General features: G+C 39.6%; 4 protein-coding genes across 6 annotated transcripts; 3 read left to right on the forward strand and 1 right to left on the reverse strand.

Annotated features, from left to right (window-relative positions):
• Positions 1 to 488: 488 nt before the first annotated feature.
• On the forward strand, positions 489 to 986 carry LOC145984244 (protein GVQW3-like). The gene has a single exon (XM_083117839.1). It carries the CDS (start codon positions 489 to 491, stop codon positions 984 to 986), a length of 498 nt encoding a protein of 165 aa, XP_082973965.1.
• An 11,443-nt stretch (positions 987 to 12,429) lies between these two features.
• LOC145997517 (uncharacterized) lies at positions 12,430 to 160,108 on the reverse strand. 3 transcript variants are annotated; one of them, XM_083134620.1, is made up of 17 exons: positions 159,999 to 160,108; positions 156,111 to 156,258; positions 154,881 to 155,139; positions 105,570 to 105,783; positions 98,653 to 98,892; positions 85,199 to 85,336; positions 74,953 to 75,155; positions 73,704 to 73,827; positions 72,309 to 72,415; positions 39,817 to 39,962; positions 38,623 to 38,781; positions 31,518 to 31,761; positions 28,737 to 29,247; positions 25,766 to 25,900; positions 24,132 to 24,328; positions 21,407 to 21,548; positions 12,430 to 12,621 (listed from the first exon to the last, which is right to left on the reverse strand). In XM_083134620.1, the coding sequence occupies exons 2-17, from the start codon at positions 156,253 to 156,255 to the stop codon at positions 12,487 to 12,489; spliced, it is 3,099 nt and encodes a 1,032-aa protein (XP_082990746.1). In that variant the 5' UTR covers positions 156,256 to 156,258; positions 159,999 to 160,108; the 3' UTR covers positions 12,430 to 12,486. The 3 variants fall into 3 exon arrangements, with proteins under 3 accessions (XP_082990746.1, XP_082990747.1, XP_082990748.1); XM_083134621.1 differs by having other exon boundaries at positions 160,049 to 160,080; XM_083134622.1 differs by lacking the exon at positions 159,999 to 160,108 and adding an exon at positions 159,883 to 159,935.
• On the forward strand, positions 109,504 to 135,685 carry LOC145997553 (uncharacterized). The gene is made up of 6 exons (XM_083134623.1): positions 109,504 to 109,719; positions 121,196 to 121,436; positions 124,249 to 124,411; positions 126,442 to 126,501; positions 127,760 to 128,130; positions 134,574 to 135,685. Exons 1-6 carry the CDS (start codon positions 109,703 to 109,705, stop codon positions 134,889 to 134,891), a joined length of 1,170 nt encoding a protein of 389 aa, XP_082990749.1. The 5' UTR covers positions 109,504 to 109,702; the 3' UTR covers positions 134,892 to 135,685.
• Positions 160,109 to 160,435: 327 nt separating the features above from the next.
• Positions 160,436 to 441,227, forward strand: LOC145984287 (RNA/RNP complex-1-interacting phosphatase homolog). Its single transcript, XM_083117930.1, has 10 exons — positions 160,436 to 160,555; positions 188,213 to 188,288; positions 289,098 to 289,129; positions 306,160 to 306,247; positions 315,773 to 315,852; positions 394,250 to 394,296; positions 422,996 to 423,056; positions 427,162 to 427,208; positions 435,945 to 436,029; positions 440,243 to 441,227. The coding sequence occupies exons 1-10, from the start codon at positions 160,530 to 160,532 to the stop codon at positions 440,688 to 440,690; spliced, it is 990 nt and encodes a 329-aa protein (XP_082974056.1). The 5' UTR covers positions 160,436 to 160,529; the 3' UTR covers positions 440,691 to 441,227.
• The last annotated feature ends 75,281 nt before the right edge of the window (positions 441,228 to 516,508 follow it).

The following is a 516,508-nucleotide window of genomic DNA, read 5'->3' on the forward strand; positions in this document are numbered from 1 at the left end:
TTTCAAAGTATGATTCGAAGCACTATACAATGGGGAACCCATGACTTTGCTTGTAACCAAACAAGCCAACTGCGATAGCCACCACTATATCATTGGGATGCTGGTAAACCAGAACAATACCTAAGGCCAGGATATTGAGGGAGAAAGAGCTTAATTCACACACATACAGATGTATCTTCGGAGGTAAGGGGGCCACTCGCTGCCCAAAGATTATCATTTTTTTAAAGTTGTACAAGTTAAGGGTAACCTCCTGGAGCCTGAGGTTCACCTTCCGCCTTCCCCCAAAGTTGGGTCCCAAGTTATGCTACTGTGTATAGAAATACTGTATGCATGTACGTGGGTGAATCAAATATAAACGGGAATTTATTTCTTACTTGCAGGGAAAGTGTGGTGGAGTCCTGCGGCCTTGAGGTGATGACAGCGGGTGTATCTGGAGTCTGTTCCTTCCCTGGAGTCCTTGTCAACTTTTAACATGAGTCAGTAGCACGATGAGTGAGCAGGAGGTACACCCGTCCATTGCGCAACGCATCATCAAATTTCTTACAAACGAAGGGGTAAAACCAAGTAAAATTTTGACCAGACTTCGAGCACAGTTTGGTGAGTCCATCCTTTCAAAGACCCGTGTGTATGAATGGCACAACATGTTTTTGGGAGGACGGGAAACTGTGGAAAATGAAAGACATCAACGGCGGCCAAGGAAAAACATCACTCAAGAAAACATCCAGGCTGTTCAGGACTTGATTGAAGGTGACCGTCGCTTGGCGGTCAGTGAAATTTCATCTGCAGTGGGCATAAGTTATGGTAGTGCTCACACGATCATTCATGAGAACTTGGGCTACAGAAAAATCGCTTCGAGGTGGGTCCCACGCCTCCTTACTGAGGAGCAGAAAAAGGTTCGACTGGAAATCTCTCAAAGGCTCCTGGTTCGCTATGGGAGAGAAGGGAATGCATTTTTGCACCGTCTTGTCACCTGTGATGAACCTTGAGTCCACCACTACACACCAGAGTCAAAACAGGCCAGCAAGGAGTGGCGGAAAAAAGAAGAGGCTGGGCCAGTCAAGGCCAAAAGCCACGCATCAGCTGGGAAGATTCTTGCCACAGTATTTTGGGATTTCAGAGGTGTCATTTTTATTGATTATCTCTATGAAAGAAGAACAGTAAATGCTGCTTACTATTGTCAACTCCTGGAAAAAGTTAAGGCTGCTTATCGGACCAAACGACATGGTACACCCATCAGAAGTGCTTCATGACAACGCCAGACCTCACACAGCTGGTGCAACACGTGACAAACTGGACGAAATTCATTGGACACCACTTGAACATCCTCCATACAGTCCAGACTTATGCCCTTGTGATTATCACTTGCTTGGACCCCTGAAAGAAGCACTCGGAGGTAAGCATTTTCAGGATGACGCAGAAGTGGAAGAGTTCGTGTGCAACTGACTGCACACACGACCGAGAACTTTCTGGGACAAAGGGATTGGCAAACTCCCTATCTGCTGGAAAAAGTGCGTTTCAGTTCAAGGGAGCTATGTAGAAAAGTAATTACTTTGTTTTGTATTTGTCTTTTGTTTCAATAAATTATGAAAAATAAATTCCCGTTTATATTTGATTCACCCTAGTATAATGTAATTTCCTCTAGAAAATTAATCAGAATTCTCGCCAGGCACAGGGTAAATACCATCCATAGACCACCACTCAAAACCAAGGCCGTACTTTGGTCAGTTAAAGATGACCTGCAAATAAGCATTCCAGGACCCTGAGTATACCGCATACCCTGTGAATGTGGGACACCATTAAACAGCCGACACAATGAACATATCACAATATCAGATTATTCCAAGCAGAAAAATCATGTCCAGCAGCATTACTGAGAATCATAGAACTTTATGTGCAGACATTAAAATCAGAGCCAAATGTGCCAGTTATTGGGACAGAAGAGTAATGAAAGCCATAGCCATTACCCGAGAAGGGACGTGGGACTCCAGTTCAGTCACAGCTGGAATTCACTTCTCCGTTAAAGCACGACATCTGCCAATAGAACACTGCGATCCATAGCGAACCAATCACAGGATACAGTCTAAGTTCTCCCACTTCATACTCACATATCAACCTTATGCTTGGTCTCCAATTCAGCATTTCCTGATGAGAGCAATGTACGGACTTGAAACGTTGGATGCTAACATCAAATTAACACTTGTTTGAACAACACCCAATGTTCTTTGTAGAGATTACCACTGATAGAAAAGCAAATGTGGCTTCTCTTCAGATTAGGAACAATGGCTTACATTGTTGTATGCAATAATAGCAGCCTCACTTCATTACCTAACATTTTATGCTAAATAAGAGAAGTTTTTCTGTCGGCGAATGATGATGAGGTTTTTCTCGGGATATCAAGCAGGTGATTTCCAGACAGACTTCTGAGCTTTCCAGAGCTAACATCAATCTCATCTTAAGAAGCCTATCTGGAAATCACCTGGCTGATATCCCGAGAAAACCTCTTCATCATACTTTTAACAAGTCGTAACATAATATAACACTGTAGGAGTTAATAGAGTTTTTATTGAAAATAGGTTTTGAAAGGGGATTCAGAAGAAAATTAAGAGACATGGAAGCTCCCCTTTGCACCTCCCTGAAATAGTGTAAAGATGAAAATTGACAGAGATCTAATTTATTCATTCTTGAATGATATGGTAAAAGTTCTTCAAAATTCCGTTTCCATTGAACAAGTGTGGAAGATTCAAAATAGCAGCCAGCAAATTACACCTGCTACCTTGTATACCTTCATATAATAATCTCTAAATTATTATGAACATACTAGTTAAATAATAATGATTGAAGTCCTTTTTTAAAATAAAAAATAATAGAAAATCCACAAAGCATTCTGGGTCTCTTCATGGCAAGAAACTCAAGACAAATTGCCCCTCTTGGCCCCTCCCTCTTGATGACCCTGGGTAGACAGTAGACACCATTACTAAAACACTTCTATTACAGCTTCTTGGGTGTAAAAAATTCATAAAACTCATAACCTTGTTCCAAATTGAATAGTTTATTATTCAGATAATATACAATTATTTTGAGCACTCATCCATTGAAAAACACAGAATTTTTTTGCTCTTTATTGATATACATATTTTGGTTTGAATGACTTTAGATTTTCTTTTGTGATTAGGTTCTTGTCTGGTTTAGCTAGAATAAACATTTTTCACAATAAAATAAAATAAAATTATATATGTATTCATTTGTTGATTTTGGCACTAGAAGACAGCAAACAATAGTTTATTAACAATTATTTGTCAATCATAAAATATGAATGAACAAACAATTGAGATAACAAATACTAACAATTACATACATAGATTGATAATTTGAATTTTCACATCTTTGAAAGTTCTAAATACTATAAATACCATATTTCAAATAACATTCTAATAACAAATCTTAAAACTTTCTTTGAAACAGACATTTACAATTGACTATAAGTCTTCTCTTCTCTCGTATATCCAATTATATTTTTGCTTCTAAGTACCAGAAATGTATAAACATTCAACCAAAACAAAATCAATAAAATATCACAAAGTTGTTCACAGATTGAAGATTTAAAAATTGTAATTTCTATTTCATTCATACAGCTCCGCTATTCATGCAATAATATCAATAGGGTTTTTATTTGGTATGCCTGGAATATTTAACATTTCATTTTAAATGTTTTCTTTCATAAGATGGCAGTTTTAACACAAGTAAATCTACAATATGAATTACACAAATTTCATTTTAATGCATTCAGTGCTTGAAATAGAATTTCATAGCTAGGTAGATGTTTGCTTGAGCCATGGAGATGCTTATATACTTGAACATGGTGACACTGAAGCAAGTGGTGCTTCATTCCTCTCTACTTCAAGCACTTAATGCACTATAAATGATGTGTACATTATGTACTAAAAAGATAACAGACCATATACATCTCAATTCACATTAGCAGAAGAGCATTATTTTACATCTAATTTATTCACACTTTGTCCAGGGAATCTCTGGAGCAGGCAAACGAAAAATATATCTGCACAAGTAGTAACTCGAGAGGGCTCGACCAATGAACGTGCAAGTCCATGGATGGGAAAACATGGCTGCAGCTACCAGGCATTTGCATCAGCATGCACTGCTTTGCTCTGCCCACCCACTTTCTCCCCTTCTCAACTGTTATGCATGACCTTGCTCCACAGATTTCCGAGATAGAGTGTACAATTATAATCATTCTGAAAAAATCCATCTTCACTTCATACATTTCACACTTGTACAAGATATACTAAATATGCAAACTTAACTGATATTATACACTTCTAAATACAGTGGAACCTTGATAACTCGAACTTGAGGGGGAAAAAAATTCAAGACATCAAGGATTTCGACTTACCAAGGTTTGAGTTATGGAGGGACAAAATCGCTGGCTTCGAGTTATAGAGGTCTAAAGTTTACTACACTTCGACTTATTGAGATCTGTGGGACTAAAACTTCGAGTTATAGAGGTGATTAGAATTTAACTTCGACTCATAGAGGTTTTCCATAGCCTACCTTCGAGTTATTGAGGTGGAACGGCATCCCATACTGTACAAAAATTCGTGTTATCAAGGTTTTATTTGAGTTGTTGAGGATCGAGTTATCAAGGTTCCACTGTATTAGAATCATTCATATCATACAATTTAACAGAGCAAGATCTTTTATAACAAATGACAAATCTATTTAAGGTATATTTAGATACTTAACCCAAATAACCACTACAAAATACATTTTACTTCAGATTCACTCCATTTTTTTGGATCTCCATAGATCCATCTTTCCTCATTGATAAAAGGTTTTCTATAGAGACACAATTCCATGTAAAAACATGGTTATAGGCTCTAGATTAATCCGACATTTAGAGGAAATGTGAAATCTGCATGGGCATAACGAGGGGGTTTGTACTGTTCCGTTAACCCTCCCTGGAAATTAGCATGTTAATCAAAGGAGCATAACCTTAGCCCCATACATTTACAAATTCACATAATGCTCTGATGTAACAAATTGCAAATATGTTGTTTTTTCATATTAATTTATTTGTGTGATGCAATCTGCAGTTAATAGAATAATACATGTAACAAATTTGATAAGTGTACTTACTATCGAAAATTCAATATATCTGAAGCATGAAAAAGCATTTGGTAGGGGCTCCCGATGGTGTAGAGGTAATGTAACTGCAGATTGCATCACATAACTAAGTGAATTTGGACCTACAGTTTAAAGTGCTTGAAATACATTGAACAGTAAGTACACATATATTATTCTATCTATTCTCTAACTTTATATCATGATTTGTGCATTAATTTACAATTTGTTACATCAGAGCATTTGTAAATGTATGGGGCTAAGGTTATGTTCTTTTCATTAACATGCTTTCTGTAAAGACATTAAATCATATTCACGTGCAACAATCACAGACTCGGCTTACACAGAATCGGCACAGTGTTGCCAATCCACGAACTTTCGGAACAACCCTCTTATAAGATAATTCACACAAATGTACCTATTAAAATTTTGTATTATTCCTAAGATTGCTACAATAGTTCAGGACTAGAATTAATGCACCAAAAATAATTCTTATTGCTTTTCAATATGCACTTCTCATTATACAAGAAATAACATGTGTAAAACTGTGTAAAAATAATCCTTAAAAATGATGTGAATATCTGATCTAAATAAATTGAAGCCATGTAAAAAAAATGGCAGATTTGTTTGCATTTCATTGTTCTTCTTGAAGGTGTCTACATTGACTTTTCCCATACATTGTATGACAGTACATTTCCACTGGGGAAGACCGCAAATAGCCACAGTCCAGCTTCCCAAATAGCTTTCACAGGAAATTATCAATAATGTAAATAAGTGTTTAAGAAGTTGGCTAAAGAATAGAGTCTGAACCATATCGCCACCTACTTCTCATAAACCCTTTAGCCATAAAAACCACACTTGTGCAACTGTGATAACCAAAACATATCCTATTGGATAATATTTAATTAAACTTTGTGCCTCATGAAAAAATGCTTCCGGCAGTTCTGCCACATTCAACATTAGCACCTATACTAGAATAAAAATTCATGATTTACTAACAATATACACATTAACAAATCACAAATCCTTGAGCATTTGGTGTTTATCAATGCTAAACAACTGAAAGGGTTTATGAATAGAATTCACCACCCACAACCTAAAATATTAACTTATAATAATCTAAACTTTATTTGACAACATTTACGTAAATTTCTCACTGAAAACAAAAGTTTAAAAATGGCACATCATAAACAATTTATTATTTCCCTCAATAATTATATTTCATTGACTTTTGTTTCGAGAGAGCAATACATGTTTTTGCACTTTATTTATGGCACTACTTCCATCGCATATATTTTTTACAAAATAGAAAAATTATAACATTACACACAATTGTACTAAAACAAAAATTAGCAAGTTTTTAACAATTTATTGTTCCTTCTAATGCTTATAGCAATACTAGAATAATAGATTTCATTGTACAATATAACATTGTATAACACAATAATCTAAACTTGAAACTGCTCAATTTTTTAAAAAGTACATAATACAAAAAAAGAGAATAATGTATTAAACATTTGTGATTTCATCTTTTGTTTAGTACTAAGAAAATTCCTTACAACAATGATCCTTAAGGAACTGTTTGCTGAACTCTCTAAATTATGTAAAAACATGGTACATGGTAAACAATTCATTTATAAAATATTCATATTCATAACAAAAATATTTTATTAAATTCCACACTAGATTTTTCTCTTCAAGGCATGTAAATAAACTTATTAACCTTTTTAACAATTAAAAGGAATTCTAGCATAAAAAAAAAGGTAAAGGTAAAGTGCTCCCCTGTGCATAGCACCACGCCATGAAGGCGTATAGGGGGTGTGGGGGTAACGCCCCACACTTTCTTGATCCGGTCGTGAGTGGGGGTGATGTGATCAGCATCACGCCCCTGACCACCTTTACCCCCCAGGGTTTCCCCCAGGTACCCATGTTATTCGACGCTGGGTGGGCGCCGGGACCGCTTTCATCATACAATTTATAAACAAAATAAACAAATAATTACAATTGGAACTTAGTGACATCCACCATGTAGTGCTCATTGTTACACATTTAGCATCAGATCACATAAAGCACCAAAAATACAGATAAAACATCCTTTAATTTTACTTTAATGATTAATAATATATGTCTCCAACTTTGACCTTATTATATGTGGGAAAAACTTAAAAGTTGCCATAAAAATATAAAAAATTCTCAACTTTTCAATCATTCAGGAAGGGAGAATTCAGACTGGAGCAACAAGTGACACGTGTTGCTTGGAAGCGAACAGAGAGCTGCAGATTGGGCAGATTCGCTTTCTAGGCCCGCCTGCCTGGTGGGCAGGCGAGTAAGAGTAAAACTGTAGACCTGGGTTTTCACCCATCAAGCATCGGTACTTAAGGTTAGCATGGTGCAAAAGTGGCAAAAAGTAGGGGCAACTAGCCCCTCTTGGCCCCGCCCCTAATAACCGCCACTGCTGACACCTGTATAGGAGTACGAACCCACCTTCGTAAATATTTTGGAACTTTGTGTGACTGGTGGCTGTTCTACATTAAACATTTCTTGGGGGCGCTCCCTTATGGCACAGTGTTGGTGTTGTTGCCTTGTAATCCAGGGGTCCCGGGTTCAATACCCGGTTGAGGCATATGGTGGTTCGGATCCCACTTTAAACTGTAGGTCCAGTCCCGATTACTCTTATTGTGCATAAATTGACCAAAGAATGAATCAATAAATTAAACAGATTTTCTCTCTGGTGTAATTTTCTCAATTCAATATCGGAACACTAAGGCAAGATGGTCCATAAAATGGAACATGAAATCAGAATTTGCAGTATAAAAGGTTTTTGAATATTGTCATCTCTTTCAACAAATCGTCGTTTGTTCATGTTGTTGCTAGTTATCTAGTTCTACAGACCGCATTGATACTAATATGATGCAAAATATAATTGTTAGTTTATATCTTCATACGGGTGCAAATAGCAGGCAATGCTATTTACACATTTCAACAAACAAACTACGTAAAAATGAAACCAAGAGAAGATTTACGAATTCAAGACCAGAAAAGTGATATAAAATGAACAAGACACACAAACCTATTTCAAGACCTTCGAAACAAATTTGGAAAATATATGGTAGTTGGTTTGACATAACAATGAAATTAATTCGAGAAGTTACAAAATCTTAGGTACAGTGGCGTAGCAACATATCGCGAGGCCCTGGGTGATATTAGAATGCAAGGCCCCCATCCATTCTTGAAATATCAATTTGAATCGATACACAGTCATCAAGAAAACGTCAGCAAATTATCATATATACATAATAGCCTAATAATAATAATAATAATAAAAATAAATTTCTTACAAATTATATTTAATAGTATGCGACAAAGAAATTTACACTTGGCTCAGCTACAGTAACACGCAGCTGGAATTTTCATTAACCAAAGCAGTAGTAATAGTACGTTCTTTAAGATGTTCTTTAGGCAGTAAGACAACTGAAATATCCTTAAATATGCTAAACCTTTTTTTAAAAAACTCAGAAATAAAAACTAAGAGTCTTTAAATATAACCTATATATTATTTAATGAGTCGTTCTTTGTTTCCTCATTTCAAAGTTTGTAGGATGAAAATGTCACAAACCATGGCTTATGTAGAAAATATTGAAGGATGCACATAAAATGTCGGTGCTTGATAGAGCAGGGGAGAAGGGGGTGCGCTAAACTACAATCCTGTCTAGGGGTCCAAAATATCTACCTACAAGCTCTTCTACACAATCGGTTTCAACATCAACAAATCTTAAAACAATAGTCATTTGCCCCATAAGTGTGAAATCATTGGTGTAATCAAATGTTGATATTTCCTTGTCAGAACACAGTCTCCTACAATCACTACGAATGTACATGTAACAATTTATTTTTACTTGTTGCTACAGTTTCAGTATAAAATGGTCTTTCAGTACCGTAACTGAAACTTTAAGTAAATAAATAAATAAATAAATTTGACTTTTTTAAATTAGCAATTTTGACTTTGTTGCACATTAATTGTACCAGTTATAGATCGACCACAAGGAAGAAAACCTTGGGACGAGAAGTCCCCGCGCAGCTTTCCCTTCTTCCCTCCACCTCGGGCCACAAGGAACCATGGTCAACTCTCGCCCTACCTTACTTGTGGGGGTATGGTGCACAAGACTCGCGGGTCTGCGCAGGTTGTTTTGCTCGTGGTTCCACTATAATTTTGAATTTTAGGACTTAGATGATAATAATAATAATAATTGGAATCTCATTTTGTTGTTACGTCTTAATTTTCTTGTAATATTAAATATTTTGGGTCCCTCAAGTAGTCATACTGGTAATGTGCTAATTGCTCACAATCGAATATCAAGTAAAGGTTAAAAGATTAAAAATCAGTAACTTACGTGTTTGAGCATGAGATTTATCGAACTACGTTTCGAAGGTTATACTACCTCCTTCTTCAGGTTGAAACGATGTTTTCAGACACCTGACATGGTGCCTCATCGAGAAACAGTTGGTTGAGGATTTAGGTCCTATACCATTTGACCTAAATCCTCAACCAACTCTTTCTCGATGAGGCACCATGTCAGGTACCTGAAAACATCGTTTCAACCTTCGAAACGTAGTTCGACAAATCTCATGCTCACACACGTAAGTTACTGATTTTTAATCTTTTAACCTTTAGTTGATCAAGTACAGTCAGATTCTTCCAGGAAATGTATGTAATTACTTAGAATGGCTGATTGCGACCACACTTACATTAATAATTATACAAATCGATGCTCTACCTGTGAATTTTCACATATTACAACATATCTTTCTTTGGCATTTATGTATTCAAAAGAAGAAAACACAAATACTTACTTTTCCCCTACCCCACCCCTCTTAACAGCTGGGTGGATAAAAATAAAGATTTTTATTTATAATTTTTGATATTTTTTATTTAAATCGATCTTTTCTTATTTTTAAAAAAAAACACACTTAAAATTGCTTGCTTGTTTTTTCGCATTGCACAATAGACATATTTTTTTTTTATATAGAAAGGCTTTTTCTGATAAACGGCCCTGTAAAATATTTGAACGGTTTGATTAAAGCACATAACAAATTACATGTAAATATGCATTTATCTGTTTCTGGAACTGAACATGATGAACCTAATATGAAAATGTTTGTTGAGTGTGTTAATGAAACTATTATAATTTCAGTAACTTTTCTTAAAGTGAAAATATAATATTCTGGATGTACATTATAATTTTAACTTAAAATATTTTTTACAGTCTTTGTAGCCGAATTTTAGTGTTTTAATGATAGTTAGCCAAATATCAGCTGCCATATTTATTTATGATAATGATAATCATTTAATGATAATGACACTATTTATGGTTTAACATGATTAGTATTATTATATTATTCTATTTAAAATATGTGCTATTTTTGCTTATAGAAATTATTGGATTTCAAATCAAGGGAAATTTAAGTGTTTTTTCAGATGACTATTACATTTACTTTCGTATGAGCTTCACCACATCAGTACATATATTTTGTTTCCTCTATTTCCTTTCTTATAACATAATAAACACCATTAAATGATTACGAGATTAATGTACTTTCACAGAAAGTGATTCTGACATCTACAAATTTCTTGTGTACATTATTCTGTAATATTTTTTTTAAAGTGATTTCAATAAGTGATTTTCTAAAATAGAATTCCCCAATTTAAATCTTGATTTAAATCAACCTGATTTAAATCAAACTACCTTCCTTGACAGAAAGCTGGCTTCTGGGCAGCAAATGACACTTTTACATTAGATCTTGCCCTTTCTCGTTCAAGAGTGAGATTACTGAGTCCGCTAAATTTGGGCTGAATCATATCATTTTACACTACCTTCCAGAAGTTTTCCCTAAGTTTCAATTTTGAGAAAGATAGTTATTTTTTCATGGTTGTTACTTGAAGAGTAGGAAACAAATTGAAGGCGGGACAGGATACAGAGAACACTGGAAGCTAGTGTAGAACTATCAAGGAGAAGAAACTTTGCCAAAGCACTTGATTTCAGATTTAAGCACATTCCTGAAACGTAAAACTTGATCAGGAAATTCGTAAGATAAATCAATTCGTGCCCGTTACAGAGGCAATAGCTGCATCTGAAGTTGTAGGAGGGAAAGGAGAACTGCTAATATTATCCACGCCCTTCTTCAGTTCAAAACAACAAAAGCATTTAAATGCCCCATACTTTGTTCTGTGGCAGTTTGAGGTGCTTTATCATTAACATATTCAAATCGGGTAGGCTATGCAAGGTTACGAGATGGAAGAAAAGCCAAGACAAAGTGCTTTTTATTCAAGAATAGAATAAATGGATAAAAATGTCCAATCAATTTTTGCATTAATGTTTCACATGAGAAATGATAATTATTTTGACTTTTCGGGGCCCCTTAGGCTTAGAGCTCCTGCCCGCCTCTAATTTGATGTATTCATTCAAATTATAACGTTAAACTAGAATATAAAGCCAGATAAAAACAAAAGGTTTTAATTTCATTGCCCAGAAAAATTAGCCTTTTCTATTTTTCTCACTTCCATTTATTAAGTTTTTCGTATCAACCTCATGGGACGCGAGGCCCCTACATGTGCGAGGCCCAGGGTGGTCACCCACTTTGCCCAGTCTTTGCTATGCCAATGGTTATACAACCTCAAGGCACCTGCGCCTAGCAGAAATTCAAATATTTCCATGCGTAGTGAAATATAATAGACGTTGGCAACACTGACAGTAGTCCTCGTGTCTACCTGCAAGAACTACATCGAGTCTCATGGGTCTTCTTAGGACCCAGGTAAAGAAAAAGCCTGGCAGGCATCGAGACCTGTGCACAGCTGTGATGTGAAGCTCGCTTGTGCTATGTCGAACACCTGGGCTCGACGTGCGTGTTGTATATTATTGTATGCACGACTCCTCGCAGACGGGCTTTTTCCGGGTCTTGTGCAATCTCTAGAAGCGAACCATCAGTAATCAATGAAACGTTTCGAACCAAAGGGACATGACAAGCTGCATTGTGTCCCGATATTTTGCTTTAGGCTCAATGGACTGGTGTTACTTATCGCCTGCTGCTTTGGTGTGAATTCTCTGTGTCACTTGTTGCCTGTCACTTCAGTCTGAAAGCTCACTTGTATATATATATATATATATATATATATATATATATATATATATATATATATATATATATATATATACTTGAGGAAGAACAGCTATCGACAGAAATCACAAAAAAAATGAAAAATATTTTTAAAAATTTAAACTTTAACAAATTGATTGTTTCTTGCATTACATCAGTTGGTGTTTTTCGCTGTTGTCACAGATTCTAGAAGTACTAGCATCTAGCTGGGTTAGTTTGTTTGTACTCTAGAATCACCTTTGCTTGTTGCTGACCAGATTCATAAGCACCATGTGTGGTAGAAAAATAATAACTATGGACAGCTTCACCAGCAAGCAGAATAACAGGATGCTAAAATATAGAAAACATATTTTTTAAATATTTGTATATAAATGCATATTTAAGCATTACATTCAATGTAGATGAATATTGTCATGCAATGAAAATTATTTCATAAAACTACAATATTAATTGATAATTCAGCACTATAAAAGTTAATACAAGGTCCGCCCATAAAGAAACCGAAATGTCAAAAAAAAGAACCAAACCAAATAAAAAGGTACCATATTCTGGCAACACTGCAAAGAGCTATATCTAAACTTCCCATCAGTGCATGTTTCAACCTGTTACAGGCAGTCGGTATCGGGGCAAGCGTGCGACAGATGCAAGTCGTGTGCAGGTGGCGTAAAAAATACGCGCACCAAGATGGAACAACGTTACAGCTAAAAGTTTTGTTACAAATTGGGTAATTTGTTTACCGAAATGTTACAAATGATACGGGCAGTGTATGGTGATGCAGCATTATCAAAAAGACAAGAGTGCGCAGTGGAAGGGACAGTTCTCGCCCAAAAAGAAATGTCGAAATCGAAGACAAAGGTGCTGCTGATCGCATTTTTTGATTCCCAAGGACTGATCAACCATGAATTTGTCTCTGAAAACCAAACAATCAATCAGTGGTATTACAAGGAAGTGCTTGGTCGACTCAGAACAGGAAGAAGAGGTTAGGAAGGACCTCTGTGATTCTGGCCAATGGTTTCTGTTACACGATAATGCTTGGCTTTATACCGCATTGTCTGTACAACAATACCTTGCTAAGCATTCACTGACAGTGATCAATCACCCTCCATATTCCCCGGACTTATCGCCTGCTGATTTTTTTACTTTTTCCCAAGCTTAAGATGGCTATAAAAGGGCGAAGATTTGACGACGTCGTGGACATTAAATTAAATGTTACCTGTATGTTGTGAACACTTACTGTCAATCAGGGACGGCGACTACTTCCATGTTTAAAAGCAGCTAGTAAGCTTAGGAGGCTCAAAATTATTCAGGGTATGATCAAGATTAAATCAGAATTGAGGGTGAACTTGAGGGCTGCAGCTCCGGGCCTCCACTATATATATACAGGGTGTTTCTAAAGGTCGTTTACAACGCTTGGGAGGTGATTCCTCACACGAAAACAAGCAAAAAGTCTAAGTTCCATTTTTACGACTGAGGCTTCGTTTCCGAGATAGGAGCCCCGCAAAAGGTGACAAAGTGAACGTCACACCTAACTGGGACGAATAATATAACAGATAGAGAGGCGGTTCCAAGGGAATCATAAAGGAATTGTATGTGCTCAGTGCGGAAGTCACTATAAAAAGTTCACTGCACGCATGCGCAATGGAGTCCTTAAAGGAATTGAGGATTTCCAGCAAGAACAATACATGGAAAGGGTATGTAACGCAGCAAGAAGGACCGTGACAATGAGAAATGCATTCAAGACAACACATCCCGACCTCAAACATCAAAACATGAGCACCGAACACAAAATCCGAAAAGTTGAGCACGGTTGCATACCCCAGTTACACGCGAGGAATGAACGAATCATGTCATGTGGCATACGAGAGACACATTACTCCACCAGGAGGAGGGAAAGAAAAACACAATATCAGATGATTGCGACAACGTGTATTTTTACACGCGACAACTACGTAATATCCCCCCCCCCACACACACACACACACAACAAACAACAAATGCTACAATATCTTACGCACAGACAGTCCGTGTCACTGTACACCAACTGAAGATGTCACTTTCACCACACAAAGGGGGTGGGGAGCAATACCAAGAGTGTTCTCACTGAGATTTGCCGAGGGCAATAATCACAGACGGTTTTCAAAATGTCTGCCGTTTACTTCTACGCAGAGATGACAGCGACGAATCAAGGAATATCGAGTACGAGCAAACAAGCCAGGTGTATCTGCTACCGTTGCGGCGGCGACGTTGATACGAGCAACGAGGTCCTCAGCTGATGTGACAGGTGTGTCGTATACGAGGGTTTTCATTTCTCCCCAGAAGAAAAAATCGAGTTGAGATCTGGCGACCTCGGTGGCCAAGGCACAGGCTCATCCCTACCAATGAACCTATTGCGAAACACGTCATGCAGGAAATGTCGTACATTACAATCGAAATGAGCTGGTGCACCATCGTGTTGGTACCACATTTCTTGCCGCAGTGCCAAAGGTACGGTCTCCAACAGTTCAGGCAGAACCTCACTAAGAAATGCATGATACGTGCGACCATTCAGGCGAACAGGGAGAATGTATGGTCCAATTAAATGATCATGTACTATCCCGCACCACACATTCACTGAAAACCTGTGCTGGTGATGGGCCACAAAAAGTGCATGTGGGTTGTCAAAGTCCCATACATGACTGTTTCTATTATTGAAGACATCCATCCTGGTGAAAATGGCTTCATCTGTCCACAATACGTTTGCCCCGAAGTGAGGGTTTGTGTCCAGCTGATGCAACAACCATTGGCAAAACTCCATACGAGGGCGAAAGTCACGAGGTAACAGTTCTTGTACTTTCTGCAGTTTAAAAGGGTGCATTCCTTCCTCTGACAACACTCGCCAAACATTCACATGAGACGTGTTTCGTGCCCGAGCGAGCACTCGCGTACTGGTGCCAGGATGTTCTGCGACCGCTATTAACACATCTTCTGCAAACTCATGTGTACGTACACTTCGGGGTCTTCTAACTTCTTGCCGCGGTGGTAACACTGACCCTGTTTCACGCAGTCGACTGTCCACTACCTGAAAGAAGGTGTGAGACGGTAAACGTCTATGTGGAAAGCGTTCTCCATAAAGACGCCTTGCCTCACGGCTATTACCACGTGCCTCCCCATACATGAGATGCATGTCTGCTAGCTGCTGGGTCGTAAACGCAGCCATCTGTGTAATAGGGAGCTGGAACTGCAAAGTATTGTTTTTGTTTAACACTGACACACTGCACAAATTGGCCGTATCACCGTACGAACACCACAGACCAATTGTTGCGATACTTGACTTGCCCACTCCACCACGTCAACTTCTTTCAATACAACATACTAGTACTCTTCAATGCGGATGACAACCTAGAGCGAACTGCTGATCATATCCCAGCACCTGCAACACGACTGGAACGACTGCCGGAGAGAACCAACCCTTCGAGCTCCTCTCGCGGGTACAGCAGTCATGAAGGTCAAACGTAGACTAGGAGAGCCAGACTTGCCTGCGCAGCGCTTCCAAAACTGGTCTCTTTTACGTCACAATGATCGCGTGCGAACACTTTTGGTATTGCTCCCCACCCCCTTTGTGTGGTGAAAGTGACATCTTCAGTTGGTGTACAGTGACACGGACTGTCTGTGCATAAGACATTGTAGTATTTGTTGTTTGTTGTGTGTGTGTGTGGGAAGGGGGATATTACGTAGTTGTCGCGTGTAAAAATACACGTTGTCGCAATCATCTGATATTGTGTTTTTCTTTCCCTCCTCCTGGTGGAGTAATGTGTCTCTCGTATGCCACATGACATGATTCGTTCATTCCTCGCGTGTAACTGGGGTATGCAACCGTGCTCAACTTTTCGGATTTTGTGTTCGGTGCTCATGTTTTGATGTTTGAGGTCGGGATGTGTTGTCTTGAACGCATTTCTCATTGTCACGGTCCTTCTTGCTGCGTTACATACCTTTTCCATGCATTGTTCTTGCTGGAAATCCTCAATTCCTTTGAGGACTCCATTGCGCATGCATGCAGTGAACTTTTCATAGTGACTTCCGCACTGAGCACATACGATTCCTTTATGATTCCCTTGGAACCGCCTCTCTATATGTGATAGTATTCGTCCCAGTCAGGTGTGACGTTCACTTTGTCACCTTTTGCGAGGCTCCTATCTCGGAAACGAAGCCTCAGTCGTAAAAATGGAACTTAGACTTTTTGCTTGTTTTCGTGTGAGGAATCACCTCCCAAGCGTTGTAAACGACCTTTAGAAACACCCTGTATATTCCGGCCTGGCTGGAATGGGATGGGAAAGATTGGATTGATCTTGCCCAGGATAGGGACAGATTGAAGGCTTGTGTTGCTGCAGCCATAAACCTTCGGGTTTAAGTATGCTATAGAGCAGGCATGTCCAACGCGTCGATCGCGGGGCGTTTGTTGGTCATTCGCAGTTATCTATTGTAATTATACGAATATACGTTATTTGAATTCAACTTCTATAATGTATAATGGCTGAGTAGGTACAAATGTTTGCAAAGATTAGCGATTAATAGTAGCTCACTGCCTGTTGTGACAATAAAAAGTAGATCACTGCTTGATTGAAGTTGGACATGACTGCTATAGAGTATAATATAATTTTAATCAGCTCTGCATTGAAATTCCAGAAGTGTCCCTTTTTTTTCCATTACAATTTTTATATACCTGTCATCTTCAAATATCAATATGGTATACGAAATATCAACTGTATATTCGTTCTACTAATAAGAAGGAATCACAACGATCACTACAATACCAAAGTGAATAAATGTTAATAAATCAGTTATAAATGGAAAAAGCTACAGCATTATTCAATTGCTAATGAGTGGCTTAACCTATTTAGTAATCCTCGATGCACACATAAATTTTGTCACATGAATCAGCCGAAAATGTCAACAGAATCTGTAGATGCAACTGAAGTAAAGAAAAAAAGTTATGTCATGAAGTATATAGAAGACGATTTTGTTAATTTGTTTCTAAGCCCACTTTTATGCTCAGATAGGCTAATCGGGACTAAACCTACAGTTTAACATTTAGTCCGAACCCGTGTGCATTGTGCTTCCACCAGAGGAGTCAAACACAGGACCTCTTCATTATAATGTGACAGCGTTATGCCATTGGGGGAAAAATATACATACAGAAAGAATTCGCACCAAACGTGGCATTTTATCACCACAGAAGATGCGTCTATTTTAAGAGGGTGATTGCCGGAGACAAATATTTGAGACTTTCGGAAAACAACGTCATTGTTCACGAAATTAGCTGCCTTGATCCACTAATGAAACGCCTTGCGATTGAATTTACCACCTCAACTTTCTAAGAGGTATAAACTAATGAAACTTCATTTTTGGAAGAGTAAGTTCTGGTTGATTTGTTTTATTGTAAGTCATTTTTCTGCTAATTTTAATAATGACGACGTTATAAGGTTCAATGGTGATTAGATGAAAGTAACGAAGGGGCGAAAACAAACACACGCTGGCACTCAAAATACAAACCGTCATAAATTATTACTTTGACAGTTGTTCCAGGTGCCAGAAACTCGTTGCCCTGAAAGAATAAAGTTTCCAGGGTATGCTGCACAGGATTGAGGTTGACATTCTAGTGTGTTCGAAATGGTCACGCCATACAACCCTATGAAAAATAGATGAAGTATTACTGGTACGATGATCAATTTCGATGAATTCCTTGTGTTCTAAATCATTTTGTTACCTCAAAAAATATTTTCATGTAACCATATGTGTATTGCTTCTCCCGCATTAGTAATATGACAGTTCTTTAGAAAACAAAGAGCAACTTAGCTAATAATCTCTTAAATTCTGAACAGATTTCTCAATCTTACTTGTTTATTACTTATGACGAGTGATATTTTGTCAAAATAGCATTTCATTAGCCTGGGGATATTTAATGGACAATGAACAAATAATTTGTTTTCCGTGTGTGTTTTAAATCATTCCTAATAAGACATTCATTTTAATCCAAACATTCAGTGGCAGCGATTAGGAGGAGCAGAAAGTGGGGGATGCAGTTCCCCAGCCACATTTTGCCACTTTTTGCTCCCGCACTATGGCCTCTTTATGCTAAGCCTTTTCTACCAAGAAAACGTATATTCAGGGGTGACCACAGGGGGGGGGGGTATTATGGCGCAGGCTGCGCCATCGAGATTCTTTGGGCAATTTTTTTCCTTCAAATAATGTAATATTGAACATTTATATATTTTTCCAAAATACAGGTAAAAATTTTACACCTTAAATTCACCATATTTAATCCATTAGATGAAGAAAAGAAAGAGTTTAAGGTCATTATTGAAGGTGCAAGGGGGGCATAATAAATGTCCAACTCATATATTGGGCCTTAATTGACACGTGGGTTCTGGGGGAAATTCTGAATTAAATGTTGGCGGAGACAGTATTCAACTCTAAGACTTAGAGTTGAATTATGAGTATGACATATATGAGTATATGAGTTGGACATTTATTATGCCCCCCTTGCACCTTCAATAATGACCTTAAACGCTTTTCTTAGATTATGGCGGGTATTTTAGTTAGAGGGGCATTGAGCATTAAGGTATCCAATTCTTGTATATTACTATTGTCTTAAAATGTTGCAGAAATCCTGGTGTGGAGACTGAGAATTATTTTTTTGGAGGAGGAAATATCCAGTCTTCAATATCAACAGTAAGTCTAAAATTGGCATGGACATTTTTGTGGTAGGATTAAGTATGAAATTTAAAGGGGGAGATAGGAAGCTCTTGATAAAGTGTTAAATCTTAGATTGTCAAGGGATTTCTGTAGTGAAGAGAGAGTTTGAACATTAAATTTTGGAGACTGTATTTAGCGATATGGTATCCATACATTTTTGACCCCGAACGTGCCAAAACAGAAGTTGGAAAAGACTAAATATCCCGGGATCCTAAGAAAGTATTGACACCCAGTTAAATTAATATTCTTGAAAGCCTGCAAAGAAAAGGATGTAAAAATGTTCTTGCTCGCTTCGCTCGCAATAATGTGTGTGTTACAACAATGCGTGTTTGGTGCTTTACTGAGGTGGATCTGAATTTTTATGCTATAGCTGCATTACAAGACATGAGCGATATTCTCCATATTCATGAGTAACATCACTTCTTAAAATATAGTGCTTAGTGTTGGTATACTACATATTTTAAAGCAGGTGCATCATTTGTAACAAAAAGCTAAGAAAAAGTTACTTTCAGTGTAGGGATTACGATATAGTTTCAGGGTGCAAATGATATGATTTGGGGGGAGGGCAGATGACATGGACATGATTTTTGTGGGGATGTGCCATTGGCCTTGGGGGGGATGGGCACCCCTGCATATATTGTCCTTGCCCCTCAAATGTTGGCACCCAATCGCTGCTACTACAAACATTCAGATAGATTTGTCAGTTGTACAAACATTGTAAGCTAAGAAAAGTAACCTGCACGCAGGGAGTAAGAAAACTCTTTCAGTCAAAAACTTACACGATGAAAATACTATGCTCAGGAACATGCATTTAAATTACGAGAAACTTCATGATTGTCTACCATTGCACTTTCCATCATTGTTGCCGAATACATAAAACAAGTATGTGCCTTAACACAAGCTTAAACCTAATTCACATTTATTTCACTGTATTAACATGCATGAAAGAATGTGATTAGAATGTATGGCTGGGGTATGGATGCGCATGTGTAAACACTTCCTTGAAATAATTGTGTCCATCCGAGACAAAACGAAAGGAAATGGAACAAGATGCGAGAATAGATTAGAAAAGAATAAAGAGTAAAACAAGGAAAGGGAAAAGAAGGAAGAGGAAAATCGGGAGTGTAAGAGAGAGGGGGATACATATGTCTTACATACACATACATGGTCTTACATTTATACTGCCAACCCTAATCTATCACTATGGAGCTTCTGCCCACCCGGTCGAAAATTTCTGGCGCCGCCCCTGCTGTCAATGACTATCAACAGTGTTTCCAAGACCTGTACAAACACTGACCGTAGACCAGTCCTGGGGCACTGTGATGCTTTCCATGAAAAATCCATCGTCACACCTGCATACTTGCAAATCACAGCGAACTCAGAGGAAAAGAAAGTGTGACCTATCGTATCACTGCCGAAAGTGTGAGATGTCCATGGCATTTTTTAAGTGCAATGATACTGCTTCTGAAATAATGAACAGCTGCAAAGCTGTTCTTTGATGATCTATTGCTGGAATTTAAAGCACATGATTGTACCATAACATTTACTCCAGCATCTTGTCTCATCTGTTCGTTTGACTTCAGTTGAATCAGGGAAAGTGTTGAATCATAAGTTTATACGTTTGTGCTTTGTTGAACAGCTGCCATGGATCATTACTCAAGACTGGAACATTGGAACCCACACCAAAGGAAGCTCCTTTCACAGCGTATGTTTTGTAGTCAGTATCAGGCCTTTCAAAACCAGAAGATGAGAAAAGTCAAAGACTCCACAAAAGAAGAATGTAGCAGTGATACATGCACTGGGGAGGAGGAAGCTGGAAGCAAATTTCCTGACTGTGCCATTAAGAAACGTAAATAGGATGAGAGAGGAAACAAGCACACTTGTCACATCGAGGGCAGTAAGTTGGTTCTTTGATACCATATTATACCATATTATGAAATAAGTGATTTTTTTTTTTTTACTAGATGCCTAGAACATCAGAAACACTAAAAATGTATGTATGGTGTCAGTTAAAACCAAAACATCTCAGAAACATAATTCCCGAATTCTCATTGGCTGTAAAGCAAATTTGTTTTGACGGGTAAAGAAAATATGTTGTGGCCCCAAGTTAGGTCCGCAACCTCATCTTTGGGTGAAGAGGGTTCCATGGTTTGAAAACTTTGTGAACCGCTGTCATAGACTTTACAGCTATGTCTGCTTCATGCATTCATTCATAGCAGTTTCTAAATAAAAACTTCAATCATTGCCTTCAAGCCACAAGAAAGAGAAGTCGATTGCTGATTGCTTAAAACATATTAAACTAGTGGCAATGCTAAGCATTTAAGTTAATTTTATCAATAAACTTTGAATATTATATCTAGTCAACAAGATGTACTTTACACACCTTTCTTCTGCTGCTATCCTTACAAATTACGTCTGAACACACAGGAGTAGCTAGAGTGGTACCACTGCTACCTGACTTATCACAAATTGAAGTTGTATTGCTGTAACTACCCCTTATGTAAGTATTATTGTGCCAGGAAGATCTGAAATAAATAGTATAAACCACAATAATTGTTACACTAGAATACATATCACATGTCGCAGAAACAATAATACAGTGCAAGCTCAATTTTACATTTTTCAGGGGTCCAAGCTGAAGAAAACTTAAAATGCAGGAAAATGTAAAAACGAGGAAAAGTTTATAACATTTTGTCACATTGGGACTGTCAAGACTATACATGTAAGAAAATGTATATCTGAAACGTAAAATTGGAGTTCCACTGTGCATCTGATAACTGATAACTAAGCAAAATAATCCCACTTGATATAAAACAATAATACAGGCTGCGTTATCATTAGACCTCGGATTTTTAGGATCTCCTAAAATAGGCTCTAAAAATCCTTAAATAGGTTCAAAAACCCTAAAGTAGGTTCTAAAAATCCTAAAATAGGTCCTAAAAATCTTAAGTTAGGCTCGAAAAATCTTGAAGTAGGTTCAAAAGAACTTAAAATTGTTCAAACTTCCTGAAAAAATACTGATTAGGTATAGTCACAGGCAATGATAATGGGACACCTATATCCTGAAATACACACTATCTTGCATAATGTTATGTGTGTTGCCTAACCCTACGGTGATCGCAGAACTTACCATTGGAAATTTGCTATTAAAATCCACTCTTTGCTGTATAGTTAGGCAAAAATCTATTTTCGTGTTATCCACAGTCAAACTTCGCAATTTTGTCTGTGAGGATCATCTTATATGCTGAAAATAATCTATCAACAAAAACATAGTCAGTGGGGCAACCGTCAATGCTGAAATGTTAGTTTGCAAGGCATGCATGCCACAAAGCACCGAAGTGACGCAAAAGGGAGAAAGACCACATAGATCAGACTACTTTGGACTGTACAGGTAAGAGTGGCACCAGACATTTTGCTTTGTTTTTAGCTTTGAAAAATCACCATGGACTTGGAGGAAGGGAAATTGACAGAGAGTGCATTTCAAACACGTTTGTCATTGAATTCTTTCGTGACCAAACAAAGCAAATGTCTCTGTGTGACATAAAAATCCTGTAAAACCTTTAAAAAAAACTAAAAAAAGGCTTGATTTAGGTGCATAAACCTAAAATAGGTCCTAACAAGCAAAATAGTTTTTTTAGGCATTATAAAAGTTCATCAGTCGTTTATAACGAAACGCTGACACAACTTATTATTTCTTACATACATGCAAAGGAAAAAATAAGTAAAAACCTAAAATCCGACGTCTAGTTATCATATTTCTGCATCGGAAAAGGACATGATTATTGATCACTTTTAGCAAGTACAAATACAATGTCAGAGAGATAGACTCCATTTCTATGGCAGTTTGAACTAACTATTCTGTCTATAATTATGTTTGATACCAATGCTATCCATTGTAGCTCTTGATATTATATGTCTAAAATATTAGAAAAATGCAACAATAGAAATAAACTTCTTGAACCTAAAATGACTGTACAAACCCAGATAGCACACGAGCTTGTGGCAAGATTGCAGTAGCTTGATTGTAGCTTGTCAAAGTCACTTGGATATGGCAAGCTTGATTTAAGCTGACAGTTGACTTTGGCAAGCTTGTATCATGCATGCAGCTTTCTGTGACACATGCTCACTGGCCTATGCAGGTGCAGGGGGGAGGCTGATGGGGCTACAGACCCCTCAGAAATTTTGAGAAAATTTACATTTAAAAAAAAATCAAGTGAAGAACTCGGAGGGGGGGATCAGAGTGGTAAATGACCCGCAATTGCAATTTTTGAGAGTGGAAAGTTCTAAAAATAAGAGATATCTTATTTTGTATGCAGCCCTCCTATAAAGTAGTACTATACACCTTTACAATTTCATCTCCTACCAAAAAAAAAAAAAAAATCCTGCATATGCCAGTGCACATGTTTGCTGTATTTTTGACATGTGGTGACTAGATGGCTAGATGTGGTGATGCAAGCTTATATCTTGCCATTATATACTTGCGGCAAGGTTGTTCACTTTACACAAAAAGAAAGCTTACTTTGTTATCCAGTTGGTAGAGCATTCGTGTGTGGTTCGAGTTGCAGCATAGGTGATATCAGGTACGACATTCTCTGTCAGTATTCTTACATGAGCAGTTCTGAGACCCAACCAGCCTCTCTTTAATGGGTACCTGCAGACGACACTTGGTGGGATGCAGTGTTGATGACATCACCTCCATTACCACCTTGGTGGCAGTGTGCATTAAGTTGTCAATTTTCGATCTTGCTACCAAAATTCCTGGGTTCAAATCCTGGCCTCACTATGGGTGTTCTTCGTGAGTGTCATTTCACCATGTAATTATCACTTATTGTCAGGATTAGCCAAAAGTAACAGTAAAGTGAGATAATGTAAACAAAATACATCATGCCAGCTCTGGCTGAGATCGAGACTTTGTGAAGCCCTATCTACACAACTTTGCTGTGCCTTCATGACATGGCACAATGCAAAAAAGGATAGTTCCATACTGTCTTTTACCTTTACAGCTGTAAAGTTTAAAATTTCATGTGGGTGTTTCAGTAAATATTTCTCGTCATATAATTTAAATATATGTGCAATTCTTTTACTCATAATAACAAACACACACTTACCTGATGACTTTCCTTGGATAAGGAATATCTTTTTTTCCAGTGAACCTTCGAAGTAAGTCAGTGCAGTGATGCCCTACTTCCTGCTCACTCAATTCCTCCATTAACTCAGCACCCAAAGCACCAACCCAGCACAAGAGAACAGCTTTTTGATTTTGTAGAACATCAAAGCCAGTTATGTCATACAGCCACGATACAGGCTATAGGTATGGGGAAATTATGAAAATTTGTTAGAATACAAACTGCTTTAACACACATTAAATTGCACTTTCATCTTGCAAACAAGAAATGACTTGATCTTAAATATTGTTAACATTATCACTAAGTTCAAATGAACAAAATAAATTTAACAAAAAATTAGCAAAAAATGCATAAAGTTCTAACATTTGGGAATAGTAGTGAGCCAGCGGTTGACTTAGTCACTATATCATGATACAGAATGTTAGGAAACCAGGTTGGCAAACAATGGATGATATTCAGTGAACAACTTCCCCCCACAATTCATTTGGCCATGTTTTGGGCAAAAATATCATATCCTGCATTAACAACATGGTGGGTAAGTCTTTGCCCAAGTGATTCAAGTTATGATTACCATGATTTTCATTAATGAATGTGTACTTTTACTCTTACCGAAGTCCTACAGAAACTGACAAAAGTGGTAAAAATTTTCTCACTGTAAGGTTTCTCACATGCTTTCCTTAACACACACAAATCTGTTTGCTGGATTTTTTCTAAGAGTATACTGCATGATGATGTCAAGTAGAATATCATCCATTATCCACTAACTTTAAAATTAGATATGTACACATGTCAATTTAATTTAACATAAGATCTATTAATACTAGAATTAAGTACTCACTTTTCAACAAAACTATTTATATACAATTTAATAATCACTGCCATCCTGAGGGGATTAAAAGAACCATAGTTTTGTAGAAAAGTACAATGAGGATAAAGTAATAAAGTAGGAACTTACTAAACCTTGCATACAATAGAGTTAATAATTTTGCTTTTAATTATCATAAATCAATTTTATTTTTATGAAAAAAAACTCCTATTTTAATATGCTTCTTTCAAGTTCACTTTATGCACAAATATGCCAACTGAGCTTGGCCCTTATTTTAAGGCATATAAAACTAAACCTTTTATTTAACACAACAGGTAAGGGCGATTTCACAGCAAAGCGACACATGTTGCTTGAGAATTTCACCAATCGAAGGCAGGCCTGTGCAGCGTGAAATGTTGCTTTTGATTAGCTCATTCCCAAGCAACATGTGTCGCATGTCGCTTGACATTTCGAATTCAAAATGTCAGTAAAGGAAAGTTAGCCCCCATCCCAAAGAGAACACATTAATTCGACACTGATTGAAATACTGATTGATTGAATCAAAATTGTTAGGTGTGTTGGCACATATGGCCATTTTTTCAAACCTTCAATGTATGCATGGAAATAGTCCCTTATCTAAAATTCTTACTTGAAAGTTTAAAACAAGGGGTGTAAGAAGCCCCTTGAGAAAGGTTAAAAGTGCAACGTTGTAAAGGGACCTGCAGAAGACAAACACAACAGATTAAAAAGTAAGAATAAACTAAAATCTTTCTTCCTCGCAGACAGTGGAATAGATTGTGTTAACTTCTACCTTTTCTCTTGATGGCACATCTTTATTTGATTCAGACCACACTATCTGAAATCCTCTTATATCTGGTTCCCACCATGGCTCCTCAAAATCCAAGAACACCTTGTTGATTGTGGCAAAACCCATCTCTTCAATTGCCTGAAATATATCATTGTGATTGTGATCTAGCATTTTTAATACTTCTCATTAGGGCTGAGCCGATACCACTTTGAACCAATGCCGATACTCTCACCGATACCGATATGCTTGTTTAAATTCCAAATTTAAAATAACAAAGGTTACATTATATGTATACATATAATATATATATAAATTATATGTGTGTGTGCGTAATTATTATTATTACATTTTATACATATGCATCTCTGACGAGGGGCGATGAATAAATTTAACCCACCAAACGATGCTCTGTTGCAACTGTGCATCTCAACTTTACATTTTTTTTAAGTGACAATCGATCAGATGTTTCAAATATTAGAGAAATATTAAGTGAAGCTAAGAGGAAGGCAATTGTGTGGTCGTCGTCCTCCTCTCCCCCAATGTTGAAAAATGAGATCATGCCTCTTCAACCTCCTCTAAAACTAAAAGATTACTCTTCCCAAACTAACATTAAATCATCCGTGAACACAGGAAAAATTGGTGATTTGCCATCCCCGGACACGACGTCTAAAACTAACAGTAAAGCTGTAATGTGAAACCAATGTCGTCTTTTTTTTGTCCTTTCACAAAGAGAATAATAATTAGTAAACAAAATGTAAGGGAAGAATGAAAACTTACCAGTATCTTGCTTCTATATCAGGCGATTGACTTCAGTACAGTGATATTCTGACGTGACTTTGCTTTCGATATACTTTCGGCATATGATTTCTAAGAAAAATTAAATGCATAGTTCTATCTCTTGGCATGGGAGGAAATCCAAACCCATCACTACACTTTCCAGAAACTAACTGCCGTCATCTGTCGTTCAAAGAAAATTATTCCCCTGCCGCGTTCCTTGTGCCGAAAAAAGCCTGCTGAAACCCAGTCGGGACAAACAAGGTATGTCAATTTCCAGGAAAATTCCATGTACTATGTCTGAGATACAACCACCACTTTCATGGACGATGACCTTTTTGACTGTGGGAGGTCACTTAAGAGAGGGATATCTGCAAACGCCAAAGAAAGTGGAAGGATTACGCATCGTTGGCTTTCGGGTTCTCATTGGGGTTATTGTTACACGAGACCGCATCTGTATGAACAAGCCTGGTAGACTTCAAAGAGAACTAAACAGAAGCAGCGAACTCCCATGGGGATAATTTCACGTTACGCTTGATTTACAAGATACCTGACCGCGAGTCTTATTTGCGTACAGATCTTTGTGTCACGCACTGGCTGTTCCCGGAAACTTGAGTACAGGTTCATTTAACAAATGCATAAATATTTCTAATTTTTTTTTTCAAAACCAAAGGGAAGTTGGAAAAGGTGAATTAAACTTTGAAATGGAAAAAGACAATTGGTTTTGGCCATGCCTCTAGTGACTCAAAAACAATGGCATTGGCTAGTATCGGTGCAAAAATATCAACCAACACTTACCGGCTCAGCCCTACTTCTCATCTTTTATTGTGGAAATATTAAAAGTCTTGCAGCAGTATTGACAATACATACATTAAGAAGTTAAGAAAGTATTTTTTCTGGTTTCTAATTTAACACCAGGCAAACATCTTAGTGGAATGATCACATATATTTTTCATCTTTGTTTATAACTAAAATTAACATTACAGTGTGACTCACAGTTCGTGTTCATTGTCCCTACATACAATATATTTTTGAATTCATGACAGAAAGTGGCAAAAGGTATATGCGAAAAAGATGGCTTGACTAATAATTGGCATTGATATGAGGGAAAAACAACAAAAGGATTTTGACATTGAAGATGTATGTTTTCCTGTGTATCATGTAAGTCTGAAAAGTAATTCCCGATCTTGAAATCCAGAAAACAGAGAAGATGGGACTTGATGTACTGTCACCAAATCAGTGATGAATTCAGGGGGTGATCTGGGGGGAAAATCACCTCTGGAAATTACACCCCTCCCTCCAAATTTAACCTTTAGTCGGCCAATGGTCCACTAGTGGACCATTGAAAATATAGGCGTAGTCCGCTGATTAAAAAGTTCATGTGCTTTTAGGACCTTCATACTTGTATGTGAGGTTGTAAACGCTGACAGATGCTGAGATAAAACTTTGAAATGTCATGTGGAAGAAAACCCACCCACCCAGGACCCCCCTCCTCCCGACTTCAAAGTTACGTATGGAAGCTGGCGTGAATTTTAAATTTGTACACTTATTTGACAAAAAATGTTATAAGTCGTAGACTATTTGACCAATCTACTTCGGGTAACTTTTGTTTTTCCGCTAAAACATCAGGGCATGCAACCGTGCAGGAATCAAAATGCCAAAGCCAATAAGAGGGATTGGGTGTGTCGCGGCCACAACTTTCAATGAAAAAATCATAAAAATGGGGAATTTGCCCCCTCTTCCCCTGCTATTCTTGGAAGGGGGTGCAAACTTTAGCCTTATTTTCAAAGAATGATCCTTTCTCAACTGAATTAAAGTCATTTCATGTTCTTGGATGCATTACATTATAGAATATGTGAAAAAACTCCCCACGAGATATAACATTTTCTGAAATAAGTGTAAAATTTAAAAATTGCGTGCAAAGGCGGTAGCCAGAGAGAGGTTACTTTCAAAAACCCGCTCGGCGGTCTAAAGGTTAAATAACTTAGCAGAGCATTCAGACAATAGCTAAGAAATTTGGTAACCATGTTCAGTTTGGCTTTCTTTCATTCACTTTATTTTAACGTAGAATGTATTTTTTCTGACTTTTCGTAATAATAAGCACTGATTTCAGGTCTTGTACGACCTTTATAATACCAAGATAACTCAATAGTTTTTCAACTATGAATGAATAAATATGAACAACAAAAAATGTACTCACCTTAACCATTGGTAATGGAAGGTTCTGCTTGAACAATGCCCTGTGATTTTCTTTTAGGTATCCAAGAGAGCAAGTAACTATCACATGCTTTGCTTTATACTGAATACCATTACTGCATGAAACTGTGATAGGATACTGTAGACTACTTTTGCAACCAATGCATGTGTATTCTAAGGAGTGACAGCTTCCAGAATCTTTATCAGTACCTGATAAGTTATTGTTGGTTTCATGGTGATTTCCAAAGATTTTTGTGGCGCTGTTGTTACTGTTCCTACATTTTGCTTCCCCATTACAGCATTCCAAACTTATAATAGGTTGCCAATCAATTTCATTAACTGGACAATTTAAATGTAGAACTCCCTCTGGTAGCTCACCCACTAGTTTCTGCACCAGACTGCCATATCCAGTTTTAAAGTTCATGTAATTAAGACCCTCACAAGTTTTGTAAAAACCCCAAAATTTTGCTGAGAGATTATCTAAATCCATGCATGAATTATCGATGACTTGAAACCTGAAAAAGATAAGTTATTATTGGTTTCATGGTGATTTTCAAAGATTTTTGATTAATGGATTAACTGAATTAATGTGATGAATGCTTTTATACTTATATTTGAACTTTAAATATAAACTCTTACCAGTCTTGTTGCCTTAATGTGTTGAACATTCAGTTTGCAATATCAATAGCTTCTGGAGTCAAATCTTGAACAGTATTTGGGGGATACAGGACAAGTAAGATAAGCAGATTGAAATTGAGGAGAAATAAATTTATTTATTTTGTTTTCCACTTCTATTTTATCAAATTGTTGTGAAGTTTTAAATTCGTATTACAGCTATTTGAAAATCATGGCACTTTTCAAAAAGTGATTCCTTCAAACTTTGTTTAAAAGTAAGATTCTATAAAGCGAGGTGTCACACAACCCTCTTTCTTTTCCCATTTAAAATGTTCACAGTACCACCCTTTACATCTCATGATGAAAATGTAAAATTACACCTTAAACAAACCTCATGGTCTTACATAAAGTTACATTGAAGACTTCTTCATTGTATTTTTAATTTCCATAATATTCACTTTTGACAATTGGAGCACACAATTCCTGATTAGCCCATCAGAGTACACCCATGGGCATGTCTGAGTTGTAACAATCTCATTGAAAGTCAATGGAGTTGTTACAACCTAGAAGTGTCCATGACTGTACAAAGTAAATTTATCAAGTTATGTACAATCCATCAGTGGCATCTCGTGGCCTCAAATTTGGCCGGGGCTTATTTTTTAAAGAATTTAAAATATAATTACAATTCACATGAATTACAAAAAATAGGTATTTTTTCTTCTAGACTACAAAACTGGACTTACTTTTTTGAAAGAATTTAAAATGTAATGACAAATTACATGAATTACAAAAAAAAAGGGTAGGCTATTTATCTTCTAAACTACAAAACTAAACTTATTTTTTTAAAGAATTTAAAATATAATGACAATTCACATGATTACAAAAGAAACAGGTATTGTTGTGAAACACCTTTCTACGAACGTTGACTCCTGTTCTTCTGCTCAGCAAATTTTGTTATTACTTTTTCGTTGAAGCCCTCTATGTTTGAAATGTATTCTATCTGTATTGTAAGCAAGTGCCAAGGCATTTGGTCTGTCTTGTCCCATTGCATTTCTTAAGCAGGTTTTAATACGCTTCAATGTGCTGAAACATCGTTCAGATTCAGCTGTTGCCACTGGAGTTATTAAAACTATGTTTGTCATTTTTACTGTTTCTGAAAAGATACCCTCTAAATAATTTTAAATAAAAAATGAATGCAATCTACTGATGGAGTTTATGTTTTTCAACTCTTCACTACATTAAAGAACACGAAGTTAACTCTTCTATGAAGGGATAATAAATCTGGGAAGATGCCTCTGTTTAAAGATTGTTCTCTTTCATTATGTCCTCATAGAGCAAGTTCATGTCGACCACAGAATTTTAAGCAATCGATAATTCTATTTAATATATGCCTATTTTTCCGGACAAATTCATTGTGTCTTGTAATTGACAGCCTATGTCCTTCATCAATTTGTGTTCGAACATCAACCCTGCCAAACTCACTCAAACATAGCGAATGAAAGCCACCAAAACACTACAGAACAACACGCGAGATCGAACGCGACGCAACGGAGCTAGCCCCGAATCAGCACTCAAATGCATTGCACTCTCCCCTCCTCTCTCTGCTAGCATGTGACCTTTACTGTAGCGTGAATGTAGGCCACGCCTTCCTTTGCGACGTGCCCCGGAAAGCGATAATTGACATCAATGCCGCTAGGAGCGCTGTTGTATCCATTGCAACAGACGATGAATTTACGTGGGTAAAAATCGCCTTTTAAAAGATTGTGTGATAGTTATGCGTTATGGTGATTGATAATTACGTGAATACGTCCGTTTTTCTTTAGGGGGCTAAGCCCCGGAAGCCCCAAGGGACGAGACGCCACTGCAATCCATGTATGTAATAAGATACTTATATATCATTTCACTTACTGTGCTTATAAATGTGAATAAGTGTACACAAATGCAAGTTCCCTAACCTTTCATAGTGACCAGTGGCAGCGATTAGTTTCCAAAACTGAAGGGGGGGCAAGGTGCCAAAACAGAAGGGCAAAGACAGTTTACTTTCCCTCATAGATTAGGTTTAGCATAGTGCGGGGCAAAAGTGGCAATAAGTGGGGGATGGGGGAGGGGCAACTGCCCCCCTCGCCGCCACTGATAGTGACCAATATTTCAACAAATACATTACGAATACCTGGTATGCCAATCAAGTAATTCTTCTTTCCACTTCTTCACTTCCGCTGTATCATCTGTACACGTTTCTAGATACTTTTCATAATTACACTTCAAATAATGTCCCACAGATGGAGGAATGTTCATTATGTTGGTTTCCGGATCCATAAATTTTGAACAACTGTCCAGAATTTCTTCAACAACTTCATGTATCTCTTTGATTATATTTGGATCTATAGCCATTCCACATTCATTTAGATAAGGGCCTATAAAAATGCAGGAAACCAATTAAAATTATTTCATAATTTTAAAAAAAAATTAAATGGGGAAAACATAAAAGGGCTCGTCATAAATCAGCACTCTGATACAGTATTTTACAGTAATTTTTTTTTTACAAAATATTAATTTATTTATTGAGAAAATTCCAGATACAGCACCAATGACCATTTTATGCTGAAATTGTCAACAATGAAAAGAAAAAAAAGAAAAATAACAAAAATATTAACAGAAGTAACAAAAGTATGTCAAGATGGCACTATTATACATTGTATTATTTAGAAATATTTTTTCGGATGGAAGACCGAAAGGCGTACTCTGTATTGAATATGTCAACACTTGATGGGAGGGCATTATATTGCGTGGGAAGTCTGTAGAAGAGAGATCTCTTTTGAATTTCCAGTCTAGGTTTTTCTGTGTAAAATAGGTTTTTGTTGTGTGTTGTGTGCATAGGTACGCAAAAGTGGAATTCTTGAAGGAGTGTATTGCAGCGGATTTTGCCATTGACAATTTTGTACAGATAATTGAAGTCATTCTGCAAACGGAGCTGATGGAGAGTCTCTAAGTGTAGATATGACAGGAGATGCAGAATTGAAAAATTCCATAATGAACTATAGCTAGGAAAAAGTGAAAGACTGAATCGATTCTAGAGAACTGAGTGGGACATGCCATGGACCAGACAGGAGAGCAGTATTGTATTATTGGGAAAATATTTATCTGGTTTTGTTTTTTGTATTTGTTGTCGCTTTTCTTCCTCTTAAAGATGTTCCCCTGTGCTTAGCAGCACGCCATGAAAGTGTATAGGGGGTGTGGAGTTAGGGCCCCACACTTTCTTGACCATTGCTGAAGGGAAGGGGGTGATTTGATCAGCACCATGTCCCTGGCTACCTTTACCCCCCAGAATTTTCTCCAGGTACGCACTTTATAGGATGCTGGGTGGGTGCCGAATCTCCTTTATAAGGTTGAAAAAATCTCGCTTCTCCACCGCCGAGGATCGAAACCAGGTCTCTCGCATGGTAGTCAGACACCCTAATGACTGAGCTACCATGGCTACTTTCTCCCTCTTTACATAATTGAAATGTTAAGATTGAATGATGATTAAATGGCATTGATGAAGGATGAAGGAAATGGCTAAGTTGACTCCTTAAAATATTTGGCCACTCCACATGTTTTTTTCAAAAACTACTATCCATTGTTAACCAAAAACAAATTACCTGAATCCAATCTTTTTTCTTTTTAATTCAAAAGTATCTTACTATTTCAGAGTACTTTGAACTTGAAGCTACATCCTACAACTGAAGTAGCTTTTAATACCACATGTTGAGTAGACCATATCGGAATACAGGAACATAACATTAAAAAAAAAGTGCGTACCTGTCCTAACTTTCATGTCCCTATTTTTTCTTCTCTACATGTTTATGTATACAGGGTGTTGCAAAATACCTGTTACAACGCTTGGGAGGTGATTCGACAAGTAAAAACAAGGAAAAAATGCCATGTGAAAAAATGTCGAAATCGGCACCGTTTGCGAGTGACAGGCGTGCGAAAATTGCCTCACACCATGTTTATGGCACAATAACTCAAGAAGGAAGAAATATATCAATGTCGGAATAAAATAATACAAACAAAATCATACCTGGCGAATGCAATGGTGCATCAATTGAGGCCCAGTCTAAATTGCGCAAGGGGACTTTCAAAGAAAGTGGGGAATACCCTGATGGAAAATATAGGAAATTTACTGCTATTTTCTACATAATGTTGAGATCGGAATGTAGGCAGTAAAAAATGACGACGTATGTCCACATGTCCCACTACTGCTGGGACACCGTCCCACACTCGGGAAATAGGAAATTCACCCGAAAATGACGCTATGCCATCAAATTACGCTCAGATTGATTTCAGCTAATTGATACAGAAAGCCACACTAGAGGCGCTGTGAGTGTAGGTCACCTGTTACGTATTAGTGTTGGTGGATACTACGTAGAGAGTAGTCGACCGTTGTTTTTCCTGTCTTGTTCTGCGTCTCGCAGCGTGGAGTTTAGTCTGGCGTGTGTGTATGGTTGAATTGCGCCAAGGAATATTGTACGTAGAGTACGTATTCCCGTGTTCTTTCTCGGATTGCAACAACTGCGTGGACACCTGTGTGACATTACGTGGGTGCTAATCACGGCAGTTGTGATCCGTCACTCGGAGGGAAAGTGCCCCTGTTGCTGGGCAGTTCTCGAACAGGACAATCGTGGAGTACTCTACCCACGAGCTTGCTGATATGCATCTCGTTTATGGAGAGGCAAACCGAAACAGCCGTGAAGCACGGCGTTCGTATCACGAACGTTTTCCCAATAGGCGGTTACAAGCACATGCACTCTTTCAAAGACTTGATGCTCGACTGCGTGAAACTGGATCTCTACTACCCCGTAGGTGGGATTGTGGAAGACCCCGCACTGTGCGCACTGTGCAATTTGAAGAGGACGTGTTGGACGCGATACGAGACCGTCCTGACACCAGCACACGTGTCAGTGCTCGTACTCAACAAACCCACCATAGCAATGTGTTCCGCGTTCTTCAGGAGGAGGGATTGCACCCATACAAATTGCATAAGGTGCACCACATACTGCCCATGGACTTTCCCCTACGCATGGATTTCTGCCAATGGTACGTGCAACAAACTCTTGCCATTCCAGATTTCCCAACAAGAGTTTTGTGGACCGATGAGGCAATATTCACCAGGGACGGCATGTTCAATAGCCACAACAGCCACGTCTGGGATATGGACAATCCGCATGCAATCATTGTGCGCCATCATCAACATAGGTTCGCAGTGAATGTGTGGTGTGGCGTAGTAGGTGACCACTTGATAGGCCCGTACATTTTGCCCTCTACTTTGTGTGGTGGGAATTATCGGATGTTTCTACATGACGTATTACCTGAACTTTTGGAAAACGTGCCACTGGCAGTTAGACAACGTATCTGGTTTCCACACGACGGCGCCCCCGCACATTTCGACCGGGGAGCCAGGGCCTTACTCAACGATATTTTCGGCGATCGTTGGATTTGCAGGGGTGGACCTTTACCGTGGCCACCTTGTTCCTCCGACCTCACACCACTGGATTTCTTTGTGTGGGGAGAAATGAAAAGGCTCGTGTATGAAACCCCTGTGGAAAGTGCTGAGGATCTCGTTGCTCGTGTTAGTGCCGCTGCTGGAACAATTGGTGACATGCCAGAGGTATTTGCGCGTACAAGACAATCAGTGCTTCGCCGATGCCATCTTTGTCTTGAAGTCAATGGCGGACATTTTCAACAACGTCTCTGAGTATACCGGTGTTTGTGAGCCCCTATCAGCACCGCATAGTGTCCTTTAGTGAAAGGTGCGAGTGAAGATGCTGGATATCGCTGTACTTCATACCGTCGATCTGCATGTGCGGAGGTTGTGCGCTTCTCAGTGGAATCCCTTCAAGATGTGCTGTGCCTGGAAATGTTACATGCCATTGTGTGCGTTTTCTCGCCATTCCCCGTCTTCATTCCTTTTAGGATTACCCACTTTCTTTGGGGAGCTTTCTTGTAGTATACGTATGTATAGCCTGACGACATGTGGCCATTGTTTAACTTTTATTTTTCGTACTGCAAAGTAGTGTGTCAACATTAAGGGATTGAAAACGTTTTTTTATGATTTTCCAGTATTTTTTTCCATTTGGGATGGTGTCCCAGCAGTAGTGAGACATGCGACAAATTGGTTTCTTTTCTTCTTCGTACCGCAATGTGAACCGTGTACAACAGGAGATTTGCAGTTATTTTCCTATTTTCCGGGTGTGGGACGGTGTCCCAGCAGTAGTGGGACATGTGGACATACGTCGCCATTTTTTACTGCCTACATTCCGATCTCAACATTATGTAGAAGATAGTAGTAAATGTCTTGTATTTTCCATCAGGGGATTCCCCACTTTATTTGAGAGTCCCCTTGCGCAATTTACACTGGGCCTCAATTGATGCACCATTGTATTCGCCAGGTACGATTTTGTTTGTATTATTTTATTCCGACATTGATATATTTCTTCCTTCTTGAGTTATTGTGCCATAAACATGGTGTGAGGCGATTTTCGCACGCCTGTCACTCGAAAACGGTGCCGATTTCAACATTTTTCCACATGGCATTTTTTCCTTGTTTTTACTTGTCGAACCACCTCCCAAGCGTTGTAACAGGTATTTTGCAACACCCTGTATATTTCCTGCAAGAATATAATAACCCATGGGACAACAGCCCTTGAGGGCTAGAGCCTTCCTACCAACTGCCGGCCTCACTTACACCTGCTGAGGTGGGAGATCATCTGGCCAGTTACAGGGTGACATGTGGTCAGCACAAAGAATCCCCAGTTGTTGCAAATTTTCCACAACTAGGTTAAGCTACTCATTCGCAGCTTCCCAATTTCCTCATGATGGTGGGTGGTCACCAGTCCCATACACTGGCCAAAATCTCAGGAGAAAAGTTGTTACGCTTCTTCCCAGGAACCAGAGTGTGTCCCATAGCCTGAGCCCAAAGCCCGACACCTTAGGTCAGCTACACACTGTAACCGACATGACATGATGCAACACGATGCGACGATACACAAAGTGACATTGGAAACACATTTTTTGTGTGAGGAACTGATTAATCAATTGCATAGCTTAGTTTTGCATTGTATTTCTAGTTATTTTTCATTAAAATGTTAATTTGTCTCCTATCAAAAGAGAGTAGATTTTCTTGTTAATATATTTCCTGTTTACACATGAATCCAGCAATATGTAGATGAAACCCCTGCAAAAAAAGAAGAAGTTTAATTCGCGAACTGCAAACACACAGTTATTCGGGCAATAAATATCAAACTGGCCTGAAGATTGTTTTCCTTTCACAGTTTACGATAAAGTTTGTACACTACATTCTCTGTCCAAATACAGGATAATTTCCAATAGACCTATTTTTTTCAGGTAATGTAATTGTGCCAGTTAATTCCATAGCACATCAATTTTGTCCTTATCAATAGCTTCTCTGGAAGATGCTTCATTTTTAACCTTGACTGCAACGTTCAAACCTACATATAATACAGGGTAAGTCAAAATGATGGACCCGATTTCAGACATTTATTCTGTGAAATATAATAAACAAATGTTATCGTGAGACATGTGCTAAGAAAGGTAAACTGTCAATTTTTTTTTTCAAACAAATCACAAGTGTTATATGTAAGCACCTCGCGTAACACGGCACACATCAAGCCAATAGCCTATCTCCTGCCAAACCTTGGGTAGCATGTTGCGGTCAATATCAGCAATGGCTGCTGTGGTGCGGGCATGCAGGCCATCCAATGTTGTTGGAAGTGGTGGTACGTAAACATGGTCTTTGACAAAACCCCACATGAAGAAATCACTTGGGTTAAGTTGGGGGAACGAGGTGGCCAATAAAGGAGAGGTCGATCCTCCGGAGATGCACGGCCTATCCAACATTGTTCCAATGCCCCATTGAGATGGTCCCGAACGCTGCCATGGTAATGCGCAGGGGCACCATCCAATTGGAGAATGGAATCTACGCTATCCTCTGCAAGCTGTGGAAGGAGCCATAGTTGCAGCATATCAAGAAAAACAAGTCCTGTCACAGTACGTTCATGGAAGAAAAAGGGCACATAAATCTTTTCGTGGGAAATAGCACAAAAGGCATTCACTTTGGGACAATCGCGTTCGTGTTCCACAAATTCATGGGGGTTAGCAGTTCCCCAAATCCTTACGTTGTGTCTATTCACTTTCCCTGAAAGGTGAAAAGTTGCTTCATCACTGTAAATTAACCTCTCAGAGAAACCATCAGTTTCCATTAATGCGAGGAAATCAGCACAGAAGGACGCGCGCAAAGCATAATCAGTGTATTTTAAGGCTTGAGCTAGTTGCAAGCGGTAGGGTTTCATTTGTAAACGTTTCCGCAGAACCCGCCAGACAGTTTTCTGTGGAAGTTGAAGTTCTCTCGCTGCTCGGTAGGTGGACTTCTGTGGACTCCTCACGAAACATGTGCGCACTCGTTCCACTGTCTCTTCCCCAGTCGACAGACGGCCAGTCAATTTTCATTTACAGATGCAGCCCGAATCTCTGAAATGTTCATACCATTTACGAATGGCCTTCCCCATAGATGGTTCTCTCCGATATTTGGTACGGAAATGCTGTTTCACACTAATCAGTAATCACAGACTTGTTCACATGATAATCAAGTATACAGAAAGATCTCTGTTCTCCAGTCAACGCCATTTTCCTAGCGGTAGAAAGTGGAAACACTGCGTGGAAACTAAACTTTGAAAGTTAACCTTTCAAAGCGCATGTCTCACAATGACATACGTTTATTAGATTTCCCAGAATAAATTTCTGTAATCAGGTCCATCATTTTGACTTACCCTGTACGTATGTACTGTCAAAGGATACAGTGATGAGTGACATGGACGTGATGCACTGAGAAAAAATGGATTCGCACATGCACAGAACCTTTTGTCACATCGTGTTCCTGCGAGACCAAATTCCTGGGACCCTCACTGGTTTGTCGCAAGCCGTCACAACGTGACTTGAGTCAACTGTTTCGTCCGGTGTGCAGCAGCCCATAAGAGCACCATGTTAAACATTCCCTGAGTCAGTTTGCAACAAAAATGACTCATCGCATTGTGTCATGTCAGATCCGGTGTGTGGCTGGCCTTAGACTGAACGGACACATTGCAGGATCTTAGATTTCCATCAAGAATGCTGATGAGATAACTACAAAACATCAGAACTTTCTTACTATTCTGTTCCTGGACTTAGATCTTACCACTTTAATAACAAGATTTTAGATGTGTTTTACAGTAGGCTCTTACCTTCACCTTCTGCAGAAGTATAATCTGCTAGCAGGTTATACCTTTTTGCTAATTCATATACAACATTTCCATTCTGTCCATGGATCCACTGAGCACCAGTTTCAACAAATGATTCATTCAAAGGATGTGAAAACACTCTTCCACCAGCATAATTTTGAGCTTTGGAAAGAAAAAAAATATATATATATTTCAAATCTCAAAGACTAGAGGTGCAATAACAAAATGTACAAATATTAAAACTTTTCAGCACAAGTAATGCAGTACATATTAAAGTTGAGAAATGTCCAAAAGAACATTGATTAACAATGAAAAACGAAGACCAAAGAAATACTCCCTCTGTCTCATAATTATAGTCCGGTATGCCAAAATTGTGACTTTTTATTTATGTTCTTTTGGACACTTGATCAGCAAATTTGTACTGATCCTTGAGTAATAACATTGTATGACTCATTCCCGTGTTTAATTTTCTTCTTCTGTATACACCAATGTCTCAGTTTGCCTATCCGACAAATATTATGGGACAACAAACAAAAGTGTACCAGACAATAATTATGGGACAGAGGGAGTAATTATAATCTTACAGCAACTGTCAGATACGTATTAAAGGATGTAGAAAACTCCTGGAAAATTTGAAATAGAAATGGAAAGTGAAAATTTGATTGGTGTGAATATCTGCTAGTTCTGAAGTTTCATAATTTATAACTCTAAACAACTAAATCTGCTTTTCTTCTGTTCTATTTTTGTTATTTTACATCAATTTTCTATTTTTTTGGCCTGAGTTTCAATCCCAGTCTGGGCATGGATGTTCTTTGGAGTGTCCTTTCAACAATTTCATCTAGTCATCACTCACCCACATTGTTACAATTAGCCAATAGTGGCACAAATGCGAAATAAAATAACAAACTAAATATATTTCCACTAAGGATTTTAAAGCATATTTTGCACAGGTAAAATTGGAAAATTTAATGGATTTTCAAAACTTCTACTTTAAAAACAAATATGTCTGGCAGAAGTGTGAAATTCAGGTCATAAGTAAGCAATGACTTATTCCATTTTTCCAATTTTCAAAACCAAATACTTTCCTTCCTAGTACCACCCAATGGAGCATGGAATACCATATCTACAGATTTAAGATAAATCTTCTTGTTACATTTACAAAAGGCATTTGGTAAATATGGTAAATTTAATACTTACCTTCTAATATGACCAAATTTCTTATTCCAGATTCCAACAATGTTCTTGCTGCCCCCAGTCCAGCCATTCCTGCTCCAACTATTATAACATCATGAATTTGCATGTTGCTCATCCTTATCTCATGGTGCATTGTAGGAGCCTGAAAACTGAAAACATCTTACTTAATTTCAAAATCATTATATATGCATTTCTAGAATTGGCCTCAAAATCGTATGGTAGAAACTCTAACCATGAATAAAAACAATAATACAATTTGAAGATACACCATGCATGAAAAAAGGCTTTTTCATTGACAGATTCATTAAATCACATCATCCTATTAGTTGTAGTTTTATCAGCATTTAATTTTTCAAATACTAATTTAACTTTCTGTATTTTGCAAAATTTATTCTCTGGCATTCATTCCATACCCATAGAATGAGTGCTGAATGAAGCATAGTACATTGTGCCTCTCTCTCTCTCTCTCTCTCTCTCTCTCTCTCTCTCTCTCTCTCTCTCTCTCTCTCTCTCTCTCTCTCTCTCTCTCTCTCTCTCTCTCTCTCTCTCTCTCTCTCTCTCTCTCTCTCTCTCTCTCTCTCTCTCTCTCTCTCTCTCTCTCTCTCTCTCTCTCTCACACACACACACACACACACACACACACACACACACACACACACACACACACACACACACACACACACACACACACACACACTCACTCACTCACTCACTCACTCACTCACTCACTCACTCTTTGGTACTACATAAAACTATCGGTCTGTAATCAATCATTTCGCTACTGGTCTTGTTTCCAAATCTTGGAACGGTACCATGTAACTGGTTATAAGAGACTATTTACTGATTCCAAGTCCTGGCGTAGTGGTACATTACTGGGTTTGAAGAGCAGATTGGAAAAAATCTTTGCTATTGCTTAATATACAAAAGTGCATGCTATGTAATGCATGAAAAAACTACAGCAGTAGGGAACCAGCATCTGCGTAACTGTTTCTGATTCAGGACCAATGAGAGCCAAGATACACCCAACAGGATTCAGCATCAAGGTTTGACCCCAAACTCAAGTGTGTGTGTCAAAAATAGCCTAGAAGGGTTTGTCTGGGATATCTTCCTTTCCCACAGTTGTATAACGAAATCATAAGAGAGGAACTTGTAGTAATCTCCAAAATATGTATCCATTTAATAAATACACATAAGCGAATTACTAACTTTTTTCACAAGACTTACTTGTACTGGTTCTATTATTTCGGTGGTCACCTGCTGAAAATTTTGTCTACTGTTTTCAGTAGATCTATATGTGTTTTGATATATCTGTTGTGTTTAGATTTTCAAACGGATATAAATAAAAATTGTTAATAAGGATGAATGAAATGTAATACTTATAGCCACCATTTGAAGATAAAAACATTACATACATATTAAATATAATACTGAAGAAGTTATTTTCATGGGTTCAATACCCAGTGGAGGCACAAGTGGTTCGGATTCCACTTTAAACTGTAGGTCCAGTTATGCCTTACTGTGCATAAAGTGGACTTAAAACAATAATTCAAGCAAGAAGTTATTTTCACTTGTAATTTTTTCTCTACTGTACTGTTTTCAGTAGATCTATAGATGTTTTGAAACATCTACTGTGTTTAGATTTTCAAATAGATATAAAAAACAAATTTTAAATCAGGAGGAATGAAAAGTTATATTTACAACCAACATGATGAGTTACATACACTGTATACAATATTACATGTAATACTGAAGAGAATATTTCACTTGTATTTCTTCTACTGTACATGTACAGTAGCCCTACTGAACTTGTTCAGTAGGAAACCATTGAGTTTCAGTAGATTTCCGAGAACCACAGTAGAGTACAGTTGATAACAGTAGATTCTGTCTACTGAAAACAGTAGAAATTTCCAGCAGGGGCCCTGCCACCATTCACATCGAAACTTGTTTCACTGCTTCCATTTCATGTCATTTCCCCTGGTGTAGTCAGTTCATCTGCTGGGTTTTATGCTGCAGTAGCGGGAGCCAAATGTGATGTATCTGACCACTGTCAATGTTTAGCTCAAGCAGAAAGTGCAGAATTGCATTTACTCTTTGATCTTGTGATCTTGGTGTGTGATGTATGCCTGGCTGAAACTTTTTTGACAGTGTGTGTGTGTGTTGAATTTGAGGTGCTTGACTAGTCCAGTAGTTGGCTAGGTTTTTTGTGGCATCTGTCAAGTGCTGTTGTATATGTTCGCTGATGGCTCTAATACAGTGTGCTTCAAAATGATTTGAACGATAAGAAACCGTTCCAGAAGCGATAAAGCTTTATCAACAATTAAAGTTCTATGAAAATACTTTCAACTATATCCTCGAGTTTTGTTTGCAACAGTCGTAGTAGTAGTTCCAAATTTCTTCACTAGGTGGCAGGGTGATAAGTTCCAAAATGGCTGCCTGTGGTGCAGAGAAAGCTTTTTGCATCCTACAGTTTCACGTTTGTCGGTCTGTTGTTAGTGTTCAGCTTGAGTTTCATACAAAATTTCGTAAAGAACCACCATCCAAGAACTCTATACGTAAGTGGTATGATAAATTCAAGACAACGGGATGCATTTGCAAAGGAAAATCGTCCGGTAGACCGTCCACGTCTGAGGCAGATGTCGAGAGAGTTCGAGCTAGTCCCCAAAAGTCTACAAGGAAAGTGAGTCAAGAGCTAACAATGCCTCGAGCAACTGTTTGGTGCGTAGTGCGTAGGCGTTTAAAGATGTATCCCTATTGAGTGCAGTTGTTACAACATTTAACACCAGTGGCGAAGCGTCCTATGAGGCCAGGAGGCCGAGCCTACCCACGCCATTACTTTTTTAAAGGTGTATTTACTTATTTCGTCAAAACATATGTAATGCAATGGAAAAGTTTGGAATTTTCATTTATGATAATTACAAAAAAATTCTAACCCTGTCCAGTATACGAACTTTCCACGGAGTGAGGCACATTTGCTGGGGCCTCTTCTCTTCACATTCCGTCCTACGGTACCTACGGTCTTATTTGCGGGAAGTATAATCTTACGAGTAATGTACGTATGCTTGTAACGTGCTCCTGAGGCCGGCCTCGCGGTGTTCCCCACTAGGACGAACAGAATATCCGCAACACTGCATTTCCGCCAGGGTTGGAAATTTGTGGTGTACCAGCATTTTTTATAAACATTAGCCTGTGTTCGTGCAGAGAGACTTCTATTTCATTGTACATTCTCCATATTTTGTACGAAACTTAGGTTTTCCTTCCTTTCATCGACAAGTGTAAGTGAAATTGAAAATTACGGAGTACTGTCGTTCTGACTTCGTTTTCTGGTCAGAGTGCTGATGGTCTTGTCGATTCACCGAACACCGTAGTGTAAACAGAAAGTCTAAAGAACTTATATTTGTAAAGTAAGTCTTCAAACCAAATTACGTAAATTAAAATGATAGTTACGCCTTATATTTACAAAGTAGTTTTACTTTCACTGGAAATAGAATAATTTACTTTTATCGTGAACGGGGATTTCCCAGATCGTTCCCTCTCTGTGAAAACTTGCCTCCTGCTCAGGACGCTACAAGGGAGCGTGGCTCGGAGCGCGAGGTTCGTGATGGTAGAGCTTTGTTTGTGATTCGTGTCTTGTGCAGCGATCAAATTTATGCAAGAAGTGCCGGACTGAAATGCAAGAACAATCGAGTTCTTAATTGAGTGAAGATGTAATCATCGGTAAGGTAGGACCCACTTTTGGTCTTTCACGTTTCCTTCTTATAACAATCATTTCTAAAATGTAAAGTAAAAGTAAAAGTGTTCCCCTGTGCATAGCACCACGCCATGAAGGCGTATAGGGGGTGTGGGGGTAACGCCCCACACTTTCTTGATCCGGTCGTGAGTGGGGGTGATGTGATCAGCATCACGCCCCTGACCGCCTTTACCCCCCAGGGTTTCCCCCAGGTACCCATGTTATTCGACGCTGGGTGGGCGCCGGGGCCGCTTCCACCGTTAGAAAAGTTCCCGGATTTGAACCGGCCGGGGATCGAACCCGGGACCTTGAGCATGGTAGTCAGACGCGTTACCGACTGAGCCACCGCTCAGTTTTCAACTATATTTTCCCTTGCAAGTAGCAGTGGCAAGTGACAGCAAAATATTAAAAAAAAAAATATTAAAAGTTGTTGAAATGTTATTTAATGCGTTAACACTGTCGTCGAATAGATATTACAAGCAGACATTTTTTTATGCAGCCGACACAAGCGAAGAGGTAGGCAGTTTCGTTTACCCTGAAGGGATAACAAGAGAAGAGGGTGGGGAATTAGAGTACAATGCAAGGGAAGACTTTTTTTTTGGGTTCAGGACAAAGAGTGTTGTGTTATGGGGTTATTGCGCGGGCCATGTCTGTTTCAGGTCTGACGGAACAGGCCAGTGTTGTCACATTGGATTGGCAGAAAAGAGCTACATTGCGCCTAAAAATTGGGATGGGATTCTATTCTCTCAAGCAACTACATTTATTATAACCTGTTTATATGTTACATAGTAACCTGTCGTGTTGCCGGGTCCCAAACAAGGATCCTATGTTCTATTATAACGTAAAGGTGTCTACTAACACAAGGGTTAGAACAAACTAGGATGCGAAGTATACACACTGAATAAGAGAGGTCACCTTTACTTATGTTTTTTCTTGAAAGCCCCGTAGTCGTCATCCTAACATGTTACGAAGTCAGGTGACCTAATTGTGGTCATGTCAATGTTTCCTGATCATCTTTAATTCATTCTCTATACATTCACATCGTCACGATTAGCATAGAGCAGAACAAATGAGACGAAAATATTCAAAATTTAAATTATGTTTACTTGCACATACAGGTGTCAGAAATTCATTTTTCTAGAACGCCAAGACTGGAATTAACTACAACCATTCCTTTAGTTAGACAACAGATAACAATGGTGTTTTCCTCGGTGCGAGGAAGTCTTGCTAAAAAAAAGTAAGTTGGCAGCAACAGAACATACTAAACTGACAGTCGCTGAAAGTGCGGAATTCTGTCGTCTGCTCACGGCACAAACGTCAGACTGACCCGAAAATTATGGGGTTCTTCTAGCCCTTTTCACCTCAATTGCAAAATAAATAAATAAATTTAGAAAAAAGTGATGGAAGAATTGACAACAGGGCTCGAGCACTATTCGTTGGATTTTCGCGATGTCTCATGATTGGTAGTTCTTTCTGGAGGTGTGTGCATAAATCAGTGGTTGAAAAAATACAAACAAATAAAAAAAAACAGAAGTGAACAAAAATCTAGATCGATGACATCTGGTGCGTGGGAGGAGAACGTCTAAGACATAATTATCTTACTGATGGCCGGTAACAACACTGTTGAAAACGTCACGCCACTGGCAGGTAAAGAAGCGGTCTGGAGAGGCATTGAACCACTCTCCATGACATAGCCCCCCCCCCCCCTTTCCTTTCTTTTTACAGATTTAAGCAAAATGGAAATTATCGCACTTCTGTGCCTACCCTGCTAGGAACTCTACGCTTCGCCACTGTTTAACACCTAATGATCACATTTCCCGCTAAACTTGTGAGTCATTTCTAGTTATGCAGCGGTGACGATGATTTTATTGACAAACTTTGTTTCAGTGATGAGGCTACGTTCCATGTGACAGGAAGAGTGAACAAGAAAAATGTTCGCATCTGGGGGACTGAGAATCAGCATCAAATCGTTGAAGTTGTGAGTGTTTCACCGAAGACTAATGTGTTTTGCGCCATTTCATCAACCAAAGTGTACAGTCCGTACTTCTTTCACGAGGAAACTGTGACTGGACAAACATTCCTACACATGCTTACTACATGGCTTATGCCGCAGCTTGAAAGTGACAGTGCAAACTTCATCTATCAACTGGATGGGGTCCCATGCCACTTTCATCACCATGTTCAAAATTACCTTAATAACAGACTGTCAGACTGGGCGATCTACTCAAAATGATCAACAGTTACTACGTTGGCCACCAAGATCCCCGGATTTAACCCCCTGTGATTTTTTCTGTGGGGACATCTAAAAGACATTGTGTACAAACCACCTCTACCCGCAGATGTCAATGAACTGAAAGAGCGCATTACTGCTGCAGTGCAAACTGTTGATGCGGACATGTTGAAATGGGTCTGGGCGGAATTGGATTACCGAATTGATGTATGCAGGGTAACAAAGGCGGCTCACATAGAACATTTGTGAGATACTGTGTTCAAAATTTTATCAAAAAAACTTGGACAGTTTTAGGAATTACATGTAAAATTTAAAGCAATTTGGACGAAAAATAAAAAATATATAAGAAGTTGAAATCGTTCACATCATTTTGAAGCAGCCTGTAGATCTATCTGCCAATGTAATGCAAAATGCACTCATTGTTCAGGAGAGAGAGGAAATATAGCGTTTGTGTTGGTCCAGTGCACTGGCAATTTTGGTCACTGTCTTGTGTGCTAGTTTGATGTCTCACTGCTTCAAGGTCTTGGCAAAGCAGTTGGATGTGGAATGGTGGTAAGGGAAGGCAATCCATTTCTTTTTATTGCAGCTTGTTTGCTAGTGATGGTTTGGGTGTCGGATCTACATCTCTGCTTTACTGCACCATGTTGAATGTTGATGAACTGTATAACCATTCTTTAGTCCTGTGTGGTAACTACTTTCTTTAGATCTCCTTCACTTGTGCAGTAGGAGAAAGCATTTCGGAAGAAGTTTTGATATGGCAATTTTAGGGGATATTCATGTATTTGAAAGCAAGTTCATCACATTCCCTTATCTGTATCCACTGATATTGACTAGGGGATGCAGGGGTGCCCACAGGGGGGGTTTCATGACATGCATGCATCATGGAAATTTTTGGGGGGACAAATTTTATACCAATTTTATATATTTTCACACAAAAATTGGGGGAATCGTTTCGTTTGATTGCCTTCCTATTGATTTTTAGTTATGGTTATTATGTACAGTTTTTACCTGCCTGTGGATGATCATTTGTGGCGATAGGGTTGAAATGAAACACCTCATATGCCATTAGAATCGGTTTGGATGGGGGGGGGGGGCATGCTAACTAATTAACTAACTCTATAGCCTTCTTAAACCCGAAGGTTCATGGCTGCAGCAACACACGTCTTCCATCTGGCCCTATCATCAGCAAGATCTATATACTCTTTTCCATCCCTACCGATTTCCTTTAGGTCCATCTCAACGTTGTCAGTCCATCTTCGTCTTGGCCTTCCTACAGGTCTCGTACCATCAGGTTTCCCAACAAGAATCCTGTAAACTCCTCTTTCCTCTCCAATTCGTGCCACATGGCCTGCCCACCTAAGTCTTCTTGATTTAATTGTTCTAATAATATCTGGACATGAATACAAACTATGTAGTTCTAAATTACGTAACCTTCTCCACTCACCTGTCTCCTCATCCCTTTTAGGTCCAAAGATTTTCCTAAGGATCTTATTTTCAAATACTCTCAATTTATGTTCCTCTTTCAATGTAAGGGACCAAGTTTCACACCCATATAATACTACAGGCAAAATTACTGTTTTGTATATTTTAACTTTTAGTTTCTTAGATATTAAACGAGAAGACAAAAGTTTATGAAGAGAGAAGTAACATGCATTTCCTGAATTAAGTCTACTTTTTATTTCCTCTTCAATATAATTTTCATTTGTTAATATTACTCCTAAGTATTTGAATTTGGAAACTGGTTCAAACGAGTTATCAATAATTAGATTTTGATTATTACCTAACACTTAGTTTCGGCCTGTAAGCATATATTTAGTTTTCTCTTTGTTAACTTAAACCTATCTCTTTAGCAGTTTTGAAAAATATTTTAGCATTATTCTTAATTTTATTTATATCATCCCCTAATAAGTCTACATCATCTGCATATGCTAACAACTGAGTCATACCATTTAATTTTAGTCCTTCGTTAGTTTCTTTTACCTTCCTAACAGCATATTCTAAGGCAAAATTAAAGAGCAATGGAGATAATGCATCTCCTTGTTTTAACCCATCATGAATTGTAAATTTGTCAGACAGATTAATACCCACACGAATTTTACTTTCTGTTTCACTGGTGCATACTTTTATCATACTAACAAGCTTCTTAGGTATTCCAAACTCGACTAATATATTATATGATTTATCTCTTTTGAGATTAATGTGCTGTTCACATTAATACAAAAGGTTAGTTGAGCAGACAAACTGTGCAGAATAAGGTTCAGTACACTAACAATGGCAGTGAGCCTGAGCAGTTTTGTACGTTTTATGTTAGCAAACATGAAAGTGAGCCTCAAGTACCTAAATTAAACATACAAGGGTCGTTCAAGGTTGACCGGGATTTTCATACATAAAAAATCGATGAATAGCCCGATCATGATGAAAGGTGCAGGTGACGTAATGTATTCCTTCGCGAGTAACTAGCGCCCGGCATGACGTATTTCGTGCATGCGCAGCAGTTGCAGCGAACATGGCGGCAAGCAGTGTGTATGTGACTGTGGAGCAGCGGTGTGTAATCAAATTTCTCGTGAAGGAGAAAGTGAAACCAGCTGAGATTTTCAGATGATTGCAAGCACAGTATGGTGAACAAACGATGTCGCGGACAAGAGTGCACGAATGGTGTGAGCAGTTTCGCGAAGGACGGGAGCTGGTGACAAATGAAGCGCATGGACACATTCGCCCGACTGCAGTCACACCAGTGAATATCGCACGTGTTGAGCAAATGATTCTTGAGAACCGGCGAGTAACAGTGCGGGATATTGCTGACGAGGTGACTATCAGTGTCGGGAGTGTTGAGACAATCATTCACGACCACTTCCGCTTCCGCAAAATCTGTGCAAGGTGGGTTCCCCGCCAGCTGACATTCGATCAGAAGTGGACATGCAGGACGGTCTGTGAACAGCTTCTGAATCGGTTTCGAGCAGAAGGTGATGAATTGTTGCAATCCATCATCACGTGTGATGAAACATGGTTGCACAATTCAACCCCAGAGACCAAAAGATGCAGCATGGAGTGGCGGCATAAAGGTTCCCCGCCCCCCAAGAAAAGCAAAACACAGCCGTCCGCTGGAAAGATCATGGCAAGTGTCTTCTGGAACATGAAGGGCATTATCCATGTGGATTTTCTGGACAAAGGGAGCACGATTAATGCCAAGTATTACTCCACATTGTTGAGTGGTGCTGTACGAAAGTCCATTCACAAGAAAAGACCTGGGATGTTGTCTGGAAATGTCATTTTTCTCCATGACAATGCCCGCCCTCACATGGCCAATGTGACAACAACAACTCTGGCCGACATGCGCTGGGAAGTTCTGCCCCATCCCCCATACAGTCTGGATTTAGCCCCCAGTGATTATCATTTGTTTGCACCCCTTAAAGACCATCTGGGAGGGAAGAAATTCACCACAGATGAAGCACTGCGGAGCGATGTCCTCCAGTGGCTACGACAACAACCAAGTTCTTTCTACGCCAAAGGAATTCGGGAGCTGCCAGAACAATGGCAATGGTGCCTTGGTGCGCACGGAGAATACTTTGAAAAACTGACATAGTTTGGTGTTTCTTCTGCTACCTATTTCCTCTGCAGAAATAAAAGTCCCGGTCAACCTTGAACGACCTTTGTATATTGCTTAAATATGTCTGTATTACATTGTTCCACAAATTTTGTCTGAACAAAATAATTGGAGGAAATAATTCTGCATAAAGAGGGAGGGGGGGGGGGACGACGACGAATGTTCTACCGTTTGGCGGAGTGCATTATAGGCCTGGGGGGGGGATGGGCACCCCGGAGGGGATGACGTCCAGATATCAACCTTCCTTCTGCATAGTTCACTTGGACTGCACTTTGCAGACTAGCAATGCTCTGGCATCTGAACTCACAGTCAGTAGAATCCTTATCCTTATGAGGTCCGTGTTGTGTCATCTATATGTGTTTGATTGTTCCTTTATCCATTTCATCTATCACCATTCATCCTCATCTTTGCAATTAGCCAAAAGTGGCAGAAAAGTGATGCAAAATAAAGTAAATCAATCAATCAATGCATCCACTGATATTCTTTCAACATACATCACATGCTCAGCAAAACATTCTTAACATCAAGAATAAAAGACATGTGGCAATATAACACTTTATTTTCTTTACTTCACTTTATCTCATAAATATAGTGATATAAAGTCTATTATATAAGTTTACTATGTAATGTTGGCTCCACTTTTTTTAAATGCTTGCCACAGGAAAGAAAATATCGGGAGAACACTCAGTATTATCATCAAAATTTCTATCCTTGCATCACATAGCTTCTTTTGTACCTTCTCTAAAATTGACTCAATTTTGAAATTAACTGATCCAAAAGCCATAAAAAATATCCTCATGCAAGGCTTTGCTGTTACCATTTAGCAAGAGCTACTTCTTACATATTTGCAAAAATATGTGAAATAGAGCTAAAGATATAGATTTGTAAAATTGAGAACATTTTTTTATTGGTTTATGCATGCAAAATTCAAAATGATAACTTGAACAAAATGAGAGAATTGTGAATTATTGCAGATTACTTAGAAAAAGCCATTAGACTTATTCACTTGAAAGCAAATTTCTTGAAAAATATCGTAAGTGCTCCCAATTTTGGAGACGCCCTATCTGGAATTGTATTTGTGTTATTTAGTGTCGCTTTTCTGCCACTTTGGCTAATTGTGATGATGAGGATGAGTGATACACTGTAAAAGGGCAGATGCCTGTTGTGCGCAGGATAATAATAAATAAATAAATGATTGGATGAGATTGATTAAGGAACACTCAAAAAGAACATCCACGACCAGACCATGGCTAAACCTGGAAACTTCTGTGATAGGATCAAAATCACTTGCTTGGCCACCAAGCCAGCGTGATGATGCCATAATGAATGATGATAGAGCAGCACTAAAATTGATCGATGATTGAAATCCTTTTCCATTGTAGTGACTTTCAAGTGAGGTCCAATGAGGATGTATCAGTTTTGAAGTTGAGCTGCAAACTTTGGTTTTTACATAATGTAAAGTGGTTGTACAGTCTAACTGATCATGCTTTGGGCTTCAGCTATGGGACATGTGCAGGTTCAAGTCTCCTGGGAGTAAGTGTAACAACTTTTCTCCTGAGATTTTGGCCTGTGTGTGGGACTGTTAGCCACCTACCAGTGTAAGGAAATTGGGGAGATACGAATGAGTACCATAATCTGGTAACTGAAACCTACAACAACAACTGGGGGTTCTGTCGTGCTGACCGCAAGTCAGCAGTAACTGGTTAGATGATCTCCCACCTTAGCAAGTGAGAGTGAGGCCGGCAGTTGGTAGGTAGGCTCTGGCGGCAGATGGCGCTCTCCCTTATAACCAACCAAAGGTTGGGTATACATCCCCAATACATACAGGCAGCACTCCACTCCAACCAAAGTACAAGGCCAATTCAATTCAGGTAGAATTAATAGGAATAGACATTCCCAGATAGGTTAAGATTAACAGAAATTAGGCCTAATTAGTAAAAGTATGATAAAACATCAAAATATTAAGTAAATAATAAGCCCCAGACCAAAATTCATTGGTTATCAAAAAAAACAACCTTTTGTTGATAGATAGAATTCAGAGAGCACATGTTACTTTTCATGCAATTTTTTTATTAATACAGATATTTTCAGGATAATATTTGTGCAAGCACAAATTAACTTGCTTTCCCTGAAAATAACTGCAAGTCACAATTATTAATACAAATAAACCACAAAAACATAAAAAAATCGATGTTTTTGGACAAAAGACAATCGGTCTCACAGCACCAGAGCCATCTGGTGAGAGTCAGTGGAACTAGCCCTGACTAGACTGCCATCTATTGGGCTTCTCAAGGTACTTGATAAAGGCAAGTAACCCAAGGTGCTGTGAACCAATCAGATGGCCTCATGGGCGTGGCTACCAGACAATGAGTCTGAGATAGCTTTTAACATGAGAGGAAGCCATCTTGATTTCACTTCTTGCTAACAGTTGGTACAGTTAACATCGCTCCAAGTTTTGGGCCAGAGTAGGCCAGTGGAGAGAGGACAATGGAGTCACCATTGTGTGAAATATCTAATAAGTGCTTGGGAATAGTCCTGTAGTGTATAATATGGACGAATTACAGCACTTGAAGTGCCTTAAAGTGCATGGAACCAATATCCATGAAAATTCTGAAATTCTCAAAACCACATGGTGAGGACAATGAGCCTTCAGGAAACCATGATGCTTTGTATCCAAAGACATCCATAATTAATCGGCACATCCTTTGTCTTACAGCTCCCTGAAACAGTTCATGTGCAAGCCAATACCCATATGCATTAAGATAACGCTATATTTTTAGTGCAAATTCATTGAAACCCCCATTTATAGTTGGAGTGACAAGTGTGTGCAACAAGGCCCAGGTGTGATGAGGTGAATGCAGAATATGTAAGTACCATGTTTTTGTTACCCATTTGTTGGTTCCATATGTAAAATCAAACCTATAAGTTTGTGCAGTGCTTGTATATAGTTAAATGTAACAATACCCCGAATATTAAATGTGTCTTTCCAACATCTTGATTTATCAATTCATATTTGGGCGGGTAAGTCCGGGAAGCGTACTTCTCGCTCCGGAATAACTAGGCTGAAAGTCCCTATGATAAACCAGCAATCATTCCTCGGAATGGATGTTGGTCTACTGGGGACATCCTCCATGTTAATGGTCACTGGAGGACAGCGTAGAGCTGCACGGGGATGGGTGCGTCCAGGTTGCACAGCAGAGTAGTTTCATAGGTTCAATCAAGCCCAGAGTGGGTGAGTAGGTTAGGTTAACCTATCCTATCGTTCGGCAACGTAACCTGGAGGCACGTATCCCTGGACCAGCCACGTAGACGAAGCCATTCGACTCCCGAATATATCGTCTGTCTTTTGTCTCTCTCGCAAACGCGGATCGCAAGATTATGAGACTCAATACCGGCACTCCCCAAATATGAATACCAGATCAAGGTCGCTGGAACGGCCAGCGGGTCGTGGGTTCCCACCCAACAGTAGTGCAAGTACCAGTAGTAACCCCCAACTTGACCTCATTGTGGCAATGCTCCAGGAGCAAGCGAAAGTCTCTGAAAAGGTTAGTCAGAAACTTGATGCGCAGGGTCAGAAACTTGATGCGCAGGGTCAGAAACTTGAAGCGCAGGGTCAGAAAATTGATGCTCAGGGTAGGGAATTTGCCAAGGCATCGGCGGAAGTAAATAGGAAACTTGAAGCCGTAAGGACGGAATTCCAGGCCAGACTGGACTCCATCCACAATGCCACCACGAAGACCTCAGAATTGTTAACAAAGCAAGTAGCGACCAACACCAATAGAATTAACCAAATAGAGATCCAGTGTAATGACTTAGAGTCAAGGTTAGAAAGGGATTTTACACAAGTGTCAGGCCAGATTTCGCAACTGAGGGAACTCGTTGGCGAAGTGCAAGGCGGTGACAATCAGACCACCACAGCTCAGATTCTAGGGAGGTTAGATGCCCTAGAAAATATATGCAGAGAGCTCACTTGCAGTGACCACATGGTCACGATCGAGAACAGGGTTCTCGAGCAAGTGAGGAAGGAAATGCCGAACTGCCAGGCGGAAGGCCGCAGCTCGCATGTATGCATTTCCGAGGGCCAAGTCACTGAGCAGCGCACCTCCTCACAACAAAGGGTTGGTGAGGAGCAGCTGCCAGCAGAACAAGGGTCTGACAATGCAAGCCTGATGAGGATTCTTGCTTGCCTGGAAGGGATGGAGAGACGAATTACTCAGTCCGCCCTTCCGCTCATGTCAGCTACCAAGCCCGTCTCACCTGCACGGAATGTGTCTGTCTACCATGCCTTGCACAAAGCCAAACGAAGACCTAAGGGTTACGAAAGCTCTGACCAGAGTAGTGGCTATGTGTCTCCCCCTAACAAGTACCACCCACTTGGTAACTCCCCGGAATCCAATTCCGAAAGCTCGGACGCCGAAGTCCGCAGCCAGAGGAAGAGGAAGAACCGGAGGAGGAACAAGAGCAAACCTAGGGTTAGGTTTGCTGATCTCAAACAGCTCCCAACCTTTAACGGGCAGGGGAACAGGCTGGCCTCCGATTTTGTGCAGGAGCTTGAGAGAGATCTCACTCTCCTGGAGGTAGATTTGGCGGATGCCCTCCAAATAATCTCGTTCTGTCTACGGGACGAGGCAGGGCAGTGGTACGAGAGGAACGAACGAAAGTTCAAGTCCTACTCGGATTTCAAAAGGCAGTTCCTCTCATATTTCCAAGGGGATGGGTGGAGAGCTTCTTCCCTTGCGAAGGCTCTCAATGAAAGGTACAACCCATCCCAGCATAGATCAGTGCACAAATATTTCTGGCGCCAAGTCAAAATGATTAGGCTTGCGTTGCCAGAAATCGCCGACAACCAGGTTTTCACCCACGTTGTGCAACAGCTGCCGCGCAGCTTGAAGGACCAGTTAATCCTGGCTCCCTTCATCTCTCTTCAGGAGGTGGCCAACTCCATACTTCGGTATGAGAGTGTGCAAGTGCCACAATATCCTGAGAGGGAAGTTGCAAGGCCAGCACGACCCAATTATGGGAAAACCACGACTCGCATTAACCGGACCTATGTGAGTCGTGGTCAGGGTGAAGCGAGCGGTTCGTCCAAAAAGGAGGACGCTCACATGTGCAAATCTGCGAGGGGCTCCCGGCCTAAGGAGTACCCGAACAGAAAGGTAGACCGGAGAAAGGGTGGAACGTCCCAGCGTAAGAGTTCCGCCAGCTCACACGGGTCTTCTGAGCATCTCGCTGAGGTGCATTTAAATGTGCACAACCAGGGAAACTAGGTAGGCAACGTCCTGACGTGGGGAAGGGCGATGCCAAACCTAAACCTATCCCACAATGTTCAGATTCATGCAAGCACACTCCACTGATAAATCAATATCAGGCAGTAGGTGACTCAATGTTGTCACGTCTTGCGCAAAGAAAATTCGGGTATCCTGTCCAAAGAGACAGTGATGGTAATTACCACATCGGACTTTGCATATCTGGACAAACCTCAGCGCAGTTGCTCAGTGCTTTGAGAAGGGAAAAGTGTGTTCATGAAAATGTGTTATTAATGGTATCCACAAATGATATGCTCCGAGGGAAGGACACCAACCAGGTGTTCCGGAACCTCCAGGATATCATTTACACCCTAAAGAGGAAAGGTGCTCAGAAGGTCATTGTTCTGACTCCTCCACCAGTTCCCAGGTTAGCCAATGAGAACTGACACAGGTTCTGGGCCATGTATGACTCACTAATTGCAAAAATATTATCCCTTGATGATAATAGCAATGTAAGGGTTCTGGATTCCTCATCGGAATTTGTGCACAAGGGCCAAGAAATGAACATGTCGCTGTTCGAAGAAACCATGGGTTACGGTCAAAACATGAGACCCGACCTGGTTCACTTCAGCCCACGAGGTATGGATGCCATACTCAATGCACTCGATGAGGTAAAATGGTTCACCAAACCAGGTCACACACCCAAGGGTAGACAAATGGAATCTCAACAGAGCGAGATGAATGCCATTCTGCCCTATGAGCAACCCTCGGGAAACTAGCCTGTGCTATTCTCGCTGGGGGTGATGGTGGCCAGGGTGTAACAATTCCTACTTGGTTAGTAAGCATGGAATTTAATAGTGAGGAAACTCATTGATATATGTTTTGTACATTTTTCACTTCCTCAAAGAATTGTAGTAGACAATGGTCCCCAGTTTAGGGCCAAGCAATTCACTCAAACCCTTGAAAATATGGGCATTCAGGTTCTGTTTATACCATCGTATCTCCCATCCGCCAATCTAGTTGAGAGGACCCACCTCGAGATGGGAAAGCTCTTAAAGCTCATGTGCAATGAGAACCATAAGACATGGTCAGATAAATTACCAGCAGTGGTTAGCATTATCAATCACTCGATCAATGACACCACTGGGTACGCACCAGCAGAACTTAGGCTACATGTTTCACTCAGGAACTCCGTTATGGAACACTTTCATATTCCAACAGGTGAACAAATCGAATGGGATCAGCAATTGTTCATGGCTGTATCCCGGACGGCCGAAAGGCGAAACAAAGCCAACAATAAGGTAAATGAATCACAGCAAAACAGGACTGTGATCAAAGTGTATGATTTAGTTTTTCTTAAATCCCATCTCCAAAGCAAAGCTCTAGAGGGACAGACCCACAAATTGTTCCACACCTTCTTCGGCCCATTAGTTTGTAGTGATCAGGTGACGGATAACATATTTAATCTTGTTCATTGTGTTAGCGGTAAGAGCCTACCCAACCAACATGTGAATAACATGAAGTTGTGGAGGTGTAGCTATAAGGTGTATAGTCATTACATTGAGAAGCTCAGACTACTACATCCGGTGTTAGCATCGAGAGTACCTCAAAGAAGTTAATTCAAGCCAAGGGGCCTCTGAATTCAACGAGGACTCAACCTCAATCCCGACGGGGTGCAGCCGTTTCCCTACGACTTGCTTTGTCTGTTGGTAAGACGAGTAACTGCGCACAAATGGCTCCACCCTCGTACCCTTGTGATACTTCCCCATGGAAACTGTAGATGTCTGCTCGTCAGCTCTACGTTTCTTCCTAAACCCGATATCAGTAGGACCTAGGAGAGAAGTACGCGACGGTACGGCTCCTGCGCTATAGTATTAGTCGCATAAGAGGTATTGGTATCCCTCTAGCGCATCCAGGGTAAGACGCACGGATAGGAGTGTACAACAGGTACAAGATGAGGAGAAAAAGCTACACATTTTTTGAACACTAGTATTAATATATGTTAAAGGTCAGAGGTTTTGTGGATGAGGTTCTGTCTGGTCTGTGACATTCACCCATTTGTACATAGGGTAGAAAAATTTTGGTCAAGATCATGTAAGGGATTATTTTATCATTGTATGCAAAAGTCAATTTCATTGTTGTATGCAAAAGTCAATTTCATTGTTGTATACAAAAGCCTATTTCATTGTTGTATACAAAAATATTATTTCAGTATTATATGCCAAGGCAATTTCATTGTGGTATAAAGGGTAATTTCATTATTGTCGACCAGGGCCATTTCTTTGTTGGACACAAAAGTGAGTCCAACCGTCATATAGAGATTTATTTCCCTATGAGTACAAATCTATGCTAGATCACTCACTACCAATCAAGCAAAATATTGCTTAGCAATCATTGGGTATTTGCACTACCGATGGGTTAGGTTCGACCAAACCAGGGTTAGCGGTAATAGAAATATGCAAGCACCCCCAAACATATAGGGTTGTTTATGAGGAACAACCCAAAACCAACAAGGGTAAGGTCAAAGCCTGTGTGTGAAGTGGGGCCAGTGAGTACATCACTCCAACTCCCCCTCAGTGTCACCACAAAACCCCGGAGCAAACATACAAAAGTGCATGGTGTCATAGGCAGCAGCAGACCCCCAAGCATATTATACCAGGAACTAGAGACAATCTTTTCAGCGTTCCAGCAATATGGGGAAGCACGGAGTGTGTCAGGGGTTTGTAATCGAACATTGACATCCAGAAACGAACCACCATGACAATCCTACAGACTTCACAAAATGAGTGCATTCCACAGATTGTACACAATCCCAATGGGCAGCCAGGTCGAAGCATTGCTCGGCCAAGCGAGCAACAAAGACTTTTGATGGCAACGCAAAGTGCACAAAGCCAGGCGACAGGGATCTCCACCTAAGGAGATATTGAAGAACAATTGTGAGGTGATCAAATGTGGACAACATACCAAGGTGTATGGTGAACATTTTTTGAAGGTACTGCACCCTCAAGTGAATGAGGGGCAGATACATTAGATACGTACCTAAAAACTACTAAGCAATTCAGTTCGAATACAAAAACTGTATTCAGTGCGACAAAAAGCAGACATAACATGGATAACTAAAATCATTTATTGAAAACTTTTAAGTGTGTGTTATATTAACCATGTATATACCGTCTAGAAAATCGTTCGATATATATCGAACAGAACAATATCTCAAACATATATCCAAGTGACGGGCAAGAATAATTGCAAATTTATTTTTCTTTCATGTATATGTTCTTTTCGGACCAGCGTGGTCATAATGATTCAGTGTGTATATAAATATTTTTGTGTATGTATTTGGGTATAGTGTAGTAAAGGGTAAAGAAAAATGATCCGCTTCACGTATCCTTTTTCTTTTCCCGAGGGCCCGGGATATGTATAACCAACCAAAGGTTGGGTATACATCCCCAATACATACAGGCAGCACTCCACTCCAACCAAAGTACAAGGCCAATTCAATTCAGGTAGAATTAATAGGAATAGACATTCCCAGATAGGTTAAGATTAACAGAAATTAGGCCTAATTAGTAAAAGTATGATAAAACATCAAAATATTAAGTAAATAATAAGCCCCAGACCAAAATTCATTGGTTATCAAAAAAAACAACCTTTTGTTGATAGATAGAATTCAGAGAGCACATGTTACTTTTCATGCAATTTTTTTATTAATACAGATATTTTCAGGATAATATTTGTGCAAGCACAAATTAACTTGCTTTCCCTGAAAATAACTGCAAGTCACAATTATTAATACAAATAAACCACAAAAACATAAAAAAATCGATGTTTTTGGACAAAAGACAATCGGTCTCACAGCACCAGAGCCATCTGGTGAGAGTCAGTGGAACTAGCCCTGACTAGACTGCCATCTATTGGGCTTCTCAAGGTACTTGATAAAGGCAAGTAACCCAAGGTGCTGTGAACCAATCAGATGGCCTCATGGGCGTGGCTACCAGACAATGAGTCTGAGATAGCTTTTAACATGAGAGGAAGCCATCTTGATTTCACTTCTTGCTAACAGTTGGTACAGTTAACATCGCTCCAAGTTTTGGGCCAGAGTAGGCCAGTGGAGAGAGGACAATGGAGTCACCATTGTGTGAAATATCTAATAAGTGCTTGGGAATAGTCCTGTAGTGTATAATATGGACGAATTACAGCACTTGAAGTGCCTTAAAGTGCATGGAACCAATATCCATGAAAATTCTGAAATTCTCAAAACCACATGGTGAGGACAATGAGCCTTCAGGAAACCATGATGCTTTGTATCCAAAGACATCCATAATTAATCGGCACATCCTTTGTCTTACAGCTCCCTGAAACAGTTCATGTGCAAGCCAATACCCATATGCATTAAGATAACGCTATATTTTTAGTGCAAATTCATTGAAACCCCCATTTATAGTTGGAGTGACAAGTGTGTGCAACAAGGCCCAGGTGTGATGAGGTGAATGCAGAATATGTAAGTACCATGTTTTTGTTACCCATTTGTTGGTTCCATATGTAAAATCAAACCTATAAGTTTGTGCAGTGCTTGTATATAGTTAAATGTAACAATACCCCGAATATTAAATGTGTCTTTCCAACATCTTGATTTATCAATTCATATTTGGGCGGGTAAGTCCGGGAAGCGTACTTCTCGCTCCGGAATAACTAGGCTGAAAGTCCCTATGATAAACCAGCAATCATTCCTCGGAATGGATGTTGGTCTACTGGGGACATCCTCCATGTTAATGGTCACTGGAGGACAGCGTAGAGCTGCACGGGGATGGGTGCGTCCAGGTTGCACAGCAGAGTAGTTTCATAGGTTCAATCAAGCCCAGAGTGGGTGAGTAGGTTAGGTTAACCTATCCTATCGTTCGGCAACGTAACCTGGAGGCACGTATCCCTGGACCAGCCGCGTAGACAAAGCCATTCGACTCCCGAATATATCGTCTGTCTTTTGTCTCTCTCGCAAACGCGGATCGCACCCTTTCGACCCCCCCGTCATAATGCAGCAACGGGAAATTGAAAATCAATATACTCCTAAGTAAAACATCGAACTATAAAATAAATATTAAGATTTGTTACGCTATTTCGATACTATTAAGCACAAAAGGATATCTCGCTCGACCACAGTTAAACTTTTAAAAATGCGACACTAATTTGATATAATTATTATATTTTATGAAAATTCTCTCTCTCTCTCTCTCTCATATAAACGTATCTTCAATGTAACAAGTATTAGGAAAGAAATGAAGGCTTGAGTTCATATGTTTACAGTTGTAAGTCTGTGACATATGAATGGATTTTTAAAAGAATTACATGTAATATTCCCGGATCTTCTGCGTGGCTGATCTAAAGTATGAATTCTTTCCTGTGTTGTCCCTGCATAAACTGGCTCTGGGGTTCACCCAACCTCAAATTAATGGGTACCTGGGGGCAACCCTGGAAAGTAAAGGGGGCCGGAGAGTGGTTATGATTACATCACCTCCAAAATGGCCGAGATCGAGAATGTGTGTGGCCCTAACCCTACATACCCTAAATGTGCCTTCAAGACATGGTGATATATGCACAGGGAACTTTACCTTTGCATGTAATATTCTATTATTTTATTTTTTTTCGTATAATGCTATCTTGCATAAAATGGAAACAAGCATGTTCCAGACATGATTGGCCGAAGATAGTATTTTTATTAGCCTTAATTAAAAAAAAAAAAACTTTGTTCACCACTTGCCACGGTTACCGACAAAGTTAATAAATTTGAAGTTCTACACTCACATTAGGTGCAAAATCATGACCCTTTATCAGTTTAAGGTCTCCTTTGGTGTAATTGTTTTATTATAGTCGAAAGCACTTTTAGTTCATCTTTTAATTCAGTAGCCTTTCATTCCGACAAGTTTTCTACACTTTTCAGACAAAAGATCAGATGGCATTTCTTTATTAATATCATAAAAGAAACTGAAAATTCACTATGATGTGTGAACTTCTCAAATCTTTCCCCTTAGAGTTAAAATAATCGTCTACGACTTGGTAATAAAAATCAACTTTGTACCGTTTCATCATACTGAAACTGCTCCTTCTTTCGATTTCAGCTCTGTATAGTGTTGCCTATCTTTGGATCACCTATATCTAAATTCGATGTCAATTCTTTCTCATCAACCGGGACTCACAGGTCGCCGCCCCCGATGCCTCCACAAGTGGGAGGGAGGGAGGCCATGCCAAGGCTGCCAAGTGGTGTCTAAGAAACTTTGACATTTCTCATCACTCCTGCTTTTTTCAAAGCACTGATATGTTTACAAGAATTCATTTAACAGCATCTAACACATCGTAGATAAATGTTATGAGGACATTTGCTCATTACATTACATGGAGTAAAAAGTCATACCAGGTAACTAGTGAGCAAAGGAATGTAAAGCCACACAACTGGTTTGCAATACACAGCCTCATGTGTGACCATTCGGATGGTTTTATTGTTGGCAATTACTTGAAGGAGCGCATCATAGACCTCTCCCATTTGATATCTCAATGGAGTTAAGGCATCGAATCTGCTTTCCCACCTTGTGGCATTCGGTGCTTTTAAAGTGACACTACTTATATGTTCCTTCAAAATGGTGCTTTTGATTGTGGTTTTATTCTTGTTCCAACGCAATAGACTTCTTTCAAAATTCATATAAGGAGCTCAAAATTGTGAATAGCAGCAATCAAATTAAATCTTAAACCAAAACGTTTTCAATTTGGCATATATTAACTTCCAAGTTATATAATATAATATAACTTTCAAGTTTTAAATAGGCTTATTTTTTTCTTCTCTTCAAATTTTGCCACCGTGAAAATTTGCCGCTCTGGGAAGTGGCATGGTTTGCCCCCCCCCCCTCCCTTTCTGCCTGCCTGTCCCTCACAGGCTGTTGCAACACAGGTTATGTGACGGTCCTGTGAATCCGCACAATATAATTGTATGTTTATTGAAATTATTAATTTCATATTATACAAATCACTTTATATTAACTGTTCAAAAAAAATGTATAATAATTACTTTGTACTACGTTAATTATGTTTTATGTTATTTATTGCGCTATACGCTGTATAAACGAGATATTTGGAATTCTAACGTTGCTATAGCAACGAGAATCAATAGTCATTGTGTGGTAGTGTGTCTAAAAAAAATGGAAATATAGGTAATAGTGAACTGCATATTTCTCAGTTATTTCACTAATATATAGACCCATAGAAGTTGTACCTTCACCTTCGCGTTTTAGTTTCAAATATTTATGAACAAAATGTAATCGTGCAAATGATTGACTAGTGAACGTCACAGTATAATTGGTGGTCCAGTATTGGGGAACATTATCAGCACGATCTTGAGTGATGTGTTTTGCGTGTTAACTTACACCATTGTTCTCGTGAATCTAGTTTGTACATAAATTTATATTATGTACGCGTCAAGTAATCCTTATAATCTGAGATCCAAAACAAGTCTTACAGCTAGATCTATCAATTGTGGTGATGAACCTGATGAATCACAAAATAAGAATGGTGCCATGAATATGGTGAAGTGCTGCAAAGATCCCGACAAGGAAAGGTTGGTAGCTTGTGAAAATTGTGGCCATTGGTATCATTTAGAATGTTTGGGTTTGTCCGATAAGCATTGGGAGTTATACCAGTTAAATGAAAATTATTTCTGTAAAGATTGTGATCCATCTTATGATCCGTTCAGTATTGAAGCTTTCGTGCAATGGAAAAGAAGTCAAGAGAATGTTCAAGAAATTGACATTCGTCCTTCTGTGTTGGCAGAGACGTCAATGGGGCAAAGTAATGTTCCTTTTCAAATGTTTGATCTACTTGCAGAGTTAAGGAAAATCAGCGAGTCACAACAGGTGGAATTTACAAAAATGAGGGAAACACAAAAGCTTGAGTTTACAAAAATGAGGGAAACTCAAGATTCTATGAGGAAAGCTCAAGAGTCTCAACAGCTTGAGTTTACAAAAATGAGGGAAACTCAAGAGTCTCAACAGCTTGAGTTTACAAAAATCAGGGAATCTCAACAGGAAATTCAAAATTCACAGCAACTACTCAACCTTGACTTCCACGAATTGAGTACATCGTTACGGAAGGAATTAGCTGAAGTTGCCGAGTCCTGCAAATTAGCAACACGTTCATTACATCAGGAAATGGAAAGAGAAGTGCAAGGACTAACAGAGAAAATCGAGGAAGTCAACACTACTTGTGCAGAGAATTCTGATAAACTTGCTGGATTGAATAATCAGATTACAGAATGCCAGAACAATGTTTCAGGGTTGTCTCGGCAAGTTCATAGACTTGAAGTCGTTGTGAGCAAGGACGAAATAACGAAGCGCGTAGAAGCATGTGAGGAAAAGATTACTAAGTTAACATCCAATATTTCGACTAATGTTGACTCAAGTAATCCTGTACAAGTTTACAGTTCTCATGTGAATGGTAACTGTCAACCTGGTATTCCTGCACGGAACCTAACCTCTCCTAAATCATCTAATTCTTCAGCGTGTGATGTTTCTGATGACGAACACAATCGCATTGCTTCACAAAGACACAAACGTTCTAGAAATAATCGCATGAGAGCTAGTAATACTAACAAGTTATGTCAATCAACCCGTTCTTTATATTCTGATGGTTCTGGGCAGGAAAGAAAAAGGCAAGTTAACCAAAAGTCATCAAACCCGCAGAATCATCGATGTGATTATCCTGACAATTGTGTGCGTTCGTTTACTCAAGAACCTCGACGGTTGGTAAGATTGAATGAACTTACTGTTCTTCCTAAATATTCTGGAGATCCTGAAAAATCAAGCCCACGTAAGTTTATTAAAACTTTATCGTCCTACTTAGACTTACTGCAAGTTCCTGACATGCAAAGGCTTGAATGTATTACTAATTGTTTCCAAGGACCTGCAGAAGGTTGGTATAATACTCATGTCGATTCGTTTACATCATACAAACAGTTTGTTGACGAATTTCTGAATCACTACACGTCTTATTCGTTAACTCAGGCTCAATTATCTGAACTTAGAAGTCGTAAATATGATCCTAAATCGACGAGTAGTATGGAAGTTTTTGCTATTCGTACGCATTCAGCATATTATAATTTAGTTGATCGTCTGAATGATGCAGAAGTTATTGACATTTTAATCAATCAGTTGCCCACATCTATTGCACAAACAATATTAGCTGCTAGATTAGTTAAAATGGATGATGTAATTGCGTTACTAAAGAGGTTGGATTTAGTGAATTCAAGATCGAACAAGAGTTTTAATGTTCATGATAATGTACGTGAAAAAAATTTCCGACATGATGGGAATAATTCTAAAAGTTTTACCGACAATAATAGTGCAAGGGCAAAACTTAGAGTTCAAAGTGTTGCTAAAAGTTCATCGTTTGTGAACGATGATGAACCTAATGGAAATCAAGATTCAAGACGTAACGTAAGACCTAATGATAGTGTTCATTTTGTTTCTTCTAGCGATGAAAATAAAAGAATTAAGATTCCACGTACAGATGTTCCGTTTGTTGCTGAAAACCAACAATCAAACTCCAGCCAGAAGACGATGATATTTAATAGAAATAATAATTTTGGGAAGCCTAACCTAACTAACAGACCATATAATCGTTACAGACGTAATGGTGCAGGAACTCAAAATTTCCGGCAAAATAGAAGTCCACAAAGCTCTCGATACTTCAACAATAATGGTAGATTTATGAGCAACAGTTTCAATGCCAGAAACGAGCAAGAACAACAGCAATTTACACTGCATCCTAACTCTCAGTTCTCTAACAATAATTTCCACTCATTCCAACCGTGCAGTGTATGTGCCAATTGCAGATATTCGTCTTCTCAGTTGTCAACGGGAAACAGTTGCAATGCAACTGCAGTGGCGAATACTCCATTGAATGAAAATGCTCCATCTTTCGATCCAAGAGAAACTTCTTGTAAACAGTTCATTTCTTCTGCCCCTGAAGCAACATTAAACGAACGTCGCGGGTGAACGTGGACCAGTTTGCTCGCACTAACATAATGGAGGGTCCGTCTAAATCATATCGTAGTGATAATATAAGCACAACTTGTCAGTATGCTGTATTAAGTAATTCCGTTTTATCTGAAGTTGATCATTGTTATCCACTTTCAATATTTTTCCAGTTAGATTGGTACGAAGATGAACCTACTTGGACTTTAAATGATACTGGCATACCTACTCCTATTACTGATCAACCTCTGATCACAGGAACAGTTTGTGGTATTACAATACAGTGTGTCATCGACAGTGGAAGCCAGTGTAATTTAGTCAGTTATGAATTATGGTGTAGTATAAAATCAATTATTCCGAGTGCCAAACTGGATACAGTGGATCAACTTAAGTTATTGCCGTTTGCAGGACATCAGAAGTTTCGTGTTGCTGGTCGGAAGATTATAAGTATTTCAATTAACTCGGAAGTTTTTTCTTTGGAGATGTTTGTATTGAAGCAACTGCATGCTGAATTAATTCTCGGAATACCATTTTTAAGGCAATACAAAGCTGTACTCGATTTTAGAAGAAACGAAATTAGTTTGATGGCGTCTACTGGTTCCGAACTAGTTCAGCCATTTAACTCTAGCAAAAGCACAACTGATAGGGATCGCTGCCAGATGCAGGAAGTTACTATAGTCGAAGAAGCAGAAAATTTACTTATCGTTTCTCTAGATCAGATCACAACGAAGGTACGGTCGTGTGAATCACTCAGCACGGAGCAGCAGTCTCAGCTTGAGAATCTAATAATAGAATATCATAGGTTGTTTTCTGATCGACCCCGATCTGCATTCGTAGAACCTTATCAAATTGAACTAGACACAAAGGAACCAATTAAGGCACCTATATATCCGGTACCGTTCGCCAAAAGAGCATCGTTAGAAAGGGAACTAGAAAAATGGAAAGCCTGGGGAATAATTAAAGAGATGTCTTTGCCTTATTTAAATCCTGTACATATCGTACCAAAATCTAACGGTGAGTGGCGTCCAGTGGTGGATTTTCGTCGCCTAAACCATCATGTAATTTCACCACTTACCCATGTTGAACCGATAAACGAGCTACTTCAACATTTTAAGGGTGCAAGATATTTTTCTTCGATTGATCTCTCCTGTGGATATTTTCAAATACCACTTACGCCCGACTCGTATAAGTACACAGCTTTTTCGTATCGAGGACGACAGCACGTGTTTTGTTACTTGCCATTTGGTATAAAATCAGCTGTTTCTGTTTTTGTTGAGAGAATGAATAAGGTGTTTGGACCAGAGACTCATTCATTTCTGATGATATATGTGGATGACATTTTAATATTTAGCCCAACAATAGAGAAACATTTTGAACATCTTGATTATGTTCTACAGACATTGCAGAAGATGAACATGTCCATAAAATTTTCCAAATGCAAATTTTTCCAAACTGAAATTATGTTTTTGGGTCATGTGGTGTCTGGTTCCGAGATTAAGGTCGATCATGATAAGGACTCAGCTATTCTACAGTTTCCTGTTCCTCAAAACAAGAAGTCACTTCGCAAATTTTTAGGACTGGCAAATTGGAGGAATCGTTTTATACAGGGATTTTCAGATATCGCTAGTCCATTATATCATCTTTTACGCAAGAATGTGCCTTTTTATTGGACACCTCAGTGTCAAGAAGCTTTCTTGTTACTAAAGAATGCTCTAATTTCAGCACCAGCATTGAGTCAACCCGACTTTGAGTTGAGGTTTTGTGTTTCTGTTGATGCAAGCCAGAAAGGATTGGGTTGTGTACTTTGGCAAGTTGATAATGGTGAAATTCGTGTAATACAATACGGCAGTCGTGCTCTTAGAGGAGCAGAGATTACATATAGTACACACGAATTGGAATGTTTAGCTATATTATTTGCTCTGGAGAAATTTGCTATATATCTTAAAGGAACTGATTTCAATTTATATTCGGATCATAAGTCCTTGTCTTGGCTTAAAACTGCACAATCACTTAATTCTCGTCTTACGAGATGGGCTCTCAAACTGCAGTGTTTTGATTTCACGTTATATCATGTCCCAGGAGTTTCGAATAATATTGCTGATACGTTGAGCAGATTTCCGCCTTGTACTACTTATTGTGCACTTGAAGATAAATTATATATCAATCAAGTAATTGTGGAAGATTCACAAGATGGTACTTCTTCTATTTGGCAAAAAGCTCAACGAGCAGATGAAAAATGTAATAATATAATTTCTCACCTGGAAAATAGTACAACTGATAAAGACTTTTCAAAGTATCTTCTTCACGACAAAATTCTTTTTTATAAACCCAATTCAGAAGAAATTTGTAAACTTGTAGTGCCACGTGAGCTTATACCTTTGGTATTGCACAAAATGCATGATTTAAATGGACATTTTGGTTATCAGAAAGTTGCATATTTTTGGCCGTACATCAGGAAATCTATTAGAAATTACCTGAAAGATTGCTTAGAATGTGCACGAACCAAGATTGTAGGTCGGCCATTGCGGAGAGATGAATATCACGTCGTTTCTCAACAACCGCACGATTTCCTCTCTATTGACTTAATCGGAAAATTACCAAGATCACATACATATGAATATCTTCTCACAATTGTAGACGTTATGTCAAAGTTTGTTATGATTTATCCGTTAAGAAAAGCGACTGCCAGAGAAATTACCAATCGTTTTGAAGAACAATATTTTAAACATTACCCTGTATGTAATATATTATTATCAGATTGTGGGAGCCAATTTACATCAAATGAGTGGAAAACCTACATGGATTCAAGGAAAATTAAGCATATTACTACCACTACATACAATCCGAAATCTAATCCTATTGAGAGGTACAATAAGGAGATTGTTAGATTACTGCGATTATTCTGCAATGATAATCACACCAGTTGGTATACAAAAATAAATTCTATTATTCAGTTACTAAATCATTCTTGCTCTTCAGTTACCGGATTATCTCCTAGTGAACTTTTCTTACATGAAGATATGAAGGACTCAATATTTGAAGAAATCGGCTGGCCGGAGCAAATTAAATCTTTGCCATGGAAACGCAAATTGTTTTTAGCGGAAATCAGGACTAGACAATCTAGAAGAAGTAGAAAGATTAAGAATGCATTGAACTCGATTAAACTTCAAACAGGAGATTTGGTTATGATAAGAAATAGGCAAGTTAGTTCTAAAATTAACAGCCAGATTCATAAATTGTTCAACTTGTATATTGGGCCATTCCTTGTCAAGGAAATTAAGGACAATAATGCAATTCTTTACACAATGAACCAGCAATATTATGACAAGGTGAACTTTTCAAATCTTCGAGTGTTTAACTGTTCGGAAGAAAAGAGGAATCAACTCTTGTCTGAGAATTAAATTTATGAGAGTAGATACTGGAAAAGGGAAACCATTCTGTTTATCATATTGTACAATTGAATGTTGTATTATGTTCTGATTTGTTATTACCTGTTAGGCACAAATCTGTTTATGTGCATGTTGTTGTCGAATGTCAGATAATATTGTCCATTTGTAACTTTGTTTTAGTTATGTTGATAAACAACGGACTGATTTGTAAATGAAAACTCCTCCTCGCTGTTTGGTAGTTTTCATTTTCCCGGAGGAGGGGAATGTTGTGACGGTCCTGTGAATCTGCACAATATAATTGTATGTTTATTGAAATTATTAATTTCATATTATACAAATCACTTTATATTAACTGTTCAAAAAAAATGTATAATAATTACTTTGTACTACGTTAATTATGTTTTATGTTATTTATTGCGCTATACGCTGTATAAACGAGATATTTGGAATTCTAACGTTGCTATAGCAACGAGAATCAATAGTCATTGTGTGGTAGTGTGTCTAAAAAAAATGGAAATATAGGTAATAGTGAACTGCATATTTCTCAGTTATTTCACTAATATATAGACCCATAGAAGTTGTACCTTCACCTTCGCGTTTTAGTTTCAAATATTTATGAACAAAATGTAATCGTGCAAATGATTGACTAGTGAACGTCACAGTTATTTAGAGATGGTTTGTAGTACAGCATTTTTCTTGAAAATAAACATCAATAATTTGCTGTATCATGATGTGCTTGACTATTATTTCAACTATTATTTCAAGCAATTATTTACTTTCTGGTAGTTGTTTAAAATAATAACAGCGTTACTGATGAATATTTTTATTATTTCAGCAAAAACCTTCTGTTTATCTATTTACACAACAGTTCCATTTTAGATTTAAGATCAAAAATTTTCCATTACGCAATAACTTCACTATCCTTTTCATTATTACAGTATAGAGTATAAAAACTGATTTCATATTATATTTCTAATATTGCAAAACTGCTATGAATTGAACATAATAGAACTCTTAGTTAATAATTAACAGTTTATTACAATCATGTATAAATGTAGACTGTGTGTAATTTTATTACACACACACACACACACAGAAAAATACAAATTGAGTGAATTATATGTACGAAATTTAAAAACTTATATTCAAGTTCCTGATCTTATATTTTGTCTCCATTGGAATTAATGCAAAATTAGATCATCTTTACAAGTCACCATAATTGGAGTTTAAATCAGTGCAGTAAGTCCTGATTTTTCAAAAAAATTCCAAAATTGAATTGTTCAAAGCTTTATCTTCAGTGTTGAAGATACAAATACTGGTAGTCACTTTAGAGTTTACTTCGTGAATCAATTTCACAACTGAAATAAAAGAATAGTAATAAATTCCAATATGATGCTTGAAAATCAGTCAACGCAAGAAGGGTGCACAAATCTACTTTTGTTAAATACAAATATCAATATTTTGCTCCTCATGCAATCAACATTTACAATAAAATTAAGGCTGCCGGGGTGGAACAGATGAATAGAATTGGTATTCTTATATTACTATCAATTGAAAATGACGCATATATACAGGGCTATTCTAAATGATCTTCCCAATTTCAAAGTTTAATATCTCACGTTTATTTAGTCACAATGACATGCAAATTATTTGAAGAACTCAAAAAGTTTTAGTGTCTGGCAAAGCTAATGTTTAGTTACGCATTCTACCGCTAGGGCGAGAGTAAATCAAGATGGCTGGAAACGAAGACAGGAGAGCATTTTGTGTCCTGGAATATCATGTACAACAGTCAGTTATTTGTGTCCAACGAAGTTTTAGGACGAAGTTCGGGTTAGATCCACCGAGCGGTCACTCAATACGAAAGTGGTATAGACAATTTAAAGAAAGTGGTGGATCTGCAAGAGGAAATCAACAGGCCAACCAGAAGTTAGTGATGAAACAGTTGATCGGGTGCATGCGACTTTCGTCAGAAACCCCAACAAAACAATGGTTCGTGCAAGTAGGGAATTGAACTTGAAGCAGACAACAGTGTGGCACCAGGATGTCAGGAGGGAACTCAACAGAAGGTTACCAATACCAAATCATGAGGATCAGGTTCTTCTTCCTTGTGGGGTTATGTTAAAAACCAAGTGTATGAGCCCCCCCTACCTAACAACTTACCTGAACTTCGAGTACGCATCCAAGAAGCAGTTGCGTCCATTGACACTAAGATGTTGGGAAGAGTGTGGCAAGAATTTGACTATGGGCTTGATGTGTGCCGAATTACAAAAAACATTCATATTGAGCACCTTTGACGTGGAACATAACACGTATGTATGTAAAAAAAAATCTTTTTTGAGTTTTTCTTTCATTTAAAATAGTTTGCATGTCATTGTGACTAAATAAACGTGAGATATTAAACTTTGAAATCGGGAAGATCATTTAGAATAGCCCTGTATTTGCCTTCAATTTATTTGTAAAATTACCAGTGATTTTAACAATCTACTATTTTTATAGTGTGTAACTGGGTGAACACTTCTTGAATATAAAAGCATAGTTTCTAATAGAAATTTAAGCAAAAATGCAGGCTCGACCAGGACTTGAACCAGTGCCTTTGGCATACCATGTCATTGCTTCACCAACAGTTACCAATCTTTTTTTTTTTATTCATTTGATACCTGTGTGGAATTGCCTCTTGTCAGTGTTGCCACAACAGGATCTATTGCCTTTGAAAACTAGTCTCTCGCAGTATAGAGCTGCACGTACAATGGGGTAGCGGTAACTCTGCGTCATAGTATACACCCTAGAACGTTCATCATCAATGAAGCCAACACCTCTGATGAAAAACAGTGGTTTGTTAGTGTGAATTGTTGTTTTAAGTCCACTTTATGCACAAATAGGCTAATTGGGACTGGACCTACAGTTTAAAGTGGGAACTGAACAACTTTGCCTCCACTGGGTATCACACGTGAGACCCCCTGATCACAGGGCAACAACATTACTACTATGCGATCAGGGTGGCCCTGAACCACTCTGAGTCTGATAAATTTAATTTGTTGACCTTTACAACTTTGGATGGCCTGTGATGTCTCTCACTGTGTAGAATAAATAGAGGAGATACCTCATTCACCTTGTCCACACTCCTGCTGCTCATTTGCTTTTAATCCTATAATTTCTGATTTCCTGATTATGCTCAACTTTTGGACAATTTTTTTTGTGTGTGTGAATTCAAAAATGTATGGCACACATGAGTCACGTCTTGGTCTCTAATGTGTTTAATAAAAATCTTGAATCTTTTTCTGAACTTTTCACAGAGCGTCATCATAAGAAAATTTTAAAAAACTGTTCATCTTTGTATTACAATAAAACCCAAATAAGATCTGTGAGATTGCTTTTAAGCCTACTTTATGCACAAGAAGGCTAATCAGAGCTTGACCTACAGTTTAAAGCAGGATTCAAACCACTATGTGCCTCCATTGGTCATCGAACCCAGGATCCTTTGATTGTAAGGTGATGACATTACCACTACACCATTGGGGAGGAAATCAAATTTGTAATAATTAGATTGATAGAATTCTCGGTTGCAAGTCTGTGACTGCATAGGTCAGATTTGGGTCATTTCTATCATGACATTGGAGAATTTCCAACAAAGATTGCAAGAATGAAGCAATATAACAACAAAGAATGCAAGAATGAAGCAGTATAACAAACAAGAATGAAGCAATCTAACAACAAAGAATGCAAGAATAAAGCAATCTAACAACAAAGAATGCAAGAATGAAGCAATCTAACAACAAAGATTGCAAGAATGAAGCAATCTAACAACAAAGAATGCAAGAAAGAAGCAATGTAACAACAAAGAATGCAAGAATAAAGCAATCTAACAACAAAGAATGCAAGAATGAAGCAATCTAACAACAAAGATTGCAAGAATGAAGCAATCTAACAACAAAGAATGCAAGAATGAAGCAATGTAACAACAAAGATTGCAAGAATGAAGCAATGTAACAACAAAGAATGCAAGAATGAAGCAATCTAATATATATATATATCTTGTGAATTGTAATTCAAAATATTGTCAGGATTCAAATTGAGTAGGCAGTGGCATATCCAGGGGAGTTTATGGGGGTTCTAGTTCTCAGTTTTGAAAAGCAAAAAGATTTAAACAGAAAAGGAGATATATATCAAATCAATATACTGTTAATATCATTAAAAAATTTAAATGAATGATCATTTTAATTATTCTTTTTTTTTTGGAAAATGACATTAATTTAAAATATTTCCATTAAGACATGCTACTAACTCACCCATGAAGCTTAGTTATCCTATCTGCTTCTCTGTAACCCGATTCTACTGCTCCATGTACAGTTGAGTAATAGTGATCATGTGTGGCTTCACCAGCAAAGAATAATACCTGAAAAAAAAATATACTATATTATATGCATTTGAAAAAAAAATTGTTTATAACCTGATTGAAGACATCAATACAGTGGAATAATTTAGGAAGTCATTAATAGAATGTGTTGTGATCAGGCACAGATCCACCGGGAGGACAGTCCCAGACCTCTATATTTGCAAAGCAATTCTCTACCTTCTAGACATAAAAATAAGCTTCGTTCGTGTTTACAGTATAATTTGTTGCTTATATGTAACAGGGCAAGTGTATGTTAGAATTGAGGTTCGGTGAGGTGAGGCATTCAAATGAAATTCCCCCTCCCAACTGTAACTTCTGGATCCGCCATTGGTTGTGATGAGTTTTGTGACTCAGAAACTAGCCTTTGTTATTTTAAACTGGAATTATCGGCATCAGTATCAGGTGGAATTGCTCAGGGTATTGGTATCAGGAAATGATGGTATCGGCTCAGCCCTAGTCACCTTCACTTCTAAGTGACTAGTCATGTAAAGTTGTGTCTTGTGTGTGTGTGGTTATCTTGGCATGGGAAAATTCTGCAAAGCCAGAACTAACTAACTCTCCAGCCTTCTTTAACTCCAAGGTTTATGGCTGCAGCAACACAGGACTTCCATCTGTCCCTATCCTGAGCAAGATCTATCCACTCTTTTCCATCCCTACCGATTTCCTTTAGGTTCATCTCAATGTTATCCCATCATCTTCGTCTTGGCATTCCTACAGGCATTCTTATCATCAGATTTCCCGACAAGAATCCTGTAAATGCCTCTCCTATTTGTGCCACATGGCCTGCCCACCTAAGTCTTCTTGATTTAATTATTCTAATAATATCTGGACATGAATACAAATTATGTAGTTCTAAATTATGTAACATTTTCCACTCACCTGTCTCTTCATTCACTTTTAGGTCCAAATATTATCCTAAGGATCTTATTTTCAAATACTATCAATTTATGTTCCTCTTTAAATGTAAGGGACCCAAGTTTCACATCCATATAATACTACAGGCAAAATTACTGTTTTGTATATTTTAACTTTTAGTTAAAATATACAAAAACATCGCATGAAAAAAACCCACTTAAAATTACCTTATATTATTTTGCATCTATAAAAAGTGGTTATGCGAACCTTTAAGAAGAACCTCTCACCCCTGAAGTCTTTCTGTCTACAGTGTTAATTATGGATGTGAATGCAACATTTAGGGCCTTCATGAAGGATTTGTAATAGAATATCTAATGGCAACTGTAATTTTTTTCAAAAACTTCACACTGGTCTTTACGTTTCAGAAGCATACCTGTTTTCCCTTTGAATTAGACACTGGCCTTGCTAGGTCCGAGGCACTTGTTTTATTCCTTTTTGTATCCATGCTGATGAAACTGTATGACCCACAAAAATGTGGATTCGTATGCCATGTTGACCTGTGTGGGGGAAAAACACAATGTAATTCATTCAGTATTCTTTTCAAAATAAAATATTAATGCAATGAATTATGTTCACATGAAAAAGAACAACACGTGGAACTCTTAACGGAAACATAATTACGTTCACTGTATTCTAAATAATGGTAATAGCACACAAAAGAGTTGTAGTGCTCCAGTTTGTAAGGTGTCTGACTGCCACACAGGAGACCAGTTTTAGATACCCAGGGTGCAACATTTTTACACAATATACCTTGATAAAACTGCTCTAGGGCTTACCCAGCTTCTAATGAATGGATAACTTTAACTTGGAGGGGAAAAGGGAACCGGAGCATAGTGTTGATCATATCACCTTCAGCTATGGCCAAGATTGAGCATGTGTGGAGCACGATCTCCCCCCTCCCCCCACCAATTCACAGAAGGGTTCAAGGGATGCGTTTATAACTAACATTTATGTAAAATGAACAACAGTACAGTATGAGAAAACTGGTAATACAAAAGCAAAAATATATTTTAAAAATCAGTCGCATGTTAAAAGGTTTTTAAGGTACCCGCTAAAGGATTTAAGTAAATATTAGTATGTAAATGAATATAGAAATATACAGTATTTTTTTTTAGAAACAATACTTAGTGCTTTCCTAAAAAGAGGAAAGTCTAGTCGGTAGGGCATCTGACTGCCATGTAGGAGACCCAGGTTTGATTCCCCGGATGAGTGATCTAAGGTCTGAATTTTTCCAGCCTTGTCCCTGCAAAAAGTGCTCTGGGGCTCACCCAGTTTCAAATCAATGGGTACCTGGGGGCAACCCTGGAGAGGGGTGTGGGGTAAAGGCAGCCAGAACATGACGCTGATCACATCATCTCCAAAAAATGTCCCGAGAATGAGAATGTGTGGGGACCTACCCCCACATCCCCTAAATGTCCCTTCATGGCACAATGCTATATGCATGGGGAACTTTGCTTTTTTTACCTTTTTTCTGAAACAAAATTATTATTTACACATTAGCAAAGCAGATCTACTTTTCTATTAAATGAAAATATAGGCAGAGTTGAGTATTTTTACTGCAAATGACTTACAATGACAAACACACAAAGTGTTCAATAAAAGAAACTGTTACACCAACGTACCTTACAATTTCTTCTGGTTGTGGTATACCACATCTGCTACCAACAAAATACTTAAGAATGGTCATGCAGCCTTCCAGTACTTCTGATTCTGTAAGCTGTTCCATGATTCGAGCTGATGGACCAGAAACCCAACCACACAGCACCTTGGGATGGTTGAAAAGTGTGTAGAAGCCAAATATGTCTTTTGTCCAATCATCAAAGACCTGTGTTGTCAGATAAATTGAGGGTTATATTAAAAACTTAATGGATAGCGTGTGTTTTGTGTTTCAGTAATGATTAAAATTGCATGTGTGTTTGAGTGAAGATATAAGAAGTAAAAAGCAATAATGACTAATGACTAGTACTTTCATCAGTGATCGGAAGTAGCGCGCTACTTGTAGCGTCGCTACTGTAGCTAGCTACAAAATTTGTAGCTGTAGCTGTAGCGACGCTACATTTTGAAAATTGTAGTTGTAGCGGTAGCGAAGCTACAAAATTTCTGTAGTTGTAGCGAAAATTTCGCTACAGCTACATTATTTCTCTGCATTTTGAGGTAAATTTTGAATGTGGCAATAGCGTAAAAAAATCGACAATAACGCTTACTTTTGCAGGAGGTTAATAAAGACAGTCTTTTACATGGAAATATGTATAATCTAGATTATAAATATCTCAATATCGCGCATTATAGATATTTACGTAATTCATTAATATCTGAATATTTCTTATATCCAGATAACTAATAGACATATACAAATTTATTCAGGCTAACAGCTACGTTTTTTTTAGTTGCGTCGCTATTTTGTGTAGAGACATGTCTCGCTTGCTTCACTGCTGGAAAAAATGCCTCGTTTGTGTCACACCCGGAACAAATCCTGTGGATATCCATGGTGTAAGAGACAGCAAAATATCAATAATTACTATGCAAAACACAACTTGCAGTGCAAAAACGAGCGATCCATTTTCCAGTACACTGACAAAGCATTAGTGCCAACAATCAATGGCTCAGTACGTTAATAGCATTGATCATTGTCAGTATATATGATGTCAGCAGCAAGAAATTATTGTTACAAGAACGATAGACATACACTTTCTGGAATTACATTTATTTTCGTGATAATATTTGTTCACAAATTTTAAAATTACAATATGTTTAGAACACTCGGGTTTACACGCCAGTGTCAGTTTCCTCAATACATTTTATCATATTGTAAAGACTACGTACGAGTTATTGAATTTTTTGCAGAAACGACAATTTGCTTTAGTTAATATACATAGTTTTCAAATTTATGTATTTTTCCTACTTTTACGTCGCTTTTATCTTAACTTTTGCTAATCATGGCAATGAGGATGAATGGTTTATTTAGTTATTATCTTATCTATAGTCACTTTCTGTCACTTTCGGCTAATTGTGAGAATGAGGAAGAATGAAGAATGACGATGAGCAGTGTGGGGAGTGGAGGAGCAGGAGGATCCCATCCTCCCAACTAGGAGTCTTTCCTAGTATTTATTTTGAGTCCACTTTATTGATAGATAAGCTGATCGAGACTGGATCAAACCTGGTGCCATTGGATTACAAGGCGACACAATTTCCACTGTTCAGGGAAGCAATTCAAACATGAAAACTTACGTAAATCATCGCTCCACCTGTTTCTCATCTATAGCCTACCATAAGAACCATACAACAGCTATCCCCAAGGTTTGGGTAAATCCCCCCAACTAGCATTCCATTTAAGTGCTAAGTAGATATAATTGACAAATATCACATTTTTATCTTATTCCCATTTTGCACAACACGTTATAGTTATTTCGATACATATCATTCCAATAAGTAGTCAGCCACATAAATATTTTTGATATGACAATGAGAACAACACGCACACGTGTAAGACCCCATTTTCATTAATATTCCATGAGAGCAGCAGGAATATTTAATAAGAAAAATTATCATTATAAAGCATTGATTACCTTTCAATATGTTATAAAGCATAGTTTACACCCCAGTTTACACCCCAGTTTACACCCCAATGTATGTTCAGAATGCTGCCTTCATATCAGTCTATTAAATAATGAAATATTTGTTCTCAAGAAAAATATGTTGATATGTGAATATAGATACGTAATCCTACCAAATTTTATTTGTGTATAGTTGTATTCATTAATTTGAGTAACACCCTAATTGCAATATTCATATATCAAATGTGAATTGATATGCATCTTGAATAGGTACGTTATTCTCTAACATTATAGTAAAATAAGTAACTGAAGTAACACTGCTATCAAAATTATCGAATGACGGGAATCATGATAATAAATAACAGAATCTATTTTCCTGTAAGTACAACTATCATACTAGGGGCTTCTTTTGAATATCCATGTGGTTGTTTTTATTTTTTTATGCAGAAGTAGCGAAAAAAGTAGCAAAGTAGCGAGTAGCGAACAGGAGTAGCGTAGCGAGCTACTTTTTAGTAAATGTAGTTGTAGCTGTAGCGAAGCTACATTTTGGAAGAGTAGCTGTAGCTGTAGCGAAGCTACTTTTAAAATGTAGCGTTCTGATCACTGACTTTCATGATACCTTCAGACTAAAAGCAAACATTTACATCATAATGGAGTGGCTATTCTTACAATAACACTCGATAGTTTGCTTCCCTTGATGAAGATGAAGCAAAAAAAATAAAATTAAACTGGACGGATTTCAAATTGGTTAAATTATAATAACTTTACCATCATATGAAATTTTAGTTACATGAACAATAATTTTAGCCGAGGAGATATTTGCATTCCCTTCAATAAGTAGACATTTACACGTCAAAATACACCACGTGACGTTGACCTAATTTACTCTATTCCACCTTCTACAAACAATCCTAGTGAAATTTAATACAACATGTATTGATAATCGATGTTATATACAATAACTGTTCTTTATACATTCATTTATGACTAGTCAATTATATTTTTTCAAGATGGCTACCTGACGTGCTTTGTTCCAGACCACGTTTTGCGATAAAACGAATATGCAAATTATGGCCTTAACCGGTAACACTCGAATGCTAGCATAACGTAGAACGATGATATTTAGTTTCATGTAAGTTCCTCACACAATCATCTGATTGCCACTTTGTTAGAATAAGATTTTGGTATTACGTTGTCACAGCATATACCAACCATAAGTCCACATCAGCTGTGATGAAATTCAATCATCTTTCGTTCACACTGTCTTTCATCTCAAAATTGGTACCGTATAACAAATCACTGTCTTTCGTGCATATTTTGTGTTATTCTGATCAACTCGCTCTCCTTTGATTGCTAGGATTTCCTCTGATTCCTTCCAGCTCGTAAAATTCAAACGTCCATTGTTTTTCCTTCTTCTCCAACGAGTAGTGTGATCTGTTCCTTTCACACGGTTCTCCGAAACGATTCCGTTCTTCCGTTCTCCCTTCCTAAGATGTTATGCTCACTCACTCGTACGAAGTTGAATACACAAATCCCAGTTTAGTTCATATTTTAAACATAAATTGTCTTATTTGGACATTGTTATTTCTTATATTGTAATAATATTCATAAGCAGCTTAAAAAACAATAATTATAATATTTCGATATAAAGAGTAAACTAAAGACATCTAAATACGTATTTATATAATACCGCGTCTCTCTTTTCCCAATCATGAATAAAGACATCTATTGTGTACAATTGGTACACTTCGCAACATCTTATTTGACCGCCCCGAAAGAATTCTAAGTCCCGAAATCGTAAACTTAGCAACATTGCACTTCAGCTCCAGCTGAGAGTAGCCAACTTTGAGCAGGTCCTTCCACTAGACGAAAAACGCTGCGCTGAGAGGTTTTCAATTTAACACTTTCCATGAACTTAGAAACTATAAACCGCTATTATAATACACAATCAAACAGATATAATAAATTGGAAAAAGAACCTTGAAGGATATTTACGATTCTGCTTGCTCGACTTGAAATTTGGGGGGTTTGAAACACTGAATAGAGTTTTTCTCCACCTGGAGGAAATTGCCATCAAGTTTGTGCAGAAAGAAGCAAATTTGTGAGGAGTTTATGCGACATTTTATTGACAATACCTTGCATAATATCGAACAGTTCTCAAAAACATATATTTTACACGACTTGTCGAGAAAATGTGCTTGAAACACAGGAAGGTGGGAGTCTTCATAAACGTCAACATGTTTTTAAGGGTATAACGTCAGTAATTTAACGTAGAGCAGTTGGGTAGGCGCTGATATCCTTATTTTTCATCAAGCGTGAAAGGTCGCGGGTTCAAATCCCACCCTCTCCTCTTTCTTTTTTCTTTGCTGAACAGATACCGTTGATATTAGAATATTTAAAAAATGAATCCAATGCACACTTGAGGGACGTCCCTTCTGCGCATATTTCCCCTTAGAAGTTGGAGATTTCCAGGATTTAAAGTTAAAACTTTTCTTTTTAGTTATTGTTCATATGTTGTGTTAACACACACATCATGATTAATTCACAAATCACATATATGTATTCAGGATGCAAAAATGTGTTTCTTCTTCACTGACACCTAAAATATTGATTACTTGATTTCGATATACTAAAAAAAGATATACTCGTACAGTTATGTTAAGTAGTGATGTAGTGCAGTACTGTAACGAAGGACAGCGTTTAATGAGTTCAAATTGCTAGGATTGGTAATTTTATGTCCGTTCCTTCGTAATGACTGTTTTCAATCCCCTCATCACCATCTTACCATGCATCTAAAACTAATAGTAAATTGCTAATTAATGTAAGTAAATTGTTATTGCGACGAAGGCCGATTCGATAAGAAACTGCTGATAAGTATTTATATAGTGAGTGACAAACAAAAAATTCAAAACCTCATAATGATCGTTAATTCATCACTGCCTTGTATCTAAAATGTTTGTCTTCTTTGAACAGAAAGTACGAGTATCAGATATAACAAACTTTCCCCACTAACTTTGCAATATTCGAAACCACCATTACAGACTTAGCTCTACGTAACTTGATTCTGCGCATTCCACGTGGCATGTGACTTCCTCCTATCATCGAAATAACTTTCTCTTACTATTTCCTTTCCTCTCGTGAAATACAGAGACCAATGTTAACTTCTTAGCACGGTGGATAAACTTTACACCCAACGATATACTCCTGAAAAAAATCCTGCCTAGGTGGAGAATCGAACCTACGACTTCCCTCGTAAGAATCAAGCACGCTACCTCTTCTCCAGGTAGCTCATGTTAAAATTTGCTACCAGTTTGAAGAAACCAATTCACACATAATGTCATATCAATAATTTCCTCATGGCAATTTTCATGAGGAAACAAATTCAGATAAAATCGAGAAACGCTGAAAGGGAAAAATGATGAACATGTCTATTGGTGTTTTGTCATATTTTGTAAATTGTGTAAAAATTCCATGTTTTGAACAAGCAATCGTTTAGTTACGAAGTATTTTGTTGTTTGTTTAAAGTAGGAACAGGAGAGCGAAAAGGAGTCATTTGAACCAGACCCCGTTTGACAAGAAACTTCAGCTCTTTTCCAAAGACTGTATGAAAAGAGAGAGGAACGTATGAAATATAAAATATTTGTGAAATTAAAACAATGGAAACCTTGAAAGATAATACTAACGAACTTCAAACTATGGAAAACATATTTTCGTGGTGGAAAACTCCAAGTCATTTTCGAAATATGAACTTGATGTTTTTCTTTATTATGAAGTGGAGATATGGGACTATACGATCCCTCAGCAAGAAAAATTTTAAGTAAGCTACCTCCAACTTTTTCAATGGTCATAATTACTAATTAGGGTCCGGAAGTTGATGAAAAATCAACTTTTTTTCTGACCATTAAAAACAATGCTAAACCTGATATCATGTCCATTTCCCTTCAGTTAGAGCCAGAAAACACTTTCTATTTTACATTTCTTTCATTTTTCGGCCTTTTTTGGCTTTTAGTTTATTTGTCAGTATTTTTAACAGTTTTTGGTGCATTTTTACTTATTTTTGAGGTTTATTTTTCTCCTCCCCTGTTGTTTCGTGCATTTTAAATGCATTTACTAGTAAAACTTACATATTTAGATTTCTTGACATGGTCCTTTTAGCAAATTCACCATGAATCGAAAATACGGTCAATGGAAAAGCATAATATTATTCTTAACTGAAATGTTTGGCAATGGATTAAAATACTTTGTGTGAAGATCTACTTTGAGGTTCATTTTCTGGACACTATTATCGCTTTAATCTGTAGTTTTAAAGTAAAATTAGTCACAATATTAAATGCAATTACACTGTGGTATACGCGAAGCAGAACTGTATTTTCGGATGCTGGTCGACTACAGTATCATAGAGGGCCAACTCTGAAAGGAGATGAATTGGTTGATTTGGTGTTTTAAGTCAACTTTATGCATAGTAAGGCTAATCGGGACTGGACCTACAGTTTAAACCAAACCGAGTGCATAAAATAACGTGAACCGTGTGGTGTAGGGGGATCGTTTGCTTATGGAATGGAAGGTCATGGGTTCAAACCTACTTCTTTGCAAAATCTTTTTCGGGAAGTAAACGGCTTTGGACGAGAATGCTTATCTACGTTTCTTGGATATTTCCGTTGATATTTATGCGATTTATGTCCAGCATTTCCGGATGCAGAAAGCTGACATGTAAGTTCTTAATATGTGTTAACTTATAACAGCTGAATGAAAGGAAAAGTATTTCCTAAAATCCTGCCAATCACTGAAAGATTAAAAACATTAGTAGAAGCATTACTTGAGGCATGCACAGTGGCGACGATTATGGAGTGTGGAGGGGCAGATGACCAAGCACTATGCTAAACATTATCTACCAAGGGAAAGAAACTGTCCTTGCCCTCCCCCCTCCCTCCCACCTTGCCCCATCAGTTTTGAAACCCAATCGCCGCCACTGAGCATGCATCGCATAAATATTGACAGTAATATCATATAATATTATATTACGTTATTAGAACACTTTGTACTCGTTAAATAAAAAGGAAAAAATAATAAGGAAAGGGTGGGATTTGAACTTACGATGTTTCGATCTTGACGAAATCAGTAAAAAAAAATGGAAATGCAGTCATCTAACCAACTACTCCAGGAGATTGCTAACAAAGAGCTCATTAAATCACGTTAATCTCAGTTGAAGCAACATTGTGCCGGAGTTTCGAACCATTTTTCGCCAAGAACCAAGGAAAAGACACACTTTGCAGAATCGTTTGGTGTTGTGCAAGGTATCTTTACTAAACATTTCGCATAAAATCACCACAAATTTGCCATCTTGCATTCAAATGTGACCGCAATTCTTTCCAGGTGGATGAGAACCTGTTCAGTGTTTCACAATGCACATACATTTTCCTATTTTCAAATTCAGAACGAAGAATCTTGAAATATTCTCAACATTCGTATTTCTACTTAACATTTTTTTGTCTACTCATATATTTTATTACTGCTTTAGGGTATCTTTACTTTATGGAATGTGAAAGAATGAAAAAAAAATCACGAGCGTTTTCATTCAGGAAGAATAAATGTTGCAAAGTTGGCTACTCTTAGTTGGCTCTGAAGCGCTATGCTGCCAAATTTACGAATTCCGGACTTTGAAATTTTTCAGGGCGGTCAAATAAGATGTTGCGAAGTGTACTATGCAACCGCTCCGTCTGCTGTGCCATATACTGCTGCCACCATCTGAGCAATCAAAGAACTCGATACCCTACTACATCAAATAATCAAATCGAGGTTGGCAGTTTTATATTTTACCCCTTACAAATGGAAATAAGCAAATTAAACAAAATAAATTCTCACATGAATGATGCTTATGACATAGATTGTCATACTGCTAACAGATGGGATGCTCCCTTTGGATCCTTGAATAAGATGATAAAAGAGAAATATCAAGAAATATTGCGAACAAAAATGACAAGAGATGAACCCAAAGGAGTAGAAACAGAATGCATAAGATTTTAAACAGAATTAGTAGAGGCAGCTGAAAAGGTATGTGGAAGGACAAGCAAGTAAAGTAAGAAGAAAGAAACACCATGGTGGAATGAAAGAGCTAGAGAGGCAGTGAAAAACAAAAATGATGCATTTAGAAAATGGTTTAAATTTAAATCACAAAATGCACGAAGAGAGTACGTGGAAAAGAAGAAAGAGGCAAGAACAGTAGTAAAGGAGGAAAGAAGAAAGTGGATGGAAGAATGGGCCAAAGTGCTAGAAGAAGATGTAGATGGGAACATGAAAGTATTGTATGGATTAGTGGGAGAAAGGAGAACAGAAAGAGGAGACAGCTGTAAGCTAAGGGATGAAAGGGGAAATGTTGTAGAAGAGGATGAAGAATTAAAGAGAACATGGAGAAATCATTTCGAGAAATTGCTGAACGTGGAAAAAGGAAATGAACACGAAGAAGTGAAGGAAAAAGAAAACAGGAAGGAAAAAACGAATCTCACATGGAAAGAAGTGGAGGAAGCACTGAAGAGAATGAAGAGAGGTAGAGCACCTGGAGTAGATGAAGTGCCAGTGGGAATGATACTAGGAGCAGGAGTGATTGGTGTGCAGTGGCTGTACAGAGTGTTGAAAACAGTGTGGCAGAACTGCCAAAAGATTGGACAAAGGGATTAATAGTTCCCATATTCAAGAAGGGGGACAGAAAGGGATGTAAAAACTATAGAGGAATAACACTAATGTGCCACTCAGCAAAGGTGTATGAGAAAATATTACAGAAAAGAATAAGGGAAGTAACAGAGCTGAACATGAGAGAGGAATAGTGTGGATTTAGCAGAGGCAGATCAACAGTAGACTACGAGTATGGAAATAATTTGATTATGGAATTCCTAGATATAGAAAAGACATGTGATAGCATGGACAGAACAAAGATTTGGAAGGCTCTAAGAAAGAAAGGAGTCGAAGAAGAGATAGTGTGTAGAGTGCAGAGCACCTAAAACAGGGAAGTGCTCTTTCTCCACTGCTTTTCATAATTACAATGGATGCAATTAATGAAGAGGTGGGGAAGAAGATAGGAGAGTCAGAGATGAAGGCCATGTTGTTCGCTGATGACTTAGTAATATGGGGAAACAGGGAAGAAGATGTACAGACACAGCTTGATAGTTGGAATGAGGAAATCAAGAGGAGCAGGACTGAAATACAGTGCGGAAAAGAGCAAGGTGCTAATAACAACAAGAAACAGAGCCAGAAATGAACCAAGAATAAAGACGGACATGGAAGGGTTGAGGGTAGTGGAGAGCTTCAAATATCTAGGAAGCATAATTGAGAGAAGTGAAAGAATAGATGAGGAAACAGAAGAGGACAAATGGGTGGTGGACTAGATCAAAGAGTTCAAAGATTAATATGGAACAGGGATGTACCTATGAAATGCAAGAAGGTAATATATAAACATACTATGTGCCAATAATTACATACGGAGCAGAGACTTGGACAATGACAGGGAGGGACAAAAGAAAGATGCAAGCAATGGAGATGAAATTTTTAAGGAGTATATTGGGGAAGACTTGAAGGGACAGAATAAGGAATGAGGAGACCTGACACACTGGGAGGTTTGGGGGGGGGGGGGGTGAAACTATAGGACAGGATAGATCAGGCACAGATGAGATGGTTTGGACCCATGAAGAGGATGGATGCAGAAAGACTACCAGTAATAGCTTACAATGCACAAGGAGTGGGAATAAGGCCAAGGGGGAGACCAAGATGTCGGTGGAAAGAGCAGATAGCGGAGAGTGTTAGGAGAAGATGACAAGACTGGAACACCATGGAAAGAGACTAGGAGTGGTGGAAGAGGCTTGACTTCTTTTGTGATCCAGCCAGAGGCAGGAAAGGGCGAAGGATGATGATGATTATTATCAGTAGTAGTATAAGTAGTCGTAATCTACTACTACTACTATTCATTTGTATGGGCGTTCCGGCTGAAACCATTTTAATTACTGAGTAAAGTACTTAGTGGAAGAAACTGTTTCAAGACAAACCTTCTGACGTATATGTTATTACTCACACCACACACACCACCAACCATATGTGTGTGTGTGTGTGTGTGTGTGTGTGTGTGTGAGTGAGAGTGAGAGTGAGAGTGTGTGAGAGAGAGAGAGAGAGAGAGAGAGAGAGAGAGAGAGAGAGAGAGAGAGAGAGGAGAAATGCCTAATTCATTTGTTGATTCTTCTCTATCTTTTGCACACAGCAGCTAGCTTCATACAACGAACAATACAAACAACAATATGTATTATGAGAAACGTTATCATTTAAGACTTACTTGTTCCAACACATTTTCATGTTTTTCACTATCACCCACAGCATCATTCCATAGTAAACTAAAACCTGAGCAATCTTCTGGCCACCACCTATATGGGAACCTGATGTAAATCTTATCAACAGTTCCAAATGCCAATCCCTGAAAAAAAATATATATATATACAGGGTGTATACAAACATGTGTCAGAAACTTTAGGGACTTATTCGTGACATCAAAACATAGCAAAAAGTTCATATGAACATGGGTCCGCAAATCCTTCGTTAGGGAGGTATGAAAGGAATTCCCTGTAGTGACACCTGGTTGTGTAATGTACCTCAAATGTGCATTTGTACTCACTTTCTTGTGTACAGTTGGGCATGGCATTTGTTTTTTTGTGTCTGATTGTCGTTTGTTCTGTTTTACTGTTACTTCCATCACAACACATCACAACGATGTATTCAGTGTCTGAAATGAGTGATTTGCACTACATGTACGGCCTAGCAGATGGGAATGCGAACGCAGCACGTCAACGTTATGCGGAACGTTAACCTGGGAGGCAGTTACCTTGTGCAAGAACGTTTGTACGACTAACCAACGCTTGCGAGAGACAAGCACATTTGAGAAGAGAGTTGCAGATGGTGGGAGACCATGTGATGTACGAACGCCTGAGCTTGAAGAACGGGTTCTTCGGACTGTGGATGAAACTCCATCAACCAGTACAAGGAGAATTGCGAGAAGGGAAGGCGTTAATCACATGACGATCTGGAACATTCTGCATGAAAATCGTCTGTACCCGTATCACCTTCAATGGGTGCAAGGATTAAATGAGGCACACTTTCAGCCACGAATAAATTTCTGTCAATGCATGTTAGGGCAGTGTACCGTGTTTCTGCAGTTCTTAGCATGTAGTACCTTATTCACTGATGAGGCTGGCTTTTCACGTGATGGGATCTTAAATTATCATAACAATGACATCTGGGCTTATGAAAACCCTCATGCAGTGCGACAAGACAAACATCAACAGAGGTTCAGCCTCAACGTGTGGGGTGCAATCATTCATGATCATCTCATTGGCCCCTACTTCTTTCTCAGACATGAGTTGCTGCATTTACTTGATGATGTACCTCTAGACGTCATCCAACGAATGTGGATTATGCACGATGGTGCTCCACCGCATTTTACACGGATAGTTCGCCAGTATCTCGATAACAAGTTTCCGAACAGATGGATTGGTCGCGAGGGATCCATTGCATGGCCTTCCCGATCACCAGATTTAAACCCAATGGATTTTTTCCTTTGGGGACATTTAAAATCCTTGGTGTATTCAACTCCCGTACCCAATGTCAATGTTCTGAGGGAGCGTATCCAACATGGATTTGACCAAATACGGAACACACCAGGAGTTTTCCACAACGTCCGGCGAAATATGGAACGCAGGCTCAGGGGATGCATGGAAGCAGGAGGTGGTCACTTCGAGCAATTTTTGTAAATGACAATGTGTTTGGTAAATGTATCATTTTTGTGCCATGAATATTAAATCCTTTCATACATGTAAATGTGTTTGGTCAATGTCTCATTATTATTTCCTTTCATACCTCCCTAACGAAGGATTTTCGGACCCATGTTCATATGAACTTTTTGTTATGTTTTGATGTCAAGAATAAATCCCTAAAGTTTCTGACACATGTTTGTATACACCCTGTATATATATATTTGAACATGTGTGGGTGTTTCAAAATTATACAAAGTAAGAAATATTATATTTATCAAACAATTCCTATTGAATAAAGTATCATCTAGTTGGCTGAACACAAGGAGTGCTGAATCCATGGCCTTTTATGTCACTTTTCTACCTGATTAGTTTTACCACAATGATGAGGATGAGTGATGATGTGATGTAATAGAGGATGAAACAGCACAATGGCACGGCCTCCACAATGGTAACACTGTTACCTTATAATCAAGGGTTACCAAGTTCAACCCCAGTAGAGATACATTGCACTTTGAAACGTAGATCCAGTTCCAATTAGCATAGATGAGCAAAATCTGATAAACTCTTTAAAACATCCATGTCTTACCTGTTATTCAAACCTAGGATGCTATACTTCGGCACATATTGTGCTAATCACTCTGCCATGCAGTGTCTGGATTTGAATTCATGTCAGGATATTGAGTTTGTTGTTTTATCTATTTTATCTAATCATCATTCATTTAATCATCAATATTAACACGAAAAGGTACAAAGGTGATGTTAAACAGTTACAATTATTGGAAGTAAGTGTTATATCATACACATTATTAAGTGGTCGACATTCAATCTCAGCAATGAAGTTCTTGGGTTTGAGTCCCTGCCTGAACATGGGTGCCCTTTGCGAGTGTCCCTTCATCAATTGCATCTGATCATCACTCTTCCTCATTATAATGATTAGCCAATAGTGGCAGAAAAGTGATGTAAAATAATGAAATCCAAATTTACTTACATTTCATATTCATTTTCTTCCTCAAATCGCCTGTAACAGTAACTTGATGAAAATTATGTTTATTTGAGATCTGCAGTTAAATAGTTATTATTCATAATATCTATGAATATAAGAACTCAACTATTATAGATAGAATCTTTCAAATGAAATATTTTGGGCAAAATAAAATTCAAATAAGATGAAAAATTTCTTAATTGATAAAGAATAATGATAATAAAGATACATAATACCCACACAATGGAACATTGAGTGGACTGAGACCAAAACCTTCAATTGAAAGAGAATGTAAAATTGTATAATGCATGTAAAATCGAGGTACATAAATCAGGGTTCCACTCTAGTATTAGAATAATTGAACAAAAAACATCCTTCACCCTTAACCAGGTGCACCTCTTTCACCACCTTACGTAGGCACATGGGGGTAAATTTGACCTCCAAATATAAAATATTATTTATAATCAAGTAAGATACATATGCAGTAAAAAAATACTTTTATACGATTAAATTGATTATTTTCAAGAACTTGAAGTAGCTTTTGAATATAGAAAAGAGGTGCAAATAATTCTTAAAAAATAATATGGGCAGACATTGCATTTTCAACATTTCAAAACCCTTTCTTGCATAGTTAAATCAAATGATAATAATGAGAAAAGTGTGGAATAAGCAATACAAAAAATATTTTTTGTACGGTATACACTTCAAATATTTGTGTAAATTTAGCAATATCCATTTTTAAAGAATATACATATACGAGGGAGAATCAAATGAAAACCGCAAAAGTGCCATTAAAAATATTTTTGTCTTTCTAGGCGTTTGGTAATTTGCAGACACAGTCCTTGACATCTTTCCGAGCTGGTAGTACGAAGCAGGGTCGGTAGGTGGGGTTGGATGTGAGTAACAGCTGATTCAAGATGACAGCACCACTACGCAGTTGCACCAAGCAGGAACAGCGTGGAGTTATTAGATTTTTATGGAGTGAAGGTGTGAAACCGGTTGATATTCATCGGAAAATGCAGACGAAGTATGGGGACGCCTGTCTGTCACAGCGGCAAGTCTACGATTGGTGCAAGAAATTCGCAGAAGGTACGACTTTATTGACTGATGCTCTCCTTTCGGGTCAGGCTCAGCGAGTTGTGACAGAGGAGTCCATAGCCGCAGGAGATCGGCTTATTCACGAAAACCGGCGTGTCACCCTGCCTGAAATGGCTTCCTTGCTGAATATGAGCTTCGGTTCAGTACAACACATAGTGCATGACGAACTCCACTACAGAAAGGTGTCCGCCAAGTGGGTTCCTCGACAGCTGACGCAGGAACTGAAAGTCCGTCGGGTTGACGCATGTCAAGAGCTGCTGAGGCGTTATGAAGAGGAGGGTGAGGATTTTCTAGCTCATATTGTCACCAGGGGTGAAAGTTTGGTGCACCATTTTCAACCGGAGACGAAACGTGCAAGCAAAGAATGGCGACATTCGTCTTCGCCGAAACCAAAGAAATTTCGCAGCCAGCCCTCTGCAGGGAAAGTCATGCTGACTTTATTCTGGGATAAGAAAGGTCCTATTCTGGAACACTACGTGCCCCCACGTACAACAGTGACTAGTGCCGCCTACACCGACCTTCTCAAGAACCATTTGAGGCCAGCGATACGCACAAAGCGAAGGGGATTGCTGAGTGCAGGTGTTTTGCTTCAACATGATAACGCCCGTCCTCATTCTGCCCGTGCAACCATGAAAACCATCGATGACCTTCGCTTCAACTGCCTACCATATCCGCCATACTCACCAGATTTGGCACCATCTGATTTCCACATCTTTGGTCCATTAAAGGAGCACCTTGGAGGGCAGAGGTTCAAGTTTGATGAAGACGTCCAATCGGCGGTGCATGAGTGGCTACACAGTCAACCGAAAAAAATATTCTCACGCGGTATCGAAACACTACCTATCCGATGGCGTAAGTGCATTGAACTGGGAGGGAACTATATAGAAAAATAATGTACAATTAAACATTATCCCTGCATTAAAATAGTGGAAAAAATTTAATTGCGGTTTTCATTTGATTCTCCCTCGTATATATATATATATATTTATATATATATATATATATATTTCTAGTACGTTTTCCCTTGAAAAAAATTGAAGTTCCAATATATATCAATTTTCAAAATCTCAATTGTTTTACACAACTTCATCTTCATCGGCAAATTTGACATTTCCTTCCCTTACGGAATATCCCTGTATAATTTCTAGGTATGTATTGGTATTTTCCACAATGATTCTCACAGTGGTGTCATCTATGAAAAGTGAAACTCTTCGATAGCAGATTTGGCATTTTTTGCAGTTGCAAGTGATCCAGGAAGATGTAAAACAATGTTCATACTTCTTTTGTGAACATTCAAACATGAGCAGAGCTTCTTTCCATCGAGTTATTTTGTATTTTCCCAGGAAATAAGTTTCATCTTCATCCGGAATATCATTCTCATCATCATGATTTGTCTTAGAATTAGTATAATGTTCTCACTCAGTAACATGATCTGATTTGTAGTCAATTATTCATCTTGAAGCACTTCAGATGAACTAGGTTCGAAATGTCCTCCAACAGCCACCGTATACGCCTGTCTTTCATACTAGGAGCTTTTGAACGATTTCTTAGAAAAATTAAACATTCACTTTAAAAAACGGTCACACAACACAGATCAGTAAAAACTGTTAAAATATTTCACTCACGAAGCACAGTAAGAGAAAGTTCTAGAAAAATGAACAAAAAAAAAATCACATACATAACTAGGCACGTGGGGGTAAATTTGACCCCCATCAACTTTGAAACAGCTTCACTTTGCTGCAATTTCACACACAATGAAGGAAATGACCTTGACAGTTGAATCAGACTGTTTTAGGAAGGTACTAGATAAGCTAGCACCTGGGGTAACCAACAAGTGTCTGGGCGTTAAGAAATACCTACCTGGGGGTCAAATATACCCCCGTGTGCCCAGTTAAGGGTTAATGGGAAAGCTAGTGGTAAGAGACTGGTAGGAAGGTCAAGACAATGATAGTGTAACAATATTAAGATCGGTTATAAATACAGTATTCTTTTTAGGACTGAGCTTGGCCAGGAAATGTGTAGTAGTAATAGTATAATCATTAGTAACATGCACTGGTGTACACAGGGGAGAGCTGATAGGGTTTGTCACACTATCATTGTCTTGACCTTCCTACCAGTCTCTTACCACTAGCTTTCCCATCAAGGATTTTTTTTTTGTTCAATTATTCAAATACTACAGTGGAACCCTGATTTACGTACCTCGAATTTACATGCATTATACATACAATTATACATTCTCTTTCAATTTGCCCCTTCTGAAATTTTGAGAAAATCAAAATTTTCAAATAAAAGCAGTAAAGAACTTGAGTAAAGCAACATGGTATATGCAAATTCTGTTTAAAATGACCTTGGATATCATTTTTTGTCTTTCAACACTTTTAAAACAAAGGTTAAAAATGGCAATTGTGAAATATTTTATAGTGTAAAGCAGGTATGTGAAATCCACTTTTACAATTCCACCCCACCCCCCATACTGCATATATTAGTGCTACCAGGTATAATAAACTAAAAATAGTAAACTTAAATTATTTTTTTATCCAGATTTGAAACCATTAATACACTAACATATATCACCATCTTCATAGTTTCTTAAGAGTTTTACCACCTCAATGAAGGAAAATCTTTGAAGATGCAGGGGAATAAGTTAGGCATGAAGTTCATGCTGTGTGACTTCTTCTGTTTGACTCTGTAACGACCCTGCGTGGTCGCCATATTATTTAAAATATTCTGTTAACAATGTTTTGTTAAGGAAAGCATACTAAATGCCCTGAGAGGCTTACGCATTCAGTTTATCTTTTCTCTAATCTTGGGTGCATTGTTGTTAAACATGAAACCTGTATTGTTGTATCTATTTGTCTTGTACATAGTTTATTGTAACGTTAATTCGTTTAGCACACAAGGGTTAAGATTTTGTAACCACGTGCTTTTAGTAACTTTTTATGTTAGTGGTTTTTTACAATGCAAAACATGATAATTCATAACGCATGAGTTGCAACTTGTAATTTGAAGGGAGTTTGCAATGCTGAAGCCAGCTTAGTTCCAATCTTCTCCACCCACCTCAGTGCTGTCATTAGACAGTATATAAACGATGCAGCGAGGCCCAGAGCTCAGTCCACTGCCAGATGCCAACTGCGAAAGACCTGGTTCCCAGATCTAATCTGGATGCCTCCCCAACCAGGTTCCAATAGCCAAGGAGACAGAAGGAAGGAAGGAGGAAAAGAAGAGAAACAGATAACCTAACCACCAAGTCTGCCCAATACGAGCTTCGAGTGTTTCCCTTAGGCTGTGGCAGCCTAAGCCCAAGTCTCCAGGTGCTCCCAGACCAATCCTTTGCATACCAATGGACCTCTCCATTCCCTTGTAGTAGTCAGAGTGCCTCCACGGCATCCTTTGATCCCCACACCTTTGCGATTCTGCCCATCCCTTGCAATTGCTTGGACGACTCCCACGGGGCCATACCTGTCCCATGCAATTGACTTGGATGCTTTCGCACGTTGTCGCCAGACTGCACAGCAGAAGCATGCGGTAAGGAAAGGCGGGGCAAGCGCCGCTTGCGTTCTTTTTTAAAACACTTTTGATATTTAAAGTTCGTGTTTTTCAATGCCTCTATACACATTAGAATGGAATTTATTTACTATAAGATATTTACATCGCAGAATTTTCATTTCCTCTATTTTCTGTTCTTTTGGCTTGAAACATAAACCGGCTACACCCTTGAGGACGTTGGGCGATGCGCCCCGATTGACCACGATTAGAAGAAGAGGACTGCTCGCCTTTCTCCCCGCTTTTCGAGTGACTTATGCAGTTCTTGCATGGATACTGTCCATCCCCATTTACGAAGAAAAAAGGCCGAGGGCAAGCAACACCAAGACCGCATCTGTCTTTGGCAAGGGTGTTGGAAAGAATTCGTCCACACGGCCACAAGTGTTGCTAACTTCCGGAATTTTCTGTACATCCGTAGCACCACCTAACGCAGTACGATTTTCATGTTTGATACTCTATAGTAATCAACAAATTACATTATGAAGTTAGCCAGTGATCACAAGTCGTATGCTATTTATAAGAAATTAAATCACAGCTGGTACTTGAACATATTCGTCATGTGGTCGGTTACTCGGAAATATGGAGGGTATGTAACACTGCAGGTTATGGTGAAAACAGTGACGTGCGGTGACATCGACACTTGAGGTAGCAGTCAGTGGCGTGCTCAAGGGGGGGGACTTGGTGTGGGTCACACCCCTCCCTCCTTTTGGGCCCAGTATTCCTAAAAAATAAGAATGCCAATAACAAGAAAAGATTACAAAATGATGAATGAGTACTAAAAAAAAGTACACGTAAACCCCACCCACATTCGAAAATAAAAAACGATTTGATTTGACTACTAAGCCAGAGATCCTGGGTTAGAATCTCAGCTTTGCCATGGGTATTCTTTGTGTGTGTCCCTTCATCAATTTTATCGTATCATCTTCGCGATTAGCCAAAAGTGGCAGAAAAACAAAGTAAAATAAACCAAATCGAGCAATCAATCAATGATTTGATTTCATTTTTGTTACTTAGCGTCGCTTTTTTGTCACATTTGGTTAATTGCGAAGATGATACGATAAAATTAATGAAGGTACAAACACAAAGAACACCCATGCCCAGGATGGGGTTCGAACCCTGAACTCCTGGTGTCGTAGCATGCTGTGATAACCACTCCCCCACAGTTGGTTGATTTGGTGTTTTAAGTCCACTTTATGCACAGAAACAAAACACACTTTTTTGTAGTTTCTTCAATAATATTCATTTGGCTTTTTGAGTTCTGAGATACATTTCTCATTCCAAATTATTTCATTATTCACTGCAGAGTACAACACAGAGGACAAGAATGCGCACTCATCACAGGTTCGAATCTTGGCCTGGATTGTTCATATGAGGTCCCTTCATCAATTTCAACATATCATCACTCATCCTCATTTTCGCGATAACCAAATGTGGCAGAAAAGCAAAGTAAAATAAACCAATCCAACAACAATATGAACGCACGTTCTCTTGCCCAAATAAATACATCCGTATTTATGACTGTTAGAGGCCAAGACTAGTATATTTAAATAAAATACTACTAAAACAAGAGTGAGAGAGAGCCCGAGCACATATTTGTAATTTAATCATTATACGTATATTCCATACTTGAAAAAAAAAAAAAGCATAACATTATTGTCTGCACATAACACGTTCCCATTTCATAAATAATAAAACTACATCCCATATTATACATACATATTGTACAACGTGTAAAATGTGTAAATACAGAGAACTGCAGAAAATTTTACCCTGAGTTCTTTAGTGGATTTACAAAAAAATCTATGAGAAACCAATCCCCTATCTGTCCCATAGGAGATAGACTGGGGGACCTGAAAGCACGGGCTTTCAACCATTGCAGCGGGGAGAGGGGGCATGGGAGGTAGAGGTAGAAATCTTCCTTTTCTTTCGGCCGGTCGTTTCTACCTGGAAACTGGTCAGGCGGAAGAAGAGCGAGCTAGGGTATCCAGCCAGCTTTGCCCGCGGAGAACACCGATGGACGAGAAGAGCATGGAAAAAAGGTGTTGCATATGAGCTGTGGTGGCTTTAACAAGACAATAAATATTGTGATTTGAATATAATTCGAGATGTGAGATTGATTGATCTATCTCTGCTAGACTAGCTACTCCTCAGTGCACGTCACTGGGTGAAAAGGAAGGTTAATTTAGAAGCGTGGGTACTGCTGTTGCGTGTTGTTTTTTACTGTGATATTGTGCTGTTTTTTTTCTGTTCTTTGTGTCGTGTTTTTGTACCTGGTGTAAAAGTATGATTCTACATTGAAAATTTCCGCCAGGGTTGACATACCAGAAGAGCCATCAATTTGCAGTGCTGCAGGTAAGGCCTTGATTAGGGACCTTCTTTCAAAACCATTCAGTTCGAGAACATATGGTGTGAAGTTGGAGCTTGTGATTGTGAGTCGAGCGACCGTGTCCTGAGCTGTGCACAACCAAACCAACTAAGAAAGATGGGAAAGTTTTCATTAGGCAGTTTAAAACATCTCAGTACAACAATATTATGTGGTAGCAACGATCTTAATAAATTATTTTGTTGGCCATGTGTTTTGTTCAATACAAATTTAGGAACAAGCTACAGTGACTTGAGCAATTTTTATAATGCAGTGCAAAGACATGAACGTCCCCAGAATCACATCTGCGCTTGCATCCAACTGAAGACAAGTCATGATTCATAATTCTAGCCAAGTAAGAAACCGAAACCCGTCCGTTTATTTAAGTTCGAAACTTTATGCTAATAGGATGTTTATTATTTTTAGGGTTAAAAAAGAACGTAATTTAATTTACAGTTGCCCTCAATATCAAGTAAATCATTATTTTCTTCATGGTTGAAATTTACAAGTTTATATTCAGAGGCTTTTTTCTTCTTTATAAACCTGCAGCGAAGATTTGATTTTACAGTATGTATGCACTTCACACACTCAAGCCCGATACTTCACCATTATGCACATTATTGTAGATAGGGATGTGTGTAGGCTTATATTATATTTGAAATTGTTATATTTAACCAAAACGAAAAATTAACCCATCGCTTGCCTATCACGAAAAGTCACGGCATGCCCCTGCTGCACGGCATGTGACAACTACAAAGGCGGCTATTGGTACACGCCCTAATTGATGCCCAACAATTAAATAAGGTCCCTAACTTCCCCCAGGCACCTCACTGCGAGGAATAAATGAATGGTCCCTGTCCTCCCTTATCTTCTAGACCTTCAGAGCAGTGACGACATCTGGCGTAAGTGTGCTAAACAGGTAATTTACAGGTGTCAGTAAAGATTAATAAAGTTTTACTGGTTGACCTTTTACCTTTCCTTACAAAACCCCGCAAGCCCTGAGATACTTTGAGTGCATTCTACGGCTGGTCACAAGCTAGCGTATATGGGTACACTTTTGCATCGCCTACTGGTGTAGTGTGTAGCATGCTGGTGGAACATTGCAACTCCCTCATCAGTTTGATAAAAGGACATTACATTAACTATGGAGGTTCTCAGTTTTGGACAATTAAACCGAAAGAACAGATTCAATGTTACCGTGCTCATAAATGTAAAATTTTAGATCGAGAGAGCGGTAATCATAGGCGTAGTTTTGTCTGGCCTCTTGGGAAGGGGTGGGGGGGTAGCCGGAGCTAACTTTATTCATGCTTTATCCATTGCAAAAATCATCATGAGCATTCTCCTTGGGAGACAGGTGATCCCCACATCATCTTATCCAAAAGAAATGAAATTGTTAAAAGGAATAAATACGCTGTTAAAGATCGTTGCAAAATTTCTATTTTACCAATATCTTGAATGATTTTTCTCAGGGGGGGGAGCAGTACTCAAAGTGGAGAAAAGGTAGGGTTATGCTTTCCTCCAGTTAAGAGAATTCTCATATAGCATCCCCACCACTAGGATATTTTACATAGGCATTACACACCTCATCCATATTTTCATGCTACAGTTTCAAAATTTGAATTGTATGAAGTCTTTCCAGATATCTCCACTCCCTCTGTGGCCGCCCTTGTGCTTAATATCTAATCGAACAGAAACCAATGCCATTCTAAGTTTCGTTGATTCAGATTATAGTTCATTACCACCAATTGGCAAATCAGAAACCAAATACGAATGAAGAGCAACGTATAAGTTTTGGCAACATTTAATGCCCAGCGCCATATAATAATAAAAATAATAATAATAATAATAATAATAATAATAATAATAATAATAAAAATGTGTATTTTTATATGTAGATACGTATGGGACTGAAATAAGTATTATGATGCTTTCGAACCTTAAGAAATGTCTGTTGAAGAAGTGAATTAAGGAAACTAAGAATTACGGAATATTACAACATTGAGAACCTCGCTAGTTACTGAATTAAGTTCTTGAATAAATTACGAAAGATGATATTCTTGGTCCCTATGTAGGCTTAAGGATAAATTCATTTTTTTATTAGAAAAATTACCATTTGTGCCTGGAAACAAGGTCTGAATGAAACAAAATATACAGAACATGCATGGTGGCATGAAGGATGTACAAAGTTGTTATCTATAGGTGATATATTATTAAATTATCCTGAAAACTAGGCTTTTAAATGAGGATCCTCGACCAAATAACTTTTATATAACCCTGGCCACGGTGGCTCAGTCGGTAACGCGTCTGACTACCATGCTCAAGGTCCCGGGTTCGATCCCCGGCCGGTTCAAATCCGGGAACTTTTCTAACGGTGGAAGCGGCCCCGGCGCCTACCCAGCGTCGAATAGCATGGGTACCTGGGGGAAACCCTGGGGGGTAAAGGCGGTCAGGGGCGTGATGCTGATCACATCACCCCTACTCACGACCGGATCAAGAAAGTGTGGGGCGTTACCCCCACACCCCTATATGCCTTCATGGCATGGTGCTATGCACAGGGGAACACTTTACTTTACTTTTATAACCCTGGCCAAGTGACTTCAAAAGAAACCGATCATGACATTCAATGCAGGTTTTACTCGTATATGATTACTTTGCCTATGCATTCTTTAAATTTCTTTCTGAAATTCAATAGTCTAAGCTTGTTTGCTTGATGCCTGACTTTTAGTATTAACAAACTCTCTATTAAAAGGAATGATCATTCTGTCATCTGTGCTTTAATTTCACAAACAGTATGAGCACAACATCAAAGAATGATTTTCAGATGATTTGTAATCTCCAAAAGATTATTAAGATTTCTTGCTGTTATACAACCCGCCTAAGCACGTATCCTTCCATGATAAGCTTCCTGTGGGTTACTTCAAACAACAATTAATCTTCTTCTTACCTCCAGAAGAATGAATCTATCCTGAGACTCCAAGATATACCATTCCTAGCATCCCTACAAGTAATACACAAGATTCACCCGTCATTACACAACTTTTAACTGCACTGCCTTCGTGCAATGAAAAATCCAAATAAACCTGGCACATCTGCACACATATTGGTGACGCGGTGCAACACACACAAAAAAAAAATTGGAAAAGAGTGATTTCACCAATGAACTGTGTGATCACCATTTAATAAAACAATTATGTATGATTGAATCGCTTCTACAGGATCGTGACACATTCACACGATATTTAGGCATACATCTTTAAATGTCCCCCATGCAATACAAATCGATGGAAACTAAATTCACTTTAGTGACGCCTTTTCCCTATCAAAACTGCTATTCTGTTTAAGTCTCTACAATGATGGCTTCTCTTTTCATGTTCGAAAAAACAATAATTGTAGGAACTCATTGTTGAAAGGCTACATTTATGTAAACATTGGATGCAACACTGCTATTGTTTCAATGTAACACTGTTTACCTACTAGCGCTCCAAGGTGGAAGATCAAAAGAAATAATGGTTATATTTTCTTTGAAATCTTGTTTGGAACATATAGACCCTGCAAAGGCACATGCACTTCAACTTTCATTGTATTCTACATCAGGACATAATTTGAAATTCTGTACTTATCTGCGACTGCCACACCACAAGAGTAACACATGAAAGTTTCATGAGAATTATCTAATTTCTGTGTGTAGTTTCTCTTTCTGTAATTATTTTATGCATATGTTACATGCTTGGGGGGGGGGCTTAGCCTCCCTAGCCCCTACCTAACTATGCCTATGACGGTAAAGCCCCTCCTTGAGCACATCCTTCATTACATTTTGTCTTAAATTTCTACTAAATTTCTAACTGTACTTCAATTCATTTCAATAATTCATGTGTGGTCTTCAGAAGAAACATGCATACTCACATGAAACACAATGTAAATTTAGCTTTCCAAAAAATACAAATGCAAAAAGTATGTTTCACCAATTCTCAAATTCTAAAAAAAATAGGTTGCCTTACCCTAATGGCTGTCAAGTTTGGATTTGGAAGTTCAGGTACGAAAAGAGTTTCTGCATTCTTCTTCAAAACTCCTAAAGAAACTGCAGACAAAACATAATCAGCAACATATGATGTATCGTCTTTACATGCTACAGTACAAACATTGTCATTCTTCTTATCCCACAAGATTCTGCACACTTCTTTGTTAAATATAATCTTGCTTTCAATTGGAAGTTGCTTTTCAGGATCAGGGTACTTATCCTTGGAGAGAAAAATAAAACTTTGAAAAAATCTAACAAGTAAAGTCAAACATAACTGGTACACAATGAAATATAAGCCACTTAATATTCCTTTTTGGTTCTTCCTTCATTTGATCTACATTTCACAGTCCCTCCTCAACAGTTATATATGCAATGGCGTTACATCCATACTAATATGTTTATTTATCTCTAAGCAAATAATTTAGGAATTTATTGCATACATTTTTATTTAATAAATAAACATACCCATAGAACATAATTTAATCCATAATTGGATAATTTTTACAACTGTCTTTGATTTTCTATAGTATGTTTGTGCATGGTTATACATATTCAAAACACTTCGCACATGCACACACATACACTCACATACATTAATTCCCTGATGTGATACAGTCTTCATAGCAGAGTACCTCATGGATAACTAAAATTATATGAAATTGGTAATAAAATTTATAGATGTGCATTTACATAGAAACTGATAATATATTTTAAATGTTGATTTTCAACACTTGCACAGAAGGCAGGCTACTAATTATTGTAATTAATTAATTTTTTTTCATTATATGAAGTAATTAGTGTCTTACTTTTGTGTTACCTCAATGAATACTTTATCTCCATTGCCTTTTAATTATTTTTCAGTGTCAACTTTACAATTCTACTTCAGGGATTGCTGTAGATTTCAGGAAGTGTGGCCAAAGATCAATAACTCTCATATTGTTATTATTGTTATTATGGTGGTGATAATTGAGTTGCTTTTACAGGTTTACACGTTCAATCAGCATGTTTTTGAGATTATGTGCTTGAAATCAGTGCACTACCAGCTATGATAGTCAGGGCCGGATTAAGACGAAATTGGGCCTGATGCACTTACATACTATGATTAACATTATATATATAAACATAGGAATAGGATCAGAAAAGGTGCCAGAAGGGCGGATAAATACAAATGATGAAGGAGACAGTAAACACTTACCACACGAAGAGAAATAATTCTATATTTCACGATCTGAGTCGCATTTTCAAGGTAGAAGAAAGAAAGATCAGTGTCACATTGAGTAGAGATCTTTCTTTCTTCTACCTTGAAAATGCGACTCAGATCGCGAAATATGTTTACCGTCTCCTTCATCATTTGTATATATATTGCTCTTCTATGTTAATGTTTTTCTTGTTTTTTATGTATTTTTTATTATTATTTTTGTAATTATGATAATGTACCATGAAATGATTATGTGAGGTGCGCTAGTGCTCCTTACTTATATTGCTGTTTTTCAAGCCTTAGCAAGCGCGAATTCTTCAATCGTGTCAGTGAAGTCAGGGCTGTGCAGCAACTCATGCCCAATGCTCATAAGCGCCAGCATGCTTAGCCTTTCCTGCCCCATTGAAGACCACAGCTCTCCTTTGACTATTCCCAACTTTGAGAAGCTCCGTTCGCCGAAGGCATTGGACACCATCATGCACATATAGATGCGCAACACAATCTCGACGTTTGGAAATGTCTGAGAAAGATTCAACAATGACAGAAGCCTGTACACGGTAAGCTCTGCTGATTCGTTCATAGTCACCAGTTTCTGAGTGTGCATAAATGCAGCAAACTGTACCAGCTCAGCCGCCAGTGTGTTTTCCAAGTCATCTTTATACGAGGAAACGAGATTCTTTGCTTTGTCCTCGATCTGCTCAATGACGTTAGTTCAGAGATAAATCGGAATGTTTTACAAATATTGTCATATGCCTTCATCCGCTTTTCCAGTTCAGCTAACCGACTGTTGATCATATATCTGAGGTCTGCTACATTTGCAGCTCCTTCATCAGGCATTCGCTTTCGCTTATGGCCTCAATGCCGCTCATCTTTGTATTCGCTGTGTTGAACCTTTTCGGTCGCCAACTGCTCATACACATCAAATCTATCCCGTGCAAACTGAACCGTGTCGACCAGTGATGCCATCAAGCCAGTTGCCGTATTCAGGCTGACTGCAGGATCTTGGAGGCTAATGCTCGTACTGTTGAGTCAGCCAAGGATATCGTTCCCGGCTGTCACCATAACTGCTGTCTCAAGTTCGTTCATCCTGCGTGAAAATCCAATGCTCTGGTTTCTCTTAACTGCCTTCTGCTCCTTATCTTCCGAAAGCTCATCCAGGAATTCCTGAATCCTCTTCCACCCTTCTATCAGCACTTTGACAGCATCAGCATGTTCACACCATCGTGTTCCAGGTAAACCCTTGAGCGTCAACCTGCAGTGATTCTTTACTTGCTGCCAGCGATATGTTGAGTCAGACAGAAAAACATATAGTCCATTGACAAAATAAAAAAAAATGGGTACAGCCACTGCAGCTTTCAACAGCCTGATGTCCTACCAGGTTTAGGCTGTGGTTGAAGCATGGAATAAAAGCGACGTATTTACACTCTCGCTTCACAATTGACTGTACAGAAGGTCGTTCGGGATCTCTGAGGACAATGTTGGAAGGGTGATAAGTTCATGAAAACCCATGTCGTCACCAACGATCATGCTCAATTGGAAAACCAGCATTCCGCGCTATAGCCCGACAACGTAATTTCCATTGCAACAGACTTTTCCGAAGAGTTATCATGTCCAACTTTTCCCACTCCTCCTGACAGGCTTTCCAGAGGCCATTGAGAGTGCATGGACGTCTCTTTCCTAAGGCCCGTTTTAGGAGTCCAAATGCACAGAAGTCCATGGGTGACCCATCTGGCACCTTGACCGGAATGTCGCTGTAAGGAATTGCATGGATGCCAATTTCCACCTCCATTCGCTGTAAGAACAGACGAGTCGAACGGGAGGTATGGCTGCATGCTTTATCTTGGTGCACCCAGACCTGGATTTTGCCCCCCCCCCCCCCCTATACAGTGCCGGGATATCTATGTTATAAATGGGTGTTAAAACCTCATCCTGATAGTACGTGGAGTTCACCTTCACATTATTAGCTACACGGCGAATTGCTAGCTTGTCATTAGAGCAGTATCCAGAGATCATCATGAAACACCGTGGAAAACTTTCCTGGCATTCTCGATACAATGTTTGATAATTGTTTTTGTCGCGAGGGCAGTAGTAAATCGCGCGGGGTTTGTGACAGTCACTAAGGTAGACATATGCTTCGTCTAATGTCACCACATTTTTACATCTCTCCCCTGCAAGATAGGTCTCATAGAGCTTTCTAGCATTCGTGCGACGTTCCGCAATGAGACGAGGCAACAGCTTGTGAACTCGCCGCTTATGCTGCATTTCTAGTTGCAGGTCCTTCTTGATTATGGTGTTCACTGTTGACACAGACATTCCCAACTTACGTGCGATACTCCTTTGGGGGGCAGGGTTACCACCTGACACAAGGGCCTTCACTTTTCTCACTATGTCCGGTGTACGACTCGTAGCTGCTCGTGGATTTGCCTGTTTCTTCCCCTGTGGAATTAGGTCCAGTCGGCCTTTGCCTTTTTTGTTCAATACTGCACCGATCCCGTTCTTTGATATCACAAAACCATGCTTCTTGCACATTCCTTTGATTGCCAAATAGCTATATTTAGCATCAGAAAGGGCTGTTATGTAGCCCTCCCAGTATGGTTCAATTTTCTTCGGCATCGTTGTAGGTAAATGGCACAGCACACTGCACACGCGTTCTCGGTACTGGCGTGACTCAGCATGCACCATTTGGACAGACTGACATTGATAACAGTGCCGCCAGCGGCTTTCAAAATCGTCACCAGAGATCCCGAACAACCTTCTGTACACCATTGTACTGTCCTGACATGTTTGATGCATTGTCATACCACTGGCCTCTGCAGTTAGTAATATCCAAGCCTTTTTCCTTCAGAAAGTTCAGAAGTATGCTAGCCATCTGCTCCACCGTGTGTCTCATCATAGGCATGAATGTCAGGAACCGTTCAACTGAACCATGGGGCAGAACGTACCGGATAACAATCGTTAGCTGATCGAGGTGTGATATGTCAGGTGTCAAGTCAATGGAGACAGAGAAATACTTTGCCTCCTTGGCTTCTTTCAGGATGGTGTCCTGCAGCTTTTGTCCCATGAGCTTCACCAGTTCATCACATATTGTGGATGACAAATAGGAAACGTGACCTTTCCCATGGTTGGCATAGTTTCTAATATGGATAGCCAGCAAAGTATCATACTTTGCCATCAGCTCAATGATGCCAAGGTAGTTACCATTATGAGCGGAACCTATAATCTCATCCGTGCCCCTTATAGCAAGACCACGGTCAGCTAGTAATATCAGTGTGTCGATAAGCCACTTCACAATCTGGCAAAAGTAACACCGCTGTTCCTTGACCTGTTTAGTGGCTAGGTAGTCAACACGACCAGCTTCCCTCCGTCGGGTCACAAAGGACAACATAGTCTTGCGATGACAATCGCTGCTTTCATGCATTTATATTCTGAATTCGCCTGCCCTCCAGTTGCCAAACTACCAGAAACGAATTTGGTCGCTTGAACAGTACTGCCGCCAAACAATTTGCATGCAAAGCAGAATTTCTTCCCTGTCGAAGGTGAGTAGCATAACCATTATCTACAGGATTTTTTGCCATTGAGCGGATGCGTACGTACGAAGAAAGTCTCTGTGCATCGACGTTAGAATGACTCACTTGGGTATCATCTGGCACTTTCTTCAAACTTCGATTCAGTGTGTTGGCAGTCTTTTGGACCTTTCTTGGCCCAATATTCTCGAGTGTCATCGTTGATTTCACCCCACTGTCCCAAATCACTGGTGAAATCCTCCAGCGTCAGTGCTAGTGCTTCAGCGATAGCGTCTCCTTTCACCTCTTCTCTCCCCCCTGAACTTTCCCACTCTTTATTCTCTCTTGCCTTGACAGGTCCATCTTGCTTGGCATGGCCTTCAGGAGCACTCGAACTCGCAATCGCATCCGACGCAGACAATTGAGACGAAGTATCAACTCAATTTTGGAATTTTCGCCAAAAGCTTTTCTTGTTCTGCTGCTTGTTTCCTTTTCTTCTTTTGCTTTATCCCACCCACTAAGTTGAGACGCTATAGTGAGCATGCACGAAACAGTACAAACAATATCACAATGTGAAGTCACGTCAAAACCTAACAATGTAATACTGTCGATTTTTTCTGTACAACTAACTTTCAAAGTGAAAAATTTACTACGTCGCACTTACCGAACAATAATAAAGTGGCAACAATCACCAAGATATTGCAAAAAATGCAGCTAAATTACTAAGTAAACTGTTTAACGTAAAATTGATAGCATTAACTTGGAATCTTCGGTGAACAATAAACATAAAGACATTATAGTTACGTCACAGCGCAAAGAATAATAGTAACTGTATAATAAGTAATGCTGTGCCTAGGTATCCGAAATTGGGGCTCCAAATTTCATTCTAAGATTTATTTTCAGGTTAATGTAGCTAAAGGAAACTGTTCAGCTTTCGGAAAATTCTCGTCTGTTTTCATCTGGCCTATTTCAGGAATGGGTCTAATGCTGCAGCATCAATAGCACCCACCTTAATCCGGCCCTGATGATAGTACACCTACATGATCTTAGAAGGCATCTGCACATAGTGTTGAAACATCTTTGAAATGAAGAAGAGATTGCAGTAAGTACACTATAATACAGTGGTGTATTCTGAATATTTGACCTGGTTTACTGCAACAATTCTTATTTATAGTATATAGTTATTATATAGTAATTAGATATGATAGAAATAAAACACCAATGCAAGCATGCAAGTAAAACAAAAAGAGAAGAACAACAACTTCAATTTACATACATATGAAAAAAGTTGGTACCAACGATAAACCATGGGAACCTGCTATAATAGTAGGATTATTAAAATGGAATGAAGTGATGGTGACACTTGTCTCTGAAAACTAAAATTTCCTTGCCTAGATTAACTCGCCATTACTCAAGGGTGAGCACAGCGCTCGCTTTCGTTTTCAAATGCTTGTAATTCGAGCTTCGAGAAGAGTGAGAGCCAAGCTCTCGTCTACCTTCCTTTCTGAGTATCCCCTGCAATAAGATACCACAGTCTTCGCTAACACTCTCTGAGCCATCTTTGTTTCAGTTATGTCAGAGGTGGGAGAAGAGGAGCACGGTGCTTATCTGCGAGCAACTGTATTTACGCCTGGTAATGAGTTACAATAGATTTTATTTGCTTCTTAAATAAAGTAACCGAAACACTAAAATGTGTATTATACATAAACAAAATATACATATTGCATAAACTTCCTGATCTGAGTCAAATTTAGCAAACCAAATCATTACAAATACAAAAATACATGGGGTGAGTAACGGCGGGACAGATCCGACCGAGCAGCAGGTTAAAAGCTGAGGATGTAAATGGAACACTTAACATATATAAGGACAATTAAAGCACAACCCTACAGAGGATTATACTGACTGTAAGTCCAGATGGCAGAGCCTCTTTAGCCTGCAACAATGCAGTTACCGGGGAGCACTACATGGGAATGGTGTTGACACCCCTTACACTCTAGCACCCAAAATAACTTTTAATGGTTAACTGTTTTACTTGTAGCACTATCAAAGCCACTGCTACACACTTGTCATTAATTCAACAAAAGCATGATTCCTTTTCATTTTTAATATAATTATTTCCATTCATTACATCATACTGTAAAAATGTACTATGATGTTCCATGTCTAGAGAATGGCTAAATGAAATTCTCATACCATAAGCAAGTCAAATAATGTGCAATATCCTTGATTCCAACTAAGAAGTGGGTTACCAGCACATTCCCAATATTCCATGGTACCTTGAGCAGAAGTATCAAACCATGTGTCAGATCCATCAATGGAATTTTGGAACTTGTGGTACCAATCAAGGAAGGCTTTTGCTAATTCACTGCTGATACTATGATTTTCTTCTATCACAGCTTGAAAAAATCTGCAAATAAAAAAGACTCTATGTAAGAATCATCTCAAAGGAAATGACAAACTACATTTGAAATTGGAAAGTTATCATCACTATGGGACAGGCAATTTCTTCATGATTTTCTATAATTAAATATACCTTCCTGAGATTTTCACCCAGTTGGAAAACTTGGAGCTCAGGTAAATTGACCTATCACAGAAAAGTCATGAAAAAATTACAGAACTTTAAAAAATCCGTAAAAAGAAACTAGAAACATAGGGGTAAATTGGGGCAAGGGGGATACACAGAATGCCAAATGTTGAGGTTTATTAAAATGGAATTTTTGTAAACCTCCTGGGACCTGAGGTTCATATATTCTGTCCCTCCCACGCCATATGCCTATTGTTTGTTTCAGATACAGTATGTAACATTCTCATTCATACACACGGATTTTCAAAGAAAATGCTTTAATATCTGAAAGGAAATATACTCTCTTGAAATTGTTTCTTTACAATTCAATAACTAATATCATTAGGAACATGAAATCTTACCCAAATTCTGTATAACTAATGACACTAGTAAATTAAATGAAACTCAAAGAGAAACATGCCATTTTTTGTACAACTTTTCTACATACACTTAATAATATAAAAGAAAAAAGTATATTCAGAGCAAATTGACTGACAGTTCTAATACTTTGATGCGTATCCTTTGGCTTTAATTACTGCTTGACACCTGTTCTTCATAGAATTAACCAGTTTCCGACATGTTTCAGAGCTTATTTTATTCCACTCGACTTGCACAACAGTTTTCAACTCTTATTTGGACTTGACACCTGCTTTATGGACTCGCCTCTTCAAAATTGCCCATAAATTCTCAATGGGATTTAAGTCTGGACTTTGAGCTGGTCTTTGTAGTATTTTGGGCACATTCCATATTAGCCAATTCATGTTAACTCGCACCTTATGCTTACTGTCATTGTCTTGTTGGAATCTGTAGATAGGCGGCATGTCCATTTTTTGAGCACTGCTTTACATTGTTCTTCAATATGTCCAAATAGACATATGCATCCATGATACCATCAATAAACTGGATAGTACCAACATCTTTGGACGACATACATCCCCAAATCATTAATGACCCACCACCGTGTTTAACTGTTGGAACTGTGTTAATGTGATCATTGTCTATATTTGATTTTATCCAGACCCTATTTATCCCATCTGACCCTATATATTAATCTTGGACTCCTCTGACCATATGACACTATCCCAAAATTCCTGGTCCTTGTGGATGTGCGCTTTTGTGAACGATGATATCCATGCTTGCACAAGGCACGTCGGACAGTTTGATCAGACATCATCTTGCCAGCAACATTTTCTATTAACGGTCGTAGCTGAGGAACACTTAGTTTTCTCACACTCTTTTTAAAATAAAGCGTTCATCACATTTATTCAACCATCTCTCTTTTGGTTTTCTTGGCACATTCTGTGTTGAGCCTTCCTCTCTAAATTTGTTTACTATGTATTGGACTGTGGAGTGTGATTTATTGACTATTTGTCCAATTTTTCTTAACGAATAACCTCTAAGGGCCAAATTTATAACCACATCCTTCAGATCGGAACTAAGTTCCTTCAACTTGCCCATATCAAACACACTGATAGATAAACGATAGGCCTACAACAATACCTACGCCAGCATTCTGCTTGACGGGGAGCGTGCCTGCATGTTCAAACTTGTTTCGAAGTTGCAAACTGCACAAAATCGCCCGAATAGCGGTGGTGCTGTATGCAAGGAAGATTGAAACTCTTGCCTGTACGAATAACAATGTTACATGAAACAGTGTGTTTTTCTCTTACCACACAAATTATATGCTCTGTTTATACACTTTGAACATACATTTTATTGACATTTGTTGGTTAAACCTTCATTAACATTAATTTCCAGGTACATATGAAAATGATTATATTTATTAGTAGATATGACATTTTTTCCTCGGAAATTCTATGTGTACGAATAACAATGTTACATACTGTATCTAGACAACAGCAGTGGCAGCAAAGCAAGCATAGAAGTCATAACATTTCATAAAACACAGCTTTATTCCACAATGAAAAGTTTACAACAAATAAAATGTTTAAAACATGGAAAGAACAATTATTTTCTCAGAAAAATGATTAAAAATGGCCTAATCACTTACACTTACAATAAATGGTACAGTTTCGTGTATCGGAAACACATTTCTTCATTTTTACAGAAGAAACTACTTACGGAAATGAGTTTGTCTAAGGTTTACAACGTTCGTCGAGGTATTTTCTTTCATCGTTTAATATATTTGTCCGGGAAATCATGTATTTTTCAAGAGAATATCTCACAGACACACAATTGCCATTGTTTTCATTTGCCTCCCCTACCTAAACCGAATGGGCGGATACATCGTACGTTTCATGACGTAACCCCCTGTCAGTGTTTCAAACCCTCTTTTTTCACTATGCTTACTAACCTAACCAAACCTAACCTGACCGTATCGGAAATGGTTCGTGGGGCTATTCGTGAATGGTTTGTGGGGCTATCTGTGAATGGTTCATGGGGCTATCTGTCAGCTACCGTGCATAATGGTTCGTGGGTCTGTCTGTGAATGGTTCGTGGGGCTATCCGTGACTGGTTTGTAGGGGTATCCGTCAGCTGCCCATGCATAATGTACAATTTCCACAGGTGACGAACACGATAGTAGGTATTTTACGGTGAAGAAGGTTGGAAACAATGCATACCCACAACTTGAGTCAAGATGTGACTGTCATATTGTGTGTTACGGAAGCGAGGAAAGGAATCAAAGAAATCACTCTGTATGTGAAAAATTGAGTAAAATTTTCATATCTGCAAAACGTATTTCTTCAATTTTACAGGAGAAAGTACTTACCGAAATGAGTTTCTGTATACTTTACAAAGGTCTCGGAAGTGTTTTCCCCCCTCGCTTAATATATTTAGCCGGTAAATCATGTATTTTTCAACATTAATGTCTCTCCGATGCACGAAAGCTGTTGCCTCATGTCCTTCCACTACATGAATCAAATGATGCATGCGTTCGATGATGTAACCCCCGTCAGTGTTTCCAACCAGACCGTTCTTTTCCAAGAACATGACAATTTTAACTATATTTGCCTAACCTAACCGAACCTAACCTTGATGTGCATGTTCGTGGGGCTATTTATGAATTGTTCGTGGGGCCATCCGTGAATAGTTTGTGGGGCTATCCGTGAATGGTTCATGTGGCTATCCATGCATGGTTCGTGGGGTTTTCGAACCTGGAAAAAAAAATACAAAATCAGTAACACGAAAGTAGGCATTTTTCGATGAAGAAGGTTGCAACACTGTATAACCACTGATCATGGACAACGCTAGTCAAGATTTCTCCGCCATATTGCGTGTAACGCAAGCGAAAAAGAACAAACAAGAATTACTCGATATGTCGAAAATTGAGCTTATTTGCGTGAAAAAAACTAAATGGCACCTTCAAGAATCCTTAGGAATGCAGAATACGTAAGTACCAATGTGAAAAGAAGAAAATAAAGGAATTTCAGACGTTTGGCGGTTACTGAAATTTTACAAGAAGAGTGTTATTACCGTCAACTCTGCCGTGGAGTGCAGAGTCTGTGGTGCAGTCCAGCGAGAATAGAATCATGTAGAATCGCTCGTTAATGACAGCTTGGAACCTTTTGTGTACCACTTTTCCTCAAAGAAGTAATCTGTGGTTGTGTTTTCTATCTTAGGATTGTTTTGTTTTCCTGTCACATATTTCCTAAAATTACGAAAGTTTCTTTGGTACATTGTCAAAGAATGAGAAGTTTATTTTGGAATCAGAAATAATATAGTTGCTATAGAATGTAAATTTATCTGCCACATCTTTCTGAATATTTATTTAATTTGATGAACTAATACGGAGCAGGACAAAATGGCTGTCCGCACACAGTAAGTAGACTATTCATTAAAAAATTACGTAAAAGTCAAGACATTATTATTTGCAATCAAATTCCACATGTAGGATGTTGTGTACCTACATTAGAAATAAAAGTTACAAGTAAATGAGGTCTAAAAATATGTTCCATTATAAATAGTTCAAGGTGTGAATGGTACATGGCATTTGGTAACTAGATTTTACGTCAGTCAAGTTTTGAGACTACTAATAATTTGCTAACATTTTTCATTATGTACAGGGGTGCTCACAGGGGATATTTTTCCCTTAAATAATATAAAAATCAATATTGGTATAGGCTATTTGTCTAAAATAAATGCAAAAATGTTTACACCATTGGTGCACCATATTTGGTAACAGTTCGTTATATCGGAGACACTTTTCTTCAAATTTACAGCAGAAACTACTTACTGAAATCAGGGTAAATGTCTGTTATATCGGAGACAGATTTCTTCATTTTTACAGAAGAAACTACTTACGGAAATGAGTTTCTGTAGCATTTTGAAAGTTCGTGGAGGTATTTTCTCACTGTAGATTGCTGCACAACAAGAAATAAGCACTTTTGATATAATAAACTTGCATTTTGTGCAAAACTACTACATTATGCCGTTTCCATTATGTACCTGCAGATGGCACGAGCGTCGAGAGTCACGCGGTCTCGCCAGTGTTTCCAAACGTGCCTTTTTTTACGAGAAAATGGTTTTTTTTTAACTATGCTTACCAAATCTAACCCAACCTAACCTTGCCGGAAATGGTTTGTGCAGCTATCGTGAATGGTTTTTGGGGCTATCCGTCAATGGTTCGTGGGGCTATCCATCAATGGTTTGTGGGGCTATCGTGCATGGTTTTTGGAGCTATTCGTCAATGATTTGTGATGACATAATGAACACGAAAGTAGGTATTTTTCGGTTAAGAAGGTGGAAACACTGCATACCCACTCCAAATCGACAAAACACAAACACGGCGCGCTATGATCCACAGTTGTGCGCGCTATATTGTATGTTCCGCAACGGAAGAAAGGAACCAAAAGAATTACTCGTAATGTGAAAAATCGAAGTTATTTTTGTGTAAAAAGCATAATGGCACCTTCGACTATGTTCCGCAATACACAATTGGTAAGTACGTACCATCCGAAACACAAAATATCCGATTTTAATGTGTCTCCGATATAACAGACATTTACCAGAAATCAGTTTCTGTAGCATTGTCAAAGTTCTAATGAAGTTGTGCCTTATTTCATAAAATTGTGTCAACATTTCATATTATGAGTCATTATTTGTCTTCCTTGTTCCGCTTGGATAACAGACAATATGGCGTGCACTCGTCATGGATCGTCGTACTTGTGTTTTGTCGATTCGGAGTGGGTATGCAGTGTTTCAACCTTCTTAACCAAAAAATACCTACTTTCGTGTTCATTATGTCATCACAAACCATTGACGGATAGCCCCAAAAAACCATTCACGATAGCCCCAAAAAACCATTCACAATAGCCCCACAAACCATGAGAAACAGAAAATATCCGATATAATGAACTGTTACCCCATATTTAATCCATTAGCAAAAATACGTTAGAGTATTGAATTTCGTCTACTTACTTAAGTGAGTATGTATTCGTTGTAAACTACGTTTCAGAAGCTTTACTGCTTCCTTCTTCAGGTGGTCGTATTTTAGGCTGGAACATCAAGCCACGTCAGGGAAGTGTCATGCAAGGATACTAGGTGAAAGGTTTGGGTTAAAAACACTTCATAGTGTTCGACATATACAAACAAACTACCTTTGTCAAAAACCCTTAAAACTCTCGAAAAAACACGTTAAAACCACCACGATGGTGTACTTGAGTGGCCGTTGAAAGCCCTAGTTCCCTGCCAAGGTGAAGCATGCGAGCAGCTGGCAACGCGCATCGGCCACGTGAGATCCCTCTTCTCCTTCATTCTTTTCCCCCCGTCGTCACCAATCCAAGGAGAATCGCTTTCCACTTCGGCTGCTTTCTTTACCTCTGAGGTAACATGGAAGTCTGTCGGGGCACTTTTGTCATTCATATTGTCCCATTTTTTAAAAAAAGCTAATCCATACATCATTCAAATTGCTGTTGTCCCGGTTCAGTTTATTTCTGTTTCCCGCACAAATAAGTGCCGTTTCGTATATGTTCCTATCCAATTTACTGTTACTTCTTTTGATAACATCCCTTTTTTATTATTCTATGCCCACTGTTTATTACATGCTCCACAAGCCCCATTTTCGGATCCCTTTCTTTGATATTCTTATCGTGTTCCCCCCATCTAATATGAATGTTCCTGCCAGTTTGTCCAATATATTCCATACCGCAGTTGCACTCGATCCTATAAACCCATTTTTGTTACTTTGTAATTTTACCCCCCCCCCCCCCCTTATAATCTGTGAAATTGTTTTTAATATTTCTAGGGGCTTTCGTCCTGCATTTCACACCATACTTTTTCACTGTCTTTTCAATTTTCTCTGCGAGTCCTTTACAGTACGGGATCCCAACATAATGAACTTTACTATCCAACTCTCCCTCTTCAAATTTCTCCTTTCCTAACCTGCTATCAAAATCGGAGTTCTCCTTCGCAATATTCTTCCTCGCTCTTCTGGCTAACACATTCATTTCATATTCGTAGTATCCATTCTTCAATCCTACCTCCATTATCCATGATATTTCCTTTTCTTTTTCCACGGCATTACTACCTAACCTCTCAGCCCTTACGAAAAAGTTAAAATGAACATTTGATTTGACTCTACTAGAATGTTCGGATGCTTTATTAATATAAAGATTGCCCGCTAGGGGTTTATGAAACCCCCCTCCCCCCGTTCTTATTCCCTTTTCAGTTTTAGTAATCCTTAGGTCCAGGTAGTTAATTTTACTGTCTACCAAGTTCTCCCTGGTGAGTTCAGGAAAAACAGTGTTAAAATCATTTTCTTTTCCAATTATAAGGATATCGTCTACATATCTACCGTAATATTTTATGCTTACTCCTACTTGTTCCATAACAGCTTTTTCTAGGTAATGCAGGAAAATGTTTGCCGCGGAACTCGGTATTGGGTTGCCCATCGCTAACCCTTCTTTTTGTCGAAAAATCTTATCGTTTACGCAGAAATAATTGTACTCGGTTACAAGAAAAAACCACCTGACGTATTCCCATGCTACTAATATATCCACACCATGGTCTAATAGCCACCTTTGAAGGCAGTCAGTCACCGGCTTTCTCTCTCTCGGTACACTAGGGTACAAATTTATTACATCAAAGCTACTAATTTGGTCATTGCTCCCGATTTCTAACCCTTCAATTGACTTTTTTTATCTCAAAGGAGTTTTCAACGCTATACTGAGTGTTAACATTAATCTTCTTCATTCTTTTAATTAATACTTTTGCCAACCCATACCCTGGGTGTTCATAAGTGGGGATTATTGGTCTAAGTGGGCTCAGCGCCTTGTGCATTTTTGAGATGCCGAATGCTGTGGGGATATACCCCTCTTTCGCTTCTTTGGTGAGCTTCTTTTTTACCCCACTGCCCAAGGTTATACTGGTTTCTATTCCACATCTATTCTATTCCAAACCTTTCACCTAGTATCCTTGCATGACACTTCTCTGACGTGGCTTGATGTTCCGAGCCTAAAATACAACCACCTGAAGAAGGAAGCAGTAAAGCTTCTGAAACGTAGTTTACAAGAAATACATACTCACTTACGTAAGTAGACGAAATTCAATCCTCTAACGTATTTTTGTTTATAGATAGTGAGTAACACGCACGTAACCAATATGCTATTAATCCATTAGATGAAGGAAAGGAAGTAATTAGAGGTAGGGGAGTCCACAGGTGGATTTGCGGAAATTTTTTTTTCGCGGGGTGGGGAAATTTTTTGTGATGGAAATTTGATGTGAACAGTATAGCATTGGACACAAGTTGAATTATGTTATCATCTAACCACTGCTGCTATATGAATAGCAATTTCCAGACTGCCAAGGGAATTTTAACGGATAATATGTATTATCGCGGTGATATCCAAATCTTAAACAGTACATAAAAATAAATTATTCCATATTCACCAAACGGTTTTTTACACGTAACTTGAAACTCATTGAACCGCATGCAGGCTACGCCAAGATGTGAATCTCCAAAAGGTACCTGCGTAATGCCTGGTATGTGTGCCATTGGTGTTGAAAAATTTATACACTTATTGCTAATACTTTCAGAGAAAAACATTTATTTCAATGCACGAACGCCAAGCATGTTTTCGGCAAGGAATTTGAAATTATGCATGATTCTAAATTAAATTTTATATTTCCGGAACTAAGAACGTTAGAAGTAATAATGATACCTCGTTTTGTTCAGTATTTCCTGATGAGGGGGGGGGGGGGGATGAGGCTAGAATTTACAATACCGGACACTTCTGTAATTTCCATAATACTAATTATACTCACGAAATACTTAGTATCAGTGGTTCTTCTAAGGTTAAGATGTTGCTGTCAAGTGCAGAAATTGATCATTAACGTGTACAAGTTGCTAAATAACATTCTTGATTTTCGCAATTATTCTTGGTATACAAGAACAGATACCATCTTTGTTGACACGAACAATTGACGTCCGTGATGCGTTACGCTGTCTACAGCATTGCAACACTGTTCATTTCATACTTGGAGAGCATGGATTGTGAAACAATGGGAGACGGTGATTGTAAAAAAGTTGTTGATGTGGTACAGGTTGTGAAATGGAGTATGGTGTTGGGCTACTTAAGAAACTGATGGATTTCTGTGTCTTGCCCAAACAAGGTGTTTACAAGTGTCCACGCGAGCATGTTTTAAACTTAAGCAAGGACAGTGCTGCAATTGATAAGTATTCATGGAAATGCAAGAAAAGTGTAGTTCTCTCAAAGCAAAAATCAAAGAGATGTAATTATTCAGTGTCTATCACGAAAGGTACTTTCTTTGCAAAATCGAAATTAACCCTGTTACAACTGTGTATTTTTGTTAGACTATGGGTTTCCAACTGTGCATTAAATATGATTTGCTATGAAGTTGACATTTCCTAGAAGACTGGTGTGGATTGGGCTTCATTCTGTAGCGAGGTTCTCGAGCATCTCTTTCACAAACACAGTGAAAAGATTGGAGGTGTTGGGAAGATAGTAGAAATTGATGAATCAAAGTTCAGTATAAGGAAATATCATCGGGGTCACCATATTGAAGGACAATGGGTGTTTGGTGGCATTGAGAGAGGAACCAGACTGTGCTTTCTTGTACCTGTCGACAAAAGAGGCGCCAAAACTTTAACTACTTAATAAAAGAATGGATTCTGCCAGGAACAACTATAATTTCGGACTTCTGGAAAGCTTATGATCACCTTCAGGAGGAAGGTTACCAGCACCTGAAGGTAAACCACAGTGTTAGCTTTGAGGATGAGGAAACTGGTGGTTTGGATCCCACTTTAAACTGTAGGTCCAATCCCAATTAGCCTTACTGTGCATAAAGTGGACTTAAAACACCAAATCAAAACAAGGAGTTTCTATACAACTAAGGGCCTTACAGGCTAAAAATAAATCATGTAAATAAATAAAACCAAGCAATTTTTACAAAAGAAAATGTACTCTGAAAAGCATACATTACAACAGTTCAACAATTGAAGAAAAATATAGGGGGCATCAACTCCATCTCACCCTACATGAAAGTTCTCTACAAATTTCAATTATTTCTTTTCTTTCTTCTTTTTCCGGAACTTATGCCTGCTTTATCAAATAAATGATATATATTGACGTGATGCTATTCTAGAATGCAAATATATATGATGTCCAATCAGACACAAGGTTCTGGAAAGACCCTAAACACAAGACAAACGAAACAGACGTAAATAAGAACACAAGACAAACGAAACAAACGTAAATAAGAATTGGGAGCACATATGTAATGCAATAGAATCAGCAGTTAAAGAAAGGGTACTATTATCGTATGAGGGAAACACCTACGAATCATATATTTCGGACTTCTTTACATTGCTAACGTGTTATTTTCGAATGCGGAATATTTCTTAAGGTTAAGTAATGCATTTCTAACTAAGATAATGTCTATTTCTTCTATTTACAAGTACTTACTGTTACTTGTTGTTTCGAATCTGTAACACATTATGGCCGTGATAGTGTACTGGTTTAGGGGCTTTCTGAGCATGTTTTGTCGATTTATGCAGTGTTGCAACCTCATTCACCAGAAAATATCTACTTTCGTGCCCGGATTTGAAATTATGCTAATACGTCGCAAACCATTGACGTTAGCCTCACAAACCATTGACTTTAGCCCCAAAAACCATTTTCCGTAAGGTTCAGTTAGGTTAGGCAAGCATAGTTAAAAAAAATAATTAAAAATACTCGACACGTCATGTTCTATTGAAAACACGTCGAGGCTGAAACACTGGCTACGGGGTTGCATCATCTTAACACACGGAACATTGCACTCTCGTGCAGAAAGCATATGGCGGGAGCAGAAACAGCGTGTCGGACAGAGATTTTCGCAGAAAACAAGACGCATTCACATTAAAATGGATCAAATCTACATTCAGGAACTTCCACAACGCTACAGAAAATGATTTCCGTAAGTACTTTCTCCTGTAAATTTGAAGGAATCCGTTTCCCTCATACGATAATGTTACCAAAGAAAGTAAAGGATACCATAAACCAAGAAAACTTAAGCCATGATTTGATAACGCATGTTATAATCTAATAGAAATAAGATATCAGGCTAGACTTACGTGGTTAAATAACTGATGATACAAATCTAAGCAATTATAATAGAATAAAGCGAGAAGTTAACAGCATGTTTCGAAGTTAAAAAAAAAGAGATTACTTGAAAAGCAAAATTTGTGAAATTTAAACAAACAGCAAAAACAAAAATATCAGAGATTTATATAAAGGTGTAAATGAATTTAGAAAGGGGTGGCAACCTAAAGTAAATTTGATAAAATATATAAACGGTGATTTTTTTGGCTGATCCAAGTGATATTAAATAGATATGATCTCTTAAATGTTCATGTAGCAGATAAATCAGAAGTAAATGAAGTTCACACAGCAGAACCTTTAGTTCCAGAACCTAACTTGACTGAAGTTAAAGATGCTATTAAAAGGCTAAAGAATAACAAAGCACCTGGCATTGATTTAATACCAGCTGAGTTAATTAAATATGGTGGAAATTCGTTAATATGTCCAATTCATAAATTAATTAGTTTAATATGGAATAAACAAGAAATCCGTCAACAGTGGAAAGAATCCATAATTGTTCCTGTATTTAAAAAATGTGATAAAATGAACTGCAATAATTACTGCGTAATTTCTCTACTCTTAACAACATATCAAATATTATCTAACATTATTTTAACAAGACTAACCCCATATGCTAATGAAATTATAGGTGATTATCAATGTGGATTTAAACGTAACAGATCAACTACATATCACATTTTTCACATCAGACAAACACTTGAGAAAAAGTGGGAATATAATCAAAGTGCCCATCAGCTATTCATTGATTTCAAAAAAGCATATGATTCGGTCAAAAGAGATTAAATTATATAATATATTAGTCAAGTTTGGAATACCTAAGAAGCTTGTTAATGTGATAAAAATATGCACCAGTGAAACAAAGTAAAATTCGTGTGGGTATTAATGTGTCCGACAAATTTACAATTCATGATGAGTTAAAACAAGGAGATGCATTATCTCCATTGCTCTTTAATTTTGCCTTAGAATATGCTGTTAGGAAGGTAAAAGAAACTAAAGAAGGATTAAAATTAAAGGGTGTGACTCAGTTGTTAGAATATGCAGATGATGTAGACTTATTAGGGGATGATATAAATACAATTAAGAATAATGCTAAAATATTTTTCAAAGCAGCTAAAGAGATAGGTTTGGAAGTTAGCAAAGAGAAAACTAAATATATGCTTACAGGCCGAAACCAGGTATTAGGTAAATCAAAATGTAATTATTGATAACTCGTTTGAACCAGTACCCAAATTCAAGTACTTAAGGAGTAATACTAACAAATGAAAATGATAAAAGGCAGGCTTAATTCAGGAAATGCATGTTACTTTTCTCTTCATAAACTTTTGTCTTCTCATTTAATATCTAAGAAACTAAAAGTTAAAATATACAAAACAGTAATTTTGTCTGTAATATTATATGTATGCGAAACTCTTCTCCTCAAATATATGTTTCGTATATGTGTATACATTTCAGTGGCGTAGCATGGGAATTTTCGGGTGGGAACACCAAGTCCGAAGGAAGGGTCGGCCCTTTGTTGCTTAATAATTTACTCGTGAAATTAGTCGCCACAGGTATTGTTCATTTGCCTGAAGTCAGCTGGGTTGTTCAATAAAACATGATCCATGCATGTTTTAGCTAGAAAATGAGATGCCTCAATATGCAACAAATGTTTTCAACTCCGGTGTTTTATAACTTTTTTATAATCATGGGAACCTTTCGGCATGACATTAAAAACCTACCTGAATCAGAAGTGCCTCTGAACAACAGTAGACATCATTGTTGTGGGTGATCCAACTACTGATTGATTTGATTTATTTTACTTCACTTTTCTACCACTTTTGGTTAATTGCGAACAGTAGCGTAGCATCCTAATACGCCCATACGCCCGGCGTTCCCTGATTTAAAATTTTAAAAATGCGTAAATGCTGTAAATATAAAGTAAAACATGACTAATTATATACATGTATGAGCATAATGGTATTATAAAAGCTATTTTTCGCGATCCGTCTACAACGCTCCACTAACAGCTCTCCTTCTAGCATTTCTCTAATGTCTTTGCTTGCCGGACGCCGGCTAGGTTTGGCGTACAGGACCATGCCTGCCTGTAGGCAGACAGGAGGGAAAGCTTGTGGCTTGGATCTCTACAGCACGGGCGAAATGCTCTCTCCATACGCGGGCGTACGGAGACCTGATTGGTTCTTGGGGCCATGTGACCTTTCCTGCCTTCCGATTCAAAGCGCTGTACTTCCAATGCAGACGACAGAAGTAGAATTCCTACCTGGTTTTTAGCGCTCGTGCCTCTGCTCATGCTGTGTGATGCTACAATAAGCAATATTGACTGACGTATCTTTCTTTAATGACCACTGCATCGTGTAATTTATCGCAAGAACAGTGAAGTGCATTAAAAACTAAAAGAACAAAAAAGTTTTTGTGAAACAAGTTGATAAAGTCCTCGTGGTAGAAGTTCAGCCTGTGGCTGCTCTACCACCTAACCCACAAAACTATTTATTTAAAAAAATATTTTTTCGTTAGTATCTACCTGCCTAATATTGTGCCAGTGGAAATGTTTAGTATTCGTTTCAAAACTCTTAACATTGTATGATCTCTTGACAAAATTATTTTAAAATGTTTATCAGCATTCTCAAGATACAATAAACAGTGGTCTGAAACTCTGAATTACTACTAATAGGCACTGTTTCGTCAGTAGAGTGTACAATTGTTGGATCATCCACCCTCCTTCGTGTCAGTGTGTTTTGCACAGCCCGAGAGGTTTCCGGTTCAAATCCCGAGCCTACGCATGTTTGTTCTTTGTGAGTGTCTCTTCATCAACTTCATCAATATCATCACTCATATTCATATTTGCGATTAGCCAATAGTGATAAAAAGCAAAGTAAAATAAACCAAATCATTCAATAGTTGTATCATCCACAACAATGAAGTCTACTGTTGTTCTAAAGGCACTTGTGATTGAGGTAGGTTTTTTAATTACTTGCGTCATGCCGAAAGGTTTCCTTGATTAAAAAAATACTGTCTTGCTACACATGTGTTACGTGTGGAGCAAAATACTCCGAATGGTGTACGGTGTTTCTGACGTGAGCAATCTAATTAAAAATGGTATAAAACACCAGTGCTCCAAGCATTTGTTGCACATTGAGGCATCTTATTTTCTAGATAAAACAAGCATGGATCATGTTTTATCGGAACCCGGCTGACTTCATGTAATAAACACAATGAGATTGTGATTTTAAATAGACAATACATATGTCGGCTAATGGCGTTTCCATCCGAAATGCTCATGCTACGCCACTGATTGTGAATATGAATATGAGTGATGATATTGATTGATGAAATTTATGAAGGAACACTCACAAACAACACGCGTGCTCACGCCGGGATTCAAACCAAGGACCTGTGTCATCTTGGCACACTGTGCAAAACACTCTGACATGGATGAGCCAACTATCGAACACTCTACTGATATAACAGTGCCGATTAGTAATTCAGCCCACTGTTTATTGCATCTTGAGAATGCTGATAAACATTTTAAAATAATTTTGTCCAGAGACCATTCGATCTTAGGAGTTTTCAAATGAATGCTAAACATTTCCATTGACACAATATTAAGCAGTTAGAAACCAACGAAAAATAATAATAATAAAAAAATAATAGTTTTGCAGGTTAAGTGGTAGAGCAGCCACAGGCTGGACTTCTACCACGAGAACTTCACCAACTTATTTGACAAAAATTGTGTTGATCTTTCAGTTTTTAATGCACATCGCTGTTCATGCGATAAATTATACAATGCAGTGGCCATTAAGAAATGGTATATTTGAGTTTGGTAAAGTTATGTCAGTCAGTATTGGGTATTGTAGCATCACACAGCATGAGTGCAATGAAATGGGTAGAAATTCTACTTCTGTCATCTGCGATGGAAGGCATGAGTCCTAGAACCAATCACCTGGCTCTCTGCTCCGTACACCAGCGTTCAAAAGAGCATTGTGTGCATGCTGTAGAGATCCAAGCTTTCCCTCCAGATAGGCAGCAAGTAATATAGATTCCTTTACGCCAAACCTACCTGGCATCTGGCCAGGAAAGGCATTGAAAACAAATGTTAGAACGAGTGTTGTTAGTGGAGCATTGCAAGCGGATCGCGAAAAATAGCTTTTATAAGGTCATTAAGGTCAAACATACATGAAATTAGTCAAGTTTTACTTTACAGTTACAGCATTTACGCATTTTTTAATTTTTAAATCAAGAAACGCTGGGTGTATGGGCATACTATAACACTATGCCACTGGTACATTTATATATTTCTTCTCAGTCTCCATCAAATTCAGCCCGACCCTGTGGCCGAGTGGTTAGCACATCGCGCTGCAACGCCAAAGGTCCCGGGTTCGAGTCCCGGTCGGGCTTGGTTGTTTGTTAATGTCCATTCATCAATTTCATCATTTCATCACTCATCCCCATCTTCGCAAATTAGCCAAGAGGCACAAAACGCGAAGTAAAATAAACTAAATCAAATCAAATCCATCAAATTCCATGTGGCTGCTAATTTTTCAACATAATCCTTCAATTAGGATATACAGTTGGGACATTCAAAATGCATGCATTAGTATTGCATGCATTTTTAAGTGTAATTTAGAATTTAAAGCTTGTAGGTATACAGTAAGTAAAATTTAGTTTCTATTATTGCTTAAACATGATTTTATTTTCAGAAGGCGGGTGAATCCCAAGTTGGCAGACTTGAGGAATTCAGTTGATAGCCCACCTGTTCTGGATGTGTCTGATTTAAAGGAAAAAATGTCTAGAATACCTGCTGCATATTTGTTCAATCCCCAAGGCAAGGAATTGCTTCGTATGTTGTGCTTGTGTTTATGCAGTACAAAGAACACACTCTACTATTCAGGATGGAAAGACTTTGCAGTTTGCCTAAAAATACGGCAACTTGTTGTAGAGGTAGGTAGTGTCTTACGATACAAGGATGGGTATTAATATTTTATTTAAAATATTATCTGATGTTCCAATTATCTGGTGAGGAGAGTCTACATTTAAAAAAAATATTATTTATAATGTTCTGAACAATTTGTTGTATTGTAAACTGTAATGTATTTTTGTTTGGAGAAAGAATATTACCATTTGTTCACAAACTGCAATGTTGCATTAATTTAAGTTGCAGTGAATCAATTAAAGAAATAATATACCGTATTTACTCATGTATAATGCACACTTTTCTCCAAATGTTTTACCTTCAAGAACTGTGGTGCGTATTATGCACAGAATAATTCAGATAGACAACATGAAACTGTACGGGGTCATTCCATGATTTTGTGACAATTGCATTGCTTTTTCTTGATTATGGAACCCTATCATGTTACTTATCGTTGTAAAGCTTAAATTCTGCAGTTTCTGAATATGGCAACAGTATTTCATTCAAAGATGGTGACACTAATGTTTAATGCTATTGAAATAAGTTCATCACGAAATGAAGAAACATTCTGATTTTTATGGTACTTTGAATAAAAGAAAAGATAAGGAAAAAGAAAGTAATAAGTAAAATGTATTACTGGCCAAACAATATGACGTGTATTGGAGTGTGTAAATGCCTTAATGGAGCTAATAATGTGCTGCTAACTGTTAGTTTGAAGGTCCTGAATGTGCCTCGTATAGCTGTTACGTTAGTTGCGGAAATAGCATATTTTCAAGTTTTTATTAGAAAAAGTAAAGAAGGAATGAGCAAAAGTCTTACACCAAAGTTAGAGCCTAAATATAACCAATAAATGACCTTAAAGTATATTTGAAAATATTGCTCCAAAGCACAAATAAAAGCTGTGACTAATATAACCACATCAATGTGGCTAACATGTAGGTCCTACAACATTGTTATGTTCGTGGCCTCTTGATCGGCATAGCAGCAGCTTTAAGACCTACAACTGAGAAAGACATTTCTTGAACCTGAATTGTACTGCACATTATATATGAGATATAATTGTTAGTCACTTTTCTCCATGAAAAAACAGGGTGCGCATTATACACGCACGTGCATTACACACACGTAAATACGGTAAAAAAAAATCTGTATTGGGCATGTGTAGATTCCAGAATTGTGATGATCCAACATCAATATCATGTTTGTAATGTTTACTGTTAAATTGCTTTTTTTTTTTTTTTTTTGAGTGCTTTTTCCAGAACAGCCTAGATGCATGAAATACAAACTGAATCTGTAGATCCTTATATACGTCAGTTGGTGACAAGTTGTGCAGAAGTAGCACTCAAAGTAAATGTATAGAATTGAAATGTGAATGATACTTAGAATAAGTTTTGTGTCCAAGTTTTCTGTGGTTTTCATCCATTAATAATGACTTTCAGGTAACATGTGTGGGATATCTGTAATATTACAAGTAATAAATGGAATCTGTATACTTATTTTCCTGTAGTTTACGGTTATTACAAGCATAAGAAAACATTTTTTTTCTTTGTAACGTTTCAGGAGAACACACGCTCCTTTCATCAGACATTTATTTTCATTTTGACTAAAGATACAGTTGATCTGCAAATTAAGACAACTGACTCAACAATTCAAACATCAGTCCATAGGAAAAAATTAGCAGGGGAAAAATACATCCATGCCAATTCAGAACATTCGCATATAACAATGGATAACATATTTTTAATTTTTTTTCCTGAGAGCACAAAGACTATGTTCTAATAATAAGGATATCAAAAATGAAGAAGAAAGGCTTTTTAATATAGCAAAAGAAAATGGCTTTCACACTAACAGAATAAACCAAATCAAAAAACAAGTTGCAAGAAAACTAAAGGAAAAGAGAAATACAGACAAAGATGAAAAATCTGTTGAAAAGAAATTTCTGTGCATTCCATTCCACAAGGGATTCTCACATAAAATTTCAAAAATTTTTAGAAGTTTTAATTTCAAAATTGTTTTTAAATCACCAAGAAGTTTGGAATGTACATTTAATGAATTCAAAATGAGAAACTCTCTACCAGATGTGCTTGCACAGGAATATATAATATAAGTTGTTCATGTTCAAAGGATTATGTGGGACAAACAGCAAGGAAAATGGCAATAAGATGGCACGAACACGATTTGGACATTATAAATCTAAACCCAAGAACAGGTTTGTCAACTCATATCATCAAAGAGAAGCATTTGATTAAAAAGAGAAGGGTTTCAAAAAGATTAATGGGAAACACAGAGTTGAATGTCTGGGCAGCTTCGTTCATTGCAGAACAACACTGGAATAAATTAAATAATGAAAATGGTAACATAGATCCAGTATGGAGTTTTCTTTTTCACAAATGGAGTAAGCCACCATCTTTAAAATTTAATGTAACAGAAAACATCAAGAGAATTTGTGAAAACAATGATGAATTTGAGTTACCTGATGATATTTGGGATTCATAATTAAATAATAATAATCTGAAATAAAAATAAAAAAGACTGCTTCTTTTCAGTTAAGTTGCTATATTACAACAATGTAACATTGACAACATCCATTAGATAATGGATTCTTTTTGTTTAAAAAAATTAGTAACCATTGTTATAACTGTATCTTTAGTCAAAATGAAAATAAATGTCTGATGAAAGGAGCGTGTGTTCTGAAATGTCACAAAGAAAAAAACTGTTTTCTTATGCTTGTAATAACCGTAAACTACAGGAAAATAATTCTACAATGCAAGCAATGGTTACATACAAGAAAAAGAATCTGTATACGATGCAGGAATATAATTATTGTAATTCTTATTTCAGTACATCGAAAATTGCAAATTTAACAATGAAGACCAAGCCTACAACACACTTCTTGCGTTTGTAACACAAGACCCTACAAACTCTACAATGGATAAAGTGGTCGATGCTCTTCAACAAACTGGAAGAGTGGATATCCTCAACAGGACACTAGACTTAATGGAAGGTAAGAAAATTAGTATTAAATATATATTTCATGCATGTATTTCATGTTGGGGGTAAGGGTGACCTTCATTCAGAGTACTCAAAAAGTCTGCCTCACTTCTCCCGGTAACTGCAATGTTGCACAGCAAAGAGGCTCTGGCACCTGGGCTCACAGTTATTATAGTCTCCATATATATTTGTGATTGTCCCTTCATCTTATCACCATTTATCCCCATCATCGCGATTAGTAAAAAGTGACAGAAATGCAATGTTAAATAAACTAAATCAATCCATCTTTTTTCTGGTATGTGTGTGTATGTATTGCTTGCTTTGTAGGATTATTTATCTTGTAGCTTACAGTTCTTACAAGCACATAACAATTTTTGATGTAATATTTTGGGAGAACACATGCTCCCTGCATTTAATATTCATTCTTAGACATGTGTGCAAGGCTCCAGCCTCTAAAGGTTAAATTTCATGACGATCAGACCACACATTTCTTATTTATAGAATTTCAAAGAGAGTTGTCATTTGGAGAACACACACACGCACACAGAAAAATACTTTTTTGTTTTAACGAAGATAAAAAATTGAAGGCATTCTTGAAAAAAAAAGTGGTTGCCATAGGTTAATGCAGGATTGAATAAGCTGAATGTTGATCTAGTTTGTTTTTTTATGTCCCGGGTTCGATCCCCAGCCGGTTCAAATCTGGGAACTTTTCTAACGTTGGAAGCTGGCCCGGCGCCCACCCAGCGTCGAATAACATGGGTACCTGGGGGAAACCCTGGGGGGTAAAGGCAGTCAGGGGCATGATGCTGATCACATCACCCCCATTCACGACCGGATCAAGAAAGTCTAAACACTAGTATCCATAATTTTTAATCTAGCAGTAGTGTTGAAATAATTTTTTCTCCAATAGTCAATTAAATCATAGCCATATACTATCTTCTCTTTGCAGTAGACCAGTCAATATTTTGGGAAGCTAGAATATTAATGCAATGCATTATTATCTTTCCTGGTCTCATGCTCAGCTAATGCTTGACATTGGTGATCACATAACTATAAAAATAAAGATGATTTTTTAAAAAATTATTTACGAGTGGCTTCAAAGGCAGGACCATATGCACTGCCTTGCAGCCCAGGAAGTTTTTCACTTTCCATTGTCACTAAGTTTGAGAATCTAATACGTATTTGCCAGTTTTACTTTTCTGATATTTTGAATCTGCTACATGTCTTCCCAACTTGCACTTCTTAAAAAAAATCCTGCTGCTTGAAACTGATATGTTGAATTCATACAGAAGGATAGGGCTTGTATTACATTTCATAGAAAGTTTAGCAATAGATGCAATTTCCCAAAGTAAAATATGATTGATACAATGACACAGGATGCGAAACCTTTTTGTATTTTTATTTGAGAAAGGATAAGGCAAGTGAATTTTGTATTGGGAGAGTTTAAGGCAATTGCAATTGCACCGATCATATTTCTCCCAAGGGATTATGTACAGAAATATTCACCATCAGTTTTTAGTTAAAGCTTATGACTTTAATTTGCGTAAAAGACTTTATATCTGCATCACATAACATGGGTAACTGGATGAATGTTGGCAGTTCCATAATGCATTATTTGTACTTTCTGCTAGGAGTGTATGCCAATATACATTGACTGTGGAAAGTGGCATAACCACTACTGATATATGCAGATCACTCGCAAACGAATGGGTGGCATTAGAGAAGAAATTTCTCTGCTTTGTTATTAAGGGTCTCCTGGGCCTTTGATTGATGCCAGCAAAGCCATTTTTGAAATTTATTTTTCCTTTCAAAAACTACTGAATAATTATATGTGCTTAGAATTCCTTCTAGAGCATACACATGAATCATGTGGTTTGCTTTCGCTGTTGTCTATTCACAATAGTTTCATGGCTACATGTAAAACTATTGAACTATTATGAATATCTAAAAGACCAGCACAGTTGTAATTGTTTTGTTTTATGTAATAAACATGTATTCAAATAAATTATTGTGTAATTATTTTCTTTCATTCTGCCTTTACAGCTTTTGCAGAAAGAGTATTTGAAAGTGCAGCAGACCAGGACAGTGGATATTTTTCAGCAGGTAAATTTACCATTTTCTAAAGGCTTCAAATTTGATTAAAAAATAAATTAAAATTATTGTGCAGAAACGTCTAGGAAACTGAGAAGATAATGAATATATATACCCTTTTTGCAAAAATCTGGAAATACTCTTGGAAGTTTCCTGGCGATTGTATCATTTTCAAAAGTAATAACTAAGCAATGGAATCTCATAACGACAATGTGTTCATGATATTAGTAACAGCTGCCAAAAGAGCACTACTGTTCTTTTGCACTGTACAAAATTCTCAGTTGAAGTAAAAACATAAACTCTGCATTCTACCATCCTATTATAAGCATCGTCAGAAAGAGAAATTTAAGTCGAAAACTGAAAGGAGAGGATGGGGAAATGTCAGAAAAGTTTTAGTACTTGTAATTGCAGTGTGTTTATTTACCACAAATATTTTCAGCAAATGATGATAATACCAATGATCTTTCATTGTTCACATGATGTTCTTACATACTGATCAGGAGCAAATTGAAACTGGACTTACTATCTGAGATGTGAAGGAAATGAAAACATTAAAATGGTGAAATTAGTGCCTCCTTTTATCTCATATACACTGAGCATGGGATTGGCCAGCTTTGATTTGCTCCAAATGAACATTGATGTTCATTGGTGGAAACATTGAGAATGAACTATATCACAGAAAGGTATGTAAGAAATTTTAATGTGGCAATGTAAGAGCCACATATTTATGGCAAATAAAAGGTCAAGATTTCGGAACAAAAACTGCGAATCTTTCTGGATCAAAAGTGGACCAAATGGCAATTTAGTATTAAAATTGTGAATATAACCCTAAATTTGATAGAAAAACTACACTTATTACACAAAATAAACATTTCCCTTCACATAGTACATGCATGTAGTTATCAGAGTATCAAGTTTATTCCTGTGTAAAGGAGACCATTTTTGCTTCTCAAATATTTACAGGAGAATTAATAATTTTTCCATGATTTGCATAAATCCCAGGAGAATTCAGATTTCAGAAAGTGTAGGGTCCCCAAATAAGCTCTAAATTTTGTGTTTATTTCTCATTTGGCAGTTCATTTCATGGCACACCTTTTAGAAACATGAGAAATGAACATTACAGTGTGTTATTTCATATTTCGTGTTTCCGTCAAAATGAAATATGTCTCTCTCCAGCTGTATAATTTATTCTTTCCAAATAATTAATATGTAGATGCATTGTAAAACTGTGTGTGATCCTGTTCATATCTACATATTGTTATTTTTGCAGATAGTGGAACGTCCATAGAGAGCAGTCCAATAACAAGAGTCATTGCACCACCATACATACCACAAGCACCCTCTACGTTAACCGAGAGAATTCGATGCACTACAATTTCACCTTCACAAACTGTAATACATGAGCACTATTTGCGAAGTTCACCTATTGAATGCCCATCACCCAAAGTACAAAATGTGACATATGGTAAAACGGTGCTGTTGACATTTGCCACTGATGGTTCAAAATCAGCCCACCAAGTTGCAAGTTTTTTAAGGAAAGAACGAGATGGATTTCCAAGAATTGGAGTTGTCACATTGCAAGAACAGAAAGACGTGGCACTCCAAGATCCGCAACTGTTCATTGACTGTTGCTTGAATCAGGTGAGTTATTAGAAATTATATGTTTTGGAGGAAGCTATACAAGATGCACTGTCTGGGAGATATTATTAATGAAAATGGACACAAGAAAATTGTCTTTGATGAGCCAATGTGTGCTCCAGAATAAACCAAAGTGAATAAGTCAATTATTGAAAAGTTTTCTATTGTACATCAGAAAAATATAATTGAAATATATTATGTGATTAAAAAAATCAGTGTTGCCACATATTAACAACATTGATTCTTGCAATGGAGGCTATAGAATAGAATAGAATGGTCTTTATTTAAGCAGGCGTGTTTCGGCCTCGTGGGCCGTTCTTACAAAAAACCCTTGTGAAAGATACAATAAATGAATAAAAACAGAAAAAAACCACATTGATCATGATAATACAATGAAGATAATATAAAGATTATACAATAATAAAATGATACATTGAATTGATAAGTATAAAAGATAAGTAATAAGTCTTAAGTAGTTCATTGTGTATGTGCAGGTGGGGGGGGGGGGGGTGTTTGGTATGCATTGTGTGATGTATAAGTGCAGGTGCAATTGTTTACATATGAAGGTTAATGTAGTTGTTGGTAAGTTCTTGTTGTAGTTGTTTTTTAAAACTTTGTTGGCAAATAATGTTAGTCAATGGTGCAGGCAGTTTGTTCCATTTCCTTATCCCTGTAACAATGAAGGACTTGTTATATGTGGCGGTTTTACGTTTGGGGATTTTTAGATTGTGTTTCTTGCGGATATATGTTCGACCGAAGTTCTACGAGAGCAGATCTTATCAAATAAATATTTTGGGGGGCCACTCTTCAATATTTTGTGCATCAAGGTGAGTGTTTTCTTCTATTGTTAATGTTTAGCCAAGAAAGTTTCTTTAAGTAGGGGGATACATGTTCTTTTCTTTTTAGATTAAATATGAAACGTATACAACAGTTCTGTATTTTTTTGAAGTTTATAGTTTAGGCCCTGGGAGATATTACTGTACACTGGAGCGCAATAGTCTAGTGTACATAGAACGAGTGCATGCATAAGGTGATCTTTAACATTAGCGTCCAGAGTATGTTTTAAATGATACAAAGATTTAAGTTTCCCCATACAGCTTTTCACAATACATTCTACTTGTGTCTCCCAATTTAAGTGTCTATCGAACACAATCCGCAAGTTTTTGCATGTATCCACTTCGCTTAGCTGTATACTGCCAAGAGTTGGAGAAGAAGGTGCATTTTTGTGAAGTTTTTAAAGTGTACCATGAGTTCCTAGTATGATCATGAAGCAAGGTTTTGTTGGATTTAATTGAAGGGAGTTCCTCCGTGACCAATTTGTTATAGCATCAAGGTCAAATTGGAGTTTGGTCATCGCATTATCGTAGTTTTCTGTATTACATTGAATATAGATTTGAGAATGGTCAGCATACTGATGGTAGTGGCAATTTTGGACAGCACGGTCAAAATCAGCTACGTAAATCATATATAGTAGTGGACCTAATATACTTCCTTGAGGGACACCTTGTTGAACAGCTAACCATTTAGAGTACGTAACTTCCGGTTCCCGATATTTCACACGTTGTTTTCTGTTGCCTAAATATGAACGAAACCAATTTAATGTGTTCTTGGTAACGCCATAGTGATACAGTTTGGCCAATAACAATTCATGATTGATCAAGTCGAACGCTCTTGAATAGTCCAACAAGACTAACAGTGTAACTTTATTTCATCTATTCCTTTACTTATATTGTCTATGATATCTACCAGCGCAGTGCAAGTGCTATGCATTTTTATAAAACCAGATTGAAAGTATGGTAGGAAACCTTGAATATGTGGAAGTATTTGTTCATAAATTACCTTTTCAAGTATTTTGGACATTGTGGATAGAATACTAATGGGTCTTAGATCTTTAATTTCTGTGGGGTTGGATTTCTTAGGTATAGGTGTTAATTTTTTTTCCATTCTTGAGGGAACCAACCTTTGACAAGGGAAAGATTAATAATGTGCGTAAGAGCTTCTAAGCAAAAGGGGATGCAATGTTGCAAAACAGTTGGGTTTATGCCATCATAACCGCATGCATTTGATTTCATTTTGTTTATTATTTTATTTTTTATATTAGCTACGTGGGCTAACATTGATTCTTGCAATGGAGGCTATGTGGGCTGGGTACTTGATGTAAGTACCACAAAGACCTCTCTTTGAAAAAGTATTACCTCAGTCAGAATTTTTTTGTAAAAAGAAACTGTGGAACACGACAAGTAAAACGGCATGCTCCTGGGTATATAAAAGAGTGTATACACACACACCTACAGTTGCACAAGATTTACCTGTGAAATGCAAGAATCTAGTGTAGCAGTTTTTTAGTGTTGCATAATGCATTTTTCATTAAAGAAAGCATATACTTGAAAACTTCCAGGCAGTAGACAAAACAGTTATTAATGAAGAAGAGGTTTTCTCAGGATATCAGCCAGATGATTTTAGAACAGGTTTCCGAGCTTTCGTTGGCTAACATCTCTCTCATCTTCAGGGCCTTCAATCTATGAAGATGAGAATGACGTTAGCTCTCGAAAGCTGGGAAACTTATCCGGAAATCACCTGACTGATATCCCGAGAAAACCTCTCTTCATCATTCATTACCAGGAGAGCTTCAAGAATTATTTAAGTTATTAATGAAATTTAAAAGTCCAAGTTTGTCCCAGATTTAAATAAGGTTTCACCATTTCATACCTTGTATGATAGCTATACTCTCATGATAATATTATGGTATCATCAATATTCTCATCTCATAAATATGTATGTAAAAAGGGATTTGTATGTTAATACTAGTATTTGATATTTTCTTGATAGATGTAATTCAAGAATTTAGATTATCAGTAGCAATCAAAGCAAGAAATAAATGAACTGTGGAATGATAGAATCAGTACATGATCCTTTTTTCTATTAGTTTTTATGCATGTTAAATATGATGGTTTTTTAATACCAATGTAAACCCTTTCTTTATGCAGTTTTAAAGTTAACGTACTAGTGGCTTGGCCTACGTGACTGGAAACAGGGTTGCGGAAGGGGGTTAATTTTAAAATCCTTTTTCCTTCAAGTCATTAATGGTGGAAATGTGCAGTTTTCTGGTCATTCTTCAGAGGGCCTATATAAAGGATCCGGTGGAATAGCAGGGATCGGCATTCTAACGTTTCTTGGACAAGAGGGGGAGAACTTGAAGGTTCTTTCAACATCGGTATAGAGTGGCTGTGGCTAGCTTCATGGCAAGAGGCTGATCATGCATAAGCAGTCCACATAATTATTTTTGAATCGTTTGGCGACAAGCCAACATTCAGTTCCTGGAGAATAAAGTTATTTTCATTTACTGGCTGTGGCCAGCAGCCGATAATGTATTTAGAGTCCACATATTTATTCTGAATCGTTTGGTGACAAGACAATGTTCAGTTACTGGAAAATGTTATTATTGTCTTTAAAGAAACTTGTTTTCAAGCCACTGAAAGAAACCACTCCTTTTTTACCTCAGATAAGAGTATTTAATTAATTGGATCATTTCATTTTTTTAATGTGGGGGTTATTTTCTATGTAATTCATTGTATATATTTAATCCACGAAATAAATAAGTTTTTTTATTTTTAAACTGAACGTCTGGGTATCATTGAGATAAAAGAACCGAGTTTTTCCCTAATACCCATGGTAAAGAATATGGTAGTTATTCTATGTGTTTAATTCAATCGAACCGTTTCGTTAGTTTTGATTGTGTATGCAGCTTATTTGCCTGGGAAGAAACGAAAATACGTATCAGGTCGAGCCAAGTCAGGTTACTCTCTCCGCAGAAAATAAAGCAGAACAACTGTGAGGGGTTATGTGGAAGAAGTGGTTTGCTTGTTTATTAAGAGTTCAAAGTCTAGAACAGTTTGGAAATTGTGCGATTACTCACTAAATATATTATTTTACAGTAAAAAAGGTATAAAAAACTTACGTGAGTGAGTATAATAGTTGCAGACGACGTTTCACGAAGCTACACTCCGCTTCTTCAGGTCTCTTTTCAGTACATAAAATACTTCGTCATATATGTAAAAAAATCCAGGATTAGGTAAAAGAGGGTGTTTGGATATGGAATTTAAAATTACATGAAGATAAAAATGCCATGAGGCTAAGAGATATATCTAAAAGAACGGTGTGCCCATATTACCATACAGAATGAATGACTACTGTAGCGTACCAATGCTACATTCCCTCCAATGAGAACTCCACAGATTCCGACGCAGCGCGAGTCATTTCCGGCATGACATGGAATTTAACAGACTCTTCACTATTTTTCCCCACCGTTTAAACAAGTGAATCCAGGCCTCATTCAAGTTACCATCATCCCTATTTAGTTTTTCCCCCCTATCAACACAAATATTTGCAGCCTTGTGAACGTTCATATCAGGTTGTTTATGAACTCTTTTTACAACTTCTCTTTTTCTAACCTTATGATTTAATTCTAAAACATGTTCAGAAAGCCTGGTCTTCGGATATTCTTCCCCTAATATCCTTGTCATGTTCGTCCCAAGGAGTTCCCATGCTTCTTCCAGTTTGGTTTATTACAAGAGAAGGGCGTGTATAAGATAACTTGCTCATCTCTGACTTCTTTTCACCCCTTTCCATCCTTTTTGTATTCAGTAAAATATTCCTCTATATTTCGGGGAGCTCTCATTCCCCCTTTTGAGAAGGATTCACTGAGTGAGGTTAACAATGATATTAAATATTTTTGTAGATATGTTGATGACATCTAGGTTATCGGGAAAAAAGAAATATTAGATCGTATTTTCGCAATCATGGGAGAAGAAGACAATAGAATAAAATTCACTTGTGAAATTGAAAACGAAGGAGTAATTAACTATTTGGAAATGAGAATTGAACGGGTTAATGGCAGGTTTTGGACTGGGATTTACCACAAGAAGTTAGCAGGGGACATATATATCCACCAAGATTCTGAACACGCAAACAGAATTAAGAATAATCTATACATGAACTTCTACATTCGGGCTGGGAGGCTTTGTAATTGTAGGGAGGAAGGAGAGAAAGAAGAAAATTGGATAATGAAGGTGGGGTTAAGAAACGGTTATAAAGTAGAGGAAATGAGGAGAATAAAGAGGGGGGGGGCACTTAAAGTCTTGAATAAAGAAGGTTGAAAGAATTGGATAAGTAAGAATAACGAGGTAGGGAAAATAGAATACAAATACGTCGGCATCCCATATGCAAAAGGGGTGTCCGAAAATTTGATAAGAATCTAAAAGACTTCAGGTTAAAAGGAGGAATGAGAGCTCCCTGAAATATAGAGGAATATTTTACTGAATACAAAAAGGATGGAAAGGGGCGAAAAGAAGTCAGAGATGAGAAGGGAATGTATAAGATAAGTTGCTCTTAATAAACCATATATTGGACAAACTGGAAGAAGCATGGGAACTCGTTGGGACGAACATGACAAGGATATTAGGGAACAATCTCCGAAGACCGGGCTTTCTGAACATATTTTAGAATTAAATCATAAGGTTAGGAAAAGAGAAGTTGTAAAAAGAGTTCATAAACAACCCGATATGAACGTTCACGAGGCTGCAAATATTTGTGTTGATAGGGGGGAAAAACTAATAGGGTTGATGGTAACTTGAATGAGGCCTGGATTCACTTGTTTAAACGGTGGGGAAAAAATAGTGAAGAGAGTGTTAAATTCCATGTCACACCGGAAGTGACTCACGCTGCGTTGGAATCTGTGGAGTTCTCATTGGAGGGGATGTAGCATTCGTACGCTACAGTAGTCATTCATTCTGTATGGTAATATGGGTACACTGTTCTTTTAGAATTATCTCTTAGCCTCATGGCATTTTTATCTTCATGTAATTTTAAATTCCATATCCAAACACCCTCTTTTACCTAATCCTGGATTTTTTACATATATGACGAAGTATTTTATGTACTGAAAAGAGACCTGAAGAAGCGGAGTGTAGCTTAGTGAAACGTCGTCTGCAACTATAATACTCACTCACGTAAGTTTTTTATACCTTTTTTACTGTAAAAGAATCCAAGTCTAGAATGAGCATGCTGGAGTAATAGTTAATAATAACATTTGAGTTGCCTTCAAAAAGTATTGAATACTACAATTTACTTCATCAAGCAAGAAGCAAAAGCAATCAGCTTCGACCTGAATAAATTGGTATATATTACCCTTGCTTGCTTAACTGAAGCCAAAGGAAGGCGGCATATTAATGTTAATAATAAAACTAGGATTAATTCCTCAGTTAAGGGGGTATAATATTGAGATAAGAGAAAATCATACAGAGAAGGCAGTAGCAGTTTCTAAACTGCAGAATTGTCAGAGAAATTGTAGGGATAAGCACATACTTTACACCTGCTTGTCTCCTGAAGGCTAATTTACCCCTGATGATTTAAAAATGATGTTTTTGAATGCATATTTTCTTTTGCAGGTTGATTATGTAATGCCAATCATCACTCCGAAATATCTGGACACTGTAATGTCTACAGGACCATCAATGACAAATATGTTTACTCAATTTGATGCTCATTATGCTAGATATATTTATACACAAATTAATACTCATTATATGCAGCAAGGTTGTTTGAATTTGAAGGTGAGGTGTGTAGTTCCAGATGAATACATTAACCTTGCAAACACACATGCAGTGATGAAAAATTCCTTGTTTCAAGCTTGGGTTAAGGAAAGTGAGGTTGACATGCTGACCATGTCAATTTTGGGCAAAAAGAATATTAACTACATGAATTGATGACTTTCATTGTGATTCTTAATGCACAAAAAAAGCTTCTACATCAACATTCTGAAGTTACAAGTGCTTCCATTTTTGTCTGGTTCTTCAAGTTATATTTGTAAATAATAAACTTGTACATATAATAATGTTACGTAGATTGAGGGCCTTCAATTTGTAAATACATCGTCATGGGAATCAGAAGAACGTAACTCCAAAAATGCAGCTTTTTTTTTTTAAGTATCTATTCTTAAGGGCTCTAATTGGAACATGTATCTCCAACATACTGATTTTTTTTTTTTTGTCAGACATTCTTAAGACATTCTCTTTGTCCTGTAAATTTGATAAATTGGAGTTAACATCCATCTGGTTCTCACACGATGATATGATCAAGGTAATTAGGAAGGAAAATACTTTTAACATGCTTCTTTCTATAAGCTGTGTAGTGAAAATAAGAACATCAAATTAACATTTCCTTTGTAATGCAAGTAACTAAAAAGAATATAGTGGACTCCTTTTTAATTCGAACTTGGATAATTCAAATTACTCAACAATTCGAACAGAAGTTTATTCCCCTTGGAATCATCTTTAATGATCATGTTTTTTTTTTGTTAATTTGAATTTTGGATCATTCTTCGTGTCCCCTTGGAGTTCGATTAAAAAAGAGTTCTGTATAAAACCTGGGCATAAGGAAATTGATTACATAAAATGTAAATTTGATCAAGTTGTTGCAAGTTCCAAGTATTAAAATGTAAGAATGTTGCTTCTGAACTTGTCAAAATGTACTAAATGAATATCCATAAAAAACCTTTAATGTATTCAAATTGTTGGATTTTATTTGAATTAAATCAGTGTGGCTGGTTGATTTCAATAATCTTCACACTTTTTTAACACAGATTCAACTTCTGAAAGTTTTTCAATATAATTTTCAAGCAAAATACAGTGGAACCTCTATTTTGAAGTTTTTCAGGGGGCCAGAGCTGAAAAAATGTAAAATGTGGGAAAATGTAAAAATCTAGGAAACTTTTGTAACATTTTGCTATGTTGCGCCCGTGAAGATTGAATGCATAATGTGGAAAAATATAAAATCAAGGTTGCATTATATCCCCCAAGACTTTAAAAAAACTTTAACAACAAAGATAAGAGAAACATATTCAGGGACTAGTTTACAGTATTGCTACATTTTGTGTGTGTGTGTGTTGTAGCCACCCTCCTCTTGAACTTTCCCAATGAAAGTGAATTTCCACCAACAACAACTGCCCCTTGCATCTGTGTGTCCTTACAAGAATTAGCAACATTAAAGAGAGAGGCCTTGTCAAAATTGTTAGGAAAGACAGCTAAGACTTCCTTTAACTTTGTCCACTGGTTTGAACACTATTCTTTCTTTCTACTTCTGTTATTCTGCATAGCTTTCCTATCTCTAGGATTAGTTGCATCTGTGAGGATGAATGGTGATCTGATGAAATGCATGATGTGACAAACACAATGGTACATGCGTTAACAAGGATTCACACCTGGAACATCTGGCTTTGCAGCACAATGTTTCAGGGTAGCCACTCTGTCTCAGCCGTTGTTTTGTGGTACAAACAAAAATCATACACATGAATTCTGCTTGCTAGTTACACAGTTCAGTTTTGCAACAGACAGTGCAATGTCAAGAAGAAAGTCTTTGAAAAGTTATTTGATCCATCAACAATCCATTTGAGAGAATAACATTTAATTTAACCTTTCAAGTCCCGTGGCGCTTATGCAGTTTCTACCTCTGTTCCAGGCCATTTAAACGAGTTTTGTAAGGTTTAGCAAAAATCATTATAGCTTCCTTCCTATGGCAGATAATTTAGTGAAACAAACATTTTACCAAGAATAATAGAAAAGACTAATTGTTGCTATCTGTATGTATGTTATTATTCATGGAAGACAAAATTTTGCCCCTCCCTGTTGAGACATGGGATAGGAACAAATTCTATGTCCTATTTTCAACCACATGTCTACATTATAATTCAATATTTGTTCCTAATGCCTTTTGCCATCCAAAGGGGAAAAAAAATGAAGTGCAAGAGTTCTTTTCGACAAGGGTTGGCAACACGCACAATGAAGTGCAAGAGGAAGGAGTGGTTGTCTTCTGAAGCAAGCATTGTGCAAAGGCCATTTCACCCGCTGAAAAGTTATCACCGCAAACACTTTTGACAATGCCCCCTCCCCCTCTGACCATGATCTGCTTCGGCATGTTGAGAAGGAAAACAATAGACAAACGATTTCCTCATAGGTTGACTTCTGTGAGCTTTGTCATTCGATGTATCTTTTACTGAGGCAACAAAGAGGTGGTGTAAATTTAGCAGCTGCTGCTGACGTCATTAGGGAGTAGTGTCCAGTGTAGCTGTCGATGCATATCGACACTTGGTTTCAAGTTCCATGCACTTCGAGTCATGAGCATAGAAAATGAACAGGGTTGCAAGCTGATGAAAAACTGTTCTGTTCCATCGGTCAGCATATGACCGATTGGGACTGAAAAGGTTAGTACAAGTAGTCAACACAGCTTGCTAACATTTTTTCTAGTATTAAAATAAGAATATTTCACTGGGAACAAATAATTCAGAATTTTTCTAATTGTATTTTAGGTCAAAAGTTCCCAAAATACAATTTTTCAAATGTCACAGCACATGAATTATCTTATTTTTAAGCTAATATGCGTAATTATACTACACCATGGCAAATATGATTGCCATGACATTTTCTTTTCTGCCTAATATGAGGGGCAATCAAATGAAAACCGAACACCCACCATAAAGCATATTCCTTGCAAAAGTTGGCAACACTGTTGTTACATATCGATACTGCCATCTGTAGAGTAGGAGAAATGCATAGTGAAAACGCACAGGTCCACACAGTGGCTTCGTCATTGCTCAGGAGGTGAGCGTAGTGAAAAGTGTGTTCGTCCAGCATTGGAAATTGATGGAAGCAAAGAAGAGCAGAGAGGTGTGGTTCGTTTCTTGGTGACTGAGGGTGCTGGAACACGCGAAATTCATCTTCGCATGTCTGCATGATGGCGAACACTGCATGTCCCTGACAAGTGTGCACAAGAGGCAGAAGAGATTTAGCAAAGGATGCAAATCATTGCAAGATGATCAGTGTCCGGAACAGGCGCATCGAGCCATTACGCCTGATGTGATTGCGAGGATCGATGGTCTCATCCGGGAAGACAGACTAATGACAGAGGAAGAAATTTGTGTTCAGGTTGGCATTAGTCATGGCTCTGTGCATGCCATTATCAAAGATCACCTTCAGTTCCGAAAAATTTGCGTGCAGTGGGTTCCGCATCAACTGATGGAGGGACAAAAGATTGACAGAATTACTACATGTCTGAGTCATTCGCAGCGGTACTGTCACATATCGTCACAGGGGATGAAACGTGGTGCCACCATTTTGAGCCCAAGAGGAAACGGCAAAGCCAACAATGGAAACACATCGATTCTCCCCCGCCAAAGAAATCGAAAGCTGTCTTTACGAGTTCCGGTAAGGTCATGCTGAGCTGCTTATTCGACTGCAAGGGCCCTCTGCTTGTCGACTTCCTAGAGCATGGAGCCACAATCAATGTGCAGCACTATGCAGACACGTTGCAGAAACTATGCGCCATAAAGTCAAAACACCCTGGAATGCTGTCGGAAGGAATCATCCTTTTGCATGATAACGCCCGACCCCATATTGCCAATCTGGTGAGGGATAAGCTTCAGACATTTGGCTGGGAAACGCTTGAACATCCTCCATACAGCCCCGATATTTCCCCCTTGTGACTTCCACATTTTTGGTGACCTGAAGAAAGACATTCGTGGACGTCGGTTTCATTCGGATGAGGAAGTGCAACAGTGGGTGAGGTTGTGGATCCGTCAGCGACTTACCTCTTTCTACAAGACTGGAATTGATTGTCTCGTCTCCCAGTGGGATAAATGTCTTAACAGTTGTGGCAATTACTTTTGAATAAAACAAACTCCCTTGTCACTTTGTACCGGGTGTTCGGTTTTCATTTGACTGCCCCTCATATATAAAATTTAATCTGTTTTAAGACCATTGTCATTGTTTTCTGCCCAGTTGTAGGGCTTTTCTTGCAACCTCCATGGTTTTGGGATATAATATAAAGATATTGGATACATATATTCAGGTGCACCCATAACCATTTCACAGAATATAAGAGAGTCAACTGTTTGGAATGATAAATGACAATGTGATATTCATATATCGTATTTACTCATGTATAATGCAAACTTTTTCCAAAATTTTTGCTCCGAAAAACTGGTGCGTATTATGCACGGAATAATTCAGACAGCTGACATGAAACCATACAGGGTCATTTCATGATTTTGGGACAATTGCATTGATTTTTCATGTTTACGGAACCCTATCATGTTATATATCAGAAAGCTTAAATCATGCAGTTTCTGAATATGGCAACAATTCAAGATAACGACGCTAATGTGAAATGCAGTTGAAATAAGTTCATCACAAAATGAAGAAATGTTCTGATTTCTATGGTGCTTTGGATAAAAGAAAACAATAATTAAAATGTATTACTGGCCAAATAATAATATATATATGGAGTGTGTAAATTCCTTAATGGAAGAAATCTTGTGCTGCTAACTACTAGTTTGAAGTTCCTGAATGTGCCTTGTATAAATGTTACATTAGTCACGGAAAAATAATATATTTTGAAGTTCTTTTAGAAAAAGTAAAGGAGGAATGAGCAAAACCACGTATAAAAGTTTGAAGGCCATTTCACACGATTTTTCACTTTGTAATGTAATGTAATGTTCTGCGACACCAAGAAAAGCAGTGCAACTCTGGCAGAATTCGAGCATGCACCTTCCGTCACATGGGAATGGGATGCATATCAGCAGTGTTTGTTGGCGAGAAATAATAGAAAATAACTTCCTGAGCACTGCAAATCCATAATGTAATTTTGATCTTGCTTTCTACTATTACAGAATAAATAAGGTGGTTAACTCTTCAAGCCGGTTCGACGTACACGTATACGTCCCGTGTAGTAGTGACGAAATGATGCATATTCTGCCATCTGTTGTTTTCCCACATGAACGAAAACTCATGTAACTCAAGAGTAGACTGCAATGTGCTGCCTTCTGTTAGTTTTCCTTCCAATTACATGAAATTATGTGTGATTGCATCACTTTATTACGTAAAAAAAAAAAACAGCTGAGAAATGGCGTCGCACGAGCGGGTAAAGGGCATCAAAGCGGACGAAATTTGTGCATTTTTAGAGGAAAGTGACAGTGAAGGTTCAATTTATTCATTTCTGTCTACAAGTGAAAGTGAAGTAAACTATGCAGAACAGGAAGTAGATAGTGTCAGTGATAGTGAAAGCTAATTAGATGGCATTACATCCTCACCTGTTGCATCATCGAATGTAACCTGGAACTGGAGAGAAGTTGATGACTCTTTCAAAGCAAATAAACTTGCGTTTTGTGGATTGTGCGGTCCCCAAAAAGCAGTCAATGTTCTTGATGCTTTTTTGTTGTTTTTTGACAAAGAAGTTATAGAACTCATTGTCAGAGAAACTAACTTATATGCCGACACTTATATTGAACAATGCACATTGAAACCACATTCACGAATGCGCAAATGGCAACCAGTTACCGTGGAAGAAATATATCTTGTTCTGGGAATAATTATGCTTATGGGTATAGTTCAAAAACCAACTATAAAAAGTAAAGATGCATCTGTTGAGACCCCAATATTTCCTAAAACGATATTAAGGGACAAGTTTGAACTCATATGTAAATTTGAAGACAGAAGGAGTACTTTGTAAGCGCAACATGTAAGTTTTTATTTTTATTATTACTTTTGTTATTATAGTATAAATGTCATTATTTATACATTTTTGTGTAGTGTGAAGTTTCGTTTACAAGTCCTGAAAATTTCATTGGAATTGAGCAAATCGTTTTTAAGACATGTTCAATTTTGCGACATTATGCGAAAATTGCTGTTTTGGTGATTTAAAATTACCGCCTCTTGAAGCGGCTGATGGGTATTTAACTCTCAGCTTGAAGGGTTAAAGAGTGAAAGCTTTGGAATGGTAAACACAGTGGAGGGGGAAGGGGGAGGTGGCATGCGTTGGAGACTTATTGTTTACACAAGAGGATATTCTCCTTTTGGTCCACATAGCAACAGGTGACTCATTGAATAGGTATGATGTTATTCACTCTTGATCAGCATAGCAACAGCTTTATGACCTACAACTAAGGAAGTCATTTAGCCATTTCTTGAAACTGGATTGCACTGTGCATTAGATATAAGATATAATTTTTTGTAACTTTTACCCATCAAAACCAGGGTGTGCATTTTACATGCACGCACACTATACACGCGTAAATACGGTATCTATTGAAATAGTTGTTCATGTTACAAAAAATGAGTTTTGACTTTAAAGCTTATATTTCAACCAATTTTATTTGTACTGTTTTTTTTTTCCATCAATATTATTATTATTGCATGGTTGTAAGTGATGAAATGAGAGGATCTGGTAACATTGGAGCAGGGTAAAAAAAAAAAAAAGAAAAAAAGAAAGAACACGACATTGATATTTTGAAGGCTCCTTACTTAGCCAGAAACTAAGAAATTTTTGTAGAATCTGCTGATTCAGTATACTAAAAGACATTCATAAGTCAAGAAAAACTGTCGTGACACCAGTTAAAGTGTGATGTCCTGCTAAAGGTATGTATTCCTTCGCTTACATGAAGTGTTTTAGTTTGGATGCAAATAAAGCTAGAAATCGCCATCTTGGAGAATGAATACAGCTAAGTATAAGCCTTAAGCATCCATGTTCACAGAAGATAAATTTAAGACTCAACATTGCTTAAATACGTAAGTTCACACATTTTTGTTGTTTTAGGAATGGGCATTCTTCTGCAAAAGCTATTGCTGCTTATTGTGCAGTGATACTCATATTAAGCTTTTGATTGTTTACAAATTCAGAAAGGTACCTATTCACCTACTGGACCAATCAGATGTCTCCTCTCCATACCTATGAGGCAAGCAGGGTGAAAAGCAATTATCAAAGATTCTCTCATAATTTAGCATCTCGGAATATTTGAGAACTCCCGGCTGCCATAGTAACAACACATTTTATAAGATGGATGAGATTCAGAAATTTGAGTTGAATACACTTTGGTCACTTTTATAATTTAGCCTAATTTTATTTTTTACACCCTAATTTGATATTTTAGGGGCCACAATGGTGTATAGTCAGTAGGGTACCTGACTGCCACACAGGAGACCCAGGTTCCATTCTTGGGATGGGTGATCTAAAGTTGCAATTTATCCAGCATTTTCCTTGCATAAAAAGTGGCTATGCAGTTAATCTGCCCTCAAAGCAATTGGTATTTGGTGGTACAGGTACTCAGATCATGGTTCTGATCACATCATTTCCTAAATTGGCAAAGATCGAGAATCTGTGGCCCTCTCTCCACATGTCCCTTCATGACATGATGCAATTTGTCCAGGGAGTGTGATATTTTTGAAGCCTCTTTTAGCTTCTAAAACTTGGTCTTTTTAGCCTAAAATTCCTGGGTCTCATGATATGGTAGTCAATATGAATACTTAGTTTCACAAATCACCACTCATGGCATAGCATGTATGCACAGTGGATTCATACTGAATGTTTTTCCTATGCCAGTGGACATGAAACAGATAGCTGGCAGGATTTCTCCTGTTGCCACTTTGGTGTTAGTCACAACTCCCTGTACAGAGGTTTAGGACCATACAGTACATGTTTTTGTTTTATGGTCTTTATAACGATAGGGTGGCATCTTCCATGGCCATGCATGAGAGGCACATGCCCTGGCTAGTGAATGTCCTAGAAGACACCTCCCGAAAGTCCTCAGTAGCATCGCGGCAGCGATGAAACTTGGCGGCTCTTATTCCATCTCCCGCCGCATGCGTGGTTCGTTCAGTGATCAAGTTCTTGAACGCACAAAACATACAGCCGATCGAAATTCATCATCAGCCCAGATGTATGGACCAGCTTGTCATGAGCAAGCAGACAGTGCATCATTGGTGCAGGACATTTACTGAAGACCGGCAAAATATGCATGACGAAGAGCGCAGTGAGCAGCCATCGGCCGTTATGGATGAGCTTGTGGAGCAGGTGCAGCAGCGCATATTGGAGGATCGTCGCGTCACGATCACGGAACTCAGCAGCCATTTCCCGCAGATTTCTCGATCGTTGTTGCACTACATTGTTGCCAAATGCCTCTTGTTCCGGAAATTGTGTGTCCAGTGGGTGCCGAAACAACTGATGTCCGAACACTAAGGAAAATGCATGGGCACGGTGCTGACATTTCTGTAACATTACCATGATGAGACGATTTTCTCAACCGGGTCATCACAGGAGATGAAACGTAGGTTGCATACAGCACCCCAGAAAGCAAGCAGCAGTCCATGCATTGCCGTCACAGCGGATCTCCATGCAGGACAAAGTTCAAACAGATTGTGTCGGTGTGAAAAATGATGTGCACGGTGTTCTGGGACAGACAAGGCATTCTGCTCATCGAGTTTCTGTCCAGAGGTGAGACTGTGAACGCTAACCGTTACTGTGAAACACTGGGGACATTACGACGAGCCATTCAGAATAAGTGACGTGGTAAGCTCAGTGCCAGGGTGATCTTACTACACAACAATGCGAAGTGGTATATGGCTAGGTGCACTGCAGCACTTCTAGACAGGTTCGGTTGGGAGGTGTTCGATAATCTATCGTACAGCCTGGATCTCGCTCCCAGTTATTACCACCTGTTCTTGCACCTGAAAAAGTTCCTGTCCGGTCAACATTTTCACAGTGACAAAGAGGTTCAGACAGCTGTCACACAGTGGTTTGGCGCCCAGGCGGCGGACTTCTACGACACAGGTATACAGAAGTTGGTCCCACGCTATGACAAGTGCCGGAATTCCGATAGGAATTATGTTGACAAGTAACTGGATAAGTGCTGTATGTGCGGCAATAAATCATTGAATGAAATAATGTTTCCTTTTTGTGCATGACCCCAGGGAAACTTACTTTCTGGATGCGGCTAATATTTTTAAACAGTTGCAATGCATTAAGAAGCATTTCTTTGAAGGGGTCTGTTGAGAAAGCCATGAGAAGAGATAATCTGTTCTGCTCATTCCTCTAATAGCTAGCAGAGAAAAAGCCTGTCACCAATACTCTGCATGTTTTGTGACACTTTGGGATGCTTCGTATTTATAGCTTTTTGGCAAAAGGAATGCATCCCTGGTGCTCATTCTGGCAGGTCTTGCTTATTGCACATTTCTCAAACAGATTTTTTTGGTCAAGTTCCTCCCTTCGACTTGTGATGTCACAAGAATTGCAGTGTATTCATGCTAGAGCCTTAAACCTAATGAGGCTAACCGAACAATGACAAGCATTTAACCTGTCATCAGAAGACAACGGGCGGAGCTTGACCAAGAAACGTGTTTGAGAAGTGTGTTATAAGTGAGACCACATTCTTGCCTCTTAGTTTCTGTAGTGCTGGATCAGATGAAATTTTTGAAATGTAATGTCCCCCCCCCTCATTTAGAGTGAATTCCACATTGCGCGTAACAAATTTATATCAAATATATGTGGATAAAAATAATCGAACTGAAGGCAGTACATTCACATAACTCATTCTTGGTCTTGCTTGAATGAAGCATTGCAATTAGTGGTGCTTTGGGGAGCCCAACTTAAGAGTTCAGTATGGGCCGTTATGGGCTTTTACTTTTGAGATCACCACCCCCAAACAAGAGTGTTTCTGTCAGAAACAAAAGTCATTAACATTCGAAGAGAAAATAATAAATATGCAAAAGCAGAGGAAATTTAAACTTTTGATGATTTACACCTTTTACAATTCAGACCAGAGGTGTTCATTTTGAGTCAACCTCCCCTCACCCTCTGAGATCGCAGTCACCCTCCACCACCCTAACCCTCCGAGATCGCAGTCACCCTCAACCTTCGAGATCGCAATCGCCACCGCCCTCACCCTCCAAGATCGCAGTCGCCCTTGCCCTCCACAGCCCTCGCCCTCACCCTCCACCACCCTCACCCTCTGAGGTTGCAGTTGCCCTCACCCTCCACCACCCTCACCCTCCGAGATCGCAGTTGCCCTCACCCTCACAAGTCTTGGGTGAGGTCTGCCCTCACGAGGGTGAACACCTCTGATTCAGACTACTCAAAAAAGGCATTTTCCTTTCTTGTGTTAACCGCACTTTGGGGAGTAAAAAATAACAGCCTTCCACCTGTTGCCACTTGCTTCAAACATGTGTTGGGAATGACCAGACAAAAGTTCGTGAATAGGCTTCCATGGGGTCAAGTAGTTTATTATTTGTGTGCACGCTTTTTCATTTTGGATAATTCTTCTCTGATAACAGGCATATTGTAAGCATTGGCGAATCTGGCAGGAGGACCCTTAACAGAGGACACTTGCTCTTCCCAAAGGATGACTAAGTATTATAAAAAGTATTGATAGCATTATATTAAAAAAACAAAATGATAGTTCTTTTCCAGATAGTTAAAATAATAAATCAAAGTTTGACACAAATGCATAAATAGGGAATAGATATATGAGATACTGAAGTAAATTTAATCCGGGACTTGTTGCTTGCAAGGCGATGGACACAAAGTGAGAGTATTTTAGATTAGATATTTCCGATGTATGTCTCTTTCTTTCTGTAATCATTGTTCACACAAATACAAAATATGTTAATTGGGACTGGACCTACGGTTCTATGTGAGATACGAACCACTATGTGCCTCCACTGGATAACGAATGCGAGGACGGGGGGATTTACTTTGGTGTTTTACATGAGACAGTGCAACAAAAAATGTGAAAGAGACCTTCATGATGGCGCAGTGGTAACGTTGTCACCTCATAATTAAGGGGTTCCAGGTTTGATACCCGTTGGAGGCACACCGTGGTTCGGATTAAACTGTAGGTGCAGTCCCGATTAGCCTTTCTGTGCATGAAAGAAAGAAAAACACTGCCAACATATGTGATTATATATATAGCAAGACATATGAAAAGTATATTCGGAAACAGTTATTTTCAATTCTTCTTCCACGGACCGTCATTATTCTGGATCAACAGCTTCCCACCAAGTCATGCATTCTTGTATTGAACAGTACTCGTTGACCACTAACTTTTGTTGCAGCGTGTACTACAGCAGACGCTCGATGCGTGGTGAAGCTTTCTTTTACTGTGCACCATGCGGCAACCCTGTCGACATAAGCCCCATACTGAACTCTCAAGTTGGGCTCAGGGTGGGTGCATGTTAAAACTGTCTTCATTCAGGGTCCGAAGTCAAGAAGTTTTGAAGAAAAAAAGTTGATTTCTGATGGTAGACCAACATGTGAAAATTAAACTGATGTGTTCATAATTTAAATCCAGAACAGTATGGGAAAAAATGTTGGTTATGTGGTCACAGAAGAGTATTACAACTTTCGAATTTTCCAGGGAGGAGGGGTGTAGCGGTTTTGGAGCTTATACAGTTTTTTGTATCTAAATTTTTCTAATTTCCTGGGGCCCACCTTGGTGGTATAGTGGTAATGTTGTCACCTTGTAATCAGCGGTCTCTGGTTCACTACCTGGGAGGCACATAGTGGCTTGGATCCCATTTTACACTGTAGGTGCAGTCCCAATTAGTCTATCTGAACCCAAGTAAACTTAATACAAACTTTAATGTGCTTGGTGTTAATGGGGGGGGCGCCCACCCAGCGTCGAATAACATGGGTACCTGGGGGAAACCCTGGGGGGTAAAGGCAGTCAGGGGCGTGATGCTGATCACATCACCCCCACTCACGACCGGATCAAGAAAGTGTGGGGCTTTACCCCCACACCCCCTATACGCCTTCATGGCGTGGTGCTATGCACAGGGGAGCACTTTACCTTTTACCAGTGTTGACCTTCAAGTGAGTATAATTTTATCTACGAGAACCAATGATTAAAGTTCCAGTTTTTGAGTTACATATCTACGTGTTGTAAATGTCCAGGTGGTATAATGAACATTTATCTAAAACTTTACAACCTTGGTTGGATTCTTCCTAAACCTACCTTGAGATGGGTTTCATTCCATTAAGAGTCTTGATATCCATGGCTACTGGAGTAAAGGGTAAGAAGAGTTACCAGGAATGTAACAAGTTGAGGCTGGGTGAGCCCCAGAGCAACTTTATGCAGGGACTAGGCTGGTAAAATTCTGAACTCTGAACACCCACCGTAGGAATCGAACCTGGGCCACCTGCATGGCAGTCAGGCACCCTACAAACTAGACCACAGCGGCTCTAATTCCATATTGCAAAAAAATATTTTTCAGGATCTGAGAAATCAACAATGTATTTTTTGATTGCTAATAGCCCACATAGACTAATAATAGCACAAAAAAGTGGGGCCTATAAAAATTACTTGCTGCAACACAAGAAACGTTAATTTCTAAATACAGTCTGCAATATATAGCTCAGCTACAAGGAATGGGTTAAAGTAGCAGACAGGCATTTGTTTAAACATTCGTTTCAGGCACGTATATTCTAGGCTATCGCCGAAGCCCATATTAAAATACAGAAAATAATCGACTAGCAAATTTAACTGATGCTTCACTCTCAAGTAACGACCAAGGGGGAAAGCGCTAGTGTAAGGTTGTCTTTATTTATCGCCAGGCTTCTTCGTCTGAGGATAAAGTCTTTGAACCAGCAGGCGGTCCTTTCAACCCATGACGTATTTGTGCTGGCAGGGACGACCTTGGTGGTCCCTGGTGCTGGCTTCCAACCCCAAGCGCTGGAGAGTGAAGACTTCTCTGCATCCTGGCGATGTTGTAGTGTTGCCAACAATGGAAATACGAAATTCGCTAGATCGCTGGAAAAAAATTATAGGTGGGGGTGCCAATGCAAATTATTCAAGCTAGAGGATGCCTCAGGAAAATTACATCATCTCCCCCCCCCCCTCCATCCCTTCTAGCATTGCCCGTCTCTCTTCCAGTTCCATCCATGAATAGGCCGCGGTGGCTCAGTCGGTAACGCGTCTGACTACCATGCTAAAGGTCCCGGGTTCGATCCCCGGCCGGTTCAAATCCGGGAACTTTTCTAACTGTGGAAGCGGCCCCGGCGCCCACCCAGCGTCGAATAACATGGGTACCTGGGGGAAACCCTGGGGGGTAAAGGCGGTCAGGGGCGTGATGCTGATCACATCACCCCCACTCACGACCGGATCAAGAAAGTGTGGGGCGTTACCCCCACACCCCCTATACGCTTTCATGGCGTGGTGCTAAGCACAGGGGAACACTTTTTCTTCTTCCAGTTCCATGAATTTCGTCACATACAAGCATTATAAATCCGCCAAATTTAGTTATTTTCCCTGAAGTTGGCACTCTGCTTTTTCTTGAAATTCGACTGTGGTCGCAGCTATATGGGACCTTCTGATGACGTCAGCCATGTTGCCATCCTGTTTACTTCGGTTTCAAGCAACCCCCCTCCCCCGCTGTCAAAATGTCAAAACCTTCGCCCTGGCAGTGGGGGTTTCGGCCCGAGTCATCCCACTGAAATAGGTTTGGCAACATAAACAAACCATGTTATGTTGTCATAGCAACCATTCACCGCACATGTTTTCAACCACGCGGGTCGGTGGTAGTTTCCGCAAAAGAAAGGGATATATGGTCAAACTTGTTGTGTCCGAGATCCGAGTTCTTTCTGTCGCCCGCGTAGCATGTTCATGGATGGGAATCCATTTTTTAAAGAAATTTCAGTGACCGAGGCCCTTTTGTTGTGCTGTGTTTGTGACATGTGTTGTGTTGTTCTGTGTTCTTGTTCCGTGTGCGTGTGAAAATGGATTTAATCACCGAACTTGTCTCCAAGACGCCATTCTCACGGCTTCCTTACGAGAATAGGATACAAATAATAGAGACAGGTAGGCCTCTCCCACCTCTTCCGGACCTTACAGTCGTGCAGAAAAACAAAAATAAGATATATATATATAAGGCGTTTTCATGAGACCAGCTACCAAAAATATCTTTGGTTGACTGGGTCGACTGCACTTAATAAGTTGTATTGCTGGGCATGTTTGTTTTTTTCTACCGACAAAAGTCCTTGGAATACAACAGGATTTAGTAATTTAAACTATTTGGTAACTGCTTGTGATAAACACCAAAAATCACTTAGTCATATACGTGCGTTCAGTAACTTACAGACATTCGGTTCTCAAAGAATTGATCATTCCTTGAATTTGCAAAAGAAGATTGCCGACTGTTTGCATAATGAAAAAGTGAAGGAAAACAGAATTATTATAAGAAGATTAATTGATGCAATAGCATTTCTGGGGAAGCAAGGATGTGCATTTAGGGGCCACAATGAGTCTGGGGATTCAACAAATAAAGGCATGTACATAGAACTTTTGGAATTTTTAGCAACATATGATCCGACAATAGCTAATCATTTAAAGACCGCAACCGTGTTTAGAGGAACGTCACCAATAATACAAAATGATTTAATTGATGCAGTAGCTAGTGTAATTACAGATCATATCAAATCAGAAATATCAAATGCAACATTCGTTGCAATATTACTTGACGAGACAACTGACGTAACTTATAAAAGTCAGTTATCAAGAGTCATACGATTTGTGGATAATGAGGGAAACTGTCAGGAACGATTTTTGCATTTCACTGACGTCAGTTCAGACCGAACAGCACAAGGATTGTTCCAACATGTCACCAAGGTTATAGATGATTTGAATTGTTCGAAGAAACTTGTGGTGCAAACATTCAATGGAGCAGCTGTTATGGACTTCAGGCCTTGGTAAAGAATAAGTATCCCTCAGCAATCAGGCACGTATCCAGGAATTCCTTTCGGGGGGGGGCTCAACACCATTTTTTTAAGGGGTATAGTAAGAACCTCACAATTGTGTGTTTAAGACCAGAGGTGGCAATTGGATTCCAAAACGGGGGGGGGGGGGGGATGCGGAGGGTGTTGCAAGGAAAGTTTACTTTCTCTTGGTAGCCAAGGCTTAACATTAAGAGGTCATAATGTTGAGGCAAAAAAATAAAAAAATGGGGAACAACTATATCTTAAATCGTTGCCACTGTAAGGCTGTCATTTTAATCAGAACGTGAAATGGGAACATTTTTTACCACTCGACTCCTCTGTTTCCATGCATTAATATTGTGTGCCGGAACCATCTCAGTATGTGTGTTTGTCCATTTCTTCTCATCAGGCATAAAAACATCTATGGTATCTTTGAGTGTTTTTACGAAGCTGTTACACATGCACGGGATGGACAATCCACTCGACAACGCGAGATTCAAATTGTGGGTTGCGAACTGGACGCAGACAGCTCTCGAATATTACTCTCTGATTCGAGCCTGAACACCACTAACGTGTCTTGTCCTCCCATTTTTTCAGCTCTTATAAAATGGGACAATCCACTCGACAACGTGAGATTCAAATTGTGGGTTGCGAACTGGACGCAGACAGCTCTCGAATATTACTCTCTGATTCGAGCCTGAACACCACTAATGTGTCTTGTTCTCCCATTTTTTCAGCTCTTATAAAAGCCGAAACCCACCAAATTGTTCAGATTCAGGCCTTAGCACTCACAAGGGTTCAAAAATGCCTGTGACAGCTTCCGCTGTCTTGTTATATATCGGCACGAAACAAAGGAAGTCTTCTCGAATACAGGTGGATCACGAAACAATTAATGCACAGTGAAAAACCCTTCCGTTCCCAACACATCTAATGTTTCGTCTCCCAGTATGATCAAATGCTTACTCATTTATTTCCAGTGACGTGCCCAGGGGAGGGTTGGTGAGCTAATAACCCCATTTGACCCAGTATTCCTTTTTTTTTTTTTAAAAAAAAAAAAGGAACGTCAAAGACAGGGAAAAATGGCAAAATCAGGACTGACCACCAAAAATAGTATGCGTAACCCCTCTCCCTTCCGAAAATCCTGGGCACGCCTCTCTTTATCTCGGACACATTTTTTAAAATGAACTCACCAGAAGTTTATATCATCGTATTGGAGATGCGTTCTTCCTGCAGGTTTGAATATGATCCTTTAGGGTGCTGTCGTCTGCCTGCTTTCACACCTAACCTTAACAAGGCCCTAATTTTCCATTCTTGTGACTTGGATTTTCAAGACTTAGGAAGGTTTCAGTCCGAAGGGACACGCGATAGTACATGTCGATTGGAATGGGCCAATCAACAGCAATGTTTCACACCGTAGCAACACAAAAGGCCGCACAAACCTAATCTTCAGGCGACACGGTGTGAAATCTCCCTTATTAGGCCACTATCATTGTCACCTCGAAGCGAAGTAGTAGCTCTTGTTGACCACAGAAAAAATTATCCTCAACCGGTGATAATGCTCCTCAGTTTTCTTCTCTCTCCTATATATTCTGTGCTTGTTCACTATACAGGCAACACCTTATGATTTGATATACACAGGACATGTACTATGTAGACATTTTAACAAAAAATCCGTTGAAGTCAAGGATGACTAGGTGGCTCAGTTGGTAGAGCCCTGATTTGAATCCTGGTAGAGCCTGCAATTTCCGCCTAAAATGTCTACATATGCAACATCTTCCTGCTTTCTCTTCTCGACATACATAAAATTTTCGGCTGTCTCTTTATGATAGTTAAGTGTTTGAATGTGTTTCGAACCCAGTAGGCTTAAACAAAAGTATTTTTTTTATATCATGAACTTCTCAGACTGTATATACGAAATTTAGTTCTGGCAAAACTAAATCATCACTCAAAACTTTGATTTTCAGTTGATCTATGCAGTTTATTTCTGTTTTAATATCCGGTACTGATGAAATATTCACTTGAGAGAAGAGAGAGAGAGAGAGAGGGGGGAGGCATTGATCTCTTCGGCCCTCGAACCGAACTAGCACCACACTGAGACCCGGAAGTTCTGCTGTCGTCAATGTCTTCATTTTCGAATCACTATATCTTATAAAGCAATCAGAGGATGCTGACTGATCTGATCACCAATCGACTGTATGAATTGTCACACTTACCTCTGAAATCTCATTAACCGATTCTTTGTACAGATCAATCGAAAAATTGAATCCGCGTATTTATATCCTCATTATATTGTAGAACGTTCCGCAGATAAAACAATTCGTTAATATTGCCAGTAGTTGACTCCTTCTCTCATTCAAGAACGTACCCTCCCCCGCCTTCCAGAAATTAGAAATTACAACGAATTGTCCTACGTGTGGCGCTACCTTCGTTGTGCAGCTTCCAAATGCTGACAAGTCTCTTCATAGTCCTCAAGTGCGCTGAGACAACACCGAAAGCGCAAGAAAAGTGTACGTGCAATATTATCAACAACAGGGTTATAGAACATTCTCCGTCTTGCCTCGATACTTGTCTATCTCCAAATCATCATCACATTATTCAAAAAGCCAAAAACCTAATTTTATCTAGTGTAAAATAAAAAAGAATCCTGGGAGGGGGGCTCGAGCCACCACAACCCCAGCTTGGATACGTGCTATTAACAATAACAGGGTTATAGAACATTCTCCATCTTGTCTCGATAATTATTTCTCCCAAATTATCATGACATTATTCAAGAAGTCAAAATCCTAATTTTATCTAGTGTAAACAGAAAAAAATCCTGAAAGGGGGCTCAAGCCTCCTGATTCCCACCTTGGATACGTGCTATTGACAATAATAGGGTTATAGAACACTCTCCGTCTTGTCTCGATAATTATTTCTCTCAGATTTATAAATTTATTATCTTCACATTATTCAAGACGCCAAAAATCTAATTTTATTTAGTGTAAATTTAAAAATTTCCTGAAGGGGGGGGGGCCTCGAGCCACCTCATCCCCACCTTGGCTACGTGCTATTAATAATAACAGGGGTATAAAACATGCTCCGTCTTGCCTCGATAATTATCTCTCTCCTTACATTATTTTCACATTATTTAAGAAGCCAAAAACCTAATTTTATCTAACGTAAACTGAAATATTTCCTGGGGAGAGGGTCGAGCCCCCTGTGCCCCATCTTGGATACGTGCTTTTATCAATAACAGGGTTACGAACATTCTCCGTCTTGCCTCGATAATTATTTCTTTCCTTAAATTATTGTCACATTATTTTATTTCACACCACAAGAAACCAAAAAACCTCATTTTATCTAGTGTAAACCTAAAACTTTCGGGGGGGCTCGAGCCCCCTAAGCCCCCCCTCTGGATACGTGCCTGTCAGCAATGTTCATTCATTGCTACAGTCACAGGCTAAATTTGGTCTTGTCAAAGTCTACAAACAATATATCAGAATGTAGACGATTCTTTACCTCTTTGTCAGGAATTCCTACCTTTTTTTCACATTCTACGGTCCACACAACTGCTCTAAAAAACTTCATGGAAAAGAAACTGCCGGGAGTGGCACCAACAAGGTGGAATTTCTCATCAAGGCTTGTAAATACTGTAAAGAAATATAGAGGGCACCTTATCAAGTTCTTTTCAGCAGTGGTGACTGGACAAGTGACGAGGTGAATATTGCACTAGGCTTTGTTTGTTTTCTGTGCAAGTTTGACATTAGATTTCTTCTCATTGTATTCAGCAAAAATATTTGCATTTTCCAATGTTCTGTTTGACATATTGCAAAGTAAATGCATGGACATTTCTTACTGCATGAACAAAGTCAATGAATTCTATGACACGTTGCAGAAAATTAGGGACGAAGGGTTTGATCATGCATGGACGGAGGCCGCAAGTAATGCTGAAGATGAAGATAGTTAATATGAACGAAGGCCAATAAGACAGGGCAATGATGACCGTTCCAAATACCAGCGAATTTTCAACGAAATTCTGGATACAATGATGTATCAGATAAAATTCAGATTTGAATCTCAAAACGATCTAAAATTTGTGTCTCTGTTGGATTCAGACAAATTTCATACATTTCGTGAAATGTTTCCTCAAACTCTTTTGGCAGAACTGAGTAAACAGTATGCCTCAGATTTTGATAGAGTCCACCTCAAAAATGAACTAAGTGTGCTTTATTCTCTGGATGAGTACAAGAATAAATCAGTGAATGAAATTACAAATTATATGAAGCTCAATAATTTGGACATAGTGTTTAGTGGAGTGTATAAACTAGCAGAACTAATATTGACATTTCCATCGACAACAGCAACCGTCGAAAGGAGTTTTTCTTCTCTAAGGAGAATAAAAACTTATCTCAGAGCAATACAGGGACAAGCGTGGCTTAGTAATTTAGCTATAATGTCTATTGAGAAAGGGGTTCTAATAAACATCAGAAATTCATGTGACACATTCTTCAATAAAGTGACAAAAAAATTCACGGAAAAGGAGAGAAGAATGGAGTTTACCTTCAAGTAAGGTAAGAAGTTAATTATTTTTCCATACTCGCATGTAGGTCCTACATATTGCATGTTATAGACCGCTCCTCTTTATAAATAAGCATGAAATAGTTTATGTCCATTGCCTACTATTGTTGTTTTTAATGGCAAGATTTCGATGTAAACAAAAAAAATCCAAAATGAATGAGGAAGAGCCCCTCCCCCTTTTTTGCCAGACACATTTTCATTTAAAATTCAAACACTACTATATTTGGAGATAGCCCTGATCTTGGTCTCAGCATACGCCACTGATTTGTTTGATTAGTTAGCATGCACCACGTGGTCATACACCAGACACTACACAGCTCCAGAACGTAGTGCAAATGGTGCAGACACCAAATACACTACTTTACTACAAGTCGATGTTGCACCGTGTAACCAACTAGACACATGAGTGCGCAGAGTCAAAAAGTGCAGCGTACTAAACGGGACTAATAGAAATAATTCAATATCTTACTAGTTTCTATTGAACATTTAGTTTTGACACTTTCTGTATTTTCTTAACACAGTATTTCCTTGAAACAAATACTAAATATATAGTAAATGCTTCAATTGATATGATTCCCATTTGACCCTATATACATGCAAATTAAAAAGAAAGAAAAATGGGAGTTACTTACCTTTCCGTAAAGTACTGTCCGACATTTCCTTCAGATGTTGGGAAATCCTTATCTGAATCTTCATTAATTCTTGCTAAAACAACCTGTAGATGCTCCACTATATTTGAATCTATTATTTTCCCACCAGGCATAGTGAACTGTGTATCAGTGTACATTCTAGATGATTCATTCAACAGCTGATATTTTGATGCTAATTCATAAACTATATTTTTATCTTCACCATGCACCCACTGAGCACCCATTTCAACCAAGCCTTCACCTGGAAGAAAACAAATTGTGCTTTCACCAACTCCTGGATTGTGATGACAATTTACTTATAAGTGCAGTTTATAACATTAGCAATATAAGGATATATATATATATATATATATATATATATATATATATATATATATATATATATATATAACTAAGACAACAGAAGCACATAGTTTCTGCACAATGGAACTGTAAACAGTGATTTTTTTTAAAAAAAATGTGCAATTATGCTTGTCAAGCAGACACAATTTGAAGTTTTAAGTCCACTTTATGCGCAGATGAGCTGATCAGAACTGGAACTTACAGTTTAAAGTGCCTCCATCAGGTACTGAACCAAAAACTTCTTAATTACAAGGTGGCATTGCCACTATGATAGGCCTTATTTTTTATTATTTTTTTACTTTAAATGTTCTTCATCAGGTGAGTGACAATGTGGATGCTAAATCAAATGTTGATGAATAGTGAACCAAGTAAGATATTGGCCTCGTCTAGTTCGCTGCACTTTTTTACTCTCTCTGCACTTGCACATCTAGTTGGTTACGCAGTGGAACACCAACTTGTCTACTTTGTTAATTTGGTGTCTGCACCATTCGCACTATGTTCTGGAGTGGTTTATGGTCTTGTGGTGTGTGCTAACTAATCAAATGAGTGTTTAGAGCAGCAGATCGGCATTTGTCGAATCTTCAGAACTTGACCACCGCTATTTGTCTACTTGGTTGAACATCATTTCCTTTCACTAGTCTGACACCGGGATACACCTGCACTACACCTAGTGACAAAAAGTGCAGCGAACTAGACAGGGTTATTGTGTCAAAAACAAATATGTGCCAGGAACATGAATAAAATAAAACACAGTAGTTGTTATTAAAAATAAATAACAACTACACTGCTTGTAAAACAAACATCTTTCTGTGTTTGAAGTAAATTACTTTCATTCCTTGCAGAAGTAAAGGTTTTTTTTTTATATCTTACCAAATTTGTGTGTGTGAATTCTGCCCCCAATTCTGTCTTCTGCTTCTAAAATAATTAGATTATGGAATCCATTCTTCATTAGCCTGGAAGCAGCTGCTATACCTGCTGCACCAGCTCCAATAATTACTATTCTTGGACCATTCATGCTCTGAAACAGATAGACACAATTATATATGTGACCTTAGAACAGAAATTCAGTGAGTAACATCAATACTGTAATGGAAGGTGTAAGAATATGAGCAAATAGAAAAAATCCCACCATGATCTTTCATATCTGAAATTTAACAGCATTGAGGAAAGAGCCACAAAGAAGGATGTATTATTGAGAGCAATATTGGTACAGTTACAGACACTGCCAGCTTGCAACGATTCCATTGAAAGTCAATGTATTCATTACAAGCCGGCAGTGTCCGTGCCTGTACAACACACAAAAAAAATGTTGTAATAATATTTTTTCTTTCTCCCATAAACTGTAATTACCACAAAATCACATAATCAATGTGCAACTGGGCTTGCCAACTTTAAATAATAAAATTCCGGGAGATTTTTTACAGGCTTCAAATTCTTTGGATTGAAATGTTCTTTTATGTTTGTGGTCTTGCTACTGTGAATATATATTACAAATAAAACCTATGTAATGAAGCATAATTTGGTGGCGGGAAATACAGAAGTCCTTGACATAACAATGCCTTTCTTTCATTTTCTCCAACTCTTGTGTGGACACTTGTGGTGCAACAATGGGTTTAAACTTTCTATTTCTTCCTCCTCCCACTTAAACAACGACTCATTTTTCATGAGTCTTAACAAATCTCAGTTGGGAGGGAGGCGAGATATGTGAATTGCCAGAACGTAGTGCAAACACCAAATATACTCCATGACACCAAAACAACGAAGTAAATGAGTCGGTGTTGTGCAGCGAGCAAATGTACACCAAATGAGAATTAAAAGGTAATCAAGATAAAGTTTGTCCAGGAGACTGGGAGTGAGTGAGCTCGATTCCTGATGTAGGACAATAGTTTAATCCGGGCAACCTGTAAGTAAATGCATATTAATCAGATTCATTTTCCCCCCTGCCACTGGCCTCAGAGGAGCTCCACCCTGCAACACACAAAATAAACCTAAAGAAGCAGCTACTGTCCAAACAATAGTGCCTGGCTTTGTATTTTCAGAGCGAATTTACAATACCGAAAGTATCTTCAAATTCGGCATACTCAGTAATTTTGGCCTTGTAATCACGAATCTGCAGTTGAAATTTGGCGGTCACGTCTAGAAATTGCAAAATAAGTCGATAAAAGTGGGTCCGTGAACGAAGTAAACACCCTTGATTTATGAAGAAAACAACTATTTTTTGCAATGATTAGTATTTCAAAACTATGTTTATGATGACCCTTAATGTTAACTATGCTTGCCTAACCTAACCTTACCGTGAATGGTTCGTGGGGCAAACATGTTTTCCACCTTTCAGCAAGATTCCATTTTCTCACATGCAAATCAACGCTTTCACTTAATGCACAACACTTGAGCAACATCGGTAGCAAGATCGTTGTGCGGAAAGGAAGATGTCTTCATATCATCTCCATGTTAGTGTATGGAGAATCATAGCAGTAATTGACAAGGATATTTTGCAATTTCTAGACGTGATGCGCTAATTTTTAACTGCAGATTCGTGATTACGAGGTTAAAATTAGTGAGTATGCCAAATTTGAAAGCAAATACTTCCGGTATTGTAAATTCATACAGTATTTTCTGTAATGAATGGGAATGAGGTAGTGGTTTCAGTTTGAGTTTTATCTCTGTTATAACTATATTCTAATTGTGGTTTTAGATTTGGTAACAGTTAGTTATATCGGAGACACATTAAAATCGGATATTTTGTGTTTTGCATGGTTCATACTTACCAATTGTGTACTGCGGAACATAGTTCAAGGTGCCATTATGCTTTTTACACGAAAACAAACACAATTTTTCACATAGAGAGTAGTTTTTGTTGATCCTTTTTTCGCTTCCGTAACACACAATATGGCGGGCAGAGGTTGACCAGCGTTGTAGGTATGCAGTCTTTCCATCCTTCTTCACTCAAAAATACCTACTATCGTGTTCGTCACGTGTGCAAATTGTACATTATGCATGGGTAGCTGACGGATAGCCCCATGAACCATTTCCGATAAGGTTAGGTTATTCAATCATAGTTAAAAGGGTGGGGGGTTGGAAACACTGACAGGGTGTTACGTCATCAAACTTATGAAGTATCCAGTTCACGTAGCGAAAGCAATGGCACTTGTGCGTAGGCGAGTTATTTCTGTTGAAAAAACATGATTGCCCGGTCAAATAGATTCCACGATGAAAGAAAATACCTGGAGGAACGATGGAAACCTTAGAGAAACTCATTTCCGTAAGTAGTTTCTTCTGTAAAAATGAAGAAATGTGTCTCCGATATAATGAACTGTTACCTTAGATTTAACTCTGTACCTTCAGTACATTAATTGTTTATATTATAAGTATGAATGTTTTATTTTTATTTTTCTACTGCAACAGTGATTTTCAGGAAGTGTAAATCGTCAACTGTAATAATGTATTCCACAAGGGTTTGTTGTGAACGGCCCGCGAGGCCGACACACACCTTTCAATAAAGGCGATTTTATTATTGATTAAAATTGCGAATTTAACAGTAAACATTCAGGTTTTGGTAACAGTTTCATACATCGGAGACATATTTTCTTCAATTTTACACAAGAAACTACTTACGGAAATGAGTTTCCCCAAGGTTTACAACATTTGTCGAGGTATTTTCTTTCATTGTGGAATATATTTGACTGGGAAATCATGTATTTTTCAAGAGAAATATCTCACCGATGCACAATTGCCATTGCTTTCATTTGCTTGCCCCACGACAACCGGATGCTGCGTACGTTTGATGATGTTAGCCCCTGTCAGTGTTTCAAACCCCTTTTTTTTTAATATGCTTGCCTAACGTAACCAGACCTAACCTTATCGGAAATGGTTCATGGGGCTATCCATGAATGGCGTGGGGCTATTCGTGTATGGTTCTTGGGGCTATCCATCAGCTACCCGTGCATAATGTACAATTTGCACAAGTGACGAACATGATAGTAGGTATTTTTCGGTGAAGGATGTTCGAAACACTGCATGCCCACTACGGTAGTCAAGATTTGCCCGCCATATTGTGTGTTACGGAAGCAAAAAAAAGGAGTCAAAGAAATGGTCCTATTATAGTATGGGGGTGACACCTATAAATCATATATTTCACACTTTTTTACATTGCTAATGTACTATTTTGGAATGCGGAACATTTCCTAAGGTGAAATAATGCATTTCTAACTAAGATAATGTCTATTTCTTACAATTACGAGTACTTACTGTTACTTGTTATTTCAATTCTGTAACACATTATGGCAGGCGATAGCGTACTGGTTCAAGGCGCGTTGTGCGAGGGATTTGTCGATTTATGCAGTGTTGCAACCTCGTTCACCGGAAAATACATACTTTCGTGCCCAGATTTGAAATTATGCTACCCACAATTGGTAAGTACGAACCATGCGAAACACAAAATATCCGATTTTAATGTGTCTCAGAACTATGAAATTGGTACCCAGGATTCCGTAGGGTGCCTTGGAGCGCATGTGTTCCTCTATTCGGCATTTTTTTTGTGGAGAGAAGGGGGAGGCGAGATGACCATTATCAAGTTCCCATTTAACCTGTATGAAAGTACTGTACAATAATCTAATATTTCGTCTTATCATGCTTAATTTACTCTTGCACTATTCCAAGGGACTGCAATAAATTATTATAAAGCTATATGGTAATATGGATAACCACAGATTCAATAAATATGTGGATAACTTTTCTTACAGAATAGTTCGCACTTACTTGATGCTAACTCATTTAGTGCTTATCAGGAAAGGAAAGTTATTATATACTTGTGATCCGAATTTGGTCCAGGTTTGCTTCGTAAGCATTCACCCGTCGCGGAGTATCCCTACTTACACCAAATTGCGACACAAAACATCCCCTTAGATATGTGACGTCACGTAGATTAGAGACAATATCATAACAAGTGTAGTCTACCGATCACATTCATATAAGCAGATACGTGCAAGATTACGGGTAGATGTAATATTTTCACCTTTACTATAATATGTGAGCAAATATAGTAGGTCAGGCTCAGAAGTGTTTCTTTTTAAATATGAATGCATCGGAGGGTGGAGCTTGAGTTTCAAATACGTGTGAGCAGTTAAATCAAATTACCAGCTGGGTAGTAGCTTATTACTCATTTGTTTTATCGCTGAATATTGTCCACAGAGAGCTCTACAATCGCCACCAGATAAACGTGTGTTACATGACTATATTAAGTAGTGATTTGTTAGTGTAAAATAGAAAATAATTGTGAAATTCGGTACCATGTCGAAATCGAAAATTCCAGACAGGTAAATTAAAATAGCATAGGATATTATATAATATGTGTATCTTTCAATATGCTAGATTGTCTCAATAAATGCAAATAATAATTGTTAGTGTCATTTGATAAGTTGACAAATTGAGTACAATTAAATCGCAAAGTGTTCCGAAAGTTGTTTTTAAAAAATAAACTGTGTTAAAGTCATTCATTAGAGAAAATAACCTAGTTACAGTTACTGGTTCCTTAAAAAGCAACTTAAAGTTACTTTTAAGTTAGAGTTACTTTCAGCTGGAAATTTTCTTGTAAACAAATTGCTCACATCAATGTCGTAGCGTAGTTTTCTATAGCTTCCGCAAGTAAAATATATGGGGACTCTTAGTAAAATAAAATTGTCGGCCCAAGTTCCGTTTGTTTAATTCCGATTTCATCATGGAACAGGCATTCTTCCATGGTCCGATTTATATCTATGTCTGTTAACACATATTACTTCGGAGTTTTAGCGATTACTTAATGCATCTTTACTTGAGAATGTTTTTCCTTGTATGGTAGGATGTCAAACAGATGGGAGCATAGGTTCATGCACCACTGTTCATGTTACCCAACATTGTTGGAGTCAATTTCTGAAAGACTGCATTCTGAGTTCATAATTTGTTAAATAATAGCACTTCTACACCTGGGTCATTCCATGTCAAGTGAATCAATGAAAAACACCTGACCGATCTCTAATTTTATTCGTACTTAATTGTCATGAAGTGCTACCTAAGGTAGGAAAAACTGCAAAATTTCAGTTTTTTATCGGTACTAGATAGATATACGGGAAACACATTAAAATCGTTTATTTTTAAATAAAATTCATTTCTACTTACCTCATATGCACAGCTGAACATTTTTGAACTAGGGATTACTTTTTTTTCAATGAAAAAAGCGTTATTTTTAACATTATAAATATTTATTGGTCGTTGCTAATTGGCGGCCAAATTTTGACTCACGTTGTCTATCGTCAGCTGCTATGCAGTGTTTCTAAACTTATGAACCGAAAAATGCCGCACAAACTATTCACAAAACTTTTTTATGCAAAAATTGATCCACAAACCATTCACGGAAGGTTAAGTTAGGTTAGGCAAACATAGGAAATTGAAATGGAAAAAAAAAACCGCTCACACGTCATCTTGTAAAACTACCGCGTGGTTGTTACACTAACACTTATTAACCGAAAAATTATTATTAATCCACAAACCATTCACGGAAGGTTAGGTTCAGTTAGGTAAAGGTAAAAAAGGTAAAGTGCTCCCCTGTGCATAGCACCATGCCATGAAGGCATATAGGGGGTGTGGGGGTAATGCCCCACACTTTCTTGATTCGGTCGTGAGTGGGGGTGATGTGATCAGCATCACGCCCTTGGCCACCTTTACCCCCCCCCCCCCCCAGGTTTCTCCCAGGTACCCCTGTTATTTGACGGTGGGTGGGCACCGGGGCCACTTCCATCGTTAGAAAAGTTCCCGGATTTGAACCGGCCGGGGATCGAACCCGGGACCTTTAGCATGGTAGTCAGATGCGTTACCGACTGAGCCACCGTGGACACAGTTAGGTTAGGAGATAATTAAATTGGAAAAAAAAAATCCTGCTCACACGTCGTCTTGTAAAACTACCGCGTGATTGCTACACTGACAGGGGGTTATGTAATCGAACGCACGGAACATTTGATTCACGTAGTCGACGGTAATGGTGGCATGAGCTATCGTGCAACGGAGATACATGAATGTCGAAAAATACCTTATTTACAGGCCGAATAACTTGCACAATTCGGAAAAATATTTTTCCCAGCTTCAGAGAGTCCGCAAGAACTAAATTGCGTAAGTACTTTCTCGTCTTTTCTCCTGGAAATTTCAAGAAATCTGTTTCCACTATATCTAATCGTTACCTTTTTATCTTGTACTTTTCTAGTTAGAGCCCTCTAAAGTATGAAAAATAGCACAATTTGCCGCACACATACAATCACAAAAAAAGTCATAAATCAAGCTAGAATTGACGTAGAAAGTTTGAATAAGAACCAAATTGTTGCTTTTGGTATGAGCTTTAATTAGATATTTCACGTGACTACTTTTCAATTTTTTTTTCATTTCAAGCTCTTTCCCATTTTTTTTTAAATCTAATTTTTCAAAAACCTATATTTTGAATTTTTTTTTTAAAAAAAACCTTACCTTTGTAAGCAGCTGAGTGAGCTCCCTACCAAGACTAAGACCCATAAAACTTTCTTAGAATCTCCGTACCATTGCTTAAAGCTGAAGCTAAGGAGACACTCAGCACATGTGAGAACAACACATAATCCCACAGAGGATTATACTGGCTGCGGGTCCAGGTGCCAGAGCCTTGATTGGATAAGTACAGTAGAACCAAAGGCAACGCAGTTCTGCGAGTACTGTGCATCGTACTCCCTTGAACTTTTCTCAGATAAAGAGTACAATTAAGAAAGTCCTCTTTTCAACTGCGGCTAGAAGATCACTTGCTTGGGATGGTTCACTTGGACAGCTCTGCTGACTGACAAGGTTGAAGAAATTTAACAAAATCATGAAGTGAATCATGTTTTTCTAGAAATCGAGTTTCACACATTGACAGTAGTTTTTCTTTTTCATGTCTGGTACATAATGCAATGTATTTCTCTTTCGTATTTCACCTCTGCTATTAAAAAATACATCAACTTCACTGTACCAAAAGAGTTTTTTTTTAAAAAATAAATTGGTGGATGTTTTTTTCCGAATCCACAAAAAATCAAGGAATTTTGCAGCTTCCGGACCCCCTGGATACGCTCTTGCGAGGGAAGAGGGTTGAGTGTCCCCTCACCCCTGATGTTTCGGGGGATCACACATGCATACTATGTATAAATATCCAGAAATAGGGGTATCCACTGACTAACAAAACTTTTTTTGCGATTGATTGCAGCATATTGCACCATACTTACGCTAAATATATTTCGTAATGTACTAATTAATTTTTATTATGAACAAAGACAAACCAGATGTGGAACGCGGGCAGTAGTTTGGGTGGCCGTGAACTAATTAATTAAAACAATGTAAGGGATAGTGTATCTCGTAAACATTTCATGTTGTAACACTAGTATATGTGCAACGGGGAACAAAAAATCTCGGGGTCTCAGATTCTAACCTAGTAACCAACCATCCTATCATATTTTCTACATTTCTCATTACTGTGAGCTTAGTGCTGATGTTGCACCTTTAATAGTTAATAGACAGTGAAAACTCCAGTAGCAAATGACCTGGTAGTGAACTTTTTTCTGTAAAAGAGAAATTTGCATATTATATGTACGAATATGGGCTACGTAAAATTGGAATCTCCACCCTCAAAATAGTCTCGTTCGTCTCCTATCACCCCTCACTCGTATTGGGAAGTTACTGATTTCCAATCATCCTTGTGTTTAATCTAACTTTATAAATATGTGACGTTAGGGATAACTGTTCAAAACTGTCATGAATTTTCAAGAATGTCACTTACTGTTGTCAATTATAATCAACTTTATATGCTATTTCGAGCGGGATGCATAGTTCCGAATCACTGAAATTTTGCCCTCTCCCTAGGAATCAAACCCTGTCCCTTTAATGATAAGACAACTGCATTAGCCACTACGCTATCATCGGTGAACAGCCAGTTTTTGTAATTTTGTAATGTTAAGTTATTCTCGGAATCGTAACTAAATTATAGCAAAAAAAAAAAAAAAGAAAACTTAAAATATCATACAAGCCATTAAAAATATTTATGCTCCTTAGAACAATTTTTGTTTTCAGAATTTAAAATAGCGAAGTGATTCTTGGAATGGCAGGCAAAGAAAGTATTAACCCCACCCCCCTGACTGGCCCTAGGTGGGGGCCATACAATATACTCAGGGCCTGTAACCAAAATATTTTCAGAAGTCTGAATAAAATAGAAGATTTTTTGTTCCTTAGTCTGAAGTATAGTGTTCTATACAATCGCAATTTCCTACTATTACATAAGAACAATAAGCAGGCAGAACAAACCAAGAAATCTGTGAGGTACTAAATTGTTGTTTCTTTTCATGGTTAGACGTTCATTATATTTAATTTTGATGCGCTGTGGTGAATTTACATTGTTTCATGTAAATTAATATTACCACGTCCTGATTTTATAATTAAATTAATAGTGAATATGGGCTATTTTTGATTGAAATGTTTTAACACGAATTTTATTTAGTACTTGCTTAAAATGTGATTTCTATAATTTGGGATATTTTGAACCCGTAGCTGGTGAGGTGGGGTTTGAGCTACCCCACGAATATTTTGAAGTGACTTTACTTACATATTAATCACATCTGGAATGCTGAGTACATTTCAGTCAGTTTTCTAGCAGCTGTGTGAGGATGAGGTTGTGTTGACCTGTGTAAACAGTCCGGTGAAATATTGTTGGCACATACAGAGTGGGGTGGACTAAACCCCACCTTACCACTTACGTAACATTATTTGTGCAATATAAACCATGAAAAATCCATCAGTGTAATCTGATTGTAGAATATTTTTATTATTCTTTTTATCTATGTCTTAATAATCAATATCTTGTAAGAATTTGGATTTTTCCTTCTTTATGAGCTGAAAAAATTAAAAAATGAGAAGGTGTGCATTTTTTGCTTTTCATTTTGCATTTTGAAAGAAAATAACATTTATGTGTATTTTCTGTAATGTTTTGTGTAAATAAGTGATGCAGTTTTGTTAATTAAAACCAACTTCATTCACTATTTTATTTTTTGAAATTGTTCACAACCATTCCTTTGTGAGGACTTTTTTTGTTCGGGGTTTGTCTCACTCCACCTCACCAGCTAAGGGTTAAGTGTGTCAAAAGAATCAATGTAGTTATGAAAAGTCCGATTAGTTGCTTCATTGGAACCACCAGATAAACCCATAATGAACTGTGCACAATCAATTATTTTTATCTGGCATGGGGCACCCTGAAGCGCTGGGCCTCGGAAGTGTCCCCGAGTTGCCCCTCCCCAGGTCGGCTCTGCCCCCGCACCCCATCCCCTCAAGAAAAGCCACCTTGAGACGAAATGTGGTGTGATGTGTTACCGTGCGATCAATATTTACGTTCATTTTTAAATGTATACGTTCAAACAGAGGCAATTACTGTTGAACATCTAACAGATTTTTGCGTAGAGTGACCAGATATTTGTTGATCAAAAAGAGTGTAGTCTATAGGTTGAAGGTGCGCATGCACAAAACATAAAAAGAAAACAAAAATAAGGGTGGCTGGCTATTTGTTATTGCTTCTAATATAGCCCCTATAAAATAGGCCTACACCCTACAGATTCAAATTATTTATGGGTCTAATGTAATTAGCTAATTACAAATACTAACTCACGAATGACACCATCGTTCATACTTCTGGGATGATTTTGCTTTCTTGAGTATGTTTAAATCCTCCTTTATTGCCAGTCCAAACTCTTCACAGGTCATGTCCACATTGAATTTCACTTTCATTACTTGTTCGAGTGTTGACACCAGGAGTGTACTTTTTTCCTCTCGCCAGTAAGTTTTAATAACACTAAGAGTCTTTCACAACCAACATTTGTACTAGGCAGAGTAAACAAGAATTTTATAAGAGGCACAATCACTTTTAAATTTGACCCAGCCTGCACTAAATCTTTGCACACTGACCTCCACTCACCTATCATTGATTCTTTTCTTTCCCCCCAATCTTCAAGATGTTTTTCAACGGCTTTTGAAATTGCACAGTAAGTTTCAAAAATATTATTAGGGCTGAGCCGATGCCGATGTATCGGTATCGGCTGATACAAGTGGTATCGGTATCGGAAAGTATCGGTTGGAATTCAGCTACCGATACCAGCCGATAATTTCCGGCATTTTGGTCTTTCTCGGGGTCCGCAAAAATCCCGCGCAAGTTCTTGACAGTCTAATTATCCTGGAAATTATGCAAAATTAAAACTTCCTTTTTATTTTACACTAATTTTGCACGAAAAACTATATTTTGTGACTACACTATCTAGTTTAATATTCTGATGCAATTCTTGAATATTGTAAAGCAAATTTCTTTGTATATTGATGCATATAATTGGAGGAGAATATTTACACACCAATATTGATCAATATTTTCAACAAATTTTAATTATTGCAATTTTCAAGTATCTGTATCGGTGGGAATCGGTAAGAGTATCGGTATCGGTTCAAAGTGGTATCGGCTCAGCCCTAATCATTATCATTAAATTCCAATGAATTTGAAATACAGGGTGGGGCAGATCAACTTGCTTATTAGTAGACCCCGGAAGTTTGGCAAAATGCCTCTTTTTATCTACTGGATATATTGAAATTTTTTTTTCCGGATATACGTTTTTTATGTTGTTTCGAATGTTTTAGAAGCTTTTTCATTTTGCCTATTTGGGACCCCACTGCCTATTTTTAATTATAATGCCTTTTTTTTGCCTTTTTCAATGAAATTGGACCATTTTATTTAAAAAAAAAAGTGTGTATATAAATTATTTTTCACCCAAAAAACGTTGTTGGCATTTATTTATTATGTGAATAATTTTTGCCTTATTTAAGTAATATTGAACTCACGCATGCTTCAACATTGCTGAAGGAGAAAAGTGTGAGAAAAAAGTATTTCATGCTGAGTTAGGATATTGCCTTTCGGTTAACATTTCCTTGTGCATGATTGACTGCTGAAAACCTATTGCAGAACATCTGCACAATTACATCAACTCGTCCAGCATCCGTGTCAGGACGTTATTGACAAGAAACAGCACTAATGCCCAAGGACCTTTGCATGGATTCCAAAATCAAGTTCTCTATCTTTAGTTTAGTTCTGCACTTTGGAGGGAAAGGATCGTGTAGTTGTCATCATGCCGAAATTTAGTGTGCCATTAAGTGGTAAGTTACATGGTTACGTGCATGAATTTGGTGAAAATTGAAATGCTCTTCCCAATGTAGATTTTAACATTTTGCCAGAAATTATAGATAAAAGTAAGCGACTTCCAAATGTGCCTTTTTCCGGTTTATTTTGCCTTTTTTTCATTTTTAGTGCCTATTTTCCACATTATAAATGCCTTTTTGCCTGCCTATTTTAACGAAAACAAATGCCTGAACTTCCGGGCTCTACTTATTAGAAATTCAATTACAAAAAAGTAATGCAGATATATATTTAATTCCTTGAACAGCATCAAGTACAACAATTAAATTTTATGTTTACACAGTTTTAAAGATGATATCAGGCAGATGGCGTCTATTATTCTCTCAATACACTGCGTTAATCGAACTCGGAAGTTTCGTTCAACTCTCCAGCATATCGACGGGTATGTTGGCGACAGCTTGACGAATGTTCTTCAGGTGAGCCAGGGTCCTAGGACGATCGGTGTAAACATGTGATTTTAGATAGCCCCATAAAAAATAGCCTCAGGGGTTCAAATCAGGCGACCGTGCTGGCCAGCGCAGATCGCTCCTCAAGGAGATGAGGCATCGTGTGAAGTGTTGACGCAAAACAGTCATTGACACACGTGCTGTGTGTGCCGTGGCACCGTCCTGCTGGAACCGTACATCTCCCACATATATCTCGTTGAGTGTTGGCAGGAAAAACTCCGGGCAGAGCGCTGAGGGGTTCGCAGAACAGAATGCCTTACCATGTCAATGTTTTGGGGTTACCTTGCTGTTCGTGGAAGCCCAGGTTTGTTTTTCTTCACATCATCAGTTTCCCTGAAGTTGTTTACCCATGAAACAATCGACTGCCGGTCAGGAACACGACCACGGGGCGCAATATTGAAATGGGTACGGAATGCACGTTGCATGGCGATGATTGAGCGACCGTTAGAAAAGTATGCCTCGACAGCGAACTCGCGCTCCACCTTCGTCCACTTTATGCTGCTAACTAAACCAAGCGGAGCTACAACTTTACGCCCCGCCCTTTCGAATGTGCCTAACCCCACCCTCATCGGGGCAACCGTCGCTTCAGGGCGCCAAATTCAAATAAGCAAGTTGCTCTGCCCCACCCTGTATGTTTTGCTTGTTGATGGAATATGAAATTGTTCATAGAAAATTCTTGAGTCAAGGAGTAAATACCTCAGTTTGTTGTCATCTTGACGTTTTCCGTTCTGTGGATTTTAAGGCATTTTTACGCGTAAAATAATGAATGAAATTAAATAGCAAGGAAAAGAGTATATTTGGGGATTTTTGCAAATTGAAAAGAGTATAATACTCTTAGAAAGAGTATTTTGCGCAATGGCTAAAGGATATGATGATGGTCATGAATGAAGGAATCATGTATGTGCTTCATTGGAAATAGAACACCTTGTTGTTAAGCTTTTAGTTTTGGCGGCTTGACCATTCCATAATTGCTTCATGTTATGTAAATGATCAAGAATAATTTTATTCTACTGCTTACCTCCAAAAATACGTCTTTTGTGTTGGTTGTTCCTTCACTCTTCTCCTGCAACCACATTTTCAGCACATTTGATATGTTAATAATGATACGACGCGGTGGTCGACGGACTCATTGTTATTCACAATTTTTCGATGAACCCGATAACTGACTACTCACCATCAGCAAACTTCAACTGAAAAGTTCAAGACAAAGTGAGGGAAATCTTAATCATCTTCCGAAACGCCCATCTGGACAAAGCTTTCCGGACAAGAAGGTTGTGGACATGAACAGCAGGAGGGATACAGAGAGAGTGAGGACAGGAATTCTTCATAGGATATTTGGTTCCTCCACAACACCTGTTTCGTGGAAATATGTCTGCTTGGATCTATTTCGGAACTGCAGACCGTTCCTATCTGAGTGCACCGACCTCTTCCCCCCACCCCACCCCTGGAGCATTGTTACGAGCAAGGGCATCTGTAGAAAACCTGCTGGAACTGGGAACAGGAACAGGGAATTCCTAGGAGGGACAATTCACGTTTGCACTTGCTTTGAAAAGACGAAACTGCCATTCCAAATCTGCTTGGGGATCTGTCAGTCAAGTACTTTTCTTGTTTTAGCAGAAACTTCAGCCCATGTTCATTTGACGAATGCAAAAATATTTTCTCAAATTTTATTCAGTACCAAAAATGAGCAGAAAAAAATAGTACAATTTTTTATGGCACAACTAGGGGGGGGGGGGCAAAAATACCATATTGCCATTCTCGATGATGTGTGGGGGCATGACGCTCCCCTGCCCCCCCGTTCCGACGTCCCTGGTACCAGTGAATGACCAAAACCATTTTTAATAATAATAATATTTCTTGAAAATAACAAATTTGAAAAAGTTACCTGTTTTTTGTACATTTTAGTATTTCAGGTACTGTATAGTAAATACCATAAAAACGATTCAGACAGAATATTTGTGGAACTTGCATGTGCTCCTTGATGTCACAATGACGGATCAGCTTTGTTAAGCCAGTTCCATTTGTCAGGTTCACAGTTATGCATAACTTTTATTTCAGATTCATGCCCAAATTTATGAATGATTATTCCTGGAAAATATTCACCATCATAACACACTATAACATAATCACCAACATTCACATAATGCAATTTTCACTGCATTCACTCTTGTTTTGCACAACAGATAATGACAACTCGTGTAAATCTCCTTCAGATTCCAATGCCAATAACATCTGATCTGAATCTGTATTGGTCTCACTATCTTCTATTTTCTTCTTCGCATGGATGTATTTTGATTTCTTCTTACCATCCACTTACACTTGCCGTTTTCTCCCTCGTCGTTTTAATTCATAATTATCTTTCCATTTCTTTGATGTTATTGTAAATGCTAGTCTTAGTTGGTCCATATATCAGCGTTGCAAATGATTGGAAGGCCTTAACAATTTTAGCTGGAACTTCGTTTCTTTTCTGACTGCAGTGGTCATTTGCTAGAGATGATGTCAAATTGGTATCTAGTGTGTGACCTCCCCCCCTGCTCTCTTGCAATGTCATGCACAACAGAGAATATGTGAGTTTTGAATAGCCTATTATTCTGATTTGATGATGTAGCCATTCCTTAAGCATAAATTTTACACAACTTGAATGTTTCTTGTATACATGATTATGATGTATTAATCCTTGTATTATGCATTAGCAATGACAGGTTCTTGTCTCGTCTGCTGAACTCACACAAGTGTGCTCATATCCAACATCTCGTTCTCCCTACCTTGTGACCTGGACAATCCAATCACAACCTATGTAAGAGAATATGGATTGTAGATGAATGCAAGGCCATTTCGTAATGTCTCAGATTGTTAAAAGCCTTATTTTGCTTTGTAGTATTTGGGAATGGTCATTCACTGGAGATGGTTTATGTACTGGTGCACTCACCCTACTCGTTTTAATGACTTTTTGCTGTCGTTTACACCATTGACGTCCTCAAGATTTTTTTTCAAGGGAAGGTCAAGCAAGGGATTTGGGGTGCGCCAATGCACTCCCCATAATGACGTTGCTTGCTCAAAAAACACCCATTCAGTCTGAAGTTACCATGTTCCTGCAACTACTTTATAATTCAAATAAATTGGCTGTGACTGAAATCTGATTATATGTATGAAAGAAATATCCATCTAAAGGCAAAAAAGTGGGAGGTAGAAGCCCTGAAAATGAATTTCTCAGTATATAACAAATTATTATAAAAGATGGTTAATTCTTCAAAGGAAGTAAAATTAATTACCACTATACGCTATTTAAATTAAATATTTATAAGATTTCGGAGGGCGATTCAGTCCCCTTAACCCTCCCCCTGGTTATTTGCCTGCCTTCATGACAATGTTTGTTTAGCGTCTTAATGAAACTATATTAATTTCAGTAACTTTTCTTCCTGTGAAAATAAAACATTCTGGATGTACTCTATAATTGTAACTTAAAATATTTTTTATAGTATTTGTAGCTGAATTTTGGTAATTTTTTTAATTATAGTTTGCAAAATATCAGCTGTTATACGGTTTAATCTGATTAGTGTTTTGTATATTATTCTACACAAAATGTTTGCTATTGTTGCCTATAAAAAATATTGAATTTTAAATGAAGATAAATTTAAGTGTGTTTACAATTTAAATATTAGATTTTCTTTCTTAGAGGCTGATAAACACCATTAAATGATTACGAGCTTAATGTACTCCCCAATGGCATAGTGGTAACATCACTACCTTGTAATTAAGGGATCCAAGAGTTTGATATCTGGTGGAGAGACATGGTGATTCAGATTGCACTTTAAACTGTAGGTCCAGTCCAGATTAGCCTATTTGTGCATGAATTGGCGTTCGAACAAAAAACACTATGCACTACATATTTGACTCCATGAAGCCGCCTCCTTCCTCCAAGAAAGAATCGTGGCTGCAACACTCAGTTGTTTAAAATAAATATTTCTACTTTCCTCTTCCAGTTGTTTATCAGATTCATATCATCCGGATTTAGTTTCCAGAAGCTACTACCATTATATACAGGGGTAGACAACTACAGGCCACCTGGTTACCATGGTGCCTGAAAATTTTTACCTGACACCTGAATTTTCATTTTATTATTTTTTTTCCGTTATGGAAATCTTTATTGCCTTTTAAAAAATAACGAGTACAGTATATGTTTTTGATGGCTGTATTTTATGTATCACGTGTATTATTAAATCAGAATAATAAACATAATAACCTATGACAGTGGCGTACGCAAGGGGGGTTGCGGGGTTTAACTCCCCCCTTGAGCTTTTGAAATGTTATGAAATAGGCTGTGGAAAAAAATTAAAATGGCCAATTTATCACAAAGATCTGCGACAATACTACTACTACTAGTACTACTACTACTAATAATTATTATTATAATTTGATTTATTATTCCCATACAGCACGGAGAAGAGCACAGCATTCCAAGCGCACGCGTCTTTCAGAGCGAATGCCTTGAAAGGAAAATATGAGGATAACTATGATTTAAAAGAGAAAAAAAAGTTGTTTTGTATCTCAGCTGCAAGAATGTTCAATGAACATGTAGGGTATATTTTTGCTTGAACAATGAGCATTAACTAACAGGGTGGCGACAGACCTGGAAAACCTGGAAAACCGGGAAAAGTCAGGGAATTTGAGGTGTCAAAAAAAGTCAGGGAAATGTCAGGGAATTTCGTCTTCATTGACTTTTTTAAAATTATTATTTATTTATTTAAAGATATCGTTATGGAACTCTGCAGGGGAACAGGAAATCTCGTTCGTAAGTTTCGGCCTCAACTTTTAGGCCCCTTTTATGCGCAACACAACCACGGCGCCAGTAACCAGTGATGGCAGGAGGAGAGAGAGAGAAATTTCTCTCGCCCTGGCTTCTCGGCGGGTATTTTAAATTCGAACACACTTTGGAGGAAAATTGTTATAATTCGGGCACTATGGGAGCAATCTACTTCGGATAACTTTTGTTTTTCAGATAAAACATCATAGCATGCAACCGTGTACAATTCAGATTGCCGAACCGAGGAAGGGGGTTTGGGGGCGCGACCCCCGAATTTCATCGGAAAGAAACATAATAATCTTGAGTTTGCCCTCTCTTCTCCCACTATTTTGGAGGGCAGCCGCGAGCTTTAGTATTCTCTTCAAAGAGTGGATATTTCTCAAGAGAATGAAAAATGTTTCATGTTCTTGGGTGCCATACAAGTTGAATAATAAGCCAAAATATGTTGGGTTTTTTTACGAAAAATAGGTAATTTGCAGTTTTTGAGGAAAATTGTTATAACTCAGGAACTATTGGAGCAATCTACTTCGGATAAGTTTTTTTGCAGCTAAAACATCATAGCATGCAACCGTGTACAATTCAGAACGCCTGACCGATGAAGGGGGATTCGGGGGCACAACCCCCGAATTTCAATGGAAAAAACATAAAAATCTGGAGTTTGCCCCTTCTTCCCCCGCTATTTTGGGGAGAGGGCGCCAACTTTAGTATTCTTTTCAAAGAATGAACATTTCTCAAGAGAACTTTCATGTTTTTGGGTACCATACAAGTTGAATAATAAGCCAAAATGTGATATTTTTTTACGAAAAATAGTAATTTGCATTTTTGGAGGAAAATTGTTATAACTCTGGCACTATGGGAGCAATCTACTTCAGATAAGTTTCGTTTTGCAGCTAGAACATCAGAGCATGCAACCGTGTACAATTCAGAACGCCGGACAGACGAAGAGGGGCTTGGTGGGGGGGCAACCCCCGAATTTAAATGAAAAAAAATCTGGAATTTGCCCCCCTCTTCTCTCGCTATTTTGGGGGAGAAGGCGCAAACCTTAGTATTGTCTTCAAAGAATGGACGTTTCCAAAGAGAATGAAACATGTTTCATGTTTTTGGGTGCCATACAAGTTGAATAATGAGCCAAAATGTGAAACTGTTTTTTACGAAAAGTAGATAATATGCATATTGCTCAGAAAATTGTTATAACTCTGGGAGCAATCTACTTCGGATAAGTTTTGTTTTTCAGTTTTTTCAGAATGCCGAACTGAGAAAGGGGGGTTTGGGGGCGCGACCACCGAATTTCAAGGAAAAAAACAAAAATCTGGAGTTTACCCCCTCTTCTCCCGTTATTTTGGGGAGAAGGCGCAAACCTTAGTATTCTCTTCAAAGAATGTACGTTTCCAAAGAGATTGAAACATGTTTCATGTTCCTGGGTGCCATACAAGTTGAATAATGAGCCAAAATATGAAATTCTGTTCGGAAATGTGGCATGGATATGTTGCGTAGAGGAGGGAAAAAGGGGGGGAGGTTGGTCATCAATATGAATTTTCCAGGCTTGCTCCAGACCTGCTCCACCCAAACATAAGAGTATGAAGGTCCAAGTATCATCGGGCGAGTAGGACCTTACTCTGATGATACCATATGGTACCATCGGGTGAGTAAAGGTTAAGCCTCTAAATATTACGTGGAAAATGCATTGAATTATCATTTTTTCTTGTCCGTATGGGAGTAGTAAGGGGACTTGTCAACTGATGGAGGGGATGGGAGCGGGTGGCGCCGTCCGATGGTTGTCGGACGTCGTAGTAAGGCATTTTGTTGGGCAAACTGAAGGAACATGAAAACAAATAGGTTCCATTGATACCCGACCTCACTACAACATGCGATAGAAATTGCAGGACTGCAACATCCAACAAAAATCGCATGCATAAAGAAAATAGGTAACTTGCTGCTCGAATTTTGTTACTCTTCTGGCTCACTTCACCTTATTTAATGTAGCAGTGCTTACGAAGGTTTTCTTTCATCATCCTGACGTATTACTGGTTCTGCACAAGTTAACATACGTTTACAATGACATTGCACTATTCTTAGATATCAAGAAGAATCCAACCAAATGAATATATTGAATGCTATCACGAAAAAGTGAAACATAAATCTGCATTGGTGAACGTTATAAAAATTGGTAAGTGCATGCTCCCAACCTCAAATTTACTGCAACACTAGTATTGCAATGAAATTAACGCCACTCTCTGTCCTGTCTGTTTAAACTCGTGAGAGATGGTCGTTAATCTCTCACTGAGTAAGGTTAATGTCCAATATTATGAAATAAAATACTAATAATAAATACGTAAATATTTTGATATCATATTTACTCAAATCATTCAATCATAAAAGCAAAGACCAGCCCTGCTAAATTTTCACTTTCCATCTACTGATTTATACGAGGGGTGTCCAGAAAGTAATTTCCAATTAGTAGGGACATTGAATTTTTCGCAAACGCCAAAACCGTGAAAAATGGTAATTGCTGCAAAGTTATATTGAAATAATGCGAATTTGGCATAAAATGCAAATTGTTGGCGTTTTTAGGGATTTTTTTTAAAGAAATGTCCTAAAACAACGAAAAATTCCATGAAATCCAACATTCTTGTCTTTTCTAGGCCATGTTTGTGTACATAGAACATGCAAGTTTTCCAACATTTTACTCGAGTAAACTATAGAGTTATACGTACATGGAATAATTCCGACAGCCACATTAAATCATGTATTTCCCACGATTTTTTCAACTTCTATCAAAACCATTTGCATCACAGAGCAAACTGGCAGGGTTTTAACACGAGATCGGGTGCGTATCTACCGTCACACGGGAGCCACATATTCGTATTTGTCGCACGAGATATGTTTTGAATTACCAAGCTAAGTGCGCACCATCGGCATTTGTCGAGCGAGTAATAATGGAGCTGTCATTAGGGCATCTGACTACTATGCGAGAGACCCGGGGTCGATCTCCTGCGGGGGAGAACCGGGATGTTTAACACGTATTCAAACTGCTCCGGCGCCCACCCAGCATCATATGAAGCTGGTACCTTGAGGAAACTTTGAGGGATAAAGGTAGCCAGGAGCATGGTGCTGATCACATCACCACTACCTTCAGCCGTGATCAAGAAAGTGTGGGGCCCTAACTACACACCCCTATAGACCTTCATGGAAAAGTGCAGGGGAGCACTTTACTTTTACTTCCTCAAAAATCTGTTCCAACATATCAAACTGTCATTAAAATACGTAGACCATGTGACCTACAATTTAAAATAATAGTTTAAAAGCACATTGGAGTATTACGTTTCGGTATATTTGGTAGATAAATGTTCTAAAACAAAAACGCGAATTTTGGGAAACGTAACACTAACAAGTCAAAAAAGATAATGCCAATTTTTGGTGCCATAATATATCGGTATCTGTCACGTGAGATTGATTGATTTTAATTTTTTGGGTGCGTCGCCACTAATGGTCATTATGCACCCTTCAGTATATATGGGGAAAATTCCATTATCTAAAATTCTTACCTTAAAATTAAAAAAGGGGTATGGAAAATAACTTTCCCAAAATAACTTTCAAGATATCAAACTCTCACGAAGAGGCATAAGCCATGTGACTTACAATTTGAAACAGTAGTTTAAAAACACCATGAAGGTATAATTTCAGATATTTGCCACAAAATGCGCTAAAATGAAAATGTGAATTTTGGGAAAAATAACACCGTATAGTAAAAAATAAAAAAAATAAACCAATTTAAAAAAAATAACAAAATATCAAGCTCCCTACCGATTAGGCATAAATGAAACAAGAATATCAGTTGTAATTTGTTGCATTAGTAACAGTGAGTCCTAACCTAATTTTTGGCATAATCACCACCATTGTTCTGGCATTTGTCATAGCATGGCACTAAATTTTGTATGCCCATAGTATATGTGTCTAACAGCAAAGACTGGAACTATCTCTACCGCAGTGTAGCTGTCAAATCCTTGCCCTGCCAGAAACCTCTTCAGTTAAACAAAGAGATGAAAGTCGGTACATTCAAGGCCAGGGCTGTACAGGAAGTGGTTCAAGATCTCTCACCTGAAGTGATGCAAAAGGCCCGTGTGTACTCCGCTGTATAGGGTTGTGCACATTCGATTGGCCTTCCGTGAATTGTCTGCACCATCGTCTGACCATACTATCACTCACGACGTCCGGTCTGCACACCTCACACGATTGCTGGTGGCTCTGTGCCAAATTCTGAGCTTGCAATGTAGGCTACATCGCAGTGGGTGGGAGACTGTATGGGAGCTGCAATCTTTAACCTAGAACTGTCCTAAAACGGCTGCATTGCAACTGTACCAGATTACAGTTACATGACACTTCTTCCTGCCTGCATGTGTGTGTGTCGCTCTCCAACCACTAGTGTTGCGTATAGGCACCATTGGAGCTTTTTTCAGGATTCACCTCGTATATGAACTTTCAGAAGCTATTATTATTATAATTAGAGTATTCCTGTTTTAATGTGTTGGTTAGCTAAATCAGGTACCTATACAATGCAATTTCATCAGCCTTAATGGTATAACTGCATGTTGTCTGTTTCACAGTACTTCACTTGGATATACTGTACTGAAGCAGAAATCCCATTGATAATGTAAGGAAATATGACACTTTATTTTGTTCGATTCAATTGTTTCACTTATATGCAAGAGTTAAGTTGTGTGCTTCACAGAGAAGAGAGAAGTAGCTTTATGCATTGAAAAATGAATCCGCACTCATGGTTCTTGCAAGCAAAGGATTCCAAACCTCAGTGGAAATATCAACATATAATACCGAGAATGCATAAGGAGACTGATAAATTACAAATTGCATTTCTTAATCATTCAATCTTCACTCTTATCTCACTTAGTCGTAACTTTAAAAATAATCAAGTATTTTATTTTAAACTTACAGCGTATGACAAAATTCCGTAATCCTTTCCTAGCTTGTACATTGTAATAATTTTCCAAATTCACTATTTTGCAGTTTGAATTCAAATCATAGAGAATAGAGAAATTAAGTCAATTTCATAGAAGATAATATTGGTACTTAACAAAACCATAACGTGGATCTGTGCGAGTTTATTATTTCTATTTGCAAAAACATCGATTTAGTTTAGTTTGTAATTGTCAGGGAAAAATGTAAATTTTGTCCTGGAAAACCTGGAAAAGTCAGGGAATTTTATTTCTGCTTGTTTGTAGCCACCCTGACTAAAGAAAGTTCTTGGTTCGTTGTAAGCGGCTAATGTATAGACAAAGGCTAGGCGGACAAGAATACACAGTCACCAGCGCGCCTTCCCTTTGTTTAACGCGGCACGGTACGTTTGAATTTCTGAATTCAAATGACAATAACCTTAACTATTTAAAAATTCTTCGTTGGTAAGAACAGCGAGACAATCCAGATGTGAATGATTGGGGACAGAACCGGAAAAAATCCAACTAATCCCGGGAATCGAACCTGGATCTTCCGCGTGGTTGTCAAGACGCCCTACCGACCAGACCACTGCAGCTTCTTGGATGAGTTCCATACTTTGATTATTTCAATTTATTTTAATATATTTCTTGTTTTTATGGATTTTCTTCACACTTAAAATGTCTCCCCTCCAATTATTTCGTAACAAAAAACAAAAAAAATGCTCCCTAGAATTTGTTAAAAGTGGAATGACTAGAAAGTAATTTCGTTCTATTGCTTTCATAAATACTATATTTATGTAGATCTCTACTACATCATATTAGTAGTGGTGTTAGTAGTAATTCAACTAATTAATTATAAGTATTATTAATTAATTATGAGTTATAATTAAAGTATAATAAAACAATGGTATTTGGAGAAATTTTTAGAAATAACCCCTTGATGAAATCCTGCGTACACTACTGATCTATGATGAAAAGATTCTCGAAAGCTTGGAATGTTTTCCACGACTCAACTGGTCGATAGCCCGAGAGAATCTATTCATCATTTGTCTCTAGGAAAGCTTCAAGACTTACTTCATAATAACCTATGGTGCAACAACAGCCCGTGAGGGCCAGGGCCTACCGATCGTGGGAGATCATCCAACGAGTTACTGGGTGACATGGGACAGCACGACGAACCCCCAGTTATTGCTGTAGGTTTCTATCACTAAGTTACACCACTCATTCGCAGCTCCCCAATTTCCTCACGATGGTGGGTGGCCGGTCCCATACACAGAAGTTGTTAGTGAAGAAAACTGTTAGAGGGTGGAAACGTTATGATTTTAGTATATATATATATATATATATATATATATATATATATATATATATATATATTATACAATAAATTTTCCCTAGGTCAGCATCTAATGTTTCCTTATATACATAGTATTGTGAATATTTTTTTTTCACTAAAGGGTCCCCAATATTTTACTTTCCATGGGCCACAGAAAACTATACTATGCCAATGCTAAGGTCCTAATAAACATTATTGAATGATATCGAAATTAATATACCTTTAGCAAATGCCATTCTGAGTCTATAGTGGGACCACAAGGAAAGAAACCTGCGCAGACCCCATCGCGCTGGCGGGTGGGGGAAAAAGACAGGAGGAAGGAGCCTTCAGAGCGGCCAACGTCAGTGTTGCCAGACCTATTGATTTCTCGGTAGGATTCCATAATAAACTATTGCTATGGCACCTCCGACGGCCTGCTCAAAAACAAGTTTCCTGGTCACCTTACTTGAACATGGAGGGGAGAGTGGAACACCACTCAGCCATGAAAAGTGCTGTTTGAACTGTGAAATTATGCCAAACGATGTGCTAGGACATTATTATTATTTTATTACTATTACTACATTACCATGAGCGTCGGGAAGGGGGGCGTGACCCCCCCCTGGAAAATGAAAGTCAACAAAAAATTATATATTTTTCACATATAATTTCATTTCAGCTGCAATAATGTGTGTTAATTATTGCATGAATATGATACATTGAAATTTAAGCAATGTTTTTTGAGGGAACAACACTATTATTGGAGAAAATGTGCCTTCTTTGCCCCCCGCTGGAAAAAAATACCTTCCTTGCCCCTGCCTGGAAAAAATCCTGCGGACGTCCATGTACATTACTATTTTTAGATGGTTGTATTTTATCCCACCCGAAAATTGAGTTGATTACAGTAATTTACATCCATTATTATAATAGGGATGTAGGAACGTGATAATTTCAAACTCAAGTGGTGTTTTCTGAGAGGGCAACATTATACGGGGTAATATGCCTCGTTTACCCGCCTGATAAAAATACATTGTTTCCCCCTCGCTGGAAAAAATCTGCAGACATCCTCTTGCCCCCCCAGTGCGCACGCCTATGCCGCCCCCGAGAAGGTCGTTCATCCGCTACTATTAGATCATCGGATTTTGTAGCAGATCTTCTGGTTTCCCAAGGAACAATCTCACGATTTTTTCAAGTCTGACCTGGCAACACTAACCCGAGCACCGATAACGGCAGGGAAGATGCGCGAACGCTTTTGAGGGAAGGTTTTTTTCCTTGTGGTCGAGCTATACAAATTATTTTTGTACATGAATGTATAAATAATTTCTTTAATCTGAAAATGATTAAATCATGATTTAAACAACCTCGAATAAATACATATTGAAGGTTGAAGTGATATTTGAAATTATACACTTCTTTTGTAGGTTTGAAGTCACATAAAGACTTGCTAATAATGTTTAGCCATTCTTCTTCAGAAAATGTTCCCATTTTTTTCTGCAATGGTTCGGAGTGATATATTTTTTTTTTCTTCTTCATAATTTCTTGTGATTGGTTTTTCGCGTGAACTGTCGTTATGGGTCTTATTTTTTCACTTTCTGTAGTCTTTTGAAGCAACCGAGGAGATGTGTGTGTGTGAATGACCGTTCATATAGACCAGGAATTCCCAACCCTTTTACATTCGCAGCACCCTTGGGAATGAGGTTAATAACTTAGAATTTTTTCTTGAATTTTTAATCTTGAATCGAAGTGCAATATATACTGCTGGACAATGAAAACCGGACACTTTAATATTTGACATCTGAATTGCAATAACAGCTCGCAGGTATATTACAGAATGTTCGGCAGATCATGTAGTACCATATGCACCATTCATAGGCTCGGACTTTGTTTATGCATTCGTACTTAATTCAGTTTCTGCAACATTTAGTTAGCCCTTGTACCAGAGCTTTTATCGACCCATTGTGTTATCACAAAAAATGCCAGTGTCCGGTTTTTTTTGTCCAGCAGTATATTATCTGGAGTAAGTTAAATTTATTGTCAAATGAATACCTACTCCAGTACTAATGTTATTAATTTATTGAAAGATAATATAAGGAACAAACGTCAGAATAGAATACCGTTTACTGTAATCGAAATCACTTAAAAGAGTTTTATTAATGTGAGACTTGCAATAGATGCTTAGAGCAGAAATGTTTCATATCAGGCCTTATAGTTAACACGCACATTATTCTCAAGGTTATGCATTTTACAACCTTGGTGACAATGAAGTTCGACCAGAAAGGAATACGTGATTAAATGCACAGAGGCATAGGCGGTGGAATGGGTGACCCGCAGAAGTGACGCATGTGTGTAAGAGGAGGCATGTGAGCAGGCAAGAATCGTGATCCCAGCATGTTGCACCCTTGGTCACGTAAAGAACGAAAACGGGGAACTATACGCGTGACATTGAACTTCGACCAGGCACCAGACTCATACGAAAAATTCCAGATAGTGGCGCATTCGACGGAAGCATGACGTCACGGACACGATAAGGGAGTCCGCCGTATATAAGCGCGTGCTGTGCACCGAGGAACCGCAGTGTATCATCACCATGGCCAGGGGCATACCTATTGACAACACCGTGAAGAGAAGAGTGGTGGAGTTGCAATGGGATGGACTCAGTGAACGGGAAATAGGGCGCCAACTGAACTTACCCAAGTCAACCGTCCACTGCATCATCAAACACCACCAAAATACGGGTAGTAGAGAGCCAGGTAAGGCCCCCGGTCGAAAACGCCTGCTGAGCGTGCGTGACCTACGGATATTTAGGCGCTATATCCAGACCAAGGATCATGTTTCTGTGGCCGAATTACGACTGTGGACTCGAGAACGCTTTCACATTGAAGTGTCAACCAGAACCATTCGCCGTTACCTACAGCGATGCGGTTACCGAGTGTACAAGGCGAAACGTAAACCCTTCCTTTCCATGTTGAACAAAGGCAATCGACTACGGTGGGCACGAATGTACCGGGGATGGACATTTCGGCAGTGGAACAGGGTTTTGTGGACGGACGAATCCATTTTCAATGTTGTGTACGGGAAAATACGGAAAACAGTCATTTGTCGGAAGGAGGAACAGAATGAAGCAAAATGTTATGCACGTCGGGTACAGAAACCTGCGTCAGTGATGGTATGGGGATGCATGACGGCATCTGGGGTTGGCCCACTACACGTCCGTGAGGGCATTGTGAATGCACACGCCTATACACGCATACTGGAGCGGCATCTTCCCACAGTGCGAAGGCACCTGTTCCACAGGCGGCGTCTCATCTTTCAACACGACAATGCCAGGCCTCATACAGCGCGGCTGACAAGAGAATGGTTGACTCGCCATCACGTACGAACTCTGCCATGGCCACCATCGAGTCCCGACTTCTCGCCCATTGAGAATGTGTGGCGTGTTCTTAAGCGACGTGTGCAACAGAAGGGACCACGACAATTGCTGCTCTTATCGCCTGCCTGCAGGAGGAATGACACCGCATCGATGTGGATTACCTTGAAAGACTCGTCCGCAGCATGCCCCGATGCATTGCCACAGTTATTCGGCGACGGGGCAGCGTCACACCATGGTAAACAGGATCCCCTCTAACAGTGGTCGAACTTCAATGTCACGTGTAGATGGACGAAAATGTTTTATTTTGTGTGGACACCATACATTGCTGCGTTGGAGCGGAAATTTATGTTTTCCTTTGTTCCATGTAGCCTGCTGAATAAAATATGTTCAGCATATGCATGTGTTCTCCTTCTTTCACAACGCACTCCTATATTTGTGACTGGTCGAACTTCATTGTCACTAAGGTTGTATTTCTTGCTTTGCATTTTATTGTCGCTATAGCAGACAAGACTCGCACAAAAATTAAGTTGAAGAGGACCAAAGTATGCCCATTGTTTTCTTCACTAGGTTAGGCCTCTACCAGTCCAAGCCAAAAAGAAACAAATAAGAAACAGGTACTTTGGTGAACTTAACTGTGAGTGTGCATTCAGCGCAGCAGAGATCAATGCATTCATATCTTTCCGCATGAGATTAATTAATTCGACTTAATATTTATTTTGCCTACTTCCTAATAATATGTTTTTTTCTTTTTTCGTTTCGTTTATCCATAAAATATCTCGCGGCACCCATAAGAAGATATCTCGGTACCCCGGTTGGGAATTACTAATATGGACTATATCAAGTATGTTATTTTTTCTTCCAATAGTATCGTTTTAGGGATGGAGTAAATTGTACTCGGATCCTACGAGATAATGGGTGCTCCTCTAAATTTATCAGACCTTCACTCCTCCCCCCCCTTATTTTTTTAGAGTCCTCCGGAGGAAGTGACAAAATATTCGAGAATTTTTCAACCAAGCAGTCGTCCGCTCTAGTAGTTCGCTCGATATTCAACAGATGGCAGCCGAACCTTGGTTTTAGTGCTGACATCTTAGTGGCACACGCGGAACTACAACTGTACGCTGTCATGAACTGATATCTTCGATATATACATAGTACGTCTACGTAGAGAGGATGCAAATGTAATTTGAAATGCGACTATAATGCTGCAAGTACTATGAAGATTTTTCAATAATAAAAGCTGAAAAGAAATGAACGTCAATACTCTGAAAGTATCGTAATGTGAATAGAATGGACGCAATTTTGTACGAACGCTAGCAAAATCAGCAAGAACTGCGTTCTCGTTTATAGCAATTTTAGAAATTTGGCCAAGCGGATATGTAAAACTTGGGCCTTTATCTTGTGACAGACTGTACCCTCCCCCCCTCCTCAGTGTAATGCATCGTCTCATGGAGGAGGGATTCACAGATTCTCAATCTCTGCCATAGAGGAGACGATGTGGTAAGCACCACTCTCCGGTCACCTTTACCCCTAGGTAATTAGAGGCCGGGTTAAGTCCAGAGCCTCTTACGCACGGAATTCCGAAGATTCCCACCTAAGACTACTCACTCCGGGAATCGAATCCGGGTCTCTCGTGTGTCGCTGACAGACTGTACAATACTTATTTTTTCGTTGCCTTCACTGGGTATAAGAGGTGACCTTTTCGGAAGGCGCCGAAGTGTCAACCTCTGCCTTGCGTAGTAAATCCTGGAAACTGCATTCATGCAAGCTAACGAGGCTTTGCCGTATGGATCAACATCCTGTTTGTATTGAGTTCTCCCTTGCGGCCTTTTATCATGGTTAGGGAGATTTTAGTAATGAGATGTATGTTTGAGTTTTGGTTCTTTGTATGAAGTTGATTCTGAATAAATGAGTAAAGTATGGGCCCCGGTTTCGAATCCCGGCTTGGTCATAGGTGTTCTTCGTGAGTATCCCGTCATCATTTTCATAACCTGTCATTCTCATCGTAAAAGTAGAAGAAAATCGACGCTAAATAACAAGTCAAATCATAAACGAGTAAAATTGAAAAATACGCGTACATACATTGCTTTGTTGCACAAGATGTACCTGTAGAGCCTTTCGCGTGGAAAGTCGTACTGTGAGGGGTGCAAATAGCCACTTTGCTAACACGCCCATAATGATAAAAACAATGGTTTGGTTTCACAAGCTTTTTAGAAATAATATTACGAATACAAAATAATCGTAATTTTACGCTCGTGGAGACGAATAAATGTGTAGATAGTTTTTATGCTAGGTGTCCATAGCCATTAACCTTTTGCATGAAGATGCCACGTGGAAGAAAAACCATTAATGTCACCGGTGTCAAAACATTGCAGTGAATTACGATTCAGCATTAACAGGAGTTTCTCTTTCCTATTTGTTCTGCTGCGGTCGTATATCATATGTAGTTTGGGAAAGGATTATGCAGGCAATGAGAGAAGGGATCTTGATAACTCGTGTGCGTATGGCGGTTCATATTAAATGCAATTTTAATGTGTTTTCAGTTGCAACATGCCACACAGTGTGCTGGCATTTTCTACATGGTTACATGCTTTTGCTTTTGCAGGGTGTGCTTTTTTGGTATACCAGTCAAAAATGTCAAGAAATCAACAGCTAGGTCTAGAAAGTCACTAGAAAGTCAAGAAATTATGTTTGTGGTCAAGAATTTTTACTATGTTTTACAGTATAGTGAACTTACATTGTTGGATTTGATAAGATTGAATATTTGGAAATCTAGAATTGTATTGATTTATTGTTAAGATTTGTTCACTTTGTTTCTAAAGAATTACATTCTTGTATGCGTGAAATTTTGTAAAAATATTAAATGAATTAATGTTGCTTTTCCCCACCCAGGATGAAGCCTAAAGCATTAATACTAGGTCATTCAAATATGACCGGGACTCATTTTTTTTTTTTTTTCAAACAACCGGCCATGCGCAGCAGTTGTGCGTCCTTGGGTGAATAAAGCCACAACCCCCATCCTCCCTCCCGCGCAGGTTAGAACCTGCTCAGTCGTGTCTGAATGTTGCTAGAGTGATGAGCGAACAGAAAGTGCCGCGGAGAGAAAACGTCCAGCCATCTGAAATTTTGCAGAGACTGAAACAACAGTATGGGGAAGATTGTCTTTCACGAACCCGTCTCTTTGAGTGGTGTAAGTACTTCAGAGGGGGAAAAGCGCGCGTGGAGAATGAACCGCATAATCGTCGGCCACGAACATCCGTCCATCCGTCACCCAGACCCAAGAAAACGCGGAGGACCCGTTCGGTAGGAAAAGTGATGGCAACGTACTTTTGGGACTGTCAGGGGGTCATCCTTGTAGACTTTCTTACAGATGCCAGAACAGTCACTGCAGCTTATTACTCAGAACTCTTGACAACAGAAATGAAGCAAAAGATTCGATCCAAGCGGAAGAGATGTGGAAAGCGATTAGCCTTCCTTCAAGACATTGCACGGCCTCATACAGCCAAAACAACCCTCAGCAAATTGAAATGGGACCTTCTACTACACTCGCCATACAGTCCCGATTTGGCCCCCAAGTGATTTCTATCTGTTTGGAAGGCTTAAATCAGACTTAGAAGGCATACGGTTGCGGATAACGACGCCGTCATCGGCAGTGTTCGGGAGTGGATACGCAGTCAACCGAAACACTTTTATGAAAAGGGCACTACGATGTTTCCAGAACGTTGGAAATAATGTATAGATTCTCGAGGGGAGTACTTTGAAGGGTGACATGTGCAAATAAGTATTTGACAATAAAGGATTTGGTAAAAAAAAAAATCAGTCCCGGTCATATTTGAATGACCTAGTATTTACATACATTAATAACTAAATTAAGTCTAAATCTCTTGTTAAAGTTTTCATCTTAACGGGCCTTGTGGTGGGGGGTTTTCATTGAATAAAGATATGTATTTTCTTAATTTTGCAACTACACCACAGTAGTATAAATCCACAGATTAAATAAATGTTAAGAAAAAGAAAAGAAAGGTGAAGAAGAAGGAAAGAAATGTCAAGAAAAAGGCAAGAATTTTGGATTTATTATTTTGGGAGATTTACTGAAATAAAACTTTTTCAACTTCATGTTAAGTGCCAGAAACTTGTTCGGGGGATGAATTAAAAATTACGCACCGAACCTTAGATACATGTGTGCTAACTTGAGAAACATTGGGTGGGCTGAACGCTGAGATTCGTTTTTTAATTTTATCCAATAATATATATGTCATAAGTAGGGAGAATTTGCCCTAAAATGCCTGTTTTGTTCCTTGACTAGAAAAAGTACGCTTTAAACCATTTCAGGCCATTTCTATTTTGCCTATTTCGAAGATAACTGCTTTTTGAGTACCTAATCTGGGAAGATTATTAAAGGTCTGTCGATTTCGTGAATTGTAGAGCCTATTTTGTATTTTTCGGTGCTTTTTTGCCTATTTTGAGAGCTTTAGTGCCTGTCGATCTTCATTCTGGTTATAAGCCCTTTCATTCTTACTTTCCAAACAACGATGTGACCAAGGGTAGTAAAAATAACATAGGACACTGAAAAGTATTACATTGGGGATGTAACAAATTATGAATTTTAGAAAGCACTCAGTCAGCAATTAAGTTGTGGGAATTCGTTAGGTGTATAATGATGAAACAGTTTGTTTTCTTAAGCGCGGTGACTTCAAGTCTAAAATGAAATGTAGCAGGCAAATTATTGGCTGGGCTGCAGCCCCACAGGCCAATGTAAGTTGGCGCCACTGCTTAGGTAGTCAAAATTCACGAGAATGATGTGCTTGATTGGAGTCTCACGAGGTTCCCCCTCATTTGCGGGGGAGGGTGTAAGGGATGACCCTTTATGAAGATATCCAAATGTCAACCTCCCTTCCACGTAGTACACCCTGGACTGAATCTTGTAGACTAGTGAGGCTCTGTCGTCTTGACCCATGGTACACCCAACGGCGAAAGAAACAGTAGGCAAATTGTCCACCATCATTTTAATTCGGTCTGTATTACGCATTGTGATGACAATGAATTGAAATAATGACGTCAATAAGCAGAGAACAATGCCTGCTTCGAACTAACATAGTTGCATTCCTTAAAATAATACAGGATGTAGAGTAAAAAAGTAATTAAAATAGCGGTGGACAGCCCATACATCACACCAAATTTCAGAAATATTGCAATCTTTCATTTACGTTTCTAACATTCTGGTTTCGCGTTGACGTTACAGAAAGCATCACACGAAGTCCCAGTTTTGTTTCTGAAACATAGCAATGTTCTCGTTTCATTGTCTAGTTTCTGGAACGTATCATTTTTCTTACATCTCGGAGGAATATATCAGAAACATTTTTGAAACGTTAGATTCAGTCATCAGGGATGCGTGGCGGCCATCCGGGATATTTTCTGTGGCGGCCATGTTGTGTTTACCTTCGACGCGGTTTGCCTACCATTATTTTTGCCGTTGACTGTACGTATAATCCTCTATGGGACTGGCCATATGTGTTTGCGATTGTCCTTTCATCTATTCATCTCATCACCGTTCATCCTCATCTACGCGATGAGAAAGAGAAGTGAAATCAATCAATCGATCTACATCACATTCATTCATCTTCTATTCCCAATGCGAGAACCATACATCATCATCTTCGCCAATTACTCAAATGTGGAAGAAACGCGAAGTTACCAATTCTTATTTTGGAAGTAGTGGCACTTTTGTTGTTCGGATTTTAATGCTTGATACGATGATTTTGATAATGCAAAAGTTGAGAATTGTTTCTCTTTTAAATTTCGTCATTATTAATTTTTGATGTAAATTTTTCAATAAATCTTTCATTCTCTCACTTTCAGATGGGAACCATACGTCCCGATGGGAAGCCAGATACCTGGAACAAGTTTCATGGCTCTCAAAGTGCCGCTGAAACGTGTAAGTAAAGTTTATTTTATCCTAACTTGGTTGCAAGCATAGGAGATTGATACTTTTCTCAATAGGTATCACATGGACAGCAACAATGAAAAGATCTAAAGGGGATGATAACGACTTCTCCAACTCAATGTTCAGTGGATTTTGATATTTTAATGGAACAGATCTCAGAGCTGTGACATTTTTCTGGACTACTTATGGGCAAACTGGGAACCCTCGGCCCTTTTAGGAGTTTCCGTAAAATTTACAATATTTTACCGTTAAAATTTAACGGTCTGCCTGTTAATTTACAAAAAAGGGAATCAAACGTTTCTTTATTTAAATTGGACTGTTTTTATCGTGAATAAAGAAAGAGAATGATTATAAATTGCTTTTGAGTGCAGAATATTTTTTATAAACTGAATCATTAAAATAACATTAATTAGTGTTAACTTTATGATGGCCGTTAATACTTTCAAAACAGTCATTTCTCCAGTCTTCTCAACCAGGAGACAGTGATAAAGAAGTTGATTCGTGTAATACCTCATCTCTCTTTTTCTCTCTCCCCCTCTCCTTTCTTACTTTATACCTCATCCCCCCCTCTCTCTCTCCCCCTCCTCCTCTTTCTACTCTCGAGGGGGAGAGAGGGAGAAATCTCTCTTTTCTCTCTACCCCTCCCTCTTTTTCTTTATCTCTCTATCCCCGTACACTGTAAAAAAAAATACACTTTCTGCACATTTTTGGAACACTTCCTAGAAACTACTTTTGATCACTTCTTGTACACATTAAATGTGCACAAGAAGTGTACAGGAAGTGCTTCAATAGTGTACAGGAAGTGCTTCAAAAGTGTACAGGAAGTGTACAAAAAGTGCAGCAAAAGAAGTGTACAGGAAGTGTGCAAGAAGTGCTTCCAATGTAAATGTGTCCCAAAAGTGTGTAAGAAGTGTGCTGCAGAAACTACTTTTGATCACTTCTGGTACACTTTACACATTTGGAACACTTGTGAAAATACTTGAGCGACACTTTCAGAACACATTGAAAGCACTTCTTGCTCACATGAGATATATCGCAATTCAGTACTCATACTTAGTTTCTAGAATAAAAATACAGTTGAGTCACATTTAACTTGACAATTGAAGGAGGAAAAAGCAACAACTTTCACACAGAACTCAAAGTGTGTCAATTGACACACAAAAGTGCGTAATTTTTTTGACTCCAATGACACATTAAAAATGCATCAAACTGAAAGATGCACCTAAATGCATCGAAATAAATGTGTCAAATGACACATTTAAGTGGATATTTTGACTCCAACGTGTCGTTGGAGTCAAAAAATTTGATGCATCTTTAGTGTGTAGAGTGACACATTGAAATGCATCAATTTTTTTCTTTTCTTGCATACCTGCAAGGGAAAAGTTCCAATACATTTCTCCACTGTAAAAAATATTTCACTTTTCAAACACTCTCTTGAAGCACTTCACATTTAATGTGCTTTAGAAGTGTTGTATATGCTGAAAAAGTGATGGAAAGGAATATTGTCAATATTATATATTCTGCAAGTGTGTTAAGTGCATTCTAGAAATTATTTTATCATTTATAGTCCACTTCCCACATTTAGAACATGCTGAAAACACTTCTTAGTACACAACGAAATAATTTATCAGTACTGTAATATTTTAGGCGGAGGGAGCTTAGTGTAAATTTCTCTAGTGCAGGGTAATGGGGGTGCTAAGCTATATTTAATTAAAAAATTGAGCTTGTTCACATTTGTGCATATATAAACACACCTTTCTGCTTCAAAGTGGCATGACCTTGTGAGTTCATGGTTGGTTATATGTGCAAATTTTGAATTGAATATTGAAACTGAAATGACACTTTCAGGAGATATTGAAAATAACTTTTGCACAAAATGAGAGATCATAGCTGAAGAAAGAAAGTAAATAAATTTTCCTTCTCATTTAATCTACATGTTTATGCCTTATCGTGTATACATGCAGATTAACAATCTCAAGAATAAACCAAATAGGAAAAAAATTCAATTATGAACAAAAAATAAATGATGCAGGAGTAAAGAAGCATTGTCATTAAACAGAAAAAATCAACAACCTGTAACCTAAAATGAATATAAAACACAGAAACACTATGAATACCATTTTCAATCACCACACCATTGTTGCTAATGAACAATAAGAGAAACTTAGGTGCAATTCATAGTAACAAATGATACAGAAGATCCTGAGACAGAACATTTATTGTTTGTCACAGATACACTGGTACTTAATGCATAGTCTGCTTTCAATCCTTGAACTTCTCACATAAGATAGATGACTTGAGGTGACAGTCTGTCTTTATGGCCTAATAGTATACATATACTGGATTAATACCATACATGTAGCACAACTTTTGGGGTAGTCTAATTCAAAACTATAGTATATGTCAATAAGTGCATAGATAAATGTTCGTAAAGTGGCAGACTGCACTTTCTAGCATCTGCAGCTACCGGGACAACATTCCTTCCACTAATAGTGCTAGATAGGGTCCTTCTTTCTCAAAATCTTTTGTTACCAAATGGTGATAATTCCTGAAAATAAATGAAGCATGCATAAATATCATATTTTTTTCTTGAATTTAATTACAAAACATCACATTTATTCCTGATCAAGTATTATCCAATTAAAACAATCTCTCTCTCGCAATGAGAATTAACTATGCATCAACCCACAAAAAAAGAAAAAAATACATGGTAGAACAATGCCCTCAAATGGCTGTTGTACACTGACATTAAATTTGACTTATTTAATATCTGCCATGACCCAAGAACACAATGCTTTGACATTCAAGCAGATCCCTGTACCAATTTGCTTCCCTTTTACCTACACTAAATTCCATGACTCCACATCCCTTTGAGGGGTCAAGGCCTGCCAGACAGACAGCTTTTCATTGGATAATATGTGCTTAACGCATTGTGTACCATCAGCAGTGTTACTGGTGTTCAAGCTCACAGTATTTTATTTATTGCATGTAGCTCCCCAACTGTTATGATGTTGGGTTAATACAGAACTTTGGAACTCCAAAGAGTTCAAACCAAGAACCACTCACATTAAAGACAACAACAGTAACCAAGAATTCAGCTCTTCTATTTTACTAATGACTACAAAATATTTAGAATCCAACTTGTCAACTTCTAAACCTTTAGTATATTACTTTCACTGTTCCTCCCCTCAACTACAGCAATTAAAGTTTGTATGCGCTTACCTTTGATGCATGAAGACGGGTACACAAAAATACTCCTATACAGGCCAGACTTGAACCCGAAACTCATCACAAGAGCACTTTCTCCTTTATGTTGCATGTCTTTGCACAGGGCCAAGAAAATATTGATGTGAAGTTACTGTAAAACAAAACAAATACCATATTTACTGGTATGAAACAGAGAACATTCAAGGTTTATTTAAATTAGCAGTGGGAAAATATTACCATACCCAGGTGGTGTAAATATAATAGCAATTATATTCTTTGTAAAACTATAGAGGAGACAGATTCTGAAATATACTTATAAGCCAAAACAAAGTGATTAAAGATATAGCATACTCAATTTAGTTCATTTATATTACTTTTCTGTTCATAAACGTTTATCCTATACATAAAAAATTGATTTAAAAAATACAAGACTAATTTTTCCTGTTTATATCATATAATATGAATGTGAAACAGTCAACACTTTATCACAGAGGAACATTACTTGGAGCTTTGAAAATATAATAATTAGGAACTTATGTGAGACTAAAACAGATGAAGAGAATGCATGGTTTTAAATTATGTAATTTGTACATGAATTACAATTGGAAACTCTTCATAACTTATGCCCGACCCTGTGGCCGAGTGGTTAGCACATCACGCCAAGGGTCCCGGGTTCGAATCCTGGTCGGGCTTGGTTGTTTGTGAATGTCCATTCATCAATTTCATCATTTCATCACTCATCCCCATCTTCGCAAATTAGCCAAGAGGCACAAAACGCGAAGTAAAATAAACTAAATCAATCAATCTTCATAACTTATCTCTCTTTTCTTCTCTTCCCTCCCCCTCTCACTCTTTTCTCCTTCCCATCCCACCACCTCTCTTTCCCTCACAAAAGGATAGAAAATTTGAGAGGAAGAGAGAAAGGCAGACGGAGGGCTCACTCTCCCCTCCTTACTCTTTTCTTCCTTCTCTCTTTCCTTTTTCTGTTCCTTCAGAGAAAGGATGACTGTCTCACACACATATTTCTCTGTCTCCCTCTAGGAGAGAAGAAAAATGGAAGAAATGCAGTGAGAGAAAAAGGGAGAGGAGAAAGAGAGAAAGGGAAGATGACACACACACACACATATTTCTCTCTAAATGAGACACACACTCTCATACATATGTGTGTGTGTTGGAGAGAAGAAAAATGACAAATCCAGTGAGAGACACAGAGAGGGAGAGAGAGATAAAGGAGAAGAGGGAATAAAAGACATGAGTGAGGGAAGGAGTCTATTTCTCTCTCTGACAAAGAGAGATGCTGAATAGAGAAAGCAAGTGGAAAGAAAAGAGAAAAAAAGGATGAAACAAAAAGAAAAACAAATAAGAGGAGAAAGAGTTCTCTCTGCTCCTCTACCACTTTCCATGACTAAATGTCATTGTATTAATTAAATTTCCAAGTCTTTGATGTGTATAAAAGTTTGTATGTTAACAGAAAAAAATACCATTCCATATCTCAAGCAATTAAGAAAGTGAAAGAGAATATACATGACTGTTTCTCGTGTTGGCCATTATTTTTGTATAGTTAAGTTACTTAAAATAATTTATCACTTGCACAAAAAAATATTTAGAGTGGTGTATTCTGGATTTTCCATCTGTGGATGACAGTTTGTATTTAAAGGTGGTAGGAAAAATTTAGAGCCAAAATTACTTTATGACTTAAAAATGCATATTCCACATGTCATTAGGATAATAGGCATTGCTACAGACACTTTTGAAAGGAAGCATAAAAAGAGGTAATATGCACAAATAGATAAAATAAAATAAAAGAGACAAGATATAGTTATTGCACATTAAGAAGTATGAAAGCAAAATTAAACAGCAAAATTGACATGATATCCTTATCTATAACATCTATGAGTATAAAAATAATTTTCCACAAGAGAATTCCACTACTGAAAGAGAGAGAGACAGACAGACAGCCTACAAACCTTAAGAGTTAAGCATATTGAATTAACCTAAGTCTCATTTATAAAGATGGTATCAAAGGTATGAGGGGGTTAAGATCTGATCATTATGTCATCCAATAAGAAGCTATTCAGATTGTGAGTGATGTTATGAGTTATCAGGATTTTCGAAAGGAGGAGGGGTACATATGCTTATTTTTATTAATGAGCCCTCAATTTGCCATTTTTTCTGCCTTTGATGTTTTTTTCCAACATTTTTTAAGGAATACTGAGCAAAAGAGGTGGTTATAAGTTGTGACCCCCACCAACCCCCTTTTGATATGCCACATTGATGTTGCGTCAAGCAGTTTAATAAATCTGAGCCTTAAATGTACCTAATGTTGAAGCGAAGGAAATATATTCTGAAGACAGTTTAAATTAATTCAACTTTAACTTCTTCTATTTATATTTGTTAACTCGCAAGTCCAAATTTCAAACACGAGGAATACTTTTATCATGGTAAATTGTCTACGGAAAGTGAGATTTCTTATCACTGATTGATTTGGAAATGCAAATATTCATGTTTCAGATAACAATATGTAACACACACTTACCTTTTGCATCCTTGGTGGGTAGATATCCACAATAAGCACAGAATAATCCTTCTTCAGTTGAATCATATGCCTCACAATTCTCTGCACGACAATAGCTTCTGAATATTTCTCTCTTGTCTTCATGACAGGAACAATAGGTGCCTTAAGAATAATAATAAAAGAAACTTTTGCATGAGAACTAGTGATATCAAAACAAAATACTAGTTGAGTATATCAATTTAATGGCACAGTTAAGAATAATGAACAACAGACAAGTAGCATTTAAAAATATTTTTTTTTATAAAGTCCTAGGATGATCATTTCATTCTTATTACTAAGATGAGTGATATATATTTTTTTTTATTGTTTAAAGTGATGTTAGTATGGAATGTTAATTCGATATTATCCATTGTCTAGTTCTTGAAACTACACTGGATATGGAAAATATCCAATTAATATTGCGTGCTAATGTGGCGCGCCCAAGGAGAGTTATTGGTGGGGGTTATAACACCCTTTCGCCTGTACTTAAAAAAAAAAGAAGAACGCCAGACGTACGAAAAGATGGCAAAATGAGGACGGACCACAAAAGAATGTGCGCACGCCACTGATAGAACCATTGTCTCTAGCATTCATGGATTTTTTAATATAATATTTCTTATCTTTCACATATATAAGGTTAAGATATTCTAGATTTTTATTACGCCTACTCCTCTTTTCTAAAAGAAAAAAAAAACATTCAGAATGTGTAAATGCCTCTCGTTCGTTTCCATATTTCTTTCCCCCCTCTCTCGCTTCCCTATTTATCTCTCTCCCATGTACTCTTATTTTTTCCCTTTACCCTCTCCCTCGGTTCTTGCATTCCGCTCCCCCCCTCCTCTTCGGTGTATGTCTATGTATCTCTTCTCTTTCCTTCACTCTCTGTCCGGTTCTTCAATTCTCTTCCTTTCTCATATTCTCTGCCGCTTCTTTCATCTATTTTTTCTCTCCTTTAAAGCACTTCTTTCTTATGATGACATGCGAACATGATGTAAATATTTCCAACATCTCCACATAAGAAAAAGTGTTTTAAAAGAATTAAAAGAAAGGGATATGGAAGAAGCGGCAGAGAATGTGAGAAAGGAATAGAATTAAAGTCAGACAGAGAATGAAGGAAAGAGAAAAGAGACAGATAAAGATAAAGGAGCGAGTCGGGCACACACACACGGTGAAGAGAGAGAGGAGGAGAAGAGAATTGTTTGAATTGTTGGTTTTAACTACACTTTATGTACAAATAGGTTGGTCGGAACGGGCCTATAGTTTAAAGCGTGATCCCAACCACTGCGCAATGTGTCTGCAGCAGGTATCGAACCCGAGATCCTTTGATTACAAGCCAATGACGTAATCAGCCATCGGGAGGGAGACCGAGGACAAGAGAGGAAAGAGGCCGAGTCAGAGACAGGCGGGCGAGAGAGAAATAGAGAAACTCAAGAGAGATAAAGCAATAGAAAAACGAGCGAAATATAGAAGCAAGAATTGGAGAGAATGATATATATCTCTGTGGAGATAGTAAAGAGAGAGAGAAAGAGGAACAAGTAGAAAAGAACAAACAGAAATAGAAAAAGACAGAAAGAAATATAAAAATGGAGAAAGAAATAGATGAGAGAGAGAGAGAAATATAGAAGCAAAGCAAGCGAAAAGAGGCAGGCAAGGAAGAGGAATAATAACAAAGAGAGAGAGAGAATAAAGAAGAAACAGGCCGAAAATGTGAGGGTAAACATAGGGAAATGAATGCTCGAAAACAGAGGAAATAAACAGGAAGGAAGAGATACTAAAATGAGAAATGAAGATGGGAATCTTTAACGGAAAAGAAATTGACAAAAACGTTACAAACAAAAGGGAGAGAGGAATGAGAAGGCAGTTTTTTTTATTCCAAAAAGAGAATGAGGGGTCAAGTCACCGCGAGAGAGAAAAAGTGTGCTTTCTGCCATTTTCAAATTTTATATGCCTGTATATTTGCTTCACGGCACTGGAATTGTCCGCAATGACAAAAATAAATGAAATAGGCAGAGAACAAAAGCAAGGAAGCATTGAACTCTCACCTAACACATAACTTAGTTCTTGCAACTATTTAGATAACAACGCAGCTTAATGTGAAACTATTATGACAGTAGCGTACGTAGGATTTCATCAAGGGGGGTGTTCTTTCGAAAACTTTCTACAAATTCACATTACCATTGTTTTATTATACTTTAATAATAATAATTAATTAATTAATAATTCTTATAATTAATTAATTAATAATTCTTATAATTAATTAATTAATAATTCTTATAATTAATTAATTAATAATTCTTATAATTAATTAATTAGTTAAATTACTAATAATAATTACTACTAATGCAGCTGCTATTTATGAAAGAAATAGAACAAAATTTCACATCACCTGCAAAAATAGTTCGAGATCGAGAATCTTAGGGGCCCGCCACACCACTACGTGTGCCTTCATGGCACGGTGCTATATGTACGGGGGAATCTACATTACCTTTACCTATGGAACTCGCCCAGGATGATGATGAAGCGCGAGAATACATGTTGCTAAATTCCATTGAGTCTATGTTTTCGTTGAAAAGTAAGTTTATAGACATTCCAACACATTTATCACTTCTAGGTGATTCACAAAGCACTTCTTCAACATTATTTAATGATGTGGATGTAGACTCAGCATCACTTGAGGAGTTCACAAGGGGATGTGAAATCAGTACCGGGAAGAATGTTTGCAATAAGGTCGGCAGACTCGGCACACTGCAACGAAGCAAGGAATTTTCACAATTCTCGCACGTCACTGCGCGACTTTTTGCAAAAAAAAATAATTGCAAAATTGAACTTTGCGTCCGCTTAGATTGTGTTTGGAATGTTGTGTTTTTCTTCATGCTGCATGGGAATAATAATTCAAATTATTATTATTATTATTATCATTATTATTATTATTACTGTCGCAGATCTTTGACTGGGATAAATTAGCCATTTTTAATTTTTCTACAACAATTTCCATAATATTTCAAAAGCTCAAGGGGGGCGGTTAAACCCGGTAACCCCCCTTGCGTACGCCACTGTATTATGGTATGGTAAATAATGGGCCCTGAAGCTAATCTCCCATTTTGGTGTAATCGTTGGGTCTGACCAGGTTCTTTCCTTTATTCGCGCGTTTATAATTAGGCAGTTAAATCAGAATTTCAGCGAACAAAGAAACATATAAAATGAAATTGTAGAAAACATGCATAAATACTTACTTTTCTTACTCCGAAAATCTGTGGTGGTAGTTCGTTCTCTCCTGAATCTGCACAGAACTACAATACACCAGTACACAATGCGAAATGAAGCACTACTGAAACACGTGTCGCGAGAAGACGCCAACCAAGCGAAATGCTTCCGGCGATTGCGAAAGTTGTCTTCAACCCCTCACGCCTCTCAAGATGTACCGTTACGGTGGTGAGTCATGAGGGGTTGTTTGTCCAGAATTTTTCAGTAGCGAGCAGGTGGAAGAGTAAGAATAAACTTAGAACCAAAATAACCATAAGTTGGGACTCTGGGGAAAATTTCCTGTTTTGATTTTATTTTTGTTATTTAGCTTCGTATCACTTCCACTTTTGGCTAATCGCGACGATGAGGATGAGTGATGAAATTGATGAAGAGACACGCACCCATCTCCAGTCCGGGATTCGATCTCGGGACCACTTTCGTCGTAGCTCGTTGTGGTCTTTCATATCTGTGCATCGTTAAAAAGAATAAAAAGACAAATAACTATGACAATTGAACAAATGACAATTGAAATTTGGTTAAAATGTGCGGCTTATATTCGGGCCAATACGGTATACCTATAAAAAGAAGCGAGGCGAATCCAGTTTCTATCTAATGAACGTACGGTAGTCTATACTTGTTAACAACTCCAAAGTATATTCAATTCAATGTCAATTTTATTGTTTGTAAGGTAATGATAATAACCAGCGCTCTTTTCCTGGTATATTTTAAAATGTATAAACATGCCGCAATATTTTCAATAGTTCTTACGATGAACACAAGAACAAACAGATGTGAAGTGTACCGAAACCTTTCTTCCCAATAATAGAACATTGATAACAACACTAATAAAACGGAAATTTTAACTTTCTATGGCTGAAGGGCAATAGGTCAAATCTTACTCTTAAAATCCTGTGCTTAATATAATAATTTAATAATCGGGTCGTACAGTGGGATCCATGAGTATTACCTTGCAAATTGTCCATCACCATGTTCGTGCACTTTATTTGACCCAATAAGAGCTTCAAGAATTAAAAGAAAACTCAAAACAAGCTGTTGACAACTTCTTCACCAGCATACATAAAAATCCATCGCTTAAAAACACATAGGATGTAAGAGAAATATTAATGAAAATAGTCATGGACAATTTGCACGATAATACTCATGGATCCCACTGTACATCTCTGCTACACTTAACGTTCCCTAACATTTTTATCGAAGAGAGTTCACCAAAAATGACAAAACGGGTATTATTTTTACAGTGTACAAACAATGTACCAATAATAAAATATTAGTGGCTTGTACGTACATGCATGGGTGGCACCAATTGTGATGTGACATTTTATATGTGTTACTGCTTTATATAATGAAATTGATTTATGTTCATAAGATATTAATTTGTCAAAAAAGTATAAAATGACAATCGATATGACCAACAACACAAAATGAAATCATGTGCTACAAAGTGTACAAGAAGTGTACAGACTTACTTTAAACAAAAGTGTACAGAAAGCGTTGAAGAAGTGCACACAACTTTGAATGTGTCCCCAAAGTGTGCAACAAGTGTACAAAATTTCGTCATTTCGGGTCGCACACATCTAGAACACTTTAAGTACACTTTTGCAACACCTTCAGTACACATCTTGTGCATATTATATGCAAGAAAGTGTACCAAAAGTGGACAAGAAGTGTATTTTTTTTTACAGTGTAATACATATTATTCCCTTTTCTATAAGGAAATCTGATGTCAAGTTCTCGATAAAATTGGACAAAACAACAATTTTAAACTGAATTTATTTATATTTATTTTGTAAGTGTACAGATTAAAGTGATGTCAGCTGAACTGACATTTCAAGACAGCTGCTCACCACGAGTATTTATACTGATAATTCAACACCAAATCCATCCCATCACTCGTGCGAAATATTGAAACCTACTTCTTAGGGGAAATATTTGAAAGCCCGACCACATAGAAGGATGATAAACTCACTGATGTGGCTGTCAGTTTGTCTCCTCTACCAATTTCCACTGGTTTCTGTTCTCCCCTTTCAGTTATATCCATATTTCAAGGCCCTTGTGCTACAAGGTGCCTTCGGACGTCTTTATCAACGCATGGGAAGTCACGGACGGACCCCAACGCCTAATCGGATTTTCTTGGGAATTTACCAAGTTGTCGCCACACTAATCATGGCCGCTTTATACTCTCCGCCACAGGTGTCTGTACTCTGAGAACGCGATCTTTCCCCCTCGTTTGACCTCGTGAAGTGAGGTGATGCGTAAATCGTACTACAGACGCGCCATAGCAGAGAAGACTGTTTTGAATTTCCATCAGGAGGCTTGAAAGACAACCCCGAAAAATGTTCTAACCCCTTTCCATCACACACATGCATTATAGTTGAGCCGATATCACTTTCAACTGATACTCTTACCGATTTCTACCGATACCGATGCTTGTATATTGTAACAAATAAAAGTTGTTCAAAATATTGGTTAATAATTACTAGTGGGTGAGTATTTCACTCCAATTATAAGCATTAATTTACCAAAGTTGTGTTTTAAAATATTGAGAAATTACACATAATATAAAAATACCGGTTATGTAATCACAAAATATAATTTCTTTCAAATAATATTGGTAAAAAATGAAATGAAATTTTGCATAACTTAACAGGATAATTGGACTCCGCGAAAGTGTTGCGCTACATTTTTGTGGACCTTGCGAATGATCAAAACGCCGGAGAAACACCAGTCGGTATCGGTTAATAAAATCCAACCGATACTTTCCGAACATAGGTATCGGCTCAGTCCTAATATATGTATATGTACGATAAAGCAGTACAAAAATGCCACGGTAAGATAATCAGGATTGGACCTACATTTTTTTAAAGTGAGATCCACACCACAGCAATGCAACTCATCTTGGCTCTAACCTGGAACTATTTGACTACAGATCTGCAGTGTTAACCACTACACTTTCGGGGAGACCCTTGGTTTCAGTTTGGAATTGCGAAAAAAACTCGATTTGATAAATACGAATATCTAAGAATGTAAATGATATGTCTGATAACTGTGTGGAGTTGAAGTACAGATGGTACCAATGTTAAACTGAAGTTGGTACAGTGTAGTCCTCATCTCGTGAAACACCACCCATTCTTCGTCTTGTCTCAAGATGCTAAGGATTCTCTCGTTCTCGTTCCGATATCCAGTGATTTAACCACACACACCCTAATGTTTTCCCCTCCAAACGTCCAGTTTGCCATTTTGGCCCTAGATTTACCCTTGTACCCCCTGTAAAACGACATAACCATGTAGATTGAGAATTCTGCTTAAATATCTGCCGATATGTAAACTCGTCATTCTCAATTTGACACTCGAAATAATAGGCACAAAAATATATATGAAAATAACCAAAAACACTAGTCTCTGCACGTTAAGCAACACAGAGATTTATTCCCCAAGGTAAACCCCAGTAAGTCACATAGTTAAGCATTTTTGAATTACGCCAACTGCTCCAAGTTCACTGAAGTCTCGACACTGTATTGTCTCCTCTCGATAGTGATGTTCTTGTCTTGATTGATTTGGTTTATTTTACTTAGTTTTTCTGCCACTTTTGGCTATTGATGATTGATTTGGTTTATTTTACTTAGTTTTCTTGCCACTTTTGGCTATTGATGATTGATTTGGTTTATTTTACTTAGTTTTTCTGCCACTTTTGGCTATTGATGATTTATTTGGTTTATTTTACCTTTTTTTGCCACTTTTGGCTAATCACGAAGATCTTGTCTCGAATCTGGAAATATAGAGTACGTACGTCATGAACCTCCCTCTGGGCACCCATGTTATACCCAACCAGTAAAATCCGAGAGAGCTAGCAAAGATGAAATGCCAAGGAGAAATAATATCTGCCCGTGACTCGTTGGTAGTGGAATTTAAATGCACCCAGTCCCAAGGAGAAAGAAACGCTGAGGAAACGGCAAGATATTAAAGGAGTTGATGAAGATACCAGTGGTCGGCTCGTCTGAAGGCCCCACCACCCTAGGCCTTCTTGACAGAATGCGGCGATTCCCTTGCCTGCAGGAGGCGCTGGGATTAACGATCGCAGAAGAGGCCAGGTTAATTGGGAGATGAACTTTCGCCTCTTTGCCTAGCCTAAGAGACGGCGATGTCGTAAAATATCGGAATCTTATGATGAAGCGTTTTGCTCCAGGATGATGTCCTCTGCCACTGAAAGCTCCATGCTGTAGCATGCAACGTTTCGTAACTTGGGAGAAACTTATCCGATTGCGAGTTTTGTATGGTTACATTTGATATGAATATAAACATCTCTCTGATAATTTGCTTGTAATTTTCTCCGAACGACAAGAGTTTCGAGTTGTCAGTGAATATTTGTCACTTTCGTAAGAATGCAGAATCAATCAAAGAAGGTGCGTTACCATGGTAACAATCGTTTCTACTGCATTGCCAAACTTAACATCTGCAATGTCTATAAGGGGTTGATGAGTTGAAGGGTTGCTGGACCTTTGGCCGATGCCAGCGAGGTCGTTTTCGAAACTTCATCATTCGAAAAACAGCTGTGTAATTCCAAATTCTGAAAATGATATCTGCCTAGAATTCCTTCTAGGGCATTCACGTGAATCTTTGTGTGATTTGCTTTATAGATATTCACAATAGTTTAATAGGCTTATACAGTGGCTGCGATTAGGGGGGCCGGGGGGGCAGTTGCCCTCCACGTTTCGCCGCTTTTGCCCACGCACTATGCTAAACCTTATATACAAAGGGAAATGTACTGTTTTTGCCCCCACCTCCCAGGTTTTGGAACCCAATCGCCGCCACTGGGCTTACGTAGTCACGAAACTATTGCGAATATCTAGACAACAGCGAAAGTAAACCACACGAAGATTCACGTGAATGTTGTAGAACAGTGGTTCTCAAACTGTGGTACGCGTACCCCAGGGGTACATGAACTACTTGAAAGGGGTACGCAATCAGCTCGAAGAGTAGTTTTTAATCCGTGGTCTACCTAATAAACAAGTACCGAAATGACTGAATTTGGAGCCAAATCTCCGTTTGAAAGTTTAAAGTGCACAACCAGGCTTCAAGAAACTGTGTCAGGCTATGCAGGCACATCCTTCTCACTACTAACTCTGAGGATTTACAATGAAATACTCAAAAATTGTCCTTGACTTAATTTTGTTTACTTTTTAACTTTTTGTTTAACTCGGGAAAAATAGATATGAAAATTAATGTTTTTAATATACTTCTTAGCATACAAGTTTTTTCGCATTTTAATTTTTTTTAACTAATCATAAGATTGTAAACGTAGGAACACTCAATAAAATAATAAACGTAGGATTGTAATGTTTATTTGTTTACCACCTTTCACATCCAGCCCGAATGTCATTTTACTCTATTGTAGATACACGGCACCAACATATCAAAAACGTCCCACCACATTTCCCCAAACCCTACTATTCGGAGGAAATATATGGTGGGGATTAGACGTTTAGTTACAACTAAAGGGTAGAATGAGAAAGAAGTTTGAGGTCCGCTGTTCTTGAAGGAATTCTGATGTAGTAATTAAATATTAATTTTTCATGTGATATTTTGAGGTACGGATAACAGTCATTTCCAGTGGCGTAGCGTTATAGTACGCCCGGCGTTCCCAGATTTAAAATTTCAAAAATGCTTAAATGCTGTGATTATAAAGTAAAACGTGACTAATTTCATATATGTTTGACCTTCATGGCATTATAATAGCTATTTTTCGCGATCCTCTTGCAACGCTCCACTCTCAACACTCGTTCTAGCATCTCTTTTCAATGCCTTTCCCGGCCGGACGCCGAGCAGGTTCGGCGTACAGAACTCTATATTCCTTGCTGCCTTTCTGGAGGGAAAGCTTCGATTTCTACAGCACGTGCGTAAATGGCCTCTCTTACGCCCGCGTACGAGAGGTCTACCGTGATTGGTTCATGTGACCCTTCCTGCCTTCTGAAGCAGACGACAGAGGCAGAATTCCTACCCGTTCTTCGCTCTTCGCGCTCATGCAACGCGTGCTATGTGATGCTACAATACGCAATATTGACTGACGTAACTTTACCAATCTCAAATATACTGCTTCTTAATGGCCACTGCATTGTATAATTTATCGCACGAACAGCGATGTGTATTAGAAACTAAAATATCAACACAGTTTTTGTCAAATAAGTTGGTGAAGTCCTCGTGGTAGAAATTCAGCCTGTGGCTGCTCTACCACTTAACCCGCAAAACTATTATTTTTTTATTGTATTTTTTCGTTATTAGTAGTCCAGTTTAGAGAGTTCTGCAACATCAAGTGGTGAGCTGAAGTGGTGAGCTCGCCTTAATGGATTTCTATCGTAAGGCATGAGCTCTATTTGATAGCGCAGTGTTGCTAGCTTCTTACTCGAAAAAATCACCAAGGTTTTTGGGGTAACCTAACCTAAAACAAGGAGCTGGCAACCTTTTTCTCGCAGTGTTGCCAACTCCTACCTATATTTTTTTTAGTTGGCAAGGGCTAGAGAGAGAGAAAAACTTATAGCTGGGAACAGTAATGAGCGAATGCGCCATATCGTAATTTTCCAACTCCCGGGGGCCAATGTTTGTATATCGCGACTTTTGTAAACCTCTCTCTCTCTCGGGGGAACGATGTGCCGCGCACGCACACGCACGCACACACGCGCACGCACGCGCGCACGCGCGTATTGTAACACAAACAAACAAACAAAATAATAATTGTTGTTTTTAGGATGCCTGGCCCCTATAACCTCGCCAGGGTGCGTGGTGCCCAACCAAAAATGTAAAAGTTTTCTAATGGCTGCGGTTATAGATTACCGCACCTCTGTAGGGTTTCACGTGTTTTTTTTTTTTTCCCCCAAACTTCCATGAAACCCTACAGAGGACCTCCGTAATGCATGCAACGTGTACTAACGACTCTAGTGTTATTTGATGTTGTGATATTTTTGGATATAGAGTTTTATTGTGAGATATAGATAAAAATAATTATGTTTATTATAATATTTTCTTGATGAAGATGGAGAATATGTGCGTGTTACAAATAAAGTTGCATGCTTTTTTTCTAGTGTGTGTGTATGTGTTTTTGATGTTTCGACAGCATCTGAAACGATAAAAAAGAAATTTTATTGTTAATTTTCACGTGTAAAAACAACAACAAATTTTTTTTGTGCAAATTTTCTGATTGTCTCTCGTGCTATAGTGCAAAAAAGATATTGTAGCTGATAGCTAATGAAATTGATATTTGTAACTGATCTGAACTAGTGAAATTCGTATTGTGCTATTGTAACTGATTGTGCTAGTGCAGAAAATTTCTTATTATGCAAGAAAAGATGTTAAAAAACTTGTTAAAACTGCTCTGTGACCCTCTCGTTCTTCACGTCGTAGGCGAAGGACTTCTCTGCAATCAGGATGACACTGCATAGGGTATCCTCGGGCAAGGCATCGTGGAACTCGCAGACGACCTTGATGTTGGTTCGATCGTTGACCACAACCTTCTTTCTCTTAGATGTGTTGATGACGGTCATGGGTCTCCGTGCTTTGAACTCGCTGGGCGTGTAGTACATGTCCACGCTTCCCTCGGTCACGCGTTTGTAAGCCGAAAACGCTTCGTAAAGTTTGAGGTAATCGTTTTTGGTCACGTCGAGGTTGTAATTCTCGCGCGGGAACACTTCGTTGCGTCCATTTTTGAGATAAACGTTCTTGATCTTGCAGTCGTCGAACTTGCTGGAATCTTTCTCCTGATTCTTGTCCCGCCCGGTCTGAAAAAGCACTACGACGAAATCTGGCATGTCGAACTGTATGTTGTTGAACTGCGTCGTCACGTCGAATTCCATGTGACTTCCCGACGCCATCTTCTGCACGCACTGGTAACCGTGAAAGTAAATCGACACCTGCGGACTTTTCAAAATCTCCGCTTTGTACTTGAGGGCGTAGTTTGTTTCGTATTCCACCACCGGCATTCTCAATTCCATGCTTTGGATGACGCACTTGGCCGCTTCGGGTAGAGTGTTGGCTATCGGCGTGGTGCCGTCCGGACCCAAAGTAGCGTATCGCATCAGTGCGTCGTTGTCGTTGGCCGCTCTTCGAAACGTGATCCTCAGTCCTCCCTTCCACATGATCTCCTTGTAGTCCGAGAAGAAACCCGGCAGCAAACGCATGGGAAAGAGCACCGTGTGACTTCTCGTCGATATTTTGGTCCCGGCTTCGAATCCCCCGGCCTGGTAGTACGCTGCGTCCGTTTTGGATAATTTCAACGTTCCCACTGCCGTCGACGTGATGCCTGGATAATCTATTCTGTCGATGACGGTGTTGTGTTTCCTCACCTCCACCTGCGAGAACAGGTGAGGCACGAAGTTGTCCACGAGTATCAAGTTTGCTGCTGCAGGAAACGCGTCTCCGCTTTCCTTCTTCACCACGTCGAATTGAAGGTAGAGGTCCGCTCTGTGAGGATGAACGAACCCATCCCCTACGTCCACGTCGTATTCGATCTCCCTGTTCGCTTCGTTCAGATTGGCGAACGTGCGACGGTTGGGAGGGAAAGATTGCAATTCGTAACTTTCGATTTGCTCCATTCTCACTATGTATGGTTATTTATTATACGTTGATCTCCACGATGGCCGTCGTAGTGGCACCTGCGAAATCCACCACGTCTCCTTTCTCGTTCGTCACCACCAACTCTATGTCGTCTATGCGGTTGCGACATACTGGAAAATAGATCGGCGAAGAGGGCGTGTAGATGATCGGTTCCATGAACTCGGAACTTGGTTTGAACGTGGCTATGATTCCCGTCTGCTTGTGACTTCCTAACAATCCGTCCGAAGATTTCGTGATCATGCCTTCCGCCACGTTACAGTGTACGTTCAGAGTTTCTATGGCCAAGAATTTAGGAATGTTGGTTGCTACGTGCTTGATGCCAGCTTCGAGTTTTGTGTCGTTCTCGAAACCTAAAAGTTCTCCCATGGTGCCCAAGTCCACGGTCTCCGTCGCGGACAGGATTTCCACTCTGTGCGTGACCGAATTTTGAGAAAGGTATGTGCCTTTGGGTAATTGAGCTTGCAAAGTGGAAAGATTGTATTGTCCTGGCGTGACGACGATGTGTTCGCTTCCGACGCTAATTTTGTTGTTGTGCTGCGTAACATTGGGTATGAGGTACATGCTGTAGAATGCACGCAGAGCCACGGATTTAGGATAGACGATGTCGTCGTGCAGCGTGAGTTTCAAGATTGAAGATTCGCTCGTGAGATGGAACACGCCCATCCTAGTGATGCTGTTTGAGGTTCCACAATGCTTTCTTGAAATCCTCGATCGTAGGGTTATTTATTTTAGAGAGAAACGCGAGCACGGAGAGGCAGAGATGGCCGCAGTTCACGTCTCCGAAATTTTGAATGCTTTCGTCGTTGTAGTATATAGAGGTTTTGTTCGTTTTCAGATAATGAATTAAATTTGCAGGTGGAACACCTCCGAAAGAATCGAAAACGAATGCTTTATCATTGTCGTTTTTGTGGTAACATATCCAATGCGTGCCTGGATTTTCTTGACCGTCCAAGTTGACTACTCCGCATTCTCTTCTTTTAACGCTTGAAGGTAACGAGTCGGACATGAAAACTCCTCTGAAGTGTTTGATTTGTAACGGTTCGATCAGAGATTCAATGTCTCGGTTGGTGAGTGCTTCTGTTTCTTTTTTTTAAACTTCTTCATCACGCCCTTCCCCTTCTTCTCCATGGCCAGGTTGTGACGTTTCTGTTCTTCCAACTCGGCCTTGTTCTTCTTCGAGTCGATGACGGTTTTTGCGATGGCGGCACTTCCGCCGGCCAAACTTCCAACGGCCCCCAATGCTGCCAGGATGGCCGGGATGCTGAATATGAAACCTCCGATCTTTTGCTGTTTCCGCGAACGCTGCAATCTTTTCAATTGAGGTGTGCTGAGAAGTAATTTCATTCCGTGTCCTTTCGACAAGCAAGAACGTTTCTTCTCGCGTTGTTTTTTGGTGAGTAACCCATCGAGGGCACCTAGATTTTTCAGATTGGAGTATGGTATCTGGTACACGACACCCTTGGGCTTCATGCTGATGCTCTATGTGTTATTTTCACGGTATGTTATTTATATATATATTCTGAGATTTTTTCTTGTGTAGTTTTTTACGGTATGTTATTTATATATAAATATTCTGAGATTTTTTTTTTCACGGCCCCACAGTCGCTACACAAATTCTATTACGTGCTTCGTTTTCTTGCCAAGAAGTTCCTTTGTCCCCTTGTACACGATTCGAGTTTTGTTCTCGATTAAAATAGATAGCTTCTCATCGGATAACATGTTAGCGTATCGATCCGGTAAAAATAGACTGTATTGTGCGTTGAGCAACAGGCGTACCTTGGGACCATACTGGGTAGAAACGATTGAACCGGAAGTTATCGTGTAAGGTTTGTCGACTTCCAATTCCTGAATTTTTACATACCCGACTGACAAATTTAGCATTTGTTTTAATGCTTGGAGATCACTTATTTTTTCGGTCGTCATATCAAAAAAAATTTCAAAGTGTTAGAGAGAAATTTAATTGTTTTTTTTTTCACGATGTGTGTTATTTATATATATATATACCGAAGATTATTTTTTTTCACGATGTGTGTTATTTATATATCAAGTTTTTTTTGGCACGTATATATATTATTATTTTTTTAACAGAGGAAGAAAGTCCGTGCTTCGGAAAACGCGAGGATGTGCGTAGTGATATCTTCCTTCTCCTGCATAGACTTGTACCAATCATCAGTATACCGTCTTCTTCCCTGCATCGCCTCGTGCAGTTCCTCCGACCTCTCGTTCAATTTTTCCCCTGCAGCCGAAAGCAGAATTTTGAGATCACCGCACCTCAGGCCGCTGATCCCCCGAAGATGGTCCTTGAGAACCATTTCACAAGGGATGCGAAATTCCGGCGTCGTTCTTGCTAAGATTACAAGTTTATTAACATCTCCGTTAACTACCTTTTTGAATATTTTAGATAGTAGCTCGGGTGGCAAATCAGTTATGCAAGCCATGTTGTTTTTTTTTACTGTATGTTATTTATATACCCCACCCCAATTTTTGTTTCGTGTTCATGGCGATGGTGGTGCCTAGTGCGGCGACCCGTTCACCCAGCGATGCGTCTCTGCTCACGAACCTTTCGAAAGCTGCGCGCTCTAACTTTCTGTCTGCTTCGTGACGTGCATTCAGATCCGTCTGCGTGGTGTTGTAGGCGATGTCGTGATCTTTGCATGCGGCGTCCAACGGATTCACACCCTTGTCTCCTCTCTCCAATCTTTTCTCGAGTTTGGTACCCGGTCCGCAGTACTGGTAGCCAGGTAGATGCATCTCGAAAGGTAACTTGTTGATGATGTCGTTCACGAGTCCCTTTCCTTCGGCCACGTTCCAAAATTTCGGAGGCAGTGTGTTGATGATTTTGATCAGGTAACCTATGCCCTTGTCGTCGTTCACGATGAAGTTGGAAAGTTTCGTGCTGATCATGTCCACGATGCCAACCTTCTCGTTGTAGAAATTACGGTTGCCTGCATTCTCCTCGCCGGCTATCACCAACAATCGGTCCACGAGTTTCCTAACGTCGTCCACCCAAACGAATTCTTTGGATAGCGTGTTGTAGCGTTTGACGCCGCTGCCCGTTTTGACCTGGTTCCAAATCGGTTTGATGAGATTCCTGTACTTCTCGCCGCTGCTCGATTTCACCCTATTCTGCGAGGCGTCGTTGTTCTGGTACAAGGCATCCGTCATGATCAGAATTTCCTTGTAACTTTGGTAATCTTCGTCGGTGTAATCTTTCGGCTGCTTTTTGGCGACGAGTTCCCACAGTTCCACCGTACCCGGATACCTGGTCCAACTATCCTTGTCGCCTAAATTGACTTTAATGTCGTTGCCTTCGAAGGTCACCTTCGATTTCCCAATCTTCCACACCACACCGCCGCCTTCGCTGGTTTCCATGCTGGGATACAATCCGAACACTTCATCCTTGTCGAATTTCCCCGTGCTCAGGTAGTCTCGTGCCAAAGGTCCCAACTCGATTTTATCCGAAGACGACGACGTGCTGCCTATGGCTCGACGTCGTGCCGGTGCATCCTTCAGTTCGAACGGCGTCGAAGGAATGCTCGAAATAGGCGTGGGTACGGCGTAACTTTTAGCTGCGAGCGGTACGAGTTCGTTAATCAAATTTTTATTTTGTTCCGTGACACTTTTAATTTCTTTACCTAGACTGCTGATGGCATCGATCACAGGTTGATCCTGACGTTTCTTCTCTTCGTAGAATCCGCGATTCTCGGATTTCCAACCTTTGAAGCGTTTCGCGAGGTAATCGCGAAGCTTGAGATTTTCGTCTTCGATTTTTCGTTTCGTCATGACGTTATTTATATACGTCGTTTCTCACAACGTTGCAACGTTTAGAAAGTCGTTGATTTTGTTTCTGTATTTTCCATCGTTGGGTTTTCTCGTCATGTCGATCGTCACAAATCCGAAATCGTCACCGTTCCAGCAAGTAGAGCAGCAGCGTTCCGAAAATTGATTGTAGTTCATGTCTCCGCCTACGTAGTCATCGTATGCGTGCTTGAGGTTGGTGTGATCTTGACGAAACAAACATATGAAATTGGCGTTGTCGCGCACTAACTGTTTTGGAATTTTGGAAAACGTTTGAGCTAGGTAGAAACAATCCATTCCTTTGTGACGACCTTGCGTGAAAAAGTTGCGAATTTCATTTTGATTTTCCAGGATGGCGTCGTCGAACACAACGACTGAATTTTCACGGCAATCGTCAAGTGGTTTTATTTCCGAGGCGAATGTTGCAATGTCCAGACCATCGTACAGTTTCATCAGTTGCTGGTATTTGGATTGCTCCAAACTTTTCGAGAACACGTACAGGTGCCTGTTCTTCCAATCTAACCAATTCGGTGCGAGGAGAAAATTGTCCACGAGCAGTGTCGTTTTCCCACACCCCGATGGACCTACGATCAGACAGCGAATGCTGTCGGGAAGCAACTCGCCGTTCTTTTTCTTCGTTTGACTTTCCGGATCCGGTAGACGCTTCACCACGTTCCACGTACTCACAAGATCACTTCGTTCGCGTCGATCCAACTCTTTTCCGGAAGTCCCAGCCATTTGACAAACAGTTTGTCACCTTTCCTACGCAATACTTTCTCGATGAGGTACGTGTTGGGGTGTTTCGTTTTAGAGAGTTCCTCTTCGTAAAATCTTCCTTTCAAAATCTCGCCGCTACTATCTTTTATTATATACGTGTGTCGGTTTCCGGGTAGAACTCGAACCACGGTAAAAAGTTCCGTGCTCCAATTTTTTGTGAATCCCTTCTCGAAGGTGCGTTTGAATTTGCTGATCCTCACCTGGTCTCCAATTTTGTATTTAGCTTTTTTTGTCGTGGGTGTGTACTTTGGACAGTAAACTGTAGAAATTAAACGCTGCTCGTCGGACTTGGTAACGTCGGCTGGCTTCATGCCTATCGTTCTGTGTACCGTATCATTATAGGTGTCGACGAGTTCCGGCAGGATGTCGACCCATTTGTAATTTCCCCGAAGCGTGAATCGTTTCCACATGTGTGTTTTCAAGGTTCGATTGAATCTTTCCACGATGCTGGCTTTGATGTGACTGAAGCTCGAATAATGTCGAATGCCATGTTTTTGAATAAATTTTTGGAATACGGCGTTGTAAAATTCTTTACCGTTGTCCGTTTGCAGAAACCGTGGTCGTCTGCCACCGCTTTCGCGAAAAATTGTCTTGAATGCTTCCGTGACGCATGCTCCCGTTTTGGCTTTCAAAGGTAGAGCCCATGCGAATTTCGAAAACGTGTCTATGACGGTGAGAAGGTACTTGTTGCCCTTGTTCCATTTATGTATGTTTTTCAAATTGCCGCTACTCATCTCCACGAGGTCGCTTTGCCAGAGGTCGTCGATGCCCTTGGTTACCACAGCCAAACGTTCGTAGTTACGGCGTGCAGGTTTATGCAATTCTTCGACGATGGCCTGCCTAGACATTTTTTTGTTTAGAGATTACGTTTCAAGAGAAGCACCAGCGTGATGGGATTCAAAGAGGGTGGCACTTCGCTCGTGTTTTGAATGATCAGCTTATCGCCGGCACTCACGTCGAAAACGGTGAGATCTTCGTCTTCGTGTATTTCATATATGTTGCGCGTTTCGTTCCAACGTGCCAGAGGAATGTTTCCTGCTTTCTGGACACCACGATTCGATATCAAGGTCATGGTGGGAACGCTAGCTTTTCTACCGTGAGACCAGTACGAAAATTCGTTTATCTGAATCGTGCCATCGAGGAGAAACTTGTAGTACGGATGATAAGGATGCAACATGTACAGTTTGTTACCTTCGACGAACGTGGAGATTCTCTGTTGATTGGGTACGCTGTTGATTTCGATGGCTTGCAGAGAATGCAGTTTAGCGAATTTAGTGTCGACGCCGAGCAGATTACTGTGAACTTGTCCGAGTTTATTTTCGATGGGCAGCAAATGCTCGACTATGGTATCCGTTACGGTAGAAAACGACGGTTTGATTTTCACTTCCACGTTCAACTGCTTGTAGCTTTCGTTAAGTTCTTGCAACTTGGCACCGAAAGAGGCCAGCGTCGATTCCTGCGTGGATTCCAGCACTCCAACTTGATCTCTGATGTTGACGACGATGTTCTGAAGGTTCTCGACTTGATTCAATTTCGAGCTCTTCTCGGTAAGATCGTTCACGATGCTTCGCATCTCTGTAAACTGCGTGTGAAGGTCGGCGACGCTCTGGGAAGTGGGCAGCGTCGACACCAGCGAACTAATTTCGTCTCGAATCTGTTCCACGTTCGCCGTTTCCGTTTCTAGTCGTTTCAGCATTCGAGATATGTTTCTTTTCAAAGCGTGCAATTCTTTGGAGGTGGGGAGATTGGCCACTTTACTCTCGAGATCGCTCAATGAACTTTTGATGTCGCTCGAATCGGATAGTGCCGTCACCGCCGTTTTCAATTTTTCCAAATCTTCGCTCGAAGGCACGCTCGTCCGTAACGATTCCAAGTCACCCTGTATGTTGTCCAGTACGTGATGAAAATGAGCGAGATTCGTTTCGACGTTCAAATTTTCTAAATATTCGATCTTCTGCTGAACCGTGCTCAACGTGTCTTGAATGCTCGTCAACGCTCTCGCTTCGGCGTGAATATTTTTAATTTCTTCGTTGATCAATTCCAAGGACGCCTGAAGTGTAGCGATGGTGGTTTGAATGTGTTCGAAATCTCGATAGGCCTCCAATTGAATTTTTATGTTGGCGACGCTTTTACCGATGACCTGCAGTTCGTCCGACGATGGTAGGTTCGTCATTGTATCTTCCAAAGTCTGCAACTTGGATTTAATTTCTTCCAACGTGCTGGTGAATTCTTCTTGTAATTTGGAAACGACGACATGCAAGCGTTCTGCGTCTATATCGTTCACCACGGTTTGAAGTTCGGAGAAATTCTTTTCGATTGCGGAAGTTCGTTCTTCGATTTCGAGTTTCAATTTTTCCAAATCTTCATTTTTCGATTGAAATTGCTGTAATTTGGCCAAATCATTTTGAAGCGAATCCACGCTCAACTGTATATTTTGAACGTTGTCGTAAGAAGGTACGTCGACATAATTTTTTATGAGCGTTTTCAGTTCGGAATCGATTTTCAGAATAGGGTCGAGACATTGCGTTTGGAGCGTGGCGATTTCCGACTCTAAACTTTTGTTTAAGGTTTCCTGCAAAGCAATCAAATCGGTCCTCAACTTCTTAACTCGAATGTCCAACATGAGAATCTCTTCTGCATGGTCCACGCGCTTGGTGTTGCCGAAAATGTCGTTAGGCATTTTTGGTTAACGGTTATTTATAATAGGATAGACGATTCGTAATTCTACGAAGAGAGGAATAAGTTTGTCGTAATCTCCGAGGAGTTCTATGTAAAAATAATCTCCTGCAGACACATCGTACGTAATGTTAGAAAGCATCTTGTCGTGCTTGATTCGAAAAATGTTCTTGCCGGTAGAAATTTTGATTTCGCCTGCGTTCTCCGGATTCACGGTAATTTGAAGTTTCCCGTCAATCGGAATTTCGTAGAAATCTAAATTGTTATTAAAAACATAAAACATCTTGCCCACATCGTCATTTAGTTTCGTCCAAATGCTGTTGAGGTGAATGATCAACAGACCGTTGAGTTTAGGTAACACGGAAGGTAAGACTTCATGATCTGGTATGGTTTCCATAATAATCTGTTTTTTGAAACCGAACAAATTCATAGGCATGCTGGTTATTTAAGAATACAGTCAAAGTTTTTTGTAATGACAGTCAAAGTGTTTTTTTTTTGTTTTGTTTTGTTTTTATGAATCTTCTGTTGAAGATGGACATATGTTGCAGGTTTTGCTTTCTGCTAAGCGATAGTGCCCCCACGGCAATGTGTGAATACCACACTCGAGGACGCACCTCTTATCGTCGTTGGGATCCAGGGCAATTTTTCTAACTTTGTTTGTGGTGATGATATGGTCGACGCTCTGGATGCGCTGTTCTTCTCTTAGAACCGACGACCTGGTCTTGAGGCAATCGACAAAGTCCTCGAATGCGAGATGCTCCCGAACCACCTGTCTGCCGACACCCTTGGCCTTCTTGGTAACGCTGCCCTCGGCTTTGATGGCATAGGCCTTGGCGCGAAGACCTGCAAACTCGAGAATTACATCACCGTCCTTCTCGTCTTTGAGTTTGCCAGGCATTTTTTTGTTTCGGGGCAGGATGCCGTACTGGTTCGGCTGGGGATAGCCCGAGGTGTCGAAGAGGTTGACCAAAGCTGGTACCGTGACTATATCCCTGTATGCATCGGCTGAGTGGACGTGGTACACCAAGCTGTCCGTGTCCGTGTAGAGAAGCGAGATGTTGTGGCTATAATGTGGGCGTAATATGTCGTAGTACGTCTCGAACATGTGCAGCTTGCTCAGGTCTAATACTGAGGCACCAACATAAATTGGCTTGTCGAGCCTCACCTCACTCTTCCTCATATGCACCAGAGCAAGCTGCTCGTTATAAATGGTCCTCGATTTGAATAACGGGTTCGCTACGAGCCTGCGACATTGTGTTTTCCTCGTTACCAATTTTATGTCCATGCGATTCCGTACATTCTCCATAGTTTTGCCAAACACCGCATTGTTCATAAGCTTGAAGAAATCCTTATCGAGCTCGGACGTGGCTGCGGTGCGGTGTTTGGTGTTGACTTCAATATATGGCTTCAACCATGGAGAATGCTCGAACTTGAGGATGCGGTGAACTGCGCGGACCGTGACCCCTCGCTGCATCAACCACCGGAGATTCTGGTAGTGCAGGACATAACGCTTTTTGGGCTCGAAATCCATGACGAGCTTCTTCTGGTTGGAATCGGGTGGACACTTGAACTCGGGTGCAGGGGGAAGATCGCAGAACAAATCCTGCAGCTTTTCGGAGAACTCAAGGTCCACCTCGGCAAAAAACCCATGTTCCGAATCGTCGAAGCTTTCGACGTCGAAGTTGGAAGGGTCAGCCCACTCGAAGCCTCTAAAGGGGAGTGGCTGCATCATGGAGTGTCCGTAGAGGTTATTGACGTCCGTGTACATAATATAGCTGGACGGTTGTGAGGGGTCGTAGCCGGTGGCCATGTGGTGATTGTTGGCGCGCGAGTGTCGCTGCGACACCTGGACCATTCCACCCCGCACGGCGCGTTCCACAAACAGCATCATGTCCACGTCCGAAAGAAGCTCCAGCTCGATCTTCGTCACCAGAAACATGGCTGACCACGCCAGTCCGGGGAGACTGTAGAAGTAGGCGGGGTCCAGCTGGTAGATGGTCTTCGCAGTCGCACGGAACATCTGGAACACGTCGGCAAGGAGCGTCACGTCAAGTCTGAGGTAGGCATCGTGGTAGTCCCCGAGAGTTCGACAGTCCAGCTCGCGCCACATGGACTGGGCGTGGTGATATTCCTCGTCGGTGATGTTCGAGCCTCGCAGCTTGCTATAGAAGTTTGCTCGAGGAGGTAGCGACGTCTCTGCAAACTTGGAAGGGTCTGTGACGTATTCGTAGGGGTAGACTCCCTTACGCCTGAAGAGGCCGGCGTCCAAGTGCGGAAAGTTCGCGGAGGTGATGAGCATTTGCTCGTCGCTAAGCTTCCCTGCGAGAGCATCGAGGCTGGCCGGGAGGAACCTCAGAGAGTCGAGGAAGCGAAGCTCGACGGTAGAGTGTGTTCCTGAGATTCGCACCCACTTGCTCACACTAATGTAACGCTCCTCGTTCTGCGCCAGGACGTTGATTCGCATGTCGTCGTACCCAAAGTGAGGCACCAGATGGTGGAAGTCGTATCCCGAGCCATTATGAAAAAACACAGGGATAAATCGCGGGTCCCGGGCCATGAGGTTGCATTCGTTGCACCAAGGTCCAACATACCTACCGTTAAAGTGATCGTGGTGTTGGACTTTACGGTTGATGGCGGTGTACTCCTTGACGCAGACAGGGCAAGCGATGGCCTCGTCGTGTCTACGCTGATCGTCAGGGGACAGTGGGAGCATAGACTTGGGGGCCAACAGTACCTTCCCTATCTCGCTGGCTTCCACAACCATCCTCTCGAGGAAGTGTTTGGCTGCGTCGGGACCACGGTACACGTAGGGCTCGGGGGCAATGTGCTGGTCACGTCGCACCACAACGTATGCATAACTCGAAGCCTCGTGGAGTTGGTAAGGGGTGGTGGAAGAAACTTCGGGATCTGGATCGCAAGTGGACAGGGGTTTGAGGAAGGCTTCGAAATCCGCGATGATGATAGCGGGATGCTCCACCATGGCACCGTGCATGTGGAAATGCTCCACGGTGCCAGGTTTGGGCAAGACTGCCACACCAGGCTCGTTGTTACTACAGTAGATCTTGTGGCTGGCAAGCTTCTCTGCAGCGATGTTGGGACCTTTGATGTGCTGATAATCCTGCTGTTTTTGATTGTCAAAAGTTGACAAGCACCTGCAACAAACTTCTATGCTACCATGATGCTTGCTTGTTTGGCTGGACACCAACCGGGAGAGGGAACGGATGAGGGTGTAGTGGTGATTGGTATCGTCTTTGATGAGCAGAAGGTGAATTTCCTGCGCACCATCAACGTTTACGTCGCTCACCCTGATGGGGTACACCGCATTTTCGTCAGTGAGACCGTAAACGTTGATGGCCAACCGCGCACGAGCCTCGAACTTTCGAATGTCCGTGACCTCTACGGGATAGTCGATCCCAACCATCGCATCTTCCAGCTCTGACTCGTAGGGTAGGTAGTGGTTAACTCGGTGTGGTTGGTTTTTCCTGTCGACAGGGTGCAACGCTGCCAGCACCGACCAGACGAAGCACTTGTTATCTTTATTTTGGATGTTCAGGACGGCCTTCTTTGCCGCAATGGTAGGTGGTAAGGCGGCGTAGCTGGAGGCGGAGAGAGGCACGAACTTACAAAGTTTGACGCACAGTTCGTGAGGCTCGCCACACAGCGAACCCCCCGAGCCTTTAGCTTGATGTTCCTCCTGTTTTGCCACCAGCTCATCGGTAAACTGGTTGTAGATGACCTCGAGGTTGTCGACATCCGCCAGATGCAGCGTCTTCGCCTTGGTGTTGTGGCAGAAGCTGTAAATTTCGTCGGACGGTTTCTTGTACTGGCAACGTAGCGATGCGTAGAATTTCGTAGAGTGCGTTGCAAGCGCATCGCCGAGGATGGAAATGATTTCGGCTTGCACGTTCTCCAAAAAGCTACGTACGTCGCATGAGCCCTCCGAAGTAATGACAAAATCCTCTAACAACCGCTCGAAAGCAGACTGGTTTGTTTTTGTCACAGGCTTGACGCGTTTGGCGGGTGGTGGCGAGTCGGCTTCCGCTTTCCTCTTGGTCGAGCTGGTCGACGGTTGGGGAACAAGTGCTTCGACAACAACTTTGCATGATGTTATATGCCTCTTCAAATTATTAATGGTAATAAGTATACCGCACCTGGGACATGGTTTTTTAGCGGTTACACGCTTACCAGGTGTGCAGGTACGACAATGTCTTGCAAAATGTGCGCTTGATATGGTTATCTTGCACACAGGGCAACTTTTCTCAGATTGCATTTTGTTGAAAATATTTGTGGGGTACGTTATTATATATATATATATAGTGGAGTGCTACAAAATAAATACTGTGCAATAATTCACAATAGTGTTGGGTTTGGTGGGAGTGTGCTATTTATGCTACTTCTTGCTTCTTAATAAATCCTGTAAATAATTGAAAAAAAAATAATTAAGCTTGTGTATAGAAAACACAAAAATATTATGTGTGCATAATTCTACCAAACAATCTTTTTTTTTTTCTAACCCTCAGCCCTTTTGGCGTATGAAGTATAAATTATAATTTCAGAAAACATAGTTATTTTCCGCTCGCCATTTTAAAAATCAAACCATAAGCATTATTTATGTTTATAGTATTCGTCGAGCGATAGCAGATAGAGCAAGAATCGTTTTCCTACAACCCATTGTTGATGAATTACAAAACATCTTAGAAATTACATCTTGAAATTTTAATCCAAAATAACTCGAAAACAGCAGGCAGTAGTCATCACCCCTCCAATAAGTTGTAGAGTACTTCTAATTTTGTATCGACTGTTATTAAAATTTTCGAATTAGGGCAAAAACTAAGCCAGCAAATCAAGTTTCTCAAAAAAATAAAAAATTGTCTGTATTTTCGAAACTTGAGGGGGTGGAATCAATTTTATTTGCTAGTCGAATAGTTCTCGTCGAATCCTATCCAACAAACCTAAAATCATCATCCTAGCTCAATTAGGAGCCGAGAAAATCAATGTCTTGGAAAACGTCTTAAGATTTTTGTCTTAAGAAAATTTTCTTGACAGACCGGAAGTAACATCTTGAGATACCGGAAGTCGACTTTCTTAAAGATTGAGATATTTGTCTTAAGACGTTTTCCAAGACATTGATTTTCTCGGCTCCTATGGGGCCTAGAACCATGTAACTTTGGTCTATGTATATACCAGCACTTGTCCGACCCTGTGGCCGAGTGGTTAGCACATCGCGCTGCGACGTCAAGGGTCCCGGGTTCGAATCCTGGTCGGGCTTGGTTGTTTGTGAATGTCCATTTTATCACTCATCCCCAATCTTCGCAAATTAGCCAAGAGGTACAAAACGTAAAATAAAATAAACTAAATCAATCATTAAGTTCCGTGTTGCAATCATGAAATTAAATTTTAATTAACTTTTTTTTATCCATCTTTCTCTCAAATCTATATAGCCTGTTCATATTTGGCATGTCAGCCATTTTGTTTACGTAGCAAAAAAAAATCTCAATGCTTGTTGTAGCCATAAGTATAATTGGATATAATTGCCGGATTTTATTTAATTTTAGGTTTAAAATCAATAAGCGTGCATAAAAAAACAACTAAATTATTTTAAATAAATAAGATTCGAATAACTATGTACTTCCACTAGCCTTTGCGATGGCGCAGCGGTAGGCTTGTATTCAAGGGTTCGGTACCCGTACAAGTGGTTCTTGAAACTGTAGGTCCAGTCCCGATTAGCCTTACTGTACATAAAATAGACTTAAAACATCAAATCAATCAGTACTTCCACTAGCCTCTGCGTTAGCACAGCGATAGCCTTGTAATCAAGAGTTCGATACCCGTACAAGTGGTTCTTGAAACTGTAGGTCCAGTTCCGATTAGTTTTACTGTACATAAAATAGACTTAAAACATCAAATCAATCAGTACTTCCACTAGCCTCTGCGTTAGCACAGCAGTAGGCTTGTAATCAAGGGTTCGATACCCGGTAGGGGCACAAGTGGTTCTTGAAACTGTAGGTCCAGTTCCGATTAGTTTTACTGTGCATAAAATAAACTTAAAACATCAAATCAATCAGTACTTCCACTAGCCTCTGCGTTAGCACAGTGATGGCCTTGTAATCAGGGGTTCGATACCCGGTGGGGACATAAGTGGTTCTTGAAACTGTAGGTCCAGTCCAGATTAGTTTTACTGTGCATAAAGTGGACTTAAAACATCAAATCAATCAGTACTTCCAATAGCCTTTGCGTTAGCACAGCGAAAGCCTTGTAATCAAGAATTCGATACCCGGTGGGGGTATAAGTGGTTTTTAAAACTGTAGGTCCAGTCCAGATTAGCCTTACTGTGCATAAAATAGACTAAGCAAGCTAAGAAACAAAGTTACTTACTTTTAGAAATTCTGCAGAAATGCTCTTCACTAACACTGAAAATAAAACACAACTTTCTACACCAGCGCTTTAAGTTTTATACGGTTTTCTAATAACGTCAAAAATGATATGTTAGCCAACGCAACGTGGACCAATAGAAATCCAAGAACCAAATTCTCTAGAACATTCTCCCCCCTACATTTCTGCCACATCATTTTACGTGTTGTGTTCGAAAATTCACAAGTTAATGCATCGCATCATTGTTACCTATGCTGTTAACTGGCTATGAAATAAATAACCGGAAAATTCATTGTATTTTTTCTCTGCCACCAAGCATACGGCAGATGGCAATCTGTGACGCACGCAATAACTATCAAGGCTATGAAATAAATAACCGGAAAATTCATTGTATTTTTTCTCTGCCACCAAACATACGTATTTGTTGAATTTGCGTTATTGCGTCAACATTATTATTGTTAGCTTTTAAAAAAACAGGAAGTACATCCGTCACTGTGAATAGCCAGAAATGCTGCCCCTCCCAGTCATCCATCTCTCTTACAATAGCGTGTGTGTTGGCAACTCTTTCTAGTTGACGGGAGATACTTTCCGTATAAAATACAGAGAGGGAAAAAGAACGAAATTGTCGTTTTTCTAGATATCCACAGGTAAAAGCATAATATTTTTTCAAATACAATATGACAGTCGCTTTTCGATACCGAAAAACTAAATACAATATATATATTTACAATATTAATATTTATTTAACAATATCTACCTACGAATTTGCCTCGAACAAAAACATGTCATAGAAAAACATTTTTCCAGCCGTAAATTCAAAAATTTTGGTCGCGCGTGCGCGCGTGCGTGCGCGTGTGTGCGTGCGTGTGCGTGCGCGGCACATCGTTCCCCCGAGAGAGAGAGAGGTTTACAAAAGTCGCGATATACAAACATTGGCCCCCGGGAGTTGGAAAATTACGATATGGCGCATTCGCTCATTACTGTTCCCAGCTATAAGTTTTTCTCTCTCTCTAGCCCTTGCCAACTAAAAAAAATATAGGTAGGAGTTGGCAACACTGCGAGAAAAAGGTTGCCAGCTCCTTGTTTTAGGTTAGGTTACCCCAAAAACCTTGGTGATTTTTTCGAGTAAGAAGCTAGCAACACTGCGCTATCAAATAGAGCTCATGCCTTACGATAGAAATCCATTAAGGCGAGCTCACCACTTCAGCTCACCACTTGATGTTGCAGAACTCTCTAAACTGGACTACTGTTATTATCTAACTACTTAATATTGTGTGAATGGAAATGTTTAGCATTCATTTGAAAACTCTTAACATCGAATGGTCTCTGGACAAAATTATTTTAAAATGTTTATCAGCATTCTCAAGATGTAATAAACAGTGGTCTGAATTACTAATCGCCACTGTTACGTCAGTAGAGTGTACGATATTTGGATCATCCACTCTGCTTTCCACAGTGCGCCAAGACGACAGAGGTCCCTGGTTCGAATCCCGGCGTGAGCACGGGTGTTCTTTGTCAGTGTCCCTTCATCAATATCATCACTCATATTCATATTCGCAATTAACCAAAAGTGGTAGAAAAGCGAAATAAAATAAACCAAATCAATCAGTAGTTGGATCGCCCACAACGACGTCTACTGTTGTGCAGAGGCGCTTGTGATTCAGGTAGGTTTTTAATGACTATGCAGAAAGATATAAAAAAAGGTATAGAACACCAGAGTTCAAAACATCTGTGGCATAGTGAGGCATCTAATTTTCTAGCTAAAACATGCAATGATGATGTTTTATTGAAAACCCAGCTTACTTCAGGCAAATAATACCTGTGGCGACTAATACCATAAGTAAATTATTAAGCAAAAAGGGCCGACTCTTCCTTCGGACTCGGCGTTCCCACCCGAAATGTCCATGCTACGCCACTGGTCATTTCCCCCATAAAGAATCTCCACGTCCCATCTCCTTTTTTTGCAGGCGACATTAATGCTTAAACTCCCGATAAAGATGTATTTCAATGATCAGCACCTAGATGTCACTGGCAGCACACGCGAAGCTGCTGACACCTACAGGACGTATCACAATTTACGTAGTCCCGGCGGCCCGTTCAGTTAACATTTCTCTTCAACTTGTATAATCGCAGAAGTCGAACAAAAGAAGCGGAAAGCTGTGATTAATACCTCACATAAAATTAAATGTGGAAACCTAGCCCCAAGTGTCCTTTTATTGATAACTTTTTCCTTGCTTTCTTCCTGCAAGCATTATTTCACGAGGCTTTGTTCTTCGCGTCCCCCTCACCCCGTTCCAAAGGGCCACCGCGGTGGTATCGCCAGAAACGAATATCTCGCCCGCAGCCTGATCGCAGATTATGGATGTGGAAGATTGCACAGCAGCCGTGGAAAGATGTATTAATGGTTTCAGGCTCCCTCGCTGCTCCTATTAACGAATTTTAATTGTTGGTTTTGTTGCGTTCTCAAATTCCTATTCGCCACGAGACTATTTATCTGGGTCAAGAAGTAACCTCAGGGCTTAGATAAATAAACATTGCAGAGTGGCAACGTCCAAAAGTTGGCTCCCTAGTTTTAGTCTTGCCTTAGGTATTTGCATAATGTTTAATGTGGGTAATCTCATTTGAGTCATTTTGATCGTGCCGACCTCCGTGGCGGAGTGGTTAGCGCAGCACGAACGACACCAGGGTTCCCGGGATGACATCAATTTCATCATGTCATCCTCAGCTTCGCGATTAGGCAGAAGTGGCTGAAAAGTGATCATGCTGTTTTTTTTTTTTTTGTTCAATTTCTTTGTGCGTGTTGCCTTATTTTCATTCTCTTCCAATAATTAAAACAGAGGCTGCGAACTTCTGTCCCAACAAAAAGCATGCACTTCTATAAAATTGGTGACTGAAGTTTCAATTTGTTTTTTTTCCGGCTCGGTGAGCAAGCGAGGTCGACTTTCGATCTTGCCATGGAAGTTTCTCGTTGGGACTGGACTTACAGTTTAAAGTGGGACCCAAACCACTATGTGCCTCCATTGGGTACCAAACCTGGGACCCCTTGATGGAAATGCGACGACGTGAATTCAGCTATACGGCATACGAAACATGCTGTATGCCTTAAAAGATCCATCAGTTCGTAACCAGCCACCTCGATTGCCGATCGTGTTGATTTGTCATCTCACAGAGTAGCCACTTCAGGTTGGAGTCTCGGCCAGGACATTGGTATTTCTTGGTGAGTGTCGCGATTAGCCAAAAGTGGCAGAAAGACGACGTAAAATTAATAGTATACAATTGACATCATACTCATCGTTGTGAATAACTTGAAAAGCTTGAAGAAACAATGGAGGACCTGAAATTATAGATGAACTTGTGTAAGTTTCGTTTTGATAGTTTTAAATGTAAATTCTTATCAACCAGTTAAGTGGTCGACCTCGGTTCTCGCTACCGAAGTTACCGGGTTCAAGTCCTGCCCTGGGGATGGATGTTTTTGTGTGTCTTCATCAATTTCATGTAATTGTCACTCATGCTCGTCGTCGCGATTAGTCAAAACTGGTAGAAAAGGTACGCTAAATAACAAAACATTCAAAACATACTATGTGTTGCATACTCAGGTACTTGATTCTGGGTCGAATGATTGATTGATTGAGTTGATGTTTTAAGTCCACTTTATGCACAGCAAGGCTAATCGGGACTGGACCTACAGTTTAGAATGGGATCCGAACCACTATGTGCCTCCACCAGGTATCGAACCCGGGACCCCTTGATTACAAGGCGACGACGCTACCAATGCGCCATCGGGGAGGCCCTCTGGGTCGAATGAGAATGGAAGATTTGAAACATTAGTTAATTTTAACTACAATTATGGAAATAAAGCCATCAGAATAAATTTGTTTGCGTGTAAACATAAACAGTGTGTGGTTGTTTCTTCCTGTACTTTTTTTGATGTGAAAGAATGTGAAATAAATTTATCAATCTTAAGTCCCAGAATCGAAGTCAAAATTTTCACATGTATATTTTTGAAGAGTAGGCGTACAAAAATATCTTTATTTCCCAAAGACCTTGAGCGCTATACGTAATTTATGTCGTCCAGTCCGGGAACCAATTATATTGTCTAAGGTTCTATTAGGAACGAGTGGTCCCAACTTAACCGATCCATGGCCACTGTTGGCGGGTGTCTTCCTCGTGCCATGCTTCCTCCCTGGGCGATGAGAGAAAGAGAGAGAGAGAGAGAGAGAGAGAGAGAGAGAAAACTGGAATGAATTTCAAAGGCCTCCGGAATGTTTCCAGAGAAACATATCGTAGAACCATTGGGGGTGAATTACTAAAACGCGCCATTTATCAAGAGTCATATACTACAATTCTTCCAATAGTGTTGCCATCTTTACGCGGAGAAACACCCTAAACAATTTCATGCGATGCTTTTGTTTTGCAAGAATATGAAATTGAATGTGATTTATTTTTATTTTTTGGAAAATATCCTGGATACGGAATCTATCTATTTTTTGTTAGGATGTCAAGAGTGAAAAATAACACGTATAAGAAGCATGAAATCTTCAGCTGCTTGATGCACGGCGATCTGAATGTCCCGTTTATAGAGATGGAAAGTAAGATCATTTTATGAACTGTAAATTGTAGGCCCAAGTTGATGCCGATGGTTAGTCAAAGGCCGATATAAGTAGTATCTGAAAGTATCTGTACCTTCCTGGCAAGGACGTATATAGGGGGGTCCGGACCCCCCCCTCCTCCCCAACCGAAAGACTTACCAAGTACAAAAATTAAATAATGAAAATATGCTTTGTTTAACACATTTGTTGACACGTTCTTTAGTCAAAAGAGCAAATAATAAGTTCACATGAAAGACTCGAAAGCATTCGCGTGATGTCTCTCAGGGTATGGGGTAATATCTCTCTGTTAGTTCGTCAAATAAAAATCAAAGTTAAGTTTGCACTAAGAAAAAGGAAGTCTATTTTACTTCTTCGCAAACTAAATACTTATATGCCTAACATATAATCCATGTCACTCAAAGAAATTAAACTTCTTATAATTCAACTTGATCACTCTATTCAAAAACCGAGCCCGAACTTCAAAGTCAAGACAAAACACACTCGCAACAGCTCTTAACAAGATAAATATATACAGGTTAGTCACTATCCTGACATTATCAGTGATAGGTAAATTACAGAAATTAAGATTAAAGAACAATAAACATTTGTACAAGAGAAAAGATAATAACAATAAATGTTAGTGCAATGGGAAAGGACGTGTCATTGTATAACACTGAGGAACAAATTTAAACTTTTTGTTTTGCCGCTGGATGAAAGTAGGCGATCTTTACTAAATCGGGTGCGCTGATTTCAAAAATCATAACTAAAATGCTCTATCACGTACCATTTCTGGCGGAAACAATTTTGAAAAATGTTCACAGCACATTAAAAGAAGGGTAAAATATACTCCCTCTGTCCCATAATTATTGTCCGGTACACCTTTGTTTGTTGTCTCATAACAATTGCCCTATATTCAAACTGTGACATTGGTGTATACAGAAGAAGGACATGAAACAAGGAAATGAGTCATACAACTTACTCAAGGATCAGTACAAATTGTGCTTTCCATCTGCCTCTTCGTCTGTCATTTCTGTACTACCATTTTGGCATACCGGACTATAATTATGGGACAGAGGGAGTAGCATTTTGCTCCAAACCTTAATGTAATAATGTGAATTTTAGTAATACATTGGGTTCATAGAATACCAAATATCATTGTAAATGATGTAGTTATGACTTGCAGTAAAATACTAAATATTAAAGTAAACAGTAAAAGTAACGCATGTTCAAAACATATCTCTGTATGATTTCCGCTTGTAGCAGGCGTGTTGAACATCTGAGACTGTGTTCCAGCAGTAATCCGCTAGTAAACTGGGAGGCCATCTGCCTTTATAAAGTTTTTCCATTTCTGCGATTTGTTGGTGAAAGAGCTAGCCCTGTTCGTCTCTCACTGCACCCAGATTAGAGGGGAAAATGTCTAAATGGGAACAGAGAAAGTGTATCTTGAGAGACATATTGCATCCCATTTCTTTGTATTTTGCCAGCATACGTTCTACAAGTTCAGAGTATGGTTGCCAAGGAAATTGCGACGCACACCCTTGAACGCACCCCATGCTGCTTCCTCACATTCACTTAACAGTTCTTTAAAATTTGGATCGTTCATTACCTTCCAGATTTGAGGGCCAACAAAAATCCCTTCTTTTATTTTAGCATCGCTTACACCAGGAAATTTGCTTCGTAAGTACTCAAACCCTTTTCCTTCTTTGTTCATGGCTTTTGCAAAGTTCTTCATTAACCACAACTTGATGTGCGGGGGGGGGGGGTAACACATTGTTGACGTCAACAAGATGTTTGTGAGTGACACTTTTTTCTCCATGTGTGTAACACTCTCTGTGAGGCCAGTGTTTAGTTTTGTAATGCATGTCCTTTGCTCTGCTGTCCCATAGACAGAGGAAACAACAGAATTTCGTGAAACCTGATTGCATCCCTAAAAGAATTCCCAGTACCTTCAGATCAGCACAGATTTTCCACTGGTGTTTGTCGTATCTAACACAATCAAAGCAATGTTTTCATATGTTTCCTTCATTTCACGCGCATGAGCAACTGGCACTGAAGGTTTCTAATTTCCATTATGCAGGAGACCTCCTTGAAGCTAGTTTTTGACGCATCGATGAAGAACTTCCATTCGTCTCATTTATAGTTTTCTCCCAACTCCTGCATTAATCCAGTGACAGTTTTGCATTATACCAGGGACCCATTCATAGAAAAAAGGAAGAACATTTTAGTTGACGTTTTCTGAATGTAATACTTGTCCCTGGTTCCAGCAGGTTCCACCCTTGCAGTCTTGAACCCGGCAGTTCCGCTTCTTTCTTTGTAAGGTTCAAATCACGTACTAAATAATTTAGTTTTGGCTGGGTGATAAGATGCGGTGTCTTCCGTGACTCTTGAAAGTCAGGATCATGTTCGAGAGAAGATATCAGTTCATCTGAGGAAGTTTCGGTTTCCTCTTCCAAAGACCATTTGAATGGTGGATTTGGAACAGGTAATGTCTCATCTTGTTGCACTGGTCTTATCGCAGAAGGTAAATTTGGATACTATATGAATTTTTGGATTTTCATGAGAATCCCGTAACATTAGTTAAACAAAAGTAACAATCAGTAACGTGATCTCGAGGTTCGCCCCATACCATGAGAACAGCGAAGGGCATGGATAGATGGGTACCATGTAACCACCCTGGTAAATATCGCGAGCATCTGCTGCAACAGACATGAGGAGCCCTCCCTTTATCTTGGTCTCCGATTTTGCATCCGAAATATAGCTCGTAAGCTTTCTTCACTATTGGTGTAATTGAGTTTCGTTGGGATTTTGTCGTGAACTCACCGCACATATAGCAAAACAGATTGGGTAAATTTACACAGTTACGAGTCATCATTGCACTATTTTCAAATACCACAGAAAACAATCGAAATGAAGCACACGACCTAACACACAATCTACACTTCCAGCGAACAGAACGCAACTGATAAAGACACAGTACAATAAGTCACCTTACCTCTATAACAGACTTTTCTCTACTCTTATCTTATCTGGCAAAAAATAAACAACAATGTTTGCTCTTTTTGTTTTCGGTACAATGCTTTCTTCATATTACGTTGAAAAAACAGCCACACGTGTTCTCTTGAAGAATCCCTGTATATCATGTGGCGAAAAAAAAGCTTTGTCACGTTTAATTCAATTTTGTGTTATTTCAAAAACTAGACGTGGTGGAGAAAAAAGAACATCATTTTCGTGTTTAGCAAGTCAAAAAACATAGAAATAGGTTGTTTTCCGGTCGCGGCAAATTTCATTGTTCCTCAGTGTAATCGAGGGTTTTTTATTTCAACTTATTTCAAGGCAGTAAATATTTAGTTTTTATAATTGCTTTTTTTAACATTAATTTGATGTGTGAGTGTGTTGTGTAAATAAAAGCTAACGTAGTACGACGACTCCTCTGTTGCATAACAACATAATTATTTTATTGGGAGACGCTTGAGACTAAGATATCCTACCGCACTGTTAGGGACGTATTTAGGCCAATGGGTCCCCTGAAAGACTTGCCAAGTACTAAGTTTAGCATTTGCTGTATACTCGAGGGTTATTTATTTCGGCCGAACTTTGAATGACAGTACCAAATATATTAATCTGAAACTAATTTTCATCAACTGGATCTACCATTGTTTCTTGTTATTGAATAAATATTCAATTTATTTCAACTGATTTCCTTGCCAGGGCAGTTGCTTTCATACTTTAGCGATCTTAACTGTACTCTAGGTAATTAACACATGATTTTACATCTCTATTCTTATACCGTTTTTACCTATTAATGTAATAATAGCAATACTATATTAATTTAATATTTATTAATTTTTATTATTATAATATTTGAGACACTTTGTTCGGACCCCCTCCCCCCCGAAATAAATTTCTAAATACCTGCCTGCTTCCTGGCGTTTTGATCGTTCGCTGGGTCCTAAAGAGTCTAATTATCCTGATAGTTATGCAAAATTCGAATTTTCCGTTGATTTTGCACCAATATTATGTGAAAATAAACTACATTTTTTGATTACAAAGCAGGAAATTTATTGATATTTTAAAGCAAAGCTCTGGTAAATTGATGCTTATAATTGAAATGGAATACTCACCCAATAATGTTAATGAATATATTGAACAACTTTTAATTGTTACACTTTTCAAGCATCGGTACTGACGTCGGTAAGAGTATCGGTATCGTTACGAGTATCGGTTCAAAGTGCTAACGTCGTTGCCTTGTAGGGTCCCGGGTTCGATAACAGGTGGAGGCACATGGCACAGTGGTTCAGATCCCACTTTAAACTGTAGGTTCAGTCCGGATTAGCCTGGATCAATCAGTACCCTTAGTAGTACATACTCTCGGTTGACGTATACAAATAGACCATTATTTCAGAATGGAAGCATTATATAAGGTTCGAACCATCGTCAGTAACATTATTTATTTGCAACGAAGCAAGGATGATGTGGACCCAGCTGCTCTCTCCTTTTTTATTTAAATAGCGAAAGAATCATTCTCTTTCAAAGAAATTCACGCACGAAACATGATAAATGCACTCTTGAATTTTACCAGGAAAAGTTGTAGAGCATGACAATTTATCCCAGATGGTGCTACTGCCTCCCGAGCATCGGGATCGAACAAAAGGATTCACCTCTCATCCCATTTAGAGGTCGAATTCTTGAGAAATATATGAAGCCAGTCGAGAACGCTATGAAGAAGAGCCGTGCGTGTGATTTATTCTCAAAGGACGCAGTCAACATTTGTCGGAGGGTGATGCTGAGAGGACCGCCAACTCGCATGGTGGCGAACGCATGTGTCACTGCCAGCACAATACATGCAAGAAGTGTAGCGAGGAATGGTGCGAATTTCATCGCACAGGCATAACAAATGTTGGCCTTTCGATTAATTTATCACTTACGAGCGGAAGAGAACCGAACTTATCATTGTTCACGTTAGAGTACTGCATGGGACCACTTTCTCTCCAATATCATTCCAACGAGTACGTGCGTACTATGCTCGAGCATATACAATGGAATATAATTTTAATATGACAATAATCGTAGACACACACTTGGCAAAATATCCGCCTTGGTAGTTTCATCCCATAATCATTTATTTCTTTGCATATATCACTGTGTAGGGTAAATATACTATGTTCACTTAAGTTTCAGTTTGACCTCGTCTTTCACTTCATGATCCATATTTGAGGGTTCACTACCACAGAAAATTTCTGTTATACGTGTACTACTGGGCTTCGAGTGTGTACCGCTCGTTTTGCCTGTTCGAGCATTATTCGCTCGAGCGAAGCAGCTCTAAATTCCGTACGCTATTTAGCGTCGTCTGTGCCAAAAAAAATTGGCGCTCGAGTTAAGTCACTCTCCCTGCAGCACACTAGTTGACATACTGGAATAGTTTTAATAAGAAATGTCCCCCTTACTGGGGTGGACTTGATGCTGGCAATGCTTGTATGTACGGAGCGCAGATATTTGGAAACAAAACCTGTCGTTTTAAGATTTGTGTTGTGAATGCACAATATATTATGTCAAAGCCTCCCCCTATTCTTTCTGTATTCTATGGTTTGCATCTTTTTGATTTGTTGGGATGTTGCAAATTCGAAAGGAGGCTCAAACTCTGTGCAGTTCGTGAACCCAGAAAGTTGTCCGTTAGCCAAATAATTTGGAGCAAATATGATTAAATTTGCTCAAAGACGCACCAAAACGTTCAGAACCACCTGCCTGTTCGGTCTTTTCCTGGATTGATTTGCTTTATTTTACTTCGCCTTTTGTGCCACTTTTGGCTAATTTGCGAAGATAGGGATGAGTGATGTATGATGAAATTTATGAATAGACACACAAACAACCATGCCCAGGCCAGGATTCAAACCCGGGACCCCTGGTGTCGTAGCGCAATTTGCTAACCACTCCGCCACGGGGAAACTGGAGAAAATGGCCAATTATTATCTTGCTTCATTTTCCTATTTGTAATATCATTCATGTAAGGGATGACCATTTTTGAAGACACCCAAATTTCAACCTCACTTTCGCGTAGTACACCCTGTATAACATTCAGCAGACCAAAGAGGCTCTGGCACATGGTCCTGCAAACAGGATAATCCTCTGTGAAGCTTGTGCTTTGTGCTGTCCCTTCATCTATTCCATCTTATCATCATTCATTCTCATTTTCCCAATTTGCCGAAAGTGGCAGAAACGCGAAGTAAAATATATAATTCACAGTATCATTCCAAATGGTTTCTTTTTCACCAAGAAAACTGCCTCTTCAAAAGTTCCTTGGCGCACTCATGGATGCAATAGTATTTTACTTACTGTATCGTTGCATGCTTACACCTTCAAAACTGAAAGATGAAGTGATAAGAAAGTGAGGCAGTAAACAGAAAGCTAGCTTACATGCAGATAAATTGACCGGGATCATAACCCAATACGTATATCTTGTCACCAAGTTATTCTGATCGTGACACCCTTGTCATTATATCCAAAATCGTTCACAAAGGCGTAACTTCATACTAAATGTACGTATATTTACAGGCCCCGCATATCGAAAATTCGTGGTAAAGCCACAGGTTTACAGAATAGTCGCACTCAATTTGGAATTCGGTCCTTGGAGTGATGAAGGACGAACAGGTAATTTTTCATCGGTTGACAAATGTTTCGATCATTCACTACCATCTTGCTTTCTGCACTCACTGTTTTTTTCATATTTAAGTATCTCCCAAATTCTTCATTGTCATTGTGTGCGTGTATGTGTGGGTATGAGTGTGTATGTACGCATGAGTTGTCTTTTTTGCTTTCAATCCACCTGATGCACGGATAGGCTAATCGGTTGAACCTAAATTCAAAGCAGGGTTGTTAAAGGTCCAGGAATTTTAAATAAATTCAATTCCGGTCCAGGAGAGAGAAACAGCAAGCGTAAATGGGTTCTGGACCGTAAATAACCTTTTTATCTGTAAAGTATTTCAATTCGGTCCAGAAACTTTTTTCCGGCTGAATTTAAATACGGTCCAGGAACGTTTTTCCGAATCAATTTAAATTCGGTCCAGAAACTTTTTTCCAGGATCAATTTAAATACGGTCCAGGAACCTTTTTTTCGAATCAGTATAAATAGGGTCCAAATTCCGTATTGAAATGAAACAAACAATGAAACGCAACTTGAATAGAATTTTAAATTGTGCGAGAAAAAAGGTTCCTGTCCTATTGAAGAACCCAATAAAATATACGTATGTGTTCTTGGACCTTCAACAAGCCTGCTTCTCATTACGGACCCGACAAAAACAATTATCCAATTGTGAGACTGGATTGATTGATTGATTGACTTTATTTTATTTCGCTTTTGTGCCACTTTTGGCTAATTTGCGAAGATGGCGATGAGTGTGATGTGATGAAATTGATAAATGGTCGGGATTCGAACCCAGGACCCCCGGCGTCGTAACGCGGTGTGCTAACTATTCCGCAAGGGGGCCGGCCCACTTGTGAGAATGAAAGACTAATCCAGGTGCTGGCTGTCTCGAGAATCTAAGGAACAAGGCCGTGCATGACGGTAGAAATGGGCGAAACGCAAACTCTGCAGTCACGTTACCCCTCTCCATGTAGCCCCATTCTCTCGCGCGTGTTTCTTCCCTTTATTGAGACCTCTCGAGTCACTACTTGCGCAGATACTTGTTTTCGTTCGCTTGCTTGTTGTCTTCGTTGAAAAGAGCATTTGAATAGCCAGCCCATGGCGCTGCAATGTAATTCTTAGGGCAACCAAGTGACGAACGAAACTTTACGGACACGACGGGGGTGACACCGGCACCGAAAGAGTTTGTCAATGAACAGCCCCATTTGCTTCGAAATTCCTTGATGTAGCAACACTGCCCGTCCATGTTGTGATAGATGTTGGGAGTACAGAAGCCTCACGTTACCTCATCGACGGCTCCTATTGACTGCGGTTCCTCGATCGGATGCCGGAGCAACACGTGACGGGTTTGTTTGAACTCAATGTGACTAGTATAGTCCATTGCGTTATGTAACTCTTCGACAAGGGAGGTTTTTGAACGTGGTCCATGAGAGAACAACAGCGTTGTGATTCTTCCATGCGCTACGTTTTCTACAACCACAGTTTGACATTCCAATGTAAAACGTACTCGCGGACCTTTTTAGAAGGCAACTTGCAATCGGTCAAACCTGGTCCAGGAGTTGTAAATAATTTCAAACCCTGACTGGGAGAGAAAATCAGCAAACGTAAATGAGTTCTAGACAGTGTTGGACCTTTTCATATTTAAAGCATTTCAATTTGGTCCAGAAACATTTTTTCCGGATCAATTTTAATACGGTCCAGGAAACTTTTTTCCAGGATCAATTTAATTTCGGTCCAGGAACGTTTTTTCCGCATCAATTTTAATACGGTCTAGGAACTTTTTTCCGGATGAATTTAAATTCGGTCCGGTAACCTTTTTTCAATGAAACAATGCGCAACTTGGACCGAAATTAAGTTGTGCATGAAAAAGGGTTCCGGTCCTACAGCGGAACCCAATAGAACCCATTTCTATTCCTGGTTCCTGGACCTTTAGCAACCCTGGTTTAAAGTGGGATCCTATCAGCTAGGTGCATTCACTGGTATCGAACCCGGTACACCTTGATTACAAGCCGATTACGTTACTACTACGTGTGTATTATACGAACACACACAGGTTGTCGTCGGAATACTTGCACAGCGTATAGAGGACACAAAGGTGAACGACATTTCTTAATTAATGTAAATGTTTATGCATGTGCAAGGTGGCACGATATGGAGAAAACTGGAAAGCAGTTTTCGTAAAATCGTCAGTTTGAATCGAAGACGCCACATTCTAAAAGTGGCTGAATAGAGTTAGAATTGTATTTCATTCTGAGGTATGAAAAAAATGTGCATTTTTCTTTCATGTCACCGCGCGATTCCAAAACCAACACTGCATTTCTCTATGTTAGGGACTAGTGAAATGAATAAATTATTTAATGTTAACGATGGTTTTCCTCTTGCTGGATCACGTCGGAGGCAATGGGTGTGACGTGATTCATTCAACGTTTCGGAGCATAACATCGTAGAATGCGGGTGTTCCACGTGTATAATCGGCGTGAAACACACGTGGAAGCGTGTTCGGTCAGGGTACAGATTGAATCTTATCAATGCAACTCTCATTTGCCACAATGAATAATGTCCGCTGGAAGCTTCCATAACTGTGCTGGAGAGCAAATTAGGGTAGTCTTTTCTCCTACTTTTCTCCCATAAATAACATACATTAAGGACCTGATGAAAAGCAGCGTGAGCTAATAGAGGAGTCCACTCGCTTATCTTTCGTACGAGGACTGCCATTATTGGCCATATTAGCTCCCAGATGTAGCTCGGGGCTCGAATCCCAGGCGGGGCGTTAAGCTTTCGCTCGCTATCTGATGGTTGTCTTTTCAGATTGGTAGGTGTGCCTTATGGTACATATTCAGTGGGAGCTTCTGGCGGATGAAAGGAGTGGAACTAGTTTTTGAATTAGCATCCGAAACGAAGTAGCAGATACGGCGATAAGCGCTTCTCAACATCCACGGTGGTCTTCCGCTGTTTCTTCTCGGTACAGTATCTGCAGCTCTACAGGGTGATCCAAAACTCTTCTCCAACCCTACACATTCGTGTAGGTTTCAACAACTCCCGGATTGCAGTCATCATCCGAAAGGCGACCCTCATGAGAGCAGACTTCACCATCACCCTCACCCTCCGAAGACTTGTGGGGGGCAAGAACGAAGGCGAGCCGTGAGGGTAAAGGTGAAAGGCGAGTCGTGAGGGTGGTTGAGATTGAACGAAAATTACCACCTCTCGGCCCGAGCGCAGGAATTATTTAATTGATTTTATTTCGCTTTTCTGCCACTTTTGGCTAGTCGCGAAGATGAGGATGAATGATGATCAGATCAAATTGGTGAAAGGACAATCACAAACACACAAGCCCCACGGATGATTATACTGGCCGCGAGTCCACACGCCAGAGCCTCGTTAGTGTGCAAAATGCAGCCCAGGTTGTACTACGTGGAAAGGAGGTTGACATTTGGATGTATTCGGAAAGGGTCGACCCCTACACCCCAGGAATTATTTGCAAAACGTGGCAGTAGTGAAGAGCAAAGTACACGTGGAGTTTTGATTTTCATGGCTTATAACAATCAGGACTGGACCTACAGTTTAAAGTGCGATCCGAACCAGTATGTGCCTTTACCGGGTATTGAACCCGGGTTACTATTTAGCACACACAACACATAGTACACATATTACTCGTAATTTCAGCGTTAAAATGGTATGCCAAAGACCCGGGTTCGAGCCCTAGTCGATTCTGCATTTTCCTCTTAAATTTCTACGCAAACATCTTTCATTATCCTAAACAAATATTTTTTAGTGTGTTTCAGCATGGACGTGGAATGAATTAACGAAACATTGTTGTGAGTGTACTTAATCTGGCTTTTCGCTTACGAATTCCTTGTCTTGTACGTATAGTACTTTCAGTTACCGGTATGGACACTTTTTTATTTATTTATTGACAACTGCCTGTTGTTACAGAAATTCAACTCAGGACACCAACAGAGAGAACATTTGAATCGTAACTCCCTCAGATGTGTTCGGATGGTGACGTAAATGTTCTTTTAGGTAGTTCCTTAGCGAACTCATTTGACACTCATTTGTTGTTGTACGACTCTTCGTCGGCCATGAAAAAATCGTATGATGATGATGATAAGGTCGTTAATTTAAGTTGAAAAACAGTATATCGTCCTTCCGGATGACTTTGGAAATTCTGTTTTCCCTCAATTAGACGAACCAATTGCCTCCATGTTCAGTGGCATTATTCATAAACCCAGAACTCGTTGTGGAGGCACCCTTGCATGTCCCGCCACTATAATCGAGGGATGCCGGTGTCCCTCGGGCGCGCGTTGAGTCTCGCTTAAAATACTGTCTCCTGCCTGGCTTTGGCGGCGGGCGAGGCCCCGTATGTGGTTGTAGCCGCGCCACCACGTGCTGCATATTAACTACCGCATTTCCCAGCACGTGTTGATCCATTTCATCATCCCGGAGTCGGACTTCTGCCTCTTCCGTGGATGAATGTGCCATTTTGGCCTACCGAAAGTAACAATGTCACGAATATGATGGGTAGGTGTCGCACAAAATGCTCAGGGTTTTCTCTGCTCATCTGTATTAGCGTTATCTCATTGCCAAAGTGGTAAGCTGATGCAGAGGTATATAGTTGTACTTCAGTTGCATTTCTCTTCGCTGTACTTTCTGATATCATTTCCAAAGATGCAATTGAGTTGCTATCAAGCGTGGTGGTATCACGACACTTATTTTGATGTTAATGCGGGATTTCGTTATTTACCACCTTGTTTGGTGTCTTGTTACATAATTTCTGTCAAACCACAATAAGAACGTATGCTTTAGCACTCAATTAGATGTTGCGTTCCGCCAGCTAGGGTGTATATATGTCCTCTCCTCCCCATTGCAGTTAAACTGACGGCTCCACTAATTAATTGAATGAAATAAAGCTCGCAAGATTCCTACTGATTTGGAAAGCTTGAACAAAAAGTCCTCTGATTTTACCTGTAGCTTTAGATAGTCGTGGAAAAGTCGAGAGAAAGAATAACTAGTGAGATATTTAATGTGAATGTAAGCACTTATTTGAAAACACCAGTCTGATTCAATAGGTGTTCTCATGTAAATCTGATTTCTTGCAAGTGAATTCATTGTTTTTTACTTCTCTAATACTGCAGAGGTAAACTCAGTTAAAACATGACAAATTAACCTGAATGTTTTTCTAGGAAAGCTGGAAAAGTCGGGGAATTGGCTTGCAACTCTCTCGAGTTATCAGACCCGTATGCTTTTCAAGCAACCCTCGTATATGTCACAACCAAATGTAAAGCAAAGAAAGTTGGTCCTATATTTTGCTGGCGATGCAATATTATTTCTTATTTCATTGTATGTTTGCCTCCTAATCGTAAGAGTAGTTACTGACTACCTACTGTTCTTTTAGCGAACATGATATCACCATGGGCCGTGTACTATTTGCACGACACCTTGGGCCCATTCCGACATCACTGCGGCCCAAGAATCTGTTGTTGTGTTTTCCCATCTTCACGTTTGACAAGATCATATTTGCATATTTTTGTCTTTAATGCGCCGCTAGTGTGGTTTTCGTGTGGGAGCGAGGCATATTCGTCACCCGGATCTAAAAACTCCTTATCGCAAACCACTATGTCATCATCGCCCGCCGGAGTTCGGCACCGTGGTTGATGTGATGTATGGCATCTTTGCATGTTTATTGGTGTAAATGTCTGAGCGGCGTGCTTCAGAAGGTCGGAAAGGACTTATTCCACGCAGAGCAGCATTTTTTCCAAGAAGCACATCCGCTTGTCTTCACCCGATTCATCATCGACTCATCCATCCACAGAGCGTGACATAGTTTGGGGATATCCCCGTGCATGGGTGTCGAAGGTGGGTGGACGGATAAATAGACTTATTTTTTACGAGTAAATGGGATGCCTATCAATGCACATAATCAGAATGCTTGACATCATCGGATTTTATTAAGCTTATTGAGGAGGGGCAGCACGAGACCGATTGATGTCTTCAACAAAGAAGACGTTTTTCTTCAAACCTGCATAGAGGCGTGTCATCAAGTCATCAGGTGCATTGTATTCTTCCTGGGTAAAAAAAGGATTACGTCATCGTCATACGTTTGGAAACTGATCTCTTAGTTTTTGACTCTAGATGTTGTAAAGCCAGTGGCGGCGATTATGGGGGCGAGGGGGTGAGCAGTTACCCTCCCTCTTTTTGCCACTTTTGCTCCCGAACCCCCGAACCTTATACACCAAGGGAAAGTTCTTGCCCCCCCCCTCCCCCAAGTTTTGGAACCCAATCGCCGCCACTGTGTAAAGCTGATAGCATAGTGGTTAGCCTAACTGGTGTAGATTTCGGCTCAGTATTTTTCTCGAAATGTCAGGGAAATTTATTCTTTTTCTTGAAAAATTAATGTTTTTGTGGGAGTGTAAGTGCAGTAAAAATAGGTTTTTGAACAAAGAAATGGACAAAAACTAAGTTTTAATTTTTTTCAGTTTGATATACTGAATGCTATCAGTGGTTAGACATCTTATACTAAATAACTGTGATCATCACCAACCAATTTTATTGGACTAACAGCTTTACATCTGGCTGTTTAAACCCAGCATACATTTTAAGAACTTTATAGACATTTTACACATAAACTTCAAATACGCTCTTAAATATATATTTTTTATATAATTACATTCACTCTCGTTCATTAAAAAAATATATTACAATTTTATATCAGCTTGTCTCAAAAAGCAATATTATATATCCAATTCGAATATCTGGTGCGTACAACAAGGAAATCAAATATATGGGAAAGGCACATTGATTTTTGATAATATTTTGTATAAACTTTGTCGTTTTTCTGAGTGAATTGGATATTCGAAAATAATGTGATGAGCATCACCTCTTAAATTTCCACAGACACAATTTTGAACACTTATCGTGTAGAAATTACTACAATAAGTTATTACTGATGTTTACCACCTTTTTGTTGCAATTGTTGCGGGTGCTTGCACTATAATTGATACCCCTGATACATACATACTTGCTTCTCTCCCCTACTCAAACATCCCAGTACTGTTGTTTCCTTTCTTGATATTATACCTTTAGATTTGAAGTTAATATTCTAATACCTGGTTAAGTAGGATTTTAAGCGTGTTTGGAAGTTAGGAAGGACAAAACTAAATATATGCTTGCAGGCCGAAACCAAGTGTTAGGTAATAATTAAAATTTAATTGTTGGTAACAACTAGTTGATTCAAACTCAAGCCTGAAACAAAAGCTTCCAAATTCAACTACTTAGGAGTAATAGTACTAACAAATGAAAATAATATTAAAGAGGAAATAAAAAGCAGATTTAATTTAGGACATGCCTCTTACTTTTCTCTTCATATTTTTTTCTTCTCGTAAAACTTGGTCCCTTACATTAAAAGAGGAACACAAATTAAGAATATTTGAAAATTAAATCCTTAGAAAAATATTTGAACCTAAAAGGGATGAGGAGACAAGTGATTGGAGAAGGTTACATAATGTAGAACTTCACAATTTGTATTCCTGTCCAGATATTATTAGAATAATTAAATCAAGAAGACTTAGGTGGTCAGGCCATGTGGCACGAATGGGAGAGGAAAGAAGAGTTTACAGGATTCTTGTTGGAAAACCTGATGGTGAGAGACCTGTAGGAAAGACAAGACGAAGATGGAGAGATAATGTTGAGATGGACGTAAAGGAAATCGGTAGGGATTGAAAAGATTGGATTGATCTTGCCCAGGATAGGGACAGTTAGAAGGCTTATGTTGCTACAGCCATAAACCTTCGGGCTTAAGAAAGGTAGATAGTCAGTCAGTGGTATGTTTAGCTAAAATATAGTGACCTCTGTCCAGCCATGTTTCTGTATGCTGATTGTTGTAATGGATTTGTCTGGAAAACCAGGAAAAGTCAGGGAATTTTGTTTTTATGAAATTTTGGACACCCTCAGTATGTGTACACAGTGTATTCTCATAATCGTCGTAATGAGGAAGTGCGCCAGTACTGCTTCCCCTTACCGGAGGTGTGTATTCATGTGCACCTGCTGCCCTCTGATTGTGCTCATGCTCCATGGGGCAGAACAATACACCGTGCAACACCCGCAGCTTTACGATGTTGTCTGCTCGGTCCTGTCTGGGTGTCTACAAATATATGAATGAACTCGGGTCACCGTCGGCCACTTTTGTCGTTGGCTCATCCCTCCTTTTTTTAAAAACCATTTTGTTTCCTCCCCTGTTCTTTCCTGAGGATTTAAGTTTTTTTGCTCGGGATTTGTGTGCGGTTTTGCTGGCTGACGGACCAGGTATTTCTGTTGCTCCCTTTTTAAAATTCCTCCAGCCGTTCTTTACTGCTTGTCGCCTGTAGTGAGTTTTCAGGGAACCCCGTGGAGCATTTAGGAACGGCCACCCCGGGGTGCTTTTTACGTTGCTTTTATGAAAATGCTCTCCCACTACACCCCCAAAAGCCTTCTTTTTCTCAGACGGAACTTTTCTTCATAAGACAAACCATAAAATCCTAGTTTGTGAATAAAATATTTCCTTGTGTAGAATTAGGAATTTTTCAACATATATCTATGGTTAATCGGTAACGGACAATAAGTTGCCCAAACTATCAACTTCACCAAAACGCAGGGTGCCACTCTAAAACAGGGGTGGGGTGTTCTCACATGCAATGTTATTTGGAAAATAACCATGGTCTGGTGTTTTCACTTTTCCTATTCTAACACTGTTTCGAGAGAAAACTGGAAACGTAGTGTAAGATTATATCGGCTTTATAAGTAGAGAAGAAGGGGGAGGGGGAGGATCATCAACTCCCTCGTGGAAATGTACGTACCTTGTTTCAAATTAGTAAAAAGTACCTTATCTTTTGTTGATCAAAGCGACAGACCACTCCGTTGTTCCACACCGAAGTGAGAAGTAGGAATGGCCACAAAATCATGATGACGGATATCCGGATTTCAAATTATCCTATATCCATTTCGGATAGTACAGATTTGATGAAGGATTTGTAGAATATCCGTACAGTAAAATATGAACATGACGAATAAAGTAATATGTGGATAGCCCGTGAGACGGATAAACGATAAAACTGGCCGGGTTGTTGTATCTCTATTCTTCTACCATCTTGTTACCTTATGTAATAACAACAATGCAATATTAATTAATTTATAGGCTATATTATTATGAATAGACCTACAAATTATATTAACATTGCTACGCCTTGTTAATTTTCACCACGTACATGTTTTATTTGTTTGTTATTTTCACAGTAATATGTTTGATTTAATATTGTTGTTACTGTTGTTATTAAATTTGTAATTTTGCCTGTATGCTGATTTTAAAACGCAATTCTGGAAGCGGAAGACATTTCCGGTATCTAGAGAAAAATAGAACTGTCCAATCTTATTTTGAATCCGTTTTCAGGACAACAGAATGTGAAAAGACTGAACGTTGTTGGAGTTGCGTGAAATACACTCTTGGGTGATTTCATCTCGGTTCTTACAGGTGCCGTCAACTCACCATCACAGATTTTGCTGAAAAAAGTATATCTTAAAGGACCAACTACATGATACATGTCCAAAAATAAAATATTTTCCTTTTCTGTTGAAGATTGCGTGGGTGGGAACACCCAGTAAAGTAATAAATAGGACTCTAATGTTTATTACTTTACCATCTTTCCACATTCAGCCCTAATGCCATTTTGCTGTATTGCAGACACATGCCACCAACATATAAAAAACGCCCCACCAATCAGGCAGCCAGAAATATTTCACCAGAATCCACTATTCGGAGAAAACCTATGGTGGGGTTACATTAGACGTTTAGTTACGACAAATGGGCACAATGAGAAAAAAAAGTTTGAGAACTGCTGCTGTAAAGCATCAAACATATTATTGATAACATTTTTACATGCATGCATGCTCGCTCGCGCGCACGCGTGTGTGTAGTGGTGAGGAACTACTTAAAATAGGGCCAATCCATACCATTTCGAACAACTCTTGTCGTATTATCATTAAAAAAAATAATGAATTATTTCTACAAGGGTAGTTCAAGGTTGACCGGGATTTTCGTACGTAAAAAATCGATGAATAGCCTAATCATGATGAAACGTGCGGGTGACGTAATGTATTCCTTCGCGAGTAACTAGCGCCCGGCATGACGTATTTTGCGCATGCGCATCAGTTGGAGCGAACATGGCGGCAAGCAGTGTGTCTGTAGCTGTGGAGCAGCGGTGTGTTATCAAATTTCTCGTGAAGGAGAAAGTGAAACCAGCTGAGATTTTCAGACGATTGCAAGCACAGTATGGTGAACAAACGATGTCGCGGACAAGAGTGTACGAATGGTGTGAGCAGTTTCGCGAAGGACGGGAGCTGGTGACAAATGAAGCGCATGGACACATTCGCCTGACTGCAGTCACACCAGTGAATATCGCACGTGTTGAGCAAATGATTCTTGAGAACCGGCGAGTAAGTGCGGGATATTGCTGCCGAGGTGAATATCAGTGTCGGGAGTGTTGAGACAATCATTCACGACCACTTCCGCTTCCGCAAAATCTGTGCAAGGTGGGTTCCCCGCGAGCTGACATTCGATCAGAAATGGACACGCAGAACGGTCTGTGAACAGCTTCTGAATCGGTTTCGAGCAGAAGTTGATGAATTGTTTCAATCCATCATCACGTGTGATGAAACATGGTTGCACAATTCAACCCCAGAGACCAAAAGACGCAGCATGGAGTGGCGGCATAAAGGTTCCCCGCCCCCCAAGAAAAGCAAAACGCAGCCGCCCGCTGGAAAGATCATGGCAAGTGTCTTCTGGGACATGAAGGGCGTTATCCATGTGGATTTTCTGGACAAAGGGAGCACGATTAATGCCCAGTATTACTCCACATTGTTGAGTGGTGCTGTACGAAAGTCCATTCGCAAGAAAAGACCTGGGATGTTGTCTGGAAATGTCATTCTTCTCCATGACAATGCCCGCCCTCACACGGCCAATGTGACAACAACAACTCTGGCCGACATGTGCTGGGAAGTTCTGCCCCATCCCCCCTACAGTCCGGATTTAGCCCCCAGTGATTACATTTGTTTGCACCCCTTAAAGACCATCTGGGAGGGAAGAAATTCACGACAGACGAAGCACGCCAAAGGAATTCGGGAGCTGCCAGAACGATGGCAACGGTGCCTCGGCGCGCACGAAGAATACTTTGAAAATCTGACATAGTTTATTGTTTCTTCTGCTACCTATTTCCTCTGCAGAAATAAAAGTCCCGGTCAACCTTGAACGACCCTTGTATATCCTTCAAGTGTTCAAAATCGACATTTGAGGCTTGCATGTAGATCTGTAGGCCATTTTTGATATGTCGCCTGCGGTGATTTTCCAGTTTTCAGGTGTTTATGAAAATCGCTATAACTTCTGTTGTATAATTCCATATGTAATGATCCAAAATTAATTTTCATCACAAACAAATGTTCTTTCATTTTATTGATTACTATAAATAAAAGAACAAATTAGTAGTTAGTGAAAATTATAATTAAAGGATTGCTTTATTACCATATTCCCGATAATTTTAAATTTGAATGAAATTATAGGAAATATTTACATTGTTTGATTTTTAACCCGATTCACCCTAAGTTACCTACATGTTTCATATCGGGAACATCATTTGTGCTAACCCTGTATCCGCTAATTGTAAAGAAACAGTGGGACATTCGAAATCTCTCGATGTAAACTCACCTTAACGTCTCCAATAATTAAAACGTCTTTCATCGTCCAACCTGGCGATTGCATTCTTGTCCTGCGGTCCAGACGATTCTATTGGTTTCGGAGACAAATGAGGTCGGTGGGACATGCAACGTGTAAAGCGGGGGTGGCGGCGTGTCTGTCCGGACAGAGATGGATTGAGGTGGGGGTAGCTCTCTGTCGGAGGCCCCCTTTCCTCATCCTCCCAAATTTCGAAACTGCTGTGAAGGAACAATAGTGACTCGGTCTGTAAGAGTTGGCGCTAAGATAGTTTGTCAAGAAAGGGTCAGGCCGAGATGGGTGTGACAGGATGGGAAGTCACACACCCAAAATTTTGACCACAGGAGACAGGCCTGCTTCAGTGGTACCGTTCCGTGAGAAACTTGACGGGATAGGAATGACGTTGACTAATATTGCTTGTCCGTATAGTTTAAAGGACAATTTCAAGAACTTAGTATTCTACAATCAATCAATCATAAATATTAAATTTATTGTAACTACACTAAAAAATACACACCTGAGTTGCTACTAAAGTGGTGGCATCAGGACACTCCTTTTGGTGCCAATTCGGAAACTTTGGTGTCTTGTTACACCACTTGCTGTCAAACCACACCAAGTGTGGAGATCTATAACACTCGATTAAGTGTTGTATTACACCAATTAGGGTGTTAGTGGCAAGTATGTATAAATTGTTGGATTAGTTCTGCATGTGGACTCTGCCCAATACGAACAATAATCTTCAGAAATTAATTAGTTCAGGAATAATGTAGAACGTATGTTGCAACGGTTGGAAAGCTTGCTGTAGTTCCATACAAGCTCCTTCATAAGATTTAATGCTAACGCACCTTTCTCTAAAAGCATAGGCGTAACTTGGCGGGGGCAGGCGGCACTTGTCCCCCTCCAGATTTTTCTGGTTTATTACTTTTGTTAACCTCCTGAGACCTTAAAAGCGTAATACTGATTTCGCAAATGTAACAGTTATTTAGCAAACAGTCCTGGACCCTATTTGTTTGGGATGGAAACTTTTCAAGTCTTGCCCCTCTCCCCCAAATTAGACTCCAAGTTACGCCCATGACTACAAGCCTACTCTATGCTAGGATAGACTAATCTAGCCGGGATCTCGAGTTTAAAGTTGAACCCGAACCGATGAATCAACGGGAATCGAACCCAGAACATCTTGATTACAAGGAGCCAGCGAAATTGTGGATGCTCGCGTTGCTTTTTCTTTTCTGGAGGGCCGGCCCCCGTGGCGGAGTGGTTAGCACATGGCTCTACGACGCCAGCGGTCCCGGGTTCGAATATCGGTCTGGGCATGGATGTTTGCGAGTGTCCATTCATCAGTCTCATCATATAATCACTCATCCCCATCTTCCAAAAGTGGCACAAAAAGTAAAACAAATCAATCAATCAATCTTTTCTGGAGGCTAATCACGACAACCAAATGCGAATAAGGAATTTGCATAGGCAAAAATATAGCAAAGATTGTCTTAAGTCAACTTCATGCTCAGATAGGTTAATCAAGACTGGACGTGTAGTATAAAGTGAGTCTTAAATAATCTGTGTAATCCATTTATCGATTACAAATCAGAACTATAGTACGGTAGGTACATAATAAATACGAGTGGATCCTATCTGGACACGATACGGTACAGCACGTCCTTGCATCTTAAAGAGTCGTTTCGTGCAGACAAGAATAAACCGAAGAAAAATTGAGTCATTCGACCTTACAAGATCCTTTCTGAAAATTCGAATCATAAATTCGATGAAAACGCAAATGCGTCCATTACGCAATACCAAAACGGTCCATCCCCAAGAAACAAGTGCCACAAAGACGACGGAGGCACGGGCGTAAATCCCAATAACAGTCAGGCCGTAATGAACTCTTCGTCCTTCCACGTGCATTACACAACATTGTTACCGGAACAAGACAGTAATTGTGGTCGTGAAAGCGCAGTCCGCTTCCTGATGAGGCGATCGGAACGCGTGGAATCCTCCCAGGATGCAAATCACGTGGAGGTCCCGAAGGATGGGGTAGACGAGGAATCCCGGCGATTCGACGAGATGTGCGCTCCGCCCAGATTTTTCCGACAGAGATTCGACGCGGTCGTTTCTCTTCTTCAAACCTCCCCGGAGTCCTTGGTCAGCATCCTGCGGGGCATCTCCGGAGGCGGGCAGTGTCAGAGGGTCTGGACAAGCAAGAAAGTATCCAGCACCATGCTCAAGGAAAGGATACCATGTTAAATTCCTTCTTGATTTCTTCTTCCAAAAAGTACATGGCGGAGTGATTAGCAGTTATCAATCTCGCCACAGAATTTCCTGGATTCGAATTCTAGCCTCGGCATGAGTGTTCTTTCTGAGTGTTCCTTCATCAGTTTCATCATACTAACTCGAGCCTTCTTAAACCCGAAGGTTTATGGCTCCAGCAACACGAGCCTTCCATCTGTCCCTATCCTGGGCAAGATCAATCCAATCTTTTCTATCCTTAACGATTTCCTTTAGGTCAATCTTAAAGTTATCCCTCCATCTTCGTCTTGGTCTTCCTACAGGTCTCTTACCATCAGGTTCCCAACATCATGTCATCACTTATTCTCATCTTCGCGGTTACCTAAAAATGGTAGGAAAGCCATGTAAAATGAACCAAATCAAATCAATCAATCCAACTTAGAGAGTTCCTTGAAGAACGATGCATGTTGTTTATTTTTAAAATACACGGAAACATATTAAAGCATTCACACTGAAGAGCAGCATAGCGCCATTGTATTTGATATTTTTGTTGTTTTACGTCGCGTTTTTCACTTTTGGCTAATCACGACGATGATGAGTGATGATTAGATGGAATTGATGAAAGGGCACTAACAATGGACACCTGTGCGCAGGCCGGGGACTCGCATCGGGAAGCTTCGGTGGCTAGGTCCATACCATATCACTATCCGAAGTAGCCTTGTAATAAAGTCCCGGGCTCGATATTCGGTGGAGGCACATACTGATTCGGATCCCACTGTAGACCCAGTCCCGACTAGCCTATCTGTACATAAAGTGGACTTAAGCCAAAAACCCAAACATATCATATCGCTATCCAAAGCCTGCTACGCTCATGTGTATACAAATTTACTTTATGAAGTATATAGCTTATGAAGTACACTATGCGACTTCTTCAGGCATACGAAGCCAATATCTACCTGTGTATTTATAGATAAGTCATTATAGTGTGTGTATAGTAATTGCAAAATCAGTGGCAGTAATGAACCTGTGCTATGTTTTTCGAGTGTTCTTAGCGTCAAAACGAAATGCCAAACCCACAGAATTTATTAACAAAAATTGCTTTCCTTAATGACCTCTGTATTCTGTGTGTGTGTTGTAACGCGGTACACAGACAAAAGTGTTTGTTTGGATTAACCAAAAAAAATGGTAGTGGTGAACAATTCGTTTGTTTAAATAGGCATCAATTAAACAATTGTTCACCAGTACCAAAAGATTTTGTCAAGTTCTATTTGTTTGCCGTAAACATTTTTTTGGTTAGCAATACCAAATATTATTTTGGTAAATCTAACAAAATGTAGCCCGTTTGTTTAGGAAAACCAAATAATTTAGTCAAAATTACCGAACTTGCCTTCTTAATAGTGTTGCCCACGAGACGAGACTTTGGCCTGTCTCGTCTCGTGGAAATGCTGTGAAATGCTGTCTCGTCTCGAAAATATTCGTTTGTCTCGGGACACATGATCAATCTCGTCTCGTCTCGAATTTTTAAAAGCCTGTCCCGTCTCGTCCCGTGGGCAACACTACTTCTTAATAAATGTTCTTTTTTAAAGTTACCAAACAATTTGTTAGATAATTAATGCGAACTTACTTAATCTGGTTAATTTTAGCTAGGCTGGATAGTTTGTACAAACTAACCGATCTCAAAATACACATTGAGAATGCTCAGAATAGAAAGGTTACATGAATTAAATTTTTGGAGAGTGCTTGTTTTTTTTCACTACACTTAGCTCCTAATTATATAGTCTCGAATCAAAGAGGTTGGTCATGGGAAATGCACTTTTATTCACTGCACTACATTTTCTTCTGTATCACGTAGCTTTATTGTTCACACATCTTTTGCATAGTGTTAAAGCACAATTTTTCACTATGATTACAATCAAGAGTGTCGTTACAAAAACTTATGTTTCTTCTACATATTTTTGGCATTACCATCTATCGGCCATTCCATGAACCATCAGCATAAAGTATGGATATCCTGAGCTTTTTCTTCAGCATATTAGGCTACATGGGCTACACAACATCATGAAGGCTCGCTTCCTGTAATTATCTATCTACGTGAGTTTCAATTTTCGACAAGGGACTTTCATACTACACTCGCCGAAACTGGACAATCGTTATTTCAAATGCGAGAGCACGCTCACGCATATTTAGTAAATTTAGCCAAAGTTTTGTTTCTCTTTACTTACATATGTATGATTTTGTTTACGAGTACCATATTTCGTCTGTCCAAATTTTTTGGCATTCTTAAACAAAATGCTTTAGTAATTACAAGGAACATTGGTTATCGGAAACAAAAACCATAACCAAACAGCTCAACCAAACTTTTTTTGGTAATTCCAAACAAACCAGTTTTTTCTGTGTAGGCATCTTCTTTACCCTATATACTAATAGACTGAGATGAGACAGGAAATTACAAGTTGAGACCAAGAAAGAAACAGGCATGTACAGTCACGGACACTTCTGGGTTGTAAAAATCCTATCAACTTTCAACTTACAGTGTCCATCACTGTACAACGAAACCTAACTGAGGCTATGCCAAGTGTCATCTCGTAGTCAAGCAATACCATCTTGTAGTAAAGCAAACTAATGTGAGCCGAGCACCCAATGTCTACTGTGGGAGCATTTTTTTTCAAAGTTTAATTAATGCAACTTCGAAGAAAGAGAGATTTCTATATTTCATTTTTCTGTACTTTTCGACACTTTATGGAATTAGAAACGGCGGTGGCTTGCATTCGGCAATTTCTTTTTTATATAAATAATTCGTCGAAGGTGAGAGCTTGGGTGTGTTGTTCTTCCAGGAACGAATTATAAATAATAACAGGCCGCACACACGGCTGAAAAGAAGACACGGGTCGTAGAACCGATCGCGTAGCTCACTTTAGAGGAAGCGGCGAACGCTTTTGATGAGTTTTCGGGCTGATTGTTATCACCTTTCTTTATCGAAGCATCGGATTGATAGGATAGGTGCTCGAGCATATCGAGCAGCGTTACCCATGCGTTGTTTAGGAGCGGGAAAATTAAATGAAAAAAGAGTCTAGCAAGAGTGTACGAGGAATGCTGTAACGAGCTTGTAATTACTGATGATTTAGCTTCGTATGGAGGTGCGCTTGCTCATTCATTGATGGGATTAGTTTCGGGGGAGGCGCAAAGAGGATTTGGTCTTTTGTTTTCGTGGGTACAGCCTTGACAAATTGAAGAGCTGATTGCATGTGTCTCAGTTGCCCTCAACACACAGAACCAATCGACAGTCATATGGACGCCTGAATACTACAGGGTGGCCCAAAGGTTCCGCACCATAGACTCTATTACAATATTTGTTCAATGTGTTGGCCACAATTTTCAAAACACAACTGTAGACCCAACCCATAACTCGCAGGATGTAGGTTACCAAGTCCCGCTCTTCAGTACTCAACATGGTTCACCTAGAAAAAGAAATCGCAAACATTTCACATTTACCGTCATATGCCTGTGGTGCGGGACTTTTGGGCCACCCTGTATATTGTCGTAAGTCCATCTTCACTGCTTCACTGGAGAGCTCATTATAGTTTGATTTATGTGGATTTTTAATACACTATAAGATTTGCATAAACATGTTGTTATTGTTGATAATTCACGCCACCTAACAACTAGATACTTTGCTTCGGAACCTGGCATATTGATATGATCAGTCAGGAGACATGGACATACGGGGGCAATTTAATCGAGCGGGTTAAAATCTTCACATACCTGGGGGCAACACACTCCCCTGACAGGGAGCTGGACACACCACATAAGAGCAAGAAAAACTAAAACAAAATTTGCAATAGAACAAGTCATAAGGACAATAAATAAGGCACCTCAAATGCCTTTCCCGGTCATTCAAAACCTCTATTCATCAATAGTATTAGATACATTAAACTATGGAGTAGAACTACAGGGGTTAAAGGGGGACAACACAATAATTGGCATACGAACAGAATTTTATAAGAGAGTAATGGGCGTAAGCAGAGGTACGGCCAACTGTGAGATTCTCAAGGAATTGGACCTGAACAGAGACACGGTACAAGCACGGATGAGGGTTGTTAAATATTGGATGCGATTATCACAAGAGGGCCAAACTACGCTGAGGGAACAATGTTTGGAAATACAGACAAGGGAGGAAAACGTTTACAGCTGGGGTCTGGAAGTGAAAAATAGCCTATATAATAGCGGAATGTGTTGGGTATGGGAAGAGGGAGGAAGGGGGCATCTCAACAGAGAATCAAGTCAGAGACAGGTTATGGACATAGACAGACAAGAAATAATAGCAGACTGCCAAACAAAGACCTCAATCAGGGAACAGCTAAGAGTAAGAGAATAGGGGAAAGCGAAATATATCCAGGTTGTGGGGAAAAAAATGAAAGAGGCGCGCTGGCATGGTTCAGCTTAGGGGGATGGAAACAACTACGAAAGATAAACGAAGCAGGGGAAACGATATGTCCTTTGTGCGATGGGGACGGACAAGCATATCCTACTGAACTGTCCTTCTACACGTGACCCAAGGGACAAATGGATGAAAAACTTAACAGGGAGGGAGGTGATAGAAGTGGTAGACGACAGAATAAAGATAAAAGAAACGGGACAGCAAGTGGGGAATTACCTGGGAGAAGTAAGAGAACGGCGGGGGAAAGCTATTAGAGAAGGCAGCGAAATGAGTGATCATGCTCCAGACGATCTATCTTTATAGTGTAAGTGTGTGTAAAGTAAATGCATGCGTTTTTTTGGTGAGAATGCAGGAAAAGAGAAGCGAGGCGAGGAAGAAGGAAGAAAGACTGGAAGAAGAACTGTCGAGGGAGGGGAAGAATGTGTATATAGGGGACAAAGTAAGAGACAGCTTAAAAGAGAACTAAATGTAACAAAATATTGTAGAAAAATCAAAATTATGTAGTGCGTACAGCCTATGGCTCGCACAAAAAGGAAATAAATCTAATCATCTCCGAGGAAATGTGGCGATACGGCAAAACAGGATTCAGCCAGCGATATACGCACATTTTCGACCACAGTAAAGTGCAAAAATGGCTTATTATGCACTTCTGACGGATCAACATACACAGAGAAAAACATCAAAAGACCCACCTCCGTGGCGGAGTGGTTAGCACAGCGCGCTACGACGCCAAGGGTCCCGGTATTTGAATCTCGGTCTGGGAAAGAGTGTTCTTCATAAATTTCACCACTCATCCTCGTCGTCGCTATTAGCCAATAGTGGCAGACAAGTGACTCTAAATAACAAAACTAAAATCAAATAAAACACTTTAAAGGGTACTTTTATTATCTGCTGTTCCGTGTATTGCAGTTTCTGTTTCTCTATCTGGTGTTTCTTTCTCTGTCCGTTCTCTTTGTCTTGTCGTGTATCCAAATACATGCAGATAGTACTGGAGGTGTCTTGAGTTTCGTAGAATGAAAATGTCACACATCTTGCACTTCTAATATGGATGTTGTTGATCAATAAAAAGCAAAACATCATCCATCTCTACAAACAGTTTTCCATTATCTAAGATGATATACACCGTACATCCTATTTACATTTTGGAACGGCGGCAGTGCCACATACAATAACCTCCCTCTGTATCTGTCTATATCTCTCCCTCCCTCCCTCTTTATCTCTGCCCTTTTGTGTCTTTCTCTTCCTATCTCTCTCTTTCTCTCTCTGTCTCTCTCTCTGTATGTTTCTAGATCTTCTGCTCTACGAAGAAGATAATACCCTCTAGCGGTGTCATCGAATTTTCAACACTAAGCGAGCGATGAGACCGTGGTGATGCAATCAGGTGCTTGCAATGTAATGATGCCCCTCCGTTACCAAAATCTGCGGCGTTTTTCAGCCTATCGTCGTCATCTCCTGGGTTTTCGACAACGAATCGAGGGAAGTTTTACATATGATAGCATGGGGTTACTCGGGCATAACCTAAAGGGTACCTTTTCTTCTGCAATGACTGCTAGAAAATTAAGCAAATGGCTGTCCACTTTAGTGTAGTGATATATTGGTACTACAACTGTACTATAACCAACAAACCGTGGCTTCGAAAATTCCTCATGCGCGTTTTTCGGGTGGGCTACAGCCCAGCCTCGCCCTTCGCAGGCGACGGCCCTGCCCATGGAGTTATTTGACAAAGCAACTTCTGATATTTCTTGATGTGGAATACTTCCGCGGACACAAGTCAACCGACACGGCAAGTTTTAAGGACGGCGTCACAAGCTAGCAGGATCTTCGTTGATGATGATGTTCTCCGATTTAACGATTCCCGGGACGAAATTCGACGCCGAAGTGATGACCGATTTAGCACGTGCCATCCCGATCACGTCACTCTTTTTATGTCCCGGACTCTTTAACGCCTTTTTAGCCACGACCCCAAGCGTTGATGTCCGCGTTCAGTATCCTGTTGCATCCACCTCGAAGGCCGCTGGACACTCCTGAAGGCTTCCCCCTTTTTCCCACGTTAAGCGTTGCTTAATCAATATTCATGGACCGCGAGGCAGGACTGTCACACAGTTCCTAAGTTAGAATCTTTCTACGTGCCGCGTTTGGGAGGGAAGGGGGAACGGAGTAATTACTATCATATCCAGAAAATACTTAAGTGTTTGACCCGGACGTCGTTGCTTCGAAGCAGGCTGTGGTACTTGAAAAATAGCTGGGTGTGATGCTCAAAATAGCTCGGTTTGAGCGCGGAATAATTAGTTCCGCTTTTTTCTCCTGCACCCCGATGTCGTCTTGCATTTTCTTGCGGGAATATTTAGTGGAATCGTTCAGTTGCGGATGGGAATGCGGGTGAGGGTTCTTTCGACCTTTGGCAAAAGCAGGATATGCGATTTTCTCTACGACCTTCACGCTGTTCCTGAATCCCCCCCCCCCCCCCATGTTTTATAATTGATTGAAAGCGTAAGATATCGATGTCTATTTTCGTACAGCCACGATCAAAAGTGCATAGTAAATGTGAGAAATTGTTTTGTTTCTGATTTTTCACACTCTTAATAGGAAGCTCATCAACCTAACTGTAAGCATTGGTGAAACGCAAAGGAACTGTGGAAAATAACTCTCATGCTCACTTTTTTCCTTGGCCAACATTACCCACTGCTACCGGAGTTTCTTTTCGAAAGGACAGACCATCAACGCAGAAGTGTACGGAGATCAAGCTGCGTGATGTGCTCAGTAGTGGCATTATTCTTCTGCATGACGATGCCGTCCCCATATGGTGAAAGATAATGCTGGTCGCTTTTCGTGACTTTCAAATTTTCTATTCTTTGAAAAACCACCTCAAGGGACACCGGATGAAGAGGTGCAGGCAGTTGTTGCCGATTGGTTCTGTTCTCGCAGCAAGGACATCTCACAAGACGCAATTCAACGTTTTATTTCTCAGTGATGGTTATGTGCACATATCTCCAGGAATGCCTTTGTTTCACCACCATTAATTACATGCTCAAAAGCTGAAAAATAATCACGTGTGAAGAACTAATTTCATTTTATATGTAACGGTACAACCACTTTTGCTTCTGATCGTACATGTAGTTCTATGTACGCGTAACGTAGAAAATTAGCAGTACAAGAACATAGTAAAAACTCTGCGTTGTACTAAGCATATATACGTATTTACTGCATTTTATCTTTTATTCCACAGTAAATATAATTCTCTACTTTTATTAGTATCTTTTTGCTAGCTATTGCCTTCTGCTTTTTGTAGTTACGAAGTGTCTTTTTTTCTCATAAATTAAATTCTACTTTTAAGTTTTTATTTGTATTTTTTAAATGTTCATGATACTCTCAAGGCATCATTCTAATTTCTGATATAGAAAAATTTCAAATGGAATTATTTTGTTTATAGTTATTTATAGTCAAGATCTGTTCTTCTATTGTACAGACCGTGGTCTCGACAAATATTATTTCGGTGGTTTCTTTGTCGTCATGAGGTTTCCACATCATTTCAAGTTCGTAAAACAGTTACAGACAGTGACTAAGTTATGCATAGAATAGCATATGACAAATGCATGTTTATCTTTTCTTTGGGGGTTGCGCAGTCGTTAGGGCGTCTGACTACCATGAGAGAGACCCGGGTTCGATCCCCGGCGAGGGAGAACCGGGACTTTTTCAACCTGTTCAAGCGGCTACGGCGCCCACCCAGCGTCGTATAAAGTGGGGGCCTGGAGGAAAGGCGGCCAGGGGCGTGGTGCTGATCACATCGCCCCCAGCTTGGCCGAGATCAAGAAAGTGTGGGGCCCTAACCCCACACCACCTATACCCCTTCATGGCGTGGTGCAAAGCACAGGGAGCACTTTACTTTACTTACTTTTTACTGTACTTTGCAATATTTTCATGTATATCCTGCATTTTTAGGGAAAGTTGTAGCAAATTAGGAAACACCAATTCTTGCCACACACGCCTCGGAGTGTTCTTCATTTCCTCGGCTTGTACGCTTCTTGGTGGAATTTAGATCTTTGATCTTGAGACTTTTGTTTCATTCCGGTAAATGGACAAAATGACCAACACAACTTGATCGGGAAAGAAAATTAAAAGGTAAGAACCGTCCAATTAATGAAGAAAATTAGGTTTCGTATTCTCCATGTTTATAACTACGTATTATACAAATATGTTGTTTGCCTACTTTACCGCTGAGAATACTTACAAGATACTCTGGGGTTAGTCATCAAGACCCAACCGTTAGTAACTGGAACTACTTTAGTAATTTTCTTGATACTTTCCTTGCATTTTCTTTTAAGCTTTAATGTTTGTTTTTGTTTAACCCGTACCACGAAAAGGTCAGCTACAGTGTAACATTATCATGTGAATAAATTAATGTTTCTGGAGAACTTTATATAATATGTTAAACATCGTCGATAAAGAATTTCCCATGCAGTTTGGTTGAACGTAGGGTACACCTCAAATCGCCCTACGAGAATATATCTACCCCTTCCATTTTTTTGAAAAGTGCTCAAAAACTACCCTTCTGTCTATCATTACATATCCCCCTTGCCCATCAGTAACCACCATCTTAATTACGGCGATAATGATAACTTACACTTGCTGCTATCTTCCTATGATGATGATGGTGGTCTCACGTTCCAGTAACCTCGCACTCATCGTTCCTGTAATGATAAGGTGGTCAGTCCGTACGTGTGCATGTATGTGTGTGTGTGTGTTGAACGCGGTACCCTCGGGCTAGAACGGTTCGCTCCATCTCGGTAGGTGGGTTATTCCGAACGTAATCATTCGTCGTGAGGTGTTATGTATGGCCCTTGATATTCAATAGCTTGTTTCTTTCGTGTTTTTTTTTCTTGTTGCTTCCCCTGTTTTGCAGGTGGCCGGGGCGAAAAAATACGTTCCTGGGTGCAGAACGGAAGGTGATAGGTCCCAGTGTAGCCACGTGAAGGGAAATTTCACTCTTTGCAGGGATTTTCGGACCGAATTTTAAGCAAAAAGGGGAAATTCGATGAAAGAACACCACAATTTCAGAGAAATTTGAAGACATGTTAATGTACATTATTACAGTTTATGTTAAGTTTGTTTCATTTTCATATTTTTAAATTTTATGTATTTATTTATTTGCTGTTCCTTATTATTTCTGCTCCTTTGAATATAAGCTTATATCTGTTTATATTTCTGCTAAGTTTATTGTACATCGCTTAACAGTTTTTAATTCGAACATGGACCAATGGAAATATCACTACTAACTACTATTGCTGCTCCTGCTACTACTACTACTACTAATAATAATAATAATAATAATAATAATTATTATTATTATTATTATTCGGGCCCTAATTTTTATGTAATTACATATTTTATCCTTTGTATGTAGCTAAGCAAAAACTAAAAATATCGGCGAATTACGATAATAGGAACCATTATATGTAAATTTCATGTTACATATTTTGAAGTTTATTACAAATTTCCCGTTTGCATATTTTACATAAAATGCTGAATCTTTCTTACTTTTCATTGAGTAGGAGCTGTACCTAATTGTGGGACAAAGATTTGAACTCCAAAAATGAAAAACAAAAAATAAAATATAAAAATCTTTCAAAATGTATTTAGTGGATCACTGTGCATCACATTTACATGGTATGTACTGAAACAAAATCACTTTTTATTTCTTTAAGAAATAATGTATTGTTGCAGTAAATGCACATTCTATTTTTTACCACTTTGTTCATTCAGTGAGAATATTCTTCGACTTCGACATTGTAGAAATTTGAATGCATCTTTCGCGGTGAAAAATATCTGACCACACTGTACTCAACACTATTGTCATTCATGTTTTCAGATTATCAGATTACGAAATTTCCAATGTAATTTAGCACATTGCAATTTTATTATTTCACTTAAAATACTGTACAATAATATTGAGAAATTAATTTAGTAAGTATAATTACATTTTTTACTGGCAGGACCCTAAAAAATGCACAGCAATGAAAAAAATACGCATATTATATATTTAAATATTTCTTAAGCACTTACATATTTCAGTATATTTACATATTTTTTACATATTTCAGCGATTTTTGTACATATTTATGTACATATTTCACCTGTTTTGCCTACATAATTATAATTATTATATTAATTATATTTGTTTAGATGAAGGGGAAAATTGGTGCAAAAAGGAAAATTTTGCCCTTTGGATAGGGAAATTCTGCCCCCAGATTGTGGCAACACTGGATGGTCCTTCACTTAGCTTCCCCGGCAGCTCCTCCTATCGTCTCTTGGTGAAACCTCCTCTGTTTCAACATCTTTCAGCGACTTCGATTGTTGGTGCTCGCAATTACATGTTCAGAGCGCCTTTTAAACCGATGGCCCACCTATGGGAGGTTTGTCTGTTCCGTTGAAAGGTTTAATGTCGCACGGGCAAGACAATGCCGACTCCCGCTTGCCTCCGTTTCAGGTTCTACAACGTATTTTGTCTGCTCTACGTCTCCCCTCCCCACTTGCTGCATACCAATTACCCCGTGTTGATTACCGGCGTGAAGGAAGCAATTTGGGACTGTTGTCATTAGTAATTTTCCGGTTGCGTCTCTGTTTTAATGATTAAATTGGACCCTCAGCACGCACTTTTTGTCAAGGAGTCTTCCATCTTTTGCATAAATGGTGGACTCCTTCCAATGCTTTGGGCTAAACAGACAAGAACAAGAGCAAACACATGAGATAAGTATAAAAGATGTTCCTTTCAATACTGTTTGGTTTCCTTTCCCTTTGGTGCCAGGAACTTCAAACGTATCGGGGGCAATGACAATTTGCATCTTTTCATAGAAGCATTCATTCATACGAGCCGCAGATTCACACAGGCATTTACATTATATTCACATACGAAGGTTTCGGTGCACCTTAGGATTAACTTAGTGAGACATTTTTGTTTCAACAAGTTTCCTGTTTCGAAAGATATTATTGGGCCTTCCCGATGGCGCAGTGGTAGCGTCGTCGCCTTGTAATCAAGGGGTCCCGGGTTCGATACCTGGTGGAGGCACATAGTGGTTCGGATTCCACTTTAAACTGTAGGTCCAGTACCAATTAGCCTTACTGTCTATAAAGTGGACTTAAAACACCAAATCAATCAATCAATCGATCGAAAGATATTCTAAATTTTAATACATAAATAGTTATTCAAGATCATGTTCTATTCAATAAGGGCTTGTATGGATATTCTTATTTGAAATTGGACTCAGCACCACGAAACTATTCCTGTGGAATTTCTAGGGGAAAGTGTAAACCATGTAATTATCCAGAATTCGTGATCTTGGAGTGTTGTTCTTGAAAACAAATAATTTGTGATTGTCGAAACTCCCCTTGTGGGACTTAAGTTTGCTGACTAAGGTAGGGCAATGACTATATTTATTTCGCTCCATATTCGTACTCATGTGTGTTTAATTAGTTAACATCCCACCCCCTTTTAAAAAATTCTGGGTACGCCAATTCATGAGCAAATCCATGCCTTCGAGCTTCGCAGTGCCAGTTAATTTGATTTTGCATTGACGTAGCGTCGGGTCTTCTAAGCATCATTCTGACCAAAATGTTTCACCTTGCAAGATATGTCAATGCAAAAATTTATGAATATTTTAAATTTATTCAGATTACATTGTTTTATATACGTTGTCGTGTTGTCCACAAAGATAGCAAACTGAACGTTTCCCATGTGCATTTGTTTTTCATCCGTCTCTTTTGGTTTATAAAAGTGTTTGGAGGTGTTGCAGTGAATAATTTGCCCATTGGGCAGGGAACAATAAATGAATGCCTATTTCCGAATCCTGGAATTTCCTGAAAATAACGCAAGATATATATATATATATATATATATATATATATATATATATATATATATATATATATATATATATATATATATATCTGTGTGTGTGTGTGTGTGTGTGTGTGTCGGGGGGTGGATTTTCGTGACTCCATCACAATTAAGCCAAATAGCCGGACAAGTGACGTAACTCGGACTGCGAGAATGTATTGTATACTTTATGTATTGAGGATAATAGAGATTTTGATTTTCGACGGGATTTAAACCACTCCCATGTATGCCCCTTGGATCGATTCATACATGCCTTGATTAGATCACGTGTGTGGGGGTGAGGGGGAATTTGGAAATGCTATATACTTATTTATCGCGGTGTAATCCTTTTGTAGGCCAAAAAATTTCAAGCTTAAACCCTTTTTGAAGCAAAAGAAGGAGGAGGGCTGAACACGATTCCACGGTCTGCCCCCTCCAAAGAATGGCTAGGGATTGTACGTTACACAGTATAGGTTGATTATTGAGGAAACCTCTATTTGGAAATAATTGGTGGGTTACATTTTCGTCAATAAATCTTTGGTCTGCTTCGAACGCGGCATGGGAGTGAAAATGAAACGTTTAGTCGTTCTCGGAAACTTGATTGAAACCTGAATTCTGTGAAGGTTTCATATTGGCGAAGGTGTGTTTCATTTAACGCATACTTAAGCGCCTTAAAGCAGCAAAAACTTGTAGGCCAAAAAAAAATCTGATCGAAATCTTCAAACAAGATCCGACTGTTTTTTACAAGGTTTCTGGGTGTAGTTGTATTTATTTGCTACATTATACCTAACATGATATTTTGTTTTTTTTCCCCTTCGGAATTCCATCTTACCGGCGTGGGTCTATACCTTTAAAGAGTGTAATTTGCAGGTGTATGGCCTACAATGAGGTTCTTGTATTTTTTAGTGAATAATATTTGGGTCAATCTTTATTCACAAGTTAAAAGATTGATATTGAAAAAAAATCTTACCTGATGCACTACTGAACGTTCGGTATGGGTTTACTTATTGTTGCAAGAATGAGTTGCACCGAACCAGAGGGAATTTAGATCTAGTCTCGATATTACAGATGTCTTTGTAGTTCTTGATCTCGTCTCGAGATCGATTAGACCGAAACTGGTGCAATATCTATTCAAGAGAGTAGATTTTAAGATATAACTCGTGGACTTGGGGGTATAAGGGATGATTTTTCCACCTTCCTTCCACGTCGTATACCCTGTACTGCATTTTGCAGACTAACGATACCCTGGCGTCTGGGCCCATGCCCATTACAATCCTACAATACGACTTTTGTTGTGTCTTGTCCTTATGTGTTTGTGATTGTCCGTTAATCTATTTAATCTTATCACCATGTATCGTCATCTTCGCAGTTGGCCAAACACGAAGTAAAATAAATCCATTAATTCATTCGTGGACTCAGGATGTCTGTCCTCACTCCAAAAATGTAATTTCATCCCTAAAGACGAGGATCAGTCAGTAAGTAACAAACGTTTATTAAAGGAATATTAAGTGAGATACTCTTTTGAAAACCATTTTCATTTTTCAACACGATCTCCCCCGAAAATGGTTCACTTATACCATTGCCTTATCAGTGCCCCAAAACCTGTTTCATGAAAGTCTTTTTGTGCCCCATTCAACATGTTCAACATCCGCGAAACGTTTGCCGCCAAAGTGACTTTTTAGCGGCTCAGTTGCGCACCGCTTTACGCGACAAACACTTCTCAGCGTAAACATTTCCTTATGTATATCGTTTGCGAAGTCCTTTTTGCGCGCAAAAAATCTAACTTACGCTCCTCGAGTATGGTCTCCATTTTTAAACTGAGCTGCCCATGCGTGCATCTGCTAACCGAATATCACAAAGCTGGATTGTGCTGCCACCTATTGACACGTGTAGAAACTGCTCACTGATATTTTCAGCTATCCCACATCAGTTTGTGACCTATTTACTGACTCCCCCTTGTGTGTTGACACACACACACAAAGAACACCCATGCTCAAGCCGGCATTCGAACCCGGGACCCAAGAGTCATGTGAGCAGATCTAAGTCACAGTGTTTTTTTTTAGATTTAACTTGACTTTGCATACACAAGAAAGGGAGAGATTGATTAATTGTAGTGGCAACACTGCTCACATTGACATTCACCTGTAGAGGAAGGGAGCAAAAACGTCGGGCAGATCAGAAAACAACCACTCCCAATGTATTATTGCCTGTCGGCCATCTTAATGAAACGCTAAATGAGATGATTGCTCTTGTAATGGACACTGATACAAAACATATAAACGGGAGCAGAGTAGCCCTTTTTCTTCATTATTTTTTCCCATCAAAGGGTTTGTCAGTTTCTGTGAATTAATTATTTCCGTAAGAACGTTCTTGTTACTGTTCTTATTAGCTTTGTCTTTCATATTTTGATTCTACTTTCGAATCGAAATAATTTACCGCCGACCTCTGCGGTGGAGTGATTAGCACATCTGCCTATGACGACAGCGGTTCCTGATTCGAATCGTTCCTGATTCGAATCTCAGCCTGAGCGCGGGGATTTTTTGTGTGTCCATTCATTAATTTCATCATAGCATCACCTATCCTAATCGTCGCGATTAGCCAAAAGTGGCAGAAAAGCGATGTAAAATAACATTATTCAATCAATCAGGAGTGGGATGCTCCATCTTAACTTTCCATTAATTGTCTTTGTCTTATATAAGCATGCGTTCAGCAAGAAATTAGTTTTTGTTTTAATCCACTTTATGCACAAATGGGATAATCGGGACTGGCCATACAGTTTAGATTGGGATCCGAACCACTATGGGCCTCTACCGGATACGGGACCTCTTGATTACAAGGCGGCGACGTTACGAGCAAGAAATGAAGGAATAGAATTGACTCAAGTATAAAATTCGCAATTCACCGGGAAAGGTAGTGAAGAGACTTATACCTCATGAATTGAATGGCGTGTCTACCTTTGAGCCACACAGCAGGCTCATGGGAGATGTACAGTTTCAACGGAAACATGACACATCATTGGGTTGTGCACCGAACGATAAGGTAAAACTGGATTTGCGAACATGCTACGACCTCCTGTCAGGCTGACGTGTGTGTCTTGTGCAACGACTTTTCTTTCTGAACAAAGTGAGTATGACGTCCGCCGTAGGTGGAGGAAATAGCTGCAGACGGTACAGCCCTGTCTGATGCATGTTTGCTCATACGCTTGGCGTCGTGTTTTAGGGAGGAGTTTCCACTACTAGGAACTCTTTATTTCGTGGTTTTCTAATTGCTACATGAACCGTGAGTAATTTATTACTACATCGAATTGGCGCCATGCTTTTTTTTTAGTTCTTACATAATCACCTGCGCACCTTAATGTCATTGTTTGGCTACAGGAATTGCTCTGACGCTGGAGCAAGTAAAATTTGCTTTCAATTTCCTCAGTTAAGGCTCAACTGGACCTATGACCGACGCTAGGGCAGCTGTTTACACGAATTTTCCTCTCCTTTCTACCTGAAATCGCCATCACAAGAATCGAATCGGGGTCCCACTCACTGAATCACTGCGGACACACACACACGCATACATACGAGGCGCATTTAAAAATAAAGAGGTAGAGTTGAGAGTAGCTCAATGTGAAATGTGGATTTTGTGGCCAGGCCACACTTGATTTGAGTGTTAACCATTTAGGTATGCGATGCACTCCAAATAATATTAACTTTGAAGATGTCACATTTTTCGAGTATATGTTGAATAAACATCATGATGTACGAGGGTCACTATTTATATTTTGAGCCTAACAATGAAAAAACAGGAATTTGGCATTGAAAACTGCTTTATTGTTTTTCGAAGTATTGTCCTTTATGGTCAATACACTTTTGCATTCGTTCGAACCATTTGTCAAAGCAGTTTTTCCAATCTTCTTGAGACACCTCCATAATATGGTTTTTGAACGCATCAACGGCGTCTTCCGCCGACGAAAATCGTTGTCCACGCAATTTATTCTTGACATTCGGGAACAAGAAGTCATTGGGTGCCAAATCAGGACTGTACGGCGGATGACACATCAATTCGATTTTTTGACTGTTCATAAAGTCGGTTGTTAGACGAGATGTGTGACAGCTGGTATTGTCTTGATGAAGAATGATCCGACGGCGTTTGTTTGTTTTCCGTATTTGACCGAAGACCTCTGGCAAACAAATTGTTGTGTGCCATTCAGAGTTGACCGTTCTACGTTCCTCTAAAGGCACAGTTGCCACATGACCAGTTTTCCCGAAAAACAGGCGACCATTTGTTTCGATGTGCTTCGAGCACGAACAACTTTTGTTGGATTGGGTTCATCTTGAAACACCCATACAGTCGACTGCTCTTTACGTTCCGGCTCATATGCATATATCCATGATTTGTCACTTGTTACAATCTTATATACGTCTTTTGAAGCACCACGATTGTATTTATTGAGCATTTGCATGCACCAATTGACGCGAGCGTCTTTTTGAGTTTTTGTCAAATTGTGTGGGATCCAACGAGAACATACCTTTCTCACAGCTAAATGATCATGTAATATTTTATATATGCTGGTGGAACTAATGCCTATGGTTGCCTCAATCTCATAGTATGTCACATGACGATCTTGCAGTATTAGGTTTTGCACAGCATCAATGTTTTCTTGAACAACAACTGATTTTGGACGACCTTCGCGAATCTCGTCGGTGAGCGAATGGCGGCCACGATTAAATTCGTTATACCAGCGTTTCACAGTGGCTTCATCGCCAAATGTGGAAGTAAGTTGATCGATGCACTCTTGTCTTGATAATCCACGTCGAAAATCGTAAAAAAATCATCGCACGAAAATGTTCACGAGTTAATTCCATTTTATTGTTGTCGCGCAATCTCCAAGGCAACATAAACAACACAAATGAAGCTATTGACAAAACATTTGAAGTACGTTATGGTCAATAATGCCAGACGATTCCGTGCAAACGTCAAATCGCGCCTAACTTCAATCAGTGTTGCCAAGGCTCGAAATATAAATAGTGACCCTCGTATACACAATAAAACAAAAATGTTTTTCTGACCTTATTTGTAAGTTAACCTAATCGGCCGTAATACTGATGGAATTCATTTCTTTGACGCCAGTTTCAACTAATTTTTGGTCTGGTGTTCTTATTTTGTGGATATTCAATTTTTCTCATGTACGTGTGACTGTTTCGGTTTCCCTTCAGCGTCATTCAGGCACACGCAGAGCACTTTTGCCTCCAGTTAGAGAAAAAGCGACCACTATTAATAGAAGATGCATGCTAGGTATGTTGAGTGTATAATGAAGCCATTTCGGATGTTCGAAGCAGTGATCTGTCTTTGTTTTTGTTGCTGGAGGGAACAAAAAGGAGATATTCCCTGGCTTGCATGTAATTCAGTACCTGATTTATTTTGTGGGTGCCGTGACTCCAATTCTGTGTGTTTAAAATAAATGTGTTTTCTCTTTCATGGGCCATTTACTAATTTTTTTTTCTGTCCGCCTTTTTCTCTCTTTCTGTGTCTCTCTCTCTCTCTCTCTCTTTCTCTGTCTCTCTCTCTCTCTTTCTTCAACTCTTACGTTTGATGCAAGTTGCTTCCTTAAAAGATCTACCGTCTTTTCCCCCCTATTTTGAAGATTGTTTGGAATTGCTAACGTTTTTCTTACTTTTAGTACCTGTTGTACACCCAACAACGAAAGTAATTACTAAACGAATTGTTCATCACTATTTTCATTTAGTCTGTTTTCCACAATGTAATGATCATGCTTTGAAATACGAACGTCAACAAGTAGAGGACAACATCTGCTTCTCATCAATAGAATTCCATTACTTAAAAAGAAACAGGATGTAGAATACAAGAGAATGAAAATAATGATGGCCAATTTGCCTACTATTATGTATGCTGTTGGCTGTACAAGTCAATATTTTGCATTATAATACACTTCCGGATAGGAAGTAGCCACATCACACGCAGGTAGATTTACATTAAAGAAGTGATTTCAGAACGGGAGTCCATCCATAAACTGGGTCCCGGGTTCGATATCCGGCCTGGGCTTGGGTAATCTTCGTGAGTGTCTCTTCATCAATTCACCATAGTCGAGATTAGCTAGGTGTGGCAGAAAAGCTACGTAAAATAATAATAATCAATCAATCAATTCGAAATCTGAAATAAGTTCCTTTATGGAAATCTACATCTGTAGCTACTTCCTATTGGTAAGTGTAATTTTTTTTTCAGGTACCGGTCGTACTATTTGTGTTTACATTCGAAGTAATATTTTTACGCTGAAATATACTACCGTGTATATTTCATTCGCCCATCTACCGAATATAAAGTTCCTCAAAGGAATTTATTCAATAAAGGCCCGTCGGTTCACCGAACTTTTGCCTAAAATAGCACTCAATTTCCTGCCTAATCTGCAGTACTATTCATAGAACAGGTGCATGTATTTTTTAGAAGGTTCAATTAGTCTTATTTCCTTTCAGGCATCAAAGCAATTTCGAAAATATGCATAAGGATATGTTCTGTACTTGTGATAATGTTAAAGTTGTTCGCTATTTATTCTGGTTGTTGAAAAATGGTCACACTTCTCTTTTGTAAACAGATCTTAATTTACAGTGTGTTCCAATAAAAGTATACACACTTTCAATAATTGTGAAGTTATAGTTTATTAACATTTTCAAAATTTCAAAGAACCTACAGAAACGAAGGGTTTTTTTTTTGTTTTTTTTTTTGTCAAAGTCTGTTTTCAATATGATGAAATCACAAACACCAAGCATCATTCCGTTCGGTATTTTTGCACATTTTTGTTTAATGGCTACCTTCAATTCGTAAACTTTATATTTTATGTATCCCTATATAAAGAAGTCGTGTGGTGTTTAAACAATATTTCTTGTAAAGTGTGCATCCTCTGCATATCCTGCCAAGTACCACTCACAAAACTGCCCAGTCCGATCCGAATCACCTTTATTGAGAGCATAGACTCCTCTTGACTCGCTTGCAGAACACATTTTCTTGAACCCTGACAATACATTTCCATGAATCAACCTTTCATACTTTGTGAGTTCATCTATGTTGGCAGTCTTCCGAAACATTTCTGGCTGACATCATGAACAGTTTTATCTGCTTCAATTGGAGTGATGTTAAGTCGTGTATGTGGATGAATCTGTTAGAAACTCTCTCTCCTAAACTGTCTTTGCACTTCACATTCCTTTACTAAATAACAACAACACTTTAGGATAAATGTCCTTTGTTCATAGCTCAGTCTGGTTTCACTATTATTTCAAATTGGTTAAACTTGAAAAGAAAATTGTGAGTCATCAACTGCTAAAATGTGTGTGCAAATTTTTGAACACCCTGAATATTTATTTTTATTTCTTATTAACTGAACTTTAAAAATGTGAGAATTCCACATGCACAACTTTTTTTCACAGATTAAAATCACTCTAGCCCGGAGACTAACAAGGATGGAGGCAGTGGTTGGGTACTTCTGTGTAGTGATAAATTAGGATAGGGCTTAAATGTATACATTCTTACAGACATGCATCAATTCATTTGCCCACACTCCTTCCTTTTTCCTTCCGAAGAGTGGTTCTGATATCATCACCTCCACCGTGCCTTGTGATGACAATGTTTGGGACCTTACCTTCACTGCCGACTCGGTGGCCGGAAAGTTCCCTGGTTCGTGTCCTGGCCTGGGCATGATTGTGCTTTGTGGTGTCACTTCATCAATTTTATCTGATATCGTCATCGTCGCAGTTAGCCAAAAGTGGAAGGAAAACGACGTAAAATAACGAAATTACAAATCCATACCCCCCATGTGTACCTTTATGAAACCGTGCAATGCGCAGGGACAGCTTTTGTCTTAAATTGATTTTGATACAGTCATCTCTACGTTTGACTTCATCATAATGGAATCTTCTTGTCCGAGCTAATTTGCAAAGTAAAATATACAACCCCTTCAGGCTGCTTCGTTAACATTGTGCTTGTCAGCTTGAGGTTGTCTTTATTTTCGCTAACCATGTAGCAGGTATGTAGGTTTCAAAAAGCACGCTGTTTCATTCAATAAACGCAATCGCTTTTTAATATGACACGTCACGCCTATAAATTTATGGAAGCTCTTCCTTGTTAGCAAGCCGGAATGGACGAGTTGCTATATTTCACTCCAACCGCGACAGGCTGCATGCTGTAATCTCTGGAAGTTGCTTCCAAAACCGCTACCAGACTCCAGATAACGACTGGCATTAACGTCTTTTGAATTTGGTATCCGATTGATATTAATGGCGGACCCGGGAGCCGTGATAAACAACCCTTCTGATTGTCTGCGGAGAAAGACATTCTATTGGCTCTTGCCATGTATTTACCTGACGTTTATTGGTTGCGTCCCATTGCCACCCAGAGCCGTAAAAGCACTGTAGAGCCCGCCTATGGACTCAGTAAGTGAAATCGCGCCACTGGGTGCATCCATAAAATCGTTCTGGAAATTACTTTGTATACTTTTAAGCTTCTGATTGTTCGTGATTTGATCGGGGTTGTTGTTTATTTACGATGAAGGGTTCACCTGTTGGAAATCGCGTAAGCTGTGTCTTTGTATTTTCTTCTGCGTTATCCCACTTTTAATTGATTCTTTGTTGTTTGTTGTACTTGGGATCTGAAACTACATCTCACACTCGTAGTCTCATATTGTATATGAGAGAGAGAGAGAGAGAGAGAGAGAGTGGCATATACAGGATTTTTATCAGGGGTGATATGGGAGTATCGTAAATCGCCTAGCTAACCATGATAGAGCGCACTTTTGGTAATATAGAAAGGTAGATGATTTTAAATGTTTACTTGGATTCAGCAGAGAATAATAGGAGGGGAAAGGTAGGGGGCTGAGGGATGCTCCAGCACTTACCTCTTTGCTGGCAGCGGCACTGACTGCTACTGTCAAAGATGCACTAGTGAATTGTAACTAATCAGGAGGCCTGCCTCAGGGCACACTTCGCTTATAGCAGCCAGTTCCGCTGTACTTTGCAACCTCCGTGTCCTGTGGAATTCTCCTATGCAAGTCGGAGCATTCCAGGAGACTGAGGAAACCGGATGTGAAGTACACCAGGAAGCAAACGTTCTGCACCCGTATTCCTAGCAATTTACAGTTTTATTGGGAGTACTTCTTTTTCTTTCTTTTTTAAACTCTGTCCTATTTTTTTCTTGCATTTGACGTTATTTTGGGGGGGGGCAAAGCCGGCGGTTAGTTTTGGGTCTTACAAAATACTCGTTTCGTATTTCATTCATGGCTCCGGTAGCCTTTTATGTTATGAATTTCCGCTTTATTTTGACACAGCAACTCAATAGCATTTAACAACACTAATGCCACCAATTCTAAATATTTCCCAAGCACTCCTTGCACACCTAACTTCATTTCCAATTAGCTGCTTCCAACCTTCATGGCGAAGTGGTTAGCGTAACGCACTACTAAGTCAGAGTCCCTTAGGTTCGATTCCTAGGTAAGGCATGGATCCAGTTTATTCCTTCATCATCATTCATCGTTCCGATTATCCTAGACGTAAAGCGAGGTAAAATAACCAATGGAATACAAAAAGTTTTTTCGCTGGTCAACGATCTTACGTTACAAAGTGGAATTCAACAGGAAGGTGGGGAAAGTGGCACTATAGGCATTTATGGGAATGTCAGTACACAGGTTTCTACAAACACTTTCCCCTGGAAGTTACTTTTGGAGAATCCTGTAAAGGAAACTACAATTTTCGACTCGCGCTAAGCCCACAATGGTAGCACGCTTGTTATTATAACAGAAGAAAACGTTGCAATGTTTCAAAAACTGGGGGACGAGAGAGAAGTAAAAGAATTCCGCCATCCCCCTCCTCCCCCGTGGAGAATGTGACATTCCTGCCGCAGTAGGGTCTCCGAAAAGGCGACCAAATTCTTCTTCGGGGCACAAAATTTGTTGTGCCTTGCTCCTCAGCGGGGGATAACGCCATTCGTTTCCTTTGAAGAGGGGAGAAAATAAGAAAAAAGGGGAGAGAAGAAAAAATACCAGTAAGCCGACAGTGTGGCTTTTACCAGAAAGCCAATAATTTGAACGTTGCTGACACTCAAATTCGTGGACGAGCAGTAAATCCAGGGGAGAATGGAAAGATTCACTAGTTTACTTTTCCGTAGCGGTGAGAAAGAGGCGATGGTCGAGGGGGGAGGGGGGAAACGGCCCCGGGAGGACCACACCGAATGCCCGTATTTCCTGAAAGCCGAGCATCTATCAGCTCAATCTATACCGCAACGTGGCAGCCCCCGCCAACCTTTCGATTCTGCAGAAAATACCGTTTCCAAGGAAACTCTGGCCATTTGAAATGTACACAATAAGCCCTTTGGATTTATCTGATGAGAGAGTCGGTGCGACCTCCAGGTGATACGTCTTCCAAAGTGGCCCGCCTGCGCGTGCGGTGTCTGGCTGGAAGCACACATCGGAGAATAACTGCCCGCATCTCTGGACGACATTTATTATTGTCTTACTTGTACCTCAGACGGACTGAACTTCCAGCAGTCACTCAAGCCATGGATATTTTAAGGCGGTGTTTCTCAACCACCTGGCCTGGCATCAGTTATGCCGAACCGCTAGAGGTTCTCCTGAATTTTGTCTCTTCAGTTTTGCGCAACATTTTTCATTAATTAACAAATATTTTCTAGTGGGAATAAACTTACTACAGGCAACATGCACAGTGGCGTGCCCACTTTTTCTTGGTAGTCAGCCCTCATTTTGTCATATTTTCCTACCTTTGACGTATTTTTTTATTTTAGGAACACTGGGCCAAAGGTGTGGGGGGAGGGTTATAACCCCCACCAACCCCCCCCCCTTGGGCACGCTACTGATCATGCAAATGAAAATCATCACTTACCAAATCAATTTAATGATGTTGGCCTGAGGAATTACAAGATTTCATCAGATCCAGGGGTTGACAACTAATTTAAACCTAATTTCATATTTGTCAACAATTCTAGACATAATAAATAGATCTACTGCTCCTTACGATTATGCCATAATTTATTTATTCATATTCAGTTTCAAGGGTGCATATATCAAAGTTTGTGATTGGTTAATTCGCTTTTCTGCATCTTTTAAGTTAATCGCGAGGATGAGGATGAGAGGTCATCAGATGAACTTTATGAAACGACAATTACAAACACACATGGACAGGGCGCAAAAGATTACAGTAGCTGTGTATCCAGACGCCAGAGCCTCGATAGTGTGCAAAATGAAGTACAGGGTGCACTACGTGGGAGAAAGGTTGATATTTGGGGATCTTCAGAAAGTCGCCCTCTTACACTCCTAATGTATAAATTTTAGAAGTTAGAAAGGTATTTACGAGTAACATTGTTGGAATCTACCCCCTTCCCCCTTCGTCTCACGAAGGTTGAGAACCACTGTTCTAAGGCACCACCAGTATTGGTATAACTGAACAAGAGGAAGTCATTTCTTCTCATGCCAATGTTATCCTGCAATTATATGTGGGGTAAAATAGTAGGAAGACTGGGTTTTTGGTGCAATGAACCATGGTATTAAAGCCGAATTTAGGATCCATTTCTTTCCATCCACACCACAGGCGTCCAACATTTTCCCCTTTAGTACTTCCTTTCGAATTCAAAAACTGTCCATTACGTTTCCCGAATGTTAATGTCCGTTTGTGTTCCTATACTTTTCAGGGTTCTCTTGTCGCAATTCAGTCTCCACTTTAGTTCCCTTTTCTTGCACTTCCAATTATATTCATTATCAAAATAGGTATAAGTGAAATGCGCTTTAAAAAATACACCTAAACCACATTTCAAATTGTCCAAGATTGCTCAGAATGTTTGAAAAATGTCGCCCAAAATATGCAAGTGTACTAATGTGCTCGAAAAGTGGGTTTGTGAGTACTCTCTTGGTCCACAATAGCTTTTGGAATCCTCTTTCAGAAAGGGTCACCCCCTTTCACTACTAATGTATAAATTTTAGTAGTTAGAAAGGTATTTACGAGTAACATTGTTACTTTGGCGCGCTTTTTAAATCACTTCTGGACATTTAGTTAAAACAGGCACACAAAGGGATGAAAGTTTTTTCTACAAAGGGTTCCAAAAGAGTGCAACAGAGAAAGACAGCAGCTACTTTATATTATGTATATCTACCAAAACAACCTGTATTTTTTTTTACTTTTTTGCATAGAGATAGGAGCTAAGGACATGTTATGGGGCGGAGGGGTCCAGGGGATCCGGACCGCCCCCCCCCCCCCCCGAAAGACTTACCAAATCCGAAATTAAGTAAGCAAAATATTTATTTTCTTTGGTAGGACAGCTATTATTATTATACATTATGTTAGTTATGTTAACTACACATAAGCTAGATAAAGAATACATGCCTTTCTTTATCTCTTCATGCAATAATAATAATAATAATAAATTTACCTATTTAAATATCATTATTATTGTTGTTATTTAATTATTTATTATTATTCTTAAAGGTGACACTTGTTTGTGACCCTCCCCCCGAAATTTAATACTAGATACGTGCCTGATGAGAGCATACGTTCACGGACATGCGCATACATATATAATTCCTGTATGGAATTACTTGTAATGTACGGACGGCGTTATTTCCATCCTCCAATAGCCAAAGAGTGCGGACATACTTCAAGAACGCGCTCTTCTAATTAGCTGTTTCGAACGTCTCCTGTGACGTGTAGGAAAGGCAACCACTCAAGACGTCGACTACGATAGTTTACGCCAGAAATATAACGGCTGTGGTATAGCTACTGCCCTTTTTACATGCAGTCCATTGGAATTTTTCTTTCAAGGGTTTCTTTCATTTCGAGATTTCCACGGCAACCTTTTTCGTCTACCTAAATCTGCGGCTGAATGACAACTTCTTCGCCTTGGCCGAGACGGTAGTCCTTCCCGTGACAAGTTATTTGTCGTTCGTATCTACAGGGGCACCCATAGCGGGGGGTCTCTAACTTTTGTCCCCGGGGACGTATACTGCCTTTGTTAGAGCCGTAGGACAATGGTTAAACGACACCAAACCCTGGCAGCGTCTCATGTTGCCAGAGCCTCAGATGACCTATCGATTATGTCAGTTTTCCGTGAAAGCAGCTATATTTTACGTGTTTTTTGCCGCTTCATTTGAGACGTCAAATCAGGCAAAGGCAGGTGCAACAGGCTATCTTGCTCCTCTCCCCTCCCTCCAAAATTTAAGTCTTTAAATGAGAATAGTGACCTCTCACGTGTGATGTATTAGGCGTACACATTTAATTTAATTTGTTCTTGTCTTGAATTTCGAAATAATATGGTCGACCTCCGTGGCAGGGTGGTTATCACACCGCGTTGCGACCCCAGGGAACCCGGGTTCCAATCACGGCCTGGGCATGGATTACGAGTTTCAGACTGCAATATCGGGAATTTGCCATTAAAACGAACGAAATCTCATAATGCTGGTGTTGTTATTTGTGAGTGTCCATTCATCAATTTCATCATATCATGACTCATCATCATCTTCGCGATTAGCTAAAAGTATCAGAAAAGCGAAGTTAAATGTACCAGACCAATCAATCGAAATAATATGCAAAAATGTAGAAAATAATTTACGTTTTTACGTACGAAACAGCTTTACAAGGGCTCGCAGAGATATGAAAAAGCGTTGCTGGCAGTGAAAAGTACTCCTAAAGATTTCTCGCTCGAAGGGAGAACAATGCTGAATGACATGGAGTTTGATAGGTTCCTACACAATCCACCAATCAGAAAGTACATTCATTAAAGTTTATAAAGAACTTAAAGTTAGCATGTATAGTCACTAATCTCTCTGGAAAGCCAGGACATTAAAATATTGAAGAAAAATCTCTTTGCAAATGCGCATTAAATTGTTCATTTCAATAAGATGATGATGCTTCAGGAGTTGGCAACCTGTCCGGACTTCATCAAGAAGTTGCGAAGAATGATAGGCTAAGTCCTTTCTTCATGGTCCCTTAAAATTTAATGAAATTTCCAAAATCCCCAAATTATTATTTGGGAAAACTTTTAATGTCGTAATTAGTTTCATTTTTTCAGTTCTTATTCTATATATGTATATTCTATATACATACAGGGTGTTTCCGGGCTGATGATACAAACTTTCAGGCATGATGGAGAAGGACATATGTATCAACTTGAGCTAAGGAACCATGTGGTCCGGAAACGACTTAGTCGAAAGTTATAAGCGAAAATCGGTGTATGAAGATGTAATACTTTTTTTATTACCTGCAAAAGTTTTCACAAGCTGCTACATTCACAACAGTTGTTCAAAGTGGCGCCCCCAGCTTTGCTGCAGGCATGACAAGACAGTCTTGTGTACGAAACACCTGTAGTAGACTGAAGAGGATCTGCTGGCAAGATTCTCGCTACCTGTGACATTGTTCGAACAACCCCGGAGTTGTTCCAGCGGGTACACCAGAACTTTGTGCGACGATGCCATGCCTGCAGCGAAGCTGGAGGACGCCACTTTGAACAATTTTGAATGTAGCAGCTTGTGAAACTTGTGCAGGTAATAAAAGTATTACATCTTCCTCCACCGATTTTCGCTTATAACTTTCGACTAAGTCGTTTCCGGACCAGTGTTCCTTATCTCAAATTGATACATATGTCCTTCTCCATCATGCCTGAAAGTTTTTATCATCAGCCTGGAAACACCCTGTATATAATTGAAATATGTACGTTTGTTTTGTTTTTAAAGGACTTCACCAATATTTCAAGAGTATATGCACTTCGTCAGCCTTTGCTAACGCAGTGGAAAATAACACGAACAAACGAACTGAAACATTAGGGTGTTCCGTGAATGGGTGCGGAGAAATTTTTCGAATTCTGAAAGCAGATTCGAAATGTAAATTTGTCGTAAAATTTTCATTGTTATGATGGAGAAGATTATTTTCACAAGCCTGTCTTATTATTTTTGCCTTAACAATCATACTTTCCTTCTTTTTCTCGCATAAATGTAATATTCGACCTGCATCACTATAACTCGTAAAGTGTAATACTATTTTATAATTCGTGAACTGAAAAACCTACAAAATGGAACTACAGATATATATTCCATGGGAGTCCAATACAAGTGTCGCGGAAATAATTATAATAATATAAATGTTGAAATTAATACGTTAATATAATTTATACCTTTATTCATAACATGTAAAATAATTAATATATATTGTATTATTATTATTATTATTATTATTATTATTACATGAATGGTGAAAATGACGCATCCTTGTCCAGCTTACGTGCAGTGAAGATTCTCAAAATTTGTGTAAAACCAACTGTTCTGGAGAGGAAATTAATGTAAAAAAGGTAAAGATTTTAAGAATTATTGAATAAATTGAGTTGACGACAAGTAAAGTTCCTCATTAATGCATATTATTACGTATAAGTAGTGTGCATAAATCTTATTTGACACTGCCATTCTTAGCCATATATAACCTTCGATTGTACAACAAATGCTAAACAAATATATTTTCATTATTTAATTTTAGTGTGGTGCTGGAATTCTTGAACCCTCCTTCCTGCACAAAAACATTCTTGACTACAGCATAAATTATCTCAATCAGTGTCTGTGGAAGCCAGAACACTCTTCGACGTAATTCGTCGATATTTCAGACGCTTCTTGAATATGTGTTCACCTTAACGTAACAAAAATTCATGGGAGGGGAGTCACATTCGGAAGAGTTTTGTTTGCCTGTTGCTTAAACCCCTAATGGAATATCGGATTCAATAGAAAGCAAATAGAATTCCGTTGTACCTTTCCCCTTGTGTGTTCTTTTTTTTTTTTTTCGGCATGCAGGAATCTCGCCATATTAAATGAGGTGTTGGCTTTTGATGGTCGAGGGCTTTGGGGTAATATTTACCTTCCTCCGGAGGCTGCCGGGTAACGAAGGACACCGCCGGCCGAGAGAAAAGGAAATGCCATTAATCTTGTGATGGTTTGTATATACACACACAAGTAAGAACCGCTTGATTTGAGCAAACGTCCCCACGAGTGTTTTCCTTTTTAAATTGTAAATGAAATGCCTCGTCTGGCTACACCCTCGATCACGTGCATGGGTTAGAGGTTGGCGAAAAGAATCTGCCCTTTTGTCTTTTTCTTTCTTTTTACCCCCCCCCCCCCCCCGCTCCTCCTCCTGTCGGTTCTGAATTTTCCCTTTACGTTTTGGGCCCGAAGTGTTCCACCTTCAAGAATAGAGTCTGGCTACCATGGTTTTTCAATGTACTCTGTTTCCCAGGTTTCACTCAGGTTGTTGAGTAGTAAGACAACGAATTTTTCGGCAGCTTTTGGCTATGTTTTACCTTTGAAAGTGTTCAAATTAGAACTACTCTTGACGTGGAAACTCATCTAGAATCTGTAGGTACTGGCCGACCTCCATGACGGAGTGGGTAGCTTAGCGCAATACGATCGAAGAGGTCCTGGATTCGAATCCCCGCCTGGATGTTCTTTGTGAGTATCCTTCCATAAATCTTATCCTGCCATCACCGATCTTCGCGATTAGACAAAAGGAGCAGAAAATCGAAGTAAAATAAACCAATCAATTCTAATTTTTATTCTCAAACTTGTTCATCGTCTGTGGTGTAATGTTTAGAGCAAGGATCTGTGGAATCTGGTGGTCCTGAATTCGGTTCCTGATTGACATCGTTCTCGTTGTCACTTCCATTTCTCCTTAAGGGGAAGAAAGGTAACGGAAACTGGCAGATACCGCATTCAGTACTACAGAGTGTCCGAAAAGTCACGCAACCCGGTGTTTACGACCGTATAACGGAATAGCGAAACGGAATGAGAAGAAACGCTTTCTGCCAAGAGAATGCCCTGTATATTGGGAAAATTTAGAGAGACAAACATATGTAAGAACATGCATGTTTTAATAACAAATAAGCAAAGTGTTGCCAAAGGCGGAAAAAAAATATTTGCATATCGTGTGTATTGATGCACAGAACTCACTGAGGTAAATTATTGCAACATTTCACAATACCAACGAACAATTTGGATGGCCATCTAATGAATTTGACAGAAAAAGAACTTTGACGAAGTTTCAAAAACATTGCAGAAGGGAATAAATGGGCTGTTCCAAAAATCGATGTTTTCACAATATTACGAAGGACACTGGCAACACTGTTGGTGTCACGTGTCACTAACAGACGTGTTTCACCTCAGGCTATCACACTAAGGCACTTTTAACGACAAAGGAGAAAGTTGGTTATTCTCGAACATATGCAATAAATTACATACACCTTGCAATCCTGATATGTGGGTATCGCTACAAATTAAAGCAAATGTTTGAAGTGTCTACCATTTTCTTGGATACATAAGTTGGTTCGCTTGATCATGTTCTCAGATACCTTCCTGAGGGTTGCAGCACCGATATTATCAATTTCCTGTGTAATGTTTCGTTTCAGATCCTCCAATGTTCTGGGTTCCGTTTGGTATACTTTCCCCTTTAAGTAACCCCACAGAAAAAAATCTCCAGATGTTAAATCGGGCGAGCGACTGAGCCATAAATCCTTGGATATTAGACAATCACCGAAAAATTCTCTCAGCATACGAAGAGATTCATTAGATGTATGTTGTTGTAGCCAAACATCACGTTCGTCTTCTTCCAGGAGAGCAACGAATTGCATTATGAGATCCCCGTACACAGCAGTATCCACTGTTGTCTCAAAGAATAACGGTCCCACAATACGACGTCGCGATATTCCACACCATACACCGATTTTCGGAGAGTGCAAGGGTAGTTCATGCAACTGATGTGGGTTTTCTGTCGACCAATGCCTGGAATTTTGGCTGTTGACATATCTATCCAATTGAAACCACATTTCAGGGTTGCAAGGTGTATGTAATTTATTGCATATGTTCGAGAATAACCAACTTTCTCCTTTGTCGTTAAAAGTGCCTTAGTGTGATAGCCTGAGGTGAAACACGTCTGTTAGTGACACGTGACACCAACAGTGTTGCCAGTGTCCTTCGTAATATTGTGAAAACATCGATTTTTGGAACAGCCCATTTATTCCCTTCTGCAATGTTTTTGAAACTTCGTCAAAGTTCTTTTTCTGTCAAATTCATTAGATGGCCATCCAAATTGTTCGTTGGTATTGTGAAATGTTGCAATAATTTACCTCAGTGAGTTCTGTGCATCAATACACACGATATGCAAATATTTTTTTTTCCGCCTTTGGCAACACTTTGCTTATTTGTTATTAAAACATGCATGTTCTTACATATGTTTGTCTCTCTAAATTTTCCCAATATACAGGGCATTCTCTTGGCAGAAAGCGTTTCTTCTCATTCCGTTTCGCTATTCCGTTATACGGTCGTAAACACCGGGTTGCGTGACTTTTCGGACACTCTGTAATTAAATACCTTTTCCCATATACAATATGGGAAAATTGTATTTATTAAAATTGCAATTTATTTTTACTAATTTTGAAGCATCTAATGGCTTTGATTTTGAGAAACTAGACCCAATTTCAACAAGTGTCAAGGTTTTACGATCGAATATCTATACTTTGGTGTCTCCCCACACTGTAAAAGGTTGACTAAAGAAATGGCGGTCTAAGGCCCTGTTTTTCCGCTCCTACCTAACTACGGTTAAAAAATTACCATGACCGTTTTTAAAGTGTTAACTGCCATCAAATAGTTAATTAATGTAATTTAATACAGTGTGCATTCCATCGTCCGAGGATGGTTTAATATTGAGCACCTCGTATTATTACTTTTCCATAGTAAAGACAGAGGTGTTTTACAAGGGTGACACACTCTTACAATATTGGTGCAGTCTTTTACAAACCTAACAAAATTACCTACTGTCTGTGGTGCAATATGTAGGAACGAAACAGACTTAACTGCTGTCTGTGGAGGATTTTATAGGAACCTATCAAACTTACCTACTGTCTGTGCAGACTTACCTGTTGTCTGTTGTGGATTTTTAGAAACGTATCAAACTTTCCTACTGTCTGTACTGCAATATGTAGGAACGAAACAGACTTACCTGCTTACTGTCTGTGGTGGATTTTGTAGGAACCTATCAAACTTACCTACTGTCTGTGGTGCAATATGTATAAACGAAACAGACTTACTTGCCGTATGTGGTGGATTTTGTAGGAACACATCAAACTTACCTACTGTCTGTGGTTCAATATGTAGAAATCTAACAGACTTACCTGGTGTTTGTGGTGGATTTTGTAGAAATCTATCAAACTTACATACTGTCTGTGGTGCAATATGTACGAATCTAACAGACTTACCTGTTGTCTGTTGTGGATTTTTAGAACCGTATCAAACTTTCCTACTGTATGTGCTGCAATATGTAAGAACGAAACAGACTTACCTGCTTACTGTCTGTAGTGGATTTTGTAGGAACCTATCAAACTTACCTACTGTCTGTGGTGCAATATGTAGGAACGAAACAGACTTACTTGCCGTATGTGGTGGATTTTGTAGGAACACATCAAACTTACCTACTGTCTATGCTGCAATATGTAGGAACCAAACAGAATTACAACCTTAGTGACAATGAAGCTCGACCAGTCACAAATATAGGAGTGTGTTGTGAAAGAAGGAGAACACATGCATATGCTGAACATATTTTATTCAGCAGGCTACATGGAACAAAGAAAAACATAAATTTCCGCCGCAACGCAGCAATGTATGGTGTCCACACAAAATAAAACATTTTCGTCCATCTCCACGTGACATTGAAGTTCGACCACTGTTAGAGGGAATCCTGTTTACCATGGTGTGACGCCGCCCCGTGGGCGAATAACTGTGGCAATGCGTCGGGGCATGCTGCGGACGAGTCGTTCAAGGTATTCCACATCGATGCGGTGCCATTCCTCCTGTAGGCAGGCGATAAGAGCAGCCACTGTCGTGGGTCCCCTCTGTTGCACACATCGCTTAAGAACACGCCACACATTCTCAATGGGCGAGAGGTCGGGACTCGATGGTGGCCATGGCAGAGTTCACACGTGATGGCGAGTCAACCATTCTCTTGTCAGCCGCGCTGTATGAGGCCTGGCATTGTCGTGTTGAAAGATGAGACACCGCCTGTGGAACAGGTGCATTCGCACTGTGGGAAGATGCCGCTCCAGTATGCGTGTATAGGCGTGTGCATTCACAATGCCCTCACAGACATGTAGTGGGCCAACCCCAGATGGCGTCATGCATCCCCATGCCATCACTGATGCAGGTTTCTGTACCGACGTGCATAACATTTTGCTTCATTCTGTTCCTCCTTCCGACAAATGACTGTTTTCCGTATTTTCCCGTACACAACATTGAAAATGGATTCGTCGGTCCACAAAACCCTGTTCCACTGCCGAAATGTCCATCCCCGGTACATTCGTGCCCACCGTAGTCGATTGCCTTTGTTCAACATGGAAAGGAAGGGTTTACGTTTTGCCTTGTACACTCGGTAACCGCTTCGCTATAGGTAACGGCAAATGGTTCTCGTTGACACTTCAATGTGAAAGCGTTCTCGAGTCCACAGTCGTAATTCGGCCACAGAAACATGATTGTTGGTCTGGATATAGCGCCTAAATATCCGTAGGTCACGCACGCTCAGCAGGAGTTTTCGACCGGGGGCCTTACCTGGCTCTATAGTACCCGTATTTTGGTGGTGTTTGATGATGCAGTGGACGGTTGACTTGGGTAAGTTCAGTTGGCGCCCTACTTCCCGTTGCAACTCCACCACTCTTCTCCTCACGGTGTTGTCAATAGGTTTGCCCCTGGCCATAGTGATGATGCACTGCGGTTCCTCGGTGCACAGCACGCGCTTATATACGGCGGACTCCCTTATCGTGTCCGTGACGTCATGCTTCCGTCGAATGCGCCACTATCTGGAATTTTTCCGTATGGGTCTGGTGCCTGGTCGAAGTTCAATGTCACGCGTATTGTTCCCCGTTTTCGTTCTTTACGTGACCTTGGGTGCAACATGCTGGGATCACGATTCTTGCCTGCTCACACGCCTCCTCTTACACACATGCGTCACTTCTGTGGGTCACCCATTCCACCACCTATGCCTCTGTGCATTTCATCACGTATTCCTTTCTGGTCGAACTTCATTGTCACCAGGGTTGTACCTGTTGTCTGTGGTGGATTTTGTGGGAACCTATAAAACTTACTTACTGTCTGTTGTGGATTTTGTATTACTCTGACAGACTTACCTGGTGTTTGTGGTGGATTTTGTACGAACCTATCAAAGTTATCTACTGTCTGTGGTGCAATATGTAGGGACGAAAGAGACTTACCTGCTGTATGTGGTGAATTTTGTAGGAACCTATCTAACTTACCTACTGTCTGTGCTGCAATATGTAGGAACGAAACAGACTTATCTGCTTACTGTCTGTGGTGGATTTTGTAGAAACCTATCAAACTTACCTACTGTCTGTGGTGCAATATGTAGGAACGAAACAGACTTACTTGCCGTATGTGGTGGATTTTGTAGGAACACATCAAACTTACCTACTGTCTGTGCTGCTATATTTAGGAACCAAACAGAATTACCTGCTTACTGTATGTGGTGGATTTTGTAGGAACACATCAAACTTACCTACTGTCTGTGTGCTGCAATATGTAGGAACAAAACAGAATTACCTGCTTACTGTCTGTGGTGGATTTTGTAGGAACCTATGAAACTTACCTACTGTCTGTGGTGCAATATGTAGGAATCTAACAGACTTACCTGGTGTTGGTGGTGGATTTTGTAGGAACCTATCAAACTTACCTACTGTCTGTCGTGCAATATGTCGGAATCTAAAAGACTTACCTGGTGTTTGTTGTGGATTTGTAGGAACCTATCAAACTTACCAACTGTCTGTGGTGCAATATGTAGGAACGTAACGTACTTACTTGCTGCCTGTGGTGAATTTTATAGGAAACTAAAAAACTCACCTACTGTCTGTGGTGCAATAGGACCGAAACAGACTTACCTGCTGTTTGTGGTGAATTTGATAGGAAACTAAAAAACTCACCTACTGTCTGTGGTGCAATAGGAACGAAACAGACTTACCTGCTGTTTGTGGTGTATTTTGTAGGAAACTAAAACACTTACCTACTGTCTGTGGTGCAATATGTAGAAATCTAACAGACTTACCTGCTGTCTGTGGTGCATTTTGTAGGAACCTATCAAACTTACCTGCTGTCTGTGGTGCATTTTGTAGGAACATATCAAACTTACCTGCTGTCTGTGGTGCAATATGTAGGAACCAAACAGAGTTACCTTCTGTCTGCGGTGGATTTTGTAGGAACCTATCAAACTTACCTCCTGTCTGTGGTGCAATATGTAGGACCGAAACAGACTTACCTGCTGTATGTGGTGAATTTTGTAGGAACCTATAAAACGTACCTACTGTCTGTTGTTGATTTTGTATTAATCTGGCAGACTTACCTGGTGTTTGTGGTGGATTTTGTAGGAACCTATCAAAGTTATCTACTGTCTGTGGTGCAATATGTAGGAACCTATCAAACTTACCTGCTGTCTGTGCTGCAATATGTAGGAACCAAACAGACATACCTGCTTTTTTGGTGCAATATGTAGTAACGAAACAAACCTTACCTGCTGTATGTGGTGAATTTTGTAGGAACCTATCAAACTTACCTGCTGTATGTGGTGAATTTTGTAGGAACCTATCAAACTTACCTACTGTATGTTCTGCAATATGTAGTAACCAAACAACTTACCTGCTGTCTGTGGTGGATTTTGTATGAACCTATCAAACTTACCTACTGTCTGTGGTGCAATATGTAGAAATCTGACATACTTACCTGGTGTTTGTGGTGGATTTTGTAGTACAACCTTGGTGACAATGAAGTTCGACCAGAAAGGAATACGTGATTAAATGCACAGAGGCATAGGCGGTGGAATGGGTGACCCGCAGAAGTGACGCATGTGTGTAAGAGGAGGCGTGTGAGCAGGCAAGAATCGTGATCCCAGCATGTTGCACCCAAGTTCACGTAAAGAACGAAAACGGGGAACAATACGCGTGACATTGAACTTCGACCAGGCACCAGACCCATACGGAAAAATTCCAGATAGTGGCGCATTCGACGGAAGCATGACGTCACGGACACGATAAGGGAGTCCGCCGTATATAAGCGCGTGCTGTGCACCGAGGAACCGCAGTGCATCATCACCATGGCCAGGGGCAAACCTATTGACAACACCGTGAGGAGAAGAGTGGTGGAGTTGCAACGGGAAGTAGGGCGCCAACTGAACTTACCCAAGTCAACCGTCCACTGCATCATCAAACACCACCAAAATACGGGTACTATAGAGCCAGGTAAGGCCCCCGGTCGAAAACTCCTGCTGAGCGTGCGTGACCTACGGATATTTAGGCGCTATATCCAGACCAACAATCATGTTTCTGTGGCCGAATTACGACTGTGGACTCGAGGACGCTTTCACATTGAAGTGTCAACCAGAACCATTCGCCGTTACCTACAGCGATGCGAAACGTAAACCCTTCCTTTCCATGTTGAAGAAAGGCAATCGACTACGGTGGGCACGAATGTACCGGGGATGGACATTTCGGCAGTGGAACAGGGTTTTGTGGACGGATGAATCCATTTTCAATGTTGTGTACGGGAAAATACGAAAAACAGTCATTTGTCGGAAGGAGGAACAGAATGAAGCAAAATGTTATGCACGTCGGGTACAGAAACCTGCGTCAGTGATGATATGGGGATGCATGACGGCATCTGGGGTTGGCCCACTACACGTCTGTGAGGGCATTGTGAATGCACACGCCTATACACGCATACTGGAGCGGCATCTTCCCACAGTGCGAAGGCACCTGTTCCACAGGCGGTGTCTCATCTTTCAACACGACAATGTCAGGCCTCATACAGCGCGGCTGACAAGAGAATGGTTGACTCGCCATCACGTGTGAACTCTGCCATGGCCACCATCGAGTCCCGACCTCTCGCCCATTGAGAATGTGTGGCGTGTTCTTAAGCGACCTGTGCAACAGAGGGGACCCACGACAGTGGCTGCTCTTATCGCCTGCCTGCAGGAGGAATGGCACCGCATCGATGTGGAATACCTTGAACGACTCGTCCGCAGCATGCCCCGACGCATTGCCACAGTTATTCGCCCACGGGGCGGCGTCAGACCATGGTAAACAGGATCCCCTCTAACAGTGGTCGAACTTCAATGTCACGTGTAGATGGACGAAAATGTTTTATTTTGTGTGGACACCATACATTGCTGCGTTGCAGCGGAAATTTATGTTTTCCTTTGTTCCATGTAGCCTGCTGAATAAAATATGTTCAGCTTATACATGTATCCTCCTTCTTTCACAACGCACTCCTATATTTGTGACTGGTCGAACTTCATTGTCACTAAGGTTGTATGTAGGAACGAAAGAGACATACTTGCTGTCTATGGTGTATTTTTTAGGAAACTAAAAAACTTACCTACTGTCTGTGATGCAATATGTAGGAACGAAACAGACTTACCTGCTGTTTGTGATGTATTTTGTAGGAAACTAAAACACTCACCTACTGTCTGTGTTGCAATATGTAGGAATCTAACAGACTTACCTGGTGTTTGTGGTGTATTTTGTAGGAACCTATCAAACTCACCTACTGTCTGTGGTGAAGTATGTAGGAACGAAACAGACTTAACCTGCTGTCTGTGATGGATTTTGTAGGATTCTAAAAAAAACTTACCTACTGTTTGTGGTGGTTTTTTTAGGAACGAAACAGACTTACTTGCTGTCTGTGGTGGATTTTGTAGGATACTAAAAAACTTACCTACTGTTTGTGATGTATTTTGTAGGAAACTAAAAACTTAACCTACTGTCTGTGGTGGAATATGTAGTAATCAAACAGACTTACCTGCTGTCTGTGGTGGATTTTGTAGGATACTAAAAAACTTACCTGCTGTTTGTGATGTATTTTGTAGGAAACTAAAAACTTAACGTAATGTTTGTGGTGGAATATGTAGTAATCAAACAGACTTACCTGCTGTCTGTGGTGGATTTTGTAGGAACCTATCAAAATTACCTACTATCTGTGGTGGATTTTTTAGGAACGAAACAGACTTGCTTGCTGTCTGTGGTGGATTTTGTAGGAAACTAAAAAACTTAGCTACTGTTTGATGTAGTTTGTAGGAAACTAAAAAAGCTACTGTCTGTGGTGGAATATGTAGTAACCAAACAGACTTACCTGCTGTCTGTGGTAGATTTTGTAGGAACCTATCAAAATTACCTACTATCTGTGGTGGATTTTTTAGGAACGAAACAGACTTACTTGCTGTCTGTGGTGGATTTTGTAGGAAACTAAAAAACTTACCTACTGTTTGATGTATTTTGTAGGAAACTAAAAACTAACCTACTGTCTTTGGTGCAGTATGTAGGAGCGAAACGGATTTACCAGCTGTCTGTGGTGGATTTTTCAGGAACCTATCAAACGTATTTACGTATCAAGCACCACGTGATTCAGCATTGTTTTCCTTAGGTTGGAAATCATTAGGTGTACTTTTCGCTGTTTTGAAATACAATTTTTCATCTCGCTGTGAGCCATTGTCAAACCGAGTAGTGTTTTGTACCTCCCATTAGAACCCTTTGCAAGAAGAGGTTATGAAGGTGGGGAAAAAGGTCTGCATCACTTTGATGTCTTGCGATGATGTGGAACCACCCACACTTCAACACTACATCCGTTGATGCAATATTAACTTTTCGATCCTATTTTAACTTGCCTAAGGAATGAGAAGAAAACACGAACAAAGGAACTAACTCAAAGTTGAATTCAACAGTACGAATGAAGTGGTGCTATGAAGCTTCTTGAAATATCCAGCAGAAGAAAAGAAACTTCTAACTCAACATGAAAATTAGCAGTCGACCTTCTGGAATTAGCGTGGATAGGCAGGAAACCTTGAAGTGCAGGGAATGTGCTTTTTTATTTTCCTTTACGGTTTCAATCTCCCCCTCTCACATCCATTTCTTTTTAATTAGAAAATACGTTTCCCTATTTTTCGATACCAATGTTTTTCATTAGGTTAATCGCAACGATGATAAGATAAATTAATGAAACGCAAGGAAAGCTCGATACTACCCGACAGTGTAAGATTTTGGGATATTGCCAGTATAACCAAAAGGTTTCGAGTTCGATTCTCGGTGGAGCACATATCGTACGGCGGTGTAAACACCCTTGAGGATATTCAATTGTCAACCTCACTTCCACATAGTTCACCATTGATTGCATTTTGCAGACTGGCGCCTGGATGTGCAGCCAAGATGATAGATCGTCTGTAGGAGTCGTGTCGTGTCCATATGTCTTTGTGCCTTCATCCATCCATTTTTATATATTTTTAAGGTTTTAAAGAATTTTTATGTCACACAGGCATTTGCGTTGTTTGATCACGAAAAATTCAATGACGAATGTGTTTGATACGTACTCTCTGTCGATTTCCCTTCCTCCAAGTCCATGGTGATTTTTCAAAGCTATAAACAAAGCAATATGTCTGGTGCCACTGTTACCTGTACAATCCAAAGTGGTCTGATCTGTGTGTGGTCTTGGTCACTTTCACGTCACTTCAGTGCTTTGTGGCATTCACGACTTGCAAACTAACATTTCAGCATTGAAGTTTGTATTTTCAGCATACAAGATGATCCTGACAGACAAAATTGCGGAGTTTGACTGTTGATAACATGAAAAAGAAATTGTTGCCTAACTATACGGCGAAGAGGATTTTAATAGCAAATTTCCAATGCTAAGTTCTGCCATCGCCGTAGGGTTAGGCAACACACACAACGTTATGCAAGATAGTGCGTATTTCAGGATATAGGTGTCCCATTTTCATTACAGGTGAGTATACCTAATCAACATTTTTCAGGAATTGTGAACTATTTTAGGATATTTTAGAACCTATTTTAGGGTTTTTCGAACCTATTTTAGGATTTTTTAGAGCCTATTTTAGGAACTTAACACTATCGACCGATAATTTTCTAGGAACATTGTGACAATTTTGGTTCGCTGAGCAATCGTGTCTTTCTCCATAGTTAAATTTCCATGATTTTACCTGTAATAAATAATTTTAAAGAATACTCGTATTTATCATGAGAAATCTGGAATTTTTAAAATCCATCAGCTGATTTTGCGCCACCTTTTATTTTTACCACCCTGAAGGCCGTATGAATGTAAAGCAAAAGTCAACATTTCTGATTCATAAATTGACCATCTCTAGAGATGAAGAGACGCCCAGCTTTGGGATTAGTTTCACGAGTGAGGCAACGCTGGGAAGATTGCATCCGTGCGAAACAAGTCCTACTCCTCGTGTTTCCCAAATAAGGGCATCCTCGTCGGGGGACTCCTTGTACCTCCGGCTGGGGGGACTCCCGTGTTCCGCGCGTCCAAGGCAACGTCCCGTGTCACAGCCACCAGCCGGCGCCGGAAAGGCTCAACTGGGTCAGCTGCTCCCTCTGACCTCGAGGAAGCGCGGGCAAGGATATTAATGAATTTGCGAATGGGTGGCGACAGACTGAATTCTTCTAGCCTTGCGGTGTGCCCTTCCGAGAGAGGTGGATTGGAAAATCATCACTTGTACGTTTCAATAATGCGAAGTATGCTTTCGCTTCCTTAAATATAAACACATATTACACGATCCTTAATGAACCTTACTTCCACGTAGTACACCCTGGACTCCATTGTTGCAGACTAACGAGGCTCTGACGACTGGACTCACAGCTAGTATAAACCTCCGTGGGTGCTGTCCTTTTGTCTTTGTCCCTTCATCCGTCTCTTCTTATCACCAGTCATATCATTATCATCTTCTCGATTAGCTAAAATGGTCCAGTAAAGTTACGGAATGTTTTTGGCCACCTGGAGAATTGATTGCAACAGAAATGAAACCATCTACCTCTGTAGTACAAAAAATGTGACGAATCCGATTTTGAAGTCTACCACTTTTTGACCTGTTGGTTCGACGTTATCTTTTAAAAAAAAATCACCTTTAAGATTTAAAAATATATCGAGAACGGTACATTGTACACAAAAAACAAAGATAACCAAAATGAAAGTGCAGAAATTTTGCAAAATTATCGTTTTGTTTGATAGAACTACCAGATATCTTAATTGAATTACAAAGCTTCAATTATTTAACTTAGAATTAACGAAAAAGTTGGTTTGTGACACAAATAGCAAATATGTAACAAACTATGTAATTTACGTCCTACAGCGACTGGATCAAATTCGTAGCTCATGATTTCCTCTAGATAATGTTTTCTGTTTTCTGCTTGCAGAGTCATTTGTTGCGAAGATATGTATAGTTTAAAACAGTCGCCTGCGTTTCCCTATATTTGACGTGTTCCTTTTCTTGCGATATTGGTGAGAATGTAATATGTCTTTTCTGCAATGTTTCGTTAACTTGAGTTTGTTAGATGTTGTTTTTTGTTGTTTTAAAATGTTTACACAATATATTTAACTAATATGATTCAGTAAAATACGGTGCTAACATGATCAGGTGACAAACCAACCCAAAACCTGTCACTTCGCTTAACATGTAGTCCATTGCAGAATTTTTCCTAGATACCTGGTCATAACATGTTTAATTTCCTGTACGTGAACCTGCCGCATAGGCGTTGCGTTCCTGATGTAACTAAAAGGGCAGCATATCCGTAAATGATTGCAGATGTAACTTCACTTCCCAATACTCTCGGCTGTATCGAGCATCCTAATGTATTGCAACCACAGAGCAGCAGTATCCTGTTATCTTTCAGAGTTGGAGCAAATGTAATTAAAGATTTTTCCAGATTTTTCAGCGCCTCGGAGCGTGATCATATACGAATTGATCAGTACAACAATTATTGAACATGTCTCAGAAATGTATTAATTTGAAAAGCTCGTTGCTTCTTCAAGTAGCGTGAAGAGCGCTGAATGTACTGTGAAATGCCCCGAAATAGCCCTGGCTATGGCTTTTCCGGTTTGATTTGAAGGCTCTAATAATAAGACAAATAAAGTTTAGATGCGGGCATCAAAAATCGCCTCTGCTTATAAAGTTACTTATCCACCTCCGTGTGTAAGGCACATTTCTCGGTGCCTTGTCTGACACGATCGGTGTCCGCTTACAAATGCCGCCGTGTTTGCTTACTCATCATCCTGCGCCTCCCACCCCACCAATCCCTGCGCTCTTATTGACCACTCTGAACGAATCCTCTTTGTAACGGAGACTGACGCAATAACCAGTGGGCAACAGTGGAGGGCCGCGACCACGTGGAGACCGGCAAACCCTCAGTCGAAAATAGAACCTCACTCAGCACTTGAGGAACAAGCTTTGCATTTCCATTCTCAAAACAAATGCATTCATCCTTTGGCGCTCCTGCAAATTGATTCATCGGGGAATAACACAGGCAGATATTTGGCGTTCCGTCTCGAGAGCCATTAAGCCTATGTACAAACGTGACGCTCCTATGTTTCATTGGTGTTATTACAGTCTTGCGGCTGTTCGACGTGGCCTAAGTATACCATAGTGACAGGATGAGGAATGGACGGAGAACAGAAAGCGTCAAAAAGCATCGGAAGACCACCCGGGAGATGTGGTGATCACGCAGGGACCTTTTTCCCAACACGATCTCACCCCCACCCTCTCCTTAACCTCAAATTAATAAAGGGCATGGCGTAATCCGTGATAGGAGAAGCTCGTGAATTGTCCCTTTTAACAAGCAAGTCAATTTGTCAAGCAGTTTTCTAAGATTGGATGTTTCTTCCTCATCCACAGCCGACCTCCGTGGCGGAGTGGCTAGAACAGCGCGCACCGACGCAAACGGTCAAAACTTTCAAGTCTAAAAGCAAGTCGATCATTATCTTCCATATTAGTGCCACTGTAATTTCAGGCTTCCCCCCCAGTTACTTTTAACTCTTGTTATGCTATGTAGGAGGTAGGAGCGTGATTGGCTCTTACAGGGATGTGCTTTCCACATGTCACAGCATGTAATATTCTTATCACATGACATTATCACACCTCCTTCTCTCTTTTTATTAACATTACAAAACAAATGGTAGTAAACAATAAGTGACCAATGAAAATATTGGAATTAAATATCCTGTCCAGCCCACTCATTTCTCTGAAATCGGTCTACACTATTTCAAGCGTGCATTGTTGTAAGGTTAACGCCATTGCGTGTGTGTAACCGTATGTATAACATGTGTCGAGTCGAGTTTTGATGGAGAAGAGAGCTATATAAAATGGATATTATTGATTGATTGATTGAATTGGTGTTTTAAGACCACTTTATGCACAGGAAGGCTAATCGGGACTGGACCTACGGTTTAAAGTGGGAGGCCCTGGATATTATTGGAAGAAAGTAAAACCAAGGTAAAGGAATTAAGACTTGCCACACACAGGAGACATACTAATAGACAATTTTACACAGGTGAAACAAATGGCACTGTATGCCAGAGACCCGGTTTAGAAGAGTCCTGAGATTTCTAAGTAGGAAAAGGAATGTAGCTTACACTAAGCATGGGTGGCTATAGACGGAAAGTATGCTTGCAATGCATAATGCAAGCAATCTCTAATAAGCAGGACTATGAATCTTGTAATCCCGTGATTTCAGGACGGCAGAATGGAAGCGAAATCCCGGATTATTTTCTCTGTCCTATCTACCAGCAGATAGCAAACTACTTTCGTACCGTCGGCACTGATGATCTATTTAAATAATTGAATTTGTACCACCCTGAATTAAAATGTAAATGATGACAGATTGTAAATAGAACACATTACAAATTGAGAGTGGCGATATGCATGATAAATGTTCCGAAGTTATTCTCCATACTGAGAAACAGTTGATCCACCTTTCCCGTATGCATAGCACTCGATTAATTGCGCTCGTACCATAAACGAAAGATAAAAGAGAAGCAATGCATTTCTCGTGTGGACAGGCCCTGGGAACGTTTTGTTAATAGACTCTGAGTGTATTAGAGGCTTCGTGTGTGGGGGCATGCTCTGACGGACTGCGTTGCCCCCGGGGGATGCGCCGCATCGTGATTAATGACGCTTAACTGCGGAGAGAGTGACGGCCGAGGCGGAGGCCTGATTGAGTGAGATGTAAGCCGGCCCCTCCCCGTATCCCGGTCGACATCACGACTTTGTGCACTGCCCTCTCTATAGCGCCTCGTGTCATCATGTGAAATTAACGTCTCGCTGTCGATCAGTCGATTGAAATATAATTCAGGTAAGCCTTGTTTGGTGGGGCAAAACACTTCTTAACCCTAGCTTACCCGTGCCGTACAAGAAACTTACTTATCTTAGAAAATTGGGCGCTCATATGCCCACATATTTTTTTTAACACTAAAATTCAAGAAACCGTTTGATTTTAGAATCAGTGTTTCCTTTGTTGTTTATATACGTGCAGTTGTATAATAATTATAATTACGAAAATTGCCATCTCCAATAAGAATGAGAAACAATTACTGCACGAGTGTAACAGAGATATTTTATCATTCACTAAAATTTAAGCGTCTGTTTATTGAGTAAAACGTCAAAGTTCCCCGTGTTTATAGCACAGTGCCATGAAGGCACATTTAGGGGATTCTCGATCTCGGCTATTTTGAAGGTGATGTGATCAGCACCACGCTCCGTCCGCCTTTACCCACCCCCCTTCCCCAGGTACCCATTGATTTAAGGCTTGGTGAGCCCCAGAACCGCTTTATGCGGGTACAAAGTCGGAATAATTCCGACCTTAGATCATCCACTCCGGGAATCGAACCCGGGTCTCCCGTGTGGCAGTCAGACGTCCTACCGCCTATACCACCGCGCCTCTCTGGTTAATTAGTATAATTGCTATTCTTTTTGTTTTTATGACCTACAATTACAAAAAATACCATCAATTAGACATTGTTATAGGCATAACTGTCATGTCGGAACACACATCCTATGCGTCATGATATTATGAACAAAAGGAATACAGAAATATTGGGAAATCCTAGGGGAAAATGTTATGTATTTTCATTTTTTTCATTTTACTGGGATACACTGTGTATATGCTCCTGTGTGAAAGTATTCCGTTTGAAATTAACTTACTTTTTTTCTCTTTTTTTTCAGTCATTGTGTCGAGGCATGCCAGAAAAGCGTTGGTGAGTATTACATGAACGTTACACCAATTTAGTGAGTAAGTTCTTCTCTGTTCCAAGATTACTAACCAAATTTCTGATGACCTAATGTTCGCTTCTTCCACTGAGTTACCAGAGTATTCAAATGCCGCAACAAATGTGGTAATGGGAACAACCGTTCTTAACCATAAACATTGTTGTTATTAATCATATAAGTTATCCAAAACTCCATTACGTAAGTTTTTGTAGTTGTGAAACAGCTGACTCTGTAACGTAAGTTTTTTGTTACCAAGAAACCCTCGCACCGTATCAAGAATCTTTGTAACAACTTGTTCTCTAAAACAATTATTTGTACTTGGCCGCTGGAGGCACGCTGCACAGTGGTTCGGATCTCACTTTAAACGGAAGGTCCCGTCCCGATTAGCCTTTCTGTGCATAAAGTGGACTTGAAACAACAACAATTCAATCAATCAATCAATTCTTTATGCTCCAGAGACAATTCGCTCTTTAACATGAACTTTTAAGCAAGATACAACTCCTTCAGTAGCATGACCCTTTGCAACGAAATTCCGTTGCAGAGATAGCACGCTTCGTAACATGAATCAAGAAACAACCCAGTCTCTTTAAGAGTCCCGGGTTCGATACCCGGTGGAGGCACATTGCACAGTGGTTCGGATCTCATTTTAAACCGTAGATCCAATCCCGATTAGCCTACGTGCGCATAAAGTGGACATAAAACGAAACTTCAAATTGCAATGTTACCAAAAGTCTTTATAATACAAAAACAACAAGCGTCGTGTCATGTATTACAACAAGCGCCGTGTCATGAAAATACATAGGGCCTATTTTGGAGGTGATGTGATCAGTACAACGCTCCCGTCTGCCTTTATCCCGGGTACCCATTTTACTGAGTGATCCCAGGAACCGTTTTAGACGGAAAAATTCCCAACCTCACATCACCCATGCCGGGAATCGAACCCAGGTCTCCCGCGTGGTAGACTTCCTTCCGACTGGACCACCGCGGCTCCATTTAAGAGGTAAAGGCTCAAATTTTCTGATAATTTCTTTTTGTTAAATTTTAGTTCAAAATGTGAATTTGGGAAAACATGTTTGTTCCTTGAAGGACCTTTGTGGTTGCGGCATCCAATCTGACACGAAATTCTTGAACCTTACGTTTTTTGACTCAAGAGGAAACGATGAGAACCCACGTTCCACCCGGTCCTTTGCCAGTGTACTGACCGCTGCAACCTTCAAGGACGTCGCAGCACATGGCTCCAAAGGTATTTTGCACAAGCCTGCCAGCGGAGGTCAAGGTCAGGGCGTCACCTTACAAGCTGACCTCGGCCATATCCGTCAACTATGACATACCTGCTGGACAACGTAGTAACCACCAACGTAGATTCCGTTGTTTTATTGGTCGGATGATGGCAAACTTCGCCAAAAAAAACGGCGTATCTAGTTACTAGGTAGTTTCTCGAATCTCCAGTGTGACATCGCACTTCTCCAAGGAGAATATTTGTTCGCACCTTTTTCTGCGCATTTTCTTGTAGGCTCAAATTCGGAGCGAGACTTTTGCCGAATGCAAACGGACGGAAGTGATTCCTAATCTCTGTGGCGGAGTGGTTAGCACTGCGAGCTAGAATGACAGGATCGCGGGGTACCTCTGGTAAGCCTGGGGGGGGGGGTAAAGGTCGCCGGAGCGTGGTGCTGATCACATCACCTCGAAAATGTTCCATGCACGGGAAACTTTAATTAACTTTATGTAAAACTCATTTGCTAAAGAAACTTGCACAGATGTAAAAATACCTATTGCATTCTTGATTGAATTACAATGTTTTCTGTAGATTTTAAGTAATAGCGACGATTAAGCTAGGGGACGCTCGCAAAGAACACCCATGTTCAGGCCGGTATTCGAACCTAAGAACCCTGGAGTCGTACCGCGCTGTGCTAACCACTTTTCCATGGCGGTCGACCTATTGTATTCTTGTAATTGCAACTGCGTTCATTTTATTTTATATTAGTGTGCATTGTAGGTGCTGGTAGATGTCCGTTGTATCCATAAGACTTTGTACTGTAGTACGTAATTGAGCTCCTTCGTAACCGAATGTTACCATTCCCGGGTGCGATCCACGCAAGGAGTTCCAAGGACGCAATGGTGGCAGAGTCAGGTGTAAAATGAAAACAGCGGCGATGGGACACGATGCGCTGACCAGTGAAACCTGGGCCCAAGGAGGTTTTCTACAAAACTTATTTTTTATTTCATTAGTATTGCATTTAAACCTTATTTCTTTTTTTCAGTGCTGGAAATAATTTCAAGTTTTACGTTCTCGACGCTAATTGGAAAGCAATTCCTAGAGCGCCTTGAGTGCAGGCAGCCCATCCTTCTCTTTAGTATTGCGGGTTGCATAACTTTGCGTTGAATTATGTGCATGAGCAAAATCCCATGGTTTTGTCGCGAATGCTCTTGCAAACTAATATGTCGTTATGACTGCTTACCAGCAAATACACTGTATTTAGAAGCAAAATCTAGTGATCTTTTTTTTTCATAAGAAAAAAATCTGGACGAAAGTGTTGTTTCTTCAACGCCAGGGTTCCTGAGATCGAATCCTCACCCGGGCATGGGTGTTCTTTGCGAGTGTCCCTTCATCAATTTCATCATTTCATCCTCACCGTCACAATTAACCAAAAGTGGCAAAAAAAGCGACACCAAATCTGGATCACCGAGATGGATTTTAGAGAGCGACCTTGTCTGGTTTACAAAGATTCGTGTTATAGAGCAGGCTGTTTCTGAATTACAAAGATTCGTGTACAGATCGAGCTGTTTTTTTCTGAATTACAAAGATTTCGTGTTACAGATCAAGCCGTTTCTGAATTACAAAAATTTGTTACAGATCAAGAATTTACTGAATTACAAAGATTCGTGTTACAGATCAAGCTGTTCCTGAATTACAAAGAATCGTGTTACAGATCGAGCTGTTCCTGAATTACAGAAAGATTCGTGTTTGTTTCTGGGTTGTACAGGGAGGTCACAAAGTGCCCTAATTCCAGAAGAATATCCTCTCAAGTTACCTATAGTTTGTCTTATAAAAAGTAAACAACATGAGCTTACAATGAAGACAAGACGACTTTATTCCATCGTGTATTATAAATACACCTTTGTTTTATGCAAGAATGTAAGAGAAAGAGAAGGATAGAGCCTTGGCGTGTAGAGAATGGAGAATCCGGTTGTTTTCGTGATTACCGAGAAAAAGTACCCGTAACAAATCTACTTGGAATGCGGCAATATCCCCACGCCTTGAGTGGGCAGGAGAACTGGCCAGACGTCGTTATCCACTGAGGTAAAGGACACTCGATTGACAGTGGAATGCAGAAATGGTTTCAGAGCCAGCGGCCTAGGTTCGAATCCTTAATCTAAGGCAGTGGTTCTCAACCTTCGTGAGCCCGCCGCCCGGCAATTTTTTTCTAATCTTTATATGTTAATTAATATCCTTGAAATTTCATATTAATAAATAAATTATGGCATAATCATAGAGAGTATTACTTTGATTATGTCTAGGCTTATTGACAAAATACGTATAAAATTTTGTTTAAATTAGTTGACAACGACTGGGTCTAATTGAATCTCTTAGTTCCCTCTGGCGAATAGCATTAAATTAATGTGATAAGTGCTGATTTTCATTGGGATGTTCCAGTTCTGACACGGAAAAATTCAAATTAATCAAAATATTTTCACCTCATTAAATTTGTTAATGAAAATAGCTTCGCAAACTAAATTGACCGTTGTGCCCGCCCGTCAACCTTCATTTTTTTTAGGCGGGAAGCTACGCGCCCCCTCCTTAGATAGCTTCATCGCTTTTCGCCACTGTCTGGATAGGATTTTCTGTTATCGCTGGTGAAATTCGAACGATCTTTATTGTGGTAATGTGGTTGTCAGCTCATGCTGCAAGTTGCTTCACTCTTCCCGCCCTTACTCGAGAACTGCCTTATGATTGTAATTAAAATTGGGGGCTGCACGAGTGACATTTGCCTCTCAGCGGCTTTGATTTCCCACCAGCACTGCCTAGAAAGGATTTCCGCTTATCTCTAGTGAACGCCAAACGAAAGGCCATGTTCCAGGTGGTTGCCAGCTTGGGCTGCAAGTCGCAAACTTTCGCATTAGGCTTTTCCCTCTCATAATTCGTTCATACAACCCTTTGCCATTAACGCAAACCAGTAAAAAAGAGGCATCGTAAAATTACCAATAAAAGGAAAGAAAAGAAGAAAAATAACCAATCATTGCCCACCATGTGATGCAAGTTCGTAAGTAACTTTCGAACACCGTGGCTCAACACATTCTTGGTTAGTTACCTGTGTAGCCCAAAATTGGAAAGTCGTTTCACAAGCGACATCATAGTGAGCATGTAGCCGGCTCGGTGGGTGAGGGTGTCCAGTTGTCGACTTGCGATCTCGTCTCCGGAGTTCCCTAGTTCGAGCCACGACCTGCTCATTCTTTGTGAGGGTCCCTTCGTCACTTTCATCTAATCATCCCCCATCCTGATCGTCGCGATTAGCCAAAAGTTGTAGAAATGCGGCATAAAGTATCAAAAATACAAATAAACTTATTGTTGAAGTACGTATAGGCATGGTTGATCTAGTTTTAAAAATAGCCTCTTCAAATGTTTCGTCTTGCCTTCCGCAATCGTTTGTAATAACTAGACCTCGGATTTTTAGTTTCTAAAAAGTGTGCTTTTAGGTTCATAAAATAGGCTCTAAAAACCGTAAAATAGGTTCTAAAAATTCTAAAGTAGGCCCGAAAAATCTTAAGATACGTCCTAAAAATCTTGTAAGGCTAGAAAAATCTTAAAGTAAGTTCAAAAAAATTTAAAGTAGTTCGAAACCTGAAAAATGTTGATTAGGTAAAGTCACCGGCAATGAAAATGCGACACCTATATCCTGAGATACGCACTATCTTGCATGACGTTATATGTGTTGCCTAATCCTTCGGCGATGGCAGAACTTAGCATTGGAAATTTCCTATTGAAATTCACTCTTCGCCGTATACAAAAAAAATATTATTTTTTTTGTTCTCCATAGTCAAACTCCGCAATTTTGTCTATGAGGATCATCTTATCTTATATGCTAAAAATAATATTTCAACAAAACGTAGTCAGTGGTGCAAACATCAGTGCTGAAATGTTAGTTTTCAAGGCGGAAGGTCTCAAAGCACCGAAGTGACGCGAAAGTGAGCAAGACTACACAGATCAGACCAATTTGGATTGTACAGGTAGCAGTGGCACCATACATTTTGCTTCGTTTAGAGCTTTGAAAATCACCATGGACTTAGAGAAGGAAAGTCGACAGAGAGTACGTTTCAAAGACTTCGTCATTGATTTTTTTCCAAACAAAGCAAATGCCTCTGTGTGACATAAAAATCCTGTAAAACCTAAAAAAGTGCTTGATTTAGGCGCATAAACCTAAAATAGGTTCTGACAAGCAAAATGTTTTTTTTAGACACTATAAATCTTCATCAGTTGTTGCGTTTTTTTGAACGAGACGCTGACATAGCTTATTATTTCTTATATACCTGTAAAGGAAAAAATAGGTTAAAAACCTAAAATCCGAGGTCTAGTAATAACTACTACAACGGTCGTGGGTTCTTGCCCTGACTAAAACCATGTTTTTGTCTTTCTAATTTTGTTTCCATCAATTCATCGCCATGGTTTCGACTAAGCTAAGAAGGTGTAAAAGCAGTGCAAGATAACTGAACTAGAGTATACAATACAAACTGCTGTCTGTCCGAAGAGTCTGTGGCGCAACGCCTCCCATGACGGTAGAGAAGGGGAGAAAGCAAGTGTGCGGAGCAAAGCAGTACGAAGTGCTGCAATTCTTTGTCGCCTTTATCTCCTCCTCCCAACCCAGCGTCAACCCCAGGTACCATCTTTGATGAGAGGCTGCATCATCTCTAGGGTTTCTTACACAAAGATTTTATCCTCTTAATTTTTCATCTACTCCCTCATGTTGTTAAACTTTAAGGAACATGGCTTCACCAAGCCTACCCTTAATGAGATGTTGATAAACGCTGACGTTCAGCCTAATAGACTGTTGAGCCGCTGTTACACAATAAAACTGTAGATACCTGTAGTCAACTTTCATCCAAACACGTCGCGACAAACATAGATGAATACACCTCTTGAATTATTTCCCAAATAAATATGTCGGTGGTTGAAAAAGCATAAATTTATAGGTTGTTCTTTGAATTATGAGGTAACGCACACTATTGCGTCTTGCTTTAGCAGTTGACTGTCGTGCATTCCAATGAGGGTCTTGAGAAAGTGCGATTGTCACGGCCTTGCAACTTTCACCAAATCGCCGAGTGATGGTCAGTTTCGTATGTTTGTTGACAATCGTTGCAGCTATAGTGTTCAGTGCTAAGCATTATTGTGATAATCGGATGAATTATGAAGCGGTATGTTTCTTTGTTGTAAATATAGAAAAAAAGATGCGTGTTCGGTTTGCGAATTAAGAAATCCCAGTCCTGTCCTGTCCGCGTATGTTCCCCGAGAGGTAACCAGTAGCGGACATTTACATATGTCCGAAAGCGAACCTGTTTGCTGCCTCCTCGTTGCGAAAAAAAAAAGCTGGGGGGGAGTAAGTGAGAAGGGGGTGATTATCTCCTGATTTATTTCAGCTCCTCCCCCGCAGCCTCAAGGTCGTGCAGTACCGGGTCGGGGTCACTTTGTCTTAGTTCCGGGTCATCAACTAGGTGGGGTCCCTCTACGAGCATGACCCCGGCGCCACCATTGCGTCACGTAGCGACAAGCGAGTGTGTGAAAAATAACATGAGCAATGTTCATTGCATGCCAACTGCGTCTCTCTCTCTCTTTCACGGGGCACTTTGCAAGAGCCATCCTTCCGTTTGTGTCCAAACTTCTGAGTCCCATCTGTACTCCTTTTGTATATTTTTTTATTGCTTTACGTCGCTGATTTTCCTCTTTAGATTAAGTCGCCGATGAGTAGATAGAGGGGATAAAGGAACGCCCATGCCTAGGACAGGACTCAAACCCGGAGTTCGAGACTCGACCACTCAATGCGCTTGTCAATCGAGTCGATTCTTTTCACGTCTCTACCACGTGTTCGGATCTTGGTCAATCCATAGTCGTGTCGACCTCCGTGGCGGAGTGGTTAACACAGGTTTCCGAGGTGGAATCCAGGTCTGGGCGTGGGTATTCTCTGTAAGTGTCCTACCAACAATTTCTTGGTAGCATCACTCGTCCTCTTCCCTTCAGGATTAACCAAAAGTGGCAGGAAAGCGGGGTAAAACAAGCCAAATCAATAAATCAATCTCAAGTCCATAGTCGTAAGGATGTCAAGTTATAACCAACCTTAAAGACAAGCGGGATACAAGGGTTCGAATCCCGGAGTGTGTGATTTCAGCTGGAGTTCAACCAGCCTCCAATAAATGTATACCTGGGGCAACCTTGGGGGTAAAGGCGGCCGGAGCGTTATGCTGATAGCATCACCTCCACGTCCATAACCCCACATTCCTTCACAGTATGTTGCAATGTGCAAGAGGTAGCTTTACCTTTCAACCGTAATAATGCACTTTGCCCATTATCCGAACCTCTGACTTTGTAGCTCGATACTCAAACAGAAGGTTCGCAATCCATTATTTTTAGATTTTTGTGGTCCTGATGATTATATGAAATATGCGAAAGCACAAACAAAATGAGACGCCTGTGACATATAGCTACGTGACTCAGAGAACCTTCAGGGTGGGTTTATACTGGCACGAAACGGCCCACTCGCCTTGTAATCAACGGATCTCGACATTGAATCTCTGTAAGGGAACATTGATTTCCTCATATTGTCGAAATGATAAGCGAGTGAGTAATTTTGAATAAAGACGCTATTTAGAGCGCCCCCATACAACCGAGTATTTAGAGCTCTTGTCTTTGGTGCAGGCGAAACCGGATTCGATTGTAGATGGGAATCCCAAAAGTATCAGTTTTGACTCAGCATCGTGAGGACTATTGGTGAGCTTCTTGAAAAGTAGGAGGAGTTGGCTCGATTCGCTGAACACGTGTCGCTCAATGAGAAGTTACTTGGCAGGCTGTAGCCCCTCAAAGGGCTGGTGGATAGAGAATGGGGTGCCGAATACTGTTCGATCTTTCGTTAATGGAGTTCAATTTAATAGTATGATTTGAAGGAGTATAGTCAAAAATATCATATGGACGATCTGCTCGGTTTGAGTATTTATTTACGAGCTGTTTCTAGATTACAAAGAATAATGTTAGAGAGCGAGTTGTTTCTGAATTACAAAGAATCGTATGTTACAGAACAACTTGTTTGTGTATTACAAAACGTTATATATTCTGGGACAGTATTACGTTCAAGAATGCAAAAAGGTGCAATTGTTAGACATTGTGGTTAAAATTCTTTGCAAAATCTTAAGTAAACCCCATCGTTTTTTTTTCTTACGATAGAATCATATGAAATTTTTTACTAGTCCCATCAATAAGATATGATGGCTTATATTTGTTTTCGTGTTACATATTCATCGAAAGTACCGAGCGTCTCCTCACTATAAAGTAGCGAAATTTAAGGAGGCTTTAGATTCATGAAACAGCTGTTCCCATCCACCTTTCCAAGAACCTAGATGAAAGGGTCGCCGACGTATGTGCTCGCCTCCTACATTCCACTATCGCAAGGATGGAGTGGTGAAAAGTGTTCGTTGCATATAAAATGGATCCCCATCCGTTTTTCCATGCGCGCCGTCCTTGGCCGAGGACAGATGAACGTCTGGTCCGTGCTCCCGGCGCCCTCCACGAATCAAGAAAAATGAGATGGCCGCGGATCCAACTGCACTCGGTAATTATGTGGAAAGGTATCAAATTTATGAGCAACCTCGACTTTCTGTTTTAATTGCCGGTTTTCTTCCCTCACTTCGTAAACATGGTGCTAACCCTTCTGCCAGAGGGAGGGGAAGAAGTTCTCCCGTTCCGATGAATTAAGAGTTCAAGTGTTCTTCGGCGCTTAATGAGAGTTTCTGTTAACAATGGGCAGGTGATCAGATAAGGGCTCATGAACATGGCGTATGTAGTTTAAAAGTGAGGGTAGTATCTGACACCCAACACCTTGTATAGTTCATTTTAACGCATTCTTTGCCATGTCTAATTATTACAGCCCAGGGTTTAGCAAAACTACCCTTTTTTGTATGAATAAATTGATAGCTTTTTAACGGGAAAACATTTTTTGTATTCCTACTGGTCTTAAGAAGTATTCCCATTTTACTTATTTGAATTTCAGTGTCTGTTTTAAATTTTAATGTCTCAGACCAATGGCGACATGGCACGCTGTACAGTCACGGACACTCCTGAGTTGTAATAATACGATTGACTTCCAACGGAATCATTACAACCCAGAAGTGTCCGTGTCTGTACGAGCGTGCGTTTTATTGATCGATTTTCCAATGCAAGGGATGTCGCTTGCCGTTTCGGTGAGGGACCATCCCAAAATTTATTAATTTGGTTCATATTAATTACGTCACATTTTTGACACTTTTGGCTAATCTCGAAGATGAGGATAAGTGATAATATGATGAATTAATGAATCATAAAGAGCACCAATGTCCAAGCTGTGATTCAAATCCAGGACCTTGGCGTCGTCGACCTTGGCATATTTACAATGGCCGATATAAGGCATAGACCTTTATTTACATTTAACCATTTTTACATTGTGGGAAAAGTAGATATCTTATAAGGTATGCCCAAATGAAAACGAGACTACCGTTATATCTAAAGAATATTATATTACAGAATATTAGTATTACATAATATGTAATGTAACATGATACCTACACATAATTGCCATTGATATTGATGCACTGATCCCAGTGCGTAGGAAGGGAGTGGGTGACTTCAGTGTAGAAATTCCTGGGTTGGTAACAGATCCAGTTTTCCACGATGGTCTGCACTTCCTCCTCACAGGTGAACCGTTGACCTTTCAGGGATTGTTTTAAGGGACTGAAGATATGGGAGTCATATGGGGAAATATCGGAGCTGTACGGAGGATGTGTGAAGACTTCCCATTGAAATGTTCTTAGCAGGTCGAGGTTCTTCCTCGCCACACGTGGCTTAGCGTTGTCCTGGAGCAGCACTATCCCCTTCGAGAGCTTATCTCTGTGCCTGTTTTTGATGCCATGGCTCTCCGTAAACGTCCTTCATCTTGCGATAAATTTCTGAAGCATACTCGCCTTCTCTGTGAAGAAATTGGATTACAGCTCTCTTCACTGATCTGGAGGAATCCATAATGCACCCGTCCGCGCAAAACAACTCTTGCCAACTGAGGAAACAGCAGGCGAAGCCGTTCGCTACACCTGCAAACTGGGACAAACACCGCGCCATCTATTGGCAAGCATATTTACCTTCTTCGATTAGATATAACGCCGCTACAGCAAAGGTCTCCTTTTCATTTGGGCATACCTTATACAAGTACTAATTCTAAAATGTAGAAATGAAACCTAAATATTTGTAAATGTAATAGCCACATACACACAAACACACATAATATAAACACCCACATTTACACCACATAAAGTTTTAAAATAAAATAAATTTCGAGATAAAATAAACACAAGATTACACACACACACATATATGTAATAGGGATGGTCGACAATTTTACTACCCGATTCCGTTATTAGACGAGACCTGGATATTTCAAGATCGGGATATGACAATCTCAAATATGTTTATTCAAACAACATAAGAAGAAACCTGTGATATTTCACATCGTAGCCTGGGATGAAAAGCTTCATTTTTTATTTTTGAATGCTCGTAATTTACACCCCCTCCTTCTTTTTTACGAAAAGTAGCCGAGAAAAATTTCCGAGTTCATTGGCTAGGCCGTTCCCCTCTCTAGTAGCAGATGCAGTGAACGAATTTCCGCAGAATTTAGATTTGTGGCTATGAATGACCAAGAGACATTTGTCTCGCGAGCGAGTGGTAGTGTTGTCCAAAGCATTCTCTAATAAAAATATTAAATTTTCATGCTTTAATTGTCAATGCTGATGAAAGATGCATGTACGCATCTTAAAATCATACTTCTCCATGCGTTCTCGTACACTCCTCCGAGTAAGAGTCGCACTTCTTCATACAGCATGCAGTCCGGGTAACGTAATAGAGCAATTGCAGAAAAAAATACTTTGGTGATGATCAATATTATACAGCGTGTCTGAATGAAACGCCTTAATGGCAATTTCACATGCATTTGATGTACCCAAATGAATTATACATCACTGAATATACATAGTCATAAAGTTTCTGTGAGCAAAGTAGTAATTAGTACATTTAGTACATTTCTAAGGGTGCCCCACGAGTCTCACGGAGGATGTCAAGCCGATGCTCGATTTCCCGCCAGGTTGCCTGTAGCATGTGTGGTGTGACTCCCAATGGCAACTTTAATCCTTTCACGAAGCTGTTCCATAATTGTCATTTTGGTTGAATACACCATGTCCTTGACATACCCCCACAGGATTGGTTGCTAACTTGAGATTTAAAAGCAAATTATTACTTCACATTATTTCACCACCTGGAAAAAATAAAAAAAAAGCACGGCACCTTCCTTTCTTGTAACTATTTTAAATTTTCACAGTTAAGCTACCATCTACCACCTGGCATACCAAACAAAATGGTATCATATGTTTATGATAAAAGTTTCAAATTAGTGCATTCCAAACCAGACAGCCTGTATATCAGTGAAGAGCAATGTGCTATAGATTGTTTTAAAAAGGAAAAAAATCTTTAAATTGTGAATATACAATGCATGTGTTTTTAGTCTGTAAAATTTGTCTCTAAAAATACCGTATCAAGCACTTTTCTTCTATTTTTTTTTCCAAAACCCCGATTCATAAGGTTGCGAATTGTGTCACTCCTTCAAAGGACCTTCAACTTTATTTTTAAACAGTTCTGGCAGAATACGAGGGTTGCTGGAAAAGTTTCAATATGAAATAAGACATGTGAAATTCTGGTAATGGCTTTATTATTTTTATGATCGATACACTTTTGCATACGCTCAAACCAATTTTGAAAGCCTTTTTTCCACTCTGAATCTGATAACTCAGAAACCACAGTTCGGAAAGCGTCAACAGCTGCTTCAGGCGACACAAATAGCTCACGACGAATATTATTTTTCATATGTGTTAACAAAAAGAAGTCATTAGGTGATAAATCAGGTGAGTACAGACAATGAGTTATTAATTCGACATTTTTACTGGACAAGAAAGAAATCAACAGTTTGGTGTGCTGAGTGGCAACTGTCGGTTGTCGTGGTGTGAATAATTCGACGATTTGGGTGTGTTTTACGCAATTCATTGATGACCTCTGTTTCGGTGAAACTACATTTGAAATCATAAAAAATCATTGCCCGAAAGTGTTCACGAGAAATTTCCATTTCTCACACGAGACTACTACTTCAAACTGCTGTGAAAAATAAACGAATAGGCTTAAACAAACAATAAAAGATAATTTAAACATAAAAAGGTATATTCTTAAGATTTTTATAATATTGTTACACTAGCGCCACTGTTGGTGGTAGTTTGCAGAAACGTTTCCATCAACCCTCGTATATTTGAAGAAATTTTGCTATGAAAGAAGAAGGCTACTACTTGTAAATTTCGTTAGTTATACGTATTTTTCTCATTATATGCTTCACAAATCATACACAAGGAAATCGATCTATCTTCGTTATATATGAAGGGCTCGGTTGTAAAACATGGTAAGTAACATTTTGGTCATTTTGGAGTTACAATGTGCTTCGTGTATCCATCTTAAATGGAGTCGAATCGTACTCGAAGTGTTTCGTTTCGTCAACAGATGACAGAGCTAGCTAGACGTGTTGAAAATTATGGTATCTACCAGTTTTCATGTAAAGTATGGTAAGTAGCAAAGATGGCGGCGAAACGGCTGTTTCTGAATTGCAACGTGTGTCAGAAAGGTCGCGAGTATTGAGGCAACAGCAAAGATGAGAACGAGTTAGAAAGTGTATATGATTCCCATGATGACCCGAAATATTTGATTGATTTAGTTTATTTTACTTCGCGTTTTGTGCCTCTTGGCTAATTTGCGAAGATGGGGATGAGTGATGAAATGATGAAATTGATGAATGAACAACCAAGCCCGGGCGGGATTCGAACCTAGGACCCTTGGCGTCGCAGCATGGCCACGTACATTCTATTTCATGTAAATCTACTGTAGATACCATTGTTTACATGCAGCAGTGCATATAATGGCAGTTTCGAATTAAATTTTACTCTCGTGCCTGGATGTGAACTGCGATCTAGTAGAGAAGCACATACTTTTCTTCTACTAGATATAAATAACTATAGTCACATAGAAATTTGTTTGATTTTTAATTGGGTATGCGCATTTAAGGCTGCTTTAAGATAGTATGCCTTACAAGCAACGTCAAAAAAAGTATCACACTTAAGGAATATGTAATTTGATCTGAATCATATCAATTATTTGGAACAGTTTAGTTTTTTATAAAATATTTCTTTCATAAATCTGTATAAGTTAAAACTATTAAAAACTTTAGCCCTGTGTACATTTGAATTCATTCTTTACAAACATGTCAAATTAAAGGAAAATACAACAAAGTTACAAGGTCATAATTGTGTCTTCATTGAATTGCTTTATTTTACGTCGCGTCATGTGTCTCTTTTGGCTTATTTGCGAAGTTGGAGATCAGTAATGATATGATGAAATTGATGAATAAGCACTCAAAAACATCCATGCCCAGGCCAGGATACGAACCAGGGTCCCCTGGCGTCGTAGCGCGATTTCCTAACCACTCCGCCACGGGAGGCGGTAATTGTTATTTTGAAGATAGAAATTTAAACTAGGGATGGCCATTTCCAAATCAATGTTTTTCGATATTCGAAAATCGTTTTTCTCTTTTTTGAAGGAAAAAAATAGTTTTTCGTTTTTCAAAATAAAAATTCGATTTTCGAGAAAAAAATCGTTTTTCGAAAGAAAAAAATTGTTTTCCCAAAAAAATCGTTTTTCGTTTTTCGAAAAAGAAAATGTTTTTTTCGAAAAAAGACAGTTTTTTTAAAAAAAAATCGTTGTCGCTTGTTTTTTGAAAAACAAATTCGAACTTCCACTTTTCATTTTCGAAAAAAATATTTTTAGATTTTCAATTTGTCGAAAAGAAGAGGCCATCCCTATTTTATGTATAAATTGCTTATTTAATCACAAACATCTAATATTGCCATTGTACGCAATTTGGATAGTATACGTAACACAGCTTTGTATCAAGAGAGGCTTGTGAATCGCATTCTGCTTGGCATGCTGAGGTGATAAATAGAGCCTCTGTGTGTGTGAAGTAGATATGTAAGTAGATATGTGAAGCTGAAAAACCGCTCATATATAAACATTTTTTTACGAACGATGAAATCTACTTTTCTAATGGTGTTCATTTCAGTCATAGACATAGGAAAGCAAAAACTTGTTACAAAATTATTATTATTAAAGACTTTCATTTTTGTGTTACAAATTGTTAAGGTTTCTATAAAAAGTCTAATGTCAAAATATTATTATTGAACTGACATCAAATTAGCTTGAATAAAGCGGTATCGAATCAATCATTTTGATAATATCGTTGCATGTAAAGCATGGTAACTACAACAATTCCTTGAACAACCCTCAAACAAATCTCATATAGCACCACCGAAAAAAATAATTCGGATGAAGCATCATGTTTGTATGATAGTAAACATGGCAAGTGAATCATATTTGCTGATATCAAATTTATTTTAATTTGTAAATCAGATGTTTTTGTGACATCAACTTTTAATATCTCGAAACCTGCATTTTGTCACTTACCATGTTTTACACCCGAGCCCTTCATATTATATATATATATATATATATATATATATATATATATATAAAATTGATGTATATATGTTTGTTCCGGCATAACTCTCGAACATCTGGAGCGAGTTCAACCAAGCTTGGTACACATGTCACTTACAATCTGGAAAGAAATACTGTGGGGGTAAGACACCCCTGTCACCTCTGGGGGTGGGGATGGGAAGGAGTGACATGTAAAAATAATCGAAAACGGTCGATGTTAGTGTGGAATCAATAGTTTTCGGGGTCGCTAAGATGAATAGTGACATTCCCAATGCCGTTCAACTATAAGACACCCCTGGCACCCCTAGGGATGGGGTGTGAAGGGGGTGACATAAAAATAATTTAAAACTACAGATATTAGTGTGGAATCCATAGCTTTCGGGGTCGATAAGATGAATAGTGACACTCCCAATGCCGTTCAACACTAAGACACCCCTGGCACCCCTAGGGATGGGGGTGGGAAGAGGCTGACGTACAAATAATTGAACACTACCGATATTAGGATGAAATCCATAGTTCTCGGGGTCACTCCCAATGTCGTTCAACTCCAAGTTCATTTTACACTAGTTAGAATTCATTATTTTACTGTCAAATAGAAGATTGGGATAAATGAATATCCGGACAACGCCTGGTAATATCCAGCTAGTAAAATATAAATAAAACTGCTTCTAAAGTGTCAGTCTGTTACGTCTGGAATTGTTCAATATGTGCTGAACCGAATAGAAATCTGACATCTGATGTATTCCCAGTCAGGACACCTTAACCCACGTGCATTGTCCTTAGTATTCAGAATTCATTGTTTACCAAGGCCTGTTGGGAATCACGGCAAAAAATAACCACAAGTGGTCCTGTCATATTGTGTAGGTGAAGAAAAGAGTCGCAGAAATAGCGCCGAAGGGTGTTTTCGTGATTTTCCGTCACGACAGGACGTGAACAAGTAGCCATCTGTATCAACAGTTTCTACGATCCCGGAGCAAGACAAACACAACCATTCATTAAGGAATTATATCATGCCGAGTTTATGAACGGAGGTGTAGCATGACCATCCCACTTGCATCCTAAAGTGTTGAATGGTCCATGGATGTGCGACAAGTGTCGTGAGTAGCATCCGTTGTTAAGGAAATATGAATGAATTTGTCAGCTTGATTTTAATGCGCAGTGTGAGTTTCCATGGGATTTCTGACCGCTTTCAGGACATACGTATCATCAGCATTGTACAGTCACAGGCAATAAAAATGGAACACGCAGATCCTGAAATATTCGCTTCCCACCGAGGCGTTAAGCGTGTTGCCTAACACTACGATAAGTGGATTTGAATAGCAAATTTTCAGTAGCAACTTCTACCACCGCCGGAGAGTTAGGCAACACCAAGCAGGGAAGCGAACATTTCATGATCTAGGTGTGTCATTTTTATTGCCGGCCACTGTACATTGTGCTCTGATGTTGATGTACGTATCAGTTCGTGATGTTTCCATTGCCATCACGTTATTGTTATCCATTGCTGTCGTCTGACTCGATCGAAATGGACTACTTTTTCAACTGTGAATTTTTTTTTTAAATATTGAAAATAAATTACATTATTCCCTAGTGTGTTTCCAATGTTTCTAAATTAGTTTTGTTCAAATAATCATAAAAATAACTACATGGGAGGCAAAATTCGCATGGTGGGCCTATCAGTCCCCCTTTGAATATGTATGCCGACATGACACTCATGCCTGTAATAGTATGCAATTATTTGGTAATTATGGTAATTTTTGTAACTATTATAATTAGTAAATAACTGCACGTGTTTTAAACAAGCATTTATGCAACATTAAGTTTTTGTTGTTCATTTTTTTAGGTTTAGTGAATGAAAAAATATATGTGTAACTCTTGCAGTAACTGGTTCATAATTTTTCTTATTGATGGTAATTTTTATAATTTGAATTCTACCCATCAGGTATAACTACGGTAAGTTTCTTGCACAGTACGTGTAAGCTGGAGTTAACATCGTACACATACAAAAAAAATGTATAAGCCACCATGTAAAAATTTTGAAATGTTTAAATCTTGAAATAGTGTTGCAATAAGGATTTTCACTCTGAATACATATTGAAGTGATGAAATATTGTGGAATTAGTTTAGTTATTATCTTACAATTCTCTCTCTATATATTTTCAGGTTTACTCCGGACATGTTTATTACCCGTACGCCGCAGCTTGGTCTAGTTATAGACCTCACAAATACTACACGGTATTACGATAGACAGGTAAGACTTTTACTTTCTAGTAACATTGTTAAACAGTGTCACCAAGTGACTAACTAACTAACTTTAACTCTCTAGCATTCTTAAACCTGAAGTTTTATGGCTGCAGCAACACAAGCCTTTCCATCTGTCCCTCTCCTGGGCAAGATCAATCCAATCTTTCCATCCTTACCGATTTCCTTTAGGTTAATCTCAAAGTTATCCCTCCATCTTCGTCTTGACCTGCCTACTTGTCTCTTACCATCAGGTTTCGCTACAAGACTCCTGTAAACTCTTCTTTCCTCTTTTCTTCTACTAACGAAATTGAATCAAGCAGCATGAATATAAATATCAGAGATTTATATAAAGGGGTAAATGAATTTAGAAAGGGGTGCCAACCTAAGGTAAACTTGATAAATATAAAGACGGTGAATTTTTGCCCGATCCAAGCGATATTTCAAATTGAAATAAATGAGAAGGAAATGGAGTACACTGTCACGTGCCCGCACGGGTAAAGCATATGGTGGATGTTTGAAACGGCGACTCATAGATGGCAGCACTCTGTACGGCGTTGATCTCGCTTCGCTTAAATATTGTATATAGGATAAAAGGAAGATACAATTATATATATGTATTGTTAGTATATAATCGAAGATTGATCTATGGTATTATAACAGTAATGAACTATGAAAAAGGATATGAGAAGAGAGGATAACAGTATTCACCATATACATTACGACCCGAAGAGTCAAGAAGTCGGGAAACGTTTCTAATTTTATATCTCTCTTTTACAATCCGATTGGGAACGAGATTTCTTAATCGAGCTTTGGTTGTTTTTCCCCCTGGCTGCGCCAAGTCCTAGGCTGCATCAAAGCACACACGAGTTGCGCATCATATGCGGCACCGGATCAAGGAGCGCGGATAAGATCGCGAACTTCTGACTGTCCCTTTGGGTTGTTTTACCCTGGCTGCGCCAAGTTCTAGGCCTCACCGAAGCACGACTTAGTTGCGCATTTCATATGCGGCACCGGGTTAAGGAGCGCGGATAAGATCGTGAACCTTAACTGTCATTTCTGGTTCGTCAAGTAGAGTCTGTCGGCGCATTGATATATACATAGATGCCAAAGAAGCCTTCCAATATAGATTATTTAAACATAAGAAGTAGTAGTCCTTCTCATATTGAAGATTTAATTGGAAGAAGAAGAAGCCTTCCCATATTGGTTATTAGATGATAAGAAGAAGTCCTTCCTATACCTTGTAAGAAGAAGAAGTCCTTCTTAGATTGAAGATTGAATTTGGGAGAAGAAGAAGCCTTCCAGTATAGATTATTGAATCATAAGAAGAAGAAGTCCTTCTCATATTGAAGATTCCGTTAGAAGAAGAAGTAGTAGTCTGCCCATACTGATTATTAGATGAGAAGAAGAAGTCTTACTATATTGAAGATTGAACTGGAAGAAGAAGAAGAAGCCTTCCCATATAGGTTATTAGATGATAAGAAGAAGTCCTTCCTATACCTTGTAAGAAGAAGTAGTTCTTCTTAGACTGAAGATTGAATTGGGAGAAGAAGAAGCCTTCCAGTATAGAGTATTGAATTGGGAGAAGAAGAAGACCTTCCCGTAGATATATTTCAATATATCTAGAAGGATATATATGTAGATAAACTAATAGACAGCTCGGAATATGATTATGTATATCAAATGATTGTAACCTGAAGAGAGAAGAATATACGGTGGGTTAAAAAAGTTGTTTCCTTTCGTTTCCTTAAGGTTATCACTCAGTTTTAGTTGCCCTGAGTGTCTCATGCTTTACCCTGGCCTAAGCCGGACTGTTGCAACCCTCTTCGAGACGTAGCAACACGCAGCAGAACCTTAAGTTCCAGAACCTAACTTGACTGAAATTTAAGATGTTATTAAAAGGCTAAAGAATAACCAAGCATCTGGCTTCCATTTAATACCAACTGAGTTAATTAAATATGGTGAGAATTCGTTAATGTCAAATTCATCAATTAATTTGTTTAATATGGAATAAAGAAGACATTCCTCAACAGTGGGAAGAATCCATCATTGTTGTGTTTAATAAAGGTCACCAAGTGATGACATGAAAATCTCTGATGTAAGCAATTTCTTAACTGTACAGGAGGAATGTACAGTCGCTTCACTTAGTACCCTAGCAGCGTATTTACTGCATAACTTTATACATTAATATGTGCTCCTGAAATGAAATATTAATAAATAAAATATCGTAAGGTCATAAAGAGTAAGGGTCCGATTATATATAGGCTTGTTGACAAATATAAATATTTGTGAATGAAAATTACTGCGCAAACTAAACTGACAAATTCAGAACCTCTCGCGACGTTGTATAATTGACGCCATGACAACACTGAGAAACACTGATCTAATGGGCTCAGTTCTGCTTTGACTATGTATGCATATTTCTCTGTCCTTTTCCTCCATCCCCCCTCTCCTCTCATTTTCTTTATCCCTTTTTTCACTCTCTTTCCTTACCATTTTTTCCTCACTCTCCTTTATCCCCTCATCTTCGCTTCTCTTTCCCTTGTACTTCCTTATGTCCCCCTCTTTCCTATTTCTCCTCACTCCCCCTTCTCTTGTGACCAGATTTATAAAACAACTAACTGGATATTTTTTATATTTTTCCAAAGCGGCAAAGGGGCAACGCATTTTAATACAAGAACTATTTCGTCATAAATACTTACGTTTGAGAACTAATTAAATAAATAAAAATCTGCATAAATGACTTACATAATATGGTGCAATGTACTGCACTCCAACCAAGCAGTCTTGTCATTTACTGATATTTTGCCGATGCATGGATCTTCTTCAGTACATCCTTCTTTTCAAATAACATTTTATAAAATTTTACACACGTGTGATTAAAGTTCACCTTATTAATCATCATAGTTTTCAAAGTTTCTACTGAAAGAGCGATTTTGTCACTTGTCCACAAAACATTAATGAAAGAAAACACTCGTTCTGATAAATGTTACTATGGCATAGTAATAGTAGATGTGTATTGTTGGAAATTCTATTCCTATAAGTCATTGTCACGAAAAAGGGACATTGTTGCGTCCCGTTTTGCGTTCCAAAGAAATCTGGACAGAGGCTCCAGAAAGGGAACTGTCTCGACTATGATCACCTTAGTCCCGGTGTCTGTGTGGTTTCAGATGGGAAGGTTAAATGAGACACGCTTGTCCGTTTGCCAATATCCAGTTTTGTCACGAACACCGTTACCATTACGATCACTTTCTATTTCATTTGACTCCAAAAACAATGGACGAGGCTCGTGGAGCAAGTGTGAAATAGCGAGGCTGGGAAATTAATGAAGCCTCGGACTCTCGTTCACCTTTACCTGAGGTCAGCTTTTGACCCCGCTAGGATGTTTCCCGCGCAGACAAATTCCCCATCGGAAAAGTTTGGCAATCTTCTCTTGTTAGAGAAACTGGATCTCTCCGTGTACAGTGGGGCGTGCCTTTCTGTAAACTAGACGTTTTTTGTGTGACCGTGTTGATGAATGATCATCAAACGACTAAGGGTAGACGAGGAAGTCTTCTGTCCATGGTTGCCAGTAGATCTTAAAATAAGCGCCAGAGAATTTCGTATTGCCTCAATTTAAGGTAGTTGCAAGTTTAATGCACAACCTCCAAAAGGACGTTCTTATTATTAAAGTAAAATATATTTAAAACAAATCCTGTCGTATTACTTTCTTCGCGGCCCTTATTTAATTCAAGTACTGTTTAAATTACTTATCGTGGCGCGATCCACGTAACATGTGTGTATGTAGCACACGTTCTCCGTAGAGAGGTTGAAAAGTGACGTAAAATGACCAAAAATGCATATGCAGATTCTTGCTTCCAGCGCAGAGCAAAATATAGGCTTCAGTTAAGAAATTTCAGTAGTCTCGCCGAACGCATTTTGTGAGGAGCACAAATGGATGAGTTTTTAAGTACACTTTATACACAGATAGCCTAATAGAAAACAGATAAAATATATGCAGTGCGAGTGTGCATATCATAAATAATAACAATAAATGTATTATTATATTGCTTAGTTTCAGTTCAGTTGAAGGTAAGATAGTTTTTAATAATTCACAGGAATTGTCAGTTTTAATCGACTGTGGTCTTACTTTGCATCTCAATCATTGAATCATATACAGGGTGATCTATAATTTCCTCCGGGGTTTCGAACGGCAAAAGGGTGCATACCAGTACATAAAGAATCTCTCAATTGTAGATTTAGTTTCCAGGTGGCAGTGTAACGCAGTTAACTCAAACATGTCGTGCAATGGTGAACACTAAGCGTTCTGCTTCTTAGAATTCACAAAATGTGAGTAGGTTGTGATTCCGTACGAAATATCGAAGAGAAGCACCTACAGACAAGACAATTCGTGCGTGGTACAAGTCCAAGGAGACAGGCTGCTTGTGATGTGATTTGTTTGGATGTCTGTGGCAGGAACTGGATTTCAGGATTGATGTCTGCCGCGTCACCAGGGGTACACACATCGAGCACGTGTAAGAGAGATTCTTTATGTACTGATATGCACCTTTTTGCTGCATGTATTATAGTTCTTGTACCATAAACGTTCGATACCCCGGAGGCTATTATGAATCACCCTGTAGTGTCTCGAAAACGTTTGAATTTCTGTAATTTTACTTCGTTTGGGAGTGCATTCCAAGTTCTAGGTTGCTTTTATGTCATTAGTACAGTTACATTTGTTCACTTAATAGTATAAAATTACTTTTTCGACACCTTGTATATAACATGAATGAGTGTTTAATACTCCAAGTGGTTACCAGCGCATTGTGTACTTTTCGTAATTCTAGCCACAGCACAGAGAGGGGAATTATTGAATGTTCTTGCGTTAAAGGAAAGGTTGTTTTCAGATTTTGTAAGTTAAGGGGCAGACGGTTAAATTTTACGCTACCTTGTAGCAGTGTAGGAAATGGTACCCAAATATGTTGAGATAATGCCCAGTAATCATTTTTCGTATTCTTTCGAAACTTTTCAGGTTCAGCCTCTGTTGTCTAGTTCCAATTGGTTCCACCGTAGGTGGACATTATACGTGAATACGAGTCGGTGGCCTTGTTAGCTCCTAAGTGATGGATGGGGCTCTCAGAAAGCATTAGTGACTTCGTAGCAAGTGGGTTTCCCGTCGTTTGAGGACCAAAGGTGTCCTCGTGGACCATTGACCGAAGTGATACTTATTTAGTCATAATTATTTGCACAGGGAATGTGTATCCGTTTGTCCAACGAGGCGTACAAGACTGCCACCGCTGCATCATAACTATTTTTGGTACATTGGGGGTTCCCCCCTTTACATGAATGGCTTCCGAACACCGATCAATAAGCCGCCGCTTTCCTCAACTCATTGTCATATGCTAATCGGCCTAGCTTCCACTTTTCCCGCCTATATTCAGTTTGAAATCTTGTAAGAGGACTGACTTTTTCCTCGTCTTCTCTCTCTCTCTCTCTCTCTCTCTCTCTTTCTCTCTCTCTCTCTCTCTCTCCTTTGGCTTCTCCCTTTTTTGAAAGCTGGTCTTGATAGAGTGGTTACCGCCGTTGACAAGCGGCGTGTCGCTTAAGCCTCTTCAGTCCCCAGGAAGAAAGATGAGATGCTGGGTACAGCGTAGGCAGGGAGGGCAAACATAAGTGGGCATCTCCTCTTTCCTTGATGCTCGCAATGGATAGAAGGACATGTCACCGTTCCGCTTCCTACAAGCCCTTTTTTTCCTTGTCGCTCTTCGGTTCGATTTGTCCCAGAAAACATTTGAGATCTTCCAGTTCACATGCTCATCGGTCAACGCCTACCATTTATATGGAAATGAAAATAAGCTGCCGTTCAATAAGATGATCTTATTTCAACCTCTTCTCGTAATACAATCTTCGAAGTTGTTTTCTTTAGGTCTCAGCTTCATACCCTGCCCGTTCGCGCATTTTCTTTTTCCAGTCAACTTGTTATTGCGGTATCATTTCTTGCTCTCTGATTGGCTGTTGGAAAGTTACGGCGCTGTGGAAAGTTACGGCGCTGTGATTGTGAGAATATCCTGTTTGCGCTGTACGTTACGTTAGGTAAGGTAAGGTTAGATTAGATTAGAAAGCAGCAAATTTGCGCTAAAAATATGACATCAGACATTCTCACAATCACAGTACCGTAACTTTCCAACAGCCAATCAGAGAGCAAGAAATGAAACCGCATTCACAAGTTGACTGGAAAAAGAACATTCGCTGCCCGTTCTGATAGTTATTTCCCGTGTTTGTCGACTCCTACAAAACTGATAGTACCAGCTAACATTTCCCAGTTCGAAGCAACGGATTGTGGTAAAACTTGTTATAGCGGCTATACAGACCATATGGAAGCGAATGCTGACGGAGAAAAAAATAGTTCAAATGTTCAACACCAGATGGAAATGTGGCGTTGAAATCTGGTGCACAATGAGCATCATCTCTTTGACCGTTGATTGTGCTGTCTTACGCTTCCCAAAGGATCATTGATGACACGCATATTGAACACTGCTGCACTATCATAAACTAAAAATAAAGTTTTCAACGTTCAACTTCTGGTTGTTATTTCACCGCCACATTTCCACCTGGTTGAGAAAATGTGAACTTTTATTTTCGTAAGCATTCGGTTCCCCCAAGGTCTCCATAACCTCCTATACCAAGTTCCTCCGCAATGTGATGCTTCGAGCGGGCTCCAGAAGGCTCTGAGTAGGGCAACTTTAGTTATGACCTCCCGGTAATTGTAATAATAACTCTAATGCAATAATTTATTTTGGCACTGATTGCCATTTGCAAGGTTTCATATTTCTACATGATCATCAAATCCTTCACCTTCTTGAAGAAGACGGAGTTGATGAATGAACTGTTCTCGGCAATTCATTTGGAAAGATCCAAACAAAACATCCTGGAAATTGGCTGTAATATCCGCCCGGCCAAGGAATGGACTTGAGGAAACCCAGACTTTTCGCCTCAAATTCAAGGGGGGAAAGCGGTGTTGGTACCGGTTGCTAGAAAAAACAAGCCTGATTTTTTTGTCCGGTCGTACACAATACCTCTTCCTGTCAACAAGCCTCCTCCGCTCGCATTTCAGGGAGAGGCAGGGAATCGGAGACCCATTCGCTTGTTGCGCTGCGGCAACCATTAGGTTTCGCCGTGCTTGGCTTTGTTGAAAATACCTCCTGTTCCGAAAACTACTCGAAACGAAAAATTTGGCAACGCAGAATACCACGAGAAATCCCCTCACCACGGCAACTGGACAGAGCCGATTGGTTCAGCGGTTCATGTGACCCTCCCTGTCTTTCGACAGAAAAGACAAAAATAGAATTTCCAAGTCCATTCTTTGGCTGGAACCACTATGACATCACACTTCACGAGCCCACAATTGGGCCTTCCCGTTGAGGCCATTTTAACTCGCACTTCGTATCGGACACAGCCGTCTCACACAACGTAATTTGCTGCAAGGGCTGGACCCTCCGTTGTGTCGTGTCTGAAACGTTGTTTTAAGTGTTCTGCACATTCTTCTCAAATGTGCCGATTTTAATTTCCTCGGACAAGGTTTGAAGCTTCCCAATGATTTATGATGCATGTTCAGAAATGATGACAGTGTTTTTAACTCATGGTTTTAGCGTTTTGAGAAGAGCGGGCATCCTCCACTGTCTCTGACGACGTTTTTAGTGTATCCTTACATTTTAACGTATTTTGTATTTGGTCTATGCAGGTCCCTTTAAGTCTCAAGTAAGTATTTTAGAGAAGGCGATATTTCCCCGTATACATTAAAGGGACAAATTACCTATGTGCCGACGTACCCAAAAATGTTAATTCATCATTCATTAACCAGTCTATTGTGGTGCAAGGGCGTTCAGACTTCTAATTATTGTCAGGGCTGGAAATGGGGGAGGGGGTGATCTGATATAGCCATTTGTGACAAGACACGTGAACAAGCTGTATCCAAAAAGGGTAGTTAACTTAACTGTGGGGGAACATACTTAACAAGTTGTTAAGCTGTTAAATTAAACCTTATAACTAGGGCCCGGGACTTCATGTTATAACATTTTTTTTTTTATTTGGCATCGGACCGATTATTGGGATCAGATCTTCACATATCTGATGAATATGAGCAGAAATAGACGAACTTGATAAGGCATATTTTGACATATTTTAGCAATATCGCGTTTTTACAACATATTTCTTCAATGTTCTCCAAATAAGACATATTTCTGTATAATTTCGTAATTATCTTGCATGTAATCGGTTATTTTATAATTTATTCTTCGTACCTTCAGCACAACGCATAGTTCATATTATCTGTGGCAGAAGAAAGGAAATTACGAACGAAGAAATTAAGATGAGATGCATTTTTTTACCAATTAATACATAATAATAATACCTTATTTTTTTATTCCGCTGACAATTGATAGCCGTGCGAACGTTATTGAGGGAAAATGTTCTCTGTCATTGTTGTGCGGGCCCGAGAAGATAGAAGATAGAAGGCCCAGGAGATAAACAAGTTTCAATTGTTCTCATTTCTTTACCTTTTTTTCGCTTCTCACAACAGTCAGTCAGATTTACCAGATCTGTAGTGAGCTGCCAATTGTGCTTTAGTTTCCAGAAATGAAATATTTTGAGTGTTTTCCCACTGCATTCTTCTGTTAAAGAAAGTTTTACTTCATTTAATAACTCACCATAGTCGATCTTTCCTGGAAGATTCTGACATCCCATATAATGAGAAATTCAAAAGTACTGTTGTCCATATTGTTGTAATCCCGTCTTATCTGGGATCTGAGGTCACAGGGATGCTTCAATAATACATTTTAGGTAGAGCTTAATTATACTTGTCAGTTGAACCTGCTCCGACTAAGAGGAATGAGATATGGAAGGTTGAATTTAAAGGTTATTTACGCTTGTTCATACCTGGTAGGCGAGTGATGTTCTTGTCCAGATGCTTCTTGCAGACCGAATTGTGACTGATGTCAAGGTTCGATCCTGTGACCCTTGACTCACTGATCCGAGAAACCCGCGCGACTGGCTGCATGCTTATGCAGCCGTGGCTTCGTGTACCGTCGTCGTAGTTCAGTAAGTTGTAACGTGTGGTAGAGTAATCCAAGTGTTCGATGAGACAAATGAGCGACTAATGAGACAAATGAGAGCGAGCTCGGGGAGCGAGCTTCCTTTTATAATCTTTGGCTTCGAAAGGTTATTATTGTTAGATCCACGCATTTGCCTTTCAGTCATTTCTTCACGGAAGTTACAAAGTTTGCGCATTCTTGGGATCGTTCGTTGGTCGGACAATTCCAGGAAATAAACAAGCGTAAATATTCTCTTGACAAGGTTTTCTCGTATTCGTAATCGCCATATCTCTACAATATGTTTGCTTTTCTGGAATATTTCTGTGTTTTTCGGACATATTTTGAATTTTTCATGACATATTTTTCAATTTTTATGACATAATTACATACATATTTTGCAGTTTTATAGGACATAAAGTTCCGGGCCCTACTTATAACTGAATTGATTGTATTATTTTTATTTATAGGAATTTACCGAGAGAGGAATTTATTACGAGAAGATCTTCTGCGAAGGTCATGTCATTCCGTCCAGTCAAGTTGTAAATCGGTAAGTTGGATTTATCTCTAATTTCTTTTCGTTGTCGCCTTGTAATCAAGGTGTCCAAGGTTCGATACCCGACGGAGTCACAGTGGTTCAGATTCCTCTTTAAACTGTATGTCCAGTTCCGATTAGCCCATATGTGCATAAATTAGACTTAAAACAATTCGATTAGATTCTTATTTCTTGTGATGATGGATCAGCGCTCGGAAACCAGTGAAAAGTCGTCTTTGGAGACTAAAGACTATACGGAATAGTAGTAGAAATGGAAAACATCGTTTTTATTTTTCAGTATGTTTGCAGTTCTTTTTTCAGCATTCTTAAAGCCGTTTTTCAGTTGTTGTTTTTTTTTACTACTTTGCTTTCCCATGGTCATTTCGTATATTTTAGTCCTATCTGATCCTCACAAAATTCCATATCTAGCACAAAGAGAGAGAGAGAGTAGACAAGAAATAGAATAACTACACAAAGCTTTGAAGTGTAGTGTGTATGACTTCAAAGTGCTGTAATACGAGGGAGTGCCGATAACTTTTTTCCTTTGCAATAACTAATATCTTTCCAAGCGTAAACTATGATAACGCCACAGGCAAATTTCACTGAATGAAACCAAGGCTGTGACCTAATACCTCCTCGTACAACTAAGGTAGGTGAAAGATGTGCATACGGAAACAAAGTCCGTCTGCGATAGAGCGACGCAACTAAGCACGCGCGAACTAGACGCGTCCAGTGGCAAGAAAGGGGCGACAGTTGTGTGAACTGAGGAAGCAGGTTCCATGAAAATCGTCAGTGTTCCACTTCCAAAGTGTTTCTTACTACGTAATTGCAACAACCATCACAAATACAAGATGTCTGTCATAATAAAGAACCGAACGGACTCAAATGAAATACTGGTCCGTACGTTCTGCCCCGGGAATCTCTGGAGCAAGCGAACGAAAACAAGTCCTCTCCGCAAGTAGTGACTCGAGAGGGCCCAACCATTGAACGGGTCATTCCGTTGGGGACGCTCAGGCGAAAGCAAGCGAATGGATGGGGTCCGTTGTGGACATTATCAACCTCTCTACATTTTGCAGACTATCGAGGCTCTGGTGTCTGGACTCTCAGCTAGTGCAATCCTTGTGGAGCTCGTGCTGTGACGTCCTTATATGTGAGTGATTTCCCTTCATCTAATTATCGTTCATCATCTCCAACGTTGATATTAGCCAAATGGGGCAGAAAGGCGACGTAAAATAAAAAATCATCATCATTTGAAATGGGAGAGCTCTTTAGCAACATATCCCCCGTTGGAGGCACATAGTGGTTCGGATCCCACTTTAAACTGTAGGCCCAGTCCCGATTAGCCTTACTGTGCATAAAGTGGACTGAAAACACTAACTCAAAACTCAATCTTTAGCAACATATCCGATGCTAAAGCAACCGTAGATGCATGATGTCATGCCCCAAAATATATATTTACAAGAATTACAAAAATTGCAGCACAGGCCTCAAAGGTGTGTTGATCTTTAGAAATGTTGTATACATGTTGTATAAACATATTAAAATGTTGACGTTTTGTAGACAGTTTTCATAGGAAAGGCCAAAGATTTATCAGCCTCCCCTCCTACTTATTATTTAAACACACAGTTGTATCAAATTTTAAAGAATACTTTGAACATACGCTGACTCTTTTTGTCATTTTATAAATACTCCAGCTTTCATTTTAATGTTTAAAGTAACTTTATAAATCTTTTTTTTAATTTGTAATTTTAAAAATATTTTTTTGTAATCATCGTCCGAATTCTGATGATATTATTTTCAAGTTTTCTTAATTTGTGTTGGTCATGGCTACGTTCTCGTCCAACTCTCGAGACATTCAGCAAAAATGGTAAAAACTTTACCCGCCAAACTTTGAGCATATGAGTGTATAGTAGCGTCGTGGTGACCCAGTTGTCTCTAGCAAGAAAAGATCGTTGTTTTCCACCAGGGGGTTGTTTGGGACATGACTCGGCATAGTGCTTGACCTAAAACATTTACGGTATCAATCCCCCTGTCATAGTGTGTACATTCCTCCGTGATTGAAAGGGAAACCACATAGTGTTTAGTAGCGAAGATGGAATCATTGTAGTTATTAAAAGGTAACCTACGTGTCCTCATTTCGCTTCTCTATCATTGTTCCATCTTCACAAGGCGTTAGAATCGCATTTAATCATCGATAGGACTAATGTCAAATTGAAATAATTCTTGATACTTGGTTGCGAATAGTTAAGATATTATCTCCGATATCAGCAAGGTAAGTTCCGGATAGTTTTTCGAGAGCTAACGCCACCCTCATCTTCATGTATTGGAGTCTTCTAAGCTTTCTAGAGCTAACGTCACTCTCGTCTTCTTGGATTGAAGTCTTCCGGGCTTCCGAGAGCTAACGCCACCCTCATCTTCCATGAATTGACGTCTTCTGAGCTTTCTAGAGCTAACACCACACTTATCTTCAGGGAGTGAAGTTTTCCTAGCTTTCGAAAGCTAATACCACACTTATCTTAAGGGATGACTTCAATCCCTTACGATGAGAGTGAGGCTATCCAGAACTCCCGACGCCATGCTGTAAACCGAGGTGAAGTTACAACACGGCAGAATGTTATGAAATTAATGTACCTGTTAGAAACTCAATATCTTTTGGCAAAATCAGTGGGAACCATGTGCCCGTCAATTAGTATGAGTCACCAGATATATGAGGTAATATAATGTGGTATTTCCACCGTGCAACAAACAAAGATAGCGGTGTCTATGTTAAAATGACATCATTCCCGATCTTTGTTTATAGAGCATCGGGACATGCCTGAGTGAAAGTTGATGCTCCAAAGGGCATTTGAAGATACACCTTTGCGATCACGAAAAGGCTTGAAGGAACGAACCGGAAGTATTGAGAAGTATTGTTTCCCAGTGACAAATGTTTGTGCTCCATACACGTGGGTTAGAGGAATTTATAGTCATGGCGGCAATGAATGGCGCTGGAGTAAGCGCGCCGGGATTTTCTTCCTTGCGATGTTTGCTTTGGAGGCTAAACGAGAGAAAGCTAACAGCTCTTGATAAAACTCTTCTGTTGAGAGTTTGTGCAAGGATTAAGCTTTTATGGTTTGCATCTGTTCGCGTGCATCATCTTTCCATTCAGCGACGTGCGAAGGAAGTAAACAGTGGTTCTTTTCTGTTCAATTGAATCGAGAAATACTGAATATATCTCTGTTCACTTTTTATGAACATTAAACTGCAGTGTGCAGACTAACGAGGCTCTGGCGCCTGAAACAACGGCCTCTGTAGAAATTGTGTTGTGTCTTCCACGTGTGTTTGTGGTTGTCCATTAATCTCATAATATCACCATTCATCCCCTTCCTCCCGATTAACCAAACGTGGAAAAGAAGCGACGTAAAATAACTTAATTCAGTCAATTTGAGGAAGAATAAGAAATATTTAAAGGAATAATGTGCCGGAATGCTTACTTTTGTTTGTAAAAAAAGCTTCATTCATAATGATCAAGTAATATATTTTTGTTAAACGTATGGTCGCGTGAAAAATTAACACTGGTTGAGACATGTGATGGAGACCTTCCCTACTCCCTGACTTTAACGTCTAAAAGCGTAAAGAAAAAATTGTGAGGGTAAAAACTAGGATCATGGCACTGTGCTGTACAGATATTTGTAAGAGTATAAAAATGCCTAACGTTAGAAACAAAACGAATATTGAAACGGTTGGCCATCTTAGCTGTTTCCATTCGCCAACCTCCGTAGCCGTATGATACTGAGATAATTAAGTACTCCTAGAAAAGAATATATAGCCTCTCTTGAGAGACAAGAGTGTCAAACGTTCTTCCATTTAGTATACTCTAGTCTGCATTTTGCACACTAACGAGACTGACGTCTGAATTCACAGCCAGTATAGTCCTCTGTTGTGTTCTGTCGGTGTGTCACCATTGATCCACGTCTTCGTGATTAGCCAAAAGTGGAAGAAAAGCGAAGTAAAATAAAGGAAACCAACCAAGCGTCAAATGATCGACTTTCAGACTCTTTACCGAGTTCGAATCCCGGCCTGGGCTTTACTGGTCTTCGTGAGTTGATTGATTGATTCGATCAATTTTTATTTTGCATTTCTGCCACTTGTGACTAATCGCGAAGATGAGGATGAGTGATGATATGGTGAAATTGATGAAGGGACACTCACAAATAACACCCATGGCCAGGCGTCTGGATCAGATTCCTGGATGCTCCTTGTTGGGATCACTCCCGGACTCTCCCACGCCTCTCGACGCGGTCTAGCCCCTGATACTCATCACGAATCCCACCCATCATCGCCACGATCCCCGTGTGGGATGCTGCGACAGGACTGGACCCATTGGCACGCTGGACGGAGACGAAGGGTGTTCGGAAACGGAGGCGGTGGACCGTGGCCGATCGGTTGATAAAATGTAAAGTCACTCGGGGAGGAACGAGCCGAGCATTCTCCTCTCCCGAGATTTCCACACGGAGAGAGGCGATGGGGAGATGCGATACCGCGGAAAACACGAGTGTCTATTAACGTCCCGAGCTGCTCTTGTCCGGTTAAATGCCTCCAGCTTTTAGATTAGTTTGAGTTGTGTGGATTCCGATGCGGAAATTCGTTCTCCTCTAGTCGAACGATGCACGTCAGTCGATACATTGGACTATTCACAGATTGGCCGGTCTGTGGCTGGAATGTAGATATCGCCGGATGAATGACAGTGTTGCCATCCTTATATTTAGAGAACATGAGTACAGTGTTGCCATCCTTATATTTAATTTAGATAACATGAATACAATCGACCTGAAGTTAAGCTCGTCGCATACGATCTCGTCACCGTTGATTCAAGGTTGGGGTCCGTGGCGGAGTGGTTAGCATATGGCTCTACGACGCCAGGCTTGAGGCTTCCAGGGTTCGAATCCCGGCCTGGGCATGGATGTTTGTGAGTCTCCATTCATCATGTCATCACTCATCCCCATCTTGGCAAATTATCCAAAAGTGGCACAAAAGCGTAGTAAAATAAAGCAAATCAATCAATCAATTTCATTTAATAGGAACATAAATTAAGAGTATTTGAAAATAAAATCCTTAGGAAAATATTTGGACCTAAAAGTGATGATGAGACAGGTGAGCGGAGAAGGTTATATAATTTAGAACTGCACAATTTGTATAGCTGTCCAGACATTATTAGAATAATTAAATCAAGAAGATTTAGGTTGTCAGACCATGTGGCACGATTGGGAGAGGAAAGAGGAGTTTACAGGATTCTTGTTGGGAAACCTGATGGTGAGAGACCTGTAGGAAGGCGAAGACGAAGACAGAGGGATAACGTTAAGATGGACCTAAAGGAAATCGGTAAGGATGGAAAAGATTGGATTGATCTTGCCTAGGATAGGAAAAAATAGAAGGCGTGTGTTGCTGCAGCCATAAACCTTCGGGTTTAAGAAGGCTAGAGAGTTAGAGTTAGTTAGTCATCCTCATCGTCAACAATAGCGAAAAGTGTCATTAGAGCGTCAAGGTGAAACCAAACATGTTTTTGAACATATTTCTACATTTTGCCGCAAGATACTTGTTAGATCATGGCGTTAGGACTAATTCCTAGAACATCAGGAATATTGTCATCAGAATTAATTTATTATAAAATATTATTATTGATATATATTTTTAAATCAACTAAATACTGTGGTGCAAAATTCCTAAGAGGGACAGTACCTGCCAAGCGGCTTTTCTGTTGCGACGCGTGTTCTACACCAAAGTAGGGATGGCCGATATTTTTCAGGACCCGGATCTGGCCATTCCTACACCAGAATCGACTACTTGCAGGCTCGGCGGTGGTCGTCTTTGATTTCACCACCGAAGTTCCCGGGTTCGAGTCCAGTTCTGGGCATTGAGTATTCATTAATCAATTAAATCAAATCCGCACTTATCCTCATCGTCGCGATTAGCCAAAATCAGAGGGAGAAGCGACGCTAAATAACCGAAACTTTTTTTAATCCCTTCCAATAATACCTCGGAAAATATTTGGTATGTCATGAGTGATGACATACTATTAAATTATTGGTACTGATTAGAGTTCTGCAGGGAGAGCATTTCGATCGAGCGCCATATAGTTCGGACAGACGACGCTAGATAGCGTACGGAATCGAGAGCTTCTTCGCTCGAGCGAATAACGCTCGAATAGGCGAAACGAGCGGTTTGCACTCGGAAGCCCAGTAATACATTTATAACCGTCATTTGTCTTTGGTACTGGGCCCTCGAATATGGTTCTTGAGGTGAAAGACGCAGTGAAATGGAAACTTAAGTAAGCCTAGTCATTATCTCCATGTTGAAGTGTAGTTTAGTCTATCTTACCAATACAGTGATACATGAAAATGAAACCTGATTGTGGGCTGAAACTGCCAGGACGGATATTTTAAACGTATGTGTCTACTAGGGTACTGCATCGGACCACTTTCGCTCGCTCAAACTCGTTCGAATCTCCCACGCTCGAGCGTAGCAAGCTCGATCGTACCGCACTCGTAGTGGAATGATTGGCAACATTTCGTATTTCAGAGTCTAATAAGCAGCACTGTCAACCTAAAACCTATACATTGGGAGGAAACCACTCTACGCAATTACAATTCTAAATAATAATTCAGTATATGATTATGTAAGACCCAAATACAGCACATATGAAAGTATGCAATATCTACAGACCGAAACGTAAAATTGATACACATGCTAAGAGACCTGCCTAACCTAAGCAATTACAAATATCGTATCACAGTGCAACAAGTACGTGTACATCATTTTTCACTTACCGAAAAGGATAATCATATTCTGCTAAATAATAAAATGCAGTTATAACATTCAATCGAACATCATTTCAATGTGAAGATAATCGTAGAAACATAAAACGTCAGGCTTGGTAGTTTCAGCCCATAATCATCTATTTCATTTTCATATATCTCTGTAAGATACACAAAACTGCATTTTAACATGGAGATGATGAATATGTTCCCTTATTTTTCAATTTCAGTTCGTCCTTTACTTCACGGTCCATATTTGAGGCCCACTACTATAGACAAATTACGGAAATAATAGGGTTCGAGAGTTCGAATGTATTTCGCTCGTTTGGACGTTTTTCGTTCGAGCGGAAGAACTATTAATTCTGTCTGCCATCTATCGTTGCCTGTGAGAACTATTTGCTGCTTGAGCGAAAACCGCTCATTGCAGCACTCTTAGTATCTACAATTACTGTCACATGAAAATAATAGTCCAGTGTAAACACTCGAGCGTGGGAGACTCAATCGGGTCAGAGCGAACGAAAGTGGTTCCATGCAGGACTCCAGTACCTGATACTCTAAGTAAAGTTATAAATGTAGTAATTGATTACATATCATCCTTGTAATAATGAGTAAATGTTGAAAATTTCAGGATTATGAATGTGAGACATTGGAGAATGAAAATTTTAAATTAGGAAGATTATAGGCTCGCTACAAGTAGTACTGCTTTAAACAAGGGAGGGAATAATGTGTATAAATTCTCTCTCTGTAAAGTGCATTGTAGCATGACTGAGCATTTCACGTTGTGAGATTTCGAGCTATTTGTACCCAAGCACTTCCATTCACTGCAGTAAGTTGGGTCCATTCCAGGTTAATATGCATTCTGGGGACAACGTCTCGCTAATTGAGAGCTCGCCCGTCCCTTGTATTCGTGTCACCTGATGAGCTACCGGTACGCATCGTGAGATTAGAAGAGATAAGAGTTTAGGAGACTCATCTCCAGACAATGGAACACCCGGAGAGGCTGAGCTTAAGATCTTGCTTCTTTCTCCGTGAACCATGCCACGTCCTCAGCATCCCTGCTCGCAGATGGAGGGAATAGTTTGAAGAAACATATGAACAGTAAAGGTGGGATGTTTACTTTCATTTAACTTGTATTGTCCTTTTTTATGATCATGAAAATGTATTGGATTATTTGTAGGTTTGTTTAAACTTTGCACTCAAATAGCCTTTATGGAAAATGTTCAGTGATTTAAAACAGATACAGCGATGGAACAGTTTGCTGTTCATTGGTTCCATTCAATTCTCAGAAGTATTCCGCAAATTACCAATGTCTTCATATTTCCTGTAATTTTCTTATACAGCACAATTTAACATTCATGATAATTCTATGTTTACAAACTAATATATTTATAAATTAAGTTATACGTATTAGCAATGGTTATTATAATGAAGAACATGTCTGAATGTGAATTAAGCAAAATAAGGGGAGAGGGACATTTTCGCATCACGACTTCAGTTCTAAAGAAGTCAGAACAGGGATTAAAAAGAATGGACTGTCCCAACTACATTGGGTGGGACATCTGGTAGCTTTGCATCAATGGTTACAAAACTAAGATACCAAATATTTCAGACTGCATGCTTCTGTAGCCTGCCTCTTTTCACAAACAACCCATTCAATTATGGAAAGACAAAATCGAAATTCATGCAAAATCTAATAAACCGTCAATGGTATTTTCGTAGTTTTTATAGTATTCCATTAGTTCGATGGGGGTCATGGCCTCTCTGCACCCCTGTTCGGTTAAGGTCCCGAAGTGAGATATAGAAACGAAGAAGAGTGAAAATCTTAAAATACATGAAAACTAAAGGAAAACAGACCTGAAAACATTTTGCTCGCCTTTGAGCATACCGGAACGACATCCCCAACCCATTTGTAACTACAGGGTGTCCGAAAAGTCACGCAACCGAGTCTGTGAACGTACGTAACTTCTGTACAAAAAGCGATAGAGACATGAACCTTGCGCTGGATATTTATTTTTAACATTAAACAAGAATATGGTTCTATTCATGGAAAGTTGAGTATTGGAGGGCGGGATTACTAAAGTGTGAAACAGTTTTTGTACTTAGTAAAAAGAAACATGGATAAAATACAGCAATGCAGTAGCTTGCAATAATATTCGATGTATATCTCTGCGGGTATTTTTCGAATTGATAAAATAATAAAAGAGCTAAAAAAAATTTACGCATTTTGTGCTTTAGAGACGATTTAACATATACATAAAATGTCTGTTTTTTTTACCATGTATACTGGCAACATTGATTGTGTCAGAAGGCAGTTCCAGGTCTACCTGACATATGGCTATGTTAATCAATGCCCCGGACAAAAAACTAACCTTTTTTCCCGATAAATTTCAAATATTTTTTTTCATTGGTTGCGTGACTTTTCGGACACCCTGTACCATAGATCTGCTTCCCAAAATTCTCCCTTTTAATGCATAACCCAAAACACGTTGATGAGTCCGCGCGCAAAGATGAACGTGGAGAGCGGATCGAGCTGGCAGCGCCGTGTGCGAGATCCGACGGCCGCACGCCTCTCGGAGCGGCGTGTCTCTGCCGAGGCTGCTCCCTGGCGCCTGGCGGTGACGTCACGATGGCCACGCCGAGATGTAAGATGCCGGGTCGCCAGACGGACAATACATCAGCGGGTGGGTGCGCCTCCGAACGCACAGAAACGGGCCGTTCGTCCTGGGAAATTTGCATATTCGTGATTTTACTGGGCCATGTATGGAAGATGGAGCGACCCCGCTGACCCCTAAGTGTCTGTGCTTGGTAAACTGGCATCGTGTTACCGAGGTAATCCGTGTTCGATTCCTGCTCTGAACCAATTTGGAATTTTATATCTCAACAAGACTTATTGCATTAGCATGCAATATTAATTGGACATTATCCATTGTCTATACTCTATCCAGGAAATCTCTGGAGCAAGGCCGCGCATGGCGGTAGAGAAGGGGAGGAAGAGTGGGCGGAGCTGCAAAGGCTGCTAACTGCAGTCCCTTTCCCCCTCCACGCAATCCCGTTCCTTCGCACGTGATCATTGGTGCCCTCAAGTTACTACTTGCGTAGAAACTTTCTTTCGTTCGCTCGCTGGGACAGAGTATAGTGCTTGTAACTATACTTACCCTCACTACTTTCCGAGAGAGCACCTCCTCTCTCGTCTTCAATTGAACACATTTATATTTGCAGCTGGTGGGGATCGAACCTATGACAGACTTGTGATTTTACTACAAATCCGGTGCTCTAACCGACTGCTCTACGGCGCCTCTATAGTAATTTTTGCTCCGCTTATGCTACTTTTTATATTTTCTCAGGAGAGACGACCATATTTGATTGAATTCTACATTTTAATCGCTTACATGGTTTTGGGCCAATTCTATGAGAGCTGCTTTGATTTTTCTTCAATTTCGAAAACGAAATTGCGGTGAAACTTGGTATGACGAAAAAATAGTTCATATGTTCACCACCAGGTGCAAATGTGCCGCTTAAAATTAAATTTCCCCTGCTGGAGGTCCTTTGGAGCCCGTTCCAAGCATCGGATCGTGGAAATGTGGCGCGGAAATAAGAACAACCAGAAGTCGGACATGCAAGACTTTTTAACTTAATGTCAGCACAGTAGCGTTCAGTATGCGCTCCGTCAACGTGAATGGCCTTTTGGAAGACTAGGACAGCGTGATCAGTTTACGCACGGAGCGTTTCCCCCGAATGTTGTTCACTGTGCACCAAATTTCAGCGCCACATTTCCACCTGGTGTATATTTTCTCGTCAGCATTCGCTTCCCCATTGTCTCAATAGCCTCCATACAAAGTTTCCACCACAATCCGTTGCTTCGAACGGGTTCCATAGGGCCCCCAAGTAGTGTAAATTTAATTTTAAACGCCACTTTTCCACCTGGTGATGAAAACTTCTATACCAAGTTTCACCTCAATGCAATGCTTTGAACAGGCTTCAGAGGGCTCTTAGTAGGATTAATTATGATCACCTGCTATTATCAAGAGTGCCAACTCCAGCCTATGAAATCCTAATGTAGTTGAAGAATGGGTTAGTGTCGCTATGTGTCCCTTTGCAAATAATGTCTTATAAATATCAGAGGAGAAAAGAAGACTGGCGCCGTTATGAACCACCGCTGAAATTTCTAGAAATTCTATTCTCGTTTGTCGTCTGCCTAGAAGAGAGAGTAGTCCATTAAACCTTCTGAAGAAAAATTAATTTCGTACATCAGTGTAAACGGCTTCGCTTTCTGCCCACACCTCGACAATAAGATGTAGCCACACTGTTTATGACGGATCGTTTTACACTCGACCAGTCGGAATGGATCTTTTCTTTCCCGTCTTTTCTATATAAAGAGCATCACTGGTACAAAAATCCTTGTTATGATGCATGGATGAAAGTCTCCCGAGGTTAGCGAGGCGCCACATCCACGTGGTATCGCGGCACCTGCCACCCACACGTGTCACTTGTGATAAATACCTGCCCGACCCTACCACGCTGCAGTAAACATATCGGTCAGCGTAGACCAAGTCCCTTTAAAAATAAAATTGAAAAGGGAAGAAAAAGTGCTCGTGACTGAGCAATAAAGAGAAGAAAAATCTTCCGTAAAGTAACCAGAAGGTTTTGATGTGACGAACAGTGTTTCCATCCCACGGCGGTTTTTCTTGGGTCGGTTTTTGTTCTCTACTGCGCTGTGAGATAGCTACATTTTCGTTAAGACCTTACCTTTTGTGCTGCATAAGGAATCTCTGTTTGAGGAAACTTATCTTCTGAGCATCAACCGAGACAAAGTGTATCCACTTGACGGGTCTGGTGCGAGGCATATCCAACTTCCACCAAAGGCCAAAACAAATCTGAGAGCTCTAATCGTGGCTCCCCTAACTTACAATTATTGGGTCTAATAATGCATATGTCATTAGGTTAGGAGGGCCAGATTTACATTAGAGCTCAGCATTTAGTTTTGGCGTGTGGTGGAAGCTGGGTGCCCCGCACCAGACCCTCCATCTGACAGGTTCCTTTCGTTCTCGTACCTAGTTGTAAATACCTGTTTCGTTCTGTCTCGTCTCGAATTATAGACACCCTTGTCGGACTCGAAGGACAGTCATCATCTTGTCCCAAGTCTCGAAATACGTTTGAAAAGTTGGGGGGGGGGGATCTTTTTTGGTGTGTATTTCTCATCATTGTGTCCATGGACTATACAACTGGTCCAGTAAGTTTACAACGTTTCCATCCCTTTGGAAAAATATGTTTTGTCACACACTGCAAAGTAATCATTGGCAACGTCGATGCCATACTCATTCGACGATTATTTGTTACCATGGTGCCATTTTTTTTAAAGTTCGTCAAATCCGGCGAATGAAGTGGATGAGAAATCGATTCGAAACCCAATTTGTACATTTTTGCCATTTCGACGGTCACTTTGTGGGACGGTGCGTTGTACAGGTCAAAGTGCACCTTTTTGTGCTCTAACCTTAGCCATTTTTTCTTCAATTCATATTTTAAACCGTCCAACAATGCTACATAAAAGGATCCTGTTATGGCTTTATTCTTTCTCGTGTAGTCGATCACGATATTTCCTTGGGAATCCCAAAACAACAAGTGACCATCAACTTCCCAGCCTACAAAACGGTCTTTGTCTTCTTCTACACACTTCCACCACACGCTCTCCACTGCTGTGATAGCTGCTTCTACTCGGGTGTGTATGTGTAGGTCCAAGTTTCATTCACGGTCACGAATCAACGCAAGAAGTCCGGCGCATTGTGATAGCATTGCCAAACATTGCTGATCTTGAATCGTTTCTGATAAGAAAGAACTTCATTAAGTTGAATTATGAGGGAAGCACTAGATCTCTCAAGAGATGGCATTGAAGTGTTCTCTCGCGTTCCATTTTTCATACGGGATAGCCCCTAGTTCGCTGCACTTTTTTTACTCTCTCTGCACTCACGCGTTGGTTACACGATGCAACACCGACTCGTCTATTTCGTTCATTTGGGGTCTGCACCGTTTGCACCACGTCCTGCGCAGACCCGCGACTCCTGTGCACCGTACTCCCGGGAGGAAGGGAGGGGGAGAGTGGACCATGCTTCCTTATGGCCCGAGGTGAACGGAAGAAGGGAAAGCTGCGCGGGGACTTTTCGTCCAAGGTTTTTTCCTTGTGGTCGCTCTATAGTATGTGTTGTATGGTCACGTGGTGCGTGCTAAGCAATCAAATGAACATTTAGAGTAACTTACAGGCATTTGTTGAATCTTCTTAACTAGAACACCGCTATTCGTCTACTTGGCTGAACGTCATTTCCTTGCACCAGCCTGACGCCGGGATACACCTGCACTACACCTGGTGTTCAAAAGTCCAGCACACTCGATTGAGCTCATATTGTGCGCTCATTCAGTTGAGATGCCCACAGCTTCAGCAATATCGTGCACTTTCACTCGAGGGTCTTCCATTGAGCCCTCCCCATCTTCGGTGCACGTGTGTCCAGAAATAAAGTCTTAAACGCCGGTTCAGAGATGGGGACTTCATCCAGTGCGGCCGTCCTCTTCTCCAAGTAGACATGTATTTTAACTGTACTGTATGCCCCTTCCCCCTAGGTGCGAAGAAAGTTGTCAATTCAGTCACGCATATGTGTGGAGGTGATAAGCACCACGCTACTACCACATTTACGTCCCCGATACTCATTTATTGGAGGGTTTGTCTCCTCGTACAACGTGCGAGCTTCCCCGATGGCGCAGTGGTAGCGTCGTCGCCTTGCAATTAAGGGGTCCCGGGTTCGATACGCGGGGGAGGCACAAGTGGTTCGGATCCAACTTTAAACTGTAGGTCCAGTACCGATTAGCCATACTGTGCATAAAGTGGACTTAAAACACCAAATCGTACAACGTGTATTCGACTGCACCGCAATCAAGGCATCTCGTGATCGTGTGCTGATAGCACCAAACGTATCCCTACTAACCGCCGGCCCCCGTGGCGGAGTGGTTAACGCATCGCGCTGTGACGCCAGGGGTCCCGGGTTCGAATCCCAGCCTGAAAATGGATGCTTGTGTGTGTCCATTCATCATATCATCACTCATCCCCATCTTGGCAAATTAGCCAAAAGTGGCACTAAAAGCGAAGTAAAATAAAACAAATAAATAAATTTTCCCTACTAACCAACTAGCATGCATTAATTTCAATTATAATAGGGCTTTTAGCAACCAATTTTCGCGACGTGTTCCACGCTGCAAATGCACGTAGTAAAAGTGCTCCCCTGTGCTTTGCACCACGCCATGATGGCCTATAGGGGGTGTGGAGTTAAGGCCTCACATTTCATGTTCTCGAAGGTGTGGGTGATGTGATCAGCACCACGCCCCTGGCCGCCTATATCCCCCAGAGCTTCCTCCAGGTACCAACTTTATTCGACGCTGGGTGAGCGCCGGAGTCGCTTGAACAGGTGGGGCAAAATCCCGGTTCTCCACAGCCGGGGATTGAACCCGGGTCTCTCGCATGGTAGTCAGACGTGCACATAGACGGACCCTTTATTGGAGCCTGGATTAACTCCAGAGCCGCTGGAAATATTCCCACCTGAGATCACCCATCCCGGGAATCGAACTCAGGACTCCCGCGTACAGTCAGACGCCTTACCTACTCTTACCACCGCGGCTCTTTTAAGAAAATAGTAAAATGTATAAAGTGTATCGATTTTTAGCGTGTTGCGGTAATCCGATAGCACTAAAATCCCGCCGACAGTACCACCGCATCACATCTAAGAACTTCCATTCGCAGTTGGCAAGGCTGCTGGATGTCAGTGTTCCTGGCCACTGGGGGGTCGGCAAACAATGCCCCCCACCTCTCCCCGCCCCCTCTTTAGAGCTGAGAAGTGTGATGTACGAGTAAAGAGTTAGCGGAGGTCGAGTGGGTTTGCGAGCTTGAAATTATATCGGCTAGACGGTTTCATCTCCCCCCTCCTCCTTTCGCAGGGGCCATTGGTATAATAATAATGATACAGGGAGCGTCTTCCTTCCATATCAGCTACGAAATTACATGTTTCGCTGGCGTCACTCCAGACTTTTCTGTCGCACCTTTTTGGCGCCTCGGTAAACTTTCCTCGATTTATATAATCGTACGTATATTTCGCGCGAGATCGTGTGCGTGTGTGATAGGATGTGGATTGTTCCTGGATCCTATGTGAACTTTGTGGCTTTTTTATTACTTTATGTCGCGTATTAAAATACGCGATGAGGTAATGCAGACTAATGTCTGCGGTTTTCCAGGATTCAAACCTAGGACCCCCGAATTCGTTTACCGCTTGAACGTCTCTCTAGCGAATATTGCATGCTCATGAGAGCAAATCCTGGCTGTACTTATAGTGTTTAAAGTAGAATCTTAATATCTCAATTTACAGGTAAGAGTTCCAACCCTGGTGTTTTCAATTTGATAGTATTTGATACTTATAATGAGGAGAACTAGACATTTTTACCGCATTGATAATATCCCGAACTAGGGCCTTCCCGGTTGGCGCATTGGTAGCGTCGTCGCCTTGTAATCAAGGAGTCCCGAGTTCTATACCCAGTGGAGGCACATAGTAGTTCGGATCCCACTTTAAACTGTAGGTCCAGTCCCAATTAGCCTTACTGTGCATAAAGTAAACTTTAAACACCAACTCAATAAACACTATGTCCCGTACGATCTCCGACACCCGTACAGGTACTTCGTAGAAAGGCCACAACCCAGCGTTTGAAAATGTTAACACTTTCCCCGTCGCACTGTTATTGTATACTCTGTCCCGTCTATCTCTGGAGCAAGGCCGCGCATAGTGGAAGAGAAGGGGGGATCGAATGAGCAGTTCGAAGCAGTACACACTGCTGCGATGGCTGGCAATTGGAGTCGTTTTCCCCCTCCACGCAATCCCGTTCCCTCTGACTTGTTTTCATTCGCTCGCCCCAGAGATAGCCGAGACAGAGTATAGTGTATCTTACCAAAAGATCTTACGTCTAAAGAAAATTAGAAAATTTTGAATACAGATCATCCTTTCATGTTTGACACGTGTTGTTTTCCTTCGACTTATCGACTTAATGTTTCTAGCACCCTTTAATGGTGCGCCGGACCCTGTGGCCGAGTGGTTAGCACATCACGCTGCGACGCCAAGGGTCCCGGTTTCGAATCCCGCTCGGGCTTGGTTGTTTGTGAATGTCCATTAATCAATTTCATCATTCATCCCCATCTTCGCAAATTAGCCATGAGGCACAAAACGCGAAGTAAAATAAACTAAATCAATCAATCAACCTTTAATGCACTTTTTTTTTTAGTTTTACACTATTTTCCACTTTTTCTGAGGGGGACTAATCCCGTACTCACACATATGTAACTGAAATGTCTATGCTTATCTTCCCTGTTTCCTTTTCTTTCGTCTACTTCTTTCTACTGCAAAGAAGTGATGCCCGCCGTGTAATCAAATTCTTACAACTCAATCTGATATTTGGTTAGATATCTTCAAGGATGAAAGGATTCAAGAAACGGCACTTGACTCCATCCATAAATCATTGTCTTGCTGCGTATTGAAAGGTGTCTTCTCTGAGATGAGCACACCTTAACTCCATGTTTGGATACACAGTTAGTCAGGTGGAAGAGCGCAGTGTTTCCATATGTGACTAAATGGAGCCAGAGTAGAGATCATGAAATATCATAGTATTTCAGAGACGGGTATGTTCGTATTTTTGTTGTTTAGCGTCGCTTTTCTGTCAATTTCGCTAATCGCGACGATGGCGGATGAGTGATGATCAGATGAAATTGATGGAGGGACTCTCGCAAAGAACACCCATGCAGGCCGGGACTCGAACTCGGTTACTTCGGTGGCGAGTCTGAAAGTGGACCATTTAACATGCTCGACTTAACGGGCTAATTGTGTTACCTTATCATGATATAGTACACCCAACGGCGGAAGAATCAGTAGGCGAATTGTCCACCACCATTTTCATTCGGTCTGAATTACAGAATGTGATGACAATGAATTGAAATAAAGAATTCAAGAAGCAGAGAACAATGTCTGCTTCGAACCAACATAGTTCCATTCCTTAACACAACACAGGATGTAGAATAAAAAAGTAATGAAAATAGCTGTTGACAATTTGCTTACCATTATCTTTGCCGTTGACTATACGTTGCATGTTAGCCCCACCCCCTTCCCCCGTAAAAGTTATTGATGTATCAAGTGCAACATATTACTTTCTGCCGTGCAATACACTAAAACTAAATCGGTGGCAGGACAACTTAAGAATAAATCGTTACGCCAAGTCAAAACAAATTTTCAATTTTTCACTTAGTGCAGTTTCCGTCTACTTCTTATTGATAGATTTCAATGCTAATTTATATGACCTAATAGACACTCATAATTAGGTACAGCTTTTTTTTTTTCCAAATGTAAAACCTGCTTTTTTTCTCAAATGCATTGAGTATCAAAATGTTTTTGTCTGAATGTAAGATTAGCACATTCGTGACTTTGGTGGGACCATACGTTCAAGCATCAATTTCATCGTCGTCGTAATTAACCTAAAAGTGACAGAAAAGGGACGTAAAGTAAGACAAAAATGAAATATTAAAATTAAAACTTCGAGCCACGAAAGCCTTTTGAGGGACAATGCCTGCGAAGTTACTTTTTAATGGATGATATGTAATCAGCGCATCGATGTTGGTATCTGGATTTCCAGACCACAGTCCTCATCTTTTCTAGTGTTGCCCACGAGACGAGACTTTGGCCTGTCTCGTCTCATGGAAATGCTGTGAAATGCTGTCTCGTCTCGAAAATATTCGTTTGTCAAAGGGACACATGATCAATCTCGTCGCGAATTTTTAAAAGCCTGTACCCTCTCGTCCCGTGGGCAACACTAATCTTTTCGTTCTATCTTCCTCGGGATGGTGCTTCAACACCTAACTTTTTGGGACTCCCTCCAGAAATCTAACCACGGGATTACTATCCAATAGCTCCTCATAATATACGCACATCAATAAGGGGTATAACGTAATGTGTTACCAGGAGCTGTATTCCTTCAACGCACATTTAATCCAAGAGAATGCAACCCCACTTGGGCAAAGGCGTCCAATCAATTCTATTGTAACCGCTGGTGGAAGTAGTATCTAGTATTGGAACGGGTACTGTAAACGTTAAACCATTCAATTTTGCCAGTGCAGTATAAATAAGGAGTTTTAACCCTTGATCATAAGAAACTACAGAATATCGTATTTTACAAAAGTTTCAGAATTTTACCACCAACTTAATTTGTAGATAATAAAATTAAGAAAATTGGGGAGAAGCAGCCCACCTCCACTCGCATACATTCGGCGGTATGCTCTTACATCCTGGTGCCTTAGGATAAACCAGACATCTTATGCTGAGAATCCTTCCCCCGTTTTTCTTTGCATTTTTTTATTATTATTTCCAAATAAAGGATTTATATGTACACATACGAGGGGCGATCAGGTTGATCCGACCCTAACATAGAAGGAATGACGTTATGATTGATTTTTTATTTTGTTATTGTTTAGTGATCCTTTATATGCTTTCATTCTGAATTGCAAGTCTGAGTAGCGCACAGTTTTCTTTTTACAGGGGTTTAACTGAGTGAAGTTGTGTCAATGTGCCAGAATGGAGAAAACTGAGGTGAGAGCGGTGATAAAATATTTTGTGAAGAAGAAGTGGACGGTATCCAAAATTCATGAGGACTTGGTGGATACACTAGGGGACATTGCTCCTTCATACAGTATGGTGAAGAGATGGTGTCGTGAGTTTAATTGTGGGAGAGAGTCTTGTGAACATGAACATGCAGGTGGAGCACCAAAAACTGTCATGACGACCGAAAACATTAACAAAGTCCACGATATCGTGCTGAAGGATCGTCGAGTCACTATCCGTCATGTTGCTGAGATGTGTGGCCTGTCATATGGCACTGTGCAAAACATAATTACCCAGGAATTGCAAATGAAAAAAATTGCTGCAAGATGGGTCCCTCGAAACCTCACCCCAGATCAGAAGCGCACCCGAGTGATCAGTCAAGAACTTCTTGACAAGTTTCGTGCTGATATAGACGTTTTCCTTGCCCGATTTGTAACTATGGATGAAACATGGGTCCATCACTTCGACCCAGAAACAAAATCACAAAGCATGGAGTGGAAACACCCACATTCTCCACCAACGAAGAAGGTCAAGGTGCAAACGTCAGTCAAGAAGGTGATGGCCTCAATTTTCTGGTACTGCAAGGGTGTCCTTCTTGTGGACTATCTCCAAAGAGGCCAAACCATCATTGGCACATACTACAGTGACCTAATCAAAAAAATACGTGATTCCATCAAGAAAAAGAGGCGTGGGATGTTGACCCGTGGTGTGCTTTTACCAGGAAAATGCACCTGTCCACACCTCACGCATTGCGAGGGCCGCTATCGCAGATGCATCGTTCGAATTGTTGCCCCACTCACCCTATTCCCTAGATTTGGCCCCCAGTGATTTCTATTTGTTTGAAGAATGACATTCGTGGGCAAAAAATTTCTGATGATTCTGGGGTGATAAGGGCTGTTGACTCATGGTTGGAGGACCAGTCGGAAGATTTTTTTGCAAGGTATCCAGGCGTTGGAGCACCGACGGGAAAAGTGCATTGGAGTCGCAGGAAAGTGTGTTGAAAATTAATAAAAAAATTGAAACCCTATTGCCGCTCTTTCTATGTTAGGGTCAGAGCAACCTGATCGCCCCTCGTACATTTATGTTCTATGCCGTGATAGTTCCGGTACTCCAGTAAAAGTTCGGTTTTCATTTGTGCATGGGTTATGCGTTTAGCAAGTGTGTTGTTATAATTACAAAATGTGATTAGTAAACAACATAATTTGTAGAGTATCCCCTGATATTCGCTGCGAGACTCGGCGGCAAGCGGCAAGAAACGGGTGTTTAAAAAAAACAGCATTTAGAGCCGCTAAAATTATTAAATTTAAGCCCTACAGAGTGACAATAGTGCATGAATTACATCCTAGAGATAATGCGAGTCGTGTGAATTTTTGTAACTGGGTCTTACAAAGTGTTGCCGATGTCGTTGTGGATCCGAAAAATAAAAAAATAAAGTATACAAAGACAATCCGCACACCATCCGTGAGTTAAAAGGGTATTGTACGAGAAATCGGGAGAATTACAGTAGACGAACTTGCACGTGTAAATGCCAATTTCCTTCGGAGATGCCAGGAATGTGTTGCAGCAGAGAGACATCATTTTCAGCACCTTGTGTAGTCAAGGTTAGTACACAATATGAAAACTGTAATTTTAATAGTCGACTCTAGCGACTGTCGGGGACCCCGTTCACCGAGAAAGACAAGCTCTGACGCCGGGCAGCCTGCCGCCGAGTCTCGTAGCGAATGTCAGGGAATGCTCTGTATATGTACTGTATGTATCATGCCGGGTTGGTGACCGAGCACATTAAGTCGTCGACTTCGATCTCGCCATCTTAAGTTTACAGGTTCAAGACCCGGCGTCGGTGTGTATCCTTTGTGAGTGCCCTTTCTTCATGTCGTCGCGATTAACCAAAAAGTGGAAGGGCAAAGCGACGCTAAATAGCATAAATACAAAAACACGAAGTATATTGATTGTGGTCACTTCATGTGTGTTGCAGGCTGGATTAAAGCTATTGGATAACAAACTAATAGTCCCAAGTCCCAAGTCCTATGGTGAATTTGCAAGCCTGGAAAAGATTGATTGACATTTTATCCCGTGAGGTGAGAATTCCTTTTCGTTCAAGTGGGGCTGTTTGAATGAATTTATTAGCCGACCTCCGTGGCTGAGTGGTTAGCACAGCGCGCCAAGATGTCAGGTTCATGGTTCCTGGTTTCGTATACAATGAGCGTGGATGTTCTTTGTGACTGTATTGATCGCGGGCCCAAATGGCGGATGATCTACATCATTCTGTCCACCAATCGTCTTCGGGGTTGTGTGGCTCGATGACTGTTAACAGTCCAAGTTGCGAAGTAAAGGTTGTAGGGGTAACATCGCTCTCCGGTTGCAACGTTGCCAAGCGTACGTTGGTTTTTGTCAGTTTTTTTTAATTAGCTTGTTTCTACATTATTTGGGTGTTTACTGTACTATTTTTCCGTCCGTGTACTACTGTACATCTTTTATCCAGTAACGGCGCTGATCAACTCTCTCTCTCTCTCTCTCTCTCTCTATCTCTCTCTCTCTCTCTCTCTCTCTCTCTCTCTCTCTCTCTCTCTCTCTCTCTCCTTTTTACCGTACGTTTGCCAACAAGCGGTGTATCCGACGTTCATTTGTTTCGTCCCGCCAGCAACGTTCGGGTGCCTTGTGACACTGAAAATGCCGAATGTCAGTCGAAGAGAATTCAACTAATCGCTGATTCGTCGTTTCCCAGCCGTTAGCTGGAAATGCGAGTAGTATATCCCTTCATCATATCATCATTCATCATCGTCGCGATTATCCAAAGGATGCAGAAAAGCGACGCTAAATAACAAAAATCAAATGAAGCATGTTGCATAAGGAAGTAGTATGAACCGATGCTTCCTGTGTGAAATCAGTAGGGCTCGGATTTTTAGGTAAATAAATATTTTTTCTGCGAGTAGATATGACCTCGTAAGTGAGTTACAAATTCCGATCATAGTAACTGGAGCCTATATATCAAATTTTATTTCACATAAAAAAACATATTTTCCAATTTTTTTTATGTAAATACATATTTCTTAATATTCGCTCATAAATGCATAAAATGAATGTTTTGTCCCAAAAATTTCACATAAAATTTCGTATCTACTTAAATTTTCTTATCTTTTTAAGATTTCCCAGAAAAAATCAAAAGGTTTTTTTTTTATATATATATATATATATATAGTCGCTGTATTTATTTTCTCATCTTAGAGAGGGAAAAATTTCTGCAAAACCTGGCAACAGTATCCAGTCTGGATGTAACGAATTGTCCATACTGAGAGATAAAACGTAAGCTCAACGTTCAGTAGTGGACAGATTATTCCACAGTATTTGCTTGGCGTGGTATTGCGTGGGAGAAGCACTAGTGTGTTTCGTTCGAAAGGTGCGAGTTTTCTGTAAGTGTGTGCGTGTTTGAAAATGCCGAAAGTGAATTCTGCACCAAGCTATCGTTTGCAGCAATATGTTACAGAATTCAAGAACACATTTACCACTGATGGAAAGCTACTCTTTTGTCAGCCCTGTGGAAAAGCCATAACAGCAGAACAGCGATCTCAGGTAACCCAACATGTGAATGGCAGTAAACATATTGCTGCAGCTGTGCGTGTGAAAAGCAAACAATCCGTTATTGGTGACCCCATCCAAAGTTCGTCCCAAGAACCATCCAAGTTTTCTCGTTATTGTGCGGATTTGTGTATGGCTTTTGTTTCTGCTGACATACCGCTTTATAAGGCGAATCATCCTCAGCTGCGAAATTTTTTAGGCAAATACACAAACATCGACACCCCAGATGAGTCTACTTTAAGGAAATGTTACCTCCCAAAGTGTTACGAAGAAACGATGCAGAAAATTCGTGATATCTGTGAGAATGAAAAAATCTGGGTCAGCATAGATGAAAGTACGGACTCAAGTGGTAGGAAAGTGGGAAATGTAGTTGTTGGGTTATTGAAAAATGATGAAACAATTTCAAGTAAATCTTTTCTTTTAACGTGCCAAGAACTGTGTGCCCCAAATCATGTTACAATTGCTAGATTGTTCAATGAAGCCATGCAGATATTGTGGCCAAGTGGGGTGAAGTTCGACAATGTTTTACTTTTGCTCACAGATGCTGCAGCATATATGAAGAAAGCAGCAGAAGGTCTTGCAGTCAGTTATCCTAAAATGACTCATGTTACGTGGATTGTTCATGGATTGCATAGGGTATGTGAAGAAATCAGAAATGTATATCCTAATGTAGATAAATTGGTTTCGAATGGAAAAAAGGTGTTTGTGAAATCGCCAACAAGAATTGAAATCTTCAAAAAGGAAAATCCCCAAACACCGTTGCCACCTACACCTGTAGTTACGCGGTGGGGAACATGGCTTAATGCTGTTGCATACTATGCAGAAAATTTTGAAGAATTTTCATCTATTGTTAATGGACTGAATAAAGATGATGCTTCTTCAATTGAAATTCTTCAAGCTATGTTGAGTGACTCTACATTAAGAAATGGCCTGGCTTATATTTCTGCAAATTTGAGTTTCCTATGTAATACGATCAAGAAACTAGAAGCAACGGACATTCCTTTGTCAGAAGCAGTTAAAGAAGTTCGTGAAGTGGAGAGCAAGCTCAACAAACTTAATGGACCAAAGGCACAATTGCTTCGCAGAAAACTCCAAGATGTCATGGCAAAAAATTCCGGCTTTAAAATGATGTGTAACATTTCGAATGTATTGGACGATGAACAGGAAGACAATATTGGATATTTAAGTGTGAGTGAAATATCATGCCTTAAGTATGCGAGGTTGACTTCATGTGATGTAGAACGAACATTTTCGCAGTATAAGGCACTGTTTCGAGACAATCGTCAGTCCTTTGTAATGGACAATTTGAAGATGACAGTTGTGGTGTACTGTAATTCACCATTTTTCAGCAAAACATGCTAATTTCATCTGGTGAGTAGAGCTGTTTTAAGCAGAAATTTTCAACATTTTTAGCACATAAAAATGCATATTTTCCATGTTTAAGTACATAAAGTGTAAATATTTTCCATATTTTGAGCACATAAAAAATAAATATTTTTCTGATTTTTAGCACCTAAAAATCCGAGCCCTAGAAATCAGATATCGTTGATTTATTCCGATGGGTTTTTATTTGAGAGATACCAGCTGTTGTAAGTGACAACACTGTCTGTGTCTACTATTTCTTCTCCGCTAAAAAGAAAGGTGCGCTGAAAAAATTAACATTCATTTGCATGAAAATGTGCGGAGCCAGACGGCGTCATACGAGGGGAAAAAAGACAACTTTGCCTAAGCACATTGTCAGCTTCATGTAGTTTCGAAAGGTGCCGAGAGATGGCAAACGTCGTTGGGTGAACACACCTACAAGCAGTTTCGAGGAACAGCAGTCGTATTAATTACCTAAGCCATTAATTTCTTGCGACAGGCAGGAAGATTTAACCTTTAATACGTTGCAAGAATTCGATCCATTGTTTTGTCATTATGTATACTCCTGTCAGATTCGTATAAACCAGGCAGTGTTTATCGAGGTTGCAGAGTGGTAAAACTTATTAAAGCACATGGAAGAGGTTTTCAAAGATTTGTAGAAATTGAAATCCAGTTTTTTGATAGGTAGCCCAGATTGTACTAGACCCACATTTTCAAATGCGATTGGTGTGTCTTAAATATACCGTCACCTGGATTCCAACCCGGGGTCCCTTGACAGATGTGATTGCGCATGTTCTTCTATTCGTATTCGTATTTTGGGTTGCCTTGTAATCAAGGGGTCCAGGGTTCGGCTCCCACTTTAAACTGTATATCCTGTCCCGATTAGCCTTTCTGTGCATAAAGTGGACTTAAAAACAAAACTCAGCAGGTCAATCGTAGTTGATTTTGCAATTTTCCTGTCTCTCAAGGTCAGTCGTAGTTATGGTGATGATGAAATTTATAAGAGTTTCTCAAAGCAGCATTCATACATCTTAGCTTCGCAACTTTTTCACTGCCCACTTTTGTAGGAATGTCGGCACGTTTTTTATACTCTTAATGGCGGTCCCAGATGTATAGCACCTTAGTACCTGTCTCTGACATTTGATAAGAGTTTGGGTGAGCCTCAAATCTACTTGGACAAGGGAAGTGCGAGCGAAATGCTGACTTTTTTTCTACGTCTAAAGATGGTAAACGTGGTATCGTTTGAAAATCGAGACAGGAATAACCTCTCTTTCGAGACTGGGCCGCCTGGGTGTAGTGATAACATCACTTGTGATCGAGGGATCTCGGATTCAATACCCGCTGGAAGCACATAGTGATTCGGATCTGTAGGTGCAGTCCCGATTGACCTAACCTGTGCTTACAGTGGATTTAAAACAAAAACCAAAGTCAAAACTCGTTCTAGACTTTAGTGTAATAATATCGCTCAAATCCTTACTGATTTATTTCTTGTTGTTGATTTAGTTTATTTTACTTCTCTTTCCTGCCACTTTTGGTTAATCGCGATGATAGGGATGAGTGATGATATGATGACATTGATGAAGGGACACTCACAAACACCCATGCCCAGGCCGAGATTCTAATCAGCTACCCCTGGCGTAGTAGCATGCTGTGCTAACCACTCCGCCAAGGAGGCAGGCTTTGTTGCTTTACTATGCGACATTATTCAGATGCACCAAGGCATGGCTGCCTCATTACCTACATCCCTAGGTATAAGTTTTGTCTGTTAAATATACATCAAGTTGTGTCAGGTAGTTTTACTCGGTTTTACTTTATCAGTTATTTCGAGATTAGTCAAAGTCGAAACTTTTCCATCGAAATGAGAACGAGACAGGCAATTTCTATTCGCAGGAACGAGATATGCATTTTTAACGAGAAACTTGGTGAAGACAAGCTTTTGAAATTAGAGATAGAATCGGGTTCCTCCATTCGTGAGACGAGACTTGGGAGTCACGTCTCATCTCAGTATCATCTTATCGTGCCGGACCCTGTGGCGGAGTGGTTAGCACATCACGCTGCGACGCCAAGGGTCCCGGGTTCGAATCCCGCTCGCGCTAGGTTGTTTGTGAATGTTCATTCATCAATTTCATCACTCATCCCCATTTTCGCAAATTAGCCAAGAGGCACAAAACATAAACTAAAATAAACTAAATAAATCAATCATGTTATCGTGCATGTGGCGGGGAAGAGGGTTCGTGTCTCTGTGGACGTACACGTGTATCAAGCCAACAGTCATTGCATAAAAGTTACACTCGTCTCTTCCACCTCGACCCGCAGCTTTATTTATTCCGAGCAAATTTGTCCGTGACACGTGACATCTCCACTTATAAACCTTGCTCTGCGAATGCTGTCCCACTTGGGAATACGTCAGAAGAGTACTACATGATGCAAATGAAGATGCAAATGTTCAGTGGGAAATACTGTTCTTCATTTCCATTTTGTACGATTGGTTTTTCGCAGATGCATCAAGAAGGAATGTGCGTGTTCTTCTTGGTGGGGAATGCCACCTGGCCTCTTGGTTGAGGGTTTCTGAGAAACTAGGCCCTGTGAACTTCCATATTCGTATATGATATTAAAATTATGTTGGACGCGTTACAGTGGCACCAACTTATATGTGCTCGAACCCACCCATTATAATTATGATTATTATTATATTTATCGGGCATCGTGGATTGCCTTTTGAAATCAGTAAATAACATATTAGTAGAATGATTAAATCAAGAAGATTTAGGTGGCAGGGCATGTGGCACGAATGGGAGAGGAAAAAAGAGTTTACAGGATTCTTGCTGAAAACCTGATGGTAATGAAGGCCAAGACGAAGCTGGAGGGATAATGTCTAGATGGACCCAAAGGAAATCGGTAGGGATATCTTGTCTTGCTGCAGACATAAACCTTCGGGTTTGAGAAGGCTAGAGAGAGAGCAGATGTTGTTAAAGAATAATTGAGGATCAGTCGATCTGGTGCGGCGGCGACAATGAAAAAGTGTCGGATTTTTTGGGATGAGATAGGAGTGAGGTTAATCAAACACAACTCGCTGGAACGAACCGGTTCAAGAAAGTTAGTGTTTCCGCGAACATTGATGTAATGTGGTTTTGGTTTTCCTAGTGAACAATACTCTCGCCCAGTATTCCGATACTGTAGATTTAAATTCGGTTCGGAAACCGGCAAGTACTAATTTACCAAGTTCGACTTCAAGTAGTTAGGAGGATCGTGATTTTATATCAAGTGAACGGGAAACAAAGAGTGCTGGTGGTAGAACTTTTCAAAGTTCATGACAGAGCATTTTTTTTGCGTTGTTATGCAAATTATGCAAGGAAACTAATGAAAAGAATATTAACTTTTCCGTCAAAGGTTAACCTTGTTTAAGGTGTTCTGGCTTTTCCAACTGGTTACATGCTTTAATGAAATTCATTTCCCATGAAACTACCAGTCTCAAAGTATACTCTCGCCTATTGTTAGGGAGGGAAGATTTATGAGGATCTTTAGCGAACTTACAACTGAAGTATTTGAGCCCGCCCTGTGTTTTTCTAAAGTTGGACCCCCTGCGTGTCAACATTTTTGCCAAGGGAACGCGTCACTTGTCATTGCGGGAACAAGTCTCTCAAAGGGTGAAGCTCATGCGAAAGGAAATGTTATATGTGAACTGTAAACACACTTAAATTTATCTTGATTTAAAATTCAATAATTTTTATACGCACAAGTAGCAAACATTTTGTGTAGAATAATATACAAAATACTAATAATTTTAAACTGAAAATAGTGTAATTATCATTAAACTGTAAGTAAACATAGCTGCTGATATTTTGCAAACTATCATTAAAAAAAAAAAAAATCAGCTACAGAGACTGGAGAAAATATTGTAAGTTTCAATTATAGAGTACATCCAGAATGTTTCATTTTCACTGGAAGAAAAGTTACTGAAATTATGATAGTTTCATTAACACACCCAACAAACATTTCTATAGTAGGTTCATATATACAGTATCAGAATCAGAAAAGCGTATATGTACATATATTTTTTTTATTTGCTGTAATCAAACTCTTAAAATAATTTACAGAGCCGTTTACCAGAAAAAGCCTTTCTATAAAAAGACATATGTCTGTATGTATGATGCCAAAAACCATACATGCAAATTTATGCGTGTTTTTTTAAATCGATTTAAATTTAAAAAATCATCAAAAAATATTTTTTAATAAAAATCATGATTTTTTTTCACCCTGGTTAATACAGAAACTCATGTGTGGTAAACTTAACGTTTTTAGTTTATTTATTTTTGTAATATTGTATTTTGTTAAGCTCGAGACTATATCCGGCCTTTCCCACCAGGACAAAGAACAGGACAGACATTTACAACGCGAGACAAGGTTGCAAACGAGATAGGCATTTCATTCGTCATTCACGAAACACAATGACTACTCAAGAAATTGCAACAGTTAAAAAACGCTGGAAAAGGAACATGTCGCAGTTTTTATCTACATACCTGTATATGGCTTTCGACGAAATATTGACATTTTCTTAGCCACATGCTGTGAAACTATTGTTTTCCTGGTTGAAAACCAACCCATATCCGTAAAATCCAACGGATGACATCACTTCCTCACAATCCATGTAGGACGGAAGGCCGCTCAAGGCTCAGTTCCGTCACCTCAACTCCTCCGCCTCTGAGTTGATCTTATAAATAGCATCTCCTTCTCAGTAAGCACTAGTCTCCGATGACACCAATGGGACAGAGTTACAGTGTACAGAGAGGCAGAGAGGAGGGGCCTCTTTTAGCTCATTGGACAAGCTGGCAACGGAAATAGCATTTTATTCGCGGTGGGCGTCTTAGAGAATGGAAGAGCTCTCCTTGGGTATCTTTGATTGTACTTGATACGCCAGCCTTAAGGCTTATGTTGTGAACACAGTGAAACATCATCCCCGTAGGCAACGGATGGTAAATACAGAACTGAAATAATCTCAACTTCCTCCCCTCTCCCGCCTTTTTAAGTCCCAGCCATAATTTTCCTCATACGTTAAAATGATGGAGGTTTCTTGATGGGGGTTAGTGAAAATGTTGTTACTTTTGTAATTTTCTAGTTTTGTTTGTTTAAGTCCACTTTGTTCTTAAATTGGGTAGTTTAAACCTAGAGTTTAAAGTGGGATCTGAACCACTGTGGAATGCGCCTTCACCAGGAGATCGAACCCGTGACCCATTGATTAGAAGGCGACAGTGTTATTGCAGCTCGGACGCAAAAACTGTGGCATATTTTCTTAATCAATGAACTTAATACCTCAAGCCAGTGGTGGCTCGTAGTCTGGCTCTATGGGTGTGCACTTTAGCCTCGCGTCCAGAAGTGTTATACCACCCCTGTGAAATACTCGCACCCGTTTTTGCGTACATAATGATGCTTATTATATTGGCAACCCAAGTTTTGATCACCTTTCACTGAAAATAAGGCTATGACAGAGTTATATAACCTAATATTTCATGATTTTTTTAACACTTACTTTTTTACAAATTTTAAATATTTCAGAAATTATCCAGTCAATCACGAGAAGAGCGATGTTATTGTACAATATGTAATTCAACATTCGATAACCTGATAAAATCACTCAAAACATAGAAATAGCGATCTACAATATGAATACTATTGTCGATTTGCCAAATATTTCGTAAAAACTTTCTCCCCCGCTCCGCTGATATTAATGAACGAAGAGAATTGGCGTACACCAAAGAAGCCAATCCAACTACCACATGGAGGAAATCAGTTGTGACCTGTATCTAGCCGTTGTTTATTTCTAACGATAGACTGATCGAACCAAGCGAATCAAGCGAAATGAAGAGAATAATAAATCTTAAAAGAAAATTACAGTACTCACTCAGTGCACACTGCTCTGCTTCGTACTTCAGAATTTTTCCTTCCCTTCCGCCGTATCCATATACGGTTCGAGTTCAGTTGCTATAGGCTTTGAAGCTAACTTCCCTCCAAAAATTCAACGTTAAATATCAAGTCTCTGCTTTCGCTATGTACAGTTTCCCTATTCATAATGAAATCAAACACTTTGCACTGAAGCAGGTACGACCTTTTGACAGCGCTAAACAATTTTGCAACGCAGTATAAAACGATGTACAATGCAAAACAGCTCACTTATTGATGCACGCTCCCTCCGCGCGGGTTGATAATTCGACTACTGCGCCACAGAGACTGTTTATTTTGGCCAAGATACACTAAGCAAAGGCAATATCAGGCATGTTTAATACACTCGTTTCCATTTCAGTTGCCCTCCTCCCCTTCTTTCTTTTCTTCCCCTGTCATGCTCGGGACAGAATCGGAGGGACAATATACCATCGAAATTTCCTTTTCTAAAAAGAAATCCCTCAATTTCCAATGATGTATGGGTTGCCTCGACTCCGTCACACGATCTCCAATGAAATTGGTTTGCAACACTACATTTGCTCGCACAGCAATCGCTACGTTCACGGCTTTCCTAAATGATGCAATCTTTCCTCACACGGCGCTCAAGCCAAAAGACTCAGCGTCCTCTAGCGAGCGAAACTATTATTGTGTTCAAAGCCCCGAGCCGTCTACGCGGATTGATATCACTGATCGCAGGCTTCTCCACCATCTCTCTCGGTGGAGCGGCGTGGGAACACTTGATGTTTCGAAGGATATAGAGTTCAATAAATAAGTATAATAATAATGATTTACAATACAGATTTATTTGGGTGTGCACGTGCGAATGTGCGAATAGGCAGAAGCCGGTACTGCCTCAAGCCACTCGGAGGATTATCGACGTGGTTGCTGTGTGCTTTCAGCCCTAGCCCGTTACAGCTACACTGTATGTTTATTTTATATTCTTATGACGTTATTTTTTACTCCTTAGGCTAATCGCGACGATGCATTGAATGATGATTAGATGAAATTGGTGATGGAACACTTACCGCCCCAGGACTCGAACCTGGAAACGATTATGACGAGATCGTGAGATTAGTACTCAGCATACTCGGCCACCGAGCCGACACCATTGTATAGTAGCTGATGGCAATATTGTAAAAATTATATTGGCTAGTTCCCGTTAGCAGGAATGTTTGACGCAAAATAGCCTGTATAGTTTCATCTATATAACCATATCCTAAGAATAATTTGCTATATACTGAAGTTAAACCCTGTCTCTGAGGAAGATTTTAGTTTATCCTTATTGCAATTGACCCTCCTGGAATTGGTAAAGCAGGTAGTGTTGTTGATAATGTTTTGCAAAAGAAAATAATCAATTACTTTTAGTTCTAATTCTGAAGAAAAAGCAATAAATGATATACAAGGCTCATTCAATATATAACCGGAAATATGTTGTAAAAGAAAAAAAAGTAAAGTGCTCCCCTGTGCATAGCACCACGCCATGAAGGCGTATAGGGGGTGTGGGGGTAACGCTCCACACTTTCTTGATCCGGTCGTGAGTGGGGGTGATGTGATCAGCATCACACCCCTGACCGCCTTTACCCCCCAGGGTTTCCCCCAGGTACCCATGTTATTCGACGCTGGGTGGGCACCGGGACAGCTTCCATCGTTAGAAAAGTTCCCGGATTTGAACCGGCCGGGGATCGAACCCGGGTAAGCACCAAAAGAACTAAAGCACTAGGTTTCTACACAGCCTCCCCACCCCCCACTTCAATGCACCTTCGCCAGCGCTTGATAAGGGCACTGATTCACAGGAAAGACATTATTTTGGACGCGTACGTAACCACTCATGCACCGCTGACTGGACTTCATCGTCATTCTTGAACTTCGATCCACTTAGTGCATCTTTCAGTGGGCCAAAGGTGTGGAAATCGGAAGGTGCGAGATCGGGCGAATATGGAGGGTGGGGTTAGCACTCAAATTTTAGGTCCTCGATGGTAGACAATGTGACACTGGCAGTGTGTGGTCTCGCATTGTCATGGAGTAAAGCACACCTGACAACGTCGTCTCTGCAGAATGGCTGATTTAAGTTTTTCGTGCAAAAGATACTATATTATGACCTCTGGGCATGTTATGTTCAAGAATTGGCCCCTTGTTCTCCCAAAACAAAGTTAACATGCCCTTTCCGGCACTCCGTTGAGCACGCACTTTCTTCGATCTGGGAGACGAAGGATGTCGCCATTCCATTGTTGTCCTCTTACGTTCTGGTTCATAGAAATGAACCCAACTTACATCTCCAGTGACAATACGATGAAGAAATCCCTCAATGTCAGCTTTATAACGGCGAAGCTCCCTGCACTCATCAACACGTCTCTCCTTCATTTCCAGTGTCAAACATTTCGGAACCCACCTCGCACACCCTTTCCTCAACCTCAATATGTCATGATTGGTATGGTGGGCTGATCCTACAGTTATTTCCATCTTGGAAGCAATTTCACTGACAGTAATACGCCGGTTCTCCCGTATCAAGTCCTCCACTTGAGCAATGTTGCTTTCCGTGACTGCAGTGACAAAGCGACCTGGACGCGGAGAATTTTCAACACTGGTTATGCCCTGTTTGAACTTTTCAGCCAACTCGTACACTTGTGATCGACTCATGCAGTTGTCACCGTACTGAACTGTCATGCGGCGATGAATATCTATTGGTTTCACGCCTTCACTCAACAAATATCCCACGACACTTCGCTGCTCCTGTGTGGAGCACTCCTGTAAGGGTGCCGCCATCTTGTGTAACTGTTTCCCAGCGTCCCGTGCGCGAGGCAGCCATGCCAGCCCCAGATATGGCTTACAGATGCCTTCATAAAATAACATACGTATCACAATCACGGTCGTATTTTAGATTTTTATAATACTTTCCCGGTTATTTATTGAATGCACCTTGTATATTTGTGTTTTGAAACAATTGCAAAACAAGTCTTCGTAGTGGTTTAAAAATAAAATAAAAAACCTAATCTACACCTAAATTTATTGCTGGTTTAAACGTTTTATGAAAGTAGGTATATATTTAACTTAAAATAGGTTTTACAATCACCAGTTATTAAGAATAACTATATTTATAAAGGAAATAGTAAAATGATTGAGCATGAACATGATGCTTGAAAACATTTACAATATTTTTTTGGCAAATGGAAGCGATAAAATGGCAAAATCTAAAAGTAATTTACCTACTAAAAGTATTCTTAATTCTACTCAAAATAAAAAGACAATAAACAAACCATGGAATAAACATGTTAATAGAGTTAGCTGTTCGTTTGCATGAAGACCCAGTTCAAACAAAAATTAAGGCGCTTGATGCTGATGGTGTTGAAATGTATGCTTCTTCGGCTGAATGTCAGTGAGAAGGATTAAATTATTCAACACTATCAGTGTATAATCCTTGTTAATGTGTTGTGTTTGTCCTGTGCAGATCGCTTTACAACCTTGCACTTCTATCCTTTCTCTAGTTGCTGTTTACACTTCTTTTCTTAACTTTCAGCCAAGGATTTTCAGAGAAGGGGTTTTTCTTCGCATACATCGAAAGATGCAGTATGTGCCGACGCACCCAAAAATGTTAATTCATTCATAAGCTGCTACATAGTGAGTTTGTAGGACTTTCATTTCTACGGGTCAATACTTCTCACACGGTACATGCTCTTTTTACTTCGTTTATTTGCAGTGGACGAAGTGTGCAGTAATGCATAATTATAGGAGGGCTAATGGTACTTAAACGAAAGTTTAGAAATTGCTTTTTCCCAAGTAGAAGCCTGTGCCCCTCCTCTTCCTTTTTTTTGCCGATGTCCATCCTGATAATGGAAGAAAAACATCCCCCCAGCTATGATGAATCCTCTTACCTTACCTTTTCAGTGAAGCGCACTCACTTTCCACAGTCGAGTGAAAGCGCGCCAAATATTTGCAGTGATTGAGAAGGTGGATTAGAGATGGTTCGCAGATAATCCTAGGGATGTTACTTTCATAGCCGGAATCTGTTTCATTAGAAAGTCTCTTGAAAGAGGATGATATCAAACCAAATTCCTTTCTAAAAAGATCGTATTGTGCGTGAGCGTGGAAAAGTTGTTTTAGAAAGGTCGCGTTAATGTAGCAATTAAGACTTTAGCAAAGAAGGAAGTAAGTCCATTCGAAGGCACCTCTGAAATCAGCACCTAATTCTTCCGTTAACCACCGTATTTGAACCCACACATGTTTGCCATCCAAAGAAAAACACACTTTTGCAGAGATTGTAATGGGTAAAATCGGAACCCGGGAACATGTTCTTTCCTGTTCAGATAAAGTAGCAGTTCAACTGTCTAAATTTTAAAATTGTCCCATAGTTGCTGAGAAACGAGGATCTGGAGACTGGACTCCAGGGAGTGTAATCCTCGATGGGGCTTGTGTTGGGTTCTGTCCGTATATGTTTGTGATTGTCCCTCGTTTTCATGTTACTACTAGTTTGTTTTTTAGGTAAAAACATATTTTTTCCTTGCTTCAGAAGTAGCCCATACTAGGTAGGAGTGTTGACTATATGGCTACAATGGAATTTGCGAAGTCTTATTTCACATAATGCATAATTTTACCTTTAGCACATAAAACACACATTTCTCTGGAAAGAACATAAAATCTACATATTTTAGACATTCCAAACAAAATAAAGTTTTCGAATTCTTTGTGTAAATGCATAAAATAGTGCTATACTTCAATATGCATCCCACACTTCAAATATGCCCGTCTGACTACATATGATGTGGGAAGGTAGTTTTTCACAACACAAATCATTTGTCAAAAATAATCGGCGTTCATAATCAATGGGCAATTTGGAAATGTGCTTTGTCGTTCATTGTAATAAACATAATGCAACATACAATTAACGTCCCGCTGTCACTCATTCGTTGATAGAATTTTTTATGAAAATATTCTTTACTTTTAGTCACGTATTTCCAAGGTTTTTAGAACATAAAAAATAAATATTTTTCAGTTTTAGCACCTAAAAATCAGCTCCTTAGTTATCACCATTCATCCTCATCTTCGCAATTAGTCAAAAGTGCCAGAAAGGGAAGTAAAATAAAGCAAATCCAACAGTCAATTATAAAATGTACCATTTTTTTTAAAACAGAATTGTACATACACTGATCTCCCTAGTTGTTGAACACCAATAAATTCGTAGCATGTTTGTATTCTGCGATGTACTGTCCAGAGTCTCTGGTTCCCCAATGTTTAGCCAGTGAAGCAATGTATCACTTTTGGGGTCTAAGGAGTGACCTTCTGAGAAGGCGCCCAAAACTCAACCTCGCTCACCGTAGTACGCCCCGGTAACTGCTTCTTACAGACCAACGAGGCTCTGGCGCCTGAATCCATAGCCAGAATAATCCTCTGTGGCGTCGTGTTGTCCTGTGTTTGTCCTTGTGTGTGCTGAGTGCCCCTTTACAGCCTCAGCTTTTAACTCCGGAGTGTTTTATCCTCGGAGAAAGTATAGTTTTTTTGTTGTTTTTTTTGTTATTGCTAGTAGACTATTACTATTAGCTTAGCAATAGATTTAGGAATTTTTAAGACATATTTTCTTTTCTTGTTAAGGCATTCTTCTCAGTTTGTTCTAGTTACGGATCTCATCACTGTATTGTGTGACGGGCGAAAATAGCCTGTGAACTATTCAGTCGGAATCCTATTCTCTTGTACTCGATAGAATTCTGTAGCCAGAAATTCATTTTATGATTTTGCTTATTGTAGCTTAAGTAATCCCAGTTTTCTAAGTATAGGACCATTGTAGGCAAAAATCATGACTAGCTCTATTTTGTACATATTTTCCACATTCCGTAACTTTTTTTTCCAGGAAGTGACAGGCAACGCACTTGTTGATGAGCGTACTTAATGTAAACTAAGGTAGAGCTGCAATTCCTACGCACTCCATTTACAACTATACTTAGAGAATGTTATTATTATCTCACGTTACTGTAAACCAACATCACCACACCCACGATGAAGGAAGACAATGTTGTTTTATGCTCAGCATGCAGCTGTAGATCTATGATACAGGCTCATTTCGACTTGTCTACCATCTTACGTAACAACATGTTTGCTTTGTTCCGAGTAATCGGTTGCGTGCTTTATGGCAATAAGCGTTTGTGTCTGGGATTTGCAATTTATCGAAGACCAGTGGCAACGTATCGGAACAAAAGAGCGGGTAAAAATGTCGACCTTCTGGAAAGGAATCCAAAATAGGTTTCCCAGACGTCCCGTAAAATACGGGAACGTCCCGTTTTTTGTAAAGGCGTCCTGTTGTCCCGACGAGTATTTCAACGATAGGAAAAACAGTAATAGAGTTTATTATGTGTATTCCTGGTACTAATTCAAGTGTCGAAGAATTGTTCTCTCAAATGAACTCACTTTGGGCTGATTAGAAACCTGTAAAAACTGTGAAGTCCATGCTTATTGCGAAATCATTTTTTAGCAAGGATTGTGTGTCATTTCACAATAGGCTGCTTCAAAACAAACAACTCTTGAGTGAAATTCATTCTGCAGAGATTCACACTTATACCTTTTCACCATGTACTATTTTCTTTTGAGTGCCTCTACTAAATTTATTCCAATGTGTTTTGTCTAGAAATGTTTCAATTATGTACTATGTTAGGCCTATGTAATTTTTCCATTGACCAATTCTCTGTGAGTGATTAACTTATGAATCAATGACAATTGGTGATAATACTAGAAATTTGCATTAAAAAATTGAAAAATAACGTTATTTAGTGTGAAAAGTTTCATAAATATAAGTTTCCTTACCTTGATTTTTTCATAGAAGATATATAATGAATAAGTAGTCAAGCTTTAATACAAGGTACAGCACGTTCCGTTAGAACTAGCCTTGGAATACCTATAAGTGTCTCGTATTTTTTTTTCTTTCGAAATATCTGGGAACCCTTATCCAAAAGCCAATCTCATTTCCACGTAGAACATCCCCGTAACTGCTCCCTGCAGGCAAACGAGGCTCTGGCGCCACGGCTATGATAATCCTATGTGTTGTCCTGTGTTCGTTCCTCTGTGTGTTGAGTGCCCCTTTACAGCCTCAGCTTTTAACTTCTTTAGGTAGATTTTAGTCCTCAGCTCGGAGAATATATAGTTTTTGTTATTCTATGAATGAATTAATTAGTTTAAAAATTGAGCGAGGAAGTTTTGAACATATGTATGTTCAAATATATATTATTTTTGTTAGGGGGCCTTTCCTCAATTTTTGGTTTATAAGGGGCCGTATTGCCTGACGGGAAAAGATAACATGTGTGCTGAAATGGCATTAATATAAAAATCAATCAATCATTTCCACGTAGCACACCATGGACTACATCTTCCATACTAACGAGACTGGAATCTCGACGCACCGCAAGTAGAGGGCTTTCCTAAAGTCCTCACATTTAAATTCGCTATAACTTTGTAACGAACAGATATATTTCAGTGAAATGAAGCTTGTACTTCACAGCAGTCTTTAAAATTTTACTTGGCAACACTGCATATCCGTCGTCCTCATCGCTCCACCTCCAACAGGTCACCATTCACGTCGATTCATTCACCCGAAATGCCCTGCGCAAAGACTGCAGATATGTTTTCTTTGAGGTCTTTGTTTTTCCTCGTACGCTTCCATCTTATCCCCACGGCCAAAAGTCACACGGAGTCAGATCTGGCGACCTTGCGAGCCATGAGGTGAGTACTCTACGGACAATACACCTGTCTCCGAATTCTTGATCCAGAAAGTTTCCGACTGCAAGAGCGAAATGGGGAGGTATCCTGTCTTTCTGGAAGTGCACGTCATCCTTGATACCAAGAGCAATCGGCTGAGGAAGGAAGAACGTCTGCAGCATGTTGAGGTCGGTAACGTCCGTCACGATATCTTCCTCTGAGAAGAAAAGCTCGATTAGATGATGCGTCGACACAGCGCACCACACATTCAATTTTGGGCTATCCCTCTCGTAGGTTTGGAATTCGCGCACCAGAACGTACGATTTCAGCTCTGCATACCACAAAACGCACTGACTTCTCCTGAATCGACGCCATCTTGGAATCACCTTATCACTCGCAGTCACGTGATCCTCTCAACGTGCAGTTTTGCCAGGTAAAAATTGAAAGACTGCTGTCCAGTACAAACGTTATTGCACTGAAATATCTCTGTTCGTTACAACGTTATAGTGAATTTAAATGTGGGAAGGACTTTAGGGAAACCCTGTATAATCTTCTGTCGGACTTTTGTTTTGTGCTGTCCATAGTTATTTGTCGTTTCTCCAAATTCATCTCATCAACTTTCATCCTCGTGTTCTCGATTAGCCGAACGTGGCAGAAAAGCGAAATTGAATCAATTGATCTGATTCCACCATGCTGTTCTCCTCAGTGCACCACATTTTCACAGTCTAATTGCACGTGAGTGTGTTTGACTCGTATGTTTCTTGTTCGAAAGATGAAGAACCTCGATGGAAGTTTAGCACCTCAACTGGAATCCTTGAAGATCGTCGCCAATCCTCCGTGAAAGTTGTGAATGGTTCGGTTTTCTTGAGCGCGTCCGCAAACCTCCAGCCGTTTTTCCGTTTCCATTCAGCCGAGGGTAAATGTTTCTCGACCGCAGTCACTACTCGGCGCCATCGTGAGTCAACAAAGTAGCAGGAAGGTTCGCAGAAAATACACACAGATTTCCTTCTGGCGTGTTTTTCCTCTGCCCGGAGGACAGGCTCGAGCGGATCGGTCATCAGAAGAGAGGGAGAGGGAGGGAGGAGCGGTCCATTGTTTGCTCTCGGTGTACACCGAGATATGCTGTGAGCTTGCATAAAGGATCAACCATTGATGACGCTCTCGAGTCTCCCTCTTCAAATACCTCGGCTCATTCAGATGTTCGGAGGGATTTTGCGACGCGTAGTGACGGTGCAGTGTCGGAAAGGTCACTTGGAAACAATGTTCGTCTAAGGTAGGTTCACGCGAGGTAAGAAGACGAGAGATGCCATGACGGTATTCTGTTTGCCAATGGTGGAGTCCAGATTTGACCTTCTGCTTTGCACGCTATTTTTATCACATTAAACAACTTCAGTCGTCGTCGTCCCCCCCCCCCATCTTTCAGTGTCCTCCAGGCGGAAAAAAATAAATGGACTTGTTATGCATATTAGGTCAGAATAAGAAACTATTGTTCCTCTGACATAATTGCAATTGATTTGAGTCGCCCCAAGTTGTCGACTGAGGCGTGAGTTTCCCACGTTGGGCGACAAAATATGTATTTGCGTTTTCTACCTTCTCACGATAAATCATCGTTTTGCTTTACCAAAAGCGACTCTTAAAATGTTAAAATTCCTGATTAGTTTATTTTACTTCACTTTCTGCCACTTTTGGCTAATCGCGAAGATTAAGATGGGTGACGATATGATGAAGTTGATGAAGGAACACTCCCAAAGAACAGCCATGCCCAGGCTGGGATGACCGAACCTGCTATTGAAAATGTGCTGTTCGCTCATCGCCGTATAATTGGGCAGCACATAAAACGCACTGCAGTATTCCAGGAGGAAGCAAACTGTTCTATTTCCATTGATGGTGACTACAGGGTGGGTCAAAAGTCACAATGGGATATTGATATAATATTATTATTGCGAAAGAAATGTGATAATCAGTGCAGAACCTGTATTGAACTTGACAAGATACATTAGAGAGTGAATGAAATAGGACCTGTAACACTTCACACTTAACTGCAGCATTCGTACGGAACTCCATCGGAAAATAGACCAATTATTACGACACACCATACGTGAGAGGGATAAGCATTCCGCTCAACCTACGACAACGTTTTACATTAATTTCGCTTTCGAAGAAACGTTCTTGAGCCATAATTAGTATCCGAACTTGAATTTTGACCCACGGTGCACATGGTCCCTGCATGGGCGGTTTGTCTTCTATACATTATCGTAGTCGCGTGGAAGAGCCAATCAGTCGAGTATATCCTTCGAGTGTGCCCGCGCTCGTACGCTATTGTAGATCAGAACTGACTCCAATCTTACCGTAGATCAGTTTTCGTTTCTGTATTTTCTTCTTGATTCAATTTCTTTCGATGCACCTGTAAGTTAATAAATCCTGTTGAGAAAAAGTGTCCCAAGTATGGAACTTCAAGAGCATTTTTTTTTCAACGTCTGCCGCTGTACATATACACAATTCCGTCTATCGCTCGGGAGGAAGAAGGTAGCGTAATACGAGCTCGGTTTTCCTGTATGTGCTAATTCAAGGAAGGTACAAGTGGACAACTTTACAATGTGATTCGTGCGTTGTGACATAAGGATCCTTCACTTGCGTTTGTGCGTGAGATGCGTTACGTCAGCCGCATGAAGTACTGAAACTGGCTGTTGGGAGACTTGAAGGCGCAAAGCTATCTGGACTCCAAGGCCAAATTCGGACACAGAAGAGAGAGATGAATCACGGTATTGAAGGGTAGAAAAATAAACATGATTACTTGAATTCTGGGACAGATGATTCGCGGAAGGCTGTTAGTTCTAATCATGTCTTATAAATTACTTTTACTTTGTTGAATTATAATGAGTATGTTGATCATCTCATTGTTGCTTGTACTCTTTCTTAATAATTACACTCGCTGATTGTAGAGTTGTGAACAATATAGTAGTATTCTTACATTTCCATGGTTTCTTGACGTTGCTGGGAATCTGTACCGAGATCTCCTGTGTGCGCATGTTGCACGTCAATTGTGTGATTTAATTTTGCTTATAAGTCAGAAAAACTTGGTGGAATACTTCCAAACTTTGCATCTGGGCAGATACTCCAGCAGCAACCTGATTATGTAAGTTGATCATGTATCGATTCTTTCTTTGGCTACGGTGTTTGAAGTTAATGCATGATAGGACGATGTGCGGGCAAAATTTATATTACCTGGAGAGGGTGTGTTTATGTTGTGAAGCATGGATTTAACCCGGTTCTAGTAGGTTGGTACTCTTAACAAAGATAATGGAAATTCCAACAGTTTTTAAAATCATCCTACTTTTAGTATTTTATTACAATTCTTTGTGAGTCTCCTATCGAATAAGGACACGTGATTTCTCCCTCTTCTTCCCCCCCCCCCATCCTCTCTGTGCGTGTGTTTGTCTTTCTTATTCCATGAATTCTCAAAGAAGGTCGCTACGAAAGTGAATAATGCAATCTGCCAAGTCGATAAGTGGGTTTTCATGGGTGTTATTTGTTAGTGTCCATTCATCATATCATCAATCATACTCATCTTCATAGATTAACCGAAAGTGGCAGAAAAGCGAGATAAAATAAACCAAATGAATCAAAGTGAATGCATTTCTACTTTTAGTAAATCTCTCTCAACCTTTGTACCCTTTGAAGCGTATACATTAGACCAGTGGTTCCCAAAGTGTGCGCCGCCGTGGCCGCGAAATGTTCCAATATTTTCACTGAAATGACACTTGTTATATTACCTGCCGCAAAATTAGTTTGGTATTGAGAGCTGAAGGAACACGCGTCACGGTGTTGCCATATCATGCGGTACGATACGCAGTGCAGCCGTCTGACGCTGTGTCGAGGAACACGTGTTATGAAAAGGAACAACAATGATGAAATGTGTCATTGTTTTTCGAGGAAAACGGGATGACAACAACAATGATGAAATGTGTTATTGTTTTCTCTCTTCATTTCCATTTCCCTTACAACATGAATGAATTAACGAAACGAACATTGTTTACAGGTTACCTTTTCAATCCATTCTGAAAATATTGAATATAATAATCATTTCTTTCCGAAGTCGCCGTTAAAGTCTGCCCATCTTTCAATTATACCGCAACTGAATTGCACAAAGTCCAGTTGGTGGGGCGTGTGACTTTCACGCGGGAGACCCGCGGTCGTTTCTGGAACTTTTTCAAATATCCCGAGCGGCTCCGGGGTCGACTCAGCCCAAGTGAGCACCTGGGGCAAACCTGGGGTAAAGGTGGTTGCTAAACCGCATCACCTCCATAATATGGCCTAGGTCGAGGTCGAGAATGTGTGGAGCCCTACCTCCACATCCCCATATGCCTCCATACTTTATTTTCCGTCTATTCATTTTTTGTATGAGAATCCCAGAGATTTTATGACTGTCCTTAAAGATGTTTCCCCACTTTGAATATGTCCTGAATCTTTCAACGAAACGCGCAGTTTCCCAACAGTGGGCTGATCTTTCCTCCTATAATAAGAGTAAACATGGCGACGAATAGCATCTTGCTGAAAGGTATCTAAATTTGTCACGCGTTTACTGATATTACTCTTCTTTCCTGGGGTTTCCAGTTTTGAAGCCTCGCATTTATTTATTTATTTATTTATTTATTTATTTCTACCACATTATATTTTTCTTTCCCTATGCAACAATAGTGTTCTTAGACACGCCGACAGCAGCAGCAGTCCTGTCCAGGACTTTATTTACAGAAATGATTGGACCCCCATTGTTTTTCTCTTGCTCAAATGCGGTCAGAACAAACCATCTCTCGCGTTTGGCCTTTGAGAGGAATTCCTTTTTCTTTTAGTGCATGGCCTCTTTGGTACATTGTCATCTCGAGTATTATCTCCTGTGCTTGAAATTCTTCACACAAGCACACGACACACTCAAGCAGAACACAGAAAATAATGTACAAAAAAATAACACACTAAAACAACACGCTATTTATAACAAAGAATACTCTAAATTCAATAAACACTAAACAAACGGACCGGTTAAAATATCACAGAAACGCAACAAAACAAAACATACAACACGTCCTCTCCCAACAACATGAAAACTGATCGCAGGAAGAATCGCCCGATAAGCGGCAACACCGAGATAAACGTTTTCTGTTGCTAGGTAACCAGGCCTTGGGTGAAGCACTCGGAAGAATTTGATTGGCTCGCATGCCAGCAACCCACTCTCCCGCAGTGACGTAGACCCGATTTCTCCACGTGCTTCACAAGTGTCAATACCAAACTAATTTTGCGGCAGGTTTTTTTTATAGTCTACACATGGCTTTTATTACTTTTTACACATAAAATGTTTCTGAATTTGAAATTTGCGTTTATTTTTTAACTTAAGGCAAGCAACCTAACTACACTAACTGAGCGTTCGAAGTGTTTGATAAATCTACGTACATTCTGACTTCGGCGCCCCGGAAAAATCTGGAAACAGTAAGGGGGCCGTGGAACGAAAAAGTTTGGGAACCACTGCGCTAGACCGTGAGTCACTTTCATTAAAACACCGTATGATTTTCAATTCTTATAAGTCTTCAAACTACATCATGTACGTTGCGTTATTTAAGTATCACTCATGACTGACATGCAGGTCTTGGACAAATATATTGAACTCGTGTTAAAAGCTAGACATTCTCATATAATATCGTGTAGGACCGCCATTGAACAACATATTCGAGCCACGGGGAAGAGCTAAGATTACATTGTAGAAGAACATTAGAATAAAATAAAATGGTGTTTGTTTAAGCAGGTGTGTTTCGGCCTCATGGGCCGTTCTTACAACCAACCCTTGTCACAGATACAATGAATTAATAAGAAACAAAGAAAGAGAAAAAAGCAATGATCATGATAATACAATTAAGATTATATAATGATAAGATAATACATTGAAGTGATTAGTATGTATACTGTGGAGTAAAGATAAGTAGTAAGTCATTAGTAGTGCATTGTGCGGGTGGGGGGGGGGGGTGATATATATGCGTTGTATGATGTGTAAGTGCAGGTGCAATTAAGATTGATGTAAGTTAATGTAGTTGTTGGGACAATTAGTTTTTGTTTTTTTCTTGAAACTATGATGGCAAATAATGTTAGTCAATGGTGCAGACAGTTTGTTCCATTCCCTAATCCCTGTAACAATGAAGGATTTATTATTGATGGCGCTTCTATGTTTGGGGATTTTTAGATTGTGTTTCTTGCGGATATCATGTTCCACCGATGTTCATTATATGAATTACACAAATGCGGGACCTAACTGGGATATCCACGTCACAGTGGTAAATCCCGAAGTGCACCATTGAGTCTTACATATAGGTTTCCCCCTGTCGTGAATGTCCATGCTGTAAGGTCGAGTAAGTTGATACTTTCATCTGGTGGTTGTCGAGGCACGCGAAGGAAAAACGCTGACACGCCACTCTCCGTTTACTCTGCCTCTTTTCCTTGACATCTTTGTCGTCTTAGTCTGTCTCGCTAGCCACCTCGTTCTCTTCTTCCCCCAGTACTTCTCACATGTGCTCGAAATGTTCATTGCTGGTGGCGACTCGGGGCCAGAATTTGCTGCATCATTGTTTGAGCGCAACCGCCTCGCCCCTCTCTCCCCCCCCCCTGGGCCACACACTCGTACCGAAGACTTGTAATTGTTTTTTACGTCCGTGGTCAGGCCCTTCATGCGCCGCTTTTTATGATTTCTTCCCTCTTTAGGTCCGCTTAAGCGCTGACCAAATATAGGCATCCGGGTGGAGGCGACCACCCCGAAGTTAGGATTCGCCGCACCGTTTGCTCTCTGTTACTTTTGGTATTATAATGAGAACATGTTGCCTATTATAAGGTACCACTTGCCTCATTCAAATAAGGTGCTAGACTTTCATAGGATCACAACTTGTCAGCAGGAGCTCAGCGGATTTAGCAATGCGGCCAGACTAGCAGTTATCTTCAACGTGAAGTTCTGTCAGGTGCGACTGAGTAGTGACGTTTAATTCATATTTGCAATCTTTTATTATGACAAGTAACTAACTTCAGAATGCACTCCACTCCATCCCCGACAACAAAAGAAATGTTATTCCCTTCCGGGTAGGAAAGTAATTTGGCTTTAGTGTTTGGGGGGAGAGGGAATTCAAATTTTGAATGAAATTGTATGTACGGTAGTGGACTCTCTTTAATTCGAACTCGGATACAGAAGTGTATTCCCTTCAAACCATCTTTAATAATGTGATCTTTGTGTTAATTCGAATTTTGGATAACTTTTTCATGTCCCCTTGGATTTCGAAGTAAAAAAGAGTCTACCATGTATATGTATTTAAACATACATAACTTAATATAGCGTATAAATTATACGTACATTGTAATAATTCATTACATAATATACTAAGCGCACGCATACAATTTCTGTGACATTTTAATCTATCATTAACATAGAGTAGTAGTTTTTTAATATATATTTTATATTTAACTTAGTCTATACCCTAACAAGTTCAACAACTAAATACAGCGAACTAGAATCTACATGGAAAGTTTTCTAAATAAATTTTGGGTTGTCCGGAAAGTTCTGAACCTTTTCAGCACGGATATATTTAAACGCCTCTTATGGTAGGAAAACAGATGAAATGTTGCTGGCATTGAAAAGCAGACATGACTGCATCGGTCAGTGACGTTCGATTACGTGAGGCAGACACTGTGTTTCTGTATCGTTATTCCTCTACAAAAACGGTGAAAACGCTACACAGATGTGCAAGCAGATTTGTGACGCATATGGAGACGAGCCTGTAGTAAACATCAGTGATTCGAAGATAGTTTGCCAGATTCAAAATCGGAAATTTCAGGAAGACTAGGTTTGTGCTGGGTTACCGTCAACAGTGTATGAAGACCAAATTAAAGCACGGATTGAGTTGAACCCAAGTTGATCGAGCAGAGAAATAGTAGAAACGCTGTGCATTCATAAAAGAACTGTTTACGAACATTGGTGAAACTACCCTCTACGATATTTGGGTCTCATACGAAGTGTCGGAGAAAAACTGCTTGGATTGTTCTTCCACCTGCGATATATTTTTGAGACAAAATAAAACGGGCTCTTTTTTTAAAAAAAAACTAATGGTGACTGGTGAGTAAAGTGGATCGTGCATGACAGTTTGCGAAAAAGGTGATTGGACAAAACCGTCGAATCACCAAAACAAGCACCAAAGCCAAACATGCATTCACAGAAGATCCTGCTCTGCATCTGATGGGATTTCAAAGGCATTCAATGAGAAGAAATTTGAAGAAAGTTCCATACCTGAAAAATTATAAGTCTGGTATCTGGAAAGCTTGTGGGCGGACCAGAAGATATGTTTCCAAACGATACTTGATTGATAAGACATTGAATTATGGTCAGCCGGTGTGCGCCAGTCAAATCGACAACAGTGTCGCTGTCAGGAGCTTGTTTTTAATTATCATTTCCTGGAAATCCCCCTCCGTCGGTTCCTCGCAGACAGTCTGCTGTTGTTTCTTGACGAATAGCCGAAAACACTGCTCGGCGGTCTGGTCGACGAGTGGGACGCCTCAGGTGGTAGGACATTGCTCTCCCATTGCGAGCCATCACACCACCTGCAGTGCACAAAGATTAGGCAGTTATTTCATTTCTGAACTTGCAATTTTTTTCTTGTTCTTCGCCGCCTTCGGTAGGGTGGAGAAAGCTTGTTCAATTTCCAGAACTTACGATGTGATGAGATTCTGGTGCCTGGTGAATATCCTTAGTGTTGTTGATTATCGATCACTGCAGCTGTAGTTTTTCGCAAACCGTGTTCTGTGGTATCATGTGGTTCGTTAGAATATGCAGTTAAGATTTCTCATTTATTTCTCCACTGATCCTGTATTGATATTTTGAAAGATTTATCTTGTAGCTTATTTCCATCCAACTCCTAGCACTTACAGAGTTTTTTTCGTTATTTCTGTACATAAAACATTTAGACTTTGGTGTTTGTAGTTCCCATTTTATTGTTTACAATTTTATGAAACGTGATTATCAATTTTAATTGTTCATTATTTCTCTTCCAATTGCATCGCCCCGGAATAAGGGATGAATTTGAAATATGTCATTTCTCAAACATCGTTTCAAGGATTAGAACTGAATTATTTGCACTAATTTTATACTTTTTTCTGCAGCAGCTCCTATAATGATTGAGCAAGCAAAGGAAACATGCACAATATTTAATATTGCGGGGCAATTCCGTGTGTGACGGAATTACCTTTTGGACAGCTATGTAATTACATATTTCCCTCTTACGATTACATATGTAGTACAATATGTGACTTGTCGTGCTATATGTATTGACACAATGTAGTACAAGTTCAGGCTTGCAAAAAATGTACATTATTTCGATATACTAGGCAGATAATTGTGTTTAACATCCGTGTGACGGAATTACCTTCATGTAAACCTTCTTTGCAGGTGCATACTGACATTTCCCAATGTCTGTGAAATATGAACTTTTGTCTGAAATATTAATATTGGGAGAAATAGTTCAAAGCATGCTCATCATGCCAGGACACGACAACTGTTTTTTTTTTTTATTCGGACACTTATTATTATCCCAAGCAGTGTGTGACTGAATTGCCGTGACGGAATTACCATTTGTCCAACTGCGCTATACACATGTAATTGTTATTGATTGATTGAATGAGTTAGTGTTTTAAGTTCACTTTATGCACAATAAGGCTAATCGGGACTGGACCTAAAGTTTATTGATTGATTGATTGATTGAGTTAGTGTTTTAAGTCCACTTTATGCACAGTAAGGCTAATCGGGACTGGACCTACAGTTTAAAGTGGGATCCGAACCACTATGTGCCTCCACCGGGTATCGAACCTGGGACCCCTTGATTACAAGCGACGACGCTACCACTGCGCCATCGGGGAAGCACGGACCTAAAGTTTAAAGTGGGATCCGAACCACTTTATGCCTCCATCGGCTATCAAACCCGGGACCCCTTGAATACAAGAAGATGGCCATACCACTACGCCATCGGGGTATTTAATTGGGTTGTTTTCAAAATAATATAATGTAGTCCAACTGAAAATTGGTTTTAATGATCGAACTGTAATACAGTATTGGTCTTCTGAACAATGCAATAACGATATGACAAAATATTTAGTATCAGGTAAGAAAGAATCAAAAGGTAAACCAAAATTCTCACTTTTATAAAACGAAATCTACATATTTGGAAACTATATTGGCATAATTGTTTGGATAGGTCTAAGTTTCAATTACTGGACTGTCAAAAACATATCGAACACACTGTTCAAAAACTAACAATACTGTTTGTTGAGATCTTGGTCAAGATGTGTTAAACGATCTCCTTCATCCAACTGGCAAATAAATTCCATTCCATGAGAGTCAAGCTACTAAATAATGTTTCTGAGAATACTATAATATATTTTCAAACGGGCATCTTTAGTTGAAGTGGCTACCTGAGAAGAATTTAACACCTTAGATTGCAGGGTACAATGAAAATACTTCCTGCAAAAGCAACTCCAAAAATCAATGACAGCAAATTGTATGGCGAGATAGCACTTGAAGAGCCTCCTTGATGGTGTATATTGCTGCTTGGAGTGTCCGAAGCACCTTCCTGCCATTCGGTTATGTTCTCTTAATCTTGTCAGTTGTCGTGAATTCATATGCTTCCTCTTCAATCGCTTCCGTTCATGACTCTTCCCTTTCATTTGATCATAATAATTTTTCTTCCTTCTCTGCCTACTTCTGCATTGACATTCATCTGCTATCTTAGCTATTATACTCCAGAGACGTTGCAGATTGAACTGAAAATGAGTTAGCAATATGTAGATAATAATCTAACATTATGATACCTCAAATACCACTTGAAGCAATGCCCAGGTATCACTGGTAATTCCGTCACAGTGATGTACAGCCATTCCATGAACATTGCTGCACATGTGAGTAGTACCAAAACGTACCTTTGCAGGAAACGTTTTACTTCCATTAACCCACGTTTTTATGCGAAAAAACTGCAAAAATTGTGACGGAATTACAGTTTTGCCTTATGTATTAAAAGACGTGTATATCTCAGTTTACATACAAACAATAACGTAGCGAAATATACCAATTTGTTCTTCTAGGGCACATTAATCTTACCGTACTATCATATTAGTTCCTTCTTACCATATACACTGAGTTCATGAATCGTTAAAATGCGCAATGAACATATCATGCCATGTATATTGCGGCCATCTTGAAAAATACTGTTTTTAACCACCTGCCGTATTGTTTATAATGAAACAACGGCATGTTCCATTAACTACAAATATAACTCTTGTATATCATCTTCATTTTTATGTATAAAGCTTTTCAGTTTTTGAACTGAAGGTTGACATTTCCGTGGAATTGCCCTGGTATGTTTGTCAAAACGAATTGCACATTTACAAAAGTAACTAAATGTTCGTACAAAATTCAGTTAGTAGATTTTCAATAGAACCTGAACAGAATAAAAGCTTAAAAAGAAACTCTGTATAACCATTTCCTGTTAAATTGTAGAATTTCCCACGTAGTTACCTTAGTAGCATCTTCTACTTGTCTTCAGTTTAAGGTTGGCAGTTTTTTTTATTTCCTTGGTAGCAACTACATCGTCTACTTGTGGGTTTAGCATTAACAATATCTTATATTTATCGTGGTATTGGCATTAACAACTTTTTTTTGTGTAGCAACAAAGTGTACTATTTATCGAGGATTTAAAAATGGCAGTTGTCTCACTTTTTCAAAACAACAAGACCGTCTACTTGTCTTGAATTTACCACTGTCGATTGTTCCGTTTTTTTAGCAACAATATATTTTACTTGTTGTGGATGCAGCATTTAGCAATTGTTTGTTTCTAGTAGCTGGTTCCCTTTTGCAATTTTGTGCGACACGTATCTCGAAATAATCTTCGAGGTGAATTCTTCCCCGTGTCTGCAGGTCACCGTTCGACGACCTCCCCCAACAGGGACACACTCACACAGAGACAGCGAGCTTTAATTCCATGATTCAACATCACGGTCATTGTGACCCCGTCGCGTAAACCCTGGGTATTGGGGTAGGTTCTGAATCTATTTACGAGGCGTGTGTTTTGTGAAGCAGCCGTGACCTTTGTCACATTCTGCTTAGTCATTTCCATTATTCTTTCTTTGTAGCGCGCATTTTTTATTTTTATTTTTTATATTGAGGAAAATGCATTTAACGGCCTTTTCAAAGCGGTGTTAATGCTAGATCTTTTAGTCGTGATTAATGGTTTTGGTGTTGAGGTTTTGTGAATGGTCCCGAAAAGCCGCTCTTACTGGTGTCAGAATGATGTACAAATTGTACAGATGTTCTTTTGCTAATTGCTTCATCTTATTTGGCCATATGCTGTTACGATCTCGCCATCGACCGTCCCAGGTTCGAGTCCAGGCGTGGATATATGTGTTCCTTCGTGAGTGCCTCTTCATCCATCACGAATCACCTAAAACTTATAAAATAACATCATGAAAATAGGATTATTTTGGCATATGATGTAATTCAGTTTCATTGGTTTTATTCTCTACAATCTTAACACTCTAGATTACCCGTGGCCGTACAAGAAACTTACTTTGAGAGGGAGCTCATCTTCGTGTAGCCTAACAGGTCCACACATTTTGCTGTCACAATTTAAAAACTATGTTATGGAATCACTGCTTTCTTCGTTGTTTATATAGGTCCAGTTATACAATAATTACAAAAATTGCCATCGTTATTAAGAAACAAGAACCAATTATTGAACGAGTGTCACACGTATATTTTATCATTTACAATACCTAAAAAAACTATTTTTTTATATAGGTGCAATTATATAGTAATTGTAATAATTACAAAAAAATACCATAATTACCAACCAGTTGTACAGTGTCTCTCAAAAGTTTTAGGACAACGACATTTTAAACTAGGCAACCCAATTTACACAAGGCGTTGGTGGGTTGCGTGTAGAGTTAGGCTCAATTTCAGGGTTGCCAGATGCACAATAGATATTTATAAAATACGCGAAAGGAATAAAAACAAGTAATATTGTATAAAATTATGAAAAATATCACTATTATATCGCAAGTAACAAAATTCTTTCTGAAAGAAAAAAAAAAGGTTTTTTTAGTATTTTATCGCTGATGACACTACAGAAAGGAAAAGAGGTGAGAGAAAACGAAAGGTGACAAAGGAGAGGAGAAAGAGAAAGCGAAAGGGAAGAGGAAAAGTAGAGAAGAGAAGAAAGAGAGGATAAACGAGGAAAGGAGATGTAGTGAGGAGAATGGAAAAAGATTCTAGGAGAGATTAGAAAAATGGAGCAAAGAAGAGAGAAGAGGAGACGAGAGGAGAGGAGTGGAGAGTAAAGTAAAGGAGAGAAAAAGAGAAGAACAAAAAGAAGAGGAGAAGAGTGCAGTGGAGTCGGAATTCTAAGACAGGAGAGGAGATACGAGGAGTGGAGATGAGTGGGATGGAGATAAGATGCGAGAAAAGTAGGGAAGGCGATATGAGATAAAAGCAGAGCGAGCAGAAGGAGAGGAGAGGAGAAGGAGAAGAGAAGAACAGAAGGGACTGAAGAGAAGAGGTAGTTGCAGAAAATATCGTCTCAGCGTCAAGAATTGATGCATTGGTCAAATTATCGACATGAAACATTCAATAACATTTTGAAATGTATTGGAGAATGTATTAGATCGGTTCGAAATGCCTTTTGGCTTAGTTCAGAGCAAGGTAAAATCTTCCATGTAAGATCTTTGATTTTACCTGCGATTATACCACTAAAAACATGAATGTAATTTGAGTATTTATAAGAATTATCCAATTTTTGTCCACTTCTCGGTTCGTTGAAATGGAGATTTTGTAATTTAATATTTCCCCTCCCCCCATCGTTAATTCCAAACTGAATCATTCCGTTTCACACGGCGTGGACAATGAACACAATGGGATAGGTCTAAAACTTACGAAAATTTTCTGCCACCGGAAGGGTTTGAACCTACGACCATCAGATTGACAGTCCTGAATGGTAAACACTACCCTACAAGCTTTCGCTCCTGAAAGTAAGTAGAAGGAGCTGACCAATGTGAAATGTAGATGCAACTCTCCTCCTACATGTAATGTGCCAACAATACTTGTTTGAAGGCGCTCCGACTTGTCAAAATTATTGGGGGGGAGGGCTCTGGTCACTGAAATAAATTAATGAATGACTAGCTCTCTCCCTTTTTTAAGTTTTGATCTCAGTGTTCGGAATCACGTAAAGCGAATTCCTCAAAAATATCAAAATTTTTATTCACAGTTCTAATGCAGAATATTAATATTGTCCACGATTGGATATTTCACAAGTTTCGTCAACCATAATAGCAAAATATTCCCGACTTTTAATATCTGCTACCACGGAGCGCAAAACAGATCTCCCTAATATATCAACGATCTCGTTCTGAATGTCATGTTAGAGCCATTTGTAGCCCAAAAGTCTCATCCACTACCGTAGTTCATGCACATCGTCTTTTGAAACTCTTTTTAGTAAAAATTTTAACAATACTCATAATTACATACTTAGTATATAGTAATAAGTCATGTGTTTTGCTGTCTCTGCTCATAGCCCCCACCACCCAAAGTTGATGGTTTAGCGGTCTCAGCCCCCCAAATTGATGGTCTAGAACATTTCAAATGTGTATTTAAAGTTAAGTTCATGTCGCACAATTCTGAGTAAACTTTACAAGAGAAGCAAAATAATACATTAGATCCTCTAAAGCAAAATTATTTGGGGGCGCTGCCCCCACATCGTTAACATTGGGGGGGCTCGAGCCTCCCCAAGCCCTATGGAGTCGGCGCCTATGCTTGTTTGTAACAAAGAAAACAAAGGTAGTACGACTCGGCGAAAACATTTAATGGAGAATTGCACATGATGAAAGCTTTTCATTCGATATTTGCGGAGGTATCCTTGTATTGAACTCGAGTGGGAAAAGGGGTAAAATTAGTATGTCCTGAATTGCCACAAATATAAATAGTTATTTCATTGATATTTGTCAATGTCTTTGAAGCAGTACACAATTATCGTTAGAGTATCATAATTCACGATCTTATACATGAAAATATCCCTTTGAATGTGTGTCAATTCATTTATTTGTTGTTTTTTTTTTATATATATAAATTCCATATGCAGAACAATGTAGCCACTATACACTGCTATTACAAAATAATGTTACCATGCTCTTGTTTATAATAAAAAGAGAATTAAAAAAATAACATCTAGTAAGGAGACTCGAACCTAGGACCGCTAGCAGCCCAATCGAGAACTCTAACCACTACAGCACGTCCTTACCTTCGATTGAAACAAGAATTTTTAAGTAATCTGTCCCTCCAATATTGTAAATGTCGTTGGGTATACATGTAGTTGAACTTTTACTTTAAATTTGAATTGCTTTCTTGTAGTATAACAGATATCTTCGAGAAATAATTTTCGAAGTGATGAAGAAAAACGAGAATATTGGTAGTTGCGAATGCGAGTTATTTCTTCTAACTTATTATTGTGATTAGACATTATTAATGGAAAATATCTAGAGGCTTGAACATTGCAGGACGATATTCTTTTCCTGTGATACAGCAACAGACGAAATGCTTGTTTACTGACGCAAGTGTCGTGTTCAGAACCATCTTCTGAAATGTACGTATTTGCTGTTGCGTAAGGTAACACGAAATAATTACACCGTTTGCGAACTACCAAATCTGCGCAACGTTAGACGTAAACAGGCGGAAAATTTTATTCATAAAATCACTTCACATTTGACAGTATTAGTCAAGAGAGACTCGTGGTGGGACACTGTGTTAAGGTGCTGGGGTAAATACTTCTTATTTTTCTTCCTCGAAGAACAACAATTTTTAAAGTAGAGTAACAGTCGTTCTGCTCTTTCTTATTTCTTTTAAATTCTTCCACATTCCTTTAATTGGGTTAAAAATAAATACAAATATTGCTTGCATTTCTGTCATTGACATAGACCAGGCCCATACGCAGGATTTCTTTGAGGGAGGGGCCAGACCCAAATTTATAATATATATATATGAGAGAGAGAGAGAGAGAGAGATTACAAAATAGTTAAAATAGTGCGAGCGCCATTGAAAAGTCATGATAAATCTATGTTTAGAAAATAATATATTTATAAATTAAATGTTGCGTACTAGGAATTATTAGGAATTATTATTACAATAAAGAACATGTCTAATTGCGAGTTAAGAAAAAGCAATAATAAAAAGACATTCTCGCATCACGATTGCACTTCGAAAAAGTCGGGACAGGGATTGAAAGTGACGCACTGTCCTGACTAAATCGCTGAATCGGACGTCTGGTAGCCTTGCATCAACGATTATAAAACTAAAACTACCCAATATTGCAGCCTGAAGACTTTTGCGCAATAAACGGATTCATTTATGTAAGAACAAAATTGAAATTTTTACACATTTCTAAAATCTACGATGTTATTTTCGTAGTTATTGATAGGTTCACATTTAAATATTTTTTCAGGGTTCAAGGGGGCACCCCCCCCCCCCTGGGTACTGCCCTGACGTAGACAGTGGGAGAGAAATTTCGGAGAATCTTTCTATTAAATTTTATTATTTAAATAATAATAATCCTATTGCACTACAGCCCAATATTGGGCCAATACTTACCTACCGACTGCTGGCGTCCCTCCCACGCGGGCCACCAGGGAGGCGTGGAAATCTGCAGCCAGACTAGGGGGACGGGTGGTCGGCCCGACAGACCCGCAGCCGTTGTAGGACTTCGCGACCGGATTACGCTCACTCACTTGGAACTACCCAATTTCCTCACGATGGTGGGTTGCCACCGGCCCTATACACAGGCCGAATATTCCCGGAGACTGAACCCGGGATCGAACCTATGATCAGATAGGTTAAACCGTTTATTGACAATCGTGAACTTTTCGTTTAATAAATAATATTTGGTTTTAAACAATGGGAGAATATTGGTCAAATTTCCTTTCGTGTTCTTTTGAGAGAATATCTCAACATGCAACAGTTTGTCATTATTTCTGACAAACAAGAAATCTTATTGAATAAGTATTGGGATACATGTATCCGCTCATTTTTAACAATGTAAGCTCGAAGACAATCTGTATTCCATTAGTTTATATTGGCAACTTGGTAAACCGGAGTTATTATAAGGAACTATTTCGTAGATGTTCATGTAACCGTTATAAAATTACAAATAAAGTATATTCACAAGCTTAGATATACTAACAACCAAGAAATAAATTCAGAGTTAAATTTCAAGTGCATGTATCTAGAGTAATTCTAGAAGTACAGAGCTATATCAGAGTATTGAACTTCTTTTTGCAGGATAACGTTTACAATATTGACGCGACAGAATAATTAAGAACTATTGCTCCAAGGGAAACAAAGGGCGTAGTGTATTGGTTAGAGTTCTTGAAAGCATTCGATCCTCCATACTAGGTGTTCTTTTTTTAATTCTCTTTTTATTATAAACAAGAACATGGTAACATTATTTGTAATAGCAGTGTATAGTGGCTACATTGTTCTGCATATGGAATTTATATAAAATAAAATAAACAAATAAATGAATTGACAGAGATTCAAAGGGATATTTTCATGTATAATATCGTGAATTATGATACTCTAACGATAATTGTGTACTGCTTCAAAGACATTGACAAATATTAATGAAATAACTATTTATATTTGTGGCAATTCAGGACATACTAATTTTACCCCTTTTCCCACTCTAGTTCAATACAAGGATACCTCCACAAATATCGAATGAAAAGTTTTCATCATGTGCAATTCTCCATTAAATGTTTTCGCCGAGTCGTACTACCTTCGTTTTCTTTGTTACAAACAAGTATTGTTTGCACATTACATGTAGGAGGAGAGTTGCATCTACATTTCACATTGGTCAGCTCCTTCTACTTGTCAGGAGCGAAAGCTTGTAGGGTAGTGTTTACCATTCAGGACTGTCAATCTGATGGTCGTAGGTTCAAACCCTTCCGGTGGCAGAAAATTTTCGTAAGTTTTAGACCTATCCCATTGTGTTCATTGTCCACGCCGTGTGAAACGGAATGATTCAGTTTGGAATTAACGATGGGGGGAGGGGAAATATTAAATTACAAAATCTCCATTTCAACGAACCGAGAAGTGGACAAAAATTGGATAATTCTTATAAATACTCAAATTACATTCATGTTTTTAGTGGTATAATCGCAGGTAAAATCAAAGATCTTACATGGAAGATTTTACCTTGCTCTGAACTAAGCCAAAAGGCATTTCGAACCGATCTAATACATTCTCCAATACATTTCAAAATGTTATTGAATGTTTCATGTCGATAATTTGACCAATGCATCAATTCTTGACGCTGAGACGATATTTTCTGCAACTACCTCTTCTCTTCAGTCCCTTCTGTTCTTCTCTTCTCCTTCTCCTCTCCTCTCCTTCTGCTCGCTCTGCTTTTATCTCATATCGCCTTCCCTACTTTTCTCGCATCTTATCTCCATCCCACTCATCTCCACTCCTCGTATCTCCTCTCCTGTCTTAGAATTCCGACTCCACTGCACTCTTCTCCTCTTCTTTTTGTTCTTCTCTTTTTCTCTCCTTTACTTTACTCTCCACTCCTCTCCTCTCGTCTCCTCTTCTCTCTTCTTTGCTCCATTTTTCTAATCTCTCCTAGAATCTTTTTCCATTCTCCTCACTACATCTCCTTTCCTCGTTTATCCTCTCTGTACAGTGTCTCTCAAACGTTTTAGGACAACGACATTTTAAACTAGGCAACCCAATTTACACAAGGCGTTGGTGGGTTGCGTGTAGAGTTAGGCTCAATTTAAGGGTTGCCATATGAACAATAGATATTTATGAAATACGCGAAAGGAGTAAAACCAAGTATTATTGTATAAAACGCTAAAAAAAAAAAAATCATTATTAAATTTGTCGCAAATAAGAAATACTTTCTGAAAGAAAGAAAATCGATTTATTAGTATTTCGTCGCTGATGAGTCTACACAAAGGAAAAGAGGAGAGAGCAAACGAAAAGGGACAAGAAATGAAAGGAGAAAAGAGAGAGCGAAAGGGGAAGAGGAAAAGTAAGGGAGGGAAGAAAAGATAGGACAGATGTGGATAGGAGAAGTAATGATAAGAAAGGGAAGAGATGCGAGGAGAGATGAGGAAAATGAAGCAAAGTGGAGAAGAGAGGAGGGAAAGAGATGAGAGGAGAGAAGAGGAGAGGTGGAGACGAGATGAGGGGAGTTGAGATTAGAGTAAAAGAAGAACATGAGAAGAACGAAAAAGAGGAGAAGAATGCAGTGGAGTTGGGAATCTAAGACAGAAGAGGAGATAAGAGGAGTAGAGAAGAATGGGATGGAGACTAGAGCCGAGAACAGGAGGGAAGGCATTATGACATATAAGCAGAGAAGAAGGAGAAGGAGAGAAGAGATGAGGTATTTGTAGAAAATATAGTTTGAGCGTCAAGAATTAATGCATTGATCAAATTATAGACATGAAACGTTCAATAATATTTTAAAATGAATTGGAGAATGTATTAGATTGGTGCGAAATGCCTTTTGGCTGAGTTCAGAGCGAGATAAAATCTGCCACGTAAGATCTTTGATTTTACCTGCGATTATACCACTAAAAACATGAATGTAACTTTCATATTTATAAGAATTATCCTATTTTTCTCCACTTCTCAGTTCGTTGAAATGGAGGTTTTGTTATTTAACATTTCTCCTCCCCCCCCCCCATTGTTAATTCCATTTCACACTGCGTACAAATGTAATACTGATTTTTTTTTTTTTTTTAGTTTTATACAATAATACTTGGTTCTACTCCTTTTGCGTATTTCATAAATATCTATTGTGCAATTGGCAACCCTTAAATTGTGCCTAACTCTACGCGGAACCCACCAGCGCCTTACGTAATTTGGGTTGCCTAGTTTAAAATGATGTTGTCCTCAAACGTTTGAAAGATACCGTACACTGTCACGGGCATGAGTGTCACGTCGAACACACGTCCAAAGGGGGGCTGATAGGCCCACCATATGAATCTTGCCTCCTCTGTACGCTACTTTTATGATTTTATGAAGAAGAGTAATATAGAAACATTGGAACATCCTAGGGTACAATGTGATTTATTTATTGTAAAAATATCCACATTTGAGAAATCGAAGAACAAGGTGCTGCGCCTGGCCACCTCCCCTTCCAAGTGTAAGCTACATTTAAGAAAGATGTATGGACCTAAAGGAGATGAAGCAGCCGAGTGGAGAACATTACTAACCTTTATCCATCCCCTGTTATTATTAACATAATTACATCCAGACAACTTCGGTGGACAGTCCATGTATCACTCATGGAAGAGGATAGAAAAGTTTATAGAGTTCTTGTTGGGTAACCTGATGGTAAGAGACCTGTCCTTGACCTTGAAAGATAAAATTACAATATTAAGATGGGTCAAAGAAATTGGTAAGGATTATCAAGAATGGATGGATCTTGCCCAGGATAGGGGTAGGTGGAGAACGTATGTTGCTGGAGTAGTAAACCTTCGGGTTTAGGGATGACAGAAAGTTACCTTGAAATTTGTTCCTGTGTTTAATTACCTGGGAAAATTAATGCTTCTTATTTTTATATTCTATTCTTCTCTCCTTTTTTTGACATTCGTTTTGTAGATCTTGGATTGGTCGATACGATGGGATGAATTGTTTGACCTGATGAAATGGAAGAATGACACTTCCCTGCCCTGGCCAGGGTTTGAATTTAGGTCCCCTGGCTTCTTAACGCTCTATGCTAACTCCAACTGATTTTTGATACTTTACGTCGCTTTTCTTCCCCTTTGGGCCAGTTGCAACGATGCAGAAAATGCCTCAACAGCATAGAAAGATAGTGATTTTTTTAAAGTTAAAATTCATTAACTGACAGTGTAATCTCCATTATCCACACATCCGTTTCGTTTTGCAAGTCTATTTCTTTAATAGAAGTGGAAGACTTGTGTTAAAAGCGAACACGCACTAGATGCCGATTACATGCTGATTTTCACACGTCTATTTTCTATTTTTACTACTTCGGATATTGTACATCGCTTTTCTACTTCTCGAGTTAATCGCGACCATCAGGATGAATGATGGAACAGATTAAATGTATGATGAGGGCAAAGACGTATTTATTGGGGAGGGGGGTCCAGGTCGTCCAGACTCCCCGAGAAACTTACTGAGTACTGAAATTAAATACTGAAAATATACCTTTTTAGCATTTCTAGGTTATTTAATTCCCCCTAACGTATTGGAAGGCAAGGATTATATTGATTCATACGGTTTTGTAAGGCAGTATCAAAGAAGGTTTATGCACACTGCTACTGACAATAATGTGCATAAAATATTAATCAGGAACTTTCCTTTTCGTCCACTGAATGTAACATTTGTTTGTTATTCAATAAATATTGAAATATTTATCTATTTCACATTAATTTCCTAGCCAAGGCAGTTGTTTTTATGAAAATTTTAGCGATCTTCAGTACACGTAAGCTAGATAATGAATACGTGCTCCTATATCTCTATTCTCACTATTTTTATACCGTCTTTTTACCCATTGATATAATAACGATACAGTATTAATTAATTTACATATTCGATCCCCGGCCGGTTCAAATCCGGGAACTTTTCTAACCATGGAAGCGGCCCCGGCGCCGACCCAGCGTCGAATAACATGGGTACCTGGGGAAAACCCTGGGGGGTAAAGGCGGTCAGGGGCGTGATGCTGATCACATCACCCCCACTCATGACCGGATCAAGAAAGTGTGGGGCGTTACCCCCACACCCCCTATACGCCTTCATGGCGTGGTGCTAAGCACAGGGGAGCACTTTACCTTTATCTTTTTTATTTAATTAATGTCATTGCTTTAATTCAATCATTTATATTATTATTACTACTATTTCTGAGACACTTGGTTCGACCCCCCCCCCCCGAAATATATTTCTAGGTACGTGCCTGGATGAGGCAGACATAATCCATGGCTTACCAAGCGTTCGAATCTGGGACCTCTGGCTTCGTATCGCGTTTCACAGATCACTCCGCCAAGTATGCCGGTAGTATTTTGTTATTCTTAATAATCCCTTGAACACAAGGACATTTTTTTTTTGGCCGTGTTCGTATGAATTCCAAAAGAAAACAGCTTCGTCACAACTGACTTGACAGGAGCGACCGAGAGAGAAAGGGGGGGAGGGGGTTGTCTTCGTGCCGCGAAACTGATACAGAGGAATTGAAGACGGGCGGTACTCGAAATCCATGAGGAGCCCACTTTTTTTTATTTATGAGAAAGATTAAGCTGTTCGTCGCAGACTTGTGACCTCCTCTGACACTACCAACGAGCTGATGCGTGTCGATGTAAATATCAGAAGGATTCCGTTAAATTCCTTCCCGTCTTTACGGCGTGGGAATTACAAAAGCTAGAAAGGCCTGGGGATTTCTAGTCCTTTATAGTCTGTTAAATAACACGGTAGTTCGTTTGAATTCCTGTGACACTGTATTACTTAGTAGAGATGTAGTTTTTCACATTGCAGTGTAGCGCTGCAAATATGGGTTTCAGTAGCATCGTTTGCTTTAAAAGAAATGATTTTACTGAAGGTTTAGCCGTGGCGGAGTGGTTATCACAGCGCGCCACGACGCCAACGGTCCCGAATCCCGACCTGGGCATGGGTGTTCTTTAAGAGTGTCTCTTCTTCAATTTCAACAGATCATTCATTATTCATCCTCATCTTCGCGATTAGTCGAAAGCAACAGAAAAACGAAGTAAAATCAATCAATTTAGTGAGATTTAATAACACTGTATACCTTTAAATTAGTATCTCTCTTCTTTCTCGGCGACAAGAGAGTGAAATATTTTGTAGGCGTATCATAGAAGTGACACGTACCAAATTTTCATTATTTTAAGGCACACAATTAATTACTTCGAGCGTCGTATTATTATACTATTAATATTAACTTAATAACACTCAGCGGTGAACAATGAGACTCGGTGAAGTACACAGACTCCTCTCAGGTACAGGGATAGTGTTGGGCAAAGACAATATTCACAGCACAGAGAAATGAAACCACATTACTGTCGTATGTATAAACTGAAAAGTTTTATTCTTTATTTCTTGCAATTATAATGCAACTATACTTGAAACGAAGGCGAGGATTTCGCTTTGTTGATGAATTGACTCAATTAAAACGCATAAAACTCAATGCGTGGCTATCGGCAAGCCTATGATCACATAGACCTAGCTTGCGCCCCGAACTACCACACCAAGAGATATGCAATGATAACCGAGCCAATAATTGCTCTTTAGCCTTTTATTTCCAAATTAATCTTTAGGCTAACTTTATTATTTGACGTAGAATGGTTGCAGTATTGTGCATATCATCAATGCATGGCCATCGGCGTACCTATGTTCACATAGGCCTAGCTTGCGCCCCGAACTACCATACCAAGATGTATGCACAACACCGAGGAGTTCTTTTTAGTTTTAAAAGATTCGACGATCCGTGGCGAAAGTGTGATGTTTCTTACGCGATATCCTCGCTTTTATACTGTTTCGAGAACACAGATTCAAGTACAGATGAATCACTCACTATTTAGGTTAGGATTTCTCTGGGTACGGGATGATTGAAGAATAGTTCAGCAGGCGAATATCCAGTAGTTTCGGAAATAGAATAATTAATTAACCAAACAACTTTTGATATGTATCGCGACCAAGTCTGATGTTCTCGATAACAAAATAAACGAAGTAATCTGACTATCTCTTGATTTGCTCGTTCTACCATGTTCCCCTTTGGATTGTAAGCTGTTGTGCAAACATGATGGATACCACGGCTTTTGGTAAATTCTTTCCACTGCTTCGAGGTAAATTGAGCTCCTCTGTCGCTCAGGGTAAACGTAACGTTTGGATAGTGAGCAAAATATCCTCTCTGAAGCGTGTTTATAATTTCTGTGGTGCTGGCAGTCCGTAAAGCATATGCGGAGACAAAACGTGTACCCACATCAATAAGGCTCAAGATGTACTGGTATCCATTAGACCGAGGGAGCTTCCCAATCAAGTCCAGAGAAAGCATCTCATGAGGTTGCTTGGGACTGATATGAAGGGTCTCTTTGAGTATCCCCAATTTGTCTGGTTTACTCTGGGCACAAATTTCACAATCTCGGATGTACTGTATCACGTCATCCTTCATGCCTTTCCAGAAGTATCGTACTGCAAGTCGCTTCAATGTCTTGGATACTCCAAAATGTCCAGCTTCATCATGAATTACTTTCAAGAGAGGTTGCTTCGTTACCACCGGAACACACAATTTACAAAGGGACTGATTGTCTGATCCTCTCTTAAATAAAATTCCTTCTTGAACGCGATAGGAACGATGCAATCTGAGGTTAGGTTCCTGAGAATTTAAAGATTGGAGTAAATTTTTGCAGAATTCATCTTTAGATTGTGCTTCTCTCCACTTGTCGACGTCATCTATTTCTCCTCTTTCGGCCCACAGGTAGTTTATTCTGAATGTCTGCTGGCTATTTTCAGGATGAATCTGGGGTATATCATTAGCAGGATACCGAGATAAAATATCTGCCAGATCGTTTTGGCGACCAGAGACGTATACTATTTTATACTGGTACTGTTGGAGTTTTAAAGACCAGCGAGGCAACCGACTGTTCCAGTTACGGGCGTCTTGTAACCATACCAACCCTTTATGATCACTGTAGATAGTGAAGGGCCTACCTTTCAAATAAACAGCATACTTCTCAACTCCAAAGATTATGGCCAAACATTCTAACTCATGGATGGAATAATGGCGTTCGTTCTCCTTCAGTTTTCGGCTTGCATACTGAATGACCTTTCTCTCTTCACCATCCATTTGGAAAAGAATACTACTCAATCCTTTCCCAGAAGCATCGCATTGGATACAGAATTCCTGTTCAAAATCAGGCTGTGCTAATTCAGCATCTCTTACAAGTTCATTCTTCAGTAGCTGGAAACTTTGTTCTTCCTCGTCTCCCCAAATCCAACGTTGATTTTTACCTAACAGCTTGGTGAGCGGTTCAGTTTTAGCTGCAAAATTTTCAATGAACTTCCGTCTCCAGTTGGCGAGGCCAAGAAATTTCCGAACATCCTTTCTAGTTTTAGATTTAGGAAATAACTTAACGGCTGAATTTTTGTCTGGTTGGATTTTGATCGCATCTCCAGAAACAACGTGACCCAAGTAGGTGATTTCCTTTTTGACAAATTCACACTTTCGCAGCTTTACAGTCATGCCCACTTCTTGGAGTCGCTGCAACACTTCGTCCAGATGTTCGAGATGCTTGGAGAGTTCTTTGTCGAAAATCAGCAAGTCATCCATATATTGAGTTAGATACTCTTCGGTTTCAGGACCAAATACAGCATGCATAGCAGCTATGAAAATTGACACAGCACTAGAGATACCAAAAGGCATTCGAGCAAACATCCACTGACGTCCTTTATAGGAGAAGGCAGTACATGGTTGGCAGTCAGTTTTTACAGGGATCTGTAAATATCCAGAAGCCAGATCCAGATTTGTAAAATAACGAGCACCTTTAAATTTTTGTAAGGCATCCGAAATGGGCTCAACTGAATTCCGTGGAACACGTATAATTTTATTCAAATTTCTGAAGTCAATGCATGGGCGTACTGTACCGTCAGGCTTGTCGACTACAATTAAAGGGTTCAAGTAAGGGGAATTACAAGGCATTATAACACCCCATTGTCTCCACTTTTCTAATTCTTCCTCCAGGAGTTTCCTTTTTGCTATAGGTATGGGATATGGAGATCGATACACAGGTTCTGTGGTGGTGAGTTCAATCTCACACTGGAAGTTTTTAATAGTACCTGGTCTCTCGGAAAATACATCTCTATGCTTCAATAAGACTTCTTTCAATTGGCTTCTACCCCCTTCGCATAAAATCTCATTCGCATTGACCTTCTGCAGAATGTCGTCAGGACTAGCCGTCCACTGATCGACATGGGAATCTTCACGGACATTTCTTACATACGTCCCTTTCGAAGATCCATTATTCACGAGGTCCTGCTCTACCGGAACTCCGTCTACGGTGAGGGATAACTTCTCGCGCTGTAGGTCAATTCCTGCTTCATATTTCCTGAGGAATGGGTAGCCCAAAATAAAGTCAGCTTCGAGACCCTTCAAGACAAACATGTCCTCCAATAAATTTCTTCCAGCAATCTCCAGATATACTTGTCTACATCCTACAACTCTAGTTTTGTTTCTCCCAGTGAAATCAGTCAGCCTAACATCTGGACATGTTTGTAACGGCAATGATGGCAGTTTCTCTTTAATCTTCTTCCAAATGGCGTAGCTCATGAGATTACATTCGCTGCCAGTGTCCAGAACACAAATAAAATCGACGCCTGCTACAGTTGCTTTAATTAACGGGAGCCCTGGGTAAATTTTCCTTTCTAACTGCCTGTTGTAGTGCTCTATCTAAACTTTGTTTTCCTTCATTGAGAGTCAGCACAACAAAAAGATGATTATCTTCACTATTTATATCGCCGTTATCGGTTCCCAGAGAAGTCCAAGATTTTAGCCCAACCGTGATCGGGAACGAAGAATTCACGTTGGGCGACTGGCTAAATCCGACTGCATACCACTCGGATTAGCACTTGTCGATGGTGCCCAACAAAAGTCTCTTGTTATGTCGACACTTTGACGTTCCTCGTTCGTCAAACGTAAAGCAGAAGGTTCAAACGGAGACGCCGTCGCTCTGAAGTTACTGGGTTCAGAGGCGTTACGTGAAGAGTCACGGGAATGGTCTTCTGGATCAGATCTGGAACGACGCGGCCCACGTGCGTAGTTGTTCCTGCCATCCCTTCTAGGAGGATTACGTCGTCTGTTGTAATTGGAATATCCATTCCTCTGGTTCTGCATAACTTGTCTGACTCTGGGTTGTTGGTTTCCAATTCTATTTTGTCTGGGAGCATTTCCCTGGCCTGCACCTTCCCTATTCCACACAGGCTTCCAACTGTCTTGCTCTTCAAGCACCTCGAATCTTTTCAAAATATCAGCAAGCTGTCGTACAGTTCGAGGAGAATTAGCCAAACTCAGACTGCGGGCTCTATATGGAAGCTGAGAGATAATTAAGTTCACTATCTCGGGTTCTACATAATGGGCAGACAGATTGCGGTAGGCTGAGTAAATGGACCATGCGTATTCTTCCATACTCATACCAGACTGCTTTGAATATCGACGAGACCTCACTGCCGTCAGCTGCCTCTCTTTGGCCTCTTCAGAAGCATATTGCTTGCGAAAACGGCGGCAGAAATCGGAATAGGACCTGAACTCCAACTGATTTGCTCGAAACCAATGCTCAGCCTGGCCTTTGAATAACCGAGGAATAATTTCCAATCGGTATTCGTATGGAACTCGCATTAAATCAAAGTTGATATTGAGTTCTTTTAAATACTGTTCAGCATTCTGGGCTTCCAGGTCTCCCTTGAACTTGGACAAGGAATTAAGGTCTGCCATCCTTGGGGTTCCTGTCGTCGTTGATCGCTGAGTTCGCGGTGGCGACTCATCTGACCCGCTTTTCACATTTCCATGCCTTCGTGTTCGCTTCCTGATACTCGCTTGATACTGAGAGTCAGAGCTGGTGCTGGAAGAAAAGGAACTGCGATCTTTTTCCTTGCTAGACGTTTCCTCTTTGCCCCTTCTTCATAACGACGATGCCGTGACCTGGGAGATTCACGCTCTCTGTAACCTTTATCATCGCCCGAAAGACTAAAGGTAGGTGGAACTGTAGAGACCACTTCACTAGCTCTTGAATCAGCAGTAACTCGTGGGCGACATACTTGTTTGTCTTTTCTAGCTCTCTCTCCACCTGTTCTGTCCATCGCTTCATTTAGTTCAATGTTAATGGTTGGCAACACTGCACTCTCAACAACTGCAGACGGGTGACCAGCTGTTCGAGATCCAGTTTCTGTTTCCGTTTGCCGGGAAACGTGCATAGTCTCTAACTGATTCGTAAGTTGTTCTACCTAAGTCTTTATTTCCTCAACATCCTTGTTTCTTTGAGACACAACGACGGAAATCTGACTAATATTTTCTTGGACCTCAGCCCGGAACTGTATTTTGTCTGTCTCGGCCTCGGCCAATATCTGTTCCATCGTCAGCTGTTTTTCAACAATCTTATTGCACTCCTCAGTGAATCTCGAATTAATACCCTCTACATCGATGCGAACACTTTCTGTGGCTTTATTAACATCGGCTGCCAAGCTACGTCGGAACTCATCAAAGTCCATCTCTCTAGCCTGCCGAATTTCTTCAGAGAATCGGGCCCTAGTATTCTCGTTCTCAGACTTTAGCTGTTGTATTTCACAGGCCATCTCGCCTATTTCGGCTCTTAAAGCTTTCATAGATTCATCGTGCTGCTTACCGATATCATCCTTTAATAGCGCACATTGTCTACAGATATCAGCCTTCAAGTTATTAATGGAATCAGCTTGCTGTTTACACATATCAGCCTGCAATGTTTCAGACTGTTTGCAGATATCAGCTTTCAGTGCTTCAGACTGTTTACACATATCAGCCTGCAATGTTTCCATACTTTCAACTTGCTGCTTGCTAATTCCTTCAATCATGGCTTTTAAAGCTTCAAACATATTTAATGGATCTGATGTAATAGTTGTAGACAATGATTCACATTCTTTACAAACGAAATCGGTAGCTTCGTGGCTTTCAGATCGAACATCTAAGCCACAACATTCATAATGTAGAAGCTTTGTACATTTCTTGCACACAAATGTGGGTTTATCTTTATCAATGTTCCGACAACAATCGGGAACATTAAGCTCTGAACTTGAAGCAAGATTTTTATTTGCGCTTCGCAAATGTTTTCTTTCCATTTCAACGAAGTAGTTCTGTGCTTTTCTACAAATATAAAAGTTTAGTGCTCTTGCACAATGAATATCAACTTTAAACAATTGTCTTGCCCTTGTACACTACAAAATCGAGCCAACACGTTGAGCTGCCACTATTGTTATCGAGCCCCACGTTGGGCGCCATTTGTAACGTGCCGTTTTCGCCGCGTGACTCACCACTCTCTCCCTTCAGTTTTCCTTTCCTCCAATTCCAGGGGGAGTTCTTTCAGGGCTGCCAATATTCCTATCAGCACATATCAACAGGCGAATGACTATGAAGAGCGACGCATAGCGTTACGTAAAATTGGGAAGGAAAACATAACAACTGATGAGGGAAAACGCTCAAAATCAAAATAAAACAAATACCATCCTTTTGAAATCATCATTGCTTAGCTGCATGGCTGGGGAGAGACCTGCGCTCGATCGCCAGCTCTAAACTTCGAAGGAGACGAAGAAAGTGAGCGGAAACATCCATCGCGACACTTTAGGCTGCTCTCATACTGAACTAGGCTTCGTGGCGGTTCCTCTCTCGAACCTTTAGGCCACCCTCTGTCGTCAGCGTCCTCGAGCATAAATCGCCTTCGAAAAACTATACAATCGCAGCTATTACATTAAAAAAAAATCACGAAGACAAAGCGTCCATCCTCATCTTTACCTTCCTGTTTCCTTCAATCACCTTTCAATATTCTATGTCATCTGTTTCTTCACCTCGGCTGAAACTCAGTGGGCTAATGGGATACTCTGACCCCTCTCAGGTACGGGTATAGTAGTAGAAATACGTGGGATATGAAGCTTCGACTGTTATGTACTAAATCATTTGACAGGCTATGGAAAAGGGAGATTTTATAAATGAATAACATCTGTTTCCGAAGAAAGGTCTGCGTCTTCAGTAGGCTTCTTTATGGGCAATTATTTTCCTGAAGATGGTTTATTTTCAAGATACTTTTATAAATTTACATCTTAGTTACAGATCTCCATAAATAAAGGACAGAACAGATTTCTTTCTTATAATTAAATGTACGCGACTTTTGCAGTTTATTTACATAATATGGATCAAGCTGTCATATCAGTTATATACAGACGACCAGGCGCTTGCTTGGAACTTTATGAACGCTCCTTGACATAATGAGGCATAACTTTGACGTGGCCGGCGAAGGTTTTAAGTATTGACTCCGATTTTAATATAAATTGGACATTATAGTCTGGCTTCAAGATATATGCAGAAATACAAACTGCTATAATTCGTAAAATATTAGAGACATCGACTTGATATCGGGTATGGCAACATGTTAGCATGTTCACAGGGCGAAGCCTAACCATGCCAGATATCAATAATGAATAACCTGATCAATAAATAATTATCATGGAGACGAAATAATCTGAACTTATTCTTCCGTATGATGGCATGTTAGCATGCCCACAGGGCGAACCTACTCATACGGCAGAATAACATTAAGTCCTGTTGCATAATGCATAAATTGAAAATATATTACGTATATGTTTCGAAGAAATCAAACTGAATTATCACAAAGTTGAAAGAAATCGTAAATTAACTTATTCTCACGCATGGTGACATGTTAGCATTTCCACAGGGCGAACCTACCCATGCGTCAGAATAACAGTAAGTTCTGAGTCGAAATTTAACATTATTTTGCTAAGATTTTATTTAAAATTTCAGAAAACTTCAAAATAAAGTTGAAATGAACTTATTCTTTCGTATGGTGACATGTTAGCATGTCCACAGGTCGAACCTACCCATACGACAGAATAACTATGTCTCTAAGCTAATTTGGGAATGAAGACTGAGTTCTTGAACCCTCCCATAAAGGGAGCTGAGTATTTAAGATGTTAATCCATCGGAGTCGGTGATGAAAATGCCCCTGAATTAGGTTCCGAAGCTGTATTTATATCCTTGCATGTCAAGCAGAGCGCCTCCCGTGACACAAAAGATAAACATAGCTACAGCTGTGATATGCAGAACTAATTTGTGTATAATGGCAATATTGTAAAGATTAAACAGTATGTTCCATAAGGTTCATTTTTCTATGTCTAACACAACAGTTATGATCCTTAAAGTTTCTATAATATTCTCTACTATAAAGTTGTCACATTCTTAAAAACTTCTTCCCAATGTTCATAAGGCTTATATTAGTAATAACTCCAACTGAAATTTAGCTCTTATGGCTTTCATAATAGTTTGATTCTAAAACTGAGAACACATATTTTTGACTAATTGTCAACAATGAAAGATTTTGATTTCAAGAATCTTGCAAATAACAAATTCTAAACTTCTCGAATGACAGAATTAGGTCATTAGTTCAACTATTAAATATCTCATCTTTCATAACGTTTTTATAGTGAATATAAAAGTAAAATAATTCAGAATAATATTAAATATGACCCAATCTTTGATATGGTTCGGGAGGATCATATCAGAAGTGCCTATTAATCCGCCACGATTATTTGTAGTAGTGGCACTAGTCTCGAGTCTTAAACTACGGGAGAACGAGCGGCTAATAACCGCTACAGGATCTTGGAGAGACGTCACCATATATGTATGACCCACCTAACCTCCTCACGTATGCATCTAATACAAAATTTATTTTGTTATTTTGCTTTTGATATTTTGAGTTTCACACAAGCAAATAGGAGAAACGTCTTCTTTCTTGTGCGTGTAACTGAATAAAACTCTCTTGTTACAACTTTCCTTTCCTAGAAAAGAATGAAGAACTTGGTGTGCAAGAACTTTGCACAAAGTTTTGAAGTGAATTGTATATACAGTGTTTCTTGGCGTGGAAAATGTGTCCATGATTTGTTTCATGACAGTATTGCATGGTATGCATAACACCTAGCTCACAAAGATTCAATGCCAACTGAATTCATAATTTTTTTTTTGTTAATGGTAATATCAGGAAAATATTCCTTTGTATGGTCATTGCCCACGACATTAAATCAGAATAATAGTTCGTGATAGTTTCAAAAGCCGTGTGAGTTCTTGGATGAAACATCGGCTAGGTGGCCGAGCGCTTTAAGAAGTCGACTTTGGATCTGGCCACCGAAGTCCCCGCGTTTGTGTATGTTCCTTAATCAATTTTATCTTATCACCATTCATGCACATCATCACGATTATCCAAAAATGCGAAGTAGAATAAGCAAGATACAAATACACGATTTTAAACGAGAATGCTACATAATTTAGACCTGCATAATTTGTATTCATGTCCAGAAAGAAAGAAGAGTTTACAGTATTCTTGTTGGGAAACCTGATGGTAAGAGAGCTGTAGGAAAGACGAAGATGAAGGGATAACGTTGAGATGGACCTAAAGGAAATCGGTAGGGATGGAAAAGAGTGGATAGATCTTGCTCAGGATAGAGACCGATGGAAGGTCTGTGTTGCGAGAGTTAGTTAGTTAGTTCACGTACTGATATTTGTAAAGAAAATAATTGAATTTTAGGGCTTTTTCAGAATAAAAGAAAACATTCTACGTGTATTCATTTTCACTTTGAGTGGAACTGTACGGATGCGGTTTGGAACAAAGTTTTCACACAAATATCCTTGTCAACGTAATACACTATTTTTTTTTCTGACTTAGCTTAAACGCTATTTCCACTATGGCCATTAAAGCTTGGAGATTCATAAAAGAATTGTAAAAATCAGATGACATGTACTGGGCGTAAAGTGGGTGTACCGTTTAATAACGTCTTCCAGCTTTACACACCCGACCCCTGGTGCCAATTGATACACGAAGGGGGGGGGGGCGCTTCTCTTTTTCCGTGCTGCGGGTGGAGCGAAGGGCTCCTGAAGGGACTTGTGTTGATCGTCATGCCCAATTGGTGGAACTAATCGGTGATAATGGGCCGATCCCAACTCGGTTTGGAGAAAAGAAAAAGCTTACGAGAGAGAGATTATTTATCAGATCCGGTTCCAGGCGCTCACTTTGCCATCGGCCGTGTGTGTTCCGCTTTCTACAGATGAGTGCATCTGATGGGAGAATGGAAGAGAAATTCATTAAGGTTAAGTTGGATGGTTTCTCTCTCAGCTCGTTTGATTTACAAATTTCTTTAACTTGATATTGGATTGTGTCGTGGGAAGGAAACTAGGCATTTTCGTACATTTCATGGTGTTGTTACACTTCTATTCTGATCTTATTTTAAAATATTTATTCGTGTGGTAGTATAGAACACTCTACTTTGATATATATATATATATATATATATATATATATATTATCTTCCAAAAAAAAAAACGATTCACGCATACACCCATTTCCAGAGATCTTTTAATATTCCACCGCGGCTTTTGATGGATGTTTGAGTTTGTGTTTTAAATTCACTTTATGCACAATATAGGCTAATCACGACTGGACAAGTAGTTTAAAGATGGATCCAAAAACCACTATATGCCCCACTGGGTATCGAACCAGGCCCGCCTTGATCAAAAGGCGACGACCTTACCACTACGCCATCGGGGAGAATTTTTTATAGATGTAACCAGAGTTATAAATGGCTTACGATGAGTAATGATGGTATCATAATCTCAAGAAATTTCTAGTGATTTTTCACAACTTTGATAAGTTTTCAGCATGGAAAGTGAGTAATTTCTTTGAAGTACTAGAGAGATATCTCGTGTTACATTAATTTGCAAGATATACCTATAGGTAGTTCTTAAATTGTCAAAGTTATATGAAGTATAACCCCCCGTTGTGTGGTGTCCTCTGGTTTCAAATTTGAAGAATGCATGGATGTTTCAATGTGATTATTTTGTCCTTTATTTCATTAAAGATTCTTTGCGCTTGGAGATATAACAAATTGACGAATACTAGCTAAAATGCAATAATATGAAAGGCTTTAACGCACCAAGAGCTAGGTGCCTGTATGCAATTAGGCAAATACATCTGTGCCTTAATTCGCGTGCATAATTCATCACTTTGTGTCAACTTGATCAGCTCTTGACCACGAAAGTGACAAGCGTGCTTTGATTGAGGTAGATAGCATAATTTGTACCCTACATTATATTTCTACTAAGTAGGAAAACAGAGCAACGACGCCATAAAAAGTTTCATGAAATTATTTTCAAGACATTGCTAGGTAGAAGACGCCATCTTATTGCACCGATCATCTTCTGTATTTTGATAAAAATGGAAAGATACGTACATTCACATTCTGTGCACATACCGCGTGAAGATGCCCCACGAGCCTTTGCAGTGATTGATTGAGCGGGCATCGATTGCAAGTGGTCGAACGGAGCTTATTACTGGCGTCATCCCGGCCCCACCGATCCCACGCATCAGATCAATAGCATTCGATTTTATGTAGTCCGGAAGAGAATCACATCTCCGCCGTTTTTATAGGACACGAGTCAGCAAAGCTGAGAAACAAATACCATCACTCGATGTTCTTCTCTTCGACCCACGTCGGCGATCTATATGTCATTATTTAATTAGTTCCAGGCGATTAGAAATAATTATGATTTGATGATGTTGGACGAGAGAACGACAATAAGGAACGCCCAGAACGTTATGTTAGCTACGATACTACGGCATCAGGAATTAATATCATTGTCCTATCCCTTCCTATATTAAGAACACACAGAGACTAATTAGGGAAATATTTGGAGAATGCATTATATGTAAAAAACTAGAATAGATAATTTGGCTATTGACTTTTTGTTGATTTCATAAATGCGAATCGGGATGTAAGGGGTGGCCTTTCTTGGGACATCCAAATGTTAACCTCTCTTCCACGTAGTACACCCTTGACTTCATTGTTGCAGACTAATGAGGCTCTGGCTCCTGGACCTGCAGCGAGGATTATCCTCTGCCGGGCCCACGTTGTGTCGTCTCTTTATCCATCTTCGCGATTATCCATAAGTGGCAGAAAAGCCGTGTAAAAGAAAACGTGGGGCAGGACATAATAGGAAGAATAAAATAGAAATGGATACCTAGAAAAACATTGAGAGAAAATGTGTAAAAGAAGGAAAATATTGCATGAGGGTTTTAGTATGGTCATGAACTGTGGCATAGTTTAGTCATAGGCAAATTCCAACACTCTGTTGATTGATTGAGTTGGTGTTTTAAGTCCACTTTATGCACAGTAAGGCTAATCGGGACTGGACCTACAGTTTAAATTGGGATCCGAACCACTATGTGCCTCCACCGGGAATCGAACCCGGGACCCCTTGATTACAAGGCGACGTTACTATCACTGCGCCACCACACTGTTGTAATCCAGATTTTGCTGTGTTAATGAATCATGTGTTTTGTAGCTGTACCAAGTAGCCAAAGACCTGGTAAGTCCAGAGAATATAAATATCGATGTCAGACTTTGATCTGGAAGGCTGTTTGGATCCATGCAGAGTATTCTTCAAATCAGTCGCCAGACAAACGCGGTGTGCAATGTGGTGGGAGTCCAACGAGTTCTCTTGTTATGAAGCAGGAACAGGAAAACAACAGAAGTGCCTTTATCGGTCATAACTTCAGTTAATAAATTTGAGGATCCGGACTCTGGACCTTATAACAAGTTATAAAATTATTTGTGCATTACACATTTGTAATGCGTTTCGGAGTTTATTATCGATCACTCCGTTTCTAGTGGGATGCAGAAGGGTATTCATAGCAGACACTTAAATTTTCTTTCTCGCTCTTAAACTTAAAATATATGTATACTTACAGCCGTGTTTATGGTCGAAATCCAGTCGTGCCGTCTTCAAACTGTCACATTCTTTATGCAGGTAAGTACTTTGCCTACGACTTCAACTTTGGTAGCAGAACTAAGGAAGAGAGAAATATTCTACATTGTTGCTAAGTCGAATTTACACTTGGCACTAAGAAGCCCAAAGTAATCACTGTTGTATTCTTGCCCTACGCTCACGCTCCAGAATATTCTTCTTCTTTCCTTTTCCGCCCATACCTGCTATGGATTTCGTGAATTTTATTTTTCCAATCCAAAACTTGTAGAATCACTAATCGTGTTTCAGAGATTCTGCCTAGAATTTGTTATTCTTCCTTATCTTCTTGTTTCATCGACGTTAAGTCTTCAAATCATGTTCAAGTAGGAGTACCAGATTTGCATTGCACGTATCAGAACAAATTCAATGTACTTACTTTCATTTTATGTCCGGTCTAAAGATTGATGATGTAGCTATTTCTCACTAACCTTCTAAATAACACCTCGGTGCCTACTTTTCCCAACCATCATCCCCGTAGCGGTGTTGTAGATGAGTGGAACTAAGGTGTCCAAATATTCTTGAATGTCAGTGATTATAAATACTAACATCCTACGGTTTCCTTGGTGGTATTTTGGTTATATTCCATTTCTTAAACTAGCTTTTCTCCGGTCGCAACATACACAAGTTAGGAAGTGAAATTTTGATTCGAGGGAAATCCGTAGATAAGACTTATGTAAAGAAAACGAAAGACGTAGGTGTAGAAAACTAGAGTGTTGCTATATAAGGCACCTTATAAAGGAAATCCTTTGTACATTCGCTGAGAGATTGTTTCCATTAGGAAATCCAGATTTATCATACACAATGTCCCAAAGCTTCAATCTGTTAACAATAAACTCATAAAATTGAATTTTTTGATAATACTTTTACTGTATCAGTGGTTCGAGACTTGATTGCATTCTCACATAAAATAAACTCAGATTCAATAGGTATCTTGAAGAGTAAATTAAGGAGCTTTGTGGAATGATGGTACATACTTTTATACTGTCCTGGCCTCCTATGTGAACATACATGTCCTGTGTGTGTGAATTGCTATTTCTCTTACTGTGGTTTATCTGTTGTGAAAGGTATTTGAACAATCATTGTTTTGTATATTTATATGTGAATGAATTCATATTGCATTGTGAATTATGATAAAATATATGCTAAATAAATAAATGCATACAATTCTATTAAAGCACACTCAAGTCAAGGGTTGGTGTGGTTTCATTCCTGGCTGATGTTACTGGTAAGTTCGTGAGATTTCCGTTCATCGTTTTTTCACGAGGCATAGTTCATCTGCAGGTGCCTTGTTTAGGTAATACCATGTTCCAAAACAGCATGTTCATTGTCCATCCTCTCACCTTGAGTAATGTCTGTACAGGTTCTCATGGGTTGAATGAATGTCGTGAAGTAATTCATTACAAACCCGTCATTGTTTCTTCAAATGGGATTATCCTGAATCCAAGCTCCTTTTTTCCGTGATTCACCTCGAATTTACCTGTGGATAATCATCCAAACCTTGATCTACTGGACGCTGCAGACAGTCAACATCAAGGAAGCGCGGGAAAGGTAAACCTTGAGGAACACTGCAAACGAAACGGAACGATATCTGAATATGATATTGCCTTACGTAACTCGCAAAACCTTGGAGCCCTGCATCGGCTTCTTCTTTCTTGACCAGTGCAAACAGATGACCATCTAGATTGCTGGAATCGTAATTTTGAGGGTATGAGCCTGCATAAACACACATGTTTTGTTGTACTGTGCAGGCATGCAGGGTTTATGCTCATCATCTTTGCCGTGATTGGTATGTTCAAATTGCAGATTCTAAATGTTTGTTGTCTTCTCTCCTTTTCCTTGAAGTGTACACCGTTTGGGCAGCCACGCAGGAAAGATATTACACAATTGTACCCAGGGTCAGCACGCTATTCCTGTAAGTTCCACGGGCTTACGTTAAACAGTATACAATTATTCCCTACTTCTGGGATGTAAAGGGTGACCCCTTTCTCAAGATACGCAAATGTCAAAGTCACTTCCACGTAATACAACCTGGACTCACAGGCAGTATAATGGACTTGTGTGCTGTCCATATGTGTGTGATTGTCCCTTCAGTTATTTCACCTTATCACCCTGTATCCTCACATTCGCAATTAGCCAAAAATGGCAGAAACGCGAAGTAAAATAAATCAAATCATTCATTTGTTATTTTATCCCTCTTTACAAGTTCCACAAACTCGTAATCAGTGGTGGTGATTAGAGGCCGTGTGGGGCAGTTCCCCCCCCCCACACACACACACGTTTTGCCACTGTTGCACCCACACTATGCTTGATTGATTTGCTTTATTTTGCTTTTTTGTGCTACTTTTGGCTAATTTGCGAAGATGGAGATGAGTGATGATATATGATAAAAGGACACTCACAAAAACATCCATGCCCAGACCAGGATTCGAACCCGCACTATCCTAGCCCTTATCTAACAAAGTAATGTAAACTACCCTTGCCCCCCCCCTCACTTTTGGCACCTTGCCTTCGTACTTTTGGAACTCAATCGCCGATAACAATAAGGAATAAATTCACAAGAATTCGTTTATGGCAGTAAAATGACATCCCATGTAAACTCGCTTTAGAAAGTAATTGCTATTCCTGATCGTGGGTTCCATATTCTGTAGGATCAGAAAAAAATCGTTCTGGGATCAGCATCATGAGGATTGAATGGAATAGGAGACTCCAATGTAGAAAGTCTGATGAGGTGACCGTGCATCGCCCATTGTACAGACCTTGGCCCTTGAAGGGTTGTTGCACGATGAAGGCAGTCAGTCTATTTTCCCACCTAATCTATTGACAGCCACCAGTTAACTTATCTGCATAATCAACAGAATTGGTTTGATCTTCGTTGGAAGCATTTCTCAACTCTACCTGCAGGCGTAGATACATCCAACTGCCTGGGGTGTAAGGGGTACCTTTCACGTAGGCGCCCAAAAGTCAACCTCACTTCCACGTAGTGCACCCTGGACTGAAGACTATCGAGGCTCTGGCGACTGGCAATATGGCCAGTATAATTTTGTGTGTGTTGTCCTGTTTCTTGTCTTTGTGTGTGCTGAGTGCCCGTTTACAGCCTCAGCTTTTAACAGAAGTCAGAAGATTTTAAGATTTTAATTTTTTTAGTTATGCAACGTTAGATTTGTTAATTGTAATGATAAGGGGCTGGCCCCCGTATAATGTGACGGGTGCAAAATAGCCTTAAGTGCTGACGCACATACAATTTTAAATTCAAATTCAACATCCAACTTCCTATCGTAATTCAGAAATGAGAATATTAGTAATACCAATAGGCGTTAGATGCATTTCTTTATTAATTTCACAACAGCCGAAAAAATATATATAGTTGCGTGGGAGTTATGGTGGTTCAGAGTAGTGAGGATCATTTAATGAATTATTTATTCAGATATGTTATCTTTTATATCTGCTCCAACATTTGCTATTGAAATTAATGGTATTGTATGATTCAAACAGCGAAATTAACATTAACTTATTTTTCTGAAACTTAATAATATATTTACGTTTTGGCAAAGACGAATCCAAAATCAGATTACTGGCAAGAAGAACCAATAGCGTATATAAATACACCACCTATGTTTTCAAGTAAATTATATTGTAATCTCTTTCTCTCTCTCCGCGAAACTCCGTGGCGGAGTGGTTAGCACAGCGCGCTGCAACGTCATGGGTCCTGGGTTCAAATCGCAGCCTGGGCATTGGTTTTCTTTGTGAAGTATCTTTCATCATCAATTTCATCATATCATCACTTATTCTCATCGTCGTGATTAGCCAATAGTTGCAGAAAACGACGCTAAATAACAAAAATCCAATCTACTTATCTTTCTATCTCTCTCAAGAGAATTGTCAAGACACTAAATTTAGGAATTTCAAATGCTAGCCTTAAGGTTAATGATACTTCCGGTTAACCAAACGAATAATACCGCTTGAATTCTTTCCTGTCCTGTATACTGTATAAATGAACGGATTGTAGTAGTTGTAGGTTTCAAAACATAAGGATGAGGCAATTTTTGCCCTTTCCTACGAGTCGCTACTGCTAATAGGAATTCTTGCAGTAAAATATTTCCAGCCTTGATAGAACTGATGCCAGGAATCGTAAAACTTGTAAGCTGGTGGCTGTAATCCGAGTATCCCAGAAAATTTAACTTGCATCAACCAGTGCATTGTATTGTCAGTCAATGATTGTACAACACCTAATACCACCTACCTGCCAATGCTGCCGAACAACCCGCATGAATATCAAACACTCATCTGGTTTGTTAATGCACATCACGGCAGACAGAAGTTGATTGTTCGGTGCTTTCCAGAGACACCCGATACCGTCTGCACGGTGCTGTTTTCCACTACCTATCTTAAGGTTAAATGTATGAACAGAGTTCCAGCCATTGTCTAAGAGTTGTAAACATCCGAGTGAATAGTTAGAGTCCACTGCGGCGTCCTTTGAGGTTCGGTCACGTGCATTCTTCTTGGATTTACTTACGAATCCTCTCGTATCAGATATTCCTTATGCCAGATTAATAAATTGGTTCCCAAGGGAGGCGTCTGGAACGCCTGCTCCTTATTGGACATCCGTGAGGCAAAGCAAATCAACCATATTTAGTGTCATTATTTCAGTGGTATCTTAGATATTTCACCAGGCAGTTGTCTTTCTTCACGGAATTATTTCCTAAGGGAAAATACTGTTATTTATATATTATTATGCTTGCAACTAAGTATATGAGAGATGTAGAGCATTTTTCAACTAGTCAATCCTGGATGGGGGAACATGCGCAGCGCTGTTCATATTGCATTTTAAACAGTAGGTGCAATCCAGTTGAAGCCATTTGTTTGTTCTACGGAATATAAAAGCTTGTTCATTATTATTATTATTATGTCAGGTCCACGTAGTACACCCCGGTAACCGCTTCTTGCAGGCCAACGAGGCTCTGGCGCCTGAATTCGCAGCCAGCATAACCCTTTGTCAGGTCGTGCTGTCCTGTGTTTGTCCCTTTGTGTGCTGAGGTTGCCTTTACAGCCTCAGCTTTTAACCTATGTAAGAAGTTTTTAGTCCTCAAGATATAGTATAGAGTTATTGTTAAGTACTGAATGAATAAATTCGTTTGAAAGTTGAGTTTGGAAAATTTTAACTAATATTTATTTTCTTACTAGGGCCTGTCCTCTATTTTGTTCTAGTTAAGGGGCTTAACCCCGTATTGCATGACGGGCAAAAATAGCCTATGTGCTGATGTACCTATAATATCAAAATCAATCGTGGCATTCATAAACTAGCCCACTGAATTATTCCGAACGATGAGATTCAACTGATGATAAAATACAGGTACGCAGGTTAAGTGAGAATAGTAGGCAGCAGATTATGTTTATACCTTCAGAAAATGCGGAATATAATTTTCCAAAAGCAGTAACCGCTATTTGTAAATAAATGTAAATTATATGAATAGCCTATTAGGAAATGCACTATTGTCAAGTCCGTCGTAAAGAATCTCATTTTCGGTCCATGTGAGCAGCACTCGACATCGGGACAAATATATGTATCGATCGAAATTTCGTCAGTAATTTGTCCACTTCATGTAATTTTTTAAAAAAAATGTACTTTCTGGATATGGTTTGCTCTCTCTCTACTCATAATCATTTGAGCTAAAATTCACTTGTTTTTTTTCACCCTTTACTATATTCACTTATGTTTTCTTCACAGATTCTTCCAAGTCGTTGATTCGTTCACAAGTGACCCGAGTTGCGAGGGTGAGTTAATACTTTTATTTTTATGTATTCCATGAATATTGATAAGACTTAAAATCTACCAGAGTGGCTACCAGTCAAGAAATCAACAGGTAGGTCAAGAAAAAGTCAAGAAATTATGCTTGTGGTCAGAATTTTTGCAATTTTTTTTTTTTTTACAGGATAGTGAATTTACATTGTTATATACCTGTACTGGGATTTGATAAAATTTAATATTTGGAAATCTAAAAATTGTTTTTGAGTTGTGGTTAAGATTTTTTTGCTTTGTTTCTTAATAATTACATTCCTATATGCATGAAGTTGTCACGGTATCTAGTGACATGTAAAACGCAGTTCGATAAAAATTATTTTTTGTTTATTGATTCATTTTATGCACAAACATGAAAGTGTGAGGTTTGATCTTATTTTGTGAATAAACTTGTATCCGAGCCAGACACTCGGGAGTTGGGGACAGGTTTTTCTTGAGTGACAGCGGAACTGTCTTTTCGGCTTAGGACATGACATATTTGCACCAACGCGGAGATAAGGAAAGATTGTTTTCGCCGCTACCGAGCTTGAGTCGCAGCAGGCGTTCGAACCCATGTTCACGGATGACCAGGTACACCAGCTGGAGCTCGAGCCTGCAAGGATCGAAGACGCCTCGGTGACCGAGTTTCAAGACAATGGACACAGGTCATTCGCGTCTCCTCCAAAAGCGAAGCCAAGCTACCTGAGCGTGGGTTTCAACGGACGATTTTGAATCTCTCTTAAATACGCGGTGCTACCATCCCAGAGACAGTTTTTACCCGGATTTCACAGAGAGAGCATCTCCGCGCTACACTCTCGCGTGATTATTGTTTTGTGTCCGTGGACTTTGTTTCCTTTCGTACTGTGAGCAAATTGCAGATAGAGTTACCAGTGTGCGCCTTATTTTGGTGAAGATTACGCGGTGATTTGTTTTCGCCAAGCGTGGACTACATAAGGATGGAGGGCTAAAGAAGATAGAGAAGGGAGTCTGTCGACTTCCCTGACCCCGCAACGATGCATCGCCATCTTCCGATGAAGCCAGTCAGCCAACGCCAAAGACGACACCAAAACCAAACACTGCCCAAAGCCCGAAGGACGCTTTCAGACCGACGTCCCAACCAAAGCCCGAAGGACGTTTCCAGAGAGAGAGATGATTGCAGAACGACGCCGATCGAAGCCAGAGGGAGAGATTGAAGGACGACTCCAGAACGACGCTTCCAGAACGACGCCGAAATCGAAGCCCGTCACCAGAGAGATTCCGAACCGGCGCGTGACCACGTACATCCGACGCTAGTGGCAAGAGGAACGCCCGAAGTTCTAAGGAGGTGCAAGTACACCAGATCGTCGCAATTATTCTTCGTCGCGATTGACCTCGGAGGACAATTTCGCCACAAAGGAACCGTGTGCAAGTCCCGCGTCCAGGAGAGATGAATGACCGCGCCATGTAGCAGAGTCTGGTACAGTATACTTCAGAGGGTCTATGTTCATGTAAACGTGCGTCGTTAGTATCAACACCGTACAGTTAACGCCGAAGTCTCACTTATTCGCAAAGTTACTCAGGAAAAACCTAAACCTAATTTCCGCGTCTAAAAATTGTTTTGGTATTGTTATAAAAAAGAGTTATTTCATGTTCAGATGTTCTAATTTAATTGTCTGCATTCAGGGTTAGAAGCTCCATTTCATTTCTTTAATATTTAGTGTAAATTGTCAAAGTGTGCTCCATTTCTTGTGTAACCGACCGCCCCGTCGCGCCATTTAATTTGTCAATAGTTGACTGATGAGTCCTTTTTAATTGTGGAAAGCGTAGTTGTTTTTATTGCAAGGTCGTGTGCGTGAAATAGTATTATTTGTTGCATAGTGGTTTTTAAGGTAATTTTTGCTCGCGCCGACGATTGATTAGTGTATTCCGGCAGCTGGAGCCAATTAAGTTTTTGCATCACTATGTAATTGAGTAGTTGTTCTCATTGGACGAGAGAGGCTCGTGTGTAAGACCCTCGTCCGGGAAACTAGTATAAAGTCGTGCTTACGACTGGATGCATTCGTTCATTAAGACGAAAGATTTAACCACGCCGACCCAATTGTCTTAGTTAACCGCTTTCCGAGGGCTGGCACTTAAGTTAATTTAAAAGAGCACAGGAGCTGGCAGACACATGCCCTAAATTCACATAAAGGTTTAAAAATTAAAAGGAATGATATGTTAATGAGATCCGTAATATGTATTTATACTTCATATGTAAAAATACCTCATGTGTGTGAAAGAGAGATAGCGTGAATGTCGTGAGAGTGAGGAGGTTTTGTAAACAGTTGTTGATTGCAATATTTTTTTGTTGTTACAATATATATTCACTTTTTACCGTTCGTCAGTGTTGTTATTTGACGTTTTTCAGGTACCAGATATTATGCTATTAGTGTTTTTATGATTGTTCGAATCTACATATCAAAGGTAAACAAAACAGTGTAACATTTCAAGGTATTAATCTCCGCCTCGCAATAGTATGACAATAAACGACCGTCTCAGTACCGAACTTGAAAACTGGACCGTGAGTCACGACCGGTTTCCCATACACATAACGACGTTTGGCCCCGTGCCGGGGTATGATTGACACGTCATTTCGGGGACCGTGAGTGCACTCGTTACATTTGGCGCCGCGAACATGGGACGGCAACTTTTGTCATGTCTTTCCAGGAAAGCCAGGTTGCGAGAGCGGTAGAAATTTCATTGTCGTATACGTCACGCATAAAATTCTTGTGTTAGGTTCCTGATGATTTGTGTGTTTTTCGTTTTGTAATTTCGAGGGTTATTTTCATGTATTTGTCGTATGTTCACGTGTAAGGTCACGTTTTTGGGCGTAATTAGTAACAGTAGGGCAGATATTTTTTTCGGCGAAAGCAGCAAGGGCAGCTGCATAGGGCATTTTTTATGTACTTTTTGTGTACTTTTTTTTGGTTGTTGGCATAAGTTATGGCATTAGGTTGAGTTGCGGGATAAGGGATTCCCGACGGACCTCCTTTTCTTTTTATGTATCGATTTGTAATTCACATTTTGTGTGAGCTCGCGTAAGTTTGCGTAACTGTTCCAAAGTGCGACAGAAGATTGAGCAGATAATTAACGAAAGGCCTTCATGAGATTAAGAAATCGTCGTATAGACTGTTTGAACAAGAGTGACGTCATGATGGTTTGCGAGGCTTGTGGAAAGGAATTTGCTGATCTCGAAATCGACAGCGAGGGGGTCAGACCGGCTTGTCCCCAGTGCAAGGGCCCGTTGGAAATGGAAAGGGAGATACCAAGTGCCCAAGGGGGTACATCGTCACGTGCGGACAGCGACCACAGCAAGGAAGAAGATGACGTAGGAAGTGGCAGTGGTGCCAACCAATTGCAGCTGGTCCTCCAGATGCTCCAAGGAATGGAAACCAGGATGCAAGCCAACATCCAGGGATTGGAAACCAGAGTCCAAACCAACATCCAAGGATTGCAGGCTGAGGTGCAAGAGATGCAGACCGACGTACGAGGGATGGAAGAACGCCTCCAAGGGACGGTTCGCGCCTCCGGAGAAGAAGTGACACAACAGCTCCTTCAGACGATCCAAGAATCCGAGGCTCGAATCGAATCCAGGATCGCCAGGACTGACGTTCGCCTCAATGAACAGGAAGCCAAGGTGGCAACACTGGCGCAGAGCGTAAGTGAGCAGGAAGGAGCTTTGCAGCACATCGGCCAACAATGTGCACAGCTGGAGTCAGCCTGTAATCGGAGCAACGATGCCCTCGAGCGACAGGTACGGCGAGCAGCGAGTCTAGCGGAAGGGAATTCCGAAAAAATGAAAGAAATAGAGGACAAACTGGAACGACTAAGCGTAGCCGACGTTCCCGGATCATCGCGAGAGCCGGCAGCCATGACGTCATCGCAGCCAGCTGCTGTCCCCTCGTCTTCAAGGCGCGCGAGTGACGCAAGACCGACTACGCCTGTCAACGGGGGAAGCGAAGTGGAACCTGGACTACATCTTCCATCGCCGCGACCGTTCGAAGCCCAAACTTCAAACCGGGAAGATATACGGTCTGAACCGGCACCAACGAGAAGAGCTCTGTTCCCGCCTGAATATAAAAAATATTTCAAGAAGTTCTCCGGGGCCGACAGGATATTGCCGTCTGCCTTCATCGAGGAATTTGAAGCAACAGCCCGGGAGTTAGGACTTGCGGATGGGGAGCGATTACTCGTGCTGAAAGGCCTAATGCAAGATCGGGCAAAGAACTGGCTGGATCGGAACGAAAGACACTTTCATTCATACTCGGCATTTAGGGAAGCGTTCTTGACACACTTTCAGCGCCCCATGCAAGTGGAAAGGATGCTTATCCAACTGAGAAACGAGAGGTACGACAGGAACGGGGGACTTACTTTTTCGCAATATTTCTGGCGTAAGTTCAATGAGTTCCAGGCTCTCCAGCCACAGATGACCACGTCGGAGATAATTGCGGCCCTAATTTATCATTACCCGCAAGAGATAAGACGGCATCTCAACGGGGCGTGCGTTTACGATGCAGAAGCCATGTCGCTCACTCTAGAGAACCTAAACCAGTGCGAAGAGGAACGCGAGAGGACGCGAAACGAAAGATGGAACAAAAGGAGACGACCGGAGGACGAAGGAAACCGAGGAAACAAGCACCCACGCGTCCATTTCGTCCAGAGGAGGTACGATGGGCAACAACGCGCTCCAGGAGCCGAAGTTCGCCAGCTTCGAGATGGTCCGCCTTCGCCACGACAGAGACGCCACTATCGGGGACAGAGACGTCGAGGTGGTCAAACTCCTAGGTCACCGGGTCACCATGGCAACAGCGGCGACAGCAACTTTTACAACGGGCGAGTGAACAATGGTTATTATCAACGTCACCCCGACAGTAGACCGGAGAGCCCGCGTTCTGACAACGGGCACACAAGGCGCAGCCCGCCGAGGGTTCAAAGGAGCCCGTCGCGAAACGCGAACGGGCCGAATCCCAGCAACACATCTCCACAGCCGGGGCCGTCAGGTCGTCAGCGCCGAAGAGAGGAATGGGATGGCGAAACATGGTTAAGCGACATCGCGCCATTTTAGAAGTATAAAATAACATTGCGCCATACCCAGAGTGTATAAAATGTATATTTGTTATGTAAATTGGAGGTATCATTTATATCATGTGTGTTGGGTTATCGAACTGGTTGACTTTTCTTGTACAGGGTGTTAAAAAATTTGTTGTCAAAATTTCATGCCCCTGAGTAGTAAAAAAATTTTATACGCCTACAGAATTTTTTGATCGGAAGGAGGGCGAGATGTCACGGTATCTAGTGACATGTAAAACGCAGTTCGATAAAAATTATTTTTTGTTTATTGATTCATTTTATGCACAAACATGAAAGTGTGAGGTTTGATCTTATTTTGTGAATAAACTTGTATCCGAGCCAGACACTCGGGAGTTGGGGACAGGTTTTTCTTGAGTGACAGCGGAACTGTCTTTTCGGCTTAGGACATGACATATTTGCACCAACGCGGAGATAAGGAAAGATTGTTTTCGCCGCTACCGAGCTTGAGTCGCAGCAGGCGTTCGAACCCATGTTCACGGATGACCAGGTACACCAGCTGGAGCTCGAGCCTGCAAGGATCGAAGACGCCTCGGTGACCGAGTTTCAAGACAATGGACACAGGTCATTCGCGTCTCCTCCAAAAGCGAAGCCAAGCTACCTGAGCGTGGGTTTCAACGGACGATTTTGAATCTCTCTTAAATACGCGGTGCTACCATCCCAGAGACAGTTTTTACCCGGATTTCACAGAGAGAGCATCTCCGCGCTACACTCTCGCGTGATTATTGTTTTGTGTCCGTGGACTTTGTTTCCTTTCGTACTGTGAGCAAATTGCAGATAGAGTTACCAGTGTGCGCCTTATTTTGGTGAAGATTACGCGGTGATTTGTTTTCGCCAAGCGTGGACTACATAAGGATGGAGGGCTAAAGAAGATAGAGAAGGGAGTCTGTCGACTTCCCTGACCCCGCAACGATGCATCGCCATCTTCCGATGAAGCCAGTCAGCCAACGCCAAAGACGACACCAAAACCAAACACTGCCCAAAGCCCGAAGGACGCTTTCAGACCGACGTCCCAACCAAAGCCCGAAGGACGTTTCCAGAGAGAGAGATGATTGCAGAACGACGCCGATCGAAGCCAGAGGGAGAGATTGAAGGACGACTCCAGAACGACGCTTCCAGAACGACGCCGAAATCGAAGCCCGTCACCAGAGAGATTCCGAACCGGCGCGTGACCACGTACATCCGACGCTAGTGGCAAGAGGAACGCCCGAAGTTCTAAGGAGGTGCAAGTACACCAGATCGTCGCAATTATTCTTCGTCGCGATTGACCTCGGAGGACAATTTCGCCACAAAGGAACCGTGTGCAAGTCCCGCGTCCAGGAGAGATGAATGACCGCGCCATGTAGCAGAGTCTGGTACAGTATACTTCAGAGGGTCTATGTTCATGTAAACGTGCGTCGTTAGTATCAACACCGTACAGTTAACGCCGAAGTCTCACTTATTCGCAAAGTTACTCAGGAAAAACCTAAACCTAATTTCCGCGTCTAAAAATTGTTTTGGTATTGTTATAAAAAAGAGTTATTTCATGTTCAGATGTTCTAATTTAATTGTCTGCATTCAGGGTTAGAAGCTCCATTTCATTTCTTTAATATTTAGTGTAAATTGTCAAAGTGTGCTCCATTTCTTGTGTAACCGACCGCCCCGTCGCGCCATTTAATTTGTCAATAGTTGACTGATGAGTCCTTTTTAATTGTGGAAAGCGTAGTTGTTTTTATTGCAAGGTCGTGTGCGTGAAATAGTATTATTTGTTGCATAGTGGTTTTTAAGGTAATTTTTGCTCGCGCCGACGATTGATTAGTGTATTCCGGCAGCTGGAGCCAATTAAGTTTTTGCATCACTATGTAATTGAGTAGTTGTTCTCATTGGACGAGAGAGGCTCGTGTGTAAGACCCTCGTCCGGGAAACTAGTATAAAGTCGTGCTTACGACTGGATGCATTCGTTCATTAAGACGAAAGATTTAACCACGCCGACCCAATTGTCTTAGTTAACCGCTTTCCGAGGGCTGGCACTTAAGTTAATTTAAAAGAGCACAGGAGCTGGCAGACACATGCCCTAAATTCACATAAAGGTTTAAAAATTAAAAGGAATGATATGTTAATGAGATCCGTAATATGTATTTATACTTCATATGTAAAAATACCTCATGTGTGTGAAAGAGAGATAGCGTGAATGTCGTGAGAGTGAGGAGGTTTTGTAAACAGTTGTTGATTGCAATATTTTTTTGTTGTTACAATATATATTCACTTTTTACCGTTCGTCAGTGTTGTTATTTGACGTTTTTCAGGTACCAGATATTATGCTATTAGTGTTTTTATGATTGTTCGAATCTACATATCAAAGGTAAACAAAACAGTGTAACATTTCAAGGTATTAATCTCCGCCTCGCAATAGTATGACAATAAACGACCGTCTCAGTACCGAACTTGAAAACTGGACCGTGAGTCACGACCGGTTTCCCATACACATAACGACGTTTGGCCCCGTGCCGGGGTATGATTGACACGTCATTTCGGGGACCGTGAGTGCACTCGTTACAAAGTTTTGTAAAAATATTAAAGTAATATGGGTATGTCACATTCACATTCTGAACTGATGCATTAATTTTTACATGCATTAATAATTCAAGCAAGTTCTAAATCTCTTGTTAAAGTACATCTGCAGTTTTGAATAAAAATATATATTTTCTTAATTTCCAACTATACCTAAATAGGGGGCGATTAAATAAATGTTAAGAATAAGGGGGGAAAGGTCAAGATGAAGGGAAGAAAGGTAAATAAAATGTCAAGAATTTGGGATTTGTTATTTTGGTACCTTGAAATAGAAGATCAATGCCGCTTCCAAGATTGTATACTTCTATGAATTGCGTGTGTTTCTCTAACATTCTAACGATTTTGCTGTTGTGTTGAATTTTCTTATCTTAAAGTATTGTTATTGCTGATGCGGTGTGAACGCCTAAATCATTGGGTATTTTGAAGAATTGACAATGATATGGGATGATGAAATTTAAACGTAATGGTCCGGAAGTATTATTTGGATGAATTTTCTTTCTGTCGTTGGTATTTACATAGTCTATACTTGACCAGATCAATTTGTATATATTCATGATGAGGATTCCATGGTAAGTCCGTACTGTTTAGTTTACCGTATTCTCCTCAGACCTCCACGATAGCGTACAGACTAACTCTGTCGCCTTCTAAATCAAGGGACCCCGAGTTCGATTCCTCGTGGGGGAACTTTGGTAGTTGCTACCTATGCCACTTTAAACTAGGCACAGTTTCGATCAGCATATCTATTTGATTCAGTAATGATGTAGACGTTGCGTAACGTTGGAGGAATAGAAAATCATGCCATTCAAAGGCATGGGTTCGAGTCCTGGTCGAGCTTGCACTTTTCGCTTAAATTTGAGCAAACATTTTGATGTAAATCGCTTTTTTTGTAGGTCTGCTGGTTAATTTTTATTGGAGTTCAAACTCGAGTAGGGGAGGTAGGGGGAAATCGGATCACTTTAAAAAAAACACTATTTATTGAATATCAGTGCCTTTATTTCAATTGAAATTATATGCATAAAACAAGCAAACCTTCAGCTACTAGACAAATGTATAAATTACTTTCATTTCTTATTACTTGCTGAGATATTGTAACTTTAATGCACGTGGTGCGCTGATCCGATTTACCTCACCTCTGCGGGGTAAATCGGATCGGCGGTGGGGTAAATCGAATCACACAGATTTTGATAAACAAATACCACAAATAAACTACTTTTTACCAAAGGCGTTTACACAGCGTTAATGGAACCACCCTTTGCAAGCCTGGCACTGTATCCAGTCACCAGCCTGGTGACTTTTTTCGTCGTAGTACGAAAGACTGCAGAATCCATACCTCCACGCTTCGTTCTTCTCACTTCTCGATGCGACTTTTCCAGCTTGCTTAACCTGTCTCTTATCCTTCTCGTTCTTCCTCTTATCCCCAGGGTTGAGGTAAGGATCATTTTCACCTGATGTCAGACGAAGTGAAGAAATAGATTTTCCTGCATTTTTCTTCTGTGGCGTCTCCTTTGTGGGCTTACCTTCCAGTTTACATTCTCTAATAAGATTTTTCAACTGAGTGTGAAAGTTCGAAATATTTTCTCGTGTCATGCCGTTCATTCTTACACGAGAAAGACCTTCGGCTTTCCGAATAGAAAGTTCCGGGTGTCTTTTCATAAATCCCTGAAACCAATCAATGCCGGCCATTTCGGATTCCTCTTTGAAATTGTTTGGAATCCCTCGCTCAGTCACATACTTATAGGCATACTCACGTACGCTCCTCGGTGTAAAACCAAATCCCCTTTTGGACAGGTAGACTAGACGCACAACTGGAGCTGCTTCAACGTCTGGAGGTATCACTGGTTGACGTCCAACATTATGCACTGGAACATTTTCAGGCGTTGAAGTTCTTCTTTGAAGGGTTGTAAATGGGACACCAAACACGTCTGAGGCTTTCCGTATTGAATGTTGCCCTTCTCTAACAGCAGTGACAGCTTCTTCCATAGCTACAACCGACCAGGAACAAAAGGACCAGGAGCAGTTTTCCGAATGTAGTTACGAGGCATCTGAAACAAAACAAAACGTTGCTATAGCCTACATTAAAGCATACGTACACATGTGTTGTGCTACAAATTAGGCTGCTGATGATCATAGATAGACTGATTGATTTATTAAAATATAAATATAGCCTACTGGATTCCTCCAGTTATTTCAAAATAATCAAACAGAAAGGAGAATTCGAATGATTTACCCTGAAATACACCTTATTAAAAACCTATTTTTTGTTGGCACTGATTTCTATGTTTTGTTTAAAATTATCACAAGATCTGGTGAGGCATGCTTAATTGAAATATTACAATTGAAAATAAAATTTACTTAACAAGCAATGAATAGAAGCTTATTCCACGACAAGGAAAACTTACATCGGCTGCTTTTTTGTCCGCACAAAAATGCACATCTTGAAACAATGTAGTCTGGAACTCTTCTGGCTCCAAACAAACAATGGGTTGTGGCAGTTCTCGTTTCTTCTGAGAGGTGGCAGCACAATGCACACCGCAATGACGCAAAAACTTCATTTCTTGTGTCTGCAAAACTGAGTTCTTTCAGCCGATCCGATTTCCCCCTACCTACCCTATCTATAATTTTTAATCCGACAGTAGACACCGACTTTAGAGGACAAGGCACACTATGTGCCTCCCCAAAATTCCTTAAGAAGTACATCGATTATACAGTATATACAAAAAATATTATTGTCAATTTTGCCTCCCCACTATATTTATATGAAATTGGCGCCTCAGATCGCAAATTTGTTGGATGATTTTGTTCGATTTTTTACGCCAGGGGTTCAGGGTTCGAATCCCGGACCGTGCATATGTTCTTTGTGACTGTCCCTTCATCAATTTCCTCGTATCATCACTCATCCTCATCGTCGCGATTAGCGAAAAGTAACAGAAAAGCTGCGCTAACTTACGAAAATCAACAGTATGTGGACAAATGACTCATATAATTAAGAAATGTATAATCTATGCGGCAATCCGAAGAAGACGCGCCACTGTATTTTTTTATAAAAAAAAAAGTCAAAATGTGCACGGTAATACATCGACATTAACAAGCTGACCCATCCTTGACATGTCTCGCGTTAGACAATTTCTAAAGGAAACATCCCAACAAGGAGCCATTGCAAACCACGTCAAATTATTTACAAAATTTTCACTAAGCCTCTCACTTTTTTTTTGACCGTCATTGTTAGATGTTATCCAGGCTATTATTGTTATTACATTGTTTGTTGATCTCGCATTCAAATTTCTTTTTTCGTTCCATGAAAGCGGGTCCTTTTGCCTTTTTTTATGCGTTGTCGCGGCCACTGCCGAAAAGGGGCAGGAAGGCCCACAACTCACCGCGAACAACGCTTCGTTTGTAGGCTGGTCGGAGGGAGAGATTTAGGACCCCTCCATGGATGTTTCTGCCAAGAATAAAATTTTGTTTATAGCTCCGCGCTGAAGTTTATTTATACGATGTGATGAGGGCGCGGACACGTCCGCCAGTATCTGGCATTGTAATGAGCGGTGAGCATCGCTATTATATCCCCTGCCTTTTACTACTCCCAAGCACAATGGTTAAGTACTTTACGCTTGTAATGGCCGTGTGCCCTCTCGGCGGACATGAATTTTGAGCTCGTGCTTGTAAAAAAAATCTTTGCGGTTTACCAGGCGAGTGCTTGCCTTCTGTCCTTTCGTAGTAGTCACCACAGCTGTTGACAATAGGGATGTCTATTTTCGAAAACAATGCTTTTCGATTTTCAGTAATTAAATTTTCGTTTACCAAAACTAATTTAGTTTTTTAGAAAAAAATGTTTTTCGTTGAAAAAAATAGGAAAATTTTTCGTTTTTCGAAAATATTTTTTTTCATTTTTTACTTATTTTTTTCGTTTCAAATTTTTTTGAATTTTGAATTTTTCAAAAAAAAAAGAGGTCATCCCTAGTTAACAAAAGAATCCAGGAATTAGTTGCATATGCACCAATTTATAACTTTGTGTCGTGTCTGTAATATTATTTTAAGTGTTCGGCATATTGTTATTGAGTGTGCCGATTATACTTTCCTCAGTCAAACTCCGTCTGTGGCACGAATGGAAGAGGAAAGAAGGGTTTACAGAGTTATTGTCGGGAGACCTGATGGTAAGAGACCTGTAGGAATGCCAAGACGAAGATGGAGGGATAACGTTGAGATGGACCTAAAGGAAATCGGTAAGGATGGAAAAGATTGGATTGATATTGCCCAGGAAAGGGACAGATGGAAGGCTTGTGTTGCTGCAGCCACAAACCTTCGGGTTTAAGAAGACTAGAGAGTTAGTTAGTTAGCAATCAAACTCTTAACCTTCCCAAATGTTTATCCATGTTGGGAGATGATAACAGTAAATGTTTTAGCTTGTTGAGAAGCCTTGGCCTCTTACACTGTCCCTGAAGATGTTTTTAGATTAGCCTTGCCTTTTTAATGTGTATGTCCTGTAAAACCTTGCACTAAACCTTTCTCAAGGTATCTTTGCACCCCTTTTTTAACATTACGGTGAGGGTGTTGTTTTCCTCGTATACTTTCAAGGGTGCAAAATGACCATACGTGCCGACGCACCCAAAAATTTTAACTCATTCATTCACGATCTTCCGCCTTCAATAGTTGCTTGCTTCCCTCTATAATATTTCTCAGAATTCCAGTCGGTAAAGAAGCAACTGTGGGTTTATGGAGAAACAACTTGATGCTTGTTGACATCTCTCCCATAAAATTCCTCAGGATGAGAGGTTTGTCTCGACGTGCATTAACCTGTTGCTAGTTTGTTCCTAGAAAGACTCATAACAGTTAGCTTTTTACTCTATCCTTATGTTGCACTTTAACGGATGAGAGAAAATACTGACGTGTATATACACCCAGTACAAATGTTTTTACACAAATGAGAAATATTCGTGGATTTTAATTGTCCTCAAGCAAATAGACACAGCTACGCACCTCCCACGCATTAATCTCATGGTCAATGACTCGCTGGACGGGAATGTGGTTTGTTTCTTGCAAATTACAGGAATTCTTTTCAAAGTTGCTGTATTTGAGCATATTTTAACATTGCGCACCCGTTCTCTACATCAGCTACGTTCAATCCTCCACTATCCCTTATTGCGGCCTGAAGTGATCCTGTATGTACACATTGCAAATCACCGTGATGGTATGTGGAGGATGGAGATAAAGCCCTACACATTCACAATCTGGGCCATTTGTAAAGGTGATGTGATCAGCACGACGCTCCGGCCGCCTCAACCTCCCAGGACTGCCAGCGGGTACCCATTTATTAGTGAATGGGTGAACCCCAGATCCGCTAAATGCAGAGACATTGCTGAAATCACCCACCCCGGAAATCGATCCTGGTCTCCGCGCTCTCAAACCCACCATTGGTGCTTGGCGTTATTTGTACCGTCCCCCCCTTCGAGAAGTCGTTTTAACTGAGCTTCGTCTCACCCATGGTCCTTTGCTGGAAGGGGTGGACTGTAATGTTATATTAAGTTTTCGGCATAGTCTTATCGAAAGTGCCAGTTTTACTTTCCTCAGACAAAGTTTTAATCTTCCCAACTATTTATCATCCATTTTGAGATGTTATCTAAAAGTTTTTAGCTTATCGTTTCTGAGGAAGCTTTTGGTCTACCTTAACCCTTTTAATGTGTTGCACATGTTCTGTGCAGATCCCTTTACAACCTTTCACTTTTAACCTTTCTCAACCATGGTATAATACGAGGGTCGTTTGAAAAGTTCTGAGATTGACAAAAAAACACAGTTGCCGGTTAATTTTTTTTTTCTACATGGTCTCCCTAAGGCTTGGAAAATAGTCCTCTAATGCCGCTTTCAGGTCTTCATCTGATGAAAATCACTTTCCATCGAGTATTTTTTAAGCTGTGGGAAGAGATAAAAATAAAAGTCTTTGGATGCCAGATCAGGCGAGTATTTTTTTAAGCTGTGGGAAGAGATAAACGTCTTAGGATGCTAGATCAGGTGAATAAGGAGCGTGTGGCAGCAAATCATACTTCAATTTGTCGATTTTTGCCATTGCGACAATACACGTGTGTGGTAGGGCATTGTCGTGAGGCATGATGTAAATAATAAAGGGCATAAGAATTCATATATACAGTGTGGTCACAAATTATTGAGCACATTTCAGTGACGAATAGTAGAAGAATGAACAAACTTATTCAAGTGTTTCATACAGCAACCCAAACTCTTAAACAGTTTGAAACTGTAAGAATATTGGAGTTCAACACTCCAATCTAAGAGTGCTATGTGAGGGAATCTTGAACCTTTTCAAGTTTCTCCGATCCTTAATACTTACACTTGGATACGTAATAATTGAAATTTGCTCATTAATTTATATCCGCATTGTATTGTGTAGTGGTAATAATGATAATAATACTAATAATCATAATAGATAGCTTGAACCATCATATCCGTATTTCCACTTTTAAAATATCTTACAACCTCACATAAGGTTGCGTTTCCTAATAACAGACCTTAAATGCGATAACAATTAAAACGCATCAGTGCACTGTAGTGGTTAGAATGTCTAGTTTTACCAAGAAAGGTTAAAGCTTTTGGCTTTTCCAAAGTATGTGGTTACAGACAGGATAAGACAGATGACACGTCTTCCCATGTTGTTATATAAGGCCCCACGACATCGCTTGCACTGAGAACGTAGAATTTTTCATTCATGGCCGTTGCCGTGTATGGTGGCAGGGCATCGGTTGGCGGGGCCATCCAAACCTTTTGTGCGAGATTTCTGTTTGTGTACTCCATGGCGGTAAAAGATTATTGTCACAGCGTGGCTGTCGGACACCGTCTTGAATTTATAGCTCCGCATGGAACGGTCTAATAAGACCCATTCTTCTCTTCATACTCGGCGTTGCTTTTTCATTTCTGTTTTGTTTCTGAGCCGTCACTTCTACACTGGAAGCCTTGCGAGGTGAATTTTCTTCACTATACTGTCGCTCGAGAAAAGTTCGTGGAGATTGAGTGAGTATCTTTTAAGAAAGTATAACATCGATTGCATGAAATATTCAAAATATGATTCGTTGATTGATTAATTGAAATAAAAATTCTGGGTGCTTCATCACTTAGGCTATTTGCACCCGTCACAATATACAGGGCTCAGCCCCTTATCATAAATTAACACATGTCTCTGAGAAGTAAAACCTCCTTACCCAGATTAAAAGCTGAGTCTCTGAAGGGGCACCGTAGGTCCAGACGACAGACCCTCGTTGACCTGCAACATCGCAGTACTACGTGGAAGTGATATTGACTTTTGGGTGCCTTACCAGAAGGTCGCCCCCTTACACCCTAAAATAGGATTCGTGTCTACCTGGAAATCTTAGTTGATAAACTCAGGCAGGGACTGCTACATATGATTGTTATATACAGCGTGTTCCGTTCAAACCTCCCACATTTCAAGTCAGCATTGCTAAAAGTTTATGAAACATAATGGAATGCGAGTGCCTACTAGACGAAAGAGAAATTTAAAGAATTTTATTGCATGACCTCGATGTTCACCGTTCTCTCACTATGCAGCGCCACAATCGCATAAAGCACAATGGCGACTTCGCAGCAGCGTGCACAATCTGTATTCTGGTATGCAGAGACCAAATCAATCATTACAGTGCAAAGAAATTACCGGATAGAATATGGAGGTGAAGCACCTGATGGGAAAACCATTAAGGCATGGTGTGCGAAGTTTTTGGCAACTGGAAATCCCTTAATTGGCCGTTGTATCTTGTGGGATACACTGCATTCGATGCGTTCTTAAACGATCTCTGCGCTTGAGTTGAGCAAACGGGCAGTGTGGATCGTGAGATATGTGCGTTTTGACGATTCTACTCGTGTGCCATCTGTTGGATGTTTGTAGAACTGCATGCACAGTTGCATGGAGAGGACCATGTCATCTTGCAGTAGGAGCTCCAACAATGGGGTGGTAAGTTTATTTCTTGTTGACCTATTTTTATTTTGTTTTGTACGACGTGTGCATGAAATAAATGTGTATTGAAGTTATTAGAAAACTTCTAATAGTTAGAATACTTGAAATTGTACGTCGTGAGCCAGTTCTTTCTTTGTGTGTATCTACAGGGATACATTGCCCAAAAAAGGACAATTTCACCATATCACATTCTATGCAAATACAGAAGGAAATACATGTAGAATGCATGTTCTCTTGAACATTCTGTGTACTCTACCATTGCTTTTGCTCAGTATAAATGTCGAATTTTATGTTGTTGTAATTTGTAGGGTTATTTTCTAATATACAAATGTTATTTTACATATGAAGATATGTAGAAATATAGTATCATTGTAAAAGAAATTGCATCGTGTCTCGTTATTTTTCCTCGCTTTATAGTTTCTCAATATTATCTCTTTCCTTTTTACTAGAATATTATGACAGCACTTACGTTGACTCCACTTTGAACAACATGAATAGTTACACCATTTCTAAAATAATAATTTCCAATAGAGTATGTGCATTTGAATTAAATGAAAAATGTTTTGTCTGCATTTTACATTTGTTTTCATGCAACTGCCTCTTTTTTCACAGGATATCACAATACCACGATGGAAGTTTTATTGTCACCATGGATTACTGGTTACTCCTGGAAATCCTAATGTGTCAGATATGGGATCGTCATCTAGCGACGAGGGTGATATTTCTTGCGATGACAGTGACATTGATCCAGATCATGCTCCACCACCAGAACTGTCATCTCTTGGTGTGGAACAAAGTTCCAGTGAGGATGAACTAACATCACCCCCACAGAGCAACAAAACTGACCAAATCGGAAGAGGGAAGAAGAAAGTAAAAGCACGGATTTGTGATAATTTCAGATTATGCCACATTTTATTTTCAAATTTGAAAATTGAAAACCAGTAAATGTATCATGTGAAGAGAGACATCAATTTTGACACAGGATGACTTTAGTGTATCTTGTATTTCTTTCAACGATTAGAAATTACAATTATCCAACATACGAGGTAAATGCAAACAATAACGTAATTTCTTATTTCAATTTCATTTCTTAGAAAAGAAGAAAATCATTATCTACGATGAATCAAGAATTTGTTTCCAGATTCAAGCCGTGTTTTTAGAGATGTTCTGTACAATGTTATGAGCATATCTGTCAGATCCACACCACCCATGTGGACAGAATAAACTGTGACTCTGGCTAGCTCTTGTATATCCAAGGATCGTCGTGATGTCGAAGCAAAAGGAAGAAAAATGTTTGAAAACATTGAAAACTTTCAGGATGGACATAGCTAATGGTCTCATTCACTCACATACACCAAAACGGGGAAGACCATCTCAAACAGACCTACCACAGAAATAAGTAAAGCATCGAATAGCACCACGTCAACTTCACGATATAAGATATGACAGTGTTTAGCATTAGCCAAAAATTAGAGAAAGGTCGTTGCAGATTATGTGTGAATGGTTGACAGGTTCAAAAACAAGGAACTGCTTTACAGCATTTCATCAAAAGTAGGTAGAAGATAAATAACAAGCATATGTCTGTGAAACATTATGTAATCGGTGATTGTAGCACATTATTATAACATAAAAATACTTAATTTTACGTTTTTCTTCATTTTCTTAGTAAATATATTTTAGAATATTTATTATACTAACAAGGAAATGTGGAACGATTATATTTTATATGGTACGATTCTAATCATTGTATGAGCACTGTTTACCTATGTATAATTAATTCTATGCCTCTAATGGGCAATGTATCTCACAGGACACATTATGTATCTCATTATGTAATACATAAATATGTAAAAATAAAATATTTTTGTCATAATTATACTGAAAACATAGCATGTATCCTATTAATTAATTTTTTTCAGCATGTCATAAATGTTTGCCCGTTTAAGGGTTCGGAGGTTCTCAGATTGGATATTATTCGTGCTACAAACGGTGCACACATAGGTTTATTAGAGTTAGAGGTGTATTGGTGTATTCGTGTTTAGTGCTTCATACAATAAAATTCTTTGAGTTTTTCTTTCGTCTAGTACCACTCGCATTCCATCATGTTTCATAACCTTTTAGCAGTGATTAATTGAAATTTGGGAGGTTTGAACGGAACACCCTATACAAGAGTGTATATGGAATATTAACGTTTTTGCATATTTTTTATACGTTTTGATGCAGCAAAGATTCTACGTAAAAATTCCAGGAAAAATGGAGGACACGAGGTCGGTTCTCTATAATACCGGTGCCATTGTTACGCCAACTGAGCCAGCCCTGGTTTCGCATTTCTCGCTGAAATTTTTCATAGTGCATCTGCTGTGTATTCCAAACAGGCAAGTAAAGATTCTGATTATTGTGTATCGTGCAACTAGAGCCATTGTTTAAATATTCCCACTATGAAAATGTTCTATGAACTTGGTTAAAGCAAGTTAAAAACATTCTGAATGGTCTGAAAAATAAAAGTCCTAAAATTACTATAATTTATAAATTTCGTTTCGTCAGAAAAACACCATGCATTGTAGGAATTTCAGCTTGTCTTTCACCAGGCCCCTAAGAACTGCAATTTTAGCCTAATAGTTCTGATTAACGTACTCTTCATCCAATGCAAGTATGAAGTTAATCGAAACAAAACCATGTGATTTCAGAGAAATATTTCCTGCGTATTAGTTCTGATGTTATTTTGCCCATAAGTGTATTGGTTGTAGCTGTATAGCAAATACATTTCCACAGCTGCAATTATAATAAACAGAAGGGCTTCTCACAAGTCAAGTTTAGTTTTTCTTATTGAATTGGTTCTTCCAGCAGCACACGGAATAAGGAGCAGCCACAGTCTCGATGTTTCGAGGAACTCACGTAGTAAAGCAATTTTTATGAATGTTCTACAGTTTCGAACGGAATTAGATTCATAGACAATAGTTTCAATCTCGTTGCAACCACGTCCAGGCCTAATTAGTCTAAGTGCATAAAATACTTTTTTTTATCATGAAGAGAGACTATATACTTTCAAGCGTTGTTTTCTGGAGGTCTTTTCCTTCCTTTTTCCGTAATATCCGTGGCGTCTGGCTGAAGCCGTCCAAACTTCCTTCTGTTCAAATATTTGCCGGCGTGAGGCATTTAGCGTCACTCACTGCCATGTCTTATCTCTGTGTGTTTGTTTGTGTCATCATCACAGCTCTGTTCAGCATGGCGAATGAGGACTTAAAACAACAGCGAGAGCTTGGAAATTATTGTCCCTGTATGCTTAACTGCCTTACACAATCGGTGTTGAATTCCTACCAGGATGTAGAATTTCGTACAGCCGAGAATCCTGGAGGAATCCTGCGGTAGCTACATGTATGAGTTTGGCTCGATCTAGCCCTTACCCTCATGACATCGCGTCGCCCTCATGAGATACGTGCAGGAAGAATAGACGCCCTTGGATGCTACCAAGACGAGCCTTGGCACAGTTTCGTCTCGTCTGAATTTGCAAAGCGTTCCTCATTCTCGGTCTCGTCTGGAAATTATACGAGAGCCGTTGTAGTGTCCGGCGTGAACCCTCCTCTTTCACCTAGGTTTTTGCGTCACCGGGGGAAGTAGGCGACGTGATTGGTCACTTGCAGGGTTGCCTTTCCTACGCGTCAGACCAGACGCTCGGGACAGCCGAACAGATGAGCATGTTCTAGAAATCTTCACGCACTGTTATGCTATTGGAGACCGGGAATAACGCCAGGCCCTCGGAGCAGCCAATCAGACGAGTATGTTCTTGAAATCTTCCCGCGCTCTTATGCTATTGGACGCCTGGAATAACGGCGGCCGTACTTTAAGGATAACATTTTAAACAAGAAAGTAAAAAGGAAGACAAACACAGTCGTATCTATTGTAAGTCTGAGGCAGTGTTCGTGTGCCTACCATTCTAATTTTCTGAAGTCTGGAATTGTCTGGGCTCCAAGACTTCTATCTGTCTCGTGTCAATTTTACAGTCATCTCTCTCGTTCTTGATCTCGCCGCTCCGGTGATGAGTCCCAGCTCGAGAGTCAGTTTCATCATTCACTCTCATCGTCGCGATTAGCCAGTCACAGGAAAGCGATGTAAAGTAAGACAAATACAACCATCACCCCCTGTATAGTAGAGTCCCGAGTGGTGCTTTACCTAAGGATCTATGCAACACGCATAACATCCACTGCCGAAAGGAAGAAAGTTCTCTAGGAATTCACGTCACATTTCAACAATTAAGTGTCAGATCCTCGAGGCGATTTTAGTGGGAGTAAAAGTTAAATTTGACAACTCTTTTTCCGTATGGAGTGACGCAATCGTCGACGGATCTGCCTCGAACGCCACAGCACTTTCTCTGTCGTTTCGGTGCCTCCAAGTTCCCTCTCTCTCCCATCATGTTCTGAATACTCTGTATCCATCCTACTTACATTGAAGTAAAACAACCACAATAAACTAGTTATCAAAAGGGATATATTCGGTTCTGTGTTCCATCCTTTAGATTCCTGGACAAAAAGATATCGAGCTACTTAAAGAATTCATCAGTACGTATAGGTGGCGGCCTCCGTGCCGGAGTGGTTAGCACAGCGCGCTACGACGCCAGAGTTTCCGGGTTCGAATCCCGGCCTGAGCATGTGTGTTTATCAGTGTCAATTCATCAATTTCATTCATTCATCATATCATCACTCATCCTCATCTTCGCTATTAGCCAGAAGTGGCAGAAAAGCTAATAAAAATATACCCAATCAATTAAGTACGTAGGTGTGAGGAATTTCGATGGCATGAATATCGACAATTGCACTTAAACCCCCCCCCCTCCTCGACACACACGTATGCCGTCTTTAACGCTGAATTCCAGCCAACTAATTTATTTGACAAATGGAAACAAATCCAGGCTTGGTAGACGAGCATGTTAAATGATCGACTTTTGATCTCGCCACCGAAGTAATTCGAGACCCGGCCTGGGCGCTGGCGTTCTTTGTTAGTGTCCTTTCATCCAATCGGCACTAATCCTCATTGTCGCGATTATCGAAAAGTGCTGGAAAAAGTCGAAAAAATAACAAAAATACAGATTGGATATAAGTGGTTATGTGCAAAAGCTGTTGATTGATTATAAAGTGGACTTAATGAAAAAAATATTAATTAGAAATTGTGGAAAACTAGCCATAAAACCATAGTCCTAATCATCATTAACTTTATATGTCTGTATGTCTTAATAGAGAGAGAGCTATGTTTCTGACATGAAAGAGAAGTAAATTGTAATACCAACTTATAAAATGTGTCTCATGCTAGTGAGTGCTCTTATACCCCTCCATCGCCTCCATCTTGTAAATATTTAAGTATGTATTTAATTAGGAGCCTTGTGCCATTTCTGTAGCTCTCGCCTTGTTTTCATGGCCAGCAACGTGGTGTAATTTATATCCTTTTTCGGTTCTAACTCCCAAGGGTTTTTACATGAGTTAAGATGTAACAAAAGGTGAACTTTTCATGTTAACTTATTTATGGCCTTGCAGCGTGTGACAATATACGCGTAGAAGCTGGCAGTATACTTGCCGGAGATAGTTTCGTTGTTAAGGTGTTGGCGTTGACATTTGATACTGCTGTGAGATGATGGACTGGCAGGCGGGCCTTGGACGAAGTAAACATATTGTAATCATAAAAGACGGGGACAGTTCGAACGTGGAACCAGAGTGGATGTTGCGTGTGTGTGGCATTGGACTTTAAAAAAATCTCTTCCTGTGGACAGGTACATGGTAATTTAATTGTATTGCTGAACCAGTAAACGATATGGATTTTCCAGATTGCATTGTTGTTGTGCTTTTCCAGATTGAATTGTTGTGCTTTTTCCAGATTGTCTCCAGATTGCATTGTTGCTATGCGTAGTATTTTCCAAAATAATGCGCTATTTTTGTGTAGGGTTGTTGCAGAGTGGTGAAAAATTGTTCTAGAGAATCCCACTATTCGCCATTAACGGAGGCATCTTAATGTTAGTTCCAGTATAGTTCTGAAAATATTTAAAGAAACGTGGTCCTTATCTTCCTCACAATGTTGACGAGGCTTGTAGCCCTTTGATGTTACCTGTTCTTGTAAGAATGCCCACATGGACACCGATTACATGTAATCATCATTCATCCTCATTGTCGCGAGTAGCCAAAATGGCAGAAAAGCGGCGCAGAATAACAAAAATACAAATGACAAAATTGTGAGGAAGAAAAAGTTCGAGTTTCTTGAAGTTTGTCCGGAAGTATACTTTCCCATTGTGCTGTAGGTTCTGATCCTGGATAAGGCATTGATGTTTTCCTTCATTTATATAATCAGTTCATCATTCATCTCTATCGTCGCGATTAACCTACATAGTTATATAAGCTGCGTAAAATAAAGGCGTCAAAACGTTTAGGGAAGTTTCACACCGAACCGACAATCGAACGCAGGCTTTTACGGTCTGCGAAGCCACTAGGGTGTGAAACCTTGCTGTTGATTGGCTCTTTTGTGAGCGACATGTTTTTGACTTGTTTAAGTCCACTTTATGCACAGATAGGTTAATCGGGATTGGACCTACAGTTTCAAGTCGGTGCGCACTACTATGTACCTCCACCGGGTATCGAATCCGACAGAGCTTGATTACAAGGCAAGACTATTACCTCTACACCATCGGGGAGGCCCGATTAAAAAAAAAACTGATCTAGTCATCTGTGGAGTTGCGGTAATGGACCGCCTACACAGTGCATGCTTATTGCACGTTTGTGTTAGTTTACAACTATAGCTGGGGCCTCCCCGATGCTGTAGTGATAATGGACTCGCCTGGTTCGGATCCCGCATTGTACTGTAGCTCAAGTCACGATTAGCCTTTCTGTCCATAAAGTGGACTCATAAAAATACAAATCAAATTCCAACTATAAGTGAAGACCTCTGAGTCTCCGGCTACATTCCTCATAAGCTGTCCGGTGACACAACCAGTCTTCTTATGGCTTTAGACACTGAACCAACTCCCGGAAGGAGGGGACTAGTGAACTCACCGAATCGTTGTAAGAAAAGACAACGGTGGCAAAAAACCTAATCTCATTCAGTATGATCATCTACAAGGATCAGAAAGAATCTTGTATGTCATAATAAATAAAAAAGCCTTCGGGTGTAGTCCTGTTAGAGCGAACACGGAGCAAGTCTTCTGGGATGATTGAACTGTTCCGAGAAGCTCAAAGATTTGAATTCGACAGAGTCGTTTTCTTCGTAAACAGTGAAGTGAAATCATGATAAATTGCAGTGCCCCCTACCTCCGGTCATACGCGATGTTAGTCACGTGGCACAACACTTGTTAATTGGAGCTCGGTTTTTGGCGGGTCGCCTCTGTCATCATTATCATCATCCGAGTTTGTGAGGCGATTGTGTCGGCGCCAAGTGGCCGAGTCTGTAATTGAGAGTTGGCTCCTCTGGGAGGGTGGAGCTGATGGTTATCCCGGCTCGATTATCGAGGCTCAGCATCACGGTGTCACAAAAACATGTGCAAGTGCAGGTAAGCAAGCATTCATGTTGGGAGGAAAGGGTTGAAGCGCCAGATCCCTTATCTTCCGTAGCAATATTTATCAACCTCGTCGTTGTTTGAGGATGATTTCTCGCTGCTCGAGAATTAGCAATTAGCTCGCCACCGGTGTCGGTCCTAAGGAGGGAACAATAGTTGATTTTGAAGGATCGAATTTAGTGGCCCCGGTTAATGAGCCCTGTGTTTGCGCTACTTGCTTCGGGAGGACATTCCTCTTCACACTTCACGCGACGTTTGTTCTGAGCGATATATCGTACGGTGCGTTCCCAGAATTTTGATGACTCCACTTGCAATAGGCCAGTTTCTGGACACTTGGCGTATTCTCGCCTCCTGAATGGCTTTTTTCGGTGTTGTCTCGATAAATGCCTGCCTCGGTGTCAATATCTAAACTCAAATTTCGTTCTCGTATCAATTTCTAAATAATACAGGGTGACATAAAGTCTTTTCATTATTTCAAACATTTTTACACGAAACGCGACGTCGTTTTTTTTGGGGGGGGGAGGTTATGGCACCAAAACTTATAAAGTTTTGTTGTGTTAGGCACAGAAATTTCCCCCAAACTCAAAAGTTTGTTGTTTTATTCATGAACTTCAACATGTGGGTCATTTGTTTACGGAGAATGTCTAAACGATACTCAGTATTTCTCCATGTTTTTAGACATCGCTAACGCTTCTGTTATCCTGGTCTTCAGCCTTCCAATATCTGGAAATGATGAGCTGTACACTTTTTCCGTAGTAAATCCCCACAGAAAAAAAAGTCTAGCGGCGTAATATAGGGAAAACGTGGACGCCATGATGCTGGACCATCCCTCCCAATCCAGCGGTTTAAAAATGTGTTTCTCAAGTATCGATGAACACCTAAACCCCAATGTGGAGATTTTTTCCTAACACGTAGACAGAAATTGACTATCGTTTAGACATCCCTAGTGCAAATGGCGCACGTGTTGAAGGTCGTGAATAAAACAACCAACTCGTGCTTTTCGGGGACATTTTGAAAACACAACATTTCTGCTCCAAACACAACAAAACTTTTTGAGTTTTGATGCCATTTCCTTCCAAAAAAAAAAAAAACACGTCTCAACGTAGCGTACTTTTGGTGGAATAAATGTTTGAAATCAGGGAAAGACCTTATGCTCACCCGGTAGGCTATATTCATAAGTAAAAATATACTTATAGTTTCCACCAGTCCAGATAACCTGGAAAAGTCAGGGAAATGTACTGTGGATTTTCAGTGGACCACAGTAAAAATAGTATTGTTGTAATTCTTATAGGTGGCATTTACTTATCAGATACACGTGTTGTATCAGATACGCAGAGCATCGTGTCATAACATTACCACTATTAGCATATTCCTAATGGACATTTATCCAAGGTTCCTCTGAAGTTAACGCAACGGAACGTTCCATAACAGATGACGCCAGCAGTTGCTATCTGGCTTCAAGTGATGTATTACCGAAGACCTCTTCTCCATAAGGCACCTTTGTCTAGAGCACCTAGCAAGAGGCGGGACCGCATGATACAAATGCCCGGTGACAAGTAAGTGATGGCCACACGCAAATATATTGATGATCTGAGGAAGCGGGTTCCTGATAAATCAGCAGGACTCGGGAATTGTTCGTAGCTCGCCATCAGCAAAGGTGCTCGTGTCAACTCCCTCTGGCGGCCTGTATCATCTGTATCCGTGTGTTCTTCAGCGTTGCCAGCGTTGGATTTTGTTGTATTCAGATTTGAATAGACTACCTTTTACCTCAAACGAACTTAATCATTTCTGAATGAAATAATTAACACACTCACAAACAGACACACAGACAGTGTGTCGCCAAATGACGTATTTAGGGGGTCCGAGGACTAACCAAATCGAAAAATAAATAAGAAAAATATTTATTTTTTGGGCAGCTGTTTGTATACAAACTTTATTCATCTTCAGAACTATACACTAAATACATGCGTTTTATCTGTTCATGCATAAAAATAATAATTATTTATCTATTAAATGTAATTATTGTTATTATGTTATTAATTTATTGATTATAAATATTATTATCATTATTAATATGAAAACTGGCACACTTGTTTCGAATACCTGGTGTCGGTGTACAACGCCGATAAACCACAGAACAACTTTCCTTGCTAGCGTTTTGATATTTACAGTTTCGTTTCGACGCTACGAACCCAATAAAATGACAGTACGCGTTAGAAATACCATCATGACAGTATATACACTATCACGATTATCTCTTGTTCTGTGGAAATTTAAAATAATAAGCGTTGTATGGTAATAGCAACTAATAGTACTTGACTCACAAATTGGATGTTAGTAATATCGGACAAGTAGCTACTCCAAAGGGTATTTTTTTATTAATCAGGATGTGTTAATGCTTTTTCGCTGGAAGTGCGCGTTGGGTGATCGACTAAACACAAAAGTTTCTGGGTTCAAGACCTGGTCTGTGCATGCGTTTCCCTGTATGTGTGTCCCTTCATCATTCATTGTTGCAATTCGGCGATGTAGACAAAAAAGCGACGTACAATAAGAAAAATTCTAGTTTATTACTTCGCATGCAAGTACTGTATTTATTTACAATGCACTTTCAACAAAATGCAATAGAAATAATAATAATAAATCGTCTTTATTAGAGCGGGCGTGTTCAGTCTCAAGGGCCGTTCTTGTTTGAGAGATTAATACAATACAATACAAAGAAGAAATAAAGCATATAGACTGAAAAGTATGAAAAGGGTTACATGTAATCTTAATGGATATAAATTGAATTCCAAAAATTATGTAAATTTAAAAAAAGGGAAAAAAGATTTGCATGTAAACTATTGAACATAAGGTATCTAATTTTCGTTGTTTTCATCTTTAGCAACACTATGACAATAATGTGAAATAAAATAATAAATTTTAGGATGAAAACATCAAGAAGACTTATGTGTGGCACGAATGGGAGAGGGAAGAAGAGTTTACAGGAATTTTGTTGGGAAACCTGATGGTAAGAGACCTGTAGGAAGGCCAAGACGAAGATGAAGGGATAACGTTGAGATGGACCGAAAGGAAATGGGTAAGGATGGAAAACTTTGGATTGATATTGCGCCAGGATAGGGACAGATGGAAGGCTTGTGTTGCTGCAGCCATAAACCTTCGGGTTTAAGATGGCTAGAGTTAGAAATAAATAAAGTAACGAGAAGAATCAGATAAATGAGTTTCAACATGATCTGGCAACTCTGATCGAACGGAAGTCCAAGAACCACTAAACGACATTACTCGTTCTCTACCTCCAAGAACGAAAACACGACGACCGAATCTCCCACAGATCCTCTGGAGCTTCCTAAACCAAAAGACGCACGCTGCTCTGCATGAGATTGATGATGTACCCCTGCTGAAGATGTATCGGGTGTAATAATGTCTTCTCCGCCGCCTCGCAGCGCCTGGTCTGTCCGCATGTGGTCCAGAATTGATGCGGATACGTGAAACACAATAAGCGTATCATTGCATGCGCCCGAAGAATAACTGATCCTGCGTTCCTCGTGTTGGAAGAAGGTCAATTCGACTGCTGACCCTCTTGGAAAAACTGCAAAGGATATCAATCTCGGAAATGGTGGTCCTGCTGGAAAAGATGAATGTTTCATTTTTATATTTGTGTATTCTGAGAGTTGGGGAAGTTTTTGTGGTTAGCCGTAGAAGCGACTATGGACGAGTGCATCATCATCAAAGTGTGGTACAAGGATCGACTTTTCTGAAATACCCAAATGTGAACCTTACTTCCACGTAGTACACCTCGGTAACTGCAATGTTGCAGGCCTACGAGGCTCTGGCGTCTGGACTTAAGGCTCTGTAGGGCTGTGTGTGTTCTGTGGTTTTGTCCTTATATGTGCTGTGCGCCCCTTCACATTTAAACTAGGAAAGAAGATTTTAGTCCTCGGAGGCAAGTGTTGATTTTAGTTACGGTAAAAACTGGTCCCTGTATTATGTGTTGAGTGCAAATAATCCCAGTGTTGACACCCGAATAAGATATTTCAGTCAATTCATTCAATCGCACCAATGTATTCAAAAGACATTACCCTCTGGCAGGCAATAGAGGTAAAGGTAACGTCGTCTCCTTGTTATCAAGGGATTCCGGGTTCGATACCCGCTGGAAGTACATAGTGGCACTTTAAACTGTAGATCCAGTCCCGAGTAGCCTATCTGTGCATATAGTGGATAACTTCAAAACTTCGAACAGGCAAGGTTGAAAGTATCCGCGGGTGCTGCACTCTAATGTGGAACCACAATGGAAGAAACCTGCGCAGACCTGTAACTCCGCACCGTACTCCCGCGTGGAGGGTTGGGGGAGAGTCGGACATGCTTTCTTATGGCCCGAGCGGAAAGGAAAGCTGGGCGGGGACTTTTTGTCCAAGGTTTTTTTTTTTCCTTGTGGTCTCTCTATACTAGATTAATTTTATAGTCCCCTTTCGGAATCGAACCTCGAAGAAACCGTGGTGTAAATTAACCTTAAGAATGTCCTTGGAATTGATCGTCAGAGATTCGAACCGAAACAGAACTATTTAGAGAGAGCTAAAAGGTATTTTTAAAGCTGCACTAATATCTAGACAAAAGCTTAAGGAAACCTGTCGGAGTGAATACTAAGGAAGGTGTTCTAAACAAGCGCAGTTTCAGAATTTTGAATATCACTACGTTTTTTCCAAAGAAGAGAAGTTTTTGACCATCGACGACTAAGCACTAAAAACCTTATATCATGGTATATAGGTTATGTACACATCTATTCAGGTAAGTTGACACACACCTTAACTCCATGAATTGTACCTCATACCTGTATCTGTAGGCAAGTGTAGATACAATATCCTGTTATGCATGGATTGACTAGTCTGAATTGTATTATGTTATTAAAATTGCATTGAAACATTTATATCATATTGATATCGTATACGTAATTCTACTTTCGGTATTTCCACGTATCGTACACATTCTGTTAATAGCTGGACACAAATACAAATACTACTACTACTATTCCAAAAACTTGTTTAAAAATTACAGGCTATACCAAATCTTGAACCCGATCTATGAACACCAAGCGAACCCCGACTTTTCCTGGTGTTTTTACCTTACACTGTTTTCAAGGCATGCCAGAGACCCAGGCTGAAGTCGTGGCCTAGCCTCCATTTTTATACAATACTATTTCATTTCTTTTACGTCGCAATTCTACCTCGTAGGTTAATCGCAACGATGGGAATGAATGATGAACTTAAGAAATTGTTGAATCGACAACACCCATGCCTGTAAAGTCCGACTTTGTGGCGCGTTATGCCAACCACCCCGCCGCGGAGTCTGGCAATAAATCTCTCTTGTTTGTAGGGAACAATCGACTGGTACCAATACAAGCAATTTCATCTAGACTTAATCCTCTACTTCCTGCATAACTACAGTAATTCATGGCGTTAGGCTGTGCACATTTTTTAAAAAATGTTGAAAATGATTTTTTACAGTATTTGGCTCATTTTGACGTTTGTCTCCCTTTTATTGTTTTCAGGTTATTTGATAGGAGTCCACTGTACTCATGGTGTCAATCGAACAGGCTATTTGATATGCAGGTGAGTGTAACGAAGAATACCATGCAATTAAACTCAGAAAAATAGCTTGGTTATATTTTAGTAGGTAATACGGTAGATAAAGACCTAATCGAAAAATGCAGGCTCGACCGTGCCATAGATCTTAAGCTAATACTGAATTATTTTAATTATAGCCCCTCACTGGGACTGTTGACGTCATCAGTGTTTCAAAGACAAGATATTCTGTCGTGGTATCACTGACAAATAATTCCATACAGGTAAAACAGCGGAAACGAAAAATAAGCCGGCTCAGTTGGTAGAGCAATGGCACGCAATGCCAGAGAACCGGATTCAAGTCCTGGTCGAGCCTGCAATTTTCGATTGAATTTCTACGTAGTATATTTCCGTTGTGTGCCAGATTATAAAGTATAATAGATTATGTATTTATGAATGAATTTTTTTCTCAGATTAGCACTAAGGACAAAAATAATGTCGTCATAACTTTAGTTGTTTAAGTTTGTTACTTTATTTATTATTATTTCAATAGGCGTGTGTGCGTAGTGTTCGTAGAGAGAATGAGAGATGCTCTTGTAAATTTGATTGATAGAAAAAAAATCATATTTCAAATCAGTTTAGGAAGAAATGGTTGGTGCGGATATCAGATTATATCGATTATCCAGAAAAGGGATATCAGAATATTCGTATGATGACTAATAAAATAAAATGTTACTATTATTTAAGGTTCGACTTGTATATCTACTCAACTGTACAGATTTTTGGTGATTTATAACGTTACGCACTGCCAGTTAGTTTTTCCGCTTACTAATCTGAATAATATGAACAGTTCTGTTTTTCCACCATCATCAGAAAACATACCATGTGGTGAGTGACTCACTTGTTTTTCTAATGCTGTTCTACTTTTCGATGTAAAGGACGATAAGTTTTAATTTTTTTTCCGAATTGTTTCATTTTTTCACCCTATCGTTTCGTGAGATACTGGACAACATCGATCAATCAATCTCAAAGTCGATATATCAATGTCTTGAGTTCGTCCTAACGAACTCGTAGACAAAACTCCCTACAGAATGTCACCTAATATATTCATACGGTCCGCACCGGGAAGGGATATTAACATCACAGAAGAAGCTCTGCCAAACGTCACACTATTTATCAACAAACTCCGTTTTCCATTCTTTGTTCGTTCATGCATGAAACAGCTTCCACGTGTGGTCTCTTGCTTCATTTGAAACCAGACAATGAAGCAATTAATACGCAACTGTATATTTTTTGGTATCTTAAGAAGAGATATTCATCCAGATCAGTAAGTTTCGTCTGTCAGTTAGTATCTTTTCAAATGCTCGAAAGGTCAGTAATAAAACTGTCCGGCGGAGATCTCGTTGAAATTCTTTTGACTTGTATTTCTCCTTTGACAGCTAAACTATTCCAGTACTTTGGACTCCATGCTTCCTGGAAAATCTATAACGTACACCAGTGGTTAGTCTGTATTCTTGAAAACCATCACACAATTAAATATATTCACCCACGAACTTTCTTAGTTTTATACTGCATAAAGTTTTCCAGATGGTAGCGCGCTACAACGTCAGTGTTCCCGGGTTCGAATCCCAGCCTAGGCATGGGTGTTCTTTGTGAGTCTCAATCAATTTCATCATATCATAGATAGCTCATACTTATCTTCGCGCTTAGCCAAACGTGGCAGAAGGGCGAAGTATTTGGTACGGTCAATAAATAACCGGATTAATGACGTGAAAAAGCGAAATATAGGACAGAGCGATGGAACTTACGGGATATGTAGGCCAGGTTGGGGTACGCCACATGTCTGTGAGACGAGTTCCAGACCGCATCGCTAGGTGGCAGCACTCGCAGGGAAGGGAGGTTGTGTGTATGTGCAATGTGCCTCCAAGGCGTCATTCAGTGAGGTGAGTCATGGCGTACACAGTGGCACATTTGTTCTTGACATGCACTCACCACCATACACAGCCGTCAGACGCTCGTAAATGTTCGCTGGTTTGTTGCCCTCTGCCGTCAAAAAGTGTATCACGGATCGCTGAGCCTCCTTTGTGGCACCTGACAATGTGCCACTGTGAACGCCATGACTCACCTCACTGAATGACTGACTGGCGCCTTGGAGGCACATACACAACCTCCCTTCCCTGCCAGTGCTGCCACCTAGCGACGTGGTCTGGAACTCGTCCCGCAGACATGTGGCGTACCCCAGCCTGGCCTACATATCCCGTAAGTTCCATCTCTCTGTCACTTTATTTCGCTTTTTCACGGCATTAATCCGGTTATTTATTGACCGTACCAAATAAAATAAATAAATAAATTAAATCAAGTCTTCCAAATAGTGTGGTGATTAATAGTATCCTCTTGTAATAAAAATTCCCCGGGTTCGATTCTCGATGTAGGCACAAAGTGGTATGAATCCCACTTTAAATTATAGGTCCCGAGTCTCTGGCACATTGTACCATTGTTCTACCAACTGAGCTACCGAGCCACCTCGAGTTTTGCCTGGTGGAATTGTGTCTGTCGGAGATACCACAACGGCATGCCATGCTAGAGGCCCGGGTTCGAATCCTGTACAGCCTGCATTATTATATTAAATATCTACGTAAACTTCATCTACATTGCGTAAGTGCAGTGTTAGTGTCGATCAGAATACTGCGACATCCTAGTAATTGGGTGATTGTTGCCAGTTTTATATATGTTACTACCACCACAAGATCACTCACATTCTTGGGAATCCAAGTGCCCTGTGTTCAAGTTCTGGGCAAGACATGGACATTTCAGTGTGTTTGTTTATTTAGTTATTTCATTACTTCATCATTCATACTCATCTTCATAATTGACCTAAATAGGTAGACAGTGACGTAAAATAGTTATACGTCACGAAAAATATACATATAATCTGCATGAAAGTGTTTTGAGTCCCGAGTAAGGCATGTATATTTCTTAGGTACATCCCTTATTTTCAAGAGTTCATCTTTCATCCTCTTCGTCACGATTAGCCTAGAGACAAAGCAACGTGGACTACAAAGAAAATAATTTCGGAAGTAGCTAAATAAATTAATTGGTTTAAAGGTGGCATTGATGTTAGTTTTTATAGGGACTAATTGGTAAGATTGATTGATTGATTGATTTGGTGTTTTAAGTCCACTTTGTGCACAGTAAGGCTAATTGAGACTGGACCTACAGTTTAAAAAGTGGGATCCGAACCACTATGTGCCTCCACCGGGTATCGAACCCGGGACCCCTACTAACTGGTAAGAATTTCAAGGTAGTTATGCGAGGTGCGACTAATAGGTATCCTACGCATAGATGATGGCAGAGATGTTATCAAATTGCTACTTTTCTTTCCACCTTCATTCTTCAGAGGAACGTACAAGTTTGTGTTACACGTGGCATACACTTGATTAAAATTGAAAATACATTTCCATTTTCCACTCCATAAATTGTTGATTATCTTTTCGCTACGGATACTTATCAATCGCCCCTCGTATAGATTGACATGTCCTTCCTGGACGTATGAACAGAGTGCTGAAGTATACCATCCCGCCTGATAGATATGAATCTTGTTGCGGGAGATAGAAGTTACGAGATTAATGGAAGTTCATGTGATAATTTTTGTGCTGCTGTTACTATGATTTTTAGTGCATTTCGTTATGATGTAAAAAGTTGTTCTTAATTGCATAATCAAGATAAATATATTCTGAACCTAGATGTTAACACGTAAGTCCTGAGTTTGTTAAATTACTGCAAATCTTAATGTTTTCCCGTGCCCTGGGAGGTATCACGTGTATACCGATATACAGTCTCATGTTACTCAATCTCAATTGGTATTGAGATAAATCTATTCTTATGGATATTAATATGCTATAGTTGAACATGGCACGACCGTGTCAAGTTGTAATAGGTATCCGATCTGACAAAATTAATATAATGAAATGATGGAATATTTTATTGTCTATTGATTACGCAGCCCCCACTTTTTGCCAATTTTGCCCCCGCACTATGCTAAACCTTATCTAACAAGGAAAAGTAAACTGTCCTTGCTGTTATAGTAGCATGTTTCATGTTTCAAACAATACCAATTTTTAATTTGAAATGTATGTGTTGATTCGTCTTCCAGGTACATGATCCAGCGACTAGGTATTTCTCCAGAGGAGGCTATTAATAGTGAGTACACTCTTTAACTTATCTTATTAAGTGATTTGTATTTCGTATTTGTGTTACTTAAAAGCAGAACTTCGGTGACGAGATCGAAAATCGACCACTTAATGCGCACGGCCAAAAATGTGAGCACATTCGCTGTATTGGTGCCTTCCACGAAAAGTAGTCGTACTCTATGTAAATAACAAAATGAATTAATCTGAATTTTTTATTGTTTTTAATTTAATTAAGGTTTAAATGTTTGTGAATGCATATAATCTGTATATTTTACCAACAAAAGATATTAGTGTGTATGTCCTTCACAGACAAATTAAGTCAAATTACGCTACATATTTTAAAGTGTCACTTAACATTTTCGTTAATGTTTCCCATGCATTCAGGCTCTGTCATCATACTCAAGTCTTTTTTTCGTTACTTAGTACACACCACAAAGTACTTCATAATTGTATGAAATCAGTTCGTTATGGATATTTTAATCCAATCTCATGTTTAAACCTTTCCATTTTATGTGTGAAATGTCTCACACGTAACTCTTGAATGCCCCTATTGCATTTCTTGGAATGGTTCAGTTAAGTTCTCTCGTGTGCTGGAAGTGTATCTTCGGCATCCCCATCGTGAAGACCGTCTGCGTAAAGGCCAGTTGCTCAGATCATAGAAGGAAAAACAATTTTGTCTCCTCTCGTGTGATTAACGAGCACGAATACCAACCTGTAATGGGCCACTGGCGACAGGGGCGTGATGTATTGCTTTCTGGGAGCAGCCTGCACCAGTATCTGCAACGTTCAATCGCTCAATCATCGGCTGTCTAATTCCAGGCTCATTGATGTCGGACAACTGGATCTGCCGTTGGGAGTTCATTAAATACTTCTTTGCGGGGGCAGGCCTTTGTTTACTTTCCATCCTGTACTTGCGTTGCCACCAAGGTAGTCTGTCGGGGTTCTTTTGTCTGCCTGTGATGATCTTCGTTTCGAGACTGCACAGAATCTACCAGCTGAAATCATGTGAAGAAGGTAAAACTTCATTTACAAAAGCTTCACCGTTTGTACTTTTTCCGATTGTCGCTAACGCTTTAGGGCGAAGAATAATGAGCCAACCAATACGTGACGGTGTTCATAAACAATACACTTCAATCGCTAGGATACGGAGCTTAACTTTTCTCCTGGACACGGTGAAGATACTGTTGATAAATGATTGACGGTATGCATTGTAGATGGTATTTGGTCTGATAAACGTTAGTTGGTGAATTGTACTCTATGTTGATGGTTTTATCCGCTCGAAATCAAGGAAATCATTGCTAAATTATTTGTCTGTTGTTTCTTGTCGCGTATCTGCCACTTTTGGCCAATCGCGACAATAAGGTTAAGCTATGATTATATGAAATTGATGAAGGAGAACACTCAAGAGAACACCCTGGCGGGGATTCGAACAAAAAACCTTCAGTGGCGAAATCGAAACTCGACCACTTAGCGCACTCGCCCACGGAGCCGGCTGACGAAATTATTAAGTGAAAATCATTACATTTAATTTTAACATTAAAATCTATAACTTATATTTTTCATGTCTTGTATGCTTGCTTTACTCAACAACTGTGTTTAAAAGCGGTTATCGGCACAATTTCTGAAAAATTTATTTTGAAAGCAAATTTCGCTGTTATAGAAAATGAGTAGTACCTTTCTAGGTGGCATCGTAATTTTCAACAACGGCCCTTCTCTGCACATGGCACGGCCAACACCTCCCAATCTCTCTTGTAAGGTTCTCTCCCAACTGTGCCTCAATGCAATACTCCATTTGCTGCCAGACAACGCTTCCATTTCTCACATAATTGTCCGTAACTATCATCCTGGCAGTAACTAGACAGTTCCCTTGTCGGCAATTTCCCCATTCCCTGAGAAAAGGCATTAAACACCTTGCATCCCAAAAGCACTCCTTTCCAAAACTATTCGTTCTAATGCGTTACTGGTCAGGAAAAATCAATGGATGCCTTTGGACTTGATCTTCCGTTGATTCCCTGTGGACGTAAACTCAATCCTTGACGGTAACAACGTGCGCTGGTGGTACCATTCGAAGCTGATAGTCGCCTCGGGTCATCTCGTAAAGCTTTTTAGTTGAAACGTCACTGGAAACGTATTTATCTCCACGAGCTCGAGGTAAGGAGGAGAAGAATGGGTTTCGAGACGCATGGCGCATCGCTAATGCAACAGGTTGTTTGAGGACTTAGCGTTGCCGATACTGCGTAAGTCGGTTGATTGATTCCACGACTCCGACTATCTTCTTTTTTTCCCCGCGTCCACTCATTCTCCTGTCGCGTCTTCATCGTCCGCAGTCATTCAGATGACAAAACTAAGGAGTTTAATGCATTTTACGAGCTTTCGGAGATTGCGCACTTGCTCCGTGCGTCGGCGAAAGTGCATCGTCGGGTTTAGTTGCCCGGTGATATATAATATCCGTGTGTGCGCCTCCCGAGTGAAATTTATCGCGTCACGCTGAGCATTCGGATGAGTGATTTAGCATCCCCCGGTTGACTTTTATGTTAAGAGCCCTTTACGGAAAGAGGCCAATAATCATATTGTGCTCCGAGTTAGTAAGGAAAGTCCCTGTGTACTTGTTGCCTTTCCCACGGCTGAATCTGTGACCGCAGTCTCCCGAGTTTCTCGGATCGAGGATGCTCAAAGTTGAAAACCTGTCAGTCATGGTCCGTCGTCACTCTACTGATCCAACGAACCGTTCGCAATGAATTTCGCAACAAATGCTCGAAGCATTGCAGGTCGAAGGTTCGTAGAATGAACCAAACTAGTGTTAAATACCTCTTGAGGCTTTCCTGGAGACGAGTAATGAAAGGATCCTCTCGCGATTGTCGACCTTGACCAGCGAGAGAACATCTTTCTCATCTTCAGGGTGCGAGGTGCATTACACACATCCTTTCCGAATGTGATGATTTTAGTTTCCTCAGACAGAATTTTAACCTTCCCAACGATCGATCTATCAACCATGTTGGTAGATGACGACAATGTTTTAAGTAATGCTTTTAACTTTTTGAGAAGCACGGGCCTTTTCCACTGTTTCTGAGTAGGTTTTATTACCTTGTTAATGTTTTGTGTTTGTCTGTGCAGATACCTTTACAACCTTTCTTCAGGGAATTTTTCTTCGTATACTTTGAAGGATGCAAAATGGCCATATGTGCCGACGCACCCCAAATTTTTACTCATTCACAGTCCACCCAGCTCTGCGCCAGTCAGGCCGTTTCCGAGTACTCCTCTTCTTTCGATAAACCTCTATGATATTGCAAATTACAAATTACATCTGCTTAGAATTAATTCCAGCGCATTCACATGAATTTTCATGTCGCTTGCTTTCGCTGTTGTCTAGATATTCACAATAGTTTCGTGGCTACATAACTATTGTGAATATCTAGACAACAGCGAAAGCAAACCACACGAAGATTCACGCGAATGCTAGTCTAGAAGGAAATTCTAAGTCGATGTCATTTGTCAGAATTGCAATATCATAGCGGTTTATCGAAAGGAGAGGAGTTTGGCTGGCGAGGGGAAAGGTCCAGCTAAGACTTTGCACTGTAGGTGGCAGACTAACCACGTGCAGTATCTTTGCTGTCTGCGCTCTTCAATACACTTCAGTCTCTAGATGGATGGCGTTAGCTCTCGGAAGTCCGCAAACCTTTTCAGAGTTCACCTAGTATTAAGTTCGAGAAAATCTCAATTATCAGAATGTCTGTTGTTTGCAACTGCATTTTGTTGCAATATTATTTGCAATTAAATAAACAAAATTCAATTAGAGCAGCATTCGGGTAAGGGGAACCCGTTGTACTACCAAGAGTGATGATTTTCGTTAGACGAGTTACTTAGTTGACAATCCGATATGTTCACACAAAACAAACCATATTTGTCACGTGCTTGAACGTTGTTCTTGATTGAACGCTTCTAATATTATGTACAGAAAAGAGTAACGAGAATTAAGCAGTCTGGTTGTGTAAGTTTGAAAACAAAATACCTAGTTCAGCGGCCAGTTTGTTACTTAAGGTATCCGATAAATACCATTGGTTTGGCTTCTTGTATGATCATGGACAAGTCTCCGTTGTTTAAAGGCTTTTGATTGATTTGCTTTATTTTACTTCGCTTTTTGTGCCACTTTTGGCTAATTTGCGAAGATGAGGATAATTGATGATTTGATGAATGGACACTCACAAACATCCATGCCCATTCGAACCCGGTACTCCTGGCGTCGTAGCGGGATGTACTAACCACTCGGCTTAAAGCCTTTTGACTCCACCGTTTCACTCCGAGCTGTTTCAGATCTGTTCTTCCATCCTTTAGACACCCCTTCCTTCAACCTTCGTTCTCGTGGATTTCTGAAAGGGAAAATAACTTCTTCACTACTCTGCCCTTCTCCATTCACCCCCAAGCTACTTTAAGTGTTATGTATGAGTGTTGTACAAGATGGTAATTTTGCACAGTATCGCACTTTTCCAAAAATCTTCAGCTCTTCTATTTCCTACGTGCGTAGTGCAGAATTCTCTCATTCTGCTCCGTACAAACTAATGGTCGTATCACATCCTACCTTTAATTTATATTCGTTCATTTCTTTCAGCGATCCGTGATCGTAAATATTTAATTCTGTCACTTTCTCAAACTGAACATCATCTATGGCAAAACATTATCTACCCATGTGTCCAGCTCTGAACGCAATTGTATATTTTGTCTTCCCTGGGCAATCTTTCCCTCCTGTAGAATCTAAAGGGTGTCCCAACAAGAACACCGGATTCAATAACGTGAAAACATTATTTTATTTTCATGAAATGTCATATATTTCTAAATCATTACAAAGAGTACATGTTGCCAGTTAAGAATGAAAAATAATATCTGTGGTGATACGAGGGTTGCTGGAAAAGTTTCTGCAATCAATATGAAGAAAAACATGTGAAATTCTGGGAATGGCTTTATTGTTTTTCAAAGTATTCACCCTTAAGATCGATACACTTTTGCATACGCTCAAACCAAGTTTGAAAACATTTTTCCACTCTGAAGCTGATACCTCAGAAACCGCTGTTCGGAATGCGTCAACAGCTGCTTCACAAATAGCTCACCACGCATTTTATTTTTCATATGTGTTAACAAAAAGAAGTCATTAGGTGATAAATCAGGTGAGTACAGACAATGAGTCATTAATTCAACTTTTTACTGAACAAAAAAATCAACAGATTCGTGTGCTCAGTGGGAACTGGCGTTGTCGTGGTGAAGAATAATTCGTCTATTTTTGTTTGTTTTACGCAATTCATTCATCACTCTGGCAAACAAATTGTTGTATACCACTCAGCATTTACAGTCCTTCGATCTTCTAAGCCTATTGTTGCCACATATCCGGTATAACCGAAGAAACAAGCAATCATTTGCTTGGCAGCACTCCTCGAACGAACAACTTCTGTTGGTTTCGGCTCACTTTAAAACACCCAAACAGTGGATTGCTGTTTAGTTTCGGGTTCGTATAAATATATCCAAGTTTCGTCCCCTGTAACGATGTAGTACGCCAAATTTGACTTTCCTCTGTTGCATTTTTTTTTAGCATTTCTTTACACCAATTTACACGCGCCAGTTTTTGAGCTTCGGTCAAGTTGTGTGAGATCCAACGGCTTGAAAGTTTCCATACGTTCAGATGGCCACGCAAAATCGTATGTATTGCTTTCATGTCAATGTTCAAGGATGCCTGAATCTCACGGTATGTCACATGCCGATCTCTCTCAATCATTTCACGCACAGCATCAACATTACTGGCAACAACAGACGTGGATGGACGACCTTCACTGAGAAATGTTCGACCACGCTGGAATTCGGAAAACGGAAAACGAACTCGTACACAGTCCTATTGGATGGTGCTTCATCCCCAAAAGCCAAATCAAGTCGCTCGATGCATTGTTTCGGTGTTAAACTAAATTTGAAATCATAAAAAAACCATTGCTCCAAAGTGTTCACGAGAATTTTCCATTTCTCACACAAAACTACTTCTTCAAACTGCTGTCAAAAATAAACAAATAGGCTTAAACAAACAATCAAATATAATTTAAACATAAAAAAGGTATATTCTTCCGATTTTTATAATATTGTTACACTAGCGCCATTGTTTGTGGTAGTTTGCAGAAACGTTTCCAGCAACTCTCGTATGTGCCCCACGACTTGCTCTAATGAATCTTAAACAGACGTGCTCCTCGATTTGGCCGATGATGCATCGAATTTCCTCCTTGAGTTGTGGTAGGGTTTAAAGATCGTTTTTATAAACCTGCGATTTCACATACCATACCCCCAAAGGAACAAGTCGGAGGGTGTCAGGTCATATAAACTAGCTGGCCAGTTCTGATCGCCATTGCGCGAAAATACTCGGCCCCGAAACTTGTCGTGCAGGTAGCGCCATTCTGCTGGAACCACAAGTGTTCAATATCCACACCATTCGAATAAGGCACAACCATTTCGTAACCATAAAAGAACAGTACTTAAATACGTACATGACAGCGCCACCAACCGAACAACAAGACAATTGCTCAATTCAAATCTGGCGTTCTTGTTGGGACCCCCTTTAGCTGTCTGAATACCCTAAGATCTCTTGTGGTTCTGCTGATTGGATCTGTCTGCTGTATCTGCTTATTCTAAATATTGTAGTTCCCAAAGCCTCTTGATAAGCGTTCGCCTTTCTAACGCCATTTCAGTTGCTTTTCGACGAAGGCATGCTAGTGATTAACCAGCTATTCCCGTATCACTTCTTCCTTTGTAGGAAAGGGTAATAGCAATGTGGGACAGCTGCCCAATATTTGTATTCTCTTGAACGTCTCGGGCGCTCGGAAGAGACAAGCTTTTACAGGGAGGAGTTTTTCTATTGGGTATTTGTTGTCAAACCGTTGAGTGCCCTGTGACTCTGTCAATATGGTAGTCTCTTCGGGACGGGGTAATGCAGGTAAATTTGTTCCGCATTGAGGTCGCCAAACACGACGAACATAATGGTTGACACAGCCTAAGTTTGTGAAACGAGGATATCCTCCACAAAGAGGTACCGGGAAAAAAGAAGGAGATTGGAGTGGTTGGTAAATACAGATACTTTGTTCATCTGCTTGTCGCTGCATTGGACCCCTTCTTTGATTTTTGGAGCTACGATCCAATGCAAGGCGTTTAGTGCTTCGGTTTTCACACTTCTCTTTTGAGTTTTGTAATACTCATATTAATTCGATCTTAAAAACGCCCACTTTTCATTGCATTTTTAATAACATTCTTTTTATTGTGCATGTGCTTGTTGCCGATAATGTCCGCTTGCATGAGCATAAATGATAGTAGCCTTTGTCACGGTGTGGAATTTCAATTTTTTGGCATACAAAAGACCTAAGTTCAGTTCTGAACCAGGATTGCGTTTAATAACTTATGGACACTGTTAAACAGACTGATGATAGTATTTGTTGTCGGGTTTGTATGTGCAAACATGAGGGGGGAAAAGTATTGATTTCGTTGATGATATCAGGATAACCTACTCAAGATGTACCTGGGATGTAACTGCACCCTAGTTATGTTGCAGCCAACGAGGCTCTGGCGCCTGGATCCAAAGCCAGTATAATCATCTGTAGGCCTTGTGTTCTTCTGTCGTCCATATATGCTTGTTCCTTCGTTTACTTCATCGTATCACTATTCATTTCCATTGTCGCGATTAGTCGTCGCCTTGTAATCAAGAGGTTCCGGGTTCGACATCCGGTGGAGGCACATGGTGGTTCGGATCCCACTTTAAACTGTAGGTCCAGTCCCAATTAGCCTAACTGTGCATAAAGTGGACTTTAAACACCAACTCAATCAATCAATCATTGTCGCGATTAACCAAAAGTGGCAAAAATGTGACGTTAAAAATTCAGTCGGACAAAGGAATGCCCATAATTACTTGAGATAATATATTTCACTGATTTGCTATGTGTAGGGGGACAGTGCATCTTGTTTGCCACCTAGGAAGTTACACATTAAGTAGGTTGAGCAGGGGGGAAACAAACCCTTAATTTCCCTCTGAGGATAAATTGATAGTGCGATCAGCGCCCTCGTTTGAATCCTTACGAAGTAGGAAAAATTAAAGTAAAAATTCCTTCAGAATCTACCTTCAAACTTTTTTGTATCGAACGACGGCGTTAAAACTTTAAAAGCTCCACGACTATTTTTTAATAATTCAGTTTCGTTATAAAGTAATTCTTCTTTTATGTACTTTTTCGTTGTATTGTATAACTGTTTTGTTTTAATACTATAGTTGTTGCAAGCACAAAAATTACTTTTTGGTTACATTTTATGAGAACACAATCTGTCTGCCTTGGATCTTTACTTCTAAACCAGAAACACAAAAGTTACTACTGTGGATTTTATAAATTTGCTGTTAACAACATTTATTCTTTAAACTTTTTTCCAAGTAAATTGCCGTATTTAATATTTTCAATATTTCAGGTTTTGAGGAAAATTTTATTTTCAAAATTATTTTTATTTCAACTCCACTTTATGGATGGGGACTGGAGCTACAGTTTAAAGTGGGATAGAACTACTATGTGCGTCCACAAGGTATTGAACCTGGGACTCCTTCATTACAAGGCGTTAGGTTTTCAGGTGAACATCCGAATCAGAGAACGTGTGTCAATGGGCCCAGAGACTGGTGTTTGCGCTTGAGAAAGCATAAGTAGAAACTTCTGACTAATGCTTTTTAACTAAAACTGTATTTTTGTAATTTCAGGGTTTAATGCGGCTCGGGGACACAGGATAGAACGAGATCTCTACCTCAATCACTTGAAGAGTGGAACATTTGATATGGAGCCTGAGTAAGTACAGAAATAATATTTACGAGTAATGGCATTATTGACCACGGTGACAACAGATACAATGTGTTCAATAAGTAACACTTAATGTAAGGTCGTGTGTTAAAATATGAAATAATACAATGCATTATCTTAGGAAACTCTAAGAACAGGATGTCCACCTACGTGTAAACTTGTAAAGGTCAAGAAATTTTATAAATATTAAGTTGTTGCAACATATGTTATTTTTTTCGCAAAGACGTTGGTTGGTTGATTTGGTGCTTTAAATCCACTTTATGGACAGTAAGGCTAATCTGGACTGGACCTACATTTTAAAGTGAGATCCGAACCACTATGTGCCTCCACCGGGTATCGAACCCGTTACCCCTTGATTTCAAGGCGACGACGCGACCACTGCGCCATCGGGGAGGCCCTTTTCACAATAAACGTGCCTGTTGCAACTGGAGGCAGTAATTACGTTAGTATTTAAACACTGCATCTACTATAGAGTGGAAATATTTCTTCAGTCTAGTAATAAGATTAAAGTAGAGTTGAAGAGAATTGAAGAATGACATGTAAATTAAGTTGAAAAACACAGTAGGGTTGTCCAAATTCGGTTAAAATTTTATTCTGATACACGGATTATCCGAAATGTCCGGGTATCAGAATGTGTGCATTATCCGGACAGTTTTGCCGTTTATCCGTTTTCGGGTTCTCCACATATACTCTTATTCGTTATGTTCGTAATTCACTTTATCTATTTTCTACAAATCCTTCATCAAATCTGTACTATACGGATATCCGGATACTCGAATATCAGGATTATCCGTTTGCAAATATATATATATATATCTGGATTTTGTAGCCATCCCTAAAACATAGTACAGTCAGGTGATTGGTCTTGTTATGGAGGGGGCCCACTTTTGCAAAAAAAGAAGCAGTTTTAATCATTTCTGAACTATAGGACAGGATAAGAGAGAAAATTATACAAATGTGTTACGGTTTAATACACATTACGATTATTAGAAATCAAACCATGTTGTTATTTCCGTAATCATTGACTATTACGCTTAAGCTATGCATATACGATTTGATATTTTCCATTTGTTGTTATTGTCATTGACTTCACAATCAAACCTGATTGTAATGCTGCTTGGGTCATAAGAACCCAAGGACGTGATTATTATATTCTTTCTCCGCAAGAGTTGTAAAATGAATAAAGCGGGGACGTAATGTTTCGTCATGTCATTTCAGAGCTGTAAAATACCGGGTGTCCGAGAAGTCTTTGTATGAAAACAAAAATTAACTGTATCCGTTATATGCAACATAGACATGAAAAAATGGTACCAAAATGTTCGGAAACTATTCAAGTTTTATTGGTAAGAGGGAAGAAATCAATAAATCTCCACGTGAGTATCCTTGGTAGCACGGAGTACATCTAGTCGAAATTCAACTTCTCGCCATACGTTAGCCAACATCACAGGAGGGATTGATGTGATGTCTTGGGTTATCCGTTGTCGCAGAGTTGCAAGATCGAATACACGAGTTATGTAGACATTGTCTTTCACATAACCCCATAGAAAAAATCTAAAGGGGGTTATGTCTGGAGATCGTGCAGACCACGCTGTCGGTCCATCTCGACCAGGAAATGTCTGACCAAGGTAGGAACGAACCTCCACATTCCAATATGGCGGTGCACCGTCTTGTTGAAAGATAACACCTGGGTGGTATTCTAGCAATTGAAGAACAGCAAGCAGTCGAGATACACTCCGGATGGTACGGTGTCCTCACAGAAAAAAAAATGGTCCGATTATTCTGTCATGCAGCAGCACGCACCAAACATTCACCTTCGGGCTGCCCACGGTCGACTCCCTCACCTCATGAGAGGGCTCTTTACCCCAGATACGCACGTTGTGTCTATTCACTAAACCACTGACATGAAAGACCGCCTCGTCTGAAAAAGCAACACGTTCCAGATTATCCATTATCAGCGTCAAGCGTGATAACACTTTCACCGCAAATTTATACCGACGTTTGCAGTCATTGGGCAACAAAGCCTGCAGGATTTGCACTTTGTATGCACGAAACAGTAAACGTTTGTGTAACATCATGAACAGAACTTTTTGGCATCTGTAATTCACGTGAGGCCGTACGCACGGATTTCTTCGGACTGCGCACAAAAGCTACTCGGACATCTTCCACCCTTTCGTCTGAGGTTGATGGTCGGCCACTTCTCGGTACGTAAGCAACAGATCCTGTGGTCTTGAATTTGTCATACCACGACTTAATGCTCCTACCATCGGGCGGCACCTTTCCGTACGATATTTGAAACTGTCTCTGCACTGTTTTTTGTGACCTGCTCTCGTGAAACCACAGGACACACTCAGCTTCTTCCTGATTTGTGTACATTTCCGGTTTGCTGGACACTGGCACTGCTACACTACTGCAACGTTACAGAAACCTGAAACAAAATAAACTTGAATAGTTTACGAACATTATGGTACCATTTTTTCATGTCTATGTTGCATATAGCGGATACAGTTAATTTTTGTTTTCATACGAAGACTTCTCGGACACCCGGTACTACATTCAATGTTTCTTTGAACTACGTAAATTGCATGAACTTATTCAGTATTCTTTCAAACCTAATCGCGAGAAGACAAGTGGAATTTTCATTGTATTCCCAACTTGGCTATAAGTGTCGGGAAATATCATCATTGGCGTGTACAAAGCAATTACAAAATAAACGGACATAAAACATAAATTTAACCATTGAGTATGCAAACACCCGATATGTGTAGTCGTTTATAGTAAGGGTGGCATTTTTGTAATATTGCACTTGATAGTGAATTCACAGTGGTTTGTTTTTTCACGTCAGCAATTCGTCGTGCGAGAGCCAGAGGGACGTAACTCCAATTTATCAGATTTACAGGAGAGGAAATCTATTAGGAATATTTGTGACTCTTAAAGAGTCAGTAGACTGAAGATACGTGACGACTCCACCTAGTGCTAATAATTAAAAGTGGAGATATTTCGATCTGTCTCCAAATACAGCACTGCAGTGAAGTTGTTTTTTTTTTTAACCAAAACTACAAACATCATTTTGGGAGTTACGTTCCTCTTGTTCTCATACGACGAATTAATCTAGTTATGGACTCCCCGGTGGAGGCACATAGTGGTTCGGATCCCACTTTAAACTGTAGGTCCAGTCCCGATTAGTCATACTGTGCACAAAGTGGACTTAAAACACCAACTCGATCGATCAACCCGACTTAATCTAGTTGGTCACTAGTTTTTGTGAAGAAAGCGTTTTGCCTTCTAGAATCAAACCGAAACCTTGCGGTAGTAGAGTACCATTTAAGAATATGTTGTAGCAAACCACCACCACCACTAAGTCCTTCCATTGGCGACTGGCCCCAAATATTTAAAAGCACAGCTGTTGAACAAGTTATTGTGGATACACTCCAACATATTCGGGGAGAACTGATACAGTCACGGACGGACAGTTTTGGGTTGTAACGATTTCATTGACCTTCCGGGACTGTACTGTTGCATTGAATTCTAGCCTGTGACACAGGTTCTTCACATAGAACACCTGTAACTTGATGATATGATAACCAGGGAACGGATTTATATGTAGTAAATATGTGCTAAATATGTAAATTCATTTTTACTTATTTTCACCAAAATATGGACTTAAAACAAAATCTTTGCATGTTGGGCTGCTCGACTACCACCAGGAACCGTTGTTTGCAACAATTCTAAATAATGCGCTTTACAATAGCAAAAGCAAACAGTTGGGAGGTGTAAAATTGAAGAAAAAAATATTGTTCCGATGACAGAAAACCTGTAATTAACGCAATTGGAGGGTATAAAAAAGATCTTAAACTTTATTTTGTTTAACGTCGCTTCGGACGTTAACTGGCAATTCTTTTTTCCGCAAGAAATTCAATACGCGAATACGGAGTATAGTAGGCTATGTTTAGAAATGTTCTTAAATATGGAAATAGTATGCAAAAATAACTCAAATATGAGCCAAAACCTAATATATGAAAAAATATTGAAAATAAAAAAATCAATTTATCGCGTCTACATGCATGATGCTCAAAGGTAATATAAAATATAACTGATTTCAGATTCACACATAAATATGTGTCTACATATAAATCCGTTCCCTGGTGATAACCCTTGTGCATTTAATATTGGTTGTTGTACAAATTTCTATTTTTTTCCCCAGACAACCACCTCAAGATGCACAGCAGTTCAAACACACACAGAAAGTTCTACAGCCCGGTCCGAAAGAGAACCATATGGGTTTCTACAACAACAGTTATCCTGCAGCTGGTGAGAGTTGGGGATATAACCAAGGATATGGCTACAATTATGGATCTCGTAACCGTGGTGGGAATGCGTCACATGCCCGTGACAGAGGCCACTTCCAACCATTCCAAAGGAATGCATTTCAAAACATGGGGCATTTTGGATCTGCTGATAGGGGCCGCTATGGAAACAGGTACAACGCTGGTGCAAGTACGTCGTATGGCAGAAGAAACAGTGCCAATACTTACCACAGAGGAGGAGGATATAACGCATTCAGGAATAACAGTGGTTTGCTAGGACGTATCGACAAGGGACATAAGGTAAATTCACACAAGAGATTTCATTATGACGTCAGTAGTACGTAGTTACTCCAATCACGCTTGCGATGAAGGTGCTCGTTCCAATAAAATAATTTCCAAACCACCAACATTCTGAGGTTCAATTGTAATCTTGGTGACTGAAATGTTATGACCAAACCCGTAAGTGACCATTGATGAAATTTACATGAAATTTGTGACATGATAAAATAGAAGTTTTTGACAATTGTACCGTTACTGACTGAAATATGTGCGTAAGTTATATTTTCAAGATACATGCATTTTGTACAGAGTTATTTTTGCTATTAGCATGTATGTGTGAATTCTTATTTTAATATTTAGATTTAATTTATATCATTGTGGAGGACAAGCATATGAACTGCATTACCGTAATGCTGTGTGTACTAAATACAAATCAATACATATTTTTCCACCTGAAAACTTGGATAAAATAGTTTTTTTTAATTTATATGGTAAGTGCTTTACAGCAGCATCATTCGACAGGAGGTAATCAATTGTCATATTTTTTGTAAAGATTTATATGCTGCAATTTATTGTTTGAATAAAGTTTTTTTTGGAAGAACACCGAAATTTTGAGTAAGGGTTTATTTATAGTTTCTGTTTTTAAGTTCACTTTATGCACAGATAGGATAATTTGGACTGGACGTACAGTTTACTGGAATCCGAACCACTATGTTCCTCCATCAGGTATCGAACCCGGGAATTTTGAAACTTACTGTACTCCAGGAAATGTGTCTTTGCTTTCTCCTGCTTCCATGTTACTCTTTCTCCCCTTGTTTATCCTTTCTCATTGTATTCCTCCTATGTGTCCTCTCTCTTTCCAGTGTCTTTATCATCTTTCCTCTCACCGAGTCCCCGTTTCTCTATACTACTACTTCCCTTGCAGAATCAATTTCGGGGGACTGGAGGAAAATGGAGATATCAAGAAATAGCGAAAATACTCCAAGGGCTGTAGCACAAAGGTAAGAATATATATCGAAATGAGATTTTCTCAGCGAATTTAGATGTAGAGAACATAATTGCCTTCCGCTGTCTAGCCTACCAGTCATTCGTCAACCCCATTCCAGATTCACAGCAAAGATTATATGTTGTATGAGGAAAGGCTGACTGTGAGAGATTCACTAAGACACTGAAGAACCGGCAATTCGTCGTGCTATCCTTCAAGGTAGCATGTCAGTATTCCCAGCAAATGAACAGAAAACGGGAGGAAACTACTTTTTTACTTTCTTCCTTTAACTTTCCCTTAGCTCTCCCCTTTTCACCCCTCTTTCCCTTTCTCCTCTTGTATGGCTTTCTCTCTTCCTCCTATTTATCCATCTCCCTCTTACCCCGTCTCCACTATTTTCTCTTTGTCCTTCTTTGTCTCTGTCTCTCTCTTTCTCCAGTCTCCCGTTCAACCATCTACGTCTTTCTTCTCGTGTTTTTTTCCTACCTCTTTCACTTCCTGTCTCTTCTTCTTTCCCTATTTTCTTTCTCCGTGTCTTCATTTTTCTCCATGTCTTCATTTTTCTCCATTATTTCTCATTTCATCATCTCTGTATATCTCTTTCTCTACTCTCCTCAATCTCTCTCTCCCTTTATCCATCTTTCTCCTTCTCTTTCTTTCTCAGGAAAAGATTAAAAGCATGGATGATAGAAGGGAGAGAAAAAGTAATGAGAGATAGAAAACAGGAAGATTGATAGGAAAGGAGAAAGATGTGGGGGTCAATATATGTGAAATGGTCCAGGCATGGTATAAGTATAAAGTAAAAGGGCAAACCCTGTAAAGAAATCAAGGTTTTCGAATCTGGCCGAATGACCAGTGTTGAACTACTATGTATGGATTGATCTCCCCCTCTTTTTTTGTGCACAAGGATATTTTTAGTACTATGATTCAATTACACAAAAACAAATTTTTAATAATTGCTCGTCAGCCGGAATGTGTGTGTTAGTTCGTTGGCAAAAATCTACAGTTTTCGCCAGTGAAGGAGGTGCAAATCTCTTTTCCACCTCTGTTTGTATAGACTTCCTCGATATGTGTAAAGATAACATGTTTTTTGGAGCTCAACCCCCTCTCTCTAAATATATAGGGAGTGTTAGCACTGCAGGCGTCGCCCAAGTTGAATGCACCAATCATGGGTTTCCATATCTGTAGATTATTTGGGGAAAAGCACATAAGTAACAAACTGCTATTTTATGTTGCTTTAATCTATGTTGTACTGAATCAATTAAAGAAGATGATATAATTTTGCATTGGGCATGTGTAAAGATTCTAAACAGTGATGATCCAGCATGTGTATCATGTCTGTATTGTTTGATATTAAAATAATAAAAATTAAAAAAGTCTGCCGTAAAGCTTTTTTTTTTTTTTTTTGTTACTTAAGTGCTTTTCCCCGAACAGCTTAGATATTTCTCCTGCGAGAGTCTCTCCATCAATTTCATTATATCATCATCACTCATCCTCATCTTCGGGATTAGACAAAAGTGGCAGAAAAAAAAAAACTAAACCAAATCAGTCAATCCTGTTTTGAATTTGCCTTCCTTGTATTATAAAATATATTGTCCTGAATAACATACAAGATTTGAGAAAAATATTTCTACTTCTCAAGTTCCCACCACAAATTAGCATTGGTGTCTGGTTGGAGATTGGTTTCTTCGTAAGTATCCTTTCATTAATTTCATCATTCATCGTTACGATTAGCCCATAGTTGCAAAACTACCCTCAATAACAAATCAAATATTATTGTTATAATAATAGAACTATTTAATCTAACAAATATTCCACTCAACAAAAACTATATTTTTTTTACTTAAAAATATTGGGTTCGGTTTCCAACCGTTTGGGGCATGTTGAAGTTGTCAGTAATATAATTTTCCATTCGGTTGACTTGGTCCGACCAACATCACGTGACTCTAGGCACACTTTATTGCTACAGATGTGCGCATAATGCGTTTAATGGGGGGTCGCATGCGTTTGAGGGCGTTCACATGTATCGTTAGGTAAATGTCCAAGTCCATCGGATGGAATTATAGCCCTGGCTCGAACGTAAAAGATGATGGCTCGTTTCCTAAAAGGGGGAGGGGTGTGCGCGGTGGCACATTCGGCACGATTACTCTTGATGCTGTGAAGACCGTAGCTGCGGCTCTCCGAGGCAAGGAACAACATAGGGTAATTTCCCACTGGGAGGGAAATTTAGAAGTGACGCGAATGGGAAAAAAGAGGGAAATTTTCTCAAAAGTAGGCAAAACGTCTGCGTTTCTCCTTCACTACGTTTTCTATGTAGACAAAAAAATTGAATTCTATATAAATGGTAAGTTGCCTCAGTTTTGGTGGTACCGTAATCATTAGAGCTCGGATTTGTATGTAATTACATATTCTATTCCTTTCTAGATACCGTGTGTTAGGAAAGTCTCTCTGCAGTGGATTATGGCAAAAAAAGATACTCACCTAGGTTACAGTAATTGTTGAATTGAAGGTCAAAGTCTAGCCTCCTTCATTTCTGTGTCGGACATTCGCATAGCATAATGTACACATTTCAATGACAAACTTGTATATCTCAATACTTGTCTCACAATAACAAGTACAGACATTCACTGCGGAGAGACTTTTCGAACGCACTTTACATACCTTGAACACGAAAATGTCAACGAATTACATTAACTGACATGATTTTGCATAAGTTTTATGTTAACATATTTGCTAATTTACTTTACATAAAACAACATATTTCGGTATTTTTCCCTATCTTGATCCTTTTTTTCCTATATTTTCGATATCTGAAACATGAAGAAAATTTGTACCTCATGTGAAGTAATATTTTCTAATCAATTAGATGCATAGTGCTTACGGTCACCTAACATTGACTGGCAAGCCGAAGATAAAAAAAAAAATACTGGAACTACTATTTATCGAAAGATGCTGGAGTTTCTTCCCCTCCCCCCTTTCTAGTTACATATTTTCGTTTCGCTTTTAGGTTTAGGCAAAGCACCTGGAAACTTGGCATTTGGCATCGGTGGACAAGAAAGCTCCTTTCCTGTACGTAGAGAGTTACACAATATGCTCAACTTTTACAAAAAGTACAAAAGTAGCTTTGTATTTTTATTAGATTGTTCTTTCTGTAGAATGTTTTTTCTTAACAATTTGTTTCGAAAGTTACGAAACGCTCTCTTACATATTTACATATTTTACAATCATTTGCGATGTGAAAAGTAATTAATAGTTGACAAAAATGGTTTCTTTAATATGTACACGTTGCTGTTTTTTCTTGAGTTTATAAATTTGATACAAATTTTAATTTGAACAACTTATGTCCTTAAAATTATGTTGAATATTTTCAAATAAAATACATATCTAGCAGAATTCTTGAAATTGCTTGGATATTCGATTATTATTAATATTACATATTCGTTGATACTACATATTTTGCTACATATCCTTTTGATATATATTTAGGTACATATTTTATTAATTATTTTTACATTTTTTGTACTTTGATATTACATAAAAATCCGGGGTCTAGTAATCATACAACGAAACCTAGAATGAAGAAATTATGTTCTTCAGATGTGGTTTTGTGCAGGGGTTCGGTAGGACTAGTTTATATGTTATATATGTATGCACACATACGTGCTGGTAACGTGGTGTCTTGTAATCAAGGGGTGCCGGGTTCGATACCCGGTGGAGGCTCATAGTTCTCTGGATATCAATTTAAAAAACTAAATTCCAAAATATTTGCACTGCGGTTATTAAAACAAACACTTCAAACAAATTCACTAATTCAGGTATATTATGCAATGTTTCATTCACTAATAAATTATGCAATAGAATTTTGGGGGAACTCACCGGCAAGTTTAGAAGCATTTAGAAAACAAAAGCAAGCCATTAGGATTATAGCAGGTATAAAGCCTAGGGAATCGTGCAAAACGTTGTTTAAGAAATTTAAAATATTAACCCTCCCTTCTCTGTACATATATGAAATGTCATTATATGCCAGAAAAAATATTGCGCTGCGAAGTTCAATAGAACACACATATAACACCCGAAATAAACAGCTCTTAAAGCCTTACTTCACCAGGCTAACATTAGTTCAAGAAGGACCCCAACAGATGGCAATTAAAATATTCAACCATTTACCAAATTATATAAAAGCAGAAAGTATGACAAGTTTCAAAAATAAATTAAAGAAACTATTAGTTAATAAGGAATATTATAGTGTTAGTGAATATCTAGATTGTAAATTATAGAAAATTTGTAATTATATATTTTTCTTTTATATGAACTGTACTGAACCCTCCAAATACCAATGTATATGGTTTATATGGAGTAATAAAATTGAAATTGAAATTGAAAAGTCCAGTCCCGATTAGCCGTTCTGTGCATAAACCGGACTTGAAACAAAAACTCAAACATATACATACACATGGCTTTGGAAAGTGTTTAGGTCCACTTTATGCACAGATAGGCTAATCAGGACTGGACCTGCATATTAAAGCGGGATCTGAATCACTGAGCAAAGTGCCTCCAAGAGGATGGAATACAAACTCTTTTATTATAAGGCAGGAGCGTTACCACTACGCCATCGGGGGATCTGCTTTCGAATATAAAATAGTAGATACTTGCTGTATTAAGGAAGCGTATGTCCGTTCCGTAACAAAGTAACTGATATACAGTGTATTCTGAATTGTGCTGAGTACTTTTCTTATTCCAGTGAAAATGATATTCACCTAGAGGGCAATAATATGTGTATTATAATCAAAGGTGAACATTGATTTAGAGAAAGTGGTAGCAGAAGCTGAAAACATCCCAATAATTATTTTCCATATACACACAACTGGCACAAATGTTATACAGGGTGTCTAAATAATTACTATCTATTTGGAAAATAATTGTACTTACGAAAAATAGGTTTTTAATGTATGAAAAATGGTGCTCCACATGGCGACCACCGGTGTGTGTACTGAGCTCAAATCGAAACACTCACTGTTACTCCTCTACCCAACGAGACACGTTTATGGAAGGTCGCTTCATCACTGAAGAGAATATTGTTGATTACATTGGTATTTCTTCCACGTTCGTCATCATCAGTGATATGGCTCTGAAATGGAAAATTTAACAATTACACAAAATTCAACACAGACTAATTAACCTTTTTGAAAAACATCTAATTTGTCACAAATATAGGTAGTGACTTTTGAGACACACTGTATAATATTTGCCGCTCTTCGCGGGAATATACACCTGAGTGTCGGGTGCTTGACTCATCAACTCACCACCAGCCCCCCCGAGTTACAATTGTTCATGGACGTAACTTTGGGCCTAATTTTAATGGTTCAGAATCAAACTTGAGGTCTAATTTTGAGGAAGCTAAATCATACTTCGGGGCCTAATTTTGAGGGGGCTAATTCAAACATGGGGTCTAATTTTGAGGGGGCTAAATCACCCTTGGGGTCGAATTTTGAGGGGGCACAATCAGACTTGAGGTCTAATTTTAAGGGGGCTAAATGAAACTTGGTATAATTTTGAGGGGGCTAAATCAGCCTTGAGGTCTAATTTTGAGGAGGCTAAATCAGACTTGGGGCCTAATTTTGAGGGGAAAGAATCAAATCTGGGGTTTTATTTTGGGGGTAGGAAGAGGATCGAAAAGTTTTGCATCTCATAAAAATAGCGTCCAGGATTATTTGCTAAATAACTGTGACATTAGCGAAATCGCAAATATTATGTTAATAAACCTGAAAATATTGGGGGGCCCGCCAAGTTACCCCTATGCAATTGTTAATGAAGGACTGGGGTGTAAAACATGGTAAGTGACATTTTGGTCATTTCTGAGTTCATTAAGGAAAAAGGTTATTAGAAGCTACACTGTAGATAAAATTGTTTTCGTGTTGTGTTTACCAATTTCAGAAGGCTTCACTTAGTCCAATGCAAATTGTATGACATGGCAATTTCACTCGAAAATTGAAGGATGGCACATTTTACTTTGTAACTCAAAATGCCCAAAATGTCACTTACCGTGTTTTACACTCAATGCTAAATTACTAAATGCGCTTTGATCTTTGACTCTTAGCATAGGGCGTTAGGAAGCCAGAGATCCCAAGTTAGAACCTTCATTACGGTATTATCATCCATTTCAACACTGTCCCTCATCGTCGCGATTAACCAAAGAGGTAAAAATGCGACGCAAAGTAAGAGAAAAAGAAAGAACGATCTGCGAGTGTTAAGTGAGGGAATTTTTGTGAAGTGGGAAATATGGGGAAACTTTTAGCCTGGTTGGAGGGAAATTCTACGAAAAGGGGTTACCATGATCGGCGCATAACCGTCAGACGAGAGAAATTCCTGCTCTCTCCTCCGTGGGAACCGGCTGCCAACCTGTCAACGACACCCTGCCCTCGGGGAGACCAATGTAAAGATCGCCGCACCACCCAAAATGAAACTGCTCCGTCTCAAGACCCACTCCGACGAAACTATCCCTCTTTTATCTTCGTTCGGACATTCCTCATGTTGGCACCCTTAAGATTACATAACAATCCCTCCCCCGAAACAGAAAAAAAAATAGAGGATTCGGTATTCAAGGCACATTGGCACCGACTCGAGGAATATATCTAATTAACGCCAACCTATGAGGGTGGAAATTCTAACTTGGGATATTAGTAATTAGGATCTGTGTTATTTCCTTTTTACATAAATTAAGAGGACGCTGTTCATACTCCGTCATCATCATTAATGTCACAGAGCTTGATTTATTCCGAGAAATCAGTTAATTGTGACCTGCTAGAGACGTCATTTTTTTTCTACTCAAATCAAGTGAAGTGACTATTTGTCACTTAGGAGCGACTTCGAGCACTCAGATGATGATAACGTCAGCCATAAACTTAAGAACGGAATAATCATATGGATGTGTTTATTGCTGCAATATTTTTCTTTATTACTGTATGTTTACAAATAGTGTCAAGCAGCATTGGATACAAATTTCTATCTCTGAAAATAATTTTGTAAATGTTATATTCTGTGAATTCGAGTCCAAATGTATACAAAGTTGTAGAGTCGTCATATTCGAACATATTAACTATATTTGCCATTGTGGAGGTGGTGTGATCAACACCACGTTCCAGCTGCCTTGGATTAGCCAAAAGTGGCTCGTAAAATAAACCAAATTAATCAATCCAGGTACCCATTTTTATGAGAGGCTGAGTGAACGCCAGAGCTGTCTTATGTAAGGACACGGCTTGAAAATTCCCACCTGCGATCATGTCTCTCGGTAATCGAACCTGGTTCTCCGCGTCGCAATCAGACACCCTATTGACTGGAGATACACGAGGTTACATATTTTACAATTATGCCTCTTCCTACGTAGCCGTCAGCCCCAAAATTACGAATTAATAACGATTTCCCACACAAGAAGCCAAAATATATATTTTTTAAATATCTTTAAACTCTATGAATTTCTCATGAACATTAATGTAAAATTTAAGGAGCCTGTAACGATTCTCTGCAAGTTCAATAATTTATGCACAGATAGGCTAATCGAGACTGGACGTACAGTTTCAAAGTGGATTCGGAACCACTGTGCAATGTGACTCCACCGATTGCGGAAAAACAACTAACACAACCACAAGAAAACAGGAGACAAGAACCCGGGTATATTTACTACCACTGCTTCCACTAGTGAACTCGTAATAAATCTGTTTCGAGAAAAAAAAATCCCCTTTACGGGCTTAAATAGACGATAATGCTGTTTGACAATGAAGGATTACAAGCGGGCTCTCTTCGTTACGTATTTACTCGTCATTATTCTCTTAAGTATACGATATGTAACAAAGAACATTTGTTACTATGATAAATATCTCGTCGGAGGTCCCGCCCTGCAAAGGAATCCTCAGGAGCAATTAACAAAAGCTTCCCTTAATTACCACGGGGCGTGAAAGAAAGACAACCGTTTCTGGATATCGTCCTTTCATTAATGGGACAGTTCGTTTAACAAAACGGCCTTGCTCCAATATATAAAATATATAACTATACAGGGTGATTCGGAAGAATGAGGACATACTTCAAGAGCTAATTTCTGACAGGATAAGGAACAAAATAGTCCACAAGAACATGTGTTCTAAGAAAGAAGGCACCAACCGTCGTCATGCCGAGAGTCCCCTAACATGGGGAAAGAAATGGCTGCGATGGGCAGTGGAGGCACAGAATTGCAAGTGTGTGCACGAACACAACAGTTACGTCATTCAGATTACACATGTACACGTGAATACTGCCAGGGAAAAGGAACAAATGACCTGAAATGACAGTCCGTCATGACAGTACACGGCATTGCATGATACTAGCAGGCTATGTTAGTGTTCGAACAGGTTCCTCGTCCCATCAGTAATCACCTCCTGAAGTTTGTCCCCATTGTTCGTAATCACCCTGTATATACCTTTCCTATTCCATTCTCTAACTGGAAAAGCAGCAGGTTTTGGGTGTTTGCAAGGTCTCCCACAAGCTATTTATTATTATTCTCAATGTTCTCATCGCCCAAGATTTCGGGTTCGAATCTCGACCAGTTCATGAACGTTCCCTTGTAAGTATCTTATTGATTTCATCTTATCATGAACTGTCTTCATCATCGCATTTACACAAAAGTGGCACAAAAGCGACATGAAATAAGAAAAATACAAATTACCTCTAAATGATCACTTATTGAAGCAGGATGTTGATCACGCCACCTCCACTATGCCTAGGATGAAGATGTACGAAGCCAGACGTGCCTTCAAGCCGTGCAATCAACGTATTCTACAAAAAGTAGTAAGGTCGAAACATTGTGTTACTACAGTTTGTTACATTTATAACGTCAATTTGATGCACAGGGAGCACAGTGTACTAAATTTCCACATGAGTACGTAAGGGAATGGGTGTGGTGTGGTCTATTCGATCGCACTTCCCTTACGAAATTTCTAGGCACACTTCTGGGTGTTTAATATCCTCAGGTATTTTTGCATCTACACACAGAACCGATTCCAATTTGCTAACCTTCTCTCAGGGAAGTAACAGAGTTTCTTTTCGGCGTGTAAGCCCAGTGTGTTGGAAAATTTAGGGGAAAATAGTATAGAAATAACATAATGGACAATTTAAAGGTGGAAATAGTACAGAAATAATAACATGGCAAATTTAGAGGGTGGAATAGTAAAGAAACAACATTGAAAATTTAGAGGGGATATAGTACAGAAATAAAAAAATGGTAAATTAAAGGGGGAAATAGTAAAAAAAAATAACAACATAAAAAATTTAGGGACTAAATAGTAAAGAATTGACGACATGGAAAATTCAAGGGTGAAATAACAGGAATAACAATATGGAAATTCTAGAGGGGGAAATAGTACAGTAGTAACAACATAGAAAATTTAGGTGCAAAATGGTACAGAAATAACATCATGGAAAAATTAGGGGAAAATAGTACAGAGATAACAACATGGAAAAATTAGGGGGAAATAGTATAGAAATAACACCATGAAAAATTTAGAGGGGAGATACTACAGAAATAACAACCTGGATAATTTAAGTGCAAAATGGTACAGAAATAACACCATGGAAAAAATAGGGGGAAATAGTACAGAGATAACAACATGGAAAAATTAGGGGAAAATAGTACAGAAATAACACCATGGAAAAATTAGGGGAAAATAGTACAGAAATAACATGAAAAATTTAGAGGGGAGATACTACAGAAATAACAACATGGAAAATTTTGAGGAGAATAGTACAGCAATAACAACCTGGAAAATGTAGGTGCAAAATGGCACCATGGAAAAATTAGAGGAAAGTAGTACATAGATAACAACATGGAAAAATTAGGGGAAAATAGTACTCAAACAACATGAAAAATTTAGAGGCGAGATACTACAGAAATAACAACATGGAAAATTTAGAGTCGAAATAATAGCAACATGGAAAATTTAGAGGGGAATAGTACAGCAATAACAACCTGGAAAATTTAGTACAAATTGGTACAGAAATAACACCATGGAAAAATTAGGGGAAAATAGTACAACATGGAAAAATTAGGTGGAAATAGTACAGAAATAACAACATAAAAAATTTAGAGGGGAGATACTACAGAAATAAGAACATGGAAAATTTAGAGGGAAATAATAGAGAAATAGCAACATGGAAAATTTAGAGGGGGAATAGTACAGAAATAACAACATGGTAAATTTAGAGGGGAATAATAGAGAAATAAGAACATGGAAAAATTAGAAGGAAAATAGTACAGAAATAAGAACAGAAAATTTAGGGGCAAGTCATACAATACATCATTTGCATGTTGTACATGTTGCATTTCCTGGCATTACGTGAAAATAAGGACCAATGAACAAATATTGATGCCAGTTTTTTTATTCAGCATCTCAAAATAGATATTTACTTTAATTTTGGTATAAAGTCTACTGTATACACAAAAAGCCTAATCGGGACTGGACCTACAGTTTAAACTTGGATCCGAACCACTATGTGCCTCCACGAAGGCTCTAAATATATTAAAAGTGGCTGCTTTTGTTTCGGAAAAAATTTCATTGTTGAGCAGAGTGATCTGCTAAAATTTCGGTAGGGACTTGGTGAACCTAATATAATAATAATAATAATATTGTAATCTAATATTTCTCTTTCCTTGCTGAAAACATTCTCCCATTCAGGGGCGTATATTCGGCGTTATCTAGGCTTTCTGCGAAGCCCAGACTCAGTGACCAAAATACAGAAAACAATACCTGAAAAAGAGGTCGTTGACCTTCAAACAACTAGAGATGGGAGGAGAAAATTGTTGGCTGACCGGAAATTGTTTACGAGTGCATCTAAAAATTACAGAAATGACAAGGTAATCTAGATCGCGACGAGTGGTCTTGGTGCGTGGAATTTATTTAGAGGCAGCGTGTGAATACAGTAGGGAGTGGATTGTATTTTTGTGAATGATACATGCTGTGTTGTGTAGTGAACTGAAATGAGGGACATAAATAACAAGCTGTCTATTCGGCTTACGTATGACGATAAGCTCCAAATCGTTGTGGATTTTTCTTTTATGTCCACTTTATGCACAGATGAACTAATGGGGATCGAACCTACAGTTAAAGTGGTATCCGAACCACCATGTATCGAACCCGGGACCCCTTATAGTTTCAAGGCAACGACGTTGCCACAGCGTCAACAATGAGACCCCGAACTTCAAATCGTGATAATAGGTAGGTTGAAGCTTTATATTTATTCTCGTATATACAGGGCTACAATATGGGCCTCTTATTTATGCAAATAAGAATGAAATTCTTGAAATCCTTTCCTTACTGACATAGTGTACATTTCCATATTTTATTTATGAGGTATACATTTTTAATCACAATGTCACATCACTTCAACCCTTCACCCCAAATGAGCTAAAAGAAACATCCCCACCAGCAAATTTTTATCCATTCGAACATATGATATGGTGCGAGAGCCCAGGTTTTTAACCCAGTATACAACACTGCTCCCAGTGTAATCAAGGGTCCCTTGGTTCGATCCCCGATGGAGGCACACAGTGGTTCAGATCTCACTTTAAACTGTAGGTCCAGTCCGCATTATCCTGTGTATAAAATCGACTAAGCAAACTTTGTATTTCACTCCTCTTTCCAAGTACACCGAGCGTAAAAAGAAATAGTAGGGGAATTTAAATAGAAACGCCAATAAACAGAGCACATCTGATTCCAATCAACACAATTCCATTCCTTAAAACAACACAGGATGTAGAACTTAAAAATAATGACAATAGTTTTGGATAAGATTTGAAATTTATCGCACGACCGATGTTGCCAGTACACCTCGTAATAACAGAAAAACTTACTTTTTTATGAATATGTCATAATTAACCTCATAAATCGTCTGGGATCTCTTAAAATTTTCCGTTCTTTTTGGATTTCGATAAATAACCACACACAGACCATCGATACACATCGTAAATTATTGCAAGCGACTCCGTAGCTGTAATTTATTCACGTTTCATTTTACTTCGTACAAAAACTTTTTTTTACACTTTAGTAACTTTTCCCTCATACTGAATGTTCATGTAAAGGATCATTTTCTTGTTTAATGTTTAAAAAATATCCATGTAGAGAAAGTTAAAACCAAGTGCAAGGTTCTCTATCGCTTTTTGTACAAAAGTTACGTACGTTCAGAATCTCGGTTGCGTGACTTTTCGAACACCCTGTATTATCTCTGTCGTTAGATGTACAGTCGTGGAGAAAAATACTTCCCCCATGAGACTACTGGTATTAAGGCTATGGGGAAGTATTTTTTCTATGGCTGTACACGTGGATGTGCAACGCATCTCGCATCTTTCTACCACATCACAGCGGTACGTTAAGATGGGAGGGAAAAGGTTGAAGAAGTCGGGAATCCGAATTTAGAGAAAGAAAAAGGATAAAAAGATATACGCCGTGAACTCCAAAGTTTGCCTAGGTGAGTGTCAACCCTCCCGTGGCGCCGGCTGACGGCGTGGGAAGCAAACAGGGAACCTTGGTAGGAAGCGAAAAAGAAAGGACGGAGACTGTCTTTGCTTGTTATTCGGGCGTGTCTGGGTGTTTCAAGATGTCTCCACTTGTCACTAAAGCGCGAAAACTTTAGTGTAGCAAAATGTCAGAAGCGACCCTTGATGGCTCAATCTACCGCCCACGGACGAGAGAAGCACGCGCTGTTTTCCTCTCCTCCCAAACAAGGTGCACACCGGACGAGTGACGTAATTCCTCTCTCGTAATCGACGCTTCAATGTACGAGGGTCAGCCGAAAAGTTGTTCAGGATTAATGGTGCAATATATTTTGACATGAACAATTGTCGTAGTTCTCGATTTCTACCCAAAAAAAACACGAAAAATATGAAAATATTTGGTACTGATTAATCCATAAAACAAGTCTTAATCCTCCATATACGCATCTTTGACAAATTTCTGGCCAATATATACGTATCATGAATATGGGTTCGATGCGATTAGTCGAAAATCACACTGCTCAACCGTGAGTAGAAATATGGTAACATTTGAAATAAGCTTTAAAAAATCGATTTTGATTATAAAATCAGAATTGCACGTTGAAACTGCGTTATAGCCATGCCATAGCCCAGATGTTCTCAAACATTTTCCTTTGAAGGCGCCCAAGTCAGAATGTAGGCCTATCTAACACTTGAAAAGCTCAGTTAGTATGGTTAGGTTGCTTACCTTAAATGAGTAAATAAATACATATTTCAAATTCACAAATATTTTACATGGAACAATCATATCATTTCAGCAGGGACGGCGCCAGAAATTTTCGACTGGGTGGGCAGAAGCGCCATATTGATAGATTAGGGTGGGCAGTATAAATGTAAGACCATATATAGCTATTATATGTGTGTATGTAAGTCGTATGTATCACCCTCTCTCTTACACTCCCGATTCTCCTCTTACATCTTCTCCTTTTCCTTATCCTGTTTTCCTCTTTATTCATTTCTAATCTATCCTCACATCTTGTTCCATTTCCTTTCGCTTTGTCTCTGATGTACACAATTATTTCAAGGAAGTGTTTAGCATGTGCAGCCCTACATTCTAAGCACATTATTCCATGCATGTTAATACAGTGAAATAAATGTGAATTAGGTTTAAGCTTGTGTTGCAAATACAAGGCACATACTTGATTTTATGTATTCGGCGACAGTGATAGATTGATTTGATTGGTTGATTTATTTGCTTTATTTTACTTCGCTTTTTGTGGCACTTTTGGCTATTTTGCGAAGATGGGGATGAGTGATGACATGATGAAATTGATGAATGAACACTCACTCACAAACATCCATGCCCAGGCCGGGATTCGAACCCAGGACCCCTGGCGTCGTAGCGCGACGTGCTAACCACTCCGCCAAGGGGAGCCGTAGCGACAGTGATAGAAAGTGCGATGGTAGACAATCGTGAAGTTTCTCGTAATTGAAGACATGTTCCTGAGCATAGTATTTTCATCGTATGAGTTTTTGACTGGAAGAGTTTTCTTACTCCTTTGGGGATCACTTTTCTTAGCTTACAAGGTTTGTACAACTGACAAATCTATCTGAATGTTTGTAGTAGCAGCGATCGGGTGCCAACATTTGAGGGGCAAGGACAATATACTTTTTCTTGATAGAAAAGGCTTGGCTCAGTGTCGACCTCCGTGGCGGAGTGGTTAGCAGAGCGCGCTACAACGCCAGGGGTTCCGGGTTCGAGTCCCGGGTAAGGCATGGGTATTTGTGTTTGTCCAGATGATAAGAAACTGAGAAACTGTAAGAATTGAAAAGTGTAAACGTGAGAAAAGTGTGAATGGTGGGAGATACCTCCGTGTAGGGGGTATTTCCTTTTTTTTAAAAAAAAAAAAAAAGTCTATAACGCGTCTGACTACCATGCTAAAGGTCCCGGGTTCGATCCCCGGCCGGTTCAAATCCGGGAACTTTTCTAACGTTGGAAGCGGCCCCGGCGCCCACCCAGCGTCGAATAACATAGGTACCTGCGGGAAACCCTGGGGGGTATCACTTATCACTCATATGTAATAAACAAGTGAGATTGAAAAATCTGTTCAGAATTGAAGAGATTATTAGCTAAGTTGCTATTCGTTTTCTGAACTCTCATGTATCTAATGCGGGAGAAGCAACACAACACGTATGGTTACATGAACTTTTTTGAGGTAACAAAATGATTTAGGACACAAGGAATTCATCGAAGTTGATCACCGTAACAGCAATAATTCATCTATTTTTTATAGATGACTTGGGTTGTATGGCGTGACCATTTCGAATACACTAGAATGTCAACCTGTGCAGCATACCCTGGAAACTTAATTCTTTCAGGGCAACGAGTCCCTGGAGCCTGGAACCACTGTCAAAGTAATAATTTATGAGGATTTGTATTTTGAGTGTCAGAATGTATTTGTTTTCGCCCCTTCGTTACTTTCATTTAATCACAATTAAAATGACTTAAAATAAAACAAATCAACCACGACTTAATCTTCCAAAAATGGAGTTTCCTTAGCTCGTACCTCTTAGAAAGCTGAGGTGGTAGTTTCAATTGCACAGCGTTTCATTAGTGGATCAAGCCAGCTAATTCCGTGAACAATGACGTTATTTTCCGAAAGTCTCAATTTGTCTTAGGCAATCACCCTCTTAAAATGGACGCATCTTCTGTGGTGATAAAATGACACGTTTGTTGCGAGTTCTTTCTGTATATTTTTTTCCCAATGGCATAACGCTGTCGCATTATAATGAAGACGTCATGTGTTGAACTCCCCCTCTTCTGGTAGAAGCACAATGCACACTGGTTCGGACTACACGTTAAACTATAGGTTTAGTCCCGATTAGCCCATCTGAGCATAGAAGTGGGCTTAAGAACAAACTAGCAAAATCGTCTTTGGATACTTCGTGACATAACTTATTTTCTTTAGTTCAGCTGCATCTGCAGATTCTGTCGACATTTTCGGCTGATTCGTGTGGCAAACTTTGTGTGTCGAAAGAGGATAAATATGATAAGCCAGTCATTAGCAATTGAATAATTCTGTAGCTTTTTCCATACATAAGTGGTTTATTAAAATGTATTCACTTCGGTATTGTAGTGATTATTGTGATTCGTTCTTGAACGAATATAAAGTTCATATTTCGCATACCATATTGATATTTGAAGATGGCAGGTATATAAAAATTGTAATGAAATAAAAAAGAAATACACTTCTGGAATTTCAATGCAGAGCTAATTAAAACTATACTATACTTTCTAGCAACCCAAAGGTTTATGGCTGCAGAAACACAAGCCTTCCATCTATTTCTATCCGGGGCAAGATCAATCCAATCTTTCCTATCCTTACCAATTTATTTTATGTCCATCTCAACGTTATCCCTCCATCTTCGTCTTGGCTTCCTACTGGTCTCTTACCATCAGGTTTTCCAACAAGAATCCTGTAAACTTTTCTTTCCTCTGCCATTCGTGTCACGTGACCTTTCCATCTAAGTCTTCTTGATTACATTATAATAATAATAATAATAATAATATTTAAAAAAAAGTCGAAATAATTTATTGTGTTGCTGGAGAAGTAACGCTAAGATGATGTTTTTATTTGTTTATTTGGAGATTATTTTAACCATACTCAGGCCGGGATTTATATACGTATGTGGAGGCCCGGAGCTTACAGCACCAAGACCTCACCCCAATCCCCTCTACACAGTTTCAGTTATAACTTCTTGCCAAGTTACATGGTGTGGTTTGTTATTATATTTTTCACCACACCCGAAGTACCTAATTTTTTCATTATGTGGTACTTGTCAAAGCAGTCTTACCCAGTGAAGGTCCGGACCTCCAGTCCTCAAGTTTACCCTAAATTCTGATCTAATCTTGACCATACCCTGCAAAATGTTGAGCCTCCTAAGCCTACTAGCTGCTTTTAATCATGGAAGTATTCATTTGATTACAGTTTTTGTTTCAATAGCTCTAGTAATTACTTTCACTTTCTAATGAGAAAATTGGCTTTATATAAGATGATATGCGAACATTTCTAGCATAGATAATATTCACAAGTAAAATGTACATGTTATGAACAGCAGAATACACTTATTTATTGAATCATTCATATATATCCAAGTATATGTACTTATTGAATTTGATTGGGTGGGCAATCGGGTGGGCACAGGAATTTTTGGGTGGGCGCTTGCCCACCCGTTCCCACCCCTGTCGCCGTCCCTGCATTTCAGTTAAATAATGGGACATTTCGCGGCGTCCCTATATGCCAGCCGAGGCGAACACTTTGGGAACCACTGCATAGTCAATTATAGCCATGTCACCTGGCAAATTGGAGACCTGATCACCGTTTAAATTTCGTGTCCAGAATAAGCACTGACTATGTGCTAACCATTGATAGATCTTGAACATCAAATGAGCTGCTACTTATACTCTGTTCCGGGAATCATTGGAGCAAGTCTCTGCGCAAATAGTGCCTCGACAGGGCTCGACCAATGAACACGTGAGAGGGAATGGGATTGCGTAGAGGGGGAAATCGACTGCAGCTACCAGTCTTGGCAGCCCACTCGCTCTCTCCTTCTTGCGTGGCCTTGTTCCAGAGATTCCCGTGATAGAATATATATTCTTTGTTCGACATACTTAATTCCCATCTCGCCTTTTAAATAAATGAAATATTTCAGACGCAAATTAATTCTTTCTTTACATCAAAGATTTTCAAAGAAATCCACTTTCCATTAGCAGACCCATTCTTGAGTCTCGTGAAGCTGAATGTTCACCTCGCCATCACCCTAGCAGAAACATTACAGTTAGAAGCAGGAAACCATCTTTCGATTAGAGGTTGAGGGAGCCAAAATATAAAACTCGGCTGGAGTTCGAGAGGGTGATACCTCCAAAGGTCAACACCTAAATGGAGCTAGGTAATGAGGCCATCGGAAGTTGACCCACTTAGCTCGGTATCCAATACTATCGAAGTCTAGCGATCTACTCTAGCTCAGTGTATGAGGCAGTCGGTCGCTAAGGGACCAACTACAGTTCGGTGGCTGAGACTGCCAGACGTCCAGAAGTAACTTCGGCGAGACTGTAACAGGCTAAGGAACGTACCTCGGTCGCTGAGACCGTCGGGTGTAAGGAGCGTCTATAGCTCTGTAGCTAAGACTGCCAGAGGCTAAGAAGTAACTAACTATAGCTCGGTGGCTGAGGTCGTCGGAAGCTAAGGAACAACTACAGCTCCGTGACTGATACCGTCAAAGGTTTAGATGCAATTATAGCTCTATAATTGAGACCGTGAGAAGCTAGAATGTTAAGCTAATATTCACATTTCAGAGAAATCGGTAAATGTCTTCCAAGATACCAGGCGATACACTTTTTCTGTTGCCAGCTGATGATACCAGTACCCAAAATTCTGGTATTCTCATATCTGTCTCTATACGTCATTTTCCTCGATGTAATGACGAAACTCTCATCAGTTCTAGGTCATCGCTTAATCTATAGTTTAGCATTAAAGACTGAAACGTAGTGCGTTTATGGGAATGTCTCTAACTTGGGCAGCGTTGTGCCAATGCCAACAGTGGTAAAGTTACAAAATCTGAAATTATCGTAGCAGTTGAGGACTGCTCCGATATTGCATGTGAAGGCATTCTATCATGGTGTTTCAATATAGGGCTGGCTTATTCCCTACCGTAACAAAACTTCTGTTATATTCTCTTGGCTCTCAAGAGATATCACATACTTCACGTGTTACAAAGTAGTTTTCCTAAACATTCACGGTTGAACGAATTAGTGGTGGACCCACCCAGCCACAGATCATTCTGTTAAACGCTTTCCTACAGTTTTAGAACTAATTATGAGACCATTATGCCCTGTTAAGAGAGTAAATACATGCTTCAACCGTGATTGATGACTAGGAAGCGAAGTTTTTATTTCGACTATTAACGTTTACCGTAATCACTCTGAACGCAAGTAGGAGCTTCCATGTTTTAAGTGGGGAGCGTGGAGCTTTCTCAATCTGTCTGTTGAAATTTATAAGTTACAAATACACATGTTCCCTGGTCTCAATACTACGACGAAGAGATAAGAGCAAGCGTGCTTTTAAGAGCGGGTTGCTTGGAAGGGCAAGACGGTGGGTCGTACTGATAAAAATGAGCAAGTTCTCGTGGGCACGTATCAAAACGGTAACAGAGCAGCTGCTCAAGAAGTGACCATGTGCTCTATTTTCGTATGAATAACGTCCTCCCTCGCATAGTTTCCAACCTACCGACTCGTAGATATTAAAGCTTTCCAGTCATACGCGTACTCATGTAATTAGGTAATCGTAAAGGAACTGCGAAATTTCTGTACGATTGATTGATGTAGTTTCTTTAACGTCGCATTCCTGACACTTTTCGCTAATCGCCAAGACGAGGATGAGTGATATGATGAAGGAACCCACAAAGAACGCCCAGGCAGGGATTAGAACCCGGGACCTCTGGCGTCGTAGCACGCTGTGATAACCACTCCGCCACGGGGGCCGGGAAATGGTGATGAGATGATGCCGATGAAGTGACAATGACAAACACACATAGGCGACGTGCTGGCCACCGTGGTGGAGTGGTTAGCACGGTGCTCTACGACGCCAAGGGTCCCGGGTTGGAATCCCGGCCTGGGCATGGGTGTTATTTGTGATTGCGCGATTAGTCAAAAGTGGCAGAAAAGCGAAGTAAAATCAAAGAAATCAATTAATCAACATAGACGACACAAACACGAACCACAAAGAGGATTATACTGTTAGTCTCCAAAAAGCAGCCCATGCATGTGTTAAATGTACTTCTCTCTTGCAAATTAGTTTAGAGTGTACTTAACTCCCCTGTGAACGCCACTGACTTGGTCCAGTTCCGAATCCTGAGTAATTTTTCTGCAGTGGTCAACAACTCCAGGGAAAGCTCAAAACCTTTAAAGGACTTTAAACTTTGTTTCGACCTACGCAATTTTGTTTTAAAATTATTCTGTCCAATGGCGTCTTATCTATTGCGCTACCAAGCATCACCTTACGATCGTTCATCGTGATGCTCAGGTGCTTCAATCGAATGTACCCATATCAGTGGTCTCGGTAAAGTTAACAGCTAGCCAATAGGTTCCATCTCATCTGAAAGTTTCATTTAAACAACTTACGATATCTCTATGGGCGATCGAATAGTTTCACCGACATCTTTTGGAGCACCTCCCACAATCTCCTTCGATACTTTACTGTCTTCACTTCTCTTCCTGTATGTGATTATGATAGAGCGTGAGCTGCCTGAACTGATTCCCGTGAATGTCTTGATAGCGTCAGTGCGCGGTTGAGAGTTGATCATGTGATCTTCACCTCAGGTCTGTGGTACAGTGGGATCCATGAGTATTACAGTGCAAATTGCCCATCACCATATTTGTACACTTTATTTGACTAAATAAGAGCTTCAAAAATTAAAAGAAATCTCAATACAAGCTGTTGACAACTTCTGAACCAGCATACATAAAAATCCATAGCTTAAAAACACACAGGATGTAAAAGAAAAATTAATGAAAATAGTCATGGACAATTTGCACGGTAATACTCATGGATCCCACTGTACAGTTATTTGGCGCCATTGCGAATGTCAACACAACAAAACACAGCACCACCTGTGCAGACGTTACAAAAGTATGATACGCCTTGTTTATTTTTACCATGTATATGTTTTATTTGTAATTTTCGCAGAAAGATGTCTTATTTATTTGTTTGCTCTTTAATATTGTTGTTGGTGTTTTTATTGAATTTGTAATTTTAGCTGTATGTTGATTGAATGCAATTCCGGAAGCGGTATCATGAAAAAAAAAAAAAACAGGACTATCCAATCTTTGGTTGAATCCGTTACCATGAAAACAGTGCGTGAAGATACTAAATGTAAGTTAAGTTTCGTGAGATGATGTTAAATCTGTGAAAGACAAGGTTTTAAAAGGAAAAAGGCAGCTTATTGTAATGTGATTGCGTTAGTGAGCATAGTGGTATTATATTGCAGAGAATGTTTAAAGTAATATGATTTTATTAAACGTTGTCCAATGACAAGAAGCTAGTAATTTTTTCTAACTGCACGTTCTGAGAATGCCCAGTGTAGCAATAACATAAAGTAGAGTCCCATAACTCTGCCGCACAAGGGGATTGGGCAACTACCGTGACTTAGTAATCCAGTGGCGCGCTCCAAAAGGAACGTCACAAGTAACCTCTTTTCTTTGCTTTTCGTTGTCATCTTCAGGTGTTACCTGATATTATTAGGTACGTTCGACCGATACACCCTGTATAATTTCCGGGATGAGCTGTGAGAGCCTGGGAAAAGAAAGTACTACGGAATTATATTACCATTAAACTGCTGACCACGTTCCAAACGCTGGAATCGATTTCACAGGCGCGCAAATGCATATGCACACACCAGATGCTCGGTACATCACAAAATAACTCTCCCACTTTTCATCATGGATCATTCCTCTCTCTTCCTTACGGTCTCGGCTATCTTTATTTCTCCTTTGTTAGTGACGTGTAAACTAGAGGTTTCTGGGAGGGGATCCTGACCCCTGGGTCAAAGGGACGCCCTTTCCTGGCGGTGCACTATGAAGAGAAATGAAATAGAGCTTATGAGCGAGTCGCCATGCCTTGACAAAACGCTGGCGTCTCCGAAGCGGACGTGCTGCCATCTGTCATCCTTGTTTATGGAAGCCATCTTGAAATGCTGCAAGTTGGCGGTACAGGAAGAGTAAAGGGGGGGGGGAGAAATATGAAAAATGGAATGAGGGAGGGATGTTTCTTCGGAATTGCGGGGCGCAGTTTGTCCTCGCGGTGCGTGTAACTCAAGAGAAGGGTCAGGGCACCTGAGCGACATGGTCACATGGAAGGAAAGTGCCTTTCCACCTTTCGGAACTCTGTTCTTCAAGTGCATAACCCACCCATCGTCACCGGAACGAGACTTATTTGAGCAAATGTGGCTACGGCAGCTCTTTTGAAGACTTTTAAACTTTCAGACAGTGAGGTCCTCGGCTCGTTTTCTGTCGACGTTCAATATCATGTGTGGGGCAGATCAGGGGCGTACTGGCTTAGATGTGGGTTCCAGCGTAAATGCAGAATTAGTTATGTCAGCATGAATGCATCTTCATGAATTCACAATTTCAATGGCACTGTGGGCAAGGTTGCTTCCCCCCCCCTTACTGTCAGTACTTTCTTTTTATCTTTTTCATATCCACAACTTTTCTAAAATTAGCTGCATATTACCTATATTACTTTATATAAATACTACCTTTCCTCCAATGGCTTTTATGCGTTGAAAAGTTGCTACTAATATCCAGTTATCGCCTTAGAGTTATGCAACATACATGACGTCTTGCAGGGAAATGAGTATTTCAGGATCTAGCTGTCCCATTATTTTTGTACTTTTCTTTTTGAATGGAGGAATCCCATCTGTTAAAATTTTGTTGTGAATTACCTCCCCAATGTTTATTCACGCATCAACCGTTACACTGAACAAAATAATAAAAAGAAAAACAAAGCTGTGGTTAGGGCTACATTCGACCTGTCTCGGTGACATTTTCTAAAATGTCTCCCGCTTTGAAGGAATGAGATTATTACTATCATTTTTGTCTGCGTGTTCAATTATGAAATCCGTAGGAGGAAGTGTGCTATTTCACTGTGTGAGCTCCTACAATAGCGGTTTAACTACAGCAAGGTTTAACTCACCTTTCTTCCCCAGAACGTCGCATTTGGGATACACACCGAATTTTACAAACACCGCAATGCGAGGTGGTAATGTATTGGTTTACAACTTGGACATTTTCTTCCGTAAGAAGACCAGTGAGGTAACCGTACGTGCCCCAGACCACAAGTAGGCTAATGCACGGCCCATTATCTCGTAAGCAATTACCCATCGGCAATAAAACCAACGAGAAGCGGGTCCGTAATTAATTACAGAAAGCGTGAGTATAATAACCTGGAGTGCGTGCGCCACAGACCTTGCTCTGTCCGGGTAGTTTACGGCGAAGGAGGAGGAAGGGGTTCCATGAAAGTTCACCCGGCTGCCCCCTGCTGGCAATTTCTTGCAATGCCACATATCATGTCCGTTCGGGCGCCTGGCCTCGTAACGAACGGCGGCGTTGTATTGGGCGGGTGTGCGCGAGCGACACGCACCTGCCGCTACATGTTGTGCTTTTGTTTTGCAACTGTACTTTGTTTTGCCTGCCTTGTACTTGCCAGTCTCCGAAAAGTAAGCCAATTAGTTCCTGTGCTACGGTCCTTCTAAGGTCCAATGTCTGACAAACAGCGCATCGAGTGTCACACCACTGTCGTATGGCTCTTTAGGTCGGACCTATGTACTCTTTTCCAAGAAGCTTTCCAACTGCATTCACCAACGTGCTCAGAGAATATTATTTGGGCTGGAATAAGGGTCAACGCAGAGTTGCCAAACTTCATGTCTCCAGAGAAACTGTCAGATATTTAATGAAAAGAGTTACTGACTGTCATGGGTTGGAAATTAAGGATAAAGTCGTGAAAAATTGCCATATTATTATTACTCAAGGTACTTAGATATTAAAATATAAACTGAATTGTTCATACATAAAGAACAAAACAGTTACGGCACAAAGGTAACAGAATCAGTATTCGGTACATTTGGCTAGAAATCGCTTGAAGACTGTGTGAGCCAAGAAAAGAAGAACAACAACTTGTGAAATATAAGATGTTTGCAAATTGAAACTTCTCAAGCTAAGGGGAAAAACAATTGCTACACTTTACTTTGTTCCAAAGGAGATTTAACGCCGAAATGACAAGCGACACATATCCCTTGTGAACGAGCCAACCAACAGCAACGTTTTGCACCGTAGCGGCACAACTCTGCATACGATTGGTGAAATCCTCTAGTGACATAGCCACATGTCGCTTGGGTGTGAAATCTCCCTTAGGCTTTATGTTGCAGTCATCCATCTTTTTACATTTGCTCTCTCTCTCTCTCTCTCTCTCTCTCTCTCTCTCTCTCTCTCTCTCTCCCCCTCCCTCTCTGCACTTGAACTGAAGTACAAAATGTATTTTGTGTTGTAGAATTTTCGTGGAAGCAAAAACGATGAAAATAGAAAAAACTGCAAAAATTATTCAAAAGGCCAAAGAAATGCAAAATAAGCCGACATCTGTGTTGTTCTTTGTGAGTGTCCCTTTCATCAATTTTATCACATCACCCATTCGCATCTGACCGATTAGCCAAAAGTGGCAGGAAAGTTAAGTAAAATAAACCAAATCAATCAATCAAATGCAAATAAAGTCCAAAAAAAATACTTTTCATCATTTCCCTGCTGGTTGCATGTCGACATTGAACTGCGATTATATGTATTGTACTGGAATACATAGAATGGACTTTATATATCGTTAACATCTCAACACAAATAAGCACTTTAGTTCTAGAATCACCTGTAGATTCCTTCGAGGTAGGTGGCCGTGCTGATTTCATTTGCATTCTGGCTTGTTACTCGGTAGCTGGGAGGGTTGCTAAGAAAGAGTTCCAAGTAAGCAAGCAGTCGACGAGCCACTATGCAACTTTCTGGAGCGTGATAAATACGGTCCCACCTTCTTCCCAAGCCAGCGCCATCTATCTCTGGAAGTTTCAGCTTACGCTACTGTTACAAAAGCTGACCACTCGCACCCGTGATGCATTGCGGCGCGTCTGGTCGAAGAAACTGGTTCCTCTCGAGATAACGGCAAAAATTGTAAGCGAATGTGGATTATTTTTCTTTCCCCTTCCTCCAAAAACTTTCTTCTTTACGTGTACCAATGCGCGTGCAAGAATTTGCCCAAAAAAGGCGCGCGCGGGAATTCCTTTGTCTACCGCAGATTCACCCTAGGTGCCTCTATATAAATAGCATGGCGGTGCTTGAGATATGATAGCTTCAGAATATTTTGATTAAGATCGAACATAATATGCTGCAGTCATTGCTGAATTATTCAGCAATATGTTTGGTGAAGGCAAAGGGTGAAAAACAACGTGGCAAAAGTTGAAATACTTGAAATCCAGGCTTCGAAAGCTTCATATCAAGTACAAACGGAACTTGTAAGGGCCATGGTTATGGATGGACACCATCACACATACACATCTCCTACAAGACAAACACTTCAGTGTATATTACGATATTTAGTTTATACAGGGTGATTGGTAATTCGATCTATTCCTGGAAAAGGGTAATACTAGAGCACATTTGCAACAAATTTGACCCTATGCACCGGGGATCGGAAATCAATGGGTTTAGAGTTATTGCAGTTTGTAGATTTTCGAGACATATTCCGACATGCGACCAAAAAACTACTACACCCTGGGCACTTAATTGACACGTTGCTAACAGCTGACGAATGGGTGACTACTGGGGAAAAAAAATATGCCCAAAATTCCCATACCCACTGAAAGAAACAGTCATTGGAGCACACGTCATGAAGAAATTTGGAAATTATCGTTTAAATCGAAGAGGATTACTCAAAAAAATGGTAACACAGCGTAAAAATAACGGAAAATACTTCCTCGTTTCATAAGTTCTCCAAAAAGATACAAATGTTGTCAACTGGCACACGGGTTGTAGGAAAAATCTGAATAAAAAGCGGAGAAGGCGCGTTCTAGCCCTCTTTGTAAAGTGAAAAGAAGTTGTCTGTTGTGAGAAATAAAGGAACGAAAATGAGTGAAATAATAATGTTATTTACCATTCTCATGATTCCAGGTTGTCAGAATTAACTGTTACGAAACTACAAATCCTGTTCAAATTGCCTCCCCGGTTACGTATGAAAAGCACGCAACCTGCGGCGTACTTCAGACACAGTCACTTGCGTTGACACTCTGTCTCTTATGTATTGGGCGGCTGTCACAATTCTCTCTCTCAACTCTTCCTGGGAATCCAATGGTGTACTGTAGACTTAACTCTTTCATGTGACCCCAAATGTAAAAGTCGCATGGCGTCAAATCCGGACTCCTCGCCGGCCAGGGGGTCGGGCCGCCTCGACCAATCCATCGCATGGGATAATTGTCGTCCAGCCACTGTCGCACACTCCGGAAATAGTGGGCTGGGGCAGCCGTCATGTTGGTAAATCATACCCCTTTTTTGTGGCGAGTGGCACATCCTCCAGCAGCGTCGTCAATTCTTCCCTTAGTTTTCGTAGTTAATGCCGTTTAGGTTTTGTGGCAGATAGAATGGCCCCATCACATGATTGTGGATGATTCCCATTTAGTGAGAATTTTCTCTGGTGAGCCTTTTCTTTAGATTTTCTGGGGTTATGACCCTTAGGGGACCAAAAATGCGCGTTATGAAAATTCGTAATACCATCGCGGTCGATTTTGGATTCGTCCGTCCACAGAAGTCTTGTCAGATGATGGGAGTCTACAACGCGCCTTCTCCGCTTTATATTCAGATTTTTCCCCCAACCCGTGTGCCAGTTGACAACATTTGTATCTCTTTGTAGAGCTTATGAAACGAGGAAGTTTTTTTACGTAATTTTTACGCTAAGTGTGTTACCATTTTTTTGAGTAATCCTCTTCGATTTAAACGATAATTTCCAAATTTCTTCATGACGTGTGCTCCAATGACTGTTTCTTTCTGTGAGTATGGGAATTTTGGGCATGAATTTTTTTCCCCAGTAGTCACTCATTCGTCAGCTGTTAGCAACGTGTCGATTAAGTGCCCAGGGTGCAGTAGTTTGTTCACAATTAGTAGTTTTTTGGTCGCAAGTCGGAATATGTCACGAAAATCTACAAATGCAATAACTCGAAATCCATTGATTTCCGACCCCCGGTACATAGGGTCAAATTTGTTGCAAATGTGCTCTAGTATTACCCCTTTCCAGGAATAGGTCGAATTACCAATCACCCTGTATAGACTGCCGACTTGCATTGGTACATCAGAATATTTCATACCGTGTATAATAGGTATTCTACGTTCACGTGTCTAGTTCCTTTCATAAGAAATCAAAGTTGTCGTTTAGGAGTTTGTTAGTCAGACTAAGAAGCAACCTACTGGTCAACGGCTCCAATGGCGGAAGAAGATGGATGGCCATCTCAACGGCGAAGGAGGCGGAAGAACCAGGAATCAGGAGGAGTAACACCTCTTTTTAAAAAACCTTGGGCCAGCTGGCACCGGCTGGTAGTACCTTGTAAGGGCCCCTTGCCAGGGTTACGGTGAAGACCTCAACGGCAACTATGGCGGAGAAGGAGACCTTTGGAACGGCATAGCTGGCGGAAGAGGCACTCATTCTCAGTGAGTATAAATATGAGAAAAAGCCACTGTCTTGTGGAGGAGGGATCCTAAAAGACTAGGGGAAAATACCCCGACAGAAAATTAGCCTGCTTGGAGGCTCAGGTGGCAGCCCCATCACCAAGATCGGGTGCTGTGGGCCAATAACCCGCACACTTTAAATCACACTATTAAAGAAACATCAACAAGAGGAAGCCGAACTGATTCTAAGACGACGACATTTGGCCTGAAAAGGACAACGAGAATTGGAATATGGAATGTAAGAACCCTGCGGGAGAGTGGAAAACTACGGCAGGCAGTGGCCTGCATGAAGAGCTATTGTCTGAGCATCCTAGGTATAAGTGAAGTCAGATGGCCAGAGTTTGGAGAGGTAAATACCCATGAAGGAGTTACATTCATATATTCTGGAAGACCTGAGGGTGAAGGTGTGAGCCGTGATGGTGTGGGTATATTGATGGACAAGGAAGCAAAAAGGAGCCTTATTCAATGGTATCCAGTGTCTGCGAGGATAATTGTGGCACATTTCAAAACCAATATCAGAAACATCGTTATGATCCAGTGTTATGCACCCACAGAAGTAGCAGAGCCTGAAGATAAACAAGAGTTTTATAGGCAGCTCAATGAAACAATAAAGAAGCAAAAAAGGAAGGATATCATAATAATTGGAGGAGATTTAAATGCAAAGGTGGGGCAGGACAACGAAGGCCTTGAGCATGTCATGGGTAAACATGGTTTAGGAGAGCGAAATGAGAATGGACAACTTTTTGTGGACTTTTGTGCTAGCCATGAATTAGTTATTGGTGGTACTATATTTCCTCACAAGAAATGCCATAAGGTAACGTGGGTATCACCAGACCATAGAACAGAAAACCAGATAGACCACGTGGCAATTGGACGGAGGTGGCGACGTTCGCTACAGGATGTAAGAAACAAGAGAGGTGCGGACATTGGGAGTGATCATCATTTGGTAGTGGCTAACTTTAAAATGAAAATTCAAGCTCAGAAGAAGAGAATGGAACAGACAAGGAAGCGGTATGATGTTAGTAAGTTGAAGGATAAGAATCTCCAGGAAACCTTCAGGATTGAACTGAGAAATCGGTTCCAAGTATTGACCGATGAAAGTGAGCAGAATGAAACAATTGAAAGAGAATGGACAAAATTTCGATCTGCCTTCGCAGAAGCAAGTGAAAAGGTTCTGGGCTTCAAGGATAGGAGGAAAAAAGATTGGATGTCTCTGCAGACCTGGGAAAGGATTAAAGAGCGAAAAGTAATTAAGGAGGCAATGAACTCAAGCAGGACAAGGGCAAGGAAGGCAGAATTGCAAACAAAGTATACAGAGAAGGATCGAGAAGTAAAGAGTAGTGTTCGTAGGGATCAAAGAAATTGGGTAGACAATCTGTCTCAGCAGGCGGAGGAAGCAGCAAAAAAGAGGAATCTTAAAGAACTATACAACATCACAAAAGTTCTGTCAAGGAAACAGATGCAGAGAAATCGACCAGTGAGAAGTAAAGATGGTACCCTTCTTACGAATACTGAGGACCAACTGAAACGTTGGAAGGAGCACTTCTCTGCAACCCTTAATCGCTCTGTGGATGCTCAGATAGACCAGGGGGAAGAGGAAGATGACAATGATGGTGATGTTGGCCCCAGTGCAAGAATTAGGACGGATGTTCCAACAGTAGGAGAGATTAAACAGGCTCTGAGAGAGGTACGTAATTGTAAAGCAGCTGGTGTCGACAACATACCACCGGAAGTGCTGAAAAGTGATATAAACACCACAGCAAATATGTTGCAGCCCTTATTTGAGAAGATATGGATAGAGGGAGTGATGCCTAAGGACTGGAGGAGTGGCCTGTTGGTGAAGCTACCGAAAAAAGGGGATACATCAAAGTGTGACAACTGGAGAGGTATAGCACTTCTCTCCATTCCGAGTAAGATCTTCACTAGAGTTATCCTAAACAGAATTAAGGAGCATGTTAACTTGAGACTCAGAAGAGAACAGGCAGGGTTTCGACCAAATCGCTCCTGTATTGATCAAATTAACACCTTGCGGATAATTTTGGAACAATGTATAGAATGGTCATCTCGTCTCTATACAGTTTTCGTTGACTTCGAGAAAGCATTTGACTCGGTCAACAGAAATGCAATGTGGAAGGAAGTGAAACGATATGGAGTGCCCACAAAAATTCTTGATCTTATCCGAGAAACTTATCGTGATTATACATGTAGAGTTATACATGAAGGCCGTGTATCTGAACCAATAGATGTGCAGTCTGGAGTGAGGCAAGGTTGTATATTATCACCTACAATGTTCCTGATCGTGATCGATGCAGTGATGCGAAATGTAATAGGAGGGAAAAGACGTGGTATCCAATGGGGATTGAATAACAGACTAGAAGACCTTGATTTTGCAGACGATTTGTGCTTCTTATCTGAAGCACATGGTGATATGCAAACAAAACTAGCAGATCTGATAGAAAGTGCAAAAAAAGCAGGACTTGTGATTAACTCCAAGAAGACCAAGGCACTGAGGATTAACTCCACAAAAACAGACCCGTTTAATATTGGTGAAGAGATTATTGAAAATGTGGATAGCTTTACTTACCTGGGTAGTGTGGTGGCAAAAGACGGAGGGGCGGCACAGGATGTTTCTCAACGAATCCAAAAAGCAAATGGCACCTTTGTGAGGCTCTATCCAGTATGGAAAAACAAGAAGATATCTATGAAGACCAAACTTCGTATTTTTCGAAGTAATGTTAAGTCTGTACTGTTGTATGGGTCTGAGACATGGAAAGTAACAAAAACGATTACCTCTAAATTACAGACCTTCATCAATCGCTGCCTGAGAAAAATTTTGAATATCTTTTGGCCAGAAGTGATTCAAAACCAAGAACTTTGGAGAAAATCTGGAGAAACCGAGGTGTCCATACAAATAAAGCGGCGAAAATGGAATTGGATAGGGCATACGTTGAGGAAGGAAAATGAGGCTGTCGAGAGAGAGGCACTAGACTGGAACCCGCAGGGAAGAAGGAAAAGAGGGAGGCCTAGACAGACGTGGCGAAGATCTGTTCACGGTGAGGCCTTGGAGGAAGGAAAGAGCTGGAATGCAGTGAAGAGAATTGCCGTCAGTAGGACCAGGTGGAGATGCTTTGTTGATGCCCTATGTTCCACAGGGAACAACAGGAATTAAGTCAAGTCAAGTCCACAGAAGTCTTGTCAGATGATGGGAGTCTACAACGCGCCTTCTCCGCTTTATATTCAGATTTTTCCCCCAACCCGTGTGCCAGTTGACAACATTTGTATCTCTTTGTAGAGCTTATGAAACGAGGAAGTTTTTTTACGTAATTTTTACGCTAAGTGTGTTACCATTTTTTTGAGTAATCCTCTTCGATTTAAACGATAATTTCCAAATTTCTTCATGACGTGTGCTCCAATGACTGTTTCTTTCTGTGGGTATGGGAATTTTGGGCATGAATTTTTTTCCCCAGTAGTCACTCATTCGTCAGCTGTTAGCAACGTGTCGATTAAGTGCCCAGGGTGCAGTAGTTTGTTCACAATTAGTAGTTTTTTGGTCGCAAGTCGGAATATGTCACGAAAATCTACAAATGCAATAACTCGAAATCCATTGATTTCCGACCCCCGGTACATAGGGTCAAATTTGTTGCAAATGTGCTCTAGTATTACCCCTTTCCAGGAATAGGTCGAATTACCAATCACCCTGTATAGACTGCCGACTTGCATTGGTACATCAGAATATTTCATACCGTGTATAATAGGTATGCTACGTTCACGTGTCTAGTTCCTTTCATAAGAAATCAAAGTTGTCGTTTAGGAGTTTGTTTAAATTCTACGAGTTGCGCCATTGATTTTAAAAAAAAATTACATAACAAATCTTAAATTTCTCATCAGTGTAGAATTCAAAGATATACTCGAAAATGGGATGAGAATTTTAATATAGGAAAACAGTCAATACGTATTTAATTTTAAACAAATTTAAGAAAAAGTTGCGTTAATCGTAATAAGAATAATATTGAATGCAAAAATCGTAGCGCCCTTTTGTGATAATCACTCCGCCGCGGAAGTCGGCTGTGATCGTAGAAACCTGGTACGTGATCTGAAAACGTGAGTATCATCTGCATTACCTGGAAACTGTTTCACCTACTGAATACTGAAATGCACAACAATGGCAGTCAGAGAGAAAAATAATATCTGATGATGACCGAAAGTGCTAACAAAGCTTCATAAGTTGTACGGTTGTTCCCCCATCTTCTGCAACGGAAGCTAATTATACGAGCCCTTGTGTACATCACGATAGTGAAGGGCTCACCTGCAGTAAGTGTAACGGCCCAAAGGAATGGCCGTGCCAGTGCCTCGGACAGTAACGAAGAAGTGGATATTTACAGCTATCGGGCAATCGCTGGGCACTCGTCACGGCAACGAGTCTTCTTGAAGTTTCATAAGATTACACGGAAATTGATGGCGACGGATGGTTATTTCAGGGAGATTCATTGTGTGAAAAGAAGTCAGCTAAGAGAATTGTAATGGACTCCGTAAATTGCTTGTTACATCACATCTTCTGATGGTTCCGCTATTTCTTGTCGAGTGTTGGTTCCTTTGACAGCAACTCCACACCACCCAAATAACATTTTAATTGTTATATTAATTTTTTCGAAATTTCTTGGAATATTTTTGGGGTCCAGGTTTCATTTGGGAGGGAATGAATTCAATTGAGGTACAAATTTCAAACTTTGTATTATAGGTTATTTTTAGTCACTTTTCGACATCTCTATGTTAATCGCCATGAGCAGGACGAATGTTAATTATTTAATACGAGTGTGTGAACAACCATAATCAAACGTCCATGTCTCACCCATGAGCGTATCCAGTGGGGGGTCACTCCCTAAAAAGGAGTATTGATAAATTTCATCCTGTTCATTGTGCTTTTTGTACGTGGAAAGTAAAATAAATGTCACTCACTTTTCAAGTAATACAAAATAAACCATTTGACCCCTGGAGAAAGATATGTTTGCCCCCCCCTGGAAAAAGTCTGGGTATTCCCATAGACTTACCCAGGGTAGCTGGCTGCATAGTACGTACGCTACCCAAGCCATTTCGGCAGTACCACTTTGAATTAATATTCAAATGTTAAAGTACACCTAGAGCACCTTCATATGCCGCTCAAAGACCGTCAATTTCCGCTACCGTTCAACTACCGCAAAAAAGACCATTTTTAAGAGACTTCACATAGTTATGCTAATTACTGTAATGTTATCATTCCCTTTCTAAAATATGATGGATGCAATTGCTCTTTCTAATCGTTCCCTATCTTTATTCAGATTCAATATTACAATTTAATTGAATTAGAAAACGGTTGTCTCCCGTTTTTATAAATTAACAGACATACTGTTAAACATAGGCGTGCTCAAGGGGGGGCAAGGGGGGAATGCCCCACCCCTAATCATGGACGTCCGCAGATTTTTTCAACGGAGGGACAAGCAAGGTATTTATTTTTCCATGGAGTATATTGCTCCCTCAAAAACACCACTTGAATTTGAAATTATCGCATTAATGTAAATTACTATGACTATACGTGTGAAATATATACTTTTACGTTGACATTCGATTTCTAAGGGGGAGGTGTGGCTATCCTTTCTCCCCCTCCAGACGTTCATGTCCCTACATTATTATACTTTCATCTAGAAATTTAGTAGAGAGGAACCTTATCGCCGTTATTAAGGAAAATAAAGTACTTTCAAGCCGATTAAAGTTCAAAGCAACTACGGGGTAAGGGGGTGCAGTGGCGCAACCACAGGGGGCAATGGGCATTGCCCCTCCCAAACCTTGGACGGAAATCAATTCTAGGGGGGCAAGGGGGACAAACATTGAGGTAAAAGAAAGCAAAACTAGTGGAATCTAAGAGTAGCAGGACAGAAGGATAATCAAGTCGGAATTAGTTTTCATGCATTATTTCTTCCAGACCGGCCAAGAGCACCTGCAGGTGTATTTATACAAATAAAAATACATTTCGTAAAATTTTCTTGCTCGCTTCGCTCGCATTTTCTCCTTTTCTTATAGTCTTGTCAAGTTCAGAGCTACTGGGGCGGCGGAAGTTGGCCCTGGGCGCCGAACGATCTAAACGGAAAAAATTGTAAAAGAGAATGCCATGGCGCCCCATGAAATTATTTGTGCCATATTAAATCTATATTGTTTTAATTTTCAAAAATTTGTATCAAAAAATTTTCTTACTCACAGCGCACGCAGTTTCCTTCTTTTCTGTAATGCATTGTAAATGACCAGAGAGAGAAGTTGTAACTACCAAGTACTTCAGACTCTTGCTGTTAAACAGTTTTGTCTTAAATGCATGAAGCGCGGCACATTTCAGAGCTAATTTATATACGGTGCCTCTATGTTGCTGCATTATATTATTGCTCGACTGAACTTTCATCAAGGCTTTTGCCTCCCCCCCCCCTAATCAGAGGCTCTGCGCACGCCTATGTTTTTAAATTATATTGGTGTAGTCTCTTCATTTCTGAAGTTTCAATATTCGCTGTTACACTAGAAGAGCCCATACGCAGCAAACCTTTGCTAGTCTGAAGTTCCTTAAGATCCTTGTCTGAAATACGCATAGCCACTGGCGTACGCAGGGGGTCTGATGGGGCTACAGTCCATCCCGAAATTTTAAGAAAATCAAAATTTTCAAATGAAAGCAGTCAAGCACTGGGGGGAAAACCGAAGTGGTAACTGAATGACCCCGCATCACATCTGTATTTTGTCTTTAAACAACCTCTAAGATGAATTTTAAAAATGGTAATTATTAAATGTAGTGCACATCACCCCTCTTAGAACGCAGCTATGTAATATCCATCTTTAGAATTCCAGCCCCTTTCGGAAAAGAATCCTACGCACCAGAGCGTCTATAGGGGTATAATACTTTCCACAAAGCACAGGACACTTACGATCCATATAGCAGAACACTACGCAAAGAAACTTGGAAGTATTTTCTCTCTCCACTAATCCTGTAGGTTATTATTAATATAATTGTTTTGTTACTGATTCAACCCATCTTTCGAAAATGAAATGTATTTTAATGACATAATGGCTATTGAAAAAGAAAAGGGATAAACAAAGAAGGTAGGAGAGTAAATTAATTGCTACAGTACTGCCCTCTGATGTCGCTTTGAGAACTCCCACAGTTCTTGGCAGAGAAGATTGCATTATGAATGCATCACTATGCACAAGACATCCGTTCATTTTAAGAAGTTTCACGTCTTCCAAATGTCGTGTGCGTTCGTCTGTCTTGTCGGGAAACACCCAGGTTCATCGCGGGGAGGGCAACAAGGCGGTCGCTTCCACAGGTGTTTTCTTTGAGTGTGTTGACATGCAAAGGATCGGCTCTATTTTAACGTTTCCAAATGGTTTCTTCTTCAGAATCGGAAAACCGTGATCATTGTGAACTAATGTCTCGCTCCAGTGGAAGGTGCAAGGGGAAATCTTCCCAGGTGCCACTGGCGCGAGGGGATTCCTCTGACAAGCACTGAGAATATTTAGCATTCCAAGTGCCTTTTGCCTACATGCGATGCGATTAAGTTCCACGCGGCAATATTTACTGCTCCCTCCGTTTCGGTCTGACAAACGGAGTGGACGGTGGCGCCACACAGAGAGTGTCACGTGACATCTGGTACTTCTTGCGTCTCCTTCTCGACGACACGAGTTTCTCTTCTAATTGGTTCATGCGTCATGAAGATAAGCGTAGCTGCCGCGTTCTTCCAAGTCTTCTTCGCCTTCGTCACGGATGATGTTTTGTTTCAGGGCGTTGCTTTTCTGCCCATGTCAATCGCGACGATGAGGATGAATGATGATTGATTGATTTTTGTAATTTAGTGTTGCTTTTCTGCCACCTTTGGCTTGACGATGAGGATGAGTGATGAAATTGATGAAGCGACACTCACAAGGAACACCCATGGCCAGGCCGAGATTGGAACAAGGGCCCCCTGGCGTCGTGCTAACCACTCCGCCGCGGATGTCGGCGTCTGTCCATTCTTCTTGCAGTGTTATTCAAATAGGTTGAAAATAAGAAAATAAGTAAGAATAAGTACTAGTATCGGGTTCGAGTCCTGGTCTGAGCATGAACGCTCTATCAATTTCATCAATCCATCATCCTCATCGTTGCTATTGGACTAAAGAGGAAGAAAAGTAACGTGTACAGCACAAGTACTGGTTCCCGACTGTAGCTCAGAAAACACCTCACTTTCTCCTTTTCACAGTCTCGATACTTGTATTTAATTATTTATCACTGGATTTTGATCTCTTTCGATTAATGCCGACGATGAAAATTAATGCCATGATTATGTGAAATGGACGAGAGACGAAACGAAAACACACCTGTGCAGAGAACTGGACTCGAACGTGGTGGCGCAGCAGTCTCGGTCCCTGTATGGATCCCTGTGACCCGCCCAGGATGTTAAGTCTTTACTTACGCCACTGGCCTACGGTAATCGTATCTCCTCGCTCTAATCGCATGTAATAGAATAGCCTTAATAAAAACGATTAAAGAACAACCTTGGCTACTTAACCTTGATGCATGTCACTTCACAGCACTGCTTTCAGCAATATATCATGATGCGAGATTCAGCTCGTTGCTACGTAGCAATCAAGTCTTCTTGCCTAGAGTTTACAACAATAAGGAAGCAAGCAGCATGACACGCCCATTGTTAACATCGCAATACGGTCCACACAGTGCGGTCATTTTGCAAATTATACCATTAGAATTCCGCACAAAGAACTTGGAGTGAGGGCACAAGCTCATTGATTGGCAACTTGTGCAATGTAAAGGTACGAGGTTTAGTATTTCAAGTGCCTGAGACACTCCTGGCGTTAATTGTGGGAATTAGGCTGCGCAACGCGAACAACTTTGGTGGCCTGCAATTTGCGTTAGGTGTGAGTATATCGCTTGCACTTCTGGAAGCCAGCAATGATTCCGTACGGTGCGAGTTTCCCGCCTGCACACAAAACCTCAAGGTCAATACGCAGCAGTTTTTCTTGTTTGTACTGCCACAATTACAATGCCACACTGCTCTGTTACACATGAATCAGGTGACGAGAGATTCCACTCTGCACGAACGCGGTCGAAGCCTCCTTTCCGCCCCTCTTACACGCTACAGTACCGCTGCTTGCTCTGCAGTCCACGCGTGCATACCAGAGCGCTCTTTCACGAATACGGCGTGTTGCCCAGGCCCGGTATAAGAGTTATATTAGAGATATAAAAGGGAAGAGCGAAATGAAAACCTCAATTTGTTTTTTTGTTTCTTGTCTAGTAGATTTCTGTATGTAGGGTTTCACAAGTTTGCTGAATTTTAGCACAGACTTATTGCTGACCTACGTATATTTTCAACTTTGAGTTAGTGCCTGTATACCTTAAGTAGAATAAGTATTTGGGGTCCACGTGCAGTCACTTATGAGCCACTGCGAAAGTCTTTCCTCCCATCTGCCTGGGAACTAAGGCCATTGTCAAACTTTCTTCTCCATTAGCAAACTTGCTGACAGAGATATTGAATTTTCATTTGCCGAGAAATTTATGTAAGTTTTAGGCTGACAAAGGGCAAGAAATCACTCCTCTTTACTGGTGCAAGTGTATATAGAAGGCGTCATCTTTAAAATAACAAAAATGGCGATTTCAAACTCACTTGATTAGTGTTGCAGCCTTGAGGTCGTTTTGTAAATAACAGTTGATACCTCATGTAAATTTGAGCTGTATAAAGTCTGCCCTACAATTTTTATTGGACTTTTAAGATTTTCACATTTGACTCTTGTAATATTTTTTTTACTTTTTCCCTATTTTGGCATTTCAAAGCTCTGTCTAGACTAGGTTTTCTGACGAGTGGATAGCGAAACCAATATCAACTTAAGAGATGTAAGCTAACAGCACCAAACCAGACTGCCTAACCTACTCTAGTATGCGTCTCATAGCAGAAATAAAGAAAACGTAACCTATTAACATGGTTATTTCTGCTATTAGATGCATACGTGAGTAGGTTAGGTAGGTCGGGTTTGCTGCTGTTAGCATACATTTCCAAGCTACTACAGCTGTCATTAGCGCCTCATTTCCTGTAGCATAGGTGAGGAAGTCACCAATAGATGTCCTTCCAAAACCTAAATGCGACATTTTCAAGTTATGTCATTTCAAATCAACAATCGAATCACTACTTATCTCTAGAAATATAAATTTTAGTATGATAAAATATATTTGAATCAAAAATTGATTATGGTAGAAATTACTCTGACTGGTCAAGTCGTTTCAGAAACATTCACTAATGAATTACCTATATCTAAGATTTTAAATAGCACCATTCATTACGCAATTAACAGATTTTTACTGTATGATGTTTAACAACTACGCTACCATGATAATTCACTGCAAGGCAACGGGATAAACGAAAGGAAAGGGAAAGATATTTCAATCTGAGTGAGAATCAATCGAAGGAGCTCTCAAAACGCACTTTTCTCCTCCACTGAGCACACCGAACGTTCCGGAAATCTCTCCGCGGGCATCTTCAAACGAGAAGAAAACAAAATGGAGGCCGCCCTCAACTCTTCCCGAATGATAATTAACAAGTGTGGTGCCTCCGTGCGTCATCAATCAAAAATAATTATTAAATTCCCCTTTCGATTTCACGGACTCATTCTTCGGCGCTCTCCGAGAGATGGCAGCAGAGTCGGCGGCGACTTAAGTCTGACGTCTATAATTTTAATGTCAAGACCCACGGCTTTTTCTTGTTGCCGACGCCGGGTTGCATGTTTACACGCTGCTCATGAGGCCGCATGTGATAACATACTTTGATCCTTTAAATGCTTCTCCGTAAGTTTCGAGAACCCCGCGTACACATCACGGTACCGTAACCATAAGATTTGCTGCCGCGGTACAAAAAAAGCGGGGGCCTAAAAAGGGCACGTCCCCCCATCCACGTGGAAAATTGCATTGTTATTTTCTTAATTGCCGAACTGCTGGCAGAGACTGGTTAAACTCTTAATCGCTAATTGTCCGTGTTAATGAGGAAGAGGTTTCTAAAGGGCCTTTTCTTTTTTGGTTTTCAAGACATTATATGCTTACTCTTTGATGCACCTTGATCTGCCGTTTCATAGGATTTACGTTTCTGCGTCTCACGATTACAGAGCTTTATCCAGAATTTTAATCTAAGGGGGGTACAAGTACTTTTTAGTGGGGTGTAAAGGTGATTTTACCACCCAAATAACCACAAAGTAGGTAGGCCTTTGTTGATTCATTTAGTTGACTTTTCTTCCTTTTTCTGCCACTTTTGGCTAATCGCGAAGATGAGGATGAGTGATGATATGATGAAATTGATGACACTCACAAGGAACACCTATATCGAGGTCGACATTCGAACCCGAAACCCCTGACGTCTAGCGCGCTGTGCTCCGCCACGGAAATCGGCAGTGGGCCTATGTGAAAGGCGTGAAGAAGTGTCGCGAAAAAATTGGCGGCGTTGTTAAATGACTGCTTATGAATTGTCTAGCAAGCGTTGCCTTTTAATGAAGTGGTCTGGACTTCGATTTCCAGTGGAGGTGTAATTCGAATCCTACTTTAAACTGTCACCAATGCATTATTGAATCTTGAACAACTTAGTAGTTACTTCTATGAGCTTCTTTCCATCATAGATTTTGAGAAGCATACTAAACATATTTTTCACATATATTCAGTGTGCGAATTAACGGGCGGCGATGCCGGGGTATCCCCCCACACAAATAATTTTATCCCCGGCAAAATAAACTTATTTTTATCCCTGCCAGGGATGTTTTAGTCCCTTTTAGTTTATTTTACTGGCTGGTAACATATACGAATTTGCAAACCCCCAAAAATTACAAATACGCCATTGAGTGACATTCCCCCTGAGCAAAAAGCTTAATTCGCATAGTGCATATATTACATTTAATCCTTTACACAAAATTCTATATTTCCATGAAATATTGTAACGAGTTGTTTACCTTCAACTGTTTGTTCAAATGTTACTGTAGAACTCCTATAAAAAATATAAACAGAGTAACATAACCTAACCTATAGGTTAATAATGGACCAAATAAGCCGTAAACTAATATACGAAAAAAAAACCCTAACCTACACATCATTAAATCAACCAAACCATCCCGGTGTAAACTAAGCTATAGGTTAACAATTATCCAAAAGTAATCCCATCTCTAGGTTAATATGCTAACCATAACAATATTCTAGGATTTTAACAGAACCTAGTAAAGAAATCTGTTGGTTCAAAGTCTTGCTGCAAACTTGTCAAATTTGTCAAAATTAGTCAATTTTTTTTACAAGTCCATTTTATGTTTTAAGGGGGTCTCCACGATGGCGCAGGGGTATCGTCGTAGTATTGTAATCAAGAGGTTCCGGGTTCGATTCCCGGCACATAGTAGTTCGGATCCCACTTTAAACTGTAGGTCCAGTCCCGACTAGCCTTACTGTACATAAAGTGGACTTAAACACCAACTCAATCAATCAATATGTTTAAAAGGGCTAATCGGGATTGGAACTATTTTAAATGGGATCCGAACCACTGTGCCATGTTCTTCCACGGGGGTTCAAACCCGGGACCCTTTTATTACCACCACGCCGTCAAGAAGCCCAAATTGTGAGATGTGTTTTAAAAATGAAATTATTCTCTCTCTCACCAATCAGCCGCGGTAGCTCATTCGTTGTGCCTCCCCGATGGTGTAGCGGTAATGTTGTCGCCTTGTAATCAAGGGGTACCGGGTTCGATACCCGGTGGAGGCAGACAGAGAAAGTCGGCCTCAGAGGTGGAGTGGTTATCTCAGCGCGCTACGACTCCAGGGGTCCCGGGTTCGAATCCCGATCAGGACATGGATATTTGTGTTTGTCGGGGGATACTACCGCATAGGGGTATTCCTTTAAAAAAGAAAATCGTTATAGCGTCTGACTACCATGCGAGAGACCCGGGTTCGATCCCCAGCGGGCGAGAACCGGAATTTTTTCCACTTGTTTCCAGCGCCCACCCAGCGTCGTATAAAATGGGTACCTTGAGGAAAGTCTGGGGGTAAAGGCGGCCAGCGGCGTGGTGCTGATCACATCACCCCCGCCTGCATGGCGTGGTGCGAAACACAAGGGAACACTTTACTTTTCTACTTTACTCTCTCTCACCCTCTCTCCACCTCCTTCTAAGAAGCTGAACTATGTGGAAAGAGAAAAGTTTAACGTGGCGGAATTATCGTATCAAAGCATAAAACATGAGAACAAATATCAATTGTTATTCACTGTATTACCGACGCTGCCAAGTTTTTCTCAACTCAGGGTGAGTGAATCGTGAAAGCTTGCCACCCTATCCCAACATTGAAATCTCCCAGCAACCCCCGGGTGCTGGACTCCATCACGATATCCAGTAAGGCACAGAGATTCTATCTCTTCCCCAGCATCCACGTGATTTCTCTTACCTTCTCAAAGTTTTATTCGTCCCGCTATCTTGTTCCTCAACGTCAGCCTCCCCCATCACATGACTGTCTGTCTCCTCCCGAATTTATCACCTCGTAAAGGGGGGCCTCCGAGTCCGAAAACAAACAAACTCCAGACAGTTGGTCCTCCCAGGGCCCTATCAGTATCTACTTACGGACCTGGAAGTGAAATAGCGATAGAGTTATATCCTGTTGTTCCAAACATCCGCAACTATCTCTCAAGAATGAAAAATCTAATATGCCTGTAACTGCTGAATCGTCTGTGTTTCAGACTTCAAAAACTCAACAATCAAGTCGTACACAGGAAGAAGTAAACAACAATTATCATTGTAGCGAATCGTACGAGTGTCTTGCGATGTTTTAGGATAAAGTTTTCGACATTATTGTGTCATGTGATTTTCTGCTGCTTCTTGAGTTTTGTTTGAGCAACTTCACTAAAATGTTGTTTCAGCTGGTTTATACAGATAAGAATTTTGAAACTTAGCTCTATCGGGTGTTAACATCGGTTTTGATCCAAAAAGAATACCTTAAAATAACCTAAATATCCAACCATAGGCGTAACTTGGCGGGGGCAAACCAAAATGTTTATTTTTATTGAAATGTACAAGTAAAGGATACTTTTATTAAAATATTGGGACCTGCGGACCAAACTAATAAAGAGTAATATTCGTAATTTTGCAAATGTAACAGTTATTTAGCAAATAATCCTGGACACTGTTTTTATGACATGGAGAACTTGTTGATTGTGCCCCCCCTCCCCCCAAAGTTAAGGCCCAAGTTTCAGTATGCCCCTCCAAAGCTTGGTCCCGAATTGGGGCCAGTACCCAACCAAGCTTAACGTAACCTACAAGTTTATAAATTAACGGAACGTATGAAATGCTTCATAGACTGGAGTATCACTAAACCACCGAGTAATATTACAAGGTTTTCATTGAAAACATTTAAAATAGCATGTTTATATTGCCAAATACTACTTAGATTGCCTTCTTTAATTGGATTTAATATAAGAAATAACTATAGTTCTGTTTTAATAATTGGACACAGGAGAGCTAAAATATTTTTCTGTAAGTTTCTACCAAGCTTGCGCACCACTATCTTAAGGTTTGATTGATTGATTGAGTTGGTGTTTTCATTTGGACTTAAAACTGTAAGACTAATCAGCTTAAAGTGGATCCCAACCACTATATGTGCCTCCACGGGGTATCGAACCCGGGACCCCTTGGTTAGAAGGCGACGACGCTGCCACTGCGCTATCGGCGAGACCAACTATCTAAAGGTATGTGTACCAGTACTTGTACGCGTACCCTAGTTTGAGAAACCCTGCTCTATAGTCTATGTAATAATTAGTGCAAAATGTTTTACTATCACCTATTTGTCCCAAATTTGTGTATGCCGATTATCTATGAAAACTCACACTAGATATTCTCTCAGTCTCAGGCCCCCAGCTCGCCCATCGAGACGTCACGAAAAATGGCTGCCATGAAACGCTATTGTGGAGTGACTCCAGTACTATCGGATTTTAATTTTCGAAATTCCTGAAACATAGGGGCCTTTTCAAATACATTTTTCACAATTCATCCTATAGTGCAGTGTAGTTTAGATTTCAGAAAAGAGAAAACAAAGCGGAACCGATTGGGATTTGCTTGGTAGGTCTTCTGTTCATCCCCTCACCCCCATCCCAGAAGTTCCAAAAGATCCAGTTGCTGGTCTGCCGCCATTTTGAAAAATGATATCTTAAATTTTTCGGAGGGAGTGTAGAATACTTGAGCAAATTACTCTCAAACTGTGCACTTCGTGGGAAAGAAAGTTCAAACAAAAGTTGTAAAGTTGCGAAAACACTATGTTGTACGTTATATCTATTGCCGGATTTGGGGCAACAACAGGGCCGCTTAGATGAGAGTATCAGGAAGGTGGCTAGTTCAAGGGTACTTTTCTAACAATCCATGTCCTCGGCGGACCTCTGGATATGTCAATGTGCTCCTAGTTCCTTTTGGAATAGACACAAGATGGCTTCAGAAATAAAAATAGCTTGGGTCATCATATCTCATCCCCCTCTCCTACAGCACAGGGTACCACAAAAATTCTCCTACTTTTCTAACTTCAATTTTCACTTTTTTTTCAAGTTACGGATACACCTGGAATCAAATCATCTACCTTATTTTATTTTCTTCAATCTCATCTAATTCCTTTAATTTCTCTTTAATTTTCTATCTCGCTTCTTACTTTCTCTTCCCTTCTATCTAAAGGTGTATCTAGCTCATTATCTCTCTCTAAAATCTAGAACAAATTATGTAAGGATATCTCCAAAGTGGAAAATGGGTAAAAATTATAATGAAGTGGTGGCAAATGATCCGGGCGTTGATATAAACAGTCTGTCACTTCAATCATTCAAAAGAGCCTTACTGGCTCAGTGCAGAAGGGAGTGAGGGGTTCGTCTGTATAGTAATTAGTGAAACTATTTATGTTATGCACAAATATATGTAATGCACAAATATACGGTATATAATGACAAATATATGTAATGCACAAAATGTATGTATGCCTTAATGGAACAATGTTCTGTGGCATCATTTGTTTAATAAATAAATAAATAATATTGTGGTACGAGGTGTTCAGGAAGTAGGTTGGCCAAATACAAAATTTCAAAATTTTCAAATAATGTAATTTTAAACATTTTCTTTGTATAGTTAATAATACATATTGGGTCACTGTGTCCCTCCAAGTGGCGCATCTCTCGCTAGTGGATGGTAGTCACGTGAAAACCAGTTGGTGTTGAAATTTTTGCAAAATTTGGAAAATACTGAAGGATTAGATTTTCATGATGTGGTTTTCGGGTGGCATATAGGTTTAGGCAACCACGTTTCTGGCGGACCACTAGTGTTGCCCACGGGACGAGACGGGACAGGCTTTTAAAAATTCGAGACGAGATTGATCATGTGTCCCGAGACAAACGAATATTTTCGAGACGAGACAGGCCAAAGTCTCGTCTCGTGGGCAACACTACGGACCACCATAGTTTATGTCTTAGAATGACAGGTAAACATAACGTCAATACCATCCTGCTAAAGGAAACAGATTTTCCATTTTGAGCCCCTTAGGAAATTTTATTCGGACACCCGAGTAAGAATACCTCCTAATATATCTTCAGATTATCTCAGGCACTGATATTTTGTCTGCAAAATATCTCCTTCGTATTCCACTTCATGAAACCCTTCCTTCACAAACGCTGACATGTTTATTCTTGCATCTCCAGATACCAGTTCAAGCAAAGTGTTGCCTGGCAGTTGACGCATCCTATTTAAATTTAAATTAACAATGAGATTAGATTGAACACAATTACAAGTTTCCGAACGTAGTCAGTATTTCGACTGAATCATGTTTACCGAAGAATCTTGAACATCAAGAAACAGATGTGACGGCACTTGTCCACCGAATCTTCCGCATAAACCACACTGGAATCTCATGTACCTTGTCACACGCTTCAAGTTCTTGATCGGATCTGGGTATTGTTGTCAACAATGCGCCAGGTTCCACTTCAGTATCGTACGAGTGACACTCTCTTCACAAACAATCGCTTGCTGCCACTTGACTGGGTTTCTGGGAAAGACAAACCCTTCCTCCAGGTATCGGGTGTCAAGAACGGTGACCATATTGTTGCTTGCAGTTGGCAGCCAACTTGACCGTGCACATTGTCGGCGATCTTGTTGACACAGTGAAGGAATGCGTACTTCTTAGCATATTTTGAATATCTTTGGCTGCCATGGTCCTCACAGGTCGTGCATCTTCCAGAGGAATGCCAAAGTCATTTGTACCAGGAGGCACGTCTCAAGATGGTGACCCTTCGAAGGCCGATAGTTAAAAAAACATTGTTTTGGTCAGCCAGAGGAAAAAGCTTGATAAGGAAGCTAATAAGGACAGAGGTGTTGACGAAGCAGAAGAAACAAAAGCAAGGAAGAAGAAGGTGATTGTTTTCTACCTCGCTGGCTGTGAGTAGATTTTCAAGTAGTAGTAGTTCTTGCGCTGGCACTGTGGAATGTTGAGTCAAAACCTCAGTTCGCGAGAAATTAGAAATGAATATTTTTTAAAAAAATCAGTTTACAAGTTTTATTGGAGAGATGTTGCCACACGCCAGTAGATACACTATTGTCATCATTCCCCACCCCCATCCCAACCCTAAATAGAGGACGAACTTAGAGGGAATGTGTTTCTATCGGGAAAGAAGGAAAGAGCTACTATTTCTCTCTAGGGTGATGGAACTGGTTTCAAGACTAAGCTGAAGTGATCCATGTACCATATTGAAGACTACAATTTTCAATGTTATATTCTTAAATTTAAATTATTGATTTGCATAACTCAGCGTTCAATTTGATTGATTGATTGATTTGCTTTATTTTACTTCGCTTTTTGTGCCACTTTTGGCTAATTTGCGAAGATGGGGATGGGTGATGATATGATGAAATTGATAAATGGCCGCTCACAAACTTCCATGCCCAGGCCGGGATTCAAACCCTGGACCCCTGGCGTCGAAAGCGTTCAATTTGAAATTGATTTGTGTAACCATAGCAGCGGGATATGGTGTAACTCAATGTTACATTCTTCAATTTAAATTTGAAATGCAAGAATGTCGCACACCTTGGCAGTGTGGTCTAAGGCGTTAAGCTTCGGAATCAAGACTACGCGACGAGTGCTGGAGTGAAGCGTAACAACTTTTCTCCTGAGATTTCGGCGTGTGTATGGGGCCGGTGGCCACCCACCATAGTGAGCAAATTGGGGAGATACGAATGAGTAGCCTAACCCGGTCATGGAAACCTATAACGACGACTGGGGGTTCGTCGTGCTGACCACACGTCATCCCGTAACTGGTTGGATGATCGCAAACCCTTGCTGAGACATGTGGGAGGGAGGCCGGCAGTCGATAGATAGGACTTCGCCCTCAAGGGCTGTTGCGTCACGAGTTATCGTTATTATTAACAATACAAGAATACAAATAAACGGTGTTTTTAAAGCTAATCAGAAAACAAATTTTAAAAGTTTGCAAATATCGGACACTTGCCATTGGAAAAATCTTCAACGAAATAACCTTCATTAGAAAATTCAGTTTAAAACAGTGAATTATCCGCTGTGCGTGGACTGGTAATGGCGCTGCAAAACCATTGAGAGAGAATTCTGAGTTATCATTGTCTTTATTTTCAAAATATTTAAATTTTGTCGATTGTTAGTTGAAATGTTAAATAACGAGCACGAGTTCTAAAATATAAATGTACTCAATTATGGTTATATTTCTCCATATTGTGTTAGATACATATATTGTAATGAGTTGAGAATTAGAAAAAAAAGCAGTAAGAGTGGACTACCTTATTAGGAAAAGTTGCAATATGTTTCTGTAGAATATTATTTTCTAGTTATCTTTCGCCCCACCAGGCCAAAATTTGTAAATGTGGAGGCATAGGACTAACAGCATTGTAGGTTTCCCCACCCAGCCCATCCATATACAACTTAAGTTATGACTTTTGGGCCAAGTTATGTCAGATGGGTAGTTTTAATCTTACCCATTTCAAATATCGTGTGGCCCTTTTTGAAAGCAAATTTCACACTTTTGCAGATGAAGAGGCTATAGTTCCGAGCCTCTAAGTCCAGCATCGCCAATGACTGGTTACAATCTCGAGTGAGAATTGAAGACTCACGTTCTACAGAAACCTTCCACGTTATGCAAGAGAGTCAGGTCCGCTTTTGGCGGAAGCGTTTCCATTAACATTTTTGTTAGCATCAATGCTATGTAAATGTTACCAAAAAGCTCATAGCAGATAGTATTTTACATGGAAGCATTTCATTTAACATTTTGGTTAGCTTTTGCGATTACAATATATAATAAATATATACAGCAAGAAAGGCACGTCAAGTTGCACCATCTATGAGGAATGCACGGTGTTCACAAATGAAACAAGTAAAATAAGCTTCCATACGTGTACTGTGTGCGTTATAAAGTATGTATTTAAGCAGCGCCATTGCTTTGTACCTAAAACTTCTTTATAGGAAACGTTATTCGTCTTGGTTGAATAGTTATCGACTTTTAAAAATGCGAAGTGATACATTGTTTACATCTCACTCGGCCGCCATTACATCTGCACTCGTGACCTAGAGCTCGCTTCTGATTGGTTATGCTACGGAAATAAGACCGATTCAAGAAAATGCAAAGGAAAGCCTTAGTCCAAGTCAAGTACAGTTTCCATGAGCCTTGCAGCATCCAGAATAGCCTTAGCGAGACTGGACCAGAGAGAGAAAATTCACCCTCTTCCCTCCCCCTCAGCTGTCTTTGTCTTTTCGTCGCCCTGCCAGAGGTCGGCTTTATCTCGTAGGTCAACCGCCAAAAGCCTTTCTACTTGTGCGGCCGGGATCTCTCGTAGCTGTCGGTGGGGGAGGGGAAAAGGTGTGACCCTCAGCCGACATTATTTAAGGGGCAACACGGAGCAAGAGGGGGGCTATAAACAGGGAATAGCATGGCATGGACTATTCTCTTGATTTGATCTACCGATATAACCCTGAATCCACTTAAGGCTTATTTAAATATCACGGTACGTTGATGGTAACTGTTCTCCGTGGCTGTTCTTTCAGGGTTTATACGCATGGCTATTCTGCCAAACGTTACACTTCGGATGGCATGGACGTGATCTCCAGAGAATAATATGAGACACTTGGCAACTTTTCCAACTGATATATTTGAGGGACAAAGCTATGTCTTGTATCACCCCTCCTCCATCTTCCAAATGGGCTCTAAAATGGTTCGCAACCAGTGCTTGTGACTTTTCAAGGATGCATGCTCCAGTTATTGGCCCCTCTCTCTCTCTCTCTCTCTCTCTCTCTCTCTCTCACTCTCATTTTCTGGGGATAGTCTCTTGTATTAGTTCTCAATATAAAAAACTATCAACTGCACCATTATATTTTCATAAACTTGGCTACAATAGCTTTATAAAGCCCTCATATTGAAACTTGTCGATCGACTTTTCTCAAATTCCATAGCAGGCTAGTCCTCCAACCAGTGACGTACGAAGGGGGGAACTGATAGGGCTTACAGTCCCTCCAGAAATAGAGAAAATAAAACTTTTCAAATGAAAACAGTGAAGAATTCCGAAAAACCAAAGTAACTAATTAACTCTCTAACCTTCTTGAATCCGAAGGTTCATGGCTGCAGCAACACAGGCTATTCATCTGTCCCTATCCTGAGCAAGATCTATATACTCTTTTCCATTGCTACCGATTTCCTTTAGGTCCACTCAACATTATCCCTCCACCTTCGTCTTGGTCTTCCTACTGGTCTCTTACCATCAGGTTTCCCAACAAGAATCCTGTAAACTCTTCTTCTTTCCTCTCCCATTCGTGCCACATGGCCTGCCCACCTAAGTCTTCTTGTTTAATCATTCTAATAATATCTGGACATGGAATACAAATTATGCAGTTCTAAATTATGTAACCTTCTCCACTCACCTGTCTCCTCATCCCTTTTAGGTCCAAATTTTTCGTAAGGATCTTATTTTCAAATACTCTCAATTTATGTTCCTCTTTCAATGTAATGGACAAAGTTCCGCATCCATATTATTACAGACAAAATTACTGTTTTGTATATTTTAACTTTTAGTTTCTTAGATATTAAACGAGAAGACAAAAGTTTATGAAGAGAAAAGTAACATGCATTTCCTGAATTAAGCCTGCTTTTTATTTCCTCTTTAATATCATTTTTATTTGTCAGTATTACTCCTAAGTACTTCAATTTGGAAACTGGTTCAAACGATTTGTTATCATAAATTTGATTTTGATTTTTACCTAACACTTGGTTTCGGCCTGTAAGCATTTAGTTTTCCCTTTGGTAACTTCCAAACCTATCTCTTTAGCTGCTTTGAAAAATATTTTAGCATTATTCTTAATTGTATTTACATCATTCCCCAGTAAGTCTACATCATCTGCATATGCTAACAGCTGAGTCACACCGTTTAATTTCAGTCCTTCGTTAGTTTCTTTTACCTTCCTAACAGCATACTCTAAGGCAAAATTAAAGAGCAATGGAGATAATGCATCTCCTTAATCCATCATGAATTGTAAATTTGTCAGACATATTAATATCCACACGAGTTTTACTTTCTGTTTAATTAATTAATGTGAATTTGATAAAGCTTTAGAAATAACCCCTTCCCTTGATGAAATTCTGCGTACGCTACTGTAGTACATACTATGCGTCTCTGTATGGACACACCTTAACTGCGTAGTTTGGTCAACGGGCACGAGAACACACATCGACTCATCAGTAATCAATTAAATCTGATTGTAATAGATCCACAGATCTGAGTAATGCAATCCACAAACAATATTTTCACCTCTTATCGGTGACCAAGTCAAGACAAGAATGGGTTATGGGAAGAGAAGGAAGCCACATTGTCGTAGCTCTTCCTTGCTTCCTCGTTACGTAAGTGTAAAACGCAGGTTCAATTACACACGCGATTCAAACGCCCTCTACCACACTCTTGGCCACGCGAGAAGGTGGCGCTTGGTGAAAAAAGCACGAAACGAGGATGAAAAGGGACGGAAACACGAACAAAAGCGAGCAAGAAGAATTGGTCAGGTGATGGGACGGAACGTGGAGCATTCAGACGGGAGACATTTAACAAAAGGGGGAGGAGGGGAAGGGCAGGGAAGGAGTAAAATCATCACCTCGACGTGATGGGAATCCCAAGGAGCGAGGCGAGACAGCTTACAAGGTTGTTTGTTAAGTGTACCGTTGGCTGCGTGCGTCTGCGTTAGGGGGAGTTAATCATTGTTTCCAACCGTTCATCTTTTAAGGTATTGGCTAATGCACCATTAAGCCATGGCTTAGCTCAAATAATGGTGTCGTGGGTATCTGGAGAAAAGTTTCAGAAGGGGATGAAAATTCCACACTTTGCTTTCATTTCAATTGCATCATTTCTCCATTTAAAGAACAACAGATATTCCATCGTTCTTCCCTGTAATGTTTGGCAAGACAGGGCCTTTCAATAATTAGGCAAAGGGGGAAGTTCTACGACAGACTCAAAGAAAGAAACAAAGAAACGAGAGGGCAAAAAGAGGAAGACAAAACAGAGGTTTGATTTGTTTTATTTTACTTCGCTTTTCTACCACTTTTGGTGAATCGCGCAGATGAGGATGAAAGGTGTTAAGATGAAATCGGCGAAAGGGCAATCACAAACAAACATGGAAAGGGCACATGACAAGCCCCATAGAGGATTGCACTCACTGTGAGTCCAGACGCCAGAGCCTCATTAGTTTGCAAAATCCAGTCAAGGGTGTACGTACTACACAGAAGAGAGGTAGCCTTTTGGTCTTCAGAAATGGTCACCCCTTACACCCCAGAAAACAAGAGAAAAATGAAACTGAACAAGATATGAGTGCAAATCATACTCGTTAGTGAAGAAAGATACAGAAAGAATGCGAAGAGAATAAAAAAGAAAATGTATAAAATGAAAGTGGCACAAAGCGAATAATGTGAGGAACAAAGATGACTGAAGAATCAAATGCAGAGACGATGAACAAAATAATGTTATGAACGAGAAAATAAGTAGGGAAGCTTATGCAAGAATATAAAGTAAATCTAGAAAAGAAAACAAGAAAAAATATAAAATAAAGAATAAGTAGATATAAAGGGGCAGTGAACAAAGAAGTAGTGCAGAGACTTTGCAAACTGATGCAAGAAAAATATATAATATTGGAGTAGTAATGAAGGCAGTGGGAGTAGCATTTGTCCATTGTCCAAGAGGGGTGCTGAGTGATCCCTCTTGACACCGACGATGTGCGCCTATGAATAGCATATCCAAGTACGTACACCGATAAAAGTAATGTAACGGTCGATGAAGAAATATCCAAGTACAAAATATTACTACCTAGGCAGTATTGAAATAGAAAAGGGCCAAAAAAGAAAAAAAGTTGTGCTTACTGTCTAATCGCGATATGCTCCGTGGCTGCTAATCAGAACATAACTAATCCTGAAGGATAATATTATTATAATTTGAATAATAGTGTTAATATCTCCGGTAAACGTTGATTTATCGTCGTGAAGATCAAATAAATAAAGATTGGAATGGTTATTTTGTTCGAGTTTATGACGACATCCAATGTACATCACAAGAAATTCCAGGGCCCATAAGGAAACTAGCAACATCATATCTACGAGTTCGACTCGCCAATCAGGGTCCTTCGTCGGGTTAATGACGTGCCTTTATTTCAACACCTTGAGAATGTATGTTATTTTCACCATTAAGAAACATTGATGAGCTTAAAAAGCTAATAATATATTATTTAAGCAGAATAATGAAGAAGCATATATATTTTAACATTTATTAAGTTGTTTTGATAAGCGTAGAGAGGATTATACCCAATTCGAAACGTTGAAAATCGCTCGGAAAGTTCAGTAATACTGGTCTAGGTCTTTGATCGAACGGCGCTTCGAAAGAACTAAGAAAGTAAACCATGACGATCCACAGAAACTGAATAATCGAGAGAAGTCGTAAAACATTCCGGCTGACATTGTTTGAAGGAGCTCATTCAGAACTCCATTGTATTAAGTCAATAAGGTGGACGAACGTTGGTCGGCGACCGGCCGTGGCGCTGCTTCTATTTATTGTTATCGTGATTATTTATAATTTTATTTAAAGCAGACGACCTTGCGGGAGCCTACGAGTCAGCACCTGAAATGTATTATACGATTTCTGTACATGTTAGAAGTGTAACAAACTTTGAGAAGTTCGTTCTGCAGGACAGACTGAAGGGTTCGAATCCTGTTTCTGACATTAGAAATTCATGATTCTTTCCGCTAGCCAAAACTCCACGTTTGTATGCCTCTTTAGCTAATCGCGATGATGAGGATTGCACGAAATTGAAACTGGTGCAAGAATACTTACAAATAAATATACATACCCACGCCATGACTCGAACCCGGAATCTTTGTTGGCGAGATCAAAAGTCGATCACCCAACAAACTCGCCAAACGAAGAGGCAAGAAAATAAAGGAGAATAAAATGAAACGGATAAGAATGGACATAAAAAGTGAGAAGATGAGAAGCAAATGAAGAAAGTCAGAAAAAGTGTAATACAAAAATGAAAGACAGAAACGAGTTACAAGAATGAAAGACAGAGAAAAGGGGACATTCAAAAGTGAGAGATAAAAAGAGTTAAAATGAAAGACAGAAAAGAGATACAAAAATGAAAGAGAGAAAAAGGGAGATAAAAGTGAGAGAGAAAAAGAGGAATACAAAATGAAAGACAGAAAAGAGAGAAAAATGAAAGTCAGAGAAAAAAGGAGATGCAAAAATGAGCGAAAAAGAGGGATACAAAAATAAAAGACAGAGAAAACGAGGTCTTGCAAAAATGAAAGGCAGAGAAAAGAGATATACAAAAATAAAAAGGCAGAGAAATAAAAGGTGGACGAAGAAAAGAGAAAAGAAAGACAGGAGAGAGAAATGGAGAGAGAGAAAGAAAGAAAATAGACAATTGAGAGAGATCTGTTAGAAGGAAAGCATAGAGGCACCTAAGGTCCAGTAGTCCAGCGAAGATCCAGTAGCCACGGACAGAAATTACACACATTCCTATGTTATTGCCAAGTGTCGAGTGGAGGCATCCCAACCGCCCCGTCGGGGGCTATCCCGTCCCCTCATTAACGCTACCCCTTTATCGCCGCATAACTCAGCTCGTAGCTGAACCCTATCTCGATTAGCATCGCCCGACATCAGCGAGATTGCCACCACGCCCCTCTACGCCACTGCAGGTGAACAGGGAAGGCTGTTGATGAGATTTAAGAAGATGGAGAGGTGTTTTGGGGGTGTGGACAGGGGAGGGGTGAGCCAAGGAGCGTGAAATTACGCGCGTAATATGTGGCAGAATACGGACCGCGAGTGGCCATTCTGCATCCATACCATGAAGGTATAAGACGATAGAAAACGTCGAACTCAGCAGTCCTTGATTTCTGTGAAATTTGGTTAACATTGTTCTAGAAGTAATTTCTTAAGGTTTTAATCGCGAGACGAAAATATTGGATTGATCTTGCCCAGGAAAGGGACAGATGGAAGGCTTGTGTTACTGCAGCCATAAACCTTTGGGTTTAAGTATGCTAGATGATAGTAGTAGTAGACGGCTGAAAAGATGAATCCTTTCGTATGTGTGCCCGTTCGTATGCTTGTGATCAGTGGCACCAACTTACTTGGGCCTGTGGGGCCCGAACCACCCAAAAATTTGCCTGTTATTATTACTTTAGAAATAAAATACCCCGCTCATAAGAAAAAAAATGTTTCGTCATCATAGATTTACAGAATTCTCATAATTTAATTACTGAATATTATAAAAAATATTTCCGAATAATTCGTTGCATCTCCAATATGATACTTGTCAGTGTCCTATATACATATTATTTACACTATCCGTGGTCATATAGTTATTAGTAGAGACCGGATGTTAGGCAAAATGCCTATTCTTTCCTGTTAGAGATATGATGAAAACGAATGTTGCGAAGGCCAGGGGAGGGGGATTAGCTTCATTTAAAGGCAATTTAATTTTGCCTATTTCATACGATATTGCCTATATTATTTCATAAATGCCAGATATTGCCTATTTTAGGCATTTTCTTTAAAATTGGGACATGACTGAACTCTGTGCATACAATTTCCTGTTCCCAGGATTAGTTTCCGATGCTTCCAAGATATTTAAAAATAACAGTTAGCGAGTTATTGCAGATAATAAGGACTTGGACAAATTAAGGGTAATTCAACAAGTTCTGAAAGGTGAAAATATACAAACTGAGTTAGATCCACATGTTCTCGCGTGCTTTAAGTATGCTCCGGTAACATCTGTGGAGGTTGAAAGATCTTTTTCAATTCTAAAAAATGTGTTGTCCGATCGCAGACATAACTTGTCGGTTGATCACCTGAAGAAATACCTTGTTGTGATGTGCAACCGCAATTAGTGCTTCTTATTCAGAGACTGCCAAACGGTACAGTACAAACTTGAAATGCATTTAAACAGATTCTTAGTTCGAACTGCTGTGTGGAATATATAGTGTAAATTTTTTAACTGAAATAACCCTGTGTGCAACGTCATGCCCCAGTCCCGTCGTCGCATGCTATCAAATTGTGGGTACAGAACTTTGAGGAAACGGGTGATATGGTGAGAAAAAGGGGTGGAAGTGCATGTGTGTGACGGAAAATGGGGGCCACCTGCGTGATGTCATTTTCAAGTGATGGACATCTTGTGCCGTGACATGTCTGTGCAAGATGTGCACGTTGTTCAGAAACATTCATCACAAATTGCAAGCATTGTAAATTCATGTTGTATTTGTTTGATATCGCTGTGAATAAATTTATATCTCTGGTGGAGGTTTCAAAATCGCCCGTTTCACTGCCGCACCTGTTACAATATTGGACTGCTGTCTCTCTCTAATGATGAGCTCCTGGTTTATTTTAAGCAAGTATAAAGAATGTACAGGTATGTTTCTATATTTTTTAAACACCTATTTCTTTTTGTATGTCTATCTTCATTATTTTGAGTTAAATTTAATTTCCTTTTTATTGCCTATTTGTATTTTAGTGCCTATTTTACTGCCTATTTTGAAAATTATAAGTGCTTAATTACCTGCCTATTTTATATGTTTTAGTGCCTAAATATCCGGTCTCTAATTATTAGGAAATTAAGAGAGGATAAGGGCTTATAACCAGGATGAGGATCGATAGGCATTAGAAACTCAAAATAGGCACAGAAAAATACAAAATAGGCACTAAAATTGAAAAACAGATTTTTCATCATTTTACCGGATTAGGCACTCAAAAAGGAGTTATCTTCGAAATAGGCAATTATGACTAAAATAGGCAAAAGCAGCCACTATACAATACAATTCATGTATTTCTCTCAGAAATGACCCGAAAGGGCCTTTAAACTTAAAGCATAACTTTTCTGGCCGAAATAAAAAAGGAATTTTAGGGCAAATTCTCAGACTACGTATGACAAATATTGTTACATAAAATTACAAAACAAATCTCCGAGTTCACCCCAGCCAATGTTTCTCAAAAGTTGGTGCTACTGGTTGCGATGCTATAAGGCCGAAAAGCCACATCTGGAAAACATAATACGTACGAAGGTAACCAACATCGAAATAACCCCAAAAATGAACACGAAACAGACCAAGTTCTAAGTTTAAGGATGGTACCGAGATAAGTCTCGGTCTCGTCTGAAAATCTGTGACGAGACCAGAACTGCGATTCAAAACTCTAGAAGACAACGAGGCAAACTAAACATCCTCACCGCCGCGATTAACCAAATGGGTACAAAAGCGACGTAAAACAAGAGAAAAAGGAAGAATAAGAAACTTTTCTTTAGGCATTCAGACAAGAACGAGACAGGAATTAATATATGGAGACAAGGCCATCTCTGTCGTTATATATATATATATATATATATATATATATATATATATATATATTGATTAGTGTAATAATCTAGAGAATGAATAAGCAAAAAGAGGAATAACTTTCGAGCGACTAATCGAAAAAAATAACAAGCAAAACACAGTACTCAATACTGAAAGAGCATGAAAGGTATATCTGCGAACCAGAATAACAAACCAAAGCTGATTATTCTTACGTTAGAAGAAACACTCATTTATAACATAATTTACCAAAATAATTAACTCTGGTTAGCCCATTTTCTCACAAATCTTTAAGCCTACTGTACAGATTCACAGAAATCAATAAGACGAGAGCACTTCCCATTTACTTCAAAACATTCGTGTCCTCCATTGTAAAGTACCGTTCACCCATCTGGAACATGTCTATTCAATTCATACTTTCAAGATCGACAGATATAGATTACCGGCCTGAGACACCTATCCAAGAAAGACGTTCTCGAAAACTTGCACCCAGAATCCCTTAGATACACTGGAGATATGAAATTACTATCTAAGGTCATTAAAATATAGCATGCTACTTTCCTTCACTATGTCTGGGCAAAGAGAGCAAAGAAGCTCAGTGGGGATAGCGAAAATGTGTGAAAACGGGCTACTAAATAAATAAATAAATCTGGAAAACATTTAGGAATCACTTAGGTAAGAGTTTACTGATATACTGTAGGGAAACAGTGCAAGTGTAGTGAAAGTAATGGAAAGGAAAGACGGTTGTTTGTGAACTCCCAAGCAGTGCGAATGAGGAAGTAGACTGAGAGGAGGAAGAGGAAGGGTGTAGGAAAATTGACTAAAATTTTTCATTCTTGTATGGTATGCACAGCTGTAAAGGCCCATACTTGAAAATATATTCTATTCTATTCTACGAACTCTTCCTCAGAGTGCCTGGACATAATAGATGGAGTAAGCCACACTGCAACTCCAACTCCCTGACTCTCACTCATACAACGTTCATTATTCCATAGGCTTCCTAATCAGTTCAACAACATCTCAACCAAATAGATATCTTTAGTTCTTTTTCATCTTTTATCACTAACTTACAAAAAAAAATGTGCATAAGTAACGATACTATGAAACGGAGCTGTGTTTAATCTTATACATGTGGTTTTGTTTTATTTATCACTATTTAGTCTACTTTTTTAGTATTGTTAAAATGGCTTCTGATGTTCTGAAAATGTCCTTAAATAAATAAAAGTGTTCAGACAATACAGCCATGCTTATCTTCAATTGTTGTACTGTGAAGATTTGAATGAGCAAACAACTGGTTACAGTTTTCGTTGATACTCATATTTAAAAGACTTGTTCTTATTCCTGGATAATTTTTTAGGTAAGGTTTCATTGGAGGAATGCGCCCACAATTATCTTGAAACTTCTTCTCTCACTATCCATGTAGACTCTCCAGGTCGACAAACCACAAACCCATATTAGCAGGCGCCGGAAGAAAATAAAATTCCAGCTTTAACTAACTGTGAAGCAAGCTTTGACACCTGTGGTCTTTTGCGCAAGAGAAAGCGTTAAGAAAACCATCCTCGGGGTCTGAACTTATGAAACGAACAAATAACAAAGTTCATTACAAGGGCGTTGTTCTAATGCCTGTAATGTCCATCATGATGTTTGAAGGAAGACCCTTGTTCCTCTTTATGCGTTCAAAAACCGCCCCTTCGCAATCACTTTTGTATTAAGGAAAGGTCTTTCATGACTAGCTAATCTTCGTACTAGTCTGTTGGGCAATGCTGTCTTTGAAGGCCAGGCACATCCTACATCCAGATATTGTCGCCAATTCTTTTGGATGTATGACTTTCCAAGATTTAATCAACAACTTGGTTTTCCAAAATGTACATTTTCATTCCCCCTCAAACTTATCCATTTTCCTTCTTCGAAAACTATCAATACAAATTTTAAAATTTTGGAAAAAGGTACTTCGTTACTGTTACTGTGAAGATAGTTGTGATAACCAGAGCTAGGAATTTTAGGTGCAAAAATTTGCCAATAAAGGTGCAAAAAAGGTGCCAATTTTTGTACAAAAAAGGTGCTAAAATAGGTGCTAATTTTCATATGTAAAATTTATTGTGAGCAGTGCATACATATATTATTCAACTTGTCTGGATAACACATAGAGTATTCTCTGGTTTTAAATCGTTTAATATAACTAAGCAAAGAAAATTCTCTGATACATTAGACAGCGACATACTTGCTTAGAATTAGTCATCTAGAAAAATGTTAAAATAGATAACATTCAAAATTTCTATATTCTTCTGAGTGAGGCTACATCTGCGGTCACTAAGCAGATACTTGTAAGTTGAAAAAGAACATTCAACGTCAACAGACACAAGTGGTGCGTATTTTGTTTTCAACCGGTAATCCACATCCTTGTTGGTTGCGACTTCTTGAACATCAGGGTTTTTGGCTAAACTTTTTTCTAACTTCTCTTTCCCAACCCCTTGCAGCTCTCGTTGCACATCTATCAAAACAGCCCACTGTGCTTCCTTCTCAGGACACTGCTCCTCCAGTTTTGTGATTGCAGTAGTAAGGAAGGAGAAGCCATGTACAATATAGAGTTCATCTTGCAATTCCTGTTTAAGTGCAAGTTTTTTGGCTTTTTCTACAGCTGAGGAATCACTAGGCAAAGCATCTAAAAATTTCGATATTGTATGGAAATGATTGCAAATAAACACTGCAGCTTTTAACCATGTACCCCATCTAGTGAGGATGGGAGAGAGTGGTAGTGGAAGTTTCGTAATTTCTACGTACTTCTGTATTCTAGAAGGAGCCTTTTTCAGTATTTTCTTAATGCTAGAAAAAAATTCGTTCACATATGTATATTCATCTTTAAGAGCTTCACAAACTCGATGCAAAGCATGAACAATGCAAGTCACATGTTTTATGTTAGGATACATATTCTTCAGATTAGAAAATGCAGCTAACATGAAAGATGCTTGATCTGTAAGAACTAACCACACTCTATCATATTTTACGCCCTCTGGCCACAATACAAAACATGCATCATTGAAACTTTGCATTACACTTGCATTATCTGTTTTGCCGAGAAAATAAGTTTTTAAAAGCATGGGTTTCACTTGATGTCCATTAAGAGGTGCTACTAAAATGTTCAAAACGTACCTGTTTTGCCTATCTGTGGTTTCATCTAGTATGAAATAGACTGGATGGTCAGCTACTACTTGCCTGATCTGCGAGATTTTAGCTTCATGAAGAGGTTGAAGATAAGATTTCCGTAAGGTGGTCTCATCTGGAACTGACTTCCCAGTATATTTTTGCAAATATGATTTCATGACAGGATTGTTAAGTTTCGAAAGAGGTATTCCACATGCTATAAATGTCCTTGCTGTCTCACTGAAAATTTCATTTGAATTTCTGGAACTCTAAGATGCAAGCACCTCACCAATGAATTGCTATCGCTTCCCACCTTTACCATCTCATAGTTCTTTATTCCTGACGTGCTTCCCACTTTGTAGATGCTGCACAACCCGAGTGCGTTGGTGTTTATCATCAACAGCAATAGAAATATCACACACATCACACCTCAGAACAGATCCATCACTCTGAATGCCATCACCGATTAACTGTTTAACAATATCCTGCAGTTTCCCAACATTTACTTTATGTTTTGGCATGGTGAACAAGCAAATCCGATGCATCGATCAGTCGATCACAGACTGGTTACCTTGCTCGCTGAGATGGGAGAAGGAAATGAAAACAAAACAGCTTTCCTACAACAATTCGTAAACAATACAGCATAGGACAAAAAGAGCACAACTTCTAGCAATTGTAACGCGTCATTGTTGGCACTGTTTAAAGTCCGTGCGCTTACTACATTAACGTCCAAGAACTGAAGAAAGCCGATTCATTGTTGTGCGGTAAACAGGAATCGCGTGCCAAGAAGCCGTGTCTCAAATGTGGGTGGGGTTAAACAGCGTGCAAGTTGTATTGAAAGAAAATGATAAAGATACAAAAAGGGCGAAAAGGTGCAAAAGGTTCTGAGATTGTGAAAAAGGTGCAAAAAGGTGCAACCGAAACACCATGAGTAGAGTTCAATACGTGCTTATTTTGGGGATGAGTCACTTTTGTGCCCATTTTCACGCAAAAAAATTTAAGGTGCAGCACCTAAAATTCCTAGCTCTGGTGATAACATCCATCAATTCAACTACATTATTACACCAGCCAAAGTTAGAAATTTCATGATAGCTATCCATGCCAAAGATCAACAGTTACTCGTTTGGTTAAAGTTTTGAATAGTTTTCCAGAGGTTTCATGTTCTGCACGTATTCAACTCTCCAGATGTTTCATGTATGACATTTTTGACAAGGATTGACACGTATTCATCATGTTCAGACTTACCAGAAGTTTAATGTTACAATCTTTTACCAGAAGTTTAATGTTACAATCTTATAAATCAGATTAGGACAATGCAAAACTGTTTTGAACAGAATTGACACTTCTGCATGAGATTAAAGAGTTTTTCAGAAAATTCGTGTCATACGACAAAAATTTACACTTATTCGTAAATGTATACTTTTAAAGACTTTCTTAGAGGAAGCTTGAAGTTAGATAAACCCCTTTTGCCAAACATTGACACTCAACAAATTCAGACTGTGGTAATTGTTTCAACAAGTTTCACCTGCTCGACAGATCACCATCGCCGAAGAACAGCATTAACTTTAAGATGACGTGATAGAAATTATTGTATACTTGGACAAATAATATCCGGCAGAACTGTGGCATCTATGCAGATTTTATATTTCTCGTCGAGTTTCGCTTTTGCTCTGAAGTAGCGATAATCATTTTTTCTATTTTGTTTTGATTTTGAGAATATGCAATAAATTGTTTGCTTTTAAATATTAGTTCTGTGATTTTCTATGTGGAAATGCTTCACATTCGTGCACTCAATACACGAATCTAAGTTCTACTTTCAGCTGTTAGTAGGCTCAATACACCACTAAGAACTTTCAGCTATCCATTCTCTGAGGACAAAGGTTTTAAGGGTTCTCGTATTAACGTTCCTAAATTATGGTAATGTTGAAACTTTTGAATCACAAATGTTCTTAAATTGAAGAACAGATGAGCCTTCCGAACGCACTTTTAGAGGAATGATACCAAAATTTGCTAGAAGCTAGGTGAATTTGTTAAGTTGTGTACAGAAACATTCTTGCCTATACATGAATGCAAGATACGTCTTTGGATCCCCCGGTGGAATTTAGTCTTACAGGATTCTCGTGCAGACACCCTTCTGAAAGATATTCTACACTGACCGCATCGTCCTGCAGCAAATTATGGTATTAATGGACCAATTGGCTGGCATCCTTCTCGACCAGATTTCGGCGTCCCCTTTCGAAAACAAAGGCCCTCGTTATGTTAAGTAATATATTCAGAAGGGGACCGTTTGACAGAAGTTGATAATCTCGTTGATAACAGCGTCCAGACTTATCAAAGGACAAAAAAAAAAAGAGGAGATACAGGTAGTCTCGGCAGACCAGCGTAAAACATCACAAGGTGTCAGATCACGGAAAGGTAAGATTAGCAACCCACTTGGAAATGAATTACCTCCCATCACTGGAGGCTACCAATAGTTTCCGTAATTGATGCCAACACATTAGAGAGTACTTTCGCTCCAGACGCGGCACCCGGCAGCAGGGAACAATTTACGAAATTTATTGGTCCATTGGTGTCTGAAGATGCAGATCTCCTCCGGTTGTCAGGCAACTACTGCAAACTCGTCAAAAATTTATGGTTCCTCTTTGAGTCACCTCGCTTCCAGCGACTGTCATCGACTTGTGAGGTTGGCGTCTCTCTTTTGTTGGTCGTTCTGCACTGGTTAATTGGCGGAAGGACCTTCCGTTTGTTGCTTGCCGTGAGGGTTTGGAGGGAAGGGGGAGGAACAGAAATAACTATGTCGGATAACCCGCTAAAAAGGCGCCATCTTGTCATCGCAAGGCGGGAAGTCGAGGGAACAAATGAGCAGAAGTCGCGTTGCCAATCATGCGACAGGACAGACCAATACGCTTTGACGGCGGTGATTGAATTCCCAGAAATTCCCTCTTGGGAAGCGAAAAAAATCCGTTGCAAAGGGAAAGAATCCCTTTTTTCTTACGAAAATACGTTTGTTAAATAAATAAATCCCTTTCCTAAGAAAAATTCACTTTTCCAACTTCGTAAAAATGTTTGACAAGCAGGTTATAACCCCACCAACTAATACTGGCAACTTCAGTGTTGTCTTAAATAAAAGACAATTGTTAAAAATATGAAAACAGTAGGATGTGGACAAGATGCTGTTCTTGTCACACTACCAGCATCGACATGGAGGAGAGAGAGCCGTGACGCCTCATACCTATTATTCCGCTACCATGGTCCCATTCTTAACAGTGATTTTTTTTTTTAAATGAACGAATTTTAACTCTAAATGTGCATTTTTATGTGATAGAGATGTAATAAAAGTAACTGCTTCCGTAATTCATGCTAGAACCATTACTGTCCACCATTCCCTCGTGCTAAAACATTTTTAAAAAGAACAAGTAATGGAACATGTAAGACTAGTTATAGAGCCATAATTATTCGATGGATTGTCGTATTGGCACTACGCTCATTCAGAAATGTATATCAAACATACGGCATGTACAGTGGGATCCATGAGTATTACCGTGCAAATTGTCCATCACCATGTTCGTGCACTTTATTTGACCCAATAAGAGCTTCAAGAATTAAAAGAAAACTCAAAACAAGCTGTTGACAACTTCTGCACCAGCATACATAAAATCCATCGCTTAAATACACACAGGATGTAAGAGAAAAATTAATGAAAATAGTCATGGACAATTTGCACGGTAATACTCATGGATCCCACTGTACCGTATATTAGAATACCGAAAAGTGGATCTAGAGTCTGATAGTGTTTTGTTGTTAATATGGAGTTTGTTATTTATATATTTATTTACTTAAAGTTTCAGATACAGTACTGAAGGCCCATTTTATACTGAAACTGTAGCAACAAGAAAAAAATAAAAATAACAACAACAAAAACAAGACAATACAAGATGGCAGACAAAAAATAAAATAAATTGTTACATGTACATTATTAGTGATTGTCGGAAAATGTGTTCTGACAAAAAAATATTAACATTTACAGACAGGTTATTATACAAGGGGGAGCCTATAGTAAAGAGACTGCTGTAGGAGAGAGAGCCTTGTAGGGGGAATATGAAAGAGTTTTACGTTGCGGGTACTCGTAGATGAAATTGGTTGACGAGGAATTCTGTTTTAATTTTGCCATTAATGATTTTATGCAAACATTTCATGTCTGCTAGTTCGTTATGAAGACATGGTGGCATTTTAGACCGAGGAATAAATAAATAATGTATGATTATGGACACTTTTCAAGAAATCACGACAGCTCGAGTGTTGTGTATGGATACACAACAAGGAGGAAACCAACGGTCATGGTGAGACTTGGGCTCTGTCCGAAATGTCCATCGAACAGGCTTGAAGTACGGTTTTGTTGGAAGTGACGTCATGGTGCACTTCGAAAGCGCCAAGAACACGAGCATTCGAGTCCGCGCACGCAGGACTCGAGAATGCAGTGTTTGTACTTCACTAGGGACTACCAATCGTCGTTCCTGCTTCACTCGTGTGCTTGTTATTCACTTGTTTGAATTATGGGAGTCGAAAGTCGGTCAGATTTTGTTGTAGTTCTTCTATTGTGTGGAAATGTAAATGTACGAATTTTTAAAATGCTGTGTGATTTCTATGGCGTGTTTATAGCGCGAGGAAAACAATGTGTTCGTAGTTTTATCTTCTGACCGTATTAGGCGCTGCAGTCGGTGTAATTTGATTTTTTTCCGCTTCCAATCGAAGACTTCGAGATTCTTCTCGAAGAACGCTCGCTTAAAGTACGGTCTTGAACCTTTCTGACACGGCCTTGATTTCAAATTATGGAGAATTTTGAGGATATTCCCATTCAGTGTCGAATTTGTAGAGAATTTCCCTCAACCTGGTATCACTGCTCCAAGGGTTTCTTTCAGCCCCTTGCCACCTTGTCGTGTTACAAGCTTGACGGCCGTTACATGGCCTCTCCCCTACTTTCCATCAGCGCTTTTGTCTTTCCTTAAATGGCCCGTCACAGGATTTTTCGGTTAAGAGCGTGGAAATGGGAGAAGGAATCGACAAGAAGACACACTCGACAACAAAGACTAACGCTCCGTGCGATAAAAATCTCTGACGGATGCCGCTTATTGGGAAAAGGCAAAAAGTTGGTCGGTCATTAGGCCACATTCCACCTGTTGAAAGACCCCCGCTCCGAACCACCAAAGAATGAGTTAGGATTGATTCCTGGCAAATTTTACGGCTTTGGCTGGTGGGGGGGAAGCGGTGTCAGTGCGAGAGGCAATGCGGCAGGTAAGAAAAAGAGGGAAACAACAAATGACAGTCGACTTTCGTCCACAGCGCTCATCTTTTGATAAAAGTGGAGAGATTCCGGCACAAGCTTCCACCGCCAGCCGTGTGCTTTCTGTCGAAGCAGTCTGATCGGGTTGTATCATCCAGCACACAATTCTTTCCTGGGGCAAGCCTGAGAGAATTTGGGTAGGAGAAAAGATTATACAGTTCCAATTCGGCAGTACATGCTATCACGTGACAAATGTCGGCTTGCCCAGATGAGAAAGAAACTAAGTCAGTAAATTTCAGACGAGACAGTGAGGTATTTATCACTCGTCTCGTCTCGTTGAAGACTTTAGTAAATTAGCCTGTATGACAATTTCGCCTCAATTGAAATTCCTTTATACTATGCGATAATATACTGGTGTTAAGCGCTGTTCAATTTACAAAAAGGTACATTTCAAGTTTGTTTTTATGTTTTGATATTTTCACATCTTTATATCTATTATGTTAAAACGAGACCGAGACAGATTTTCCCATTCACGAGACGACACAAACCATATCAATTCTCGCATAGTTTCTAAACCAGCCTTAGTTAAATCCTCCCTATAGGTTTCAGAGTTTTCAGGCGTCAATGTCGTTGTCATGTTTAGAGATTAGTGTACTGAGAAGCGCGGACTGCACAGAAGACACTACACGCGACTAGCTCGCCACCTATAACTCAAACATCAGGCTTTCCACGTACAGAGCTGGACAGATTGTCTGTAAGTGTTTACTGTAGAGTGTGATCCGTGTTTTTTGCCAAACAAATTGTCAATCGACATGTTCCTTTACGTCTCTCTTCCATCCTACCAGTAGCGGCTTCTGCCTATTCGCACGTGCACACCCAAATAAATCTGTAATGCAATTAATTTTTATTATACTTATTCACTGAACACTATCTCAAACGTTCCTACGCCCCACCGGCGACCATATCTTCATATTACATGTGCCTGCAGACTGAAGCGCGTTCGTTTCGCACAAGTCGCAGTGCTCTCAGATGCCACTGTTTGCAACACGCAAGGAAAGAGAAGGGATTGGTGCATGTAGCTTGCAGTATTATGCGCTTGACGAGCACCACCAGTGCTGTGTTCGCGCAGTGTTGCAATCCCATTCTATTCGAGATAGTGTGGCGGAGTGGAGGAAGCTTACAAATCATCGTAAATCGAGGGATTTTCTTTTGGAAAAGGGACATTTCTATGGTATTTTCGCCCACACTGTTGTTCCGAGCATGGTAGGCGTAAGAAAGAAGGGGAGGAAGTGGGGAAACAGAGCGAAACGCGTGTTTTAAACAATGTCTTGCATTGCCTTTGCTTAGTGCAGCAGCTTGGTCAAAATAAACTGTCCTTATGGCGGTGTAATCGATCAACGAACGCCGGGGGATCGTTGATCAGTCAGCTGTTTTCATTGCGTACCTGTTCATGCGTTGCAAAAATTGTTACACTGTTCGAAGCTCGTTCCTGTTTCAGTGCGAAGTGTTTGATTTCATGATGAAAGGGAAAACTCTACACAGCAAAAGCATATACGTAATATTTAACGTAGTTGAATTTTTGGAGGGAAGTTAGCTACAAAGCGCGCAGCGACTGCAGAAATAATACGGATACGGCGGAAGGGGAAAACATCTGAAATATGAAGCAGAGCAGTGTGGGTGAGTACTGTTTTCTTTAATATTTATTGTTCTCTTGATTTTGTTTGGTCAGTCGGCCATTAGAAATAAACAACTGCTAGATAGATTACAACTGATTTTCTGCATGTTGTCTTTGGATCGGCTACCTTGTTTGCAGTAGCGGCTTCAGAAAAAAAATTCACCCGGGCGAGGTGTTGCCCCCTCTTTCTACCCTGGTGCTCCTACTTTCCACCTTCCTCCAATGTAAATCATGGCCATGTTATATATTTAGCCTTATTTTAAAAATACTTTGAGTGTTACTGTTAAAGAACATGTTTATTGTATGTGTTTATTTAATACCTACATAATGACATCAAAATAACAGTAATCTCTTAGCTTAAATTTTGCAATGTGCTTATTAAGTTACTCAGCAGTAACTTCAATTAATTCTTGACAACAATAAATCCAACTCTTTTTAAAAACAAATAGCCACACACCTGGTGGAGGTACATACTGGTTCGGATCCAACATTAAACTGTAGGTCGTGTCTGCCATTCTATGCATAAAGTGGATGTAAAAATAAACTCAAACAAATAAATAGCCACGCTTGGGATTTGGCTCTAATCAAGGACGATGCCCCGGTTTGCCAATACATTTAGCATTATTATGTACGCATAAAAGGCTGCGAGTATTTGAGAGGGGTGACTTCTTATAACACTTCATCTGGACGCAAGGCTGAAGTGCACACCCATAGGGCCAGACCACCAGCCGTCACTGCATCCTACATATGTTTAAGAAATGGCATCCTACTGATTCTGATGCAGAGATTATACACTGTTTAGTTAGTAGCTATTTGTACCCGAATTCTTTATTCCGTACAACATAAATGAATATGACATTGGGCATTTTGTCAAGTGTTATTTTGGATTCGACAGCGTGCAAGGGCAATAGTTGAAATACTAATAAACATTTTCTATCACTTTTCCTGGAACCTGCAATTTGCACATGATCTGATAAAGTTACATAAACAATGTACGATTTGTTTATTTAATCCAATCAATTTTGCAACTTAAATTGGTTTATAGAATTGTGGAATGTATAATGATATAATCTTTAGTTTAACAAGCTTAAGCAAAATATTTTACTAAATATATGAAAAAGATATCTAACATTCCACAAGAATCTAAAACGGTCTTTTCAATTTACGAAACGTGAAACAGACAGGCTCACAGCTAGATTTCATCCAACAATCCCGACCTCTTTCTTCGGAGTGTGACTTTAGTGAAGTGTTTATCAGCAAGTTCTTAATGTTATAATAACAGCTTGTCACATGCTTTGATAAGCGGGACATGTAATCCCGTTTAAATCGCACCCATCAAAGAGGGTTTCCCCCTCTTTAATAAATTAAGCTCGCTAATACCAGGTAATCATTCCTGATAGTCAACTATTTCTTTCGTTGCCGAAAAAAAAGAGAGACAAGGTGGTTCCATAATAGCTAGCTACATTCGCCGAGATGGACGTAAATCGAAGTTGCTGCCGTTATTTATAACTCGCCGTGCTGTTTTGCAGTCTGTATGTTGTGAACAACGTGCGTTTATAACAGGCGTAAATTGTACAACGCGTGGGGCATGATGGGAATGAAAACTAAAGCTGGGTGAGCGAGTTTGGGTATTATTTCTCTTCTTGTACGAGGCACTGACATGGTTCTCTTCCGTAATCTAAATAGGCTTAACTAGATTCCGAAAGAATTAAGGAGGAAGCAATATCGAAGAGGAAGAACCTAACTGGAGCAGCAGGGCCATCTAGGGGGAAAGTTGAAACAAGGAAGAGTGCTACTCTGTGACAAAAAATCTTGAAAATAAACACTACACCAAAAGATGGCGCTGGCTCCTTGTAGAAACAAAGACAAGCAGCATTGTAATATTCTATAGAGTTTAAATAATCTGTGAACTAGCAGGAAAGAAAGTAATCTATGAAAAAGTTCACGCCATTCAATTCATTCAACCATGACCACACACGATATTTATTTTTGAAAATAAAACACTACACAACTGCCATTCCCAGTCTGAATAAAGCCTGATCGAAAGAAAGGTTTGTAAAATGATAAGTAGTAAATTACCTCCTTGCTCTCCAAATAACTAATAAATGTATTTATGTAATTCGGTATACTATTGACAGCTTCAAAAGGGCTAAACAAAACTTAATTATTAGAATATTCACCGAACCGATTACATGACGTTACACGGAGATCTGTCCCTTCCAGAAGAATAATAGTATTATAATTTTAACAGTTGGTGCAATAAATTCCCTATATGTATTAACTTAGGTTGGATACTGTTGGAAGCCTTAATTTTGGAAAAGACAGTCCAGAACTGACAAGTTGTGTAAATTTATTAGAGCCTCCAACCTACGTCACACGAAAATCCACGAAAACAGCATCTAGTGGACTCACCTGCATCTTTACACCTTGGTGCTAGACAATAAAGAAGCAAGTAGTTCGTTATCACTGTTTAAGAACTGAAGTTAGTAAAGAGCATAGGAACAAAGCCTATTAAAAAAACGCTAAAGGAATTTCAAAGAATAATTGTTTGTATTGTCTGTGGTAATCTTTAAAAGTTTTTAGGTGATGTTCGCACATCAAAGTTCAAACACCTTTTTTTCTACCTTGCCTATTAAGTGTGGAGATTACACACAAGAACACAACAATATTAGTATTACAAGAGAAACCGTTATCTTACAGATAAGATGCAAATGTGTAATTAAATTCGTACTTGACCCACAAGTGTCCATTTGTGATTTGGTGTTAACATGTCGTCTGGCTTTTACTACTGATGTCCACTTACTGAACGATAATTTCTTATTGATGTAAACCGCGATAGGAAACTAATAGATTTCTAATCGAAGCTATCAAATGCATTGTTGTTCGCTTATATTCACAAAGATGACCAGTAACAATTCCAAAAAAAATGTTACTCTCTCTCTCTTCCTTATATCCTTGTGGATTGTAATTAATCCTCATTGTCTACAAATGGCTTTAAAGTTGCAGAGTTCAGAACCCACCACCAGGGTGTGCTGTGTGCATCACAATGAAGATCGTCCATTATACAAGTGCAACATCTGCCCAGTAACGAAGTAGAGTATTTTCGTTACCGATGTCAAGAATGTTAGCATAAATTACCGAATGCACTATTCGTTATTTTGTATCCAGCATAAGGATTTGCGACATATAAAAATAGCATATTTCTTAATCATCAATTAATGTGTATTTTGAATTAGTATATTTGGACTGCTTTGGTGCAGCGCGTTGAGTTTTTTCTATATATCTAGGTATGTGTAGTTATTATGGTAATTTTTATGTTTCCATACCATACATTTGTTCTGTAGACACAGTAATACAGTTTTCATCTGCCACAAGTTATAAACTCGGGAGGTATTAATCCACCCTAAATCTATCCCCATCCCCAAATTCTGACAAAGGCAAAACCTTTTCTTCCCACACAAATTAAAATACCTTGATCCTCCTGTCCAGTATCACCCTGGGCTTCCAGGGTGGTAATGTGAAGTTGTTATTTTTCATTCCAGCATGAAATCCTACCACATAACACATTTTAAATCCTTTTCATATCTTATTTGAAGATGCATAAAAAATATGACCCACCAATACAATCTCTTACCTCCTTCAGTGAAGTAAGACGAAACAAAAGTCTTGGTCCGACATTGCCCGGGTTTCCCTTAATAACTCAGAAATTGCCTGACGAAAGTCAACGTAATACATTTTCTTGTTTCTACAGTTTTCCCCGCTGTCACAAGGAGAAAGGTTGTTTAGACCCAGCGCACCAAAGAAAATAAATGCATATTTATACGGCTGTCCCCCCTTTTTTAAAACCCATTTGCATGAAAATGGATAGGCCGTTCGCGGTAGCAGTGGACACCTTATGGTGGGCCTAGCTTATTGAAAAGTGCAATTATCATAATGGCCATGAAACTATTGTCAACCACCTCCTAACGGGCGTGTTGCTCAACACTTCCGCTCCACACCCATGGCGCTGCTGTCAAACAGAGCGAAAAACAAATGTCTGCCATTCTCCATTGTTCAGCTTAGCTTTCTTCAAACGCCATACATTGCACTCTGTTGAATTATTGAATTACGTGCCCATTGTTAACATGAAAATCTGTCGTGCACTGAGTGGGATAATTACCACTGGCTCAAATGCTCTGATTGTAAACATTTCCAGGTTTTAAATATTAACCTTATTTACACTTAAAGTAATATAAGCCGAAAAATTATAATGTGCATAAAGCAGACAACAAATATTTGTAAATAATATTCTATCAAACATTTGTAAAACCTAAGTACTCAAGTATTCTTTACAAAGAAAAAAGAAAACTAAAACTAAAAATGTTAGTTAGAAAATTGTTTAAATTTTCAAGTTATAGTCTGTGAATGTTGGACTAAGTATGTTAATATGAAGAAAAATGTTTGAAACTAAGGTTCTTTTGTGAATATTTGGAGTCAAAGAAGTGTGTAAATGGCTTTACACAAGACTTTGCAATAATGTAAGGATGAAATTTTAGTTAAGAGCGCTATTTTATTGACAAAGATCAGAGTACAAACTATATGTCGTTTTTGATGTTGACCATTCAATAAGCACATTACTATCGTTCTTAGCACATCTAGCTTCAAGGAAGAATATATTTTTAACGAAATACTATTTTCATGTTAATTTTTACATGCCGATATTTCGATGGGAACATAATGGCAATCTGTTCTAAATGAATATTCCATTAGACCCCATCGAGAATGTATTGTTTATATTTCAATTACAATTTGAATAGTTTTATTACAAGTATGTGAAACCAATTGACTATTTCCATTTGATGAGCTTCTTCACTTTTGTTTCATAGCACTGCTGAACTAGTTTAATGAGAATTTATTATCCTTAGAACATATTTATCTACAATAAGAACAGATAAACACTGTTTAATCCAAAATTACGCACAAATTTAATGAAAAGTTATCAAATGTATGCATACAACCTTACCAAACGTTTACATACACGTATTTTCCTTACGACAGATTCAGGAGTTATTATGCTAGGATTTAAAGTATGAGTACAAGAAATACTACGAAATTAAGACATTGTACACTGATTGGGACACTTGCATTTAGTTAAACACTGCTTAACTGTAACAAGGAGACAGTAAACATCTCTTTCAATCCTCAATCTGTTTTTATTATGTTATAAAGGTAAGCTTAATTGATAGGGCGCTACACTAATTAACTTACAGATTTAATCATTATGCTGGTAACCGAACCGAACCCTATCCTAAATAACATATTTAGTGGCCACCGCCAGGACTTTAACGATGAAGTCCTTAAGGACCCTACATCTAATTAGGGACCGTTTAAGGGTAAGTTAAGGGCAGGTCTCGTCTTTCTTGTGCAGGAAGTTCCGATGACTTCGTGGATAAATCTCTATCTACGTTTGACGTCTGTGGACCGCAGTGAAATGCGTCCGTGAGTCAGTAATCAGGCAGACATCTTGGACAAATGTCACGGGTGGTTGACGTAGGCAGATAAGGTTAATTAAAATACTTCTACGGCTGACAGGCAAAGGGAAAGATTGAGCGGCCATTAAAAGGTGCCTTCGGTGAGGGAGGTATCTGCCTGGTGAAGGCGACATTGATACCTGACCATCGTGAGTACCAGTAGCAAAAGAGTGGTCAATGGTAGCTGCGATGGACTCTTGATAATACCATGATCTCAAGCCATTCTTGAATCTTTTCTCTTTCTTATGTATTCGTCGATCTCCAGGTAGATTGATTTTATATACTATTGTATTTTCTTCGCTTTTCTGCCACTTTTGTCTAATTGCGAAGACGGAAGGGACTATAACACAAATGGACAGGGCAACACAGCTCCCACAGCTGTGGATCCAGACGCTAGAGCCTCGATAGTCTGCAAAATGCAGTCCAGGGTGTACTTAGTGGAAGAGGTTGACATTTGGCTCCATTTCGAAGGTGTCACCCCTTACACCACGATTTCGAGATCGAAAGAACACGAATGTGTGTAGTTAAAAATATCCTCAACAACAAACGTTTTTAAAAACTCTTGTGTAGCCTACAATTTTAAGGCTTGGAGAATAACCAGTATTAGAGCTGCACTTCATTGCGATAAATTTCATAATAAAGCTTTTGAAATACAATGTACGATTCAGGAGGGGTGATGAGTCAAAGTTTGTACTCAGATAGGACGAGTCAGGACTGGACCTGCGGTTTGATGTAGGATCCTAACCACTGTTTAAATGTGCCTCACCGTGGATCGAACCCGATGGTTACAAGGCGACAACCTTACCAATCGCCATCTAGGAAACCCCGAGTGACGCATCACCAATTTTGTGGCCACGGTAACGGCCGTAGGTTTAGAGATTTTGAGTAGAAATTTTCGTCAACAGCTACATACTTTGAAGAACTTATTTGGCATTGTATGGGAGTAAACAATTTCAAGATGTTGGACTTTTAGTCTGCCATAACAAAACATTTGAAAAATCATTTGGTGTGGCTGATGCACGGAAGAGATATTTTGTGTTTGAGACATGTGTCATCGTTTTCAAACAATGTTTCCATGAGTAAGCTAAGAACAATGTTTAAAGTGAACCTGAAGGAGCCACTAGAAATTTTGACTCAAACTTTTAAGAAACCAGCAACTCCAAAGAAAATTGAACGACCACTAAAGGGTATTATTCACTCTTAGTATTTTGTTCAAGTGAAAAAGTGAAAATCAAGTCAATATTTTGATAATTTGCATAAATAAATTTCGAATTCACTTCAGGTTCCATAAAAAAAGAACAAGTAATGTTTATGCGGGATGTATAAATGGGGCGAGTTAATTCTAATAATTTTATTTCCTTCAGGAAAATGAGGTCCAATAAGGATTCTTCCCCCCTAACCTACGTCTCTTTTGGTAATCCTCTTCATTACCCGAGGAAGAAACTCTGAGAGGTTCTTGTTTCTTAGTGTCCCAGTTCCAAAAGCCTGACCGCGGCATGGAAAGAAGACCAGCTCACTCCATTGCTTTAGGGAGCAGATATATCATGTCCCCCCCTTCCCCCGGTACCCCCAAGATACTGTCACACGCTTAACATATTGGAACACACGGGGACAAGGCGCTTTCCCATACGCGTCATCTCCCTCTTGAAGAATGTCTTCTTCCTCCCACCTTTTGTCCATATGGTAATTAGCGCCATCTACGAGACCACGTGATCTTGTCGCCCGCCTCGGAGCAGAACGAAATTGGAGGCAAAACTTATTGCATACCGCGGGTTCTTTTTGTACAAGAATTAAGCCATTTTTCTTCCTCATCCCTTGTGTGCCGACATACTGTTGTTCCCGGTCGGCTCAGGAACAAGATTGTTGCAACCTACTGCTAGCCAAAGCAACAATGAAGACGTCAACCCAACAACGGTAATTATCACACGTTTAGAAGCTCATCAGCCTCGGTAGACAAGTCGCCATATTTGAAAAAGCTGTAAGATACTTTACAAATGTTTGTCGTGAGTATTTGTATATTTGAAAAGTTGTCATTGGATCAAGTTTCTTAAATTTCATCCTGACCTACAGAGCCGAATTTATGACTCATTTTCTGGGGAAGATACAAGACATTTTGTTTCTAGTGATACAAATTGTGTCTGCAGTCCGCATTTTATACGATTATATTGCAGTAATAAACAAGTTTAAAGTGCGTTTACCGTGTACCCGCAAATTGCCGCATGAGTGCCAATTTAAACCTGACATATCCATATCGTGAAGAATAAGACTTATAATTGTACGAGTATATATGCCATTAACTTTTCAAATATACCAACAGGGAAGTTGAATTAATCCTTGCAAAGTCTTAACAGCAATATAGACATTTTGGTATTGGCATTTTCTCTTAGTTTGTGAAGACATCCAATCCACATCACACGAAAATCCAGAATCCCTCCTTCCCCTTTCCGATAAACTAGCAATGTGATAAGAGCCAATGAAACGTTTCGATTAAGTTAATGATGTGCCTTCATTTCAACAACTTGTGAATGTAAATTCAATAGACGATAAGAGTAAGGTAATACAGAAAGCATAGGCCCCAGTATATCGTAATAAGTTAACATCTGAATTAGATTTCGATGCAAAATATCGTCGATTTAAATTTCATGTAGTATTTATTCTAAATAGCCAAATGGATATATTGAAATGTTTTATAAAATGTTTACTTTAATGGCAAGTCACTCTACTAAATATTATATTTTTATATATATTTGTTAGCGATAGGTAACCATAATATCGACTGTTTGTCACGGTATCCAATGACATGTGAAACGCAGTTCGATATAAATTATTTTTTTGTTTATTGATTCATTTTATGTTCAAATATAAAAGTGTGAGGTTTGATTTATTTTGTGGATAAATTTGTATCCGAGCCAGACGTCGGGAGTTGGGAGACGGGTTTTTCCTGAGTGACAGCCGAACTGTCGTTTCGGCCTAGAACATGACATATTTGCACCAACAAGGGGCGTCACGGAGAAAAGGAAGGATTATTTTCGTCGGGACCGGGCTAGGAGTCGCAGCGGGTGGGCGAACCCATTTTTCACGGATGACCCGGAAAATCAGCTGGAGCCCAAGCCTACAAGAATCGAGGACGCGCCTGGTGACCGCGTTTCAAGACAATGGACAGAGGTCATTTTCATCTCTTCGGAAACCCAAGCCAAGCCACTTTAGCGTGCTTTTCAACGGACAAATTCGAAAGCGGTTTTAATCGAGAGTACTACGAGTCGAAGACAGTTTTTACCCGGATTTCATAGAGAGAGCATCTCCGCGCTACACTCTCGCGTGACTATTGTTTTGTCTCCGTGGACTTTGTTTTCTTACGTACCGTGAGCGAATTGCAGATAGAGAGTTACCAGTGTGCGCCTTATTTGGTGAAGCCTTACGCGGTGATATGTTTTTGCCAAGCGTGGACTACATAATAATGGGCGGCTAAAGGAGATAGAGAAGGAAGGCCGTCGCCTTCCCTGACGCCTGCAACGATGCACCGCCATCATCCGGTGAAAACAGCCAGCCAGCGCCAAAGACGACACCTAAGCCAACCACTGCCCCAAGCCCGAAGGACGTTTGCAGTTCGACGTTCCGACCATTGCCCGAACTTCAGAAGGATGTTTCCAGTTCGACGTTCCAGCCGAAGCCCGTTATCACAGAGAGAGAAAGAGAGAGAGAGAGAGAAGGACGACTCCAGATCGACGTCCAATCGAAGCCCGTTGATTCCAGGACGACGCTTGATTGATGCCCGACACTAGAGAGATTCCGCGTGACCACGTACACCCGACGCTAGTGACGAGAGGAACACCCGAAGTTCTAAGGACGTGGAAGTGCACATATCGTCGCAATCATCCTTCGTCGCGATCGACCTCGGAGAACAATTTCGCCGCAAAGGAACCGTGTGTAAGTCCCACATCCAGGAGAGATGAATGACCACACGATGTAGCAGAGTCCGGTAAAGTATTCTTCAGATGGTCTATGTCCTTGTAAACGTGCATTGTTAGTATCAGCAATGTACTGTTAACGCCGAAGTCTCACTTATTTGCAAAGTGACTCAGGAACCCCTAACCTAACTTCCGTGTCTGATACTTTTTGGGTATTGTTATAAAAAAAAGGGGTTAGTTAGAAGCTCCATTCCATTACTTTAATTTTTAGTGTAAATTATCAAAGTGTGCTCCATTTTTGTGTAACCGACCGCCCCGTCGCGCCATTTAATTTGTCAATAGTTGACTGATGAGTCCTTTTTAATTGTGGAAAGTGTAATTTATATTGCAAGGTCGTGCGCGTGAAGTAGTATTATTTATTTCATTTTAATGTAATTTCTGCTCGCGCCGACGATTCATTTGTGTATTCCGGCAGCTGGAGCCGATTAAGTTTTGCATCACTATGTAATGGTGTAGTTGTTCTCATTGGACGAGAGAGGCTTATGTGTATTACCCCCGTCCGAGAAACTTGTTACATGTCGTGCTTACGACTGGATGCATACGTTCATTCGAACGATAGATTTATCCACGCCGACCCAATTGTTTTAGATAACTGCTTTCCGAATTTCTGGCGCATAATTATTTTAAAAGAGCACAG

This window comes from Lepisma saccharinum, chromosome 1 (genome assembly GCF_977018435.1).
Source record: "Lepisma saccharinum chromosome 1, izLepSacc3.1, whole genome shotgun sequence".
NCBI lineage: Eukaryota > Metazoa > Arthropoda > Insecta > Zygentoma > Lepismatidae > Lepisma > Lepisma saccharinum.

Bases quoted from the DNA above. Each gene is read 5' to 3' on its own strand.
- LOC145984244 (XM_083117839.1), top strand. From the start codon at position 489: ATGAGTGAGCAGGAGGTACACCCGTCCATTGCGCAACGCATCATCAAA.
- LOC145997553 (XM_083134623.1), top strand. The intron at 121,437-124,248 runs GTAGGTAGTGTC...TTCTTATTTCAG, and splicing joins TACGGCAACTTGTTGTAGAG to TACATCGAAAATTGCAAATT. The intron at 128,131-134,573 runs GTGAGTTATTAG...TTTCTTTTGCAG, and splicing joins TTGACTGTTGCTTGAATCAG to GTTGATTATGTAATGCCAAT.
- LOC145997517 (XM_083134620.1), bottom strand. From the start codon at position 156,255: ATGAATGGTCCAAGAATAGTAATTATTGGAGCTGGTGCAGCAGGTATA. The intron at 24,329-25,765 runs GTAGAAGTTAAC...CCATACCTATAG, and splicing joins ATGTGCCATCAAGAGAAAAG to CCTGTATCGTGGCTGTATGA. The intron at 21,549-24,131 runs GTAAGTGTGTGT...TATTTATTTCAG, and splicing joins TATCCAAGGAAAGTCATCAG to ATCTTCCTGGCACAATAATA.
- LOC145984287 (XM_083117930.1), top strand. From the start codon at position 160,530: ATGTCGAAATCGAAAATTCCAGACAG. The intron at 394,297-422,995 runs GTGAGTTAATAC...TATTGTTTTCAG, and splicing joins AAGTGACCCGAGTTGCGAGG to GTTATTTGATAGGAGTCCAC. The intron at 427,209-435,944 runs GTGAGTACACTC...TTGTAATTTCAG, and splicing joins TCCAGAGGAGGCTATTAATA to GGTTTAATGCGGCTCGGGGA.